At 36.9% G+C, this 474,618-nt stretch overlaps 16 protein-coding genes, 6 long non-coding RNA genes and 1 other non-coding gene across 32 annotated transcripts; 9 read left to right on the plus strand and 14 right to left on the minus strand.

Moving 5' to 3' along the window:
- The first annotated feature begins 44,644 nt into the window (after nucleotides 1-44,644).
- LOC136340282 (uncharacterized) lies at nucleotides 44,645-45,998 on the plus strand. Its single transcript, XM_066284244.1, has one exon. It carries the CDS (start codon nucleotides 44,732-44,734, stop codon nucleotides 45,593-45,595), a length of 864 nt encoding a protein of 287 aa, XP_066140341.1. The 5' UTR covers nucleotides 44,645-44,731; the 3' UTR covers nucleotides 45,596-45,998.
- A 120-nt stretch (nucleotides 45,999-46,118) lies between these two features.
- LOC136340276 (follistatin-related protein 5-like) lies at nucleotides 46,119-93,870 on the minus strand. 2 transcript variants are annotated; one of them, XM_066284234.1, is made up of 18 exons: nucleotides 93,745-93,870; nucleotides 78,796-78,891; nucleotides 52,614-52,692; nucleotides 52,218-52,439; nucleotides 52,060-52,166; nucleotides 51,390-51,506; nucleotides 51,061-51,337; nucleotides 49,277-49,561; nucleotides 49,122-49,219; nucleotides 48,846-48,990; nucleotides 48,738-48,794; nucleotides 48,563-48,684; nucleotides 48,256-48,504; nucleotides 48,095-48,202; nucleotides 47,889-48,042; nucleotides 47,640-47,840; nucleotides 47,436-47,582; nucleotides 46,119-47,377 (listed from the first exon to the last, which is right to left on the minus strand). In XM_066284234.1, exons 2-18 carry the CDS (start codon nucleotides 78,889-78,891, stop codon nucleotides 47,154-47,156), a joined length of 2,688 nt encoding a protein of 895 aa, XP_066140331.1. In that variant the 5' UTR covers nucleotides 93,745-93,870; the 3' UTR covers nucleotides 46,119-47,153. The 2 variants fall into 2 exon arrangements, with proteins under 2 accessions (XP_066140331.1, XP_066140330.1); XM_066284233.1 differs by lacking the exon at nucleotides 93,745-93,870 and adding an exon at nucleotides 92,762-92,944.
- On the minus strand, nucleotides 62,894-63,456 carry LOC136340192 (uncharacterized). Its single transcript, XR_010732272.1, has 3 exons — nucleotides 63,176-63,456; nucleotides 63,024-63,125; nucleotides 62,894-62,967 (listed from the first exon to the last, which is right to left on the minus strand). It is a non-coding gene; the product is annotated as an uncharacterized lncRNA (long non-coding RNA).
- LOC136340283 (isatin hydrolase-like) lies at nucleotides 93,696-95,518 on the minus strand. Of its 2 annotated transcripts, none has more exons than XM_066284246.1 (5): nucleotides 95,345-95,518; nucleotides 94,472-94,593; nucleotides 94,164-94,364; nucleotides 93,936-94,109; nucleotides 93,696-93,876 (listed from the first exon to the last, which is right to left on the minus strand). In XM_066284246.1, exons 1-5 carry the CDS (start codon nucleotides 95,509-95,511, stop codon nucleotides 93,782-93,784), a joined length of 759 nt encoding a protein of 252 aa, XP_066140343.1. In that variant the 5' UTR covers nucleotides 95,512-95,518; the 3' UTR covers nucleotides 93,696-93,781. The 2 variants fall into 2 exon arrangements, with proteins under 2 accessions (XP_066140343.1, XP_066140342.1); XM_066284245.1 differs by lacking the exon at nucleotides 95,345-95,518 and adding an exon at nucleotides 94,651-95,317.
- A 611-nt stretch (nucleotides 95,519-96,129) lies between these two features.
- On the minus strand, nucleotides 96,130-99,074 carry LOC136340280 (PI-PLC X domain-containing protein 3-like). 2 transcript variants are annotated; one of them, XM_066284241.1, is made up of 6 exons: nucleotides 98,301-99,074; nucleotides 98,084-98,252; nucleotides 97,902-98,031; nucleotides 96,688-96,849; nucleotides 96,413-96,626; nucleotides 96,130-96,341 (listed from the first exon to the last, which is right to left on the minus strand). In XM_066284241.1, the coding sequence occupies exons 1-6, from the start codon at nucleotides 98,455-98,457 to the stop codon at nucleotides 96,130-96,132; spliced, it is 1,044 nt and encodes a 347-aa protein (XP_066140338.1). In that variant the 5' UTR covers nucleotides 98,458-99,074. The 2 variants fall into 2 exon arrangements, with proteins under 2 accessions (XP_066140338.1, XP_066140339.1); XM_066284242.1 differs by lacking the exon at nucleotides 96,688-96,849.
- LOC136340288 (uncharacterized) lies at nucleotides 97,022-97,911 on the plus strand. Its single transcript, XR_010732278.1, has 2 exons — nucleotides 97,022-97,419; nucleotides 97,469-97,911. It is a non-coding gene; the product is annotated as an uncharacterized lncRNA (long non-coding RNA).
- Nucleotides 99,075-99,218: 144 nt separating the features above from the next.
- Nucleotides 99,219-102,849, plus strand: Prx2 (Peroxiredoxin 2). Its single transcript, XM_066284248.1, has 5 exons — nucleotides 99,219-99,362; nucleotides 101,437-101,539; nucleotides 101,747-101,864; nucleotides 101,932-102,116; nucleotides 102,459-102,849. Exons 2-5 carry the CDS (start codon nucleotides 101,446-101,448, stop codon nucleotides 102,647-102,649), a joined length of 588 nt encoding a protein of 195 aa, XP_066140345.1. The 5' UTR covers nucleotides 99,219-99,362; nucleotides 101,437-101,445; the 3' UTR covers nucleotides 102,650-102,849.
- A 162-nt stretch (nucleotides 102,850-103,011) lies between these two features.
- On the minus strand, nucleotides 103,012-104,958 carry LOC136340281 (uncharacterized). Its single transcript, XM_066284243.1, has 3 exons — nucleotides 104,624-104,958; nucleotides 103,926-104,208; nucleotides 103,012-103,832 (listed from the first exon to the last, which is right to left on the minus strand). The coding sequence occupies exons 1-3, from the start codon at nucleotides 104,691-104,693 to the stop codon at nucleotides 103,268-103,270; spliced, it is 918 nt and encodes a 305-aa protein (XP_066140340.1). The 5' UTR covers nucleotides 104,694-104,958; the 3' UTR covers nucleotides 103,012-103,267.
- Nucleotides 104,959-107,897: 2,939 nt separating this feature from the next.
- LOC136340284 (uncharacterized) lies at nucleotides 107,898-120,943 on the minus strand. Its single transcript, XM_066284247.1, has 3 exons — nucleotides 120,501-120,943; nucleotides 108,790-109,102; nucleotides 107,898-108,656 (listed from the first exon to the last, which is right to left on the minus strand). The coding sequence occupies exons 2-3, from the start codon at nucleotides 109,100-109,102 to the stop codon at nucleotides 108,337-108,339; spliced, it is 633 nt and encodes a 210-aa protein (XP_066140344.1). The 5' UTR covers nucleotides 120,501-120,943; the 3' UTR covers nucleotides 107,898-108,336.
- LOC136340289 (uncharacterized) lies at nucleotides 113,671-114,766 on the plus strand. The gene is made up of 3 exons (XR_010732279.1): nucleotides 113,671-114,069; nucleotides 114,130-114,246; nucleotides 114,307-114,766. It is a non-coding gene; the product is annotated as an uncharacterized lncRNA (long non-coding RNA).
- Nucleotides 120,944-138,495: 17,552 nt separating the features above from the next.
- l(2)10685 (5-methylcytosine rRNA methyltransferase l(2)10685) lies at nucleotides 138,496-144,665 on the minus strand. Its single transcript, XM_066284238.1, has 4 exons — nucleotides 144,526-144,665; nucleotides 139,037-140,005; nucleotides 138,717-138,973; nucleotides 138,496-138,664 (listed from the first exon to the last, which is right to left on the minus strand). The coding sequence occupies exons 1-4, from the start codon at nucleotides 144,604-144,606 to the stop codon at nucleotides 138,520-138,522; spliced, it is 1,452 nt and encodes a 483-aa protein (XP_066140335.1). The 5' UTR covers nucleotides 144,607-144,665; the 3' UTR covers nucleotides 138,496-138,519.
- Nucleotides 140,507-142,238, minus strand: LOC136340279 (facilitated trehalose transporter Tret1-like). Its single transcript, XM_066284240.1, has 2 exons — nucleotides 142,112-142,238; nucleotides 140,507-142,039 (listed from the first exon to the last, which is right to left on the minus strand). The coding sequence occupies exons 1-2, from the start codon at nucleotides 142,161-142,163 to the stop codon at nucleotides 140,649-140,651; spliced, it is 1,443 nt and encodes a 480-aa protein (XP_066140337.1). The 5' UTR covers nucleotides 142,164-142,238; the 3' UTR covers nucleotides 140,507-140,648.
- Nucleotides 144,666-145,271: 606 nt separating the features above from the next.
- On the plus strand, nucleotides 145,272-149,534 carry LOC136340277 (uncharacterized). 3 transcript variants are annotated; one of them, XM_066284235.1, is made up of 6 exons: nucleotides 145,272-146,371; nucleotides 146,425-146,572; nucleotides 146,676-146,921; nucleotides 146,980-147,296; nucleotides 147,339-147,635; nucleotides 148,025-149,534. In XM_066284235.1, the coding sequence occupies exons 1-6, from the start codon at nucleotides 145,272-145,274 to the stop codon at nucleotides 148,083-148,085; spliced, it is 2,169 nt and encodes a 722-aa protein (XP_066140332.1). In that variant the 3' UTR covers nucleotides 148,086-149,534. The 3 variants fall into 3 exon arrangements, with proteins under 3 accessions (XP_066140332.1, XP_066140333.1, XP_066140334.1); XM_066284236.1 differs by having other exon boundaries at nucleotides 147,354-147,635; XM_066284237.1 differs by having other exon boundaries at nucleotides 147,381-147,635.
- A 221-nt stretch (nucleotides 149,535-149,755) lies between these two features.
- On the minus strand, nucleotides 149,756-150,868 carry RpS26 (ribosomal protein S26). Its single transcript, XM_066284249.1, has 3 exons — nucleotides 150,716-150,868; nucleotides 150,304-150,481; nucleotides 149,756-150,027 (listed from the first exon to the last, which is right to left on the minus strand). The coding sequence occupies exons 1-3, from the start codon at nucleotides 150,818-150,820 to the stop codon at nucleotides 149,855-149,857; spliced, it is 456 nt and encodes a 151-aa protein (XP_066140346.1). The 5' UTR covers nucleotides 150,821-150,868; the 3' UTR covers nucleotides 149,756-149,854.
- Nucleotides 150,869-152,620: 1,752 nt separating this feature from the next.
- On the minus strand, nucleotides 152,621-153,743 carry LOC136340110 (PEST proteolytic signal-containing nuclear protein-like). Of its 2 annotated transcripts, none has more exons than XM_066283880.1 (3): nucleotides 153,569-153,736; nucleotides 153,134-153,417; nucleotides 152,621-153,009 (listed from the first exon to the last, which is right to left on the minus strand). In XM_066283880.1, exons 1-3 carry the CDS (start codon nucleotides 153,569-153,571, stop codon nucleotides 152,886-152,888), a joined length of 411 nt encoding a protein of 136 aa, XP_066139977.1. In that variant the 5' UTR covers nucleotides 153,572-153,736; the 3' UTR covers nucleotides 152,621-152,885. The 2 variants fall into 2 exon arrangements, with proteins under 2 accessions (XP_066139977.1, XP_066139976.1); XM_066283879.1 differs by having other exon boundaries at nucleotides 152,626-153,009; nucleotides 153,134-153,407; nucleotides 153,569-153,743.
- Nucleotides 153,744-153,912: 169 nt separating this feature from the next.
- Nucleotides 153,913-408,348, minus strand: LOC136340392 (uncharacterized). Of its 3 annotated transcripts, none has more exons than XM_066284441.1 (11): nucleotides 408,069-408,348; nucleotides 397,783-398,011; nucleotides 386,157-386,202; nucleotides 157,538-157,814; nucleotides 157,176-157,459; nucleotides 156,858-157,064; nucleotides 156,337-156,805; nucleotides 155,920-156,192; nucleotides 155,552-155,796; nucleotides 155,246-155,460; nucleotides 153,913-155,188 (listed from the first exon to the last, which is right to left on the minus strand). In XM_066284441.1, exons 2-11 carry the CDS (start codon nucleotides 397,993-397,995, stop codon nucleotides 155,000-155,002), a joined length of 2,418 nt encoding a protein of 805 aa, XP_066140538.1. In that variant the 5' UTR covers nucleotides 397,996-398,011; nucleotides 408,069-408,348; the 3' UTR covers nucleotides 153,913-154,999. The 3 variants fall into 3 exon arrangements, with proteins under 3 accessions (XP_066140538.1, XP_066140536.1, XP_066140539.1); XM_066284439.1 differs by having other exon boundaries at nucleotides 155,552-155,853; XM_066284442.1 differs by lacking the exons at nucleotides 386,157-386,202; nucleotides 397,783-398,011; nucleotides 408,069-408,348 and adding exons at nucleotides 276,925-276,970; nucleotides 284,824-285,207 and having other exon boundaries at nucleotides 155,552-155,853.
- Nucleotides 297,638-301,238, plus strand: LOC136340065 (uncharacterized). Its single transcript, XR_010732249.1, has 2 exons — nucleotides 297,638-298,048; nucleotides 301,021-301,238. It is a non-coding gene; the product is annotated as an uncharacterized lncRNA (long non-coding RNA).
- TRNAM-CAU (transfer RNA methionine (anticodon CAU)) lies at nucleotides 320,526-320,598 on the minus strand. Its single transcript has one exon. It is a non-coding gene; the product is annotated as a tRNA-Met (tRNA).
- LOC136340018 (substance-K receptor-like) lies at nucleotides 384,455-419,339 on the plus strand. The gene is made up of 6 exons (XM_066283713.1): nucleotides 384,455-384,517; nucleotides 417,193-417,254; nucleotides 417,306-417,439; nucleotides 418,076-418,193; nucleotides 418,250-418,439; nucleotides 418,600-419,339. The coding sequence occupies exons 2-6, from the start codon at nucleotides 417,234-417,236 to the stop codon at nucleotides 419,337-419,339; spliced, it is 1,203 nt and encodes a 400-aa protein (XP_066139810.1). The 5' UTR covers nucleotides 384,455-384,517; nucleotides 417,193-417,233.
- A 9,054-nt stretch (nucleotides 419,340-428,393) lies between these two features.
- Nucleotides 428,394-432,861, plus strand: LOC136339967 (uncharacterized). The gene is made up of 2 exons (XR_010732230.1): nucleotides 428,394-428,595; nucleotides 428,719-432,861. It is a non-coding gene; the product is annotated as an uncharacterized lncRNA (long non-coding RNA).
- l(2)k05819 (transmembrane protein 94-like protein l(2)k05819) lies at nucleotides 430,183-438,158 on the minus strand. Of its 2 annotated transcripts, XM_066283625.1 has the most exons (24): nucleotides 437,921-438,158; nucleotides 437,445-437,673; nucleotides 437,200-437,389; nucleotides 436,977-437,139; nucleotides 436,756-436,923; nucleotides 436,562-436,702; nucleotides 436,305-436,509; nucleotides 435,907-436,245; nucleotides 435,677-435,850; nucleotides 435,279-435,412; nucleotides 435,081-435,230; nucleotides 434,862-435,028; nucleotides 434,684-434,811; nucleotides 434,482-434,630; nucleotides 433,776-433,886; nucleotides 433,078-433,333; nucleotides 432,572-432,780; nucleotides 432,071-432,270; nucleotides 431,689-431,900; nucleotides 431,487-431,629; nucleotides 431,306-431,439; nucleotides 431,161-431,254; nucleotides 430,945-431,109; nucleotides 430,183-430,811 (listed from the first exon to the last, which is right to left on the minus strand). In XM_066283625.1, exons 1-24 carry the CDS (start codon nucleotides 438,031-438,033, stop codon nucleotides 430,739-430,741), a joined length of 4,047 nt encoding a protein of 1,348 aa, XP_066139722.1. In that variant the 5' UTR covers nucleotides 438,034-438,158; the 3' UTR covers nucleotides 430,183-430,738. The 2 variants fall into 2 exon arrangements, with proteins under 2 accessions (XP_066139722.1, XP_066139723.1); XM_066283626.1 differs by lacking the exon at nucleotides 433,776-433,886.
- Nucleotides 438,159-438,362: 204 nt separating this feature from the next.
- On the minus strand, nucleotides 438,363-465,740 carry f (forked). Its single transcript, XM_066284438.1, has 15 exons — nucleotides 464,560-465,740; nucleotides 459,874-460,107; nucleotides 447,542-447,725; nucleotides 447,302-447,484; nucleotides 447,135-447,248; nucleotides 446,542-446,735; nucleotides 445,570-445,721; nucleotides 444,683-444,868; nucleotides 444,421-444,623; nucleotides 443,698-443,890; nucleotides 440,689-441,039; nucleotides 440,493-440,638; nucleotides 440,222-440,443; nucleotides 439,970-440,166; nucleotides 438,363-439,913 (listed from the first exon to the last, which is right to left on the minus strand). The coding sequence occupies exons 1-15, from the start codon at nucleotides 465,723-465,725 to the stop codon at nucleotides 439,634-439,636; spliced, it is 4,005 nt and encodes a 1,334-aa protein (XP_066140535.1). The 5' UTR covers nucleotides 465,726-465,740; the 3' UTR covers nucleotides 438,363-439,633.
- On the plus strand, nucleotides 458,051-460,660 carry LOC136340396 (uncharacterized). The gene is made up of 3 exons (XR_010732293.1): nucleotides 458,051-458,226; nucleotides 459,879-460,121; nucleotides 460,542-460,660. It is a non-coding gene; the product is annotated as an uncharacterized lncRNA (long non-coding RNA).
- Nucleotides 465,741-474,618: the final 8,878 nt, after the last annotated feature.

Raw genomic sequence — 474,618 nt, forward strand, 5'->3', positions numbered from 1 at the left:
AATGCCATCCACAAGAGCTGGCAATTAAGTGTCGTATAAAAGTCAAATATCGACTCTCTCCGTTTCCAGTGTGAGTTAACACTATCATAAATTAACGAAAGTTTGATAAAGCCTCTACCTAACCAATAAGGTTCGAGGAAGCGTCTAGTTCCTTGGAATATGCCGGCAACTTAATATCGGAATCCGTTAATATAACTTTCGGGGGTGACAAATGTTGCCATTAATGAAAGTAAATTTGGCGGAATATATTAGCAGCGGTGCGACGAAGTTATGGGGCGTAATTTCGGGAGCGGGATGTATTTACTGAGACTTTGATACTTTAGCCTGGATGCCAAAATAAATTCCCTCCTTTACGGGGGGTGTGTTACCTAGAGACGCATAATTAACCGCACTAGGTATTGTATGGGGTAGTTACTCCTAAAAATAATATGCTGAGAGCGGTGAACGCGAAATGTAAAGAGCCAGCCCTGAAAGTTAACTTCTTTGGCATCGAATAAAGAAGCCAATGATATGCCTTTATTTCTCCATTTTTATAGAATTTAACCTCTTGGAAAACTTACCATGAAACTGATTTCTTCAACGTAGATAAATGCTTGGTATGGTCAAATATGGTCGTTCCAGACGCATTTGGATTTGCAATAAAAAAAAAATTACTACTTTCTCCTAAGCCCCAAATAAGACATCTTAGTGTCTAAAAATCAAAATCGACATTAGTTTAGCAGGACAGTTTTCTTTAAAATTCTGGAAATGGTTTCAGTTTATAGAGATTCCGAAAGTGCTTAAAAACCTGCTCTCACATAAGACAGAGACGGTCTTAGGACTTCACATTTCCATAATCTCTCTGCAATGAAATATGCAAAAATTTTTCTAGCGCTTATTCTCCTCTACGATGTTCTTATAATATTTCTGTCTCTCCGTCAGATTTTTAAGTAATTTTCGTTGAGAAATTTTGAATGTGAAAAATAACGAATATTTTCAAAACATTTTTCACACATCGACATATTAATTATGAAATTCTTAAATGAAGTTAAATGAGATCTTTTACCATTTTCCTCGTTTTCAAGAAATTCCATTGAAGCTTTTCGGAATTCTCATGACATTCTCAAAAGATATTGTCGAAATTAATTTAATTAATTTGAAAAAAAAATTATTTCTCGTTTGGGCTTATCACATGAACCTTTCTTGGGGGAAAAACCATTACATTCAAGCTGCCAATTTTAAAGAACCGTTGTTGAAACTGAGCGAACACACTGAGTTATATTAAGGCGTTACCGTTTAGAAAATAATTGTGAAATACGATTCCCAGTCGAGTAATTTAATGGAAATTTACGATTCGGCAGTAGCGTTTTAATGCGCTTTTATCGGTAATTAAGTGTTCTGCATAGTTCTTCTCTCGGCACTGCTAAAAATTAACAAATGCGTCCGGCTTTGTTAATAATCCATTCTGGGCAGAACGTCGTGTTTTTGAATTCAATAGAAATGGAAACGTATTGTAGTGGCATACACAATTCTCCATTAAGAGGGACTTTTACAAAACACAACAATTGTGAAAACAAAGTTACTGTGTTATCATTACAGTGGGCCAGGGACAGTTTTTGTGAATTTTTGAAAGCATAAAGTAATTTTTTTATTTTGTACATTTTATTTAATAATAATATTTATTTCTTAATTCGAAAGCTCGCAATGTGAAAAGTATAAAGTCCATATTGGCTTTTATATTTCTCCTCTTGCACTTAGTCTAGTTCTTGCATTCTACGATCGAAAATATAAAGATGCTGTTTCTTAATTTCAATTAATTTTTCTTCACTTTTACATCACTGAAATTCACTAGACATATTCCTTGTGATTTGGAATATTTATTAAAACTTTTTTATGACTCGAAGCGCGAAGCATTTCATTCTCATTCTCTACTTCCTTACCAGCGATTTTTACTCCTTCAAAAGTAGAGCAAATAAGCGTTGTGCACCAGCCGTGTAAATAAGGTTCTGAAAACTCTTCTAGTTTTTGAGATAGCGAGACGCTTTTACACCACTCCAATGTAATGATGTTGAAAAAAGTCGATGTTAATATACACACTTATCATGGTAAATACAAAAACGAAAACGCTTTGCTTGCTTGAAAAGCAGCAGTGAGGTGAAAAGCCGACAGCAAAAAGAACAATACGCAGAAAGAAGCATCTTGCATCTGCCCTATGAATTTTAAAAAGCGGCACCGACAAAAGGAGACACGGAATTAAAAATGCATTTTGCAAACACAAGGCCAGTATTCGCCGGAGTGTTTTCATCTGGATTTTCCTAGCTGGCAGATTAAAATAAATAATTTAATCCCCGTCTGCGAAAAAAGAGGCCATTTGGCGCTTCCGGTTTAGTTTAATGTTCATATAAGGATTGCGTTTTTAAGTGGCCTAGAAACCGTAAAATTCTCTGCCAAATAACTCCAGATCTTCTGAAAATAAATTTGTAAAAATACCCCCCTTTTTTCTCCATTAAACGCCATTAAGGGAGGAATATAAACGGAAATTGTAATTAACGAAGGTGATGCTTTAGCCGGGGCCATCGTTCATCCGGATGCCACCTGTGTACCAAAAAATACACAAGTTTTAATGAACCCCTGCCTCATTAACTCGCTAATTACCCGCTGTTAATCCCTAACGGTTATTACGAAAGCTACTTGCCCCCCTCAGTTTGGAAACTTTCAGTTTTCTGGTGGTTTTGCTGGAAAGTAATAAAACGCGTGGCCTAAAAATTTAAGTGGATACTCCATAACAAAGGATTTCACTGTCTTATTTAATTTCATGAGTACCAACAGGTGAACAGCTCTCCAAATAGCTCGAGGATAATTGGAAGAATCTAATGCTAATTTAGGTTAGTCTCATTTAGTTCTAACTAGAAACCAGAATAAGAAACGAAGCCACATAAACGGCTCACAAAAGTTAGGGGCATTATCTTTTTTGTAATCCCTGTCACAAAATAAGTAGAAAATTATTGTTGATGATGTTTTTAATTTATTTAAGCAAATGAAGAAAATAATACAAAAACTTGAGCAAAATCGAAAATCTCATAAAAACTGCATCTGGAAAATTCAGTATGTCGCATGACCTCTCCCAACGTATATAACTGCTTCACATTGTCTCGACATACTTTCAATGAGATGGTATATCTTGCCTTTTGGTCAATTTTCCCATAACTGTGGAAGAAGTTCTCGTAGCTACGGCACCGTTCAGGGCGAAGTTGATGTTCTTCAATACTTCTTTACAACATGTTCCACCTACGTCCAATGGGGTTAAGTTCAGGCGATCTTAATGGAAGCAGTAAATGTTCTACATGCATATTTTCAAACACATCTATAACGATCGCTGCACGATATAGTCGGGTATTATCGTCCGAAAACCGGCAATTTACTCTTATAGCAGCTTGACAACTTAACACGTTGTGGATGATTTCCTCATATCTATGAGGAGGGGATCATAGATAAGCATATAAATACACATATCTATAAGCGTTTATGTTTCTTTCACATATGAAACTCCTTTTCCTATCATAGCAAATTCCGCCTTAGACCATTATCGTGTCCCCCTTAAAAGGAAGCCCTTCTTGTACAATTCTTAAGTTTCTGCCAACTCCAGAGTTTTTCCAGGCACGAACACGCCGACTATCAGAGTAACGGCCAAATCTGGACTCGTCCGTGAAAAATACAGAACGCCATTCTTAACCTGAATTGATGTACTCTCTTGTCCACTTTAGTCTTGCAAGTTTATTTTTTTAAGTTATGGGAACTCTTCTTAACAGACGTTTCTAGGCTATGTTTGCTGCTTTCTCTTGAAACGAATTTTTTCAATGGAACATTGGGCCCCCGGCCCTATGCCGGCATGTCGACAGGGGTTCTTTTCATGCAAAAACTATAGTAACTCGGTCTTACGCAACCATAGTTTTCTTCGGTAATCCTGTGCGTCGCCTTTCTGCGATGCTTCCAGTTTTTTAAAGCCTTGTTGAGAGTCTGGATATCATACTTTGAGAAACGTGGAACAATCGAGCAACATCCCGTTGTTTTTAATCGGACCTGCAGCATACCTATAGCTCAGTTTTGTACTAATGTATAAGACTACCGTCTATAATATTTCTTTATTTTTCTATCTTAATGGTGAAATAAAACCTCTTTTTGGTAAACTACCATATGTTTCATATATTTTATCAAAACTAATGCATAATAAAATATAGAATAAGTGAATAAATCTAATTCCACTATATTTGGTCATGTAAGGATGAAATCTTCGTTTATAAATAGCTCCGTTTCTGTTGAGTAATTTGTCAGCAGAATTACTTTGGTAACCTCAAGTCGTTTGAGTAGATGATAGTATATATTGAATCCTTTCTTTCCCAAATACGTCAAATTGTAATATAAATACGCTCATAAATTCGAGAGTGTGGAAGAAGGACGGGAATAGTTTTGGAAGGATAGAAAGAGACGAAGGTTGAAACAGCAATATAAAATATTAGATTCTTTCGCAATATCGAAGTATTAAGCATGGGTAATCAAAAAAATTCTTTCACACGTGCCTTTCCTCAGTTTTCGAACTGAAAATTAACCATAACAGAATTCCAATTGCGAAAAAAGCTATTATTTACTGAATGTTCCTAAAGAATGGAAAAAAGAAGTTCACCAAGAATCTGGTCAGTTCCTGTTGAAGTTAAGTATGGTTCTTGGTCCTTTCTTGTTTTCCCAAGTAAGTTCCCACGTTGGTTATATGTAAAGTATAGACTACAAATACCTTCTATTTCTTAAATTCCACATTTTTCCATATTTGTAATGGAATATCCGCGCACAAGACATAAAATTCGCGACATCGTACACAAGAAATATAAAAGGGCTGTTTACCGGGTTCAAAATCAAAATTGCGAAAGCGACAATGACAAATATTAATTGTCACCTCAGCCAAAGACAACAACCAATCAATGTCATTGCCAAACAAAGATGGCATGATGTTAAAATGAAACTTCCGGGTTACGATCGCAACACTAGTTAGTCGAAAGACCCTAACTGTTCAACGCAGATGCCTATATGGAAACAACGATATGCGAAACAAGGAGAACAATAATTGTCAAAAGCGAACCTATATAGTGATTTAGTTTTCCGTCTCTATTGTGCCTGCTCGCTAGTAGTACGGCTTAATCTGAGGATGGATGCAGTTCTACGTGATTTTGGAAAGACGCAAATTACGTGCATTATGCAAATTGGAATGCATTCTGCAAAAACAAATTCCATGATATATTTTAATGTAGCCTTACCTTTACAAACACCACAATAGAAATGATATTTTTAGAATTTTATAATTGAAAATCAAGCCCTTTTTGCGACATGATACGTCCTCGGATTAAAGCGTACTGCTTACGAGGGTACTACGTCTCGCTCGCACTTGTCAATCACCTAATTGTCTTTTACTTGCACTCCTAAAACTTCAATATATGGCAGCAAAAAAAGTACTGTATAGTAACTACTCTTGAATTAATTTTGATGAATATTTGAGATCATTGTCCTGTTGCACGTAAAAAATCTTTCCTAGTACAAAGTTTGCAACACTATTTTTTAAAATGATTCCCCAAGATATTTTTATACAGGAATCTATCCATGATTTCCTCAATAAAAGTTACCCGACCCACACCATTTGCTACCATACAGTCCCAGACCGTCATGTTTTCTCCACCCTACTTACTCTTGGTTTCAAATTGAGCTTCTTCATTCTTTCGCCCGGTTTTCTCCACACTGTCTTGGCACCATCAGGTCCAAATAAATTATGTTTGTTCTCATCAGAGAAAATAACTTGTGCCCATAACTCTACGGGCTTTTTTGTATGTTCAAGAGTGAACGCAATACTTTTCATCCCTTTCACTTTATTTATCCAGAGCTTGTTGGCTGGTCTTCTCCCACGGAATCCCATTCTCCTAATATGGTATCTAATGGTGTCTAGATGAATTTTTTGCCTAACTGTCTGTCCTAATAGGGCAGCGAGATACGGTATACTTACATTAGGATTCTTTTTAAACTGCCGCAGAATTAAACTTTAATTTCGTTGCGTTATTTTTAAAAGTCCACCAAAACGTCTTAAATCATTAAGGGATCCTGTTGACATGTATTTCTCTATGATGCACTGCATAGTACCGTAACTTATCTCAAAATATTCTGCTATTTTTCTATAAGATTTTCCTTGTTGATGATATTTGATCGACAACTGCAACATCTTCGCTAATTTCTTTTCCTCTTTGCCCCGCAACTATTATTTTTAACTTTAGTTTACACCAACTTGCGTTAAAGTGAACCAGTGAAGGTTCATTGTAATTAAATGGAATTTGTAAATAGCAAATTTGGCAAAAAAATCAATTTATGAATACTTTTTTGAGCACATCTAATGACATTTTTCTTAATTTTCCTTGCACAAAGAGATGGTTTCCTGATTATATTTTCAGACATCTAAGTAACGTTGCCTTACTTGTGTGAATATATCAAATTTTTAAGTTTTTAAGTCACGAAAATTGCAATTAAACGGAATTCGTCTGGGTGTATGGATACTTTTTTGACGTACTACATCTATGAATAAAAGTAATATTACAAATTTGAAAAAATCAACAAGAAAGTTATCTCTTTGAGGGATGAAGCCGCCATAACCGCATCGATGATATTATTCAAAAAATGTCCCCCAATAAATTTTATGCAAAACGAAGCATAATACCGTTCTCGAGAGTTCCTAAAGCCCCTAGATTCCGTCCTTAAAGGCGGAATTTAATTTCTTTATACAAGTATTGGAATATCAGCATCGAAGGCAATGTTTCCAGTAGTTAGGCACGCAATTTCTTTACCGTTCAACGAAGCGTGAGGAGACATTAGTTTCGTACTGCTTAAGACGAAGGAGGAACTTGACCGAAGCTTGAAACTTTTCCTTTTGCCTAGGGAAATATCATCGGAAACAAATTGAATTTATTCTAGGTGGTTCCACGCTAAATTTAGTGATGTATTGAGATTTTTGCGAGTTGCTTCAGTTTTAAGGCAGCAAAGCGATTTAATTTTCTGATAAGCATCGCAGGCTCATTGTGTAAATTTAGCTCAGCCCTTAGCCGGTTTTTGCATTTATCTCCATCTTAATTACTTTTTCGGCTGAGTTAAATAGCTTCAAAAAAAGTGATTAGCAATTCAAATTTCCTTGCTTCCACATAAGCATTGCAGCCTACCCCAGAGAGCGATCCATCTAATCCATAATTTACCGATGTTAACCAAAAATTCACTCGGATTTTCACGCGAGACTGAACAGATAGTTCAATTGCTGTTCTATCAATAACACTCCCAGGGCATTTGTAATGGAGTCCCAATTACATTTTTAACTGCCTTTTGTCTGACTGATGTTATTGGCCGGAGGCCAAAGTGGCTCCCGGATTTAATATAAATTGGCGTTATACAAGAGCCTTTTGGGTATACATGAGTACGTCATTGTAAAGAGTGGTATTCTCTATTTTCTAGATTGAAATCTCTGCGCGTGATTCTAGCTGGATAAAAGGGAAATCCGATTATAAGGACAGGTCACGTGTCAATTATAACAAACTCGCTTCGATTGCACGTGTTTGAGGCGTACGTTGAGCAGGGTAAGGATAATTGGACTGGAATGAGCAACGAGTGTTATCTGTATCTGTTTATTTTGAGCAACAATTAGTTGAAGTTAAAACAACAAAGAAATTCATTCGTTGGGAAGGGTTCCTTGGAAAGTGAACTTCGCTGTCTTTTTCGTGGTCGGGAACGAGTTTTCTTCAAGTTCATCACATGCGGAACCACAAATAGGATATTACCGAATAATTTAATACACAAAACTTAATTCATTTAACATGGTATTCCAAAAGCATTTAACCCTGAAATAAGCATGCTCGTCATCCGCTTAAGGCGTAAACAATATAAACTTTCCAACAGAAACGCTATGCAATACATTCGAGGAGCTTGTTCAACTAAATGAGCTGGACCGTTATATTTGACTCTAGAATTTAACTTTAGCATGCCTGATGGTTTATTATCCGTTCCTGCATTTTCATCGTTTAAATTAAATTCCTCGGGCTATACAGGAATTGAAATATTTATTTTGTGTTATTAGTGAAGCAGTACGTTTGGAGACAATTTTGATCTTTTAATTATTGAATCGCGTTGTGATTACAGGAAAATTTCCAAACATGCATGTGAATTACTCTAAGTTTTTGGATGATTTTTCACGATGTACTGCTTATACAATTCTTAAAATTGAGGATCCGGCCGTCAACGCAAATAAGATAAAAAGCGATACGGGAGAGACCCCACGGGGTGTATCCATTGGGTGGATTTTTGGCATAATCTAGAGCCTAAAAATCGGACCTATCATCATTTTTCACGAAAGCGATTTATTACGGTCTTGAAAAAAACCGCCCTGTAGAATCTAATCTGTCCTTCAGAAACATCGATTTTATTTGCATTTTCCGCTTAAAATTTGAAGAGGAAAACTGGCAAAAACGGTTAGAGATATTCGTACAGGCGCTAAACTATTTCTTTCGAAGAATATTTATCCGACGCCGTTGGCAGTTTCAACGTTGGATACTGAACGCGAAACAATCAAAATGTTATGTTAAACTGAAAATATTAAATTTCAACTTGAAGTTATTTCAATGTTGAAAGTTTTAAAGATTTAGTGAATAGACTTGAATATTTCGGAGAAGGGTGCACCTTTTGGATATTTAATTCATTTAAATAAATTTCCTGTCATTTTCCCGAAGTGCCCTAAATTACAAATTTTATTGAGAGCTCGAGGCTTTCTGATAGCTCTGGAATCATTGTAGAATCCGCAATGGGAAATTCCACAAAATAGCAAACATACAAAGTTCGATTTCTGAATATGGAATTTTAAAATGTCCGCCACAATTCAAAAATTTATCCAAGCTCATTCGTATTTACTAGACTTGATCCGCCAGAAATAAAGTCCCCCTGGAAAATGTCGAAAACATTTCACAGTTAAACTTCTACAGATACATAGCTAAAAGTGAAGAGACTACAAAAAAACAAGCATAAAATTTAAATTTTGTTTAAAATAAAATAGATCGTCCTGTATAATAGATGAATTACACTACAAAATGTGCTATTTGGTTTTTTTGACGAATTCATTTTGTCACATAAAACAAAATCTTTTCGCTAACGCCTTTTTGGAAAAATGTCAAAAAAGTATTGAATGATTTTTGTCTGCTTTTTATGCTGCTACCTACACGCTCCACACATAAACATTCGAAAGGTAGTCCAGAATTTGGCACTTTTAGAGATTTTTTTAAATTCAAAAAATTGTGCATAAATTGTCTCTGCAAGCATTCAAATTTTGACAATTTTTAAAGCCTTTGCACTTCATCATTAGTGACGCTCATAAATGGATTCAATTCTACCCAGATACCCCTTGATTTCCCAAAATTCATGCCGATCAATTAATATTCGCTACTCATATTGATTGATATATTGTTCAGTTATATTCCAACAAATAGTGGACTTCACAATGGCTTGCGTGAAGCTATTCAAGAAACGTTTTTTCAGAAAGAACTGAAATTTTAATTTATACACATGGAAGAAAATCTAAAGATATTTTTATATATAGATCGAAGTTCTCCTGAAATTAATAATAAAATTAAATTATGCATTTGTAGTGTTGGAAAGTGTTTAATATACAACAAAACTAAGTTTTTGTTGATAGATTCTTAAGTTATATTGGTTTATTCATAAGATGTAAATATAAATAACTAAAATCGCCTATCTTTTAAGTTAATAAAATATACTCAAGAACCAGAAAGTAGGAAGTCTAATACAAAGTATGGCGTCCACGGTTATTAATTACAGCCTTAATTCTGTCAAACCGACAAACACCGTACATATTGCACATATGTGGCGAAACTCTTTTTTTAGCACATCCCAGACCTACTCAATTGGATTCAGATCGAGCGATCTTGCTGACCATGATAATGCGACGATACCTTCGTTGGTCAATTAGTCTGTCACAATGCTGGCGATGTGTAGACGAGCGTTATCATGCATCTGGCGAAAGTTTTAGCCAACAACGCCAGCAAATGGTCGAACTGTAGGGTTGAGAATGGTATCGATATACTGTCGAGCTGTTAGAAATGGATTAGGAAAGACGGAATCGTTATTCCGACCCATGCCATCATTATACCACTTCTATATGAATAGACTTTCCAAACATGTCGTAAACGTTCAACATTTCCAGAGCGTCTCCACGTTCCTATTCGATGAACAAAATCCAAATCTGAATTCGTCAGTGAATAAAACCATTCCAATTTTGGTATTTTTGACACCACCCTAATCTTGCAGCGCGATTGCCTCTGGAGAGAGGTGGACATCTCAGTGGTCTTGGACTATGAAGACTGACTTCGTGTAGATGATTTTGAATAGTATCTCGGCGTATAGTCACGCGACGATCCTGCTGTAAATCTGCAACTAGCTCAAGTGTCGTAATTATAGGTTGCCTCCTAGGTGTTAAATTTGGAAATCAATCTTCTGCTGCAGTTGTAATACATTCACGTCCCGGGTGTTATTCGGCCAGAGTTTCAGGTTACCTATAGCGCAGCCATAATAGACAGATTTGACACTTAGGGAAAACCCATGCGTTCATCTACTCCAATTTGTTTCTAACCAGGTTGAAAAAGGCATACCAGTCGATTGGTCTCATCCAGAGTTAAAAGTTGTTGTTCCATGATGAAGCACAGGATTTTCAAAGCACTTCTTAAACGCCAGATATTATCGAAAGAATTAATTTGAATCGACCCAATAATTTACCGGAGTACAAAATTCTAACTTGATCATAGCGGCTAGAAAGTTGCCTATTTACTTTTAGATTTTTTCAATTGAACGAAATATGTATACTGAGTGAGGACTTGCCCTAATATAGTACAGTATAAACTACAATTGAAATTACTTGTCATCGATTTTATGATTTTTAAGAAATATTTTTATACTTTTCAATGTGCCTATTTCACCCTGCATGGCATCAGCAAGCCTCAAGCCTAAACTAATCTCAACAACAGCTATTTTTATGTTTTCCAGTGGGTACTTACTATTCTAATTCTACAGAAAATGATTATTTCGCCCATAATGAGAACTAAATTCCTAGTTTATACCATTTCAAACAGCGATGCAAAGCATTAAAACTTTAGAAACTGTAAGTTATTGCGCTCTCATCGTTCTCTGCCTCTGATCTCTGTCGGAAGTTCTCCTGATGATAAATCGACGAAAAAATCACGATTTTAAGATGTTTATTTAATGAACATTCTTATGCGAGGCAGTCACGCCGACAGAGGTTTTAGTCAAAACGTGAAGGTTCTGTTGCGGTTGGGGAAGTTTCACTTTGAGAAGTTACGAATATTTTTTTAGATTCTATTCCTCCATGTAGGACAAAATATACGTAGTTTTATAAATTCTAGTGTTGCAAAACTTGAATAAAAATTCCCTTTTCACGATGATATTTTCACCTGCGCCTCGATAGCAAAGCGGCTCATTAGCGTCACCATTACATCTCAGGGTAAGCTCTAAAACCTAATCTCGGATGACTAAATTTTATTTACTTCCCTACTCTAAAACAGAACAAAGACTGACGGCAAACAAAGTACGTACTTACCTAATAAGACTAATAGAGCGTCTCTCGGGTTGCACCACCTCTTCTTGTCGCCTAACGAAGTCAATTTGATAAGTTTGTCGCTGCTTCTGGCATCTTCGTAGATTTTGCGACAACAAATAGCAACGAAACTGGCTGGTTATGAGGCTAATATTTCAATAGTTCTTAAAATAACCCGTAGCCAATTTCGAATTCAACCTAAACAAAGACGTTAAACTGAAAGTTTCCATAATATACCTTCGATTGAACGGGGGCTTTTGCCAGTTGGGAAATTATAGAATCTGGCGAGACAAAGAATAACATTCAAACGGTTGCTTTTCTAGATGAGTTAATTAAAATCCTTAATAGATTTCCCAGTTATGTAACTGCAGGCTAAACTGGCGCGGACAGACTTCTTCCGAAACTTGCTACTAATTTAAGTTCGTCGGGGCATATTTCAAGTTTGGTTTTATCATCCAGACACGACCGGAAACCTGGAATTCTGTTGTTTTAGTTTCCTGACGGGAAGTGAGACGTTCTATTTTATTCCTTTCAGATCATTTTTTCGTCTCTTTTGGTCGTCAAAAAAAAAAAAACTTTACGTCAGCTTGGAAATATTGGTTCTAGGTCAACCCGTCTCTGTAAAGAATTTAATATTCAAGAGAGAAATAGAGTATTTACTCAGTTGCCAATGAGTCTGGATATAGGCAAATGTGCCAGGCTGGCGTCAGCCAATTGAAAATATGACCTAATAAATTTGAACTCGCATGCAGATACAACGACATCTAAGAAAAGCCGGATACTGTTATTTGCAGTTCCAAGTTGAGCCCAAGTTTTCGGGTGAAGATGGAATTTGCTTTGAACATGAAGATGGGTAAATCCTGAAAACGTGCAAATGAAACGCTAAGCAACTCCTAAAACGCGCAATAAGTACAACTTGAAGTAATCCGAAGTCGCACTTCTGGTTACTTCAAGTTGTGGGAAATCTGAAAGATCAAGTTTACTTAATGTAGATTGCGAAACTCCCAGATCCAATTCTAAGCCACTTTAAATTATTTAATCTTAAGGGAAATGAGAAAAATTGGGCTTGCTCAGATTACTACTAACTCATGACTGTTCAAAGAGTTCAGGTTTCTATAAGCGTTGTGCGTGTTTTCTTTAGCGGCTGCAAAATTAACAGCACCCGCCATAAAATTGGCGCCAATAAAAATTCAAAAGTGGTCACTTTCTAACACTTGTTGTCATAAATCATGCTAAAAAATATCCTCCGGGGAAAGACACAAAGGTGGCCTCTACGTGGCGAAACATATAAAGAGGGAAGGAAAAAATCATTTTTCAAATGAAGACGTCTCGATCAATTTGCGGTAAAATTTCTGACAACAAAATTGAAACCAAAAAAATTGCAAAGTGAATATTTGACGACGTTTGCCTGTATTTACTCACTGCAACGATAAAAAAATATTCACCTTTTGTGAAATTATACAACATAAATTTCAAAAGATGATTGTTAAGGAAGGGCAGAAAAACGTTAATTTTTTTGAACTCGTTTGTCAGGAATTTTGCGGTGAAGTAGCTTCCTGGGGAAGATACTAGCATGGCATGACGGAGTAAATTATGTGAGGCCAAACGGAAAATAATTTATACTTTTGTGTTTTCTTGACAGTATCTAACAACAAATGGCCCAAAATGATGTCCAAAAAATACAAAGGTGATTATTTCGTGGCACTTGTCATAGCCTTTGCAATTAAGTGATTTCTTAGGGAGGGTACAAAGATTACGTACCGTGACAATTACAAGTTAAAAATGTGTGACAACCAGTAGGAAAATTTCCCTTTTTCTCCTTTTAATGACAACGTCTTTACCCAAAATTTTCGTGCCTCTGGTATTAACATCATAGAACTATGCGTTTCACAGGTGCTTAATATTCAGTACTAGTACGTTTCCAAAAAAAAAGTAGGAGGATCCCTTATTTTTCAAAGGAAAGTCAAAAATTAACGGTGGCCATTTTCTGGAACTTGCTCAACTTGGCAACTTCTGCAATAAAATTACTACTAGAGAAAAGCACAAGAATGGTCATTACATCATAAAATATGTGATGGCAAATAAGAATAAATTTCCCCCTTAGTGCCCTTCTTTTCTGACTGTCGTGCTATAAAACTTACCACAACGGATTCCATAAAATAGCGGTCAAATATTATTTTTGGCACTTGTTAATAAATGCTTTATGGCAAAATGACTACTAAAGAATATACATTGTGAAATGCGTGACAAAAAATAAGAAAATATGTCATTTTTATGTCTTTCTTTCGCGCCTTTTTCTTACAACAACTATGTCAAACAACGTTCCAAATGGCAAAATAAAAATATAAACACTGACCATTTTTGGCGATTGGCATAAATTTAACGGAAATAAAGAGAGGCACAAAGATGGTCATTCCTTTGGCCCCGTTCTCCATCCACAGGAATTAATTCGACGACCCTTCAATGTTATAAATTTATTAAAAAAATGTCTTTATTGCCCATTGGTTTTTTTACAATTAAACCCTGAACATAACAAATTTATAATACATCTCAGTACTTGACCAGAGAAATTGTGCTTTAACTGGATATTTCCTCGAAGGAATCGCCGAAACCGAAATCTCCTCCCAAAGGAAATGTCAAGAATTGGTCAAGATCCGTGCAGAGCGATAGTTAAATTAGTCTGGGGTTGAAATTATAGTTGGCAGTATGGCATGTGAGTTTCAGGTGCATGGGATTCTTAAGGGGATATAACGCAATTATACAAGTGTCTGTTTCAGGCTTGACGTGTTCTAATAACGTGGATCTGCCTGCAGACTCTATAAATGCTATGGTGGACGTGTCCATTAGTCTTTAGTTAACGATTTAATATAAATTGGATAATTATTGGTACGGGCCATGGAAAGTAAGCCATATAATAGCCCAGCTTTTTCCCTAAGTTCTAGCAGTTTTCTAAACGTCCGGCAACATTGCTTAGAAGATGACAGCATTATGTGCTATCGAGCACCAATAAAAATTGTTGCAAGCCCAACGTGAGACTCAAACAAGGGACTGTTCCAATGTTGCCATTTCCGGATTGAGCACGGTTTAGTCCTAGTTTCAGTTGTATTATCGACAATAAAATCATTCTACTGAAACACTAAAGCGTGGGTCATGCAAGGATGTCACTCACCTTTAACCGAGAGATATATGAAATTCGGAAATGGGCTTTAACGTCCTCGGGGCCAACGTCTGTCCATTTGGATAATGCTTGTGGGTGTGTGCGTGAGGCGCCAGTCTAATGGCCACGTGAAAGTGGACATTTAATGGGTCGCGAAGTTGCCATGATTTATCATTTGGAGGCATTTCAAATCATTGAAAAAAATATTAAATAGCTATTATGACAAAAAAAAATAGGATTTTACGTAAATCCAACCTAATGGAAATGTCCGTGTATTTCAAAGCCCTTCATATCGTATGCAACTGAAGCTGTATTAGTATGGATAATGGGGTGAGCTTCGCAATCGTAATTTCCGATTCAATGAGTTATATGAGCGCCCTTTAAAATTCGACTTTAATGTAATATACGTATTAATCTAGGGGCACATAAAATCATATAAACCACGTCATTTCCAGTGATAATTTTAGTGCTGATTGGAGTTCCATTTGTTTATACAACTCACCACAAAGGATATTTATTAATAAATTATCAACTTACGGTGTTCCCACAGCGTTGTCACCAGAAAGCCCAAAGCTCCGACTTTACTTCCGTCAAACATCGGCCGAAAGCCATTCAGCGCAGACTGGGGCTGCCGCAACAAGGAAGCCCTTAATTAAAATATTAATATTATTGCGGAAATCTAACTTAAAGTCTCAATATGACGACGGTACACCTTCGTCTAATTTCCTTTAATCCGTTCTGAGAACGAAACTGTTGGGCTCGAAATTTAATAATGGTTCGGCTGCTTCGATATTAAGACCATCGGACCTAATAATGGAAAATGCCACTTCTAAGACCTGTACTTTGTTATTGTCTGCCTGGATGTGAATGGGGATAGATGAAATTATCTGGAAATTTCTTAATCTTCCTTCAAAACTCTCTTGTTCGCCATTTATGTGCATAATTTTCGATTTTAATCGAGTTTAATCGCCCTACATCTTTTGCAGCCTTTTTATTTCGTTTATAGTTGTCAATAATTCTGCACCAAAATGACCGCCTAAAAACGAGGTAAAAGAGTAGATCCTTTTCCACTTACCATTATGTTGCCAATAATTAGACAGAATTCCACTCAGTTTATTAAAATTTTGAGGCTCGATGGCCATTTGAGCATCTTTTTTTAGCTGAAGTAGAACCAGGGAATGATGTGCAAAGGGGGTCTTATTGTGCTAACAGTTATCAACAAAAGAATAGCCTTTCCATTTCGAAACCAAAAAGAGGCGATTTTCGGAATCTCAGAAATGGCTGGATTTAGAGATAGGCTGAAGTTATCGAAAGCTCTAATTTTTAAATTCTGAACACGATGACGTCGAGAAAATTGAGACATTCCATTTGAAATAAGGAAATTATTGAGATTTGAAGTTGTACAAATTCGGAGGCCCATTTCGGCAATTCTGGAGGACTTTTTAAAACATGAAAGCACGTCAAAACATAGCTTATTACGTCCTCTTTGAGCTTCTGGGGGCTGGTTCCGAAATTCACAGCAATTAGCGGATAATATCGATTTCCATAGAACCTTTCAGTTGCCAAATTTTTCAAATTTTTGACGAATAACTTCGAAACGGTACATTTTAAAGATAGAACACCTTACTTGAACAGACCTTAAAATTTAAGAGAAATGCGAAAATGACAAAAAAAGGGGGGGTTTCATTTCAAACAAACGAAGTTGAAAATCGTCACATTTTTGAGGTCACCTTGTACACCAGAAAATAATTCTGGAAATATGCCTTTATGTGCTGTGTAATCCTACATAAAAAAAAATGTTAACTTTAGGGGTAAACAAGCTAAGGAAGTCTGATTCACCGTTGCAGGACCCTTCGTTTCTGAATTTAGGATAATGACGTTTTCACAAAAATAACAATTTTATTAGTTTAGTTTCCGAACTTTCCAAGCGTCTCAATATAAATTTTCATGATATCTACAACTTTTATCACAATTGTGATCTGTGATATGGATATGACTGATGTACACAGTTCAAATGCGCTCAAATGCACTAGAATAATAAATCACAGAAATCAAGCTAACGGCACAACGGTAACAAGTTTGTAAAATATCAAGGGGCGCTATTAGTGTGTAATTGAGCGCTCCAACCTCTGAGAATTATTGAAACAAAGCGTCCATTAAATACAAAAATGTATATCTCCGGAGAGTAAGGTTTCACGCCCATGTCTTTAGAAGAAGTATTAGACGTGGCTTTAAAGGTAAGCTCAATATTTTATGATTCAATCCTGTTGAAATCAGAGGCGTGCTAAAATATCTACGTGTCAATACTGATACTTAAAACAAAGATATTTTTATATAAAAAAAAACACTTGGCGTCAAATAGCCAGAGGCACGCCTATGCATATTAGGGAAATATTAATCCTGGATAATAAAAAAACCTAACGAATTCTAAATTCATTCGTGTTGAAATCAAAAACGCGCTCTCAAAATATAGCGTTAACACCAAAACTTGGAACAAATATATTTGAAATAAAAAAAAAATTATATCCCAATATCCCAAGAAAGTAAGCTTGCACGCCTGTGAACTTTGAGATAGTAGTAGTGGCTTTTGAAACAGGAAGCTCAATAATTCGTAAGACAAATGTGTTGAAACCAGGACCTACTGATAAAATTTAATGTCAATACTAAAACTTAAGACAAAGACGTCTTGTAAATAAAAAATACATTAATTGAAAGCAAAGTTACACGAGTATCTATTTCGGAAATATACGAGTCCTGGATCTTCAATACTAAGCTCAATAAATTATAATGCAGGCTTGATGAAGTCAGAGGCGTACCCATAAACGCACAGTAGGCAAGTTCATAATTTTAAATGAAAAATATGATTTAAATAAAAGTATTTATATAATATCTCCACGAAACAAAGTTTCCTGTTAAGTTTTTTTTTTTTTAAATACTAGCAATAGTAGATTTTATGAATGTGCTCAAAAATGTATCATAGTGTTGGTACCAAGGACACAAAAATAACAACAGCACCAAAACATGGACTAAAGATGTTATCATTAAAATGCGAAAAGAGGAGATTTTTGCCGCTTATTATCACAGGTTTTTAACTTGAAATTACAATTAGATGTAATCTTCGCCATTTTCTCTGGAAACAATATGACGACAAGTACCGCTAAACAATCCCATTTGTGTCTCTCTTTGGATACAAGGAACTAAGACACAAGAGGGGATATTTTTCCCCACTTGTTTCACAAATTTTGTTACATAATGACCCCTTTTTTCACGTCATTCGCCAGCTAAAGAATGGCTTAAAAAAAGCACGTTTAAAGATGTCGATCTTGTGGTTTTTACGCGATGTTAATAAAGGCATTCTGCATTTTCTGAATTTCTGTTTTCTTTTTCATTAACAATTTCTTGTCACATATCTTCCGACATAATGGTAGTCTTCCTGTCTTTTTCCCTGACTAAAAAGAGGAGCTCAATTATTGTCTCCATGCCATAATGTCGTTTTGCCTGACTTTAGCACCGTTATCCTGAAATCTTCGCCGTTATGCAACAGGAGCATCTAAAGTTTAAATTAGCCACGGAAGAAATTAACTTTGGGATTCACGTTTCGCGTTCGGGGAGTAAATCTAGCTGTCCGAAGATATGCGAGTCGTATACAAATAGATTATAACCAAAAAATATATATCACGTACACACGGTTTCGTTTGCGGTTTGTTGAGGTGGGAGCGTGAGATTTATTTGAGAAGCGTGAGTTTTTAACTTTTGCCCAGAGAGAACAAATGAATCGGTCAAAAGACATGATCATAAATCTACAAATTATTGGACAATGTGAACCTAACTTTAATTGGCAAATGTATAAATAACGAAATCGAACACGCACACATGTTCTAAATTGAGTGAATTTGAAATAAGTTCGTTCCTTTATTAAGTTCCCCATCATCCAAATTCCTTTTCATGAGAAATTCTACAGACAACAATCAATTAGCGCTATATCTTCATGTGTGTAAGTACATTACCCGAAATTGAACATATTTCAAGTCGGACAGTCCAAAAAAAAACGAAACGTCTTGATAAATTACAACAGAAAGCGGCGCCCATTAGCCACGTAAATTTATGACACCGATAGAGGTGCGGCTCTATTTTTACACTACAATAGTGATAATAATAAAGAGGACAACATATTTCAGTGATTAATTGTTGAAAGTTAATTTATGTGTGGTTAGCGTGCAGCCTGAAGTTGGACCACGCTATATAAAATGTAGTTTTAGAGCCGTAAAAAACTGGAATATGTTTAGTGTATTTTTTATTTAAACGTTTAGAGAGATTGTTATGTTCTGTCTTTTTGTTCATTTCGAGCAGAAGTAAATTAATTAGATCGCTTTGCGGGCAAATAAATAAACGCGACCTATCAACCGTAATCTAATAAATACGTCCTCAGGTCTTAAAACCATCCATTCTCTACCAGAAATGACCGTAGTATAAATGCACTAAATCACCGTAAGTGTCCAATTTGCTCGACAAAAATGCCGTACTTTCCGGCAAAATAAATTTCCTTTAAACTGCGAATTTTTCTTTACGTCCAGGCTAACAACAGTTTTGTTTCAGAATGGCGTCGTATAATACGTCAGCCATCGGCTTTTAACTGGAGGATTTATGTCATTCTTCACCTGCGAAATCGACATTTATAATAAACATCTTTGCCCTAGCCGAAACTGAACTCTAACTCGGCATTTCCTGTGAGAAATGTGAACCCACCCAGTTGAGAGTCATTCAGTATAAACGTCTAAAGAATGTTAGGGAAGTTTGGCAACAGGGAAGTGACAGTTTAAGTGTGATCTAACTTTTGTTTGAAAGCGAGGGAAAATTGTTGCTTGACAACAGACTATTTCAGCGTTGCCAATATGGTCGCGAAAGCACGAAGCTTTTAATTGCCGGCTTGTAGTAATTTAGAATGCTGACAAAGTGTCGAATACACATTCACACATTAATCCGATCTCTTCGAAGTATTATGATTTGCGCGAGTTTTCAAGATAGAAGAAGTTTTCAAACCATAGTAAAATTGCTCGTAATCTAATAATCTTACCGTTTTCCTGGGTTCTATCCAAAAATTGCCAGATTGCGTTTGAATGACTTATCAGCTGCAACCGAAAATTGGATTTCTCCCGTAAAATTTCATATTATAATTTTCGTTCGTTCACTTCACAATATTCGTGACAAAAGTTACTAAGCCGACCATAGGTAGCGTATTTGTTATCGTTATCATGCCAAGGGTCGAAACTCGCCCCCATGTCCCAGTCTCCTGCTGGGCTAATCCGGCCCAGAGAGGCAAAAATAGAAACGTAATACGCATACAATGTCAGGCGGAAGATATTTATGGCTAGATTTTACCTTTGTGTATAAGACTTAGGGAAATTAAGGCGGGACATGTCATTGTTTTAGCTTCGCAACGAGCTCTAAATCTTGTCTATGTTAAAAAATGACCTGTAGGTAGTTTCGCCGATCAAGAAAAGATATGAAATAAATCACCTAAGAAATAACAAATATCCTGAAGGATAGCCGAAACAAATGATCCGAGGAAACCTATAATAATTCAAAACAGACTTTGCCACCAAATTAATGTGTTTTGGCCGGAGTTTTTGCGGTCCCAGGCAAGTCCTGCAAAAAACTTTCGGAATGAAATTTATAAGATCTAATTAGTGTGGAGGTCGTTTTTGTTCGGCCTCGTACGCAACCGGTTCCATGGTAATAAAATTAATAGTATTCGGCCGACATGATTCATTTGGGACGTGTTCACAAACTAGAAAATTGCCTCTCATTTTTTTTCATCTGAGACCCAGTTAACAGTTTTGCAAAGTTGCCGCCATGCGGACGAACAAAATAGTGTAATAATAAAATATAATTATTCATGCTTAGGAAAGCAAAGAACTATGGATTATGTTTTGTGGACTCGGTTATTTTCTCGACAATTCATCAAAGTTAAATCTTATTATGCGCGTTAAATTCACTTTTAAAACATATATAAAAAAGTTTCAATTTCGCCACTACGTATTGTCCATTTTCAATTAAAGCTCAAGCCATCGACATAGATTTTGCGGGTCAAGAATTTGGAATTTTATTTCCAGAAGAATTATTCGTTGTGATGGAAACTCGAATACTTTACATTGTTTTTGTCTTATTGACTTAGTTCCAAATTTAGACAGTCTTTTACAGCATAGTCGTAAGGACATGTTTGCGTTAAATTTAAAATCAAAACAGGGGAGCAACGTGTTCTCAGAGCGTTTACTTCACAATATATTATGCATACACGCTATTTACGTTCAGAGCTATCCTAGAATAATATTATTATCTCTCTTGTAATTGCCGTTCTGTTGCCGGAAATAATTTTGAATATTCCGAATTTTTTCCGGTCATTCATCCAAGCATTCTCCCTTATAATTTGATTAACTTTATCCGGTTTAAAAATTAACATATTTCTTTTTTGAACATCTCTCGGAAGCAGGTATAATGAACGAATGTAATTATGAGCCCTGAAGGATGATGATTTAGGAATAAATAAAATTAAGACATTTACTAAGCGGACAAAAATGTATTGCATTTATCTTATTGTTGAGTAGAATTAATTGAAAGTGGTCCAATTATCCAAGTCCCAGATAGATAACCCTCTCTATTGTTCAAGGATATACAAGGCAGACAGGCAATTGATCACTTCCGGTCGATTTTCGCTGCTTTTCGAGTTCTATGATCCGTAAAGAGCACGTGATGCTTGTTATGGGCTGTCTTTTATTTCCTTTTTGTTGTCGTAACTGGGTGACAGCTTTTAAGCCCCTTTAAGCTCCAACCTATAACGCATCCAGTTTATTACATTACCCGCGTATTAAAAGCCTTTTTTTGATCAAATCTGATCAATCTCGCCTACAAACAAAACAGCAACATAATATAAAACAAACAACAATGTACTTTATCAAAAGGTCGTTATACCCGTCATTCATAGATCCTCTCGAGTAGCACCTTCGCAATACATTATTCATGCGGGAATTGGAATAATTGCATGATTTTATGGAATACGAGGCACACTGGAATATATCTCGTCCGAGAGCTGCAATATTGTTTATGGCTTCATGTAACCGAAGCTGTTTTCTTCGTATTGCATTGTTCGGGTTATTTTGGTGAAAAACAAACTTTAAAATTTCGTTCCAGGCCCGTAAAACCGATATCGGATATCGAATGACTTGCTGTTCCTTGCAATTTTAGCCAGCAGTAGATAACGAAGATTATGGATTCAGAGGGGCAAGGCTGAGATTGCTCATTAAAATTTCACTAACAAAGGAGTGCTGTAATGAGATAAAGCGCTCTCTAGCGTTCCAAATTCTGCTTACAAATGTCGCGGCTCGAATGCAAACAGGGATGACATCAAGCCTGTGATTATCTTTCCTCTTCATCTTTAATTGCGCCAAATGGATTGATTACAGATACGGACTTTGAAGCACATTTCAGCCCAACATAAAAGGAAAATACATGTTTAAGTATACGCCAAGCGTCGCGAGAATGTTATTTGAGCTCTTTAGTATCTTGTGAGAATTACATTTGTTAGTAAAAAGACTGATAAAAATAACTTTATTTGAATTATGGCGAAAGTAATTTCACTGATATTTTATAAGAATTAATAGTTCAAATAAATTTAATTCTACGATATTATAGCGCACAACTTTTAATAATTGAGGACCTATCCACTTATGAGATATTCTGCCTACGTGCCTTTTTCAATGCACCTCGTATGTTTGCATTGCAAATTTTTCGTTTAAAGTCCTGTTCTGTCCAATAGTACGTATTTTTGTGCAAGAAAAAAGTTATTTTCTGTCTGTCTTTTACTCCTTGACATCCGGAAGACCCTCCGCATTGATTTGCAATCTAAATATGGCTGACGAGGGGTCGAAAACTGTGGGGTTCGTTATCTGTAAGTTCTCCATTGGATTAGTTAAAGATCAAACGATCGCATTACTGACTGACTAATGAGGAGAAAACTCGCATTGAATTCTGAGTCAGTTCTTGTGATTTTTCCATAATTTTAACTTTCTTCTTCAAAGGATTTTTAACTGGAGTGGTAATTTGATTGAAGTCGGAATGGCGATATCAATTGTGTAGTCGCTATACATCTAAGGACAAAATTCTTATCGTATTTTATGAATGAATCAAAGATTTTAATGAAATGACTTACTGCTGAAACCCACGAAAAAAGGCTGAGAAGTGACTTTACTGTAAAATGCGAAGCAGAAATAAAATTAAATGTCAAAAGAGAGCAAATTTGAAAACACGGAAATAAGCCGCAAAATATATTCAAAATTTAACAATTAAAGATCATTAATTAAAAAGAGATTAGGAGACACTTACGTCTCTTAGAAGCAAAACACAGTAATCGATTACTGGTATATGCAAGAATAATAATACAATAGGTATGCCAGAGACGTTACTACCTACATTTTTCGTTTATGCCCCGAAGCATTTTTCTTTCTATGAACTTGAAATTTAATTACAACGGAACGCATAATATAAGTTTCATCTTCATGTATCCTGTGAAATATAAATATTTAGTAATTAGGCGACTTCATTTTATCTTTTGCTGGTCTAGAATTCCACAAGAATGTGTCCGATATTGATATGGACACATGTTGATATCAATTGAAGAACTAACTTGACTTTAAGGAAAAGGTTTTACAAGAAAAGGGTGTATATGGATATAAGTTATTTATTTTTTCCAATTTGTTTTTTCTTAAACGGAAATTTTTCAGTTTCCCTTGTTTCCATTCTATGTTCTACCAGCTCCAAGTAAGCTTTTTCAAATTGATTTCATCTGCAAATCTTCCAAGAACTCAACTAAGAAAACGTTTTCGTCATCTCATTTCCGATTGTAAAAATAATACAATTTTTTAACGCTGCCTAAAACATCAACTCCGAAGTTCTGGAACATCATAATTTCGTGTTCGATGCGTGTTTTGTATTATATAATTTTTTTTTTTCGATGATTCAAGAATCTTTTCTATGAGCTGCTTCCAATCACTATCGAATGAATCAGCTGATAAATGCGGGCAACATTATCCTGACACATAAAGCCGTCAATTAAGCGAGGCGGAGCCACTTTTTCCCGGCACGAACCGTTTTAATCAACACGAAATCTACCTGAAATCAATTCCGAATCCTATCTGGACGAAAGCCGCGAACGGAAGGATAAATGAATCCAGAAAAACTAAAATCAGCCGGAAAAATAATGTAGCCTTCCCGGTGAATAATGCCATCCATATATCATGCCAGCCGAATTCCTATAACGAAATGGAAAATACCAATTTTTGCTAGACATAATAACTCAGGCATTTGGGTTTTGGATGTCTTTTAAAATGCTGATTTATGTCTAGTTTACCACCTATATTTCCTCTCGATATTATCTCCTATGAAATGTGTTTTATTTATTAGCTCCAGTCGAACACAAAGCTCTAAAGCCATAAGTAGGAGCTTTATGGGTTTGCTTGTGCGGCCAAGGCATCGGAAACGAAATGTGTTGTGGTATTGAAGAGGTTAAGTATTTGATGAAACTTTAAGATATCCGGGATATATTCTCTTGCAATGTCGGACATTATTTGCCTTCTTGCTACCGCAGCTAATCTCGCTTGATCAGTTTCTGCCCATTCGGCAAATTTCCAGTCCATCGTAGTCAGCTTGAGCAAGTTTCAATTCGTCAAAATTGCTTGGGTAAAATATTTCTCAGCCGGGCCACAACTTTATTAAACGACACCCAGATATAAATCTGCTGAATACCTAAAATGAATTCCGTGCAGCACTCCACATCAACAAATTGCGAACTCATTAAATATGGAGTAGACTGAAAACTGGCTGAATGGATTTCCTCTGCGTTACCGAGAAATGTCTTTACATGTCTTAAGTACGGCAGAGCTGCTTTGTTTTTAAATTGCAATCAAATTTAGATGCCGTTTAAACACTGAAGTCTCCCAATATATTCTATTTATTCTTTAAAGCGCTTGAAAGGGAAAAAAGAAAAATACGTCAGCCAGAGAGGGAACATACATCGGGTGTTTCATAACTACGTGTAAAAAATTTAAGGGTGTGATCCTGGATGTACCTGAAGCGGAAAATATCTAATAAACAAATGTTTGCAAATTCTTTTTTTTTCCAAATACAGGGTGGTGAAATATCCCAAAAAAAAAAAAGTTTTTCTTGAATATTTCCATTATGACTCAAATTGGATTTTTTAATTTTATCATGTGAAAATATAGTAAAAAGGGCGATATTTACATGTACTCCGAATTTTTTCCATGCGACAGTGGTGTGCGCTAAAGATATCTTTTTTATTCTATTAACACGCGAAACATACGGCACTGCGTTTGCTGTTAGTTAAGATCGATTTTTATTCCCTTTGTTCCAAACAGAACGGAAAAAATTGCAGGAATGCATTAATGCATTTCTCACTTTTTTAGAAAGTTCTGCTGTGTTGCGTGTCGTATCGCACCCCGCAATTACCCCTTCTCGAAGATTACTAAATTATATTGATTTTATTTATTTGTTTATTATTACATATTGATTGTTTTTGGTACATTTAACACCCTGTATTACGATAACGAAGCATTTCCGCGCATTTGTTTACCAAACATTTTTCTTTTGAAGTATGTCAAAAATTGCGTCCTTAAATTTTCTCTGCGTAGTTGGAAAACACCCTGTATACGTGCGAGTGTGTGTGTTCATTTTTGACGAACAGGGAGGAAGACACTTTGAGCCTTTAGCGGGAAAGTGTTCGTCTCCATCGGGAGCAAAACTACGGTTTTTCTCCCGCAAATCGGGGAGAATAGCCTATTTTCCCTGAAGGTCTTAGATAGAGCAATTTCTAGCATCTACAAGGGAAAGCTGAAATCTGAGTTCCGGGCCCACAAAATGTTTAACATGGTGTGACATACCTTGTTTAGGTCAGTGATGGAATTCAATTACCTAATTCTCCCGTACTAGTAAATGGTTCATCTATAATAATGTCGACAGGTAGTTTGTTTATAGGTGTTTAGTTGCTGAGATGGTTTTATCGCAAGCTTTAGCAAACCACCATTTATTATTGTATTTTTTAAATATTTAGAATAGTTAGTGTATGTCATAGATTTAGTTATATTAAGTTTTTGAACAATAACAAAAAGAGTAGTTATCAATAAACTCTCTCGTCTTCAACATCCTTTAATATAAAAGATTTTCTCGTTCGTACGTATTACGACAATGGTATGTGTTCTGATTGAAAATGACCAAACCGCAGCTAATCATCTGTGAAACATTTTAAACTTCGCCTTTTTGGCATTTCCATATTCAGTTAGTTGCATAATGGTGTTATTTTTCGCAGAGGCCAAAGACCCACTTACACTCACGTGTGGCATATCTGCATTCATTTCAACTAGCTGATTTAAAAATTCACCACAATAACGTAAAGAGCTCCTGCATTGTGAAATAGGAAATTCAGCAACAACGGCATCCTGCGAGAGAGCTACTTTGATAATAAAATTTCCAGAGAATCATCTTTTTTTAAGACCGAGTTGTTTCACTGTTTTATCGCGGTTGCAATTTATGCCTCCTTAATTCGAAAGAAGTGCGGAAGTTTCAGTTTTCGAGTGCAAAGACATTTGAATTATTTAGGACTCCGGGCTCTGATAAAAATTGGAGTAATTAAAAACGCGTCCCTTTCAAAAACCGAGCACAAAACAGCTCACAAACAAACGCCCCTCGACATTTCCTACGTTTATTTCCATCTCGCTCCCAGATTTGCACATCAAAGGCCTGAAGCGTACAACTCTTGTTTTTTAAACCTGACGTTTTACTTTTTATACAGGGTGCCTTTGAGTGCTTATTCGAAAACTCTTTATGTGCGGAATTATGCCTTTGTTTGTGAATGTCAAGCGCTTTAGGGGCGGTCCAAGAGCTCTAAAATCGGGCTCAGGTTGATTGCGTTTAAGCAATTGTTTGAGTTGAAATGAGCCAATTAATTTAGCTGCATTTTTCTCAGGAAGTTGGAAAGAAAAAGTTATGCCAAATGGAATAAATCTTGAAAGTTCCGGACAAGGTAGCTTGCCGCTATATTTTTCCAGGTCGCAAAAGTTGTAATCAAAGAAAGATATTTTGGGAAGTTCGAGCCGTACATCATCTGGACGAAAAAAGCCGATAGAATTAAATTACCCAAATATGCCGTATTTCATGTACAGACATTTCCTGAGGCTCCCCAGTAAAATATTTCTTCATACAAAACGAACAACTTAAGTTATGGTACGAGGCGGTAGATTTATTCGAGGTTTTCTTGTACTTTTTCGCTTTTTTGTCGAAAACTGCTTTGTATAATGCACTCCTCGCGTATTATTAAGACTCGCCTATTTCTCAAAGGCGGGGCCATATCTGGCGAAATGTGGGTCCACTTTTTCGCCCGCTTTCGCTTACGTTATTGCGTTTAAAATTTCGGGAGATGTCTGAAAAATAACGAGCTGATAATCACCCTTTAATGTCTGTTTGGTCAAAAATAAAACATAAAATCAAAACCTTCACGTAACTGTGGGGGTCCTGTAAGTATTGCGGACTAGGTACACATTGCATATGGCAAGATTTGGTTGAAATCGATGGTATTTGGGCACAGACCTGCATTAATGGCTGATTTTTGTAATGTTGGCTGAGATAAAAGCAGGCGAGTAAATAGGTATAATTCAATTTTTCCGGCATTTTTGCTGATTTCCAATGGCTTTCCTACCGTTGTTGTCGGTGCGTGACACGTCCACTAAACCGGATGGCCCCGATTTTGTCCAGTCAGCGCTTAATGGTCCAAGCACCGCTTTTATTTCGTTTTTGATACGTGGAAATCATTAAAGGTTTTATTTTTAGCCGTTAACACTTAGTATCAACCCTCTTTCTCTCTCTCAGATTTACGCCGTTGCCTCAGTATAAGTTCGTCCTACCTACCTTTTAAAGGAACTAAATTATTTGATAGTTTAATGTTGAGAGAGTACTTGAACGTATTCTAAGCTATAGAGAGAAACTGAGAAAATTCCGTGCGGTTCTAAAATGTGCATTCCCCCTTCCTCGCCGTGTTTTAACTATTTAACAATCATTAGATTTTAAAAACTCAAAATCAGCATTAAATAAAAACTACTATCTTCTGATGTTTCTTTGATTATTTAAATGATGATTACGTTCCCGGTAAGACAAAATGACCGATATTTTTCAAATGAAACACGTGTCAAGTGACGCCTATAATTAAAGGTCTTTCGAAACTACAGTCAATACTGTATTGCGATTCACAATCTATCGATAAGTTTGTGAGAAAAACAGGTTTAAATTTAGTAAAAATGCATTACAAACTCAAGTAAAAAGTACGTAAATAACGAAAAAAACATGTTCGTTAATAGGAAATTGGTTGGTGCTCGATTTTGTGCTCATAAACAAGTCTTGAGTGAAAAAAAAACAATATATAAAAATGACCAAAAATTGTTTATATCTGAACTTAACTGAGCTTGTATTACATTTTTTACACAAATATATTTTTGTTTTTCTTCAAAAAATTATCCGCAAATTTTGAATCGTAATAGACTGTTGAATGTAGTTTCAAACAACTTTTAATTTGGAGTCTCACTTGACCCGTGTTAAAATTTAAAAAAATCGGCCACTTAGCGCTATCGGTGACGTAGGATACATTTTAAAATAAACGAACTTCAAAAGACAATATTTTTTCTCTTATCCAATGCCGATTTTAATTTTTTTTTAAGCAATAATTTGTTAAAAAATTTCAAAAGATGGGGGGAACAGTTGACAGCCGCACGCTATACAAAAATTTAATATCCATGATAGACATACATTCAGTAATTGAAATTTCAATTTCATTAATATGTTATTGATTAGAAAATAAATAATTTTTGGAGAATTTTATAGAAATACGGTGCAACGTTGGAGTTAGAACAGTACAAAATGATTGTCGATGTTGCCAAAAACACAATTTAGTTCCTACTAGGACGGTTTACTCAAAATAAAAGCTTGTTTGAGGTTTTCTGACGCCCTACTGTACCAAAAAAGTATATTCCTTCAGTAGGTTCCCATCTAAACTGAATCACAGTTAAAGTAGCGTAATTCAAATATGTGATTTTCAAACAGTTTGTTTACTCGGATAGAAGTGTCAGCACTCACTCATAAATTACACGATTTGTCTTAGTGACAAACTGACTTGGCAAAAATATATATATTTTTGAGAAACGATATAATGTTATACTCCCCAAATTTACCGCGAAATTTAATAACTCCACACCTATATGGCATTAGTATCGAAAGCACTTCTATTTTCCTCACCCTCACATTTCACGATAATTCCTTGAATGCGTTCGCTACTTCTTGTTCGAACTTGAAGCCTTGTATTTACACAAAACCCACCTAAAGCACTTTCCATGAAAATCAGAAACAATACGAAGTCATCAAATTCTCTTGCAGCTACTAGCGAATTTGTCAAGCAGACAAATTCCAAAGAATTCTCTCATTTTGATGGAAATCAAGTTACAACGAGCTTTGTCTGCGAAGAGACCTAAGCATTAATTTAATTGGGAAAACTTTGAACTTTGGAGTTAACAACACTCCTTTCGAAAGTTTAAAAAAAAAACTTATTTTCCCAAAAAAAATTCACCAAATTACGAACACACATCCAACTCCTTCTACTAAAAACTTCATCAAACATCTCAATTACCATCCCGAATATACTGTACGTTAGTAAACACGTCGTTTCGTTCAAGCCCTTATCCAGAAAAGGCAAATTTCCCAAAACGAAGCACCCTCTTGTTGTTTGCTAATTGCTAATTTGAACGAAGGTTCTTCCTCGGTTTAACTTTTTCTATGGGAAACTTCGGCTATTGTCTATAAAGAACTTACGGAACAAAGACTCTAAGGGTCTTAGGCTTCATCGGCATATAATAAGACGTTTTGTTATTATTAAACATGCTCGACTTAGAGCTATTGTTAAGGATCGTTTTGTGTGCATAGAGGCCCTTTTTAAAGCGTCGTGAAATGAAAATTTATGAACAGAAACAAGGACGATCGCTCTATCTATTCTTCTCAAACATATTTCCATGTGCCCTGAAAAGCGTTTCCCCATAAACGTCCGAAATGAAGACATATTCGTTCGGTGTAATGAAGCGTGAGTGAGATAACATGATGGGTATTTTTGAAGCTGGTTTGTGTTTGTTTTTTTTATTAACGCGATAGTAACTAGCTGTAGCAGTGGCGTCCTGAGCCGTAATTAGTTTCCAAAGGTAATAAACGAGAGGCGAGGAGATTCCTTCTTTGAAACTTTGTGCTAAGAATTTGCAAAACAAACATTTCGTTCCGTTTTACGATGGTCTTAATTATCAGCAACAACAAGAAATTACAGAGAAATTTACTCGAGGAAGACTGTCCCTACAGCTTAATGCAATTCCACTTTTTATTTTGTATGCAAATTTACTTTCATTCCTTAATGATCTAATTTTGTTTTGTTTTTCTTTTGCTGGGCGAAACATACATAAATACGTTGCCATTTTACGAGTGCCCGATATTTAGAAACATCTTTCATTGAATTTGGGTAAGTTCTACTCGTTAAAGTTCATTCCAGCTACGCCTAAAAATATTTTAATCAAAAGCAATATCAACGAGATAGACGCAGCTTGCGATAAAAAAAATTCAGTCGACTTAGCCACGTCTATTTTACTAAAATGGATTATAGCAGTGTTTAAACAATAAATCAATCGTTGAGTGAAAATCGACGAGAGAAACGTACTAATTGAATAAAAATTGTGTATCAGCCAAGATAGTATAGAAGCTGCTGATATTTGGCACTAGTTTATGGTGTCGTTCACTAAGTTTATTCTGTAAGAACAAATTCCAGCTATGTTTGAAGAGTAATCAAATCGATAAGAAAAAATTTGAAAATTTACCATGCAAATTTATTCAAGAAAAGCACACATTTGTTTAGGCAGAATAGATCAAAGACATACATAAACAATAAATTAAGCAAATAAATCAAAGATTACGAGAGAAACGTCCTCATTTAATAAATTTGTCCGGCGCGAGACAACAGGAGCTCCAACTCATTATGAGTAGGCTATAGTTAACAGACTGGCTACGTTTATTCCGTTGGAAGAGCCTCCAATTATGTCCAACCAATAATTCACTCGCCAAGGAAAAATTATTCAACAGGAACATGTAAATGTAATAAGAAAAGTTTTTTTTCTCATACAAATTAACTTCCACTTCCTAATAATCCTAATTTGCTCTATTTTTCTCTACCTGAACAAAACGAGTTTTCGAAATCTAAATAGTTGTCTATGTGGAAGCCCCTTTACCTGAGTAGACGTGCAAACAATGCATTATTCATAAGAATTTTGGAATAATTGCATTATTTTACTGGAATAGCGCATTGTATGTATCGAAGACGGCCTAAAAGCAGTCTTTATAACAACGTGTAGCAAAGATCCTTTCCATGTTATAGGATTTTTCCGTTTGTTTATTGAAATTTTATGGAAATCAGTTTATGGAAATGTGCTTCGATTCGTAACTGTCTGAGGACGTGGATCTGGGATGAACTAGTTATTCAAGGATATTTGTTAATATTATAAAAGTAATGGGAATTCTGATTATATTAGAAAACTCCCGCCCCCGAGCAGTCTGAATTATATGGCTATTCTAATTTGCTAACGGTTTAATGCGAGGCAAATGTAAATGGATGTAAGGATCAGGAAATTAATCCAGACTTTCGGGATAACATTATTGGTGGAAAAAATCCGAAACGAGGCATTTAACAGTCTCGCGACAGATTGTACAAAAACCGTTTAATTAATGATTCATCGCCTAGCTGAAGCTGTGCAGCTATTGTAAAAAGCTGGAGTATCTAAATTAGTGGCGCGGCCAGTTAATGAATCATTCACGTCGTATATCATCCCTGAGGTTAGCCGGTTTGGCTCCAGTATTTTTAATTAAAACGCTACGTGTTGTTTGGCCCTCAAAACTAACTTTAACTCGAGTCAGCTCCTTTGCCAGCACGTCTGTTTATTGTCCGAATTACTCTGGATGATAACTGAGATCAAAAGCATTGTTCCTACTTGAAAAATTATACGCGAAATGTGTCTTCATCCTGTTTAAGCTCATTTCGGAGAATTATTATTGCACTCTATCTTTACACTTTTTTCACTTATTACACCATTATATCCTTTCTTATACTTTATACTTCGCGAATATTGCATATTTATGCAAATTTGGAAATAACTCGGCTTTTGGCTAATAAAGATCGTGGGGATTTAAAAATGACTGCCGCTGGGAAGAATTATACGCCCAAAAACTGCTTTAGGGGAGAAAGCCTGGAATATTGCGTTGAGGAATTTTTGGGCCTTCAAATTGATATTAACCGCAATGGTCAAACGCGCGGAAATGGAGACAAACACGCACTATTTTGCAAACAACAATAGTGTTTCAGGAACTATTATTTTAAGCAAATCTGGAAATTGCTTTGTTGTGTTCCCCATTTGTTTGTAATATGAGAATTGAAGCAATGCCAAATAAATCCTCCATACAGGGCAAATGTATCTGCTTCCAAGATATCAACTAGTAGTGCGAAACGGTTCCCGATTCCTCCCTAATCCCCGAGCCTTTTTGCGACTTACCCTGATATAATTATTGTCCTTACCCACACAGTTTTGCTAATCTGGCTGCAGCGGCGGTTCTCAAATATACAGCCGAGGATTATGCAAGAAATATCCTTTGGAGTCCGCATTTCACTGCACGAGTTCTCAGAGTTAGAATCCCAAATGTGACCGAAAAATGCAGAACTTTTACTCTTAAGATGGTTCGCCCCCTCTAGAATAGCGAACCGTATAGATTGAGGAGCTCAAATACGAATGAGGATATCTCAAGGGTATGCCCTTATTCGAATGACAAAAACTTTCCGAAATGTTCTCGGAACTCTTCCAAATCTCGACATCAAACTCTCAATTTTAAAAGACCTCCGGAGGCTGCTTTCACATTTCAATTGTCTTAGAGTCTGGATAATCCAGAGCAAAAGTGAGGCGGGCAACAAGGTTTTCGTTTTTTGCCCATTTCTCTGAAAGAACGTTTAATCCACAAACCTGGAAGTTGCCTTTTGAAGATTTCAATTTTAAGCAACTCAAAGATTATTCCTTCAATGTGATTTCAAAAGTCAAAAATCGATTTGACAGCTCCCAAAAACTTCATGAATCTTCAAAACTATTAGGGAACTTCTAGAAACGATAAGAATCTTTCTGATTCTTCTGGAAGCACGCAGAAAAAATTTCCAATAGGAATCTTAACAGAGACATCTTGGAATTTTTCAAAAGTTTAGAATTTATCTCTCATAGTGATCTTTTTTAGTCTAAGATAAGTGCTTAAAAAGTCTCAAAAAACTAATTCATATTCCATACAAAGAGCATTACGTCCCGTCAAGCCCACTGTCATTAGCTTTGTGCAAAGTGGATTTCCTATGGCCCGCATAGAGATTAATACAGGATGTGTCAAGAAAACACATAACTTAGGTATTTATGAGCGGATTTTGATGAACTAAAAACCAAATGATATTTTTCATACTACTAAGTAACATTAAATTTGATTTATTCCAAACTCAACTCCTTCTGCTTCAGGTGTCAACTTCAGAGTTTCAAGTGGAATTGCATATTAATTTTTTAATAGAAAATATTTGTTTGAATACAATGACGTAGGACAGATTAATTTTAAAATATTTTTTATTGTTAATTAAGTTCAGAAAGATGCTTTCAAACAAAAAATGAAACAAATATATATGGGGTTGTCTTTGAAATTCTGAAGGTGGCGCCTCAAGCAGACGAGGTTTAGTTAAAAAAATGAACTTTGACGTTACTTGGCGATCTGGAAAATATCATTTTATTTGGTTTTCAGTTAATCAAAAACCGTTCACAAATAACTGAGTTATAGCTTCCTTCTTTTTGTATTTTGAGACACCGCACACAAACTGTATGCCCTTAACTTCATTGCTAACACTCCACATGATAGCTGTAGGCCGCGGCAGCTTGAACTCTTCTGGATGAATCCAGATATCTCAATTTCTAACCATACTCTCAATTTTGATTAGCCAAATTTATCGGAATATCCGGTTCCTCCATGATTCCCCCAGGATCCAATATCGTTTTCGTTAACACTTACCGGCATCAAGGGTACGAATCTGTACGCGTCACTTACCGTCTTTTCTTCTGGACAACATTCTGATCTAATAAAAGTCTGAACTCCACGTCTACAATCTCGTCTATCGTCTCCAGACTTCTGCATCAGTTCCAAATAGAGGTCTGCTGAATCAGCCCTGATAAGAACGACGCAAAACATTTAGACTTGTGGTACATACTAAATGCTTCCTCTGCTGCAAGTTAAATGGACAGAGATCCAAGGTAAAGAGGGTTGTTAGACACAATAAGGAGCCCTTGAGCGCACCTGTCATTTGTGCAACACGTGAGGAACATCCTGGCACGCTAAACTGTAGCAACTTTAGTAGCCGTCACGGGGAAAATATATGGACTGGGAGTTTCGAATTTAAGTGATGGCTTTTGGTGTTTCCCAGTAAATAAGAATTATAGCCGTTTAAATCACGTCCATAATATACTCCGAATAAGTCCGATGCATTTTTATGCGACCCACTTTCCGACTTTCCATCAGCAAGGTAGGAATTGTTTGGGCTTTTTGCGTCGAAGGAAATTGAAAAATAAAAATACACGAATAAGAGATTGTGTAGAGTTTCCTGTTTGAAATCAATTAAATTATTCGCAGGATTTAAACTTCTCCTTTAAGAAAAGTTTCTTAGAACGAAAAGAGAATTCGCAAAATTAAAATGTCTGAGGGCATGATTTAGTTACAGAGTCGGTCTTCATGACTGTCAAATATTATCGGTCCGCATAAATCCCGGCCCGAGTTGGAGGTTTATGGGGTTTTAATATTTTATTTGTGCCTCGAAGGTCGTGTTTTTAAGCGATCTGAATTATTGACCGAGGACGAGATCAGAATGTTGAATCCTGACGCGTTTTGTTGCTGAAAAAATGTGCCCGGGAAAACCAAAGCAAAGTGTACATAACTGTCCACTATAAACATGTTTACAGGCTTCATGCTATAAAGCCTATATCATTACTTCTAGTCCCATTTAAATGCATCTAACAAACCTTGCTAAGCTCATAAACTCTGTAACACAAACATTCCAGATAATCTACTGGCACATTTGCTTTCAGCAATCTGGGAACAATGACGGAAGCGATGTTTAATCCTCTATTTGATATGGATTCAGGTTTACTGCTATTTCCGTACTGTTACATTCCATTGGCTAGGAAAGTTTTAGGGAGTGTATTCAGTTGATGAAAATTGTATATTATGGAAAACGATTCATTATTTATTGATATCGATCTTTCAACTCAAGTAGATGGTAATATTAAATCAGGGGGGATTTGGATTCGCTACCCTTATTATCCCATTTGAATCGCTAATTTTTAGCATCCCATTTTGCATTCCCCGCAGAATTTACTGGGACTTTTTTTTCTGCAAATTCAGTTATAAACGCTCTTCCTGCGCAGAAAAAGAGCGTTTATAAAACAAAAAAAAGAAACTCCAAAAGGCCTAGAGATTGATATCCAGACGTATGTGTTCAACGTAATCCCAATGATGCGTGGTTCTAACTATAGAAACATATATAGGTTGGCCCATTGAAGAACACTGACTCTTTGCTCACTAAACGGTGCGGCCACACGTTTTATTTCCTGCAAATACTGCGAGAGGTTCTTTATTTTAGACATGCTGATATTTGGTGAAGCGAAAATTCTAAACGATTAGAGATAGCTGTTAGCAAATGCATATTTGGAACGTTCCCTACGATAAGTAGTTTCGAAATACGCTAAAATATACAAGGTGTTTCATAAACATACCAACAAACCTTTCGGGGCTATAGAGCGTATACAAACAAATATTTAAAACCAGGAAAGTTAGGTTCAAAATGGCTTCGTTTCTAAAATAGAAAGCCTTTAATTTCTTTTTTTTTAATTAAATATTTCAAAAATGGTTTGGAATAAACAGGTGAAATTAGGAGCACGCTATGGCGGGTCAAATGTGCATGTTCTGGAGTAGGCAAAATATTTTAACCTACACCAGTGGCGTGCACGCAGCCATTCAGTGGGATGTTTATAATTAAAAAAAAAACGCCATTGACTTTATTTAATAAGAATATATTTTCTTAATATTCCATCAATTATTAGTAAAAAAAAGATCTCTTAGTGTTTTGGTTGCTAAAGTAGCGGTTTTCGACATAAAAAATTAATTCTGATTCCTGTGCCCTAGCAAAAAACCGATATAGCTTCAGAGTGCGAATTTTTAAAATTCTTCCTAATAAATTCATTTAATTTCCTTGCAGTAGAGGTAGCGGACATGAAGACAGGAAGACAGACACGTGCGGAACACGCCTCGCCGCAAAATAATACTCTTCTTCCAAAGAACGATTCCGTTAAATTCTGAGCCATTTACACATGTAGAAATGTTGGATTGACGCACGGACGTCACTGGCGTGGGTGGAAATATTCTGCCTGCTGCAGAGTATGCACATTTTTCCCATTATAGCGTGGCCATAATTTCTCGTCCTTATTCTAAACCGTTTTTGAAATATAGAAAAAAAATTAACATAATAAATGAAACACTGAATATCTTGGAAACGAAGCGATTTCGAATCTAATTTTATTCGACCTAAATATTTGTTTATATGAGCTCTAAACCTCCTTAAAGTTTGTCGGTATGTTTATTAAACCCACTGTATAGAGTTCCTCGTTTAAAACATCGGTTTTTTGGCTACCGAAAGACAAAACGACAAAAATTACATTTCCAGCAAAATATATTTGAATGGCTCCACTTTAAAGTTCTGAAACTTAACAGAAATCGAACGGAAACAAAATGGGAGTCACATCTGAAATGATCACGATGCTGCATTGAACCAAAAATGCTGGGTTGCAAAGTATTATTTGAAAAGAACAAAAGCAAAATATTGAATATGGTGAATAGTTCTGAGACGATTTGGGCAAAAGAGCGTATGTGTCAGGATAGCACATTTGGATCTTACATCGTTGTCCACCCAGTTCCAGGAGTTTGCCGATTTGGCGTCGAATGGGCGGTTTGATGTAGTTTCGGAGAATTTGGTAACTCCTCATATGCTTTCAATTTTCATTACACTAAATCGATATAATCTCCATCGTTGGGACAGATTTTGAGCTAGAGAATTAATTTCGCTGCATTAAATCGCGGAGGTATTAGACGATTTTAACGCGAAGCTACTAAATTTACATTACCCAATTTCTGAAGCTCTTGATACCTTAACATGTCATGGTAGAACTTTAACCCTCATTACATTTCTACCATGACTTGTGCCAGGCACAGTGGAATCATGCTCGTCGCATGGGTGATAAAGATCATATGGTGAACATTCTGTTTCTCTGCGGCTCCTATCGTGGAACTTATTATAATATAAGAAACGCTGCCAAGACGAATATGCAGATAAATCCCCTGAGTCCGGGGGTCACAAAAGGCTACCTAACTTTACCTTTGCGTCAATGTGTTGGGTAAAGAGTGATGGTTGAATTTTTTACGAGCTCAGGAGAACCGCATTTGCGTTGAGTCGAGAACGTTTCGCTAATCCGAATGTGGAAATTTTGAATTCTCTCTGCTTATCTCAACGGCAGGTGGTATTAAAATATTAATAAAACATTTGTTTCGGGAAAGTCGATTTCCGGACTCGATGGCAACGCAGAAAGTTAAGAGAAAATCGACGCCATTTGGGTAACTAATTTTTCTCTCTGTCCCCCTCGGTGACGCACTTCCCAATAAACTGTTGACAAACATTAATTTCTGGGCTATGGCAAATGCAAAAAAAATGTTTCTGCTATTTTCCGTAGTCCACTTGCTCTGGCGTTAAATTATATTTTTACAGCACATATCGTCCCAGGTACGATTACAAGTTCAACTCCTTCATGACTAATCCTGACAAAGTACGTGATGAAATTAACTGTTTCGTTCATCATCTAACCCCTGAGTAACATAATAAACTGCTGCCCCAAGTAGAACTACTTTCCATCGACCTAGAAGGAGCTCTTTATATGTCCTCATGGAAAAGTTAAACACAGCGTATCTGCTTATCTCGAATATATCCACCGTTCTTAAACAATGACGCGATAAAAAATACATAAAGTGATTAATTAAAAAGTAAAATTTTCCACTGAGGGACAGAGTGACGATAATTTAAAACTTTGCGTTCAGAATGCTCTCTTATAGCGCTGCGAAACTTTAAAACGGTTATAGATGGCTATAGGGAAGTTAACGAGGTTGAACGAATTTACAAAAATTTTAATTATGGCAAAAATTCTGCTACAACTGCTCCAACTCCAACAAACAGTTCTTTCGAAAACTCAATTGACCTTCAGTCTTGTCCGCAAAGGAGCAAACCAGCCATATTTTTCCCCAACCCGGTATTCAGGTCCCATAAAACGAAATTATCAAATAGTAGCGGCCACCATTGTCCAATTAACAAGTTCTATCTCGGACATTAGAGCCATCCAGCTGAGACCGGTGGACCGCAAAAGGCTAAAATGGTGTTATCCCTGGCAAAATTTAAATCTCTCTAGTTCTATTAATTAGTCACGATAAACGCGTGACCGCAACTTCTGCTATATCTATCCAGATTTCCCTCTTGATCCAGGGCCGGCTGGAAATCCATAATTTACGTGTGCGTACCGAGGATTACATGTCCAGTATCGAGTAACTATGTCGTTGACTAATGTTGCCTGAAGGTTTTATTACCTAATTACGTTGCAACGTAATGAAGTGATGGCTTAATGGTGAATTTGGGGTGCTGAGGATCATTAGAAGTAGTGTGAGAGAGTGATGGCACTTTCGGCATCTCGATTTAGTAAAACTAAGCTTTCATTTGCATAAATCTCCAGCAAACTGCAAATTGGCCAGTTAAGCTAAACGATTCCATTAAGAAAGCAGAAAATTAAATTAACTCCCGTCTTTTTCGTTTTTGCACCCCCAGAAAAATAAAGTATGGCTGCCCGCCTTTGGAATGATAAAAGTCGTTAAAACATACACTGCCGTTAATTTCTGGGCGGTTTAAACTAGTTTTTAGAGAGAAAATTGAATTTTAATGTTCGTTCATTGAAATGCTTTTAGGAGAACTTAATTAACATTATTTCTGCAGCTTTTCGATGAGAACAGCCGGCATTTCCACATTTCAGTTGCTTATTACCAAATGAAAGTTCCCTAAAAGTAAATCTATGTTACAGGAACATCATCTGGTTGCCTGCCCCCTACAAACAAAGTACAACAAAACGCTTTTTCTATGTAAGTGTCAATCAACTTCAGGGGATACCCAGCGTGGGGAGGATCCACCCCGGGGAGCTGCGAATAATACATAAATCCCGCTACACTGTATAAATTTCTGGTTTGCGAGAGAGCGATTTGATTACAAATAAATCTAGGACAAAGTGAGTTTAGAAAAAGGAGCAAAGGCGAATTAAATACAGAACGTTCCGGAGGAAGTTAACGAATTGTAAATAAATCCGCCGTTGGGTAAAAGTAACCGACGACAAAAGGATAAGTTTCCTAATGATCCAAACTTGGGAATGAAATTCTCTGCTTTTGGCAGTTCGTTATTACGCCTGCATAAAATAATGTATTGTCTCTTATGAAGAATTCCTCAATAAGAGACAATACACATTGGCCAAGATAACTATAAAACAAAAGGAAGCTGCTTCGTTAAACTTTTACTACTGAAAATGAAAGAGAGACTAACCGCATAGCTCGAGCCAAGTTTACGGCGCAGATCGCGAAATCGCACATTCGACATTTACCGAGGCTATATTCCAGGACGTTTCCTCAATAAAACTTCTTATTATAGGACTTAACTCGAATATAAATTCACGAAACGCGGCAGTCGGGAGACACATTTTCCAAACAATGGGAATAATATCGTTCCCAGGATCTCTGTTTTAAAAACTCACTGAGAATGCTTTATAAATAGCTCCATGACTCCATGACTTTGTGTGGTTTACGACATGTAGTTGATTTGTAGTTTCACGAATTTTCATGAAAATGCTCTTTTTACATTTCCTTTTATGTCAAACAATTAAATTATACGTATCCCTTGCAGCGTAATCTTAGAGTTTTCAAGAAATGTGTATCACATTCTGTAAAATTGTGCCGCCTAAGGTGTACCGCAGCTTGGACCGTTCTGTTCGTTTCACCGCTTTAAGGAGCTCAACTGATTAAAATTCGCGCCTACGCTCACCATGTGTTCCAGAAAAAAATTTATTTTATGATTGAGCAACAAATTCTCAGTAATGGGCAAAAAGCGACAAAAACTTAATCGCGACAAAATTTCTGTCGGCAAATTTAATCTCGTTTAAATTCCTATCAATGTCTGCGAGTTAAAATTTACACAAAATTGGTATAAAAACGGAGAATTTGGTTCATGGAATTCCGCTCCGAATATGACTCATGCAAAAAAATTAATAATTTTATATCAATCCGTGCAGTAGTCCATGGGTGTTTTTTTCATCCGAAAATGCATTTATTACATATGACGATGTTGACATTTTTGAGCATATTTCATTGCATATGAAAAACTTTAGAACTTTAAAATATGATAGATGCAAAAAATCTTTGAGAGTTCTCTGCTACGCACTCAAGTGTTTGTGTTACATTTTGACGAGATATTTCATATAGTAAATGCCCCAACTGCCGCATCGAAGCAATGCGTTCGGATTTAAGTATCTAGTGTTTTGTGTGTAGAAACCGGCAAAGTTGACTCGCAAAAAGCGAAAATATGAAAAATGGGCATTATCTGTGGTTTTTGTTGAAATCGCAGAATTGCTATGTCAGATTTCCCTAAATAAGAAAAAGTAAGTGGCAATCTTTATAGGGAAACTGCGTGTGTTACGCTACTGATATCGCACGATATATAACGTCCAGATATAGAGTAACGTGAACACATTGCATTAGAACAAATTCGTTACATGTGTAGGTTAAATTTGTATTTACAAATATAAACAAGTCATCAGAAAGATACGTAGTAAAAGAAAACAAATTATAAATGATACTTCTAAACACATTGAGTATGGAACTTAAGTGTGTTCGTGCTCATAGAATGTTTCCCATAAACGAGCAAGAATCATTTAAAATTCTTATTACGAACTATAGGTATATCGTATCACAAGAACGTGTACGAGTTCAGTAAATATGTACTAAAAAGCGAAATCTCACATGTATTTTCCCTACTAATCCCAATCCTTAAACATTAACTAATCTGCATCAAAGGCCATAAAAACTGAAATATGGATCCATTGACCATTGTAAAAGAGAAAAAGCAAGCTTTTTAATTATGAACGAGGCTTACGTATTATTACAGTATATGGTTTTTTTGATCATAAAAAAATCATAAAATACCAATATTAAAGAGGACACGCAAAATAAAAGTTTTTTTTTTATCATTACATACTAATACCGTCTTAATATAAATATGTTTTGCCATGAAAACCTTGTTTGGATTTCATTTGATTCTTCGAAATACTAAGACCGACATGAAACACAATAATATTATGTTAAAAAAACCACCAAATAAATTAAAAAAATTAAAACAATCCTATTTCTAAATTGAACATCCTGAATCAGTGGTATTCTACTGTGAGTAACGTCTATTTAGAGGATTTATCTTGAAAATATTATAGGGACTTATAGTCTTCAGAGCCGTACCGAAAGATATTCCGTTGAGAAAAGCGCGTTATGATAGTAATAGAACTACTAAATAATTGGCAAGTTGAAAATTTCCTCTTTTGCTTTATATTTATTACGCCACTGATGTAATGGATTTATGTGCAATTTTTTTTTTAATTCAATGCAACTCCGAGGTATACAGTTTTCAGAAAAAAAATTAAAAAAATAATAGAATTATTAATACCTTGAAAATAACAATAGAAACTACAATAAGCCAAAGTAATAAATGTTTGAACTAACACTGGACAAGTCGCACTTCGAATTTCTCGAGAACGATCCTTATCATTTGAAAAGGTATTTGTTGAGCTTCCCGAGTAATTTTGTTTTTTAACTCCTCCATATTATTCTCTTAACATTACTTCTTTATTATTACGTAAACACACATTATGTTCCATATAACCTCATAAAAAATTCTATAGGGATGAGGTCAAGCGGTCTAGCAGGTTACTCTAATTGCCGCAAATATTTCAATAACTGTTGAATTTAGATATAAGTTTGTTACATGAAATATGTCCAAAATTTGTCAGAAAACTCAAAACCGTCAAAATATGAATGGAATTCCGTAAAAAATAAATTAAAAAGCACATTTATCTACTACATGGGTAACCCTATACACATGTCAAAACAATATATGATGTATTCCAGTATTTTCATGCAAAATATTTCTCTCAATATTTAATGAATTTTTGCGGGACCTTTGGTCCTCTATGTATAACAACTGAACGTAGGCTTTAACTAAAAAGATTCGGTTTGAAATTTCGACACGCAAAAATCCTTAAGTTCACTAATACCTAAACAAATCACGAATTGCTTCGTTAGAGCACAATACACAATTAATTCACCAGAGCAAAATATTCTGTCACTAAAATATGAATTCTATTGCATTAGATTTTGTTCGCACAAACAGACACAAAACACATTAACTAAAACAGAAAATTCTAGTGGTTAACTTGGCCAATCTGTTAGATAATGAAATAATTCTGCATTTCACTAATATGCAAAACTCTTTGGTAACTCCCCTAGAACACAATAAACAATTAATTTGTTTGAATAAAATATTAGGTCATTAAAATTTGGATCGTATCGCGTTAGATTATTCTCAAGTGCAAAATTGCAACAGTGTTAAGACTAAAATGGATCATTTTAAAGTTTAATCCGGTGTCTAATTGAAAATTCTTAACGCCACCAATGCTCTAAAAACCCGGCTCGTTTCTCAGAGCCCTGTAAGCTGTCTGGTGAATAAGCTTTGCAGGAATACGTCGCAAACACCTGCCGCTACACGCGAAGCCTAAACAGCAGCTTCATCTCCATACATTGCAGGAAAAAACTTTAATCTCGCCGTCCTAATTTGGTTCCCTTCGATATGTCGTGTCAGCCCTGTCAACTTTTCGAAAAGGGTCTGAGGTTAAAAAAGCACTAAACGCTAAAGAGAAAACCGTTGTTTAAGCAGGTGAAATGTGGAACAAAGAGGTAGTTTCCAAGAAATAACTCGTTCCTGTGAGGCAATACTTTCCAGGCAAACGAGTAGAACAACCGAACCGCGGACCTTAAGAGCGTCTCAGGCTCGTTTGTAGGATTACATTGTTCCAGGAGAATTTGCATTCCAACGAGGTTCGCCTCGATTACTTCGGCCAGGGATGTACTACAGCAATTACGTTCACGATATAAATAGACGTTATTAATGCCCCAGACTTAAAACAAACGGTTATTGCTCCTACATATTCAATTACGATGCTCTAATTGAATATCCAGAAGGCAAAGTTTTTACTTAACAAGTTAGAAACTTAATTCCGAAATTCCACAGTGACCCCCGAAGACGATCTAGAACCGAAACCGAATAAATCTACTGTAAAGTGGGTGCAATTTGGCCGAGTTTCTCGCCACGAATAAATGATATTTGCAATTAGGGAGGAAGTTGGGTTTTATTGGTCGGGAATTAATCGGCATTATAGTTCATTAAGAATGGAAGTTATGGCCCTAAAGGGCGATTATCTTTCAGTAGAATGAGACGAGCAGCTTGAAATGATAATACGATGCAAATACCTATCAAAAGTGGTGTTAAGAGGGCACTGGATAGGCGATAACTAAGATAAATGGAAAAGTTCTCTGACCTCTTGTTTATCTCTTGGGTTTCATAGATATCGTATTTTTTTCTGTTAAATGGAAGAGAAATATTCCAATTTTGTATAGCACGATCGTCTCATTTCATCGATATATGAATCAACAAGTTCCCAGATAACGACCAATTTCTACCACATTCATTTCTCTCTTTGGCTTACTGTAAATTATGTAACCAACTATATATATTCCTCATTCTCTGATAAAACCAGTGGGTCAAAATTGTTCACGTCTCGCATTCGCATAAATATGCATCGCAAGTATTTCCAAACAATCATTGTTTGTGGAATATTTCAAGTATTCATATCTCAGCTTCCAATCTGTCAACTTTAAAATTTAATATAGATAAATTTTTATGGAATTCCAAAGGAACTTTACCGCCCAGGTACTTTTTATTATAGATGATTGGAGACTTTGCTTTCAGACATGTGGACTTGGTACAAGGCGGTCTTGTGTGCCCACACAGTATCGAATTGGTGTCCCTCAAGATATCGATCGATTAAACTCTATCCCAATCTTAACTCTGAATCTTCCCCGGGACCAACACTATGCATTTCCTCGGAGAGAAGGTGGATCTCTTAGTAATTTCTCCATTAAAAAATAATTCCATTCTTCATCTAGCCCCGAACTTGAAAATCCAAAATCCTTCATCGTCCATACATTCCGATACTCCGATCCCTCATCCATCCACATGTATGATCACATATCCGTCATCCCGCCATTCCGTATCTCTTGACATCTGTCCATTCACCTGGTAATTTCCTTCCTCACTTCCTTATTCTGTTCTGTATGTTCATCCTTTCAAAAGAGGCTCTCCTGTGCAGGATGCCTCCCCTCATTATATCATTCAAATACCTGATCTCACCTGGTCTAACCTGAACCAGCTCATCCATCAGCATCATGCTGACCTCGAGTAAGCTTGTAATGTTGACAGTTTCTAAATTTTTTTTACAATGTCCAAAAGTCTCTCCAATGTAACCGAAACTACTGACGATCTCTCATCACTGCCTGAAGAGCTCTTACCAGATAAACGAAAATTGAGCTGGAGCCAATCGGAAAACACATTAGACAGCCACAAAAACGTAAAACACAAATCTCTCGAGAAAGTCCTGAGTAAGGTAAAATCCTGGAGTTCCAGCAACGACTCAGAGATCAAAGAAAGAAATATCAGTGTTGAGCTGGATTTAGTGAGATCTCTCACCAAATTGGAAGTGTTAGAATCAAATGAGGATCTTGCTGGAATTCATTTGCTGAGAGCTCGTGATAGTCTGGATATTATGGTGAAGGATGAGCAAAACATGCCGAAATCTAATCTGGAACGATCGATTTTACAGCCAAAATCTCGCAGCATGCCTGATTCGCCAAAATCATCACCACAATTGGGAGGAAACTGTAAAGCGGGTTCAACGAAGATGATCTATTGGGATCGGCATGATAGACAAGATAAAAAGAATCGAAAAGACAATAAAAGGAACAATAAGGACAAAAATACTGATTCTCTAAGAAGTGATGGTTCTGGGTCTATTTCAAGCAAGAACCATTCGACATTAAAAAATGAGACCTCAGATGAAACCACAGAAAAAGTTTATTCTTTAGAGGCAGAAGAAGATTCTCCGCAGTATCAATTTTTGGCTAAAAACAGCAAATCTGTGGAATTTACCAATGAAGCTATGGTGATCTATTTTAATAACGACAATGTAGTCGGTGAGAGAAAGGAACCTTTGAAGAAGGAAGTTGATCAGCAGACTCGGAACAAGGAGATGAGGCGAATTCATCTAAATAAGACCCAAGAAAAGTGCAACCTGTGCCTCTTTTGAACCACATATTTATTTTCAGGGAAGATGGTACTGTGATATATTTATCATCCTATTTTGTATATTTATTAATATTGATTGTAAACTCATATTTATAATTATAACATTTTATTTTGTGGGCGTAAATGCAGTTACTTGCATAATTTAATTCTCTAAAAGAGCCTTGAATGGAGAAAAATGGCATTTAAAGCTTCTTTTTTTTATAACTTGCAGGAAATTTACACTAATGCATAAGCTCTGGATAAGGCGAGAAAAGTGTTTCGCGGCTCACACCAGTCTTTACACAGCACGTTTTAAAATTAAGCTTTACTTTAAGTGTTTCTAAAAGAAACTTAGACTCTGAAAAATAATGTAGTGGGTACATTTAAATATTTAACAGGTTGTAAATAAAATTCTATTTCAATTCTATAACAAAACTAACTTTTTCCAATATTGTAGTACTGTGGTAATTCAGTCATAGAACCGCCAAAAATTGGGGTTATTTAGAATAATATAAATTCGGGATTCTGGAAGGAAAAACGCAGAATAATCAATAATGGTTGTTACATTTTATTCCGCAAACAATAAATATAGTTTTGTCCCATTCCTTGTATGCGACATATTTTATTGTATATTATGATGTGTAACTATTGTTTACTTTTTAAATGAGCTAGAACATAAACAATCATGTAGGTACTTACAGGTAAATAAGCGACACTGCTTCTTACAAACTTACAGTTATTTACACGAGGATTAAACTTTGCTGTGAGCTTACTACCCAGTTATAGTAAACTATTCTTCTGTAATAGTACTTATTAAATTATGGGTATAGTCCATACAACAATCACCTAGCTGTAATCTTTATAACAAGAATAAAAAATTATTACCTAATTTGTCACAAAAATATTGTTTTGTGGCAAAGCTTTCTATATTTTATACCGTATATACACGCGATACTTTCTTGCTCAGGGAATTGCAGAACTTTATTGTAAATTTAACATAATACTACTTATATAACAAGAGTGCCTTGTGACCTATCTTCAGTTGCAGTTTCAGCTTGAATTACTTAAAAATTAGTATATGTATTATTATGTGATGTAACTTCGTGGCAATGCTAATCCTAAGTTATTTACATTGTATATACCACTATTTGGGCAATTCTGAGTATAACGCATTACATCAGCAAAGTTGATATGCAAATATACCATATTTAGTAAGTAAAACACCATTCTTTAATTATTTATTATTACACTAGTACAAACAAACATTTAAACAATTGTAGCGCCATCACTTATGCTTCTCTTAAACCAGACTATCTAAATGTACAGGGAACTGCCAAGATTGGAAAATATTGCAAGATGCGGTCGCTAGGTAGATGGTGACAAGTACACTTCATTGCCATACTCAAAATCATGAAACTAGTTTTATTAGTCAAATACTGACGACTTCATCAAGAGCATAAATTAAAGTGAAGCATTTCCAGGTTAACACCAATCATTAATATAAAAAAAATCGGGTTCTCAGTAATCACTGCGAAACACCCCATCAGAACAAAACTGGTTCCAAAACATGAGCAAAAAACCTAATGGTATTTCTGGGTGATCCACACGATATGAGATGGCTTTGCAACCGCGCTGATTTCGCAGTTAACAGTCCTGGACTGTCCATTGATGATAAAAAGAGCATGATTGCTAGGGCTGGCCAGGAACCCTCCAAATCGGCCTGCTGTCGTGATTGGACGAGCTGAATTGTCCCAATTTGACATTGAAGAGGCGATTCCCACTCCGGTGATTATTTCCACTTTGCCTGAGGTCAAGGAATACGTTGCCGAACTTATGCATTTTTGGGAAAAAGACGCAGTTACCTGTACTTAAATTCACAAACAATAGATCCTCTTTATTTTGACCACTCGCATACAAATCGTAACTGTGTGTGGTTTGGCTGGGGTAAAATGTGATATCTGAGATATTCAAACTGGTTTTCACGTCAAATAAAAATTCTAATCCATGTGCTGCAAGGAATATTTCATTAATAAATACCCCTCAGAGCTCTGAAGTTAAGTAACTACCTCTAATCTCCTGTACAATCAAAGTAGCCCCAGAGGGAGTTCTGTTAAAAGTCACCAACTTTCTTGAATCTGGAGAAATATATGGCTTTCCTAGTAGAGTTGGAGCAGTTGACACCACTGCATCGGTCAAATAATCCAGGACAACTTGACCAGTAGCCTTGCCTGTTACTGGTTCTTTACATTCCATGAATACAAACCCATCTGCAAGAAATAGTTTATTTCTGTCACCATAATGCTCAGAAACCTTACAGAGAGCTGAAAATTGAATCTCTTCAGGCACACAATTGTATGGAGCCAAATCTACTGAACGTGTATATCTCAAATTCTCCAAATCCAGTTTGTAAAGACCTCTTTGATTTGTGTGAGTTACGTATCCATATTTGAACGTATAGTGAGATATTTCCTAAAAAATTTTAATGCCCACACTACTCATGTTTTATTGAATATTTCTAAACCTGAAATGATGTGGGCAAGAACAAGTTTTTCACCATATCAAACTGCCCATCAATAGGCTCCGGATGCACAGTATGATGCTTTCTCTTCTGTGCTGCATCTCTTATTACCTAGGGATTATCGATAAATCAATAAACCAACTCAAAACAAACTTAAAACTTACTTGCACAGTTTTAGCTCCAGTGTCATTACCTTCCCTCCAACTCAACAACCATAGCTGGTCCAGATGCAGCACTTTGAACAGTTCTACAGGAACTTTATCAGTTCCCACAACATCAACTACAGCCATCTGGGCTGTAGATACTATAAGAATCCTGTCTAGTGTTGGTTGGGACGCATAAATGTATCTGTTGGAGACTGAAACTGCTCTACCCCAGGAACAGGGAGTTCCATGATCACCACAAACATATTCCTATGAAATTACACTTTTTATATATCTACAGGTATGCAAGAAAAAGTTTAAAAAATACTTGTGTTCCCGGGATTATATCAGTGCCCTGTATCATGTGATGTAGTCTGCAGGTGGTGGGTTCATAAACTGAAATCCCCCAATCGTGGAAAGCAAAGAATCTGTGCTCATCATCCGTAGGACCTTTAAGGTCTCTTATTATCATTTTTATTGGGGAATTAAGGGCTAATACTTACTTTGAGGAGTTGGTTGCTCCTGGATTACTAAAGAACTTATGTCCCTCGTGAGACCTCCTGTAAGTAATAGAACGATCACGGTTGGAAGTATTGTAATTCTTGAATTACCTATATTCGTGGCTTGACACATATAAGCCCCAGTGTCGGCAAAATCTATTTTCTTAATGTTTAGTGAAGTTCCATTGCCTATAATCTGGTATTTTTTAGAGCTGTCTTCTATCTTTAATTCCTCATCATTTTTCAACCATTGAACCTATATAATTAGATTTAAGTCTTAGAACTTTTGATTATCATTACGCTCTCAGCACATCATATGAAAAAGTTAGATATACCTAGTTCCCATAGCATATAGAGGATAAGAGTTTTCCGACCTGATAAACTAACCTGTGGAAAAGGCTCTCCAGATACGTGACAAAACATCTGAGCATCCTCTCCGGGTCTCTTTGACTGAATCTTGGGCATCACATGAACTTCTGGTAAAGCTGCAATAAATCTCCAATTTATTTCAATTCCCAAGAAAACACCTTGAAAAATCATACTATGAACTGTAAGCACATGGGTCTGCACCACATGCGGATTTCTTTGAGCACTACACGTGTAATTCCCAGCGTGCTGCAACTGCACTTTAGTCAAATATAAACTGCCATCTCCATAGACTTTTATATCGTCTTGGTTTAAGATTGCCAAATCTTGCCCATGGCGCCGCCATAATACTGGAGGAATTGGGGAACCCGTAACGGCACAGTGGAGCTCTACATTGTCTCCTAGACAAGCTGACACTTGATTGACTTCAAGAGCTTTGTCCAAAGTTACCACGGAGACGCCTAAGTTAAAAAAAAAACCATCTAAATCAAATTACTTTCAATTTTATCTACAGAATAACTTCGATTGTATCGAAGAAAGAAACCAATTTATTTCATGGTTTAAGTTGCGCTATTGAGAATGTTACCTCGATTTTGAGTCTTCGGAAACCGTGGAAACCCAGAAATTAGCCAATGTCTTGCTTTGTTTGCATTATTTCTTTGAAAAATATTTCGTTGGTAAAGTAATCACCAGCTTGATGTATAATCGCCGAACAAGAAAATATTCCCATTTCGAATAAAATAGTCGCGCTCTTCTCAAATGGTGAAATATTTTAGATTAAAAGGAGTCATAGAATTAATAGGAAAACCTTGAGTTACAAATGAATTAGTAAATGGTTTTCGATGCAATTTCTTAATGCATGTCGGTGTAAACTCACTGACTTTGCGTGACAACTGGCAATTTCCTGCCATTTAGCCACAAAGTTATATTGCAAACTTCGATTCTTTTTTATTTTATTTCCTCTTAAATTCAGGCTCTGTACCAAATCGATTTTCGATGCTACATTTTGGTGTAAATACACTCACTTGCCTCTGCCAAACTTACTTTCCTATGCAAAATTTTTCTTGACAACTGGTGAATACACTTTACTATACACACATACATATAAACATCGTTCAATTTTACATGTTTTTTTTTGTAGTATTTTACCATTGTTTCTGAGATATTTTCGGGACCACTTTAACTGTATTTCCATATAAAAACAACCATAATCTCTGTTAAATAATGACTTCTTTTGTATCCTTTATTACGAAAATTAGTGATCACGCTTTTAGTAAAGTTTGACTATTTTTTCTTGGTTTTCTGTTAAATCTAGTCATTGTTTTTACAAGCTTTCAACAGAATTTAGTACTGTCGTTAATAGAGACATTAATAAGCGGACTTCTATTGACAGGCACTTTCTTGGTATTTAATGAATACTCCGATAATATATTCAATTATTTTTACTTTTTTTTTTTCTTTAAAATCAACCTCTGATTTTCAGAAATTTTCAAACTCACTATGTCAGAGTATTTTCATATATCTAGATATGCACAACTGCATTGTGAAAAAGTTATTTCACAGGCGTTTTCTTGACAATTCGTGAATGAACTTTTGGTAAACGGATATACATGAGGTAGCCAACCCTTGAAGAAAATTCCAATAAGTAAAACCCTAAAAATGTGTCATTCATTGAGGCCTTCTTAAGAAATTATATCTCAAATTGAAGACATTTTTCTATTTTGAATTTAAAATTTTCGGTAAAAATCAAGAAACAAACAATTTACTCTAACATGTATAGAAAAGTTAACTTCTTAATACAAATATCTACATTGCTATTTATCAGCTCTACAAATAATGTAACAAAATTCTGATAACTCAAATGAATTGCTTCTATTGACAATATATTTGTTCGTTAGGTTGCCAGAAATTTGATATATTGATCTTTAAGGGGCTATTTTGTTAAGGAAACTATTCTTACTGTATAATTTGCTCATTGCTACTGAAAATTCGCTCAAACTAAGCTTCCGATCCTTGTCAGAATCATCAAATTCGATCATGCTAGAAAGAGAGCAGCCACTGGTCAAATTGATGACGTTGACCAAATCCTGGTCTTCTGATGAAACTTGATCAAGTTCAGATTTTTGCAAATATTCATCATTGTTTTTGTCATAGTGCGAAAACATCATGGACAGCAACGAGTCCTTGCTCTGATCCTCTGACATCAACTTGGCATGGTTGTAGAGCAACAAATTATCCTGCAAAAGAAGTATGTTCAATAAAATTTTAAGCAGTTTCAGTGGTCCTGACCTTCATAACTTCATATTCCTGCAAGGAACATTCGTCCCTTCCATAATAGTGATCTTCGATCTCGTTGAGTAAATTACTGAGATCTCCAGATTTTAAACTGGGTAGCACCAACACTGACTATAAAAGCAAAAACTGTTAAAATCGATTTGCAATTTATTGCTATTGCCTTTGCTGCAGCAAGAGATTGCTTTCGCAGTTTGCAAGGTAGTTTTGGATGCTGTAATATTCTGAGTTCCTGAGAAGTGAGTTTTTTCAACTAAAAACCACAGAACAAAAAAAAACTGGCAGGATATTATGTAGCCCTGAAAATTACTAGAAAAATCCCCAAAATTTCATGTTATAGCAATAAATTATGACCGCAGTTGTAGGAGCAACAACCACCAACTAAGAAGAACAGGCGAGCATTATAATTGCAAATTGGCTTTTAAGACCTCTTCTCATTGCAATTTATTGCTGCAAATGAATTATTAAAAAACTTGCAAAATTGCAAAAAAATTCGGTTTTTCTGATTTGATTCCAAATTCGGATGCATTTAATAAAAATGCGAAATTTCTTGGAATATTGCAAACTGTAAAACGAACTTTAGAAAACTCCCTCAAGAAAATGAAACTTTGCCATTGAAACCTAATAGAGGTAAAAGATTCGTAAGTAATCCCATTTATATTGTTACCTGAACGTTAGATAATCCTGAGGCACTTAATCCTGAAGAATTGTTCCTGGATTTGCGATCCTCAGGCGTTTTGCTTTCCAGCGTTTTCTCCTGCAGCCAATCACGCTCTGTAAAAGGCGTCTTTTAGGATTTAAGCTCATAAACCTGCTATAACGTACCACTTCTCGAATTTTTCTGACAGAAACTCATGTCCATTTGGGAAAGTCTTCTTCTGCTGCTACACGCAGTGCTGTGCATGTGGCAATGGCTGGGGTAAACCACCCCATCTGAGGCACATATGGGGTGGTGGGGCACACACATCTTTGAACACTCACATATCGGAATGGAATTCCGCATTTTGCATTCCCGCCCCGAGGGACAATAGTGAGAAAGACATGGATCTAAATAATGAATCATTTCAGAAATATTAAATTAAAAAAGTCAATTTTGAAAAAAAAACAAAAATAATAGCTCTTTATATAAAAAAAAATTAGAAGTTTGAATAAACTGTTAAGTTTAACTTAGTTTAGTTCAAAAATTACCAAATTTCTGCTTTTACATTACACTAAAGTTACCATTTTCCAAGAGGACGGTGGTGGTTTCCGGCAGTTCAGTGGAAAACATCTCCCGATGATGCCGTTGCGACCTCAAATTCTGCAAATTAAAATCCATAATTAAATCTCCTCCAGAGATTGGCAACGTAAAAGAGCTATCTAATTATAATTTTTGGGGATAAGAAGACTCGAGGGTGGCCTTTTAGGAGTCGAAATTTTAGGAGTATGCCTGGAACTCGTCTAATTTAGATTGAAATTTTAATTAGTCCGTCAGTTCGGCAAAAACAGACTCGAAACGAAGCTACAAAGGTAAATATTTACTTACAATTTCTTCTAATAAAAGTCGAGTTTTTGTTTCGAGTTTCGTCGGGTTGCTTCTTCGCTTTAAGGTACTTTTCATAAGCCCTTTCGACGGGTTGACTACTCAAGTCAACCTTTTTAATAGGACGCCCGCAGGACCTCCGGAAAGAGACTCAGAATTATCTGAAGATCGCACTTTGTCAATGCGAAGAAAGATGAATTGCAATTTTTCGTATTTCGCCGGTTCCACCGTTGCACCTGAAGACCCACAGACAGGTGGACGGACCAAGAGCCCACCCCCTCCAGCACTCAATAGAATATTGAATATTAGCAACAATTAAACGTGAGAAGAGTACTGCTGAGTTTATGCAGGAAATGAGATAAAGAATGAAATAAAAATAAAATAGCAAAGGATGATTAATTTTATATTTCTACAATCCAAGTAAAATAGGAATAAAACACGATTCTTAATGTCTTAATTTGCGGTTTTTGTGTTATATTCTGATAATGTTGGTGGTATTGTGGATCGAGGTAAGTAAAAATAAATTGTGGATTTAGAAAAGCAATTGTAAAATTAGCGAAATGAAATAGAAATATTTGAAGATAAATTTTATTTTTGTCGATGAATATTTGTCGATTAGCACCTCATATTTACAAGTTTTATAGCGCATAATCCCAGCTTGTACCCTTCCCAGTTTCGCCCGATAAATTTTCCGATATTCAAAAAGTTCCTCCTTTAATCAGTCTATTGAATCGAGGTTACATTGAATTCTCAAGAAATGCCTCGTATCGGACGTGCGGATGCTTAATCAACAATTCCGAAGCTAAAACCTTCCGTCCTAATAAAATTTATATGGCAGCGGGAATATCAAATATAGAAGGGAAAATATTTGAAATATGCGCTTAGGAAATACACATTTATTCTCTTTACAAAGCCCCAGCAGGAAATTTTACAGGAATTCGGATTAATATGCGCGTCTATGCCAAATTTAATTCCAGACTCCAGATAACTCTCTAAACTGGGTCGGGCCATTAAAATAATATCAGGCATCTGCAGTATAATTAAGCATTTTTAAAGACACACCAAAACTGGCCAGGCTGCAACTAAATGGTTTCGCCCTGTTGATTGAAACTTGCAACGTAATTTTATGGGATTTCGACTAGCTCCCACTAGTTCCATATGGCAACAAATTGGTTCACAGTCTCCAGGAGATCTAATTTGCATAATCGATTGAGTTAAACTAGTTTCCGGTCTTTAGATGCTCGACATGCTTTATTGCCTTTGGTAACACGATGCTCCTAGTTCGCCATGTTGTATGACGAATTTGGAACATGTTGCGTGTCCGAGGAGGAAAACTTGGCGCATTACGTGGGCAGAGTTGGAGATTGCTCGTGATATGGTTTAAATGGAGTTTAAGTTATTGGTTCACTGGAAATAAGATGATGTTAAAAGTGGATTAAACTCCAGGTGACCCATCTGAAACATAGTAGAAATGCCTGGCATTAAAGTCTGCTTTAAGCCAGAACCACTGGAACAACCAAAGGGAAGGTGCCATTTCGGATCCTTCGGTTTTCGAATTTTCGCTTGTTTTTTGCAAAATCTGGAATCGAACTTACACGTTCTATGTATGCTTGAAGTGATGACTGCTTAAACCCTTCTCCAACATTTTTAATGAATATCGCATAACTTGTGCCTTCACAAGCCCAAGTTTTTAAAATTTTGAAAATTGTCATTTTCGCGACCTACAGAGTATCCCAGGGAAAAGCGTCCACTCTGAATATGTACCTGTTTGTTTGGTTGGGAGGGGGGCATCATTCGGTGAAATAGTAGTTTTTGAAATGTCGTTCCTCTACCTCTGGAAACCGACCCTTTGATATTTTTAAATTAAAAGAGGGGTTGTATTATATCCCCTCTGAAAGGTAGTTTTTTTCTTTACATAGTCAAGCTTTTATTTTGTTATTTTTGTACATCGGTGTACAGTTGGCCTCAAAAGGTCTCGAATTCCCAAATGCATCAATAACAATGACTTTTCGAACACTCCATTTAAAAAATCGATAAACCCTAATTTTTTTGTGACGAACATTTTAATGATATATTCCTCCGCACCTAGTGATTTAAGCACTTCGTGGCAAGACATCACTTTGCAGTTCGTTCAAATTTTAATTAAATTAAAATGGTTTACACGTTACAAGAGAGAATCGAGATTGTGAGTCTGCATTACAGTAACAATCATCCTTCAAGAGCAGCAGCTCGTGTCTTCAATTTAAATCATCCCGAGAAAATAGTACGCTCCCCTTAAGTATCTAAATTGCTAATGAAATTCAATGAGACCGATTCCGTCCAAAGTAAAAAAAAATGAAATTGACTGCTCCATGAGAGATGATGAATCGCGGTTATAGGACTTTTCAAATGGACAGCAAAACGTCTGTACGAATGATTCCGTCATTTCAAAAACTACTGTTCATAGAATTTAAAAAAGAGAAAAATTCCATCCTTGTGTAATTAAATTACTACCAGCTACTAAATGGGGATGATTTCGACCGTCAGTTGAAATTCTGCGAATCTTTTAGTAACATGTTACATTTAAACATACATTTGTTGTATAATAAAATATTTTCCGATAAATATTCGTTCGATTTAAATGGTAAAGTTAACATATAATTGTCGTTACTGGAGTGACGTCATTCCTTAGTTGTTCCGAGAGACCCGCACTCGACAACCTCAAAAATGGAACGTTAGAATAAAGATTTTGGGTGATCACGTTCTTTGGCCATTTTACATGCCCGGAAACTTAAATGGAAGAAACTATCTACAACTTCTACAAGACGTCGTATCTCTCAGGATAGCTGAAATACTTGAACAAGATTCCCACTCCTTAGAATAGAAATTCACTTTTCCACAAGATGGAGTGCCTCCACACTACGCTACTGCCATCCGACTATTTCTAGATGAAGAATTCCCTGAAAGATGGATTGGCAGAAGAAGTCCAGTAGGATGGCCCGCGAAATCCCGCGACCTTAGTCTCCTGGATTTTTTTTTGTGAGGACATTTGAAGACCAAAATCTATGAACATACAATCTGATTCTCTCGAAAAGTTACGTGTCCAAACCATCGAAGAGAGCAGGTCAGTAATACTAGAAATGTTAGATCATGTGCGATAACGTTTTGAGGATTAGCTGTACATGTACAAGGAACTTAATGATATCACTTTTAATATTTCTTGCCACCATATAAACCAATATACAATTCTTACCACAATAGACCACCAAATAAAATATCTACAAATGTGATTAAAATCAAGTATTTTTTTTAATTTCTGTGAGAGAGACTTTTTCACCGAATAATATCCCCTGCCCTAACAAAATCGGCGTCTTTTATCATTTTTTTTAACAAGAAAAAGTTGAGATATTCAATATGGACGTCAACTATGGACACTTTCCCCTGAGACACCCAGTCTATTCTTACGGTGAACCTCAGCTTTTTCACATATCCCATATAAGTCCAGGGAAACGGGTTGCTATCTTTTTCCCAAAGAAATTTTAATGGCGTTTATTAGAAATTTCCTACTTTCCATGTCTCCGCCCAACGTAATTTCCGTGTCAGATTTAAAAAATTCTCCATGTCACTGAAACCTCGTTAGCACAGTAAAACTTTCTCCATGACATCGTTTGGTAAAGTTGGTAACGAACTCCTTGTCTAGCTCCATATTCCGATGAAAATTCCCCAGACCAGCTTATTACAGGAAGTGTTAATACCTTCCTTACACCTTTTTCAACTTTCTGAAAAACCGCATAAAACCTTAATTAAAGTTTCGGAATTGCAAGTTAATTTTCAGGCTTCGCATCCAGCTGGATATTAATTTTTCTGCTCGGACTTTTCCTGGTCAGAAACTGGCGAAATTCCCGGCATATTGCCATATATTACAGTTTCCGGATGGTGGATAAAAGGGACGCAAAAGTAATGGTGATCTCTTAAATCCACCGCCTAAAAACAAGGGAAAATGAGACTAAAAACCCTTGTGACAACGTTTTATTAGTTGGAAGTCGTCTGGTCATTTATAAATGCCTACTTCTCCAGATACTCTCACGAAGACATATATCGCAATTTTTCCACTTTTGATAGGTCCTGATTTTGAGCGTATAACGGCAATTATCATATTTCATATGAAGCGTTAATTCATGAACCAAATCTGAACGTCACATCTACAATATGAAATATCGAGATAATCGAATCATTTCGTAGTTTAATATTCGTTATGTGCCATTAATAACAATGACCGGTTTATACTGGGGTGGTAATTTTTGAAACGAATGCATTGTTGTTTGCAATTTCAACGCGTGTGCTCCTATGAAACTAAATTCGATTGCTGAGAACGGTTTTATTACAAATCTGCATATACAGCAGGGTAGATTCGATGAAAATTTTTACATTTTTTTATTTGGGTTGGAAAACTTCCAATAAACCGTGTAAATTCCTGTTGTTGTGCTGGATATTACTAGTTATAATTTAATCTTCGTAAAACAATGGTGGGTATTTCTAAATTACAGAAATTAGAGCCAGAAGGATGCTACACGATTTCTAGGTCCATAATAAAATAATTTTAGTGCCGTACGTACTCTCCGTTGAAAGTTCGAGCCATGGGAAGTCCGCTAAATTTGATTTAGAAAATCTCGGATCAGTCATAATTTGAAAGAAAACAATTTTTCAGCAAACCAGCCTCAATTTAAAACCTTTTGTGACTCATAAATTTCATTCATCAAACAATAACAATCATCATTTCATTCAAGTGGTAAATGATTGATTATTATTGGAAAAAGAAGGTTCGAGACCTACATTACCTTCCATTTATTGTTTTCTGCTTGAATGCTAAAAATCGAAATCATTCTCTTTTATTGTGCACTTCTAGTTTTACTGCTTCCACCTGATCCTGCTTACCATTTATATTTATCTAAATCACTAGCTTACTGTCGTCTGCTCCTCAACTTGATAACACGGCAAAAGCCGATGTCCCGAACCTCGAATACGAAAAATCAACCGCTGGCCCTTCAAATAAGGGACATACTTTTACAACCTCCTATATTTTATATGCTGCATAGCGGCAATACATGTGACTACTTATACAGACGCCCCAGTAGGCTTTCATGGAAACATTTCCGGGGAAACACGAGTTGTTGACGTAATCGAAAAGATTCGAGATCGTTCCGGAAAGATCTCACTAGTGTCGCAATTCCTGCTGCATATATCAGGACAGTGCTAAGGATTGTTTAATTAATCCGTCGTTGCCTATGTGTTTAAAACAAGTTCTTTTAGTCTTATAAAGTTCGGAAAATAATCTCACTTATCGCCGAACTCACAAAAAGAGTGAAAATATTAAACAAGTTGAGTTCCTTTTCAATCTAATTGTTTTTCACCTCTTTCTGCAAAGTCTTTCTTTGCCGCATTTTTTAATATAAAAATCTAAATTGAGGATGGAACAGAAACTTTCGGGGTACCAACAAAGCAGTTAACTCAGGCATACCTTGCCTGTTGTACCCACCTAAACTAACCTGACAATTATATTTGTGAAACATGCTATTGGGACTCGGTGCTTATTGATTCCAATCGGGCAATTTAAGTGAACAGCTCAACATAGCTCAGAAATATTTCAAAAAAAGCTCAGAAACAGTTTTGTATCCAATCGATACTTTCTAACCCTTTCCTCAGACCTCTGTATTTATATGGTGTAAAAACGAAAACTTCAAGATTTGAATACAAACTTCCAGGGTGTTAAAAGAAAACTCATTAGATTGGCGCATCATCGTTTTTACAGTACAAAATGGAACTTTGAAAGGATTTTTGCGGGTATGAAATGGGGCTCATTGTCACATTTTAGTGCTTCTAACGCTGACAAATTATCAAAAGAACATGTGGAACCAAAAACCTACTTTCGCATTCGATCGATGAATTCAAACCCCCTCAGCACGCCTCTGTACTTTTATAGTGTTATAATGGAATCTCCAGAATTTGAATAGAAGCTTTCAGGGCATGAAAAGAGGCTCATTGGCACATACTGGTTCGTTAACACTGACAAATTAGGAAATTATTTTGAGATTAAAACCCTGTTTCATGCCCGATCTGGTTACTTTCAACATTATACGTCGTGCGCCTTTGTATTTATATGTAAATATGAAAACAAAATAGAAAATCCAGGATTTGAAGACCTTTCGTGGCATCAAAAAATATACAATTTGGTATATAATGGACAACTTGTTGGTCTATCTTGGTTCTTTTCACCCTGAAAAATTTACATACTTAAAAAACAGTGTTATTGGTATTTCCAAGTACTCCTTTGGGAATTTGATGCGGCATGAGGTAAGGAGTAAATCGAATCCACATGTGCACTGGATTTTGAGTTCTTGAATTTGAACTTCTTCTCAGCAGTTTCTAAAAAGTGCTCAAAGTAATATGCGTAAAAATTGCTCTAAAAACTTCCTCGTTTCAATAGCTATCTAATGAGGCATATTACACGTCCAACAAATCATGTGCGGTTCGAAAAAAAATAGTCGAAATGCTTTAAATAAACAATTTAACTTAGATTTAATTAATAATTAAATCGTCGATTAATGCAAATTTTTACGGACATATTTCTCTCCCTACGGATGATCGCAGTGTGAGACAAATAATCGAGTAACGAAAGTTAAAAAATCCAAAACGGATTTTTTAACGAATAAAAAATATGAAGTACCTCAAAATCTAGTGAGTTTTTGAATGCCCTATAATCTCCTCAAAGGGACATTTCAAATTACCAGTAACCCTGTACAGTGCTCCTTATCCGTGTATATGCTACTCATTCAGGTTCACTTTCCCACAGGAATTCCCATTCCTCTTAGTTTCCACGTAATGAAAGCAGTGATACCAGAAGGTTTTAAATACGCCTTAAAAGACTTTCGTGGCAGAAAGCTCTTTATGTCCCGAAAGCTCACTTCTTTTTCCACGCACCACCCTGTATGTTACGGAACATTATGAACTTAAAGCTGTCACAACGAAAAAATCACTTTGCTAGAGCTCTGTCTGTAGGTTTTCGAGTAATTTAAATCTTCTCGAGGTTGTGTTTCTTTCAGCAATGTGGCTCTCTAAATTCGGTTTTCATTGAAGTTAACACACGCAGTGATTTCAACGCAAATAAGCTCTTTATTCACACAATTAAACTATGTATATGAAATGTCTAAAAGGTGGAAATAAAGGAGCAGTGTCTCGAGCCCAATAATACTGAACACCACACCACTTACAACCCGCATAAAATTAATCACTTAGCTTTAATGTATCGCCCTATGAGGAATTCCATAGTTTCAACCTAAATTACGTGCAGTTTTGCTGTGCTGCTTTAGACATTCGCATAAATAACGCGAATTTATACAAAGTTGCCCAGAAACGTCTAAATTAAGTGCACCAGAGAATTCATTATTCACACTCTCGTGACAGTTCTAGGTTTTTCTCATTTGCCTAATTTGGCAGAAAGCTCAAGTCCTTGGAATTTCCTGTTTTCGCTTAGGGTTGATTTAAATAAAGTGGCGTCTGTTTACGCGATATACGAGCTGCATTTTTCCATAGGTTTCCAGGCAGTTTGTCGCCTAATCAAATCTGTCTTCTCCATTTGCCCTCCAAGTGCTCGTTGTTTGGAGCGAGCCATAAATTCCGCAAGACTCCCTCCTTTAACTGCGTTTCTGTTCGATAACATTTTATGTAATGCAAGTTTTATTACTCCGGAAATCCCATATAGAAAGGGGGTATTCCAAGCATCAAAATCCTCTAAAATCCTTAATGTTTACTTGGGACTTAAGTGCGGTAATAAGCATCAAATGAGATTGCTTCGAAGAGGTCTCCCTTAACTCCCAGCAAACTAAATTTTAAATCACAACTTCCACTTTTATTAATGGGAATAGTTAAGGGCGAATTTATTCCCAACTTAAGTAATTATTCATGCGAATTGGTTTTGCGGCAGTGCAATTCCTCAATTTATGCGAATGTGTGTTTTCCTAGAGTTCACTTAAAGCATGTGCCCGGAATTCCGTATGGATCTAATGAGCATTGAGAGTTGCTTCCAGGAAACTCTCAATGCATGAATTTTTAATACCCGGGGTCAATAAATCTAAAAAAAACTGCGATACGTGTAAGCGAAGCTCGGTTTGACAGGCAGATAATGAAATATTGCCCCATATCTCCCGAATATGTGTCCCACATCATGGCTCGTGAATAAAATACTAGTACAAGAAAAATATGTCGAAACCTGACTTAAAAAATAATAAATATGGTGTCACTGAGAGGGGCTTTGTCTAAAGTTGTAATAAATTGCAATGCCGACGGGTTGTATTAATGATTTAAAGCAGGTATGCTATTGGGCGAAAGAGAAGGGGTAAGATGAGGAAGAGGGGCAAGTCCTTAAGGTTTTTTTGGCATAGGAAAGAGCCGGAAAATTTAAATTATACCGTGCGGCTTTAAATTGTCGCCTCTTGTTAACTTTTTATCAATTTTCTTAACGCACAAGTAGCATTAAATAACACAAAAAATACTATATTTTCACGTTTGTTTATTTCCCTTTATATTGCTTACATCACCGGTAGTGTAGAACGGCCGATATTTTGAAACTGGAACGTGGGTCAAGGGACACCTCAAATTAAAAATCGTTCAAAACTGCACCCAACGGTGTATTGTGAATCAAAATCTATCAATTAGTTTTTGAGAAAAACAGGCATAGGTCAAAAATGGAATACAAACTCAGTTAAATAGAACGTAAATAACGAGAAAATTTTAACGTCTTCGACGTGAGAACAATTGCTTTCCGACATTTTGGAAATTTCCAATTTTCAAGAAAAAAAAAGAACAAAGCCTGAAGAAGACCCAAATGTGTTAAAAAACCGAACGCCGCTGATCTCGAGGTATTAACCGTTGTTCCACGACGACCAAATTCAAACGTTCGTAAATTTGATTTCACTCTGTAAAACGTGTCTTCTTTTCAGTTTTATCCCTCGATATCGACACTCGGACAATTTGACCGAATTCCAAACCCTTCACAACTCTACGGTCTCACTTCCACTTATTGCATCCACTGTTAAAAACTCATTTCCGATTTACCAACTTTGGCTTTCTAAACATGGACCCATCTCTTCGGTCCCTGAAACAACACTACTCGTTAAAAAAAAACCTCCCTGAATGAACCCATTAAACGATGCCATACTGTGACATTCCCAAACTAAAATTCCCCTTTATTCCCGATAAGCCGACACTGGGGTAAAAGAGATCTCATAGCAGCGTGAAAAGGACAGAAAGCGATTTGCGTCTGAATGCGAATGGGGGGTCAAGCCGAAAAGAAAAAGTTTATCATGTGAATGGCTTGTTTTGTTGTTCAATCCAGACAGATGGGTTTTGTTCTTCTATCTATGGATAGGACGAACAATGGCATATCGGAATAGAGGGCTTTTTGATTGTTTTGTTAGCTTTATAACTTCAGACGAACAAAAAATTTCGGATAATGATGAAAGAAGCTTTAACGCTTTGGATATTTTGGGAACGATGACTATGGCAAAGAAAAAGGGAGAGTTAATGGATTCTATGTAAGAAACGATTTATTTCAAAATGAAATCATAAGGCCTATAAACATAACGACTGCAATCAAAAGCTCGAATCCAATAGTGAAAATAACCCCTGAATCAGTGTCTGCAGCTCGCATTCTATCCCCCTCTAGCAGCACGTGATTATTGTATAAGTCACTCCTGCATTGTCTGCAACTCAAACTCCCTCCATAGCGATTGTGGGGCTCTACAGCGCTTCCTATTAACTCGCACGCAGATTGATGCTCCTTGTCAACTGGTATTGAAGTAAATGTGCGCAAAGTATGAGGATTTTCAGCTAAAGATATATCATCCATTAAAATAATATATCAGAAGTATTCGTTCATCTACTCTGGTAGTCACAAGTCTCTCCTCCCAAACAAGATCACTCAAAGAAATATTTAAAAAAATGGGTTTGGAGTTCTCATTAAGGGCATTAGCCATAATTCTTCCAAGGGGGTCTGCATCTTCACCATCAGACATGAAGCTGCAAGAACACTGATATCACCATTGTACTTTTTAAGGATTTTTTGCAACACTCACTTGAAACCATTACAAGTGGCTTTTCTGATATCTTCATGAGAAGCGTCATGATCGGGCTCGTGGCAGTGTACCCGAAGCATCGATGCCAAGTAAGAGAAGATGCTGAAAACTTTTCGTTGTAGTCTTGCTTTAAAACTACGAAAAATTCTTACCCAAAGATGGCAAACTAATTGCTAAGACCAACACTACGAAACACTCATGGTGATGGTCAGGTTGGGTCAGCAATTACTAGCACACTAAAAGGGTCGGCCTGAATTGTGTTCGAGTGTCATAAAAGTAAGTCCGTGTAATAAATGACCAGAGAAGGTTTTAAGATAAAGTTTACATTTCGCTCTTAATCTATTTATAAATTGTAAGCGTACGGTGACTCTAGATAGCGACTTTGTTGCACATTCCAAGAAAAAGAACTGTATTGTCAAAAGGAGGAAAATTATTGTCGGACTCGTATGTACATGAACCATGAAGATTCGGGATACATAGAAGGTATAAATATCAATGGAGAAACGCATCATCTCTCATATGACTCATTTCGATTATAGCTCAAAAATTATACTAATAATGGAGATTGGAGTGCATGTTTCGGTAAAAGTTTTCGTCAGTAGAGATAATAAGTAGATTAGCAATTAATTATCTAAGAAATTTTATCTAAATCCCAGCAAAATTACGAAATTTTCTTAAAAATTATAAAAATTTTGAAATAAAATGAAATAGCAACATGAATCGGGAAGAAACTGAATATTAAACGACAGTATTTTTTTATCAGGAGATCTAAAGAATCCCATTGCGTTCTAGGTAATTCATATTACTTAGCGAGAATCATCTTGATAATGAGCTTTTTGATTGGCTGATTTTTTATTCATAAGGATGACTGTTATTCATAAGTAACGATATCGCAAAAACAAGAAGTGATTCTTAAAATGATCTGTTTTGCTTTCGTCAATGGAATTACTTATCGTACCGTACAATACTGATTCAAATAGAAAAAAAAATTAATTGGAAGGATGACGCTGGTTCCTCTCATTCAACGTTATTGAGAGAGATTTTCTTTTTTAAAAACTGCTAGGTGCTCTTATTGAAACAGTCAAAACCATGAATTAAAACCATGCATTCATAGGTCCACCCCTGTTGAAATATTATTGGCGTAGATTGCCACGGGAGGTTCTAAATTTTCCTAATGGAACGGAGGTTTTCAGCTTTCTTCTATTAATTTTTCGCCCCAGAATTCATACGTCGCAAGACACTCTTAAGCAGTAGATTCAATTATCAAAATGAACAAATAAAAATACAGCATTAAAACAATATGTCATTAGATTCTGAGTCGTTTTTGTCCATATAAAGCTATAGATGACAGACTACAAACTTAACTTTGTAACACATCTTCCTTGACTTAACGATGAACAACTTTTTACATTGGTAAAGGCTAAAAAGGTCCCTGCGCCATGTTCGAACTAAAGTACGTTCACCATTATGTCAGGAATGCCGAGTTTTTTTTTTTTAATTCTCTATAATTATGTTTTCCTTGTATATTATTTCGCATAGAAAATTTTGTCAAAATTATCTTTATTGGTTTTTCTCATAAAATAAATAAAAACTTGCTTTATGCACATTTGACGTTCCAATTCGTAATCGATAGTCAATCACTATTTACATCAAGGAGACTGCGTTTCATCGACAGCCAAGCTGCGAACTATTTCCCCTCGGGATTTCCCAATTTTCACGGCATTCGATATTACATTTCTGCTTAGCAGTTCAATTAAAACGGGCTGTTGTTATTGTCCCTAGAGGTACACTGCCGTTAAAAAAGTTAACTAAAATCACACACATGTATTATTAGAGTTAGCGCTACTTTTCCATTAGAATACATTATCAGTACCAGAGAAATAAATTAACTCAGGAAGTTTTAATCCGTTTGAAGCACAGCTTAACTTTCAAATCGAAGCGCTTTCCGGTGGTTGTTGAATCAAACTAAATTCTAGTAATTTTGAAACTTCCTACAAAAACCCTAGCTCGTCTCTCAATTTTCACATTTGAAGGCATTTTATTTTTTATATTTAAAACAGGTGTGGGATTTATTTGAACTGAACTAAAATTCTTTTTTCAAATCTCGGCAGGCGAATAAGGGGTTTATTTTTATGTAAATCTACTCCGTGCTTTTCAACGGTGAAGTTTGTGCCTTTACCGGATTTATCCTGTATGAGGAGAGATTTAAAATTTGGGCCGGAGATATCGTTTTGAAGAGTTTAGTCGCGATATAGTTGAAAAACCATTTTGTGATTTTTCAGTTGTGGTGAAAATAAATCGCAAAATTTTTTTTAAAACAGAATATATACATATCGGAAACACAAAAAGTTCTCGAAATGCTATTTTACCATCAGAAGAACGAAAAATTTGACTTTAAACGAAACCGTCATGTGGGCAAAATCGATAAGCGGAAAAATGCTTTCCGTAGCTTTAGTTACCTATAAAGATTATACCAATCTTTAAAAATGTCGTCGTAATAAACTGCGATATAGCTCAATTCAAAATAATATTTAACTATAATTTACAACGTTTTACAACTGTCTGTAGCCACTTGAATACCTCGTTCGCATTACATCAGATCGTATTCCCCGACAATACATTAAAATCGAAACTAAAACAAAATGATTTATAGTGATTTCAGTCCCATTTTGGTGTAAGCATTCACGGCTTTTCACCCGCTAATTAGTCATTCTCATACATTCTCTCTTGCTAGTGCAGTCCTGCGTTATGGACGCTTTGGATATGGTTTTTGTCATGATCCTCAGCATGCGGAATTTGAGTCAAAAGTAGCCACCATAAATTGTGCTAGTACAACATCAAGGTAAAGTTTACATTCACGAGAGAATGAGAGAATGAGGGAAAATGAGAGAAACAAATTGCACCCAATTTGAAGAAATTGATGACGCTAGTGACCCATTTAGCTCAGATGTGAAACGAGCTTTAGACTCATACTACAACAGGCATTTTCAGAGGAATCATTCAAGTTCTAGGGGAATTGAGACCCAATACTGCGGCATTACGGCCAGGATCGATGAGCGTAGGTTGTCAGTGACGCAACGTAAAAGTATCTTAATAAAATAAACTTAATTGCAGCCTACAATAATTATATGTACAGAAACAGCGTAACTTTAATCCTGGACACCGATAATGAAAATCCCACTCAGTGCGAATTGATCAATGAGGTGGTAGAGCCTCAAAACAAATATGGTGAACCACTGAATTGCAGCGATTGCAACGATCGTGATTTATGTCATAGCGAGGTGTTAAATTATCATGATGGGCTTATTAACCCTGATCCAGAAGATAACTCTGATGTATCTCCCGCAGGACAAGTTTCGATGATTATTATATTGTTAAGTGTGATGATATACTCTTAGATTTATCCGATTAGAGCAATCTTATTTTTAGTTTCACAAATATTGATTATCGTTGATAAATAAGCTGGTTAGTGCCAAGTAATGTTCGTGGATGCATTTGACGTTAATTAGTATTGAAACTAGCCTGGATCCCATCAATTTTCTGTCGGATAGATAACTGACTTCATTAGTAAACTAATGGGGTTTCGTTATGAGCAATCATGAGGGTCAGTAGCAGGATATATGATATGTCTATATACGACTGAGTAGTAAATGATAGTTTACTCCATTACTGTGCCCAGAAATTATGGAAAGTACAATTATTGTCTATTAAGTGTTTATAACCATTTTCACAAACGTTCCAATAAATAATTATTATAGCTGCGATAAAATGAGATTATCTAAAGATATTGATTAATTTATAATATGCAATTTCATTTAATCATCAATTATTGATCTGAAATGTTCAATAACCTGAGGATTAAAATATCCCTTTTCCTGAAGCTAATCCAAATGCAAATACATCGAACGATATCAGCAAAATTGATACAGGACTTCCGATTCTCCAATTACTGCCATTGAAACGTGCTGCACAGCACCACTGAATTGTTAATACCCGAGAAATATGGGTTATTAGAGCAGAATATTTCAGTAGGAAGAGAGAATAACAGCACGACAAGGTAATGCAATTAACGAAGAAATCATTCGCTCTCTAAAAAACACACCTTACGGAAAAGAGTACATGACGCAATTTTATATGGTTCCAGGCTAACAAGGCGCATATCCGAGAAAAGATATGGAACAAAAATAACAAGGATAACGCATCCAGTTGCAATCTTTTTGTACTGGATAAGCCAGAACTAGAAAAAAGGGCTTGGGGAAGCGTGAAAGGGATGGAAGGCAATTTGCGTTTGAATATGAATGGGGGGTCAAACCAAAAGGAAAAAGTTTAGCACGTGGATTGCTATGTGTTTTTCGTATATCAGAAATTCTATATGAGTTTTATAGTAATGTAGTGTACAGAGAGAATATTGGACGTTATGAAAAAGGTTTCTTGGCACTTTTTATTAAAGCGGCTTGCAATATTGCCTACCACCGACTTCCTGTCCTTGACATAATGGTGAGGGAAATTTCTAGATTCTGTGCCGAAAGTGCCTCTAGGGCCTACTTTAATCTTTTTCTTTAACTACATTAGCTCCGCCATTATTTCAAGAACATCAACCACTCAGAGTGTATTTCAACAGAGGCTGTAACGTAATTGCATTGTTAGAGTCATCCCGGTTTTAATATTTAACAAATAGTTCCTAATAAACTCTCAAAATTCTTAAACATAGAGCATTACCTATAATAAATAATTGTTCGCCCACAATAAATTTCAATTTCACGTGGCGAATTACAGGAAATCGTTTTTTTTCTAGTTCACCGACGCGGATACGAAAAAACTGGAAGAGACCTCTACTTGGTCTCTTACAGTTTATCTGCAGATTTAAAATAAAGTAAAAAAGGCATTTTGCATTTTAAAATCCACCAGCGGTGCGCCGTCAAAAAGTTCAAAGGCATCAATAGAGCTATGACCCCTGGACCAATATCTCCCCGTAGATAGGTAACGAAGCGTTTGCGTACCTACATTTATATGAACTTTTAGTCGGAAAATAAGCTAAAAAGTTGCCACTTTGCGTATGTGCACGATATTTTGGAACGTCCTGTATCCGAAGCGTAGAGCCGATGCTCAGAATGATAATCGATAATCAATCTCTGTGTATATCAGGGAGACAGCATTTCATCAACACACCTGCCAACTATTTCCTCTACAAATTTACCAATTTTCACGCTATACGATATTCCATTTCTGTTTACCAATTTAATTAAAACCGTTGTTATTGCCGCTCCAAATACACTGCTACTAAAATCACACATTATGTATGTACCATTAAAACTGGCGCTATAAACTTTACTATTAGAATACATTATCAATGCCATAGAAATAAATTCGTCGCAAACTTTTAATCCATTTCAAAGTGCAGCTTAACTACTTCAAATCGAAGCAGTTTCAGCTTTTAAATTATCGCACCTACAGGACTTTTCAAAGCAAAGCCCTGGAATTGAGTTAATTCTTAAAAATTTCCTAACAAAACGCGGATGAATTTCGTGGAAAACAGACCCGACATTGACTAACCGGGGAGAATTCCGGGGGTAACAGCCACATTGCCTTTAAAATATCCAAAGGCACAGGAAATATCAGTCGGGCTTAGGGTCGGCATTAGCCCGAGTTGGGCGCCTCGCGATTTTTGTAGCCGAAATAAGTCGCAAATAAATGACGTCATTATGCAAATGGTGCGACTCCTGATGACACATTGTCGTGAGAGATTTGGGAATTTTTCATTGCGGATTTGCCACCCGTAGTCGCTTAGTGAAGGTTTACAGATTTTAGAGTAAGTTTAATGTCGGTATTGGTGTCTTTTTAGTCTCGGGCTCGAGTATAAAGCATAGAGACGAAAGCATTCAGAGCATGCTAAATTGGTACTCCAGAGCACCAGTTTGACATTAGATGGTCCTATCTATCTGTTTTCGTTTCTGGGATACTTGAGATTTAAGAAAAATAGAGTCTACTAATTCACAAGCCCGAGCCTTGATTTTTTCAAGCGAAAAATCCTCTACATTATGAGACCGCTAGACTGCTCTACTCTAGAGGAAAAATTTAATAGTGTATAAGACTTGTACTGTCTCTGTTCGTTTTCGAGATATTTAAGATGTTATAGGGGCGAGTTGGAACGGCACATTTATTTCTAAATTGCTCTTCAATTTTATTATTTTACAGCCTCTCTCTAGAATGCTACTGATTTTAGGGAAATCACCTGGTAAATCGAAAATTTCCTAATCAAGTCTTCTGGATTTTGAACTCTTGATGACATCAGTGGATTGTTCCGGAAATTTCGTGAAATTTCTAATAATAATGTAGTCTCCAGTTGCAGGCGTTCCTTCAATTTTCAAGCCCTTTTGAGAACACTACTGATTTGCTTCAGAGGAATTTCGTAAAGAAAATATTTAGAACTGGTGCAATTTGAGAGGAAACTACAAAGCTTTTCCGGCATACAGCAGGAATAAAATAAGCATCTACAAGTGTTCCCATTCGAATACACAATGCGAAACACCATTCAATTACCGGAAGGGTTCGAGTTTTAATCAATCTTATATTACTATTCGCAAGCGTTGTTTCTTTACAACCACTTCAACATTAGGAATACGACAAACTTGGATACCGACGAAGCTTTGTCGACGCTATTGCTAATTTCCATGCAGAAATCTCAATTATAAAAAAACATGTAAAACAAGTGCACTTTAACATAGAATCTGGGTCGCACACCAACACGTTGAGTCGGAAAATGTACTCGGAAAATGGAAATTCAGATATCCAGGTCGTAGCATTACACAGCAAATTTTCCCTCATAAATTCTCCTTAGGAAATCGGCCTGGATGCTTAGATTGATGGATTTATATCACTCTTTACTTTATAGATATATATAGCGCTAATCGATCCTCAGAGTCTCTTCTACGCCTATTACCCAAAGTGGCTTACGTAGTAAAGTATAAGGGAGAATTGCCACCGAAATTCCGACATCTTAATTAGTATTGAAACGTGAAGCGCCGAATGGGAGAAATGTAATTTTCTTCGTAAACGCCATTACAGAGATCAGTTTAGCAACACAATTTGCCGCCTCTGTAAGCAATTATGCGCCATATTTTGGGCCATGCAGATTCCCATCAGCTGCAAAATTTCTATTTAATTATAACAAACCTAGATAATTTTCCTAATTGACTAATTGCGATCGGAAGTTAGTCTAAACAAATCCGGGTAATAAATCTACGGGAACTGATCCTAAATGCAAATGGAAACATTCATAATGTAAATCTAAATGTTTCACTAATGACCCATTGCGAAGCCACAACATAACGGTTTGTAGATTCAATTGCCACCAGTAAGCCGATTGTATTTGAATGCATAAACAGGTCGAATTGTTTTATGGAAACCTTGATTTAGAGATAATCGACCACCATAAACACGGATTTTGTGTCTAAAGCCATGATTTAGGTCTGGGGTTGGAAGATATCAGAATTCGTTGTTAGAGAGCCAATTTCTCCTTGAGAAGACTTTTTGCTGGCACATTCAGATGGCGGGACCATTGGGATTTCCGAAACTAATAGTTAAACCTAAGTACGGATCTGCATAAAGTTGTTTATCAATAAATTCTATTCACTGAAGATAAAATGAAATAACTGGGAAATCCCTCGAATTCCGCAAGCAGATTATATCGTGTTTGGAATTTTTCAATAACGGGAAAGGAAAACATCCTGAATTTAGCCAATCCCTAATTTTGTCTGATGGAAATATCCGGACAGTATGGGATAAGTATGGTTTCTCTGAATTCCAAACGACCACATTTCTCTCATTTAAAGGATTCTCCTACTATTTATACTGTTCGAGCCACAAAAGCGCTTAAAAAGTTATCCCCAAATAAGCCTTATTTATTATTGTTTCTCTTCCATTTATATTCTCCATAGCCTTCCTGCTATATGATCGTTCGTAATTAACCAAATGAACTGACCGGAATCTTAATGGGAGAATTAATTAATAATTCCTAAAGGGGAGTGAATGTTAACAATTTCCAGCCACGAACCGTTTTTATTTTCCAAGAAGAAGAATTCGTAATTTAGCCGACCCGGATGGTTTTCCTAATTAGCTGTTGATCGGTCCTCTTCTAAGCCATTAAATTCGTTGTTTGAAACTCTGTTTCTGGGTGTGTTTCGCCATCGATTTTGTCATTTGCCATCAGAAAACCCACCGAAATCGTACATTTTGCCAGTGTTTCGGGCTGCTTTTTGCCCGAGGGTGCTCCCCAAAAACGCAACATCGTTATTCGGATTGTTCCTGGACAATTTATTTTCTGCTCCGGTGATGGTTTCAAGCTAATTTATTTCCTGTGTCAGATACGAGAGATCAGTATCTTTAATGCAATAGTTCATTTTGTTTCGTGCCGGAGAAAGCCCACAAAAAGTATTCAGGTTTTTATGATTTTTTCCCAATGCAGAACGAACCACAAAATTTTATGCTTCGCTTGGAATTTTCGCCTTCGAATTGAAATTCTTCAAGTTGGTTGGGAAAGCGGAACGTTCCTATTGATTTGTCCACGTTGCAAGTTTTGGGCACCAAATCGCGCAAGTCTCCCTCCAATTCATGGTAAACCCCATTTCGCGTCCAGATTAGTACGGAACTTTATGAAGTCCCATTTCTTTTCAGAAAATCGTCCATTTAAAAATTTGCAATAGGGAAAGGAGTCGAACCCAAAATCCAAAATTTTATGCGGTTTTGGATAATTTCAAGTGATCTTCAAACAGGTCCCTAGCACGCACCAAATGGCGCAAGTCCGACTCTAATTCCCGTCGAGGTCCAGCCCGCATCCCGAAAGAGGGAATCAACGGTTCGACCGTTTCTTAAATTTTTTACATGAACAAAACTTAAGGACTCGTCCATTTTCCGGGGAAATATCCGAAGGATGTTAAATTGGATGTGGTCTGCTTAAAATGGTTACTGCAAGCTTGTCCTTTTTGTTGCGTCTCGCTACATCAATTAATTTGGGATTCTGGACAAAAAATTAGATACTGATAATTAAAACATCGGGTATCCAGTCATCAGGGTTGTTCCCCATAACGAGGCAATTCATAATCATTAACGGTTCAAATTGCAAAACCGAAAGGTTATACGTCCAGCTATAGTAGCGACGTGCTAAAACTGGGGGGCCAAATTTACTGGCTCTATGAGACCGCTGTCCATGAATAATTTTAATTAAGCACGTCCCGGGGCGTGCCGGTGCATAACGCGTTCAGGACTGATTTACGACATCCGAATCCCTAAAAGGGAAGACTTTTGCTCCTGCTCCGAGGATGAGCGACTCACTTATAACCCTGTAAACTTAGTTCCTGAATTACAAATAAGCGGAGTAGTTTTACCGCACGGCTTGGGTAATAAAATCGACTGCCTTACGGTGTAAGAGTCAATAAAAACTTTTAAAGACGTGGCAGAAGAAAATTTAATCCGCCCCACGCAATTGAGGCTTTTACTCTCGCAGATGTCGGCGCAAAAGAAAACAACGAGAGAGCTCAATTCGCTTTATGTGGGAGCGCTCTAAACTGACCTCTATTTTATGGCGGACGGCCCTTTTTCCTGCTTTTACCCCTCACCGTCAACTCGTATCAGTAAATTTGCAGGAAAGTATGTTTTTATTCGCCTCGTGGCTAAATTACTTCGTGCATCGGGCTTATGGGTACGTTTCTTGCCTGCCACATAACACTTCCCTCTGCACGTATATTTTTATAAGGAACTTTACGACACAATGCCAAGCAAAGTATTCAATTCCATCCGATTTCAGATAATAATAAATACTGCTTTACGAACATGAAATTGTTTAATTAAAGAGCCGATTAAAACGGGGCACGAAATTGGAGAATGCGTTTTAAAAACGCTACTTTACGTCCGCGTTATCTGGAATTCTGCCCTGTTAACTCTGTAAATTATACCGGATTGTCCAGAATAATAAATCAACACGGCCCCGTTATCTGAGGGTATTGCGAAGCACGATAAAATTTCGAAATGGAAATTTTTTTCCATTTATAAATCAAAAGTTAATTCAATTTTCTCCCACATCGATTTGACCAACGTTTGATAAGAACTTCCTACTGAAACAAATGCCTAAGGCACGTTAATAAACTCCAAGTTTATCGACTAGATAGTCATGGAGTGTTTCCCCCAAGGATTCCCCAATTTTCACACTATTCGATATTCCATTTCTGTTTAGCAGTTTAATTAAACTGGGATGCTGTTGCTGTCTCTAAGGGACAAATTCCAACTATAAGCGTTGTAAACTCGCTCAAGTTACGAACTATTATTGATATTTTTTAGGAAGTCGCTTTAGAAATTCGTTTGGCACGATAAAAGAAGCCTTGACACAAATAATTCTATGCGTATTCTCATCATCTATACGGGGTGTTGCAAATTCGAGACCTTTGCATTAATATCTTTGCAATAATACGAAGTACAATGTTCTAGATTAGGGAGTTTATTAACTAGACCATCTGAAAAAGACCAATTAAACTTGTGATTTTGGCTCAAAGGAAAATTTAGTAAGAAAGTAAACCTCGCCACAGAATCAATAAAATAGAGCGAACATTGGCAACGTAGAGCTGTTACAAGCCATAATCCTTCATGCTAAGCTGTCTACTTAACGCTGCAACTAATCATTGAAAATAAAAGCGCTGTTGCCTACTCAGTCAAGTATTTTTCCTGCCTCCTAATGAGAGATACCCAAAATAATTAATTAACCATCTTCCAACCGAATATAAAATTTTAATCACGGTTTCGCAAAGTTTTGAGATGAATTCAACAAAAATTAGTACCTTTATGATTAATATACGAGGTTCAAAATTCCTTCGCAAAGGTTGTGACACTTATAATTTCTTCATAATTAACTGAATTAAATTACTGCATTACAACGTCCTTAGAAGCATCAGATTTCTGTACACACTGACGTGCTTTTCTAATTGAATTATAAAACCAGTTAGGTCGTGGTAATTAGTTTAGATACTCATCCGATTGGCAGTTAATTAAAGTTCTCAGTCTCAAAGGAGGCGCCGAAGTAACGCCAAATTAATAAGGTAACCTCATTTTCGGGACCGGAAAATGGGCGCCTGAGAGGGAATTGAAGGACAGTTTTCAATAAAACGCCCCTTTTAATAGTTTGAGAAAAGTACTCCATTTATGATACCATCAAGGAAATTACAAACGTTGTAAGGAGGAACAGAGCAAAATCCATGAATTAAATGGAGAAGTATGAGAGAAATGTATCAAAGGTGATTTTCCAAAGGGCCTGAAAATTATGGATGCATTTAATTCAAGCACCGAGTGCGCGCATCTGAGTTGTCATAAGCGATTGTCGTAATTCGCCCCACGATTGGTCAGATTAAGTCAAAGAGGTTGTAAATCTTAGTAGAATGGAGCCGTACTCTTGGAATAAAGGGCCTTCATTGTTTTCAGTGATGTATTATCAGCAATATGAGTCTCTCGATTGAAATGAGCGAATGGTTGTTAGTCATCAAACAAATTTCATTGTTTGATAACTTATTGATTGGTTTGTTTAGCGTATTGTCGGCACTCATTGCGCCTTACCCTAATTACCCACATATTGGATTTTCAGATTTAGTTTCAAAATTAATTATTTTTAACGGAAATACCTCGACACACGGCGAATGTTGGATGAAATATTTACTTCAATTTTTCGTCTTCCAGTTTGTCCAGCAATGTTCAAAACCTTACGTTCTGCCGGTTAAAATGACAGATTTGGTACATAAATGAATAGACATAAAGTGGATATTCTAGTAAAAGGGCCCTGATATTCGACATTTAATGCCATCTCGGCTTTTACGAATACCATTAGCGGCGGATGAAAAAAATCGATTAGAAATAACTTTGAGGCGAATCTAAAAACCAAATGTGTTGGAAGAGTGCTAGCAAACCATGTGAATAAAAAGGGTCATATATCTTCAACTCGTGTCCCCATTTGCGGAATTAATGGAGCGTAAAAGAAACAACGAAAATTGAATTGCCGTGTCAGGCACTTAACACGCAAATGCTGCTGCTTCAAGCTATTTGCTTCGTTTGTTCTACTTAGTCAACAATAAAATAGCCGTGTAAAGTGCAAATTGAAGTGGCAAAGGCCGGTTCATCTCGCACTTTAATACCCGGGAAAATCAAACTTTTTCCAAACATGACTTGCCCTTTCTCGCAAAGAAATTTGTCAAACTCAATCCCAAAGCGTGACAATCCGGAAATGATATTTCAAGCTTAAAACGATCCATTAATTACTCATACCCGAGCACTTGTAATATTATAAATGATTTTTCTTCCATTAATTTAACCTCAAAAGGCTTCGGCTTCTCCTGCGTCGCGACTGCAAAACGCGTTAGCCCTAATCCACTCCCTATTTCCTTTATGAAGGATGACGTCATTAATTAAGGATCTTAATCCAGCCGGATCTAGTTTTCTGGATAAATCGTTCGCGGATTTGTTGGAGGAAGTAGGCAGAGGTTAGACCGGGTCTTAATCCGGGATACTGCACTCAATGGAATGGAACTTCTGGTTAATATCACATAAGGGATAGAAAGGGATAAGAAATTGTTTTCTTGTGCCCTTGAACATTCTCTGAAGCGCTCTAAATTGCCAGGAGAAGCATTTTCTCTGTTAGAAGGCTAAAAGAATTTTTGGAGTCCGCAAGAAGAAATAGGAAGACCGCAAATAAACAAATGTGAAAGCAAATACATACGTGCACGTTGATGAAAGTTTATAATCTAAAAAAGCCATTTTCACAGAGTGTATCTTTTAGAATATCGTTTTTAGATAAGCTGAATTCATACACGAATGCTTTTGAATCGTTATGAAAATCTTAAGACTAAATCGGTTTTCTGCACAATGTTGTTGCATCGCAATGAATTTGAATGATCAAAAGTGCTGCATCGATGCACTAATAGTATTTTTCTGGAAATATTTCATATAGATTAATCTCGATTAATTCCGGAGACATCGCGATAAAACGTCTGGGATATTACCGTAATCACCTTTTTATAATAATATATTAATACTATAAATGGTATTGGACTCTATAAACTCCTATAAAATTTGCGAGCCCAGTCATAAACCGTCATTAAACACGCTTCAGAGCAAAGACCGTCAAGTCATCATACATCATATCATATTAAACTTCCTGTAATACCCTGTTTTATATTGAAAATTTGCCTCTTCCTCTCCATTATCGATTTCTGCATAATGCAAAATTTCCATTTAATAATTTTCACTTTATTACACTATTAATCTGTTAAAAATATGACTGAGCCTTCACTATTTTATTGCCTTTCCAAACCAAACATCACCCGCATCGGCCGCCGGATTATTATTAGTTTTATGGCCTCATATGCGCTAAGATGAACCCTCTATTTCCCTCGAAAACATCCAGGATTCTACCCTCAAAGCCCATAAAACAAGACCCATCCCTTTCTCCTTTATACCTCCTTTGAGACGATACGCATTGGACCTTGTAGCTGTCGATACAAAATTAGTTTCGTTATTGACGATGATATGAGGCACTATAAATATGTCTTTCGGTCCAAATAGGAGCTGCTCCTACGTGTAATTTAATATTCACTCTCTCGGAAACCTGCAGTGATATCTGCATAAAACGCGAGAGCTCGGAATTTTGCAATAGTGTCACCTCGATAATGGCGGGGTTGTAATATTTTATGAGGCGATGAAGGTTGGGAATTTTGCAATAAAATGTTCTATACAATATTTGAAAATGCCATAGAATATATGTTACATAACGCAAGTAGAATACACAACATATTTCAGTTTTAATCTGCGTCCTTGTGGTAAACGATGCCAGTATAAAACGAGTTTGGATAACACGGTTATATCAGAAAACCATATTAGCACAACTCCTCCGCACTTCACAGAATGTTAAAGATTCAAATTTTTTCGTTTTCCCCCTAGCAATCGGACAATTTTTAAGATTTGTAGTTGTACGTACTATTAAATCTAGAACATTGAAATTAGCTCGCTTCTTCACTTCATCGATATTTCTTTGTATCTTATATGTTCTGCCATGTACAACTTAAAAGTGACAAACTGTGCACTTAAGAAGTTGCTGTAATCAGCGTTTCAACTGTTCTGAAAACAGCAGTTGCCTCCTCTGAACAAGCTTGATAAAGCTTGACAGAGTAGTTTGTGTAGTACAAATTACTCAATTTCTTGTGAAACAAAAATACTAGATGTCCTCAGCTAAAAGAGACATTATCTCTCTTAGATGTAATCCTACCACCACTGTTCCTATTATGGATGATTTGTCGACACTGAGTATTAATCAGATGAAGATATTTACTCAATCTGGGTGGGTTTTGGAGGTTTATTCACGATTTCCTTAGGAACGTCACGAGGAGCAGTATCACAGATAGCTTACCTTTGTCTGTTTGTATGTTCAGTTACGAAAGCCCTTCACCTGAACCTAGTATCGGACCATTCAAGTGATACCTGTTTTGCGGCTTTAAGGTGCTTTATTAGTCGTCGAGGTTTAATTACCAACTTGTATAATCACTGCGGCATTAATTTTGTGGGAGCTTCTAAGCATTTAATGCAAAACATACGCAGTGAATCCCATGCAGAACGAAACAAGTGATATGTAACCCACCCTGAGCTCCACATTTCAGTGGTAATTGGGGAATCGGCATTAAATTCGTTAAGGTTCAATTGATCTGGTCATTGTCAATAAAAGCTGGCCATAGTATTAACTTCCAAACCACTCTTAACTGTGTTTATATCTATCGAAGCTGTTTTAAATTAGCGACCGCTCTGTCCAGTTAGCATCGATTCAGAATGATCTCCTTACTTAAAGACCTGGTCAATTTTCCATACCAAGACTGTTGGAAAACATAGCATGTTCAATGCTTGCATAAATCTCTTAAAACAAAATATTCTGTTGTTATCGGAGAATAAATTTTCATCCTTATTATATAGTTACAGATACACCTCGAGGTGCTAATGGTACATTGCAGAGGCTTATTTTAATCATTTCTCGGTTCGTTTTCTATTCAGTAAAATATTTCAGTGCGTTTTAGATGTGAAGTAAATCTTTTTCAGAACTATTTAATTGAATAAAACTGAATGCACTTCAAACATACATAATTAAATATATATATATATATAAGACTTCCGCAACCAGTTTTTCAAATAATTTCAATTCATTGTAACACTCTCGCATTAATTTATAAGGCGATGAAGGTTGGGAATTCTTAAATAACCGAAAATTGCAACCCATGAAAGCAAATTCCCTTATACGACATGTGGTTCATTCAATCTTCCGGCCAATAACAGAGCAGACAAATATTGCGTCACGTATTATTTCGGAGTGGCGTGAAGCGAGGGTAAAAATTTATTCCTCGGAGAATCATAACCCTAGCCGTCAGCCTTTATGGCCACTTTTATTTATACTCATAAATACGATATTCGATTCTTTTTTTTTCAGGGTTTCTTTTTAGTATTATCCACGATTCTTCCTCTGAGTTCTATAAAGAAGCTTATCGTAAAACGATTTTCTGTCGAATTTGGGATAATAATCTTATGGAATTTGATTCTTCGTTTTTCGGAGGGTTTGGGTTCAGTTATTCCAATTTGCACAACTACTTCATTAATTTCGGTTAATGTGGGCAATATAACAAAGAGTACACTCATGTAGGATAAATTTGTCAATTGATGTTTCGATGGCAGCAATTGAGGAGATTTTTGGTCCTTAAACACCTACCTTAGAATCTGCGAAGCTTAGTTGGGTAAGAGTAAGGGCACACGTGGATAGCAATTTGAGAATCGCAAGTGTTGACGAAGACTTGTATCTGGTCATCTGAAAAGATTAAAAATTCAATAATTATTTGAAGAAGTTGTTATGCTCATCAAATAGTTGGGTTTTTTTATTCGAAAGTTTGAACTTCAAGGTAGTAATTCATTCCAGCACTATTATTCCGTTTACATTATAGAAACACTGAACACCTTCCCAGTTTTTTAGTGTATCGCTAACGAAGCTCTTTACATTAAAAAACGTCTTTCATAGATTGAAGCTGCCGTAATTTCTTACGCTTTTCGCAAGAAACTCGTTTCGTAAGCCGGATAAACGCTTTTTGCAACAAGTCATAGATTTTGCGGTTCCAAAACACAAGTCATTTTTATTCAAACAACGCCCCAATCTCGCCTGCCTTTTCCTGCTCGCTTTACACGCAAAATTAACCCAATAAAGTCCAGAATTAAACATCAAATTATACATTCCCCGAGAAATAAAAGCTCCATTTGTTTAGATGTAATATCGCTGGTGTAGAGCGCAGGGGACCACTGATAAGGATACATAAGCCATCTTCCCCAGTTTGTCGCTCCCTTGTTATTCCACCAGGCTTGTCTCTAATTTAGATAAAAAGAGCCCCAAACGCGAAGCCCCACATTTTCTTAGCTAGTATTGTTATTAAATACGACCGAGTATGTTTAGGCATTGTGCCAGAAAGAGGGGGTTGAATTTAGAGAAGAAAATGGCTGCTGGTATAATTTAAGTGTGCCAGAAATATATTCTGATTTTCCGGACTTCAAATCCTAAAAGCCAGGTTTATACAGTGAAATTTCGAATAAAAATTTGCATAATAAAAAACTACAGCCGCCATTGGACACTGGCCATGTGATTTCGTAAAATGTATTTCCCACGTCCTAATTTTATAATATTTCAGATATCAAAAGTTAGAATCGTACCATGTTGAATCACGAAGGGATGAAATTTTGTGTGAACATTTTGTTACAAAAAATTTATACCCGTTCTTGGACATTAGTAAGGCAACGTTTTCTAATTTATTTCCCATATCCTGAATTTCCTTACTTTTATATTGTAAATTTGGAACATCAGATAAAAAAAAATTATGGTCGAGCCAGGCGCATTTCCAAAAAAGAACAAAATTTTACGAAAATTCATTTATTGATCAATACTTACAACAGTGATGATTGGGCAGTTTGATTAACGTCAAATATCTGCCTCTTTTTTTTATTTTTTTCATTCTAGACAAAAAACACCAAAGACACATGCTTAAGCATTCATTTTCCCATTCTCCACTTGGAGACCTATCCCTAGGGTACAGATGGACCCTAAACAACTTATTTCCGCTGCAAACTTCCTCCTGCGAATGCGTCTTATTTCGTTCCGCGAGGGCTCTCAAAGAGATCCTTTCGCAAGTACTAACATTGTCTTTTACATTGTTTTTTTTTTAAGCGCTTTGTCTGCTTTGAGACTGCAAATGTAGAAATATGTAAAAGGGACTTCGAGAATGTTTACTTTGAGGTTTCTAATAGAAATTCACAGAGGCGCCCTTTGGCCTAAACGAACAACAAAGGACAGTTTTTAAGCGATTTTTATCTAGAAAAATGTGTATTTCTGTGTTGAAGTATCTCAAAATGGACCAGTTAAGTTGGCGTAAAAGTCGCATTTAAACAAAAGGGGCCGAACCGGAAATAAATGTGTTTAGAGCTAGCTCTGGACGCGAATCGATTGGCAGCCGTCTGGAAAAATTGGAAAAGGACGCTTGACATGGGAAATAGATGCCGACTCTTAAAAAAAATTGCGTCAAGGCGTCTCGCATAATAGACTGGAAATTTCGCCCTTTGAAGCGATGGTCTTTTAATTTAAAACCGAGAGGCGTTTTGAGAGGATTTCTATTGAGCTGATTGCTTAAAAGGTTTCCGTTTTAATCGAATCGTGCCCGAGAAAAAAGGGGAAAAGTTGTTCGAATGCAAAGTGCTCGCAAAGTTGGTTAAACTGTAACTTAGTCAGCTGCAGCAATTGCTATTCTGGAGAAATTAGCTGAGCCGCAAAGAACAAGTTTCAAGTTGCAGCGGGCCCTTAATGAAGTTCTTTGCTTTCGCTTTGGCAATCGCTATGGAATACGGCTTGTTGTGCGTTGTCAAGTGAGGAATAACGTCGAAAATGCGCTTGAATTTAAATAAAAATTACGAAAGATCCAGATAAAGTTATTTGAGATTTCTGAAATGCATTTTTAGAATCTCAAATATCTCGATAAGCTCCACATTTCAAAAACAGAGTCGTAGTAAGTCGATTTTAAAAAATATAAAATTTGATAAAAATTCGCTTATGAACAAAAAAAAATTTGGCCGTCCCTGAACACATATTTTTTTATTCGTCTCATATCTATACTTACTCTAAAGGATGTCAAATTTAGAGAAGTAACTTTCAAGAATCGGGGTGGTGCCAGGTCGACTTATGAGAAGTCAAAATTTTATAAATTTCGCTGTTCTTCCAACTGAACTAGACAATTTTGGAGTACTTAAACGTCCGTATCTTTTCAGTCAAAAGAATTTTATATAATTTGCTGAAAATTTGGAAAGTGGAAGAATGGACACTACTAAGATACATCAAAATCAAAATCGGCATTTCAATACGTGAAACTCGCTTAAAAAAGTATCCATTATTGTTAGTTTAAACCGAAGACGCCTCTTTGAATTTTTAGTGGAAACCTCAAAGTAAACATACTCGAAGTCCTTTTCACATATTTCTCCATTTGCCATTTCAAAGCAGGCAAAGCGTTTCCTAAAAACACATGCAAAAGACAATGTTAGTACTTGCAAAAGGGTTTCTTTGAGGACTCTCATGTAACAAGATTTTGAAGAGAGAAAACTTGTTTTGAGGTCTGTGTGTGCTCTACGAATTGGCCTCCAAGTGGAAAATGGGAAAATGTTTCAAAAACTTTCCTTACTTAACCGGCTTCGTAGGTGTTGTAGTTTTCCAAAGCTCAATATACGGAAGACCATGATGGGGCAGAAGCACACGGAACTGTTGCATAAGGAAAGAATAGCCGCATTTAGCAGCGGTAATAGTTATGCAATGTTGTGCAATTGTTTAAAATGCGCAATAAAAATTACGTCTGTTCCCTTTTAAATGCATACAGGGTTATTCACCCAACCCGTTAATTAAAGGTTTACTAGGATCTAAAAGTAATAGGAATGGGACAATTTGGAGTTAAGTTAACTTCGACGTATACTATTTTTTTAAGTATTTATAACGTCCTATCACTACCGGTTTAACCGAAATTAACCCTCAACTTACTTATTTCAAATAGGACCCCGAGCATATTATTTTATTTTAGATTCTATATAATATTTGAGACACATTTTAATAGAATATAAAGCACGGTATTCCATTTAGCAAAGACTTCAACAGTTATAAAATTGTTGCCCGCCGAATGCGGCCATATACAAGTAATTTGGGTAACAGCCGAATATACCTAATGACCTCTTTCAGCGATTTTCTGGAGATTTCAAGATGAAAATGCGATGCGAATTATCCTAAATTGAGTAGGTACTCACATTTTGTGGAGCTTCGAGGATTTTTAGAAGTGGAAAGGTTTGTTAGGAGTTTTTTTTTATAGAACAGAAGATCTATTTTCCGCGAGATATAGCTTAAGTTTGGAATTTTCAGCACTCACCCAGAAATATATACCACGCATGTTAAGTGAATAACAAAATTATACATTGGTTTTTTTTGCTCTATTTTGATTGAAAATTTCTATTATGTAATTTTATTATTTGCTTCGTATTCGTGGCACCTGCTACTACGTAAACGCAAAAAAATTCGAGATAACTTCTCAATTTCTTAATTTATCGCAATTTTTTCGTATCGAGACTCTCGAAAATAGATAATTGTTCTGATTTCCGTGCAGTTGCGGCAGCTGTGTAGCGGACAGGTGCCGCTCAATTGGACTGACATTCTCTCGTATTGAAATTTTTTGTAGTGCGTGCCGTGTCCTGACCTTGATTTTCTCGAACAAACTAAAAATTTTTCTGAGCCAGACCATATTTTAACTTTCCTCGAGTATATTCAAAGTCTTAACGAATTTCCTGGCTGATTTTGGTCGGGAAACAAAATACCAATCACAATCTTATCCATTCTATACGGGACCCTCGAGATCGTTAATCTGCGCGAAGCGCCTCTTATAAGAAATCTTCTCACGGTTCTCGCTTTTGATGGATTGAATAAGTTTTGACAGCAAATTTTAATGTAAGACAAGATTAAGAGAGAGGCAATTTACGTAACCGAAACACGTTTTCCTTCCCCCCTTTTGGGGTCAAATCTCCAAAGAATAATTCGAAAAGTCGGGAAATATCTCGGGTTATACGTCTGAATTGGCACGGAGGTGATTGCCTTAAGGAGTTCCATGGGCCAGTTTTTCATCTGGGCTGTCAGCGTAAATTTTGCATCGGGAGATTGCTAAACAAGAAAACAACGACCATAAATCTTCCAGTAAAATTTTTAAAAGCTGTCGGCCCACAAGGCCTCTCTTACTTAGTTTCAATGTTAGTCACGTCTCGCGTTTTAAACTTTAACCCGCCTCGAGTTTTATTTCTCGCCCCGACGTTTTCGAATCATAAAACATAAAAAGAGCCCTCTCCCTTGTGGGATGATTGCCAAAAATGAGTGTGCACCCGTATAAAGTTACTTTCATTTATATGGAAAATAAAATTGCTGCTGCAACGTCTCCTAGGGGCCATCAAAGATTTGGCGTATGAAAAGAACACATCCGGAAGGTAACCCAGACTCGAAATTCGGTATCGATCCAGGGAAAGGTGATAAATAATCGACTGGCAAAATTGGAAGCTTAAAGAAAGTAAATGAGGTGCAAAGGGGGTTCGAATGGTCGTAATTATTAACAGAATTAAATCCGGCTAAGTTAAATTGTCCGTAAACAATCCAGAAAGTTTCAGCGATCACTGCAATTTGTTTCGATGCAGTGTAAAACACATTTCAGATTCAATACGCCCCGCTGCTCAATTTTCCAGAAATATTCTCTGGAGTATAGGAGGTTCAATTAATAAATGCCCACACACACAAAGGCCAGTTTTTGCGCCCGAGCGAGGGCAACATTCAAAGACAAAGGGCTTTCTTTAGAGTACGAGAAGTTATCTGAAACAAAGTCAACAAAGGATGTTGATATTCGAGGCTGCAAAATTTCAAATCTACTTCCGGCTTTTGTCTGTCTCGAATGCTTAGTTAAGCCATTGTTCATTTGCTTATAAGCAATTAGCATTTTCGCAATTATTTATTAACCACTTTAAACTCCAAAATGGAATATTAAAGTTAGGCACTCAAATAATTAGTTGTTCAGAATTAATAAAGAATCATTAGAGTAGAACGAAAAAGAAAGCTTTAAAAGATTCCTGAGCAATTTCAAGAACCGAAGTTTTGCCACTCCAACGTCTATTTCAGTTTCTGAGATATAGGATCACTTTGGTTTCGAAGTGCCTCTTTAGTACAGATGTCCCTAACTACATTTAAAAGCTTTGGGGCGGTTTCGTTCGCTAATACTTAATTGAACGGTCAATAATAAAGTTACCGCACACGTGCTCTGAGGAAAAACATTGTGACTAACAGATGCGGGAGGACCTTTACCGCACTGGATTGATTCGCGTTATTCGGTCAGCCGCAATCAGCGCCCAGTAATGTATCACTTCTCGCACTTGTAACGTAACTTATAACTAGTTAACCATTCAGCTATTTTATGAAACACTTTGATGATCAATTATGGATCAAATAATTCCCGATTTTTCTGACAGATGACTTCACAACTCAAAATAAATATTTGCGTTTCCAGCTCTAAATACTCCAACTTTCTCCACCATCCCACTAACTTCTCAGTATTAACCGGAATGAAATCTAAACAGCTTAAAGTAAGTTCCACCATATAACCGGAAATGTCGACTTTAATCAAGCCCAGCTTTAACTCTCTTTCTCGAAAGACTGTCGGCTCGCTGATTGGTCATTATTAAACTGCGGTGTTTCAATCTCGAGGGTATTTACCAGTTTGCCGGTAATTCGAGATTTATTAGCCCGCAATTTTTATCCGATTGGTATGACAGACCCTTTCTATTTTTGAACCAATAGATCAAAGTCCTCAGAAGCTGTCGCAAGAGGATACTATCCTTGAAAACTTTGAAGCAAAGTAGAATATTAATTGGTCAGTTTCGGAGCTTTCTTGGAAGTTACATTTTAAGTTACCAACGTATGTTGTTTGACGTTTGAAGGTCTCTGGGAATCGATAAAGCATTAAAAAATAATGATCAAAGGCACCCTAAAATTTCTTATCTATCGATGCTTTTAGCAGCGGTTTTCAGCCATCCTAATTGGCTTCTTGAATAAGTTAATAAATTGACTATTAAATAACTAATCTCATAAGCTCCCGCTGAGAAACTTTCGAGCATTTCAGGGTGGGGAACCTTCAGGAGGAAGTAGGAATGAAAACAGAGTAACAATAGCATACATCTAACAGAGGACGACAAGACACAAGAAGGATGGCAATAATGGCTGGACTTTTCGCTACTGCCACCCATCTGAAGACTACAATTGTGATCTGTAGCTGAATACCGATGAAGTGGGGCCCGTCACGGATTATATTGGATCAATTGGAGCTGATCAGAATTTCACCATTAAAAACTTCGAGGTTAAATCGGGTGACTAATAGGTCTCCACGATGAGATCTAATAAGGCATTGGAGTCAAAAAGGCTGAATCCAGGGCCCTACGCAAATGATTCGACCAATTATTTCGCCAATTATTTTCCTCCATTATTACCGATTTTGGCAGTTAATTCGATTAATGAACTGAGGAGTGTTAGTAATGGGAGGAAATAAGAAGCAACGGAAACAAGCACTTATCGAAACAAAGCTCTTGACGCAATCCCAAATGCTTTGAAACCAACATTCGCTAATTATTTTATTGAAATTTTGCAGTCGATAAGTTCTTTTAAAATTGGTGTCTTCGAGAGTTAGTTCGATTAATAAACGGGGGTGTATTAACGTAAAAAAAGATAATAGAAATGAACTATGACTGAAAAAGTTTATGACGCATTCCCAAGTTCATTCCAAAACAACTTACTTAACGTTAATGGAGTGTTTCAACTCGATTGTTCACAATCCCTCACTAGGAACAATTATGAAAAGATCTACAAAGACTTACTAGCGAGGTAGGAGAAGAAATAAAAATCAACAAAAACACACTCTTGACAGCATTCGACGCATTTCCAAATACGTAGAAACCCATCTACAAGGGGGAGTTTAATGAAGAGTTCTAATCGAAAAGTTCCTCTTTAATTCCTGACTTGGACAGTGAACTTGATTAAAGAACAGAGGCGAAATAGACCGGAATAAAAGTAAATATAAATCAGCAAAAAGAAACTCTGAATGAAACAGTTGTTCAGATATTGCCAAGAGCATTTGAAAGCAATCTACGGCAATGATTTAAATGAGGTTTTTTAATCTGACTTTAATCTATGGCTACAGATTTTGACGGTTAATTTCATTTGATGAACAGATACGCACTAGCGAGGAATGAGAAGAAATGAAAATCAAGAAAATGAGAGTCTGAGAGAAACTGAGAGATTTGCATCTGGGAGACATTCCGGCACAAGCAAAGTGACGAGAGTGGATATTCTAACAGTCATTTTTGTTTTTAGTTCATTAGGGACTCCCAACAGAGGAGCTTATTACAACAGAGGGAGATTCTTTTAGATTCTCTGAGGTTTTCTTCCAATGACGACCAATACCGTCCTACAGAGTAGCGTGGTTTTGCCATTTGAACTTCGCGTCAAGGAACTCGAAGCATACCTCAAAGCACAACCACGTCAGAAAGGAACTTGTCAAGAATGCGAATGCAAACACGGTTATTATAGCTGATCACTGCATCATCGACCAAGCACACACCTCTAACCAAACTATCATCTACAGAATGTCAAAGGAATAGTGCAATCGTGAACGAATCTAAAAAATCTAGCTTTATAACCTGCACTAATAGAAAGAATCTTCCGACCTTGAAGATGCAACTCAACTACGTCATTGTCGTTTTTTTTTTTAATTTTTTTCATTAATAAATCAATTTTTTGGTGAAACCACATATCGATCAAAATCCAAATCAAAAAAAGATATATGCGATTTTGATTCCTGTCCGTGATAACTAGTTGTCTAGAAAAAAATCAAAACAAAACGAAATTTATGAAGGACGCATCTGCTCAATAATGCCGATTTTAATTCGAAATTCATGTCAGTCGAAACTCGAGAATTAATTGGCTCTACTCAATTGGTCATTCTGAAATGACAGTTGTATGGGTGAAGTAGGAAACTGTGCGAGAACTGAAATTAATTTGCTGATATACTGACGCTGACATTTTAAACAATAGAATCCGATCATTTTTTATTTACAACTACCACAATAGATTATGGAACGATGTCATGCAAGAAATTCGCTATGATTCATGTACCTGCCAGTTTACAATCTATTGTGTTGATGTAATTAATAACGAACCATTAGGGCTTCGATGGTAATTTTAGAATCCAGGAAAGGTCGTTTTTTTTTATGAGGGCTGATGTCTGTTTTCCAGTTTGCGAAGCAAAAACCGGGAGACAGGAATCGTAAATAATTTAGGATGCTTTAAAAAACGCTAAGCTGTCGCTTAAGTTTGACATGAAAAATGTTCGGGGGAGGATAGGGACTACCCCGGGATAAGTTATTAATTCATACGACGCTTTCAAAAAAGGAACCCGGCTAAATAACACACAACTTTTACCAATAACATTTTTGTAATTTCCGAATTTTACAGAGCAAAGCAAACGTCACAAACAAAAACTTCCACCTCGGGCACGCTTCTTTGTCTCTGACCCGTTTTCTCAGAGCTTTTCAACAAATTTGCTTACTTATTCAATATAACTTTACCCGGAAATTAAATAAAACAGATGTTGATATTTCCATAACGCTCAAATAATAATTTTCCGGCTGTTATATATGTGATGCCTGTCGAGCCCGACTGACAATTCAAGATAACGGGTTGCTATCTGGTGCCAAAACTCCACGCTAATGCCAAAAACTTGACAGTCATTAGCTGTGCATCGTCATGCAACATTCCAAAATGTCATGTAATATTTTTTACTGTCTGATCTTCACAGTTGAAGTGAGAATTGGGAATATTAAGGTAAAAATACTACGTGTGATAATGCTGCTGTATGAAAATCAATTAAATAAATTGAAAATCTCCATTCTGGTAGATAACAATTATTTGTAAGGTCTAGATACTGCAAACTCCAAGCTTCAACCAACATTCGGTTAAACTAGTCAGCTGGTAGGTTATGGGTTGAAGAACGCCAGCCGCACATGACACATGACAGAGAACTACCGTTATACCGGGTGATCACTAAAAAACCTGACAGTAGGCAGTGACCTGCAAGGGAAGGGCGTTGATTAAGTAATTTACCATTAAACATCTGAGAAATGGATAGCAGCCATTTCAGCACCCACTTAAGGTTTTTCATTTCCCTCTTTTCACGACAAAATATTTCCACACACTTCACTATAAATTGAAAAAAATTCTGAAGATGTAACTCGAAGAAATACTAAATAAATACGAAAAATTATGTTTTATTTTTGCGGTTGCTGTAGCTACAATTAACTGTGAACATATCGAGAAATAGATATAGGTACGAGTTCAACTTACATCACGAGTTGTCACGAGAGTTTTATGAAGCTAAAAAATTAACTTCGAACCAAAGTAAACTCGACTGTGACGGTCGCAAAAATCAAAGCTCACTGAAACTGAGAGAGAAACATAGGGGTGAGAACACTCCAAGTTACGATGCAACCCCCGTATTTTAATTACTCCTGTCTGGATTTCGTAAATTGAGGTTTCCGTACTGTACACGCTTAATGTAATAAATCAACGACGTGAAGGGTATGCGGACATTGTTTCGCCGAACGTGAAAATAGGATTAAGCGCTGTGGAAAATTTAAATTGCGGGACTATTTTTAAGGGCCTAGAGGAGAATACGACGAAAATTAATTATACCGATTTGTACGATTAATTAAAATGTGTTTCGCGTGCGTGGAAACGCGTATTAATTCGTTCTCACTGCCACGTCTCATAAAAGAGCAATAATATTTTAAGTATCAATCGTTGGTTTTTATACACCCTGGTTAATCATAGAAACGAAACAAATGCTCCTGCAATGTGCATTGATTGAAGAATTTTCCTCCTTAACACGGTATTACTAATAATCAATTTTAGAACAACTTGCGGCGTGATATAAAAAAATATTTAAAAAAATATGATAGTTATGCTCAATATTCATTCTGAAGAAAAAACAAGGGGCCTAATGAACTCCCAAAAATGCACTTAACCACGAAAACTGTTAAAAGAAAAGAACATTCTTAGTGCTTTTTAGACGTACGAGTTTCGTCGAAGGTAAAATTATTCGATTAAACGACCGGCGTTCGATTAAAAATTGGCTTTTCATCGTATTTATCAAGTCGAAAAATCGATTTTTTAAGAAAATATAAATCAACAATCTTCTTTCCTGTAACTTTTAAACTGATTTCTCCAATAAAACCTCGTAAAAAATACTTAAACGCTGTTGGAAAGCAGCGAAACAATCAAAGGTAAAATTAGTGGAAGGAGCATCTGATAGATTGCGCCAGAGGACTGGGGTTTTTCCCCTGCCGTTCAAGCCAAGCCAATGTTATCTTCATTCGCCATTGAATCAAGAAATTGTAACTTTTAAGGAGTTATCAATGATTCTTAGTTTATTCAAGTGAGATGATAATGCATACCCAAAGGATCGTTCTAATGCAACTCAAACTGAATACTCAAGACGTTAGATTATAGTTTCAGTATTTTATCAATTAACAAGAGTATCAAAGTGTAAACATTTTTGCTTAAATATAATATTAGAAAACACGCATTTTATCTTCGCACATAGATTATCTGTTGTACTTTAATTAATTTCCGATTCAAGATTCTTTTGTTTCAAATAGCTTTATTAAGCTCAAAAAAGGTCAATTTAAGAGGTAACAAAACAATGAGTGTGGGTACCTACCATGGTCCCAAAAAAGTAATCTTATATGTATACATAGGCAGGTAATTACTAATACGGTGAAAGGTTAAAAATTTCTAATCGTCGAAACAAATCATTTAGAAAAAAAAACAGAATTCTGAGTAATAATTGTGCTGGCTATTTACAAAAAATCGTAAAAAAAGAAGTTATCAGTTCTAATGAATCAATTTCGATATCGTCGAATTGCCTATCATTACCAACTCAGAATGAGGTTCGAAAAAATATCGTTACATTTATGGAGATTTCTAGAGAATGAGCTTTTGCACTATTATCTTATTTACCCAACGAATGCAGAAAGTGATACTTGCAGTGTGTCTTTTTTATTTAAGGTAAAGTGCTACGTTTAGCACGTACCACATACGTACATGCATGCTCTAAAGACAGCACACGCTCCTTGGAGAAACACTTTTATGGTTGAATTTAAACTGTAATTAATTACGATTTTTCAACTTTAACTAAAATATTTCATTAAAATATATGACATAGCGCTGCAGCACATTGAAAAGTAAATAGATTTCAAAGGCTTTCGGGAGTTGAGCAACTCACGAAAACACTTTAAATGTTTTTAAAGTTAGTTATTCCAACACCATTTGCTAATTATAAATATAAAATAGTGCTCAAGTGTACTAGAGCCACAAATAAAAAATTTAAGGCTACTGCTTATGTAGCAATAAATTTACATAATGATAGGGAAAAATTTTCGATTGATATGCACTATAACCCTTAATCAACATTTCAATCACAGACAAGGCAGATTCGTCTAAAGCGAGAAAAATTACCATTCTTTTACAATACATGACGAGTCAGAAATCCCAGAAAATTATATGAAAAGTTGATCAAAAGTTATCGAGCATTTCGGTAACTATTTCAAGCTCAAAAAAAATGAAACAATAAACACGCATTTGTTCCGGACAAGAAAGCAAAAAGAGGGGGTGTGTGTAGACGTGTTTGTTACAGAATTTCGTAAACTAAGCCAAAATTGTAATTTTGGAGACTTGAAACACGGACTCATTAGAAACCGCATTGTTTGTGAAATAACAGATTCCAAAGTTAGGAATGTGCTCTTGAGGGAAACAAAGTTTACGCCGGACAGGTGCATAAATATTTACAAAATATAGAATTAGTCGGTGTAAGGTCAATGCAGCTAACAATGCCACAGATAACAAAGTGGAAGCAATCCAGAATAGAGAATCCCAATTAAACAACATTAACTATTAACAGTAATCGAAAACCATTGTTTACATTCAGGTGATCGATGAGAAAAGATTAATCATTACTAAACTTTGATTTAAGAATAAGATTGTTGTGGGGTCTGACGATTTAACTTCTTTGTTAACGACGACACTTAGCCACTTCCAAGTACTGGATGACTAGGACGAAACCATCGGCGATCTCTTATAAGTATTAAAGCCACAACTTGTCAAAAAATTACATTATTATGAATATTTTGATAAATATGCAGTGGTGAAGACTCTTTATCGGTCTCCTTTGAAATGCGCGGTAATTTTGCGGTTCAATTTCTAGGATGAAGCTTGCTCTATACAATCCAAAAATGGCACAAAGAGAATCCAGATTTTGTTCATTTAGTTCTTTCTCGATTTTAAAACAAAAATTCCTGTTCTACTCTTTTTTATGTACTATATAAAAAAAAGTTTTCCTTCCGCTTTTCTGTTGATTTCCGCTATATTAATGCTAACCTAGATTTAATTACAGAATGGCAAAACCTTCACCAGCAAATTAAACCCCTACGTGCCCCCGAATACAGAAGTGGTACACTCGTTATGTGTGCTGCATCTAAATAATTGATGGGCCTTCTTCAGTTGTAAAAACTGGGTTATTGGAAGGCAGCCAGTACAATTCATTCACATATCGATTTCGGCCCTCATTTATTCCCCTTAGGGATAATTTAAATAAAAAATTAGCCCTTTTCCCGGTTCTAACAAAGATGAAAAATTTATTTTTAATACAATGGCAAACAGCCATGCCACAATATAGATTCCCTTTGTTGTCCCACTATTTAATTCAACGTGGCTTTGTCAATAGTATTGTGGTATTGTTAAAGCTCACGTGAATTAAGGACATTATTTCAAGAGAAATTCGAACATCAACCATTTCTATTTAATGCAACTTTACACACACATTTGAAGCAAATGAAGCGCGCCCTTCAATTCTATAGGAGAATGTGGGTTATTGGAAAAGGGCCGGTATACAATAGTTCGAATATTGATTTACTGCACTCTGGACTGGTTTTAAATAAAAGCAATGCCACCTCAAGGGCTCCCTTTTTCCCTCGACTAATTTACATAAAAGTGGAGTTTACAGGGATTTATTTGCTGGCAGTACAAAGGCAACAGTGTCGTAATTTGTTTGGGGAAGTAGTTTTGCAGGGAGTCTAATTGCTTTGATTTGTCTGGGTTGGGAAGGAGTTAATTTCGGGGATGAAGGGAGTATAAATTTTATGTGCTGAGAAATCAGATATTTTTCCTGTGTCCGTTAAGTTTTCAAATGTTCAGTTTTATTAGTTGCGCTGTAATATGGGAAAAACTATTCGTAGATCTACAATTCAATCATTAGGTTTTAATTACATTTGTGGTCATCAACTCATTTCTAGTTTGCCACAATTGAAGTTATTCTAAAATAAGGAAATGAATATTCTCGACAACTAAACCCTAAATCACACTAAAATGATTACTAGATCTATGCAAAAAAAATTAATCAATTATAGTACTCAAACATGATCAAATATGATTAATCCTGATCTCAAAATACTTCATTCACATATATCCAAGAGGTCCCTCGACCTACCTTTAACTCCAAGCCGCCTGTCAATGACACCTGACAACGGAAAAACTGCCAAAGTCTGTTGAAAAGGCTTTCACAAAAATCGCGAAATACGAACGAGAACAGAAACTGCTTGTGGAAAATCCATGAAAACCGACTGGAAAGTCAGACGGAGTATGTTTCGACGTCGTTTCGAAGCAACGTGACTCCATCTCCCACCCCCGCACGTCAGCAGGAGGGTGAAATTCCACGTTGCCAAATTCAAGAATGCGTCAACATTTTGCAAAAAAATTTTGTTAAATTTTGGGAGAAAATCCAAATTACAACAGGAAAGGTTTTTTGTTAAATTTAGTTTTTCGAAGAAATTGCGCTTCATTTTTTTAACTCCAAATCAAATCATCGTCTATGTAATACGTAAGTAATATTATGCTAAAGCGACGAATACGATGTATGGTGGTAAACCAAAAATTGATCTATCTACCCCGTCAATGTGAGAGACTTAATTTTAATATCGGAAATTCGAGAAAGGATGTACGGCAACGTAGCAAAATTAGGGGTAAACATAGGGGAAAAGTAAATCGATTATTTGACTACGCCATCAGTCGTCAGAACTACTAAATATGACTTTTGTTTGATAAAAATTACTGGTTACTGTATTCTCGTATTAAAAGTAGTAATTGACACGAACAGATGACACAGTGGTAGTCCTAGTAAATATATTCTCTAATTTGGATCCTAGCCTGGACTTTTATTTAAGAATCGATTTGCAACACTTTTTTACAAAAACATATGAGACAAACATTCCCTTTCTAAAAAGTTCTTTCTTTGAAATATAGTTTTGAATTTTTAAATCAAGGGTAAAATACAGAAGTTTCCCAATTTTAAACAACTGGCGTTATGAAGGATTTTTTTCTGCAAAAGACCTTTCTAAGCAGAATCAATGAATTGAAAGAAATCATCAGAACCATTTTCATGTTTGAAGCTTATAAGAAATCAAAATCACATACATATGTATATTAGAAACCATTATCATTAACACTGCCATCACTTTGTATCAGGTAAAACTGCAAAAAGTCTCAACGGAGCGCCAGTGCCATCTTGAATTTTCATTGGGGCTACTATGAGGGTAAAACCTTTTTCTGGAAATAAAAAGAAATATGTTTTTACTCAATATTATTAGAAGAACCATTTCTAAGACCTGGCAAATCTTCCAAAAGTTTCACATTTTCCAAGATGTACAAGGAATTTCTGGCCAATAATTGATGCACGTAAAAGTCGGTAGTATTGCCGGGATCTACACTGGGAGTATCTAAACCGACACCATAGAATTTCCCACTATCTACTATCCACTTGGCAGCTTCATTTGAAAATCCTTAATATACTCCATGAAAAAAATCGTTTTGATAATTATTATTTATGTTTTTACCAGGAAAATTCAAAGTTTCTTCCTCCAAATCAAGATACAGACTTCGATTAGTCCAATACTTAGACCTTCCAAACTTGACTAGCAACACAGTACCATTTTCAAAGGGTCCATTTGTAGCCTCCCAATTCTCCAAATGTTTAACCCTTAATCGGGAATTCCGCCCTAATTGCTGGGATTCGATAGTAAGATCTATTAACGCACCTAAATAAAAAAAAATTAAAAATATTACCCTTTTGGTGATATATCAAATGATTACCGCTAATCATTTTATAAAGACATTTTCCGGCAACAGTGGATTTAGAACTCACCCTTGGTATAGAGCTTGGACACGTCAACTTCAGACACCTTTAAACCCTGCTGAAAAAAATGGTAGGGAGCATCGAAGTGAGTCCCTCCATGCTCTGCAGCACAGAATTCGTTTGCTGAATACCTTTAATTTTAATATAATTACCTAAGAAATTTTGTAAAACACCAGTAAAGGATTTACCAATAACCTCTTTCAATGATTGAGCCAAATTTTTTAGAAAATTCAAACTTTTTTAAGTCCGAAACATATACTGTGTTTTTATCAAAATCCCACCCCAAATCTACGATTTTAGAGATAACAAAGTCGTGAAGACAAGCTATAATAATAAAAAGAATGTGAAAAAATGTTGGCATTTTGTTGGGTAAAAATAACCACTGTTGTTATGATTGATATAGGCAGAAAAGATAATTGTGTAAAAGTTAGCTAGAGATTTTTGAAATATTCAATAATAATGAATAAATAGTGATAATGAAATGATTAGTGTAGTAATGTAACAGAGCCGTATTCAAACATTCGTGATATATGTATAATGAGATATTTGATTACATTACCTACACACACTATGTATATTGATATTCGATTTTAAAAAAGCATTATTAACACAATGGGAATATTATAACTGGATTTTTTTGAATTGAATGCAAAATAAAATATTTGAAATTGAAAGTTAAATGAACAAATGGGAAAAGGAACAAAAAGAAAAAATATTTTTCTGGTAACTTACTCTTCACCATTAAATCAAGAAAGGAAAAAAATCAATGCATTTGCTATTCTTAATATTTAGGTTTCTTTATTTATTATAGTATATGCACTTATAAGAATTTCAATTGAAGATGATCAACCAAAGTATTACGAACAATTTTCATACACTTACGCGTATTCATCTCCGACCACATAGTTCCGTTTAGTTAATTCGAACGGACGTGATTTTATCCAATAAATTGTATCATTGCTAAAATTCCACGTTAAATCAAATACAACATCAGCAAAAATGTCCGAAAACCACATTAGAGCACTGAGCAAAACTACCTTTAAATGCATATTTTTAAAATAAATTTCCAGCTTGATTTAGTCTTTAAAATGTGTGTGCCGTATGTATAAAGAAATAATGATTGTTGATAAAAAAATACTATTGCTCTTTGGAGTTATACATGTCAAGCTAGGACCGTACTTAATTAAAATTTAACAAGATTTTTATGTCACCTCACATTAAAATAAATTTCATTTTCAGTATGCGAAAATAAATAGCAGTCACTTTCTAAATCATTTCGTGCGATGTAAGAAGACAAATAGACTCCAATATTCCGGGTCGGCACTGACGCAGAGTGAATACGCCAATTTTCCGCTAAAATTAACCATTTAAGGTGTCGAATTTTCCAATTTGTCAGAGGTGCCTGGAAAATTACTGAATTTTTCACTTACAAATAAGGTGCCCTTGTTTTTGATTGATTTCAAATCACCAATTTCAAGAAAGAATTCATGATTATTCAGCCAGAAATAAGCACTTGCAGGGAGTGTTCTGCAGTCCTATGTGTTGAATATTCTTTGATGAAACGTGCATTCTTGTTTTATTATCCAGAAATCAAGAGTGCTCCACAGGGATTCCAAAGGGTTCAACAAATTGCCTTTGAAACATCGTTTAATTTATCTAAGGGAATGTTACGCCATTGTTGTTCTGCTCTGAAGCCTCCTGGGAAGGTCACTTAGTAATTTTAAATTCAAGTTAATCACAGCCTTAGTGAATAAATTGTCTGCTAAATCCACGAAATCTCCGATGATAATATTCACCCCTTTACGTCCTGGAATTTGCTTGGAGATCCATCCAGTCCTTTGGTCTTCAAAATCTATGGCCAGTTTCTGTTTTAGACTTGCTAAAATTACATTGTATATGTTCATATATATGGGGGATATAGTTAAGAATGAGTAAAATCATTTGGCTTACTAAATATATTTCCAATAATGTCACTCAAACTGGGAGTTAAAATGCATTGAGTAATCAAGCTCGCTTGGTCAGTTCTATTGGCAATTGCCTCATCAAGATAATTAAATAGAGTATTTGGATCCATAGTATCGGCCCATGGTGTGGGAAAACTGGCCGATGGCCATAAGAGAGGTTGTCCAAAGCGGGCTGCATCAGAGCGATAGATAACTATAAGCTAAAAAGGGGCAATTTTAGACTTTAATAACAAAATGTCGGCAATTTCAAATTAAAAATACCTGGTATCTAAATTGTGAGGTCATATAGTCTAAAGATAAATGATCCATGTGATTTGAGTAGGGTAGAAGTTTTGTTCCGAATGTGTGTATTATCATGTGCATCAATTTATTGTGCGATGCTTGAGTAAAATCATAAAAATGCTGACAATCTAATATTACGACCTAAAACATGTCAATTATTCACTCTAATCACTCAATAATAACAGTTTTAAATAAATAACTAAACAATTAAACTCTTTACTGCACAATTATGCTATGTGTCTGAATATAAGGCGGAAGTGCCGACTAGTTATATCGGATTTTAATATCCGCCTAAACCTATCGTGCTAAAGCGGAGCTGTAGAATTATGTCTTAGTTCACTTGTATCTGACTCTCGCAACAAGAAACGCATTTATTTCATTACAATTATAATTTTTCATAAAATATAATATACGTAAATATACTCCTTAAATATAGTTTTTCATCTCTGAAACATTCCTAATGCACTTCAAAATAATAATCTCGATGACGTCACTTGTCTGCTAAAATAATCAATAACCTTTCGATTCGCATTCACAGGTTACCTTTGACAAATAACAGCTTGAATGACGCGTAAATAAAACCACACTTTTCGATGTATTTTTGTGATAAACAAAGAAATATTAAATTTTACCAAAAAATAATTTAAAAACGAAAAATTTCGAAGTTACATATTCAAATGTATAAAAACACTAGATAAATCAAACATGGAAGTATGTAATAACTTCTCCAATTTTCTACAATCAACATCCTATTTCTTAGTTTTCAGGTACCTGCCCAGAATGTGGAAAAGTTTTACAACTACAGCAAATAAACTTAAATACGGCGATAGTTATGTGTTTAGACTTGAAGTGTCCCTACCCTGTAAATGGAGAATGCCTTACAATAAATCGAACCATTCAACAAATGAACCAACCGATTGATTTACAAACATTACTTCAAAGACACACAGCTCAGCAAAATTCAGACAACGCTCACAAAACTCAAACTGAAGAACAAATATGTGATATTTTAAATTTGGATGATTTGTTAAACTTACACTTAAAAAATCATATGGAACAGAGGACAGAGAATGGAGATTTAAATTTACTTGCAAATCCTCAAGAAAACCAACCAACAGAGGACATGGCTGAATTTGATTCATTTTTAGATGATTTATTGTATAACATTTAAAACCTGAAATAAACTTGCATACCTCTCCTGAATGTGTCTCTAAAAATGTCCCTATTTCCTTTAAAACAGGTTCAACTTTACAAGAATATAAACCATGACAAAAATGTAAATCACTGGAACCCCTTTTTGTACTAGTTCTCAGATCAAAATATCTGCAAAGCATTACTTAAATAGCATACCAGGCAACTTTACTATCGCATATACCTAATTCCTGCCATAAGCTGATTAGTAACCCTTAAATTTTGTGTTTTGGTCCAGTTGGCCATAACTACTTTCACACATATAATCCAGCGTAGGTCTCTGAGAATTTTTTCTGAATCAGGGGAAATTTCACTTGCACTTGATATGTCGGAGGTAAAGCTATCATGGGAGCCTAAAAGCCTTATTCAATCTATCAGTTCAATAAGTGCTTAAAGCTCACCTGGAATGGCTAAATAGATGATGGGCAAAGATCTCAAACTAAGTGGAAGCTTGGCCATCCAATTCTCCAAATCTCGAGTCAAATCAGTATTCTCCCCAATTAATCTTTCGACTTTAGTGACATATTCACTATCAGGACTTAAAGCCTGGGAAAACATTTTGTTGTATACAAACTCTTGTCAAAATAAGTAAGAAGTTGACTATAAGTGCAGCTCACGTTGGGCTGGCATTGCAGAGAGTGTGTAATTCAATTTAATCCATACTGTAAACAATAGAGTAGGAGTGACAAGATGATTATCTCCTTCATGAAGCATTAAATTGATTTTGGTGTAACATAAGCTGCAAGTGGCCTTGTCCTAGAGCGAGGAGCACTTACACCTGCGCTAAACTAAGAATGGAAATGGGGCATGGACAGGGAAATGGAATTGGTTGAGTCATAGAAGATTTTTTACTATTATAGTTGGATAAAACCAAAAGTTTTTTTGGTTAACTAAGATAGGGAGATGTAAATGAATTTGAAGTTAGAAATCAAAAAGTTCAAACAAAATAGGAAAATTATATTTGAATTTGTTGAAATTTTAGACTCTAAGGTTAAATAATGATTTAAAATGCTGTGCTGGCGTTGATGAATAAAATGGTATCGGCGTCTTTCACAATGACGGTAATTTAGTAAGAGATAGCTATAATCTGGGAAAGGGCCAATTTTTAAATAAGGAGTGTCATAAGGACAACCGACAAAGATTGGTTGCCTACATTTAGGTTATATATCGATACAGAAAGTGAAAATATATCTTTTAAATTACATCACTGTAATATAATTAAGTTAAAGATTGTAGTCGCTGAGATAAAATAGAGATTAGACCATAAACATAAATTGCAAAATATATTTTTGTAGTTAGTTAAAATTTAAAGCCCTGTTATCTGCGCCGACGTCGTAAAACCAAGGTCACCGTCAATTCTCTGTTAGCCGACCGGCTTCTAGAAAGTACTTTACCGCCATCCTCCGTTGATCTCTAGTCGTAGAGAAATAGAACTTCCAGTTTTTAAACCGATTTGCTTCCTGGTAAGTTTTCCACTTTTCCTTTATTAAATGAATGCATCTAACTGCATAATTTTAATTTTCCATTGACCCACATGTTTTTTAAATAAGTCATCTCAATATCTCAGAATTTTGCCCTAAATTTACACGAAAAAGGTTTCGTAAAAAGTGGTGTCATGGACTTTCACCTAGTATTTGTTACTTGCTGAACTTTTTTTTATCTACAATTTGGTTGAAAAGTTTTATACATATTGTACGCGTGTAGAATAGATCTTCTTGATATCTGTAATAGGTGTACATACATTTGTAAAGTCCGAGCAAAATACTGAAAATTTAAAGTTTTTTGGTCCAAGTTCTAGTCGCCCTAGAATGAATGATAAACGCAAGCATTAAATTTCAGTCAAAAGAAATATAACACTGTTGACTGTTAATAGATCCCTTCCTAAACACCAGTAGGATATTAGCTTGGACTAAGGCTTAATTTCTTTAGATGGTTACTCAGATTTCCTAGGTTATAGCAGCAAGTCACTCGGTTCTGACACTCCTTAAAATAAGCATCCTAGAGGTCACAAGGATGGTGAAAAGTTACTAAATAAAATGACTAAAAAACCATTAATTGGAAAATGCCTACCAAGAAACATACATGTATGGCATAGTGATGTTTTGCATGGTTCGGGTCCTTTTTCACTTTTTTGCAATAACCCACTGATCTTTACTAACCAATAATATTTTCGATTCCTCAACCAATTTGAAATTGGCTAAACTAGTTTTGTTATTCTATTTAAGAGATACATATTAAACTTGAATTAATCCAGGTCCCTTTTTGTTGCCTTGTCACTTCATAACTATCATTATAATACTATATTTGGTGTCCCTGTGTTACCAGTTACTCTGTCTCATAATAATAAATGCTAAATGTAACATATACTGCCGAGAGAGGTAGATATATTTATTATGTGTATTACAAGACAGGCAAGGGGCAAGTCTAAAATATATCACTTCTATTGATTTTGAGAAAGACAAATTCAGGAAAAGATGGTTAATGCTTATCTCTACTTAGCTACTTGTAAAAATTCGAACCTTGGAGTTACTCGATAAACAACTAAACTAATAAAAATTTAATCAAGGTAGCAGATTAATTATAGTAACAATGCGATCAATATATGGTGCAGTATATTTCTTTAGTGATTGTTCTATAAATTTGTTACATGGTTATTTAGATAATGAATCCACCTTTTTTTGCTTAGGTCGTGTCGCGTGCTAGTAATTGGTGTATCTATCTCTCAAGAGAAAACCTTGCATTTTTAGATGTACTATTAAAACAAGGTGTAAAAAATTTAACTGTAACGTCCCCGAACTCTCCTTGACCATTGGATTATAGCGTAATTATTGTATGTAAATTGAAACGTAAGGTTGCTTGTACGTGTGGCAAAGATAATCCATAATTTAAACATGCAGACACTATATTTCATTTTCCGTTTTAAGTTATCTAATACACGAAATATAGGAAATTAATAAAAAATATTGTTTTACTGTGTGTATACTCACCATAATTTTTTCTACAAGTATAATTATAAAAACAAGCACTCTTTGAAAGGTATCAAGGTCACCTTTCCATTTGTTCCACAGTAAATAATTTATGAAATAAAATTCCGGATTTAGGAATTGGTGTTTGTTTTCTTAAAAAAACATATATACAAATAATCGTTAGAAAACTAAGTCAATAAATTAATATTGTGCCTTAGCCTGTATTTATCGTATTATTCTTTGGAAAATTCAAAAGATTAATTGCTCTCCAAACAACTTTTATTTGAAAAGCTATAGCTACTATTAATTTAAACTCATTTCTTTCATAAATTCAAACTTTCCAAACATTCGACCCGACTATTCTCACAGGTAAGTACTTACTCATTGACCACCTTTCCAAACAAATTTAAATAATGATGATTACCTACCAACAAGGTTTCGCAACATTTTGTAATGATGCTTCCAGTGATATGAGTCTTGGCAGTCTGAATAGTTTCAGCATTTAATAGTTAGTGTGTCGTCGGTTCAGGAACATTTGTAGAGAGGTTATTTGGAATTTTATCAATTTTAGATTTGAATAATGTCTCCCTCACTACAGAAACCCGCTCCCGACTTCAAAGGTACCGCCGTTGTCGATGGACAATTTAAAGAGATTAGTTTAAAAGACTATAAAGGTAGGTTATTAGTCTCAAGATTTTTGTTTTTTAAGAACAGAAGGGAACCATTAAGTAGTGCGTGAATAGCAGTTTTGTGTATTTTTCACTCCAGCCATACTATATTTAAAGTGGCAATAACTGGCAAGAAAAATAAAGATGCTGAATAATGCTAATATCTAAAGGTCAGGGACAAATAATATCTTTACCCGTATTCTCTTTATTTAGGCCAATATGTAGTGCTTTTCTTCTACCCTCTCGATTTCACCTTTGTGTGTCCTACGGAAATTATCGCCTTCTCAGACCGCAATGAAGAATTCAAGAAAATCAAAACTGCTGTAATTGGGTAAGTATTATGTGCATTCATATTGTCCAAATGTCTTAATAATTTTATCTGAAATTTACGTTTACAGCTGCTCAACTGACAGCCACTTCTCGCACTTGGCCTGGGTTAATACTCCACGTAAACAAGGAGGTTTGGGACCAATGAATATACCCCTTTTGGCCGACAAAAGTCAGTCTATTGCCAAAGCTTATGGAGTTTTGGATGAGGATTCCGGCATTGCTTTTCGTGGATTGTTCATCATTGATCCTAAAGGTAAGAGATGATTGTATGCAGTGAGCATTTGAAAAACCCCCATAATATATCAGAGCCATGTCTATGGTCAATTTATGTGTTTGTTAGTACAAGGTATGTAAATTACAAATTGCTTAGTCAACATCATATGTTTACGCTTTAGTGCTTAGTACAAGATCTTTTTTTTTATTATCACCAAAATTGGTTATATTCGTATGTACTATTACAAGTGCATTAAAAATTATCAAGATAAGGTAATATGTATAAATTTTATTTGAACAAACGTCAGAGTTTTTTTATGATGAATATATGTATATTTGACGGTCTAAGACGAGTTGCATTAATCTCAAACGTTTTCTTCAGGAATTCTTCGTCAAGTGACCATCAACGATCTCCCCGTAGGACGTTCTGTAGACGAAACTCTCCGTCTAGTTCAAGCATTCCAGTTTACCGACGAACACGGAGAAGTCTGTCCAGCGGGCTGGAAACCTGGTAAAAAGACAATAAAACCTGAGGTGGACGCCAGCAAAGAGTTCTTCAGCGCCACCAACTAAATGAGCTGAATATTCGGTTCATGTTGCGCAAGCTTTTGATAAGATGTGTACAGGATGATGCATCTGATCAAGTTTTTTATAAGCACAAAAATTTGTTTCTCTCCAATGTTAAGGTACTAAGTAAACTTTGTTAAAATGTTAGGTTTTTTTCACTGATTTGTTTTTAATAGTTAAGTCTTCCATTAAACTGTTTATTCATACTTGGAGTGTTTCTTTAATAATTTCCTTGAGCGATTCAGGTAATTTCAAATGACTTATCCCATAGAACAAAAATCTTCAACAACTTTCATACATATGAAACATCTATTTAATAAGTGAAATAAGGAAAAAACGCTAGGAATTTTCTGAAAGTTTTGGAAAAATTAAACTCATCAAAACTATCACTTTATTTGTTAAAAACGTGTTATATCCTGGGTACTTTGGATTTTATGTGGCAATAATTTTCTCACAACCTGGTAGATATAATAATGATTCAAATACAAGATTTGGGATTATTTCTGTCACGAATAATCTGGGATATCTAATATAATACAAACCAGCAGTAGTAATTTGTGTGCAATAAAATACTAAATCAAAACCACTATAAATCTACAGGCCCATTGACCCTTAAAGAAATAACTATTTTCCATTGTTCGTGCTCCCCAACTTTTGAATCAATTTTGCCATCAAACTATTCTGAATTTTAATTTGTTGAACCAAATCTCCCTGTACATCCAGCTTTCTTCGTTTCAGCTCCAACTTTTCCTCTTCCCGTCTTTCCATGGATTCTAAAGCAACTATCAACTGTTCTTGACTAGCTGTAGATGACTTTAAAATTTCATTTGTTGCTGCCAGATTCCTCTTCAGCACACTTCTTATTCCACCTAGGCTCATGTCTTGGAAAAGTTTCTCTTGCTTAGAACTGGCATTTAATGCTGCTATATTTTTAAACACATTTTGTTTGTTATCTTCTGCATCTTCTTCCTCGTCGTCTTCACCATTCATAACCTCTTCTAATAATTTAGAGTCGTCTCGAGTATAATCTTGAGAAGTTGCATCAATAATTTCAAAGGCCACTGTAGACTCCTCATCAGAGGTTTCAGCATCTGATTTTTTCAATAAACTTGAGTTGTTCCACTGCCTACTGCGTTCCAATTCTTTTTTGAAACCAGGACGTTCTAAGGCTAAACAGTGAGCCACTTCACTGCAAATAATTATCTTTAGAATTTGAATAAACATAAGGTTTCTTTTAAGGTAAGTAAACTAATAAATTTAAAGAATAATTACAGTAACTCACTCTTCATACACTTCTTGGAATTTCATCCCTTTGATTGGCTCTCCTCTTCGTGCTTTTTCAAATCTATGGAAATATCTCCTTTTAACAGTCTTCCATTTGTTTTCACATTGTGGGCTAGTGTAGCTGTAACCCATTTCTTTCAAATCCTTTGCAACACACTCAAAAACACGCTTCTTTGAAGGTAGTTTGCCCTTGGTGAACCATTCCAAATATTTCTGGAATACTCGTATGAAGTCTTGACTAGCATTGGCTGTCCATTCTGAAACTATGGGTTTTTCTTTTTCTGAAAGAGAATAGTGATTAAACAATACTTAGAGAAAAGAAAATAAATAGTTGATTTTTGTTTTTGGCTTTTTTGTATTATTTTTTTGTGGAATTGTAATGGTATTTTAATCATTCTTATCAGCTTTCATGGTAACTTAAAGTTGGTTAGCTCTAATATATCTGAAGTAAACGATAGACTCAGAGTTTGTATTGTGCTTTAGCTGACTTGGGCAACTTTCCAAATACGCACCATAAATTAGACTCAATTCATTTACTCAACCTCAATTTGAATTTGTAGATTGAGTGGGTTCTTCTACCTATGGCATTGTTCTACACTCACACTTTTTACTCAGTCCTTAGTGAAACACTTTTTCATAACTGTACTAAGGTGATTCTAACCAATCGGGGTTGTGTACCTAAATGGTGATATTTACCTGAAGCTGAGGTGATGTAAATAACGCCATGATCACCAAAATCAACATCTGAAACGCCCAGGGAAGACATTATGGTCAATCCTAATTTTCTAATTTAAAATTTAAGCTTTGAAATTGGTGCGTAATATTGTCCTGCTTACACTTAACAGTGTAACTCTGCCTCTTTAGTGTTGTCTTGAAGAGTGCACGCTGGAATCGGGGCTTCAACGGAAAATTTTCCTCGATCTTTCAGCACTCAGAACCTTTCGAACACGGAGTACACAAAATGGCGACTGATACGAACAGAACGCACGAAACGAAGCGACGTTTCACTCCGAGTTCCGCATTCGTAGAACTACTTGTTTAACGAAAACAATCGAATCCGAACCGATCCTAAATGCTCGATGGTGTCATTCTCGAACAAAAACCTAGAATAGTACGACTAATAGTTATTGTGATTCTCCTTTTCTGGGATGTGTGCATAGAGAAAGAGATGAATAACAAATGCTTTCGTCGCTTGATTTGACGTTAACACTTTCAAACACCGAAGGCTGCCGGGATCGTCGTTTGCTTCAAAAATTTCAGTTTTACACAAGACCGCCCTCTGTTAACGGTCCCTACTAACATAATGTCAGCTACAGATTTACTAATTGTAGTCGAGACAAGTGGTAAATTTCAAATTTAAATTGGTTACCGGATAACAACAAAAATGTAACCATGCCCTTTTGTTAATCAATTCAAAATTTTAAATATTTAAATCTGAGTTTAACCCCTTAGTTTAGTTGATTTGGTAAATGGATTTTCATAGTGATGTAAAATCATTCTGGCATAGTTTTCTGGTAGAAGGTTGTTTACTTTTATTGCAGTGTGATTCAACAGCCGGTAAGTACAAATTTCTGCATCTTAATTAATCTCTTAATTTGTGGAATATAAACACAACAATTTTGGCAAAGCTATTTGGCTATTTTGGTTAAGCTCATTATTAACCATTTAGCATAGCATAAAGTGACGTGCTTACTATAGAAAAAAGTAAGCAGCGTTTTCCCAGAAGTTTTTTTGCCCACTAAGATAAATTACAAAAAGAATCGACTTGGAATTGCGTGTTAACAAAAATTTTCGGTCACATATATTATTTTATACCAAATCGTCTTCCAATGAGATCTGCAGTAGTTCTAGAAGGTGAATTGTTCGTTTTTAATCAGAGATGGCGCATTGCAATACGTTAGCGGATCAGAGGTGGCGCAATGCGTTATGTTAGCGATTGGTGTTAAAATAATTTCCAAATTTATCGAATAAATGATAAAAATATAAGGAGGTTGTTATCGTATAATGTTTTAGAAGTGTTTCATATAGGAAGAGCAACAATAGTTGTAAATAAAGGATAAGAAATGGGCGTTAGTGTTGCTATTTAATTTATATCTAATTGGTTTATAAAGGGCTCTTAAATTATAAACACCTACAAGCTTTTTTGTGCTTCTAGATTTAACTAGATTTTATAAATTTATAATAACTTTTCTAGATTGGCATGGGGCTGATGAAATGGTTAAGCAAATAACGAGCCACATACGTGTCATTATAAACTTGTTAACAACTGTTTTAAATAAGACGCGAAGAAATGTACTGTGCAGTCATTTAATACCTAATAACGTTATTTAAAGCCACTAGTAAAAAAAGGCTATATTTTTTATACATCCAGATTATTAAATTAGAAAAAAATTGCGCTTTGTAAAACTATGAACCATCATGTTTTGAAATAAAAATGCGGTTGATGTAAAAGCTACTCTTTGAAATAATGAATTACTCAATTATTATACGCTTTCAGGAAATTAAGCACTTCTTAGTAAACTAGAAAGGTCCTCTAAATGTTTCGAAAACAAAATCTTTATTGATATCAATCGGTTTTCAATAAACATTTTTATGTTAAAAAATTGAATTTTCTAGTATATAAGTATAATTTATGACCGTGTCAAGTAGCAAACATCAAAAAACAACGATTTTTTTCATAAAGTCAAATTCCTCTTTAGTTTTGTTGTTTTCAAAGGCAAATTATTCGCCACTCTTCGTACGATCGAATAACCCAACGTCCTTGCCATGGGGTTAAGAGTGACTATGCGGAATTCAGAACTTAATTAAACGATCGTTCAACCAGATCAAAATACTTTTACATGCCGCTATAACATGAAGGTTTAGATCAAAATAATACGAAATACCAAACGAAATTATTGAACGAGTCCAAGGGACTTCAAAACTACTTGCGTATTTTGATACTTTTTTGCTTCCTAGTAAAATTCAAAAAAAATAACTATGCATTGTTTTATAGATATTGGTTCTTAGGTTGTGGTTCTTTATGTAATAGAAAACAAACTCCTTACAAACTTTTGCAATAGATTTAAACGTTTCAACACTGATTGCCGTCTTCAAAAATACTGATGAAATAAAAAATACTCAAAGGAAGAAAAATTATGTGGCAAAGGGAACACCTTGTAAAAACTGCAACAGAGTTTACATTGGTCATACCGGCGAGTACGAAAAATACTCCCATTACTTTATCAAACCGGGCAGACTAGCATCAACATAATTGCGATTGTTAGAACATCCAAATTTTAAAACCTGAAAATAACATTCAAATCAAGACAGGGACTTCCCTATGAGCTATCGCATTTTAATCATTTTGAATGATTTCCTCTATTTCACAACATTCGTTCTGACCTAAATCCGATTTAACGACGATCTGCACCGCTAACTTTAATACATATTTCAAGCTTAAAGCGTGTTCTACAAAGATTCAAATTGTCAATTTAATTCAAAGGGAGACAGAGACGTCTCTAGAGAACTTGTAGAAGCATTTTTAATTATTCTCAATAAGACTCATTTTTTCACAACATTTGTTCTGATCTAAATATGATTCGTAGAAGTTGGTTTAGACTCCTAACATTGTAGTATACAGATGAAGATGCTAATCACCGTCTAAATTGAAACGTCGAAATTTATTAGAGAAATTTTGCGAAATTTGATTTCTCTTATTATATTGAGCATTTCAATCCAAATTGTATTCCTGTAATATTAGAGAGGTCCAAGAAAGCCGTAACGTTTAAACGTAGCAAGTACTTGCATCGTTTATGGGTACATAAACAATTAAAGATAATAAATAAACGTATTATTTTTATTTTTTCTGTTACATTCATTATCTAAATTAAAATAAATAAAAATAAGTTAGATTAAAAATAGAGAACTTACCATATATTTTATGTACAAATAAGTTACCCTCACCCTCAAAACATAACTATCTACTTACAGAATAACATCAGTTATAAATTAACACGAAAATCGAATGTGGCCTTACAGTAATGTTCCCATAATTTCAAAAGAATTCATGTCAAAATGTCTGGCCAATTACTATTTTATTCGACACACACACTCGGAACGTTAAAAAAATCCTCCTCACGTTCGAACATTCGAGTTTAAATTAACACTAACAGTACTTATAATCCAGTATAAACCACACGCGTGCATAAATCTAAAATTACGTCATCAAATAATTGGGCAGAACAAAGAAGGAATTACAAGGGCACTTACCTATCTATTTATAAAAATAATAAAGCATATAGAATCAGCAGCAAGACTTAAGTATAGAGAGAAAATCACACATTTTGGCAGTTAAGAACCATTTTATAAATAGAATTATTGTCACTAGATAGAGCAAAAAAAGATTTTCAAAACTCAAAATTCTGAACTTAAGGATACAGATTCTGCAGCACATCTCCATACAACGAATTGTAACTGTCTCTGAGCACGAAAATATCTTCTGGTTTCCCATTGAACACAAACTGTCCTGGAAGCCTGTGAATGGTCGAATCTGGTAACAAGGGCTTCTTCACAGGTTTGGGTTTTGGTTTAGTGGTGGTGGGAGGCAACGGTGGAGCTGCCGTAGGGATATCAATCCCTCCACTCCATTGGTAGATGCTGCTAGGTTTCCCATTGGCCACAAAGCTCACTGGTATGTTGAGGAATTGGGACATTGGGTTGGGTGGCGGTTGGGACATGTAACCCAAACCTAAAATTAAAGTTAAAATTAAGTTAATAATGATATGGACAGAATGACGTGAAGTTGTATTCAGAAATGCTCATGAAGCTACATTATTTGATAATTGAAAGCGAATGGGTTCGACGTTTTTTCAAGAACTTACCGGGTACAAACATGTAGGGTTGAGGCGGCAGTCTGATGTAATAAATAGGCGAGTTGTACTGCGTAGGCTGAGGAGGTCTAGCCCGTTTTCTGCTTGGTATCGTCCGGCTTAAATCATTCTCTTCAATCTCCATGGACACGTAGTCATCATTATGCATCCCATAGCTGTCATAGTCGACTTCCGGTTGCATATAGTCATAAAACTGCAGATTTTTACCCTGACGATCAGGGGTATTTGTCCGAAACGTCGGAGCAGCTACCGTTTCGGCCACCACCAGAGTGAGAACCACTATCGCCTCTACGATGTATGGCATCTGAAATTAGGAATTGAGAGAGTTAGAGAGGCTACTTAACAAATCTTCGTAAATATATCCAGTGAGTCCTTATAAGGAAGAATTATAGGTGTTAGCTTGTCAGCTAGAGGGTCATTTTTCCGTGTTGGCCTTTTATCGGCTAAATGCCGGTCATCATTTACGCTGGTCGGTTATGCACCAGTTTGCATCTGAGCCGTTTAAATGGATGAAAACACGATTGTAAAATAAAATCTAAATGACAGAAAACACGCCACACTTTAGTGGTCGCATCGTGTTCCGCAATCGAAACTATTTTAATGAAATGATAAACACTTTTGGTCTGGTAGGTCTGTCATGCAGAAAAACCGCCGAAGGAATGTCAGTGAAGTGGAGGTACCAACACTCGGGAATAAGAAATCCATCACGATCTTGGTACGTTTATATATGCGGCTTTTATTGCATTTGCAGAGAAATGAAACTAAAGAATAACTCAGATCAGATTTCTTTTTATCACGACATTTCGGAGATTTCTCAACATTTGAGGGCCCACTCTTTGAATTTATACGCCAGAGGAGACTTTTTTTGTTATTCCGAAATGAATGCAAAATATCCTTTTCAATTGCATATAACAATGCCACGTTCGAATTGAAAATCGAAAACCAACAAAAAAAAGTGTTAAAAATACATAATGTGGAATAGGAAAATTATTTATATACATTTTTTTATTCATGACAAATATCAGAGGCAAATTACAGTCAGTTTAAAATTTGAAACATAGAGGTACAGGGCTGTCATTGACAAATTTTTCTTCAGACCTAGAGAAAGATCTACCGTGTGTGTCAGGGCTCACTTTTAAAAAAGTGATAAACGAAATGTTGCGACATTCTGAGCTTATTCCAAATCTTACAATTAACTGTGAGCATTTGGTTGCTACACCAAATCAAGTCAAGTCAAGCAATCAAGACATATAATTTATAACTTCGACCCACGTTTTGAAAAATGTTAAAAAAAACTTTAAAGAAATGAACCTCTCTTCAAATTAATCTTTGCTGAACATATACAGAGGTTCCACCTGATTACATATGTTTCTTGCACTATTATTGACACTTAGCGCCATTGGACTTTCACCATCATCACCCATGCTCCTCATCATCAGCCAATAACTCTAACGTCTTTCGACAAGCTTCATTAGCTAATTATCACGCCCAACCATGCGTGTCATCGAAAACAATCTGTGGCCGATCTTTTTGCAGAGGCCGATCGCCTAATTTATTCAATTAGAGCGAATTAATTGGTAACGTCCGTGTGGAGGCGGTACCACTCGGGTACCGTAAATCTATTTTATTAATAATTTGTGGTCCGTAATATCGGGTACGCTTTTTCCGGTATCTTCAATCTTTGCGAGACCCGGTTGCGGTTTCGTCTTCGTCTTGGAAAACCGCCATTTCGCGGATGAAGGTTTGTAACTTTTGTAGGTGGTCAAGACATGTCCAGATGGAAAATTTTTGACCTAGAAAGTTAGTAACTCAATGCGCAGCATTTTGGAACACATCTGTTTACGTGGAATTGACGTCACTGTGACGTGTACTCTTTAATATCGCACCTCGTGTGGTTCTGCATCTACGACACTTCGACGTCGACGTTTGACAGAACGACTACGTTCGAAATTTTCTAATGACATAGGTTATTATTTCATATAATTTAACTCCAATTTCGAGATCATTATATATAGATTTTTAAATTGTTCTTCATTATTGATTTAGAATTGATTCCAAAATGTCTGTTATAATTTTTTTAAATTGCCGGATTGGTGTTGGACCTATCGTTTAGAGAGTCATTGACGTAGAACGCTACTTTTTTGCATTGCCATTCGTAAGCCTATTAACCACACACATTTTGTTCTTAGAACTAAGTAATTAGCCTATGTACCCAAGCTTTAAGTTATATAACCATATACACCAATTAGCTGTATGCGTTGAAAATGAGCCATTATGCGGTAAAAAATTGCTGTGACGCACCTGACCACGCATAATTACAATAGTAACATCCCATCTGTTAAAAAATACCGATATGATAGCGGCATTAGCGGGATTGACCGCTGCCCAGTCAAGCATTTTGAGATGTTTGGTGACTTTTAGAGCGTCAACAAAATATCAGTACATATACATACATACGTTACGCTTTGTTAAAGTCCGTGAACACGTTAATTATTGAAGTTCCTTAATTTCATGTAATACTGAGATTGTCTGCGAAATTTCTCTTAAAAAAATTTGTTAGTAATGGCATTGTGGCGTTTTAATTCAAATTTAAAATCCAATTTAATTGGTTAGAAGGGTAAAATTACTTCCTGCCAGTAATGATACTCTATGGTTAGGGTGTTACAATCTAATCTTCGAACAGTATTGTTCTGATTCTAACCACGCTTGAAATATGTTCAATTTTTTATTTATAATTCATTCTAACGTTTTATGTATAGTCTGTAGCCCTTTGCATGAGAGTCTGAAAATGTTTCTCCTTGAATCGTGGACGTCCCCACATCTACCCATGCAAACTATCCCATAAAGCGCTCTCAGGCTCAGTATCATTTCAGACGATAAATGACCCTAGCACCTGTCCGAACCACCATTAATCGATTTTCTAATGAGTTTATAATAGGCACGTATCAGATATTAAAGTGAGTGTTAACAAGTTGGGCAATAACAACACACCTCAGGACTATCAAATTCCCGTTTACCCGAAAGAAAGCACGCAATTACGACTTAATGTAATTATAGTTCAAAGGTGTTAATTACCGCATAACTTTTTTGTAAAGAATTTAAATTAAATTAGCTTTTTTTTGTTTTGATTGGATTCGGTGAAAGCTTTTAGAGCTTAATGCATATAAATTAGGCAGAAGGTTGATTACGGATAATTATTTCGATAATCATTATTTGCTATAATATAATTATGTTTTTTTTGTTTATCAGAATCTTAAAGCGACCTTTCTATGATGTGAAATCGTATAATAAATTAAATGAGCTTTCCGTGATTTTACAGGAAAGGTAAATATTTAACCTATAAACCGAAGAGTAATGCGACAAGTGCTAAAATGCCAAAGCAATAACTTTCTGCATAATTAAAATAATTAATTAACAGGCTAACATTGAATGAATGCTGAATAAAGTATCTGAACAAATGACGTAAGTTTTTAAACATATTTTATTGCTAGATTCCAAAACATATAAACGACAAAATCATCAATCGAGATCCTTCAAAATCTATCTTATTGCTTCTTCAATAAATTCATTGTCAGTTTAATCTCAGACCTGTGTAAACATTTCTAGTTCTATAACAGTTGAGTCTGATCGAATATCTCAAAAACTGCTCGATTTATCTTAGTTAGAACAATCAGTTCTAGAGCTATCAGATTCAAAGGGTCAGTCAGCCCCGGTATGTGAATAATCCTCTTACATCCATGTTTACGTCTCTCAGATCCCTCTAAGCCACTGTTTCAGTCCTAAAACAATTGAGCTACAAAAAAATGTTAGAGGCTTAAAATCAATCCGAATTTAGGAGAAATTACTCAGCCATTTAAGTGAAAGTAAATCCGGACTCATTTTGCTTAGCGTGAAAGAGATTTTATTGAGAAATTTGAATAATTCAGATCACTCTCTGTGAATGTCTATGACCAATTGGAACATATTTATAAAAGCAATAGGGAGAGAAAAGGGATGTCATTTAAAGGACATTAATTTAGGTCAAGGCCAAATCCTGACTATTTCGGATTGATCTGGGCGGATGGTCAAAAGGTAAATCAATTTAAAGGTTCAAGATCAAAAGTTCAATTTAGGTTAAGATCAAATCCAAACTATTTAGAAGTTATCTTTTTGATATTAATGTATCTATCATATTTTCACTGAATTTCGTTTCGTTTCGAATTTTCGTTTAGCCCGGTTGAAATCCCATCATGATGTTAGAGTTAATCTAAGTTATCTCTAAATAGTTTCATAGATATTTTGAAGATTGTTATATTTCACAATCACATTTTCAGGGAAATTTCGTCGCTAGTTGTAAAAGAACTTGAATCTTTGGATGATGACCTCTTACGTCCCCTCCATGGAAACCACAATAATTCTAAATAAACAAAAGCAATCAAGCTTCTGATTGAAACTAAACTGTTGATGCATCTTGTATATAAGATTGCCGCCTGATTATTCGCAAAAAGAAATGGCAAGATTAATTGATCAATTATGCACCGTCATGTTAAACGAGAGCTGTACAATAATAGAATAACATTGTTTTATTCTCTAAACCTCATGATTAATGAACAGGGAGTCACGCGATTTTTCCAGATCAGCAAAAGATTGTATTCATTGAAGAGACTTCTGCAATTACCTCGAATTACATACATGAGATACATTCGCGAACTTGTGAATGTTGACCTAAATGAACATAGAAGCAAGTGCACATCTAAGTATAAAATTTGTCTCCTATTTAAGAACAAATAATAATTACCGTCAACACAAATTTGGAATTTTTAGGGTCAATATTACCATTCAATTTTTACCGGCATCTTTACTAGCAAAATAACCATCATTTCACGATATTGTTCGAAGGCCGCTTCCTAATATCCATATTGACAGATATTAACATAAATAATAGGACTTTTTGAAATTGAACAAATACTAAAATGTCCAGTGTCCAGCGTTTAATTGCGAATTTTCTCATGCCGGATGGAATTAAGCAGTTTACCGAATACGGTATCACATCTGAGAGTAATTAGACATTAAATATCGCGGAAACCGACAAACGGACTGTCTCCTTCAATTGGTTGTTTGAGTAGTGGTTTATGTAGTGGTCTATACCCGCTTCTTTGGGTATAGACCACTAAATGAAGACGTCTTGCTTGCTGCACTTGTTGACTGAGTTCTAATAGTTTGGTGTTTAAGGCGGAGGAGGTTGGTGTTTTTGGTAAGATACTCATGCAGGAAATGATTTATTATGTGAAGGTATATAAGTAGGTTACAATGGGACCATATTCTTGCTTTGATTTATTCAAATGTTTCAAGATTTGGTATAATGGAATATCTCCGAAATTGATGGTTCCACAATACCCATCAGGTCAGTTCGGGTTAGTTCACATCAAAGGAGGTGATAAAAACTTATACCAATTAACTGATAAGAGGGTAAGCGCAAAAATTTCTAGAAACTTTAAAAATTCTAAATAATGATTTTTTCCCATTTAGCCAGTGTACTGCTGCCAATGCAATTAAGTACAAGAAAATCTAAATGTATAATTAAAGAACTTGAACTCGCATCACTTTATGATGGAAATGCCGAAAACGTATGTGGTTGCAGCAAACGAAAATCTACGTATTTCTATAGATTTGCCAACAGGAAGGAAAACTGACCTATGGCAGTTGCTCTATAGATCGAACGTGACAATGAAAAAGAAGTTTGCAAAATAACATAAGCTGGAAGGGAAAAGCTCCCTCCTATCGACATTCTTTCCACGAGATCTCATTCACACCCCCTGCAATAGCGGATGCATATAACGCTAATGATAACTTATAGAGCCATTTTATTCAGTGCCTGACTAACAAAAAAAAAAAAAAACGTGAAAATGAATGGTTTTTACATGGCGTTAAATAACAGAAGGAATTTATATCAAGGGAATGCGCGCCCAGGTGCCGTGATTGATTAGGAAATTACAGGCCTGGGTGTTGAGAAATATTATGGTGCGTCTGCACGCATTATTTCAAAGAAATAAAAAACGAAGAACAGATTAATCAACACATTTAATTGGACTGATTTTAGTAAACAAATAACTGGGTTTAAAAGACAAAACTAGGGCTGATGAAAATGTCCTTCCCGTTAGACGAAAAACAGTTGTGCTCGGGCAATTTTAGCGAAATATATGCGACTGACATGGGAACAAGAACTATACCGTTCAAATGGCCATTTACAACTTTGTATTCGTTTGTCTTCTTATCATATACCGTATGTTCGCCGATATTTTAATGTGACGAGCTTGAGAATTTCTTTATTGATCTGAACACAACATGCGGATACGTGAGCTGGTTCTTGTAACCTTCCTTTTTCGGTACCAATACCGATTAGTGTCGTCAGTGTTTTGATGCATTTTATTATAGTTTTGACGGGTGCTTTATGCATTCAAGTATCAAATCAAATATGATACTTTAAAGAACTATTAATAGCAGGACGGTTCTTTTGTAGCGTCTTGACAAATTTCCGAAATCCTCAAAAAGATATTGCAACGTCGCGCTCAGCACACTGTTTCTGAAAATAGACGGTGCGTTTTGACATATTTGTGTTAACCCTGGGACAGCAACGTTGCCAGATGATTTACAAAGTTTGACAATTGACTTAAAATGAAGCAACTCTTTAGGAAATCGTGAAAACAAATTTTTGGCTGCTTTGCGGAATGCGATGTGTTGTGAAAGGCTTTTAGAAACTTGCACGTAGCTACTTGATGTTAAGTATTATTGAAAAACTATTTGCGAAATGAAAAGAAACGAAATTTCAAAAAATATAACTGTCAATTTAGCCACCTTTAGAATTAAATAAGTAAGTTTTAGGAACATCCGTGTTGGAGTTTTTTGTCTTACAATTTTACCGAATAGTGCGGCAAGTTGAACCGCTTCGTTCCCTTTTTGCTTGTTAGAATTCAAGGCGTATAAACCTAATTAAAGAAAGCATGAAATTGCGTTATTTTCACACGCATAGACTAAGTAGAGAATTTATTTTTCTCGTTTAGGAACCGTATATGCGCACTACGGGCCAGTCCCCGTAACTTTATAAGTTTACTTTTGAACCTCAGGTGTCGATCACGTGACTGTTAAAACATGAAATCGCCATTACGTTTCTTCGTGCTTGAAAAAAAATATTCTGCTATTTGCCAAAAGTCCGTAGAAGGCAAACCAAACTTGTCTAGTTTAACAAGCAATAGCGCAATCTCCAACGTAAGTGTTTAGTTAATCTTCAACTCAAGGACAAACGTTACCTTTATTTGAGAACAAATTACAGAAATCGGCAATAAACTATTCAAGGCTAAATGTGTATTTTATGATATCTCAAAATCTTATCGTATAAATGGAATCACTATCACCATACTCTACATATTTGCAACCCAATATGGAAGTTGCACAATGTTTCATTATTCAGAGATGTCTTGCAGTGCAACCGGCTACGGCATAAATGAAATTTCTGCACGCCTGCGTAATCTGTGGCCCTTATTTAATTAGTTAAGCAGATTACATTTCACTGTATTCTTATTCAAGGAATTCCAAATAGAAAATCTTTGAAGTCCATTTCAGTTGTTGCGGATATCCAGTGTTCCTGATTGTTAGTAGTATTCCAATTCGTTTTGATTACTTTTATGCCAGTAAAGTGCTCTTATCGAATTATCTATAAACGCACCCTTAATTTTTAGCTTCGCTCTCTATATATATATATACAAGGTGACTACTAAATGATAGCATCAATTTCAAGAGGTGGTTTCTTGTCAAATTTTATGGAAAAAGGTCTCAATAAACGTATATCCTATCTTTCTTCGTTTTCGTAATACAGGGGGTCAAAGTTTTTTTTTTTCGATTTTTCACAAATATTTTCGGACCTAAGGGTAATACCTCAATGAAATTCAGTATTCAGGGTTTTTCTCAGATGAGCAATTCGAAAATGATATCGGTTTTATCGCAATATGTAGGGGGCGCCACTTGCAACGTTCTTGTGTTAAATTTTCCCTAACCTTTTTTGGACCCTATATTTTGTCTTATAAAATATTACGTCTCGTTCCCTCATCAATTCTAGATAAAAACGGTATACTTAGTCGAAAACTTTCACAGTAATAGTTATCGAAATACTGGCCATTAAACATTTCTTTTCATATTATTTCATCAAACATTCATTTATTAATAAACATGTAATAACTTCCCCCACATATTGCGATAAAACCGATGTCGTATTCGAATTTTTCGTTTCGGAAAACTCCTGAATATTGAATTTCGTCGAGATATTGCACGTACGTACGAAGATATTTATGAGAAACTAAATTTTAAAAAAATTGATACCCTGTATCACGAAAATGAAGTAAGATAAAACACATTTATTTGAACTTGTTTCCATAAAATGTGACAAGAAATCACCCCTTGGAATGAATGCCATCATTTAGTGAACATCCTGTATATATTATATACGTATACGAAATCATAACAATCCTTGATTTATAATTATTTAAAAATTATTGCACTACGTGTAATTTTATATTGTTCCTTCTCGGATTTGCGAAGGCACGTATAAGGCCACAAAGCAGCTCTGTAGTACCTTTCAACCTGCAACCAACGTACAAATTGCATATAAACATGTGAGAAAATTTTTAATTGCATTTTATACGTCGCGGAAGCGTTGATAGTTAATTATGATCGAATTCAAACGTTCATTAGTGCAGAATCACTTTAAAGATCTAGACATCAACATTTTTTTAAATGCAAAACTAATTTATTGGTGAGAAAATTGTATTTTTTCTAGGAACCAAATAACTGAAAAAGAAATTTAATTTTGAACTACAAAGGAACAATGCATTGAGAAAACTAATGGGTTCTACAAGATACAACGAAAAATCTCATTAAAGTCCTGACAAGCCTTAATCAAGAATATATTTTGAAGCGCAGCTATTGTGGTAGTTATTATATAGTACTTTATGGGATTGCACAATATAAGGTATTACGTATCTATTAAAACGTCGTTGATTTTGTTATAATCACATACGTAGTAAAAAATTAGGTAATACATGCCCTATTTTATCATATTAAAATTTGTTGCGTATAACATCTGGACAAAATAGTAAATGCCCATGAAACAGTTTTAACGCTGTAAATTCAAGTTAGGTATTAATGAATTTCGAGTTGCTGCTAATAAATTATCAAGAAAACTGTTTTTTCACTACATGCTATCTTTAAAATCGTTTAAAAATTGGTTCTAGGGCAAGGTACCTTCTAAAAGAGTAATTTTAATTGAGATTTTTGAAACCTTTCAAACCCAAAATAACTGTTGTGAATAATTCCCGGTTTATACTTTTTCATATAGAGCAACCTATTATACGATTTTTTCGATTGGCTATTAAGTAAGGATAATTTATAGAACAGTATACATTGGGTTTCGGACGTAAATTGTCACTTCTTAGATTAATTTAAACCTTCATGACGTCACGATGTACAAATTTTGGTAAACTACTTTCGTCATATTTGGAGACGCTTAACGCCAAATTGAAAAATGTTTCCCCAAATACTTGAAAATTTCCAAATTCTGATGTAATTTATTTTATTAAAAAAATTGCCCTAAAAAGAACTGCAATAGGCCTATAATTGAGCTTTTTATCAGGTATTGGTAGAGTCCAGACCACTGTAACTGACTTCTGAAGTAGTTGTGTAATTTCCAAGCAAAGAATCCACACTAAAGGCAATCTCAGCGAGTGGTACCCATGCACTAAACATCTGTATGTAGGTACCTGTAAATACAACCAAAGCCGATAGAGTAAAGAAATGAGAGCCTGCAAGATGTCGTAACGACCTAAACGCAAACATTGCGCAAGACCAATCGGAATTCAATAGAGCCTTTTTAGACACCTGTCACCTATTGAAGAACACGTTATTTGCTCTTCAAGTTATTTGATTATTATAATCGATCTCATATGTTATTTGCACAGTAATTAATCCATGCACCTAACTCGTACAGTATTATGGAAAACTCAATATTTGTATATCTTCAGACGTTGATCAAAGTAACTTTCAAATTCATGGTACAAGGTGGAAGATTTGTGGGCTATAGAGTTTGATGGAGCTGAGAAAGTAAATTTCAAGAAAAAACCCTTTTTATCTCTTAAAAATTTCACTGCCGAAAAACTCCCAGGTCCGAAAACTCTTTTTTTATCAACCCTCTTTGAATCGTATAATACTCGATTTTAAGTGTTTTCACAGGCCAAATGGTTACGTCAATGAGGCTTTAGCTTTAACGAGTCAGAATAAGTTCCTTTTGAAAAAAACAGCAACTCAAACATTTCGTTAAGTCTACTCGTAAACTCTTCAGGTCCAATATTTGCCTTGGACCACTGTGCAAGGCTTCTTCATGTTGGCCAATGTTAATCACGTTTTTATTGCTTTTTGTTGCGATAATTAAGACATTTGATTGAACAAATACAGTGGGTTTTTTACTGCGAGTTCAAACATGCGAGAAGATGAAGGATTGACTGGTTTGTGTGATTTAGTTTTTAGGAGGTGGCATGCTAATTGAACCAATCAATATATATATATGGGAGAGTTTGTAGGATTTTTTTCGTGTTTTAACAACCTCAGAATATTTTGTTATATATTTAGCGTTATATAACAGTGATCTAACGTTTTGAGGGGGCAACGAACTTTTTTAACATTGTTGAATGATTGTAATTTTGGCATGTGTTAGATGAAAGTTAAATTAGGAAACGTTTCATTTTTTAGAAATTGTTAGAAAATATCACATTTTCCTACTATGCTTTACAACAAGACACGGATAGATGTCGCAAAGCTGTCGATATAAGGCTCTGGTGTCTCGAAATCCAATTGTGCGTGAAATGTTATTCAAGATTAATTCTCTAATTTTCTAAACATCTCAACAAAAATCGAAGGATTTGCCAGTTTCATGTATCAACGTCTCATTCAACTAGTAAATACAGGTTACTTCAGATTTTTTTAAGTGTTAATTTCATGTTCGTCGGCGTCGCACCTTAAATACATCGGACACAACTTGAGACGAAGGCTAGTGCGCACGTGCATTTTAAATTATATCAAAAATCTCCGGACATAAATAGAAATAATATTATATTAATTTAGTTTCTTATTTGGTTCTAGTAAGTGTATTGATAAAGTTCGAACTTGGTGCGCCTCTGATTTCAAGCGAATTGATCCAACATTGTTTGAGAGACTTCAAAGGAATAATTCTCGAAAGATATTTATTGAAAAATGAACTATTGGCAAAAGTATCTCGGTACGCGCAGAATTTTCTCATAAGAAGAATGTATAGAATATATTTATAAGAAGTCCCTATAGCATTCTCATTTTGCAAATAGCTGGAAAACGGCGATATATGTATGTGTAAAAAAATATTGCCGAAGGCAAAAAGGTTTTTAAATTCATAGAGAAAGTCAAATTTTAGGACGGGAACGGTGAGCGCCGCGTCCCAAATAAATTATGAATGAGAAGCTGCTCTTGCTCTCAAAAAAACTAACAGCGTCAATTGAAAGGAAAAAATTTCGCACATAATTTTATTGAATTTTAATGTTTTTTAGCATCTCTCCTGCCGGTTTGTACCTCTGGAAAAATCAGTTTTTTGCCAATTTTTTTAAGTAAAAATCGCGCGTCGCCTGCTTATTATTTTCTTTTTTACTTACCTTTTAACTCAATCACTACTCAATTATGTTCTCAAAAAGTTCTACACCACACCGGTAAAAATCTGAGCGAGTATCAAAGCCCAGAGGCCGCCCGCATCATCAAAACCCAATCAATCCGCCTGATGAAGAAGATCGAGGTGACCTGTGAAGAATTAGCCGCGGAAAACAACGAAGAACGTCCTTGCACGGCCTTGCGACTGTAAAGGCCACCGCTTGCTACGAATTCGCCGTTTGTTTCAACACGCGGAGGCAGGACCCACTGCGATGTGCTCTGCTCTTCTTCTTCTTCTTCTTCTTCTTCTTCCGCTGCCGTTCGTTCACTTGTTTCGAGCGTTACTCATCTGTTTCGGGGAGGAAGAAAGCGAGGCCCACTCCACGTAACCGTCAGACGACGATGTAGATGCGATTGTTTCGAGTACCCGGACAGGTGACTATGATATATTTTCCTCTGGACTCGGGTGAAGAGTAGTGGGTGGCAGTACTGAATAATAATGGTGATTAGGGGGGTTCTTTCTAAAGAGAGGGGGGTATGTGCAAACTATTTTCTCATGCCGGTGAGAGCAGAATGATAAATGAGCCAAGTTAGATCTATGGTTGAGACGATTTATCTTCCTTGCCCAGTGGTTCGAGAAGACTATTAGCTACCGCTGTGGTGCTGGGCATGTTTATGCCCCCTGGGGGGCAGATATCTTAACTACCGCATTAGTAGGGGCTTTTTTACGAAGCCGATTAGACGGGATGAAGACTTCACACCTTTGAGGTATAGTTGTAGACGATTTAAAAAAGTTGCTCTCGAGCTAATTTATCGAATAAATTTTCTTTAGCTTCCTTGGCACATGTTAATGCTCATTAGTTCCGGTTAGTTGAATTTGGGATCTTAAGCGGCTTGATGCAAATTGTCAATGACGTGAGAAACTGCATTTGGCTCCTACTAACGAGTGCCAACAAGTTTTATATTTCTCCTATTTTCTAGCGCCCTAAGAAGTGATTGAAGGAAATCTACGACAAACTTCTCAATTGAGCGGAAGAAAACTATGAAAATTGCGAAATTAAAAGGCGATTAAAAAAGAGGAATAAATAGTGGAAATGAATTTGACAAATTTTTGAATTCAGAAAAATTGTGATGCGCCAGGAACGTACTAGGTATCGAGGGCTGTAAACACCAAATTAATAAAATTTGACAAATGCAAGAACACATGAACGGGTTGGATACATGTTGGAACCAAAACGATTTAACTAAATTTGTTGAATGCGTATTTCTGGAAAAAGTAGGTACTGTGGACAAATGAAGAAAGGACACTTTCGAGGTACTGTGAGAGTTTTAGTTATTTCAGCGGTCCAAAACGAATTTTGCCATCTAAATCTCGCTCCTGTTGATGAAAAACTGAGGCTCGACCCCGTCGTTCTTTAGTTTACTTAACAGGTATTACTTTCTTTTGATAATTTGGACCCAACCACCTTTCAAATTAATTATTGTAATATTCCGTTACTTAAAAAAAAGAGGAACTGAACAGAAACTCTTGTGTTCCACTTATTTCATTTCAATAAATTGTTTTCAACGATGATGACCTTGCATCTTACCACTTTTCGAAAGTTGATATAAATGGGTGATGAGGCAAAGAGAAGAAACTTAATCATAAGGGTTTTGATTGATAACTCAGTCTTCTTCACGCAAGAATATTAATCAATCCCAGCGGAAAAATGTCGATCGAAAAAAGCCACAAACGGTTTAATTTGGCAAAACCACGTTACAGATGCGCCAAGGCGGCTTTCGAATCTTCCGTTATAGCCCGACAAATGATAAGTGAGCAAGAAATTACAAAATTGCATTTTATCGTACTTGAAGTATTATTTCGATTTTGGCACGGTTTTCGAATCGAGGCTTCGCATGCTTATTCGGGATATTTCTGCCAAATTAAGCTTGAACCTTGAAGAAACCGTCCAATGCTGAATAAGACATCTCGGTAGATAACACAGCAGATCCGATAGTCAGTGCAATAAATGGAGGGTTTGCCGATCAGATCAAAATAGTTGGTGAAAGAATGGAGGAAGAAAGAACGAATAGTTGCAACAATATACGGGCAGCTTTCAATAAGAAGCAAGAAAAATTTTGTATTATATTTGTTTTGCTAAATTGTAAATGTTAAATTAGTTAGTCATCGCGTTTAAGCGTTTAGATTTAATAAAGTACCAACAATAAAAAAACATAATCGTAATTGCGAAACTATGTCAATATCGAACCAATTGTTTACTCGAGCAAATTCAAAATTACCAGATGGTACCATTTCCTCTTCAGTAACCAATGTAAAAAACTGATAATGACTGGTGTGCTTGTTCTTCTTCAAACAAGCCTATATAGACAACACCGTGATAAGTTTAATAGCTACCTAATGGTCTCAAACATCCTTTAGTAAATCGTCCTCATAAATCAGCCGACGTATAGAACAGATCTTATGAACATTATTTATAGGTTTTTTTACGATACTTTTAATTGTTGCTTGAAAGTCGTTGTTGTGAGGAAAAATTGGGTTGATGCAGTCCGCATATCGGCCATTAAACGGCTTTCATTGGAAATGGTGGACAATGTAATTGGCTTCAATGTACAGGAATTTAGAAATCCAATCTGTTTCGTCATTATGTCGGAGTTGAAGAAATGCGTGACAGGTGCTTCATTTGCAGTAAATTAATGGCGGGATTTGCAAGGGGTTTTTGCCCTCCGGGTCATTTGAAAGAGACATAAATTTGGTGCTAGAGAGAGGCTACAAGCAACGGACCCGGAGTTACAGTTTAGTCTAAAGATGAGAGGAACCACTGCGTACACCTGCCCCAAAACCTTCCAAACTCAGTATTTGAAGTTGAGATGATATTGTTTCTGGCAATACACCAATGGTCACATTTACCGAGATTTTTCCTTATATTTATCTGCATATGCCGTTATTCAAATGAAAGTACACAAATACTCTCTGTAACTTCTTCGCTTCCTTTGAGCTCCCCAATTAATTGCGATCAAGAATCTCGCCGGCACTTTGAGATATTGTCATTCATCTTCATTCATCAGTAGGAACGTTGGTGGGAGAGGGAGGGGCGGCAGAGAGGAGGGGAGGGAGAAGCCTGAGTTGCTTCAAGCTGATTATAGAAAATGGATGGCGCTCTCTCGTTCTTCAAACCCAATGGATAGTTGTTTCATGTTAATGAAAGATCCGGCAAATTTAATGGTGGAATATCCTCCGACTTTTCAAGCTTTTACCATGTTAAAGCGATGAAATGGAGTATTTTTAAAATGGTGGCAGTTCAGGCCAAATGCTTCACGTCGAGGCAGTATTGTTATGTTATAATGCAAAACTTTCTCATTTTAAATTAATATTATTGGTCGCAATTTAAGATAATTCGATTCCATTTTAAACAAGTTGGTGACCGCTCAAGTTAAAGGAGATGCCGTAGATTCAATTTCATCCATCCTAACAAGTACAAGATTGCTTTAATTTATATGTAATTGATGTCAGGGCAGGCGAGTTCTGGTTAGTTAGTAATAAATGAGGATTCTCTTTTCCAACGATTCCAACCTAATTAACCATAATTTCTTATTGGTGAAAGTTGATATTGTTTTTTTAAGTTTGAAGAACTCTTCTCCAAATTCTCAATTTTTTACCATTCTTGTTAGATCATCAAGTGGTCACGTGTATTCTCAAAATCTTAAATCATTTACCGTGATGGAGTGGCATCAAGTCTCACTATCACTAACTCGTTTTAGATAAATATATATTTTTTATTTTTATGCTCGAAAGTACGGGATTCTCAAGATTCAAATGACTATATCCCAATACAAGAATCTTTTAATTTACAATGTAATTGGCTTGAATGTGCATGAATTTAGAAATCCAATTTATTTCGTGTTTATGTCGGAGTCGGAGAAATGCGTGATAAGTGCTTCATTTGCAATAAATTAGTTGTAGGATTTAAAAGGGGTTTTTGCCCTCAGGGTAATTTGAAAAAGACATAAAGGTGCTCGGGGAGAGGCTATCAAGCACAAACCCTTCCGTTTTGAGGGTTTCATTAAAGGATAGAGCTGACAAACTTCATTCAATTTCAGCGTTTCAAGCTCTCGTCTTTCATAGAGAAGTGGAAAATAATATTGAAAATTTGACTGAGCTCCATTTTTAAGGTAAAAAATTATTTTACCACTTTTCGAAATGGCGAACGTGACGTTATAAGTGAGGTTTCCCGCTTCGGTAAGATTTTAAAGTCTCGCACTTACCATACATAAATAATACATATCTATAATAAGGCTATAATTAATGTACTTTTCAGAGCAAAAATTGTTCCTACATTAAATCAGCTATTGCACTTATTGGTTCAGAATTTACATATACCTACTTACCGGAGGAACGATAAGTTTTTTTAATAGTAAAAGTAAACTTCTCCCACCTGACTTGCGAATTGAGTGAAATCCGGATTTCTTAGAATGCGCTAGTATTTACCTAAAGTGAGCTTATTTTATTCCCTAGAGATTAATCCTCCTGAGATTAAATGCAATCCCTATACGGCTTAAAATTAATCCGTATATACACTTCAATGTTTACGTGTTTCAACCATCTAAAGCAGATATCGATTAAGATTACCACCGAGTATAATTAAAGTACCACATAATTTAAAGACTAATCCCTAATTAATAGCTTACACTCGCAATTAATCACAACTTTCCATGTTGCTACCGTTGGATTTCTACGCGAAATTAACAAGGCTCAATTTACACTTTTTTTTTATGAATTTTCGGCCAATTTAACAAATGGGACGCAGCATCCATCTGGGCGTGCGAAGCGTTTCGCACTCTCTAACGCTTAAGCAAATAATCCCGTGGAAAACAGTTTTTGCATGTTTGTTTATTAAATGATGCGCTTTGTTTAGTACTCACTGGATTATGGATGGTACTGATTAAATTTGATATAATTAACCAAAAATGTTGGACACGAACGACGGTATCGTGACTAATGCGGGTACCCTCTGGATGTCCAGAAAATTGCAAAACCAATCAAGATTTTTTTCTAGTAGTTTTTTAACCGAAATATAAATTATGCAAAATAACTTTCTTGCGGCGGTGGCGCCCCCCTCTAAGTTCCGTTCAAGCGACGGGAGAGTCCTTGTGTAATCGAAAAATTTTCCTGATCGAATGCAAAAGCAAAAGCACTGAACTTTTATCTGATTTCCGATTTAGTGAGATACGCGCATCTAGTTTATAAAGCACGTTTTCGTTTAATTTTTCATTTCAGGCTAATGATGTTTAATTGTGATTTTACAGCACTCGCTCGCTCTTAAACGCAGCTCCCGCAAGTTTGTCCGTCTATAGACAAAGATATAAATGAAAACATGACACTAAAATCACTACTTCAGATCAAAATGCGTAGGAAACTACTCTAATTTCCCACTTACTAATAAATTTACCCAACCCACGGGCTATTCCAAGTCGCAAATCAGGCGTAATAAAATAACGACCACTTTGCCAGATGCCAGAAACTATAACTCATGGGTAGCAATAGGCTTTAACGCTTTTCATTGAATTTATTAATCAATAAAAACCCCCAATAATTACTATGTTACATGTGAAGTGATTAAATAATGAATCCTCAGATAACGCCTTGAATTGCAGCACCACCACAGCACAATCATAATAAATTTCTGCCTCAGCTCGGACGACTTATTACAGACAAATGGAAGCATGAATTATTGTTTCCAATTGGACGTAATAATCAACTACTGTGAAATAATACTTATTTATTACTGATGGTGTGGTTAATGTCAGGCTTTTTCTTGGTATACTGGCTCTTAAGTTCATTATGGTATATTAATATTTTACTTTTCAGAAAGCTAAAGGAAAAACATGCGTTAAATCTACTAAGAGAATCTGCTGGAGAAAACCAATTCCTTTGTGTAACTTTTCGAAGTAATTATTGACCAGGTGTACATAGAATCAAAATTTCAATTGTACGAGATTTCATGGCCCTTTTGCCAATACAGAGATGTATTCTGCTCATTCAGTACATTTCATAGTCTTGCGCTCATTCGTCTTATTTAATTATCTACATGCTATCTTTAATTTCATTCAAATTTTCATGACTTATCCATTCGGAATTTCACAAAGGACCACACTCCGAAAATCATCCCCTGGTATGCGCCCTATACCGATATCACTCATAATAGTTTCCTGTTCGAGCCGTTCTTTCCACCTCTTTTCCATGCAATTTTTTCCTTTGCTGATTCCACGAGTACATATTGTTTTCACTGTTAGTTTGGAACGGTTTCTTCTGTTATTGGTCAAATTTCCTAAATTTTTGTGATGGTTGTTACACGTTAATTTGCACTCCAGAGGAGTTTCGTAAGCGATCAAAATTCTCCAACTACCTAGTTCTCAATAGCTCCCACCAAGCTACAATTTTCCTTGCAATCTTATATAGTTTTCTTGTAGTAATCGCCAGTTATTTTCTGCATACTTCTTAAAAATGCTGTCACAAAACCGAGCATATTTTGCATAATTAACCGTGGCACTTACACGTTATTAGATCAGCTTATTACCATCAAATAAAATTTAACTGCAAAACATGATCATTAATCTAATATAGTTTTCTCATGTCCAAATTACACGCATATACATCTGCTTAGAGATAATTAAGTCAGTTTCACCTGATAAATAAAACCAAAAACCAAGTGATATATTTACTTAAATGTAATACGTGTCCATCAATTCTATCTATAGTATATGAAACAGCTACTTTCCCGCATTTATGCAAAACTTTACGTGTCTCATATTGCAAATGCCACTTTTTCCCCTGTCTATCACGATAATTCTAGAGGGAACTAATTGGGCAAATCGGCCTATGTGAATCCAGCCATAGGCGTAAATGCCAGAACCATCCTTTAATCGTCGTTATAATACAGTTCTGCTCGAGCCGTGAATATCTCGAAAACTGCTCCATGTGAATTATGCGCTCAGCGCCCGTTTAGCTTCTGGGCCAAAAACCATACGTGAAGGCAAGTGGTCCTTTATAAATGGTCGTTGTTCCGCCACTGGTGCGCGTTTAATATTGATAAGGAAGACATTCCTATACAGTAGTCTCGTTAACATCGCTTAAAGTCGCTGCGTGATTTCGAATTTAAATTAAAATGCTGTATTAATTGAAAAGCGATTATTCCCCCGTCAGGGAGCGTTTTTAACTTGGAGACTTACAACACGAGTTGAGCAGGAGAAATAATTACCCAGGACAGATCAATCAACCCGGTGTGCCCGTTTGAGGCCTTCTTAAGGTAATGAGCCTCGTTTAATTTCCATAATTATTGCTGGCACGCAATATGGAAAGGAACGATCTAAGATCCGTGTTGGAAGAGGAAGAAAATGATAAATAAGGGTTGCAGCAAGTAAAAGGGGGCACTATTCTCTTCAGTATTAAAATCAAATTGATGGGATTTGTGTCTGATTAATGAGTCCATTTAATGTGAAAGAGTGCGATCTTATCGAGTCCAAATTTTCCTTCGCTTTTCACGTTTCGATTGGGTGGCGAGTTTCAGCCCGAAATTTTGCGCACGACTAGATTGAAATTGTTTAGCCCAACGAGAATGTTCCAGCACTATTCTAGAAAGTATATCTAATTGATTTTAATGGGCTCGTGAACAAAAAATGCTTTTATATACTAGATATATCGAAATTCAATTTCTTTTTTTGGGCCAAATAGACCTTTACCCACGTCCGTTTGATGGCGATAAAGCGGACGCACGCGAAGGTTCACAATGGACGTCTTAAATCAAAAGTAAAAGTAGGTTCCTGTGTAATTAAACTACGCGTACACTGAAAAAGAAAAAAGGGTATTTGCTCAGTTCATTCAATATTCATAAATCTTGGCCATTTCTGAGGCCGCTTAGTGGTAGGTAGGCCCTAACCCAAAGAACATAATTATGCACGTCGGAAGGTCCAACATGACCAAGACCATAATTCCAAGATTTAATGGTAAAATATGTTAGCAGGCCCATTATAACTAATTAGAATATTGCTAAGTGTTTCTACGACCCGAGAGTGGCAATTGTGGCATATTTATAACAATTTCGTTGCGTGCCTCAGACGTGCATTAATAAACTTTAAAAGGCGAAGAACTAATGGGAGTAATACAGAACCTTAATGGGAACCTCTTTATTTTACGAGGTACTACTCGACGGAGAGATTTATTGAGTACGGTGCATTGAGGCTGATGCTAAAAGAAAGCGATAATGGACAGGAAGACCTTTTGAATATCGGCATCGATGTAGAATTTTCTATATTTACCGTGAGCTGCAACCACTTACCAGATGTCCCCAGTAAGTATTAAAATGCGGTAATCATTTGTAATTTATATGGTATTTGTATCTGTAAATAATTGGAATAACTATAAGAGGAAGAAGTATTTCTTGTCCTTCTGCCGATCGAATTTGATTTAAAAAACGTTTACAAAACAGTTCTCTAACGATGATAGGGGTTCATACACGTTCTTTTCCTCTCACCTACGAACACTTGATATCCGAAAAATAATCCTTAAAATCCATATTTCTATAACCGGGGATCTCAAGAACCAGTAGAGATTTCAAAAAACCATTTCAAATTCTCGACTATACAGAGTGTTATCTAAGTGGGTGGCCAACCTCTAAGGGGCGATTATCTAAGTGATTCTAAGATAAAAACATATATCCGGTGATACCTGGTTTTAAAGATACAGGGTGTCGAATTAAAAAAAATCATTACATGCATTTTTTTTATTCTAAATAACATGACGACGCAAAATAATATGAAAACGCAATTTGGTAATAAATTTCAAAAAAAAGGAAAAAAGAATCTTTTAAGCTAGAAATTGTACGTTTTATTTTCCTAGTGGTGGACACAGGGGTAACACCGAAAACTTGAGAAAAATCAAACAAAAAAACGCCGTATTAAAATTACATTTAATTAAATGGTACGCATTTTTTTAGCAAAAAAAAAACATTTAACATTAAGTAACACAAATCGTACAATAGTTGCTGGAAATGTTTATTAAGATTTTCACGAAAAATCTATTTAAAAAAATGAAACCTTATCTTGAAAACGAACTACGTTGACATACATTTTCCCCTTTCAATCACCCAGAGAATCACTCCTTGAGGTTTGGCCACCCACTTAAATAACACCCCGTATATCGCTCCCTCATTTGCAGTACCCCAGCCCGGTTGCATACAAGATATGCATGAGACATATTACATGCAATATGAGATATGTAGTAAATACCTGTTTGAGGCATTAATAACGTAAATCAGTTGAATTTAAACGGATGCCGCACGAAGTATCGCACACCAGGAACATTTGCGTGCGCTGCTCTGGTTTGCGATGCTTTCTGCGACGTCCATTTAAATTTGATTGATTTACATAATTAATTTAACACACCTCAAAACAGACATGATAAACGGCTGTTAACGGGCGGAAGTCTTTAAGGTTAAAAATACACAAACAAATGTTCATATCTACGAGATGATTTCCTGCTTATATTTATTTTCTATTATAGCATGCGTGTAAGTTGGTTCCGCAATGTTAAAATTTTCTGTAAAAAATTAGTACAACTTCTCTGAGAGTTAAATAATTCTTAAATTTTATTTAGCGAAATATGCCCTGTTACTGATTTACTTCTCTTTCGACTTGAGACGGCTCCAAATCGAACGTGCAGCGCTGCGCTGCGCTTTAAAATACCGCGCTGAACTACGCAGCTCGACGCAGAGTGGTGCTGATTAGCGCAAAATATTTTAAAGAAAAAAATGATCATGTGCCTCGTTACAATTTGCGCACGCGCCCCCTACTTTATTTGAAGTCGATGGCCCTTCAACTCAAAACGGTGCAAACACTATATCTACTTACAACCCCGTCTAAAACAAACGTTTTCCTTTGATGTACCGACCGAGTCTTTTCGGATCGCGTCTGCTCTCGACGCAGAATCGGGCATTTTTTGCGCGTTTCAGCGCAGGTTAGTGTTCACATCTCACGCATCGCGAGGTTTCACAACGGGGCGCAGTGCAGCGCGATCGATCGGAAGCCGCTTTGCCGCTCCGCGCTGCGTAGTGCATATTTTAAAAGGGCGACGCGACCTGTCTGGAGCCGCCTTTAGGCAGTTATATGGAAGGCGTGTTTGTATGATTTAATAGAACTTCTTTTAAACGATAGAGGTGACACAGGTTACGGCATATTATGGGTTATATAGGCAATTTGTAATTCTGCGGAAACTCCCACAGATTACTTATAATGCCGATACGAAGAATCACAAATGTTGAAGGATACACCGTCGAGACGCAAATAACGCACTCGGATTTACCGAATTTCCACGACTTTTCCTTTTGTGAAGAAATTTCCATGACTTTTCATCTATATGAATGCATTGAAGCGTGTCGATAAATTGTAGGGTAAAATGTATTAATGCAGTCGGGCAATTGGCGAGTGATCCAGATTGCGACAATGTATATTATTTTTAAATTATCTAAATTTCCTGTGCACAAATTATACAGGGTGTCTCTAAAAGATGCGGAAAAAATACTGCCACAAATTCCTGAGGCTAAAATATGATTATCTAACCCAACTTACCTCAGCCCAAAAATGGATGATTTCGGAGATACAGAATGTCAAAAGTTCAATTTAATTTTTTACGAGGTATTAGTCTTTGTACACACGAAAATGGAGGTTATTTTGAATATTTGTTAAAAGCGTTTATTATTAATTAACTTTTCGTTGATAAATCTTTTATCGACTGTTTTTACCAGAGAATAAAATTAACAACATATTTACTTGTTTTTGTAATTTTTGGTGTTACTCTTAAGGCAATTGAATGCAATGGTGAGTTTGTGTAAGAAATCAACTTAATTTTCGCTTCAAATTGTGTTCAATTATTACAATTAATTTAGACCTGGTCGTGCACGAAATGAACTTTTTAAATCTAGGTATCCCACAAACGGTTGCTCAAATAGACTCTTACCAAGCATACCTTTTTTAGGCAAAAGACGTTGGAGAATAAGAAATTTTATTTAGAAGTAAAATACAGTGCGGCTCAAAAGAGTTATTTCGTTATAAATGTGTGGAAAGTACCGCGTGTGGCGCCCTTTACATTATACAATGAAAACGATAGTAGATTTCAATTTGTCACCCCAAAAAACTCCCCCTAGCCAAATATTGTGATCATACACCAGTAATTAAAAACAAAATTTATGAAAAACTGAGACCAAATTAAACTCTTGACACTTTGTATCTCCGAAATCGTCCACTTTTGAACTGAGGTAAGTTGAGTTAGAACATCATATTTTAGCCTCAGGAATTTTTGGTAGCATTTTTTTGCACCTTTTAGAGACACCCTGTATATATTCGGAGGAGAATTTCAAATCTTAAATGCTGCATATGAGCGACCCAGTTTCAGTCATACACTTATAGAGAGAAATTTCATCACGAAAAAGATATCAAACTCATCTAATGAACTATACAACGCAAGTTTCTAATGACTCATACAATTTCATAGAAAAACTTTTGGATTTTTTAGAATTATTTCGCCCAATTTTTTAAATTTCAACGTGGACACCTCAAGACGCTCCAGAGGCAAAAAAAGAGAAAACATTTCTTAGGCTAATTTTTTTACTGGTAAATTACTCACATCCACATATTTTAATTACCTCCATCTGCCATCCTCTGTTTTATTGCTCCGATTAGACCTAAATAAATGGAAGTACCAACGCACAGGCGGCCTAATAGGAAAAATGGCTCCACAAAAAAAAATGGAAAAAAAAACTGAGTACAAATGTACAAATTTATCAACGGAATGGCTCTCGATTACAACTCCCTTCTTGACAAAGTGTTATTATCTTCAAAGGGTACTTAAAAATCAATTTGCCAGCATCTAAATATGGCAGAGTAATTAAACGTAGTGTGGCTCGTTTTTTATACTAGATGCATATAGGAGAATACAGGAGAAGAGTAATTTATCTAAATTAAAAATTCTTTCATGAGTACCAGGGCTGGTCGAATGGTAACGTTCTCTCATTTAACATGGGAATCAAGCTTAACACATTTTAGTGGTGTTTTATGGTTTTGCAGATCTAGAAGATAAAACAACGCGTGTAAAACACACACATATATCTGAAATTGTCACTTCCTTAAAATCTCACCTTATAATCGCAATATTAGTACCGAAAAGTCATAATGGCACTTGGCGGTACCCTCAGTTCTCTGCGAAGGAAACAATGCAGGATACTGTACGTTTAATAACACCTACAGTAAGAAGTTTAACGGTGCCCAAGAACAATAAGTATTATAATAATGAGCGCAAAAGTTGTGGTACTTTTGCAGTTTCCTGAAGTCTCGGAATCGCATTGTATATGGCGACTGATCGGGTGATGGTTTAAGGCGCCGACACTCAATACCCACGGTACCGCCAATTATTTTCCGAAAAAACGCTGAATGTGGCTTAGTAGGTAAACATACTGTCTATGGTAAGTAGCCTCGTAAAAATGATTCCAATGGAAACAGGCTGAATTGCAATCTGTACGATAGGAATGAAGCTAAGTGATGAATATAATTTTTTTTGAGTTCCTTTTGGCTCCAGGTTTTCACAGATCAAACTTTCAGAAATTTTCCACGCACACTACATAGAGCTTGAGCAAGTATCTCGACTGCGCAATTTTGAGAAAAACCTGAACTTAATTGATATTTGGAGAGTTTTCTTGAATAAGATTTTGGATATGGAGAGTCGTTGCACCATGAAAAATGTAACAACTATACAGCGTGTTTTTTAATGGATAGTAAAAAATGAAATGGGCGAATTACGAGCTTATTTTAAGGTAAAAACTTTATATAAAGGCATGACCTCAATTGCTTCCATTTTGATTTACAGGGTGTTGAAATTTCATTTTTTTCCAATTTTGATTAGCTTTTCTGTTATTTACAAATCTAATTAACTCAAAATTGGTAGTAATAATTGGTTTAGCATTACAAACCAACTGAAATAACAATTAGTTAAAATAGTTTACAGAGCGTTACTTTTTTCGCCATCGCTCTCAACATATTACATAAGAAATTTTTTGGGAATTTTTTTTTAGATTTTCTTCATTAACTTAATTTAGTCTCTTGTGTCTTTTATTAATCTTTTTGCTTCTTCATTTTTTTTTAATAAAAAACAACAGTTTAAGTGATATTTACAAAAATATTCAACCATGTTAGTCCCGATTGCCTAAGGACATGATAAAACGGTAAATCAAAATGGCAGCAATTTAGGACATGCCTTTGAAGAAGTTTTTATCTTAAAATAAGCGCATGATTCGCCCATTTCATTTTTGCCGTCCATTAAGAAACACCCGGTAAACGATGCAAACGTTGAAGCGGGCACACAGAAAAAAATAAAGAAACACGAAGGTCTGAAGGTTTAATGCTGCCCAACAAAAGATATTTCTACATTTAGACTCTTCCACAACTGTCCATGGCTCATGAAAAGGTCTCAAAATTTGTTACAGGCAAAAAAAAGTTAATTAACAGCGACCATCTAATTCATTGGAAGAAGTGTGAAGAACATCGCAGAACGTGCGACCAAATGAGCCTGCAAACCTTAAGAAGAGAAAATTTTACAACCTTATTGTAGTAATTTTTAAAAGAAATGCTCTCACTCAATGCTTCTGGTTCTTTGATGTTCGAAATTATCTTTAAAACACATCTCGGCAATTACTCACCTCTCTAATATCAACTCACAAGTTCCTCGTTAGAATGCCTGAAGTGAAAAAGCTCCATTGTTTCAACATGTTTTCTCACATACTTACAAAGCTATAAAGTGCACAGTCATAATTTATCTACACCTAGCAATTATTTTTGCTATGATTTATTGAAGCGAGTTTCTAAAATTTATGATAATCAATCTATTAGCGTTTTATTTGTAAAGGTAACTTATTTCCACGCTACTGCCGCAATATACTCGGAATAAGTGGTGTAACTGTACATTTACATTAGCAGTTATCAAAATTATGGTCCCACAGTTTTAGTGGGAATTTCGGTTGTGGTTAAAGTCTTTACAGCATTGTTACTTTAGAATTTAAACCATATCTGGGTCGGCTTAAACATGTCGTGCGTGGTGAATTATTGCCACTAGTTTCCGCGAATAGCGCTATTTATATAGATCAAATAACCAGTCATGGTGATGGTCACCAAAAAGGTGTAGGTATAAAAGATAAGGTGGTTTGTGTTACTCTAATTAATCATTGGGATTTCCCTTTTGAGTTAAAAACGGCTATATTGAGCGTCGTAAAACCAATTCAGTCCGAACTTATGGAGACAGTAAAGAACACTTTCTACAGTTTTTGCGCTCGCGTCTGCATTCTAGGTGTTAATTAAACTTTTATTAGATTAAAGTCTAAATATTTTGCTTTTCAATTTTATACAGAGTGCGATCTGCTTAACTAACCATAAAAACCAAGCACCTCGTTAAGGTTTCTCCAATTTTATTTATAGACTTTGAGTGCAGCGATATAAAGTTAAATTTTTGTGGTGTGGGACTATCGCGCGGTTGGTGGTCGGTACCACGCAGTACTCAAATAACGGGATCCGGCTAAATATTTCCCCATTTTGCACACAGATCTGTCTATCCAATTTACTTTAATCAGCGGATTTTATTGCCTGTGAAGGAATTGCTTTTATGGCCGCTTTTATCGCCGTTTGGGCCTTTTGGGTGTATTTGGGGCAGAAAGACAAGAAATCTTAACGATTACCTTTGAAATGGATGCACGTAATAAAACATTGATGATGGAAGGCGAGCTGTATAATAATTGCGAATGTTAAACCTGTTATTAAAGGAGGATGCTGATGCCACATAATTTCAGTGAAGGCACTTTCTTTCAGTATTAGTACTTAATTCGATTATAGGCGCTAGTTTTTGCACAAAACTGAAAAAGGGACATTTTCTACTTAACTCATGTTAAGCTTAATCGACGCTAAACGCATTCTAGTTAAGCCTGGCTTGGCACTTAAACACCTCAAGTTTCCGCCTTAACGCGGTTTATTGTTTTTACCCAAGGGCCCGTTACGGATATTATCGTCTTAAAATGGTTACACCGTTCCCTCAATTTCCTTTTGCCCTTGTTTAACGTCGACTTAGTGTAGTTTTTCTTTCTTTTCTGCTAATCTTATACATTGCATAAAAGAAAGCGGCGGTACAGCACTTTTCTAAGATAATCGCACTTTGTACAAGTGATACGAGTGAAGATTTTTAAGTCGTAAGACTTATAACATTTTTTTTTCAATTTCGAACCTTTCGTGATCAAAAAATAGTTCATTTTTTATAACATTTCCTATGGTTCTGGAAAATGTAACGAATTTTTTCTATCAGTTACATCAGTAGATAAAATCATTTTAAATCGACAGTCAATAAAACTTCACTCGCGACGTTATTACGCGTTGGATTATTACTTATAAAATGTTTCAAACAATTAATAAAAATACAACAATAAACACAAAATATAGCAATGCCTAACGCACGATGTGTTAGAAAAATCTTCATTCGACTAACATAAGTAAAATCCAGAATCACGTGATACTTGGGTCCGCCAACCACGTCAAGGTTGGTAATAAAACAGTTAAGAACGGAAACATTTTGATAATTACTCCAAAACAGCCAATTAATTGCCAATTAAATTGCCGAGCAAAGTAAACCACCAACTGGGCGATAAATTCTCAAATTACGATTTTACAGGCGAACGTAACGTTACCCCATTAGTGCGGTAATGTTGTTCGGCCTTTGGAAGATTTTAAAAAGTAGTTAGGTTTAATATATCATCAAGCTGTCTGATGGAATTCATACGGGAAGCATTGTTAGCTTGCATCGTTTAATGACGCACTTCTAGTTTTAATGATAAGTAATATTATTTTTAAACCCGTGACAAAATGGTGGAGCAAATATATAAACGAGAATTCCTATTGTTCACAACGAAACGTGACGCGATGAGAACACCCGGCGTAAACGGTAATGAAATTGTCGAGAGGACCTAAAAAGTAGTTAAGATTTAGTGGGTGCAAAAAATCCAGAAAACTTCTGACGGAGTAATGAAGGAAAGAAAAAAAATTCTTCTGTTTTCAAAATTTTCGAGTAAGTATCCAGTTAAGTTTGAGTAGAATTTTCCAGGAACACTTTATTACAAAGTGTAAGAAATATAATCTCATTTCTCGAAATTAAAACGCCTTTAAATGTGTAGTTAATAAGAATTTGCCATGAACTAAGAAGGGGGCCTTTATATATTAATAAGCACAATTATGAAATCGTTCCCAACTGATAAGGGGACCATCAAACTTGCAACAAAAGAATTTTTTTATAATTAATACACATTGTATATTTTACAGTTAATTCCCTCCTATTAACAGGTGCAAGAAGTTTACCAGATGACATTTAGATAACTAAAAAAACGTATAAAGTATTTTAGACATCTTACATACTTGACAAGTTTACGGCTTCCACAAAAATTGCTATGTCTTGGTGGGTTAAGCGATAATTTAATCATTTTGGGCATTGTGCATCCGCGGTTCAAATAAGCTTCAATGTAATGTTTTACGGTTTTTAATACTATTACACCTAAACAATAATTAAAATATATATTATAAAACAAATTTTATTATATTATATAATATACTATCAAAATATCAAAAATAGTGCTGCATTCGCATACGATATTTAACCTTTGGTATCAGGATCGCATAAGTGTGAGGAAGTATATTTAGTTCGTGAGAATTCTTCGACAAATCAATTTGCTGCATTCACATACGAAACTTAACATTTGGTATCAAGACCACAGAAGTGCGAGGAGGTATATTTAGTTTCTGAGAATTCTTCAACTAAACAATTTGCTGCATTCACATAGGAAATTTAACTTTTATTAATATATATTATGAAAGAAAAAATATCTACTTATCAACGTCGAAGTGTCAAAGATGATTTATATTGTACGTTGTTCAAAAATTCACGTGGCGCTATCTACTTGCTACTACACTAAGTATGCCTGTGTAGTTTTCTGTGGTGCTATCTAAGGGTAGATGATCAAACCTAGCATTGTCCGTTAAATGAAATTTTTATGTTTATTAGCTAGTGTATTGTGCCACCACGTATGGATAGATAGCCAAATTTAGCGTTGTGCGATAAAAGGAATCTTTACGTTTATGAGCTAGTCCACTGGGGCGCTATCTAGAGATAGATAGTTAAACCATATATCGAGCTATAGAAGTAATCTTCACCTTTAACACCTAGCGCTATGCGTGATGTTTAGATGGCGCAATTAAGCAGGAGTGCAAAGCGCCAAAGATAAAAAGTGTCAAAAGGAAAGTCCAATTATCTTCGCATACAGAATATCCGGTTAGCGGATTGGCCTACTAATACGAGACACCATGTATATTAATTACACAGAAATTCCTTTGTCATAAATCTGATGGTCCCTTTGTGAAATGAAAAGGTATTAGCTATCTTTGCCGAGATCCTCTATATCGTAAACTTGTTTACACGGTTATATTCTAAACGAGTTTCATTAAACACTGTCTCATACTATTTGTTCTTGATTACTGAACTTTTTGTGCTTATCAAAATGCAACAAGAATATATCTTTATCACCAGTTTCTGCTTTACTGCAATGTGCTTTACTTTACAACGTGCTGCCCTAGCAACGTTATTAATAATGCTTAGAAGGGTTGAATCATTGTTTATTTTGGTATATCGACGTTTAATATCAAACGAGTTCAAAGAATAAAAACTCTCAGGGAGTTGAAAATTAAAATATGTCAGATCAAGGCAAAACAAAACCCGGAATGTGAGAGCTTGCCACGACCATCTTGCGCTAATCTAAAATTTGCCAGTTTTAATTCAACCGTGAACTATCGTAAGAAAAATAAGAATTTGATTCTGTGAGGTCCAAAAATTATGATTTCAAGGGATTATGTTGTCTTTGTTTTGTAAACAACATGACAAAATACTATAAAAACATGCCTTTATGTCTATTTAATCCGTTTCAGCTTACAGAAATATGTGGGACCATAATTCTGCCTTTTCTGGGGCAGCACCAAATGTCCATACTTCAGCAGTTTCTGGTCCGCCAAGTGAAACACACGCCTTGTTTGCAACAGAGCTGGAGTCAAGTCCCTGCAGCCATATAAGTAATTCATGAAACCGATTCAAAGCAAAACAAACTCACTTGACAACATATTGCATCTTCGTTTGCTCCCAAAGTTTCTTTAAAGCCATACTAACAACCCCATCGTTTTGTATAGGGCTTAAGGAGCATGTAGAATACACTACAATGCCCCCTTTTTTTGCTAAAGTTAAAGCGTTGAACAACAGTTCTGATTGCAGCTCAGGCAATTTTAGTCTCTCTTTTATTCGAGAAGGTTTGAATATGTTGTTGTCGTTTTCTTTTAGCGAATGTCGGTCGGTTGTGCAAGGAACATCAACCTGAAAACTCACAATTTAATTTAATAACTTAAATTAACCCTTAAAACCGAGCTTAAAACTTACTAAAATTCGATCAAAATCGTCCATCTCTATGAATCTTCCATCTAAATTTGTTAACTTGACTCTACCAGGAGTGAGCCATCTTTCATCTAAATCATACAGAAATTGCTGATAAACATTCTCAATTCTAGTAACTCTTGAATTGGACACATCATTAGAAACTAAACGCTCAGGATATAGAGTTTGTAGTGCTAATAAGCTTTTGCCTCCAGGGGCTGCACACATGTCCAGCATACTGCAACCGGGCTTTAAATCTAAAGCCAAAATTGGGAGAATTGAGCCTCCATCCATTAGGTAATAGTTCAAAACCCCCGTGATCGCTTTCTTCGCTGGATTAAAGTCACTAAAATTGCCCTGCTCGAAACAGTAGATGTTGAGATTTTCTGGAAAGTGGATGTCATGTTCTCTTTCGACTGGGAATGAGGTAGTAGGATCGAACATCTGATAATGGGAAGATTCTAATATAAAATCATCTTTGCCTTTTAGTTTAGTAGCTGGGATGTATTCGTTCAATATTTCTAGTGCTAATCCCTTCTCCTTTGTGTCAATCAGTCTTCTCGAGTCCAACTCCGCTGTATCTAGACTAGCCTGAAGGGAATATTTATACGCATCAGTTTTATTTTCTTCAGATTTTTTCTCGACTTGTTGGTCAACATTGTTCAGGTCCTCAATTTCGTTATCCAAACTCCATATCTTCTCTAAAGCGGCATTTCTCTGATTCTTTTCAATTTGTTCTCTAATGTGTTCTTTTTCCAAAGTGAACAAAGTTCTAATGTTTAAAGCTCCTTCCATCTCAAGTTTGGCCATGGTCTCTTCATTTTCACCATAGTTGTTGACTATTGCCACATATTTTTGTTTTCCTAAAAGTCCTTCTCTGATTGAGGGCCATTTCTTCTTGAACACCTGCTTGTAGAAGTCGTCAAAGTGTGCTAAAGCTTTATCTATTGGGTGGATTTTCTTTCGGAGGACTGACTGAAAACGAGAAATTCAGGGTGTTTCGTCAAATATACTTTGTCATTATTTATGAAAATTAATTATTTTTGATGGGAATGATCAAAATTTTATGGTCCAACCTACAATTATTCAACCAATATTTATCATAGAAAGGGCAGTAAGCCTCAGAGCTTTGGTACAGTCAGATCACCGCACAATGACAGTAGAATCTCCAACTATCTGTAATCACAATTCCCTCGATTCTAAAGAAATACAGTTACTATTTTGGCTGTCACCTGTGGGTGCAGGAGGCAAGAGATAGATGCAGTCGAGTTATCAAGGATGTAATCAGATATTTAGCCACGCAACTTTGCTGTGAAATCCTAAATGTTCAAAAACTATATGATTCTATTTTACAAATTATTACGAAAATTTATAGGGTTAGAAGCTCTGCTTTCCCATTTTTTGGTTCTTTATTTGTGAATCTGCAAGCAACAATGTTTGCACCTCACTTACCCCCTTAAATGATGGTCTCATGTGTAAAAATATATATTTTTTTAATGCTTCACTACTACACTATTGAGAAAACCATAGGTATCAGGCACCTACATTTTATTACATTACATAAACTAATTTTGTATAATTCCTAATTCAGCAATTCTTTCAAAGGGAATTTAAGCCACTAAAACTTCTCCACACCCTCCTCGCTCTCCGTAGTAGTCTCAAAAGCATTTTTAGACCTAGTGGATCTTCCCAATCTCTTTTGGATATCTTGCAGATTCATTCCTCTGGTCTCAAACAGCACAATAAAAACATATATGCAAAAAATCCCCATACAGCCACTGAAGATGAAAAACATACCACTCGCCTCAATGTCCTCTGCGATTCGATTAGAAGAATAGGTCACCACGAAGCCGATTAAACAGTAAATTGCCATGACGATTGAGGTGCCGATAGACTTAATGTTGGTAGGGAAGATTTCGCTCATGTATAAGAACGGTACTCCACCTAGACCTGAGTTGAAAAATATGAAGAAAAAAATTAAGCAAACCAAAGGGAGCCAGTCGATTTCTGAAGTGATGTTTTTATCAAAGCTTTGAAAGTTAAAGAAAGTGCCCAAGAGGGCTAGAGTGAATGCTAAACCTGCGGAGGAAATGCAAAGCATTCTTTTGCGACCTAAATAGTCTACCCCAAAGGAAGTGAGACAAATTGTGACAAATTGTGAGCCTTCCACTATAATGAAAGATATTTCCGGGGCTAAACTACTACCAGATTTTTGGAAAATCGGCTGAGTGTAAGAATAGATTATTATAATCCCTGAAAACTGCTGCATTATGGTTACAACGAGAGACATCAGAAAAGCCTTCCTGGCAACTTTGCTTTTTACAATACTCGCCACTCTTTCACTGGGTACTTTATTTGACACATATTTTTGAATCACATTAAGTTCCTTCTGAATTTCAATGTCTCCACAGGTATTGGGGTCTCTCAATTCGATCAACGCACTTTTGGCCTCCTCAAAACGCAACTTTTGTATTAAAAAATAAGGAGATTCTACCACAAAAACCCAGGTCCCAGTCATCCCCACTAAAGCAATTGCCAGTAAAATTAAATTAAACACTTTAATAGAAGTGTAAGAACTTATGCAATATGATGATAAAGTTCCTAGATTAATAAAAATCGAGGTGATGGAATAGAGTAAGCCCCTGCGAGACACTTCAGCTACTTCTCCGAAATACACAGCTGCTATCGAGATTCCAGAGTAAATACTCATTCCTGCAAGAAATCTTGCTGCGTAGAAGTACCAAATATTGTTTCCAAAAGCTGCTAATATAGAGGAAGCTATGTTCGGCAAATGGACGCACGCGATAGCTGGTTTTCTTCCAAATTTATCCATAATAAATCCCGATAAAGGTGGTCCTAAGACGCCCCCAAGATAAGCTAATGAGACTATCCAGGATTGTTCAGTGGAAGTGATTTGTCGGCCTAAGGGGTTGTTGCTGGTAGACAGTTTTGGGAGTATTGGAGGTGCCCATGCTAGCATTAAGCCAGAAAGGAGACTAACCAGATTCACTATTGATAGAAAATAATGTATTCAATGTTTTTATTAAGCTAAAATCGAGGCTGAAACTGATGGAACCTTACCGATTATCACAATAAGATAACTCTTCAGTTTTCCTAGCTTAAGAATAAACATCTTTCATGTTAATTAATGCTAGCCAAATGCAGCTTTTAGCAATTTCACACATAGATCGGATGTTACTAAATAGACTAGTTATCTCAGTTTCAGAGATTGATTATTCATATGTGATAAGTTATCTTTTGCAGATAGAAAGTAATAGTCATAGGTAATGATTTAAATTTCAGAGAATTTGTAATTAGGCACAAAAAAATAAATACATAAAAAATATATAGTTTTTCAGTAAAGTATTTGAAATACTGGTTTTCTAACGTAAATAGAAAACTAATTTAAAAATGATAAATAAGCAGTAAATAACATCGCAGTATTATTTCCATTATACAAGTCCTAAGTGCCTACTAATGAAAAACTGTAAATTCAGTTGGACAGAAAAATAAATACATGCTTTTGCTTTTTATATTGTTGTTTACTAATATATTAGTTATTGTCGTTGTTGCTTAAAAATAATATAAATAAGTTAGTTCTATACAATTTGGGTCGAAAACAGTACTGTTCTCACGAAAAAAGGGCTATTATAATAAAACTTCATAGAGATGATAATTCCTATTGTAAAATATAAAAAATTATAAGATATTCTCTTGGTATGGTACAAAATGCTTTAAAATATAAAACCTCTGAAGAAAAACATGGAAAACCGAGAAAAACATCGAAGACCACTGATAGACGCATTCTTTTAGAAGCTAAAAAGGACCCCTTTACATCATTCTCTAAAATTCTTAGTACTATAGATACAGGAATCTCATCGCAAACGATTCGCAGAAGACTGGTAGAACAAAATCTAAAAGCAAGATCTCTATGAAAAATTCTCCTGCAGAAGGAAAAGCATTTAATGGAGCGGATTGCACTTACAAAAAATTACACTGATTGGAGTAGAACTGAAGGAATAAAAAAGTGGCGAAACATATTATTTAGTAATTAAAGCGAGTTAATGTTATTTGGAAATGATGCAAACCCTTTCGCTAGACAACCTTCTAATCAAGCATTTAATCCACGCTACACTCAGCTTACGGTTAAACATGGTGGTGATAAAATTTTAGTTTGGGCTCGTTTTTATTGGAATGGTGCAGGACCTATACATTTAGTAGAAGAAATTATAATCAAAGAAATTTATATACGTATATTAGCAAATATAATGCTACGGTATGCGGAATGGAACATGCGATTAATTTAGACTTATTAGCACGACAACAGTCTCAAACATAAAGCTTGAACAATAAAAGAAGAGATTTGTCAAAAGAAAATCAATGTTTTAAAATGGCTAGCCCGGCCGCCAAACATCAACCCATTTGAAAATCTCTGGAAAAAAATCAAAGACAAAATAGTAACTTTAAGACTGAAAAATAAAAATGAACTATGGGCCCCAGTGCAAAATGTTTTGTATAGCATTCTTGTTGAAAACTATCAGCAATTAATAGAGTCAATGCCAACAAGGTGTCAAAAGATTCTCATTAATAAAGGGCATACTATTGATTATTAAAGTGAGTGTGTTAATATATTAGTATATTTTGTTAAACTGTTTTGATAGGGTTGTTTATATTTCTATTTAAAAATATTATATTTATTTTTTCATCTATCATGAAATACTTTGAAATAATTTGTCATACAACTTATAAATTAGATGGTCTATTTTTGAGATTGTTCAATAATTTTTCCCTTTTTGATGTGACTTACCATTAATGAATAAGTTACACTATACCATTGAAAAAAAAATTACAAATTATTATTAGGTAAATAGAAAAGAAAAGCAAATGTATTTATTTTTTTGGCCATAACTGTATATCATGTTTGTGCTTAATATAAGGGGTCATTGAACGGTGGATAATCCAATAATAAAAATAATAAATTGTGATTAAGCAGTTTCCAAAAAAGAATTGACTCTTTTAGGCATTATGCGATTATTAGGCAAATTCTGATTCTCCAGAGTGAATTCATTAAAGTGTTGCATGGTAAAATACTTTGAAAAAATATATGGTGCATTAATAAAATTTGATAACATACTATGATATCAAAACAGAAGGTACCTCAAAATTTGCCTTAAAGCACAACGACTTGTTCGTAAGAAAATCGTTATCTACTGTTAGAATGCCTTGTACTTGTTTTAATTTGCCCTTTAAAGGGATATTTCACCTGCTTTTTGACAAACTCTCAGATATAGTGGTGCCAAAATAGATGTTAAATTAGTTTAGATCGCTAAGTTGCCTTAAAGCGCAATGAGTTGCTTATGAGAGAAATTGTTTATCAACCATTATATTGCATTTCGACCTGCTCTAATATGACTTGGAAAGGGGACCTATACTTATATCTTGGGAAACCCCTTAACAAACCTTCTTAAAACTATAATGGCAAATGACACACCTACCCAATGATCTGGCGGATTTTTATACCTTACAAAGACCCGAGACACTTGATTAACTTTCCTTAAAATTCTGTATGAATACATTTTTTACCACAATAATAAAAACTACTAATTATCAATAACTTTGAGTATAACCTCAATTCATTCACGAACCGACAGTCAGCTGTTCGGAGGCGCAAAATTTAAAAAATGGCTGCGCGTGCGAGTTCCTCCCATCCGCAACTACGAATAATTTATTAAACCCAATTTTGGCCTTTTATCTACATGACATGAAAATTATAATACGTCATTACTCAAAGCGGACATAATAGGATTAATGACGGTCAAATAGTCCGGTCCTAATTAGAGAATAAGGGACCCCACGCATTTTGTTTCCCTCTGTGATGGAAGTATGGACATACGTGAGCTGTGGTCTCTTTATATCAAAACAAGACAAGCGATGCGCAGTAGGTCTATCTCGTGCACCGATATTCCCGGGGTTGATAAAAATCCAACCCTTGCTATTGCCCGTGCCAGTATTGATTTCGGAATGTTTGAATTTCTCGTAACTTATGTACAAAAAACGTTAATTGCTTTGTTTATCGCGTAACTAGGCCCCTTTCCGGTGTTAAGTGTTATTCTCGCGAGAGATTCAGTGCTTCGATAAGGTTGCCATTATCCACTGCCCGTAATAATCAGACCGAGTCACCACCATGTAAAGAAAAGTCAGGGATTCAACAGCGCAGCATGGATGGGAGAAAAAATTTAAAATGGATTTTGGGGGTGCAGTTCCACGAAGCGTAGGATTAGATACGGTAAGAGCCCTGCATCAGACTATAGTAGCTTTGAGGGAAGCTTTAGAGCAAAGTAAAAGTCAGATATCAGAACTGAAGGCGAAAACGTGGCCCGTTGAGTCGGTTCAGGAGGTGGTACAAGCACTTTCCATTGAGAATCACGTTCTTAGACAGCAGCTTATTGAGTCTGAACCTCCAGTTATTGCCACAGTTCAGGGCAATGTTGCTGAAGTACCAATAATTTCGGTAGATGACCAAAAACCTGCAGATCCAGTAGGATTCAGTAGTAAAAAAGTCACTATAGTCTCGCCCAAAACGAAACATAAGTCCTATCAGCTAGAAACTCGCATTTCTATCAAGGCCAAAAGGAAATCCAAAACTGCTTCCAGATCTCTAGAGAGTTTAACAGTGCTAAAATCGCCTATAGATAAATTCTCCTTTACCAAAACTCTAAGTTTTTCCAATTTGCCCTCAGTGAAGAGGGAATTTACTGCCGCCATGTCCAGTGTTTCAAGGGAGAATTCTGAAGATGCAGCGGAGGACAGCGACAGATACGACGATCAGCTTTTGAGTCCCCAAAACGACTTAGACCAGGAGGTCGATGATATCGAGCTGATTTTTACCACTGATGACACCAAGGACCAAGACTTCAAGGAGGGTCTGGTTCCAATCGACGCTAGAGGTTCCAACTCAAACCTTCTGAACTTCCCTCTCAGTGACCTGGACCAAGTTTCTGACCGCGAGTTAGACGATGAAGTATTCAATGATGATACAGGACAGGAACCCCATTGTCAACAGCAACAATCGTTTGATATGAAAAGAGACAACTCCATTCTGAATTCGCGATCGGACAATTCAATAAACCATGAGAAAAGTCTGAAAAGCTACTGCTCTTATCAAGATTCCAGTTTCGAGAATAAATCGTTGGAAAAGGATGAGAGTTTCGATCGGTTTGAGGAACGGGTCCGCATTGTGGAGACCGACATTTCAAAGTGCGGAATCCATGAGGTTGAGTATATTGGAGCGAGAAGGAATACTTGTCCTAATCCCATTCAGTATAGGCCATTGCCCCACAGGTAGGTGTTTAAGAGCATATAAAAGTGAGGAGAATGATAAATCTCTGTTTCAGGGAAGCAATATCAAGAGGTTTGAATTCGAGAAAATCCAGACCAATTTTGACTCATTCAAATGCAATAAGAAGGGAGTCAAGCGCCCAGACTGATATATCGGCACTGCCGGGGTCCTCCTGGAGGTCGGAAAGTAGCTTGGCTAACAAGGTAAGGAATAAGATTTATCATTGACTTTAAGCCCTTGCTGTGGCTCAATAAAATATCTCAATAATAAATGGATCTTCTAGTCATTTTCCCGTATTTCTCCTAGGCTAAACTCGCAGAAAACTTCACCACTTTACCTTCAAAATACCCCTTACCTGGCTCTAGATTGAAACTATCGGAAAAAACTCTAGAAGCCCGCAGAGTCCTATTATCGGACCTCGGTTTTACCAGCATGGTACCCGAGCTGTCCAGGTCTGCAGACCACCTGTGTCCTGGTGCTCTTAAGCCACCCAACGTAACCAGTTATGGACAGTTCTTGAAAGCCACTGACTTGTATTCGCCGGGCTGCATGGTATTGATATAAAAACCATACAAAACTTTGGCAATAACACCGCTAGCTAAATTTTTAGTCTCAAAAGTTCACTTGGACTGCCACTACCGCCACTCCTAGTGAGAGCAGCCGCACCCCTTCACGTTATAGCAGCATCTACCCCTTGTCTCCTCCAGTACCTTCCAGAAGGTGCTCAGCTCCAGTGTCCCCTTCAAGAAGGGCAATGCTGAAATCCACTCCTTCGAAGGTGCGATTCGCTAATGGTTCCTTGCCAGAATTAAGATCAGACTGGACAACAGTAGACAGCGGAGATAGTACCGATTCTCTAGTAGACGAGGCTGAAAATTATCTGCGAAGGTCGATAGATTGTATAGTGACAGAACCACCGACTTATGGGTAATTTATCATGGATTACTGGATTGGTTTTATATTTAGAAGTCGGTGGTTGTGTAGAGAAACTCGAAGGTCTGTCCCTCGTAGAGCTTCAGCACCTGAACCGACGAGGGACAACGTTCCCCCTCAAGGTTGGCAGCCCTTCTTACCGCGATTGCCACGGGACCTCAAACCGGAAAACTGGGTGAAAGTTATAACTCCTGAGGGGAAAGTACGTGGGGGTCGGGTCAGGTATGTCGGGCCCACAGTTAAGCAGAGTCAGGAGCATTTCGTGGGGGTTCAGTTGAGTTTTCCCGATGGAACCAGTGATGGTACTCATGGGGAGCGGAGGTATTTCCAGTGGTAAGTATAATCTGGGGTATTAATAGTGCTGAACTTTGGAACACATAAAGAAACATTTTACTTTAATACAAGGCGACTTCTAATGTACAAAATTCTTGCCACAGATTCCTGTCGTTGAAAAAATACGTAACGACAGGACGTCTTTAACCTGTTCTGTATCTTAAAAACCGAAAGCATTATACTAAGATAAATCGCTTTGGTTGAGCTTTATACAGACCATTCAAACAGACACAAAGAACTTACAGGGTGGCTCAATACTGAATGTAGTATCATAATTCTTCCTTATTTTACACTTATACTTAAAAAAACTTTTGAAGTCTGCAATTTTTTATGCGTTTTAAGGTTTCAGCAATTTTCTTACTTTGTTTTGATCCATTCTTATATTTTAGTGAACCCTATCATGGTATATTTGTGCCATTCAAAAAGGTGATTATGGGTTGGCGGCCTTAAGGAGTGACTCAATCTTTTTCAGATTGGAAATAAGTAAATTAATTCTCTCCGTTGTAACATGCATAGAAAATAATCCAGTATTACACAAATCATTTTACATACCTACCTTTAAAGATGGAGATTTTGGCAAAGGTTAAGGAGAGTAATATATGTATACTAATTGTTAAATATTTTTAGATTCAAATTGTTAATTTTAATGGACACTAAAAGACCAAAAATTATATTTTTATGGAGTAGAACACCTGAAGAAAACTAACCAGTATATGTAAAAAGGAATTGCCACTTTCAAGACTTGTTCCTTCATATTTTACAGCAATGACTTCGTGTCTAGGGAGTAATTTGGATTTGATGGTATTTTTAACTCTCTTGATATTTTCCTAATGTACAATATTCTCACTGCTCAATCAGCTATCTTAAAAGTCCTCTAAAAGATTTCTAGCTCTTATTGTTTACAAGGTCATTAAATAAGAATATACTAAGTAATATTAAGAGAAGTAAAGGAATATTAGTTGAACGTTGAAAATTTAATTAATACGGCGATTTACAAATTAAAGTTGAATCATGAACTTTTATGAATATTGCAGTTGGAATTGCGGAGGTCAATAAATAATAATGGATTGTTAAACCCCAAGGCTGTTAAGTATATTTTTATGACCCTAACGTCAAGTTTAAAGCCCGAAGAGCTGAGATATTTAAGATGCATGGGTCATGAGAATTTCACAACCGCGGTGCAACATTTTTTTTTCTACTACTAGATTTAACTAAACTTCTTTATATTAAATAAACTTACCCAAATTAAGTATAACTTAAAGCGGAAACTCTACAAGACAACGATTCTTGATTGACATCAAAGGTGACGTTTCACTTGATATTAAATTCTATGTCAACTAAAATTAAAACAAGAATAAGGTGAGCATTTTAGTCCTTTACATCACTAGGTAAATAATGAGTGATATAAGTATCATTATAAGCCTATGATTGAATTCTTTTAACGAAAAGGGCGAAAACTTCGCAGTCATTGAAGACACCCAAGGATGGTGTTTTTTATAACTAGTAGTGGAAAAAAGGGTATACTCCCTACATTTTAACCAGGAAACAATTTCTAAATAATGAATCCCAAGACTATGTCTCAATTAAACTGAGCATATGCAGCTATAAAAATACTATTATCTGTAGCTTGTCCAGTTAATATTCATTAAATGAATATTATTCCTATTTGTGGCAACTAAATACAATTTAAAGTGCTCCTTCATCATATCATATGAAATTTATTTTGGGCTTATTAGTCAATAGACTAAAAGAATTTCATACTTTACACAAATGCTTCTAACAAGCATTTGTTATCATCAGTATTACCAGAAAGACTACTCATTACTGTTAAGTTATGGATGTAATAATTTTAAAATACAGGATTATACAATAGTAATAAAATGGACATATCATTTCAAATTCTATTGCATTTTCATTGCTCTTCAATCCATGCTCTGTTATGTAACATTCTTTAAAAACTTATGTAAAGGGCATTTCCAAGAATTAAGATTCAATTTTATTATGAAATAAAACTTAATACTGGCATTTATTTATTAGAGAAGAAATATGTCAGGTGATAAAAAAAAAATTCAAACATGATGATTACACTTTTGGAGAAGAGTGCAGTTGAATAAAAATCATTTTTACACTGTCAATGCCTTTTAGCTTTATTAACACATTTTAACCCCAAACTACTAATTTAAGGTGAAAATGTATTACAAATGTAAAAAACTGGAAAATTACTTTCTCTGGGCTGCCTGAGGCCTATTTTGGTCACGTCCACTAGGGAAGTTCCTCTGTGGTGGAGTTCTAATTCTCCTGTCCTTCTTGCTTCTATTACGCACCACTTTGCTGTGAATAGCACAGGACACACAGTAGTGGAGCTTAGCATACAATTTTGGCAACACATATTCTGTAAAAATTAGTTTCTAAAAGTTATAGTATTATTTTTTATATTACTCAAAGTGTTTGTACCTTAAATATGTTCTTATGCATAGTTAAGGTGAATGAAAATTAAAAGATCCAAACAAATCACTCACTTTTAGCTTACTTTACATTACAGTTTTTAAGAAAGCTGATATAAGGCATTGAAATGTCTTATATTTGGCAAGCTTACACCACGAGAAATTATCACATAAATATAAATTTTAAGGCGTCCTCTGTACCAAAAACGGGCAAAAACACTTACGTGTGTATACTGAAGCCTCAGTAATATCTCTAACAGCCGCAGCTTCCACGATATTTCTAATAACAAACTTCTTGATAGCTTTGTCCTTTGGGACGCATCGAGCACAGTTCGTGCAACGGACAGGTTTCACATGACCCCTTCCATGCTTGGCACGTCCTCCATTTCTACGTTTGCAAGTCTAAAAGCACAGATTTTATATCAAAATGTGATTTTGTGTATGAAATTAACGTGAAATGCATGGAGCATGTATGGTGTGAGGTTAGGTTTTTGTAGAAATTAAGTTTGACGAGAAATAAGATACACGAGTCGCAAATTTATGTAGGAATTGGTGGGATTAAGGGGGAATGTTGTTTTTTTTGTGTTTTTAAAGATAATTATTGGGTTCTTTAATCGAAAAATGCTAGAAACTTACCATGTTGATCTCAAAAACTTTTAGACGTTTGCGAAAGAGAGAACGAGAGAGGCGGAAGAAGCTTTCAGATATCACTACTGAATTCTGGGTATTTTTCCAGCACATAAATCGATTATGTAATTTGTCCTTTTCTAGTTCTATCTATCAAACAAGAACAACAGTAACCTGAGGTGAAAGTGACTCGAAAATTTTCGGACGATGGCGTTATTTCCGGTTTCTTTACTACAGGTATTTAAAATTAAAAGTGAATATAATGCACTTAAAACAAACTAGATACAAAATGCTTAAGCCGAGTCTGAGTTAGATTCACATCGTACGACCAGCATAATGTGAATCTTGAAACATCGCAATTATAGAGCCCTATAAGTAACAGTTTGTGTATGCAAAGAGTTTTGTATTTTTTGCTTTCCCATCCAAACGTAAACAGTTACAGCAGAAATCTGTCTCCGTTAAGGAGCTAATGCCTTGTACGGGTTACAGCTGGCGCCACGTAAAATAAAATCAATAATATATATCACACGAGCGCCCTCTGCTTAACATCCATATTATAAACGACGGTATCCTGATGCATTTTTTAAGTTTAATGTATATTTCTTCATAAAAGTGTAATTTTAGTATTCAAGTTTCATTTCAACCTGATTTAAAATATTTCAAGTAGAACGTTTAATTGAATTAGTCAATTTTCAGATGTTTTGACCCAGGTTTATAAAGGGTCCTTTTTATGTAACGAAAATAGAGCTTTTTCAAATAAAAGATATATAATTATTTGTAATGCTTATATCCTACTCATTGTACCGTAACACTATTAAATTTAAAATTTAATAATATTTTATTCGAAAGTCGTGGCGAGCATTCAAAAACTAAGAATTTGATTCTTCGGAGAAAAACGTTTACCAAATTAATTTAATTTTTGGCCACAGTGACCGCCCACCCGTAAACTTCTTTAGGGCGCCGCAACAACTAACAACGGAAAACCACGAAAATTTCTCCATTGGTTTTCGCTTTCCAAAACGCAGGCAGCTAAATCGATTTTTTGTCCAAAATTGGTTTAGTTATTAGAGTGGTGTGAAAGTGATTTTGTGCACAGTATAAATACCATGAATGGCAATATGCTAATTTAGTCATAAGAAAAGGTGGACCTAGATGAGATCAAAAGTTGAAAATGAGATTTGTAAGTATGACTTTAATACTTTTTAAACCAACAATTTCTTTATGAGTAATACTAAATATAGTTTATGGCCCTTTTCTACATAATGGCCTGTACAATTGGAACAATGAGCCATCCTGCAGAGTCTGAGGAAACGCAACAAGTACCGGAAACTCGACGGCAGAGACATCATCAAGACAATGACGATGTGGTGGATTTTGGGGCACATACTGGAGAGAACGGTGCCTTTGGATGGTATGCTGATTATCCTGTTAATTCTCATGATGACTGAACATGTTTACTCTCATTATGAAAAAAACAATAGGCATTAATGCCAAAAAAAGAGGGTACCATAGGGTTAAGTAAAATTGAGTACAATTATTATTGTTCCTATTATCACAATATAATTGACTTTTGAGAACTTTAGACAAAGACTAACATAACTTTGTACTGTTCACAATAACTAATGTTTTTGGCTCTTTAGTCAAATACTCACTACTTGTACTTACTTGACCTTCTTTTGACCATGTAATCAAGTTATACTTGAATGAATTTACCAAAGACTATTTCTTATATGCTTTTATTGTCCTAAAATGATCAAGTTTCTACACTAACCGACGACCTAATTTTATCAAACTATAATATTTTTTCTAGTAAATGTATTTGTTTGCATTTGAAGTCATTTGTACTCTATGTATGTTCTAAGATTTTTTTAAAATACAATACTAAGGGTTTCTAATTGAAATCAAGTTGTTTTCTTTCAACACTCTTTGCATATATTACATAAGATGTACTAAAAATATCTAATAAAAATGAGAAAATTTTATCTATGAAATGTTCTTTTTACAACATTATTGTGGAAATGTTCATAATTAAAATCATGAAATACAACAAACAGCAAATTATATTTTAACCTATACTCCTCATTTATGTGAACTTTCTTAACTTAGCACAAGAAGTAATTGTACCTACAATGTGTAAACCTAGAAATAATTTAAAACGCAACTATGAAGAAATCATATCTCAATCATCAGCTCTCGCAGACTCCATGGCTTCTTTTAGATTTTTCTCAAACACTTTCTTGGCATCTGAGAAGCCTTGTTTAGTTTTTCCAAAGGAATTGGGACCTGAAGATGTAGGGGTGCCCCTAAAGATAATTTTTTGCAATATCTGCATCATAAAATCCAACTTTCTTCTACCTTAGAAACACCCTGTGTATTATACAGCACAATTTTCAGACCTTTATGTATTTAAATAAAAACTAGTCCTACCTTCCAATATTCCTCATCCTCATCTTGGCCTCGGGAGGCATCTCATCAGGCTCATCGTCACTGTCCTGGTTAAAAGCAGCTGCTACACTCATTTTTGGCTTTTTTTCACTTGCAGGTTTCACTGCATTCAATTTCATTTGGATGCTCATATTCTTGAGGCGGTGCTTCGCCCCCAAACCTATGTTCGTTTTGATCTCATCTTTTTTTGGGGAACTTTTCTCGATCTTTACAGATGTCTTTATGGGTGAACGAGACCTGGACCTTTTTCTGTCCCCTAATAAACACTGACAAAAGTTAAATAACAATTAGAAGTGAATCGTTAAGAAAACATGCACTTCTGTGTTGAGTACATGTGTGATGGGTCTGTTTAATAATTTTTAATAGGGAAAGGGGTCGTTTGGTCCTTGAAAACGGGAGTTTCAAAAATTGTATTACCATGCGAGCTCTTGATGTGTTCGGTGGGTTTGCTGGTGCTGCTCATCTTGCAGTACTGGATTAATTTTATTTCGGAAAAGGTCACAACGGTTTAACTTTTACACCGTTAACTATTTCTATTTTATTTTAATTAAAACATTTATTTTTGTAACTCCGTGGCTATCAGTTGTGTCATTTGTCACTGTCATTAATGAATCACCAGTGCACTGAATCAGAGAAAAGAAGCCATGCATATATGACGTCATTGGAGTGGTCATGAGGTTAGGATTATTTTAAACTCGTTTAACACCATATCGCAATGGTGCGCATTATTTTAATCTCACTGGCAAATGAAATTCAACTCATACTCCGAATAATAATTTATTTAATAATTATTATCGTTAAGTAAATACATTATATTTATGCAGGAAAACCTGATTAATCGATTATACACTGTAATGTGATATACTAAATAAGTAGTAGTTCGTGTATACACCTGTATCGCTTAGGACCTTCATTCAAAAAATAATATTATTTTTGTTAACACATACCTACCAACCTATGTTCTTTTATTTAACCCAGCAAAATCATTAATATACAAACAAAAAAAAAAACATTTAAAATACATTTTTTACAGTTTAAAACGGGACTAGGTATAAACTTCGCTATTCTACAATATAAAACCTGTTTAAAACTCGTTTTTGCTAAAATTGCCAATACTTAAAATCGGCAAAATTCAGTGATAAAAGGGAAACAAACAACAGACTTAATATTTATAATATAAATCTAGTAAAACTGTGTTTGTATGGGTTTTTGAGTGACAAGGTATATTTTTTGGGTGCGTTTTTAACCAATTTCTGGATTTATGAGGCTAAAAAGTACCGTTACATACAATCATTAAAGTTGTTTTGATATTGCTCGTATTCATCCTCTTATTCAAAACCTTTGAAAACTATAAAATTGGTATGAGAGAGGTTTCAAAAATTAGTTTTCTGGGACCTGACTGGTTTCGATGTTTGATGAGGGTTTTAGATTAGGAAAATTGTAAATTTTAAAATAACATTACTCGGAAAAAAACACGAAAAATAATATAGTTGAAATTAAAGTCAAGATATTGGTAATTAGATTTAGTCCATTGAAAATGATCCTCCGAATTTCTGATCTCAACTGTGGCTGAGAATTCTTGACAAAGCAAATCGCTTGCCGACTCTGACCATATGTGTTCTTGTACATAATTAGCTGTCGAGCTGAACTAATTTTTGGTTACTTCGTTGAATACTAATGCCCATACTTTCACAGCAAAAACCACCTAAAAAAACATAAAATATTTGATTGATCAGTGCGTCTTGCTCTCTGAATTCCGACTCAGGACGCACTGTTACTTCAAGTTATAAGACCACACCCATTATTGCTTTCCATATAATTTTAGAGCGACTGACTAGTTTCGTCTTCTTAGTGGTGCTCCTCGGGCACCGGGGCAATGAGGCGCTGCATGCTCAAATATTCGTTTCCGGAGCGAGGCCTGAGCGTACAAGATGGAGGCGGTGGTTCCACGCTAGAACTGTGTGAGGACAGCGAGAGGGTCTCGAAATAGTCCGACATGTCTGAGGTGCCGCTGCTGGTACTGCCGTTCGGACAAACCTTTTCACATCGAAAATGGGTAAATATCTTCAGTATAATATTTCTTATATTGCTTACCGGTACTTCAGCCTCAGCGCTTGCAGACTTTCCTTCAGAAGCAGCTTTATTGAACTGAAAACTCAGATCTCTCAAAGGGTCCGAGCTTTTTGATCGGCGAGGCAGGGTCATATTGGCCGACATTTGAGGGCGTCGAGGTAATTCAAATACACCGGAGTCGTTGGAACTGGACGAATCGCGGTTTGATTTACAAGGAACGCTTGATGAACGGCGAACTGTAAAAGAAATTTTATTTGGGACGTTCGTTTGGTTGTTCAAGATATTAATTTATTTCTCGACTTATAAATATAACAATGGAACACTTACCTAACTGACTACCTTGAGTCATCTGACCGGTACATTTACAGGGTGACGCCACATCCGGTTCTCCTTCCGGTTCGACTCGACTCGTGCTAGAATCGGCGCTATTCGATCGTTTCCGTCTGACGTTGTCAATGTCATCGGCACTGTCAAGGATCTGCTTGCGTTGGTATACATCGCCTGCATGTAACATGGCCGAGCCGGAAGCCGGTTTGCTGGATCGATCTAAGGCAGGCGCCAAATTTGGGTTGCTGTTGGAGAGAGCTTTGCTTAGGCGTTGCTTTACTGCTGGTGACATTGGGATGTAACTGTGCAAAATATGTGAAATGCCAATCAGAAGGTGATGGGGGATCAGATTGTGATAGGGGACGTACCCCGGGTGTCCCTGACTGCCGTTTTTGTTGTGGGGCTCCATCAGCAAATAATCGTTTTGAGCGTGTCCACATTTGGCACACAAAGCTCGAGCTTTCTCCGCGATCTCCTTGCCGTTCTCGTATAATTGAAGGGTTTGAGCAAATTCCATGTTTTCGTAGTTGCTACAGGGTTGAGCAGTCGTTGTTTGATTCGCGTTGTTTGGCGTCGTGGGCGCTGGGTTTACCACTGGGGTCAAGTTCGCGTAGTTCGTTGTGCCCGGATTCGGATGGCATCTAAAAATTCCTTACTGAGTACTAGATAGTTCAAATTCGATGAATACTTTCTCTCAAGAAGTGTGATGTGAGAATTATCAATTCCATAAATCGAAATTGAAAACCCCTGTACTCACAAGTACAAGAGACTAAAAGCAAACTTACCGATAAGTCTTTTTACTATAATCTACAGTGGCATAAACAGCGTGAACTGAGTCCTCTGGAGCTGACCAGCAGCTCATCAGACGTTGACACACGCAAGGTCTTTCAGGCTCAGGCTGGCGAATCCTCAAGATACACCCGCATGGCTTTTGAACGGTCTCAAATCCGATGCACTCTTTTAGCTTCCTCGGTGTGTCGTAATGTTCGTTTTGATTGGGTTCCACGGGGAACGGTATCTTAGGAACGTCATAGTTATCGTAAGAAAGAGGAGGAGGGGCTGCGGGTTTCTTAGGGGAGGGTGAACTGGAACCTGGTTTAGGGGGTCGTTGAGGCGGTCTAGTCACAGCCTGACTCCAGCCGGAACTGTCGCTGGAACTGCTTATGGAGTGTCGATCGCAGGTGTGCTCCCAACAGGGTGTTCCCAGGGTGGGACCAACGGTCACCGTTGCGGTTGAAGACCGCGACATTGCTCCTATATTGTAAATCTTGCAATATTGGTTTTAATTTGAGTGGTAGCTACTCACCGAGTTTGCTAATACAACTCATACAGCGTTCTATCGAGGGCTGGTTCCACCCTCCGTTTGAAATACTGTCACCACAGCCATAGTTGCTTTCTAAATCGGTGTAAGGCGAGTCGGCTCTAGAAGTGAGCGAGGCCTCACTTTCTCTCAATTCGAGGGCAACGCCCCCGGCGGGACGCATTTGGTTTCTTCTGGCAGGACTATCCATCACTACCCCAAAAGTTAATCGATAAACTCAATTCTGGTCAATTTAAGTAAATATGGCGACGCACTTGTCGGTTAAATTCTGTCCAATCGTTCCTTTTCCTCTGTCGTACTTACCAGACATATTTCTGGAAACAGGTCTCTTCCGGGAAGCGTGCAGGTTGCCGGTCGACGCGGCCTGAAGTGAGGTCATAATCTCGTCTCCCTGATCGGCTATGAGTATATACAGCCCTTCTCCTTTGAGGCACCGGGAACCACCTTCAAAGCAGAACCGCCCGTCTACTACCCCGTAACGGCGCAAATCTGCTATCTGCCATTGGCCGGCTACTCGCGGTGGTACCCCCGTAGTGAGGCAGAAACTTCGTTCTTGGACGTGTAGCCTGGCTGGTCCAGGTGGAAGCCTAAAGAGAGACTCGGCCATGTTTATTATATATCGCAAAGAGAGGGAAAAAAGAAGTTAGCTGAATGCTCATTCTTACTTAGTTTTTACAGGAGAACTGGACACAAGCACCAAGAAATGAGGTCCGTCGTTTAGATGTGAGCTCAACTTGATTTGCCACTGCATCAGTCTTTCGCGATTGTCGAATGCGAGCACCACCACTACATCTTGACACACTATGGCTACCGTATGCGATTCTTTATCCAAGGTGAATCCAGTTTCCAGCCCCAGGAAGTGCTCCAATGACAGGGAGGCTTTCGTTTGGCCTTGTTTGTAGCGATCTTTGGAGTCCCTGTACAGCTGCAAGTGGAGGCAGTCTGAAAGGAAAAATGTTGTTCGTTATACTTGGTGAACGTTAAGTTTGATTTGAACGTTAAGTCAGATTTGAACGTTAAGTCAAGCGTAAGCAGAGGAGGTAGAAATACTCTAAATGCAGCTGAATCGTTGAACCCTAAGATCTAGAAGAACTAATTATAGAAACGATTATTGGCATCAATAATCTAGGAGATTTGGACGTGGCATTGTTTTTACAGCCTTGTCCACTCTTTTTGACACCATATATTAGTGTCTTTTTGATGTCACTTTGTCGTCAGAGGTGGGTGATGCAATCATTTTGCATTGTGTTTCATCAAAACAATGGCTCCCTTTACGTTAGGGGAATTACCCGTCTTTTAGCGCTGTTAACCTGCAGTCTGGACCGTTTTATTTAAATTTAACAAAGATTTTATTGTCTTCGGCTTCACAAAACAGTCTAGAATAATCTCTCGGTTCTGTTCAGATTCCGCAGTAGAATCACGTAAGAAACCACTTTAAATCGAGATTCCCGACATCATCAGGTTTTCTATTCGAGCGTCATCGGGCCGACAGAGAGCGACACGTACCGATCTTTGGGGCTGTTTTATGAAAGCCTCGCATGAACCTTTATTGGCTACGGGGCAAAAATTCGTGTCTGAACCACTTTCACGAGTGCCCTGCGACGGATTTTTGATGGTAAATGAGCTCCGCGATATGGGGAACAAGTGCACATGACGATGAAATATGTACTTGAGGTCGGAGTATAAACTACTCGGCCTTACAAGTCGACCACAAGGCCACTTGCACGTCTGAAAAATACATTATCCGAGTTCTTAATGACGCCGAAAGAGGGCGAAACTCCGTGCAAGATTGATGATGTTGCGCCCCCCTCTCGCCTGCTAATGACAGCGCCATCTGTGCCGCTAATGTTTATTGCTTTGGGTCTCGGTTTCGATTTCGCGAATTTACATTTAATTGGTTTTTGAGGGTTTTTCGAGACGGGGGGCAGTGAACGGGTTTAATTTGCCAAAGTGTCATTTAAATTTCCAATGCCGAGGTCAAGATTTTTAATCTAAATTCCTCGACAACCCCCTCAAATCTTTGAAGGAAATTCGATCTTCCTACGTACGACAATACCTGCGACACCTGCAGGGTTTCCCGCCTGGATTATTTAACGGGGTATTAAGTAACTCTATCCGACATACAGGTGTCGAATAGCTTTGTGTGTCATTTAAATATTCAACAGACAAATACCTAACTGATAGAGGATCACGAGCGAGGGAGGCGCTCATGATTATTTAACGACTTAACAACGGGGTTTTGGAGCATAATTCGATTTAGTATATGGCTAATGAAATCGGGTGCCTCTGTCGACTTCAAAGGGCATTTTTGAGGGCAGTTGTTACTTACTGCGCCGTGTGTGGGTAAATTAATTATTGTTGGATAAATTTAGAGCCAGAATTGCGATTTGCAAAGGATACTCTCTTTATAAACATGAGATTGTACAGTGCGTTCCAAACTAAGAATTGAAACTTTTCCTTTTCTGAGAACTAAAAGCATCAGAAGTTTCTGCAAGATTTATGGGATTCATGATGAATTACTTAATATTTTACCCCTCCAGTTCCTACAGGGTGTACTAGTTGATGTGTTCACTATTGCTATTGTCGAAATAGTGTGGGGTACAAAATCGGTTAAACAGGGAAAAGTTGTAAACTTTGAATTTTCCGTTAATCACATTTTCAAATTATTCAAAATCTTCAATCAAAATGTTTCAAAAACATTAATATAACCAAACAAAATACTTGGAGCTAGATTCCTGACTCTGAGGAACACAAAGTCCCCTGAAAATTATACCAAATGGTTCAATTTAACGTTTTACTTCGGGGTCTAATGATCTAGTGATTAGCAAGGAAACCATATTTGGTCTTTTAATGTATTAATGACTCCATTTTAAAGATAAAAATACTGGTCAATGTCAGCAGTCATGTTTCACAAACAGTGATTTACGGTCCCCCCCGCATGCTCAATTTAGACCACATCCAATTGTCCCCTTTTGCAACGCAAGTACATAGTCGAAAAACTAAGCAGAGCAATTGTCCCAGAAATAAACTTCATAACTCAGACGGGGCTCAATGAGTCCAAACCAAGAATGTCTTAGTCTTATAGAGTGCACAGCAGCCAGTAGCTAATTTAAATCTGAGAGATCCAATGTGGCCATCAAACCTTAGTCCACTATGTATATGGATTTTTAAGAATTTATTTTTCATAAGGGCATTAATTTTGTCACTGTCGCACAAGGTTTTTCCATATTCAGGGGCAACTCCTTGGCGCCACAACAGTTCATAATCCTTCTCATGTCTTTATCAACATTCTCTCCTAAAATATCACAATTTGGACTCCACTACAAGGCGGTGGCATGGTAAGCAAATAGGGTAAAATTCTTAATTATGTCAAAGTCTGTCAGGTTACTCAACAGCAGAAGAAACTGCAAGGACCATAGAACTGAGCCTTAAGGCCGTCTGCAATAAGCCGGATGAATAATTTTGGAATTTCACTTTTTCCTAACAATCTATTCCTCAAATATGATTCAAAAGAGCCAAAAGAATTATTTCTGAAAGTGCATCGCTGCAATTTGTCGGTTAATATCTATGTTCTGATCAACACAGTCATATTCTTTAGAAAAATCGCAGATTATAGCTGTATTACAGTCTCTATGATTCAGGAAATGGGATTTGGCAGCGTCCGTGCTGTTGGAAGGGTGAAAACCGAAATGTACCCGATTTAACAATGGTTTGTTAAAAAATCTATTATTCGCCTCTTTTATTCCCTCTCAATTTTTAATACTTTCGCAACTTTTTTTTGATCATTCTAATCAAGGTCCGTAGCAGAGCAGTAGATCTGAGATTAAAGCGCCTATCGGCCTCCTTATGAAGAGATTCTATAAGAGCATCGTTCACAAAAGCCGGAAACTGAACTATTTTATTTCAAATTTTGAGAGTTTGTAGTAAATAAACGAAGTATTCACGAACGAAAATTGCGTCGGTCTATTTGCATTAATTATCGTGGGTCCCACGAAAATGTTTAAATTAGCGGCGGTATGCTCTATACATATCTAATCTATTAGTTATGCAAAATATCGGTTTGATGAGGGTCGGGAGTTTTCGAATTTTCACTAACTTTTAGGCCGCACAATAAAGGGAAAACAATGCTCTAACGGAAGCGCTATTCTCTCGGATTTCCCAATATCGCAGCGAGAAGAAATTCCATAATCCTAAAATTTCCCATAAAGAGAATTTTGGCCCACATCAAAGCCTGAAAGGGTCGAATTGTTGCTTTAGCGGTTTTTGGCTTCTAATTATGCTCACTTAATTAATTACAACACCTAATTCGGTTTCACACGGCAAAGGTAGCAAGTCGACTTCCGTGGGTCCACGAACTTTAGCTGTAACCCAATTACGAATTAATTACATGGTCCACTACAAAGTTTCTTCTTTGATTGAATAACGAACGGCCGGATTACACAAAATCCCTCGAAACAAAGCGTCGGTGGTCGGTCAAAGTTACCGCTTTTAATGCGCGGCACAAGCCCCGGATGATGATCAGACAAGAATTTCTAAATTTAGAAAGTTGCGGTTACGAAGGGGAATTTCGCCTCTACAAAATTGCCACAAGATCAAATTAGGTACTTATTGCTTTTGTTAATTTCGGCAGTGGTTTAATTATTAGCATGCGTCTCCTGTTATAGAGCGGTTCTCCATTCCAAGCTCATGAGACAAAGTCTTAATGCACCGTCGTAAAATTGCTCCAGGCTACACGAACGAAACGCACACACAGTGTGTTAATAATTGAAGCAGACTCCAGTACCGAAACCACGATTTATTATTCATTGCCTCATACGAAAAGAAGGGGTAAGAACATTTTTCACGGTGGCGGCTCCGGGTCGCCCGGGGCGACTTGTGACTCATATGCTTACGTCCCCTTATCCTAAACTAACAAAGGATTTAGTGTATGGGTAGTTTGTGTTTAGTTGGCGCGCTTTATAACGCAAATGTTGACTAATTTGTTTTGTTTAACGATCAGGAGAGTCAGAAGAGATTTGAATGTCAAATCTCGAATCTGCACACCCCTGCGACGAGGAGATTTGTCTCTTTGTTAACAATCTTCTGTTAAAATCAGAATAATAATATTTGAAGTCAAGAATCCCCGGGAACAATCTGAATTCTTGTTCAGCTTTCAAGGGACACATCCGTTCATAAAACGGTACAGCTCCCCTCAGATCCGTTTCCCGTCCTTGAAAACACAGCGCACGTAAAAATCCACTTAAGCCGAGATTCTCGACATCATCAACTTTTCTATTCCGAGCATCGTCAGCCCCGAAAAAGGGTAAATTCCTACGCGTAGGGCGTTTTTCTCTCAACGCGAACATCCATCGTTCCCTTTAATGACCTCACGCAAAATTCCCATCCAGAGTATCGCACCCGATTCAAGGGCAGCGTGTCGTCGAGGGTCTCCTCGAAGCTTTCCAAAGCCAAATGAGCCGAGATTAAGTCTGTATAGGATTTTTTTCTGGTACGAGTTAAGCCGATGCCAGGAAAAAGGTTAATAAGGGTTAAACGGATCAAGCTCGCTTAGAATATTGAACCCATGAATGTCTGAGTTAGTTAGAGATGGCCAGAAAGAGCAACTCTGATCAGGAGCGACAACACTTTCCATTCCGTCAGTTTAAGCTAGACCAGAATGAATACGGATGGGAGGGCGGATGGAAGAAGCCTCTTTTTGCTACGTAGAATCCGAAGACAGGCAGCTTTTCTTCATTTAGGTATAAACTGCTTAATGGAAACCACACAGACGTCTCAGGCTGTGCATTTAGCACTCGAAGATCCTTCAACTCCTTCTTTCATGTTATGACAGTTACCTCAGCGGCAAACAACCAGGAGAGCTCCGGGCAAGCACCTTGCGGCAGTCCATGAATATTCCTGATGGCTGAAGAGGTATCATTCATCTTAATGTGCTACTGCCTATGTTTCTAATTTACATTTCGGACCTGAGCTTTGAAACTAGGTTGGAATGAGTCACGCGAGAACTATAGATTGTGCCAACAATATTGTTAATGCCGGTTATGAGAATAGTTCCAGAAGTACTCGACCTGACATATAGATGAAGAACAACTTGAAAAATAGGTAGAAGAAGAAAGCGGAGTGAGATTCTGCTCTATGGAAATCTGGTTCTTTATTAACCACTGTAAAATATTGGATAGCAGAGTTTGACCGCGGTGGTACAAGTTGGCGAGACAAATTCCGCAATAATCGACCCAATGATACTGCAGATCTGACCACTCCAGATATTTTGGTGAAAATGCACAAAACTGTTCCAAAAGACCGTAGGTTAAAATTGCGCGAGTTAACGGACATTATAGGCATTTTTAGAAGCGGCTTGACTGAACAATTGGATATGAGAAACCTGAGCGCTAAATGGGTGCCGCGATTACTCTCAATTTAACAAAAACAGCGCCGGAAGGATATTTCAAGGGAGTGTTTGGCAAAGTTTTGCAGCAATAAAGCCAAGTTTTTGTGTCGGCTCATAACCATGGATGAAACATGGGTCCCTCATTTCACATCTAGAACAAAAGAACAGTCAAAACGATGGACTCAAAGGGGAGATTCGGCTCCAAAGAAGGCGAAAACCGTTCCATCTGCAGGAAAGGTGATGGCGTTAGTTTTTTTTTGGATTCACGTGGGATAATTTTTATCGACCATCTCCCTAAATAACGTGCAATAAATGGAGAATATTATACAAATTTATTGTAGCCTCTGAGCGCAGAAATTAGGAAAAAGCTACCGCATTCGACGAAAAAGAAAGTCTTGGTTCATCAAGACAACGCAGCAGTCCATACTTCCGTCATCGGAATGACCCAAATCAATCGAATTGGTTTCGAACTTTTTCTTCGTCCGTTCGATTAGCCAGATTTAGCCCCGTCAGATAATTTTCCAAACTTGAAAATATGGTTTGGTGTTGAATTTTCAAACATTCGACCCTTCTTACAATCAACAAGGTGTAAAAGTGTGTCAGTCCCAAAGGGAGCCACGTCAAGAACTAGTGTAATATTGAACTTAAAAAAATGTTTCTTTAAGTGATAGATCGGGGACTTCTGGGCGTATCCTGGCAGTTCAAATGCTGCCGTTTCACAGGTAGAATCCCTGGACAAATAATTTATTTGATCATTTATCCACCCTCTTTATGTGACCCTAAAGTTAGGATGGATCAAATTTTGTAATTTAATTGACGTATCTCGAAATGTTTTTATTGCTCGTTACAGATCCTCAAACGTAGTGCCCATAAAATAGATCTGTCAGCGTCCAAATGTATATTGTGCTATAATAAAATAGCTCCTCACCATAAGCTCTCAGTTTGCATTGTCGGGGTGTATTTGTACGTATTATATCCTCTAGAGGAATTGTGCAAATTTGCTTAGCCAGACAGCCTATCAGAGTGTAAAACACTATTTGGTGGTAACTGGTAACATCGCGGAATAATAGTTTACACGTCGATTATTCCCCCGCGAATTGGGGTCTTTACCTATTTATCTGGTACTAATTCAATTCCGTCTGTGTTTGCCTACAAACATAGCCCGACATTGGACCGATTTCAAGTTTGAGACACATGCAGGAAGTAATCTGTAACGGGAATCGCTAGATTTAAAACCCAAAAACCACCCTCCTCCCCGTAAATTATGTCTGGAGCGCAAAAAGGGAGCAGAAAAAGCACTTTGCGCCCAGAAGGAATCTGTGCACTGAACGCCAGACCAGAACAGAGAATCATCCATTCTCGACGACTGCACTAAATTCCGGCGTCATAAATAAACTGGCTGTTTTCCGTAGCGGGACGTTTTCGGGAGATTCATTTGGCGACGGGGTTTCCCTGTAACAACTCCCGTTTTAAAGACCAACTTTTGTTATTAATAAAATCACAAGCGCACAGATAAGTTTTCTTCTTATTAATATGCGAATTCAACTCCACTGCGTTAAATGCTAAAAGTTGATAATCGGGACTGGAGACGCCCTTTCTGGACTTCCTCTCTTTCACTCTAAATAACAGTAGAATTACATTGCAAGCGATGAAATCACTGCGGATGTAGTAGATTATTAACATGGTACCTGTGTGGCCTATGCAGGGTCGGTATGTGGAGCGCAGCCGTGGGGATCTCGGCTACCACGAAAGATACGGGGTTGGTCAAATGGGGACGAACGTTACGCATTTGGCAGTTGAGAAACATAGCGTTTCAAAATTGGAGAAATTCTGATAACTTTTGGAGAAAACCGAAAAAAAAATTATGATTCAAGTTGCAGTGGAGAAAAAGTTGCAAAGAGCCGAGGAAAAAGTGCCGGCTTTTTTTCAAAACTTCAGCTATTTCCGAGGACCTCGTAAAGTCTAAATTCAAATTTAGAAGGTCGCTCTTAAACTTGAGTGAAATTTGCCTCAATTAAACCTTGTATCTTTTACGGTTACCGAGATCCCCACGTTTGAGTTTCAAAACGGACGTCCTGTACGTCAGTTTCAGAGGACTAATAAGTGCCTGCGCCGGTTACGTCTATTCTCACACACGCATTTAGAACAAAGAACGTTTAATAAAACCCGGCAGAGGTACGTAGACCTGAGCCTTAATGGACGCCCCTGGTTCATTTAGTCGCTTTTGTGTAATTAGGGCTCGAGACGCGTCGTGAATAAAGTTTTAGGAGGGGCATGGGCTGGCCTTAGAGCGGTTTAGTCATTTTCTTGTTTTCCTTTAAATGCTAAATTGACTTTGCAAAATCCGTGACGTCCTCGTCTTTGTCCTGCGTTAATGGAACGAAAAATCCCGCTCTAACGATCATACGGTGCAATTTGTCAGTTTTCGCTCGCAAATCTGCGGGAACAATCTGACTGTGAGAGTCCCGGGGCGGAGCACCGTTACCCCAAAACTATTTCAAGCCATAACCACAAATTTATTCCCAAGTGCGGGGATTATCGGAGCCCCGTCACATGCAGGTCTTACGTTCCGTTATCGGCACCTACAGAATTTCTTCAAGGATTTAGCGCGGTCGATAAGAGAGGATAATGCATCTATGCATCTAGTCTGTCGCCCTTACATTGCCCAAGTTTCCCAGATTCGGAGATTTCATGTTCAAGCCTCAAATGCATACTAAACGATTCGCCATTGCGGGTGGATCTTCGGAAGGTAGAATTGCCCTTGGGGGAATGTGGACTTTACGGAAACTTTATTACAATATCTGAATCTACCCCGATCAGTGTGAAGCCGGTGTTGGATTGCTTTTAGTTTTCCATCTATTTTTTATTTACACTGTGAACTTCATTGCTTTTACTCCCCTCCCTCACCATCCAGCGTTATCTTCAACCGAAATTTTTAGAATTTGTTACTAACTTCGAAATTCATGAGTTATTTTCATACTAACCCAAACTAACTTGCGATAGTGATTTTCAGGATGCCTTTCTCACTTGATCAGGTCCTTTTTTCAATTTATTACTAACGGTAGCGCTACTTAACGGAATGCTCTTAGGCCCTTTTCCTAACACCATGCTATTTTTACGACGTAATTTCCATGAATTATTACTTACCCTGTGCAGTTTCGCGCACATACATAGTTGCTTTCATTTTTTTGTTTTTTGCGAACCCGACTGATCGTACATAGGATTTTTGAGATTTTTCTACGAATCCGAGTTGACCTCACATATTTTCCATGCTTGCTTACGAGCCTTATCTTAACTCCCAGCTTTTTTGCAATACTTTTTGTGATTTGCTTGTGACCCGAACTGATCTTCTTGAGTCTCAAATGCGCCCCACCCGATTCGTCGTGTCTTGCACGAGATCTTCGAAAGGAAGACTTCCCGTTCGGGGATTATCCAGCTGGGGATCCGATAGCAATCATATACACGCCCTGATTGTGCCCTGACGAAACTGCTGCCAGAGTTGTATTATTTTTTTGTTTGCCCTCCCTCGTTTCGCTCCCAATTCTCTTGACAGGACTTTATTAAAATCCTCGTCTCGAGCCATATTCAGACATAATTTAACGCGAACCCAGTAAAACGCGCACATTTGCGTCTCTCCTTATCCCTTAATTGGTTTCATTTTGGAAAATCACTCGTGTTTATTTTCAAGAGCAATTTTCCAAAGTCGCGTTCGTCTCCTGCACGAAATATATGTGTTTCTTTGTTCCGGATTATTGGAGCAAATAAAACAAGAAACCCCGGCACTAGAGGAAGCCAGGTAAACGCGAGAAGGGATTAGGAAACTACAAATATTCCTTAACAAAGGCCTTTTTGCGGTGTTGTTCGTTTTGGCGCAGTCGACAGGATGGGCACAGTATATTAAATCGCTGTAAAAGCGTCGTCTTCCTTTAATTGAATCAAAAATGGCCCATTTCGTTTATTCGTCTCGACAAAACGCGGAATATGTACGGATCGCTTAGTATTCAGTAGAAATGGGAATAATTTTGGTTTGAATGGGGGTGCTTTATTTGAAAAACGAATATCTGTAGGTGACAGCACGTTCCGATGAATCGATCAATAGGACACACAAAACGCGGAAAGGGGTTGTCGTCATGTTGACGTAAACAAGATTATTATTACGTCCCAGATTTGCGCCAAAACGATATCTCCAATCCCAGGCACGTTTTCTTTTTCACAGATAACGGCATTAGCGACGCATTTAGTTCCTTAAATAATAAACTTATCAGGGGTACGCAGTAGCGCTGGTTACCCCCCCATTGTTTCCGCTATCTCCCCCTTTAAAAGAAAAAAATTATTACGCCTAAATTGACTCGCATCAGTGCAATTGTTAACGACACGTGCGCAACCGAATGCGGAACCAATGGCCACGTGCCGCGCCTTTGCTTGACTTGGCTCACGTGACTGGGTTTTAAACCTGACAAATGACGGCGGCGACGTAATGAATAATGACGTTTAATAGCGGTGACGTCACGGGGTGTAATTGCCTGACTTTAGTTTATTATGAGTGTTCGCCTTCGACATAAGAGAACGGGTAGGGCTGTGGGAGTGAATGTCGCGGTCGAGAAAAGAACTCCACTAAGCCCCAGTCGCAACAATAACCTTTTATTTCTACAGAAGATGTGCAAAGAAGCAAACTGAACTTTAACGATGCGAATTAATTTTAATGATACGAGGGGCGATCGAAAAATTCCAGGACTTTTTGAATTACGGGGCAACGAAGCGCAATGGGGCTGCCAGCACTGTTTAGCGTTGCTCGGCTCAAGCTCCGCTGTGTTTTCCGATGCTCAATTATTCTCGTTTTCACGAAGTTGCAGCCGATTTCGTAGAAGCAGTTCTGTGTGTCTGGCGATCATTCAATAATTCGCAATGTGAAGTTAAACGAAGTGGAGAATGGGTATTTTTTTAAATTCGATTAATATAGTAATTTAAGAATTTTCTTAATGAAGCTGTGGCGAAGTGGAAATTGGGTGTTGCACCTATGGCAACGCACCAGTTCATTCCATCAAGCCGCGATTCGCGCATAATAAACGGCACGACTGTCATTCCTCAGTCTCCCTGCTCACCAGACTTGGCCCCTGCGGACTTTTCTTGTTTCTCAAACTCAAGAGACATTCGAAAGGGCAGTGGTTTCATTCAATTGAAAGCGTTAAAGAAAAATCGCTGGAAAAGCTAAAGAGCATTCCACAAGAACACTCCTCAGCATCCTTCCAGCAGGGAAACGACGCCGGAAAAAGTGTGTACGTTGCCAAGGGGAGTACTTTGAGAGGGACAACGCTCAATGACTTTTAATATTTTCAAATCAGGTTTTTAAGCGTTACTCTCGAGACCTTTTGGACCCCGACCTCACGTGGACTAATCTCTACCCCATCTTAACAAACCCACCTCAAGATTTCTTCAATCCATTTTTATTGGCGTTAAACGGAGATTTTCATGATTTTTTATCAATCCACATCTGAGGTAGCACACTCATTTTCCTTATTTGCTTCTAACTCCTACAGAGATCTGCCGTAAGCCCCTTTACTAATTTTTTTTTTTTTTATATTTTCCTAAAAAGAACTAACCTTTATAAGCTTGGTTCAGGCGATAAAGAGGAAGAAATATCATTCTGCCGCTTGAATTAATTATTTTCTTGGAAAGGAGGTAAAAAGAAATTTTGGAAAGATATCCGAAGGTAGAGTTTTTAGGACGAATTAGCACGAAGTTTCTTTCAAACCGAGAGAAAAGTTTAAAGCGCGCTTGGGCGGTTTTTAATTCGATTTCCACTGGTTCTCGTTGCCGTGAAATTGATTACGGCCAACTTTAACACCACCTTAGATTCGGCTAAACTTATCCAGGAAACTTTCGGCATTAGTCTTCTGTTGATTTTGCGACAAAACTTCCGTTGCCTACTACAGCTTATTTATTGTTGCCATTTATTCTACTCCTATCGCGACTGAAACTTGCGGAATTCGGCCAATCGCACGCGATCTTTTTACCCAAAAATGTCTATCAACCACTAATTTTGCCGCAACAATTTAAGCAAAATACGATTTCGTTCTGTGAGACAGAAGGAGCCGCTTCGAAAAGGCATCTCCGAGGATTTATATCCGAATGCGGATTAGGGGATTAAATAAGGAAGTTCCGGATCAAACGAACGCAGCCGGATCGCATTTATCCAAGAGCGGTAAATTGCAGCGTAATCGGAGTGCAATCGCAGAAATATCTGAGCCAAAAGATTATCAAAATGGTATTAGCACTTTGTATTTATGAGACCGTTGCCGATTTGTTCCAAGAGTTAGAACGCCACGATATCGGGGCTCCATTGATAAATCTTCCATCAAGGTCTTAAAGAGACTTGATACGACAAAAGAGACGAGGCTGAAGCGAAAAGTTACTTTTTGATTGTACCTGACACGAAAACTGGATCAAATATCCAGAAAGGGGACCCTCAAAGGAAAATCCGGCTCCGAGATATCGGGGTGCAATCGAGCAAAATGCCTTGTTAAAGAAAAATTCCCTTTATATCACTGGAGCTTGCCGAAACCCGTGGTCAGCAATAAAAACGGTTTTGATGTCGGATTTCGGAACGACACAAAGGACCGATACTTTAATTATGTTTTAAGTTAGCTAGTTGAGGCGGGGAATGCAATATGGGTTTCATTTCCTCATTGTCGTCTCGTCAGAGACGAGATTTGTTTTCTCTGATTTCGGTCAAGAATGGGCGATTGTGGCATAAATGCGAGCATCAGCTTCAGAGAAGGGGCAGAGGCTCTTAGGTCCTCATCAACAAGATGGACAGAATTATCGATTGAAAAATTGTAGAGAAGAAGGTGGAACCGAATGAAATTCATGGATGAAAAGTCGTCAACAATTAAAGTATGTTCAAATGGACCAATGGAAGTCCAAGAATTATCATTTATTAACGCGCTGCTTTAACCTCACCTTCAAACAAATTCCTACGTAAGTTTGTTTTATTAAAAAGAAAGACTAAATCTGTGTAGAATTACGGTAAAATTTAGACACAAAGTGGACGAAACAGTTTCGCCTTGAGCTAACAATATTGAAACAGGAAGCCGGTTGGGTTCCAAAGAGAGCGAAATGCAGTATTACTGGCGTCTCGTTTAGCTTCATCTGATTTTAACGGTTTTACCTCAATAGTTGAGTTTTAAGAAGCTTTGCTTGACAGAGACAGCGCAGATTTGGACCCCATCGATTAATAATTGGATTTTTTTCTATTCTTACATTTGCGGTAAGGCAAATTACATACTCCCTCGAAATCAAAAATTATAGTCCCGGACGCAAATTGCACCGAATATAATAAAATCTCGTACAATTTATAAATGCTTCGTTTATTATTAAAAAAAAAGTACATAAACGCATGATTAATGCATTTCATTTCCTACATGTTCTTTATATTTATTTGAAAACACACATCCGAAACAGATGGGAGCATTCTATTTTATTAATGCGATCGAATTGAATAAATTGGTTAGTTAAAATGGATGGCGATAAACCATTTTTCTAGCTTCGCATTCAAATTTTGATTTGATATTATTTTAGCTCGGCCGTGACGAACACAAAGCGTGCATATTGTTTCGTTTCTCGTTATATATGAAACACACACAAGTCTGCTTGTTTATGTTTTTGAATCATTTAAATTGACAATAATTTTCGTGAAACAATTATTGATGTGGAAATTCGAGATTGTGAAATGGAGCCGTGAAACAGTTGGAAGAAAGCCAAAAAAAAATAACAAAAAAAAAATTAAAAAAAAAAACGGAAAAGGAAACTTCTATGTGCCTTTACATTTTTACTCCAATTTTCTGGGGGTTTCAAGACTGATGAGGAGAAATGTCTAGAGGGAGCCTTGATAGTTGAGGATTGAAGGCTGGTTTTCACGATGCTCGAGTTTGTGATAACAGATGAATATACGTAGACAACACGATAGTCGCTACATTCGCAACTTTCGAGGAGACTTTATCGCGAAAATGTGTGCCTAACACAAGGATTATTCGCGTGGAAATTCGAGTGAAGCCACAACAAAATTGAAACGAATAAAAAAGAAACAAAAAAAAAATATATATATATGAAAAAGTAAATTTGTACGCGCGCGTGCATTTCCCTTTCGCAGAGGCGAAGAGTCAGGTCTAATCCAGGTTTTAAGCGGCATACACATTTCTATGGTATTATTCACGGCTGTAATCATTATCTAACAGCTCGTTGTGGGCGCGAACAAAGGAACAACTCTCCGAAAATAAATTATTAATAACGCGGTAAAATATCTAGTCCTGATCGGTGACGATGAAAAATTTACACCAGAGTTATTAGCTTAAAAATTAAAAATTCAAACCGCCGTAAAGAATCTAAAATAAATACGAAGAGAAGAAACCAGAAGCTTTTACTTGTGCGTAAGTTTTTCCAAGCGAGTGACTAAAAGTTCCTGATTTTGGCACGGTTCAAGATCTAAGATGTTAGTATGAGGGCAATCTCAAAAATAAGGTTTTCAAGGCGTTAGGGCCGCAAGGACACATTTCTTAATCATCGTACCGTGTTCGTTGGTTCTCTCACTTTTAAGCAGGTCATCGATTACTTCGTCCTTTTATTTAGTACTGCCAGTTGTGTGTGATGAAGTTTCCATTTGTCGCTATCGCCAGGTGCGAAATGGGAGAGGTTATTCCGTTTTAAAACGCAAAGGGCCTTAAACCCATCGAAATTCAGCGCCGCTTCGCGAAGGTGAATTGAGAATCGTTCAGAGATGTGAAAAATGTTCTCAAGTGGTGAAACGGTGTGCCGGCAAAATTATGGAAACTGTGCTTTGGGAGTATTTTTGGTCGATTTCGCCGATCATCTAACCACAATACACGCAAACAGATATTGTAATACTACATAGAAAATATTAAACGGGCGCTACGTAACAGAAGAACAAGAGCGCTGGGCACGGGAGCATGCCTTCTACAACCAACCCCCCCTTTGTCCAGATTTGGCCCTCGGTGACTACCACTTGTGTCCTAACTTGAAAGAACATTTGCGAGGAACGCGTTTCGGCCATCACGAACCGGCGGAAGAAGCGGTCCGAAGCTTCCTGAACAGCAACGCGGCACAGCTGGCAGACAAAAACTGGCGCAACGCCGACAAAAATGCATTTTCAAGCATTTTTGTCAAGGAAAAATTTGCAAGATTCAATTGTCGCATTCGATATTAAATATCAACTTTTCTACAATTTCCAAAAAAAAACAGGCTTTATTTTCAGGATGACCCTCGTAAGGGTCTCAAGTATTATTCAGCGCAAAAGGTGATCGTGAACAAGCGCGAGTAAAGTCCGGAAGTATCTATAGAGGGCATAAATCCAGTGCCGTGTTTTAAGTTATACAGGGTGGGTCAAGAGTAACGCCACGGAATTTCATGACAAAGCCAAGAGATTTTTTAACTGTTTCTTTTTTGAGGTGTATACAGACTAACTAGAGCTACATTTTAAAATTATTTTCGAAGTATACAGAGCGTCCCAAACAAATGTAATTCATCAAAGTTGCATTTTTTTAAATGGGATCCCCTGTATGTTGTATAATTTTTGAACTCGACCATTAAAATAAAATTAAGTTGTATTAAGGTTTATGGTATCTAACTCTAGCAGTTTTTGAAATAATTCAGTTTTTGTCAAGATGCAAGATAATTTTCAACACCCAATCTCTCATCTCATATTTAAGTTTTTAAAACAAAATTTTAATAGGAAGCCATCAAGGGACCAAATTTTGTACTGTAAGTTTCAAAAAGTCGGCGAATTGTACAGGGTGTTCTAAAAATCTAAAAAGCTGGATCACCTGACCTTACCCCCACGGATTATTTTTTATGGAGGTATGTAAAAAATGAAGTTTATAAGATTCCTCCTACCACGACTGATGATATTAAAATAAGAATTAGAAATGTTTTTACCTCTATAACGCCACAAATGCTAGAAAATGTTAGAAAATCTTTTGAAGAAACAATAAAATTATGCATAGAAGAAAATGGTCATCATGTAGAACACCTGATATAAATTTTTTTTATTATACTTAATTTTCTGCTTTTTTTTAATATTGTTAAATTTGTAATATACAAATATACGCAAGTAAATAATTAAATTGCATGGACATCTTAGCAATTTCATATGGCATAAAGTTACAATTGGGGATTTAGATATTTTTATAAAAATGTATGTTGTTAGCAAAAATGAATAGAGCTATGTATAGGGAATCCTAATGATATTCGATAGATAAGTAAATTCGGCATCTAACAGTAACACAACATACCGGGTGTTCCATTTAAATTAAAAAAGTTATTAACAGTTAAAAATTGAACGAATTTGGCGCTATTTTTAGAACACCCTATACAATTTGCCAACTTTTTGAAACTTACAGTACAAAATTTGGTCCCTTGATGGCTTCCTATTAAAATTTTGTTTTAAAAACTTAAATATGGGATGAGAGATTGGATGTTGAAAATTATCTTGCATCTTGACAAAAACTGAATTATTTCAAAAACTGCTAGAGTTAGATACCATAAACCTTAATCCAACTTAATTTTATTTTAATGGTCGGGTTCAAAAATTATACAACATACAGGGGATCCCATTTAAAAAAATGCAACTTTGATTAATTACATGTGTTTGGGACGCTCTGTATGATTTGAAAATAATTTTAAAATGTAGCTCTAGATTGTCTGTATACACCTCAAAAAAGAAACAGTTAAAAAATCTCTTGGCTTTGTCGTGAAATTCCGAGGCGTTACTCGTGGCCCACCCTGTATAAATTCACGATAATTTCTGTATAATAATCAATAGTGGAATTCGATACGGTGTGTCGAACGGCTGGAGCAAACGAATTTATTTTGAGTTCGTACACGGGCCATGGAACTCCTGACACAATTACCCCAATATGCAGGGGAGGCTCCGAAGTTCCATAATTTCCCCCATCTTTCTAATTAGGCAAGTTTCTGTTAACTACAACCTAACTCGCTCTCGTTATCCCTTTTACCTGTGTTTGACAAATATAAGAGGGGATCTTTGTGACGCATAGTCCATATACACTTTAACTTTCAAAAACAATTATTTCAATAAGACCCTTGTCACGACGCAGGTAATTATCGCATGGATACTTCAATCTTCCTCGCATTCTAACCGTACTTTATGAACTGTGCAAGTAGATAAATCATTTCTAAAACATTGAACTTTTCCCCTTGTCGCTGAACGAGATACGCTTTCGCCCTTGCATTTCAACAAAACCTCTTTTGATACGTTTTTAGGCGCCCCGGCAACTTCCATAAATAAAAACCCTCTATTTATGACGTATTGAAGACACATGTGGCCAAAAAGTCGTTTCAGATTTGCGCCCACCCTTGGGAGTTCTTTGAGGGAGAAATCGGTCTCTCGATGTCAATTTTTCCTTCAATTCTTCGTATTCTACGGTAGGGATGAAATATTCGGAACGTAAAAGTAAATTAGCTTTCCCATTAAAAGACTCCATATTTTCCCATAGTATTCTTTGGCCTTAAACGGGTTCATTACCATTTTGAATTCCTATTAACGGCATTTAACGGCCTGAATAATAAGCGGACCATTAATTAATTGAGCTATTTGCAGTCGGAGCCTGCATACAAAGAGGAATCGGGTCGAAAATCCCGAATTGAAGACCGGGAATTGTGGAGGAGGATTTTTATGGGGATGGGTTTGTGCAATCTCACCCTACTTCTCCCTGTTCGAGGCATGGAGAACCCACCTGAAAAGAAAAAAAATATATTAGAAGGAAACTTAAATGAAAACGATCAATTAGGTACTAGCTCTAAGCGAGTTTTAGACTCGCTCAGAATCACATTGTTCCCTTAGAATAGTCTACTGCTAGCGATATTTCAATGATCAATGATGTCTTTTATGCAGCTTTAGGAATTATGCAGTCGTCCGCATGCATGACAAGTTCCATTCTGATGCTATAATGTGGGATGAGTTTTAATAGATATGATTCGAGGTCGTGGGCATGTAGATTGAATAGGGAAGGAAGTAGAGCACTACTCCGAGGGACGTCACAGCTGTGAGGACAGCTCACATCAAATCGAAAAGTAGGACAGTTATACAGTTTGATGCATCTCAATACATATAAATTAAATTGAAAAGTTGCCGTGGTAGTGGTTGCTCCTGAAATCGTCTTGCCTAGGACTCATCAGGGGTTAAAGTTATTTCAAGGGTTGTGGATGGACCTGCTTTGCCATTGTAGTCCTCCATTAAGTCCACATCGTCTGTTCTCAAAATCGCAATGATTTCAGCTGCATGTCAGCAGAAAAACGAATTGTAGCAAAAAAATCGAAAAGGAAGTTTCTACGTGCCCGTACATTTTTGGTTCGTGTAGTTTTTCTCCCAGCGTGTTTCAGGATTTGCGAGCTTTACGAATTTCTTTGATTTTATTCGAGACTGGCAATCGGGTTCTCGGAACTTTACGAACATATGTATAAGAACTTACTCTGGATAAAATTGCGGAAATTTGTAATGTAAGTTGAGGAAACTCATTCAGGTTCTTAGTACCGACCGAACGATATGCAAACCGTTCTACGCATAAAAATATTAAATTGCTATATGAACTACATTCGAGAAAGGATTTGTTAAGGAAATACAGGGTATTGAAGTTTTATATTCTTTTCAATTTATCTTTTATAGCTGCCAAAGTTTTTGAGATATTCAGTTCAGATTTTGAGCATGGTGGTGGAGAGGAACTGGCTAAACGTCAACTATCCACGGAAGTTAGTAGGTTGTGGAGGCCTCCTCGATCGCCCGATCTAACACCTCTAGATTTTTATGTTTGGGGGTTTATGAAGAAAAATGCGTACTCCTGTAAACTTTCAACAAGAACTTATAGGGCAAATCAGAAGTTCTGTTCGTAGAATAACTGATCAGTATTTGAGAGACGTTCGGCGATCTTCATGGCGACGTTTTAATTTATGTGTAGAACGTGACGTAAATATCTCAAAAACAGTGGGAGCTATAAAAGATAAATTGTAAATAAAATGTTAAACTTCAACACCCTGTATATCTTTAACAAAGCAATCCTCGAACGCAGTTCATATAGCAAAGTAATTTCATTTTTATGCGCAGAATACGCAGTTAAGATTGTGATACAAAAAACCAGGACATCCGTATATATAATCTTAATTTCCAGAGGAAAGGACTATCGATAATTTGGCCTTTCTGCTTTCGTGACAAAAAGACTTATATCTTCACATAAATAATCATTCATGAACCCCAAAGAACAAAAAAAAACATTTGGAAATGCTCCAACAGCGTTGTTCAACGGAAAAGGAAGCGGAATTGTCTTGTTTGTCTCGTAAGGCAAAGAGGGTTCCGAATAGTCCAGTTGTGACGATTTTCTTTCCATTTTGTCTGAATTTATAGCAGTATTTCAGTTATTCTTGACGTGTGAGTGTGCTCGTATAGTAATTAGTTGGATGGATTGTGTAGCGAGTTGTCGGGGAGCCTCATCCTTGCAATCAGTCTTAGTGCAATGTGTCCTATTGTTTGTACGCATTGTTTAGTTTTTTGCGTTGTATTTGCTCCCAGTATGGGTCCTTAGTATAACAATGGTTTGCAAATGGACCTGCATTTATTTGCTACGGTTTTTATGCTGATCCCTTTAAATTTATATATCAGGCATCGACAATGTTTTCTCTCTTTAGTAATATCGATTTTTATATTTCGAGGGGTTAGTCAGTTCCGGTTTCGTTATCGTACGTTACTCTCGAGGATTTTAAGTCCTTTTTTGGTTTGGTCGTGCGACCGTCTGCCATTAATTTGGCGATTTGTGAGTAGAAATTGGTTTTCAGTGAAATTTTACTGTTAGGTTCAATGTACAGGGTGTTCGTGAAATTAGTGTGCGATGGTTGACCAAAAATAAGCCATTCTAGGCAGTCTTATGTATATTCAATGTTGCTTCGTGTTCCATTACAGGAGGCCAAAATTCTCTAATTAATATCGCTTTTTCGAAATAATTGCTAAACGCTTTAATTGATTTTCATAAATTCGAGAACTAATAGTTACTACATAATTAAATAAAATTTGTGTTTATTCTATTCGTTTATAGGAATGATTTTAATTTTTTCATTGCCACTGGCTTACTTTATTTTCAAATTTTTTACCTCTTGCAAGATTTCCGCCGGACCTACAGTTTCTATGCAAAAAAAAATTCTTGCTGTACCCTGCAAATTTTCAACATTGTTTAGTCGGAACGAAATTATAAAAAGATTTAATTCTAAATAGCTATAAACTCGGTTTAATTCTTATAACAAATGCTCAAAATGTTGACCGTTTACCTAAGTACAAAAAAATAATCGTTTCAAAAAATGATTTTGTGGTTTGGGCATCGCGCCGGGCCTTTTTAACATTGTTTTTGTGTCAACTGCAAGGCACCGTAAATAATTTATTAGCAAAGAAACTGCATGCCTAGCGAAAATTTCATAAAAATAGATAAAATTCAAAATAATGTCAGCTGGTGGTGAAGAAAAAATTTAAGTCATTCATACATGAGGCAACAAAAATGCAAACTTTTGTTTACAAACAGGCACCATTTTTAGTATTTTCACGCATTAAAAAAATTAAAAAAGGATCGCGATTACGTCAAAAGACGCCAATTTATGCAATAACTCTTAGTCTCAAAATTAACGAAAACCGACAAAAGCGTTTAGCAACTGTTTCAAAAAAACGACATTAATTTGGCGCCCTGTAACCTTATTTTTGGTTAACACATTTCTGACCCCGCGTTGTACAGTTATTTCAGGGCCGTTCTGTATAGAAACAAGCCACTGTGTTTCCATTGGCTTCTGAAGTCTTTCTGCCGCTTTCTTCGTAGTATCCTTAATATATTGTACTATAGTAAGCACGTGGTCGTGTCCACATGTTTTTTGTTTCGTAAGTCATGATTATATACAGGGTGGCCTGGAAAGAATTGTACAAAAAGTACATCCTGTGATAACTCTGGATGTCGCGCCATCATACGGCGATCCCTGCGGGAGTCTTGTTCAGAGGAAAAAGGGACAGAAAGAGGGTCGCCAAATTGGTACTTCTAGTGGGCTGATCGCCAGTAAATAATTTGTTAAGGCGAAGTAGGTATTTTTGGTGTTGAAATCTTGTATAATTCAGAGAACATACTACTTGGACCAGATTCAGTCAAATGTGTTGTTCATTTGCATAAATAAACTTGCTGATCTCCTACTGTTTTGATGTGCTGTTTGTATGTTATTTGTCCAAACAAAGAGTGACTAAATGGTCGAGTGTTTCGGTTTAAAGCCAAATTGATATATTGTTACATGTTGTCCGATCAGTTCCAGCAGTCCGGTTTTTTTTTATTATGTGTTCAACAGCTTAACTTAACACCAGGAGAGCTGTAACAGGTCTGTAGTTTCGTGTTTGTACCTTGTCCAGGTAATTTTTTGGGGTCCTTTTCTTTTTTTTTCTTAATATCAATGGAATTGTTAATAATTCATGTTCGTCTAGTTTAGTATGAGCTCCATTTTGTTCCATTTTGTTCATGAAATTCGTTCGAACTCCAGTGCGGGCGAAATTCCTACGAGGACATATGGCAAATAAACTCAACAACAAAAAAACCGGCGCACTAGTTAATGTGGAAACGACTGCTTTCGAGTTATATTCACAGATGAATCCAGATTTTCTTTATTTGCATATGATTGTCGAGTTCGGACATGAAAAAATCGAGGAGACCAATTTGCTCAATGCATTATTGCGGAACGTGTTCCTCACAGAGGTGGATCAGTCACGGTTTCGGGAAGGATCACTTTGACAGCAAAAGCCGATCTGAAATCTGACAGCACACAGATGCAGCCAGGATATCCCGAACGGTTACGTAGTGCCCTTTTCGTCTTTTATCGGCGTAAACTTCATTTTAATACACGATGATGCGCGTTCACACGTTGCAATTATGGCGAACAGTTACCTGGGGGACGCACGCTACAACGGCCAGTTCGCAGTCCCGATCTCAGTCCTATGGAGCACCTGTGGAATGAACTCAGGAGACGTCTACGAAGGATGTGGCAGTGTACCTTCAATGTGTTAACAGGGCTTTAGTCGAAGAATGGGACAGCATTTCACAGGAAAACGTCTTCAATTTGATTGGCAGTATGCCTAGAAGGGTGGAAGCTGTGATACAAGCGAAAGGAGGGACAACACAACGCTGAGAAAAAATTGCTGGTTTGTTTCTGCTTCTACACATTGAAATGAGAGGAGAAATGTATTTTGCTGTTTTGTTGAAATGTTCACGTTTTTTTTTCGAATAAATGTTAATTTTTTTATAGCCAGTTTAAACTTTTAATTTCGCATCATTTTTTATATTAAATGCCAGAAAAAGTTTCAGTTTCACTCAAAAAATTAAATTGTTCGCAACACACGGGCGGGAAAAATATTTTTTTGTTTATTTTCCATGTGCCCGTACATTAATAATACAAATTACACGCACATTGAGAATTAGAATACATTGTCAGCGTCCAATAACGTTTCACGTGTCAATCAATCGTCCATTTAGGGGCCCCTATAATGTCCCCACGTGTGGCTCCATCAAATGTTGACCTCGTAACAAAACGAGACGTCAAATAATGGACTGCCACCGAAATTCAACCGAGCTAATATTTGATAGTTTCAGATAGAAAACTTTTAGCCACGGGGATGATCTTGGGAATGGAAATCGAAAGGGACGAACCGAGGGTAAGCCTAACCCGGGAACGCGGGTAGTTTAACCCCTGGCTTTTGTGCGGGGGCATCATTTTGCAAAGTTAAGTTCAGTTTAAACGTAGCGGTGGACGCTGTTTGCGCTTTACGCAAATTAGGTAATTTGCCTACACGACCCGGGGGAGTTGTAGTGTTAAATATCGTTTTAACTTGCTCCATTCAAAAGGCTCAAATGTGCTAAATTGGGCCTTTAATCAATTTAAAACTTCCCAGTGTGACAAGTCAAAGATAAAACTGTCAATCTTGGAAGGACCGAGTTGTTTGACTAATTAAGTTCTTATCTACGATGGGGTATCTCGGCTGACGCCATACCTAACTGATTAGTCTCTAACGAGGGTTTTCCCGGGCGCTTTTCTTTCTGTAGCGCGTTTGCAGGATAAGCCGTATCCTTCCGAAGATAATGACGGCATTTTCAGTGCCTTTCTCGAGAAAATTGCTGTTTTACTAAGTTAGACGGGAAATGGGTTTCGGATAGGTTCGGATTTTTTGAAACATGTTGAGTCGCCCCCCAGGGATAACACAATAACAGGTCCAGTTTTCGGGTTGTTGAATTGCGACTAGGGAGGCAGGTACGCCGTAGTGGGGGCGCAATTATTTTAATGAAATCTGAACCGTCAATTGTGGAGTTGATTCCAAACAAAGCGCTGTTCAAGAGCCGGAGAACGGCTTTCGTAGTCTGAGTAATTAAGGGAGCAAGACGTGGCGCTGGCAGACAACGGCTTACACACCTCCATCCCCCTTTCATTAGGGCTGAAAGAGGTCTCTAACATTGCAAACTTACACAGAGGCGTCTGAGGCCTAAAAAGTCATATAAATTGATACATCTATGTATTTGCAAGAAGTCTCAATGATGGGTGGTTTCCAAAGAATAGGATGAAAAAGTGGGATGGCGGCAAGTCCTATGCGTGATTTGCCACCATTTTCCTCCTAATGACCACAGCGGTACAAAAAGCACCTTTTTCCCCTGCGATGGTCATTTGTCAGGGCTTAAACGCCCATCTGGACAGCGTCGAGTGGGCCACTCAATGCGGCTTCGGCCCTGATTTTTGCTCGGGCGATTCATTGCATTCGACCTCATTTCGAATTGGCCGTGTCGGCCCATTTATCTTAAAAGTACCTGCAATTGAAAAGTCGGAAAATGCTTAATGGACAGCGGAACAAAAAATGCGCTGGGTTGACAAAGCAGGGGATGATGGCTCGAATGTGCGGTATAAATGACCAATTTGTAACTCATTTTCTTGATGGAGCAAAAATGCCTATAATCGAGTGTCTGCATATTTTTGAATTTTTGCTTTAATTTCGAGATCTTCAAACCCTTTTTATTTAATGATAGAAAAGTTTTTATTTTATCTTTGAATAGGAAGCAGCGCAATGCTAGTCGGGAGTCAGTTATCTAGGAAAACGTGTAGTTCTTTTCAGGATCGAGAGCCAATCATCTTTCGAAAAGATCGATCACTTGACTGTATGAAAAATAGGAGCATAATAGACCAAATTCATAAAACACCTGCTATCATATTATAATGAACGGGACGATTTTAGTTAGCTTCCCAGTAGCAAAAACCCCTCTTGATGATATTGAACAAAATTTGAAAGAACAAAATATATATACAGGGCGAAGATAAGCAACAGAGATTTTAGCGGTTTAAAGAGAAATGGATCATGAGAAAGATAATGTTGGGCGACTCACGTGTTTCCACTTATTGGCTTCATCAGGCAGGTCCGAAAACCTACGTACGTGCGGCTGAACCACAGCAGGTATTCATGGCAAACTTTATTTAGAGAAGCTTTGGGTGTTTCCACAATAGGGTTGAGCTGTTGCCTGCTTGCGGTCCTTTCCAGGCTACTCTCGCGTATTCGAACACGCTCAGCGTGTATGTTTACCCACCCGCTACGTACAATCTATTCCTTTTGTAGTACTTCCACAAACTTTTCCTACACGAGTTTAGTCTTTTTATTCTATTTTCTCAGTCTTTTCTTTGAGCAAATGCCAGCTTCTTAAGTGGTTCAAAACCGAAACGATTTTGATTAAATCTGTCCAAACAACGCGATACTGTGCGGTGACTCAAAGAATCTCGACTAAATCCTTTGAATCGCTGCACATACAGTAAAGTATGGAATATATTCGTTAATGTCGGAACTAACAAGTTTAAAGAGAAATTTTCGGGCACGTCGATTTCGTTTTTCAAAAAACATTTTTTCATGACGTCACCGACCATTTTTTTTAAATCCGAACCCCCGTTTTTCTATTTGAAATATTAAAGAGCATATGTTTGAAGTATAAAGCGCACCGCGTGTGCGAGCATACTTAAATGAATGTTTCCCAAATCGTTGTATGGGATGAAGAGGGAGGAGCTAGAGAGGGGCCAGCTCGTTCACCTGACCTGACGCCTCTCAACTATTTTTTGTGGGGGCACTTAAAAAGACAGGGTTTGTGAAGAAATACGACATATAATTCCACATGTAATCGACAATGTTCCAAAGGAATTTATTTGCCATCTTGCTTGCTGCCAGGCAACGAGTGGAACTCGGTTTGCCCATCGCATTTGATATATTGTAAATTTTTTTTGCAAATTTCGGAAATTAACTCAATGCTTTTTTTCTCAACAACTGTCTTATGTAACTCACTAATTTTGTTTACGTTTTATATTTAGAAAAATATGCTCCTTGATGGTTTGAATAAAAAAACGGGGTTCGCCATTTAAAAACCAGCCGATGACGTCATATCTCGGACAGTGATGACGTCATCAATATGACTAATATTAAAAAAAAAAATGTTTTTTAAAAGTTAAATCGACGTGTCCGAGGGTTTTTTCCTAAACATGTTAGATCTAATACTAATGACTTTATTCCGTACGTTACGAAAGCACCGTATATAAAACTGGTGCCCATCAAAAACAACACAACGGAGAGAGTAAATTTACGTAATGTAAATAATGTAAAAGTTGCATTTTCTTTACACAACTCGCGCATTTAATAAAGCGAAATATAATTTCGGGTCCTGAGTGCAGGCACAAAACACGTCGCTCTCGAAACTGTGGAATACATTATGCACACATGCTAAATTGCTCTATGAACAAATATGTATGTAAATTATTCAAAGCCGAGTTGAGCCGCAGAGCGAAAATAAAAAGCTCACCTCTATATGTCAACAAAAGTGCATTTTATTTTTGCTACGTGCTGAATAAAATATCGGACCCGAAGACTTTGGGGGAAAGTCTGTGACGCGTCAGCATTATGGGTTTATTGGTTATCGATTGAAATCTTGGAGAATTCATAGCCACAAATATTAGGACAGCTTTGTTGCTGCCATGGAGAAAATAGCGCACCTATACCTCAATCTGTGACGGATGTTAGGAAAAAATAGCGAAGGCCTAAATCAATTATCTCTTCCTCTTTGTAAGGTCGGACCGTCGATTTTTCATCGTCGGAAACGAACCGGCCGTATCTCTGATTGGCTGAAACGTGAACTCCATGAGGAAAAAACATATAGAAAGGACACAGATTTATAAGGAATCCTCAACTCGATAAAGAGGGCTACGCGTCCTGAATACCAAACTGTAAGCCTTTTATCGAGTTATCTTCCATCAGCGTGAAACGTTTCATCTTTCCATCGATGTTCCTGAATATTACATCAACCTTTTTTACTCTTCATACACTCCCATCAAACACAACACAACCGGCAGGAGAGCATATTATACCATCATAAAAGAGCATCTTCATATTACGATTTCCACGTTTCCCGGTGGTTCAATGCCGCCTGCCTTGCGTGCAGAGTTCAAGAAGTTTTGTTTCAGGCTTTGCTCATTATTAAATTCATTCATAGCTCCTGACTTTTAATGAGCATTTCAGTTGTGGAAACGAGCTCTCAGCTCGCTAATGAAGATTCCAGATGAAGAGTTCGCTAAGTACCACTCAGTCCGAATTATTTAAATTCGAAACTAGTCAAAACAAATAATTAAGAGAAAATTTTCCAAACAGTCGGTAAGGTGTTGGGTGTATCTAAATGTATGATATGCAAATGTCTGGCGAACTCCTCTTAATGTAGAAATTAATATAACGAGGGAGATTAAATCCGTATTGTTCCTTGGAACGGCAGAGAAACCCTTCGAAGTTGCCAACTAATGGGTTCGTGGAGTTATTTGTCTGAATACGTGTCCTCATTAAAGGGTTGTAATAATTTCGATGGTTTAACCCTGGGAACAATCATTTCTATTTGGTCGAGCGTAAATAGGCGAGATTGGGAGGTCTAGGTCGGAGGGTTTGGTTGGGGAAATAATACTATCTCGAAATGCATATTGCTTAATGCAGTGGTTTCTTGGTTTTCAGGTAATCAGAGGACTAATTTTTAGGTAGCGACGGGATCGTAACAGGAATTAATTCAATGCCGGACACGTGTCATTTTCGATTGTGAGTAAGTTGGTAAATATCGGGCAAATCTGGTTTGGCACGCCCGTGGCTTTCCGAAGCAGCTGTAAAAATCCTATTTGCAAATTCGTTTTGTTCTTCGATGGATATCTCAGATGGCGTTATTTTAAATTCAATTTTATCGTAAATACGTGACAATCATAAAACTTTTAGCTTTGGAACGTAAAACTGCATTTTCCCGTTTTAACAGATTATCGTATGAGCAGAGCATAATTTAAGAATTATTATTCAAATCCTGAGCCTTTATTTCGTCTCCAAGAGCAATTTTCGTTCCGATATATAAAAGTGCAAATATGCGACTCCAAATTTCGGAACACTTTAGATGATAAATAGGATCCAGAGTGCACGCCCATAAAGTGGCTTTGAAACTGCAATACGCCCTTAAACTAAACAATTTTTCAAATCGCTAAGCCCCAGAAGCTTTTCGCTCGTCTCGTACTTTTACGACTTCCCATTGAAAATCCTTGTTATTTTACAAGTTGTCCTGCGGATTATTTTATGGCTGAAACTGCCCTTTTTCGGGAGAATTGTCATTTTAGGAATTCCTATCCGATGAAAACATTCGTGATATTCGCTCCGAAATGCACTGCAGAATTGTATTGAATAATACAGGGTTGCTCAAGAGAAAGTCATGCTCTAAATTTACCATTTTCAAGCAAAAATATCCCTTAGGAAATAACAAAAGCCGTCTGTTAAAAAAAAATAAGTTGGAATTTATGGCTCTCCCACACCTTACTGTCTGGCTTTCCGAAAATTGAAATGGAAATTACTTTAAAACTATGGAAAACCAAAGAACCTCGAGTATTGAATATCCTGTAAAAAAAAATTTTTCGATTTGTCATTGTTATTTCTGAGTTCAATACGGAGGCAAACTATGCTGGAAGTCTTTTTATGTCTCTTGGAAATCAGGTTTCTAGTTCTCTTTGGAAGTCTCTATAAATAAATGATGTAAATTTTTACTCCACAAAACAATCTGAACAGTAAAAATTTCTTGGAAATTTCTTTATCTATTGAATACCTAAAAATGCCCCAGCGTATAACTATGAACTGGTTGAAAAAATCCCTTGGAGCTAATTCCCTCTTGAATTCAATTCTCAAGGGTATTAAAGTTTTCTGGAAAGCCTTTTAAATGAGCTTACAATACAGATACCCCTAGGCAAATTAAATAAAACTCTCCTAAAAAAAAAACTATTTGAATGTGTTCCTATTCAACTTCACGTCTCAAGAGGTCTCAAGAGAGTCAAATTTTCTGGAAATTCTCCATTGCCCTTAGGATACGAATATCTGGCACGGACATTACCCAGCATGCATCTCCAAGTGGACCAGCAAACAAATTCGAACACTTTCTGTATGGTGGAAAATGCAACAAAATTTTGTCGACATTTCTTAAAGTCTTCAAGCTCCAAAACACAAATGTCTCTTAGCAAATAAAAAAAATAGAGAAAGTTCAGTTTCTCCAGAGATTTGCTTTTCTGGAAATCGGAAACTCTCGACAATTCCTGAAATCTCTGGGAAATTCAGAAATCCCCAGTTGAGGATCCTAAAGGAACTGAAGAAATCCTCTGAATGTTGAGATCTATTTCTTCCCGACGGTCAATAAAATTATTTATTTATTTATTTTTTAATCATTTATCAGTTTAAAACCGTTGAAAAACAAACGATTCTAGAACGAGATCGAGATGGTCTTTGCGAACTGAAGAAAGTTTCAAAAAGACTGTGAAGTCTTGTAAAAATCTATTTAAAATCTGAGTGTGTCGAAACCAGAGAATCTTCAGAATATGAGAAAAACACTTAAAATTTGCGATTCATTCGATCATGTTCAGGTGCAATGCATTCAATGAAAATCTCTGAGAAATCAACTTATAATTCTTTTCTGAAAATCGGGATGTCTTGAGAATTTAAAATTGTTCTTAACGTCCACAAGTTGGGGATTGCCCAGAAACTAAAGCACTCTTTCCCTTTGAGTTTAGCTCTTCTGGAATTGAAAATGGAGGTTCAAAGTAGAGTAAAAAATCTATTAAGACTTTTAAAGATTCAAGAGCACCTTCTGGGCTCGGGAACTGAATAAGATTTTTGAAATTGATAGAAAAGATAACTTTTTAATCTCATAAGAACTCCCTAATTCTATCGGCCCTTAAAGATTTTCTTCGACAACTTTGTATCAAAAACTTGTGGCACTTTGTAGCAATCTCCTCAAAGCAGTAAACTGAAAGCCGCGAGGGATATCCAGTTTATTAGATCTTTTAAACCGGTTAAGCATCCACAATCGTCTGTTCGGGCCAGATATAAAACAATGCTTTTCTCCAACATAGTAGAGGGAGTTATTAAACACTCTCTATGTTAAGAATCGCTGCTGTTGTTGTGCTTTTTGTATACATTTTTTCGAACTGAATGCTCATAGAACCCGATCACGTTTCACCACTGACCAAGATGGCTCGATTACATTAATTTCGGCGTCAGCCTAAGGGCCCGACTTTCCAGGAATCCAAAAGATGTGCACCAATAAAGGCAATTCCAGAGTTAAGGCGATTCCAGCGATTTCAATTTTCAATAATTAAATTCCAGATTGGAGTCTGTTTTATTTTGCTCGTCATAGAAAAAAAGTTGTTGAAGAATTGTTTATTTCTGTTCTCGGGAAGTTTGGGCTGATAATAGCAGACTTTAAAACCAAATTTGCTGTCAGTCAAGAACAAAGCCAAACAGCTTAAACGATAGAGCAGTAAAATAACCCCTCGAGATTACATTATTATGTTCTTACTAATTATAATTCGAAAAGTTTGCTCAGCTCCGGCAACTATGCAAATAAATCCGCGCTCTCGTCGGGCGCAAAGTTGGCTATTTATGTTCGAGAAATGAGGGAGTGAACGATTCAAAACTGCATCTCCTCCCCTTTTCGTTACATCCTCAGGTTTAGGCAGATCTTAGATTTTGCGAATTCCCTTTGATATGAGACGGGCGTATTAACGCAGCTCCAGGTACCTACACCGAGCAAGCCTTTCAATTTTGGGAGTGAAAGCATCCATAAAGTTAATGGATTTCCTCTGTATTCGTAGCTTTAGGATCGATTTAATCAAAATAGGCAAAAGGCTACACACATGTGCATGTACAGAGTGATCCACCATGCAAGGGAAGCATTTTAGGAGACGATTTTACAGCTCGTTTTCGAGGTGAAATTTCATATATAACATTGTCACGGAAATGGTTCGCTGCCCAAATACAGGGTGTTAAAATTTGAAACTGGTGTACAATCTTGGCTGTAAGGCTCTTTACCCAGAATGGGGAAAATGGGGGTCATAGACATGTCCCCGCAACATATTTTTGCGCACGCCAATGGCGAATATGTTTAATTTTTTAAACTAAATATTAATTTATCTTAATTTTTTTAAAACTTAAATTTACCGCTCACTTTAGAAGATATTCTAGCAAATTGCTTCTCGCTACATGGCACCCATTTTTCGTTTATATCGGGGACGTATCTATCATTTATTTCTATATAAAAATAATTCTGATCTGATATTTTTTTACCCAAATTAAAGGAAAAGTGCGCCTAATCGAACTATCGCTCAATGCAAAATTTTATTAAAATATCTACGTCAAGATATACTAAAGTTATTTTTTTTTCTTTTAACAATTCCAATAGTTTATATAGTGAGTATAAAGCGCCAAAGAAAAAAGTCGTATGAGGAAAGTCTAATAATTTTCGCTCAAGGAATTTGCAATTACCGGATTGGCCTACTAATTTGCAACACCCTTTATATATACTGGGTGTTTATGAGGCGATTAACCACTTCAAGATAAGTCAGTTAAACCAAAAACAACATAATAAAAATTGCATAATAAGAGAGATATGATTTTCTAATATATATATTTTTAGTTTTTGGTGTTTGTGTATTCATTAATTACTAATCAGCTACCAGTAATTTTTCATATTTGTCATGCTACGTGATCGGTTCTCAGTCACTACAATAGACGGTGTAAAGGCTATGGTGGTCTTATTCCATGGCTTCCTCGGTTACCCTATCTCACCCCTCGATCTCGAGTTATGGGGCTTTGTGAAGATCATGGTGTACACCCATAAAATACGTGGTGTGGAAGATTTTTTTAACCGTGCTGAAACACCTGCTGCCATTTTAACACGGAGCTTTATTTCTTGTAAGTTATGCCGATTCTGACCTAAAAATAATCATCATCTGGTTGAAATATGATTATTGTAAATAGGTTAAAAAGAAAAACATATCTTTATTATGTGAGTTTTACTATGGTGTTTTTAGATTTATCTGCTTCTTTAAATACAATCAATCATGTAAAAGAAATATTTGCGAACCTTTTTCAAATTCGAACATCCTGTATCGCAGTAACAAACTTTTTGCAGACTTATATTGATACATGTTTCATCGGAAATGCTATGGATAATTACCTTCTAAAGTAACTTCTTCTCATAGCAGAACGCCCTATGTGTTAATAATAATTCACGAAGGCTGGTATTTTGAAAATTACCGAATTCCGAATTGAAACTGCATTAAAAATTAATTTCTCCCAGGAGAGTGAGTGTTTCAAATGCAGGTATTAAATATGTACTAGGACTAGTCTGGGAATAATGCACGGGAGTTTCTCAAAGTGACTAGGTACATTTTTCAGGCAAATTTGTAATGAGAATTGTAAGTTTCTTCCATGTATTTCCATTGGGTGCTTAAAAGTAGTGAATAGCTAATAAAACTACTTAAAGAAAAAGAGCATCCAATCCATCCTTCATTCCAAAGTGATGAAAGAGTAAGAAGAGATTGCAAACTAAAGTTGCACAATAGTACTTTCTAAGTACTTAGAGACTGAAAACTACATGCACAAATTCGTGAAAAGAAACCTTCTCTAAAGTCTAATTGTGTCGAAAATGGCAGAAAGCGGTTGAGATATGCTGTACCTTTGATAACGTAGGCTTCCGAAATTTAAAAATTCATATGAAATGGAACCCTTAGGGCCTCCGACACAATGTATAGTTTGTAGTTTGGATCTTTGCATGTGCGGGATATATGCGAATCGTATGCATCAAATCAATTCAAGGTTAGCATAAAATATGAGAAACAGCGTCATCAAAATTTTATGTTTTTGGATTGAAATAAATAAAGTTGATGTAACAAAAGCAGGTAAAGAATAAGGAGATGACGAACTTTTCATATATCGGAACATTGAAGCCAATTTTAACAAATATGGATGTGTGAATTCTTCTCGATTAGTGACAATGAATCCATAATCAGGAAAACTTTTATGAAGAACAGAAATTGGACATTTATTTTGCTGTTCAAGGAGAACCTTACGGTTCTATTGAGACCATAACAAGTAAAGTTGGTGTATCTAATTCAAACGTATATAATATTCTTAAAAACAGTAAGTGTAAGTCAGTATGGGACCAAACTGAGATTTTGGATCCAGATCACGAGTCTCGAATGGTGATGCGTGAAATCTCGATAGAAAAGGTAAATTTCGATGAAAATTTTGTTTCCATCATCATTTTCATCGACGAATCAGGTTCTTCTTTGTATGGAAAACATAATCCAACTGTTGCTCGAGCCTGGGCCCAAGAAAATCTTCACGAGACATATAATAGAGGCACTCAGACGCCTCAAAAACTTAATGCTGGGGCTGGGATTTTGGACAATTACATTATTCGCTCTTACTTGACTGATGGAAATTTGAATGCTTAAAAATATCTCGAACTTCTTGAGCATTAAGTTGTTCCAGCTATTACTGAGCTTCGTAATATTGAAATTGATAACGTTTAGTTACAACAAGACGCTTCTTGTGCCCACAACATGAGCAGTGCGGCAGTTTTTAAATTAAAATTTCTCTAATCGTCTAATCACCAGATTTGAGAATATTAAGTGAGTCGTTAGTTCATCTGATTTAAATCCAAATCTTTTCTTTCTCGGGGGTCACCTTAGATTAAAAATTTTGTAATATGAAGATCCGGCATTCGATTTAGCAGGATCGAGATAAAAAATTCTTGATACCCGTCAATCAATTACGCTGGACATGCTAAATAATGTTCGTAGGGAATTCTATGACCGTCTCGGGTATTGTTTAACACAAAGGGGTGGTCGGTTTATCAGCCTTCCCAAACCTCTTCTTTAAAAAAGATAAGTTTTTTCTAGCTGCGGTTTTGCCCTTAAAAATTTTAATTTACTATAAAACGGGATATATGCATGTAATTTGTGTCCCCTGAAATCACGTAGAACTACATCCCTCCTCGGATTAGGGCGTACTGCTTGCGAGTCAACGACGCTTGCCGATTGCTGACGATAGAAGGGAAAACGGTAGTCTGTCTCCCTCGCACTTATCAATCGCTCTATTGCCTTCTGCTTGCACTCACGGAAACTTCATCTGCGTAGCAGCGATAAAGGTACTGTAGTATATCTCTGTCTTTGTTATTTGAATATTACGTTCCTCCTTCACGCCCTGAACACGTACGTGCTACCTAATTTAAAATACATGCAAATATCCCAATTGCAAACTGTACCTTTAGACTTCTCTCTAGTAATAATTTTTGGTGGTAATCGAGCAGTGAATAAATAAGAGAATACGAAATGAATAAATTATATCTTTCGAAAAAAAGGCAATTAAATTGGAGTTATATTAAGAAATAAATAAAAATTGAGAGGTTTATCTGCCAATGGATCAGTCCTTTTGTTGTAATTACTTCCTGCACATAATTATAACTAATGTTGATCGTATTGAAATTGCGATGTCTATTCTCGAAGTCGACTAATTCACGGTTGTTTCTCGATCGGGATCTTTGTAGAGTAGTGCATTAAGAATATTGGAACGTGTTATCATCTCTCACAAGTTGTTCATCCTCTCAAGGAATCTCGTTTTCTTCTCAGACCCTGCGTCAAAGCCAACCCCAAGTCTCAAGTGGAGCTCTTCACACATTTCGCCCCAAAATTGACAAGCCAGGAGAGTAGGGGGTTGCTTATTCATTCTAATCGCGATGTAAATGTTCCTTTCAATCTTTTGAGAGATTAAGGGCTGGTCCTTCAGTGCCCATACAGGGATCGACAGCTGCCAGTTAAGAATTAACAAGTAGATGAAGATTCGAGTTCGAAAAACGCGTGAAGTAACGATAGCTATAGATATCAAACATATCTGCAGTTAATAGACATTTTGTTGTTACTTTTGACCGTAAATTACTGCACAGTCAGTTTTAACAGAACATTGAGCAACCGGCCCCAACTCCTTGGGGGGTGTCTCTTTTTCCTCACCCCTTGTCCCTGCCGTAGACATAAATTTGGGAAATCTAGAGTTTTATTACGAATTCCTGAAATAAATATCTCCTCATAGAATAAAAACGTAGAAGCATATTTAAGCCCTTCCATCAACATGTTCGGAATCGGGGGCCCTATAATTAAATTTAGCGAATTTTCATGCCAAAAGCTGCACACTATTTGCGCAGCTCTCGAGCAATTGTGTCAAACTGAATTATTTCAGCGCAGTTTTCCGTAGGTGCCGTTATTAATCGAATTAGTTTTATTGTTAATCGAATACAAATTGTTTAAAAAACTATTATCCGAGCGAAAATGTTGCCGTTTATCGCTTTTCGCCAATTAGGTCCCTTGTGAAATCGATGAGCGAATCAAAACATGCTGCATCAAAGGACTGAGCCCTATATGCATGTTTGGAGAAATCAGTCAATGCAACCCCATGTCATGGGCCCTTTTCAAACCCTCCTCAAAAGTGAATATCAGTGGTAACCGGGAAACGTCTTAATCAACCCTCACTCTGTGAGTAGGACCTAAGAAAATTCCTTATCCAAATGCCATTAACTCTCAAGTTATCATATCGTTATAGTCAAGTTAGGCAGATTAAGGGCTGCAAGGGTAGCAGATTATCCTTAATATTGCATTTCCCTCGGGAACTATCGTATAAGGTGATATTAATTGTCGCCGAAGGGGTAGTTTACCTACATAGCGAGTGAGGTTAAAAATACATACAAAGGATTTGATTAAAGTACGTAGTGATTTATAGTAAGAAAAGGGTGAGGTTCTCAAGGGTAAGTGGTAATATCTGTTTAATTAGTGTCGCAGAAGATTTAGGAAGCCTTAAATCTTGATTAAAGCGTCTTCAAGCCGGGTGCGTTTAATATTTTATCACTCGGGGTTGACAAATAGTTGCACAGCTTTAAAATGCGGAATTTATTTTCATATCAAATGTGTCACTCACTGATGTGATGGTATTAAATTTTCAAGGCAAACACAGTATATTAATTCTACATTAACTCGTTTTAATCGCGGCGTTTTCAAATATTTGTCCAAGTTGATCCGCCCGACTGGACGTGTTCATTGGTTTTAATTTACTTCGAGGGTAATGAGTACTCCCATCAACGATTATCGGGAGGGCGAATAAGTCCGTAGAGTTTTTTTTCATTAAGGATTTTATTGAACAAGAGACAATAATTATAACAATTTTCGTTGTCAGTGATAATGCCCTCCATTTGGTGCGGTACGAAGCGGAGAAGATGGTGGTCAATCGGCGCAAGATCTTGAGAATACGGAGGTTCTTGACGAATCTCCCATTCGATTTTTTGGAGAGCAGCTTTTACGACTTGTGCAATGTGGGGCCTGTGTTGTTGCTACTTGGTCTCTTCGATGGGATCTTTTCAATTGCGCAATGTAGAGGTCTTTGTTGCTTGACTGTTCTTCTTGAACACCTCTCAGGGTACGAGCCCTTCCCAGTCCCACCAAATACTGATCATGGTCTTCTTTGGGTGGAGGTCTTCCTTGGCTCCAGGTTTCGACGTATCTCCTGGAACCATCCACTTCTTTCTTCGCTTCACATTCAAGTATAAACACCATTTTTCATCTCCCGTGATGATGCGATACAGCATGTATTGGTTAGGTGCACGTGTTGCTCGGTGCCGGGCGAGATGTTGAGAAGCAATTTAATTTTCTTTGTTGCTTTCGGCAAACTCGCGAGTCATTCAGGCTCCTAATTTTTCAGCAAATCCCACGTAAGGATGACCGAGGATGGTCTAATGACTGCAGTTAATTTTTTCGGCCAGTGCATGATTCGTTCCTCCTTCAGACGAGCCTTGAACTGCTTCTCGTCAGAGTTTGAAGGTCTGTCAGTACGAGGCGTGTCTTCGAGGTCAAAGTCGCCGTTTTTGAATTTTGAAAATGATTTATGAGGAATAGACACTCCCGGGACACCTTGCCCATACGCATCGTAAATGTCCCTCCCTAGCGGCTGTAGCAGTTTTTTGCCCTCGAATGAAACGCGAAGAAAAGCAGGTGTCGAAAATGCTAATTTTTGCTTTTTGGATATTCCATTGCAAACTTAAAAATTAATCGAAAAATTAAATGTTTCAAAATAACGATCGTCAGTGGTATTGAGCATAGAGAGTTCTTTCGAGTGGATATGTACACTCTGCCAAACAGTAAACAAATCGTTATAAAAAAAAAATTAACCTTGGGAACTTATTCGCCGATCCAATATATGATTTTTATAATAATATGCTTCCTGCATTGTGACCAGAACGGAAAAATGTACTTTTTTCCAGGCAATTGCCAATTTGAAGTCCTGTCGAGTATACGACTTCATTTCTTCGACATTCATATGCCTTAACTTACCATTAGTAATTTTCGTTAATACTTTATATCCTATAAGCTCACAGCAGTGACAGCGACATTGTAATCTTCTGAGGATACCAAACACCTGTGTCTGGACCAACAGCCCCGCACATCGTATTTTACGCTTTCTTTGACCCCACATTTAATTTTAAGCAAAACCGTGTGGCCGGGACTTACACCGAAGGGAGAAGGGTCCGGCCAAAAGGGAATGCGAAAACGTTATTTGTTTTTACGAATTATTGCCCTTTTCCCCTCACTCACATCTACCGTCTAAGTTGTGGTTTAAGATTGAATGCCGCAGGGCATATTTTCTGAATTTTTAATGAAACGAGTAGAGGGTTTCTTACCCGGTGGACTTGTGATTGGGGCTTTGACTATTGCTTATCTAAAACAAAAATAAGTACTGTGCATTATTTTCACCGGCCATTTTAAATAAGGGTGGGAGGTTAACAAATAATCTTCGGGTTAGCTACAAAATAACTATAACGGTTTTCATTCAATATGCGGCCCCGCCCGGAACGGGCGCATTCAGCGAGTAGCAGCGCTGCAACGGTTTTACTTATTACGTAGGCGGTGTGATGAAATTTCGATATATCCTTGACAGTTGAGCTTGGACAATCTATGGGCGACTATTGTCAGCTGGTTAAACATCATTTACACCATTATTTTTTTATCACTTCTACGTATCTGACTACCACAAATCGTATTTTTAAAGGTTTTAATTTAATAGTTTTCCATGACCAATGCAGTGTATCTTTAATTATAACCAGACCAGTGCTTCCATAGAAATGATACACAAAAAAATAGGTTGTAGCATGGCAGTAATTGACAAACAGTTCTGAAATCTATGTTCCGTTTGATATCAAATTAGCTTTAAACGACCCAATTAAACGTCGCTGTACTAATGAACGAAGCTATTTTAAATTTCCACTCATTAGTCGCTCCCTAGTTGAGCATTACCATTTCGCGAATCCTTAACCGCACAATATCAAAGTCTCCCTTCCGGGAAATGTGATGTTTTTGAGGTACATGAAAAAGAATAACTAGTATTAAAGATAGTTAACTTTAAAGAAAATCTCTCGATGGCTCATTTTTCAGATCGTAAAATGAATATTAATGACCCGCAAAGTTTATTTTCTGCCAAGACTCCTCAAACTACTATAATGTTGCCTGAAATGCTGAATGTTTAATAAAGTTCTTCTCGTGTTAAAATATTTGCTAAAGCTCAGTGCTATAAGCCAAATCACTGTTTAAACATCTTTTCTTTCGAAGTTCAACAAGTTGTTGACACATATTTGAGCACCTTCCCGAACCTCATTTATAAAGTTTATCCCAACCGTATTGTTCTGAGAAACTGTACTGACCAACTGCCATATAAATCCAGACATGACAAATACCTCCTGGAAGCGGAGTGAGGCATTAAAATCGCGGACAATGGAACAAAAGGGCATTAACATGTAAAGTCCCGAAGACCTATCAAGCTAAACGCCATAATACGAATAGGGCAAGATTAATGTCCCCAATTGCAGGGAGACCATAATGGGAAAGAGCTCGTGTTTCCATATTTTGCCCAGAAACAATCTGTTAAGAGTGTGCATTCATAATGGTTTCGGTGCATAACGTGCACCACGTTACAAAATTTACATCGCGAGAGTGGGTGCGACAAATGAGAATTTCGTTGTAAAAATTGAAATATTTTTGAGTTTCCTCAAGAAAAGCGCATTCCCATAATTTTTCTCCGTATGACTCTCAATTCTTGTAATACTAAGAGGCAAAAATCATAAAGGAGTGATCTCTTATATAATTTTTCAGCGATTTTTTCTTGTTATGCACATGTCTCCTGTGGGTCAACTTACTCTTTTTTTACCATCCCCCTATTTGCATTTTCCCCTCTTTTTTGGCCCACAGTGTAGACTACTTGTATAATTTCCAAAGTTTTTGCTTGTTGGACGAGGGTATAGAGTGCTGCTACTCCATAAATCAAGGCACTAAAAAACTCGGCACATTTTGTCTCAGATTTGGATGTTGCCCCACTGGTTCTGCAGCACATTCATTGGAAATTCAAAGTACGGACTCTCAGGGTTTTTGCCGCATCTCCAAAACGACAATATTTATAATTATTAGAAGTTATACGGCACAACGAGCTTCGCATTATTCCGGAAACCAGAGGAGGCGTCAGACAAAGGGGGGCGAAATTGGAGTTTCGCCCCAGAAAAGGCGCTCCCCCGGTTATTATTTCGGGTAATAATTCATCATAGACAATGGAAACGTTATGCTTTTGGGAATCGGAGATTCTGAAGGCTCCTTGTTGTCGGTTTCCAGATTTTCGTCGCTAATTTGTCGATTCAGACAATGAGGTGTCACCAACATGTACTCTAAAGTTTGTTACTGTTAAGAATGATCGATCTATTTTAGTCGTCAACAATGGCTACAAGAAATTTTGAGCAAAAAATTAGTTTCATTTCATATATGTAGAGTCTAAAGCATGTAGAATGGATAAGCTTGCAATCGCTAGAATCATGAAGTCTCGATGGTCGCAGAAGTCACACTGAACGATCTTATCGAATTGATATTATAGAAACTGTTCCTCCATGCAGTTTAGATGTCTATGAAAAAAGAGGATTTTTTTTTAAAAAACTGAATAATTTAAGTAAATTTTTGCAATGTGTAGTTCGAACACATTTTTTCCATGTAACTTGGAACCTGAAGGGATTTGTGTATAATATGAAATAGAGACAGAACTTTCTTACTTGTAATTTGGACCATTTGGAGACCTGCATTATTTGAAATTCATAGAGCATGCAATTTGGATTTTTCTAATTTGTCCTCAGAGAGTGATTTTCTTTATCGAATTAGAAAGATCTAAGGACTATTTCTTTCATGTATGTTGAAATGCAAAAGGGGACCTGAGGTTCTTGTTAACCCAAGGTGATTTTCCTATAAAGTAATTTGGAACGCAAATATAACTACATTTCACGTAACTTCGTGTCCGAATACAGACAACTTCAATGTATTTTGGAGTTGAAGAAAAGAGCTTTTGGCGTGTACACAAAGAGACACTTCGTTATTGATAATTTGGAGAGGAAGTAAAATTTTCATCCATATTACTGGAACTAGAAGGGAAAATGGTAATTTGAAATGAGTAAGCAACCGTTGTTTATTAAATTTGAACCGGGGGAGTTTTGGAGATTAAAACAAGAATCTTCCTCGGTGCAATTGCAAGCCATAGAAAACAGGGCTTTTTGAGTTTATGTGGAGCATATGCTATGTCAAATGTGCCTAGATTTCGGCTAGGAACTTAAATGTGCAAAAATATACAGGATATACTATTTAAAAAATTGTGAGTGTCTTTCATCATAGCTTTAAGCGTCATCCTGTATATTTTAGTATCACTTCAATTTGTAGCTCCAACACAACCTTCTACATGTTCCAATTAAAACATGTTTTAAAAAATATCTACAAGATCGTGGGGTATTTGCTGTAAACAGTATCGCGGGACACCCTGTATTAAGACATATAAGAGATACTTGATATTTTTTATCTGTAGATAACTTCATTCAGTGAAGTTTGGCCTAAAAGTGTCTGCTGCATTTCCTATGATTTATTGGGTGAAGCAGAGCTTTTACTCTGCAGTTTGACACTGACAGAAAAGACAAAAATACTTCATTTCTATATATAGGGCGCTTGGAAACAACGTTGAAATATTTTGGGAAATGATCCTAGAGACTAAAATAATAAAAGAATGTACTTATAAACATACCCTAAAAATTGCTTCTTAAAGGGGCTAAAACTCCTTGAAGGGACAACTCTGAAGATGCTTTTTTCCAATAATTTTAAAACGCTTTACGCTAAAACTAGGAAGTTTGTTATACTTTAAAAGTTGGAATAAGAAAACTTTTTGTGTTAATAATTACAGGTTTTAGTCAGGGGCCTCACATGCAGGGGTTCTTCTGTGCAAATGTTGCGCTAAGTTTTTTGTTTGTTTCGTTAAAACAAAAAAATGCAAAAAAACCATCTTCAAAGTTCTCCTATTAGGAGACTCCAGCCCCTTTAAGAAGCAATTTTTGGGCCATATTTATAAGAAGTTTTTTTATTATTTTAATCTCTAGAATTATCTCCCAAAATATTTCAACATTATTTCCTGACACCATGTATACCCCTTTTTACTTCTTGCAAGCTGTAGCATGGAAAATTATAAAGAATAATTTCACTGAGAGGGAAATAAAATGTTTCTCGTATTCCCAAGACTCTGCCAAATTCAGAAAAACTCTCTCCGTTCACAATAGCAAATGAATACAAACAAGGAGGGCCAAATAAGAAAGGGCGGGAAACGGAGGAGGGAAAAAACTAAACAAGGTCTCCAAGGAGTTGCCGTCCTAAGCAAACAGTATAGCTGATTGCCCCGTGTAAATCTACAGACGAAAGGGATTGTTTGGATTTGCGTGTTGTGAGTAATTTAGGTCCTTAATTGATGACTTAGCTCCCTGGTAGAACAACATGTTTATGAAGAACCAGAGCGCGTTTATATCGAGCCGCTAATGATCGATGCAACAATTTAACGGCAAAATAATCATTCCTCACCTCTAGTATCAAAAGGTCGCATTTGTTATGTAGTGATTAATCTCCAACAATGCCAGTTAAATTCACTACAAACCTGATTATAAACATTATGGAGCGACATTTGGCCGCCATGGCCAATGACCGTTCCAAGTCGATTATTATCACACAATGCCGATGTTAGTTTGTTTTTGAACAAATTACCTCGAAATTGTGAATATTCAAATTGCGAAAATTGATGTTTCGTTTCGGTAATAGGACGAGATTAATTCATTGGCCACGATCGGATTGAAATTCGCATGTATATGTCGAATTAATTCCACGGAATTTCCATTTGTAAGGGCTGATTTAATACTGTGAGGCATAATACGCATGTGGATGGAATTCGCCCAAAAACTGGGTATGGTAGAAAGGGAAAGTGGTGAAACTTGAAAACGAAAATTGGTTTGTTTAATTAAGGTACGTTCTGGTTTTAAGGGGGTAGTCTAATGCGACGGAAAGGGATAAAAATTTCCCGTGGGATTTTCCATAGTTTATGATCAAATAATTAATAATCCAATCTGGGTTTAGGTCAATTCCTTACTTTTTAATAGTAATAACGCTTCAAAGCAGGGAAACTAGCAGCGCGCTAGGGATTTGGAGTAGATAGATGGGATATAGGTTGAGGTTTTCCCTACATATGTCTATTGTAATGTAAGCTGGAATTTTGAACAAACTGAGTCGTATAATTAGGATATGAACTGAAAATTGCAACTTTAACTAACGAAGTAGTGCAAGATTTGTCATTGCACAAGGTTCTCAAAATTAAATTATGCATATTAAAACGCCAATAAAACTTTCTAAACAAAGTTAATTTTTTTTTAATGGACTAACGTATACCCATTTCGCCAATTCTACGGGATTTATTATTAATTTCGATAACTACAAAAATGTTTTTAATCACGTTTTGTAAATGTTCTTCATCAATTTTCATGAGACTTTGAACTCTAAGTCCAAAATTTTGCATTACTCGGCGAGGCAAATCTCCATCTATTCTTGCAATTTCATTTCCGATTCGTTGGTTTCCAAAGTGCCGTCGAGCTTCCTTTACTGAACAAGTTCTAATGTAGACGTTCATGGAAAACACATGCTTTTGAATAATCCATAGCATTGAAAGATTTTAAAGAAAAATTGTCAAACTGTACTGTAAAAATTACTCACTTGTTCCACGAAAGAGACAATTAATCAATTTTGTTAAGATTTAAGTTGATTATCAAAATTAATAGTTCTGTGACAATTATTCTTTAAATTTTTATTCCTGCTTGTTGGTCATTGGCGCGAAAATTTTCGCTAATTGTTTACCGAAAACCTTCGTAGTCCAAGAGTCGTTGTTTGACGTTGTGTAGCAACAATTCTAAAACTTTCGAAATGAAACTGCACGAATACATTCATCGAGTGCTACAAAGTTTTGAATTTAAATTTCAAAATTGCGCTGAAGTTGACGGAGGAGATTTAGAAGACATGAGTTTTAAAAGTTGATTAAGGCAGGCTACCGTCATTGACCCTCGAGGGGTACGCCTTAATCCTTGGACGGATCATGCCACCAAAAGGGATTGTTTTCAAATTTATGCATTCTAAAAACACCATTTCTACCGTGGTGTTTGTAGAGGTAAGGCTACGTTAAAATTTATCCCGGAATTCGTTCTCGCAGAACGCATTAAAATTTGCATATATGCGCGTAATTTGCGCCCTCAAAAATCACGCAGAACTGCACCCCTCCTCGGATTAAAGTGTACTGCTTGCGAGTCAACAATGCTAGCCAATCGCTAATAATGGAAGGGGTAACGTTAGTCTGTCTCTCTCGCACTTATCAATCGCCTAACTGCCTTTTGCTTGCACTCACTGAACTCCGTCTGCATAGCAGCGAGAAAAGTACTGTATGTAAAAGATTTTCGCACCTTGATTAGAAAGTTTTTATTTGACTTTTGAAGTGCATGGTCTAATATGGGAAACCCTGTATTATGAATCAGCGATTTAACATCTTGATTTAGTGGAAGACAAGCGTAGAGCAATATGGGCTCCTTATTTTCACAAAATTTTAACGGACGAAAGGCCTCAGCATCACCTTTGTCCTCAAAGTAAAGAGTCGTGTTGTAAGTGACAACAGCATAAAGCCAAGGGAACTACGTATTCCCATCCACCTGCTTCCGATTGAGAAAAATCCCAACTGATTTTGTTGCCAATATATGAAGATTTGATCCAACATAATTTCCTCGTGACGTCTTTAGATTCCAATACGCAAAGTAATAACGAAGGTTTTTTTGCGTTAGGTATTTGACTCCTAAATACGTACTTTGCAGCAAGGAAACTTGGAAACTGCTACTTATACTGTTGCATGTATATTTAACGATGGTCACGCATCCATGTTGAAGGTTTTTTGAGAAAATAGGATACCTACTTGGTGCGGAAACTTTATGTTTTATTCGTGAGTACGACCACTCATTCATCGAGCAGACCAGCGCAGCGCCGATGCCTCTAAAGAGAGTCGCATCAACAGAAAAGAGGCCAGAAAAGCTGAAGATAGTTTTTATGATGTAGAAGACGAATTTATGTATATTTGTGGCATTGCTGATTAGTCGCAAAATTAAGTTCCTTATAAGTTTTTCATTTGAAAAACTTTGAATGAGTTTTTCCTCAAAACAACGTTTTTGTGCCTGGAGCAGGGGATTACTTAAAAATTGATGAGCATAAGACTTCGAAATGTAACACAATATTCAGTATATCTATGGCTATGGTTTGAACCTCAATCACGTTAAGTTTTGATTCTAGCGCATAATTTTATCTCATATATAGCGTAAGAACACGTATCTTTTTTTACTTTTTCAAAAACGCCGCTGTTTTGTTAATTTGCAGTGAAATTCATATATTCTTGCACTGGTCACAGCAACAGTGGAAGAGAGTAAAAAACTCTTTTGATTTCATGTATTAGATATCTAGGAGGGCCGGATTTACCTTTGCCAGCAGAATAATTTTTTTTTATCGATGCAAAAGCAGCTTTATAACTAACAATATATGCATTTTTAAATTATAAAAGATAATAATTCTACTGTCCTAAATCACACTTTTCTAAGAAAAAAATTCGCCCGATTCTATAGAATATTAAAAAACAATGTTGAAAACGTGGTTATTTTTGGACGTTCCCACTAGACTACCCCCTTAATAGCTCGGTCTTCTATGTGAATGTTCGGCTGGCACAATACCTCGTTATTAATTATGCCAAAATAACATTTTGATAAAAGATCGTTTCGCGTTTTCCCTTCAAAAGCGTTTTGCGAGGGCTATTAAGAGACCGGCGAGGAGACATCTTTTAATATTCATGCGTTTGTATACAACTTTGAGGAAGGGTGACGAGATGAACAATGGGACAATGGTGTCAAGTTCGCCGGCAAAATTTCACATTTAAGAAATCAGCAAATGTGAAAGAAATGCGCTGCAAAAATCGCATTTTCAGAAAGAGAACTTGCACTTGCAACGAACGTTAACGTACGTATTGCATCAATTCAGTGCACAACTGTGTTGTTTGGCCAACTTTTGTTTTCCATGGTTGACCAGTTGGACCATTGGAAGTAATAAATGACCCCCTCAACCCTGGAATAATAAAGACAATCTACCCCACAAAAACCCGGCAAAATGTTAAATTAACACTTCTTATCTCTCACCGTTCTCGGTTTAACGCGGTATTAGATGGTTTCGCCCCGATATGGCTTAATTCGCCAGCGTTCTCCACGCTTCGCCGCACCGGCTTGGAGGTAGCCTTCACAATAAGTGAAAATCCGAAGCCACAAGCAGCTTTTATTTATTTTATTTTTTCTTTATCACTATTACTTCGGACGCTCCTGCTAACACTCGTGCCAGAAACCGGAAAAATCATTTCGAGCGTAAAGAGCTTCGGCCGAGATTATATTTATCGCTTTATGATCCGGCACGGCTTAAGAAAGTGGTCGATTTTAGTAGAGGTTCGTTTCAATTTCAAGTCCGGATCGCATCAAATATTAAAACAGATGTCGTTGTAGTTAAGACTTAAGGTTCGAAACAAGGGTTTAGGAGGTTTCCTATATACTTTACTTTCGGTAACGTTATTACTGTCCCTTGGAAGGTCTGCGACGCTCTCAGGTCTCTCAAGGAGTGACAATCAATTTTAGGTTTGCCTGAAGGTGGAACCTTCTATTTTCATTTAATTTTGTTGGGAAATTGTTTAAATTAATAATGAGAGACTGCGAAATGCTATGCTAATTGAAATGCAGTTTACTTCGGAAATTCACAAAACAAGACAAAGATAAAATCCACCGGAAATCCATGAGAGAAATGCATTATACATGAGCAATACTGCTGCAAAAATGTTCCAGAACAATATTTACGTGCGTTATTCAGGTTTCTTAAGTTCAATTGATTTGCGCCATGTGCTTTCAAGCAGTATACGAGGATAGTGCCAGAAGTACCCGGCCTGACATAAACGTGGTGATTTTTTTGTTCAAAATTTGCCTACGTTACAAAGAAATGACGTTAAAAAGCTTATGTCTTACGTTTGAGGGTGCTACATTGATTGGTGTTCAAGGAATATCATATTCAGCTGGTACCTCAGGAAAGTAATGAACTGTTGTAATCCACGTTCGCGCCCCTTTATTGCGAGAAATTTAACTGTACCCTTAAAGCAATTTCTCCAGCGACATAACGGCGCTTAAATTGTACAAGTTGTAAAAAGCAAGTAACTCGATGTTGGTTTTCAGTTTATTAGCAGAACTGACAATATTCCGATATTTAGATTCTTGCCACAATGGTGTTCGCAAATTCGAAATAGCACTCTCGCGGTAATTCTCATCTCCACTGTTAAAACATACATAATATCAAACTTCTTGCCACGGAAAAAGCTAAAGTTGCAGTGACACTTATATGTCTCATGTTATCTTTATACTTCAAACAACTACTTTATTTAAATTAAGTAAACCAAGAAAGCTGACACTAAATTGTGACAAGTTACAATTTATCTCGCTCATATTCGTTTCCAACAAAATGAGCGTTTCATCTTGCCGCAGCAGCTTTTAGAAAATTCATAACTTTCGGATTTAACTCTTTAAACGAGCTTAAAACCATCGTGCCTACACTTGCGTCCTCCTGGATGTATGCAAAGTTTAAAACTTGAATTTCGCTTTGATGTCAGTTACCAGACCCAGTTTTACGAAATATTTTATAGCATCCTAAATGGGAAAGTACTGGTATTTGTCGTGTTAAATATTTAGTGCAACACCAATTCAATGTAAAAAGTACTTTATAAGTGAAAACCATTTTCGTAATAACCGGTTCGGTTAATGGCTTTAACAGGTCGCTCGCAATTAAAGCATCATAATTAGCTTCATTAAATCGCACGCGAAATTTAATTAAAACATGCCAGGAAGGGGATGTTTCAAAAAGTCTTGGAGCTAGATGTAATATTCTGTTTTAAGGTCTTCCACACATAAATTGTAAAATTTCCAAAAGGCCCTTTTTCGGTCATGTCACAAACTGTTAATTTTGTGTCCTCTTTACCTGCCTCCACCGACCTGACAGCTTCATTTACCCCTCGGTGTCAAAAAAACGGTTTCGTTAAAATAACCATTAACTCGTAACATTTCGATGAAATTAAATCGAAATTGAGCGATGGACGGCGAAAAATTGTTATCGATCAATCAGATAATTTGGTCGGTATTGCCGTGTAGCTCGAATTTTAGGGCTGATTGTTTGGGGTGTCGCGGATTAACGAGGGAAAGTTTATAATCCACAGACGGTTGCTGATAACTATTTGTCACCGGACAGCTACGTCCACGTGATGTAGGACCCCATTTAGGTGCGTTTTGGGGGTACAAGCAATGCTGTCTGGGGGATCGTTTAGACAAAATTGATTTGGAGGGAAATTTGGGTCAACGGAGTAGTTAAAGTTTTTGTCGTGGGAAATGGTCTTGTGTTTTATCCACGTAGAGTAGAAAAATTGCGTAAATATCCGTTAGTCTGTTTTAAATTAATCCTTAAGGATGTTGAAAAATTGGCGGGAAGATAGACGTAGAAGGCAAGTAGAAATAGGGGTATGCCACACAACAGCGAACACCACTGTTGCGGAATACGCGTAGTTTTTACGTTACGTTTAGACATTCTTAACTTAGAATACGTAACGAATCTTTGTGTGCTTGCACGTGGAAAGTCGCGATGACGTATTCATTCTATGTGTCATTAGCCGTACCTGCTTTTCTTTTAGTTTTCGTCCTAATTAAACAACGCAAACTAGTAATGTTGAAAATGTCATTAAGCAATATCCGTAAAGAGGTTTTTTTATATGACGGTCACGTATTTTGTACGCGTAAAATTACCCTTATATATCCATCTATCTTATCCTATCATGACGAACAACATTATCTTGAAAGCGATGAGAAGGGCCAAGTGGGAGCCCAATCTCGAAAGTTCGTTTTGCAGAAAAATGATAAAATACCGTTTTGAAATTTTAAAAATGTTAGCTCTATTTTGATATATTGAGAAAAATCCGAAAGGTTATACACGGTGTTTGAAAGAATTGATACGAAACTTGAGGAGGTGAAACGAGAGCGAAAGATAGTACAAGGAGTTCCTGTAAACGTTGATCCGGCGGAGCTCTGTTTCTGAGATATGACCCTCCAAAGAAGTCCTATAATTTGGACATTTTTTAACGTAACTTTCTTCCCGATTTAGATAATAAATAAAAATTGTAGTTAATAATCATACCATCAGGAGCTGTTACTGGCATAAATTTCATTAATATCGATCATGAATAAGGGTAGTTTTTTAACTAGCAGCAACAGAAAGTTTTCAAATATTTTTTATTGATTTGAATTATCACGCAAATGCTATTATTTTTTTAATGAACTAGATTTTTTTGAAATGGCTTGAGGGCCATAGGGGACACAGAAAATGGGAGAATTGTACTATGTCGAAGACTACCGTACTAGTCCATATATTGTATATGTACATATACAGGGTGTTTCCTAACTACGTGTAAAAAATTTGAAGGCGTAATCCTCGACTGATTTTGAGTCAAAAATGTCCGCAAATGCCTTGTTTCCAACATACAGGGTGTTGACTGAAAGACGTTGAAAAAGGTTTTAAAGGTTTCTAAAGGTGTGGTGGTATTTAGTAACTTGTTTATTGTTAGTTTTTTTTGCTACTTCCACTACTATAAACAAGATAGTCAGTGTTATTTTGGTGTTTTACTCTCTAAAGTGAAAGAATTTAGTTCTGTGTCCCAAAAATCAGATTAAACCTAAGTTTTGAAAATTTTTCAAATGCCTAATTACACTAATCAAGAAATGGCCAATATGGTTTTTGTTTACGGCCTTGCTGATGGTAAGTGTTTGGCAGCGAGGCGCATTTACATGGAAAGTTTTCCAAACCACCAAACTCCCAACCACCAAACCTTTAAAAACCTCTTTCAACGTCTTTCAGTCAACACCCTGTATCTTGGAAACAAGGCATTTGCGGACATATGTTTATTAGACATTTTTGACTGAAAATCGGTCGAGGATTACGCCTTTAAATTTTTTACACGTAGTTAAGAAACACCCTGTATATCAGAAACAAATCTATTAATGCAAAATATAGAAAGAGAAAAAGAAAAAGCATCCGTATTTCACTATCTGCGTTATATATAACGTATCCTGAAAAGTTCCAGCACCCTTTAAGGGCTAGTTTCGGTGATAATAACTATTTCATTTTTTCGTCGAAGTGCGGTTAAAATTCTAAAATTTGAAAACTCCCGTCCTAAATGACTGGCTATTTAAACATTATCATTAAGATGCCTAACTGAAAATGCTAATATTTACGTAACGACCTTTTAAACTTGTCTCCGCCTTCATCAACCCAGAGGTAATTCCTGTAAATTTTCGACTGATTATGCCGAGAGACTTTTGTCATTTAGAACTTTTCCGTTTAGCGCCCTCAAAGAGAGACAGTAGAAAAAAAGAAATTACGCCTCTAATTGCTCGGCAACTTCAACAGGAACTTCAAAGTGAAATTTAAGTTTGTCCAAAGTTTTTAACTTTGCGCCACATATTTCAGAGGGAAGAGGAGATAAAAAAGTCTGCCGTAAATTGCAGGAATGCTGAATTGATGTAAGTGTAATTTGCAGAGAAAAGGAGATAAAATTGCTTTGATGTTACATATTGTCATATATAGAGCCCTTAGTACACCCTTCGACTTGAAATTACTGCAGATTCTGGAATTAGAAATTATTCAAACTTTTCAATTTGCATACCTAATTTTTTTTTCATGCATTATTGGTGCCGAGAAAGTTAATTTGCGGAATTTCCGAATAGAATTTTTTTCGTAGAAAAATGAACTAACTATTCCTTTAATCCTCAACTCGCTTTTCTCAACTTTTAATCGAATGAAGCGGGGACATAATTTATAAAATTGGTGAAATTGAAGGCGCACGTCCCCGACTTCTACGTGACGAAAAGTTGCTTGGAAATTCCTCCCGGTTTGAGGAAAATTGTGGAAAATTTAGCCGAGGCAGCGTGGGAAATCGCGCACCCTCGTTATGGCTTTGTTCTGTCGCAGTCCGCGAACATTTTCAGTTCATTTGATTGCGCCAATTAAACTAAAACGTTGTAATTAGTTAATTAATAAAATGGCGAGAGCGAGCAATTTTTGCTGCCGTTCGTGTAATATTTTTTTAATTTCACACATAAGAGACAAATCTAGTAGGATAACAGAAGTTAATTAAATGGTCTCAGGTACTAAACGGTTTATGTTTGTTTCTAATTGGCCAATTTATTCTAAAGTTTCGTAATAAGTTGCTGGTTTATCCCGGAGCGTGTAAGAAGGACTCCTAGCCTTAGTCAAATTATATTTGGATTTAGTGGCTGCTCTGCGCTGGAAGTTTTACTAGAATGTAAACACTTTAACCAACTAACGTACATGATCTGAGAAGTTTAAGGGCTTTAAAGCAATGCTTCGTTGTAAACATATTGTCACTGAAGTTCAGAAAAGGAAAATAGGATTGGGGTTCAATACATATCCACATTTTTCATATTAAGTGATTTTTACCTGGACCTTTTAATTACCTTTCATTAGAGCTTTTTTCTCTCAGTGTGCTCTTCCCTTATAATCTCTCCGTAGAACCGTTAATTCAATCATCCATTTTTTCAGATCTTAAATAACTTCAACAGTCTATATCTACTTTTTCCGCCTTAACATCCCCTCCTTCACCGATTATTTACTGTAAATTTAAATTTTACATTGAATCATGTATGTGCTAAATCAGGCCTAATTGTAGCATTCTTTCCATCTTTAATTCTTGCAGTTTACTCAAAATTAGCACAATATTTTTGTATTTTTTTAAATTTTATCTAAACACAGAACGATGCACTGCTTATTCATTCCATTATTCAAAAGACTGGACTGCATATTACCTCATATTACCGTTCAGAGTTCAAGCTTTCCATTCGACGCCTGGTAGTCTGATATAATTATTTTAAACCAGATCGGCCTGATTGCATATTTTAGCATCACTATAAAGAGGACCTTTGGCCCCGGCGGCTAATAATTTATTACTAAATACCTGGAGGTTCATATGATGGTTAGTATCCTCTCTGAACGTTTTTCAAACGATTCCACGGACTACCGGCGCTGTGGCACTTGCCGTGTGAATTCAAATATTCTGATCATTTGGAAATACATACGGGGATGGGAGGTCCATGGGTCTTGGATTGAAACGTTATTTTCTGTAGGGTTTTCTCATCATGATTTTTGCCTCGTGTGAGGTTTCTATATTATAATTGGTGACCTCAGTGGAACCCTTACTTCAAAATTTTACTGAAAAATAAGTCTTTTGAATATGTATATAGTAGCGACAAAATTGTAATTACGGTAAAAATTAGCTCTAAACAACAAAAAAATTAATTTGCTAAATTAAAAGTTAGTACATTCATCCAGAGACACTGGATAAAAAAAACGATTCCATGAAATTATTTATTTGGCTATTTTTTTTTATCAATTTGTTTGTCACTACCCCCAAAAATTACACAAACACGGAAAATTTTCATTGTGAGCAATGTGATCCATTCGCTAATGGGTGCTTCAGATATTTTATTTATGTTTGTTCGAGTTAATAAAATCATATCCAGACGCACCAGGGTTAGGAGTTTTAAAATCAAAACAGCCACCATTGTCTCAAACACTCCTGATATTTTACGAGGTTTATGGTTAAGCCAATAAATTTTTCTACTCTATTTTCAAGTCTCTCAATTTGGCCACTTTAAAAATGGCTTGACCTTAGCCTTTTAGACATATGCCCGAAATTTACGAGCGTCCTATATAAAAGTTTTCTCCGAATGTAGGACGTATTAAATTTGAACAAAATAGGCCTTTAAACGGAGAACTTTTCAAATAAATCTCTGCCCAAGCCATTTCTATATTCTAGCAGTTAGCCATATGTTCTGATAACCTCAGCTGGGACCATATTTTCCAATATAAGCTAGCTCCAAAGGCGTCATGGGTCTTTATGAAGGCTATAAATTAGTCTGTTACCTTTTTAATTTAACAGCAACCAAAGACGTGGCCTTCCTCGAGGTCTGTGGCGTAAATTTCGATTTTCCCTAGTTTGCCGCTTAATGGGCTAATTTGAATGTGGCCCAGCATGCGGAAAATTGCAATATAGTGGCCCACATCTACTTTTTTCTCGTGGGGGAAAAAAAGGAACTTTCCCAGTCATAAGTCTGGCATCGTTTAACGGGCAAAATCTCGTAATAACAAACGAGCACTCTTTCTGTTAGAAAACCGGCAGCTGCCCTAAATAACTAACAAACTACAAGCGGGCAGAACAAACAAAAATCCTTTCCAACTATAAATTTACCGGTAAGGTCGTTTTGTTATTACCGAAAAAACTCGAAGGTATAAATCACGAGCGCCGTCCAATAAGGGCGTCCCGACGCCCATTCCGGATAACATAGCCGTTCCTTTGTTTTTGTCCGAAATAATTTCGGGCAAATTCGAGCTTTTGTGTCGCGCTCGGTATTTAATCTTTCGACTTGACAAAAGCTTTATAATCATGATGTTCTTTTGATTATCTATGGACGCAAACCAGCTAGGATTACATACGTTGCTAGCTAGGTAATAAGGGTATACGAATGGAATTGCTAAAAAGATTTGCACGCAAAAACGTTCAGATTTTTATTTGGATTATATGTCTGTCATTGTTTATTTTTTGAACATTTACTTTATTCTCTATATTTGTAGAATTGTTAATAGTCCCATATACGCTATTCGAATTTATTATAAATCGGGAGGTGCCATGCAAATCAATTGGTTTGTTCCTCTATGGTATGGTGATAGCATCTGAATTTGATATATAAGTGAGGTTCGAGGTATTAGTAGGCATATGCGGGATTTCTAAGATTTCAAGAACCCAGGACGTGTCCGCTAAAATTTGGCATATGTTAGATTTCTAATCTCTCTTATATGTCACATTTGGATGTCGTGAATGTCAGTTATTTGAAGACGAGCGAAACAAGACCTTTTCATGGCACCGCCCGATTTTTAATAAGTTGCAACAGCGTATGTCACAATCTCAATTGCAGCTCAGTTTCAGTGTCAAATCAACATATTATTTTTAGGTTAATTAATTGTTTAATTAAATCAGGTTGGTTTGGCACATTAACTCCTGCAAGAGTATTTTGTGTCAATTTTGAACAAGATCACTTAAGATTGGTAAATAAAGGGAATTAGTAACTTTCAATTTTATCTTCAGTTGATTATATTTTTAAACGAAATCTCTTGACACTTCATTATTTATCAAGCAGATTCCGGACATTTGGTAAATCCACCTTTCCGCTATCAATAATTGCGATTTTACGGAAAAATAATGCAAATTATATGTAAAGCGTTCCGTATTTCCAAGGAAAATCCATCAATCGAAGGGCGTTATTCCAAGTCTGATTTCCATGCCTAAATCCGAGTCCATTTGTAACGGTACATAGATTGCCTAAAACACTCTCCAAGTTATTCCCCAGATTGATTGCGAATTCAATGAAACAACAACGTCTGGGAGAAATGGGAATTCTTTAACAACCATGATAATTAAAAAATCAGTTTGCAGTATAGGCAATTGCACTATTAAACATTGATATCCTTAAAACTGCAAATAATAAATGAGAATGTTAAAAATGCATCTGGTAATTTTGCAAGTCACTCAAAGTTAAAATAATCCGTTAAAAAGAACTGGTTAAAACTCGCTATCTGGACGTTTACATGACGCTAAATAATCCCGAAAACTTTGTTCCTACCGCTAAAATGTTTAAAATTCTAGCTGAGTTCAAGCAGAAGCTACTACATACATCAACAAAACCCATGAGAAATAAAGATGTTGGGTACCGTCTTTGTTGCATATCTAATTCCCAGAACCATATGGCTGCAAAAGAATGTATTACTGAAGCCGATAATATCTTAGAGAACCCATAAACAATGCAGCTCCAATGTGTCTCTTAATACTGGCTTTTGATTGTAACGTATGACGCCAATTGTCCTCTAGTATTAATATCTCGAAAGTTAGTTTCCATCCAGAAGTGCCTTTAGTGGCTCATAAATTCGACAATAAAATGCAGATTCTCAAAGAAATCGCCCTTATAATGGCTGGGCCCTTTTAGGGCTTCTTTTTCCTCCAAGAAAAATTGCCTGGAAGTTTTTACATAAATTTGAGATGACGAAAGTGGGAAGCTTTGTGTTAGGTCGGAACCGTACAAAGGCGACGTAAAATAAGTCCAGAGCTTTGAATAACACAGAAGTGAAAAAATAAACTTATTTCTAGGTGTTTTTTCTGTTGCATTCGTTCAAGTTTACTTAAATGAAACCTAAACAGAGACATACAATTTTTGGAGACAAAAGTCTTTCGTTCGCATAGAAAACGAAAAAGAAAATCCCTGGTTGTCACTTTTGATTTAAATTTAAATCGAATTTTTTTCTCGGGCGAGAAAAACCGTAATCCGAGGCACGATGCCAAAAATCGTTTTGATATATCGCGTTTTCTGGCATTCCTTTATACAAATAATTTTCCATCTCATTTTACATACTTTCCACTTCTACGCAGGAAAAAATGGACGAGATATATCAAAATCCCGACTAGAAAGCGAGGAAAAACGACGCATAACCGAGGATATCTAAACAGGGCTTAGCCCGAGAAGCATATGCTTGTTGTTTTATTAAACATTCCATTTTCAAGAAAATGCTTTTACCATTGAAATGTTCTCGCATTAAAGACAATGACGGCATCCAGAATACCTGATTGATATGGCCTCTCTCCAGAGATTAGAATATGATACGGGGGTAGGTCCACCGTAACCGAATCTCCCTCCCTTGATAATAAGCTCTGTGGAAGTTGGGTATATTATCTGAGAGCAGATTATGAAACTTTAATTGGTGAAACGGATTTTGTGGTATGCTGAAATCTTATGCGATAGACTGCATTAGACAAGTTTAGAGGAAAACAAATCCAGTTAATTAATAATTAAATAATTCAATTATGGTAATTATCTCGATAATTACGTTAAAGGCGGCTGTAGGCACATAATATGGGTCCAGGGTAGGTGCAGCACTGGGAGATCTATGCGTGGTCTTCATCAACAGTCTAATTTATTGAAATTTGTGTGAAATAAAGTTTCTGGGCGAGAAAACGTGTGTTAAATGTCAACTAAAGTTTGAAAGGGATTGCTTAATATTAGACTGACCAAAGTGGCAAAACAAAGGGTTTTCAACTAATTCAATTGAAAATCTATGCGAAATCGGTTAAATTCAGATAAAATCTCTATGAAATTTGTTTGCTTACCTCGGCATTATGTAGTTAATTTTAAATGGAAAATTTATGATGGATTAGTTCAATATTTATGAAATTTTGTATAGTATTATGTAAGCAAAATATGAAAAAGATCTAAAATTGGAAACCAATTTGAAACAGCGTGGGTGTGAAAGTTTACAGACTATGAGTCAGTCCAAAATGGTTGAATTTTGGCCGGTATCAGGTAGACTGGTAACAGAAAAGGGTTTATAAGCAAAATTTGTAAAAAGACAAATTTGCTATATTGACGCTATGTTCATTGCAAAATTTTTGAAATATAATATCCAAACAAGCTTAGGTATCGACTGAACTGTAGAAAAATTCCTCGTTAATGTTAAGTATTTGAAATGCAAGTCATTATTTTCTAAACAGTAACAAAGCTTATTTTCAAACTCTACTCTAACATTAACAAAAACCTCTACTTGAATTTCCCTACACACAACTGTAATTGTTCTCTTCAATCATTCCACTTCTCGAGGCTGGGTTTTACAAACGACAATTATGAGATGCCCTCAAAGAAACAAAACTCAAAGGTGTTAAATCGGGCGATTGCGGTGGCCACTCGATGGGTCCTTTTTGACTAATCCATTTGCCGGGAAACCTATCGTTTAACCAAGATCTAAAGGAAAAAACACAGTGCGTGGAGCATCACCTTGTTGGAAGTGAAGATCTTCTTGTAACACGCTATCATCAGCCTTTAACTCGTGAAATAAAATTTATAATAATAAATAATAATCACTCATTTTGATGCAACAGTCTTATTCTTATAGTTGTGTCTACAAGCAGAATATTTACATAAATGCATTTATAAATATATATATAAACAAATTAAAACTAAAATAATTATCTGTTTTTTATAAAACCTAGTCAAGATTTGGAAGGATCGAAGGGAAGAATTACAGCTGCGTGTAGGGAATTTCAAGTAGAAGTTTTTGCGAATGTCAGAATGGGGTGCGAAAACAAACTTTATTACTGTTTAGAAAATAGGCAGCATTTTGAACACTTAAAACATGAATAAGCAAGTTTTCTATAATACAGTCGATACTTAACCCTGTTTACGGCATGGACATGACTTTTAAAAAACTTCTGAAAGGAAAAAAAGAAATACATTTGGAAAGCCAATTGAGAGACCTTTTAAATAGGCTATAACTCAACTCCCCTTCCCATTTTAGATTTTAGTGGTTGTTTCCACCCCGCTAGACGGTGCATGCAATTTAATAGAAAATCTACTTAAAGAATGTCCCTCTTGAAAATAAAATCAACTTGTATTTGCATAATTACATATTTTTAATAAGAACCGCAATATTGAGGGTGGTTCGCGTTCAAATTGACGCGCTGTATAGGACAAATGCTCAGTGGAAGTAGCGAATTAGGATCAGCGGGTGGTCTATTAATAAATAAGTTTCCTAGAACCTTAAACGCAATCATTTCACACTTTAAAAGAATTTTATACAAATGGCAGTCGGTTTGTTTTTGTCTCCTCCGTAATGACAACACAGAAACTCAAACCGACAACAAACTGAAGTGAAGTCGTTCGCTATCTCTTGTTAGTTGAGTAATAAATGTTGTCTTAGAGCAACAAGGCACAAACAAATAAATAACGACTGATTGCAGGCCTGGAATTTCCTTTAAACGGCTTGTTGTAGTCACCAGTGATAAACCATCAAGTGCTAAAAGCCCTATTTATTTAAGTGCGCACCAGTGTACCGGAAGAATACGGTATGTGGGTTCAGGGTGATAATTGCTATTTTTGGGTCACACTATTAAACTAAAACACGATTATAACCTATTACCGATGTATGAGCTCAATGGAATATCCGAAAGCCCTTCCATCCATCATATCGTTTGCCTTCAGTATTTGTTCCTTTTTGCCGCGGCTATTGTTACTTCAAGATACATTGTTTCCCCAGGAAAAGAAAAAACGAGTCGGAAAAGATGAAATTTTAAATTTGTGATGTTTTGATCTTTGCATACCTTTTTAAGGATAAAGTGCTTGAGACATAAAGATAAAAGAGGAGTAATTTACATAGGAAAATAAGAACTGCCTTAATGGGGTCTTGGCGCGCTCCCATGCCTTCTTTGGTGCATTAGGAGCACGATTCTTTGGGTTTATTGCGGCATATTATTATAACTACAGTGTGGTTTACTTGAATTTGGAAAGTAACTAACTGGCGATTTTATAGATACGCGAAATTCTCCAGTGGGATAAAATGTGGGTGAAATCGGGGCTCGAAAATTTCTGTGGCATAACTGTGTGAAGTTGGGTTAGTTCAGTTTGGTGTGTGAAACCCGGATACCTGCGGAAGATATTTGCGGCCAATTATAAAAGCGAAAAGGCCTTTAGTTGGTTTAGTTAACTTAGATAAAATTGCGTGTGAGACCTATCGGACTCGGGCAACATTTGTGTGAACCTAATCGTTAAGTTTAACGGTTACAACTGAGATTTTACGCTATTTGGATAAAATTTGTATTACATGCATATATTCCTTCCCATTGGATTTAATTAAATTCCATACTAAAGCTCAAAATTTAATTATTATTTAATATTTAGGTGGTAATTAAATTCCGTTTTAAACACCAAAACTCAGATGGTCTTGCACCGCTGGCAAGATGGGATCTCTTAAAGCTGGTTAGATCCTAAATTGATTTGTTATCATGATTCGACACTCGATATCGATCGACGGTCCCTATCACTGACCCACGCGCAATTAATTAATAACAACATTAATAAACACATAATAAAATTCCGACCTTTCAACTTCCATCGAGATCCGTGGTCGGGCCAGGATTTTTCCCCATAAATTAGTTTTTAATGCCCTTTCAGAGGCCATGTCCTCGTTCAGGGCAAAGGGCCTTTTAGTAGACGTAAATGAGTTTTTCACCCTTTTCAACGTCCGTCCCTTCGTGTAATAAGATGTCATAAATTTGTTGCGAATTTGCGGCCGTTTGCTTCGGGAAACCGACATGTTTATGAGCCTTTCGATGCATATGAATAATCGAATTTTACGCGACGGGGAGCGCAGTTTCGACCCTTTAAAACGCAACCCGGGGAAGTTTTTTTTTTTATTTTGGGGGTGTTATTAGTCCTGCCCCGGAAAGTTTTTGCTCCATTGCGTCCATAAACAATGGCACCAGGTGGTGTTTTTTTTGCGACGACCCGCACGCGAACGCACGAGGGTTTTCATATTAATTGACTTTCGGGTAAATGTAGCACGTAGGAGGGCTTTTAACACATGAATTCACACATATAATGACTGGAAATAATATAAAACCATCCGTTCCTCTGTTATCACCAGGGATTTAGGCAGCATAATCTAGTTTTGCAGCCGTGAATTTAGGTATATTCAATCACCTGTTTCAACAAACGATCATCATTTTCAGCTCTATCAATCACGATGTAATGATGATTTATTAGTTGACAGCACTGTTATGGGGGTAAAATCAGTTAATATGTTCACCCCGGCAGATGATGCATGTTTGTGTCTGATACGTGATACGTTTGAATGCACTTTTTCTATTTGCACCCTCCCGAAGAAAATTATAAATTTTATATTGAGGTTTCATCCTTCAGTGCCCGTTCTGCCTCGTGCGACCGATTTACATAATCAAATTCCCTCGACCATCGCATTTGACGTATAAAGTGCCATGCCTTACGGCCAATTTGTACCTTTAAGTCCGCTCAAACGTTCAACAAAATGGTCTGGAAATATAACTTTTATAAAGGCAAAATCACAATATTCCCCTCGAGCCAGTAAATCGTCGAGAATAAAAAATTCTGATACTACTCACTTACATGGAACTTAGAGGCTGATACAATAAACAATTTAACCGCATGCGTTCAGTACATTAACAAATCAACGTAAAATCAGCTTGGTTCAAGATGGTGCCCCTGAACTTCGATGCGCTCATTTGTGCGCGTTTTAAACGACTCTTCACATATACGAAGTGTCTTTTGGAACCTTGGCTCGAGCGTTTACAATTCCCAGGGTCATGTCCTGATCTTGACCTAACCTGATCTTTGATATAACCCCACAAACAAAATCTAGAGAAGTAAGATCTGGAGATCTAGGAGGCCAATTCGCCGGACCAGATCTGTCGATCCATCGACCGTTGAAATCACGATTAAGAACTTCCCATGCCATCGCAGAACAATGAGCTGGACAATCGTTATGTTAAAATCCAATGTTCTGGTGCGCTCCTAAGATGGAGTTCTGGAGTAATTTGGACAGTTCATTTTTCAAAATATTCCGGTACATTTCACCATTCCAGTTGCCATCAATTATGTGGGGGCCGATAAGTTTACTGCTAATGATTCGCGAAAAACGCTGAGCGTAGAGATTGACGCCATTATCTGAATGCCTAGCAGCTTTTCCACGCATCAAAACCATTTCAATTACATCTTGCAAGTTCAAACACTCCATCCTGAAGCAATATTAAAATCGTAATGTTTAAAATTGGATATTATATTTTTTGCTTTATTGTCTATTTGTCACATTACATTACAATAAAAAAATTTTACGGCCCATAGAAATATTTTAAAAGTGGAGGTTGTCATTTAAAATATGAATAAAAATTTGTTAATCGCAGCATTTTTCTAGCACGAAACGAAAAAAAAAAGGTTTTGGACATTTTTTTTTGCAGCCGCATTATCCGAATCCGTAAAAAAAACCGGGGGTAGCCATTGGAAATTAAAAAGTTAACCCCCACCCCGTCCTCACGGGGAGGGAAGGGAGAATCGATTTTAGCACTAATGCATTTCCCTCTGTGATTAAACCTTGATCCTAAACATTTCTTTATCGGATTACTGATATTCGAATTATTTCGACAGCCCAGGGTAAATTTCATACACAGTATAATAACGCAACTGTCATCAGCAGGTTCGATCCTGAACTCAAGTTGGTATGCCTCACTACTGGTGAAATTATGTGAAATCTTTTGGACTTGGGGGAGTATTTGTGTGAAATAATAATTGCTCGTTTGAATAAAACGCACGTGAAATCGGGGAAACAACACAAATACGTCGTTCCAGAGGAGATTAGTTTTATTCATTGGACACCTCTGCAATTCGAATCAGCTGAGCTCGCTCAAAAATGTTTGGAATCGCGATAATCAAACGTGAGTGAAGTCAGTTTCATTAAAGATCAGAATAGAATTAGTCCTGATTCAGTTCTACCTGAAAGAAGTCCAAATGAAATCTGCTTGGGAAAGAAAAAATTGATGTGAATTATACGTTGCCGCTTTTTAAAACGTTTGAGTTCGCTCTGAAAGTCAGATTTTTTTTCTCGAGTGAATAAATCAGTGATAATAAAAGAATTGTGTAATCATTTACATCGTTACGGACTAATGCAATAAACAACTCACACGCATAATAATGTACCGGTTTATTCATTAACACCCGCCGCTATAACCTCACACTTAGGTGGTCGTAGTTCATTTTATTACCATCGTCTTTATTACTGACATTATTGAACAAGCACGCACGTCTTTATTCATAATGGTACCTACTAAGTCGTTTGGCCCACGCATTAAACCGGCAGGTACCTCCGATTATTAAATCTGATAATAAAATACGGAAAATGGATTACCGTCAGAGGAATAGCACCTGTCGTTCAATGGTAAAGTGGAAGCTATTATGAGGTTTAGGTTTAATGGAGCGAATTGTGCAGATTTTTTAATTTATTACCTAAGTTTTCGAGCGATTTATAATACCAGGGTTAAAAGGGGTTCGGTTGGCAAATTTAGTTGATTTTGCTGGTCTTTCAGTGGTCACTTTAGCGAGTTAATCAGCTTAGTTCAGGTTAGTTAATCAGGTTCGTGTATTTTCATTTAGTGCCTTTTCATAAGCCGCAAGCAAAAAAATGTTTTGCAGAAATGCATTGCATTTTGCCCAGTGTGCAGTATCTATAATTCTAACGTGTGTGTTTCTCGAAATTAATCTAAGAGATGAGCAGTAGAAGTTGTGAGAATTCAATGATAGATTACTACAATTCCTTGAACGTGTTTGACATCCTGTATAAATCTGTTTGTTATAGGGGTTGACACCATTAAGCAACGAAGAGTTTATGAACATTAAACACGCATCTCATGATATCAGATGTTCCAGTCCTTTTCTGAATAGTAGGCATTGTCGCCTCAAAGCTCAATAAAACGACTTAGTTGCATGTTTAGTTTAGCTGCTATTGCTTCCTCTTCCTTACAATTCTACCTAGTAGATGTTTCGGGCGTGCCATAGGCGTGGGTATTGTCTTTTAATAGGGGAAGACACATGCAATTTAGTATCTTAAATTTTTTCAGGAAATGGAAAAGCATATTTCTCCAATTTTCAAAAAAAGAGACCACTGATGAATGCCTTTGAGCAAAAGTTAAAAGTAATGTCTTTTTTAATTGTTTTTCATGACTAAAAACTCGTCACTGCAAGAACAATATCATATTGTCATTACATCAGAAACCAATGTTTATGAGGCAAATTAGGAAAACAGAGTTTACATTGCATGGATAAAATATAGGGTATCCAATTACGGTAGAAGGTTGCTGCAAAACGTCAGTTTTTCTGAAGACTTTTTTGTTCCTAAATTAATTCATTTCGGTCTTATTTCGATGTTGGATGCCCCAGTTAGAGTCAATCAATTTGAAAACACGATTTGGGCAATCATCGCTTCAAAATCAATTTTACAATTTTCCCTCAACAATTATTATTAAAACGTGCGTAGTCATTGAAGCCAACGATATTTGTTACGATGGCTAAAAAGGTATTGATATGGAATTATACAAGAAAATTTGGGATAAGGTGGGTTTTGCAATACGACCCCTGGACTGCGCTTTATTGGATGCCAAAATGTCGCACTCAGTGCAATTTTATTACTTCGTATCAACAAAATAGAGGTTCACCACAAAGCCACCTCTGGTTTGAAAGCTCTGTACGAATTTACGAAGATGTGTTTTCATAATACAAGATATCTAAAAAAAACGTAGGAAGCTGTAACTTTAAATTATTTATGAACAAATTTTAATAAAGTAAAAATCAAATAAAATTATATTTTGTAGACTACTAAATAACTTAAAAATTAATATTTTTTAGCTCTTCTTCTTCAACTTCAGAATTTTAAATAGGACTCCCATACTTTTTTATATTTTTTGATAGGAAATATTTTTCTGAATTTAGCGATGTATGACGAGTTAAAATTGCAACAATTTGAAATTGAGAAAATTGAAATAATTTATTTTTTTGAGCACTAATATGTACGTTGGCTCGAATAATAAAAATATGATTTTTCTTCTGCATTTAACAACGTATTTATACAAACTAACACTTGATAATTGTCGTCAATGATAATCCTCATCACTATTTTTGTTGCACTCAAGAACTGATTTACAATAACCACACCCACAGCATAACTGCTCACAGAAAATTATAAGGAAGAACGACCTGGTTCCAATAGTTAAGGGCGGCTTTATCTTGTTTCTTCTTGCTGAAGTATCATATGGGCGCCACTTGTCCATGGCGCCTCGCCTTTTTGCACAAAATGATTAAGATAATATAGAATTAAATACAGATGACCACAGAACGGCACAGATGGCCTCACGACGATACATATGATTACATAACTCATAATATCGAAATTTAGGATACGGATGGTTACGTCACTTGTATTGCTCAAATTTTTCAATTTACTTCAGTCAAACGTTGGTTAGAAATTAACTTGTCATACATCATTAAATTCAGACAAAGAATTTTCTATAAAAAAAGTTAAAGAAATGTGAAGTTCTAGATGAAATTCCGAAGTTGACACCTGAAAGAGAAAAAGTTGAGTGATAAAAAAAATCAATTTTCACGTTACTTGGCAGTCGGAAAAATATCTATTTAAGTTGATTTTCAGTTCATCAAAATCCGTTTATAAATAACTAAATTATACCTTTGCTCGGTTTTTTTTAGATATCCTGCATATTTCCTAGACAGAGGAATTGCTACTGTAGTTACTTATTTTTAACTCGAATTTAATACACTTAATGCTTACGCACACCACCTTGACTTTCGGCACCTCGCGAGTTTCGACCATGTTGTTTTACCTGAAATGAAAAAAAAATCATTAGAAAGCTTTCTGGGCCAATGCAACAAAGTCATATATTTTTTTCTACAAATCTAAACTATTTTCCTTTTCATCTACGCCATTGCTTCTCTAAATCCCATGCACCAAAACCGACACTTGTCGACTTTAAATGCATTTTTGTTGTCCTCCAGTTTATTTATCTCGTCTTGTTCGACAACTAACGCAGGCTCCGCAACATAATTTAATGGTCACTCGAAATCACGAACTCTTTGTAAGGCATCTGAATATTTAATCTTGGTCTGATTGTATCTCCACGGGGATAATTTTATATACCTTCAGTCTAGGACAAATTTATTGGGTTTCAGACCATCAGGCGTGAGAGCATGTTTTCCTGGTGTATCAATTATTTCCTGTAACGGGGCAGTGGGATCACTTGATTGTAAAGAACTCTATTAATTGGTACACGCATTGGTCTTATGAAACGTTTCCTTCTTCTTGTTATCCGGTTGCGAGAGGATTAATTATCTTATCTTTGTCTTTTCTGGGACGTATGAGATAGTTGCCGTAGAATTTTGTGTAGTTCTGTGCTTTGGGGGTGGTGGAGAGAAAGAGCGTTGTCGTGCAACTTATGGGGCTGAAGGTCGCTTAAAAAAGAAAGTTTCGACTCATCAACGCGCACTTCTAAAAGTGCTACGCCAAGGAGAGCTGGAGTAAGGGAGTGCATCCCCAAGTTAAAATTTTTCGTTTTTCACACATGTGCTTTTTTCATAAAAATCGGACCCCCAAATGTGCCCAAAATTGGTCTAACGGTCGACTAGGCAGTGTGGGTCCCCGATGCCTTTGGCTGGTGTGTGGTTTAGTAGAAATATATGGAAACGAACTTCAAAATTCTAAGTTTTACGGGCAACAGATTCCTTATCGCACCAGGGGGGGGGGACATTGTTTGTGCTACCTTTGTCGCCTTTAACATTTGCTCAAGGGTGCCTGTCCCAAGAATGTAAATCAACGTTGAAAATCTCGAGGAGGAACGCGACCTAATTTTAAACACCTTTTGGTACGTTGTAGGTCGCGGGGGTTTAAAAAAAAAATTAGTCTATGAATATAAAACTGAAAAAGCTTCATAGGTCTCTTTATGGACAACATAATGTCCCCGAAACAAAATAAAATTTAAATAGAAAAGTTGGGGAAAGTCCATTTTCTATGCAAAAAATCACTTTTAAAAAGGATAATTTCGACCAGTATTTCCACTATAAAGGTTTCAAACCAATGAATTTCAATAAAAAAATCTTTGGATGTGAAAAAGTCCTCGAAACAAAAACGAATCTGGGGCGTTTAATAGGAAAGTTGGAAAGTTAATTTTTCCAGACATAAAATCAGTTCAGAAAGGGGCATTATTTAAGAGTTTTCCGTAAAATAAAGTTCAGAGTCGATGTTGGTGAAGACAAAATATTTCCTAATTTAACACTTTCTATAAATATAAAAACGTATGAAGCATTTTCGTGTGAATCTTTTACATTTTATCTGCATAGGAGGAAGAACCAAAAGTATGTCCTGCTCACTTAACACAATTTGCGTCCATTTTCATGTTGCATGGAGATGCTCATTTCGAGCATCTCCACAAGACACGCAAAAGAAACGTCAATAATGATAAACAGCTCCCAAAACTACCGAAAGATTTTTTTAGATAAAAACCTCTTAAATAACTAAACTTTTTCTATACACTGGCCATTCTTGGCCGGCCAACAAATCTTCTTTGGGCCGGGGACCCGGAGCCCGGAATCCGGATTAGGGCGCTCCGGAATCTAGCAACAAAGCCCGACAAAAGAAGGAAAAGGGCCCGAAGGGCGGGCCGATCGAGCCAAAGTAGATTTACGCGAATTATCGTCGATTGGGAAAAGTCTATTGCCGTCCGGATAGATTATATTAAGAAAATCCGGAGAGAGAATGGAGAGTTTCCGATATCTTGTTGGTTAGCGATATAGGCCCAAGCTAGAAAAATATTCAGCCACTTTATTAATTTTTTCTTTTTTTTTTTTTGAGGAGGGGGGAGTGGGACGAATTACAATTCTGTGGTATAGCGACGAAATATGAGTGCATTAAAGTTATTATTAATTAGGTGCGTATTTCACAATAGTGTTTAACATTACATGTTTGATGGATGCTCGGTCTCTTTTTGTGCGCCCTAGGCCCTTCTCATTCCGTCCATTGTTTCATCAAGCCGCCAAATGTGCAAATTCACAATTAAACCGTTATACTCTGGTGCGTTTTAATGGCCGTCACTTGCACTTTAAATATTAATTTGATGTATGTGTTGCAGTTTGAACGAGAGTTAATTATTTTGGTTCATTATCTGAACATCAGAGTGTATTGCATTTGCATTTTAGTTTAAAGAGCCATCAATTCCCTATAAAGACCGACATGGAGGTTCTGCCCAAATGTGAAATTCTATTTGATAAGCTGTAAAAATTTCTCCTAGCAATAAATATTTCTTTATAAATTATCTTTCAAACACGTAATCGGTGCAACACCCATAATTCTCAAGCTGAAGCTATTTTTTCCCATGCAGAAAACTGTGCACATTCCCTTGAATTATTGCGATATCTCTCGGCTTTTTGATTGACTACAAAGGTCTTCTACGACACAATGGTTTATTATTTGCATCTGGGAAGCTGACAATGGCGGCTTGCAAAATGCCATAACCCGGTGCATATTTCACTATAATAATTCAATTTGTTTCGGGTTATGTTGCAGAAACTGCAATGCACTTTGAACGCGATGGCCTTGTATGGATTGAACGGTGCGGCACGTTTGGCCCTATTTTGCTGCTTATAAGTATAGAAACTTGCTAAAATGTACTTTGGCAATTTAGCTATTAATGGTGTTAAAGTGCACACAAATTTGACACTCCAGTTGTTGCCAGATTGCGCCGGACCCAATATAAAAAGGGACAGGGAAATAGGAAACGTTCCAGTTTTAAAGATATCGCTGAGTTCTTCGATGGTTAGGAATTTGAGAATGCAAATCGGAAATACGGAAAAATGGAACATGAGCGAGAATGAAATAACAAAGCCTTCGGTATCGTGTACTTGTAGGGAGGGGCACAAAGATGCTGGGCCTGTATACACTTCTACAGGTAACGTTCATTTTCTGAACAATCGGAACCGCCATTTTCACAACAATATTTTTAATCAGTAAATCTCCTCAGCTTTAGTACGGTACCCAAACTTCAATATTTTCCCAGTCATAGTTTTCAAGTCACGGAGGCCCATATTCGTGGGACACCCTATACAGCTGAGGCAACGACAAGACAAAGTAACTTAATGAATTCAATTTAAAATGTACTGTTTAACTGAATATGTTAGGTGATGTGGCCATGAAATATGGATAATTTAAAAATATTTGGAGAACTTCAGGGTCCCGCAAAAAAGTGTCACTTTCAAAAATTCAATTTTTTAAAAGGCACGCCCTGTACTTGAATAGCCTCTTTCATTCTCAGCATAATTATCATCCTTTTTGGTATATAGCTGAATATGACTAACTTTTATAGTTTAGAAGACTTCGAAACTATTTCCGAAGAATAGTTATTTTCAAGCACTTATTTATTGACAAATAACATCTTTAATTTTTATGGGATAGCATTCATATTTGAAACCGTGAAAACACACAAGGTGTTTACTGTTTAGGTGCCAGCATAAAAAATGTTCAAATAAAAAGAGTCACGTTTTTTAATAGAACACCCTATATATTTTAAGTTAGCCCAATTGTACTTTGAAAAAGCGTCAAACTTTTAGCACCATTCAAAAAAATGTACCTTTTGAAAACCACACTTTTTTGAGCGACCCTGTAGGTCGCTAAATATTTTTAAAATATGCACATTTCATGGCCATATTACGTAACATATTGAGTTGGAAAGTAAATCTTAAATGGAGTTCGTTACGTTACTTTGTAATTTGGCTGACTCACCTTGTACAGGGTGTCCGTTTTGGAGCTCAACTCTGGGGTTGTGTTTTCATGATGGTGCCCCGAGACTTGTTTTTAGTACACATTAGTACAATTACACATAGTACATATTAAAAAATTTGATCTTTGTCCTAGGTTAATTAGCTGCTGTCCAGTGAGCCATCGCGGGAATTGGTCAGTCAGTGCATCTGACTTGACGGGCAGCACGCGGCTGCTGATAAACTGGTCTTACTTTAAGGAAAACAAAACAGCTCACCTGCTTATATCAGACATTTTCGAGCAACTTGCCAAGTTATGTGAGTTCCCGGCCTTGATAATTAGGTGTGAACAGCACGTCTAAACGTCATGGAGGAGAGATAATGATAAACCACGCGAAACAATAATTTTCAAATGTAATCACCTATGATTTATTGAATAAAGCTGAGCTTCAATTAAATCCCTCGACACGATGGCAGTTAATTAATAGAAACGTTTTATTTATATTCAGATGATAAATTATCGAATATGTAAAATAATAATTTCCGTACAATTTAGGACGTAAATATACAGCCATTTTAGTTATTATCCATAAATTAATATTGCATTTGGAATTGTGCAAAGCGGATTTGAGTTTTCGGTGAACCAATACATGTGGCTTTATTGAATTATGCATGACGTCTTTCGAGACATAAAACAACACCATTGTTTGATGGATTTTAATCCCCTGTCGGACGGGAATAAACTAACTTTAGCGGGGTGTAAACTGCTACTATTGGAGTGATAAATGACCAAGAATGGTAGTAAAGAAAACCCACAGACATCAAGCCTCCTATACTTTAGAATTTCCTGACGAAAGATCATTATGTTTTCCATGTCAACAGTCCGAGCAGATATTTTTTACTGGGGTCATTTATTTGGGCTAACATGTAAACTTTTTCTATAGGTTAGCAGTAAGAAATTTGGTAGTAGATATATCACTGTGCATGTACTCGGCAAGTTGTTAAATAAACACCACTCTACCTGCCTGCATAAAGAGGCGAATGTCGGTCTTATCTGCCCGGGTACAAATGGAGTAGACAAGCTGTACATACAACAACGTTCATACATTTTAATCGCTTAAGTTGCTATCTCTATTACAGGGAAGAATTAGCATTAAGCATTAGCGATGGCGGTTTAACAATTGCGGAATTTACCATATTCGTTGGTGCTTTGCCGACAATGAGGCGGAGGAATAACTTTGGTTAAGCCGTGTGTGGAAGTACGACGGTTGCCGTCAGCAAAAGAGTTTGGACCATTGTTTGCCCATCTCAGGCGAAATCCGGATTAGGTTATACTTGCAAATACGTGCTTTGTTTCTTTTACTAATAACATCTTCGTAAACCAGTGTAAACCTTCGCGATATTTTTTAACAAAACCAGGCACTTTCATATTATCATCTCATCAGCTATTTCCCCTGCATCTAACTTCCTCAGTCAATAGACGGTTTAGCGCAGTGAGTTTGCCGAACGAAAATTGGAATACTTCAACAAATTTGCATAAAGCTCTGGATGTATGTCTGACGTACGACGACGGCTCGATGAAGTAGCTCTATCTATTTTAAAATAGAGCCCCGGAGATTTTGTGTTTGTTGAAATTGAACCCGAGTTTTTGCCGATCGTTATACATTGTTGTTTATAGTCTAGGATGATAGGTTTTGTAATAGAAAAGAAAAACAGCCATAAAGTTAATAGGATTTTTGTTACATTCCCTACGCGTCCTGTGGACTATATTAATTCGCACGGCTAGATGGAGTTAGATAAATAATCAATGCAGCCACTGTTGTATTCGATAATAATATTGATTGGGCATTTCACTGTAATAGAATAATGAGAAGGTCAACTTCCCATGGGTAAACAGTTTTGGTTAATAAATGGATAGTAAATACCGTGCGACTCGAGTCTTCCCCTCCCACCTTGATCTTGGACACACTGTATATTAGATTAAAAATCATGGTAATCTCGATGTAAAAATGGCGCATATTTGTGTTAATAATGGTGAAAAGTTATATATGAGTATATTCAAATTCGTTTTTCCGTTATGTATGTTTAGGCAAATCTTATAGAGAATAGTAGCTGCAGCCCGTAACCTGGAGTGAAGATTTTGAATCGAAAAGTTCGTTAAGCTTTTAACTTCCCCCTTAACTTTTTAACAAATTATATTTTTTTTAATTCAAAAAAGTACAATCTTTTGACATTTTTTAATTTTTTTTTATGTTGCTTACGCCACCGGTAGTACGAATTTTTTTTATTGATGAAGATGAGTCAAGTGACACATCGAACTGAAGGTCTTTCAAAAGTACTTTCAATTGTGTACTGCCATTCAAAATCTTTCGATGAGTTTTTGAGAAAAACTTGTAAAAATTTGGTAAAAAAATGCAATATAAACTTATTTAAATAGCGCGTAAACAGCAAAAAACTTTATGTTGATAGGAACTGTTTTTTTTTCGATTTCTTGCTTATAAACACTCTTTTGTTATTGTTATTGTTATTCATCGTTTTATTCTTTTTTTTATCCCATGAACAAGCAAGTTTTTTCATTGTTTACGTATTAAGTTTATATTGCATTTTTTACCAAATTCATACCTATTTTTCAGAAAACTAATCGATAGATTTTGAACCGCAATACACCGTTGAATGTATAGTTCGTAGTTTGGATCTTTGCGCGTGTATCGAATTAGCCTGAGCGTACGTGCCTAGGGTGTGTGAGAGGAATGTAATATTTAAACAACAAAGACAGAGATCAATATGCATGTGTTCGACAGACTAGACAAACGAGTCTAAATTGATAATGGGAGTACATACGGGTTGAATAAAGATGATAGTTTGAACGTATTTCTTTGAGGTGGTTATTTGGTACAATTCTAGTATGATTAGAGACATGTCACTACACGCTAATGGTTTCACTGTGTTCCGTATAACTATTATATAAACAGTTCCGATTATTTTTATTTTATTTTTCTAGTTTTCATTTTTTCAATTAACGGTCCTTTATGTCCTACTTCCTTAGCTACTTTTGTTACATCAGCCTTTTTTAATTCCAATACAAAAATACAAAAATTTTTAAGACGTCACAGGTCATATTTTATGTTGACCTTGAATCGATTCGATTCATACCATTACCATGTATGCTGCACATGCAAAGATCCAAATTACAAACTATAGATTTAAAATAAATTTAATTTGAAGTTTCACTTGTCTATGTTTCAGTTTAAAAAAATCGATCATTTTGTGCAACCATTGACGAAAGAAATATTAAAAAAAAATAAACAAACGTCAAAAGATAGTGTTTTTTGTGCTATTTAATTCGGTTTTTAAATTTAAAAAAAAAAGGTTAACAGGCGGAACAGTTTAGGACTACACGGTATATGAATACATAGAGCGTTCTGCATCCTTCAACAAGGGTGATCGGACATAGTCAAATTGGAATACTTGGACGAATGCAATTTAAGAAAGATATAGGGTGTTGTGTTTTCCGGTTACGGCGATATATTCGAAAAGTCGTCTTTGAATTGATCTGTAGTTCACGTAGACATGAATTTATTGGCGAGAAATCTTCGATTCTCCTATATATTCCTGTAGATGCAAAGTGTTAAAAAACTTTTTTCGAAGAAAGCTTTACAGAACTCCTGGCGTCAGGTTGCAACACCACTGCTCTTTTATGAAGAATGAACGAAGACCAGTGTGCGACTTAATCAACGTTCGATGAGCAGGCCTTATGCGTGTTTTCCGCATTTCCCAATTTTGCTCACGAGAAGTACTTTTTAATTCGGTTTTATGTGACTTGTAAGCAGACAAAAATCTGTCTTTGTGTCGATAAAATTTCAATCACCACCCGGAATTCGGTCCCGAAATGCCGAGTGAGTCACAAAACCATGTTTTCCCTCCTCTTTTTCGCACTTTATTCCAAATTCCGCACATGTTTCATTAATTTTAGCCCTCCAGAACTACACTACGACGCAACATTAAATTGCTTTTCAACCCTCACAGCCTCTGCATGCGGGGATTAAGTATTTATTGCCGGATTTGTTTGGTACACGAATTTGTCATATTTTGCGTGTCCCCAAGAATTAAATTCGTGTATACTCTTTCATGTACTCGTGTAATAAAATGGACCTTAAACCCACCGAATCATTGTTTTCGATGTTTCGTCAGAACAAAAACGCCGTCCACGGAAAATTATTATGCTGTTCGTACCGTGTAGCTCCGATGTATGGATGAATTGACGATGGACGGTCTTCGAGGTTCATCGGTGCAAGTCCACTGTGTATAATAGCCAAAAAATCCCAATTTATTGTCTATTCGCAACGCCTCTCTTTTTGTACGGTGACCAATCTATTTTATAATAACACGTCGTTCTGCACAAGTAAATAAAAAACCTCAACGGCAACTTATCATTTCAGCTTTCTAGGTATTTCGACGTTTATAAATTGACTAACTTTTATTATTTCTCGTCGTTGATAAATTGCGTTTTCGGTGAGGGAAGCCCCAACTTCGAGCGCAGTCCTGTTTTTCCCCTCAATTGAAACCACAACACCAGTACCTATGCTCTGGAAAAAAAATGAGTTTTTATAGTGAGTTAAAGCTGAATTTGAGCGCTTTAAGGATCACTTTCATTGGAAATTCAAGCATTACAAAGACGAATGATGCAAGTTTTCTGATAGTCTCAAGAAAGCTCTTGTGAATGCATTTTCTTGTTGTGTAAAAAAATCAATACCTCCCTTCGAGTTTGCACCATAAAACTCTATATCTCCCCAGGAGGATCAAAAAAGGGCCATTAGTCATACTTGCCACCCCATAGAGTTACCCTACCTGAAACATGTGTTTGTCAGTGACAAACACTAACACTAATGATCGCGAAGTAGGGAAAAGAAGTACGACAAAATACTCTGGCCCATTATAGTCTATAGTCAGGCTGTCAGGTTTGTCTTCTAGTGATGTTTAGAACACTCCTCTCGTTTATTTTCAGACGGTGTTACTTAGGGATTTCAACGCTCCTAAATGCCTTGCTAGACAGACTTAAGGGTTTCAGACGCAGAAATGGGATTGTAATGCGTGGATATAGTCCATTGTGAAACTAGTGCCGAAAATAGCACTTTTCGAGTGGAGAGTGGCACAGTGTCTTTCCAGTGTGATGAGTGATTTTCGCACGTGTTTCCGGTCGAATTGAAATTGTTGAAAATACAATAATGTTTAAATATTTATGTCTTCGTTTGCGAACCCATGTCAACCCGAATGATACCCTGAAAGAGGTATGAGTGTAAGGTTCTGGAACCCCCTTGCATGACGAGAAGACGTCTAAACACCCTGAATACCTGAGCCGAGCCTGCAAGAAAATCTTACTTCGCTTCACATTTTAATCTTGAAAGAGGCAATTTATCACTCCATGGATTCGCTTGTAAAAAGTTCACTTCACGCACTGATATGAGTGCGTAAAGCGCGCGAGCTCGTGCATGATCTCTTGTTAATAATAGTTTGCAATTTGTGATGTTCAGGGTATCTTAATAGTGCTTGTATTTGGAGGATTGGTTCTTGGGGTGTGCCCTTTTTGAAACGAGAAACGCAATATTCAACCTTTGAATTTTATTCTCGAGACGCTGTAGTGCTCATTGACGTCATTCATCAGTTTAATGGTAACAAGAATATTTTATAGTTCCTGAGATCCGCAACAATCCTTTTGCTCCAATTCACTGACGGATTCATCACTTTTGCAGTGTCTTTTCTGTATGCTGCGGTGCTGTTGTTATGTGGCAATATTTTCCACTACTTGGATATTAAACTAATGGAAGATTACACTCAGCACCCAAGTCTTAAGAATCAAATTTGAAAAGAGTCAGACTCCAAGGACCAACATTCAGAATTAAACGAGGGTCTGAGAAAGCTGCACTTTTTTAAAAAGTTTTCCAGGCAGTTTTGGTTTAGTTTCGAGGCAGACGTAGGAAATAATATTTCTTATACTGAGCGAGATTAAAAAGTGATGTGGGAGTACTGAATATTTAATGAATTTCTAGAAATATCTTGGGGGGGTAATAGTGAGATTTTCTGCTTTTCGTCATACCTTAGGATATAAGGTGTCCGGAAATAACGTGCGTATATTTCGGACCGCGAGGCAGGCGCCTGAGAAATATTTTATTCTTAAGACCTCGGAATCCACTACAGCTGCGTTTTGGGCGATGAAGTTCTGCAACTGGTGGTTGGAATTTATTACAAATCCATTGGCGGTATCACGTTTGCATTGTGTGTATGTGGGTTGCACTAAAAATTTTATAATTTAAATATTGTAAGTTCGAGAGCAACAATGTGGATATGTTTACGTAAAAAATGTCGTATTGGTAAAAAGGCATAGAACACACATTTTTCGTGAAAAACTGCATTTTGCGAGTCAATTTGCGTAGGATTATCATTTTTTCCTTTAAAAAACGAGTTTTCTAGGACCGTATATATATATATATATATATATATATATATATATATATATATATATAAAGGATTCTAAGATGTATTTTCGAAGACATATTCAGGGGAACTTTTCCCTGATAATAATCTAATTAATAATTTTCATTGATAAAAAAATGATACATTTCATGCTCATTTTCTACACAACATCGAAGTGTGTTCTATCTTGTGAGTAACTGGCTAATTTAGTGACAATTATTTCTCAAGTCCAATGGGTACCTGATAAACTTTTAACCTTGCCTTGCACAAGCAACACACACAAACACCCGTTATTATTAAAATGTCCGGTCTTAAAGCAAAAACAACAGTTTTCCTGCTGATCTATCTCAAAAAGATATGTTTTGTGCAACAACTTTCCTGCTAAAAGCGACTTTTGAACCATCCGAGACCACAACCTCAAGAAATTAATTCAGACCCGATTTGTATGCTTAAACCTTGTATCCTGTTACGCAGGAACGAGAATGTATATTAATTATAGAAAACTTTGGGTAAAACTTTATTAATTTGAGATTGTTGCCCTTAAAATATTAATAACGCTATAGAAGTTCGGCATTTCGCCTGAGGAATGTTAACTTTCCTTCGACAATATTTGTTTGACGCAATCTTTGCAATGTTTAATTGGATTCTCGCAATTATTGTTGTTGGTTTAATATAATCCGCAATCTTGAAAGGTTCCACTTTAATTCTGCCAACTGAGGTAGAAACTAAGACAATTCTCCATGGCCTCAAACTCCATTCTTCATCTCGGAAAAAACTCATTTACACTAACGAATCTCGTGCCTATCGAAGCGAGTTTGATCCAATTTAAGGACGACTACACCGGCGCTGATTCGGGACCCTTTTCAGCCCTCAACAACCGCAAGGAATCGTTATCCACCCGTGGACAATGTGATTAATACATTTGCTTATTGGATCTTGTTTGTGGGCCCATGTGGTTTGTTTTGGGTATTAGACTTCGACAAATAGATCCTCATTTATGTTTAGATAATATTGTGTCACTCGGGGTCGGAGCGGATTAGGACTTAAGCTGATGGTCAAATCTTAGACGCTAGTTGGAAACAAAAGGCCGAAGAAGTGGAAGCCTGAGCCTTATCGACGGGATTAGTGATTGTTGTTTTCTCTAAAAACCCATGGAACTTCATTATGTCAGATTACCGGGGATTTTCAGTAAACTCCATTATAAGTTCGGGATGAAGAAGTTTTAGGACGTAGCTGAGAAAGTCAGATTTACTTTTCCATCACAACAAGATTGTTCTTCGGAAGTGTAATTGGCTTGATTCGGAAAGTTACTTATCGAAATATGACACGTTCGTGGAACGAACTTGTAATGACTAGGGATATTAAAAAGTTTCTATATCCCCTTAGCAACTGAGTTCATTCCAAGCGGCAATAAGTGATTGATGATTAATTATACAAAACTGGGCAAAATTCACATCGAACCCTTCGGTGAGGAATAATTTCAAGAGGACCAGGCAAATTCTCAAAACCAACTTTAAATTTTAAAATTCGACCATGCAATTCTTATACGAAATCTAATTTTTTGCTCTGGCAGATATTGAGTTCACAGAAAGGCGTAAAGCAAAAGAATTTGATTGATATGAATCTCGATGCATTAAGATTACCTACTCGTGCACAGGTACTTATTATTTGCTGAGCTGTTACCGAGAATTATGTAAAATCGTCGGAATAGCTCGGCGTGAAACACATTTATAATTTTGATGGCAGGAAAGCGGATTTAGTTTATTTACATGAAATCTGCATGAGAAACACGTCAGTTTAGCAAGATGGGTTTGACACCTGCAAGAAAGTCTCAAAAACATTTTCTTTTAATCCGTGGAATTTTGTTTAATCTCAAATGAACTAGGTTCTCGCAAAACGAAAGGAAATTTCTTGGAACTGTTACACGGGATAAAGAAATATTGGCAAAATTCCTTAAACGCGCTGTATCTCAGCAGCTAGGCAAAAGGCCCTTTTCACGAATCCGGATTTCTTAAAATTGGTGCACATACTGCATCAGTTCCTCCCTATCTATTGAGGAAACGTCCGTCGAAACAGTCCACATCTGAACACCCTCTATGCTACAAATTGCACTAGTCAAGCAACTTTTGGAGTTCATTTCTCCTTTTTTTTCTTAAGAATTCTTGCACTTTTTTCACAAAACATAGCTCTCACTTTAAATTGGACTTTTCGTCTTCTGCAAACTGCAGTTGAACGATGTTCTCAAGTTTCCGGGAAATATCTAATGAACCCGCATTGAGGCTTAATATTCGCTCAATTAGGGAAACAAGCAACATTCCCTCAAATTAGGCGAAAGCCTGGATTCCAGATGCGATTGAGAAATAATAAGAAAATGACATACTTTTGAATAGCTTCTCGTGCAAGGCTGAAGCTGCAGCAACCAACTGACCGATAAAATGAAGGCGCGTGCTTCCATTATGTAACTAGTTGGGGAATGAAATCTTTTAGTCAGCTGATTTTTGTTAAAGAAAACGGTCTTATTGTTTGTCAAAATTAGGAAAAACAATTCTCACTAGTAAAATCTACGTTTCAATGTTAAAATTTCCATGCTCAGTCTCCATGCATTTCCTATCGATGCCGTCCAACTCTAACTCCTTGCATGAAGTAAGGTCTCGTACCTCAATTCTCGCTCATCGGGAATGTCCGAGGTGTCCCTTGCGTCCGCGATAATTGAAAATCTTCTTAGCTGCGTCGTTTTCCTTTCGTGGCGTTTGAGCCCTTCAATAACGGCAGTATGTCTTTTCCATGTTGGACGGGTGTGATAATTTTGAGAAGCATCCCGTCAGTTCTTGTAAAGCCCTTAAATGAGCAGTGTCAAAGTTGAGGACGTCGTCGAATCATGAATCGGCATTTTTACTCCCAAAGGGTGACGATTTATATGCGACACACGCAGGGCTCTGCCTTGGCACTCCAGTAAATAGTGGGCCATATAAGAATCCCTTTCTTGATCACTCGGGGGCGTTGAAATATAAACCCTCCTTCGGGGCAAAATGGGTGACATGCATTTAATATAACGAAGTATTTTCCAATTGCGTATTCTTGGAACGAGCACTGGCAAATCAAAGGAGGACAAACAAAGATCGGTGAATAATTGAGGGGCTGCTCTCAAGTCGAAATTAGCATTGGCAAATAGGTGGATAATGTAACGAAATGCCAAATCAAATAGCGTGCGCAATTATTCCGCAACTCTATCGTCTCTGTTGCCAACAACAGAGTATGTTAATTGAGCCAGCTTTTCTATTATCCTTCTGCTATTCCAGGTCCCGTTCGTTTGGTTTTCGTTAGTTAAACTTTTGTTCTCGAATTGCTGCTGTTTGCGTTGATTTATAGGTCCTCTTTTATTTATGTGCGAGTTAATGGAAGCGGCCAAAATTCGCGTCTGGTTGCGAAATGCAAAGAAAGACATTAACGATCTCGACAATCTGCGGAAATTTGTAACTTAAGACCACCAAAGCTGGACGTCGTCTTCGCAGCCGAATGCGAGAAATCGCGATACGCCATGGCACTATGTCAATCGTGACAGACATTAAGGCCGCCTTTTGATGTCATCCAACATTCTGCAAGAGCTGCGTCCTTAATAAAGTACGCTAACATGGCGCAATTAGTTTCGGAATGTAAATAGATGGCTGAGCATAGGTGATTCAAATTTAATTTTACATGAAACCTCAGCAGTGCCGTGCCTACGAACACTTACCATTGTCTTAGGCGATGGTACGTAAACGATAGGTAGAGCCGTCATTCTCTCAGGTGGTGGCAAGTAGAGCGTAAGAGTAACCGTCATCTTTTTAGGTGATGCTGAGTACATGGTAAGTAGAGCCATAACCTTCTCAGATGGTGGTAAGTAGAACGTAAGTGCAACCGTCATCTTCACGCACAGATAGTTCTAAACACATGGCAAGTAGAGCTGTCACTTTCTAAGATGATGGTAAGTGCAACCGTCATCTTCTTGGGTGATGGTAAGTTATGGGAAGTAAGTAGGAAGGTATTTTGAACCAAAAATTCTAAACGTTCCCCCAGATCTACACTTTGTCCGTATACCGTCAGGCGCTTCAGTTGTGAAAAGCGGTTAAACCTGACTACCTCCCGACCTTTTGAAAATTTAGAGAAATTTTCAGAATTTTGAGGTGATGCCTATTGCTCAAGTCAACGGACATTGCTGCGGATACCTCTCTGAGGCTCCGGCAACTGAAGATTTAATTTTAGGAACCAGCATTTCGGAACACGTTCAGAAACCGGAAAACCCGCTACTCCATATCTCGGGAACTGAAAGAAAGGGCGTAACTCGCCTAGTTCTGGCTGATGCAGCTCAGCGAGGCCATTAATTTGATCTGAATTTTTAATGGAATTCCCCTTCGGGTTTCTGAAAGATCGGCGCTTAAACTTTGAAAAGTGATTAAAATTTGGTACTTACCTCCCGCCCCTTTAGAAAATTTCAGGAAAATTCCGAATCATTTGGGGTGAGGTTCATTGCTCTAATCAAGAGACATGGGGTTTAGGTTGGCTCGGGATGCCTCCGTCGAGGCTCGGGAGTCTTAAAAATGCAATTTGAACAAATTTCCAGAGTCTTTAAATACCACGTTTCTCTTAGATACCATGTGTGACACCAACTCACAGCCTTTCACATCGACATCCTTTCGATTTTCGTCGCGTACTCTTTTTAGGACAATTTTTTATGTACGTTTCAACGGGGAGGCACGATATCCCGGTATTTCTCAGATGAACATTATCGAATTTTCCGAAACCGTGCACATTTCAGGGACTTTAACGTATCCAGGCTGGAACCGCGCGCGGCACTGACTTTGTCTATTTATAACGGGGGGGCAAAATAAGCCCAAGAAACAAAAACAGAACTACATGAGGTAGACAAACTTTATCTTTCGTCAACTGTAGGAATGCGCTGAAAGAATTTTGATTGGAAGAGCATATTTACATTTCGTCGAAGACGACTAATTAAAATTACTACGCAATGCACCAATTACTTTTCAGAAATATCTCCTGCACAAAATAATTTCCAGGATTATTTGTTTACAGTTCTCCAATGACAATAGTAATAAATGGTTGACTGAAAGCTGAAAAAGCCAATTAATCCTGACTGAAGAAAAACTGAATCTATCAAAGGGATTTAGTGCAAGATAAGACCGAAACTGTGACAAGACTAAGAGAAGCCGGGGGCCTTATCAAACGCACGGGCCAAAGAAAAATAATTAATGATCATCCAAAGAAACGATAAATTCGGCGACACAAAGACGCAAAAATTGGAAACGAGAGCTCTCCCTTGGCATGGAAAGAATGGAGGAGGAAAAAACGCCCGGATCTGCGGTTCCGTATTTAATATTTCACCTGGATGTGACACATTTTTTTTTGACCTGGTAGTGCTGGCGCTGGATTCGGGTTTAATATTATGTGCATGTTGCGAGTATGAATATGAATTATTCATTCGACGTTCACGCGAAGGCACCAGATGTGTAAATTATTATTTTTAATAAAAATGGTAAGCAATAAGTCGTTGACGGCGAAATAGGTGTGATCTTCCACGAAAGCAGAGATAATAATGCGGGTTTTGATATTTGAGATCTTGGTATTGTGGCCTAATCTCAGGCATTTAACAACGTGTGATTTGGGTCTAAATCTACACAGAGGGTGTCCCAGATTCAATGTTACAACCGTTATTTTGGCCACTTCTGTAGATACAGAGAAAATATCTATACAAACGGTGTAGGGCGCAATTGGAGTTGTATGGAGCATGATTTTTGTATACGAGGTGCGTCAAAAATACGCTACGAGCATATCTTTTGTTTTTACAAATGGAACCACATGAATATTTGAGAATTTTCCGATTTACGTTTCAATTCCAAATACGTTTCATAGAGAGTACATATGGTCTACAATCAACGATTCACTATTGACAATAATGTTTCAGCAAATTTCTGAATTTATTTATAGAACTTTATTATTAAAAATATTAACCAAAATTAACTAAGTCTCAATTTACAAATATGGTTTGGAATTTTCTCGTTCCGAATGAGAGATTCCTCCATTCTCCTATCAATTCCTTTGAGCAAGCGACCTTCAATACAGCAGCGGCAATGTGTGCCCAAGCCGTTCTTATCCTCGCTTTTAAACTTTCTAAATTTTGAGGTTGGGACAAGTAGAAAGTATCCTTTATATAACCCCAGAAGAAAAGTCAAGTGGCGTCAAATCTGGGCTGCGCGCTGGCCACTTAATGGATCCTCTGGCTGCTATTATCGTACTTCCATACGCTGCTTCCGAAAATTCTGCGAACCTCTCAGAATTGTGGGCATGTGCACCATCTTGCTGGTACCACGACGTTAACTGGTCCGCCAAGGGTACGTTTTTAAGAAGTAATGAGAACTCATTTTGTGTAATAGAAAGAGTAAATATTGTTCTTCGATTAAAGACCCTCATAAAAATAAAAACATTGTTATAATTGGTGAATCGTTGATTGTGGACCATATGTACCGGCTATGAAAAATGTCTAGTATTGAAGCGAAAATCACAAAATTGACAATTATTCGGGAGGTTCCTGTTGAAAGAATAAAAGATACATCAGTAACTTATTTTTGAGGCACTCTGTATAAAAAAATTATTGCCCTTCGTACAGCTCCAAATGCACTTTTTTTGTGTCAATTTTCTTTATATCTGCAGATGGTGTCAAAGTAATGGCGGTAACGTGGAATCTAGAACGCCATGTACATTTTTCATTTTTTCCAAAAAATGATTTTTTTTAAATATTCTGGGGGCGGTGTCAGGTTTTTCACCGACGCGTTAACAAAGGTGTTTGTCCGAGCGCTTAGTAAAGGGTGAGTGTTATTTTTAGTTACTTTTAGCTGACCATTCAATTCCATCACAACAACTGACGTGTGAGTGGTGTCGTTTGTGACTGCAGGATTTAACTGGACAAAGTGATGGCCATAGAAGTACGCTACACATTGGAACGAAACACTGAAAATATACTATTTTTAACAGGTATCAAATGCGAACAACGCGTTTCAAGGGTGGAGTGAAATGTATTGCGGATAAGCCATGTCATCATAAAGTCATACATTGCAGCAAATAATTGTCACTGGCTACCGACATAAACTAGCTTAACGGATGTGTCGCTTTAGTACAGTTTGCTAAGCCCGAAATATCGAAAATGATATCTGGTGTGTGGTCCGTGTTGGACTAGGTTATTTATTTTGCCAGGCTTCCGACGGGCTGTTCATTGCAGATCAGGATAAGCGTCGGCCAAAGAGATTTTGTTCATAAGTGATGATTTCCAGTGTTAAAATTGCCCATTAGCGCACATGTCCCGTTGCCTAATCCGATTTCAAAACAACCTTTGAGACTGAGCTGAGAGTTTTTTCACGACCACCCGAGACTGTGGGTCACGAGCCAGTGGTCAAATGTTCATGGACCGGCTATCGTCAGGCTCAGTTGGAGACTAAACGAATTATTCGTAGCGACATGTCTCGTTTCTGAACCATAAAATTAACTCTCTCGACATGAGCATTGATTACTTCTCTCATTATGGCAAACAATAAGAGCGATTATTAAAAAATTAAGTGCACTAAATGATCCGTCTTAATTACTATGCTTTGAACGAGCGGCGCCTGAACTGTTTGCGTTAATTATGCACATGGAAATTCAAGTGCATTAGCAGCAATCAGACTTCGTGCCACTGGAAGCCGCTAAGGCCGTTTAGTTAAGTGTTTTTACGATTTGTTTTCAGGTGTTAAATTGATTGAGCGATGGGCTTTGAGACCATTACTGGGTCTTCTAGCTATTTGTCATCATTAGGTTCCTAGTTTTCTCGACAATTTAAATACCGCTTTTTGACTTATTTGTGGTTAAATTAAGAAGTGTAATGCGATCTTCTTCATGACAAGTTTCCGATCCGTTAACCGCAAAGCGCCTCCGTCGACACCTGAAATTGAAGGACCGAAAACCTCTGAAATGCGGCAAGATTGACGAGTCCGGTTAGAGAGGAAATCCCCGAAAGCCGAGGAAATTGCGATTAGGTGCGAATTTTTATATCGACTTAGCAGGGATCGGCGTTGGAAAGCAGTTATTGAGGTCAACTTGTTGCTTGCAATTAAGTCCTCCTTTTTCGACGAAGGTTTCCGACAAAGGAATAGGAAAAAATTTACAAATCACTGCCCTTTTGTTCCGCTACAGCTTGGGATACAAAGGGCGACTTTTCAAGCGGAAATGTTCGAGTCAGGGTAGCAGCCTCCCTAATCGCGAAAATGATCTTAAAGCAAATTAATAATTCCTCATTAAAACTCGGTAATGACAAAAAGCATTCTCGCACCCTTCGCTTGCTTCCAGCCTAATCTGCTTGCCTTTCGTAGATGCTCCCGCTGCAATAAGTGAATTTAAACTAAGAACTTCCCCCAATCAGTGGCGTGCCGAAAAACTCCAGTCGACGGATTGTTTGCAGCACGGAAGCGAACATAGTGCTGCCTTAGATCCTCAATTCTGACAATTCGCACGGGCAAAAGAAAAACGCAACTACTGTCCACCTTCAGACCTAATAATCCACGCCACTGGACTCCCTACTTAAATTTTAACAGAGTCGCGTAAACTTAACTAATTGAATTACATCAAGTGTTTGCAGACATTTAGAAGGATATCAATACCGTTAAGGGTAGGCAGAGGCGGGCGGCAGGGCGGGGAAAGGCTGCTAATAAATATAAAAGCCGAGCCCGAACTTTGCCCCCTTTCTCCCTTCTATAATTCGATTCCGTTTTGGATCAAGAGCTTTTCAGAAGGAACTGAATAAATAATTGAAAAGTTGGGTTATTTTCCCTGTGTGTATTTTGGTTTTAGAGTTTTGCTTTTTGACTTGGAGACATGATTTTGCTCATGTGTGTTGTGAACAGCAAATACACACAACCAAACTTATGTGGAATCACTCAGTATTTACGGGAAAAAAATTTATCTTGCAAAAACATAACAATCGAATAAAAATCGAATGTGTTTATTATTTAATATTTAATACGAATTCATAAAAACATGATCGGATTTGTTCCTGTACTGTTGAGTTGTTCCGATGTAGTGTTAGTGAAGTTATCAGTTTTTTCTTTCGGAAAATTTTATTAAAAATGACTTATATGGGGCTATCAGGCGTTCAGAGGAAGAGAATTATTGCTCTTTCGAAACAGGGCATGGCCCAATGGGAGGTTGCACGAACGACGGGGGTAGACATGGGGTTGCCTCCAAAAGTTATTGAAGGTTTCTGGCGTTGGGGCCCCTAAAATATATATCTTGGCAGAGTCGTAAAAAAGCCGCCACAGAAGATCATCATGAAGAAATCCTGCCACGTCCCACCCTCGAGCTTTAAAGACAACTTTTGCAAGCTACAGGTGTTAGCATTTCGATCGAAACTATCAGAAAAAGACTTCGAGCTCGAAGTCTTTTCAGCAGAAGACAGCCAAGGGTTCCGCCCTATCAGTGCGAAATAAAGTTGACGATTTAAATTGGTGTTTGGAGCACCAAAACTGAACAATTGAAAACTGACGAATTCGTGTTTTAAGAAGACGTGAGGAGACAGGACAGGCTTCGATGTACTTCCAAATACAAAAGAGAAACTATAATGTTTTAGTGTGGCATTTTAATTGGTGAAAAAAAAATTATATTCCCATTAAACAAACACCAACAGGTCCAAGGTATGTAGTTCTAGTGCTGCGACCCGTAGCAAGGCTCAAGAGAGGTGCTTTTGATGATTCTCTTTTATTCACGCACGCTAGTGCATCTGCATATACCAGCGGAGCCCGTAGACATTTTTTAGAAGTGGAAGATGTGACAGTTTTCAATTGGGATTCTTGTTCACCGGATCTTGATCCAATTGAGCAGTTTTGGGATAAGATTAAGAGAAGGATTAGAGCACATGAAAATATCTTTGGCGACCAAAAATTAATATACTGGCGAGCATAAAATTCGGGTCACTTCGAAATTTTCAAATATAAATGTATTGAAAGAGAAGTGATATTTTTCGCTGGCATACCGGCATTGCTTCATAAAATTTATATATGCATATAAATATGCGATATTAATGTCATTATGAGTTTTTTTTCGGTAGCACAAAATTGTGTTCAAAAATGTTACAGTGCTTGGGTAATGGACACCTGTACAATACATCGGTTATTTGGGTACAGGATCGTGTTTTTTTTACCATTTACCCTTAAAAAGGTTAAAGAACCTCAGAATCGATAAAGGCTATCCTTTTTTATATTTTTGGAAGTTAGGAAGGTAAAAATTTCGAAAATACTAAAGTGACCCGAATTTTATGCCCGCCAGTGTACAAGCAGTTTTAGAAGAATGGAGAAATGTTCCCCAAGAAACCATTAATAACTTGGTAGAGAGTATGCCTCATCGAATTGGCTTTTGTATTGTCGTAAAAAAAGGCAATATGAATTCTTGACGTTAAAAAAACGTAGTGTTTTTCCTTAAATTTTCATTTACCTTACACTTAATTTTCAAAGAAATTTGCATTTTTCATAATTTTTTTAATTTTAAAATTTGTTTCGATAGTTTTTTTTCCGCAATAAAACGTTTTTCGATCAACTGCTTTTTACCTTGAAATTCTTTTCAAGTGTAATAATGTTTTCTCGTAATTACCGAGTGATTCTGTATAAATGCGGTTTTGTGTATGTATAAGGAGCAACGTTTAAAGGTCAAAGTTGTAAATAGAGGAAATTTTAATAACAAATGGAGTGTATAACGTTTATTGGCAAATAGAATACGTAAGATTAGACACATATCCTGTCTGCTTATTAAACGGAGCTCGTTACCTTTGGAAATTTCCATTCGGCATTTTAGTGAATATTCCCAACATGTGCAAAAACGGGAGATAGCAGAGATCAAAGCCAATGGTGTAGCTCGATTTCAAAAAGGACAATTTTAACGTTCCTAAATAATTTTTCTAATCAAATTTCCCTGTGCATACACCACCTTTTTGAAGAACGGCCAAGAACGTTGTATGGTGCGATCCAGTCCACTTAGAGAGAAAATTCATAGTTCCTAGTAGGACGGAATTCTTGGGGCTTCGAAAATCCGTCGAAAAAATCGTGAACTTTTATATTTCATGCATATGTAGTTCGAATGCAAACTCTAATACATCCACAACTACTACCACGCCCAATTCGAAATCATCGCTCAGCTCAATTTAACTGATGACCATACAAGCAAACACAAGTGCACTAAACTCTAATTCGTGCTAATCATTCGGCTGTCGTTTTTAACCGGGAAACGGGTTTAAACAGGTCGCATGAGACCGTTTTGTATCCATTGCGTTTCGCCTCGGATTACATAGGCTTTAAATTGTGGTAATTTGGCAAATGCGGCTGAAAAATTGAAATAGAGAGCCAAATTTTCACCGTAAACGTATGTAATGGAGGGAAAAATTGAATCGTTCACAAAATACCCGAACGGCTTTGAATATTCGATTTTTTTCCGGTGCACAAATGACGAATATTATTATGTTTACCTTTGAACTACGCGAATCGCTGAAATTTTGTATGCAGCAGAAAAATCATTTTGACGTATCAGATTCCATGTGTGTTTTGGGCTGACGCTGAAATCACCCTCTAGACATTATAAAAACCGAACCTCATTAAAAAGGCCTTACCCCTTCTAGACCCTCGAGCTGCGCTTTTTTGGGCAAGACAAATATGTTCAGAATTTATCACAGCCAGAGAAAAATGTAAATTTTAAACGTGAGCCATTTTTCAGGCGTGATATCAAGATGTGTAAAGTCTACCCCTCATGCGCCCATTTAGGCTAATGCGAGACTTGTGGGAGAGAATTATATGCGAGATTTGATAAAAATATTTGCGCTGGAACTTTTGGGGTGGTTTTTGCTGGTTTCGCGGTTTAATGGAGAGAGATAAACTTAAGTAGAGCCTTTGAATTACCAACAGTATCATCGCGTTTCAATGCTTAAAAAGAGTAAAATTTATATAGAGAAAAACCTCTTCGCTTAGTTAAAACGCTAATGTAAATAACTCGAGAACTTCAATTCAAATGGAAGTGATACTTTCGTCGTAGACTTGTAATTTGAACATTACCAATTCAAATTCGACAGAAGCAGAAGCAGCGCCACTCAAAATTCCTCTTCCTAATAAATAATTAATCCGGCTCATTCTCCAGAGCAGTCGCGATAAGGTAGTCAAAAAAAGGGCGCTTTACGTGGGGCAAAGGGCATAAAGCAATTAAAAAGGGCAGAAGACAATAAAACAATTTTTGGAGGAAAAGAGGAAGTCGTTATTTTCTGTATGCCTCGGCGGAGATTGGGATTTGTATTCACAAGCGATCGGCGATTTTAATGGCACTTCAAATTAGCAATTATAAAACTTGGATGGTTGTTACCAGAGACTTTTTCCTTCGTTTGGAAATTATACTTAATGAGGGAATAGTACGTGAAGTTGAATTTATGTTCAGGCTGCTGGGGGAAATGGAGATTGGCAATTCGAGAACTTTTTTGCATACACACGACGGTGGTACAACGATCTGTCTAAGGAGCTCCATTCCAGCATGTACGGCAGAACACCACTTTCCTGGTTGCCGATAGGCAATACCGTAATTAATTTTTTACTCCAGACAACTGTGACTGTAATCGACTCCGAGAGGAAAAAATGCGTTTTTCTATGCGTTTCGTGCGCTTAATAATTTTGTCCATCTGCCTTTAAGCCGACTGAACATTTGGGAAGCTTCGGGACCACAAGACCACTGAACGTTTCAATTTTCGACAAAAAGCGGCAACGTCCATCTCGAAGATAAAATTCGAAATATTGACTATCAAAAATTCACTTTTCACCTCTCTATATGGAAACTAAACCGAAAGCGATCGTCAAAAGGGCATGCATACTACCGATAATGCCAATATATCTGGACAGAATGGCAGCCGATATTCGAATTCCGAGGTAAAAATGATGATTCGCACACGCGGTAGATTGAAATATCCCTCTCAAATAAAATATCGGTCTCGAAATGACGGGTATTGGAATATCGGCTGTCGGGGATTCAGTAGCGTTCACATTAAAATCCAACATAAAAGTCGGAATCATCGGCTTAGTGGATTGGAAGTCGTTTGTCTTCCTTTGTTTTCGTTTTTCCATTTGGAGAGAGCCCCCATTGTACGGATAATAACGAATGGATGATGAGTTAATTCAATGGCGCTTATTTTCGTGGGGTACGATTCAGATCTCCAAGGCAGGTAAAAAAGACTAACCTTCTTACCATCATAACGGGACGAGCAAACAACTTAATTATTGCCCATTTAACCAAATCAACCTGCTATTGGCAAGGTCAGCTTTTGAGCAGTCTTCCCCGTATATAATTTAATATTATCTGCGTTAATTATAACAATGTTTGACCAAGGTCGATTTTTTCCCAGCATGGCGAATACGAAAGCAGCTTATTAAATTCGTTCGATATTGTCTGATGTAATTTGATAGCTGAGAAACAGTTACGATGATTAACGAAAGAACCATATCCAGCACTTGTGAAAAGTATTGCAACACGTTTGGAACTTTCGTAAATCTGATATTTTTAAAAAGGCTTAAAAACGTATAATTTCATTTACAAAAAAGTATTTCATGCATTACATGTATTAGCGTAATCCTGCGAACTTTTTCTTTTCGACTGGAAAGGTACCCATTGTAGTGGATCAAACGAAGGGTAATTCAATAAGCGACACAACGATATACTCAGAACTAAAATTGGAACTACAGTTTCTTTAAAAAATAAAATTATTAGGTACAAAAGAAAGTAACTCACTATTACATCAAACAAAATCGAAATTCCTAGAATAAATATTCATTGGGGTCCTGTGACAGTTTGGCAATGACTCGATAGTTCCTGAAACTCTCTTATGCAATTGTCCAGTGTTGCTTCTGTTATTAATTCTAATTCTGATTGAATTCTAAGACAAAAATCGTCCCTTTTCGGAAACGGAACCTTTTAAGTGACCGTACAAAAAAAAATTGAGGGGCGTAAGATCTGGACATCGCGGCGGCAATTCTATTGTGCCTCTTCTACCGATCTACTTTCTAAGGAAAATCTCATCAAGATTCTCTCTCACGGGCATAGCATAATGTAATGGTGCACCATCTTGGTGGGAACAAATATTACTGGCTATTTGTTTTCCATTTTTTTCAAGAAAAAAATAGCGACGATTGATGGAACTATTTCGTTTTGCAATATGAGCAAGTATAATGCGTTGTTTAAGTTCTCCTCTACGAAAAATGGGCCGATGAACTAATGGTCGATTATTCACATGCATACATTGCATATATAGCATCCGTAAAAACCCAGAGTCTGCATCCAATGAAGATTGTCCGTGGACCGCTAGCGACAATTATGTCCATGAATGGATTCATTTAAGCAAAACGTAGCTTCATCTGAAAATAAAATTCCAGGAAGCAATCTATTATCCTGAATGGATTTTTCTTGCACCAATTCGCAATATTCCATTCTGCGATCAAAATCTTCAGGCGTCAACTCTTGGGTAAAGGAAATTTTGTAGGAATGAAATTTTTCTCGATTTGAATGATTGCTTACTGATTCTGCAGATACATTAAATTCATCGGCAAGTTTGGTGATAAACTGTACGGGGTTCTCATCAATAGATAAAACAATGTCTAGTGCTTTATCGTCACCAGTTGCTGTTCGAAATCTTCAACTTTTTGGAAGAGCTTTCGCATTTCCAGTTTGATGAAATTTTTTATTAATTCGGCAAAGTCCACTTCTATCAATAGGTGAGTCTGGATATTTCTCATTAAATATGAGACACACCACTCCGTAAGTAATTTTGTGATCTCCATACCCCAAAATATTAAAATATCAATTCTTCACTACTCAGATTAACAATGATTTTTTTTAATACTAACTGTGGTAGATGCCAAACAGCTGCATTCAACTACTAACGAATTATAAAAACCAAAATATTTTGTATCTAAAAAGTTGCTTCCATTGAAGACGATTTGGAAATTATACGTTTTATTGTCATTTCTTCACTCTCTTTCAAAAGGAAACAAGGATGGATTGTGTATTTAGCAAAACTTTTAATCTATTTAGGATATGGACTTTGTTCCTTTTTTTTAAGGAAACTGTAGATTCAATTTTAGTTCTGAGGGTACCGTTATATCCCTCATTGAATCACCTTTCATTTGATATGCGCCAATGGGCACCTTTCCATTTGAAAATAAAAAGTTACTAGGGGTAGATGGATAGGGGTGAAATATTTCGAACATCGAAAATGAAGTATTAAATGACGTTTTTTTAAATAAAATTATACGTGTTAATGCATCTAAAAAAAAGCTGAGTTTATGAAAGTTATAAACGCGTTGCATTACTTTTTACAAGCGCTGTATTTGATAAAACCTGAACATTGACCTCTTTTATACTTCTTAACAGCGTTCCCTAAGGACCTGTAAACGTAGGATGGATATTACATTTCCGGGCGAAAATGATACAAATGATTAAGCTTGGAAAAGGAGAAAAACAGATGTATTTCTTTCGAATAACAGGACAAATAAATAGACACGGAAATTTCTTTGATTACATTCATTTACGTTGTCCTGCAAAGCGTGAGTGTATCCACTGCTCAAAAAAAAAAAAAAAATTTTTTTCGTCAAAGACTGATTCATTTAGCTTTTCACCGTGTCATTAGACACCAATTTCTGTTTGATGTGGTGAATCTTCTTTGCCTTTGGAATTAGAGCGGTCTTTGATACTTTTCATTCTCGAGAAGTTTACATATTGTCCGCTTCCTGCTGTTAAGTATACATCAGCTATGTCAAAAATTTTAACGGTATCAGTTGCTGTGGCTTGGCTTGTTTGAGCTTCACATACGCTTGTCATCTAAAGCTGAGGCTTTGTTTGTTTTACCGAGATTTTGGCCTAATGGGAAGATTATACTTGCAGCCTTTTGATTTTTACAAAATATAAACGAGCGAGGTGAAAAGTCGACTGAAGAAACCAAGCACTCGTTAGGAGTATTTCCATAGGGATGCAAATATTCGTCTTGGATACTAACGAGTGCGTATTGCTAGAGGAAGGTTATGTGGGTGTATTGGTGTTTGTTTCCGTTAGATATTCAATTCAAATTGCGGTAACAGAAGACATAGTTAGAACCTGAAAATTCAAAAAGGGAGTATAACGAATTAAAGGGAGCTTTGGATGGCAGAAAATGAGATGCAGGGATTCACTCAGAAAGGCCGGAAGACAGAGGAAAACAATGAGGAATATGATTCTCTTCTTAAAAGCGTTTTTCGTAATTTAATATTTTACTGTCTGGTTTTTACGTTAAACTTAATAGTTTATCACTTTAAAGTTCCATATACAATGCATATATTTTCCACCCTGTATAGGGCAACCTAAGAGGAATGTGTGGGTTTTTAAATGTGCAGTGAAAATGTCTGTGAAAATTGGTAATGTTAGTAGATACATTTCGCTAGATTGCCCTAAAAGTAGATATAGCGGACAAAGAAAATTAACTACATTTAAAAAATATTCAACGAGAATCTTGGCGCTTGGACACCATGGATAGTGATCTGTTAAGATGAGTCGGTCTTAAGCATGGACAGGGGGGTAAATTGCACACTCAAAAAATATTTGCTGGCAAATACGAACTGTGAGAGTACCGAAGTTAATAGATTTTTAAAGAACCGTATCAGGAACCACCCATCAGTGTGTCGGACAAAAACTGTCACCGTTTAACCGTCTTAAAAAATTCTAACCCGAAAACCGCTTAAAAATAAAGGTGGTTCGCAGTATTGTGCCATCGTGGCTAGATAATCCTTGAGTTAAGTGCTCAAATGTAAGAGCGTGGACTTTGGACTCCTGGACTTTCATTCGGGGTAAGTCACAAGAAATAAATGAAAATTACTTTTAATAAAATCATCATCCCCCGTAGGGGGTTCAAATGTTTGTCACCCTGTATTGTTACATATCCTAAAAAGTGGACTTTGTGCTTCAGTTACAGTACCTATTTGGTCTTAGACAACCGGTTAAAAAATTATCATTCGACTTCGACTAGTAATAATTAATTTTGAATTGAATTAAGCCATAAATAATTCTGTTGACGGGCGAACTGCAGCTGTACTTATTCAATAACATGAAAACGTATCCCAGAATCGGTAACCTTAGACTGTAGACGTAACTGTCGGTGGTAATAGACGACAACCTGTATTTATCGCCGTAATTACATGATTACATCGCCTGATGTTGTGGTTTGGTATTGGCATCTAACACACACCGAGGCAGCCAATATAGTAATACTATACTTGGTAATGTAATAACCGTTCTTGCGATTGATATAGAGGGTGACCCAGTCGTTTGTTTCATTAAACCGAGTATCCAAAAAATTCTTCAGGAGCTAACCACTTCAGTTTAAAAGCTCGTAGATGGAAGTTGAAAAGACGAAGCAATAATTCAAATTAAAAAAGCTCAATTATCGATGATTAGTTATTTAAATGGGCGCATTTTCTGTCCGGCATGTGAACCAGGTTATAAGCTGCAATCATTTCAATCACGTGTATCACGGGAGCTTTTTGTGCCTCGCATTTTATAGTGTGAAAACTGTTAATTAATGTGTGAATAGCTCAGTTAATTGTTATATTGTATGTGGGTAATTCAATTAGTTAGTCAAATCGCCACGTTAATATATTGTTTTTTAAAGGGCTATAAATCGTTAGATTTAATAAATTGTCAGTGATTTAGTGGATCTGAAATCAAAGCAAATGTGTGTAAGAGCTTTGAGGATGCACAGGGTTAGTTAGATGGAGGCAAATTTGCTCGTTTCTTGTGTCCAACTGGGAAAACTAAGATAACCCCTCATATATCCTACGAAAATTATCTTATGCGCCATTTTTTAATTTTCTGTGCTCTAAATTATAATCTTAACTGTTTTTAAAGGGCTCCAAACTATACGCTGACAAGTCTCCTCGGTCTTTAACTCTTCGAGCATCAAATTTCTTTTTGATCTGCGTCAAAATTTGTAAATCGCACAGAATATTCCAAATTAAAAAGTGCTGGTAATTACAACTTTCCGCACTCAAATGTCTGCGAGTACATACGCTTTCCCGAACGCGAATGCAATAAAGATATACTGAGAATTTCGTGGATGAGTTTGCATGCTGCTTCTGTGCATCATAGAGAACACAGAAAATTATTCGAGTTTCAAATTATGTGAAAAATGATCTTCAGGACCCATATTACAGCGAAAACCTTCTTCCTCCGTGTTGCAAATATGAGTATGGCAAGGCTCCCCGGTCACTAAATTCCAGCACCCACATCTCTAAAGTGGTAATAAATTTTTTTAAGAGCTCCACAATTCCACACACTCTTCTTTTAACATAATTTCTACCTGCATGGAAAGTGATGCTTAGAGGGTTCCAAATTACAATAAGGCCTATGCTTCTCGTATCCAAATTGTAAGAGTGAAAGTCCCTTCATTGGCTTAATTGCTTAAAATACAGTCGATTTTACGGGCGATAACCCCTTTTAAAATTTTCATGGGGCTCCAAATTACATTTCCGATGAGAAACACTTTCTGACACCTCCATATTACACTGAGCATTCCGATAAACTAAAAAATTGATTCCAAGTAACACCACTCTTCGCGTGGGCTCCAAATTATGGGATAGTTACGCTTCAGGCTCCAAATTACAGGGACGCCAGCTTTTTCGTCGTGTTTTAAATAATTCAGTTTTAACCTAAATCCTTAATACCGTGGGATCATAAGTATTATATCAGTTTCTAAGTATCGACGCTTATCTAATGTATCTAATAAATGGTGTGGCATGATTTAAGTAAGTGGTAAATCATAGACGCATTTCGGAGAGTGGGCCATACAAATAAAAAGTGATAATTATTGATAAAATAGTGCAAATTTGGTTGTGAACTTCTGGGAAAATCTCCTACGGGAACTCAACACCAAACACGATAAACAAATAATTTGTTTATACGGGGGGATTAAAAATAAGAGGTGGTCGATTGTCGCAACCCTTTTATCAGACTTTTATATGGTGCGAGAATTACGACATCTGCGGCAGTTAGACCGCTTTCTTATCATAATTTTGAACAGTGATATTCGCTGCACATCTTCCACTTTCGTTGAACGGGAATTCGAATATACTTCCTCACGTTCAAAACTATCCATATTATAACTTCCAGAATCCGACACCCTCCCAAGAGTAGCGCAATTCCGACTGTTCTCCAGTTCCCCTCCCTTTAGCCGAAATGGCATTATTGCCTTGTTGCCATCTCCTTTGAAGTCCACTTTTGCCTCAAATAATACGCTTTTGCGGTTTGACGACGACCAGGCCGCCATTGTTATTACTTGAGATGTATAATTTAAGACGCCGTAACGATAATGGCTCTAGTTTAGCTCCCGTTTTGTATAGTTCAGCCACTCCATTAACAACTTGGCGCTATTCAAATTTGATTTTCTTCCAGACGTTAAGGCTGACTTTACAGCGAAGTAAAAGCTTGTTTTCGCAATAGGTACAGTGTTCCTGGAACAGATGGTGTGGAGCTTGCCAGAAGTTTGGGAGAATGTAATTTGGGCTGCGGAAGGGGGTTCTTAAACGGTTTATGTATAGCATATTTCAAACAGCTCAAAAAACATGAAAGTAAAAGCAGGGTAAGGCAGAAAGTTATTTTTCGCTCTTTTACGGGTACCAGGCAGAACCAAGACCCATAGAGTTTTTTTCTCTCGTTCCAACCCCTACCGAATAACCATTCCTAGGACAAACAAAAACCTTTTAGATTTACTCCTTTAACTAACTTTTTCTCTCTTCTTTTCACTGACAAGAGAGTCTATTTTCGCTTACATTTCTTCTTTCACTCTCCCCAAAATTTTTACCCCTTTAGCGATCAGCCTCGCAACCACATTAGCAGCTTGAAATTGATCAGTGATATGTTTCGAGATTTATTTCACCTGAACTAATTAAACTTACCAGTCATGAAAGGTGTTCAGGAGCTTTTAATGTGTTTTGTTGTTTTTAAGATGAGTTTTGAAAGTTTTTAAAGTTATATCAATGACATCTACGAAGATGTTCAGAACTTTGTTGCTGAGAGTTCAATTTAAAAAAAAAATGTGCTCTATTCTCTAAGCCTGATCGTCCGCATTGTTATGTATAATTCAAATACAATAGACTCTTTTTTCGATTTTCCCTCATTTAATAGTTGTGCGATTTCAGCCACAATACCGGCCCAGCAATCAGGGAAAGCAAATACGTACTGAAATGAACTGTTTGGATTGTTGTAATTTAAAAAAACGAGCAAGCTTATAATTGTTTATAATTATGTAATGCTGGATGAATACGAATAGGCAATGCGATAAACTTTCTATGCAATTATATGGGTTTATTTACCACCACGCTGATATTGAAGTACTTTGCGGTGCATTTTGAAAGCTTAAATGCAAATAAGAAATAATTAATTTTGATGTATTATACTATTGCATTAAGCAAGTATGGAAAAAACGACTGGCCTGGATCAGATTAATCGAAATCTTAGCAAATTCCTTGCTTTTGTCATTTTTTAAAGGTGGCTATAAATCACATCTAAAAGCTAGGGTCAAGCTGTTTTTCAAAATATTTATATCAAAGATCTCTCCAGATTAAACTCTCTCGGCTCTCAGCTTGAAATGACACAGAAAAACACAGATTGCAATTCCATTCACGTCCTGAATTACGCCAGAGGACAGTTCTCTCTTTTGTTCTAAATATATTGAAAACACATGCCCTTAGGCATTCAAATGTACCAAACCATTATTCTGATTTCAAGTTGCAATGTCGAAAATTTTCTAAGACCGCCAAGTTAAATGGAATTCTACAAACTACATGGAAGGAAATTGTCCTTTTTCCACATGTGCCTCTGTGATTTCAAATTACAAAAAAAAACACGTTTTCGCGGGAAAATTTGTGAATCGTCAGCTGCCTTCTGGCTCTAAATTGCGTCGAAGACCATATCTCCTCATAGCTCTTTTTCACAATTGTCTACTAAAATTCTATTCTCCAAATTCCAGAAAATGACACATCAGGTTCCAAATTACGGAGGTCTTTTTCAAGGGATTTTCTGGTCATTTTAAACGAAATACGTCGTTTGCGGAAGAAAATTGCTTGGGGCTCAAGATTATGTGGAAGACAGTTCACCCTTCGGCCTCCAAAGGATACGAGCGACATTTCTTTTCGCTCTGAAATGTGTATATCGCCAGTCCTCTTCGGGACTGAAATTACATAATACTGAGTTCCTTCCAGATTGAAACTGCATGAGAGAAAATGTTCATAAGAACTCTAAATTATCCGGATGATAGTTCCCTTCCAAATTAAGCCGCTCGTTAGTTTTCCTCGAGTTCCGAATGCATAAATGCGTCTCCTCGGTCTTTAAATCGTGTAAAAGACAAATTACTCGGATCGTCCCAAACTACACGGAAAGAAATATTTTGCCGCTTCCAAATATCTAGTGACATAAAATACAGTTAAATTGGATTTTGTCAATGGCAAAGACATTTGGCACATAAGAAAAGCCGTTACAACAAGCTTCACAAACAAGTTTTTCCGAATTCCAATTATGACGAAAATTTAATTTGGGCTCCAAATTACTTGGAAAACAGTGTTTCCTGCGGGCTCCAAATTTCTAAATTCAAAGGTCCTAGTTTGGTCTCCGAATTATGTTAATACAAGGATAGTTTCCGAATACTCAACCTAACATATACATAGAGATTTGTTTGTTAAAAATTTGCCTAAATTACAAAGGCCTAACCTTAAAAAGCTTATGTCTAAGGCTACGGAGTGCTACATTAATTTGTGTTTGTTTTGCAGCCATTTTCAGTGAATGCTTTCAGAGATTTTGTGAATATGGAAAAACTTGCTTATCGATACGTCACTAAATATTTTCATTTGAAAGGTCTTAGTTCACCGAACATCAAAGCAGAGTTAGATTCCATTCTGGGGGAATGTGGTTCTTCGTTAACAACTGTAACATTGGGTGGTAGAATTTAAAGGTGGCGATCGGCGAATATGAACTCCGCAGTGGTCGACCCAACGACATTCCAGACCTGATCACTCCAGATATGGTTATGAAAGTCCACAAAACTGAACTGGAAGGCCGTCAGTTCAAATTGCGTGAGTTAACAGACATGATAGGCATTGCAAAAAGTACTGGACATCGCATTTTGACGGAATAATTGGATATAAGAAAGCTGTGGGCAAGAGAAATAAAAACAGCGTCGTGAGGCTGTTTCAAGGAAGTGTTTGGCAAAGTTTCGCAGCAGTGAAGCCGGATTTTTGCGTCGATTCATAACCACGGATGAAACATGAGTTCACCATTTCACATCTGAGACGAAAGAACAATCAAAACAATGGATTCAAACGGGAGAATCAACTTCAAAGAAGGCGAAAACCGTTAAATCTGAAAGAGAGTCGTAGCATCAATATCTCGAGATACGCGTGGAATGATTTTTACTGACTATCTCCCTAAAGGAAAAACAATAAACGGAGCATATTACAAAAATTTATTGCAACTTTTGAGCGAAGAAATTAGGAAAAAGCGACCGCATTTGGTGAAAAAGAATGTTTTGTTCCATCAAAACAACGCACCACTACACACTACCCTTATCGCGAAGGCCAAAATCAATCGACTTGATGTCGAACTGTCTCCTCACCCACCCTATTCGCCAGATTTAGCCCCCTCAGATTATTTTCTATTTCCAAACTTCAAACAAATTCTCGATGGCAAGAGATTTGCCAATAACGAAGAGGTGGTATGCGAGGATGTTGCATATTTTGAAACGTTCGAAATTTGTTGCTGTAAACAAAGTATAGAAATCATAATCTGAAAAGATCCTGAATCTCGAATGAGACTATGGTGAAAAATAATGCAATATTTTCCAATTTTTTTTCTTAAAGTGTTAGATCGGGTACTTCTGGGGTTATCCTAGTGCGTTTCCTCAAGTTTGAAATTACGAAAAGGAGTTACCTCCACGTAACCTACGACGTGAAAAATACTATTGAGTTTCCTGCGAAAAAAGGGCACGTTGTGGAAAATCAGCTGGAATGGATTTTCTCGAACTTCAACCGACTAGAATGCAGTACTCGTTCTTGCGCCCATACTCCACTCGAATTCCTAAACCTGCCCTTGTGTTCGGTAGCGAATTCGAACGAGAGACAAATACAGGAATACAACCCAAAAGCGAGAGCAAACCGAAGAACAAAAACTTAACTAATCCTTAACATAACTCACTTAACTAAAACGTACTAAAAAGAGACCGAATCAAGAGGAAATTCAAATGTCGTACCAGTGTTTTATTTGTAGGAGAAACGTGGAAGAGTGACGGTCGTTTAAGTTCGGGTCGTTTTATTTTCGGGAACGAGGTTGGAAAAGGGATTAACGTCTGAAAGTAATTACGTAAAAATAAAAAGTCAGTTTTATACGACGAATCTGAGTTTAGGAACGAGCAGCTGAAAAGTCGGAATTAATGGGCCGAACCCGCTTGGACTATTTAAACACATTTGAGGGCTAGTTAAGCCCATCTAGAGAAAAATATTGGCCCGATTCGAGGAACAATTGAAAGTGCCAATGGCACAAAGGCTAATTTTTTATTTTAAACAATCGGACATGCAAAGTGATGTTGCAGGCACCCTGTAAAACCAATAAAACCATAATAGAAGATGCGCCCTGGAGTGTGTTTGATTGACGCAGTTTCTTGCCCCAAGAACCAGTTCGCAACTTCCTTGTATTGAGGCCATATTGTACTAAAACTTAACTAAGATCAGATAAGGCGGTTAGCCGCAATGCTTAACAAATAAAAGATAATCTTCGAGAGAGAGTGCATCAATATCACGATCATATCTGCTATTAAGGGTCATGAGAGGTATTTGATCTGCAATTCATGTCGTGTCGCAATGCATGGAGATTATTGGGTAAACGGATTAATAGTTTCAATAAAGTGACCCGCCACTGAAACCTCATTTATTATTGTGTGGAAACAAGGACGTAGCGAATATTATAAATTACCCAATATACATGCATAATAGTCTTGGCTGGGTTACCTTTGTTGTTTGCATGAAGTTCCTGCAACTCCACGCGATTCCCAGTAAATTCTTCTTTCTCTGTGGGAGTGTTTTTTCGCAGTTTTAGCGGCTGCTTTGGTGGTGGGACTCCTTCAATTACTTCCCATTCTATATTCTAATATGAGGGGAGAGACTGAAAATGGGGCGCAAAACATCCGTTCTTAATTTGTAATCCGTCTTAGATTAAAATTCATTTCCAACGAAAATGTCTTATGAAATATTTAGTCCAAATTCCTCGAAAGACTGGGGATTTTAATTTTACGGGACTGAAAGAACTGATTAAACTGGGGGGGCTTTATAATGAATCAAGACCGATTTAGTGTTGCCATGTTCTGTGAATTTAGCCCCCAGCATGAGAAAACTGGGTGGGGGGAGGTGGTACAATTGCTGGCTTAGCCTTGGTTGTTTTGCTCACAGATCATGAGCCCAAAATTCATTAATCCGAAAAGAAAAATAAACCGCAATTTGGATCGGCAACGTTTCATCAACGGCGCAACGACGTTTCTGCGCCCAGTGGCGTCTGGGCTACTTATTCAGCTTATTATGTTTCATAAACATTAGCCTAATGACTGTGTCGTGTGCGTGTGTGTGGCAATTCAAGACAACTCATCGATCATAAATCAAAATAAAAACCTCATCAAGGCAATACTATCCGGCATAATTTTTAATGACATTAATAAAGAGGAGCAATGTTAGTCTCGAGTTGTGTAAGTTAAAAACGCGAGGATCTCGAAGATCACAAGATAAAAAGGCCAAAGCGCTTCCGCGTCACTCTGTAACTAATATTTATGAGCGGCGAAATTAAATTTTCATAATACCATGTATAGCTATGATTTATATTTTCGAGTGTTTTATGGCACCGGTTTCGAACTGAAAATAAAATTTTTGGACAAATATATTCGGGCTGTATTTCTGCCGCAATTGTTTGTTTACATGAAACGTGGCGAATTTATTGGCGGGAATATTTAATTTGCAATCCGCCCCATCGTCGTTTGTATTCGAAGAGCAAAGCTACAGGGTGGGTTGGCCTCTGTTTACATAAATTATGAATCGCAAACAGCGACTCGGATGACACAAAAATCGCCAACAAGTACTCCATCACCCGAAATTACGACGGACCCGACTGCAAACACCAAAACACACCCAATTAAACAAAAGTTGTAGAATATCTCGAAAAGTTGTCGTGAACTTAATAAATAATGAGCTTTCGTCGTTATTATTTGCCAACACACTGCAGAATACATGACCGACCCCAGCGTGACTGTGCGTGGGACCTCAAACACCTGATCTTAATCTAAATTGTACAAAGCTCGGCCCCATTATCATCTACCAATCGATTCGTATATAGAGAACAACAAAAATTATCGCTTTCCATCATCTTGGCATGGATTTCCCCATTTCGGAGGTCTCTGTTGCAATTACATGGATTTGAATTCTTTTTCAAATCTCAGACAATCTGTGTAAATCAACTTCCCGTTCCTCTTGTAAGTATCAGCAGATAAGACTTTTGTAAAACACACCTTCGATTAGACCGGCTGTTTAACCAGACCTGAACTCGTGTGACCGGACATCAATTAGCTAGAGATGCGCAACCTTTTGACCCTATACGTATTTAAAGGAAAATCGTTGTTATCTGCTAAACTGACAATTATTAGAGAGAAGTGGCTTCATGCCCATCTGCTAATTGTTAATAAATAACTAGGAAGTACTTTTGACTTTCTTGGTTACAGGCAGTATGGTAATGGTTTCTCTTTGTTGATTTTTCTGGCGAGTAAAAAAAAGATTACCTTGTTTGCACTGGGTAAACATTTTGTATGTGTAACGCACAAAAACTTGTTGTCGCATGTATCATGTCCTCTCATGAAAATATTGTAAAGTGGTCAAAATGTCCCGGACGATAATGATGAGAAATGTATTGGTGGGAATTTTAAAATGTGCTTGAAATGCGTTAGAATTTTATAAGCCAGCTAAGTTCGTTACCTGAACGATCGAGACATCGCTCAATCACAATCGGAAGGAATGCCTCTTTTTCCGTTAGTCTCTCTGCTTTTCCACCTAATGATCCATAGAGACATTTCTGCCCTTCTCCCATTGATTTTGCCATTACAGACTTTTTTATTAATCATTAGGTACCTAGCCCTTTCCATTTCTTGGGTCATTACTCGAACTCTATTCGTCGCCACTGGTGAAGCCAGCGTTATAAGGGATGGCTAAGCGTTTTACTGCCCTTAAAAACTTCATTCTCCACACACGACTGCAAAATCCGACATATTGCGCGACATACTCATTCAGTTTTCAGGCAAGTTTTCATTATAACTTCGAAAGCCGAGGCCACAACACGCAGCAACTTGTCGAACGAGCTTTAAGTTGGACAAAACTTTTCTCTCCCTTTTTTTTAGTTTTTGGTGAACAACCGGAAAAGTTCTCCTTGTTTATAGATTATAATGCGACGAGGATATGCTCGAACTGGCGCGAACTTTCCACTGGAGCCTGAAATTTTATTGCTTGCAAACAGCACGATAAACTATGGCACGATTCTAAAATTCCTACGAAATGGGACAAAACACTGAAGAGGAGAAGCTTTTATGGCATTTTTTTGGTAAGGACTGCTCGTAAATTCGTTCATTTAATTGAGAGCCACTCGGAATGGCTCTAATGTGCCCGAGAAACTATAAAATTCGTATCCTAATTATTGGACTCTTTGTTCGGGTTGAAGTCAGTGGCTTATTCCGGGTACTCTTAAAAATAAATACACATGTCACATAAAGTCTGTCTTGACAGAGTCACTGGTTTGCATATTTCTTGGGTGCATTAAAACGCCCGAAGTGAACTATTTATTTACAGAAGAATAATAGATGAAGAGGCATAAGGAGACGTGCAGTAGCAGTAGAGTGATGTAAGTGGATTTGAGAATGCGCACTAAAACGTCGCTTCAGCGATGTTATGCCGGTATTAATATGGGATTATCCAGAACTCATTTACATAACTCATGTTGGTTCCTTTTGAATTGCCAAATATGATTCATTACAGCGTAGAAGTAAAGATCCTCACAGCAGCTGTTCGCAGACAAGACGATATTGTAGCTACGTGAAAAAAAACTTCTATCCGGAAGCTATTTATTAGGAAATTTCTATTGGCTCCGGAGACATAGAATCTGAGGGGAAAGGACACAATTCAACATGAAGGCTTTACTTTTGGTTTATTTTAGCTAAGAGTGCTCATTGCTAGTCCCACGTACGTACAGTGTGTCACTGTGAAAGTTTTGGGTTTTATAGAACCCTAAAATTTTTAAAAATATTCAAAAACCGTTAGGGCGCAATGGAGGGGGAACCAGTTTAAAAGTTTAATAATCGTTGCAAGGTACTACCTGTACCCCTAAGGAAAGTAGCCACTCTTCCTCTGAAATTTTACCTTGCAACACCTATCATGTGATAACTAAATTAAAAGGTCCCTGGAAATTGTGTATAAAAAGCTAGTTTCAATAAAGGAAAAATCAATTATTGAGGGGTTTTTCATTTTTAATGTAGAAATAAATTTTCAATTTCATCAGTTCATTAATGCAGAAAAAAAATCATATTTAAAACATATTCATAAAAATTTAATATTTTTATTCGAACTGTTTTTTGCGAAATTTGCAAAGACTTTTAAAATGTAGTATCACATGATAAGTATTGGAATTTAAAATTTTATAATTGAAATGCTTACCTATCTTAGAAATACATATTGAAACATGCAATGCACTATTAAACTGGTTCTACCTCCATTCTGCCAAAACGAGTGTTGAACTTTTAAAAAAAATTTTAATCTTCAGAATTATAAACAACTGAAAGTTTTGAAATTAACACACTTTACGTATGTCTGTATATATGTAAAAAGAAACTAAATGTTAACTCTCTTTCTCTTTGAACTCTGCAGTGGTCTCTTTAAATCAAATTTTTCATTTGCTGCACCACAACCAAGTCATCATCTCAAAAATCAAAAGGACATTTAATTAATCACAACTGGACACACACCCAACAGAGTTTTATTAAAAATGCCCGGACAGTGGTGCCAAAACTGCTATAATTCATGGCAATTAGTATGACGTTGCCGGGACAGCAAAATTTATATCGCCTCCACAAATTTGCAATTTTCAAGGGTCAATCGGCGGCACTGACACCTCTGTATACGGGGTGTACCAAATTAAGTGCGAACCATTGTTATTAGCAGAGATAGAATGTTAGTTTACATTACAAAAAGTTGCATTTTCTTGGGCTGGTTGCCATGGGGATACTAGAAAAACAAATGAACATCGCGCTGTAAAAATAATTTTCAGCGACACTTTTTTTTATGGTACTCTATATAAAGTTATAAGCGAAATTAAAACTAGTTTATTTTTCACAAAAAACTTCAGTAACTTTTTATTCTAAAATAAATATTTAAGATAGTAAGATATTTTTATTTCTAATTGTACAAGTAAATTCGTTTAATAATTTATTAATATAATGCATTAGTTTGATAAAATATCAAATTTAAGACATTTCTAAATTTATAGGAAATGTGTTAAAATATTTTAAAATGTCTTTTTTACATTTAGAAAAATGTGATATGTTAAAATTGTGCATAATATCTAACAAAAAATATTTATTTTGAAAAAAAAGTACTTTGTATGAAATTAAGCTAGTTTTAATTTCGTTTCACCCTTTGCAATTTAATCTAGGATTCTATCTCTACTAATAACAAAGTTAACAATGGTGTGATGGTACACCCTGTATGTGAATTTTACCGTTTTCCTTCTTGATTTGACTTACTGTTTGTTCTGTGGACTTCGCAAGAAATATTCCATAAAGCCCCATAAATATGTACGCAAGTTATCGGAATGTGTCGACACATTTTCATCCATCCAGGTGAAAAAGAATAAAATAGCGCGAGTAAATCCGCCTCTATTGTTTAATGTGAACCATTTTTCAGCGTGTAAAAGCGCTTTTCAATTGACGTGCCCCTTTTTGGAGCGTTCCCATTTATTCGACATAATAAAACTATGATTATCGAGAAAACGCGCGTCGAAATGGGAAATTGCAGCCTGAATAGGATTTCATAAAAAGTCGTCGAGAATATTATTGATAACGATAAAAATCCAGATGATTCACGATGAAGTATTACGGCATCCAGCTGTTCCAGACGACCAATACTAAAAAAATAACAAAAGGAAAACGCTTCTCCGTTTCCTTTTAAAGCATGTAGTCGTCCTAATTAGGGCAAAAAATGCACCACCCTAATTCAAGAAATTTGGGGAGTGAGGTGTCAAATGACACAGCCGCTAAATTATACCTCTAAACTTGTTTGAAAGGAAGTGCCAGAGGGTCAATAATTTTTTCAAATTTACGATGCTATTTCCTTATGATAAATGGGGGCTCGAATTTATATTAATGGGGTGTTTAATTTGACTGAATGAGGAAGTGGGCAAATCCAGGGACAAAAATACGTTATACACACGTATGATGTATATAAATTTTTAAATTGCAAATGGTAATGCACTAGAATATTCAGGCAAAATAACACACCAACGCTCGTGATGTAGATTTGCATATGTAACGAGGATCAAGCCACTAATTTGACTTTTAAAAATGCCTTTTGTGCTCTAAAATTTACAGATATAGTTGCGAGTTTCATAGAACTAGCAGGGGTTTGCATATTGTCCCAAATTCCCAATTACATGAGTGCCTTTGTGGCCACGAACGCCCGCAACTTTTAGAAATAGAACATTATGAATTAGAATGACTGCTTCGTCCTACCTATTTTGAGCGTTTCTTGGACTCCTTCAGAGTGTTCTTGCATACAGTGAGTCACAGAAAGTATTCGAACGAAATATCATTTAATTAATATTTACTACACGTATGGTAAATTAAATTATCGTAATAAAAATAGAATTTATATAGATAAATAAATTTAAAAAAATTGTTACAAATACCATCTTGCTTAAAGGGTATTTGACATAATGTTTATTTTGACCCACAAAATCATTCGAAAACTGTAAAAATACAAAAATTATACTCGCTATGAATAATATTTTGATAAAAAATGTACAAACATTTGTCAGTTCACGTTGTAAAGTTATAAGCTGAATATATTTTACCACCATAGATTATTGTTCATAAAACTTGCAAAGAGAAGAAATGAAACAACAGCTCGTGAGCGAGAATTAATACTAAAGTAGCGAACGAAGTAAGAAACGAAAAAAAAATATATATAGAAATTGCTCGTTTGTTAAATAGAAGTAAATCAACTACCTGATACATCTTAAAAAAGAATAGAACACAGGGAAATATCATCAATCTTGGATCAAGAAGACAAAAAAAATAAATAAAACTTGAAAAGACGCCAGTTCCACGTTACGATGCAAAAACTCCTTTTATTTCGGCAACAAACTTAGCAAGATACGTCTTAACTCAATTTGGAAAAGAAGTACATCCTGAATTATGTATATAGACGTTTGTTAAAAAGTAACGACATATATGGACGAGTTATATCAGTCAAAAAAACAAAAAAAAACGTCTAAACTTTGCAAAACAATACATATTTAAGGATAATACATTTTGGGATAAAGTATTTTTCTGTGATAAAAGTCAGTACAATGCTTTTGGCAATGATGGACAACAAAAAGTGTGGAGGAAAAAGAATAGCGTACTGGATTCGAGAAACATACGATCAATCGTTAAACATAGGAGTGGCTTGGTAATGATATAGGGGTGCATGTCGGCAATTGAGATTGTAAATATTGTTTTCATGTAGAGAATAATAGATAAAATGAAATATTTGGAAATAAAAAATAAATTTAAAGAAAATGTAAGAAAATTGGGATTGTTAAGAAATTATTGGTTCTATAAGGACAATGATGCAACACACATAGCCCATATAAAGAAAACTTTATTGTTTTACAATAATAAGTCCGCCACAAAGACCAGATATACTCTCTATTGAACATTGGTGAGATGACGCGGAAACAAGACTAAGAACTTATCCCATCGCTTCTAAGGACAATTTAACCAAATATATTTTGGAGTCCTGGAATTCCAGTAACGCTCAAATGATGCAGAATTTAGTTGATTCGATGCCACATTTAATATAAGTCGTACTTGATACAAAAGGGGACCCCATCAAATAATAAAATATTAGAAGTTTATTTACTTTCATTTTGTTAGAATACTTGTGTGGAAATGAGTATACAGAAAACTTATAATTTAAATTGGCTGCATCTAATTACTTGAAATATTATTTTAGTCTTATTTAATGAAAATTAATGTACTTTCATATCATATATGTAGCTCATCTGATCTTTTATGATGTATAGGAACAATAAAGTATTTTATTTCAAAATCGAATACTTTTGTGACTCAGTGTAGGTATTTACTGAGCCGTGTCTAATAGAATTTTGCTGCAATTGAAAGCACAGTCGAATTCAGTTATAACAAACATGAGGAGACCAGATTTTTTTCGCTATACCGAGCGTTCGTTATATCGGATCCTAATTATTATGTATATACATATACTAGGTTCACTTGGCTGAAACTAACAACTTGGTTGATTAGGGATGTGATCTCAACCTAGACATATGCAGATTAATTTTATACAAAGTCAAATGGACGTCGATGGATTTGTAAGTTACTCAAATCTTAACATTCGATACTAATAAAATGTAGCTAATGCAGTCTAAAATCGTGCAAAAGAGTCTACGGTTCAATACATCGGGATTACTCACTGTCGAGATCAGCCCGACAAAAAATACCTTAAAACAAGCTAAATGGACACTTCGTACATTCCTGATATTTAGTTCGTTAAAGAAGCTCGTTCGTTATAACCCAGGTTCACTATAACCGAGTTTGAATATATAGGATTCTGAGCAGAACTTTCTTGCATAAGCTGAAAACATTGTCTTAAAACAAAAAAACGGTCCTCCAAAACCTCGTTTTGCAAAAGGCTATACCCGTTTTTTTACAGTTCCCCAATCAATTTTGCTAGAACTTCAACTTGTACCAGACATTTAACTGAAGATTCATGTTCAAAGTAATCTCCTCTCATTAAAAATTGTGTGGTTCAAAAATAGCATTTTTCACACCTCCTTCGCAACAATAAACGAAAATACAACAATAAGCTCATTTACCACTATTTCTTGGGTTTTGTAACCTCTTTCACAGCATGCAATGGGGCGATCATGCACTTACTAATTTAGTTTGTTTCTTAAGGTTAACCCGCATTATTTATTATGATATTAAGGAACATTGATTACAAAATAATACATAGTAAAAGGTAAATACTTGAATTAGTCATCACGCATTTATTTGTAAATAACGTAATATTAACGATCTTCTAACTAAACTCAAAATAAAATATATATTTTGAGGTTATAATGGGCCGAACGAAAGAGACATCTGGGAGAAGAACCCCAATATTGTCGTCTTGTCTCTCTCTGTATGCCACGCATGTTCCATCCTTATCTGGCGTTCATCTGGACGTTTTGAAACTCTGTCTTACCTACGGTGACATATTGACACACTTTCTTCACAGCTATCCCTTTATTAAGTGGAGTATCCCCTTTAGCGGGCGCTAAACACTTCGCAAGGAAATGTCTGGAATGTTGACGTAATATTTATTTGAAGGCGCCATATGCGTTTTCCGTTTATCTGTATTCACCTTAAACTGACCTTCGCGGTAGATTGCGGAAGGAAAGTAGATATTTCGATATCAAAAAACCTTTTCAGCCTAATTTGGTATTTAGCCTAATTTGATTTAACTGCTTAACATAAACTAAAAATAAATCTAAACAAAAAATAATATAAAAACTGTTGAAAATGTCCTACTAAGATGCAGGACTGTACCGTTTGCCTTGTAGACCAACAAACTCTCGTCTATTCTAGGAGTATTGTCAATGATGATTTTAAGAAATATGATGAAATGTTACTAGTTGCTTCAGATGGTTCATAAATGAGCCGGATGATTGTTTTTCTCTTATTTTCTTTAAATTCTTAATTTGCATCCATAGATCTTTTTTCCAAATTAGACAAAACGAAAGATTCAAAAATACAGTCGAACTCGGTTATAAAGAACACGAGCGAACCGCAGATTTTGTTCGCTATAGCCGGACATTCGTTATATACGATTCTAGTTAATATGTACATACATAATGTATATATACTGTTATGTTCGCCTTAAAAATTCTTGTGTGGATTTTTTATTATGTGTGTGTACATAGTTAAGATTTATATACTAGTGAAAGGAAAAAAAGGCAAAAAAAGAACACTTCTGTTTTATTTGTACTTGCGTAATACTCACCTATGTAGTACATCGTATTAGTACTACATACAGACATACTATTTGCTTTGTACTGTAAAAAAGTCAGTTCTTTAATTGTACATTTGGTTTTTAATAAGAGAATATGTTTCAATGTAGCCTTATAATTTTTCGAAAATTGTTTGTTAGCAAAACGTTATTCATTTTGGTATACTCTTCTAATGAACACTATTATGCTTCTTACTCCACTTTGACAATGGAACGTCTTCTTCGTCATCTTGATCTGCGACTTTCTCTTGCTGTTCAAAATCCAAAATCGTGCTAAATCGTCTACGATTCCTATACATGAGGATTCCTCGGTGTCGAGATCATCCCAATAAATAAAATACCCTACAACTAGTCTAATAAACTTTTCAGGGTGGTCTTTTCAATAAACTATAGAATTAGTTCATTATAATCAATCGGACCTGCAAATTCTTCCTTGAAAAGGGTTCGCTAAAACCGATCGTTCGTTATAAATGTGTTCGTTATATCCGAACATGAATAGCACGTAATTAAATAGACAGACTCATTGGACATTCCTAACATTCAGCTCTTTAAGGCGACCGTTCATTATAACCTAGGTCCGCTATAACCGAGTATAAGTGCTTTTAATTCTATTTGGAGCGCTTGGTGTATTTGCAACTGGAAGCCCTCTTAAAATACTTTAATTATATTCTTGCCGAAAAAAGACTCATTTCATGAGTGGCTTTCGATGCATGCAACATACGAGTGCTTCAATCAACAATAATTTTAATACGTCCTTCGATGCTTATTCTGCAGATATGTCGAAGATTTCTGTTTACTCAGCCTGAGAAGTAGTTTCAAGGAATTCGGTATATGTATGTATACAAACGATCGATAAGATAATTTTTTTCTCTCGAAGACTTTTTAGTATTCTGCAAACTTCGTCTTCGAAAACCAAACAGCCACGGTAAATAATAATTCATCGAACTTTAGAACAAACCGCCAAATGACTAATACATATTTCTGGGTAGAAAGCAGGAGGAACACAATTTTTTAGCTCCCACTGAGAATAAACATCCGAAAAAGGAACAGTTGTTCTCGAGGACGTCGCATCGGATGAAAAATAAAGGCCTAATGATGTCTCAGACTGTTAGGATTAGAATCGTTATATTTTTGCCCGTCATAAACTAGGAGAAACGTGTTTTTCTATAATTGACACGTGATGGACTTTTAGAAGTTTCGCTGGAGGGCAGATTATTTTAGATTGTTTTAACGAATTTTAACTTTGATAAGCCAAAGAAGCTTACACTAATGTTGCAATACCATCCAACCACTTAAAATAATCTCTCTCTCTAGCGAAAACAACATCCGATAATGCTGGTTTTATTTCAATCATTTTTAGTGTGTACATGTTGCATGACAAGATAAGTATTTCGTAAAGAAATTGAAAAAAATCAATTGATAAATCCACAAAAAAAAAAAAATATATATATATGTATATATATATATAGTGTGCCTCAACCATCCGGGATTTCATATACACTCTTCAACTAGTTTAGTCATCGACTCAACGAGATGATTGATGTCCTCTTGCGGCGTTTCATCCACGGTTACTTATGTGACATTACAAAAGCCGCTAAGGTGGGGTAAACTTTGCAGTCTTCTTTACCTACAATATCCCAGGCATGGTCGATGGATGGAAGATCCAGATGCCCAAACTAACAAATTTATCTCATAAATTTATTCCAAACAGTCCTACTTTACTCTGGCCAAAGGCAATCTATCCAAACGATCTTATTAAAGAATGTTTGGATTTGTTAGTGAAGAATACTGCGGCTCCTTCCAGATTCAATAGCAATCATTTGTTGCACCGGTGTAGTCGATTTTGCCAATGTGCACTGATTAGACTTAGACAGAGAGAGAGAAGGCAGAAGATAGGGATCGGATGAAATTAATCCAAGAATTCTAATCCGTTGGAAAAAGATTGGTATTCCAATAGGTGAATTTCGGCACGATTGTGTAGATACCCTCTACCCCCTTTCCACATACTGACGACTCTTGATTTGTCGAACATAATTAAAAGATGTTATGTTAATTGAAAGCAGCAAAATAAAGAAAGCCTTCAGTATAATTAATATAAAAGGTGCAAAGTCGTTAACTTTCTTATTAAAAAGAGAGAAAACTTTGCAGTTGCCCCGAGCAAATTAATTATAGGACAGTGAGCAGACTTGATAGAGTAATAAGGAGAAACTCTTTAGAAACTGGTGGCGTATTTTCCCATTCCGATTAATTTTCAACTCTTATTTACCCTTATTTCGAACAGAGTTTAATTTCAACTCTCAACTTTTCTTCGACGATTTGAACAAAGAATCGTCGCTCAAACGGCGAGCGGATAACATTCACGATCCCGCTCCGGTCTCGGTGGTCAAAAGGTCTCCGGTATGATCGTCATTTAAAACAGATTACAGCAACACTAACGACGTCAAAATTTATATCAACGGACACGTTGCAACATGACGTCAGAAAAATAATATCCATGTACCATCGTGACTGGTCCATCGGGGTTTAGATCTGCACACAGGATGATTTGCACGGACGTGGACGATGCCGTGTTCGATTATGCACGACACAGATTCCCATCCGTATTTCCGATGATTTATATCATACATGTGACGTCATTGTGTGTCCTGTCATAATAGGCCAAAGGGAAGCTGGGCGTTCATGCCAGGTTCCGAGCCTTTTAATCAAATTTGCACTGACGATAATAACTGTTGCAACAACAATACCCACCAAAGTCTTTGGCCAGGAAAAAATGCTACACCACTGACTTTAACTATGTGGTTTTACAAGACAAAAACCTTATTGTCACATAGTTCTCAACAATGAAGTCGTTTCGCAATTCCGCGAATAATTATTATTTAATTGCCGAGGGTTCGGTGTAGATTAGGTAACGTCTAAAACGTATTAAATGTTGCTAAGACGGAGTGTAAAATTACATCGTTCGTTGATAATACGTTTTTTTTTTTTTAATTTATGCAACACATTGACCTTACAGGCGGCATTAAAATTCATTGGCATATCATGGGAGTCATTGGGGAAATAATGGCGGCATGGCTGAAAAAGATAGAAGTTGGAAATAAACATTGCAACATCGATGAAACATCGAGAGAGTTGCCATGAACGAGGGAATGTCCTTTAAAAATTTTTCAATGACCACTTAATTTTTGGTACTTTTCAAAAGAGTGCATAACATGCCGGCAGCAACCGACTCTACTTCGAAATAGTCTATTATTTTTTTGCCCAACAACAATCATCGACTCATGGAGCTCTAGTGAAACTTCCTTCTTCTCTCTTTTTCTCATTGACACCATTTGAACTCCGTAACTCATGATCATCACTCTTTATGCATCCCTTCATTCATGAACATGGTCTATCTCAAATCTAAGTTTGCTACTAAGCGCTTCTTCGTCTATGTTTTTGGATTTACTGGCAGAAGAATAGTACATGACGTGAAGAATACTATAGCAGCTTTCCTCAATTTGGGGTTTTACAGAATTCCTTTATCCCGGTTCTGTAATCTGAAATAAAATTTTCCTCGGAGAATCACGTGGAAATGACCTATAAATGCTCCTCTATATAGAAGGCTTTAAACCAACATTATTTTGATGTTATTCTCCAGAGGACGTTCTACTTCTCAAGTTAGAGAATGGAGTTTTTGACCTCGAACTTTTCTTCAGTAAATCGTGATGATGAATTCTGCACAAGTTCTGGTCTCCTTTCATTGGGGATGGCACTTTAATATTCTTTAACCTTGGAACGAAGTTTTCCTAATTGTTTTAAACTTATTCAAAGTTTAATAGAAGAAAAATTTAATTCGTGGAAACTCCAGGAGTAAAGAAGAGTTTTTATAATCAATAAGTCAATATAAAATGAAAATTCTAGATTTATAGTTATATGAACAACCTCAAAGTAACACACGAATTATTTTCAAGATTTGCTTCCACTATGTCACAACTATTTTTAAAATGATCAAGTTTTTTGCATGTAAGAAAAACTATATAGTGTTGGCTGCGCTCTTAATGCTACAGAGTTCGAATATACTCTATAGATGGCACTACTCTACTAATGTACTTTATCTTTGGCGAAAATATATTTTAAATTTCATCATTTTTCATTAATTTAATTAAATTAATACACTTGTTCCCTAATATCGCTTCGAAACTAGTTGTGCGTTAGATTTCCGCACTCAGATAAAGCCATGTGGTAAGCTACCTAAATCGTCAGTTTGTTAATTTAAACATGTCTCAGGATTCGTTTCTTGTTCAAGTTAATGACACACACGGCCCGCAATGGGTTTCCAGGCTCTTCATATCCGAAATTTTAATTAATTTAAGGTTATGAAGTAATGATCTCCCTACGGTGTTGTTTCCAGGTCGATTAGTATTCTTGAGACTGCCTTCAGCGGTGAATATCTTCCTGTGGGCGTGCTTTCATTTGGCTGATAAATCTCCGTGCTAGAGAATCCAGAGATTAAAATCAGGCTCGTTAAGTAGTAGATTCAATTAATACGTAATTTATTTCCAATATCATCGGAAACTACCGACCTAGAAACAAGAAATAACTGCCTGAATCATATCCGTTATCTGTCCGCACCGCCCCCGACTTATCAGATATTGATATCGTTCTTTTCTATGAAAATAAACTCAGATTCCTAATCGTTACCCGTTATAGACCGAGGAGTTAATTTCCGCAACACACTCTTTCCTTTATTCAGTTGCCACTTAATACACAAGATAAGGCCCAAAATTTGTAAGAATAATCGGAGTGAACCGGATTCATTAGGTCACCCAAATCTTTCCCTACATCCCTATATTGGACATTCTGTAGAACGATGCCACTATTCAATACGCAAATCTCAAAATATTTTTACAAATTAACGTTTTTCTGAGTAAAGCATGATGAAAATTCTTCCCCTAACTCTATCCCATTATCTCCCCCAACAATCCCCCTTTATAACCGGGCAGACTCTAACAAGTTTAAACAAGTAACTATTCCCCCCCATTTTATTACTCGACTTAGATCCTGGAAATAGGTGTTTGTCCGAATACCATATCCAGCTGGTTTATGACCAACTGACAAAAGAATTTATTATGGATCACTTAATGATGTCATTCGAGGATTTAACGGCTGCCGTAAACCTGAAAAATGGTGATAATCTCAAAACAATAAAATCAACGATTTTCCCCCATATTTTATCATCCATGTTTTTTTTTGTAACAGAAAAATAATATTTACCTTCATTTGAAATTTCGTATAAATCGTCACCAGTCAAAACCGATTTAAATAAATAATAAAACGGTTTGACAAAGAGAGGAAAAATGGTAAATATTTTGTGGCCGGAGCTCATAAAAAGTTTAATTTGACATTTAATAGGGTCCCCTCGATTGTGGAGAAGGGGCAGACGACAATGCCCGAAATTAGATGGAAGAAATGAGGCTTTGTGTCTTGGGCCCCCTTTTCTTGTACTCTTTTATTCAATGCTAAGGAGCCTTTATGTGTGAATGGGATTATGGTTATTTATTTCTTGTTTATTGTGGCTCATGAATTACGATCGTATATCTCAAAAAAGGGGCAATATACCAATGTTGGTTCACTTTTCCATCCGCAAACAAAGAACGTATATTTTTGGCCTAATTACGTTCTTTGCAGACGCTGATTCGAGGAATCATTTCCACTGGATACGGATAGAACGGACCTCTGGATTTTGCTCATAAATTTCAACTACATCCGCGTTTCTGAAACGAATTCCTATTTGATCTCATTTATTAATGTTCAAAGTTCTCAGAATCAATGTTCCAGTTAAGCTCTCAAATTGATGCCGAGTTTTCCGCTTTTAAGGTCACTTCTCACTGAAATTACCACACTAGCAGCCCTTTCAATCCATTCAAACCAATCCGCTTAGATACTTGGAATATTGTCCGACAAATTTCCTTTAATAATAATCTCTATTCAACGATCACTTAGCATTGATTTTACAGTTAAAGAACTTGTTTGGATCGTCGGACAAATAAAGTGAACGGTTTGTAATGTAATGGTTCAATTAGGCGTGTGTGTTCGGCAGCCTTTGTGTATTAACCGATGGCAGCTTTTGATTGATGCCACGCTGTATGCGAACAAAAAATGCCACTGAAGTACCTACTGATGGAATTAAAATCGATTTATTTGTCTTGGGTTTAATCAAAGCCTCGGAATCTTGTTTTGGAACACAATTGCTTTGGTATGTTTAGTTAAAAAAAAAAAAAAAGGTGTTTTCTTCCAGTTTAAAGGCGTTCCGTTATCTTTGTTTCTACCAAAACGGCCGAGGCACGAACGCGAATGCCTTGGGAAGGCCCGAGGGCTCAGTCGTTTTGGTCGCTTTTCCGGGATTTTTGCGTTTACAAAGTAAATAATCCGGAAAAGTAGTGCTCTGGGAAATAAATAAAATGGTCCCGAAAGGGGAGCTCCGTCATTAATGAACACCCAGATGTACTTTAAACAAACCCAGAAAAATAAGTATCGATTTCAGTTTTATCATCGTTAGCTGTCCGAAGCCGCACTCGATACATCTCAATTTTTCATAAAGATCCTTAATACACATTCTCCTCCTGTTTCCTTTCTGGTTTCATTAAGACGTATTTCACGGAACGAGTCCATATTTCTTTAATTGTCGGAACGCAACCCCGATAGCGAAATCTAATAAATCAAAGCTTCGACGATAATTAAGAAAATGGCAGATCGAGGGGCGACCACGCCCTATAATTTGGGTATTGCGTGACCCTTCGGGCATTTCTCTTTTTCCGGAGTTTTTCTTAATTAATCATCCTATACGTGAATGGTCATTAGATGCTATAGCCAATGTTGCTACATGTTGAATTAAAGAGATTCGAAATATTTCAGGAACAGAGATGCGAAAATGTATTACGTCCAACCGAAAAAGTTCTCTCTGCAAAACAAAATCGTCCTTAAATGCCTACCGAAGGTGGAATATTTATTAGGATTGAGGCGTTGAAAACAGAATTAGAAAACCTAAATAAAGGGGTCAGGAAGAAGCGAGATGAAGGAAATATCAGAACTACTCGCGTTGAATTTAAAAATTTAAGGCGGTGCAATTGGGGAAAAATTCCAAAGAAATTTATATTCTCTTCAGTTTTAGTCCGATTATTGTTTAATCATTACTATTCAGAATCCTCAAAACTGAGTTTTGAATACACTGATTTGCTTTGAAAGCTTCCCAGTTCAGCTAAAGTCAAAAACCCCTGTTCAAACGCGACATTTCAATGTGCACTTCATAGAAATTAATGTGAGAAATGCACTTCCCTTCCTTGAGGAAACAATACCTACGAGTTACGGTTACACGTTTCTTACCCGGCTTAAATAATAAATTCTTTGAATGACAAAATGAAGGTCACTGAACACGAAGGTTTATTAATTTAAACAATTTTACTCTCTCACCACTTTTGCGATATCGACGCGTATAATGCCTACAACGACACTTTTGCCCTTTTTATTTATCGTTGGACTTGTTGACATAACAAAAGACTATAGGCGTTCCGGTGCAAATAAACTAGTTAAAATGAATTAAGAACCACTTGTTACTAAGCTTGCAATTTAGTAACTTTTTAGACATGGACCAATGGGGACACGTTCTCTTTACAGATGAATCAAGATATCGACTTAGCCATAACGATGCACGTATTCGAGCATGGAGAAGTAAAGGTGAGCGTTATTTATCGTCAAATGTGAGGAAAACTGTCCATTTCGGAAAGGGATCCATAATTAAGAGGGTCCAAATATTGTTCTTCAGTAAGATAACGCGAGCCCCTCTCGTCCGATTAGTAACGCAACACCTTCAGGAGCAAAGTTTTGAAATTTCGGAATGGCCAGCCGATTCCTCACACCTGAACCCCATAGAACATCTTTGGGGTGTTCTCGAGAGAAGGTTGAGACAGCGTCCAACTGCCGAAAATCTAGTTAAACTGCCAGAAATGCTCCAGGCGAATGGAACGACATTCTAAGGGAAATGATAGAAAACCTAATCAATTCTATGCCCAGACGGTGTCAAGAAGTCCGATTAGCCCAAAGCAGACACACCCACTATTAATTTTCGTTGTTTAGTACATTTATTAAGTTTATTTCAACAATGCGATTTGGTAAAACGGGAAATACGTGCAGTAATTCTTCAAGATTTTTATTATTTCACCTTCAGTTCTAAAAAACTAAATGCTACGTTTAAGTCTAATGATTCCCTAAGTAGCTTAACATATGCTAAATTAAAAAAAAATGTAAAATTAATTTTACAAGCATTCATAGAAGTGGTCCTAAGTTTGTTTTGACTAGTTTACGTGTAATTGCTCAAGTCACTAGGTTTGATGTCAACTAAAATGTTTTTAAGTATTGTATGTTTCTCAGATATTCGTTTTTTTTTCTTTGAGCTCTAAGCTCCTATTAGCTTCATCAGTAATATTAATCTAGGACTTGAAGAGGAGTCTTATCTCACGACCGTAACGCGTTATGGGGTAAACACCCCAAAGACATTATCTCAAATCACAATCCCTGGAGGACTGTCCTATTATTTCGCGCTGTAAGATAACCACTACATACAACATCGATTGTTTTGTCTGTTTGGCAATAAAATAATTAATTGTAGTGTCATTCTCCTCTCTTTTCCAATTAGTCTCAAATCTTTTTCTCTCCAACAGAAAAATTTCCTCGAAGATCGCTCGATTTCTCCGGATAATAAAGCCCTTGTCGAAGATTAAGTCCCCATTAAAGTTATAGGTTATTGTTTACGTCTCGAATGAGCCTTATCTAAGGTTTCTACGTATCCCGCGTTTCCCCGCAACATCTGTATAGTCTTGTTACATCCCAAATGGGGCCCCAGATTTAAGGTTATAGTTATTGCATTGGGTAAGGTATTCGAGATTAATCGCATATTCAGAAGGATCGTCTATTTGACGCTGATTTACGAGATTCCGAGAGATGAGTGGTTAGATCTAGGTGGAATTTGGGAAAAGAGATATCATGAGCGAGTCTGGTATCATGTGTACCTCGCACTTGTAGCTTCGAAGAATTTTTATCGAGTCCAATATTTCTCTAATTATGCGACTGTTACTATCCATGGAAGTTCTATTTGAAATTCAAATTCGCAGTTCATTACAATAAGCTCGTTGCATTAATATGAACGAAATAATTATATGAACTCCATCCTAATTGATTTACCCAAATAATGCACAAACAGCACGTAATACCCACTCTTTAATAATTATTGCGGAAGTCATTGCAAAACATTTTCCATTAATTAATTGCAAATGGATTAAAGCCTTGACACATAATATTTAGCCTGTAAGTACGCATTTTGCATTATTACGAAATATTTGCTAATACTAACAAATTGGTTTGGACATTAACCACTTCAAAATCTCGCCCTGAAGTGCATTAGACCTAACGCTAAGGCGGAATTTTCAAAATCCTGTTAAATCTCCCCATAGTCATAAGGAAGCGAAAAAGTTTTAGTTTTAAGGGAGTTTAGAGAGATGATGAGATTAAATTTTAAAGTTTTTGGCCAGCATCTGAACCGGTGTCAATCAAATGCCTTCCTGCCCTTGAAGTATTAATTCTAATTAAAAGAACACAAATAAGGAGGTCATTAAAATTTATACAAATTAAAATAGACTGCAAAAAGGTTTATTAAAATAAAGGAAGCTTCTCCCCCGAAATCTCGTTAAGCCTTGGGAAGACCCCGTAAAAAATTGATTAATAATCTCGAAGTACATTACGTGCAGACTTAAGGACTTTAACTTAACGAAGTTTCACCCCTGTCGTCATTTATATCCGCTTTACGGATATATTTAGAGTTAATCGGGTCTAAATTAAAATAAGGGCCCCTTAAGATATATCATGCGACACTGAGCTAGGAAAGTTTTATTTACTAATTTCTACCTTTCAAGCTTAAGCCTCTTTGGGCAAAGAAACAGGGATTTGAGCAAATTTGCGGTTAAAATTAACCACAGACTGAAAGCGGAGACCTACCTCGAGCAAAATAGAGAAATCATCTCCTTGTCGTGTCAACTTACGAGTATTCCTGAAATCTGTTTAATTTAAGCTGTAATGTGACTAAAAGAGGATTTGTTTTTTTGTAAGAACATCACTTTTAAAATGTTTATTTACACATGTAAAAGAATAATATTCTGTATGCACCGCCACTCATTAAACGCGACACAAGAGTGCTTATAACTTATAATAATGCATGATATGGGAATAAATAAATAAGCCTTCTTCATTGAGATGCCAAACCTTTATACCTTACCTGACTTCAGGTTGGCTTTGTAATTAGGGCTTTAGTGGTCGTTAAAAGAGTTTAAATCTTTTCTTGATAGGTTTGTTGGTTGAGAAATGGGCCTGCTACCACACATGTAAAATATTGAATTACGTGTGCATGGGTTCCAGTTTAGAGATTCGCAGAAGTGCCACTAAAGGTCACTATTGTCACTAAAATAATAATAATTGTTTCGTCAGTGCAGTTGCATTTGAGCGAATCATCGATTTCGCAATTTAAACGGTACATTAACCATGAAGGTCACAGTAGTTTATGACGATCGTTAGTACCTAAGTAAAGTTTTTTTGGTCGTAATTGCAAGGAAACAAGATTTTCAATAGAAAAAACGAATCAAGTAATAATGTTTAAATAAGTGGAGATATTTTCTCAATAATGGTTAATCTATTTGAGGACGAAGAGCTTTTAAAATCCTGATATCGAATAGCAATTTCCATCTTTAATTAACGTCGTAGAATGTCGAAGTTCAGGGTCAAACAATTTCAGGACTTTAAATGGGAAGTACAGGGAGTTTCTAGGAAATAAGGGAAACTTGTAGTTTCACAGAATAACTGTAATATTGCGAATCAGGTCTTCCCTTAATTTGAAATTATTCAACACATCATCACGACTGGAAAACTTTAAAATTGTATTGCAAATGTGCATTAACGACTTCAAAATTGCAATTTATTAAAGTTCGAGCTTCCAATGGTCATCAGAATTTAAATGCATGAAAATATTCACCTGACTAATAATTGCAAATAGCCCTATGTCCTTCAAATGTAATAAGAAATATAAAAGTTTTCTAGATGAATTTGGATTTTCATCGCTATCATTGTCGATTCTATAGAAATCCTCCTGAGGATGCTTCAGGAAAAAACAAAAAAGGCTATTCTGTGTCCCTGAATCCCTAAAATTACTATTAAGTTTAGTGAAATTCTCTTTCAAGGAAAAACAGAAAAAAAACGAGGCAACTACCAAGCGATTCTTGAAATTTTCTAATTTCTTTTAAATAGAAAATATCCGGTTTGACCTAAAATTTTCACGGAAAAATTGTCAAAATGTAAATTTTCACGAGGAAACTTCCGAGTAAGGAAATTTAACTAGTCTGAAGCCAAACATTTTGAAATAAGCTAGGTGAAAAGTCACGAAAAGGAAAACTAATAACTGGCTAATCCTTAAATAAATTATAATAGTCACTGCTTAAGAACTCTTTAAGAAGAAACTTTGAACTGTAAAAGTTACTCGAATAAATTTTAAGTTTCTAAGACAAGATAGTATACATTATCAATTTTGGAAATTTCAAAAGAAAGTAATTGCAGGAAAGAAACAAGATAACCTAACCTAATCTATTTTTTGAGAGAAAAAATGGTCACGGTTTTAAAGATTATGTCTGAACATTGAAAATTGACCGAACACACCTGAAATTTCGTAAATAAACCCACACTGTTATGTCGAAATTTTGTATAGAAAACATTCCTAAAAAAAATTAAGAATGGGGAAATCTCATCTTGAATAAACATGCGAGTCAATTTTTTTTTAAGTCAATTTCAATTGAATTTCCTGGTTAAGTCTACTATTTGCGAATTTCATGTATGCATAAAAAGAAGTATATTGCTAATGCTGCAAACATCTACGAAAAAAAAAGACAAAAAAAACAAAATCACCGTAAGTAGTACCATGTAATATTTGTTCACCTACAGAAATAATTCACATAATAATTTAAGTCAATTTGATAGAAGCAAAGTGAAGACGCTGACCAGCTAACGTCGCATTGGACAGCTAATTGCAGTGTTTTTTTATGTGGGACACCCAATACTGGTTTGGGCAGTTGTCGTAGCGAACTTTTTAATTGAAATATTTGGAAAAAATATGAAATTTGAATAAGATTTTCATAATTGAAAACTTAAGGTAAGTCGACGGGTTATTTTTAGTTATTATTCCTTATTTGAAAAGCGAAGCCTTCACCACCTTGATACAAATCCTGATTACTTACTCTTAGTTTTTCAAAATTAAACGTCGATGGCAAAGCTCCACGCGTCGTCGCTTCACTTTATTTTTTATTTTATTTTATAAATTTTGTGTAAGTATGGCCTGGTTTCTGGTCGAATTCTTACGCGTGGGACAAGCAGCTGTGATTAATCATAATTAAAGATATAAACGACGGACGCGTATAAAGATATATCAAAGAACAGACCCATATTACGTAGTATACAGTGTGTAACATTACCTGCAACCGGTGACAATTTGCGCATGACACACCATCTTGATTTCCACTAAAAAAAAAAACAGAAAAATATTACTTATGATCTAAAATTGTATGCGGGCACTCTGCCTTTGGGTAACGTTGCTGATAATATGATAAATCTATTAGGAGCAATAGAAAAATTATGACTTCATGCTTCATGGGCGGTTTAATGCATCTAAGCCCTAAGGGCCTCGTTACATCACGGTTTCACTACTATAACTGGGATTTTGAGTGCTTGTTAAAAACGCATTCCATAATTATTGTTCTGGTGTAATTTATATTTGTGTAGATATGACAAAACGGTTCTGATGGCAATAATACTTGACATACATTCACTAACAAGGTGCTTACTTTCGACTTGTAACAATTACTGTTCCTCTTGATTTTGTGCGACTTTCTTCCTGCGTTTAGACATTTTTGAGAAATTTGTTCACTTATCACGAAGAGTTACTCTTCAGAGGGCAACAACCTCAAATTCTGAACCGTTTTGGCAATAATTTCTCTCCAATCTACTTCATTTAGCATAAATCGGTACGTGGTTAGAAGACACAAAAATCCACTTTATGCATACGAAATGGTAATATCCGAGTCTTTATTGTCGCTACCAACGACCATCGAGCATTTATTATCATGTTTTGCATAAGGAATCTCCCTATTCTTGTTACCATAAATCATGGCTCTGGAGCAAAACAAGAAGCTCGACGCTTATTATCGTTACTTCTTCGCGGATACTTCTTTTATCTGTCCCTAGGCGGATATTGGGAGATAATTTCCACTATTTATAGCAGGTTTTTATACAACTGGACAAGAACCCCGACCTTGGTCGGAATTGATTTATCGCAGGTTCCTACATAAAAAGGTTGCGTTCTAAGAACAAGGAAGAACCCGCGGTAATCAGCCTTGAACTTGAACCGATGCATTAGCTTTTTGTCGTAGAAAACCATCATCGAATTCTATTATAAAATGATATCAAAGTCCGCTCGTATGAAACAGTTTCGATATCCGTTTTAACTGAAGCTGAACGGTTGCACCAAATTTCACTACACAAAACGCTGTTTATGATTGCATTGCGGTTCAACTTTTTCGCTTGCTTTGTATCAAACAAAGTGAGTTTAACGAGCTTTTGTAAAAGGTATTTCGCAACTGAAACATTACACTACAAAGTCCGACACATGTTGCGTTTTAGTTAATAAAAAGTTTATGTGCAGTAGTTTTGGGCTTTCGAGATTGCAATTCATAAAATGATAAGAAGATGGAAGTAAAAACGTGTATATATTCCGAATAACTGCACATATCATACTCCATACACCTCCTTTCATGAATTTAATTTATTTCTCTATGCTTTGGCGTAGTTTTGAGCCGTTTTAATCCATCTAACCGACTGGATTGACAGTTATACGGTCAGTCATTGAAAAGATAACACATAATTAATGCGTTAAAACAAAAAAAATTTCCAATTGACGGAAAGTTCCTCTATATAGGGTGTTCCAGAAACAGTGGTACAAATGAGTATTGGGTGCTGGAGCTATTGTGTATACGTCAAAGTCATTTTTTTATTCTGTGAAAGTCGCACGTCTAACCGTTTTCGAGATATTTTCAATTAATTTTTTTACAGTGACAAGTGTGACAATGAGAAAAAATTGGCTGAATCTTTCCATTATTTTGTTTGGTAGTGCGCTATATTCATTTGTACCAATGTTTTTGGAACACACCGTAGATGGTTTCCATGATTTTTGCTCTTTCTGTACACATACATTTTTAACTTCTTCGTAATCAATTCGGTTCGATTTTTAGAGCTTTCATTTAATAATGATCCTGCAGCCCGAAGCCGCTTGTAACGCCACTGTTTTCTCGAGAAACGGCCCCTTTATTATTTATTAACGTATAGGCCACTTTTACCTCTCTGCGGGCGATGTTCTTTATCGGTTGTGTGACGGTAACCTGACACTGTAAACCAACTGAAGATACCAATGGTCTTTTCATTGGGGTTTCCTTGTTAATCTTAAGGGTACGGTTACCGAATGGATGTGCTAAATGCTTTCTGGGGTAGGTAAACATGCCCAGACTGCAACGTTGTCATTTTCGGACTTCACGGGTTTCGCAAATCGAGGTCGTTTTTTCAAATAACTGTGTTAGGTGCTTCGGATAATGAATCCCTCCATGGTGCTATTTTAAGGTCTCAGCTTCAAATTCTTTTTTTCTCAATAATAGTTTATTCCACTTGAACTCTTTGATGTGCGGATATGTATAGAACAACGCAGGAGAAGGTTAAGACGAAAAAGAAATATTTAGATTCTTATCCAGCTAATATCACATCAAATTTATGATCCTTTAAAGGTTAAATTTTGGTCGGAATTTTGATCCAATCTATCTTGCTTAAGTTTTAAAACTGTTGCGATCCTAAAATCCGCAACTTCCTCGAGAAGTTTTTGAAATTTACCTGGATCATAGTCTGCGGAAGTTTTCGTTAAAAAAATCACTCTAGGAATTAGAATTTTCGTGAATATTTTTAGAATTGTCCATAGACTTAATAAAGTTTATTATGCTTTTGCAAGAACTTGAGGTCATTTGAATTTCTCATAAACTACTTGAATTTTTTAACGATTTCGCAAAAAGCGGAATTTTTCCAAAATTGTTCCAAATTTGTATAGGAATTCCCAGAGATTTTCCTGGTAACTTGAATTGCCTTGAATAATTTCAAAGACTTCCAGAATTTCTAAATGCTCAACCTGAATTTCCCAAAACCTTTGCCGTATCTTTTAAACTCGATTTTACAAGAAGCTGAACTGGTCAAAATTTTTTTAATAGTAATTGATAGCAATTGTTAGGTATTTTTTGAAATTTTCTAGTAATCTGCATTACGCTGAGGGTTGTCACGGAATCTTCCAGAAACTATCGCGATTTTCCTGAGTCCCAGTACGAGTTTCGCAGGTATCGGAACTAATTCAGTTTTTTTTCGCATTTTTCCAGGAATTTGAACTAAAATTGGCTCGAAACCGAAGACTAGAACTAAGCTGTACGAAATTGTTTCAGAAAATAACTATATTGGTCGCCATTTTGCAGGAAACTGAACAGTGCCCGAACCGCCCCGAAATATTTTCAGAATGAAATCTTCATTCTATTATAAAAGTCTTTCAACAGAATCCAATTTAGGAACTTCGTAAAAACTTTAAAATTTGAAAGAAACACTTGGATGCATAAATATGCAGAAAGACACACACTTTCTAATTCATTATTCCATTACTTTAAGATTATGGCTAATCGATCAAATTTTTATACGCCTTTCGAACCGCACACCTGACCGACAACATGGCAAATAGGATCTTGTCTCCAAACATTATCTTCTATTATCTCTATTTACAGCTCAAGCTGAAGACAAACCGTGGCGAACAAGGCCCTTGCAACACGTACATCTGGTGGTAAGTTCAAGGCATTTTAGCACCCCACAGTCTACACGCCCTTTTTCTATCAGTAGCGTGCATGAGCAGATGCTATTCTTTAATGTCGAAAGTAATTTGAAAATTCGTGAAAAAGTGGGTCAAGAATATTTCCCTTCAAATCTTTATAGCTAAATCCCAGGTAAGTCCTAATCCGGATAACTTTTTGCTTTGAAGAGGTCTTACGCTAAATTTTCATCCGAGAGAGGCCTGAAAGGGCTTTCGACGGCCCCGTTTGCATAAACACCAAAAGCCCGAGGAGCTTAATTTGTGTATGTAGTGCATTAGTGCGCTCCCAAGTGGGTTTCTAAGACTGATACTCACTTATAATAATATTGCGGTTTATCTAAACCACTTAATCAAAACCCATTCAATGGCCTACTGAATGGAAGGCACGATTAAATCATTCAATTAGGAAGTTGATTGAACAAATTCGAAACTGCGTTCGCTTCATATAGTCAAATGTGTCGCCTTCTGATGGCCAATTCCATCGGAATTGAGTTATCTTATTAGATGTTAAGCCAATTAAAACATCCAGTAAGCGCCTCTGAATTTGTTTGCCTTTACCTCTGCTATTTGCTTAACCCAATTAGATTGATTGAGATTAGCTTGAGGTGATGTCAGGGGTGGATTAACGTTGAAATGCAACTAAACTGGCAAGTTATCCGTAGAATTGATTCATTTTACTCGAAAATTGCGTGAAAATTGTAGCTACGAGAACATCCCCAGAGGTACCCGACATAAAACTAAAAAAAAAAAAAAAAAATTTGGCAAATATTACATTATTTCCCAACATAATCTTTGTTGCAATTGACACAGCTCTATACTCTGTTTATAGTGAGAAGCTTCGAATGTTTCAAGATGGTCATCAACCTCGGACTTCCACTCCTTCATTATTGGTAAAACTCTTCCCATCAAGCCATTTTTTCAAGTTTAGAAATAGAAAATAATCTGCGGGGGCTAAATGTGAATAGGGTGGGTGAGGAGACAGTTCGAAATCAAGTTGATTGATTTTGACCATCGTGGATGACGGAAGTAGGGACTGGAGCATTGACTTGATGAAACAAGACTTTCATCTTCACCAAATGTGGTCGCTTTTTTTTAAGTTCCCCACTCAAATGCTACAATAAATTTGCATAATACTCTTCGTTTATTGTTTTTTCTTTGGGGATATAATCAATAAAAATCATCCCAAGTCTACCCAAAAAATATATGCTATCACCTTTCCTACAGATGGAACGCTTTTCTCCTTCTTTAGAGCCATTTTTCCCCTTTTGAGTACATTGTTTTGACTGCTCTTTCGTCTCAGGTGTGAAATGATGAATCCATGTTTCATCCATTGCTATAAATCGACGTAAAAACTCGGCTTTATTGCTGCGAAACTTTTCCAAACACTCCCTTGAAGCATCTTCACGGCACAGTTTTTGTTCATCTTGCGCACATCTTTCTCACATCCAATTGTTCGGTTAAAATTTAATGACCAGCACTTTTTGAAATGTCTATTAGGTCTACTAACTTGCTCAATTTTCACCGACCTTTTTCCAATACAGTTTTGTGGATTTTCACCAAAATTTTTAGAGTGGTCAAGTCTGGAGTGTCACGTGGCCGCCCACAGCGGAATCCGTCTTGGAATCTGGTACGACAACGTTTGAGCTCTGTCACCTAATACTTCATAGTTGTTAGCAAAGGACCAGAATCCTCCAGAGCAGAATCTAACTCCGCTTTAATGTTGGATAAACTAAGACCTTTCAAATGAAAATATTGAATGACCTATCGATGACCAATTTTTTCCATATTCACATAAATCTAAAAGCGTTCACTAAAAATGGTTCCAAATCAAACTCAAGTCAGCGTAGAATCCTCAATCTTTCGACATAAGCTTTTTAAGTTTAGATCTTTGTAATGTAGGCACATTTTTAATTTAAAAAATTGATTTAAAAAATGCCAGGTTGGGTACTTTTGGGACGATTCTCGTATTTTGGCTTTTATAAAGCAAATTCGTTGTAGCTTTAGGTCCAATGTCAACAGCTGAATAATCAATGGGATTGATACAGGATCATCCGCTAAAAACCCTGCTTACGTATGCACCGCATGGATGGCCAATAAAAAAGGACCCCGGACAACTGTCGAAAAATGTTCGGTTGCATCAGTGCCCCAAGGGACAAAGGGCCACTTTGTGTCGCCATTAGAAATTAATCGATATGGACCAATTTTGCAAATCTCCTCGATCCGGGGCCTCACTGAATAAATTATTAGACCGTTTCGGACCAGGAGACTTTTGGCCCTTTTTTCTTTCCCCGGGAATGGGAGCAATGGCGAATTTTTGATGGAATATAATAATATTTTCTTTTGGACTGAGAAATATGATGGGGGAAGAGCGGATCGAGGGTCCCGTCGATTCGAGTTTAAATGAAATTACCTTCGTAGATAATGGAAACGAGGTATTTTTGAATAAATTTGTTTTGAAAAGAATCCGCAGTGGCGTGGGAATTTCTGCGATTGAAATGGAAAAAAACTTCCAACGAGATACGGAAAAGGGCAAATGGAATTGAAATAACTATTAGTTCTAATTGTGCAATGATGGCACTTTGGCACTTCTCGAATAGCCGGTAATTTGAAAGGTTACTGAACAGATATATGGATGGTTGAATGACAGAAGAATGGAATAGCAAACTCGCAGTGCTTATTTAATTTTATACTTAGGTAACAAATTAGATATTTAGAATGCATTTAATTTCCCAACAGAGTTCTTAACAAGATTTCGAGCTATTCTGACCTCACTCAAGAATTCGACAAAACACATTTTAGCAGTCTTGTATTACGGAGCATTCCGAGAAGCGTCAGCTATTAGGGAAGATCTGATTGTGTCTAAATCTAGATTCAGAAGATCGTAATTTCCCAGACATTATTCTAGATATTATTCATATATGAAGTATTTTCTAGTTAGTGCATGGTCCGGGTATTCTCCGGGACTTCCGAAGATCATGTCTAGTGGTGCAAAACGGGAGGCAAAAAAGACCATTACCAATTCATTCACAATTTAGGTCTTCATTTTGGTTTTCGGCAATTTCTAGTATTTTTCAGTACTTACCTAAGCGATATTATTAATTTAGCATCGACCGAGTGTAATGCCAATGGCGAACCAAATGGTATTATAACCTTTATAGCAACGACTTTAACGTACCGTTATTATTTTTAGAATCGATTAAAGTGCCAGCATATTTAAACAATAATTATCACCAACGTTACCCCTTTTAATTATATATTTTTGTAAAGGTATGGAAAGTTATAAAAACGTTTGTTACCAAGGCGAAGGACGATATTTTTGCCGGTATTTTTATTCATAAATACACAGGGTCGGGCAACTTATACGAAAATTTGAACTGTGTTTGCTCAAAGTAAACAGACAATAGGAAGACTTCCAAGTTTTACCAAAACATTAAATAATAAGTATGTAATAATAAACATGCAATTGCGCCTTATAGGTATCAGAGTTGCCTGTAATGTGTACTTCATTACTTCGTCATTTTTTATTTTTTTACATACATTAATAGACTTGTTAATAGGTAGCCATAATTTGTTTTGCAGGTTTACTGGTAGGTTTATATTGCTGTTTATTTTTACTATATTTTGGGAAAACAAATATTTACGAACATAATTCGAAATTCATTAACGGTTCAATACCCAATCGAATGTCATTAATAACATACTGATATCTAAATATGTAGATACTTCGATACTAGCAAATAATTTTAATATTCCCTTTATTTTTTAATTAAAATTTAATGCAAATGGAAAAATCTAATTTAGTACAAATCATTAATTGAAAAAATGTAGATTGGCGATGACATTTAGAATTTTTTTCCAGGCAAATCTGCTTTGAGGTTATTCCATTTGTTGCCATTGATTATTACAGATAGAGGGAGAATGAAATTAAGCATAATTAGTCACGAAGTAAAGCAGTTGATTAATACCATTAAGCCAAACATTAGATTTGGTTCTGAAATGTGAGTCGGTCAACATATGGAACATCCCTTCCATTAGACCACTATCGGGTCGATTTTTATATGGGTTTCTTATGGTGGCTGTTGGTCTTATTTTAAAATCAATTCTTATTTTTTCCTTATCTTCTTGAAATATTTTATTTATTTTCTAGACGCTCAATTTCATCCTCTATCTGTTGCAACAATCAATTGGAGCCGATGTATGGCACAAACCAGGTTTGTTTGCAAATTTCTATTTTGTAGTGCATCCACGTTCGTGGTACCACTCTCTGGGTAAATGCTGAAAACTGCGAAGTTGAACTATTAAAACATCGAATGGTGTCCCTTGCGTTGCCCTGTATATATGTTTCCTACAGTTTGTGCTATTCTTGCGTACAGGCAAAAATATCACCCTCACCTCCTAGTTGTAGAAAAGCGTATAATTACTAAAGATTACTCACCTTCTTTCCATCTCTAAACTTGACGGTTCCCTCGATAATGCAATTGTCATCGCACATTTTCGTATCGGGCAAATAAATCCAACACTGGCAACAATCACATACTAAGTGTACACCCCCAACCGAATTTTCATTTATCAACAACAAACACTTTTTCACAATCCGCACAAAAAGTTAAAAACAGTCTATTTCCATAGCAACAAACGAACTTTAAAGTATGCTAAGGCGCAACTCAAAAATGTCAAAATAATTGACAGCTCGCGCCAAAATAATTAAACAATTGCCGGTGAAAAGTGTAATTGAGCGGCGATTGTCGTAATTTCGTGACGTAGTCCAGCGCAGCCCACTCGTATCTATGGATGGCGCACGACTGAAGTGCGTCTATAGCATTATCGAAGTAAGCGGCGAAATTCTGAATGCGCCTGCTTTGTGTGTGTACTTTAGTCGGGACGGATGATGGGAATTCAAGATTTCTGGGGGTCCTGGGACTCCTGAGCAGGTTTTCCGAGGTTCGAGCAACGGGAGAAGGTGCAGACTTCGACATGTTACCGGGTTATGTAGGTCGGGATTAGGGAGTTGTTAAATTCTGATTTTTGACGATCTATGAAATTTCAACTATCATCTGAAAAATGCGAAGTACGCGATCAGTATTATTATTGAACAGTTTGATTATTTTCAGCGGCAGTAATCAATTTTCATTATCACTATCGGCGCTCGAACTGATCTTGTGCAATATAATTTTTTTCCGCGTCACCATCGTTTGAGACGTGAATAATTGCAAACTTCGGAGGTAATGAAGGAACCGGGGATGATAGATCTGAATAGGAAGATTGAGTGTGTGGCTCCCGTTATTCTCATCGGGAATAGAAACCGATAAATCAGGCACAGCTAGAAAATAAAGATGTGTGTTAAGATATTTTACTAGTTTAATGTTTCTGTCCTTAAACATCTCTAAGCCGTTTGTCACTGATTTGTCTTGGTGCAGATATTCGATCGAAATCAGCTCAAGAGATCTGCAATACAGTGCATTGTAGCAATGCGATTTTGAGGCCGTATTTGCAGCATTTCAAGCTTATATAAAGTCTATCATTGAAACTAGTAAACTTACGTACTACTTATATTACTTATTCCAGCAGCTAATTTAACCATGTCAGCTCGCCCTAGTTAACTTTGCGGGGGAGGCAATAAAAAAATGGAAGCGCAGTAAAAATACGGGCGATTTTAAGGATGCCATGCGCTCCGAAGAAAAGAAAATATGGCGCATTGGTCCATTAGCTCACCCGCAAAGTTAACTTAGACGAGCTGTGTCTAGTTCTTCGACCTATTCTGCCTAAAAAGAACCTGTTCAAACACCCTTAGGCATCTACAAACGACGAACGACTGCTTTATTATGCAATTATTCGTAAGTCAGTAAAGTGTTAAGGTCTCGAGTTGATTTAAGTCAGTTTTTTAATCTCGAATTAGCGTTGAATATCCTACAGTTAAATAATTCACAGAATACTTCAATCAGTTCTAGTAATTTTGGATCATCGTATCCACAGGTGCCGGAACAGAGATTAAATAATTTTTAGCTTTTATCTAATGTGGTCTGTTTTTAATTTAATGTGATTAAAAGAACGTATTATATTTTATATATGTATCATTATATATATTATTTATGTATTTTATGTTAATGTTCTACAGTTAATTTACAATTTATTTCAAATAATTTTAATAATTTTTGGTCAAAATATACTCGATGGAATTAATATACTTTTTAATATCGTTCAATTAAATTTTATTTCTCGCTATTATAGTAATTTCTGGTCTTCCTATCTTCGAATAACGAATGTATCAAACAAGATTATTTCAGATTTTATTATATTTGCAATGAAATTTGAAAGTTTTTGAATACTACGATTCTTAATTTTTTTCTGCAGGATGTTGAATTTTTACATTATAAATTAATTTCGTTTTTTATATTTGTGAAAGTTGTAAACACCATCAACTGAAAGCAGTGAAAAATATGAAGTAAAATACCGCTATATTTTAAATCAACTTCTCGCACCTCGATTTGTCCAGCTTTCCGCGAGGTGATTCACTCAATGGATTTTTCCGTCTTTTTCCTTAATTTTAGAAGACGAGACTAAGTTCCCCTTTTGACGTCTGTAACCATTCCAGCATTACTCAACCGTTATTATCTCGAAAACTGTTGCAACTTGATTATGGTGTTACTTGAAATAAATTCATACTACAAAAATTTCCAGATTTGTGGGGTGATTCATATGAAACCTCCGTTATTTCGCTGATTTCCGCCAGAATTAGCAACTTTGAAACACTCGTAAAACTATGTAGGTACTTTCAAAAAAAGGCAAAGTATAGCCAAATTTGAAAAGTGTGTTTTGTCCAATTGTTCAGACACTTTTAATAATAGAATCACATTGTACACTCGCTATTAACGGTATTTATTACTAGTGAAAGGTTTTTAAAAATACAAAGAGAATAAAGAAAATAAAAACCTAGAATAAATAAAATCATGCTCAATTTGCTTTCGTAACTGGTGCCTCCCAAAAAAGCCCCAACATCAAAAACAATAACAGTAAATTCCCCTTAATCGTTCGTTGGCAGAGTCGAATTCGTCATTTAATTTAGGAGGCTTCTATTTAGTAAAAAATAATGGTTTCCAATTACTCAAATAAATTAGGAGATTTTTTAGCCACGGCTCATGGCCGTTGAAACGGACCCGATTCTCTTATCCAGCATGTTATTATGGTCGTTCGTTACATCTTGATTAATTTAATGTGCCTTTCTATTAGATTTAATGTGTTTTATGGCACCGAACTCTGGTGGGGCTATTTTTAACTTACACCCGAGGAAAAACAGTGGCTTTCATCGTTTAACCTTACAAAATTATATCTATATAAGGCAAATTAATCAAGACTGGATATAAAACATGTTCATTGCTAAAATTGAAACAAATAGTTTTTCCAGATCCTTCTTTGATTTCATAGTTATTACTTTCAATTTGGGGGGGTTGTTGACACATAACGAAATTAAATTCTGTATGTATATATTTTTGATAAAGCAAAATCCAACTTGCTGATTTGATTATGACGAATATACGTTTCATGCAAACCCCATCCGGCAAAATTAACCACTCCACTCACCTAATCTCCCCCAAGTTAAATCGACCTTGATACGGCCCCTATTCACCATTACAACGTCAAGTAATAAAGGTATATAAGTATAAGTGCATTGTTTTAACCCACGGGACGTCTAGTTTCATTAGGGACATTAAAAGGTGTTTTCGCTGCTAAAATTGGGTTTTGAATTGAATTTCTCTATGGTTTGATTACTCTGAATACGAAGGAAGTGTGAATGTTTCTCTGAGAATCTAGCACATAAGATTTCCTGGATTTTGTGCCAAAATATTTTGGGATATATATGAGCTTGTGATGGGAAGAATATGGAAGAAATAAACCTTTTGATGTTTGTCGTAAATTTGATATGGGTAGAAAATGTATTGATGTTGAAGAGGAGGGTTTCTCTCAGTGTGTTTCCGCCTGTTAGCAAACTCGGAAATAAATGAAACCCGATAAGGCATCACTAGGTACGTATATAAGGAAGTTTTTCCAGGGAAAGTTTTCATAAAAAGTCATCCAAGCAGGAGTTTTTGATAAAAATCGAAGTTTCCGAAATAAAATTGAACGCGCCAGGCAGTCGGGTGGAATTAAATTTATTTTTTGTCGAATTTGTTCCAGCTGTCCGAAGGAATTAATTTCCTTCCAGACACAAAAATAGATTTTCCTCGGATAACGTTTGTATTTCAAGTACAGAGGTTGTTTTTGGAAATGAAGGAGGTGCAACAAAAATAAAGGGTGCCGGAAAGGAAAGTTTATCATAAGTACTCCTTAATTAACAATAACTGATGTGAGAGAGTTCAGTTCCATTAGACATTATCTATTACTGGATATAACATAATTGTTAATACATTTTGGTCCTCACTTTACAAAAGAAAATTTTCACTCCTGTAATTTCAGTTATTTTTTAATACAGTTATTCTACTCTTTTCCAAGATGTCGTCGTTTAAAGTTTAATTAAGGAAAATTAGGTACTTGACTCATTTTGCACATACGCAAAAATATCCAAGTGCATCCTGGATATCAAAACTGAGTCACTTGAATTATGAAAAATGCAATTTAAAAAATTTGAGATACCTTCAAAATCACAGAAAAGAGTGTCGAAGTAACCCTATGTCTTAGAAACCGAAAGAGTTTCTGCAAAAAACTCTAAAAATTAGAAAATTTAAAGATCGTCTATCTAATTCGTCTATTCCTGCCCCTAACCGACCCCAAATAACTGATGACTCCGACCCCTATCATTGCCCAATTTATAGTCATGTCGACGCCATCTGCTTATATCGCGTGCATCATAACAATAAAAGCACTCAGTCTACGCATATACGAGACATATTCATCGAAGTATTTTTATATGATTTTCGGAAATCGAAAGTGCCCCTGTAGTAGTTCCGGGGGCGCGCGATTTTTTCACCCCCATTTAGGATTCCGTTTTAACGGAAGTGAAAATGCGAAATGTCTAGCAGTGTGTTTGTCGGAAAGGTCTTTGGGGCCGCGATCCCCCAGGGGGCTGAACTTCGAATAATACAGGAAATCAAAGGATATATAAGGTGCATAGGAAATGCCGACGCTTATCCGTTATTCAAAACCTATTGAATTTATTCGGGGGTTCAAATCGAGAAGTTTGGCAGCTATTTTGAGGTTTCTGAGGGCAGGTAGTGGGAAATAAGAAACCCTCTCGACACATAAACTTTGCCGTAATCTTTGTCTTTTAAATAAATTTTGTATGGGCATTTTATCTAAATATATTATTTGCATGTTGAAGTCGTCTTCAATCGAACACCGTTTTAAATTTCATAAACGTTTTCTCTTTCTCTAACAACTTTTGAAACGGTTTCGTATTGAAAATTGCCCTTTTTGCCCTAATTTAATTAATCCTAATTTGACCATGGAAACTAAATAAGGATAGAACAGAAAAAAATATAGAAACAAAATTACCAAGCATTGTTCTTTGTGTGCATAGAAGCAGAAGAGTTCGCATTTGCAGTGATGGTAGGCAGAATAGATTTTCGCAATAGGGAAAAGATCTACAAGATTTATTATTTGAGACCGGATTTTGAGGAACAGTGGAATAAGGCGGGTTCATTAAATATTTCCACACGGAGAAATTCTTTTACTTTGCGATCTGTGTAGAGAAAAAGCACAAAGGACGGATTTCCGCTTTCATTCGATTCTGTGTTAATGGAAGAGCGAAAAAGGGATATTTACTAGAAATTTTTGTTTTTCGTATGAAATAAAATTGGTGGCAAGAAATTGCTATTGCGAAATTAAATGGGAATTGGTCCAAGATCGATTCGAATAAATTCGATCTCAAGAATTTGGGTACAAAATTAGAGGTAGGTGCTCTCAGTCTAGTGCTATCGTATTTTTCTCGCATTTCTTTTACTTTTCTTGCGGTTATTTGCATTCGTTCTATCTTCTTTAGTTTTAATTGCAGTGACAAAGGGAAATAACAAAAAAAAACACTTAGAGATTTGATTAGCGTTTTTAGCTATGTAAGAAAAAAAATAGCAGGCTTTTACCGCAACGTTACGTTACGGAAAAGACTTCGGTTCCAGACTTGTTTCATTCTGAAAAAAAATTCTATATGTTTTACATCACACAACATAAAATGTTTCGTGTGAATGAATGTAATAAATTCAACGAAAAGTTCGTGGCATGTCCGCAAAAAGAATCGAGTGGTTACATAAAAATGGAAAGAGGATGTAGAGCAACTCGACAATACGTGTTACTACCTATTGGCTTCATTAAGCATATGTGTGCAAAATCGGTACACGCATACCATGCTGCGCATACCCGAAGAGATACTCATATGTAAACGTACCCAGTGTTTATGTTTACTACTATTTCAGCATTATTTCAGTTTACATAACTCAAAATCCCAATACGAAAAATAATATCAAATAAATTAATGCGTTTGATTTTTAATCCCGATATCCAAAGAATCACGTTTTAAAATGCCGGTGTCTCGGGATTGTGTTCTCTACTTCGTCTATACATGTTTTCCAACATCTTGCACTTACTGAAAACATTCCAAAGGGATCAATTTGTTAGCCTAATGAGCGCACAGAAATTCATTAAGATTAAAATTAATCGATCAGAGTTTCTGCTTTTCTTTCTCCAAACTCAAACACATTCTGGAATGCACATACACAGTGATTTATCATCCACAAACAAAGCTCTAAATCAAATTACAAGTTCAAAGGAAGCCACCTTATCTGCCTGCAAGCCACCGTGACAAATGCACACACACTCCTATTTAATTCTTATCTAAATTGCATTCAATCCGAAATTTTTCTATAATTGAAACTTCAAAGACTCACTAATTCCAGGCCGTGCACGGGGTCCATACAGATTAGGGCCGGTTGTAATTTGTGCATATTTCGGTCCCCGAGGGCCATATTTTGCATTTCGACGTGTTTAGATATAGAGGGGGTCATCCCGTGGTCATGACTAATAGGGCGAAATAGATTCCGGAATTATGTTGGGTATTTTGGGATATTAAGGGTCGTCTATAACGTTCTTGGCGTGTTATGGATTTTAAAAAAATTGAGTACAACGACCTTTTAAAAGTGGATGGAGACACTAACATGCTCCTGATGGGGCTTTTGTTTGAACTAAAAAGGGAGGCAGTCGACTGTGAAACTGTTTGCAAAGTCCTGTATATTATAATTTCCGTTAAACGGAAACCCAAGGTGGGGTACAAAGGAAGTTTCTAATGCAAAATCAAGTTCAATCCGCAGTTTTCGTGTTGGTAATCGCAATCAAATATGGCATAAAGACCAAATGGGCCTTCGAACTTATTGCGCCAATGAAATAAAAGTTCATTTAACTCCAGGTTTTAAAATTAAAATGAGTCGGACACGGTAGTAGACATAACAGATTGTTAACACCCAAACAAAACGAAAATGAGCGGCTCTGTGATGAATAAGCCTATTATTATCTTTTGTATGCATCTTTGACATTGGAATAAGGCCTCCTTATTTGGCGGTAATTTTCCGGAAGTAATTGAGGTGTAAGTTTCGTGGCGTATGGACAATATGTCGCCCCATTGTGTTCTCTCTGTATTTTAATTAGGTCATGTCATAGGTCAGAAAACGTTTAATTTATTTTCAGCATGTATGTAGATACGACGTGACATGCGTAAGCATGATACACCTACCAGTATTGGAAACAAAGAAACATTAGTATTATATTATCGAGGCCAGTTATGTGGCAAGAAGGAAAAATTCTGGTTCAGGAGAGGATTAGTTTTGGAACTGCCACTTAGACAAATAAAAGTTAGTTAAGCTGTAAAATTGATGGTGATGATTGTGGTTGGTGATATGAGCCGAAGCAAATCCGGTACATCATCCTTGTCGTTTTCATGAACTACGACAAAAAAAAAGACAAACAGATCTCAACCAATCGATACTAACAGACGCGAAGAGCAGGAAATCAAACCGTCGAACAATCATTAAATGCGGTAAAGAAAATTGATGGATAAACTTCAATGGAGCGATACTGAGAAAAGAAAAATAATGGATTATCAAATTTCAAATGATCTACAAGAGCTGATGCTGACAGCTAAGTTTTAACATTGCGATAAATCACGACCCAAATTACGGTAATAAGAACTATAATAATCAAAGAGGACCTTTCTCTAAAGGAGAAATAATTCTTTCAAAAAACTGATGTATGGCAGGCACAGTCGAACGTCCATGCCTGTATTCAATTTGACAGGACGAATTTATCAATTTCGAAGAATCGTTTCATTTTACTAAAATATAGTTACTTCAAACATTGCAGAAAGTGATAAGAGTCAAGAGTATGTAATTCTACGACTAAGATTTAACCTTCGTTTTAAATACGGGAAAACCCCTATTAACTTTGAGAATTTCAGGACATTGACCCTTCTCAAAAGACAAGATCATTACATACTTCTTCTTTAAAACACAGTTCGAAAAGTCATCTATAATTCTATATATTTAATGTTATTGGACCTGTAAGTACCTTGGTTGGCGGGCTCTGCTACCTCCCCCGAAGCTCCCTTCGCTGGGTTATCATAGCTGTTAGCACTATTCTGATAAAATCTTACACAATTCGTAAAGGTTTGGATACGGCAGTTATAACTTAAGTAGATCTTTGCGTGGTAATCTTGAATTTTTGATCACCCCTGCAACCTAGGATTTTCTATTTCTTCTAATAGATATTTTTTTAAGGGGGAAATTCACGTTGAAATATTATAAGAATATATTACGAAAATTGCTAAAAGCCTCGTTTATGTAATTTTACTTGAAAACTAAGAGCCAATCCTCCTCTTTAAACTTCTGGCAAGACGACTTGGCACCAAAGAAAAAATCCTCAAAATCCATTGCGACCGTTGCTCCTTCAAGTCAGGAGTCCCATCGATTCTAATTACAAGAGATCCATGGTCGGAGCAACTACTTTCAAATACTTTATATTTTATTTTATGGTTCACTGGACGTGATATATGATACACAATTTTTACTTCCACCAATGATTCCACTGAGGTTTATTTTAATGTTATAGTGCTTTTGTTGAGCAATGAGGCGGGTGAATTTACCTCAATTTAACAAGAACAGTATTACACTGGGTTAAAATTTGAATGTTCTGTAACAGTCTTCCAGAAGCAAACACCTTGTGTAGATGCTTGTGACGCTTCAAAAGTAATCCGTTGAAAACACCGTGCAAAAATCCGCTTATAACCGCATTGCGAAAATTCCCTCGGGAGCGCCAGTTAAAAGGCAAAAAAAGATCATATTTTTTAAAAACCGGTAATATCCGGATCGCCAGACCTGACCTACATTCCACACATTCCAATGTCAGGTGGTTTAGCGCCTTTTAAAAGGAATATTATTTGATAAACAGAATGCTCGGTAAGTATATGGGTCAGTCGGTCACAACAAGTAAGACAGAGACAAAAACATCAAGACGACAACCGGGTGCCAATGTGCCTACTGCAGAATTGGTCCGTCATTATCTCTCTTTGTCTCAGCTTTCCAGGTCGTACGACTCAGAGAGAGAAACAAAATAATGGTATTGCAAACTTCCCGCCATTTCTTTCTTCAGATTCATCATAAGTGCAGTAGGGTAAGTATGTAAACGGTATAAGTGTGTTATTGCGATCCTTGTGTTGTAATAAAAGTAAAAATGTATTACTTAATAGTTAGAAATCTTCTTAATGATGATTTAAATCCAACAACGTAGGTGCTGCGCATTATTTGTGGGTTTCCTCCGTGTAAATAAATTAGTTAGGTTAGGTGTCAGCAAAGGTTTGTGTACAAATTTGGAGTTCCAATTAGAGAGCCTTGTTTAGTGAAATATTCAGTTCCGGATGGTGATTTTTGGTAATTATAAACATTTTCATTAAAGTTTACGTTTAAAAAACGAATGATAGATTGTTTTTCAATATTTTTTGAGAAAAGCACTAATCTACCCATATCCCGTAAATACTATTTATACACGGGGCAACTGCAGACTAGCCGCTGGGGCCAGTGCATATGAGTCCGCAGTCATGTTAAATATTTGCTAAAATGCAGGAATGAAACAAAAAGGTAGTAATGAGACCGGAAGTACTAACTGTGGAAGAGGTTAAAGAAAGGTTAGTTACAGACCAGCAATCAAAGCAGAAAACAGAATAAGGAAACCTCTCGTGCATAATTCTGATAATGTTGATCACGACAATAACTTATGTACCATCTGTAAATGCCACTTTCGATTGCATATTGACCATAGACAATAAATTTAATGTGGTAGTTCCATGTAATAGATGTGCGGCATTTTCAACGGATATTAAAAAAATATATATGAATATAAGAGATGTGTTGATGAAGATTAACAACGCTTATTAAGTTACAAAACTGAAATTAACAATTTATTTTTTACATTACACCTTTATGTCATAAAATAAAATTATTAAACATATATTACGCCATTTTTTAACTTAATTAGCTAACTTTTAAATTTTTTACTTTTTAATTTAAAAAAAGTTCTTGTTTTGTTTAAAAGCGTGTAACTTGTAAAATAAACCAGATTTTTTAATGTGGTAAAAAGCAATTCGTAGTTGAATTATTGCTAAATTCGCCCTTTGCCCTTAACCTATGATGTACGGGGTCACAGCATTTTCGGGGCAAGTGCAGAGCAGTTGACTTTTTTGCAATTACCTATAACACTAAATTTTGTGGTTAAACTTGGACTTTTTCGCTTATTTTAATCAAACAGCAACAACCCAAAAGGTCGTTGATACAAAAAACAGATACTTATATAAATAACAAAATTTACATAAGTGTAAATCCGATTTAACAATATGCACTCCCCACTGCACCCTAACACAAATCAAAAATATTTAGTTTTATTTTAGCTTAGACATTGTTATTATTCCGTTATGTATAACTGATATGTTATTAAAATAGTTAGAAATTACATTTAGGAGTAATTATAATGTGTCTAGGGTATTAAGGAGTCCTCACATTTCTTCGCACAAGGCTACACATGATCAGAATCAGGATACCATGATAGATTCAAGCGTTGTAACACTTTATGTTGTGCCATATGGAGGATAGATTGATCTCCTCTCAAAGTTATTGCTAATATTCTCCTCATGGGATATCTAAGAAAGTGTCCTTAACCATAAGGTGGACTAAGATTGTGTGCCTGAAAGGTACATTTTGGATTCTACCGCTTTGCTCGCATGATGATTACGCCAAAACTGAAAATTTTCTTCAATTCTTGACTTCTTGAGTTTTTTTAAATGATTTTGCCGTATCTTAACTTCACAAAAACACAATTTAAATACCCTACATTTATACCGGTTGTTGCTTACCGAAAATCTGAATCGGAATCCAGAAGCAAGTAAGTTTCTACCGCTGCTAATTAGAAAAGTTTACAGAGTAATCAGTCACCCTTTGTTAAATAATCGTGAGCCCGTCGAAAGTTTAGGTATTTTTCACGGGACAGGGAATAATAGACGTCTGCTAGAAGTAACAACTCGGTTTTAATCAAGAGTTGTCAAGAAAACTTAATGGGAAACAATCAAGAAGTCTAAGGTGTTTGAGAAGCGTTTAAGCATTCCTCTCTTGCGAAAATTTCGCTTCTATCATGTCTTCATAACATGTGATGTAAAATTAAACGATGTGCGATATAAATAAACGGCCAGAAATAACCTTTTCCTATTTTTAAATCCAAGTAAAAATTAATATTAATAACGTGCTGCCCCTTTCATTAACATCCTGAAAGGGGTGGGTCTGAGTCATTGCACCCATGCCAATTATTCTTCACATTACTTATAATTAACATTTGCCAACCCTCCTCGCAGTTAATGCTTCCACTATTTCACTGCCTTGCTTAAATGTCACGACCCACTTATTTTATTTTTACTCATCTTCTTTGACTTTTTCCTCAGTGGCGTAGCCGAGCAAATATTTGCCAGGTTGTTCCAATTTCCGATAATACATGTCGTACAATACAAATCAATTTACGTCAAAAATAATGAAGCTTCCGCAGTGGTGGAACACTTTTCTTGAGGGGGGTAGGTCCACGTGACAAGTGACATGGGGTGGTACAATTAGTGCTCGGCCACCTGCGACCCTTAGATTTGCGACACGCTTTTGTTTCAGCCCTGCCTACTCCCTTTTGTTTTTCGGCCTGGCGAGACCGCTCGGATTGAGTGCGAAACGTCACGCTGCAAGGGCTTTTGTTTTGTCGATCGTTTTTTGTTTCGGGCTTTTGAGGTGGAACAAATGGGTTTCCCTGATTTTTTCTCAATTTGTTTGTGTGAATCTGTGAAGGGTGCGTCTCTATTTCCCTTGTAGGTTATGGGATAGCTGAAATGGGGTGGCAATACCTTACTATTCCCGTCTCGTTAAAGTTTGTTTGCAGCACATTTTTACCCTCTTAATTAGTGTTTTGATTCTTGCTTCTTATGCTTAACCGCTGTCGGCACTAATTTGGGCACCCTCGAGGAGTAGTGTGTTTGATCAGCTGTCCCCCTAGACGTCAGGACCATTTTCTTTTTATTTTACCGCTTTTCGAAGCATTCAATTAGCCCAAGTTAAGGCATTTTTGCAGTTTTGAAAGCAGTAGAAACTTAAAAATATTTAATTAAAGCCCAGCTCTGGAAATAATTCACAACCTCCCCCTTTGGAGAATATTGCGGCTCTAAATTGTAAATTTTTGCAAATTCGCCCGAGGCTCTAAATTCAGTATCTGGTTAATTGAAGAACAGTGTTGCCGCATTTCTGGTAGTCTAACGTAACTTTGAGAGTATTTGAGCTGAAATTAAAATTTAGACTTCGGATTCTTCTCCGAATAAACTTTATTCGGTTTAATGATTATGTAGAATCAAACAATTGGCCCGGAAATTGAGGATTTAAAATTCGCCTGAGAGAGATTTTCTAGAGCATTTTGGTACCTTTTTATTCACGCTTTTTAGGGCGCATTTTTCTACAGGGTGGGCTAACGAAAACGAAAAGGTTCAAGTTCAGGGTTCTTAATTTCATTAAACGAAAAAACGCTTGAGTACGTCAATATGTATGTGGAAAGGCAAACCTTTTATACTTACATCCGAGCCCCTACCGTCAACCCTTTGAGTAAGGTGCTATTTACCCCTAATACTTCAAATTGGAAGTAGGGTTGAATGACACCTTGTTTGACAGGTCGTTCAATTCTCTGCTTAAAGACAGTTAGTTTTTGGCATAAGATATCATTCTAACATTGTAAAATTAAAAATGTATTCTTTTCATTATAATCACGGCTGCAATTTAAAAAAAAATAGTTCAATAAACATTCACATTGCTGTACATTAACTTCAATGTAATGATACAAGTTCTCCCCAAATCGATTTCTCACATTATTGGACATTCTGGTGTTACAAGATGACACTCGTTAATAATCCGCTGCCGTAAATCTTGTAAGCAAGTTGGTGGAGTAGCATAGCTGTTAAATTTTATGTGTACTCACAAAAAGTAATCTAACGGTGACAAATCTGGAGATCTTCGTGGCCATCAATAGCGTCCTTCTACCACTTCCTGGAAATGCTTGGTCTAAGTACACTCGCACCTGCTGTGCATAATGCGAAAGAGCGTCGTCCTGTTGGAACAGGATTTGGTTTGGTAAATAGCTCTCATCCTTAATCACATTTTGGATTATGGCGGGTTTGATTGCACTCTCCAACGCGTCCAAATACATTTCTCCATTTAGGGTGCCGGGTAGAAAAAAGGGTCCAACTAGATGGTCACCGAAGATACCAGCCCACACGTTCAACTTTTCAGGATGTCGCGTGTGTGTCTCGTGAAGAATTTGTAGTCTTACATCACTCCTACCTATACATGGGGGTATTGATTTGCTCCGTAATTAATAACTTCGTAGAATTACAGTCACCTGTCCAAGCCATCCTTGTTCAGCTCTTGCACTAATCTTATTTTATAAGGAAGAAATATATATATATATATATATATATTTTAATATTCTTCGAGCGCTAGTTCGCATAACACCTGACACTTCACTCAACTTCCTCGTACTTAATGGTAAATCTTAAGTTGCGTGATTCATAACAGCTACTTCCACTGCTTCATTGACTACTGGATTTATAATATAATTGATGAACTTGAGGACATACTTCCGACTGACATGTTTTTCAGGTTGCCGCTGGTCGAAAATCTCAGCTGTTCTGTATACAGATTCATTATTTGAACGGGACATTGAAATAATTTCAGCTTTTTCAGTTGTAGAGAGAACAATATTCATGCACGCCAGAAAATTAGTAAACTACTGAACATCAGCAATCACTGCTTTACTATCCTCTAGGGTTCTACTGACTAGTGCAATTCAACATTCAACAAGACCGTTATTCTCCTTTTTATAAACATTGTTTTGTAAACAACTCACCATTTTTCTATTTAAATTGGCTTGAACGTTTATTTAACTAATTTCTTTTAACTCTAGCTGTCATTGTAAATGAAATGGACAAATTTCTAATTTGCATGGCGAAAATGAGATCCTATGTCAACAACTACACATTTTTGAAAGGAGAATTGAATAACCTTTCACACAAGGTATCACTTAACCCTGCTCAAACGGTTGAAGGTAGAAGTTCGGATATAGGTCTAAAAGGTTTCCCCCTCGACGACAAATTGATACGTTCGAACGGTTCTTCTTTTAATGAAATTGAGGACCTGAAACTTGAACCGTTTCGTTTTCAATGGTCCACCCTGTATGCGAACTGAAATCGTTTAGAGGATTTTCTGTAACATTAAAAACCAAAATAAGGCTATCGAACCGCAATATTTTAACTTCAAGCGGTTCTGAGACCAAGAACGGAAATACAACTATTATTTACTACATTTAACACTCCTTTATCTCGGCCATTTATTAGCATTTAAACAGAGGCGTCAATGAGGATGGCACATAATGAATGAAGACCAAACGCAACATAAAAACTGCTATCATAAACTGAATGTAAACGTTCAAATTTATTGCCGTATCTTGACATAGAACATAAGAAATTTCAGTAATAAGAGGACTGTTTATTGTAGAATAAACCTCGTCTAAGACGGCTAAAATTTATTGCTCTCAATTTTTATCTCTAGTAAAACAATGCGGATGAATTATGTTAATGCTAGCGGAGACTATACAATATTGTTTTATTTTTCAACAAGTTGATTAATATTTTTGTCCCATTGTGCGTCCCGAAATATCGCGCTTAAGGAGAAAATCAATATCCGGAAGCTTTCAGCTTCGCAGTATAAGGGCAGTTTTTAATTTGAAATGCATCGTTACCATTTTAAGACCTGTTTGCTTACATTAAAGACACTATTAAGTTTCTTCTGAACTTCCTCTGAAGTTTTTATCGAGAAAACTACTAAGGGCAGGGTAATCAAGCCGTCATCGCAACCGTGAAACAATAAAGTCGAAGTGTAATTAAAACTTTCTAATCGGGAGTAAATCGATACTGTTTGCTTACATTCGGGTGTGTTATGACAAACCAATACCGTTATGCAATAATGACTGTTTTTGTGAGTTCTGCTTTAATTTTAACAGGTTCAGTCACGATTTTAAGGCGGAAAGTTTCCAGTGTTCAACGCGTCTAGCCCTCATTGAAGTGGTTTTAGAGGAGTTCATGTGCTGCCATGGAGCTCTTCTTGTTGAAATGGGCAACATTGTTTATTTGTGATTTTCATTTGAGGCTTGAAAGGAGGCTTAATCCTTTTAGATATCTCTTCAATGATGTTAATAGGAATTCTAGCACGATTCTCGGAGTGGATTTCTTTAGATGAGTGTGTCAGAATTATCAACGCTCTTGAAAGAACTAAAATCATTTCCATATTCACAGGTGCTTTACTACCGCCTCCGTGCTGCCATACGAGACCTGCTACTTCGATAGCAAACAGTTCAAAACTGGGAATTTCAGTGGTGAAAAATTCACATCGAGGGTTTGGGAATATCATATGTCCATTCCACCTTACGTATTTTGCATTTGTCCACACGTCTCAGAGATCATCGAGTATTTTCATTGCACTTATTACCAATCAATACTTTTCTGTTGCTTGTCCAAACAGCCTAAACTTTATGTTCGGAATAATTTTCACTCTCCCTGATAACAAACATGTCTCGTTACTGAACTTCTTTATTGACATGCAATGAGACTGCACGTTCGCTCATTTCAATCCTATGGAATTTCGAAAATTTTTTTCACGTTAAAAAACGTATTTTTCAAAACTATTAAATCGTATCTTTACTCTGTCCGTCAGAAAATTGGACTTCCAAGGGACTGACACCCGAATGTCGCAGTCCCAGAAAGGCCAGCTCTCACAGGGATCCCTAATTATGCTAATTAACGAAAATGGAATTCTAGCTTTGCAAACGAACAGGCGTCACTGAATTGTCTTTGCCGGCTTTTTTTCTCAAAGCTGGTAAAACTCTTTAATTAACGTAATTCCTCCTCGTTTCCTCAAAGTAAAACTTGCCATATTATACCTCCAGGATAAGCCTTCAAGGGAAATTAATTACGCACCAAAATCTCTTATTGTATGATGTGAGAAGTTTTAATTTAATCACCTCTATTATTGTGTTTTTGGTTTTTTAGGGACACTGGATATATTGTCTTGGATGTCGCAATTATCTTGGCATCACAACAAGCTGTAATGAAGGGATTATCCAGCGCAAGAACTACTAATGGCCAAACTGTCAGTAGTCAAGATTTACAAGCACTCTAAGCTGCGTTCCTTGGGGCCTGGAGTATTTATTTCTGAGCAAGTAAAATGTTAATTTGTATGGAAGGAACGTAAAGAAAATTGCGATTTATTTTTCCTTTGAGTCATATAAACAACGCAGGCGTAATCAATATTTTGGGCATATTTTCAATAACTCGATAATCCCTTCCTTGGACTTGAAAGCATTTCCAATTATTTTTTCAATTTAGACTTATCCAGTTTCGGAAGAGGCTTAAGTCGACAGGAGGGATTTTATTGACAATTTTTCAAATCTGCAAATCCGCCGGTTTCGCTTTGAATAATTATAATACAAATAATGCAAGCGGTGATTGAAACAGACGATAAAGCGGGGGATATAGCAGAAATTATCATAATTTTATATCGTGGAAAATGGATGATAAATTTTATACATTAACATTTCAGCCGTAACAGAAGAGAAATAATTATCAACTCTGAAATTGGCGCGTGTGTTGATACAATTTGCCCGACCACGGCTGAGCGAGTTTCGATTTTGAAATTTATACATGAAATGGTACGATTACAAAATGATTTCAGTTATATTTCTGGGTATTTTACAAACAATGGAACTGCACATTTCCAGAAACTTTCGCTGCTCCATATTCAAAGGACTGGAAAGTTATTTTACCCCAATTTAAGCGGTCTGTACACACATGATCCAATATTAAAACAATAACAAGTGGAGGACCAATCTCCATGCGTAATTTCCGTCGTCCTTAGTGCTGATCCGTAAGTGAAAAGGGTGCCCCATCCCCAGGGGTAAGACTAAGGGGTATTATGAAATAGTTCAGTGGCGGCTACTATCGATTACCCCTTAAAATGCGTTTAATTTTGTTTTGCGCGTTCACTCAAAATTGCTCCGAACTTTCTTCAAAGTAGAAATATGAAAATAACTGACCCGAATTATTCTATAGAGAAAATTCTCTCTGTCAGACAGGCCTGCGACAGGATCACTCTTTCGTAACTTAAAAATTGCTTTAATAATTCGAAATAGTTTCCGCTCACATGAGCCGTGGTCCAATGGAGTCTCTCCCTGACGGTTCGTCCGCAACTGCGGTAGATTCGACCAAGGGCGATGAGGTAACGAAGGGAACCATTTTGTGTGTCTCGTGTGTTAGCGTTCGAGAAGTCACACGAAAAATGGTGCTTCAAGCTTCCTGGCTACCAAGGTTTGATCCAGCAACGATAGCGAAGTGCTCCGCCACTGTCCGCCTTCTAAACGAAACACTGACACACAAGATCACTTGGGAAAACGTCCTGATGGGTCTATAGTTCTCCCTTCGCAGAAAAATTAATATCACGTATGTATATTCTCCGCACCCGCTGCGAACAACTAAATTACGTAGATTAAAGGGGATTTAGCGAAGCAAAATTTTTGTGATGAGTTTTTAGTTTACTTGTCCCCCCCCTCACTATTTTATGAGGGCTAAAAATATAAACGTAGTTGACAAATTCCATTGTATATCGTATGCCCTAACTTATGTATATTCATAAGTTTAAGAAGTGTTCGGAGAGGAAGAGGTGCATATATCTCCGCGTCCTGTCACAGTGGGTTGTTAGGGAAATATATTACGGCATCTGTGCGTCTTCGTCATGCATTATCTGGCGCTTTTTATTTCTAGATAAAGCGCTAAAAACGGATAATTAATTTGGTGTCGTTTGCCAGATATTCTGGAAAAACCATCGTGCACGCACTCTGGAAACGAAGAGAGACTAATTAGGAGCATTAAATCGTGCAATAATGACAGCAGATCCGGAAGAAATATGTGACAGAACAAATTGAACAAAAGGACCGAATAAATAACGCAATAATCCGAGATAACGTCTAACAACTCTCGAGACCATTAAACTAAGATCCCAAAACACAAATTGCTGGGGTACTCGAAACTATCGTCATCTAGCAAAGAACCTCTAAATCCAGACAAACCGTTGTCGGTAGAAAATTTTAATAGAAATAAATAATGGAGGTCGTTATTCCTGCGGATGCCTTTCAAGCAAAGCATTTGGCAATAACGTTTACAAATCGCCCTGGGAACAAACTGGCTACACTACAATGCGGTTGAGCAATAGACAAAGACAAATAAAGGACGATCCGAGAAAAGGGCGCTATATAAATATGGAAGACTGGATGAAAGAAGGAAGGCGCAACAAAGTTGATAAAAATTACGCTCCAGTTTGTAAGCGGTTGTCGTTCCTAGGGAGGGGGAGGAGGAGTCTGTCTGAGGACACGTGGTAAATGTGATTCTCATGCACAAGGGGGTGCCTCAATCGATTTAGGTACTAAGGACTAATTTATCAGATCAGGTACTGAAATCTTCTAACAAGGAAATCAAAAAATACACTCACGTTCGCATAACATGCACCACGCCGCGATAACAATAATTAAGTCGTGCGATTTTGGCAAAATAATGCTTCATAACAGAATATCAAATGCTCCGAGCTTCAGTAAAAAAAAATACCGTTAATTAATTAAAAAGTAAATAATGAGTAACGTCACTCCTACAACAATGCAAACATGTGCTCTTCGCGGCGTGCTTTGCAACAAACAGGCAACATTCTCCTGGGGTAATTCAATTCATGCCACCTCAAGGTGGTATCGTAGGATATCCAAATTATTTGAGGATCCCAGTAAATTTCGAAGACTCATCACGTCCGAAAAATTTTCGATAGGTGATAGGTCCGGTAACCGTGCAGGCCAGGACAGCACTTCCAATAGTGCTTGTTCAAAGTATCTTCGAGTAATGTTCGCAATATGCGGCCTTTCGTGATCCTGTTGGAAAACGCCATTTGGCAAAGTCTGCATGAAGGGTAGTAATACTGGCTTCAGGACATTCTTAAGGTAGCGATGTACGTTTAGGGCGCCTGGAATGAACACAAAAGGAGGTCCTGGATCAAGACATATCGCACCCCAAACCACAATAGCAGATGTTAAGGTTTTGTTAGCTATATCCGCGCAATACTGGTGTGGTTCCGATTTATTCTTCGGACAATTTCGCGATAAGAAAATTCGCTCTCTTTCGTGGGGATAATTCGCCCTCTATCAAAATCCGAGTTACGGGAGAAATTTCGACGCTGTATCACTAGGGGCATTTTAAGCAGATATCTCGTTGAGAGTTCGGCAACGAAACAAACTGACATTTCCATGTAATTATTATTTTATTTATCAACAATTGTTGAAGAAATCTAGAAAGACAATGACAAAAAAACCATTGGCGTTCTTTCTTTTTTACTGAAGCTCTGATCATTTAATACTTCATTATGGAGTATTATTTTGCCAAATTACAAGATTTAATTATTATTATCACTGGGTGGAGCACTTCATATAAAGCTAAGTATATATATGTAATACGTATCTGAAGGTTCTACTTGATGGAGAAGATACTTGAGTAACACAGATCTGCCTCCAAGTGTTTGTTTAAGGAAAATGATAAGGGTTTTCTAAAAGGAGTAATATGCGTGTTAGAATTTCCGTTTTGAAAGGGGGCATAGAAATTGTTTCATGCCCGGGATACAGTCGAAGATTTCTGAGAATCGAGAGACACTTTCAACGCATTCATTAACGGTATTTCCCCAGAGAAGAAGTACAGAAATACTTGATAGTTTTTTTCTGGGTACACTCACTTTAAAAGAATAAGCCTTCACGAATTCCCGCGTTGAAACTCATTTTTATTTTTTTTTAAAGATGATATCTGCCAACATCAACCGCCGCTATAATAAAAATAATTATGGGGTTCCATCTTCCCTATAGCAATCCATAAGTTGAACATGGATAAATACCATATCTATGTGTATCGTGTACGTCGTATGTTATAGACGTTATTAATTATTAGTAGTGTGCTCATAGGCAATAACAACAATTATTTCACGATTTAATAAAACGCTTAATCGGACAATAGCCTCCGTAAAAAGCTCGAAGCCTGAATGAAAAAAGCGTATAAAACGCATAATGAACTTCCAAAACCAATTAAACTGAAATCAACTGAAGAGGATGTTTATAGAAGAACGTCATTTCGATTTTTACAGCCGGATTTTCATCAACTAAAAGCCACTTTACAGCCGGGAACATAAAGGATTTCTGTTTTTGTTCGCTCTTTTCAAAAAGGTCCAAAGACGAAGGCTTTGAATTCCCATAGAAACCAAGTTTTGCCTATATGTAAGGATTTGTCCTTTGCAGTTTTTGATTGGTAATAGGCTATCCGCAATAATGATCGGAAAAAGGAGCATGTAAACAAGGTTGTTAACCAACCGTAAAGCTCTCGTATAGAGGAAAAATTGGCGCACACTCAAAAAGTTTCCTCAAGGCGAGGAAGTTTCGAGTATTTTGTTCTTTACTCCAGTAAAGTTGTTTGGACAGTTAAATTAAGTATAGCGGCCCTTTCATTTCGAGTCGATTTATCCCTGTTTGCAGCACCGGTCGGACCTAAACCACTCCACGAAAGGGGTGAAACCAGAAACAATCTCCTAATGTAACAGTCTATCACATAGTTTTCTCGTTAGATTTATTGGAGCGTGAGCTCGAGTTTGGGAAAGTTCTTGTACAAGCAACGAATTCTATAACCGAACAGGGAACCTGCATTCTTGTGTGTGGCAAACGAGATTATAAAATTTCTATAGACGAATAGGTGAAAGAGGGGAAAGTTTTTCGATTTACCTTGATCGAGTTAACACCCAGTTTTACTCGATTTTCGAGACAATTATTTACGTCTTATCGACAATATTTTCTGTGCAAACCAGCCGGGCCAATGTGGATATTTATTTACAACGATGGTTCCTATTTAACTTTGTCTGGATCGCGCTCCCGCGTGCACAGGATCAGATAGAGGGTATTTATTTATTTGCTTTGGACCTGGAGTGGATATCGATATACCCTTGTTTTTCTATCATTTGGGATTTAATTGGTTCAAGGCAAAAATAAACATTAAGAGTCCAACATCTGCGCTAATCGCAGGATACTGCGAAATTGTAGGGTCCAGTTCGGTCTACATCAGGAATATGACAAATAACGAGGCTAATTCATATTCTGGCCGTGTATAGGCAAATTGGAATAATTTCGAAGACAATATTTAGTTAACTAGTTAATATGTGCAATTTTGTTGGTCGTTTGGGATAAATAAATTTACGGTAACTGGTAGATTGCTGTTGCAGCACTGACCATTCAGTTTTGATGTCTGCATCGCACTATTGATCGAAGAGCTATGTGGTCAAGAATTGAATTTGAATGTGAACGTGTCGTGTTCTTTTACCAATCAACAATTCACTTCCAGTCTTCTTTGTGGATCTCCTAATTAGTTGCTCACAAGACTCAGTGTCGGGAAACTCAGTCATGCTACTCGATTTCCTTAGAAATTGGAATTCTTGCACATTTCTATTTTAGAAAATTTTCCACGCGTACAGGGTGTCTCAGGTTTCAAGGCCAGTTTAAGACGTCGTTTCCAAAAAATTTCACTCGTTAATCGACAAGTGAAATCTCACTTAGAAAAGCGGTACAGACCCTGTATAATTCTAAATAGGTTTAATATGTGCAGAAAATCCAAACTGAATCGAAGCGTCCAAGTGATTTTTGAAGTCGCTTCACTCCGAAGATTTTTTTATATGTTCCGTGCTAAATCACAACCCCGTGAGAAGAAATTAGAATAGAGTAGATAGCCCTGTATAGAGGGTGGTGTTTGAATTGTTCTCAAACGAACATTTTATGTAAGGATATGTCTTAAAATGAATCGTTTTCGAGGTACAGGGTGTTAAACATTAAGAAAAATAAAATATTTTTGTTCATATTTTCAAATTGGCGCATGATATTATATTGAAACACGGCACGTCTACACAGTAATCTTAACAGTGCATTTTCATTCTATTTAAAGAGAAATATTGAAACCGTAGGCCTGCCTGGGGGTTGCCAAGTTAATTCTTATAAGGGAATGTGAGATACGCCACTGTTATTTTCCATGTTCGATACTTTTTTTTTAATAACAGATTCAAAATGCATAAAACATGTTTGTTGCATTTTTTTTGATGAGATAAGTCGTGTGTGAGAAAAAAAATATCCCACGTTAAAAATGAGTGCTGAAAATAATGGCAAATTTGTTAATGAGGCTAAATTGGTCGTGCCAAACAAATTCGTATTGCTTTTAATTGTGATCCGCGATTTTAGCCGTTTTTTTATTGACACCCTGTATCACGAAAGCGACTCATGTTAGGACATACGTTCATAAAGAGTAAAGCGTAGGAATAAAGTATTTTTAGAACGACCAATTGGTGGGAAAACACTCGATTCCCTTGCCGCATCCTCTATAACCTTTTCGTATTGGGACAATCCAGAGAATCAGCTTCGTAAATATCGAAACACCCTTAGGGATCGCCCTGTATGAAATTTTTAACAACTAAAGCTATGGAAGTTAAGAAGACTCGACAACACAAATCTCTGAATATTTTAGAAAAATTTTCGCAATCCTCGGTCTCCCCTCGCGAATGCAACTCATCAACAATTCTTGTAATTTCCAATTCAGAATCTCCAGCAAATAATATTACTTCCATTCCTCCATTTAAATTTATCAGCAGACTAATTTTTTTTTCATTTTAAAGCGCACTTCCTGCACAAACTTCCGTTTGTCCAGCAGGAGTTTCAATCACAATGTTCTCACAACAATGACGCCTTTATGACGGATCCACAATAGCGGGTGGACCTCCGTTTCAGGTGAGTTATTATCTAAACATGGTGCTTTGTCCCGCTGGACCCTTTTTCATGCCGCATTTTCAGATTAATGCGTGAATAAAGACCGGTTTTCTAAGACCTCTTTTATGTTGTTTCGGTTAAAGTTTCCCCCGCAGGAATATGAGGCATGGAAACTCGTAAAAATTGGGGGTTATAGACAACCCTTTTCTAATTCCCCGTAACTACTCCCCTGGGAGCGATTAAAGGTCTAAATGCGGACTTTAAGAGGGCACCAAACATTAGACGGGTGGATTTCTTCGGTGCTAAATCATGACGCTAAACTGGCGAGCTATTTACTTTGAAACCGAATGATGTATTCCGAATTCAGACCCTCGGGGTGAGCTGGCATCTAAATCTTCCCCAAAGTAACGAGAAATTTAGATTTTTTTCCTACGCAGGGTGGACTACCTACATCATGATTTTGCGAGGTCGAAAGAGCATTAGTTGCTAAATCCTGTTAACAATCTAAATAAAATGGGAAAGTGCGGGTATCACTTAAAACTTATAGGGTCTCGGCATTAAGGGCGATAAAGGGAGGGTGGCAAGTTGTGTTTTTCTTGCTTTATCGGACCTTAAAAGTTTCTATAGGCCGCATATGAATGCTTTAGGGCTCTATATTCGAAAATACGTTTTCAGAAAGTTTATCCTCAAGAAACGTTGCTTGATTCGTATTCCTCCTAGACGCATATCCCAGGATATTGTCCACTGCATAATATGCATTTATTGCCCAAGGAGGAACTGCAATGACAATATTATTTACTTTCCATTAAGCTTCCACGTCGGAATCAGTCAGCCCGATTCTCCCTCGGAGAATCCCTCAATAATTTAAAAATAACAAACAGGGATACTCGGAGAAATTTTAACAAATGGAAAATCGAGCAAGTTTTCCCTGAGCAGTAATAAAATGACTCCCACGAGAAGGCAGAATAGGAACACACCTTTAGGTCTATTCTATACAGTTAGTAATTTTACATTGCTATTAAACAATAGCAATGTAGTGGCGCACGTTGCCTAAATGAGTTTTTAGGGCCATTTAACCCGCGATGGTGCCCTTGTAATTGCCGATCATATCCGCCACCTGCCCTTTTCAGGGTTATTTAGATGCAGGATTAAGTTGTTTTAGGTTGCCAGGTTGTGTTCGCATTGCAAATAAATCAAGGAAATTTTCCTTAAACGTGATGGAGAAAGAATCCATTCAGCCTTGGCTCACATCCCATTTTATTCAATCCCGAATGTCAGTCCTGACATTGTGATAACGTAGAGCCACATTCAAATCCACCTAAGGGTGCACTTTTCACAGGCTTGTCAGTTCCCTTCCGAATTGTGCAATCTCTCTCTTTGTTATTCCGACCGTGCACTTCGGCAAATTGATGATGGCTTCTCGCTGGACAAGTTTGACGATTTTAAATTTTATATAAACGGAACACGGGAACGGTCCAATTTGGCCCTACCAGCAACCAATAAAAGTTTCGTGTAATATCAGAAGTAAAGTGAAAGCTAATGCCGACTAACGGCACCTAACAGAAGTAATTCCTTAAAATCCCATGAATACATTTGAATTCTAATACATTTCCCTTGCTCGGCGTCCGATTTGGAGGCATCTCCCCAATTTTGAACGCTATTTGGAGAATGGAGGCAGTAGCGGAGGGCATTTGAGTAAAGCACGAGTCAATATTTGAAATGGATTTTACGAGCAGTAGCGATTTACATTAGATTCTGACCTTTTGTAATGAATTATTAGGAGATACGTTCACGGTTGACGAAATTTAGGAATACTCTGTGGAAAGGTGCCGATCTAAACTCCGTGGAATCACTGCAATGCGTATGCATAGGGAACGAAAATTCCCGCAGAAATTCATTAAAAGTTGAAAGAAACTGCTTTTTTTATATTGTGGGCCTATTTGAGTGCGCCCTGTATTTCAGATAATCTCATAAAAAAGTCCATAGGGGTGAGATCAGGCGATCTAGCAGGCCACTCCAATCACAAGCATTTCTGCAACTCTTAAATTTAGACATTGGTATGTTATATGAAACGTATTCAGAATTTTTCAGAGAATACAAATACATCATAATATACATGGGGTTCTGTAAGAAAACAATGACAAAGTACATTTATATGCTGCATGTGTAATCTTGTATATATGATATTGCGTTAAACAATGTACAAATAGAAACAATATTTGATGTGTTCTAGCATTTTCATGAAAAATAATTCTTAAAATTTTTAACGATTTTATACAGGATTTTTGATCTTCCATGTGTATATTAGAATTCGGATCAGGCACTATATGATTGTAACACAAATATCCTGGTTAGAGAGAAGGATTAATCAATCAAATCCTTCTTCTCAAGTAATTGGTATCAACCACAATACAGGCCTTCCCTAGAAATTTGATCGCTATTAATGGCTTCACAGTATTCACGAAGCTTCATTTCTTCTTATTTCCAAAAGACCCAAATTCCATTTTCAGGAATCAAACTTGAGATTCCGTATAACAGCTTTTTTATTATTTTCATTGAAACACCCTGTATATGCAATTTTGAAGTTTTACGAACCCCAAATTATTCTAGAACAATGTTAAACTGAGAACTTCTGGCTTTATGACCGCTTGGGTTGTTTTGATCTACAGAATGTACTAGCGGAAGGCTGCATGTTTAAGGCACTGGTTTTATAGGAAATATATTCTACCACGATTCTAGAACAGTTTAATGCTCGCATCTTATCACTTCATCACTACTGCCGTTTGAAAGCTAACGCTTCATCGCTAAAAGACTTGATTAACTCTATTTTTAGAAAAGAAACGTTAGAACGCTATTTTTTTTCATTTGAATGAAACACCTTATATATCTCGTTTTGAAACATTGGAATCCCCAAGCAATTCTAAGACATTCTTATACTTAGGTTTTCTGGATTCGTGACTGCTCATTGGAAGTTATGGTTCCTTTCCAAATCTTGACAAACTCCACTTTTAGACAAAACAGCTTGAAATTCAAGTATCTTTTTTATTTTATATGAAACATCCGGTATATGTAGTTTTCAAATTTTACAGTCTCCAAATGATTCAAGAATATTTTTGTGTCCACTCACCTGGATTTCTGATCTCTACAGTTGCATTGGAAATTCCCGAAACTTTTCAGTCATTTTCAAAGAATTTTCCTGTAAAATACTGACTATTGCACATTTCTCAGTTTATTTCATCCAACGTTCGAAGGGCAAAATATTCCAAATTCATGATTACTGGCAGCTGAAAGTCAACGCTTTATGTCCAAAAAGCTCAATAGAATCATCAAACTGCTATGAACTATGTCTTCCTGTCAGTGAAACACCTTGTATAACCCCTCTCCGTCTTTCAACCCTCATTCGTTCTAGAGAATCCTCGCGTGTAAAACTTAATAACTGCACATCCAAAAAGTTCTTATAAACACTATTTGCCAAAGAACCTTGAGATCTAAACAACTTTAAGTTTATTTTCATCAAACCCCTGCAACGGAAACATAATTTCGATCATTGCTTCTCCTTTCAAAAATAAATAAATTCTACTTCTATTTAAAAGCAATAAAGTCTAAACTTTCGCGAAGTCGTAAAGATTTAGGGCCTCTAAATAGGGTCGAAATAAAAGAATTATTGGCTATAAAAGGGGAAGATGTTCGGATATTAAATAGGGACAGTAAAGGCCCCATTTGCTGACTTGAAGCCGAGTTAACCTTAATCAGCCCTATTGGAACGGACAGTAAATTTTTTGGCAATAATATTTTAACTGTCTAATGAAGCCTACCACATGGTGTCATGAAGGTCTGGAAAAAGGTCAGAAACTGTTGAATTATTGGGGGAGGTTTTAAGCCGTAAAGACCGTCTGAAAAGAGCAGATAGAAATATTTTTAGTGAATTTATACCCCACAGACACAAAACAATTTATTCTTCTCCGATTCGAACCTCGCTCTCTTGTCCAGAAGTCGTTATACTTTGAATAGGGGTAGCAAACGTGGTGCTACCTCTTGTCTATTAACAATTTGTGTGTTTCCCTAAGAATTAAAACACTCGACAAGCAGCCGTAATCTTGTTATAATCAAGCCTAAATTGCACAAAGGCCTCTTTAAAAAGCAAAAAAAAAATTCAAATTAAGTTTTAAATAACGAATTTAATTATGGATAAATTAATTACAGCCATATTTCTCTCTTTTTATCTTCCTTTTTCCTCGGTCCTCTCTTAAATCTTTTTAGGGGTGAATTTAAATGACTTCTTAAGTTCCGCGAATGCGATCCGAATAAGATTAAGTACACAAATTTGTGGTGGATATACCAACTTGCCTTTGAAATCCAGATGGGATGTAGGTCACAATCGGCTGCTGCACACGTATCCATAGTTCAAAAGGCTCAAGCAGCGTTCACACTTAGTTTAAGAGCCTCATTTTTCTTTTCAAATCGCTGAAACTCGATACGTTATTTATCTTTGGTGGTTTCTTTTCAAGATGGCCCAATTTCACAAGTCCAGCTCGAATTACGTGGCTCTGAAGGAGGTCTTTTACGATTTTCTACAAATGTTCTTTGAGGGTTCGATAACGTTAAACAGGATGATGCAAATATAGTACAATTTTTGTATCACTTTCCAAGAGGTTTATTTCAAAGAACTTTAGCTCGTTAATTGCCGAACATTTCCGGAAATCGCTCCAGAAAAGACGAATTCTTCACGGTTCTTGGGTGCCGTTACGGCACGTGCTCAGCACGCTGCCATCCTCTCGGTGCTGCATGTAAAAGAGGTTTTTAAGTGGCGTAAAGGATATTGATGAATTAGATATGGCTAAGAAATTAGCGGTTTTCCTTCATAAAGAACGCTCGCAGATAGGAAACCAGATGTTTTTTGTTAACTATTTTGACGGGAGAAAATAAGAAATAAATTATTTTTATAGCAATGGATTCGAAACCTCGTAAACTCGGAGAGTAATGTGATGATGATTTGTTAAAAATTTTCACGTTTCTATTTTGGGCTCACTCTCTCGCAAAAATGTCCCCTGGTGGCATAATAAATGGCAATTCCTTGCTACAAATTAAACTTGCTTCTGCAAATATTTTCACTAACTTCTTTTCCCATCAACAGAATCTAAAATGGAATAAAAATTCATATATGCAAAGATGGGTCCGTATAGGCATGGTTCTTGAGATATCGAGCTTAAAAAAAAAGTGATAAGAAACTCAAATATTTACTTAGTATTTTGTTGAATGTTAGAGGGCGCCACACACACTATTATGCCTGACTTTAAATAACTATATCCCTTAATATTTATCGTTCAAAGCAGCCGCTTTGAAAAAAAAACGGGTTTAAACCTAAACCCCCGTTTGAAGTTTATAAATTAAATCACTGAGATTTTTAAAAAAATAAACAGAAAAATGTGTCTTTTATTGATTATATTACGATGTTATAAACTTACAGCAGATCACTCGTAAAACGAGATTAAACTACTGTTGCAAATAAATTAATAACATTTACAATAATTGCTGAAAATGACTACAACCTGTTGCGATGCATATATCAATTCGCCTTAACATTGATTAGCGAACTCTTGCCTGGTGTCTGATCAGCAATGGCGCGTGATTCAAATATTCTATTTCTTAGATTGTGTTAATTTTGTACTGTAGTTTTGTAAAGTAGTGACTTCAATTGATTCCACAGAATTTAATCCGAAGGATTCAAATCTGGTGATCTGGCAGGCCAGGCTTGCGGTCCCGATCTTCTTAAGAAACGGTTAGGTAGATTCTGGTCCAGAATCAACAATTTGCAAATTTTTATGTTTATCTAATTTTCACTAATTTGGTGATAGTAATTTGTAAAGGGACAGTCTAACATAGCACGTGACGCTAAATAATGTGTTTTTCTACTTATTTTTCAGAATGTGATTTAACTGACAAACTTCCAACGCAGGTTTAAAATGACAAAACCCGTAGCTTTCGGCGACAAATGCTAAGTGTTATGCTTATTTAAGCTCAAGTACAGCAATGTATGTGGTCTTCTCTAACATTAAGCAAAAAGTAAGTAAAAAATTTGAGTTTCTCATCACCGATACCATCAACATCTGGAATTTCGTCAAATCGACGTGTTATTGAATAAAAATATAATTAATATACTTAAAAAAAAAATGTTTTTGAAGCCCTGTATCTCAAGAACCAAGCGAATACGAACCCGTGTCCATAGGAAATTTTTATCTTAAGATTAGTCGAATATGCAGTGTGTGCAAGTGGTTAATAAACACCCTGTATGAGACGTACGAAGAATCAAGAAAATTCAAGAAAATGGCATAAGATGCAAAGCAGTGATAACATAGGAGTCATATGGGAAGAAAAATTTGTTTATATGAAATGGGAAATTCCGAAGGAAAACCTTATTCTAAAAAGGACTAAGACACTGAGGCAAAAGAACGACAACCACGAAAATTTTAGTAAAAAAATGCGGAATCAATATGATAAAAAAGAAATTTATGAAAAGGGTCAAAATTAATGTAAATTGTCAGATATGTAGTGATGTAATGTATACAACCATAGTTTAGGATGACACCAACCCTGAAGACGAAGCTTCTACGATGGGGGGAGAGAGGCACTATTACCATTGCTTGGATACAAGAAGCGATGAATTGCAAAAAGAAGAGTTTCATAAACTTAGCAAATCTTATGCAGCTTTGTTCAAATTTACAAGGTTTTTGTTAATACTCCCCTTTTTTCATCGTTACGTTGGTGATTTTCCATTTTAATTTTACCTGCAGCAATCGAGCACAATAACAGAAAAATACTCGTCCCAAACGAAAACTCGCCAAACAAGGAAACTCGCAAACATAATTCCGTTTATAAATCGAGAATAACGCCAAAAAGGCTCCTTTGTGTCAAAATAAATTTCGTGCCTTTGCTCCGGAGCCAGCTTTTTCTTTATGCTTTAGTCGTTAGGATGATTAAAATCATCTCTGGCAGATTTTAAAGCAAGATTTCATTAAGCATTGCCGAGTTTTAACATATTTTTGTTAAATGAAATTTCCGGTTGCCAGGCCTCGAAAAAACCTATTAACGGCCACATTTTCTCCTACCCATCTGTCATATGTGTCGTTCTCAATTAATGGAAATTAAATATAGTTATAGCACGCAATATAGAACCACAAAAACCCTTTAGTCGAGCTTATTACGCTCACCCTCATCCGTCATTATCGCTATGACACGAGCATTAAGCATGTGAATGGGTTGTTAAGTAAATGCTAATAATTTCATTAAATTGGTTTAATAGAGATGTTATTTTAATAGAGATATATCGAATGTTTTTCGGTGGGATCTTCAAACATGTAAACGAAGCCTGACCAAACAAATTATATCGGTTTGTTCAACGGTTTAACCTCCGGATTAAGCGCTGGTTGATATAGGGGTCGTCAAAAGCTGTAATAATACAAAAACCCAGTTCCAAATGGTAGAGGAGAGAATATGAGCTGATCAAAGGTTTTTGTCTCTATCTTGACGCATTAAGTCCTAATCTGAGAAAATACACCCTCGCACATCGGGGAGTTCGGGACAATAGTTTCTATTATTTCCCCTTGGCGATTGCAGGGGGTGCGTGTGCAATCAATGTGCGAACTTTTAATGTCTTTTCTATCGTTAGGGGCGCCGGGCCCATACAGGGTGTTATTGAATAAGTGTCCGATATTTCACTGGGTGATAAGATGGAAAGTCATTATAAACATGTGTCCTAGCTCGTTTAGTTTTCGACATGCGGAGTATCTAGGTTAAAAAAATAAATTACATATTCTTTGATATCTTTGTTAACTTTATGAAATTTCGTATTCGGGTTTTTTCGGAGATGAGAAATTTAAATTTATCAACGATTTAGTTGTATCTTCTAGAGGGGGCCACAAACGACCATTAGCACACTTTTAGACAGCTGCAACTTTTTTGTGCCACACTGCATGTAACATTCGAGTAGGGAAAGCTAAAAGCAGCAGTTTCCGAGAAAAACGCATTTAAAGCTGATCATGCGTGCTAATCATCCAAAGGTTTTAAAATAACTTACTGTTACTTTTTATCAACGAAAGCAAGGAAATAATATTAAAAAAATTAAATATTATTAATTTTTAATTAAAATAGTATTACGTTTTTTTAATGGTAATAATGTTTAGAGCATTACGAAATAAGACTAGATAAATAATAACAATTACAATAGGTGTTGGAAATGTGCTCTTCTTTGCGCTATGCATTGATTTTTCAACCCTTTAAAAAAATTCCAGGAACATTTTGCATTGTTTGATATAATTCTGTTGTCCTATTTCTGAGATGAAAAGCGTCCGAATTGTCGCTTGTTGCGCCCTCTAGAAAATGCAACTAAATCGTTGGCAAATGAATTTTTCATTCCAAAAAACTTCCGGATGCAAAATTTCGTAAAATCAGCTGAAAGAAATCGCCACATATCGAAGAATGCGTGATTTGTTTTTCAACTTTGATGACCGATATCTCGAAAATGAAACGAGCTAGGTTACATGTTTATCAGAACTTTCCATCTTAAAACTACTTGAAAAATCACTCTGTGAAATATCGGACGCTTATTCAGTAACAGCCTGTATAGTACTCCGAAGGAAACTCGGTCAATACGGTTCGAGACCGTCTAAAGTACAATTCTGTGACTTAATATGTAGCAAATTCCGTATCGAATTTTCTTTATAAATAAACAATGGCAAAACCGCTGAATTTGCACAATTTCTTAAATAAACTTATTTCGTCGACTTAATCTGTGAATATTTCAGATTTAATTTCGTTTGAATGCTCAAAGTTCGTTATGTAACTTTCAGATATTCGAATCTAAAACCTCAAGCTCTTTGCAAACTTTTGCATTTCTAAATATGAGTTACTCTCGTGCCTAAATTACTGAGAAAGTCGAAAAATTGAAAATTTGGTAGGCAAAATCAATAAACGAGCATAAATGATAACTTTGACAAGGGTAATGGAGAAATTTGCGTATATAGCAGCAAAATTTTCCGGACAATTCCCAAAAATGACAAATTTTCTACGTTACACCTCTAAGTAACAACCATAATTCGTTTGCGTCAAATAACCACTACGATAACGAAGTTCTGATATCCAGCCGGAAATTACGGATCCCGTTATATTTAGTAATCACAAGCTCGCTTAAGGGGAGATGTGTGCATGACCAGAATCAGGATACGCCTCACGGCGTATCATTACCTACCCCCTCCTCCCCAAAAATAGTGATCCAAAAAGTCTCTATTAAATTACATTTGGCTCCGTTCGTGATCTCCACGCCAAACATCCAAAATGTTTTTAAAATATCTGAAGCAGACTGTGACAAAAATCACAAACTGGCATCGTTGCTTTTCAAATTTTATTCGAATATGACGTCAGTTGATGAACCATAAACATCCAAAAGCACTGTTTTCCCCCTAACAGCTTTCAACAATTAATTCATCAACCGTGTTGAATTTTATCAGGATATATTGATTTATTTGTTGTGCATTCTGAGTGCTGGTAACACCGATAGAATCGGGTTCAACATCGGTCGCCGTCGACCGATACGCAATTTTTCATTATATGCCATTTAAGACATCTCCTTGGAAATATGAATTACAGATGTCTATCTACATTAGTGGGAAGCTAAAGTTTGGTTTCCGCTTAGGGTGATCGATATCGCACACAACGGTGATCAATTTAAAGATAACTGAAACATAGGTAAGTCAGTTACGGCAAACCTATTATGAGTGAATAAAATCGTCTTTTTTTGATGTTGAACCACCCGTTCTGGTTTAAAAGGGAATAAGGTGTAGGTGTGGTAGAAAAAAAAAGGAACAAGTCGGTGGACTAGGTGCAGATTAGTCTAGGTAACGGATAAGGTATAGGACCCCAGAGATCGATGCCCCATAAAAGTAATAAATTGATCAGAACTATCGGTCGCTGAAGACCAATTCCACTTTATAGGGCCATTTTAACAGTTTGTATAAACACCCTGTATAAGCTCGCTTATGGTCTCCCCAGTATTTTTGTGTGAATTATCAAATTTATGAAACGCGTACTATTTGGTTTGGTCTAGCTTCGTAATAACCTGAGCTATCCTCACCATCATTTCCTTAACCCCTTTCCCAGAACTTTTACAGAAATTACCATTATTGTTAAGTTGCTCTCCAAGTATCTTTTATACGGCTTTATTGGCTTCTTTATTAGCAGCATTGAATGAATTCAGTTTTTAGTGCAGGATTTTAAGTTTAAAAAGATCTCAAAACTGGGCGCGAGAGGGATTATTTATGCCTCCACTATGGAAGTTGCTAGTTTTAAATCTTCCTTTTACTCCGCTTTAACTGGGCTTTATTTGCTGCCGCTCGAAGAATTATACAAACTCCCATCCTTCTGGGTCAAATACGTTTCATATTAGTTTTTAACTCCCTAGGGGTTTTTGATGCAAACCAAACTTCCCAGAAAAATGTCTTTGTCTGCGAAGAAGTAAAAATACGGCTCACGTCGAATTACTTACGGCCACCTAACTCGAGGAGCAACTCCGAAACACAACTCCATTACTCCCATACATACACAGACAACTCTTTGTGCCCCCTCGAATACAAAGAAGTCGAAAACATTATAACGTTGAAGTGGTTTGTTCTCGACTCCCAGCTGAAACAGGGTGAAATAAACATTTTTTACCGGCACTTGAACGAAAAACTTCCACAAAAGAAGTTGCATTTGGAAGTTGCCCGTATTCGGGGCAGGTCTTTCCTATTGACACAGTCTCAGTTTTAGTAATTAGTTGGGCTTGTTGGATTAGCTGCTTCGAGTTCTATTGGATTTCAGCCAGTGGCGGAGTTTTAAGAACGATTATTTCCACAGGGTAACTTAAAATGAGAGAATGAGCTTCCAACCTCAGAACCCCCGTGCTAGAGCGGATCTAGCTCCGTGGTAAATATACGACGTAACTAAATTTCGTCACAGTATGATAACTATAGGGGTGGAATTGCACATAGAGGAGATAACGCCTCCGAGATAACGTCTTTTGCTAATTAATATAGGGAGATTATGGTAATGGAAAACTCGGGCTCCGGGGAGGTGCTGCCTGCAAATGTATGGATATTTATGCGGGTTAAGTAAATTGAAATAATAATTAGTCTCTAATGAGATAATCGGCTGATTTTGAAATCTTGGATTAATGATGATGGATTTATGGGAAATCTACTTAGAAGTAAGCTAAAAAGGCTTAAATTATGAAATTTTCACCTCCTGGTATGCTTTGAGCCTTCAGAATTTTAACACTCGATACTATTCATCGAGGACAACTCCAACGTAATCGACCATCTGCCCCTTTATCGGTAATTTAATTACCAATCAACGATTTAATTCGGAAATGGGGGACTCAACTCGATTTGTATTTGGTTTTGGCCACTACGATCAGTTCAGGAAGGATCCCTTGTAACATGATACATCGGTCGCCCGCGAAACACATATCAAACTCTTAAATCCAGAAGAAAAATTAATTACAAAAACGGTTCTTGGTAATTTACATTTCAACCGAAACACTTTCCAGTATCCCGAAAACATCCTAAATAGTGGCAGGAAGGGTGATTCATCATATTTTTTAAAGTGTACCGAAGATGAATGTGGCGCGAACGTATTTACGAGTCGAGAATAGATTCGAAGATAGCGAGCTTTTAGCGCGTCATAACTTTCGAGGGGGTGAGAAATAGTGGTGGATTTGTTCGATTTTTTATTTCCATGAATTATTACTATTGACGGCAGGAAACGATGCGCTCCTGATTGACAACACGAAACAATCATAGCGACAACTGTCCCGGGTGAAAATCCAGGGCCGGGTCGTAAATAATCCGGCCGATGTAAATGAGGACAATAACATTATTGTAAAATGCAAATTCGCCAACGGGAATCCATTACGAGCCAAATAATATGCCGTTTCGCCCTCCCCGAGGGAATATTAGAAGGGAAATGCACAGTGTTCAGTGGAACTGGCGCGGGGATTTGGGAGAAAAATCTCATGTAAACGATTCGGTTCTGCTTAATTTGGCAGGGGAAGAATGAATTATTTTCTAAATGAGTCTCGATTTGAGGGAGGATATTTACTCTTTATAAAAAGTGCATTGTCAAAAAATTGTTTTAAAACACGGAACAATCATTGCCGGGAAAAATTGAAAAGGAAAATTCTATCAAGATTAATTGAAAGTTTGGTTTCCATAAGGAAGCACAAAGGCGGCAATCGAGTTGAGTTGATTTAATCGAAAAGCCAATGTCTCCATTCTTCAGTTTAATTGACGTTGCCTATTATTAAAACGAACCAAAGAGACATTCTTTCTAATTCTTTCAGGCTAAGGCTTTTTTGTTCCCTCTTCAACTCTTTTGTCGTTTTTAAAATACCTTTGAGTTGTAATTTCTGGAAGTACGTCATAGAAAAATTTTAGTAATGAGTTTTTAGATTTGAGGAAGTAATGTAATTTGCATATATTCGACATAATAATAAGATTACCTTCAAATTATAGATAGATTTAGAATAAAAAAAAGAGTGACCTTCGAGAAATTCTTTTGCACCGAGAAACAATAATACAAAGAACAGTTTTTTTACTTTATAAAGTAAAAAAGAAATCCAACGTACTGAATTAGCACATTAAAAACGCAACAAAAAAGTTATGCCCCGGGTGAGGATCGAACTCACGACCTTAAGATTATGAGACTTACGCGCTGCCTACTGCGCTACCGAGGCGTGATAGATTTAGCTGGGACACGGCTTCAAATACTGACAAGCAAAGACAACACTAAATTATGCCTTATATTAATTTGTCATATAAAAATTATATATTTTAAAGTAGTCTAAAACAAATATAATACATCTACGTTGAACGACACAAAAAGGCACTAAGAGATAATACTAAAATAATATAAAACATAACGCATATTGGTGGCGCCACCTTTCAACAACTATCGACACTTAGCGAGAAACCTTCACAGTGCTCATGCCGTGATGCCTATTGATTATGCAGTTGCCGCGATTGGGGAACAGATGGCGCTACAGTAAAAAAAGATATTGATTTTACGTTTCGGGGAAATTTGGAAGGTAGGGCTAGTTTTCTGGCAATTTTTAGCACTCAAATCTCTTTAAAGTATTTATTACAGGTTTTGCGAATACTTGGAATCTGAATCAAACTCGAAATTAATCAAGAGTTACGTATAAAAAACAAACTTTATCTAATTTTCGACGAAACTTTGTTCGCAAGCAATTAATTTGGCTCATTTTTCCATAGATGGCGAAGCGATGCAAATATGGAACTTTTGGGATTTATTCGAAACTTTGAAACCAAAGATAGGAAACTTATTTTTACTAGTTTTCATGTCATATTTGTCGGTTTTATTACATTTTGCCAACAATGATTGATTGCTGTTTTCAGTTGTTATCATTTTATTTTGCGAGTTTCCATGTAGATTTTTACTTCGTCTATTTAGTTTACACTCTTCTAAATTTACCAATGAAAAATAGATCATCAGTTCAAAATCATTTATCTTCAGTGATAGGATTCACTTTCCAGCATCATAAAGATTACTTTAATTAAATTTAAGAAAAGCAGTGCGCAAAGCTAAGAAAAATTCCCAACTTACCTCAAGTCGCAATTAGTAAATTGCCACGAAACCTAAATTTGGACTAAAAAACCATTTGCCTAATCCCCTCTAGAAATTAATCCATTTAAGTGCCTCTACTCAAGCCGAAAGCTTGGATCTCTTAATTAAAACACTAGTTCCTTCCTCTTTTTGTAATCCAAAAGGAAAAAAAAGGCAAAAAAATTATCGAGAATTCTTTGCAGGACTTTGAATAGGAAAGCGGAACCTTATTTATGTCTTTTTAATAATTAACTGAGTTTAAACGTAAATGTATTATTTTTAGAATTTTTTAAGCTTTAGGTGCACAAATATGATTTCAATTACCAACCTAATCCCGCTTAATCTTTTCCAAACGACGGCTTTTGCCTCTCTAATCCCTCTTCTCTCCTTTTCCCTCTTTCTTGCCTTCAGTGTGCGAATTTCTAATATTAAGAAAACACACTGCTGGGTGTGAGTCCAGACGATATCAGCCAGCCATAACAGCATGCATAGTGATTATTATTTCTCCCTCCCTGCACGTTCCCTCTAGTGGGGAAAGAATATTCAAATCGAGGGTCTGATGGATATTAAAGTGGTGATTGTTTCTCTTTTATGGCGGATCCTTCAGGAGTCCATAAAAAAATGAGTTTCTCCTGCCACCTATTGTGCGAGTTATATTAATTTTCGGGCCTCGTTGTCGCATTTACGAGTCAACGAGGCCGCAAGAACGAAAAGTGAGATTTACATGACAAAAGCTCCATGGACGGGAGGCGGCAATAACGAAAACCCCGAAAAAGAATGGTTACTGAGGAAATATGAGTTTATTGCCAGTGCCGGCCTTCGCTTCGAACCCTGCTTAAAATCCATAATATCCATAAATCTATACGCAAGAATGTGCTTATATTAGAAATTTATCGGTTTTCCACGTTGACCGTTCGGGGGCAAGGTCAATCATGAATAATTTAAAAACTGAATTTCGCTCGATTCGCTAAAGCAGGTCCTGGTCTAAGAGGTGGAATACGTGAGGAAGCCTAGCAGGAATTTCCCGGTGAAATTTATTTCCTTCGTAAGTTTCATGGGCCACGAATTTGTCTGGCTCGGTTTTTCTTTATTTTACACTTTCCTGGCAGACTTCCATATTCTTTTGTTCCTAAGCAGCTAATAAGGAGCCGAATGCAAGCGTCGATTCCGTTTTCAACAGGGTTTTTACACCGGTGATGGATAATGTGCGGATTATTGTCTGAATTTTGACTATGCAGGACATAGATAATTGGACTTAGGAACCCAATAATGAATTTTGTTAAGCTATGATAGGAAGATAGGCGAAATTAATATATCTACTCTTATGGTAATTTTCAGGAAAGTTTCGGAATTTTTGTGCATTAATCTTTCTCATTCAGAAGACAATTAAAATTGAAGAAAGAAAAGAAGTAATAAACAAACCGCAGACGAATTTGAGTGGTTGTGAGGCCAAAAAGTTATTGGGGCTTTCACATTTTTTATTCTATCGATCAACAAGTTTTTCAGATTCGATATTCGATATCTCCAGATATATTTTCGATTGTTCCGCAGTTCTTCGTATGCTATTGCTGGAGATTTACACTTATGGTCTTATACAGATTAGGCTATGTTTCTTTCCCTGGACCCCCACTCACTTCTAAAACGTATAAACATTAAGGGATTTTACAGGAGCTTTGGCCCTTCGCCCCATGTTATTTTAAAGCGTCTGGAACTCCTGCCCCTGGCTTGCACTTGTCAAAACAATAACAAGAATAAATGAGGGCTGATCAAGGGATTTTAGCGGCGTTCATTGGAGTAATGACGGTCAAGGGAAAGCAGAGACTGGACGAAATATACTAATAGCCAGTGAAGGCATTGTTGCAGTTTCGATTTCAAATTTAGGCGCCACTATATGAAAGCTTATCCTGTCCTGAAACGTTTCCCTGCGGGATTATTACCAGACAGGAAATTAATCCCTATGAGCGGATTATTTATCTTCATTGCCTTCTGCTTATTTGAACTGCACATGCAGTGATTGCTTCAGAATAACTTTATTATACAACAGCATCGAGATCCAGGCAGTAATAGCCCCTTTACAGGAGGCATTTTACTTTTACCTGAAACGTATAGTGAACCAAGTTAGGAACAACCTTTGGCAACTTAACCCCATTTTCAATTAATTGCCTTAATAATTCTAGAAAGCGAGGAGGAAGGGACCGAAAGTTAAGTTAAACTTAAGTTAAATTGCCCCTCGTTTTAAAATGTCCCCGGCAAGATACTTTAACATTCGTTCATGTAACGGCAATAAGCGCGTACTACGCCCTAAATGGGGGGTATTGAAGTCGACTTTCGCTTCCATTAATAAATCAGAACGATGTGATGTTAGGGCTTTTGTGAAATTAAGTTAAAACTGGCTGCTATTCGGAAATTTTAACAAAGGGCGCGCCATTGTCGTTACGGTTTCATTATGCCTCTGTGGGAATTTTAATTCACTACTGAACAACAAAAAATGGCCTGAAATAATGCTCGCCGAGGCCAAATCTGGACCAAAAAGGCGAGCGCTTGAGTTTGGATCGGTCGAAATTAATCTATTAAGAAGTGCGAGTCATATTTACCTCAGTTATGAGCACAAAATCCAACAATAGTTTGAATGAATTTTCCGAAGCGACAAATATCAAAACAAAGTAAAAAAGCGCTCTATTTCGAACTTCGTCAATTTCTGGGCTAAGGCGAGTTGGGTTAAATCGTCATAGATCAACTTCGACAAAGTTTTATATAGACCATCCAGAAACATCCTGTATGTCTGCTTTTGTCCTGTTCGAAATAAACTGCATAGTTGTCGTAGAATTTTCTCTAGTTTTGGAATTTTGAGGGTCGTGGAGAGCGGACGGTTGCTTCTAGACGGTTTGGTGCTAAAGGTCGTTTAAAAAGGAATGTTTAGGCTTTCCAACGCGCCCCCTTCGAGGTCGGTCGTGTGAGGAAATCAGAGCAGTGGCGTGTCAAAGTTGAAAATTATCGTTTTTAAAAATGTGATTTCTTAGGGAAACCTCTTGGGTGGTGTGAAGTTTAGCAAAGGCAAATGAAAAAGAAACTCCAAAATTTTGATGTTTCGAGTGTATAGATGGGAAAGAGGAACGGGTGGAAGGGAAGAGTTCCCGTTTTGTTAGACGCAGGGTGGCATCGAAAAGGGCATCGTCCGGGCTACCTTTCTCGTATTTACCAGTAGCTCGAGGATTGCTGTCTAAGGGGTGTTAATCCGGGTTGGAAATTTTGACGTGAAAATTGAAATGATATTAAGTGGGTTTTCACTCGCTGTGGGTTACGAAAAATTCTAAAACCTATTGGGAGATTTTGCGCAGTTCTTATACTGAGCCATTTATTTAATATTTTCATTTTCGATGCCCGTTTGTGGAGGTTTCACTACGTATAAACATGTACCTTCCGCACGTCAGGACATAGAAATATCAAAAACCGCTTGAAGATTTTTCACATAAGCCTACGTGAGCGTGCCATAAGTGGAAGTGATTGAATGAAATTTCATATTGTAACGAATTATTGAATTTCACTTTGCCTATACTAATTCAGAATTCTCCCAAAAAACTTTAAACACAGATCTTCTACCGTCTTAAATCACTTTCAAGTGTCTATATTACTTTCGGTAAACTCATCGACCTAAAAAAATTAACACCCCCCAGAGAGCATATTTCTTGGTGTCCTAAAAAAATGCCTTTAACACCTAATAATTTCGACTAATGACTTTTAAAACAGGCGTGTGGCCCTTCCTGCTGAAACCTGGAAGTTTTCTGCGGGTTGCAGCCGCTTCGCTCTATCTAAACGGGCATCTTAATATCCACTTAGCGTGTCAGGGGTCAATTAACAATTTTAACTGAAAATCCGTATTATGTGCCCTTCGTTTTCCCTTTTTGGGCTAAAAGTCATCGAGCATAACTAAGATCTGATACGGTGGCATAATGGAAGTAAATCGAAATATAGAATTGAGAACAAGTTAAATTGATCTATAATTATAACAAAACTCCATGCATGGATCTCTACCCATTTCATTGCTCCGCGGTAGCTGTTGTACGGATTAGGTTTTTGTGCTGTCCCTAAACACAAGGGAATCTCCCGAATAATTCAAGAAAAGGGTATTAACGTTCCGACCGTCCGTGAGATTAAAAGGACAGCTTCCTTATTTTCTTTGTTTTGGAAATTTAAGGAGACCACAGTTCGCCGATTTTAGCACAGGTGCCCTTTGCCAGGAAATAGACGATTGTCTATTGGCAATAATGTTCTTGTGATCAGTTAAAGCGTATTTGTTTTGGCTCGATGATCGCAAGTCGTTAGGAACAATTTTCGATCTTAGAAAAATTAGATCGCTTTTTGATACCTCGAAGGTACCACGAAACGAATATTATTAAAGAACTCATCCTCCCTCCCCTGCCCCCAAGCCTTATTTCCCCTGGAAGCAATTTAAAATCTGTAAATTGAATTTACCCCAGATTCACAGAATTAGAAAAAAATGCTTTGACAACCTGTAGAAAGCAAAACAAGCAATTTTAAGGCAATTTAAATGTATCGCTTCACTTTTATCCGCTAATACTCCGTACTCGTTTGCATCAATGTTCCTGGGACGCCCTATAAATTCACGATATTAATTTTAATCTCGTATAAAATAACGACACATTGCTCCCATAAGCACAAATTTAAGGCTGACAACTTCCCCACCGTCCTCTGCTTTCTTCATGGGGCTGAGTTATGCGAATAATGCAAAATGCACGCTGGAAATAGCTATATTTTCAGCTTCCTCATAAACAGGCCTAATTTATAGCTCAGCTATTCCTAAGTAGTCGTTCGATTATTTTTAGCGTTGCGTTGGAGGAACGTTGAGAAGAGAATGGAGTTGACAACAGTGGACGCAATTCATTCTCAATTGGAAGCTAATCAGCCTTCAGCCTTAAAATTTCGATTGCAGTGTAATTACGCGGCTAAATCGGCTTCCATTACTGCACAGGCAGTTTAATCCATGCGCTATTAGCCCGTACAGATAATCTGGCTACAAAGTGTTTGCACACGACACTCATAACCAAATAAACACCGACTGGGTGAACAATCAATCCAGAAACGACCATCCATCACTAGATGAAAGCCGGGTCTTGCTAAGTGCATTTCGATGTTCACCTTGGCAATTGTGCCCACCACCGAGTGCCCTGTTCTGCATACGGCATCCGAGGCCATTATAATTCATCTTTATTACGTCACTGCACCATCTATTTGAATTTTAAGGGCGCACATAGTAACCGAGTCTAGTGTGACTTGGTATAATTAAAATATACTCAGTTTCATATGAAATACGTCACCTAATAATAATAATTATTAAGTAATTTCGGGAAGACAATGCTTCATAATAGAGTATCAAATGGTCAGAGTTCTAGTGAAAGAGAAAGAACGCCAAAGGTTGTTTTTGTGATCGACAATTTCCTGAGGCCGGCATTAGTACTCTTCGTGCATACTTTACCAAACGACATATCCCAAGAGGACAATGTAGGGCCGCGTACTGCGAACATTACTCCAAGATACCCGGAACAAGCAAAATTAGAAATGCTGACTCGGCCTGCACGTTCACCAGACCTATCACCTATCGGACATCTTGGAGAAATGGTGAGTCGGCATCTTCAAAATTTTCCGAGGGCTCCAAACAACTTGGATGACCTACGACATCACCTTGGGGTAGCATGAAATGAAATACCCTAGGAGGAAATTGACCATTTGCAAAGCGTCCCGCGAAGAGTACATGCTTGCATTGCTCTACGAGACGATGTCACTCATTATTAACTTTTTAATTAATTAATGTTGTTTTTTTATTGAAACTTTGATCATTTGATACTCTGTTGCAAAAGCATTGTTTTCCCAAAATTACAAGACTTAATTATTATTATTACTGGACGGTGCATTTCATATGAAAGTGAGTGTATATAATATGGGAATAAAAGATGGCGTGATAAAAGGGATAATAGTGTGATACACAGCGTGATTTCCGGTGCTTAAACTAACACAGACCTTTAAAGCTTAAATTAGTAAAGCAAAGAGAGCGACGGTTGCTGCCGTACAAAGCAGGTGTGATTTCCCACAGTAAAGAAGTTACTTTTGCCAGATTTTCGGATTATAACCCCAGCCGGAGTGGCAAAATGTTTTCCTTTATGGGAAATTGTCAACTGAGGTAATTGATATGCATCCAACAGCTGCTTTGTTTGGTGAAAATGTTTTTCTTGGTCCTATTATAGCTGAGTTTAGAGATATAACAAATTCATCGCAGTATAGATTGTTTCGGTGCGATGCATTCTTTACTCTCTTTAGGCCACAAAATTTGTAAGACCAATGTAACCCTAAACCGGAAGAACCAAAACAAATATTACAAACCAGTTCATTCAGCCTTACAGGGCGAAATCTCCACGAATTTCCGAGATATCGATGCTCAATTTGTGAAAAGTGACGAAAATTCGTATTTGCGTCTTTTGAAAGTCATAGAAGCTTGAAAATTGGTTCATCATGTCTGTAGGAATTAATGGCCAAGCGTGAAAAGTGACAAGAAATACGAGGGTAGTCTCAGAAGTACCCGACCTGACACAAATAGATGGTGATTTTTTTGTTAAAAGTTTGCCTATATTACAAACCTTAAAAACATGGACGCATCATTTCATCCCTGAGACAAAAAAGGAGTCAAAATGATAGACTTAAGGGGAGAATCGGCTCCACAGAAGGCGCAAATCGTTCAATTTAGTAGGAACGGTGATGGCGTCAGTTTTTTTTTTGGATGCACGTGGGGCAGGAAGTATGAAAATGCGACCGCACTTGGCGAAAAAGAAAGTTTTGTTTCATCAAGACAACGTACTTGTCCATACTTCCGTCATCGCGATGACCAAAATCAATCAATTTGGTTTTGAACTTTTCCCTCATCCACCGTATTCGCCAGACTTAGCCCCCTCAGATTATTTTCTATTTCTAAAAGTTGCAAAAAGGGCGCGGTAAACCGAGATTTGCCAAGAGTGAAGAGGTGGAACCCGAGGTTGATGTCTATTTTAAAACATTCGAAGCTTCTTACTAGAAACATTGGATAGAAACCATAGAATATCGCTGGGAAAAGAGTGTCAATCTCCAAGGACAGTATATTGAGAAATAATGTAATATTTTCTTTTATTTTCATCTTCAAGTGCTAGGTGGGATGGTTGGGGACAATCCTCGTATTTATGTTAACCTGAATCTGAACCAGCTTCAATTTTGGAAATTTTTCAAAAAAAGTAAAAGTTTTGCAATTTTTTTTTCCGGCAACATTCACAGATTTTGACCTCACCGCGAGTCTGAGAGCCTCATTTGGAAATCCTATGTCGCGAAAATATAGATTCCGAACCTCCTATATGTTCCTGATCTTCTAAACAGTTTCGCCCAATTCGTTTGAGCAAAATTTCCTCATTGATTTGAATTATTTCAAAACACTAAAGTACCCACCACTGGACTTGATCCGATTCTTTGAAAAGCCCAGAATCATCCACTACACGGCACGCTTTCAGGAAACCGCCCCCTATATTTCTCCTCTTTTCCTGTTTTTTAATAAGCTTTGACACTCCCCTTTTGGTTGTTATTTACCTAATCAACTACAGCTAATATTTGACAGGAGTGGGTCACCACATGACTGAATTCGAATTCGTTGCATTATTGATGACTCCTCAGGGATAAGCGGGACGGGGTGAATCGTGAATTTGTTAATAATTCAGCGGCTCTTAATCAGATGCAGTAGGGATAGGGCTTAAAGGGGCGGTTCCGAGTCGCTCTACAGATATATTTAGGTATTGGTTTACGAGACGGTTTTTCTCTATGATTATGTGCCTTTCGGGGTAATAAAAGCGAAGGTTAAATCCCATCATTAAATTGCTAAACTCTTTCAAAGAATAGAACCGCTGCAGCGCCGAATTGCTTGAACTCACGTTATGATCATATCGAAGATTTTACGATCATGCTTGAGACAGCATGAATTGAACATGAACAAGTATTATTTCCAAGGAGATCACTCTGGTTCAGACTGCCTTTAAAATGTTTTCTGCGTCAAAAAAGCTGCAGAAATAGAAGAAAAACAGGCAATATTTTGCCACAGCATCATAACAAAAAGTCTAATAAAACAAGTAATAAACGTGGAAAGTCTAGTGGAATAGTCGGGGGTAAAACATCGTCGGACCTCTGCCCCTGCCCGGTCTAACCTCAATGTTACGGAAAAATTGCCCATTACGGGAAAAATAAATAAGGAGTGGCTCGAGTGCGCCGTAAATTTGATTTTCATTCCGCAATGAAAGGCAGCTCATTTTTCCGATCTATTGAAGACCGGCCACTGACTTAGGGCCAAGTGAGTTGTTAATGGATAGAATTTATCGACCGCAAACTCTCCTCGCACACAAACACATACAATTCCTTGATGTTCTCGACTAAACAAAATAATCGAGGAAACAAAATCAACGTCAATATCCCATAATTTATTGCCGAATTATTTGCTTTTATCCGGATCGAGCCTCCTTAATAAAACAAAGTGAAGGGCGCTTGGGGATGAAAAAAACCTTTGAAAAATCGAAACCATTTGCTGCAAAGCGGTTGAAAAATAGGAGAAATCGCGAACAGAGGTCCCGTATTAGCCCAGTTTCGGTTGAATCAGGTATTTATTGAATTTTTTCAGGGCGTCTGCCTGTTAAACCGGCTTAAGGAAACACTTTATAAAAGGCGGAGCGATGAAAGGAAGGGCAGGCAGAAACAAAGAATTATTGCGGATACATTTACACCGTTTCAGTAACTTCGGGGATTGTGAGCGGTTACTCATTTTGGTACGAGTTTTTTCAATCGTTCATAGCTCATCGATCTACCAGGTCTGTAAATATGAAACCGGAATCTTTTAATTAAAAGTATAACTTAGCTGCGCAATAATTATAAAAAATATTTTATTCGAAATATTTCCCATCGTTATACAGGGTGTCCCACAAGTGTTTCATTATATTTCAGTGGGTAATAGTGCATTGAAAAATAATATGACTCCCTATATAAACCATATTCCAATAATGCTTCATTAAGAAGATACAGGGTGTTAAACTTTACTTAAAAAATCTAACTTTTATTGATATATTCAAAACCGTTTGAGATATGTAAGTGAAATTTGGCATGTTTTGAGAGTTAATGTAGACGCATTTATTTATGCAAAAGGGCTATTTTTCGTTTCACCAGTGACGTGCGTACGGACACCTCTCAGCACATTTTTAAAGAAAAACATGGTGCGCCACTGCTTTTTATCAAAATAAAAATTATTTTTAGAAGTTTAATTTCATTTAGAAGAAAAACGCTCACTTGACTCTTTTTCGTCCGACGTATCGTTTGCCAGTAAAAAATTGAATACCGTCTATATGCACGATATTCTCTAAATGGTTTTAATAATATTAAGTTAGTTTTAAATATTATTTATTTGCTATAACATTATAGAAATTGTTCAAATTGGTGGCCATTTTGTTTAATACATAATTGAGCTCGCCTGTTCATTGATACTCTGATACGTTGAAATATTCCAGGTGTGTTTTAAGTTTAACACCCTGTATCTTCTTAATGAAGCATTATTGGAATATGGTTTATATAGGGAGTCATATTATTTTTCAATGTACTATTACCCACTGAAATATAATGAAACACTTGTGGGACACCCTGTATATACATTTTTCCCATCTCTCTGGCGATTTGTGGACGCCACGCCAAGAGAACTGTTGTTCTTTTGAGGCAAACCATTCATCCAGCCATTTTTGAACTGTTTCGTAAGAGGTGAAGTGCTGTTCTACAAGAGCGTGTCCCATCGATGCAAATAAGTGATAATCGGATGGTGCTAAGTCGGGTGAATAAGCCGCATGCGATAGTACTTCCCAATGAGACGTTCCAATCGTTTCCTTCACCAGTTTTGCAGTGTGTGATGGTGCATTATCATGAAGCAATATCACCTTGTGTTGCCGTTCTTGATATTCTGGTCGTCTTTCACGCAAAGCTCGATGCAAGTCCATCATTTGTTGTCGGTAAAGTTCAGTATTAACTGTTTCTCCAGGTTTTAGCAGCTCATAATAAATTACGCCTTTTTGATCCCACCAAACACAGAGCATTGTTTTCCGTCCATATCGATTTGGTCTTGCTGACGATGCCGATGGTTCGCCTGGAGTTACCCATGATTTTTTTACGTTTGGGATTCTCAAAATAGTACCATTTTTCGTCACCAGTCACAATTCGATGAAGAAATGACTTTCTGTTATACCTGGTATTGGCAAGTAATTTTTCGATTTTCTTGCTGTCTTTCATTGAGTTCATGTGGAACCCATTTTCCTATCTTCTAAATTTTTCCCATAGCTTTCAAACGAATGGAAATGGCTTCTCGTGTCACATTTAATTGGTTCGCTAATTGTTGTTGAGTTTGAGTATCGTTCTCATCTAACAAAGCTTGCAACTCGCCGTCTTCAAACTTTTTCGGTGGTTTTCCACGCTCTTCGTTATTGACGTCAAAATTCCCACTTTTGAATTTTTTAAACCACTCATAGCACTGTGATTTTCCAAGGGCATGTTCACCGTAAGCTTCAACAAGCATGCGATGTGAATCTGCAGCCATTTTTTTCAAGTGGTAACAGAAAATCAATGCTGTCGGCAAATCGTAATTTGTAGGCACAAAATTCGACATACTCAAAGCTATTGCAAACTGTACTGCAGTATTGAACCTGTATTGTTATGATTTGAAAATCGTTCTCAGATGTAAATAAGAGATATAGTACCTTAATAACACGATAATATTATGTATATTGACCACTATGGATATTTGGAGGCAAATTCTGGTTTCATATTTACAGACCTGGTATATCGTGTTCATGTTGCGTGAAAAGTGGATGCTCACCAGTTGTACAAAAAAAAAATGTGACAAATTTACTTTAGAACATCCATAAAATATCAATAACACTATCTAGTTCTTGGAAAACTCCTTTCCACTGCAAATTAACCGGAAGTGTGAAGTAACGGCAACAAACGCAAATGAAACACAAATTTTACAAAATTTTGTTCCATCAGAATTTTTTGATAAAATCGATCCCCCACCACCACAAGGAGAGCTGTTTTTTAATCATACCGACGGGAACACAGATCCGAAGATTTGGCCAATCAAAATTCGGTAGCGGTCGACAGAGACGAATCAGATTTATCGGCCCCACATAAACCCTCATCGAGTGCATACGAGGAGCGATCAATAGATATTTCGCTATTTTATTGCAATGCACCGTCCAGAAGATTTGTCATATCACAATTCTAGCGCTGTTGCAAATAACTTCGTACAGACTCTATTTATTTTTCGGTGCGAAACTCAATGTCAAATCTGAGTTTAACGTAGAGTTCATAAATCCGGTTTAAGGAAAGCGGACAAGTTCGCTGCACTGAGAATTGTTTATATCGAAAATTGCTTCAATTTCGCTCAAATCTATAGGAGAATAGCTCCATCGAGGTCTGATCACTGGTGATTTAAAGACATGCCAAACTCAGCTGAAATGGCCGTATATCATCAAGTTCACAGACGTTGAAAGTTGGCGAAAATTCTAAAGGAATTCAGAGACACACCAAGAAGTCTCGGCAGGTCCCAAAATGTGCCGGATCTATTGAATATCAAACGTATCGCTCATCAAGTTATCAACAGACCCACTGAGACGTGCGCCGGTGTGATAGAATTCACATATTGATCTGGTTTATACGGGATGGCATGAAATCAAAGTGCAATAAAAATGCAACAGCCTACGTTTTATGTTAAAAATTGCGATAAAAATGTTTTTCAAATTTGTGTGTTGAATCGTATCCCAAAGAAAAAAGTAGAATTTTATAGGAGAAGCAAAAAAATGTTTAAAAACGTTTTCCATAAAACTTGCAAGCCTTTCATTTCGTATTGATGCATTATCAACAGTTCTGCTCTAAATGCCTCAAACCGCTTTTCGTGGAAACAGAACACCTAAAAGCACAGCCGCAGGAGGGTTGAACTCTGTCGCTGTTAATATAATCCTGAACGCCTTCGAGTACTCGCAATTTTAATTAACAACTGCATCAGAAGTCACTCACATGTCAAATTTTATTCAACTGTCTAATTACCGAGGGGTGCGTCTCGTTGGGGTGATGCCGAATTTTAATAAAACCGGGTGCATTTTAGTGTGAGACATTTCAGCTTATTACGAATAATTGAAACAATAAGAGTTGTTGCAGATGAGGGTAGTGTTCAGTTGTTTGGTAAAGCTATATTCTATAGGTCCAGATAAAAGTGGAAACATTAGGGAAAGTATTACGCTAGAGGAAGAAAATTGATCCTGGGACGTCTGAATCGGTCGGAAATATGCACAGCACACCAGTCGGGACTTCTTGCGTCCGTTTCTGACACTCTCTGACGATCCGGAATTAGCTTTCTTTCCTGTTGGAAGACAGTTTATATACTTCTGGATTGGGTCTTAAAATTAAATTTGTTTCGGTTTTTGTCTCGAGAAGCTTTACCAGCTAACCAGAAAAGACTAATCATAAGTTTAATCCAAGACGCCAAATGCCTTCAGACGATATACTTGTTGTGGGTCAGAGTCTCCAAGAGCACGATCACGGCTTTCGGCTTCACTTAAACTAAAGTTGCTGAAGCTCGATTAAACAACCGGAAATCAGCAAGTATCTGCGGAAAACTGCAGGATTAACTTTGACTTTGATAAATGCCAATTTCTCATTACCACGTGAAATATCTCGATGTCGCATATTGACATCAGTTAGTGAAATTTGCTGAGAGTCCGCTCACGTTCAACATATGGAAATTTGAAAGTGTCCACTGTTCAAAAAATAAATGAAATCGTTACTTATGTAAATTACTGTCTGAACCTAGTGGTAATCATATTAATCATTTTCAAGTACCGTCGAAGAAGTTGATAACCAAAAATTTAACCTTCCAATGTAATCCATTTTACTGCACCATCTACCTCAACAACCGTCTGGGGGAATCACTAGAAACTCCTTTTGTATTTATGAAAAGTATCCATTTAACAGCCGTTCAGACTCCCATGAATTTATATGCGTTTTCATTTAAAAAACATTTTATGGGGATATATATGGGGTTAATAAAGGTACATTTGAAAATTAGTGGAAACCCTAAAGAGTTTCTCAAAAAAGCGGGGCGTCATAAAGTGTCATTTTCCACGTGATAAAATCGTCTTTGGATCCTGTGTTAGTTCCTAGATTGTTTTTTTAACCTTGAGATGCAGTGACTTGAAGCTATTAAGTTTTAAAAAAAATTTTAGACATTTGCAGTGCCTCATAAAAAAATTAATACAGCAGTTAGCTTAAGTTAGATTTTTATAATTTTAGTATGGATTCTCTCATAAGATCGCTGGAACAGGCACAAATACTCATTTGATCAAAAATACACAGAGGGTTTTTGACAATAACAGTTTTAATTATCACCTCTTCAAGTTCAATATTCTTGATTTTTTCAAATAGTCCGAGGTCCGAGATAAATAAACACCCTATAGTACTTTTAAATCATATCAATAACAAATCAATACTGAATCACTTATGATTGATAGAAAAGTAGTGCAGGGGGATATAGATTTGGGAGAGTTCAAACGGGGTGGTCCACGGAAAGAAGAAACGGAATTACCTCGTATGTCTTGTTAAGCAAGGTGGTTTTAGTATAGTTGAGTTATGGCGACTATCCTGCCATTGTTTCTGCAGTTGTAGTAGGTTTTTGGTTATTTTGGTCATGTGTGTGAGTTTGCGAAGTAATTGGTTGGGTGGGTTGTGTAACGGGTGTCCAGGGTATTTTATTTTTGCAATTAATCTTAGTGCAGTCTGTTCCGTTGTTTGGATATATTGTTTAGTTTTTTCTGTTGCATTTGTCCTTGGTAGGTGTCCATAATCTAACAGTGGTCAACAAAAAGATTTCTATGTTTTTGTTGCAGCTTTAGTACTGACCTCTTTGCCCTCGCATGTGAACGTTCGGAATGTTTTGTCCTTTTGGTGATCGCCAGTCTGACGTTTCGTACATGTTCTGTAAATTTAACGTTTTTGGCGATGGGGTGACATGTCACTTTAACCAACTACAAATTAATGGTTTCCTCTTTGAGAAAATTACTCTCCTGATATTGTAATATTTATTATAATACCAAATAAACAAAAAATTTCGGATTTTTTTAACTTATTTCCCATTAAGTATCCGCATGTTTTCGGGATCGTGGAATGAACAGGGTACTAGGTGAGGTGAAATAAAACAACAAAACACTTGAAAAATATAACAAATAGCATAATGGAACCTAGCCTAAGCTTACCATAGTCAAATCCACCATATGTGTTTTAACTCTTTTTTAATTATGTTATATGTTTGTTTTTATTTAGGTTAGAATTTTTAATACCTTTTATTATATTTTTCAAACTGTTTTTTTTGTTTTGTTTGACTCCATCTAGTGCGCCTATTCACTTCATGGTTCCAAATGCTTGCAGATACTTATATAGAAAATAAGTTAAAAAAAATCAGTAATTTTTGTCAAAAATCACATATTACAATATCAAAAAAGAAATCATTAATTTTTGGTGGGTGTAAAAAGTGACATGGACCCCTCGCAAATGTAAATTTATTATAAAACGGAATATATGCGCGTAATTGGCGTCTTCCAAAATCACGTAGAACTACACCCCTCCCTAGCTTAAGGCGTACTGCTTGCGAGTCAGCGACGCAAGCCGATCGTTGACAGTGGCCTGTCTCCCTCGCACTTACCAATCGTCTAATTGCCTTTCGCTCGCACTCACGAAAACTGCACGTTTCGGTGGGTAAAGTTCTCTAGACCCGTCAATAGCTATTCCTAAGTACTTCAAATAATTCCTTGCTTCCCTTGTGTCTCGGTCTGGTATTATTGCTGGCGAATCTGTTTTGATTTGATCAATGAAATAAAATTTTCATAAATGCGGAAGGTAAATCGCAACTGTGAGGGAGATCGTTCTGACTTGTAAATAACACCAGCGCATATCGTTTCTTTGATGTCACGACGAAATACCGACACAATGGATGGTCGTAACATCGGGTCATAATGTTACAGTCGTGCGATACGGCGTTACAGGATGCCGCTACGCGGTCCATACTGGTTGCGAGACAGTTTCGCGATATGATGTTTTGTTGCATAGATGTACGCGCTTTTACAATCCCGCTGGAGTGATGTCCAGTTTTTGAAACGTGAGAGTAGGACATTAGAGCAGAGCCTCACGAAATTACGTGTATGTATTGAAGTGAACACGGTTGGAACATATTGCCTCGTCCGTTTCCAGGGAATGTTTACCTCCCAGATTTAGAATCTGGCCCCCGATGTCTGTCGCACGTAGCTGTCTATTCAATACCGATAGCTACGATCCCGGTCGTTATTACCATTAAATAAAAATCTCGCTAACGATACTTCTTCGGGGTTCATTATTTATAGTGCGGCAAATTAATGACGGCCTACATTTTTTCCAGGAGTATGGCGTCATTTATAACCCACAAGTAAAGAATATCTGGCAATAACGGCTGCGTCCGAGTGGTCCGATAAAACCAGATGGGCAGCATTATTAAATATAATATTTCAGGCAAATATTCCATAAATAACGAACTGTCGTGGACGTGAGGTCCGGCTTTTCATTATATTTATGACAGCCATTCGCTGCATGCCTTCAGGTGGTTTATTATTATTTTTTTCGAGCCACCACATTCCAGTCATGGTATCAAAGCCGCACTGGAAATCAATTCAGGGGTTAGTCCTCAAGTGCAGTGATATGTTTGGCCAATAAATGTTGAGAAACACTATAGGAATTCGCAATTATTAACCATAAAAGTCGCGATAAATCGTAACTAGAGGTGACCTTAATGCCCTTTTATTACTCGACTGCCAGTTGCGGGTTCAAATTATCCTCAAAACTGACCCGAGAAGACGTTTATTAGCGGGGAGCAGAGCCTGGTCATAATGTTGGATGAAAAATGCGGGCCGGGCCGTCATAAGTCAGGCTAAAGGCGCTCTAAATTAGGAAATAGAGGCGCAACTCCACACTTGACAATCCAAGTGGATCGAGGATGCTGTCCAGATGTCCTTTTAGGTTACGCCTTATTAGATGGTCGGAAAATACTCGAGCAATTCAAGTAAACAACATGTTTCTCATGTGAAATCAAAAAATCTGATAGTGCGAAACAGCACCTACTGAACTATCCATCTCTCCTTTTTTTGCTGCTTTGTAGTTTCCGTTTCCGTTCGCCAAGCTGACGGCCCTAAAATAAGACAAAAAGGGACCAAACAGTTAGAGAAAGAAAGTAATCTTTTCGCCATTTCGGATTTGCGGAAAATTGGAATCGCAGAGGTATTTTAAACGGATAAGGGATGGCTTTTTATCGAGGTGGCTATTTGTACTTTTGTGTGGATCAGGCGATCATCGATTACCACGCACACAGGGCGGAAATCAAAAGTCGCTCCCCAGTTATATTGTGTATCGTTATTTGAATTATTCGCGACATTTGTCAAACGGAGTCGCAAGGGTGAGCGAGGGGTGCCACAGCCCTTATGGGAGTTTTGGGCCTTTAGCATAAGCTCTGTCGTTTATTGGAAATTAAATCGCGTTGCTTTCAGTGTGGCATAAATTCGAATACATGTCTGGAGGTATTAAAATGGTAAGGTGTCTCATAATCCCGCAATTTCAACACAGGGAATAACAAATTGTCGAAGGGTGCTGCTGATTAGGTTTTATAGCATAAATCCGACTTGAGGAGGACTATCGCATTCCGTTTCTCCTAACATTCCAATCTATCTTCCGAAATGTAGCCATTATCCCGTTAAACCGTTAGCGTCTCCCGCATGTCTGATTGAGCAATAACTCCTGATTTATGCTCCCTATTAATTATTCGGTTATTCTGCGACCATTTGCACTGATTTCTGACTCAGCTCCTGCATAAAGCTCAAACCTCAGAATTTTTATTCAACTCAAGGCAATTAAACGCAAAAGTTTTTTTTTTATTTTGCCGACGGCCGATAAATTATTAGCTTATCCGCGGACGTGGGACCAGCCATTAGCGGACAGAGACCATTACGGTAACAAATGATGGAAGGAAGAAGGAGAGGTAGAGAGCGGCGACACAGAGACAAAATCGGGAATCAGTGACATTCCGAGCACCCGTACATGATCAAGTAATTAATGACCCTTATAAATCAAGACTTATTGTTCGATCGAAACGCGGCTGGAAACTTTACATTGCAGTAAGCTGGATTTTGCTCTAAAGCCAGAGCTTGCATTATCAATTTTTTTCAAATGTACATAGACAAAGTCAGGGTGGCAGCGAATATAAATGAGGTCAGCGACTATTCACACACAAGAAGTGGAAAACCATATCGATTTATTGAGGCGTCCTGAAGTATCTCGAGTTGCTTATATACATATAACTAAGAATCTGCGTTTAAAAAATCCATGAAATACGGACAGTTTCCGCTCACACAGTCCAGTATTAATAACATTAACCCTTGTAATTTTGGAAAAATAATGCTTCAAACCAGAGTATCAAACAATTAGGGTTTCAGTAAAAAAGGAAGAACGCCAATTGTTTTTTTTTTGGTCATGAACCTTTTAGATTTTTTGTTGGTTTGTTAATAAATAACATAATAATTGCATGGAAATATCAGTTTACTTTACTGCTGGAGTCTCAACAAGAAATCTTAAAACGACCTCAGTGAGACAGCCTCGAATTTTCTCCCACGTCTCGGAATTTGATATAGGGCGAATTATCAGCACGAAGGAGGGCGGACTTTCTTATCGCGAAATTGTCCGAAGAATAAATCGTAACCACACCACTATTGCGCGGATATAGCTAAAAAAACCTTAACACCTGCTGTTATGGTTTGGGGTGCGATATGTTTTGGTCCAAGACTTCTTGTATCCATTCCAGGCACTCTAAACGCACATCGCTAGATTAACAATGTCCTAAAACCAGTGTTAGTACCCTTCATGCAGATTTTATCAAATGACATTTTCCAACAAAATGGTGCAAGGTCGCATACTGCGAACATTACTCGAAGGTAAGCACAATTGGAAATGCTGCCTTGGCCTGCACGGTCACCAGACCTATCACCTATCGAACGTCTTGGGGACATGATGAGTTGCTGTCAACAAAATTTACCGAGATCTCAAAATAATTTGATTAGAGGGAGCCCTTTGTGACACGTCTCGCAGTCAAGAAATTACTGATTGTAGTTCTAAAAGAAATTTTGAAATCATATTCAAATTTTTGAGAGCGCTATTTTGGATTTTCAACGTTTTGAATTGAGCCTTTTTTCTCGATTACAACGATCCTAAGACAACCGGAAAAAATGTGCGACATGTTAAAATTCAGTTTTCCAGTTGAGAAGAAATATTAAAAAAATCGTGTTTTTGCACACCAAAAATTCGCTGGACAGTTCGTCCAACCAATTGCTACACAAACGCAGTCACATAATAAGAGTAACTGAAACACTCCAAAAATATAGGCAACATGCAAAAACAATCCTTCCAACCGAACCCTTGTGAATCCTCTTTGCCTTATAAGACAAAAAAGACAATCCTGCTTCCTTTTGCCTTCAACCACTCAATTGGAACATTTCCAAATGTTCTTCGTCTTTTCTTTGCATTTTATAATTTATTGTTTATGCATAGTTTTTGCACATGGGTCAAAGGACAAAATGGCTGATAAACTTTTTTTCTTAAGATAAAGATTTTTCATATATACCCAACACAAAACTTTGTGTGTAATGCGCACGTAATGTGGTTGTATGCCACTCATACATGTATGGACTCGCTTGCAAGTTCTCTCGACCATGAGTGGATTTGCCTTAACACCTACATAAGTAATCATTATGTCCGATTTCACTATTAAAAGTGCCTTATGACACTGCTTTACGGCCATAAACCGACTCATTACGGTCAATTATTCAAGTCATTTCTGAATAAATTCATACCGTCAAATTTGTCTTTTACAGTCGGACCAGTATCGACATTTCTCTACAAAAATTCGTATATTTGAAATCGGTAAAAGAAATTCTATTGGAAAACGGCGAATGCTGACACAAACAGCGATTTTTCTCTGCGAATTGAGTTGTGTCCCACATTTCGAATATTTACTCAAATAAGATTTTGCATCTTCTCTTAATTTCCCCTGCGTCTTCTTCGCCAAATCAGGATTTAAGAACAATTTCCATTACTTTTATGTAGAAAAACTCTAATCCATTAGCCATGCGACTTCATGCCTTTTGTGGAAGTATCATGAAATGCTCAAATCATTCCCGGGACATAAATCATGTCCTCAACGGGGGGCTAAAGCCTAAAGTGCGTTTAAAAATTGTGATTGAGCATTATTAAAATCGTATTAGAGTTCGTTGGAGAAACGTGTAACTGCCACGTATCGCACCAAAAAATCTGGGTGTAATTGAACTAATAACTCATTCGAATTTGCACAGTTCACCATATTGCAGACATGCAGCCCGGATTATCGCTCGTAATTGTTCGAGACAGAGCGTTGGATTGTGCATGACCGCTAGTTAAGGCAAATCCAAATTAAATATTCATTTCCTTCTGTGCACAACGATTTAATGGACATTGCCCATGCTCAGGGCCGGCCTTAGTAAGTCTGGCGCTCTGGACGAAATTTTCAATCGCTGTTCCCGTCCCCCAAGATAAATCACCGACCAGGAATGTGCGCCGCCCTTCCTGGACAGCCGTCCTGAGCCAACCTCGCCCCCCATGAGGCAGGTACTGGGCGAGAGGAGACTGGTACCCACTTTTTAGTCCGTGCGTGATAGAATGTGCATTCTATCATGCTCGATTAGTAATAAACATGAGATCTTGCGAGCGGCCCCAAATATGTGCATCTGTTCGGAGTACTCCTAATAAAATTTCCATATGCATAACGGCCACCAGAGTATTTAGTAGGTCTTAATTATCGAGTTTCTGTAAAGCTTGAATTTGAAGTTTCAGTGCAAAGTCAAACTATTATTGAGTTAATTATTTAGTGACTCAAAGGGAAATCGGTTAGAAATCTGTTCAAAATAAATTACGTGTAAATGAGTTAAGCCTTAGAACTCACCGAGGAGATCAGAGACTCTTTAGGAAATCAAGAAAAGTTGATTTACTTGCGGCTTGTGTATCCATGGCGATTTAGCATTAAAAGTAAACTGACTTCTTTTAACAGAATTATTTAAATAGAATTTTTAGCTGATAGAGGGGAAGTACGGATGTTTAATCGTGAATAAAGTGCGGTATTATACTCAAAGATGATGAACATCATAGCATTAAGAAAATTGCTGTATAATAAACTTTTCCATCAGGTGCGATATCCTGCATTATAAGCTCCTCCATTAACGTATTATTTTTTGATAGTAAAAAGTAAGCGCAGAAAATAAATGCATGAATGAAGTATTCATGTATGATATTGAGCATTCGTATGTTGAAATCGGAAGAGATTAAAATGGACGCAGACATTTAAGGCACGCTAAAATAATTTAAGGGATAATCGAAATGCTGTGCAAAAATCACAATGTCCCTTAAAATTTAAGCCGCTCTTACAACGTTCGCGTAAATGACCATAAATGTACTATCGAAGGGACGAACTTCGGGTCTCTCAATTATCGTTTTTTGGACGCGACTTTTCATGCTTAATTAAGGGTGGCTCTCCATAACACTTCAGACTCGTTATTTTTGAAGAGTTCGTTTTTTTTGCTTTATTCGGAATTTGTATTTGTAAGCGAACAGCTTAATGAAAAAGAGCGGGATATCATTTTAAGAACACTTCCAGGATACGGACCTTAAAGGCCACTTACCAATAATGAAATAAATGGTACTGAACATTGATGAAACAAATTCCTTTTCGTGAGAAATTCAAACAAATATAAAATTCCCAACTCTTCTCTATTGTGTTTCTAATACTTTCCAGCACTTTAATTTCATTCAAACATACTGTTGCATTACCTGCACCACAATTCGCCGTGCCCTCGCACATAAATCTCACAACACAGCAAATTAAAGCGGTATAGCGCAGCAACCGGGTAGAAGAAGAAACCTCTGCACAAGAAATGTCTGCACTTGCAGAATAGATAAATGAGGATGTTTAAAGGGAAAATTAATAGGGCAATTATCCGGCAATAAGTCCGGTTTCTTTCGGCACGGGAATTGTTACGAACGAGTTCGCGAACTTTTCGCTAAAGCTCGTCTTGCATGCGGCTTACCGCAGCACTTTTTCGGCTCTCTCCCTTGATTAAAATTATCGATTCGGATTTCGCGAGGTTTGTTTACGGTTTAATTAAAAATAACGCGAGTTTATGATTTTGTTAATTTCATTCCATTCGGCAAGGATATGGGATAATGATCAGGAATTGTAAAGTTGAGAGTTTGATGTAACCTGAGATGGACGTAATATGGATTTCCAACATTGAAAATATCACGAAATGGTTTTTTTCCGTCCGAAATTTATTAATGAAGAACGAACTACTTTTTATCATCACTGACGGTAACCGAAGCCAAAGAATGTGAATTGCCTTGATCTGGGTTTGAAGCGGCGGTCAATAGGTTAATGGGCATCGGACCACCAACTGAACTACAAAGGGACACTAATTCGTTTAATCCACCAGAATACCATTTTTCGATAACTTTAAGGCTAGCAGCAGCGAGTGGGAGATATCGTAAAGTTTTGTTGGGTTTGCCGTCACGACCAACTGGGCCCCTTTACCCAACTTAAAGAGTCTTCGAATATGTTGGCATTAGCAATTTTGGAAGATTTGAACTAGTCGAACGGATCCAGCTTCAATTAATCCAGTTAAATTAAAATCAACTAATCTTAAAGATATCGAAAAAAGGGACCTGGGCCGAATGAATCAATGTCCCTTTCTGACCCAGTTAGTAAAGCACGACCCCTGAAGGCTCCAGTGATCGCTGGTTCGAATTTATCTGCAGGTGGCAAACTTTTCCCTTAAGCTTAATTCATGCCCGCGATGCGAAAAAATATACCTTCGAAAAACGACTGGCACATAGCACTAAACAAAGGTCAGCCCTAGCCCAGCCCCCGGAAAAATATCACTAACCTTCTCTAAAAAACCTTCAATAACAAAATTTATACTATCCTGGCCTATTCCACAAAAGGGGCTTCATCTTCATTAGCAGAAGTAAAAAAAATCTAATTAAGCAATTCCCGGAGGACCAAAATGGCACAAGAAGTTCACAAAGAAGGAAAATATCGTTCCCGATCAATTTCCCTTTCGCTTTTCCTTGAGTTATCGGGGCCCAACTTGCGGGATAAGAGCCATCGATCCTTCTCTTTAATGGATTTTTTGCAGTTTTAAGGTGCCTCTTCTAGAACTTTTTTAATTTGCAATTTGTTTCGACCCGAAAAATTTGCTATTAAAATAATTCCCGAAGTTTATTTAACCAGCTATGATAATGGCTTTGAGAAGCTTCGACTTCCAGTCCATCTGAATATGAACCGTTAGCACTCGTATTAGTAAAGTAAACTTTGTAAATCGCTCGTCCGCGAACCACGTAGTTTGGAACCGAATGAAAAGCGCATTGATTTTAATTTTCAGCTGTCGAATTTCCCGTCCGGCCGCAAGAATCCTCAATCTGAAACTTTTAATTTTCCCAGCTGACCACCTACCCCAGAGAATGAAATAATCCGGGGGATTCGACTGCCTGATAAGGGTTGACAGAGAATGGTAAACTGCAAAACAGATTATGCCAGCACAAAACGGTCCGGCTTTCGATTGTAATACGTAAACAGATTCAAACATTGCTGAATAATAAAAAGTGAAATCCCGGCTTTTAGTATCATATCTCTATATTTATAGTTGTAATGCAAGTAACAATCTGGAACATTATCGCTGTTTCCAGTAAAATTTTCAGCAGCAGGAGTCTCTCCCTCTAACTACCTGGTTCCGGATAAAATTTATGGTGCGCTCCGACCATAAATAAGCCCCTGTACACCTTTTCGTGATATAGCGATCATGCAACGAAAATCGCAGCCCGGAATAACTATTGGCTCCGAATAAATTGCCCTTGATGTAATAGTGCGACTATCCAGGAATTGTTTCCAGGATAAGCGGTAAACAGATGTTTTTTTGTATTTAACGCCATTATTTGAAGGAACACGTTAATGAAATGAAAAAGCGGCAATGGGGCTGCGTTTTTTTTCCATTAATGGGGCAAACAATGGGGTTCCTCTTCGATATGCAGAAGACATTCGTCGTTATAGTGCGAAGCATCTGTATTAGGTATAATCGATGGAACATTCCCTTCATTGCTGCATTATGAATGCAATTTTAATCAAATTTTTAAATTCCAGTTTACGGCAGTCATAAATCACAATATACTGCATTTTTGTGCAAAAAGCAGACATTCCAATCTGTATCACAATTATTTGCATTTTAAGGCCAATAGCCAAAGGCTAATTCATCCTCTAAAACACCGGTTTCGTGTGATATACCTACAATGTGTTTCTCAAATAGCCCCCCCCCCCTCAATTTAACAACATACGGAAATTTAATTTTTTCATGACATACAAAATATGTCCGAAAATTGATATTTAGGAACTGACTTTTGGTTTTACCCGGGTGATACCCATTTCACTAATTTTAAACTGGGCTCCAAAGACTTTTACACGAGCTTGAAACCATCGTGTCAGGGCGACTTCATACTCAAAATAGCCCGATTGAAACAACAAGTTGACACCATATTTTCCAAAATAATTCGCATTACTTAATCTGCAATAACGGCGAATTTGGCATCAAAATGTTATTTTGGAGGCCCTATGGTAGACATTTTGAGTATCGCTATGCTTGTTGCAAGCAAATAAGAATTAGCCCACTTGAACCTTCCATTTAACAATATTTGAATTTGTTTCTCTGTTTTGTAGCCAAACTAGTGGAGGAAGGGCATAGACCGCGAGAACTTTAGAAGTTTTCGAACTTGGAAGTCGGTCAATAACCATAGAGCAAATTTTCCTGCTTCCAACTCCAGTGTTTTCATCAGCAATGAATCGTTTTATTAATTTTTCATTGACCCCAACCAGATCCCGACGTAGTTTCTCAACAGCAAAAACCAAACTTTGCAGTTTTCATAAAGTTATGAATATAAATTTCATATTAACAGACTACTTCATGCAATACACCGAGCTGGTCGGCAAATTATGCTAATGAAGAAGTTTACGGCGACTTAACTTCCTAAAAACTCCACCAAACTTCTTTATTTAATAATCGAGTCGCCTTTAGGAGGCAATTTAACTCAATAGAGGCGGATTTGCGGGAAAAATGCTAAATAAAAGCAATTGTGGGACGTTTTTAATGCGGAAATTGTGTTTTTTTGTCGGACAAATTAAGAAATGTCTATTTACCGGAGCTGTTGATTAGTAATTTTCTGTGGAAGTGGGCTTTTAGTGTACAGGGGTGTAATTTAATACGAATGCCATTAAATAGTCTGGTTTGAATTTTCTGCATCGACGCATCTACATGTTTTGACTATTAGCGGTGTTGTTCTTTTACAATGGACATCAATACAAAACTGAGTCCAGAGAGTTTGCTTTTTTGTAATAAAACGAAAAGGTTTTTGCGTCCATTATCCAAAACTCAAAGGTTTTCGAAAACGATCATTACATACATATATTAACGTTCCATAAAGGGCGATGGAGGTTAGTTCGGGTCAAGCAATATAACTCTGAAAAATGAAGAAAGTTCGCATGAATTCTTTCGTTTCAAAACTTCGCTATCGAAATACAGGGTGCGAAACTTTAACAAATGGCAATGGTTCGTTTTGATGCATTCTCGGATCAATCCCCTAAAGTGTCTCTCAACGCTCCACATCATAGCTACCGGTATGTTGGAAACGGTGCCACGAAGATTGTTCTTCAAAACTTTCACGGTTACGGGAGGGTTTACAAAAACGACCGATTTCAGGTAGCCCAGGAAATAATCGCAAGATGCCAAATCTGGAGGGCGCGCGGACTCTCACCTCTGTTGGAGATCAGTCGCCCGAAAATAGTTTTTGTAAACTTTTCCCTACTAAAATCTTGATCACCCTGTATTTCACCGCGATTTCAACAAATCCAACTTTAGAGGACTTTCAATAGAAAATATCCCGTAATAGAAATGTACCAATCCCATGATAGAAGCATTCCTTAGGGGTAACCCAAACAGGTGAGACAACAATTGAAACATTCATTATGTATGTTTTTATGATTTAGCTTCGCTGTGTATCAAAGACTTAGCCACCTTGTGGAATTACCGCATTTTCCGTTCGGATCTTGCAAATACCAAATCTAATTGGGAATAAAGGAGACGAAAAAGCAAAGTTTTAAGTTTGAAAATCGATCTGTTCAACATCTGCTTCCACCGAACTTTTGGCTTGGATTGCACTTTTGCATCCTGCCTTCAAAAGCATTTTAACCCTTATAAGACTTTGTTGCATTTTTGGCGCCTCAACTACCAAACAACTGTCTCGCTTAATAAATTTATCACTATTTCTCCGAGGATCTCTCAGAGCGTTTTCTTTGAAACTTCTTAACTTGGACTCGCAACGCCGTGCAGTGTCGAAATAAAAATCCCAGACATAATTTATTTCCAGACAACAGGTATCTGGTCCAAGATTTATGTTTCCTGTATTCTACAAAGTATATTATTTGTGACAATAAAGACTCTATAAAGCAGATTGTTTCCTTCACTTTTCTAAATTACGCGACGTCTTTTTGCAGCATCAATCTTTTTTGCGCGAAATCCGTCCTCGACCTTATTACGTCTACATGCACAGCCGTTATGAATAACACTCTACAGGGTTTTAAATATTTACTGGAAGTGGTGTGTCCCGAACCATTAAACACATTAGCATAAAACAGTATAAACTGGATGAAAGATAGGCGTGCTTGGTTCAGTTTTGGGGCATCTTTAATCGTAGGCTCAGCGGGTTTTAGCATATATTAATAAAGCATCTGAGCTGTATATTGGCGCAGGGTGTAGTTGCATTAACAAAAAATACCCTTTCCATTTTTACAGGGACACTAGTTAGAACTGCACAGAATTGAACACAAAATGTTAAAATTGGTTAAAAGCACATAGAAAAACTTCCCTCAAAATAAACAAATGTCGGCCAGAACTGACATGGTGGGGTGAAATCTCAATGTTACACAAACAACCGATTTATATTTAGTTCAGCTACTCATAAAATGATGCATTGCGGACTGTTTTGATCTGAAATAATTTGAATTTTCGAAATAAGCTCAGAAATTAGCCATTACATAAATTTTGTGGTCCTGGAACTAATTTCTTCATAAAGTTGGATTGAAGATTTTTTAGCCCCTCAATCACACAATGGATTTAAGGACACATCTTAGTGCAAAATTGGGAGTATCTCCCACATTGTGCAGTTTCTTCTCAAAACCTGCTCGATTTTCTCATGATTAAAAACCCTAATTCAAATTCCTAACTTGTTCCTTGTAGGCTGTCAATAATATTTATTCATTAGCTCTAAGCTCAAAGCCAATATCGAGCAGGAAAACGTATAATAAAAACAAATCGTCCAGTGTCATTTTTAATTCAAACCGCTTTGTTTCCCTTCTGTTCGCCGCTTTATCGAATTAGAGTCGATTTGCCTCACAACAGACGTTTCACGTGACTTGACGCCTCAAATTGAAACAAATAAACCGCCGACACCACAAATAAATAATCCTTCTAAACGCCGTTTTGCATTATAATGGTTTATCCTTGGTATTGAAGTCAAGAGAAAAAACACAATGGCGAGGGATTTTTAGGGAATTTTCGGGGAAGAGGAAGCAGTGTATAAGGTTGTTTAACTTGGAATTCCTTACGGATTTCGACGGGAATATTAAAAGCTATTGTATGAGAAAAAATTACAAGATGTATTTAGAGGCTACAAGTATTTATATATGACCTTTTTGGCCAAATTTGGCAGACATCTTCAGCTATTTGCATAGAATTTGCTGTTTGTCGAACTTTTAACTTACGCGAGAGAAGTTTTTTCCTGTGGAATATTCGAAATCGTGTTAACCAGACACAAACCACTACCATACGTTGTTCCCAGTAATGCATTGTAGGTCAGCGAACTTGCAAAAGTGAAACGCACCAATAAGGGGTATGACCGTCATCGTCATTCGTCTAATTGCAGTTAGAGACCCATTCTTCAGCCCTAGATCAATTAGAGATCAATGGTTATGTACAAAGTCCGCTGCTCGGAATATCGTAATCAAATTTGAGATAGAACACGACAGCTGATGAAATAGTTTCAGATCTTTTGATTGCGAAATATCGAAAATCGGCTTCTGGCACTAAGTATGCAGAACAGCAAGTTCTTGAAGTACTTACTTTGCGTTAAGGGCGAACTGGCAAAATTCTATCGGAACATTCGGAAAGCGGCCAATAGAATTAGATCTCTGCAGTTTTACTATTATTATTTTTACTGTACTCAAACAGGACCCTTGTCTCCGTCGTCGATGGCACCTCGTAAAGCACGAAAGGTGGAGAAGGAAGAACAGTTCTACTCGTATAGCAATCCACAAAGAAAAATTAAAACTCCCTCGACGTCGCCCTTTTTAATCATTCAGTCTCAATTATCTAACTATTCAAATGAGAGTCAATTTTTCGGTTCGCGTTTTTTGCTGCGATTACTCCAACATGCCAGATTGATGAGTGTTCATAAAAGTCTATTATGTTCATTCTCATTTCGCGGTGGCTGCAAAAATGTCTGGTTAAAAGTCCAATATGTCAGTAATTTTTCCTCAACCTTTGCCCCGGTCCACGCAACTATGACTACAAAAGTTTTTGCCTGCATCCATCTGTGATTCGCTGTTTTACACCAAATTTTGGTGGGCAATGGCGCAGAAATAATGGACGTTTAAAACGCCGATGGAAGAGTTTATGGTCCCATGAAAATTGAAACTCCTTTTTTTTATCGCAGTTTTTCCATTATGCATGACTGAAAATAATCTCTGGTGCGGCATTGTGCCTCTCCCCCGTGAGGTATTGTGGGAATGTAATTTTTCAAAAAACAATAGTCAATGATGTTAACAAACCAATACTTATACGATTGAATATTGCCGTTATATTTGCCTGTGGAAATTCGCCTAGACAAAGAAAAACACAATTTTCGCTTTCATCTACCGTATTAGCGCCATACAAAAGCGAATTCGCTTTGTTTTCCCGCTAGCTCTTACAAAAGGAGAGCCCAAGAGTTTCATCACTGAGAGTGTCACGCTAAGTATGTTGTTTTTGAGGGCTCATTTTACCCGGTGGCTCGGAAGAAAAGTAGCGGTTATTGTTCGGTTTTAAGTACATGATTCCATTTAGATAATTACTCGGAAATATCGCTTTTGTGGGTCAGCTTGGGGAATTATGGGGGTTATTATTACGATCTGATTATGAGTCCAAGCACGCGAAGCCTGAGTTTAATAATACTTACATATGTAAGGCAATGGGTGCGGGATTTCGCAAATCTTTTTCGGCAAATGTGCTTGCAAATATCTCCTAGAGGTCCGACAAGGATTTTTCCCCGTCGGTTTAATTTTTTTAGGAATAGCGCCTTACACACCATTTTTGGAGCGATTCACACTATTTTGAGTTAAAACTAGCCGAGAATAATATCTACTGTTTCTCCTACAGCTGCAACGAAGTCAAGCTTAGAAATACATTTGGGAGTGGCAGAGTTATTTAATTCTATTTCCAAAAATTAAAAAAAAATTACCCCATATAATCCACATTTGAGCGATGGGCCGGCTTCGCAGCATCGAATGCTATTAAACTCTTTTCTTTACAGAGACACTTTAACGAACAGGCTCGATTTGCGACAAATCATAAACTGAATACATACAAACAACAATATTTGAGCGAGGAGTGTCCCAGTAAGACAGACTATAGTGTGACCTTAAGATGCTCATATGGTTTATCACTACACGCTACGCTTTAAGAGTATCGAACCAAATATATCACCTACCTGCATCATATGCATGCACCCAAACGAAGCAAAAAAAGGAAATTCGAAGTATTAAAAAAAAATCTTAATTATCTCTCAGGAAAAATGACCAAATCCGACGTGATTAATGCCCAAAATTCGTCCAGCTCTGGCGCCGTGCGAGAGCGAGATAATTATTAAGCATATTTTAACACCATGCAGCGGTGAGATATTGAAGCCATGCATGAGTGCGCCCTCTGCAGACGAACAGCGCAACCTCTAGTAGGTTTCGAGTTTCACATCGTACGCTGTTTATTGGAAACCAGTTGTTTCAGCCTTATTTTTACCGTTTTGTGTAATGATCCTTTAACTATAACACACAAATCCTCGATTGGGAATCGCTTTTTTCGGTGTCTCCCCACAAACTGTGGAACATTCATCGATATTCGATCGGCTATTAAATCGGTGAGAGATGAACAACATAAGTCAACGAGGAGCGCACTGGTCCTGACATTCCTATTCCAGACAGGGGCCATTGTAAAATGAAAAATTAACGGCGTGCCTACAAAACGGGCTGCAATAAACGTTGGAACAATTAAAATGGCCTTTCAATTGATAGCTCATATCCAATTGTGATCGCAAACGATGGTATTTATCGCTTGTATGGGTTCGGTAATGTTTAGAATTAGAGCTGCCTGCGCTAGCTGCTATAATAGAGCTTAAAAAATAGACAGTTAGAGGGAGAATTAAGAGTGATAATTTATGCCAAATGTGGAAAAATAAATGAAACATAATAATTAATTAACACTGGAGTGATTTGTATCGCGTTGCGCTATCATTAAGTTGAAATTAGGTCCGTATTAATTGAAAAGGGCATGTTTCGGATAATTGTTGTGCGAGTTTTGCGATAGCTGATATTTCAGCCGAAAATGGTTTTAATAGAATTGCCATAATGGATAATTTCAATTTGCCGGTTGACTTTCGTGATGATGAAACTGTCTAGTTTGGCCGAGGAATTATGTTTCTGAGCTGATGAGGCAAATATTATATACATAAAGCACCAAAAGTCCCGCATTAGTTCGTTAAACATTTAATGATAAGAACTCTTCCACATTGATGGGCTTATTTAAGTGCACCCTATGTTTCCGATAATTCCATTTAAAAAAGTCCATAGGGGTGAGCTCGGGCGAACTAGGAGGCCGCTCTGATTGTCCCTTTCGACCGATCCACGGAAAACAACATTTCGGCATGAAACACGTTCAGAATTCCTCAAGGAACGCAAAAACGTCATAATAGATGTGAGGTTTCACGGGAAAAAAAATGAAAAAATCCATTTATCGACGACATGGCTAACCCTGCACACGGGTATATTAGGCCAAAAAATGCACGAGTAAAAGCGATACTTGACAGGTTCCGACATTTTCAACACAAATTATTTGCTTGAATTTTCATCGATTTTATGCGAGACTTTTGGTCCTCTATGTGGAATTGGAAACCTCACGAAATCGCGCATCACAAGACATCTTATTCGGAAACCGGAGAAACAAACGATAAAGGCTCCGATGGAACGTTGTCTAGACCTCTGAATCAAATCCATCAAACATCGCAGCAAAAATTAGAAAGTCAAGCAAAATTACGTATATTTCCAGTTGGAGCAACGCAATTAGTGAGCCTCCAGCGACAGATACCCTTAACGGACCTCGATGAGGGTCGAAATGACGAATTCACCCTTGAAATAATTCTGTGCCAGGACAATTTATAACAAATGACCTCTACTGGGAAAACCTCCAAATTGTCGTCGAAGATTTAATTAAAGCGTCACCAGTCAAATTACTGTGACAAACTAATAGAAAATTTGTTTGGGTCAGTCTTTATAAGTAAATCCGGGGAATCTGAAGAGAACCTAAAGCGTACGTCAATGGAAATATAAATGAATTTCTAGAATATTTTAGATCGATGCGGTCAACGGTTGAAACGCCTTCAGAAGTCGGTAAATACCCCGATTTATAGGAAAACTTTGAGAAGATCCGGTAAAAGACAGAGAACTTGAGGAGAACCCACATAATATCGGACAGTGAGAGACGTCACCTGAATTGTCCTTTTAAAATCCTTAAATTGAAATCCTCAAAATGAAGACCCCCTGAATTTGTCTCCTTCCCTTGACAGGCCAATATACGGAGGCCCAATCCGCTCAATTTACCTGGGTAATTGAGTCATCTGTTTTAAGCCGTTAACTAGGTCGAATTCATTCGGATCCGTGTAGAAAAATAATTTGGGGCCACGGGGTAATCCGGATATAATTCTTCCTCACTCTTTCGGTCAGGTTTCTCTCTTCTACTCGCACATGTGCTTCAAAATTGGATCCGCTCGGATAATAACTCTCGCTAAATTACCTTTTTGTTAAGCCTTTATGATATTTAATAAGGTTACGTTATAAATAGTCGGGGATCGGTGCACAATGGAATAACGTGGAACGGGTTGTTTAAAACCGTAATTCGTTTGTTGCCGGTTGCATATTTTGCGGTTGAGGAGCTTTATTATGTTGTATATTACCCAGGCGCTTCTTCTCATTTCGAATTATTACCCCCAAGGCCTTTTTCGCTTCCCCGAAACGGATTAGGGGTTGCGCCATTCAGCCAGTGCATGCCCAGACAAGTTGAACTTATCCAAGATCATCGGAAGTCAAGTGGTGTTATGAATAACCTGTTTAATCCATGTTTTATCTATAATTCTCGAGGGGTAAATGATGCATTTACCCCCCATACAAAAAAGTACGCGTTTACTAGTCCATCTTCAAAATATGTAACGTACTTTAGCGGATGATTAGTGAGGTAATTATCACGAGGCCGGTCCATAAACCCCACTTTTACGCACGACCACTTCAGACTACAAAATAAGCAGAATCTCATTAGGTCTGGTAATGCCATAAGGGTTTGTGCGAAAATGGATAAATTCGACGATCAAAGACATTTCTTACGTTATACGAAATGTGAATGCAATAGCTCTATCAGCAGCAGAGTGAGGAAACAATTTCATAGAAAATATACAGTCGTCAGATTTGCATGAGACTTTACTTGTTTGGCAGTGGAGAAGCGTTGTAAATCAGCTTTCTAATTTTACGATGACTCGCAAAATGAGGAAGTTCAATCTTACAAATTCTTGAGGCTGCGACTTGGAAAGTTAGGTCTCTTAGAAAAGTATCTTCTATCAACCCCTTTCAGCTGCATTGCATGCGACCCCGTAGGAGACATGCCGATTGATGAGTTTCGAATGAGGTTAGGCTGCATCAGCGATTCGAAAGTGGGGTAGCTGAGGTGAGCAATTTCGCGATTTCATAAGTGGAAAAGTGAAGGAGTTCAGCCTTCAAGAAGTTTGAGGGGGGAAACTTGAAAGGTGAGGCGTTCGGTCAAAAACGTGTTGAAACAACTTCGAGGACAGTTCGAGAAATGTCCGATGTGACATGTATGTGGCGATTTTTTTGCTAAAAATTTGCCCACGTTACAAGGGTCTAACGTTAAAAATCTTATGTATAGAGTTTGAGGATGTTACGGTTGATTTTTGTTTGTTTTGCAGGCGTTGTTAGTGAACGCTTTAAGAGATTCTGTGAGCATGGAAAAATGAATCATCGACGCGTGATTCAATACCTTCATCTGAAAGATCGTAGGCTATGCAACATCAAAGCAGAATTAGATTCTATTCTGAGGGAATTTGGTCAGAATCAACAACACCTGTAGAATTTGGCATTCGGTAAAAAAGAAAATCTTGCTCAACAGACCAATCCGCACTTTCGTCATCACGACGGCCAGTCCACTCACCAGATTTGGTACTCTCAGATTATTTTCTGAAAAAAAAAACGGCTCTATGGAAAAAGATTTGCCAATAATGAAGAGGTGAAGTCCGAGATTGTCTATTTTGGAACATTCGATGCTTCTCACTATAAACAGGGTGTAAAACTGTGTCAGTCGCAAAAAAGATTATGTTGAGAAATAATGTAATATTTTCCAAATTTTTTTTTCTTTAAGTGTTAAATCGGGCACTTCTGGGACTATTCTAGTAACATCTACGACGAAATAAAATAGAAAAAACTTCAACTCGTCGTTTTCTGAGGCTGGATTAGACTTGCTACACACAATGCAGGCGAATGACAAATAAACTACAAACAAAATGTTAAATGATATTATGTATGTGTAAAGTTTTTTTTTTTAATTTCTGTTTATTTGTTTAAATTTCCGCTTTGCCGTGATAAATCGCCTAAAATTTGAGGGAAGTTTTTTCAATCTGACTTTTACGACTTATTTGCGTCCTGGAACCGCCATTAAAAAATTGGCCTAACGACGGCTAGACACGCTAACGATTAAATTTGCGTTCCCATAGTGTTCTGTTGACGTAATTAATGTGAAAAGTTACGATGTGATTGTGGCCGTTTTTGTGCGACTAATCTGCTTTATTAACTCTTTTAATCGTTACTTTTTTACTTGATAAATGGCGATTGTTATGATTACACAAACCGCATGGCGACGGGCGGTGACTTTGCTGTCGAGTCAGGTATGTGCGACCTCAGACAAACGACCACCCATTCGATTAAATTCCAGCCATTTTTCTAAAATTGGGTTCAACCAGCTGCGATGGTGTATTAAAACTTTTTTCAGAAAGTAATAATCGCGACCTCAAGAGCAAATTGAAGCGAGAGGGGCAAGAACAAAAGGGGGATGGTTTTGATTAATCAACCAGTTCTGGCGGCAATAAAAGAAGTTATTAAAGGAGTTAAGGAAGTATTTTAATAAAAGCAAACTGCCTCTTCGAGGTCTAAGGGCGTTTGCTATTGTCTGGATATGCAGATTAGTTTTAGGGAAGGATTTATTAATTACGATCTGATTTTTTCAGCAGCTTCCCGCCTTCGGTTGTCAAAATTTTACGACCTTTCCAAGGTAATTAGTAATATTCGTTGGAGGATTAATTTATCGCTTGGGAGATGCTGAGGGTAGGTTTTAGTTAGATTTAAAAAAAGTTTTTCTCATTATCGCGAGCAATACACGGGAAGCTTCCTAAAGATGTGGGGCAAGTTTTAGGGGATGGGCCTCGGTGTTCGAATCAAGAAAAGTTCTGCAGTTTGCTCTGGGTTCGAAACTTCGCGGATAAATATCCAGATTCGGAATTATAATTCTCGACCGGAATTGCGCACCTTCGCAAAACCGTAACTGAAACTGCCATAGTTTCTGGGGCCTTTATGGGCGCCTCGAGCTTCGATCACCGAAATGCAGTAACATCAACCGCCCAATTCCAGGCTAAACAAATTATGTAGTATCAATAAAGCCATTTCCCCTGACTTCATAGCTCTTTTTGTGCGAAAACCTGAATGCACAGCATTGTTTGACCGCCATCAGCATTTCCAGCATTTCGCTGGTCTTTTGACTACAACTTTACTCCCCTAGATGGAGGCTTTCAGGCTAAAACTTATTTTGCCTGCCAATTCCCATTACTTCCGGTCCGGGGTCATTCTGAAAGAGAATTTGAGAACTTTTATGTTTATTTTTTATGTCTTCTGCATTTGGATGATTAAAAAAAATACGATGCGGTCGGTACGAGTGAGAGGAGCGAGTTGAAGAGAGTTTTTTTTCGAAGATACTAATTAATTACATATACGGGTGGCGCATTTATTTGCGGGTTAGACCGAAAAGAATTAAGCGAGATCATTAAACTCTATGGGATTGGGCGTAAATTCGAATGGAGTGTGGTCACATGTTCCCGTGGGAATCCCAGTGGCGGATTGTAGCCAGTGACAAATAACGATCCTCCCGAGGGAACTGCACAGACGACCGAATGTACAGTGGAAACAATTAAAAGTGAATTTGTCAAGTAGAGAGTCATGATAGTACGGTGATGTGATTAAAGGTTCAGGATGCAGAAAAAGCATTGTCCGAAAAACAATGCAGCAACGAAAAACAATAATAAAATTGATATTCGTCCGAGCATTATGAATAATAAAAAGCAACCCGCACGTTAGGACTCTTGTAGTGGACTAAATAGCCGAGACCCGGGCCAATCAAGTAGTTCTAATTAACGGTGTTCTACATACGTTTAGAATTCAATCTGGGCTCAGCATATTAGGAACCCGTGTGCTACGCCTATGAACATTACCAATTCTTTAAACGTTTAGCCCGTATGACCAGACGTTGATACGCATTTTTCCAAGTCAAGAAATCTCTGTCTTAATAGACCATTCCACTGCCTTTTTGTACAGAAATGAAACACTTCTCAGATTTCGGGGTCTTCCGCCCTCTAATAAAATCCCAACTAGGTTATTAAAGTTAGTTCAGGTTAATTGTGAAGTTAAACCTAGCAGATGTGTCGATGATGGCTTCGAAGCATGGCACACCTGTGTGCGTTTACTATTAACTTTAGCATTTTAGCTTTGTAAAATGTGAAACCGGGGTCTTTTACTGGTGGCTTTTGGTCTCTCAACTCAGTACCTTGCACGTTACTCGAATGCTTCACTCACGATTCCTACACACGTTTAATCAATCAGCTAGTTCAACATTGAAAGTTGTTATTCGCAAGGTTACCTATTGTTAACCTGCGCGAAGTGGTGGATGATCATTATCATTAAACCTTTGTTGCGGTTAAAAAGTGTTGTTGGCTTCTTCACTTGCACGAGCACGGTGACTCCGAGGCCGCGAACTCAGGGTGGTCCTTCGCAATCATTTTGTTTATTATTACAACAAATACCGCGTCCAGAAAATTCTTTAAAAATGTATAGTTAATATTTCACCACGTTGCATTTGTCCAGATATATTGTTTGTGTAAACACGTTTCAGTAACATTAGGCGTTTGTTTTTTAATTATTTAATGTCGTTATAAAATGCATGGAATATGTAAAAACGCGGCAGGACTGGTTGAAAATTACAGAGCTGAATAGAGCGTTCTCTAGGCACCGAATACGAACGCCTCGCTATGCAAACGTCAATCCAATTCGAAATAGATTTGTATTCGAAATCTTAAGCAAGAACAAAGTCAACATGAGTAAATGGCAGAATTATATGCCTACTCCCCCTCGAGAAGCGGCAATTTAAACAAGAATACAACTGACACTTATTTCCCGGGGCAAAACAATGGATGAAACTGAAAACAATTCCGTTACTCCGGAAGTGGAGACAATTCAAAATACTCCTTTTCTCCATCTAATGAATAAAACACTCCTCGGTTATGCATACAGTATGGAAGCAAGGAAAATTTAATTCAAATTTCATTTGTTCTGGCGGCTTAAGTTATGGCATAATCCCGAGTGTTTAACTCATCTTTGGCATGCCGAAGGCTGCGAACTTTCGCATACTACATTACGTCAATTTTCTAGTTTAAAACAATATCATTTTCTTGGATTTCTAAGTCGGGGGTTAAGCTCAAAAGATTAAGGAATTAATTTCCAGATAAATTGTTTTGATAATGGCTTCCCCGAAAGTTGGAAGGTGTAGGACTTGCTGCTCTGAGTCGATCACAATCGAATCTAGTTTACGTTTTTAGCCAGGCTTGCTGAGTAATAATCCTTCAGACAGATTTTGAACCAACAGGAGTGGCGGTTCTCAAGATAAAATGTTTGAACAGTTTAGAACAGAGACAAATAAATCGGATTCATACAACGGAATAGGCAGCCGAGTCGTTTATCTGATTGTACTATTAGAATACGGTTCATTGACCACGCTTTGCATCAATGTTTCAGACACAAATAAGCCAAAAAATCAGTTTTGCTGATAAGAAAAGTCATTTAAAAGTTAATAGAAAGCCAGAATTTAGAGTTGGAAATGTTTGTCTAAGGCGCTGAAAATATCGCGGAACATCTTGTGGTATGAGGACAGTCCCCGAAGTACCCGGAGCGACAGGTAGGTGGCGACTTTTTGTTGAAAATTTCCCTGTATTACCAAGACTTAACCTTAAAAAGCTTATGTCTCAGGTTTCGGGAAGTTGTGTTGATTTGAGTTCATTTTGGTGCCGTTTTAAGTGAACGTTTTTAGAGATGTCGTGAATATGGAAAAAAATGGTTTTCGAGGAAATTGGAAAAGTCTTAGTCCGTTCAACGTCAAGGCGAAGTGAGACTGCTCTGGGGGGATTTGGTATTGTCTCGCGGCCGTACGAGCTGCGAAGACGAACTCCGCAGTGGACGACCCAATGACGCTCCAGATTTAACCTCTCCAGAAATTTAGATGAAAATCCATAAAATTGTACTAGAAGACAGATGTTCCCAAAATGCTGTAAGTCGCATTTTGGCCGTAAAATTGGATATGGGAAAGCTATTCGCAGGATGGGTGCGGCGATCATTCACAATCGAACAAAAACAGCGTCGTGAGGATGTTTCCAGGGAGTGTTTGGTTAAGTTTCTCAGCGATAAAACCGAGTTTTTGCTTCGATTCATGACCGTGGATGAATAATGGGCCCATCATTTTACACCTGACTATCTCCCTAAAGGGAAAACCACACAGAAGAATATTATACAAATTTATTTCAGCGTTTGAGTTAAGAAATTAGGAAAAGGCGACCGCATTTGGTGAGACAGCAAGTCTTTTTTCATCAAGACAATGCACCAGTCCACACTTCCGTCATCGCAATGGCCAAAATCAATTAACTTGAATTCGAACTTTTTCCTCGCCCCCCCTCCTTTTCGCTAGATTTAGCCCCCTCAGATTATTTTCTATTTCTAAACTTGAAAAAATTACTCGGTGGAAAGATATTCGCCAATAATGAAAATCTGAAGTCCGAGATTGATGGGTATTTTGAAACACTCTTACCGTGAACTTGGTGTAAAGTCCATGAAACATCGCTGGGAAATGTATGTCAATCTCAAAGGAAACTATGTTGCGAAATAATGTAATATTTTTCAAAATACATTTCTCTTTAAGTGTTATGTCGGGTACTTCTGGGACTATCCCCGTATGCTTTTGGGCTAAAAGGTCTCAGTGGTATGGCAATGAGGGTTCGGTGTCAGATTTTATCGCTTAAAAGGGTTGTATTACAATATAAGCTACCGCTTTGTTTTTACCTCTCTTTCTGTCCCCTTTCCTAGCCCTGTTTAAAACTTTATGCAGGATGGCTTAGAAGCAATGATACAGCGTTGTGTGCTAGAGGGAAGAAACAGATCGATGCAGCGAAATTTGTCGCCTGCAAAAGTTGCTTGTTTTCATCCTGCAAGATGTCAAACTATTTTTTCAAATTCTTGTTTTTTCGCCTTTTTTCTGTTCATTTAATTTAGAATTTGTTATTTTCCACACTTATCCTATTTTTCTCAATCAGTCTTAATTATCACCGACCTCCTTTTTAATTTACACCTCTCCAATTACAATAAATACTACGTCCATACCTAAACTAGATTTAACTTTTTAATTATAATGAACCCAGCGCTTATTCACCAAACTATTCAGTACAAAACTCCACTTGAAACACCACTTTAGACTCAATGTTATCGCACATAAATCTCGCTTAAAGCTATTATTTCAGGGAGATTAATCCTTTGAAAGTTTCCGAGGAACATCTTAATAAAACTTCGAAGTTGTATAACATGTATGGAATACCAAACCGTAAACTCCCAAAACAAATATATCCAATTTCTCCTGTTAAATATAAGCCGTTTGGGAATCTAGGACTGGAAAGCTGTCCTACAAACTGGCGCGAAGTTACTGCTCAAATACGTTGAGGGATTTCTTCCAGACGTTTTACAGCCCGTTTTGAGCTGTGTTTTACGTGTTCATAAGAACGAAAAGGAAGTTTTATTTCAGCTTAAATTATAACGATACTTTAGAGAGGAAAATGCCTAAAAGAGTCGACTGCTGTTTTCATTGCATTAAAGCGCCTTAAATGAGCTAATGGTCATGCCTTTTTCCCTTCTGATTCAGAATATCAAAGCTTAATTCCAAAAAGCCTAATTTCTACCCTCGATGGCAAAAAGCCCCCACTGAAAACCTAATCTAATCATATTTCCACCACAAAGACACGAAGGGCCTAGAGTAAATTTGTTTAGCCAACCGGACTGGCTTGTCAAACTTAACCTCGTTAAATTCTAAGGGATTCCATTTAAGCACTGCTTCGTGACGAGAGAACTTCTAACACCCAAATAAAGTGAAATAGTCATTTTCATAACAAACGAAGAAAGTCGTTCATAACGCACCAGCGAGAAATGCTGCGTCGACCATGCGGGCGCGTTAAGAAAGTTTCTAGCAAGTCATGTGCACCACTTCTCCAATGACCATGGACTGTTAAAAACTAAAAAAAAGTGTATCCGACCTCGTGTGAATCGAATCCGGGTAATCACAGAGAAAAATGCCGACGTTACTTCGTCATTGCGCATGATCGCTTTGATAACGGTCTCCTAGGCGATGGTTCTAACGCTTCGTGGTGGTGAATTTCATAGTCGAAGATGAGATCTATCTGTTATTTTGAAGGCCCGATGGATGCACCTCAGTTATTAGTAGAGACATATTTTGTCCAATTAACTAATACACCAAAACGTAACTGAATTAATCATTTTTTTTTAGCCAGACTGATTGATTGCGCCGTGTCCATCATACATACGTTTTTCGTAACAAGCATGTGTGTGTTGGAAGTGAATAACATACGCGTCTGTTAGCATTTATCTCTGCGACCACTATTTCCTTTGGTTATGTTTACCCTCGTAGGAGCTCGTGGCAAATTGTATACAGCGTTTGCAAAAAGTATTGCAACACGTTTATAACTTTCATAAACCTGATATTTTTTAAATGTTTTAAACAAGTATGATTATTCATCTGAGTATATCGTTGTGTCCCTTAGTGAATTATCTTTCATTTTGTACACACTACAACGGGTACCTTTCCATATGAAAATAAAGAGTTAGTAGGGGTGGCCGGATAGGGATGAAAATTTTAAACGTCGAAAATGATGCATGAAATGCCTTTTTTTTTTAAATAAAATTACACGTGCTTAAGAATTTTTTTTCAATATTCGGTTTATGAAATTTATAAACGTGTTGCAATCTTTTTTACAAGCGGTGTATATGCGAAGGCTTGTGCAAACGCGATTGCAACTAAACATGTTCGAACCAGATAAAAAGAGTTTTTCATTAAGCCGTGGGAGCATGTAAAAGGAAAACAACAGGCGGTGGCGTTCTCGAATTTGTGTTTGTCGTTTAAAATCGAGATTTGTTAGGGACTTCTGCAGAATAATCACCGGGTAAATTTCCCAGCGGAGTTCGGGAGAGGCAAAAGTGAAACTAAAGCAATTTGTAATTTGTAGACTAGTGGAGATGGGAAATTTATACGAGGGCGATATGATATACACATATTTTACTCGACCGCAGGGTAAATGACTTTGGTTTTGGAGGTCTTCCAGATGCGCCCCGATATTATTTAATTAATCGTCCGATGCGTGCTTTAATTAGAAAATAAATGTATGTGTACATTCAACGTCTCAAAAGATCTCATAAATAACTGCAGCCATTTTAAGAACAGCGTCAATCAATCCTCCCCTAACCTTCCATTCACACGCCTAACTTTATTGGTGCAGATTTTCTATAAACGTAATTAGTTGGAATTTCCCCGAATTTCATTTTTTTTTCCTAAATTTTAATTTCGATAAAGATCTTTTATGAGTCATTTCCTTTCATCATTAAATACAAGGAATTCCTAATGGATCACGTGGATAGCAATTCATTGGTGCAGCAGAAGTTTCTGCATCATCGAATTGTGGCTTGTTCGGGCGATTGTAATTTTAAGAGCTATTAACCTAACAAGTGCCCTTTAGCATCAAGTTGTTTTCAACCCGGTCGCATCACAAGTGGATTTTTTCCATATAAATAGGCCGGATAGGTACACACCGGAAATTTATGATGCATTAACAGTTCCTATAAATACACAAGTGCCACATCGACCGTCTTGCGGATATAACACTGCCCCTCAAAACCTCATTCTCAATGCGTTCGTGGCAACATTTCGAATTCATGGATTCGTAAAATAGCGTCCAGTCATACTCCAGGCCTCAATAATATGAGGCAATATAAACTGCCGTCACTCACGAAAGCAATATTAGGGCCGCGGATAGCGTAATGCCATTGTATAAGTCGAGTCTCTTTAATTTTACTTTCCCAATCTTAATTTCCTAAAGCCATTTGTCATCGTTTCAGTGACAGATCAACAGACCCCGACGCGGTTTTACAAGAATTTCATTACCACTAACAGGCGGACCCAAATGTTACTTCGTCAAGGCAAAACTTGATGTGGATTTTGAGTTAAATGAGTCAGTTCTCTTGTATTGTTGATGCTAATGATGAGGAAAAGACGTTGAGTTTGAATTAACGTTGTATTTTGATTTGTTTTTGTTTCATTTAATCTATTGCGCAAGGAGACCCATTTCAACATTATTAAAAAATTAGAAAAGGTCATATAATTCACTACATGCGCAAATTTTCAGGAAAATCCAATAAACAGTTCTACGGGGATGCCGCCCCCTATTCAAAAAATCAAGATAATCACGAACATGTGAAACGCTCCCGCAGCAGTGTGACGACACAAAGCGTACGCTCAATTTTAATCCGACTGCGCGACATGCCATACATTTGGGATTAAATAATTAATTTAAATTAAGATTAAATTAAATGCACTTACTTTTTCCTTTTTTACCTTTAACATACGATAATTAATGTTCGTTAATGTTCGATTTATTTGGAAGCTGAAAGCGTTTTTAATGCTCTAACACTTTGAACGTAATAGTGAATTTCGAACTACAATCTTCTGCAATCAGTAAAGCAGTGTAGTCCGGCCTATTAATAACACGTTCTGCTGTGATTTGCTCCGTTCGACTGAAGTGTTATGTTTCTCCTAAAGAATCTTCATTAAATCAATATGCTCACCACTTGAGCCGAACCCAACGAAAACATCATATTCATCTCAATATATTTCTTATGACGAAATATCAGACTAATAAAGTGATCTTGAAACGATATGGCAACAATTTTTGTTGAAACTTCGGTGAGAGTTAGGAAATTAAATGAAATGTTCTCTGGATATACTTCTTCCTACGATCATCTTCTTACTTATATTTTTCTGATTGTTTTATTGGCCTTCGGTTCATTAGCCATAATGATTTAGACTCAAATGAGGTAAAAGTTAGAAAACCGTTATATAAATGTGCTTTTTGTGCCAACAACTTTTTCCGTACTTTTCCGGTTTTGTAGCAATTTTAGCTCTTTGAATTTAGTTCATTTTTTCTTTTTTCTTCAGCAATCTTTTTTTAGTAAGAGATTAAACAACAAATGAGATTTCGTTTTAAAATGCGCGTCAAAGTCAAATGGATAATATTTGTTGTTATCCATATGCGTATGATTTGGTTCATGAATTTCTCTCTTGACGTGTCTGAATCCAATTTTCAGCAGAAAAGGGGACTCGTGCTTTTGTGATCTCAAATGCCGTCGAGGCATATTGCCTTAAAATTAGTTCCTAATTCTCGATGCCATTGGTATATTATTTGCGATTATTTTTTTACAATCTCTCAAAATTATTGCTGTAATATTTTCTCCCGAAAATGCCTGCAAAGGATGAATTTAAACTAAATATGCCTGATAATTAATCTTAAAATAAAAATCGCAAGAATTTCGCTAGCAAAATGAGAAACGGGAAATGAAAAGAGTTCGCCAAGTTTAGTCTGCCTAATTTTTTCGCTGATTTATGAGAAAACTTTCGGTTTTACACTAAGTTTGGCGAGACTATAATGAAACTTTAAAGAGCTATTTAATGAAAATGGATGAGTCCAATTTAAAGAAAAATATAACTAACTCAAACTTTTACCATGCAAGTTCGCTAACAATTATTTTAAACATGAGCGGATGAGCTTGGAAGGACGAACATAATATGACAATTTATGCAATGAGAAAGGCGCTTACCATAGCAAATGTTCCATAACCTGTAGATATTGGTCACTCACCTGAAACAAAAGAAACCAAAGTGAAAATACAGAAGGAATTATTTTCCAGATGTATTAAACCCTTTATCTCCAATAACGTCGAAAACTATAAAATATTCGTGTCGAAGACTTTAATGTGAGCTCTCCTGGGTCGATCCCAATTTTCGAACTGTTTCGGCTTTTATAAGTCGATTTTCTAAGTAAAAGTTAAAAAAGCTTTCACTAAGTCAAAGACACATCTCGATATTTGCTGTTATACTTTAATTGGAAGTCGAGTAGTTTTTTTTAGAAGAGTCCGAACTTGTCCGAGTTGTTTCTTCTATTTTGTTAGGAAATAGCGCCTCACACGTAAGGAAGGGTTGTCGGATCGGTTACAACGAACTGAGAATAACACTCACCCATTACCAGAGTTCGGTAGAAATCTCATCTCACTTAACAAGCCATCCTTAAAACCAGGATATTTCACTATTGACTCTTTTCCTCACCTGTAAAAATGCATTAGTAGAACTTCTTTCCGACGTTTCGTCTTCACCCCATCATCCTCAACTTTACCTGTTTAAGTACGAACGTAGATTTTTTAAATCATTTTTCATATATTTTGGACCCAATAAAGATCACGGTGATGATTAACAATTTGTAAGAAATTATTCGTTTGCACGCAAAAAAAAACTGACATTCGTCAGCGATTGAGCCGAAGAATTTTCAGAGTGTTTAACATATTCTACATACTGAGATTCTACACGCTTTAGTCCTCTTGACTTTCTGTTTTATGCCGGGTCCCGAAGACGGTGGCAGATTTGTCATCGACACGTTAACAAGGGTTTGCCGCCGATCCCTCTGTCAAGGGTGAATTTTACTCTCAGTTATAAATTTTGCTCTATATGTTTGAGGCGGATTCTTCATATTTTTTGGGGACGAAGAGGGGGGGAGGGGGGGGGCTCGTCACACATCAAGAGAAGCAGTCTCAGTTAAAGCAAACTGTGAATGGCATGCGCCCTTCACTAAGGGCGTGGACAAACGCCTTTGTTAACGTTTCGGTAATAGATTTGTCACCATCTTCAGAACCTAGGAGAAGAAAATGGAAAAATTACAATAACCGTTAAACTAATACTAACTAAACTGAGTTGCATGAACCAATCCGAAATTCGTCTCCTTTGCCACTAAGAGATGGCAGTTTCCGTTTTGCCCCGCTGCTGCAACAACCCCTAGTTGCCTACGAGGCGCTATTCAGAATCAAAATAAAAGGAAAAATACACAATTCGCCTCAAACGTATAAAACATTGTTAAAACATGACTAAGTTGACTCTAAACTCCTTGGGGGAAATCTGCCTCGGCGCCATCATTGTGCAAAGATTCACAATTCTCTTTATCCAAAGCGTTGCACTATGTGGTAAATTAGCTGTTTACTGTACCCTGACGCCTCTAGTTACATTATGGCAATTCCTCGGAGATAATGGATCGTACGATGGCCATTGCGTGGACAATATTGATTTAGACCAATACGTGAGAGGTTTGAGAATTATCAGGTCAATGAGGCCCTTCAATAAGGGGCGAGGGAATGAGGTTGATGGGACGAGGGCTGAGGAGGGGGGGCGGGGGGGTATTTCGTGGCCGAGTATAATATCGAAATGACGTTGGATCTAATAGATCAATTTTTCCTTCTGCCGCCAAGTGAAGCGATGTTGTTTTATCGGATATAGAGAAAGTAAATAGGTTCCCTTTAGTTGAACGACTCTCCTGTGTCAATATTTGAAAAACAGTCTTGGCATCTGCTCGAGCGATGCATTAGGAGGACAATTGATTCTCTTGAAGTTTGCGCTTTGTAAGACAAAAGGGGCAATGTTAGGGTCACTTTCGGTTCTTTGAAATAGGAAGATATCGCCAGATGTGCGACAAATATCCTGCTAATGGCAAATCAATAATATGTAAAATAAATTCGGCATTTGGCTGTTTGATAAATGATTTAAATAACAAATATACCTCCGATTGCCGGCGGCGTGGCAGCAACGCCAATTCTCGAATCGCTTAAGCTGATCTTCCGTCCAATCTAACGCCCATTATTAAAACTGATCCGTTTAATATAAATGCAAATTCCCAAAGGCCTGTAAAACAATATGAACCGGCATCGGCAAGGACTAACGATTAAACAAAGCACTTTGGTATGTTTCCACACCTCGTGGCCCGGATTCGGCCCTATCACGAGCTGCGGCGGTGTCAGATGAGCTAACAAATACATTTGGGGCTCTAATTTAATTTCCAGGGTTAATAAGTCTGATAAAATAGGTACCCGGTAAATAAATTTATTGGGTGGCTACATTAAGGTTTATTATTCCATTTATCTCCCACAGGTTCGCAGTAATGGCCCGAGGGGAGTTAGGGGGGACTCGAATATTTATTGATTGAATCTAATAATGCCGCGGTAAGTTGCGAACAGTAAGCGGGATATTACCGAAGTTCGCCTCCATGGGGAAATGCGTTGTCCGGTAAAATTAGACATTTGAAATGGGGTTTAACTTTAAAAGTATAATATTCCCCCTTCTCTTGACCAGGAATTTGCGGCGTATTTTTCGTCTTCTGCAACACCCACGAAAAGACACAGCCGATTATGTCTGTGGGAGCGAGACATGCAAGTGACTGTAGAGAAATGGAGCATTGAAGGTCCAGAAGGTGAGTTTTCTCGTGGGGGATCGTTTTGATTGGGAACGTGACCCCCTCGACTTTAAAAAAGGCAAGGACCGCAACAATTCGGCAAAATAATAAGCTTTACAAAGGGTTATTAAATAGTTCGTTCGGCACATTCGAATACTTTTAATGGTAGTTCAGGTTAATTTATCAAAAAAAAAAGTTAATTCAGCCCCCACCTCACTATCCCAGCGTCTAAAGTAACGATGGAGGACATTTCAGGACTTCTACCCACCGACTTGCAGATTAAAGAAAGAGAAGAATTATTTGGAAAAACGACGGCAGAAAAACCGAAAATCCGGACCAGAATTACTAAAAAATGGCAGCAAAGAAAGGAGCGATGCCACGGATGGATAAAAACTTTCGTTAAGGTTTTAAGAATATGGACGAATAGGAAGTAGGGGCAGACGAGATACTTCTTACGTAAGCATCGACCGATCATGTGGTGTTTCGTTCCCACCTGCATAAGGTAGGAGAGAAGGAGGGTCGAGACTGCTGGGTCCTCCTACAACAAGGAGGACGACGTCGACCATATCATCTTTCAGCGTGTCGAATTTCGAAGTGAGAGGGCAACAGCGGAGGAATCCTGTGGCAGAGAGGTGACGGAGAGAAGAGTTTCAGATATTGTGATTGGACCAGAAGAGGAATGGACTGTTGTCAGTGGAATGATGAGGAAAACATGTTACGAAGGCATAATTATGTGAGAGAATAACGAAGTTGGGAAAGGAATTGGATTAGATGTGGCTATATGAATGAACGAAAGCCTAGAGGTTCGGAATGGAGAGATCAGGGATATAAAGTCAAAAACATGTGGATGGATGAGGGACAGGAGTACGCGAATAGATAGACAAGGGATGGGGCATTTCGGGTTTTCAGGTTCATGCACACCACTACGTAAATTGCTAGTTAACATGTTCATAAAGCGGGTAAAAGAAGATTTCATATGTTCGTGCACCTTGTATAAATTTTCAGTAATTGTTACTGTAAGTTTCACTAAAGTTATGCAAATTGTTATAAATCTGTATTTTCAGCGATCGTACAATGCCATTTTGAATTATTATTGCTAAGTTTTCCATCTGAAAAGGGTAAAGTAAACGAAAGCCTGCATGTCTCTTTTACATGCAGTTTACGTAAATGGTAAATGCTCCACTGTAACCGCAAATATTTATTGAATCACTAAGACGCGTACAGTTTGAGTTAATGAAAAAATTCATACATTACATCCAGAGTGCATTAAACTTGCAACATCTCTGACACCCAATCTTCAGGGTTTTTCGATCAACCACAAGAAATTAAATCCAAAATACACCCATACAAAGCTTCATATACGTTTTATACACACGCGAACCAGTTATTAACGGAAAATCGTGTTTCGTTCAATATGCATGAGGAATCTATTTCTCGGATAATGGAGGTCTGAATTTCCACTCATAAAAGCCGAAATAATAGAATTATTATTACGGGTTCCGACCCTTTGCTCCCGTTTATGATAATGACAATGGTCCCAATCCATCAGTGCACCACGTTATCTTGTGGCTCAATCCAGGCCCATATCGACTGCAAATTGACACATGCTGTTCAACCACAAATTGCCAGTGCTGTATCACCACTCTAATGAAGAGGTTATTACATCGAAAGCGCCCCTCGATTTTAACTGCCGCCATTTGTAAACTGGCTTAATTTGCCCCGAGTGAAAACCATTTTGCAAATTGCATTTGCATGTGACGTAGCACAGTGGGGCAGATGTGGGAAAAAAAACCATAAGTCCAAAAGCCGTAAACGGTTTTCATTTGTATTAATAAAAAATTGGTTGGCGTGTTCCAGAACTTCAGTGGAGGTATCCAGGGCCTTTTCTTTGGGTTTTTTGGTGGGGATTTTGCTTTTTTTTCCAAGCCGAACTCAGCAGGTATCTATGCGAGGTGATTCACAAGACGCTAAAAAATTTTGAATGTGTCCGCCTCCCAGCTTCGAAGAAATTCACTTTGACATGCACTGGGCCATGCTGTGAGAATGATTCTCAAATCCAAAAAATTGGAGCTAAGGACACTGAACTGGAAAACTTACATTGACATCGTAATGGAGATTTGACGCAGCTTTTGATCTGAATGAACTTGATGGCGATAATCATAAGAATAGAAGAAAGAAAAAAATCGATTTCGATTTGGTTATCATCTCTACGGTGCCTACGAGATTAACTCCAGGCTACCAAAATCATGGAAATATACGAAGATAGTTCTAGAAAAATCCGACGTAACACAAAAAGAAAATTGAAATTATTACATTATTTTTTAATCTTCAAATGTTGCTTCCTAGATACAGAGTGCTCCTTTGAGATTGACACACTTTCATACCCACTTTATAATAAGAATGCTTTAAAATACGTTTAAACCTCGGACTCCACCTTTTCACTATGGGCGAATCTTCTTCCACTGAGTCATTTTTTTAAGTTTCAAAATAAAAAACAATCTGAGGAGGCTAAATCTGGCAAATAAGGCGAATGAGGAAAAGGTTCGAAGCCATGCTCAATAATTTTAACTATCGCCATGAGGGAAGGGTGAACTGGTGCGTTAATAAGGTCAATTTCCTGATTTCTTCGCTCAAGCGCTGCAAAAAAATTTGTATAGTATTGTGTGTTTATCGTTTTTCCTTTAGCGAGATAGTAAAAGAATTTATCCCACGTGCATCTAAAAAAACTGACGTCATCATCTCTTCTGCACACGGAGCGGATTTCGCCTTCTTTAGAATTTCTTCTCCTTGAAAGCCAATTCTCCCCTCTAAGGCCATTGTTTTGACTGCTCTTTCGTCTCAAGTGTGAAATAATGGACTCTTGTTTCATTCATGATTGTGAATCGACGCAAAAAACTCGGCTTAATTGCTGCGAAACTTTGCCAAAAACTCCCTTGAAATATCGTCACGGCATTGTTTTTGCTCATCTTGCGTACAGTTTTCTCAAATCAAATAGTTCGGTCCAAATGCGATTTCCAGTACTTTTTGAAATACCTGTCATGCATACTAACCACACAATTCTAGCCGATGATCTTCTGATACAATTATGTCGATTTTCGCCACAATTTCTGTAGTGGTTAATTCTGGAATGTCATCGGGTCGACCGCTGCAGAATTCGTACAACCACGTTCAAACTCTCCCACCCGATATTTTACAGTTGTTAAGGAGGAACCAGATTTCCAAGAGTAGAATTTAACTCAGCTTTGATGTTGGATGGACTAAGACCTTTCAAATGAAAGTATTGAATCACCTACCGATGACCAATTTTTCTCATGTTTACAAAATCTCTAAAAGCGTTCACTAAAAACGGTTTCAAGCAAACCCAAATCAATGCGGCACCCTCAATCTTCCCATATAAGCTTTTTAAGTTTAGGCCTTTGTAACATAGCCAAATTTTTAACAAAAAGAAACGCCATCTATATGTCAAGTCGGGTATTTCTGGGACTACCCTCATAATTTGGGAAAATGCTCGCCATACTGCGGAACTGCCGAACCGAGAAGGAAAGTTGGGAAAGAAAGTATGAAAAATTCAGGTTGACAAATCTAAACTTTGGCGTGATAACAACATAGCTGCACGTCCTCATTTTCAGTATTTTAGACATGAAGGTGGCCTCTGGGGTAATGGGAATTACAGCGGCAAGCAACTGCTTCATTTGTAAAGCACGTCCATCAGCAATGAATTATTTATTCAACATTGACAGCAGGGGATCAAATGAAAAAGCTCTTCAATTAGGTCTATAGCCACTGTATGCACATATAAAATACATGGAATACATTCTCCATCTCACCCAGAATTTGAGTTCCAAAAATTGGAGAACCTGAAAATTTAGCTTTCCACCGAGTATCCTGGTTAATTGGGCACATCGAGCACAGGAAATATGATATATGTACATATCTAAGTGACTTCCCCTAACTTTAGGAATTTAACGAGGATTGAATTCATCTGTTTGCCATCATTCTTAGAATCGTAAGGTCTCGCTAGGAAAGTTACTCAATAAATGGCTCTTCAGCTATACCTGTACTGCCTTCAAGGCCAGACAAACACACACAGGAAAAAGAGAATAACGCCTCACATGAATCGCCATCAAGTAAATGCATTTAAATTTGAAATGTGCGTAGGGCCAATCGAAGGTAATAGAATATTTATTTCCAATAAAAGATCAAGTGAAATAGTCCTTGTTTACTCAAAGAATTTTCTTACTTTAAATGTGCCACACGAGCACCTACTAAACACGAAAATTTGGCCCTCCCAAGTCAATAAAGAAATTACCTGATATAAGATTTATTTTAACTCTCTTTTAATACAGATATATATACCCAAACCTGCTGCGTAAAAATTCTCCTTCGTATTTCAAGAACATGCTATGTATATCATCTTGTGGATACAGCAGCCTCAGAATACCCAATACGATAGATTAATATTAAATTGAAGCATTTATTTTTTGCTCAGCAAGGTCTCTACTTGGACGTCGAATCTCATCCGAATTGACAGTTTGCTGAAGGACAGAAAAAAGACCACAACATCTTTAGGTTAATTCAGGTTAGTCATGGCTGTGATGGAACAGACCTTCTAGAATTCCTAGAAACCGGGTGGAAATAATGTCAGACATTTTTTTATTTTAACCGTTTCTCTTGTGCAATTTTTGATAATAAATAGGTACCACACAGAAAATTTTGAAGTTGAAGTAAATCCTTCAATAAATGAAATCGGACATATACATGTCCATATAAAGCTTTTTTCTTAAAATGACCCCACCTTTCGCTTGTCTCACTTTGTCCGGTAAATGTTGTAACTCTAAAGGTTATTTTCTAAGATCGCTAATAACGGTATATACACATGGAGGCAAAATTCAAATTTTCGTTTTAGTGCAACTCTTAACGCACCATCTAATTCTGATTCAAATGAAACTAGCCGCCAGTCCATGCCATGGCTAGCCAAAAGCATATTTGGTTTCTTCGGATTTTTGGCCACACATTTTTTGCCTTTGGCCAACTGTGCGTCGCGGCGAATTTTTGCTGAATCCCTCTAAAAGATCTACGGCCCTGATTCAGACGGCATGAGGAGGGTCGTTTTAATATTCCGGTCAACAGATTCCGGCCAGTTAAGTTAACCATCTGGAAAGGTATAAGGAGTCGTCCGCAAGTTCTCAGCGGGATAATTAAGACCCATCTCTGGAGTTAACGATGTCTAGTTGCGTCACTTTACAAGCCCTGCCAGAGAAATATGGGATTCTCGAGTTGCGTGTTTTTTGTTAAAGGCGGAACCTCAAAACTTTCTTGGGCAAATAAGTAATCTTATTTCTTCTAGTTTTATTCACGATAGAAATTTTAAGCATCCGATCAAATCTCGGAAAATAGTTAAATCTGTCTGAGTGCTCTTATCGTAGGATCGAACGAAACAAGAAAAATTACTTTGCTTGATACAAGCAAGTCTCAGTTCTTTTTGTGTTCTCGGTACAGGCATTAAGAATTAATCAAATTGAGTGATGGCATAATCGATACTCGGGCTGCGAACACCATTAAGAGCTTCTTTTAATTTCAGTTTTTATACCGTTGACAGGCGATTAACTACTACTAAGGGCCCTTTTGTCCTCTGATTAGACTCCGTAACGCATATTATTATGGTATACCGTTTGCGGTCTTATTTTGCCGGTACATAAAATTAGGTTAATAAAGAATGTTTGTTAGGGGTGAACTGGTTACAGCGCTGTTTTTGATTTGATTTTTCATTTGGGGGTTGAAAGCTTTGCAATCGCAGATTTCAACTTAATGGAATATTTGAAAATTACGCGGCTGCGTAATTTTCGAATTCAAATGGTTTTGCGCAGATCGTCGGGACGTCCCACGCGTGTTTGAGGATAATCGGCTTTTGCACTCTCCAAGAACTATGGAAAAAATTCGTAGAGCATTTCTTTCCGAAACCTCGTCGATTGACATGATCTTACATCACTCCCTTGAATACCTCAGTGGAGTGCAAAAGTCTTTTTTTATAAACACCGTTTCATGCAAATTCCGTTTTAGGCAGTTGCATGTACAGAAACACACGCAGCATCTCGTAATTTGAAAGAAATATCACAACCCGGCTTCCGAAGGGATATAGGGCACTTTAAGGCCCTTTATTTGGTACATTCTTTCAAGTGGATTTAGTGGAGAAATTTCTGAGATATCGACGATCAATATGAAACATCGGAAAAATTACTACCCATAAAGTTTAGAGATGTTCTCTGATGTGATATTTTCTAGCTGGCCGATTTAGGTTCTACATCGCCCTCTTTTACGTGGTCATTTTGAAAATATTGTGATCAGCAATCCTCCCACGCGCAATTTCAAGGTCCGCGCTTTGGAGGGTGTCATTCATAAACAATCTACCCCCTCGTTCAACGTCTCGATTTTTAAACTTGCTCACATTATAACTTTATTGAAGCCACTAATTTTAACTAAATTTCAAACAGCTAAACTTTGCCTCAAGTTAAATGGAGAAATATTAATTACATGCCAGAAAACTTCTCACATAATTCCCTAAATATCTAGAAACAAATTTCGCACAATCTGTCAACTTTCTGTTTCACTTTTCAGCCGCCAGCTGCAAATATAATATATAAAACCCTCTGGAAACTTTAAAAGTAAGCAGATTGTCGGTTTCATCCCAAGTTTAAGGCGACAGATTATACGCATTTTCGCTCATTGAATATTAAACCGAGCTGAAGGCGTCCTCAAATCTGCGAATATTGATTGATTGTCGTGGTCCTCGTACAACGCAAATTAGAACGCAATTATTTGTTAATAAACTTGACAAAAACGTCGAAAGAAAACACAGAGAAATCTCCCTACAAAAAAGCTTTTTTTTTCTCTATCTAGCGTCACCTGGAAACTAATGGATTGTGTCTCGAACTAAGCCCATTTATCATTCGACTTTTTGTGATTATCTCTATATTTGGAATTACATTACTTCGACGAGGTCGCTTTCATCGTCGGTCAGACAGACAGCCTGAGGGTGATGGGATAAATTAGCTGGAAAATCTGTTATAAATAAATATAATCACACGGAACTCTTCTGGAGAAATGACATTTTCTCAATGGGGCTCAAAACTGTGATATGATTGGAACAAAGCGAATAAATATTTATAAAGGCGAGGGTGACATGCAGTGCTGGTTCATTTCCCAGGGGATTTAAGAGATCTATTTAAAAACATGTAAAAAGTGTCAGGTCAGGTGCATGATTTTTGCTCCCCCAATCCAAGGGAGTGTCAGTTGTTTTTCTCGCAGAAAAATTGCTACGACTTCAATTTTCGACCAGCAATTCCAAGAGGAATGCCATCAAATCTCGCTGGTAAGTGACTTCTTCTTTACGACTCCATTAAAACTTATAAGTTATATTGAATAGTAACAGGATTTGCCTTTGTCACCGTAGTAATCAAAGTTTACAGCTACGTTATAAACGTTTTATAAAGCTCGTAAAATCAAGCTGCCGAACGTTAACGTGTACTCTATGGCATACAGGGTCCTGCAATAGGGTTTCAAATTTCCTTCGCTTCTGTACAGACAAAGTTAAAAATTTTTTTCTTCTGCGAGATTCTACAGGACACAAAGGCGTATCTCCAAAAAACAATATTTCAAAATGACAACAGTACACAACGTTTGGTATTAATAAAAAATATGGAAATATTTATTTTTACACAGAGAAACAATATTTTTCCCACCTGATTCTATAACCTTTTTAAATAAAATAAAAAAAAAACAATAAATTAATTTTACATTCACATTACACTAAACTAATTAAAATTTGGCAACTCAGAAACTATTTATTGTGTTATGTATTTTCCATGACGACAATTGGTCTCAAAAACGCACCTCACAGTCTACAATGCAGAAAAAGAGTGATGGTGCAAGTGAAGAACTTGTGAACCGGTGCGCTAACGGTAGCAGATCATCAGGTCCTTCGGTGAAGCAGTAGGAGTAGTGTCAGTAATAGTAACCGTAGTAGCAATGATGGAAGAGAAAGAAGCTATAACGCGGCGATTAGAGCTAAACGATCCTTTTCGCAGCATCTGATCTGACCTGAACTAACTTGAACCCAAAGTTGTCGAGCTTAATGGCAATTTTCTATGATTTGATTGCTTGATGTGGGAGAAAAGTAACTTCAAAATCTACATTTGTGATTTTTTTAGTACGTTAAGGGGTTCAGCCTGGGAGACGTAAAATGTTGTATTTATCTGACTAGTTTCGCCAATTACCAAAACTATAGTGCTACACACGTCATTTAACAAAGCGCTCAATCCAATTAATTGTCCCACAGGTGTGCTAATTGAGCAGACAAAGACGGACATAATCAATTTAGTTTTTTGTTTACTCGAGCGGACACACCGCTATCTGATAACAAGGTGGGTTTATCCTAAACTGGATTAGCACAATCCAATTACTCCAAACGGGAGCGTGCGGCACGAAAATGGGTTGAGACCGAGCTTACTACAAAGAGAGATTGTCTGGATAGATTTTTATTAAATCACATCCTCTTCGTTCTTTGTTAAAACAATGATCCATTGCAGTGCACGATAAATAATACAGAAGGAAAAGTTCTACGCAATTTATAGGCCCTATTTTCCCGCGTATACGCACCCTTATCTAATATTTACCGTACTAGATAAGGAAAAGTTCCGAAAAAGTTTCGAGAACTCCCATTCTTTCGAACACTTTGCCACTTTATGGGGATGTCGTGCGTCCGAGAATAATTTATCAAACAGATCGTCCTTTCCAGGGCTTACGGAGGGATGAAATATCGCCAGTCGCACCCTCTTAAAGGGTGGCCTATTCGGAAAACACCTGTTCTCGATTTTTCGGTGAAAGACACACGCACGGCTAGATTGTGTTCTGCCTGAGCAATATTTATTGACTCGTCGGAAAAGTACGCCCAATTGAAATTCTAGACGCGTTTTTCCTTATCGTACGTCAGCTTGTTGCTCGGCTGCTTTGCCTTGTTTCAACCCCTAATAAAATCTTCTCTAAACCGTCACAAATGATTTCGAGTTCGCCGCGATATTGGTAAACAGGGGATTCGAACCCGCAAGGGAGAGAAATTTAATTTGTTTGCCGTCAGAGAAAAACCCGTAAACAAGCATTAGCACGAAAATCACACGTTTGACATCCATATCCAATCGACTTTTACAACTTTCTCGTCGCCGTTTTACTGAAATTTTCGCATCTATTTAAATTGCCCGAGCCTGAAACTGACTCGGCCTTTCTCGTTTTCCTGGGATTATATTGATCCCAGTTGAATTCTGTCGAAAACGGCTTCTGAAAATCTAAATTGCCACGCTTCAAAATCAATATCTATGCACCGTTTTGTATTTCTTGAAACTGCGAAGAAAAGGAGGATGGATCGTCAAAAAAAATTTATGTCAAGATTTTTTTTTCGTCTCTCACTCAGCGCGTGGAAAACTCGAGCCCAAACAACCCCTCATCATAACGTTCCAATTTAAATACGAACAACGGCAGCCCCTTTTAAAAAGGTCCCAAATTGCGTGTCTTGTGTTAATATTTGTCTACGCAGGCTGAACGGTAGAACTTATGTAATTTTCCGGTAAGTTCCCTGTTTTTCCGACTCCACTTTTGTTCCTTAACGTTGTTTCCAACGCCCCAGGGCGATGATTCGAACGCGATCTTGCGTAAAAGGAAGAATAATTGGCTTTTTCGATTTGACACGACATTGTAACACCCTTTGGTTTGTTAGGGTGAAGGGGTTGAGATGTGATTTGCATTGTCGTTAATTGGGGTGGATCAAATTAGAAGGTATAAGATATTAGGCTCAAACAGACAGGAAGTGCTGTCGCTGTATCAACTATTACGTTCAAAAATTTACTCATCCACCATTGATTAGGGCAAATAATATGGATTTGCCAATCACTCATCTAGATTGTACGCTTTAAAATTACTTCTAAATCGAATGGTCAAACGGCGTCAGTCGTGACAGGCACTTACTCATAAAAGCTTCTGTTGGTTCACAAAGTTGATGATAGTCATCAAAGATCGAAACGTCAGGTTTGAAATACGGCATCGCTACGTTTTGAAGGAGAAATAGTTGCAGTGATGAAGTAGAGTTCATTTCGAGTTACCCCGCCAAATAAGTTGAGGAAAAAAATATTTTCTAAAATTTCCATCTCTTTGCAAATCTCCGAAAGAGAAAAAAATAAATAAAAGAAGAGATTTGAAACTTGCATACTCTTCAACTCCAAATTGCGCAACTTTACTTGAATTGATCCGATCTCACGCATTTTATTATTACTGAAATCTCTATAGTTGAGGACCAAAAACGGATATCCCGTATACAGCATCTTTTTCGCTGCTATGTACATTAAGATTTAGTTAGTGCAAGCGAGAGGCAATCGGGCAATTTCTAGGTGCGAGGGAGAGAAGCTATCGCCCTCGACTCGCAAGCAGTAATAGGCCTTAGAGGACGGATCATGTTACAGAATAGGGTTTGTTTTTCAATTGATGCGTTCCAAAAACACTATTTCTACCGTGGTGTTTGTAGATGTAAGATTACATTAAAATTTATCATGTAATTTTGTTTTCGCAGAAAGCATTCAAATTTGAACGTGTGCGCGTGATTTGCGGCCTCCAAATTCATGTAGATCCACGTCCCTCCTCGGATTAAGGTGTACTGTTGACGCGTCAACGACTATAGCCGATGGTTGACGATGGAAGAAGAAGCGGTAGCCTGTCTCACTCGCACTTATCAATCGCCTAACTGCCTTTTGCTTGCACTCACTGAAACTACATATGCATAGCAACGGAAAAAAATACTGTATGAGAATTAATCCAGATAACGGTTGCGTCATAAACTAAACTGACATAAAAATCCACTCTTTCGAAATATCTCTTTATCCTCCCCAATATGCGAAAATTATGCACACGATTGACGGCTCTGAAGGGCAATCTTCCTGCCATCATCTGAATGGTATATATCAAACCCTACGTCTTGATTGCCGCCAAAAGCCCTCGGCAGATGGCGCCCATATCGACCCTTCATCTTTTCTTTCAATATACAGTGATACGATATACTTCTACTTCCGATACCCTCCCTATATGCAATAAATAAATTGTGGGGGATAAAGGAGAGAAAGGTGTAGAATTTTTGGCAATTTCCTGTCCCAGATTGGGGATGAATGTTATTTCTTATTCCTGCGGTTTTATTGCGTTGGGAACTTTGATTGCCGCATTTTAAATGCGGCTAAACTTCAACTGGCAACTCTGAGATTTTCCCATTGCTCTGTATAATCCTCAAAAGGGAAATAAAACCTAATCAGCCCATCCCGAATTGATGGTCATTTTACGGCCATACGTAAAAATACATAAAACATGCATAAAAGAGACACATCGGAGACATGACTTTTTATTTTAAAACCTTTCATTAGGCTAAATGGTTTTGGACGGACGTCAAGAGATTTACGATGGACGTTACATGGGATAACTATGATTAGGTCATTTATGACCGTTATTTCCCAACACAAAAAGCTCCGTGATTTTCCTTAGAACTTTGCATGATGATACTCCCGCATGCTGAATAATTCATAATCCCAATGGCCATAGAAAAAGGGCCGTAATTTGGTGGCGGAAAATAAAATATTCACAGCTTTACGCCCTGAATGAATCGATATTTTCGTAGCAAAAGGAAAAAAAAATGTAAAATGTATCGCACTGTATAATTTAATGTCATTTCTTTAACCACGCCGGTGGATAAGTGAAGGCGGTTCATGGTGACCGAAATGCCATAAAAACGTCTTAGGTATTGAAGGCGGTTATTTAGTGAAGTTCCCTTCCGCTTTAGAGGATTAAGGGATAAAATATTCATTCTGAAGAAGTCAAAGTGGACTTTGACCCTTTAATGAAATTGCAAGAGAAACGATTTTCAGACGATTAAAGGGAACTTGTCGTTAAACTAGAGTGGCTTAACTGTCGCAAATATGATGGTTCAATTCCAAATGTACGTGAACCCAATTTGTGAATAGAGCCGCGAGTCATAAGAAGATAACTCTAATTTTTTAAACGGACATTTATTAACACAGTGCCGGCTTAGATTCAAGAGCCACCAAGATATAATAGGGAAAATGTAAGAAGATTAAGGTCTGTTACGATTTTATGCCTCATTCCAGCTCTTACTTAATCTCCTTTTTCCTCTTACCTTAATATTTTCAACTTTTTCCTACGAATATTATTTCACTCACCTTCACCACTCTTCACTTTAGTTCAGCTCTGTGCAGTATGTGCTACCGGTTGCATTCGAAGAACTAGTCAAGATGCAGCAAAAAGGATGCGGCAGATGGCGCTGGTTAGAGTTCTTCCTGCACGCCCAACACACCTTTTACATCGACGACTCCTGCCTGCTTTCGATTGACTCGAGATGAACCGGACTGACAAGCTCTTATAGATTCGAAACCGATCTTTGCAGTGGTCGAGTTAATTAAACACAGAGCTAGAATGAGGCATAAACTCGTAATAGACCTTAATCTTCTGAAATTTTCGCTGCGATCCAAATTTAAACTACTTATAAATCTTGAGGAGGCGTCAGTTGTTCGGAAGACAGATGTGTTAAATGAATCTTGGAATTCGGGTTTGACATTCTTTTCCTAAAATAAACGACCTTGTCGGAGAAAAAGAATGGATGACATCAAAAAACGATACACCTGCTGGTGGGAACAATATAGGGTGATTGAGCATTCATGTCCCTAGCATTCACTGCAAATGCGAGTGGCAGGAACCTTCCTTTATTCCAGTCTCAATATACTGGGTGTTCTGAAGAGAAATAATAGGGGACATACTTCTGGGCCGAATAATAAGTTACACACACCCCATCATGGCGTTATTGTTGTCAGGAGCAAGAAGCGAAAAAGTCGAAAAGTGTTTTTCCTTTCACGTAAAAGTGGTTGCACCAGCCTGAGCCCATTCAGCCATTCAAGGTTGGGAAATTGACCTGTCAGGCGTGATAGTCGGTTCCTCGTCACTTCAAATCAGGGCGAGGCTCTTCTTCTCACACAATCCTGCATTTCTATGCCGCAGGATCTTGTAATCGCTCACTTGTGCAGGAAATTTAAAAGCGGTTGCCATTGATAGCGATGCTGTTTTTTGTCGCCGATAAGCTAAATTAAAGGGAGAAAACCCTTTAACCGCTCTATTATTAGGGAAAATAGAAAATCTTTAGCTTTAGAATCTATTAGGCATACCTGCCTTCGATTTTCAAACTAGTTGGAATTTACTTTTCAATCGGTTGCGGCTTGAGAGCAATTTCAAGCACAATGATTGTAAGTTTACCTAACGTCAGAGTTTATTCTAACTCGGTGGAAACCTTCGATGGGAGAAAATTCGATAAATCGTTGAAAAATACATGACAATCTATCCGTACAGACTGCGCCAGATACAATGAATCGAGAATATATTAAATTTGCCCACTATAGGATTTTCCCTCGGATCGGGACACTCCTATATCTCGACTGGGTATTTATTGTTCCTCTCATGCTGTAATAAAACTCTAATGCATGTCTTCGACGTTTCTCCGATGTCCAAGGGTAATTTTTCATAATTTCAATGAGACAGTTTAAAAATCGCAGAACAACATGTTAAAAGTTGCAGACGACGCGGAAATGCAATTTATCATCGTTGCGAAAGTAAATGTGCAAAGTAAGAATCACAAACGCCCAGTTAGTTGCGGAACTTGCAATTTACATTTTTGTTTTGGCAGTTGCATGAATAAATGCATATTTGTATAGGTTTTGAGGGTCTCAGTAGTTGGGAATATAAATTATATTGTTCCGTTTGCGGATTTGCATAATTCACCCAAGCCTGATTTATACGGTTTTTGGCAAAGTTTTTATTTACATCAGCGAGTAAAAGCAGTAATGTGTACTGGCAGGAGAATAATTGAGAATCAGTGCGGTTTGGTGGAAACTCGAACACTCATGTATAAGAGTTCTCAATTTTTTTCTTAATTTTAGATATTAGAATACCCAGAACATAGCTGACGAGGATAGCTCCTCGACCTTTCAAATTAGGTTAAAGTGGACTTAGGCCAATTTAGACTGGGACTTTTCAGGATTGTTGAACTATTATCATTTCTGAGTAAAGCAAAGAAGAGCTCGTCGCCACTTTTGCCTTCAGGGACCGTTTTTGACCCGGGGTCAATTTTCCTGGAAGGGTAATTCTGATGGTTTTTAGCCGATTTTTGGCTAGAAGGTGCTTAGAAACAATCGAACAATTTTATCCACAACAGACATTTGTTGTCCGGCCTACAGATTCCAGGGAGTTTTCGTAACAATTGACCAAGCTCATGTATAAAAGTTACTGTATGTGAATGCTGTTTGGAGGAATTAAGTGGGACCGAATCTAAGTGCATAGCCGCAGGTAAATAGTATGAATTACGATCCATACGAACTTCAAGGTATCAACCAATCCATGATGCGGGGTTTTTAAAGTCCAGGGTGCACATAGAATATTATACAGGGTGTTACGGAAATAATTTTCATAAATTTAATTAATGATTAAGAATATTATTTTGAACAAAAAAGTTCCCTACGACCTGGGTCGTAATTTTATTTCCCCGGAAAACAAAAAAAAAAACATTATTTGAGGATTGGCAACGTCACATCGTGTTTATCTCAACTCGCTACCTTCCTAAATAGCCGCATCACTCAGATATGCATTTTTACACACCTTTTTTTGGTTCCGATAGATTTTACAGTTAAAATTTAAACATTACACATGACAATCTTATTTCACGACTTTGAAAAACCTCTTACCTTTAAATTATTGTTGTCATTTCCAGTTAGCATAACGCGTCAAGTTCCACATTTTACACCAATTATATCTCGTTCAAAAACACAAATTTGTTATTTTTTGACTACATTAAATGTTCGAAATTTAAGTCAGCAATTTGAGTCCATACATCTGAGACAGCGTTTTAACTAATTTTTCCAAATACGATGAAGATTTCCGTTTGTCGAGCTGGAGGGTTCTTTCTCGATAACGATTCGCGTAAACGCGTTTAGTTGCTTCGGAATTCGGTAATGCCTCTCCATAAATCAGAAGCTGATCATGATATTCATATAAAACACACATTTCCACGTAAGTACCGTTAATTAGCCAAAATAAATTCAAGTACTAATAAACATGTCGTGTCAGATATCGGGTGTTAAGGAATTGCAAAAAACAATCATAACAGAAATAATTTTTTTTCTTCGGTTACGTTCAGCGCGGCGTTGCAGCTTAAGTTGTACTATCACCACCGAACTTGGTTATAGCGAACACGAAGGAATCAGAGATTTTGGTCGCTATAGCCGGACATTTATAGTAATAAGGGACCAATTTGGTCCTAACTAGATTAAAATTATTAAGTCCATTTGCAGCAGAGGGGACACGTCAATCGAATTTCTTGACAAATAAGTGTATGCCACTGACTTTAATTGAATTTCGATATTTTTTTAGATAAAAAAACTAAAAATACAACTTTCTTGTCTCTTGAATTTTCGTCGTAACTCGCTTCGTTTACGAGATAAGAAATAAACACCATTTTATTCTATATCCATTTATCATGCAAAAACATTTTCAAAAAATTCATAGGTTTATTCCCTTATTCCTTAAGAATATTTTATGCTTTGATGATTTTTAAAAAGTTGTAAAAACCGCGTATAGTTAATTTCAGTATCTGCAATATTAATTTGAAAAACAATTTGAAAACCATCCACAATTTCGACTTCATAAAAAGTGGTCAAAACGAGACACATTAATATTTAACATTCAGGCAAAATAGGACCATTTATATTTGAAATAAATTTTTATTGAATTTTCTTTTTTGGCAAGCCAAACTAATGCTTTAACTGTGTCGTAAATCTGATAACAAAATGTCCTTTTTATGAATAATTTATCCATAAAGTGCAATTCAAACAATTTTCCCCGGCACCCATTTGTAACTGTTTGTTTAAATTTACTACAAATATTTTCATTCGCAATTATATGCGATAATGTTCTATTGTACTCAAAATAATATTTAGCAACATTTGCCAAGTTGGGCAATTTATGCACGTTTTGACCGGAAATGCGATTAGTTAACAGAATAATGGACGCGCAACGAGTAAAATCTGACGACATAGTTTAGTAATATGTGATGCATAATGTTTCTTTCCATAATCACAAATATTAATTAATTCCTATTGATCTAAAATGCGCACAGAAAGCATCTTCTGCATACGATAACACATGTGACTAAGCTGAAAATGAAAGTTATCCCCCTTAAATCTATAACCACTTCAACTCTTATCTTTGCTGCTACTTAAAGTAAACGAGTTCGTAACTGCCTAAATTTTATATTTTGTATTTTTCTATTTTTATATTTTTTAATTATTATATTTTTCAAATTTATTTCTTATGTATTGTTTATGTATGTATAAAGCAAAGGCTGAACACAATTTTGAACATACACAGTGGCGTAAAAAAGTGCCGTACGACTCAATTTTTTTATTTTAACGGGCAACCCTTTTATATTATTGACGTTAAAATGGAAAATGAGCCTAAAATTGGAAGGAAATCCCATAAGGTCGAACTTTATGTCCTTCCATAAATCTTCAATGAAGGACAACAGTGTGCAATGGCTTCTGAAATATTTAAGTTCAGACTTTTCTAGGCCTTTTGGCCTAAGCTAAGAATGCTGAGCGATAGGTGGAGAAATTAATACATAAAATTTTTGGATAATTCTTGAAAGTCGTCTCCATATTTACACTCCTTCCAGTTCCTAATTCGGAAACTCAAATTTGAGGCTTTATTAAAAAAATATCTGTCTTCAGGGTCAGTTTGCATCTTCTTTCAGAACATTCCCGAATTTATTTCTCATTTGTCCTTTTGTTTTTCCTTCATTTTACTCATCAGAATTTTTTCCTCAACCAGCTCTAATAATGATTCCGATATTATTTATTCAAGACCATCACCCAAATTATAGCCAACAAAGGAACCCATTGAAAAATTGATGTTCCAAAGCCTTTTTCCAGCCCAAAAGTTCGACTAGAATTTACTACCCTAATTTTAGGCACACTTCAAGTTATTTTACTTGTGGAATAATAATGGGTTTCCACCGAACCGAAAAACAGAGAGGCGGATAGTCTATGAATATTTCAAGGTATGGAAGAATAAGGTTGGTACACGGAGGTGTTTAACTTGAAAGTCTTTCTTCCTCCCTTAATGCGGAAACTTTTTATCTTTAAATTTTATTCAATTCCTTGTTGTTCCAAGTTAAAATCCATTATTCTAATAATAGTGAGAAATCCCGACAATTTCAACAAACAACTCGGCGTTTCACATAATGGCCTTAGTGTCTTCCCAGTCGTCGCGACTAGTTTGTTCTGTTTAGTATTAGCAAATGAATTTGAATCTTGTGTCGAGAATCATAATGGTTTCAAATAGTGAGTTAACAGGGTGTTGAGTATTTGACGTCGGGATAAGTTAGTAAGTGTGCTCCATCATACAAAATAAACTCTAGTCTAAAGAGTAAATTCCGCCTAACGCCAAGCTAGACAATATTTTCTAATTTGCTCTTGGAAGCCTTAATAAAACCCGGGGCTGTTTGGTTTAACAGTTTTTTTCTATTGGCGTTTTAGACACGTTTTAAACGAGGTCTAAGGATTTAAACTGTGTTTAACCAATTTTTTATTCAATATTTGTGCATAATTTTTTCACTTATCCGCTTAATTTTGTGGCAGTTTATGCCCCATTTCATGTTATATCTATATATAATAATCAATTACAATCAATTGAATAACCGTAAAGCAGATTTCCTTGCCAATTTCCATTTTGTTATTCCATTTCGGTACAAATTTGACTATAGCCTTCGAACACGTAATTTCCTTTATTCATTACTGCACATTTCGTATAAAAACTGGTTCAAATCGCTAGTAGGATTAATACAGATTGTGTTTTGCATTTAATGAAGTACTAACTTGGAAACCATTAATGGAATAAAAGATTTATCCCAAAATAATCGCTGATGATTTGCCAATTATTCAATTTCGCGAGCTCAGGGAACTCCTGATTCGTGGAATGCTTCGATAGATGGTCCACGGTAGAGATACTACTTTTTAAAGCATTTTTAAGCTAATATCTAAGCGTCTTCTGTAATGTCTAAAACCTGTTTCTTCAAAGATATGTTTGAAAACAAAATAAGTGTTTTAACCATTAAAAAGGATAATTTTTTTTAAATAAAAAAAAAACATGGTTTTTCCAGTCCTGATAAAACCTGAGAAGAGCTTTCAGGAGTCCTAATGCTCGGGCTGCAAATTTTGAGCCAAACCACCCCTTTTATCGAGTCGGGCCGTTCCAATAATTCATTTAGACTTCCACGAATTCCACAAATTCATTCCACAGGACCCCGCTTAATCTGCGATCTGACTTTATCTGATCGACCGTAACGGCACTGGAACACTTAATTAAAATACCGTTAGCTTGTTATGATATCAGGGGCGTCACACTCAAAGGGTCTTTGAGGAAAATTTATTTCAGGATATTCGTTCAGAATTTTCTTTCGAAATTCCCGGCCTGTATCACTTTGCGTGTAAGGTCGTGAATGTTTCACGAATCGTTTTTAACTTCATTTAACCCATAGAGAGGGTTAATTGCTCGCTCTAACGCTGCGGAGTAGCTTTCGGATGCTTTGTTTTTCAGATTTTTTGACTCACCTCGTTCCATGCAAAACGGTGTAGAAAGTAAAATAATAATATGTAAAACATGCTGATGTTGTCGCACTTTCAGAAACATATTTATGAGACGTGGTATTGTACCAAGCGTACAATATTTCACCTTAACATGTTACGTAACATCTGGCCGGTGTTAAAAATTTTCATTTATATTTCGTAATATGTTGCAACCCTTCCGGACGATATTTCTGTAGAAAAACGTTTATTGCCACACGCCGCGCTATAATATGAAAGACGAGCTGGGAATTTCGATGCAGATAAAACGATGGTCGTATTTAATTAAATAATCTCGGAGAAGTGTGAATTAACCAGTCGGTAAAGGGATTTTTTAGAGAGGAGTTTATTAGCTTACCTGCAGCTGGTGACAATTTCGTGATGACTCCCCATCGCTGCTTCCACTGAAAAAAGAGAAAAAACACGTGCAATTAGAGGCTTTAATCGCTCGGCACACTTTTTTGGAATGACAGACGGCTAAAAAAAAAACAAAAACGTAATTCTTATTTATTTAAATTCCTAAACCATGGATGACCCATTAGATAATCATCAGTCTAATTCACACTCATTTGCTCTCCTCTCATTTAAGATTCGTTCAAGTGACATGAAGGAGCCAAACACTTTTTTGTGAAGAAAAGAAGAATGATCTGACAGTAAAAGATGTAATGCACTTTCCTCAACACTATTGAAATATTAAGTGAACTTGAACGTGTTTCCGAGCATCAAAAATCTCCGCGTTTCCAGAAGATTTTTGAAAGAAGAAGACGTATGTTTCAGGATATTTTTGAGATTTTACTAGAGCTTGGATGGGTTTATGGAGAGGACAAAATCTCTGTATTTGTGTTGGTTAATGTGGCAAACTCAACTTTCATTCTCAATTAACTCTATTTTAGTAGGGTTTTGCCAGAGGGTCCGCATTTGATAAATCTTTCCTGCAGCGAATACTCTCAAAGGGTTCTAAACCTCCGGCAAAATGACACAGGCAAATCCTACATTAAAGTCAATTATTAAGAGAAACAGCCAAAGCATTTCTGTGCAATTAATCTGGAAGTTATACAGAAATCCATCTCAGACTCTCATAGAATTTTGTAAATGTTTCTCTATGAAGAAATAATTTGAATGCTGACCGCGCTACATTCCGCCGGTATATCCGCAATCCAAACCTTAACAAGCCAATTACACTGGACAGTACAGAGAATGGACAATAAGGGAGGAAGAAGAATCAGCGGAAGCGGTGGAAGAAGTTGGACGGAATCAACATTCGAACTAGTTATATTGTAAAATTTCAAATATCTACATGGAAAGAAATTTTCCATGACGACCTTGCTCTGCGAATTTTCATTTAATCGACAGTTTTTTGCTGTCAGCAATGGCAAAATGCGCCTTTTGAATAATAAATCTCTAATAGAAAACGCGCACCGTCGTGATATTTTGAATCATAATATGAGCAGAAGACTAAATCCTCTTGAAATCGTGAAATATAATATTAGTGTAACTCTCGTTTTTAAAATGCACCGACATCAGATGACTGTAACGAGCAATATTACGGTTCTTCGATGATGTAACCGATAAGTTTTATGCCCGCTTCAACACTGTCTTCCATTTTGAGTGGAAATTTGCATATAAATAGATAGCGAAATCTACATTTGTATCGAACACATAACTTCTTTAAAATTTTACGTTCTTGCCGGTGTCATTTATTTTCAGATGAACGCAGCAGACACTCAATATGTATATTTTTCCTAATGCCTCGATTTAAGTAAGGAAGATTCTGGAAGCCTTAATTTAAAGCAAATACATCTTAACGAGGCTGCTTAGAACCGAATTATTAAAAGATAAAGAAAGCCCCAGGGATTAAATTGAATTTTATAATAAGGTTGATTTATAATTTAGTCAGTCAGTTCTTTTAAGGTCCTTCAGCTGCGTTTAAACATTAGCAAATACCTTTGTTATCTTCGCTTATTGTAATCAACTGAAAGCACAAGAACAATAGCAGCGCACAACATATTCCTATTTAAAAAATGTACGAATATTTCAAAAGCACTATGCCTACAGTAGAGTAAATTTCAATGGAAATGCCCAGAAAGGGAAACTTTCCATTAACAAGCCTTTAAAATGAAGTTTCAGAGATTAAATGTGCATACGGCATAAAACAGCAATGTAGAAAAACACATACCGGAAAAGTCGAAACGGAAAATTGAATCAGCGAAACTTCCCAAAATCTTCTTCGGTCGCTGAACGCATTTAAAGGATAAATTTGTCCGGGACACCGTCCCGAGAGTATTTATCACTGAAACGCCGGACTTTATGTATTACAAACCCTTTAAAGGATCGAAACTTTCCTAAGTTGCACACGGTTTAGGCAAAAAGGAATTTATAGCACTTCGAGGCCTGACACTACTCCTGAAAGGACTACATGTACCACACAAGCCCGGAATTTATGTACAGGGAGTTCGGCTGCTTTGCATTGAGTTGCATTAGAAGTTTCGGTGTGTCGGAAAGAGTTGTTGTCGGTCGCTTTAAGATAGAGTCGATGATAAAAGTGGCGGCAAAGTTTTCTGATTGAAACTCGCACTGCGGCACTAAAAGCCAAGTTTATTACTAAGGGAAGCTTGAGCAATGCAATCCGTTTGAGTAGGTATCTTAGAAACTGCAGATGCGTACCTATAGCCTTAAGGTATCCTTTTCGTTTTTGAGAATAACGCCTCACACATCAGTAACGCTATTCCCAATCAAAGCTAACTGCGAATAGGCCACCCGTTACCGAGGGCTCGGACGAACATCCTTGTTAACGATTTGCTGACAAATTGGTGACCGCCCTAGAAAGCTAGGGCAGAAGGGGAGAAAAACGAAAATAAACGGTAAACTAAAATGTATGATAAATTGTGTGAAACTAGTAGACATCAAAAGAATAATGAGCAAACGTATAGAACATATTTATAGCAATAAGGTTCGAAGATATTCTCACGTTCTGTACATGACAGAGTTGATGATAAAGGTGCAAAATTCCCCCCTTGGGCATATCTTTCTCAAAAATGGTCGCTGATCTCTGCAGGAAAGCAATTGAAAAGAAGCTACTTCAAACGATATAAAGTAACTTGACTTAATATCTTCTCAAAATTTAAAAGGAGGTAATTGAGAACGTCACTAAGTGCTTATGTTCATAACTCGCCAGGTACACTTCCATGATCGTAGCGATAATGCCTTCCACTACTGGGATTCGCCATTACTTAGTTTGAACCCAGCACACCAAAAGGGAAACATTTCACACACTAATGGCCCCAAACATCCACAAAATTTCCCAAATAAAACCAGCAATTCTTTCCTAATATATTACCAGAAGCGAATTTACATCCCGAGACTAAAGTTATGGCTACCACTTTTTGCGGAAACCCGACACAAAACCCCCAGATAAGCCACTAATATACTGAATTTGAGTATGTGTTACACTGGTCGTAACGAATTATAGCAACTGGTAGTTAAGATAATGCTTTGAGCACCGGAGCGAAGATAATGAAACTAGGGCTGTAACAATAACTTTCCGCGAATGGAGTGGTTTTCACCGAGATTCCAAATCAAGAACTGTTACGACTAGAAAATTACTCGACATTCGCTGTTACGGTTTAAGTCGGCTATAAGGGTAGATAATCTTAATCTTGTTTAGAATAAAGTTTTAACAAGGTTTTCAGAGACGTTTTGCATTAATTCTGTATTTCGATATCTCGCTCTTCCGGGGGGTCAAAGACAAACCCATGAGAAAACGTCAACCTGCACGTTCAACTCAATGTCGTTAAAATTCATCAGCATCTTTGTTTTTTCCATTTCCTTGCCCGCCAAACCATAAAATCGACTTAAGTTCCCCTAAAGGATTGCAATAAGAGGGTGCAATAACGCACACAATAGGGGTACAAGTATAATACTATTCGCCATTTTTAGTGCTCTTCCTAAAAGGGCAATATTTTTAAACCCCCTCCCTCCAGGGTTATAGACGTAAACGATTGTGTTGGGCTGCAAAACTAACAAACTTTAAGGGATTTGGGGGATTATGACACCCCCAAGTCTCTTAGAGAAGGGGATGTTTTGATATCAAGCCAGTATAAATCGCGGAAATCGGATTATAAGTTTGTTTCGGACGCATATAAATACGTTTCAGCGGAAAGGGATTTACACCATCCTGGCTCCGAGACAAATGCCACGTCATAGCGTCTCAATTTAAAAAAATCTCGTTCTCGAGCAAGCACTACCTTGGAGAATACAAATTCGTCCAATAAAAAGGCAAACGGAATGTTTTTGAAATCTCTCCCAGAAGTACCATAAGGGTAAATTATTGAACAAAATACTTTTCCTAAGTAGGAATGTTGCAACTTCCGAGAAATGCAGGGAGTCGTCTGTAATTCAGGTGCTGCTGCGAAAGCACTTTTGTCGTATTGTTTCGTGTTTGAATAGGAGAATTTCAGAATGTTCTGCACATGGACGACCAAATATGGTAATTAAATACTGAAATTTGGGAAACGAGAAATGTGATCAGGCATTGAAAAAGCGGCCGCACGCTCCGGAGCTTCGACGTCTGCTTACCTCTATCAGGAATTATCTGGATGGGAATGCTCCTGCGGACTTCAAAGCCTGGCAATAGACAAAGACAAGCAGGATATGCTTTGTGTTTTAAATGTGGATGTGGAGAGAGCGGACAGGTTCAGACAATGATCAACGTTTTCCTTAAATAATAAATTTTGAGGCGTGAAACGTGATGCTGCTCAGGACATGATGCATTTTATTTAGAGGCAGTTTCACGGATTGTTTCACACGTTAATGATGCTCTAAAGTCATGTTAAATATATTAGACTTGCAAGGTATGCCTAGAATGGTTGGAACGTCTTTTCACTTTCCATTCACCCTCGAGTCAAATCAAAGAATCTACTTTTTATCCCATGTTGAATAGAGATCCGTGAGTCCTCATTCCTTTGAGCTGCCTTCTTTGACCCTATCACAAGACTCAATCTCCAATAGCGTTTTATCTTAAGTGCCATTTATTTAATCCTTGTGGCTAACTGCGGATAAACTTTTTGCCGAACTCTCAAAGTTTTGGTTACTGGAGAATCTCATACTTCTAACGACTTAAAACTTATTATTAGATTTTATTTTTCGAATATAAGTGGATTTTAGCCCTTTTCTTTTCCAAGATATTTCAATAATTTCTTCCCTAAAATTTCTTCTGGAATTTTTATACGCTTTTGATGCTGCAGCAATGCTGCTCCTGCACATCGCCCTCCAATACTCCGGCACTATGATGTAATTTTCAAAAAACTTTTTACGAGAATCTATGGAGAAAATTTCGAGAATTGGCACCTAATCTTGATCAATAACTAGTAATTTAAGCGAAAAAAAAACAAACAACGTTTAAATAACTCAAACGACGGATTTTTCGGAGAATTTTAATGTAGCCCAGACCACTCTCGAAACGAACATTTTACAGCTTTTACGTAACTTGGTGCAGATCGGATTATTAGGACGTTTTCCAAATTTGGCAATAACCGAGTTGAATACTACGGTCAAATCTGGACATTTCGAGAATTTGAAGGGATTCAGTACGTAGGAACTAAAATGTCGAGAATGTATCGGAAGTAGGTTGCACTAGGATCAATTTTCCTAATTATGATACCAATACTCATGATATCAGCGCTCATGATATCAACGCTCGTTATATTAACGCTCATGATATCAACGATCACGATATTAATTCTGATGAGCATTAGTTCTCATGATATTGATGCTCGTGATATAATATATGAAAATTGCCGTACATTTGAACGTAGTCACAGGATAATACGTTTACTTTGGATTGGTTCCACCTGATTTTTCGACCATTGGAACCTGGCGGCCTTCCTTTGAGAGCTTTTCAAATGCGAGTACAGCAATATTTGACCAATAATTACACCATACAGCATGACAGCCGAATGTGATAAAATTTCATTACAACATTTGCGCAGCGGTCAGCGGTGCTGGAATGGAAACATTAAAGTCCACCGCTTTTATTAAATTTAGTACACGTCCTGCAGTTTGACCATAACTCAAAATACGTTTAATATGTACCGTGACGGCAGGATTTTGCATTCGCCGTATAATTTTTTTATGTCGCCACGCAATCCAAAAATTCGGATTTTAATGAAAATTTAGACTCTATCCCTCGGAACCTTTTGGGAGGAATATTCGGAATTTTACAAATCCCAGAGAGTTTGGGTTAAATGAAAACCTGTGTTAGTTATCGTGCTATAGGCCAATAAAGGCCGCAATCAATTTCGGATACAGCACGCTTTAGACAGGGCCTTTGGGCTTCGTTAACAGCCAAAGTTCTGAAGTGAAATACCTGAAGGAAACCACCCGGGCTTAAGGGAGACTTTAGTGAATTTTCGTAGATTTTTTAGTTTTTGCTTGGGATGACCGTTTCACCCATAAAGGGGGAATAAGTCTTGCGTCTGCGAGAGGCTGACTAAGTATAACCGAAAACGTCTGAGAAAAATAATAAGAAAAACCGTTTAATAATGCCTTAGAAATCCCTTTTGGGCAGCGGTCAGTAAAGAAGGCTTTGATTTGCGCTACTACAGTAGTAAACTTAGAGGGGCAGGGATTTCTGCGGATTTTGGATAAAAGGAGGGATTAGGAAGGGCGCTGCCCTTCAACATTGGATTTACTTTGAATCCGGCCTCCCAGTGCCTCACACAAAACCATCCAAATTTAATTACTACTTTAAAGTTTAAGAAGATGTTTGCAGACACGTATTGGCCATAAAGTTTAACCAAACACATTGTAAGCGCGTAATTCGCAATACCGTAATGGTGGTATATCAGACGGCATTTGTGTGCATAGTTCGTCTAGTCCGTGGCTCATCTTTAACCGTAAAACCAATATCTTGGGGCAGTTTATACAACATGTTCGATCTACATGGCTACTTTACGCAGATTAATTTTCCTTTATCGTTTACCCATATCGGACAGCACCATTATTTGAAGCGGGTTTGAGAATGCATTATGCATGAGTCAAGTTTGACCCAAGTTAAAGTCATGGAGTGTTAGAGGCGCTAGCTTTGCTCTATAGTATGACTTCTCCTAATATAGGATTATTGCCTTAAACTTCCCTCCTCCGCTGTCTATGTTTCGGTCGGTCGGGGAATCTTCATTTATTTTTTCCTTTTCAACCTTTCACTTTCTTGCTATTTTTTAAGATTTTTTACCAGTCTTCTTTTGCTATTTCATGCTGGTCCTACCTCAGGGCAGAGAACAGTTCCACATCAGCGTTACGGGATTTAGGGAAATTTCCACTTTTTCCAACCACGTTACCTGCATCCTTCTTCTACAATCTGATTAATGAATTAAAGGTTTGCGGATGAGATAAATCCCTTCACGTGTTTTCAGTTCATATTTTTTTCGGTAATTTTCTCTGTGGCATCATAAAATTTTATCGGCCCCGATTTCCCTCGTGTGTTCTTGCTGGCTTGTATATTTTTTACGTACTTTTATTTTATGCTTCCCTCAACACCTTTAGGGTGATTGGCGGATGCAATAAATTTTAAGACCAAATTAAGTCAAGGAGTCGACGATGAAAAAGAAGGCCAACGGCGGCAAATCAATATGTCGCAATGGATCGAAACAGGCATCAAAGACTCGTGTGCAGTTTGGATCGCCACTTGGAGAATATAATGGAATATCTCTAACGCGTGTTTTTTGTCTTTCATCCAGCTTTTAAGCGCTTCCACGGCTTGCACGGAAGGACTTTCTTCCATCTTGGCCTTGAAAATAATTATTTGCAATACAGCTAAAACGTTTTTCGGCGGTGTCGATTATACGTCTCCCCCGTCCCTCTCATGAATATACATCAATCCTCATTTTCCTGAGCGAGAAGTCGTAAAAACGCCGATAATGCTTTAAAAATGCGAGTTTTGAAGACGATCCCCCCATTTAATTGTGTATATATTAAGCAGGGAAAAAGTTTGACGGTAATGGCTTTCTGGTTTTTACGAGGTTGACTTTAAAATGTGGAAGATATTAGGTTTCACAAGTGGATTCCTTTTCGAAAAAACTATTAAAACTTCGACTCTGATTGCAGAGACTGTTTGTTTTATTGCGGGATTCATATCGTACGAATTAGAATTTTATCTTATCTAAATGTTGACACTGGAAAATATGCTTCGACGCGGTTGTGACCATCGCAAATAAAACTTTCGCAAATCCCTTTAAATGTATTCTTCAAACTGTAAATGTAAACGGCCGCTTGCGCCGGCAAATAACGCGGCCAAACCGATTTTATCATCAATATTGACTCTAACTTTAGAATTACTTTCATTTGAAGTTTTTCCGTTTATTTCCCGAAAAAAACCCGCCCGCATGTTCTGGAATTACCTTGTTCACCGGGAATAAGGGAATCGATTTTAAATTAAAACTTTCTGTCGAGCCGAGTATAAATGGTGGTGGAATTGAAATAAACCAGGATTTTTCCTAGCTTTCGGTTTGTATTGTGCTTATTATGCAGTTGCTCATAATGCACTAAGAGGATTTCCAGCGTTATAAAAACTCTGCGAGGGACAAGAAGTAGTGAACCTAACTCCATAATCACCCTCTTGAGTGGGGTCCCCTCTAAACCGGCATTAGAGCATATTTACATTTGAACAAAGGGAAATATTCAGACGCTCTGGAATTACCTGGAAGCGTCTTTTAGATTTGCAGAGCGGCAGCGGTTTCTTTTAATTAAAGCCCTCAACTGGTTTGCATAAATCATTAGAAACGTTAGTTTGGTGTTGTATTACGAAGAGGCCTCATGAATTTTTATGAATTTTTCCTATTGACGCCGTCACGCGCACTTAATGAAATATTCTTAATTGCCTTAAGCTCTTGATTAAAAGGTTTTAATATCGAGGGTTTATTTAAAATTCTTCAGCTCTCGCCGGTAATTGTATTCACGGGCTACTTGTGCCTCTCTGGGGGTTTTCGTAAATTTGAAACACCGAGAACCAGGAATGGCATTAATATTTCAGCTAACAAGCGGGCATAAATCACCAGAGACGTCAGAATTCTTATTCGAAGGAAATGTTTCACGTAATGCACCCGTGGAGAGTTAGTGCAGTTCTTCATCAAGAAACTTGCGTCTCAACTGCCTTGAGACGGTTCAAAAAGCTTAGAATTAGCCTTTCTTTTCTTAAAAACTTCATGAGACTTAAAAAAAAAACAAAAAAGCTCGATAAAAGTTTCACTCTCAGATACCTCCGTGGACGGAACTCTTTCAAAATTCTCGAAAAGTTCAGCCGTCAGTCTTTGAAATCCTTCGTGCTCAGATCCGAACAAATTACTTCAAAAATGCAGATTGTCAGATTGATCTCAAGCATCGGATTCGGAATTAGCGAAAAATGACTACGTTTATTTCGTGGAACATCAACCCGATTAATGAAGCGGATTAAATTGTCAACTATTGAATCACTTTAAACTCGTATTTGTTTTGTTGAGATTTGCGAAGCGGCTTTGACGATCCGAAGGGATGAAGAGAAGACAGAGATGGAAATGAAAATGGAAAAGAAATTTGAGTTTCGTAGCGACAGATTATTGATTGTAATAGTGTTGCGTAGCTATCTCCGTAAAGCCGGAGGTGACTTTTTGTCATTGACGACTTTCGTTTCATAAAAATCTAACACGGCGGAAACGATATTGCTGACTTTAAAATAAAAACTGAAATACCCCAATAGAACCGTCGAATCTGAAACACCCTGTTCGTGACGAGAAAACGACAAAAAGAGCTACCAATATATTTACCAAAACACCGATTAGATTCCTCGAGTTCCCACCTGAGGACTTCGGTGTGTCCACCAACCGAGCCACAAAAAATCTCTCGTTTCTTGAGATCTTTAGGAATCCCTCCTGATTACCAAATGAAATTTTGTACCTCTAACGTATCTTGCAGAACCGAACCCACCTTCCTGGGGCTGCTTTAAAGGTCGTTGTTGCACAACTCAACGTAATTGTTCCAACAACACTGGAAGTGATAAGGTCGGCTGATAACTCCCACATTCGGCCAGTATAATATATTAATGTGCAAATCACTTCCAACTTACCATAATAGCGTGGATATTGCGTGTTAAATTCATATAAAAAACTGCCTTCCCTTATCATGCCTTTTATACCATTCTCCGCAATTAGAGCTTGTAGATGCGTATCGTGCCAAGTTTAATCTTTGTAGTTTGTTTCGAGTAAGATTTACATCCTGTTAAAACGTTTGTTTGGGCTTTTAATGAAAAATGCAGTCCCATCACGAAGTTCTTGAACAATCAGCATTAAATCTCAATTCGCCACTCGCAAAACGCGCTAAATCAACACTTAAACACGTCCGGAACATCTTTATCTGCGCAGCTGACGCCAACTTCACTTTTTGCTCTCCCAACTTTCAGCGGTAACTTTAAAGCACCTGAACATTAACACAAACACTGTGTTCACACATAATTACCGAGGGAGAGAGAGATGAAATGAGGGCAAAGTTACAACTTTCCCTGGATGACTTTCCATTCAAGGCCAGGACTAGCTCAGATGCACAATTTGGAACTGTGTGACTCACACTCGTGTTTCACTACTATAGTTGATAATAGCGACCTGTCAGTGAACTGTAACTGCCGAATTTCAATAAGTATTTTTCACCAGAGAGCTTCGCTTGATTATTTCAAGTGATGATAATAAGTGGTGTGTCATATAGACTAGAGTTATGAGCTTAGGTGCGAATTTGTTCGACACCGGTTCTGTTGGGAAGATTCCACCTTCGCAAAGCTAAACTAACGTGCTTAATCCTCTAGTTTGAAAAGTGGGCGGTAAGATATAAGTGGCTGGAGTTTTGCCCCTAATGGTGGTAGTTCGAGAGTTTGCTCGTAATGAGGTGGAAATTAGTATTGACTTTGTTTAAATTAGGTTTAGTTTGAGAGTTCGAGGCATCTTAACGTGTCTATTTAGACAATTAGAGTAATTTAGATAACTCCATCGGAAAGTTCGACGAATGGCAAACAGATGCATGTCAATCCCGTCTAGGAGTATTGGAAATTAATTTGCCAACTAATGAGTTTGAACATGTTGGCAATTCACACACTTAGAAATAATTCTAAGTTTCCATCCGAAACATTAACTAGAATGAATAGAAGTGAGCTAACAAGAGTATGGTTCCGGTCTTTGACGGAATAATGGGGACAATAAAGGAGGCAGAAAATTTCTCTTTCAGGATTATTCTGCGACATACTTAAAGACCCTCTTTCTAACGAACTTACTCAAAAGGGCATTGCTCTGCCGAGCATAAATCCTCTTGATTTTGTGTCTATAAGAACACAGCAAAAGATCCTTGAAAGAGACGAATTCTTAGTTAGTTGTGTAACTAGGTTTAGACGAATAGAAATCTCGACGTAATTATCAATATTGCTGTATTGGGAAGTATTCGACTCTTCAATTGACCCAAGTTTTAACACTTAATCACAGTCGGAGCAAGAGCTGCTTATATAGTTACTATGCTCCTCTTCAGTTTTGGTGGAGCCTGATCGCAAGAACAAGTAAAGATTGCAACTTGATGAAGTTACGAATCTTCAGTAATTTCCGAGTAAAGAAAAAAAAATTTGCCATCAATCGAATATCCATTTGGTTTTCGGACACTGGTTTCTTCTCAGAAATGACTGGATCTATAGCTATTCTTGGTAAACTAAGCTTTCTAAAGCCCATATTACATACAATTACACCAAAGAAGTTCCCAACAATTCCGACCTAAACGGTGGGGACGTAAATGTTTTATGGTGAGGAGTTATTCAAAACTCGCGTGTTTTACTTGGTCTGGACGAAGACTTATTTGTAAATAAGTGAGCACAATTCCACTCACAAGCATTGTTGAACGACAAACTGCAGGGAAATCATCAAAAATTTATCACGGCGGTCGTCACGGAAGTATAACTATGAAATTTAAATAATCAGACAATGTTTTACCTTCTTGTTGTCTCTGAATTTTAACCATCCAGAAATGACGGTTTGATCTGGCAGTCCTGGAACTTCTGTGGCCAACTCCTTGTCATCAAATTCGCCATCAGAATCCGAAAGAAATTCGATATTGTGACTTCTAATACTCCTAGCGGGACTACTACAGCAGGATTCAGTCAGTCTTCTTGTTGGAAGTGGCGAGTTGTAAGCGCTCTCGCACATTTTGATATTGTTCTATCTGGAAAAAGAAATTTCCAGTTACTGTCAGAAACGAAACTGTAAATCGATTCGTGGCTTTAACACCAATAAGGTGGTTTCCACGTCAAGTATCTAGAACAAGGGATAGAGGAGCGCCACTAATATTATTACACAATACCCTCAGGTTATAAAGTGTGAGATAAGGTCGAGATAGAGCAAATTTTCGGCGTTTTAAGTTAACAAGTGTTTCAGCTTGATTGGCGTATGGGGAAGAAAAGATAATTTTATTGCTTTATTGTAACCTAGGGAGACGTGTATATGATAACCGCCCTTGAGAGCGCAATACTCGCGACCTAAATAAAGCAAAGGTCTCTAAATGTGATTTACGAGGGACGGGCCCCCTTCAACGTTAAAAACAGCATTTTTCAGCCTAATCTCCAGGTCTGCTCTATTAACATAATCATCTTTACACTTAATTAAATAAAAAAAAAAGCAGCCTGCAGGGTCCCTTCAGGTAGGTCTTTAAAACTTTTTAAATGGCCATTGGAGCCTCCCCAGTCTTTGAAGCGAAAATTAAATTCTCCTTAATCGTTGGAGTGATGTCTCGAGTCCATGCTGCTGTCTTGAGGCTGCAGAAAAAATTGGATAATTTCGTAAAGGAGTTTTGTCTAATTAGAATAATTGATATTCGATTACATCCCATTAGAAAGGTCTAAGGGGAGAACCTGATGACTTTCATTAATGTATTTTATGAAGAGTTGGCGAATCGAAATAAGTGATTTGGAATAATAGAAGTCCCCTAGTCAATTTCCCATTCAGTGAGCAATATTTTCAGTGTAGAAAATGTAAATCGTAAATTCGCATAAAGAATAGCACGTCGAAGCAAAAATAAACGGTAAATGTTGGGGGGAGACGCGTGTTGGTGATTATTGACTTCATCAGGCATAGATGCGTACAAAGTAGCAAACACACACATCATGCCGCGCATGTCTAAAGATGTACGCTCGTGCTGGTGCAGCTTGGAAAGATGGAAGGAAAAAAGAAACCAGAACCGCAAGAGGGCATACCTCGACCTATCGTGAAAATACCAAAAATTTCTCCAGATTTGGGGATCAGTTCAGGATATCCACGGCAGTTTCATCATAGATATCTGCGGTGAAGCAGGCAGCCGGGAACGTTCAACAGTAAAAAAGTTTTTATGCGAATGAACTTACATATAGGAAAAGTCTATGGTAAGCCCGCAAAAGAAATAGAGCGTCCAATAAAAATGGACGGAACGTTTTGGCATCGTGGACCGTATATGCAGTGTCGAATAGCCAAATGGAATAAATTCGATATCTGCATATTTCGACATATGCGAAAAATACCGAAACACGTCAATTTTAGATTCTGAAATTACATTCTGCAACGTAAAAATTTCACCCCCAAATTCGACCCCTTTTGGGTGACAGTGCGACCCCCCAAGTTTTTAAATTGGAAGCATAGGATGGTGGTAGATGAATTGAAAGGTATTTTCATTCTGTAAACAAAATTACTACGGTTTTAAACTTTCCGGCAAAGAATAATGTGTAAAAATGAATTCATTCGATTGACGAAATTCTCCACAAACAAATAAAAACCATAATAGCAGCGACTAATGGCATTTAGTTTTGGATATATGGAATAAAATAACAAAACAAATCAATCTTAATGCATTATCAGATGGTTAAAACGCAAGCCTCGAATTCCTTGGCAGTATCTTAATCGTAAATAAAAGTGTCTTGTAACGTTAATCAACATCTGAGGAGTAACCGATCTAATCGCAAAGATTATTCTTCTTCTTAAGTCAGCTAGAGAGCATTGTCTAGTTTTGTACACCATATTTTTCTCGTATCCTCGTGAAAAGAAGTCTAATGGAGTAAGATCGGGTGATCGCGCTGGCCACTCTAACGGTCCTCGCGTCTCTATCCATCGATTTGGAAAATTTAATCCGAGGTACATAGAGGCTTATTTGTCTTATTATTTTCTTGCGTCGTGAGTAATAAAATGGTAGTAGTTATTAGTTTTTTTTTCTATAGGGAATTGCGTCATCTACATGAGTTTATTTTTTCCTGTTCTTTGTAATGAAGTTTAAAAGTGTAACAATTTTAGATAGAAAATGAAAAACTCTTTTAAATGAGGTATCACAAACCCATAGTTCCAATTTTAAAATTTGGGGGTTGCAACTGTCACCGAAAGGGGATAGAATTTAGGGATGAAATATTTACTTTGCAGGATATAACGTCAGAATCCAAAATTGATATGTTTTGGTATTTTGTTTGCATATGCCAGAATATGCAAATTTGGCTGCATAATGCTGTCCGCAATACCAGAAAATGTCTTGCGCTTCGGTAATGAATTTTAGACATTAAAATACCAACTCCTTAAAGGGCCGAGTTAATTGAGAATATTTTATAAGTCGCTCTTACACCCATAGACGATGTGAGTTTTTCAATTTTCCTTATCATTAAGGAGTAAATTATGAGCGGAAACTCTACTAAGGAAGCAGTTTTCAAGTGAGACTCGAGGCAAATTTTACATTTAACGATGGTGTCATCGACAAATGAAGCCAACAATCTGCAGAAGTGATGTAATTTGAAAAGTAGTTGACATAAATCAGGATGAAGGGTGGGTCCAGGGCAGATCCCTGAGGGACATCGTATTTCAAAGGCAGGATAGAGGACGTAACACAGTCGACACTCACATATTGGGGGCAGTTTCGGAAGTATGATACAAAACATAACACTCATTCCAGGAAATAGCAATACTTGCAAATTCCCCAGCCATCATCAGATTTCGGTTTTTGTAAAATTGAGCTGAAATCTCTGTTCAAATTTGAAATCAGGTACAATAGAAAGAATATGCGTTAATACTTCATAATTACTGACAATGATAAAACTACTAAGACTTTTTGAAAATTAAACTGTTATTGCATGGCTTCCTCGCAAAGCTGTGACGCACTGCTCAGCTTCGCCTAAGGGCTATGAGTTGCACTATCCATTGACTCACAACCCACTCGAGAACCGTAAAGAATATTATTGACATTTTATGGTTTATTCAAGTAGCAATTTTACTAGTTGTAATGTATCGAAATCTAAAGATAGCACTCCCTGAGGGTTGGTGGACACCCCCCAAGCACGACGCAGTACATTACAGGTGTTCCGGTAAACTTCAGACCTAACTATAAATCACATGCATACGTAAGAGGAAATACCTGAAGATGGTTCGAACAAAGATTCCGTAATGCAATATACGGCTGAAGCAATACTGGAAGGGGTGTCCAAAATAATTAATGTGCCAAAGCTCGAGGAATCCACATCTGTTTAAGATAAACGAAGTTCGCAATGTTATCCCGAAAGAAAACCACCTCGCAGGCCATCGTAACAGGAATGACGAGGTTGATTTCCAATCTTAAGTCAATCGCTCACTTGTTAACTTGAAGGAAATGCCACTGTTCAACTTAACGATCTGGAACATTATCCTCATTGAATTCATGAGCTGCGACCAAGACGAATAAACGATCGATATTAGCAGGAGCTAAAATAATCGGTCGAGAGGGGAGGGGGAGTAAAAAATAAATGAATTGAATCTCTTCTCAATTCTGATCAATTAGTATAACGATAATTTTTTATGAAAGTAGAATGCCTGCTTATGAATGAGATCTGAATGTCCTCAGCGCAACAGGAAAAGCGAACATTCGGTCTGCACCAATAGAGGTAAAAAAATGAACATAAATTCAAATAACGAAAAACTACTTATCGGGTAAAATTATGTTAAACCGGTAAATCGAAAACCCGTCACCAATTCCTCATCTAATAAACATGGCCAAAAGCCTTCTTTAGAACGTCGAGGACCGCCCTTATTACGTCGTTTTTTCTCGCTAAAAACCGGAGTTATAAATTTTCGCGACCCTATGACAGGGGGAAGAACATAAAAAATAAATTTTGTATCATAAAAATGGCAATTTCAGTGATAGAGTGTTCACATGCGTGTTTATAAATTGATGCTTTGTGGCTGCTTGTGTGTTTCCTTATACATATAAAATTTGTGCAGCCGGCTGGCTTTAAAAGCCTCGGCAGACGTGGAAAATTGGATCGGAATTTGATCAAGGTGTTAATGTCGTGTTGTGCCACTGAATGGAATATTGAATATGGGTGGAAATATTTATAAGAAAGTCCTTACCTGACTTTTAAGTCGTGCATAATTTAGGAAAACATGACACACGTCCAGTTTTATTTTCCTCAGTGTCGCTCCTGGCCGAAGTCTCTTAGTGGGTCACGGTATATAACGTAAATGTATTTTACCTTACTGCAACCCGTCTCAGATTCTTCCGCGGCCTCACTATCTCAGCCATCACATTCAAAAATTTGCATTTTTATTAAGAGCAGCAGTAGTTCCCGGATTCGTATTAAGCACGTGGAAATGATATAGAGAACCCGGTTATTTGGCCGATATTGCAGCTGGCCTCATTCCAAAAACTAATGTTTCCTTATAAATTGTTGCTCCTGTAGCCTATTCTGAATATATGGTGCTGCAACGAAAGGCCACTTTGAACCAATATAGTACATTATGGTAACATTACCGACAACCGCAGTAGGAAATCCAGTTGAAATAATTGGAAACGAGCAGGGAAATATAATGTATAACATTCATAAACAATTTGGTCGTTGGATCGTTACAAATGGAATTAAATTACAGTATTCATACAGGTGTCAAAATAAATGGCCCGTAATTGATTTATTGGGAATTTGATATTTCAATCGGTTTCACTGCAATTGCAGGCAATAAATCATTCACTGGCCAAGGAATTAGGAAAAACCGTCCGTATTATTACATAAATATACAGGGTGTTCAGTAAGGAAATGTACGGACTTTCAACGGTGAATCTTTGATTTATATTAAGATAAAAAGTTCATACGAACATGAGCCCGTATCAACTTGGTTGTTGAGAAACGGTGCTACCAAAAACACTTTTTTTGGTAGTTTAATTATTATTTTCGTTCAATGCCATGTCGGTTTAATGAAATTCCGGCTACTGGGAGTATCGATGATGAGAAACTCAAATATCTACTGAGATTTTTATTTAATATTAGAGGGCCAGTGTTGTACCAGGATCTAAATAACCATAGCTCCTGATATTTGTCGTTGAAAGCGGTCGTTTTAGAAAAAAACGGAACTAAAAATATTTTTAAATATTTTCTCTTAATATTTAAAACAATTTAAATACTCAATTTAAAGAGTTATGGTTATCTAAATGCAGATGCGACACTGTATGTGGCGCCCTCTAGCATTAATCAAAAAACTAAATCAATATTTAAGTTTATTATCACCGATACTTCCAGCGACCAGAATTTCGTCTCATTGACGTGTTATTGAACAGCAATACAATCAGAATGCCCAACAAGAACTTTTTTTAAGCCTCGTATCTCAAGGACCGCGCCTATGCGGACCCATGCCCATGTGAAATTATTATCTTAAAATTGGTCAAAGATCCACTCTTTAAAGTTTGCACCAGTACTTAATGAACACCCTGTGTAAACGTTTTTTTAAGAAAATATATCGTAATCTCGGCCTTCGCCAACATTTAACACACAAAATGGAGGGGGTTGAAAAACGTCGAAAAGACGTGAACGATCTGGCATAAGCACAGTAAGTAAATTAGAAATAAATACATCTCTAAGAGTAAAACGCGAGTGTGCCAATGACGGTAAGAATAAATCCTTCCTAAAGCCATTAACTCGATATAAGAATTATGGACGACGTCTGTGGATAAAGGACTGCGATGTACCGTTGGTGGTACATGCCGTCTCCGGCATATTAAACTATCGAATCAAGGCACTATAAAGCCACGCAATCAAAACGTCGCCTCATAAATTATTCAATACTATTAGGTAATAACCCATTTTCCAAAAGAACTTGTAGAAAAAACGCCAAAGTTTTAAAGACGCTTTCAGTTCATTTTCTGCATCATCGTGCAAGGGCTTGGTAAAAAAATTAAACATTTAAATTTAGGTACTTAACCAACCAAAATACCATTAAGTGGGACGTCGGACATATATATCTTCATACCACAGGCAGGAATGAAAACATCCATCCAAGGGAGAAAAATACGTCTCTCTTCTTCCCTCCACAAAGCATTTTTCCAATTTTCTCATTTCATCTCTTGTTTATTATTCAAACCGGTTCTCACCCTGGCAACAAAAATAAATGAAAGAAAGAAGCCTGGAAACGAAGGCTGGTGGTTGTATAAATATTCGCAGCGCAATAAAGATTTGAGACGAACTTCCCTATACTTTAGTCGCAACTTTTCGGAAACTTTGCAAATAATAAGTCGAGGAAGTTGGGCGCTGTCTAGCACTAAGGTCAGTTATGTCAAAGCTGTCGGTTCCGGTCTAGCCACCATTGATCCACCGTTTTCGTAAAACTGTACCAGAACAATCTATTCAGTCAGCATCCAATTCCATTAGGGCTGTTGTACTTGTCCTTGTTTAAAATGTAACAACTCTTCCTTCACTGAGTCCTTTTTGCCACTATAAAAGTCTGTTTTCTTTCATGCCTGCGTTTCTAGTTCCTTTTTATAGTTTTTACGGTTATCGTGCTCGCTTTATGTTCACATATAAACGGTGGATAAACTGAACAAAACGTTACGCTCTTTTTCCGGTAGTTTCACTGAAATTCTTGCTTTTATATTGAATTGACTATACAAATGTACCAAGGAGAGAATTACATTCAATATTTTCACGTTCAATTCTGAAGGAAATAGTTTCTCAGAGAAATTCACAACACTCCCACCGATAGCACTTAACCGACACATTAACGAGCCCATCCGAAATAAAGGAGATACAGACAAAGCACATAAAACCCCCATTATAAGACACATTCCCAATAACTCCTTTGTCTATCCGAGAATCCTCAAGGGACTTAAATTATTCACCCTGAGGATTCCACAGCTCAAGAACGCTCTAAACCGCAACTGCCTGTATTATTCAGATGTTGCGACACTATTATCGGAGGAAAATATGTAATGGGTACTCAGATTGTGATTCTACATCCAGAAGATACATTTTTGGCTTATTTTCGAGCCGCCGTTTGGGTTTTCTGGAATGAATGAAGAATTTCGCCGAGGCCAAACAGAGATAAAGCCAGCCAGAGACAAGCAATGCAATGCGAAAACGAATCATTTTGGTTTGTATGAGAATTCAAATTTGAAAATTTTTGAAAAAAATTCGCCGAATTTCGGAATTTCTATCTCAGAACCTCGGAGAGTTACCTGAAAAATAGCATATAGAAAAGTGGCACAATAATAAATGAAAAAATTTTTAAGCAGAGAAATTTGACGAATTTGTGCAGTCTTCCAATTTAGAAACTCCTCGAGAATTCATTTAAATTCAACGATATCTGAAATCTGAAAAACCATCGCATAAGCCGAAACACTAAACCATCTATTTTCTCCCCCTTGATGGTAATTATTTCCCTAACTTTTGAGAGAATAATAACCACTCTTAATCCACTGAAATAAATCAAACATTTTTTTAAAGCCGAACTCGTTGGTTTTTATTTTCATTGGGGCTTTCGGGCCATAAAATGCCACCACATACAGCCGTTGCCAAATCCCTTGTTTGAACGTGCGCCTTTTTAATCTCCGAGTATACATATTCGGATATGGAACTGAATTTAAAGCCCCTTAAGTCTAAATCCCTAAATTCTCTCAGCCCTTTCCTTATCTTCCAGGCTCTTTGCGGCCGACTGTATTCTGTGATAATAGAGATTTTTATCTCTGGAATATATATGTAGATGGGTTAAATGGGGGCAGTTAGAGCTGAGGATTTTTTTGAGAAGAGAAATGATGTTATGGGAATTATTGAAATGGGAGATATGTAGGGGCACAAATTGTTCTGTTGAGATAGCTCCTGAAAATTATCATCAGTGAGTGTGCTCCATCACATAATTCATTCAGCCCCAAAACAATTCATATTTTAGGACAAATTGTTTGGACAAGTTTTAGGGATGAAGCCCATCTTTGTTGTTTAATACCTGTCGAGCAGACACTTAATCAAGCACTTTTGGGGGTAATTAGTCAAGCAACATTAATTAAAGCCCTTTTACAAGTTGAATACGAGAGAAATCGACTTCAGCCATTACTGGAACTGCTCAAATTTTTGAGGATCAAAGTTATTACTTTTTAAGATGAGTGTGAATTATTTAAGTTAATGAGAGCTGTAATTAGAAATTCATGCGTTCATGTGATTTTCCAGCTACCCCAACTAGAGTCAAGTAAGTTCACACACTTAAAATTTGATGCAATGTCAACAAATTGGTTTCAGATTAGAGATTTGCAAATAATGCTTTTTGATTTCAATACTTTAGATGCCACAATTAGATTAACTCTCAAGTCTTCAAATATATTAAGAATTATGTGAACTTTCACTATAATGAAACCCACTGTCTATCCATTTACTTGTAACTCTATTGGCTTTTCGCATAATTTCGAGAATTCTCAAAATACAAATTCATATTCAGTGGTTTTTTTCTCAAATTTTTTTCATCTTTTCGTCCCCTTACAAGCAAACTCTGAATTTACCAAATGCTCCTTCAAAATTTTCAGTTTGTTCAGAAGTATCTGACGTTCAGCCTCAGAGAACCAAAGTGGTGTATATCGATTCTTAAAGCTGTCAAGAATGTATAAAATATGCAGTTGGAAAAGGGGATTTTCCTCTATTCTTCTGGTTCTTTTCTAGCCCTTTATGATATAATATTTAAATGCTCAATTTTAGTTTAGTCAGCGAAATCCATTGGTTGAACTCTTTTCTCAGATCTTGCGAAAACTTTGAAAGCGTTTACCAAAAATAACGTTTTCTTTTTCTGAGTATTTTTTGAGAATTAATAAGACGCGGTGATGTGCCTCATCAAAACATGAATTAGAAAGTTTGATTATTTCCTAACTTTTACTGGTATTTTTCATCCCCTATAACGACACTGCATATTTCAAATTCGCTTAAAAATTTGCTTAAATAACTAACTGAAATATCCAGGAACTGAAAATCATGACTTATTAAACTGATGAGGGACGGGAGGATTCTAATTTCATAACTTAATTGACGCTACCTGCAAAGCCTATAGAAATAGATTTCTTCATATTTCGCAATAAAGAAACGTACATAATTAAAGCATGCGAACAAGAAAGGAATTAAACTTTCATGAACAATTAGGTAATTGAAATAAAACTCGACCAACGGATTTTTAAATTTCATAATTCTTGACATAACGACGCTTTAATGAGATACAACAAAAAATAAGGAATGAGCAGACTAGAAGTAACAAATACAAACTTTAGACTTAATTATTATTTTTGGGGATTAATTTTGCATAATTCGGCGAAAAAGCCTGTAAGGTTGATTAATGTTAGTGCTCAGAGCCAATAATTTGAGCCTACAAGACTTCTGAAATTTCTTGAGCATGAAGTTAGAGAAATAAATTAAGAAAATAACTTCCTTTAGAATGAGGAAAACCTCGCATTCATAATAAATCGACTCGAAGTGAATTGAATGAACCAATTCAAAATGAAGAAGTAGGGAGCCGAGTTAAATTTCAACCAAAAACTCCCCTTGAGGTAAACATTAGATCAGATAATATGAAGCCATTTTTTGAAGTGGATTGTTAGAATGTTCTTTCCATTGAAAAGGGAGCCTAATTTGTTCGTTAGAAGGGTGAAGAAAATGAGTTTAAAAATTATTTGGATTAAATTTAGTTACACTAAATCGTGCGAACCCACCTCAGTGAAATTTATAAAAACAAAAAAGCCTTTTGCGCCTGAATTTTGAAATGGGTGGCAGTAACATACTCTTGTCCCTAATGGACTAACAGCAGAAAAGGTAATATTAATTAAGAGAAATGAATAACGTGTCAAAGAAATACGACGAAAGAAAATAATAAAAAGTCAGACAAAGCGAAAATATACAGAATACAAGCAAAAATAACTAACGCGAAGAAATTTTTTTAAATTTCTTGTGATCTCGAATTGATGCACATCGCATTAAACAATCCGCTTTTAAGTATGGAAAAAAAGCATAAGAACTCACTTGATTACCCAGAAAATACTCTAAAATCCTACTAAATATCAAACACTTATAGATATGAAAACTTGTCTTAACTTGTCCACAAATGTCCACAATTCACTAGCACATAAAACACGAAAATCGATTACATAAAAAGCTAAAAAGTTGAATATGCAATTGTCCGATATGTATCTTGAATCATAAAAAAAAATCAAAATCTTGAACTTCCGTCTGTTTCCCACGCGCGATCGCAAACTTCGTCTTCTGGCGCTGCGACGTCCGTCGTCGTAGGAAGTTCCGCGGGCGTCGGTATGAAACCGAATGAGCGCGGTTTTGGAGCGTGAGCCTCAATGTGCGTTGAGTATTTTGAGCGCGCATGGAAAATACATTTAAAACCGCTCTCTAAAAGTGAAAGTTTCGCTGTTTGTTCTCATACAAATATCGCAACGTTCGACTGATATTTTCTATATGCATATCACAAAAGTTAAATGGGCGTATTAAGGACGATTTAAGCTTCGTTTCGACTCTTAAAGCCAGACGTTTCGAGTTCTATTCAAAACTTAACTGAAACAATTCCCAAGTTTTGCATAAAAGCTCGCAGAAGTAATTGGTGAATAATTTAAAAGTTGGTGTTTTAATTCCTTTCATTCTCCGCCATCAGACAATTTAATTATGATTGTTAAGAATTTAATCTTTATTATTATGGTTATTATATGCCTTGTCGCCTTCCGCCCATTTACTCATGCTAAGGGGCCCTTTCGCCCTTGTCCGTACCGACTCATACTTCACGCTCAGAAGCATTTTCCGAGATTTAGGGCCAAAAATGCCCTTCCGTTTTAAACTGTGCGCTAAATGTGGCACTTCAGGAAGTATTTACAGGCCGATATACGTGGATTTTTGTGGCCAGCGCTGTAGGGTTTAGAATTCAGTGGAATTTACTACATATTGCGGAATGGGGCGCAAGTGCGGCTATACCGTTTCGGGCTACAATGGCCGAATATTTGACAGTGAAAAGTGGGTGCTTAGGTATAAAGTGAAAAGGTAAAACTAAAGCAAATAGGGCTGCACTAACCGCGTTTGTCGGGGAAAATGGATGTTATTCGTTTGCTTGAATACACAATTCAAAAGAAAAAAAAGAAATAATTTAGACGTTTCGCAATCGTTTTGGCCACAAATTATAATCCGACTAATTCATATAGGGTGCCTGCCCCTACATCATTTGGGGCCCCAAAATGGCGACAACACGTGTTCGAAATAAGAGGCTCAATTGAGTTTCTTTTATATCTATTAGCGCCCTATTGTATTGGGGGTGCGCAGCGTCGCTCAATTAGTAACTTTTTGAGCCTTTTTGGATTGCTCTAAGTAAATCAAAAGGATCTGCACAGATCCCCAAATGCATTGCAACTTTCCACATATAACCACAATTGCTCTAATCCCCTCCTATTTTTCATCCCTTAACTCTTTTATCCCCTTTCCCGCATGCTTTTACATTAGTCTAAGTAATTTACATTGGATGAAAATGGGGTAAAAAGGACGAATGGCACACACTTGTTCGGCAGAAACAACAATGCCGCTGAAAGAGACTCATTGAAACGGGGACAATGGGTACAATCAAGAACTCCACTACCTTGGATGCTTTTGGATCTGGATGTGCCCGTTTTGACGATTTATGCAGGGCCGTACTTGAATCTTTTCCAGAAAGATTATCGGAACTTGCACTTGTCCGCTGTATCAAAACCAAATGTTTCCTTTGTAAACTTTGGCCAGTTCGATCTCGTTAAATTCCATTATCTGGACGGTTGAAGGTCTCCGATGACCCTTACACTTCGATTACCTTATACGCAGCCCTTTGTTTGACAACGCGAAAGGGCAAACTTTGTCATTATTCCTTCTCGGTTATTGTTAAAGGCCTTCAACGGGTATTACAAATGGCGTCATTCATTTTAGATGGGCAGGAAAAAAGATCGTTGGTTTGCGGTGTGTTTTAGAGATAAGATTTTCCTCAAGAAGAAACTATCGTAGTGGAATGAGTTATGCAACAAAGAGGTCGTTAAAGCTTTAATTGCTTTAGAGCTATTTCAGAAGGGCAAATACCACGACGAAAGCCGATTGATAGCACCGTAGACACATGACAACGTCTTGAGGAAACGCATTATTCATCCACGCATCCTTAAAATGAGTTTGGGGGGCCCTAATTCGTATACATGTACTTCAAAACTTCGGCCTACTATGGCCAGCTAGGCCATAATTCATTCATGAAAATTTTTAGCAAATGACCTCACGCAAAACGCTAAAGCCGAAAACATTTTTTACCTGGCACAATCGTAAGTCAAGTTTAAAGTGGAGTTTAAGCTAAAAGTACGCAACCAGGCCTATGTCATTCCAATATAGAAAGCTCTGTTGGCTTACGAGCGCGCGACAAAGCATCTTTCCCGCATCCGATTGTTCACGGATTGTTGACAACTCCAAAATGCATGCGATAAAATATCACATTCCGTACACGTTAGGTAATTGACTCTTTCGTTTGTTTATGTTGCAAAACTCTGGGCTCTAGTTCATGGTTAAATTATAAAAAAATAAAAATAACGTTGGAACAGTTTTAACGTCGATTATGGTGTTTGTATTAGAGATGTTATCGAAACACTAGAGGGGCCTAAAGCTCCGGAAAAACTAATCGTTTTATGTTAATTTTAATAGACTATTACCATTTTCTTTACATGAAGCTCGCCATGAATAAAACAGGGAAATCGCCTGTCAAAGCGTAGTCGATTTGTCTACAGCTTGTGCTTCGATCCATTTATATTAATTAGACAGCGACAGTATCTCCACTTCTAAAGCCATTAATAAAAAAAAGGCCACTGCATACATTTGTTTTCTGTACAGAAAAAATGCTTTAGTTTAGGGGAAAAAGGGGATATTGATCTACCTTTCAGGATAGAAGCAGAGAAATGGATATTAAGTTCTGATTTAGCTCTACATCAATCCTTAAGAAAATGACTTGTGCACGACAACATCGATAACACCCTAAAAAATTTTCAATCTAAGACCCTAATAACCCAGTATACGTAAGATTCTTTCTTCATTACTGTATCTGCTGAAATGGGCTTAATATCGATATTCTAAACCAAATGGGGAATTATGGGCATTATGAAGTCTGAGACATTTCTTAGTTGCCTTGAAATTTCACCAATTTTGCCATATAAATTCCTGCATTACTGACCTTTTCAATTCACAGTCCCATTTCCTGGTGGTAGGAGAGGATTCCCAGAAGTAGCCGAGCTAACACTTAAAGAAAAAAACATTGGAAAACACCATATTATTTCTCAACATAGATTCCTTGGAGATTGACACACTTTTCCCAGCGAGGTCCCATGGCTTCCATACCCTGTTTATAGTAAGAAACTTCGAAGATTCCAAATAAGCATCAGCCTCCGACTCCACCTATCCATTATTGGCAAATCGCTTTCCATCGATCTATTTTTTCAAGCTTGGAAACAGAAAATAGTCTGAGGGGGCCAAATCTGGCGAATAGGGTGGACGAACACAATACTTGTTGAAATGCCTATCATGTCTGCTAACCCGCGCAATTTTGACGACAACCTTCCAGCACAGTGTTGTGGATTTTCACCACTATTTCTTTAGTGATCAGATCTGGAGGGGCATTAGGCCGACCCTTAGATCTAAGCTTTTTAAAGCTAAGTCTTTCTAATATAGGTAAATTTTAAGAAAAAAGTTGCCGTCTATAAGTTAAGTCGAGTACTTCTGGAATTACCCTCGCAACTCCGTCAGGAAAATTTCCTTTGACCGGTGGTTTTCCTGCAAACTGCTATCTAAATTCTCGCAGTGTCAAAACGGACATAGATCCCAAATATCCGGCGATAATCGCACACTTGCAGCCTCCCCTACGTGCATGCCCGCCCTTACTTATCCTTTTTGTCGTTGCTGATTTCAGCATTGTTCCTCAGCAATTACGAAGCCGGAAAAGATTTTTATCTGGCAGAGGACCTCGGCTATTAGACGGAACAATTGACAATCGATGGCCGTAGGGCTGTAGCCATCAATCAGGGCGGTCTTGGAACGCGCCAAATTAAAAGAGTCGGAGCAGAGGCAATCGGAGCGAGCAATGTAGTTGGGGCTTTATTGTTTTTTATGTGATCCTCCCGTTGTAAATTGGGCTTTAAATTGGCCCCAGGCGGTGACAGGACGAGATACATTCTTACCAAGATCGTCAGCCAAAGTTCTAATTTCAGCTCCTGAAGTTCTTTTAAAGAACGAACGAGTTATACCTAAAATGTTAAATAGCCCCATATCAATGCCAAAATATCTCCGAGGCCCACAAGGCTCAAAGCCCTCTCACCGGCACTATTTCATTAATCAATATGGCGGCCGTTCCGGAAAGATATTTATGCGCTCGCAGGAGGCATTCCTGCAGGAGAAGGGACTGACGTACAGGTAAAAAGCTTCTGGCGAAGATGTGTTTACGCAAAAACCGGAAAAGACGTGCGGAAAAAGACAAGAAATATATTGCAGACGCGTGGCTCGTTTATGCTGAATTTATCGTCTTGTCACGAAAAAATTTATACCAAAGAAGGAAATATCCCAAAAAGACTTTCAAAAGAATTATGATGGGCCGTTCTTAACTAATTTTTTCCACAAACCCCCGAAAACCCACTGGGAAAAGGCTTTTCTGGACTGATGGCACGAGGAGGAGGTCTCTCTCTCTCCCTCTCTCTCCCCCTCTGCCTCTCTGTCTCTCACTCTCTCTCCCCTCCACAGTTTCTCGTAAACAGTTCAATTCGCAAATGAAGTTAAATGGACTACCGCGTTAACCTTCATTTCAGAAAACCTTCTAGACGTTTTATTTTCAGAATTTATTTCATACCAAGCAAAAGTCGTTCAAAACAATCCCGGTCGTAGATGCCCAGGACTGAATCCATGAAAACGTGTTTGCCTCAGATCCTGAAAGTTCCTTAGAGGTGTCCTCACCAGCTCAGATTTAAAATCCCCCACCTTTATTTTCTAGAGGTCCTCTGTGCATATCCTGCAGTATGGCGGTCATTTCACAGACTGGAGGATCATAAGCTCCTTAGAACACTTGCCATTGTACCAAACTGAACTCACAATACTCTCCGAGGGCCTCGAAAGGAAAAGATCTAAAATTAAAAAAAACTTGCATCAAAAAGACAAAATTTCCTAATTATTGTTGTATATCGCTCATATGAGATGACCATAACTAAATATGCAGAAATTGCTGTAGAAATTGCGTTACTTGTCCATTAATTTTATCAGAGTTACACAACAATGGACAACAATTTAATGGTGATTGCCAAACAGTTACTCCCAAGTGTACCGAAGAGGATTCAGAATATGCTCTTTCTAGACATACGTCGGTCGTTCGATGGTCTACGGCTTAAACTAACGGAGCTATTTTTACCCTAAAACTTTTTATCACACATGTGCCGTAAAGTGCCACTTTCCGTTCGCAAGTGCCTGCGGAAGGGCCACTTTACCGCACGGTCTTAGGAAAAATATTTTTTGCTACCACATTTCCAGTGAAATTACCAGTTTTCAAAGACGCAATTAGTGTTTCTGAAAACACTTACCTGAGTAAGAGTTTCTTTGCTTTGTGCTCGTCAAAAGCCTGACCTAACCAGAATTAACCTAATGAATTCTGAAAAGCATTAAATCCAAATCTACAAACTCGTAGTTCTCCAGGTGGAATGCCTTAAGGAGGTATCATACATAACGAAATCGGGGACTTGGGTAATAACTCTGGCATGTAAACTAGAATTCAAGTTGAGATGGGTCTATTTGGAAATGTCAACAGATCAAGCTATTTATATACCACTCTGATTATTGCCAGAAGATTGATTTACATGACTTGGGGCATTTGAGAATTTCGGTATTGTTTGTCGTCAATGATTGTACATAGAGCGTAAAAACTTTATGGGGGATATACTTGATTGGAAGATATTCAATTAGATGGCCCCTCGTGAGCGCTTCCATAAAAAGCTGTTCAGGTTTCGAAAATTCGTTGTTTAATGCATTTTTCTACAATTTCTGTGCCTTAAGTAGCAGAAAAAGTTAGAAAATAAATGGGAACTTGTATGGAATTTTTATGGAGACACATATTTTCAATTTAAGGGAGCTATACAGGACATTTCCTGAACACATTTCCAGTTTATTTAATGACTTTCTGTATGGAATTTTATGTCGAGAAAACGAACATAAGCCAATCTAATCTAGAATTCAGGGCCATCCCATTGACTCCTAATTGGAGACTAAATTTTCTGAAGCACCCTTAACGATATTCCAAAACCCCGCAATGACAATTTCTGACCAAAAGTCATTAACCCCACCCTAATCCTGCTTTTAATCTCTGGAAAGGCGCTCTCGTTTGCCATTTTCCAAATATGACTTTCAATTTAAATTCAAGCCGGATTCAATGTGAGCGAAACGCACTCGAAATATTTATGCAAATCCATATCTGAAACCCATTGTTGCCAAACCGAGTGTAAGATATGAGCGCGTCCGAGGACCACCACCGAGGGTGGCTTAAGGGGGCGCGGGGTTGAAAACAAAAGGACTATCTCACTCCCTCTCTGCGGTGGTGGCACGAAAGCGAATCCGGGATGTGAATTATAATTAATATATCTTGGCTAAGGGACCGTTTTTACGTTATCGTCCTTTGTATATGGTGTGATTTACGCGAACAATGGCGGTTTTTTTTTATTGTTTTGGTGGAAACTTTAAAACATTTTCTCATATTTAGATAGCGAAACGCACAACGATGTCTTGCAAGTCACCGCCGCCACCTGCAATTCAGAAGATCGGGCGGCCTGGGCCGCGACACGTGCAGGGGGGCCCACGGCTCTAATTGATAGTATCCTCAAGGCCACGATGAAATGCCTTATCACAAGAAACATAAAAAAATCAATGACTTCACGGACGAACTATTAAAAAATATGGGGAAAAAATTTATTGAAAATTTCAAGACTGAGTCTATCAGTAGTTTACCGCTGTACCCATAAATGTACATTGCGTCTGGGTTTTTTGTAACGGGATTTTAACCATGTATTCTATGCATAAAAATAACGTTAGTTTGCTGCATATGTAAACTATATTCAAGAATTACTTTGTGAAGTAAACTCATGGTGTTGACATTTTCCCGCATAAACCCCCAAACATAAAAATCTAAAGGGATTAAATCCGGCCATCGGGGAGGCCGAGCAGCTCGTCCTCCGCAACCTACTCATCTGTGGATAATCTGCATTTAGCCAGTTCCTCACCCCCAAGGAATAATGTGAAGGACACCCGTCCAATTATGCTATTAACTTAAGGTCAAAATTTGAGCTGAATATCTCAAAAACATTCGGAGCTAATATATAAAAGATAAATTGATAAAAATATAAAACTTCAACATCCAGTGTTTCCTCAACAAAACGTTTCTGGAATATAATTTATATAGCCGACTAATATTATTTCCATGCGCGGAATACGTGGTTAAAATGCTACTACAGAAACCCGGGACACCCCGTATGCATTTCTTAATGGTCGTTATGCGCAGGCCTTAGAGGGGCCCTCAGATGGAACCCCATCACCAACAAAAACAATCACAAATGTGGACCATTCGCTTTGAAATTATTTCATTCTGACATCAGCGGACTAAATCATAAAAAAAAAACATTGAGTTAGCAATCACACCATCCAAATCAAAAAGGAAGTGACATGTTCGGGAGCAACAATTGACGAAAAACTGAAATTCACAAAAACATGTTTGAAATATCAGAATAGAGATTATTAAACGGTCAGTACATTTTCGATCGCTGACGTTTAAAAAAAAATGCAAAAAAACATACAAATTCGTCTGCAGACCATCGTTACGCATGTGTAATGAGTGATGTAACGCACACACATGGTAAGAATAAATAAAAGATTGCAATAAATTCTGGCCAGATGGAAAAACAGCCGTCACAACTGAATCATTCCGAATCCTCATTGCTTTACAAGACAAGCTTTGAACACACACAACAATCCTGCTTCCTTTTCCTTTCAACCACTTTATTGGAACTTTTCCAAATCAATTTTTTTCTTTTCTTTGTATTTTATAAACGATTATTTACGTTTCGTTGTAATTATTTTGTCAGCACTATAATAACTACAAATATACATATGTATATGTATATATATATATACAGGGTGAGTCGGGAGGATCGTGTCAAACTTTAGGAGCGTGTTGTACATGAAAAATAAATGTAAAAAAACTCAAATGTTGTTATCCCATTTTCGTTTGTTTACAAATTATAGCGTAAATAAAATTTTTTAACTAGATTACGCAAAATTTAGACGAAACGTTTCCTGGACGTTGGATTGGTCGTGGTGGCCCTATTATTTGGCCTCCAAGGTCTCCAGACCTCACACCACTAGACTATTGTTTGTGGGGTTGGTTTAAAACTGATGTGTACAGAGTAAAAGTGGACACTCAAGATGCACTAATTCAACGCATTAGAAATGCTGCAGCTGCTATTAAAGAAAGACATGAAACGATCAGGAGCGCAACGAATGCTCTTCATAGACGAAGCCGAAAATGTTTAGAAGTTAATGACAATATTTTTGAACATTTACTATGATATCCAAACGTTAATTTATGGAATTTCTTATGAAATTTATAAATTTTTTAAATTTTATGTTTTAATTTTATTTACGCTATAACTTGTAAACAAACGAAAATCGGATAACAACATTTGAGTTTTTTACATTTATTTTTCATGTACAACACGCTCCTGAAGTTTGACACGATCCTCCCGATTCACCCTGTATATATATATATATTTTTTTTTATATATATAAATGGTACATCGGCTAGCAAGATCAGCCGTCGCACGTCGACAAAATTCGATCATCGATGGCACCAATAATTCGATATACAGTATAATCAAATTGGGGACAAACTAATTTATTTATTTGCATAATACTTTAGTTTGTAGGCACAGGAATTCATTTCGGTAAATATCGTTATTTCATTCGATATTACTATTAAATCCATGTCATCTTTTTGTTTAAACAAGAGAAAACTAATTAGAGAGTACGCGTATTATTAATAAGATTAATTGAAATACGTAATTACCGTCAATAAACAATTTTGCAGACATTATCATACCAGCATTTCAGTGACGTGAAGCACGAGCCATGGGACTGAAAAGTTCTAAGGTAAATTGCTTTATGAGAATTTTCCAGGAATAGCGAAAGATCTTTCTTCAGGAAAGGGTGAAGGTGTCTGAATCATTTTTGATCGGTTTTGAGGTGAACCGAGCCCTCTACTTTTGGATTATCCTGGTGATCTCTGTTCTGGCAGTCATTGGAAATTTGCTGGCAGTAAGGACGGTCATATTAAGGTAAGAAAGTGAATGTAAGGCTGGGATGCACCACTAAACGACACTAGAAGAAAAGAAGATATTAAATTCTTCCCATATTTTATGATCTGAATCACGATTTTATCACTCCTTTCCATTTTTTGGTGGACTTCGTCATATTCCCATTTTGCACATCTGTCTCACGTATAGAGCTCACGTCGTCGCAAGTAATGTTAACTTATAGTGCATTCAATTTTTCGACTTCTCTCAATTGGAGGAAATGGAGGTAGATAAAATAAAAAGGATTTTGAAGGTCAGTTATACGGAGATTTCAGACAAGTAAGAGTCTTGGTCGACCAACAGTAGCCCGACTTGTGTGGTGGTAAGGGTCTGATGATGCCTGAAACTCAGTAGCCCCCTATAAGATATTGCAAAACCGCAAATTTTACAGATTTTTATATATTAGATTTTTTTCTAGTATTCAAATATATTGCACTTTGAACCACAGTATTTTTACTTCTGCGTTCCAAGGTCCTTTTAGACACATATTTCAACCATCACTTCATAACAAATCCCATTTTTCCAATTCCCTTTTTGCAGGCGCATTTCCAGCTTAATTCCAAAGCTTGTACCATTAGGCGAACGCACCTATTCATATATTTTTCCTTTTTCACACAGTAAATACAAATATCTGCAGAAAACATGCATAATCTCCCTCGCAATCTCGGACCTCTTGACGGTGATCATCTTCTCCATGAACAATCTTTATCTACTCTACTATAAACCCATGGAATGGGTAAGTTGTGAAGCACCAGAAAGAAACTCATTATCAAAAGTTCTTTCCTCTCAAAGATATATGGGGAGTTTCTCTGTCACTTTATGCCAATAGGACAAGTACTGGGCAACCTCACCAATTCCATTGCCCTTCTAGCCATAGCTCTGGATAGATACCATAACGTAATCCATGCATTAAGCCCTAAATGGAATCCCAGCTTGGGGAAGTGTATTGGGGGCACTTTATTTCTGTGGTTGGTATGTTTAGGTAAGAATTGCCCACAAGATCAAACTATTGTTAACTAAAGCTGGAAGTTAAATCTAAATCTCATGGAAATTAGAGGTTTGAGCCATGAAACTAACTTCTTGTTAAAGTTAACTTGGAGTTTGGTTTTTCAGCAGCAATTTTTGTAGCTAAATGTTTCAAGGCCTTTCATACCCAGTGGTGACTTTCTACATCTTCATTCCTCTCCTCGTCAACGATCGCAAGACTGCAATGTGCACTGGAGCTCCCGTCACCAAGCGCAGCATCTTTCTCTATTACATCACTATGAACTGCCTTTTTTTCCTCCCCATATTAGTGCTATTCTTCTGGTTTTACTACAAAATAGCTTTCCTGATTTGGCGCCACCGCAAACCATTAAACGACGACTATCACCAGCAAGAAGTAACCGACACTTGTTCCTCTTCCAAACCCGTCCAAGACGCCTACCCTACATCCGCTTTAAAAAGCAAAAAGAAGAATGTACAGATGAAGAGCAAAATCCGAAGCTTTAAGGTCGTGGTCGCTTTGGTTTTAGCCTTTATCACATGTAGATTGCCCTACTGGCTACAAATGATCTATCAGCAGCTTGAAACTGTGAACAAAAACGTACTGTGGAATGTGAGGTTTGCAACTATTTCCTTGCACCTCTTCAATTGCGTGTTGAATCCCCTGCTTTACACTTATCTAAACATAACGATAACAGTGTGTAGGAAGGTGAGCAGGTTTGTGACTCACTATTGCTGCTGTTGGTTTTCCAACTTGGAGTTCGAGGATTTCGAGAGAGGGAAGCACACTGCTGAAGGGGTTGTGGAGGTGGAAAATAACGATGAAGTCAAAGATAAAGGGAGGGTTCAATTTATTAACGTTGCTATGCCGACAGTTAATAGGAAGGAAATATATTGAAATTTTGACTCTTGATCATTTTCTTTCGTTCTCCCTAGACCCGCTATTTCATTGCCCTGGTAACTTTTCATGATTTCTATAGAAATTCTCTCGTCGCAGAAGCTACCAGGCTTTGATATATTGGCCTTCAATCTATAAATGCTGTGAGCACAACAAGAACTGGCAGCGACTGCTTGAAGTGGATAATCCTAAACTGACAGGAATGTATTCAGCAAATAGTTAATATCATTGTAATTCCGAGGGTGTCTTACCGTTTAGCCCATATGACGTCCAAAGTGAAATATTTGCTACCCTCGAGGGGCAGCATTTACCCTGATTAGTTGAAATCAAGCCCGTGTCGGGATCGTTTTAGTTATTGAGTTCCCGAGTTAGAAGCCATTTTATGGGCTCTAACACAAACAGTGAGTCACATTCAATTGATGCATTGATTTCGTATTTACTTGGTCGTGTATTGAGAGAAGTAGATGGCCGTTGTGTCTCCGAGTCTATTACGTCTACCGGTTCCCGAGATGACGGAACACTATATTTTAAAAAATGTAAAAAATCGGTTTCTTTAGAGAGTTTCGGAAAAATTTCAAAATTTTCGATGTGGCATTTTTCGGTTTAAAAGGCTGATCCTGGAAACCTCAGTTGAGGTCCTGGAACTTTGGAAATTGTCCAACCGTGGAAAAACCATTTGTGGTCCCGGATCGTTATGGAGATTTTAGATACCTTCATTTTCAAAGCTCCACAACTCCCAACAAAGTGTTTTTAGTTATATTTTTAACGCAGCTTCTCTGCGGACTCCGAAAGTCACACCCAAAATGAGTTGCTCCACTGTGGATCCTTTCCACGTGAAAAAACACGAATGTTCTTGTCTAGAGCGTATGCTTTAAATAACAGGAAAAAAGACAACACCCAAAAAACCGCCACCATTTCCCCCCCGAAACATAAAGCCACCCAAAATATAAATCCCCATTCGACGTCACGATAACCACCCATCTCGGCTTCTTTCGGAGAACACATTATCTTTTTTTTAAATATGCCTTACGGTCGATTAAACTCCGGCAAATCGCTGCAAATAATGCGTTTCCAGAATCTGGAAGCGCATTTCTCTCTGCCAGGTTATCATTTAACCGTGCTTTGTGTGAATTATGTTATGGGACTTTACCGAAAAATTTCCCGCCTCGTTCCAGGAAGACCAGATCCGACGAGATTTAGTGCTGGAAAGATCACATTTGCTCAAGCTCAAACGGGATGAAGTAGCCGAGCAGGTAATGAAATGTTGACAAGAATGAAAAATGGCAAATCAAGTGCAGTTAGGACCGACTAACGACTGCAGTCGTCCTAAAGTGAATAATACAAGACAAAAGGGTCCGTCTGGACCTGATATTAGTAGCAACGAAAGGGCAGGAAGCACCACGTGATGGATGGGGTCTCGCAACGCCCATTTGTCCCCCTGTTCCAGGGATTGCGCTGACCGCATGAATCGCTGCCGAAAATGCTACATTTTATTATTAGAATATTACTTCACAGAAGTTTATTTTTATAACTAAATAGGTACTCTAAATTCTATACGCACTTGAAAGCTATGAAGGCATAAAACCTGGAAAAGGGGCACATGGAATAAAATATTTATGACTACAATATATTTTATTCTCCCTTTAAAGTGGAGCTAGCTGCGTATTCAATTGTCGTCTAGAGGCCGCTTCATGGCGATCTAAAATAATCGCCCTTCCGCCCTTTATCTCCCCTTATGGACCATTCCCACTGGTGGTCTTTTAATGTCGTGCATGCTCCTGCTTAATACATTAAACAATTATTAGCCCCAAAACTAATTACGAAGAGCCCCAGATAAAACAAACTTGAAGTATCATTAATACACGTAGAACTTAAATGGGGCATGCTAAATCATCATCCAGATGTTTTCTTCTTGGATGCAACATTCCTTATCTGAGGAAAAATTATGCAAATGCATATAACCATCAATTTGACTCTAGGGTTTTTTCCAGGAAACGTAGCTGGTTGGAGCATTCACATGCAAAACGGCCGCTAATGTGCCGGTGAAGTAATAAAACCTTTATTTCGCCAAATCCAGACAGTTTCGAATGTCTGGAGAGATTTATGGGCTTATGCCGACGACGCAAAAGCAATGGATCATAATATAAAGTTGGTATTGTCATATTTATAAAGCCTCACTAGACCTGAACGTTTCTCCTGCAATTTACGAACGAAAAGTCTCGTAGTCATCCAAAATATTTGCGTAAAATGGAAAAAAATACAAAGCAGGATTGAAATTATATTTGCCAATTAGTAAGTTGAACAAATTTAATTTCCGACAGGGTAAAAACGCATCCAAACGCATATAAAATTTAAAATAAATTCAGTTGCAGGCACGCAATAATTTTCGGGTGCCGTTACTAATGTCGTCTGTCACAAATAAACCCGTTATATCGCATTAAATTTATTATTTTTAATCGTTTGTCGGTTTTTGTCCGATCTGGATCATGAATCAAAATTAATATGGCACGATTTCATGTATACAGGGTCGGAGACGACATATTGCGTCCAGAGCATCAAATAGAGGAAAGTACCTCTGATGTCACTTATTGACAAAGTCCGTTTCTTCACAACTTAGACAAACATTCATATTTAACATAACAAATGCATTCGAGATCTTCCAGTCATTTTTGTGCCATGATGCATTAAGGGAGGAGGTACATATGGGACGCTTGTCCTTTGAGATTTTTTTCTCGGAAATTACTGCGTTCTCGGATTTGCAAGTTTACATAGTTATTGTTGGCTACAATAACTACGAAGTTCTCTCTTCTTTTTAAGTAATTATTAATCGTGAAACAACAGCGACTTAAAATGTACATATCAAAAGTCCGCGGTACACTTTGGAATCGGTAAAACCGTTTGCAGCCGAAGTGCCAAAGGAATTTCGTAAATTTCTGGAAACACGCTTTGCATGGTCCTAGAAAGTTCGGATAATTGCTGAAGTTCGAAAAAAAGTCATGTTTTCGTTAGAAATTATTGTTGATCATTTTTTATAGCGTTAGAGAAGAAGCATTCGAGATTCGCGCATAGGCCACCGAGTTAAGGAACGTTCTCGCACTATTTGAGCGAAATCAGTCGAGTAGTTTTCGAGTTATAGCGTACCGCGTGCGAAACCTGCACTATCGAGGAAAACGAGTTTTAAATTTTAGAGGGAGGAACGCCAAATGGAAGCGTTCAAATTTTTATCGGCGATATCGAGTCCTCATGTAGCGGCAAAATGTTAATTTGCACATCTTGGTGACGAGGACGTAGTTGGTCGTAGTCTTCCGGTCCGAGTGTCTCCACTACTGGCAAGCTCCGGCCGACCTGACGCAATCGCAGTTTTGGCAAGGAATAATACACAAGGAAACGTGAAATTCGTTTCACAGTTTTCCTAGAATATCCTAGGGAGGCTTTCCCATCATCCTAATGAAGAAAAATGCTCAAAATTTTTCCCTGATATGTATTTTCCCCCGTTAATGCGTCTCCGTTCCAGACTGATTTGATGAACGCATTAATGCGTTTACACAAGTTATATTTCGACTATAATGCTACTTCGCCTTTGCTGAAATTTTGGGCTCGTAGATGTAAATCGCAATAAAATTAACGGACAGAAAAAAATGTTTAATAAATTAGTAGGTGCAATTGTTACCAACCAATGAAATACCTGAATATAAATTCTGTCAGACGACTACAATAGATGGCAGCATCATATTTTTTAAGTATACACCTCTGTACATTCCTGGGTCTTTAAGTGATTTCAACTGTCCAAAATTTCAAAGATTACTTTATCGAAATTGGATGTTCAAGTCAATGGGTATATGTTAGGGTGGGGTGTAGGTATATCATAAATCATAAACAGGGTTATCAGCATCAATCTGTAAATTTCGAAACGACACTGCAAGAATTTTATGACATTTCTGAATCTTCAATTTTTCCATCGTGCCGGGGTCCTGGACCTCGCACCTCGAAAATGGGCTAATAGATAATCTCCGATTTTTATTTAAAATCTTTTTAAAAATTCCTTAAAACTCAAGATATTTAATGAATAATATTTTTTGTGAAATATCGAGAATATAAAAAAAAATACTCAACTCAACGCTAACCATTAATTAACACTTACCTTGTATTATACCTCTTTCGGTATTCTTGAGGGATATTTGTATCTAATTGAAGCGGGAAGCCTATTTTCCTGGCAATTTCACATTTTTTACAGTTTTGTAGATTTATAATGCTTCTTCTATCCGTTTTGTTTCTTTTTCTTGCTTCTTCCTTCTATAATCTATGGCTGGATGCTAGGAACGAGCAGCTCTATTGCCATTCTGCCTGCACTCTTCTGTAGGTACTCACTACTAACTCAATACAAAAGATGGCTAATAAACAGATTCACAGCAATTAAAATCGATTTTAATTTGCTATGGTCTTTAGGTAACTACATATAATATTCAACAATACTATCAAGAGCGGTTATAGATTCAAAGCAGAAGAGAATTTTCGACGTGGACCGTTCGAAAGCCCCAACAAAAATTTAAATATATTGGTGCAGAAATTTGAACAAAACGACCCCTATAACTTCTAAATCAATTGACAATATGGTGAATGCCAGATAAAAAAATGTCGCGACAATTTTTCAGTTCTTATGTAGACAAGCTTATTCCACTCGACGGCTTTTGACTATTTTGTAACACCTTTATCAAATTTTGCCCTTGACATTTATCTGGTCATTACAGTGGCTTATTACTTTTTACACCCTCTCCTTTGTTTTAGGTCCCCGAAGTATTAATGGCCCATAAATTTCGCAGGATTTTAATTTCAGAACGGGTTCGAGAGGGTTCATTTGCATAAATTCATTTTTCCTCCCCTATCGTGTTGCGTTAGTAGCCTTGTTAAGGTTTAGGGAAATGCGTGTAGGGGCGAGATTTTTGCACCCCCCTTACAGGAAAAACGGTGTAGGGGTATTTATGCTGAATGATTGTTATTTGTTTCGTAAGTTTGTACTGGCAGCTTTCGCAGAGAACGATATAATTCCCAGATAATTTCAGTAGCTTTCTGGGCAACTTCACAACTTCCCGAGACGTCTAGGGATGTTAAGGAAATTGCTCCAACTCCAGAACACGGGATATCTTGCCTGTAATACGATTTCTATATTATGAACTTTGTAACTATCGAAACTATTGTTATATGTTTCGATGGGCCATGTTGGAACGTCGGTGCAGTCGCTGGAACAAATGTTATTAAATCCCACGATTGAGATTTTTATTAGTTATGGTTGTTTAGTTCAGGTTAGTTCAGGTTAATGTTATAATGTTGCAAGGGCAGTAACGATTTTACTGCCAAATCTGGTTTTTGACATTAAATTATCTGGCAATATGTACGAAAATGGAACTGATCTGCTGAAGCCGAAATATATATTTGCTGTTTTGGTCGAGATTCATGATTTTAATCAGGCAATAAATTTCCTGTTGTAATTGGCCGAAAGGGTGGCATGAGATAGAGGCATAGTCGGATTTTGATGCTAATTTTCGTTTTAATCATGTTACAAGAGAGATGTTTCATCAAATAAGAATTTATTATACTTGTGTGATATAAGGGTGATTTTGCTCAAATTCTAGGAAGTATGTTCCATACCTACCTCCAACAGCATTTCCTGCAAGCGTACAATAAAATGGCATTACCGCACGCTTTTGTGAACTTCAAGTAACTTTCATAATGTCAGGGTTGGGTAGGACTGCGAGTTGATCCTATCTAGTATACTGGCTGGTGCTAGTTCGCGTTCTCCTCCTCTGATAAGAGTTCAGAACATTTCAGAACATTGCTAACTACTGTCCCTTGGGGTGATTTCCGTCTTGTGATATATACAGTTGTTAGATACAGGGTATCAAATTGAAAACTTCCCACATCTATTGTGTCGAAAGGACATTGAATTTTTGAAAAATCGCCGGAAGACGTCAACTTTATTATCGAGGGTGAACGAATTTTTATATAGAATCCATTGCGACCCTTTGAACCCTTCACCTCGCAGAGCCACTCTCTCCAATATCTTAAATGGCAAAGGGAGTTAAGTGATATATCATTTTAAAGGGCTTTTTAGTCTCTATATTTTGATATCTCGTTAGTTAAATTCGACTGTTGGGTTATTAAGTTCGACGTCTTTAATCATCCTAAAATCATTTTTCCTATTAGCGTTTTAATAGCGCTGAAACTAAAAGTTTTTATTCAAATGTGTCTTATGATAAGGAAATGATCGTGGAAGTCAATTTATTAAACTATTGACTTATTGTTCATTAAAACGACCGTCAAAAAGAAAAATTCATTAATTACTGAAGCAAACATTTGTCAATCTAATAAATTTTCTTGATCCTGCAAACGAAATATCTATACGTAAAATATGATTTTTTTATTATCTGTTTTTGTTTGCACTAGATTGCCTTTTTTAATAAATTTTTATATTATTTTGCTGTAATCGTGCAAGTATATTGCGTAGCAGACCTAAAATAAGTTCAAATTGAATTAAAGTAAATATTTTAGCGGCTGAAAAGCAAAAAGCCATAGGCGTAGGTGAGACCGGGCAGTGCAGTGCGTGATGTATCGAAAATAGGTAGTAACTGAAACTTCTGTTTCGATGGCTGCAGAATGAGAGTTTTTATTGATAGGATTTTACACAGATCATAATTCCTGAAAAGTTATGATTCGCGATAAATGGTCAGTGTTTGATCATTTTCCCTAATTTAAACGTGCTTGATTTTATTTTCCAAGTTGGTGACCGCTCTAAGTGGTTTTTGTCACCGTTTATGTCTCCGTCCTCCAACATACACACACTAAATATGATTTCTTTTTACGTATCGTTTCCATGGACAGATCCATGAACTCTAAGCTCACAAAAAAGGGTGTTTGACTGTTTGGAGACCATCGCATTGTTCTTGCCATTCATCCTCTGACTGGTACCTTTGCAAAAACCAGAGTGGAAAGTTTTGGCACGATTCTTAGATGATTCATCCAAGAAATAGAATGACTAGCAATATATTCGAAATGATGATAAATTAGTCACTTAGTTAGCTTGAAACGAAAATTGTTTGGCAACATCTTTTTTTTTTTTTTTTTGTAAACTTTTATTTTTATTTACAATCTGTCGAGGCGGACATTCAGTAAATTTGGTAAAAAGACGGTGCACAGGTGTCAAATATTTTCACATTAGAAAATATCTGATATTCGCTGCATTAAGCTATTATATGTACAATGTTAAAACTATCACTATCTTACTGAAATCACTCGCTCAGGTCCAGAGGGTGGGCCAGTTTGATTCGCCTAGGGATGTCCTCGTTGTTTAATAGGTCTCTGGCTAACTGGTTTGGATGAGTACTCAGACGATGCTGATACCTTTGCGAAAATCTGGTTATTTCTTCACGAATGGTTGGAACTTTCAAGTCAGTGTGAATGACGTCGTTTCTTATGTACCACGGAGCTTGACAGATAAGTCTGAGGGTCTTTGATTGGAATCTCTGTAGAATTTCCAGGTTGGAGTTACTCGCAGAGCCCCAGAGCTGTAGGTCATAGGTCCATACGGGTTTCAGGATAATCTTGTATATCAGGAGTTTGTTTTCCCGGGATAAGGCCGATCTTGTTCCCATCAGCCAGGACATATTTTTCAGCTTGAGGTTTAGCTCAGTTCTTTTTGTTTTAATGTGTTTATTCCATGTGAGTCTGCGGTCCAGATGTATCCCTAGATACTTAGAGTGCTCCCTTTGGGGAATGAGTTTACCATTTAGAGTAATTTGGGGACTCGCTGTTCTTTTTAGGGTAAACGTTGTGTGAGACGACTTGGCTTCGTTAATTTTTATTCTCCAGGCGTTGAGCCAACATTCAAGCTTTTTGAGTCCGTTTTGCAGAGTGTGGCTTGCTCTATCCGCATCGCTGTCAGATACTAGCAGAGCTGTATCATCCGCATATGTGGTGACCATGATGTTGTTGCTCACAGGGATGTCAGCTGTGTACAAAGTGTACATGATTGGCCCTAATACCGATCCCTGTGGCACACCTGCTTTGATTACGGAGAAGTTAGATAGAGTTTCGCCTACTTTTACGCGGAAGAACCGGTTGTCCAAGTATGATTTTAATAGGACATAGAATTCGGGAAGGTTTTTCTTTAGTTTGTAAAGGAGCCCAACGTGCCACACCTTGTCAAAGGCCTGGCTCACGTCCAGGAAGACAGCGGAGCACACATTTTTCTTTTCTAAGCTTTCCCTTATTTTGTGTACTACCCTATGAACTTGTTCAATTGTTGAGTGGCGTTGGCAACATCTCTTTTAGTTTTCAAGGTACATTGTCATCTTCGTCCCTAATTTTTGCGATTTTTTTTGGTTCCCAAAATGGAAGACCGAAAAATGCCCTTCCAAGGTTCCACGACTACAATGGAGGTATGAATGGTCATGGGCTCAAGATTTTTAACTGCAATTTAGGAAACTAATTTCAATACTATGTTACAAACAGCTTGATCAGATATTATTTGTAAATTTTGGCTCTTCCGAAACCCTTCAGTTGTCCCTGCATTACCGCGATACGCTGCTTATAGTTATTATTCGTAAAAGAGTTAAATTTATTAGATCACACTATCATTCAGTCCTTCAAGTTGTTAAATTTTAACAGGCTGAGCCAAAATGTTAAGATTGGTGGTGGCTTTGTCTCTATTATTTATATCGTATATGTACATATACCCATTATGAGCCCGATGTATGAAATTCTAAATTAGTATTGTTCTCGAAAAACCTCTGACTTCTTTACCCACCAAGTTCTCTTTGTAATAGGAAATGTACTTTTTAATCCCTAGGGGTATGTTTGCATAGCGAAACTGCTGCCTTGAATTAGCAACTTTTTCCCTATTTTAGTAAATCTGGAAACATCGCATGTTACTTCCTAAGGCATATCGATTCGAAGACCGATGAGCTGTACCAACACAAAAGGCAAATTGTACATTTTTTGTACCTTTTCGTACTGATATCACTTCGCAGTTGATTCATTCGAATGTTAGCGCGGCGATGAACAACACCTTGGTGCTGCACACTGCACTTTTAATGCATAATAATCTGATTTCCTTTTGTTTTAAAGACTCGTGAGGTACGCCATTAGTGCATCCATTACTTAGTGAGTGAAAGTGACAGTTTTCAACGGGTTTAAATCTCATTTTGTAACACAAAGTGGAATTTGCTGACATAATTGTGACTCACGCCTTTGATGTTCAGGGGTAAGTTCTGATTGTTCTATCCTGTATTTCTAGTTAAGTTTTCTTAGCTTGAGTCGAAACCCATTCGACAATTACTGCTTTTAAGAAGTTCTTTTCGAAATTAATATGGTTTTTTTGTTTCAGGTTCCACCCATGCACGCCTTTGGTCCTCGTCGAAGTTGATTCAACAACAATTATTTTCATGAAGTTCTTTTGGAAATTAATATGGTTTTTTTGTTTCAGGTTCCACCCACGCACGCCTTTGGTCTGCATCAAAATTCATTTTTTTTTTAATATTTCTTTACAGCAATTAATATTTAATTCTTCTCAGAAACACTAATATTAATTTGTTTGTGCTTAACGCCTCCAATGTGTACGCCGCGCTACTTGAAATCCAACTTAATTCAACACGAACTGTTTTGAAGACTTATCCCCGCAATTAATATTTAATTCTTCGCAGGAACTAATATAGATTTTTTTGTATGGCATGTCTCAATAATGTACGCCTCTGCTTTGAGGCGAAATTAATTCGAAACTCGAACTGTTTTGTAGAATTTCACAACTTTTTTCAGGAAATATAATTGATCTTTTTTCTTCGGGTCTCAACTGTGTGGTAAGTCCATAATATATCTGTGAATCACATTTGATATACGATTTCTAGCATTAAAAATGTACACTGTTTTTCTTGCACATCTTCCTTAGACCTATAAATACAAATAATTTGAGTTACTTCCTGAATTGCGTATAGCATTTTTTAAATTGATCACAATCGCGCATTATTTATCGTAATAAATTTTAACTGATTGAAACACGTATATTAATACGATATTAATCGACCAGTATCACAGGTAAACCAAAAATGTTTGGCATACAAGATAATATCACAATTTATCTATGCGGCATTCCAATGAAAATATAAACAAAAAATTTTATATTTTGTATGTTCCTTTTCGAGGATCGAAGAAATTTAATAGATTGATCAACATTTACTTTAATGATTAATGCATGTTTCGTTTTGCTGGTCGTGTCGACAAACAATAAGTCAATTGGTTGGAAAATTGGTTTCTTACATCAATTTACTAATCTTAACACACGTTTCAATTAAAAAAATTCTTAATTTTAACACTATAAAAACACTAATAGAAAAAATTAATTGAGAATAATCAAATTCGTCTAAGTTGATAACGCAACAGTTAAATATAACAAATGGTGAAGCAAAATTTAGAGAATGTAATGCCCTTGAAAAAAATATATTAACTACCATTTAAAATATTTGAGAGGAGTTCTGCGGAGTAAAGGGTTGAAAGAGGGAGGCTCCATAATAAAGCCGATATGTTCCGGTGACTTTTTTAATCAATCCCTTTTCGAAAGTAGAGGGATGGCAAGTTTATAAATTGACACCCAACAAACATATACATGTTATACATACCCATATACTTTTTCTTGCGTATCTCTCAATTAACAATACTGACAAAAAATTCTTCAATTGCTGTCATAGATATTTTACACCAAATTGACAGGTTAGTTAATGGAAAAACAAGGACGTAGTAAATTTGTCAAGCTCAGGTCTCCATTTCGTCATAACTTCAAATAACTTTAACAAGCGTGTTATGCATTAAACTAGAACAATTTATTTTCCATGTAAAACGAATGAGGTAACTGTCAAATTCCTAGATAGTACTTTAATAGATACAATGCAGTGGGCAAAGTTGTTGATGGGTATTTGCAAATAAAGCACGCCGACATTTCAGAAAATATGTTATTTTGCGTAAAAATGAAAATACAATAATTAATTCTGATCACTATAACAAACGTTTTTTGCAACGTTCAGATAAAATAAAACGCAAAAAGTTTTATTATTAAAAATAATATTTACATCAATGTGGCAAAAGATAAAAGTGTTTAAATTACAATTTCAAAATAATAAATGATCGATAAGTAGATAAAACAGTCCGTTTTAACACCAAAAACAAAGACAAAATCCTGGTTAAGTCTACCTGCATTCTCAAACTACTTTATAGTAATACAATCTATTATTACGTAATGTGAGTTTGTAGCACCTTATAAGTTTTATTCAACGAGCTTCCACTTTCAAATAGGCATCGTCATAGAAGTTCTTCAATTGGCTCTAAAAAATACCATAGAAACAAAAGTAAATTTACATTTAAAATGGAGAATTCATTCCCAGTTTTGTTCCAAAATCCAATCTTGCCCGCTTCAAGAACCTCTTATTCGCCCTGCAAAATGAAAAATGCAAACGTCAGTATGTTTTTGAAAGCAAAATCAGGATAATAGCTCTATGTCAGTTTTATGTAAAATCTAAAACTTCTCTGAGGATATAAATTTCTGAATATCGTAACACACACTCACATAATTTCCTGTTTTTTCACCACTTCATTTATGAAAAAAATCGCAAACGGAGACATAGCCCCAAAAAGTATCACCCATAAAGGAATATCGTACTGAATTTCGTTTAGTTCGTTATAAATTAAGCTCCTGTATGTCACTAATGTGTAAAAACTCTGCAGAAATACTCTGAAAAATACGACGGAATTTTAAGGCTCCACTTAATGAATTAAAACTTACAGTATAAAAATAGTCGCCAACCAAATTAAGTTGCTATGTGGCGATTTTCGATATATCAATCTATCTCTATGTACAAATCCGACGGAAATAACAACTGAAAATAATTGCAAATATGCTATGGTCGATTCACTTATTTGCTGCTTACCAAAATGTAACAAAAGAATGAAAATAACAATCAGTCTTGCAGTTAAAAGAGTCCAGCTACCTTCCTCGAAACCTCCCACATCATATCCACCAGTTATATTCCTATAACCAGTGGGATTGTAAAAAAAAACGCACCTATAAAAAAAATGTTAACAAAAACCATGTGAATCTTTTGAACTCACCTGCAGGGCCCTAAATTAGTAGTGTACGGTTCTGAACACATTTGTTTACAATGACTGGCCAAAATGCCGGCGTAGCACACCAAAACGGTGGCCACAGTTGGCAGGAACTTGATCCCATAGCACCACATAATATACATAGTGGCCTAAATCAATTTATTATTTTTCAGTAAAATAAACAATTTTATGCCGTGATGACACTTACATCCCATCGAAATCCGGCCTGAATTTTACCCTGTGGTTGTTTCATAACTTCAGGGTCAATGGGAGTGATAGAGAGCGCAATGCTTATGGCAGGAGCGACTACTGCTGCCAACCACAAATTGTGGCCAGTCGTCATCAGTTCTGGAAGCATTAAGCACACTGCGGCCACTTGTATAAAGCTTAAGATAACGCAGCAACAGAGCCAGTATTGCACTGAAAACCGAAGAAAACTCGATGGGAAAAAATGAAAATTAAGTAGCTATAAAATATTAGTATACCCTAAACAATTTTTAAAAAATCATTTTTTTACATAATTTAAAAATTGAATTATTTTATTAGATGAAAGTTAGTAAACCTTGAAGATGCTTAAAATCCCCACTAACCTGAACTCCACAAAGTTGAGGCAAAATTCCGAGCTTCCATTATCAAATGATATATTGATATGGGATCAGAACGATTAATAGTTAATGAACAGGCAATTGAGTTCAACATTGAGGACAGTTCTGTTGGATTGAGACCACTAGATTTCTTTAAAACTTCCATTTTCTGGCACACCTGCGGGTACAACGGCTCCACTGAAATCCTAGAAACAATATTTTCTAAACCTCAATTTTATCAAACTCTAAATCTCAATGAAGTACAAGAAATTTAGTTAAGAAATACAGTTCATCACTTAAATGTGTATTTGTGTGTCTAGCTTAGATCCGTGAACTCGAAATATAATGTAACTTACCCGTTAATGCAAAAGAGAGTTTCCAAAATTCAGAATGTATTTTTTCCACTATTTTAATTAGGTAAAACTGTCCTATATTTCAACTTCAAGAATGTGTAGTAGAGTTTTGTAAATACAGACGTCGTAGGGAGACCCTTTATATGTAACTTACGCTGCATCTGCTTGCATAAATATACCCGCATTATCACAGTTTTGGGACGATCCGAAGATGCATACAACCTCATGATAATCTTGCATAATCCTTAGCATTTCTCTTGTAGCTGTGGGTGTACAATCCGTGAACAAAGAGACGAGAAGCGGCACATTGTCTATCAACTCGATGTGTGGTCGGATTTTGTCGATTCCACGAGGTAATTTCGCCTAAAATAGACCAATTGCAGGCACTATACAAAGAGGAAGCTGCTCCATTTTAATAAATGTTTTAGGAAAGAGAAAATTTATTATACAAAATGGATTTTTATATTTCACATTAATAGCCGTTCAATCCGTCTTACATCAAACGATTATTCAAATTTAAGTAAATTTTAAATTATTAACTTTGAAGTTGCAACAATATTATAAAAATTCATTTAATTAATAATAATAGTTTTTGTGTCCTGATAAATTTACTAAAACAGATATGCCTCCATTTTAAATCAGTTTGACACAAACACATACTCGATTACTCATGTCGAAGTTAATAGGGGCACTTTGCTCAGTACTGTCAGTCAAACAGCTAAGAGACTGCCAGTCGTGGGTGGTACTCTCAGCGTGCACTGGAACACTTTCTTGACTGGTGACGTCGTCTTGATTCTCGCTTTGACGACGCCCTACATGGAACTTCTCCACTTCAGTGTCAAACTTAACTACAGAATGATCCAAGTTTATGGCACTTGGAGCTGAAAAGCTCATGGTACGGGAAGATTCGAGATTACTACAAAGGAAAGATACCATTGGAATGTACAGTGTGTCCCAAAGTTAATGTTCACAGACATTTCATCTACCTTTTCAAAAATGAACTAGCGCCCTTTATTTTTGGGAATATTTTGAATACCCGGTAACAGAAAATGGCTACATCCTATAACATTTTTGCTATTTCATATATAAAAATTGAAATTTGTATCACTTATGCAACATAATGTTAAGAATTGTTCTGAATAATTTTTGAACGCTACATTATTTACAGATAATAAGTGACCATGACTATTGCTTTTTAAATATTTTCTTTTTCATTTTTGCCATATTAATCTATCTACCATAGGGCCATTTTGGAAATGTAATAACACAAACCAAACAGGTAAATTAAATAACCAAAAACCACACAATATTGACACAAGTACACCAATTCACAAACTATACAACACAGTCAATTATACCTATTGTCGATTAAGCGCGCTTTTTCATCAAAACCGTAACCAGCTGCATCCGTTTTGACTGTATTGGCAGGGGATGAATCCAGACTCATCACCTGCGTGCCGCTTTCCGTCCTATACCCCCGATTTACATTCCATTCACACAGCAAGAGAGCACAGCGAGTCAACAGACAGAGCGGAAAGGGAAGAAAATTGCACAGGTTAGTTTTAATAGGTTACAAGGGTAGCTATTGTAATTGGAAAGTCTAATTTTTCAAACGCGATGTACCGGGTGTCGCAAATTCATTTAAAATTTAAAAAATCCATTATAAAAAATTTTAAATATGGCTAGAAGTTGCGTAATTTAAAACTTGATGAATTGTCAATACTTTCAGAAAAGTCCACGAAAATTGAATTTTTAAAATTTTATTTCTAGACTTTCAGATTACACTCGAAAATGATAGAAAGGATAACAGTGGGGAAACATGCATCGAGCAGTGGCATATTTATTATACATATCTACATCATGCAAGGAATCACATCAAAAATGTGAGAATATATATAAATTCTGATTGAGTCTCCCTGGATATATAAAGATGTATACATATTCATATATAAATATATAGGTTCTAAGACTTCTTGTACCTTTACGAATCTATTTTTCATGCTGTTACATACATATCCAAAATCCCTCGTCCGACCATGCATAAAATTTAAAAAATATACGCACCTATTCCTATCGCTCAACAACGAAATATGGCAATTCCATCCACTTTCCAGGCCCATTTTCTCATTGAAAACTCTGGATCTCAATTCGTTCTCCTTACTAAAATGGACGAACCGAATACAAGCCCTCTCTAACTGCTCAATTAATTGAACCTGAAAATTTTTGTAACTGACAGAAAAACAGAAATTTTAATATACACACATACCATATCAGCTAGTGCTTGATATTGCATTGTAACCATACCAATAAAAATCTGATTGCACTGCATTTGAAAGCAACTCTCTGCATCTGATACATTAGCACCCACTAGGTAATCATTGTATAGGAGAGAATCTATAAGGAAGGTAAATGAGAAAAAACAGGGGTATGTAAGGTACCCTAACCAGTACTAAAAAACTGAGTGTTTTTATTAATTTTAGGTTCCAGCACACTTTTACAATCCCAGTGAGCTGGTGTAGGACTTCGATGGTTCACATAAAGGTGTCTGCTGTCACTGGGTAACTCCAGATAAACCTCACTAAGTTTGTCACTTACTGATCTTGACAGAGGCCTAAAAATTTGAATTAGTTAAAGATCTTAAATTTGTGAATTAATTTTCAGACCTATAGGCAAACGCTGTGCAATAAGCTGTGAGACTGCTTCTCTGGTAAAAATCCTGAATTTTCTTCCTATCAGAGTGGCTGAGAGGGCACAAATCCATGCCGTCCCAATAATCAACGCAACAATCCAAAACAATATCAGCAGTGCCTTCACTAAAAAAACCATTAAATATCCGAAATGGACTGCCGGAAAGTTCCTACCTTAAAAGTTGCATGTTGCCACTGCACAACTCTCTCACCACAACGGCAAATGCATGGGGGAATGGGAACTTCAGACGGGTAGATAATTGCAAACTTCGAGCGTATTTATTGTCCCTTCTCACCATTTCAGGTTGCTGAAATCCCATAGGTCCATAGTATACTCCTTATAATTAATAGTTCATATTTTTGACATCGGATTGCACAAAGCAAAAGTTTGAGAAGTTGAATCTTAATTGATTTTGATACTATCTCAACTGCAAAATTTTTCATATATCTATCATATTAATTCGTTGTTGCATATGTAAGTGTTAAGGTTGTGTTAAATAAAATGCAAAACTTCCATAACTTTTCTTTTCATTCGAATAAAATATACTAGTAAACCCCAAAATTTACCTTACCAAGTGCCTAAACACTGACAACTGCTGTTCCAACTGAAATATTTTCTGCGCCTGATCCACAAACCCAATTTCCTTGGCCAATTCACACAAACATCTTCGATTACTTACGGGTACCAAGTTCTCATTATACATGGCTTCACATGATATATGAGCGCAAAAATTTGAATAATTCTCCTATAACACACACTGCGATTAGCTATCAAAAAATTTTTAATTGCTTTCTTAATTACTTGAGTATCAATATGGCAAGTGTTGAGTAAAATTGCCAATCCCAATGGTTTCAAGGAGGGCAAGTATTTCTGCCAATTTTTGTCATCAAAATGTAATCTAAATGGATCATTATGGTTGTGGGTGAGATCTAGCACTTCAGCTGCAGCAGATACAGGGCTGCTATGCGAGAAGTTAAGATTACCCACAGGTTCAGAATGGTCTGTGTTGATGTCGTTTACATTGTCTAAACTTGTTTCGGAGTCACTTGAATTATTATCCTTATTGTTCAAGAAAAACACTTTCTCTGCTGTAGGATTTGGCCATGAGAGAATCCCTTTTTTATCTACACAACCTAAAGCCTTGAGGAAAATCCTCATATCGCCCAAAAATGTTTAATTTTAATTATCTATTAACTTACAGTTACGCAACCTAAGACATGCAATATATTGGCAGACCTGCACAGAATATGGGGCCTTCCTCTGCAAATATCTAAAAAATTCCTGTACATTTCTTTATAGCCAACTTTAAAATCCTCATGGTACTCAGTGTGCGTATCAGCGTCCTCCTCTAAAGTATTGTATTTGTTTTCAAATGATCTTGTAGCATCAAAAATTGTTTTAAATCTGTAATCATAATAACTTCATCAACTGAAAAAATTTGAAATTGAGGGATTACCTGGCCATGCCGACATAATTGGAAAAATTCCATACTAAAGGAAAAACTATGGGCAGTAGAGGTAAAATAGCATTACTGGGACTTATAAAAAACATATTTGCAAGGGAATAGTGTCCCAAATATTGACGGAAATAGAAATATCTGTAATAATACTAATTTAAAGAACTCTGCCGATAAATAAAATCCAAACCAACCTAAAAGCATTGGCAATAAAAACTATAACAAACATGGCAGGCAAAACTATACACTCAATGACTCCAACCATAACAAAATGCCTTTGCTGGTTGTGTTGCGTTATGGGTCTATCTAAAGCTTCTTCCAAAGACAATTTAAGGTTGTATAAATAAGGGGTTTCCAAAAGCCTAAAATTGCAATAATATTTAACTATTCTCACTCACTTTGCTAATTTTAATACCTATATTTCTTGGCCTCTAAAGGCTTTCTAGCCTTAGGTGCACTGAAGATTTCATTAGCATTTTGCAAAGAAGGAGCGAATATTTCTTTGGCATGTAAGAGAGGATATTCTGTCTGTTTATCTAAAGCTTCACAATAACCAGGGCTAACTTGGCCTGGCCTTACTAAAACAAAATATAATTATAAAACTAACGCACCATTTAATTCAGGTCAATAATAAGTACCTAAAATAATGTCATCCTTAACTAGTAGGGACCAAGGCAAATTAACAAGCTTTCCATCGCGGTAAGTCCATTGCAAAGTAATACAGGGAGAGAAAGGGGTGTATAAATTAGGATAGTTTTCAGACTTCCAGTTGATGTAGTTGACTTCTTTTTTGATCTTGTCTAACACTAACTGAACCCTACTAGGAATCTATAATCAAGGATAAATATTTTGTTTAAATCAATGATGAAATGAAACCTTTCACCTCATTGTGTCTTAACTTATTGTCATAAAACTCAATGGTTAAATTAATAATCAGGAGAATAAAAATAATAAAAGCTTCATAAAGTTCTACATTGTCCCCATCTAACAGGTACCCTAAAACAAGAGCTATTGAAGCCCATAATTGAAAAAATGCTGATATCCAATTGATGGTTGAGTGCTTGCTTTTGGCACGCAAAGTGTCTCGAATCCATGCCCAGCTCTTTACTTTCCTGTAAATAAAACATGACATTAAAATAAGGAAGTATATAACAATTGCTATGGTGAATTTATGTTAAAATTAGATCCAACCCTCATACTGCTCCTAATTTAGGAACTTTAGTAACCTATTTTAATACCCCAATGCTACACACATATGCTTTACATAACTTAAATGAAAACTAAAGCTCTATAGAAGTGCACTTATATTAATGGTAAAAAAATAATACAGAACAATAATCATACACAAGAGTTAATTACCTGGATTTCTGAGAATATTTGAATTGCTGCAATACCGCGTCTACTTCCACATATAACTTGTTTAAGGCGTCCCTAGTGCTGAGGCCAAGCTCCTCTTGGATATTTTGATCCATTTTAAGCCATTATCAGTGTACTTGAACCCTAAAATATTATTTGAATATACAAATAAAGCGGTAATTAATTAGTAATTATATAAAAAAAATAATCCGGGAATGGATATTTATTGAAATTTTGACGTTTACCGACCTACTGTAACGCCACCGTGGTGCTAATATAAGCTTATACAACCGCCGATTGTTATTAAATTGAAAACAAAGTCACTTATGTAGACAAACGTAGATATGACGCGATATAGTGAAAAAAATGTGTTGCAGCGGGGAATGTATATTTATTTTATGGTTTGTATAGATCAATCTTAGAAATAAGAATTATGAAATTAAAAGTAAATGTACAATACTTATTAACATCTTTATTATTGGTAAAATATTGCAAACGGGTTCCACTTAAAATATATACACATAACAACAATGCTTAAATATGGTAGAAAGTAGATAAGAATAGGTGTGCTCTTTAATGGGATTTGCCTCTTTGCTAACGCTTGGTAAATTTGGAAAGTTGAAATTGTTTGAAAATTAAATTAAAAACGGTAATTTTTTTTTGAAATTTAGTAACAGAATTAAAAAACTGCGTGCCGACTATATAAAATACAGAGGTATCACCAGTTCAAGAGGAAACATAGGGATTGCGCAAATGAGACAAGGATTACATAAGGTTTAGTTTGCTTCCGATAAAGGTCAACGAAGTGAGTTGCAAGGGTAGCGGCTGACATGGACCGAGTCAGTCCAGTATGACCAGATCCCTCATAATTTACGAATTTTTACTAATATAACTTCTATTAATGGATAAATCCTTTTTTTATATTTAAATTTCTGTTTTTTACTCTGATATTTTAAAAATCTCCATTCTTCAAAAGCAGTAAAATTGATGCTAATCTGAACAACGCAATGAATATGTCAACCAAACTGACTCCGCCCACGTCAACCGGTATCCTCACAACTCACTTCGTTGATCTTTGTCAGAGATATACTGGACCTTACGCGATCTTTCTCTTACTTGCACAACCCCTATGTTTCAATTTGAACTGGTGATAACTGCATAATTAGTAATAGGGTCCATCAAATTCTCGCGGAAGTATAGAATCCTTAAAGAAAATCAATCATTAAAGAGGCACAAATACAAAAAGTGCAAGTGAAAACCAATAAAAATATATAAAGTTTATAACGAACTTTTTCCTAAAAATAACTTACTATTATGTAAATTTAAGCCTAAATATTCTAGCTATAGGCATAGATAACAACAATAATAAAAAATCACACAAAATGACTAATAAGTTTTAGAAATATTGAAGAATTGTAGATAAGAAAATTCAACACAGCAAAACTTACACTACAAACAATAAATCAAGACTTAATTTGGAACATATAGGTGCAACACACAACACTGTTTAATTCAACAATAATTGACCAAATATGTATTTACTTTGAACAAACAGCAAAATAATTTTAACAAAATCAAACACGAAAAACATTTACTTAAATTTGTTTATATAATGGGTGGTATGTAGAGGGAATTGTGGATGTCACGAGGTAACTTTTTTAGCCAAAAATCTCTCTAGTCACCCTGTATATATCTTGATATTAAATTCAATATCATTTAACACAAAAGATTCAACGAACTATTAGTTTTCCTAAGTTGCGACCTCCAAGGTATTATATTGGGTTCTTCATCCGATGGGTCCGAGTCATCCAACGAGTTATTACTCAGACTCAGACTGTTGTTGATTTTGTGATATTCGTTTGAATTATTGTTGTTAATATCCTCTGGTATTTTATCGTCGTCATTTGCGTGAGAGTCATAGGGCTGCTGCTGCCTAAATTCGTGATGTAGTTTGAGTTTTGGTTCTTCAACCACTTTCGGTGTGTAAATTGTCTGTCTAGGGGAAGATTTCAGAGAATATTATGATGCGATTATTAATTGGTATTTACTCACCTAATTTTGTTCTCAGTTTCCTCCTTCTTCGCCAAGAGCTGCCGTTTCCATTGTGGGATCGATTGCAGGCGCCTTTCTTCGGCATCCCTCAACATTTGCTGTTCCATCTCTCTTTTTGCCTTTTCAGCAGCTTTTTTGGCCAGCATTTGCCTCTTCCATGCAGGAATCGCGTTGCCCGTGTTATCTCTATCAGGGATCTAGAACCAACAGTATTTAAATCAGGGAAAAATAAAAAATCAATTAAACCCTCACCTTGTCCACAAAATTGTTAGCAGTAAACTGTTTCCTAATTTCGAAAATCACCTCCTTCTCCATACTTTCCTCAGTTTTCGCTTTTTCAATTTTCATTTTCTTCAGTCCGGTTAAGTCTTTAGACATCTTCAATTCTGCAATTAGATCGGTTTTCTGGGCAGTGAATGAATCTGCAGTATTGAGGCATTGCAAAGAGACGCTTCTTGTTGGTGCTGAAAATGTCTGCGAAAGAAATATTAAATTTAGTTAGGGACTGGTTAAGGTAACTCACTTTCGAGGCAACAACTTTTTCGGTTCTCCTGAGTTGCACCGAATTTAAATCTTGTATGCTGATGGCCGACAGCGGCTGCATCTTCTTAGCCTTTTCCTGGTGCGTTAAAGTGCTTTGTTTTGACATGGCGGTTTGAGTTAAATCGCCTGTAAATTCTAAAAATATCGACACCGCAATACCATCCAATAACGCCTACCATTAAACTCTGGCAGCGGTGGTGGCGGAGGCCCAACCACTTTACAACTAGATTCAACGCTAATTTCTCTAGACTCTTCCACCACTTCTTCTGGCTCTTCTTCCCTACTTATTTTCCTTTCCCTAGGGACCAGCTCAGGTCTTTTTTCACCCCCACTTATGCTTCTGAGGTATTCAGAAGGCTTTATCAGTTTGTTGGGATCCGCAATGGGAAAACTCGGGGGCACGAAAGGGAGCACTCGCTGACGGTTGCTGGGGGTCGGTGTTATGGTGGTGGTGGTGGAATAACGTTCTTCTTCGTTAAGGCTTACGATGGTGAGATCTGAACATGATGAATTGAGGCGGCGGGCAGCTGAAATTGAGGATTTCATAAGATGTGATTCATTTAATAGAGCTTTGGAAGAGTTTCTCCCAAAATACTGTAATGAAACACTTGAGACATAAATTAAAAGAGTGGCAAAGTAGGACCTCTCCAAAACACGAGATTTTTATATCTTTAATGGTCCAACTTTCTTTAGGTACCTCCAATTTAGATCAGTTACTTTCCTTTATCACTTGAAGAAATAACAAAATAGCTTTCGCCATGTGTCAGGAATTTTTTTCCAGTTTTGTGTTTAAACAATAACTGAATTATTCGCTAAAATTTATACACGTATACGGACGAGAATTAAGCTAACGATCACGCCTTGACCGTAAACTCTCTTTGAAGACGCCTAATTAGTGCCGTTTCCATTCTATTCACACAAGACAATTCCACTGACACTGGTAATTAAAATAAAGCGAAAACGGCAAGTGGCACATGCGAAAAGCAGCTGGTGCATGTACCCTACAACATCACCAACGGTAACTAAAAGTCGGTATTTAAAAAGAATGATATTAAATACGAAAATTTTGTTATGTACGAAGAAGTTTTAACTATGTTATGAATGAAGAATTAATGAAGAATTAATGAAGAATTAATGAAGAATGAAAACAGAAACTGATGCATCTTTAAAAACAGATGTGCGCTCTTCCATCAAAAGAAAAACAATTTGGAACAAAATGTTAACATACTTTTGCATAGTTTATTTTTCCTACCATGAAACCGCATCCACAGTGTGGTGGCCATAAGAAAACAACAAAACTATTTCACATCCCCCAGTTAAACAATCGCACGTTTAACCCCCAAAACTGTGGCAATTATCAGTTTTCAGAACGGAGTACGCGAAAGTACTGTTTCTCCGCTGGTGCCACAATCTTCACGAGACCCAAAGAAAGGAGGGAGAATGTGTATGAATAGAGATGAAGAGAAAGATGAAACGAAGATGTATAATGAATATTCTTGTAATTGCACTCATGAGCGGCCACAGCACTCGTTTGGGATTCTGATCGGATGTAATTATTGACGTTAAAACGGTGCTTTTTTATAATGTTTTTATGTGTTGATACCTCGGATGAATCTAAGTAATGAGTAGTCACATCTTGTTATAAAAACGGTGGATTGAACTCTAAATGCAAATCTCATTGTTAACAGCAATAACTGGATTTCTGCGTTAAACGTATGTGAAAAAAATCCAGAACGTCTGAAGTGGGCAAATAAAACGACTGATTGCTTGAATTATTTTATAAGTATGTTAATGAGTGATTTTTCTAAGAAATTGTAATTGTGGGTCTTCTGAATACGATGTAAGACTTCAAGAATAAAAATCTTGGTATTCTAAATTCTAAATTAATTGGCCTGGAGATCTATCAGTTGGCCTAAAAATTAAATATCCACCTAATTAAACTGATTTAATTGTTTAGGCTTAGATGGTATTAATTTGGGTCACCCAGTTTGTTGCTAGTGAACTTTAAAGAAAATAGAAGCATGTCGTTTTTTCTTACTCATTCGTTGATGCTACTCAAGTGCTTTATGAAGTAGCATTACGCGATCTAATGTTCGTTCCATTGAAATTGATTGTTATTTTAAGGCATTAAAGATATTCTCAGGTAGTCCATCATGATCGCATTACCAAAAAAATTTAAATAAATTTTTGTCAAAATAAGTCTCTAAAAGGGCTCTCAGGGCTTAACGTGGCAAAGACGATTTATGTGCCTGCTGGTTATTTGAATCAACGTGATAAGCAAAATAAGAAAATATTTCACAATATGAGGTACGGAAAGCTTATCACGATGTCAAGACAATGTGAGAAGATTCTTGGCATAATGGTGGAGGCAAAAAACTGTAATTGTTATAATTTCTGAAACAACTACATATAGTTATAGTTTAATAAAAAAATGTCGCTATATATGTATCATACTTTGTACGTCTAGATATAAATGTATCAGTGTATATTATAATTATGTTTAAAGCTTTATAGCGAATCAATTGAAATAAATAAAACTTTTGCGTATTTTATTCATTTCATCTATTTTATTCCTGAAGTAACCATGTTTAATAGAGAGCTTCAGATGTCAGCTTCAAGTTTTAGCTTTGTAATTTAAGTTTAACATATTCATGTTTAATTATCCCGGATGATGAATATAACAGTTTTTGAAGTGTTGCGAGTATTGACGGATAATTATTATTAACAACTAATTATGGTATCATTATCATTAAATTGGTTACTGAAAAGTAAAATCTGTCCAAAAGAAACACATGGTTTAACAAGTGTTAAATAATGATGACATAATATGAGCAGCAGATGGAACAATAATTTTATTCCGCATATAAAAAAAACTGACAATATTCTAGTCAAAATGTACTATTAGAACGTCAATTATTGCAATTTCCAAGGCAATTTTGTACTTACCACTAAAAGAAATGTAAAATACAATTAAGAAGGAGCTCATGTGAAAAGAGACCAGAGATACCCACGTATACGGTACGCGATTTGACCTAGACAAATCTGCACACTAATAGTCAAATATTAGTCCATCAGCCATAAACAACTTAAATTATCTTATTAAAGCCATCACCTACTACTCCCTCAATTTTATTTGTAATCTAATTATCACAATTACAGGTTCTAACTTAAAAAAATAAACTTACATAAAGCCGACATACTCCTGCACATCCCCTTCACAATGTCTGAAGGTTTAAGAGTGGGTTCTTCCACTATTTCCACTATCTCAGCCCCTCTTGATTCGACGAGATGCAGATCTCCATTCTCCGATGCGTGGGGGTTATTTGGAGGAGGTGGCGGAGGAGGGGGTGGCAAGGTCTCGATTGGGGGAGGAGAAATCTGAAAAAAAGTTAAAGAAAAGCACTTTTAAGTGTATGTGACAAATTTTCTTTTCCTACCATAATAGTTTCTATTTTTAATAGCAGAAACTATATCGAGAAATTGAAACTTGCCGTTTGAAAAACGGTAGGTACTTCATGTTATTGATTTTACTGTGTAATGAAGGTCTTCGAATTCAATAAAACCACTCGATCATGTTCATGCATCGTTTAAAAAATTAGTCACAGATATGGTTTACTGATATCCACATGTAGCCAATGTTAGTATTTTGCGGCAGGGAGTAGGAAGTGAATGAGAGCGATGGGATAATTTAGGCAGATACAAAAATACATGGGTTGTTGGTTTTCCTTATTAATGACAAACATTGGGAGGTGTTGGTCTATTTTAACCTGAAGAGATGGGTAATTGAAATCTTCTCATAAATATAAGAAGGCCAAGGTAATGAGCGTACTTTTATTGATCTTTCAAGAATCCCCTCTTGTTATAAACTTCCATGTACTTAATTGTTTAGCTTGCCTGGACACACTTACATGGTTTACCAATTTGCCCTTCTCATGGTTTCCATTCACCTTCTTATCCGAGAACACCCTCTCCATCTTCTGAGGCTTAGGCAGGAACTCATTGGATTTGTATATCCCATTTTTCTCTTTCTGAATCCCATTAGGAGTGACTTTAACTATGACATTGCATCCGGAATTTGAGGAACTAATTGAGCCTGATCTACTGTGTGAGCCTACAAGTAAATCATTTTTTTTCCAGTTATTTCAGAAAAATTGATTTGGAGTAACTGACCAGAGTCTCTGGACCTTGAGCGGCCATTTACGTTAGTTTTGTCTTGTTTTCTCGCTTCTTCTCTCACCAAGTAAATGTCTTCGTAGTCGTTTTCTTGGTCGTTTGACCTGACTGAAGATAAATCCGACGAGGAGAGGTTTTCGTCTGAGCCCGCTCCTGAGGAGGAGGAGTGCACTTCCACTTTGACTGAAAAGAAAAAAGAGCCACCATTTATCATTTGAAAAGAAACTAACTTACAATCACCATGCGACACTTCCCTCATCACCAACCAGAAGTAAGTGTCCATAATCACTTTACTAGCCATGATATTTAATGAAAGTTAAAACAGAACTTTGATGATATTTTTTGGGTGCGTTTTGACTCGAAAGATAACCACTGCAACGCGTCCAACAACTGAACGATGAGCAATCATCAGAGTTACGAAAACACACTTTTCACCCCTCTGTTGTTCAACATTATTGGCTTAAACAAAAACTTAAGCAGAATTCTTTCAAAATTATAGCGTGCTTGAAATAATGGTTCTAGTCCGGTCATTTCCTGAAGTAACACTATTCTTCCTCTTTGCCTCGAAGTTACGTATTTTTAAATTCTTTCTGGTGCAGATTGGAATGAATTAATACATATGTCTACTTCCACAAAAGCTAATGAATGGATTGCATAAGGAACTGATTAAAATTTGAGGGAAAGTATTGCTTGATGCCACTACAATTGCCGCTCCTTCTGGTTACTCGTGTGTTTCATATCTTAGAAAATATAGAGGCTGTATCGTAAGATAGTTTGTGCGATAAAGCTCATTAAGACAATTTATTCGAAGCACTTATCTCGCTATTGGTGACCTTATTACCAGTAATTGAAGTAACTTATCACCAAAAATAGTCAGAACTCACCTTTTAGCGCTGACAAAGACCTCTGATCACCATTCGACTCAAACAGCCCCTTGACGCGATTATATACCACCTCTTTACTGACTTCATTAGGGTTATGGAGGTAAAACGATTCACTCCCGATTGAACTGGTGTCTTCTGAGCAAGTGGAGGCGCTAAAAAAAGAAGCTTTTGAGGAAAACGATGAAATGGTGTAGGCACCCCTTGATAACATAAACTCAAATAATAACTGTAGTAGCACCTAATTATGATCAATTTTGTAGATTTTTTCGAAGAAATCGTATAATTAGATGTAACGCATTTGTCGATTAATTCAGAATAAAAGTCAGTCGACTAAAACTTACTTATAGAGGGCAAACTTTGGATCTTTTGGAGAAGGCAACAGGATCTGATCTTAAATTGATCCCTTAAGGCCCGTACAGAAAGATCATTTGGTTTGAGAAAATCAAATTTCCAGGCTTTAAATGTTAACGAATCTATTTTCCAGCTCATTTTTGTCTAATTGTTATTTACTTATTTTAAATTCATTAAGTCGATGAATTATTGGTTCGCTAGAATGGTAAACCAAAGTAGGAAATTCAGGGTCTTTCACTTGAAAAAATCGTCTTTTCGATTTTCGAGTGGAAGACCATTTTCACGCGTATTCTAGTCTTTATAACCGTTCAAAGATCTCGAAAACTGAAATAAATTGGTAATAAAGTGTACTTCGCAAATTGTTCCTTTAGAATCAAGAAATCTAGAAACATTTAGTAATTAGAGGATTTTATTCGAAAAAATCGTATTTCCGTATAACCGTGTTTCGTTCAATGTAACGCTAAATTTATTCTTATCTCCATAGGGAATTCTCAGGGACTTTAATTAAAGCTTATCATACACCATACTTTAGACATTTCTGGCTCAATTTGAGACTTCAATTCTCATACTGACGCTGTTGGATGATTCATAGTTATCCCTAAGTTTTAGGTTGATACCGACCTGTGTCGGTGATTCGCCATCGGATTGATATAAAGTCCGTTTTCAGGAGCATGAGCAGGTTCCAAACTTCTCCCATTTAAGGGTGGATGCAAGTAAAACGGTTCCAACGGATTCTGCGAATTTTTGGAATTCCTAGCAGCAGTTACAGTTTGCTTGGGCATGCAAGTTGAGCAATCCGAGCCGGAACTATTGCCCTATTAAATAAAACAGTTTAAACAAGTCATAACCATTAAATGAACATAGCAAATTGTTGCTATAGCACGGAAAAACTAGTTTTTCCATAGGAGAACATGGTTGAACGCACTAAATGGTTGCAACGAGCGATTTTTAGTATCTTTCCTTAGGGAAAATAATAACTTTTATCGGTCTACTATTATGATCTTAATGTTTGATTTAAGCATTACTTTCAGTGGGTTATTTGATAGGTATTTGCTAATTAGCCAAGAAATTGGGAAACATATGATTAATCTGACGCAAGTTAATTTGGCAGTGAAAGAAAATGAAGTTTGCCGCTATTAACATCGAGAAGTTATCTCTATTGATTAATAATTAGAGATTTCTCTTTGGAGAAATTTGATGAAATACAATCTCACCCGCTTCAAATGGTCAGTTTTTCTTGTAGTACAAGCGCAGACTTTTCCATTGCTGGACCGCTCAGAGTCGTTGTAGTCGGGGGTGGTGCCGTGTTGTACCAGGACGTTCAGACACTAAAATTATTTCAATTTATTACCAAATACATTGTGAAAATCATGAACTCTACCTCAACTTGCTGATTCTCCGCAGCATCATTAATGGGACTCTTCCCATACTTGTCCAAACTCAGTTTTGCTCCGTGTTTCAGCAACCAACGAACGGTGTCCAGGTGCCCCCTGGAGGCTGCAAAATGAAGGGGTGTAGCCCCATCTCCATCTCTTAAGTTAGGATCAACTCCCTGCTCTTGGATCTACAAAAAATTTCCATCAAATTTCACAGGTGTTGCCGAAAAGAAGATATTACTTACCATCCACTTAACGCAGTTGAGACATCCCATTTGACTGGCGGCATGTATGGGGGCCATTCCGTCTTTCGCACGGACGTAGAGGGAGCCCCCTGCTTCGAGAACGAGGAATTTGAGGACATCCAGGTGGCCTTCTTGAGCAGCCAAGTAAACCGGGGTGACGTCATTGTCCATCTGTGTGTTAGCACTGCAAATAAAAACAATACTGGTGTAAATTCACAGAATTGATAGTTACTTAAGTTGAGTAATTTTCAGGAGTTCATGATAGGGACGTCGGTTTAAATAGTAAATGTAAGAAGGAAAGGGAATTGACGAATATCTTGATTTTCATCAGGTCATACAGTATAGATAGGCAGGAGAAGGCTATGAAGTGTCGATGAAGTTCAAAAACATATTAACGATGGTTTTCTTAGTTTTAGCTGAGCAAAATTTAAAAGTTTTCATTGGGTTTTTTGTTTTCAAAGTCTCTTTGAAACAGCCCGAGATAACTTCATGAGCGAATGATTATAGACCGATAAAGGCAAGGAATTTGAAATTTTGTGATGTTCTTTTTCGTTAATTGTTCTAACCTTGGATCATTTCAACGTAAAAACTGAAAAAATGCGGTGTCTTCTTGAATTTATATTAAAAAAATTGGGATTTCTTCACGAACGAATTTATAAGAAATTATTTTTCTTCATCTTTCTCATTTTAAATATCATTGGATTTCTTTATGGCTTGAAAGTAAATAACTGTTGAAATTTTTGAATTTTTGACTAAATCCAATAGCTTTGCACAAAATTTTCCAGTAAGTACTTCAGTAAAGCGGGCCAAAGATAATCGTAACTTGCGTAATGAGAGATGCTGGGTGTTTAAAATATGTAAATTAGATTTCACAGTGTTTTCAAATTAAATTTTTCTTTAAATTTTCGTCCAGTTCAAGGAAAACTGATACTGAGAGCAGAGTGTTGTAAATAGCATACAAAAAATTGATTCTCCTCTCCTCAGTAACGCAACGCAAGAATGCAATTGTGGGAAAGTAACGCATTATGCACTAGTTAGGTACTTTAAGTAGGCACTTCTGTGAAATTTTCAAATTCATAATTTTCTACGTTTACCTAATTTGCGGTTCAGGTATTATATGTATGGGTGTGAAATTTTCTCGGTAGTAGCCATTCGAATTTTTCCGAACCATTTATAGACATTGTTACAGAAGTGGCATCAGTTTTTAGTTAAACTCATTAAAACCGTAAACTTTTAGTACAGGAAGCGATAAAATCCATCTCCAATCTCCGCCTATAATAAATTTTTAGAGAAAGTGAACGTATTATTTAATTCAATTCGCCTAGTCACTAAATAAGGAAATGAGTCCCGTAATTAGCACATACCTTAAAACCGCAAAACTCACAGAGCACTTAAGCGAATGTTGAAACGTTAAAAAAGTCGTTTTTCGGCAGTAATCGCTCTGATGCACTTCAAGCTTAATTGTTATTGTTAGAAAAAAATTAATAAATTTATCGTTATCGTTGGCATCTGGGAGTTTTCGGACGTGGCAAATAAGGTAGTGCGCTCGGTTTTTTTTTTTATAACTAATAGGGAGCGCCAATTGAAACCGTCTCAGCTAGTTAAAAAAGCAATAATTTTTTTCTACGCATCTCCATTAATAAGAAATATTATTCTATTTAATATCATAGATAAAAAAAAAGTTATACCTGTTGGTAGCCTCAAAACTTTACCGGTTTTGAAATATTTGCTAGTTTAATGCCTCATGCCTCCACGTTCCTATGTATGTAATCTCGAATACCGCCGAAAGCTGGCGAAATTAAACGAATTGAGTAGGCGTTTGTTTTGTTTACGTGGGCGCCATATTTAAACTCAATGTCGATATTTCAGTGACAGAGTATTAACTTGAAATGGGTTTAAATTGAAGTTTTTCTGTGTTATGCATACGTACATTATGCCGTTTTCAAATGCAGAGGTGCTATTTATGGTATGTTACTACACTCAGACAAACTTCAGTGGGCGAAAAGCTAATTGCAGATATTTTGAAACTGATCCAAATAGAAGGCAACCGAACCGCAAATTATTTAAAAGTATTTATTACTCGCAGACTGAAAAATTGTTATCTAGAATATACAGTCAAACGGGGTAATAAGTGGCAAAAAAAAATCGACATGTGGTTCACATCAAGAAACTTTTTATTTGCGTCACAAAATGTATCGATTGAGAGTCGCGTTACGTAAAATGGCAAATCACATATATTTAATATGCTAAAAAAGAATAAAGATATATTTGAACGTTCAAATGTAAATCAATTATTTGTACGGTTGCCGCTAAATTTGTCGTCGTTTTGGTTTAATTTGATAATTTAAACCGTCGTACTCTTTGAATATAAACTTAAGCGATAAAAATGTATTCTTTTGAGAACTAAAATGGTGCTCCCGATTATTTACTATCAGTGTCGTTGTTATTATTGTTGGTGCAATGCCCAAGTTTTGAAATGAAGTTGTTATCCAAGAAGTGACTTTTTTCGTAATACAGTAAAGTGGGATAATAAGCAATACATTTGATTTTAATTGGAAAAATTGTGTTTTCATTGTTGGGAGTGCATCGAAAAAGAATGAAACTTTTTGATATGATAATAACTATAATGATACTTTTTCACAGCTTCGCTTAGCGTCAGGTGTTTTTGTGTGATCGTTTTGACCGCTCTTTGAAGACTTGCTAAATTGATTGTGGCTCTACCCCATTCGTCAGTGATTTTTTTGTATGTTCGCACTGTCTGAACAAAACGAGTAATTATTTGTCGCTTTGAAATTGCGCCCAAACCAAAGAATTGATAACTGCATATCCTCGCCCGTGTACTTGTTGTTTGTTGCCTCATTTTTTGCGTAAAAATGACTTTTGCCACTCTTCAGATTCCTACCGTTGCAATTGTTACGCGATCTTCTTCGCATGAGTTTTGTCAAATTCGTGGATAAATGGGCAACAACGTACTGGAACTCATCGATTTTTCACAGCCCTATAACTTACCTCCACGATTAAAGTTTTCTAAACGATGATTTTGCCAACAAAATGCGTTCCTACATTTTCACATTTAAACAGGAAATTACCCGCCATAAAATGCTAATTAACAGCGCATAAATTAGCCAGTGTCGCCATTTTTCCAAAACTCTCTCGGTTTTAAAATTCGAACAACCTTTAAGCCCATAAAAAATGTCCAAACAAAACTTAAAAATTTGTTGCTTATTGCCCCTCGGTGCCTTATTACCCCGTTTGACTGTACTACTTTGACCATTAATATATATTTTCTAAATAATCGATTGTGGTAATTACCAATAATACAAAACCGATCTTTAAATTACCCAGGTGCTATTTGCTGTTCATCTCTAAACAGTTATGTAGGTCTACTGACTTATTTATATTGTACGAGCTACTAAAGCTGATTTTGGGCAATTTATATAAAAAAATATTCTAATTTGCAGAAAGTCGTAGCGCATGTATCGTTATTACATTTACTAACACAACAAACGCCTCGAAAGCGGTCAAGTTTTGAGGATACTAACAGGTATACGTTTTCTTTTATCTAAAACGTTAAACAAAATAATATTTTTTATTAATAATAGTACTAAAGATGTGTGAAAAAAATTTAGAACCCCTTTATATAGTCATGGCGGTTTCAAGTAGCGCCACCTATTAGCTATAATAAAACCGACAGCACCAGCTTGTTTTCCAGGTTCGAAGCCCCCGTGCACCAAATTTCAATACCATCGGTCACAAGACTGTGAAGATACGAAATAAAATCAAAAATAAAATTAAGATATTAACACCCTGTATCTTTGTTAATATTAACTTTCGGAATAAAACAATTGAGATGGATCTTGATATTTTGATGGCAGGAACCTGCCGCTGATCTTCGTCTCGTCATGTTTGGGACGTCCTGTGCTAAATTATCGAGCTTGGGTGTAGAAGTTATCACCTTTATTATTTGCGCAGTTTCTCAACACTTCAATGCATTAATGATTTTAATTAAAGAGCTAAAACCACTTTAGGCAAGTTCGCCGATTGATTTTCTTGAGTTACGCAATTTCCTATACATGAGTCAGAGCGCATTTTGAAATTTATCACAGCGCGTTAGCAATTTTATCTCACACATGCATTTGCATGTGATGTAGTAATTTTTTTTTTAAGTTCACACCGTTTTCACCAACAATAATATTATTTCATTAGTCGATATGCGCATATGTAGAAAACTATTGAATAATGTATTGTTCGTCAGGTCCTCATGAGCACAATTTTTTAAGAGAAAGCGCAAGTGGTCGCACACGACATGTGAATACAGCATAAGGTTCTTGGAGATTTGGTTTTGGTGAAATTCCGAAATCAGAAAGTAGAACTAGATTAGGACGTAATGGCTAATTTGTACATATGTGTGTTCTATAGGTATCTAATTATTTACGAGCCGTGTGTTATTGCGCATTACTCCGCCTTGCACCAATAATCCTCCCCGGAGATCTATGGAGATTGTTTCAGAGAAATTCTCTAACGCAATTTTTTAACAACATATCGAGCAAAATGGTATGTAATTAATCATGCAATTAAAGATGGTATTTCCCTTTTTGTTTCAAAACTTTACACAATTATTAATAAAATCATAAAAACTTTTCTGACCTTAATTGCGCAACTATTCCAATTAACACAATCTCCTGTTAAAATTCTCATTAGAACGTTTATGTAATAAGTTACCAGAAATGCAAATTTCAGAGATAAGTAAGTAACTGCGGCTGTCGCTACATGCATACGCACTATGCACACAATTATTAAAAATTTTTCGATGATTATCGCTGCCCATCTAGCTGATCTGCTACAGCGGTTTCAATAAGAACACAACAAACGTTTTATCTGGGGCGCTGTACAGCACGAGATCTGCATCTAATCTTCTATTATTAATTATGTTTTAATTAGCACCGAGTGGAACGCATAAAAATTCCGTATAAACTCTTATTAGATCGAAAAGTCGATTTGAGCGATTCCAATCTGTTCCAATAAGGCGGTGGTGAGGAAAATATTTGCTCGTGCATATCGAAGACTCCAAGAAGCACTGATAATTAGGGTATGATAACTGTACTATTTCTTATTCCAGTCGAAACCACCAAAAACTCTTTTTCGTTGGGTATATTCCGACCTCATGACATTACAAATCGTAAATTATTGCCAAACCAGATTTTCCGACCGTTTACTGCAATAATACAAATCATCCAATTTTTGCTAAGTTTCCAATAAAGACATTGAGAATGGCAGAACCACTTTCAGTGCGCAATCAGCGCAACATTTATCTCTCATTTCTCAAGTTAAAAATTGCAATTATTCCAAAAGCGACCAATATGCAGCCAACAAGAACATAAATTTAAGTGAAGGGTCCAATTGGACATAATGCGCACTTTCAGTGAGTGGAATATTCGCATTATATGAATAAATTTTTCAAAATTGTTTTAAATTATGTATTAACAGCGATTATATAATTTCACTTTCCGTGGGTGGAGTGACTGGGAATAAGGAGTTAAATGGGGCTTAGAAGTGGGTTACTAAGTGTGGGAATTTTGGCTGTCCACTTCCGGCAAATCGCCCTGTTTAGTGAAGAATTGGAATGTCTTTGAATGTACGTAAAATTTTGAATTCCTACATTCGAACATATCCGAGGCGACCGAATGTTTAAATTTTTTTTAAATATATGACTCAATTTACACGAAAACTAAATATTTTATAAAATTCCTGTCTGGATGCCAAATGGAAAAATCACAGAAACATTTTTTCCTCATTGTTGCCATGAAGAATTCTACATGTTTTTAATGTATCATAGATCAAAAAGCATTATAGAAGTGATTTTATTAATATTGGTATTTCTCGGAAACTTAGAAAACTAGCTGATGGACATGACGATTTTTATAAGTAAATTGATCTTAATGAGTAGTAAAATCAGAAAACAAAATGAAGAAAACATACATTCAACACCAATAAAAAAAGGGTAATAATTTATGAAAAAATCTCACAATCTACAGAGTGTTCTATGGGAAAAAGTAAACCTTTGTTTTTTTTAACTTGTAAAAAAATCGTTTTCCAAGACTGAAAACGTAACTTGACAGCTTAAGTTATTTCAGGTCTAATAAAAACGGCAATAGGAAAGTTTAACCAGGAAAACGTATTAAGGACGTTTTTCTTATGATCCGTAATCGCTGTATTGAATAATGATATTTAGAGGGTGACCCGTAAAAAAGCCCGAGTTTCCAGGATTTAAAGAGAATCGCGTCGGAAATACAATCCCGGGATCCCAATCCAGATAAACCCGGTCCCCCGACCCTCATTTTACTACCGCGAATCCCGATATTTTAAACGTGGTAGTAACGTTGCGCCTAAATTTATATTCATCAAGTTAAGAATAATTTTGTAACGTAAAGATCTGCCTTAATAATTATTGCCGATAATTATTGAATTTATAGCAAAATCTAAAAAAAAATCCGTTCTTTCTGTATCACTTACAAACCGAATCATGTCTAGACCACAGAACCAACATTTCCCAGCGAACCTTGCATAAGCCCAGAACCACAAAAAAGTTACATAGACCTCGAATAATATCTAATCTAAACAAGACAACAATATAACAGTATCGAGTTGTATTAGAGCCGATTCGTATAAGTTTTTTGCATTCTTGAGCGTGAATAGTCGCATGTCTGGAGGTGATGAGGTAGCTTATTAAAGCAAAGAACCGGGACATTCTTCTGGTGTACAACATTCCTGTAGTCTCCAGGGAACCATCTTTATTCGAGACATAAATAGATACCGCCGAAGAAAGATATGTGTCCAGTATGTGAGGAATCTAACTAATCACTTGAGTGATTAGTTCTAGTTTACGCGCTTTTATTGCTTGAACATAAAGTTCAATGTTTTTCCTTCCAGAGTGTTAAAAATAATAACAGATTTTCTTTTTTTTGCGCGGCACATGCGGCCGTAATAAATTGTTTCGCATTTTCGGTCCATAACACCTGTTTTCACAAAAAAAAAAGTCTAAATTCCTAGATTTACTAATGTTTCTGCCCATTACTAGCGTGGAGATTAAAAAGCGTTTACCACCATAGGAAAGCATAATTTCATTTACAAATATTTTTACCTGACTTTCGCTATCTTGCCCCTTTCCCCACCTTTCTTCCTCCTTTTAATCAAATTCTTCATCCTCTTCAATTTCCTGCACCAACCGACTCAAAATCCGGAACCGCACTGACACCCTTTCCTTTCAAGTTATTGTTTTTCAATGACTTTACTCGCATTAATTAGTATATGATACAGGACTTTAGGATAAAAATGGGTAGACAACCTTGGTTATGGTTCATTTATCTGGTCGCGTAAGAAAGCACCGTGTGTGAGCCTATCGATAGATGGAAAGTATTCTAATACTGAATCAGTCAGAGAATAATAATCACAGCTATTATTGTTATGAAACTATTTTAAAATAAATATTTAAAAATAATTTCATGTTTTTCATTTGTATATATGCGTATCTATTAAATTATCAGCGTTTTTGAGTCGATTTAGTGATGTTCACTTACTAAATCGTGAGATCGCTATTAGAGTCTAATAATTGTTTTTTTTTATTTGAGTACCTCAAAAAGTTTAAAATATCAAAATATTGAATAAATCTCATTTTTCGACCATTCAAAACTTTTCGCAAATAAAAATCTCTAGTTCGAACGTAATTTTTGTGCCATCGGCAACCATGTTACGGGCCGGTTGTGTCACGTTAAGCATCTGTCAGCCAATCGTATTCCGCGAAAGGTGACAGAAGTCATGTTCAAAGTTACCATTTATTTAGAGTAGTTAATGGGACACGGGTATGACGGTTTATAAGTTAGAATATTACTCATCGCTCCGTAGTGGTGGCGATCTTGTGGTCAAAAACTGAAAGATGTTGTTAACCAGATAACTATCCAAAAATCATATGAAGAACGCCCTGCATGGTGCCAACTCGAACAGAGCAAGCAAAAGAAGAAAGTAAACTAAACATCGGAGACAGAAAAAATTGATTTTTTTGTGTTTATGTGTTAATACGAAACAGTAACAAAATAATGCACTGCAAGAACGAAACAACCGAAAACCCGGCTAAAAAATTATAGACATACGAGAACATTAAAATTAAAACGATAAAGTCAAAGAAGGATTAGAATTAAGTTGAAAGAGCTATAATCAGTTAAAGTCTGAGAGAAAGATATTTGCTCAAATAAAAATAAATAAATATGAAGGGGGATGTTTGAGGATCGAAGACAACACAGAAACCATTTAGTAGGGGAAAACACACATTCATCCAAAACTTTAAAGTTCTTAGAATCTCAAAAACATCCTCCATTTGTAGAGGTAGAATCATATATTATTTTTCCTTGTTGCTTATATTAATGTAGGTGCAGAAGTACCTCAGACGACAAGAATTGGTCCGAAACCTCCTTTTCCTGGGCAAACTCGCCATCACTTCCATCTGCAAAACGGAAGACGGACCTCGATGTCCCTTTTCGGTCACTAATCACTCCGCGAAAACTTTTCCCATCGCCGAAAATTACAAGTCGCGAAGTGCCTCCGTTAATTGGCAAAGAGGAACAAATGGAACACGATAATTCAATTGTTTATCACGCGAATCGAGAATTGTTTTTGCATCAGGTACCACTCGCAACAACTTGAGTAGCCAGGTTACCGTACGGTACCACGGTTGGTGAGGTTCTTGTCTTACCATAGACGCAACAGTCTACCTTCTTCTTTTTTTGGTTGCCGCTCAGGTGGAGGAGGTGTGATTAACTGGTGAGATGGGAGTGATCAGTGAGGTGTGAAGAGGTCGCCTTTTTTTGGTAATTTATTTGGTCCTCATACGGACGTTTATGGCAGATCTGATAATTATTAATATGCACCAACAAGGTATATCTTACATGCTATTTTGCCACTCTATTCCACATAATTCATCTAAACAGACTAGCAAGTGGATTTATGAAATTAAACGCCACCGTATACTTTTTTAATTGGCTGGTAACCCAGTTTCGAGGCAGGTACTGTTATAAATTATCGCCTAATTCCTTGGTACTACTGGTTATTGTGAATTTAGTCAAAAGTGTTGGTACTTAAAGCGAGAATTTAAATGAGAGCGTAATTATGGGCTGGAAGGTCCGTGGCTGGTATCGCCGGCTGCAGAGCTGTAACTCTGTGTATCATTAGTTGAGTAAACTTTACGATGAAATAGCTCAGATTTGAAATATGAATAAATAAATTTATCTCCGTTTTCACGATTTTATATATTTTTAAAATTTCAACCATACTCCTTTAACATACGTCATAAGTTTTCCCTTAAAGTGCGTTTATCCCTTCAATTTGCTTTTCTCAAATTCTTCAATTTTGAAACCAACTTCTTCAATTTAACAGTGACTTTCTAGTCATATTTACGACTTCGAACCGAACGTCTTCCTTCGGAGCGGGCTTACCTCTGCTTAAATTTTCCATTCTGACCACGCTTTCTTCACACATTTTGTGAAGAACTGGATGGTCTCGTTAATAAAAATCATGTCAGCCCAATGTTTAATATATGTTTATTACAGATGTTAGTATGCTTGTTAGGCAGCCTCCTATTGTTCTATGCTCACTTCGCTTACAAAAAGGAACAGGCTTCAGTTTTATTGCGTTGACGTCCATTAAAAAGCAGGTGCAATTAGTAAGTTTATCTACATTTATAATCGGTAAAAGTTCGTCTGATGTCTGTGTGTGTATGTAATAAAACAAGAAATCCTTTTATGTTTAGATTTGTTACGCGCGCGTTCGAAGGTTTGACTAACAGAAACCAGAATTGCTAGACACATCGGGTAACATAAATAATTAATCATAATTCTCACAAACTCGAATGAAAGTGACGAAACTAAAATCATTGAGTAGCAATACAATAAATTCGAAATTAGTTACTCAGGGAAAAACAAAAGACAAAGCATTCGGAAGTATCATAAGTCACAGTGGTTGGAATGCTAGTAAGGAAAGGAACCGCATCTGCTATAGAATTGGCATAAAAACTAAAAACCTTCTCAAGTGATAGCAAGAAACGCTGACAAAACCGAACGAAATTAAGTGAACAAAAGTTGAGGAAGTTTAATTTAAATTAAGAGTTAATATACAGAGTGTTTCCTAAATGTTAGGAAAAAATTTAAGGGGCTATTCTCTGAGTAATTAAAAAAAAGTTTTGCCCTTTGGCGATTTTCGGAAAATGCTTTGTTCCCTAGACACAAAGTGATAAATGTTTATTAACTAAAATTTTTCTTTTTTATTAAAATTGTTAAAATGAGCGTAGCAAGATAGTGTGAATCTTCAAAACAACACTATTAAACACGTTGAGCGTTATTTAACTTGAATACGTTTCCGGATTTGTCATTTTTAATCTTTTTTACATCCTGTATACCTATACGACTGACATGCATTTCATGTATGAATTTGCCGATGGAAATTCTTTACAAACCAGGCAATTTTACATTGAACGATTTCCGAATCGTAATGTTCACAGTCGAAAAACGTTCGAAAGAATTTATCTACGTCTTCGTGAAACAGATACATTAAAAGGACGTGTAAGTGCAGGACGACCTGTGACAGTGAGAATGGCAGAAATGGAAAAAATGTGCTAAACATAATAGAGGAAAATCCAGGTACTTCTACTTAAAAAATTGAAAAGGCTTTGAATGTTAGTAATAAGATTGTGTGAAAGTTTTGAGAGAAAATTTGTTGTACCCGTACTACTTGCAACGTGTTCAGGACCTTTTTCCTACTGATTTTTCCTTGAGGCTTGCATTTTGTCAATGGCTTTTGTACACATTTGTGAAAATTTCGCAACTACTGTCGTTCGTGTCGATTCTTTTTACCGATAAAGCAAATTTCGCGAAAAATTCAATAAGAAAATTCCACAGCAATCATGCATGTGCCAAAGAAAATCCGTACGAAGTACTAGAAGCTAATTTTCAATACCAATTGTCCTTAAACTTTTAAGTTGAAATTGTCGGTAATTGGCTAATTGGACCAATATTTCTACCAGAAAGAATTGCAGGCGCAGTTTATCATTGCTTTTTGGAACAATCGCTTCCTGGTATCCTTGAAGATGTGCCATTGGCAACCAGAAATGCAATGTGGCTATAGCACGGTGAAGCACCAGCGCATTTTAGTAGAATTGCTCGCGAATTTTTGATGGAAACATGGAGATCCCTGGATTAGTCTTGGTGGCCCTCACTTATGGCAAGCTAGATGTCCAGACTTGAACTCTCTGGAATATTTCTTATTGGGTCATTTAAAATCATCAGTTTACACTAATCAAATGGGAAACCTGGAGGATTTGAAAAATCGCGTAATGGAGTCTTGGTATTTTTGAAAGAGTTCGGTTGTCATTGAGGAGAAGATTGGAAGCTGGTGGCAGTCGTTTTGAACAATTATTGTAGCTTTTACTAAATTTCATGGCATTTTTCCTAAATTCGTCAAAGGATAAAAAATTCTGAAAATTACTCAGAGAATGGCCCCCTAAATTTTTGCCTAACATTTAGGAAACACACTGTATTTTTTCCGAAGGAATCTGTGGCTACCGCATTGGCCTCCTTAGCTCCCTGAAATGTTTAAAATGGGCAATAAAATCGATACCAAGTAGAAAGCCCTTAATAACTCAACCGACAAGCAACAAACAATCAACAACTAGAGAATAAGTATTAGATACGAAAATTACCACAAAAAACATCCAAAAAAATTTAGTATTCGACAATTCCGGGAAAAAATCATTTCAAATCTTAAAAAGGGTTGTTGTGCGACTTCGTAATGCCCCTCTGATCTCGTCAATAATATATTTCAAGTAAGGTGAGCTCATATTTTCAAAAGATTTGTGAATTAAACGTTATTTTAGACTTCGTTGAAGTTTTCAAAATAACTTGTTCAGTCTAAGTGGTGTTCATCTGCTACAACACATAACTTCTAGGCAGAGCAACAAAATAAGTTCAAATTTTCAGTACTTTAAGAGCGCATATGGCTGTTTTCTCCCGTGTAAAACCGTGGTTTACTTTAGAACTTATAAATCACCAAACATATTATTTACTAAACAAGCAAAGAAAGCAATATCAGTTCACCAAATAATGTTAGAACGAAATAAAAGAATCAAACTAATGCTAAATACACCAACCAACTGCTAATCCACAATCGTTTCTATTATCTCACTCTGGTTTATTTATTTTTGGTCCTTGTTATCGTTATGTTGTCTGGTGAATTTATTTATTCTTATAGTTACCCTGTTATCATTTTAATTTAAACTTAACTTTACCCACCTGAGCTCCGCCGAAGAATCTACCAAAAGCCGAACACAATCCAAGCATCCTCTAGCGGCGGCGTAATGCAACGCTAAAGTTGCATTCCCATTCGGCGCCCCATGGTGGGAGTCCCCCACCGGAGAAGCGCCACCTTTCTCCAGCGCGGGCATGGCTCCACAGCTGGCGACCGTGCTGCCCTCTTTTGACTCTGCTTCCCACAACAGCCAGCGCAGAACGTTCAGTCTGCCGTACCTGCAACAAATCAGGTAGGTTCAGCTATCAATCGTACGATGGTGCCACTGAAGATCTTTCTTGGGACTTCACTAGTATATCGCTCGGTCGCGCGACGGTCAGAGTCGGGGTAGTTTTATTTTATACTACCCAACAAAAATTTTGTAACAATTCGTGCAGTTATTTTACACAAAAGGTGTTTAGAACTTTTACGATCTTCAATGAGTAATCTGAGGTAACCTAAATTCTCTAATTCCTATGAGAAAAATTGCCGAAAGTAGACGGAGAGTACTAATAGACACGCAAGAACGTAATGTATCCTTATTCAGACTGCATTTTTTGCCTTTTACGATGAAACCTCATAATAATTAAGAATTACCATCACACATAGATACCTTCATCTACGACCTTAAAACTTTGATATCTTTTAGATGATAATCGCTTTTCTATTGCAGAAACCGGCAATGATGAAACAAACATTATGAGCAATGACCTACATGTTAACGGCGACATGGCTAACACTACATATTTTATGCTATTACTGTGTATTATCATGGTATTATTGTTAGTTTAAAAATGATATACCTTGATAGTTGGTTAATGCTTGACTATTCAAGCATTAATCAGACCCTCCTCATCAAGAATCTGAATAAAATTAATTCGTAGCGATTTAGGCAAACTAATGAGGCGAGACTTTGGAGTTTTTTCATCGGGATGTGAAGAAAAATTTTAATGCCAGGGAAAATGGGAGAAACATCATACTAATATCATCAAACTCATAGAGTTCAAAAAAAAATTAACAAAACGTATCTGTTTTGCTGTATTCTCTATTTTTTTAAGCGCATTCCTTCTCTGAAGTGTTTCGACTTTGGACTTGCTTTTTACTCGTATCTGTACCTACCTCATTTTGTGTTATCTTAGTTGTCCCTTCCTACGTCTTTCAGTAATCCGTCTAATCCCGATTTTATTCATTTTCCCTTTATTTTCTATCCAGTGTTGATAACTTACTAAACAATCCTTCCAGAAGCTCTCGCAGCAAAAGCAGTACATAAGAAATCTTTTAGTTGGTAAAATTCTATGGACAAACAACATTGATCAACGAGAAAGTAATGATTTAAAATTTTCATAAGAGTTTGAGTCCACAGTTTCCTATTTTTCCCTCGAATTGTCAAGACTATTAACGGACTTGAAAAAACAAACAGTGAAAAACTAAAACGCTGAAAATGCTTTTAAAGCGTTTTGAATGAAATCGAAGCTTTCGAAGCTTCTTCAATTTGGTGCTTGTTTCGGTGAAATCAAAGCTTTTGCTAAATCGACACTGTGAAGAGGTGAGGAAATAGAACAACTGCACGAGTCGAAAGAGGTCCTGATAAGCATAGATTTCGATGTTTACGAGATACTCGTTTACTTTTCCTTTACTTTAATTAACAACAATTTATGTCTTAGCGAATGCATTGAATTGATCCTTTGAGTAAAGCAATTAGATTATAGAAATTACATTTTTAATGTCTATTTGGCTCAATGAGTAGAAAGTAAAACTTTAACGACACGGACGAAATTGTCGGCGTTGATTTCTGACCGTCAGCTGGTGTTTATGACCATAATTTTAACTTGTTGGTACTTTAGCAATAATCACTTTCTCTCTTGATTTCGTCTGTAGGTAACATAAATCAAACGTTTTTTTGAATCAGACGGGAAAGCTAACAAAACCACGAAATTCAAAATTTCTTCGACGTCGACAGATTTTATTTGAGGGCCGACTCGAATCGCTCTTTTTATCTTCTCAAAAAATTGCTTTTTTACGAATTTTCCTTTGTCGGCGTAAATCGGCACCTTAAAGGAAGACGTAATAGACGGATAATGAAGTTGAAACTACCGTTTCGGACAGCTATAAATCTAGTAGTTAATATGGCGGAACTTGAATTAAACGAAAAAAACGTGAAGTCTGGTAGTACCATCTTAAACGGTATAGTTAATCACTGAACTGGCCAAATGGGTAATAATGAAGCACATGAGCCGACATGTGGTACCCGCATTGGGAAACTTTTAAGGAAGTTAAAGAAGAAATTCGTTTTGCTCTTAGCGTGGTGGCTTGGGCGATTTTATCGTCAGAACCTCGTTATTTAACACGAAACGAATTTTTTTATTTGCGGAATTAATGCCTCGTCCAAATTCCCTTACATCAAATATGAACTATTTTCAACATAGATGTGTACGCTTTTTTTAATGAAATCATTGCAATTTCTCTCGGTTAGTTGGCTACGGTACATTTACACTGTTAAATATCCGTTACGTCTAATTAAAATGCGCAATATCAATTAGGAGATAGCAATATCGAAATGTAAATTGTCCTGACAGGAACACCCGTTACTTATGAGTTGGAACATCGATTAGTACTAATGCTGTTTATTCATGGAAACCCGTGTATTTGGAGAGCCATTTAAAAATTCCCTGCTTCGTGTGCGGCAGCACTACTATTAGAGGTGGCACTCGTTGTCTGGGGTCAGTTTGCACTAGACTGGTCAGTCTTCATTGACCACTAAATCGGGCGATGGTTCAAGTTCACTGAACGACCTTACGCCGAGCATAGTCGCCAGCAGAAGGCTGCTGGTGCCGCTCAAATGCCTCAGTCGTTTCAGGAATCATGTCGAGGTACTGAAGGAGGTGGTTCCAAACACCAAAAATGCGGCGAGTTTTTAACGCATGACTTTTTCCTCGTTTTCTCTTCCCTTTTCTTCCAGAAATTTTCATTTCTCACGAAACACTCTCACGGTTTGCCTTCCTCGGATCGGTTTGCTACCTTCATTACATTCTTCAGACGTTTGATCTTCTTGATATCGTTTAATTATTCTTTATTTCTCGCCCGTCTCGTGAATATTTCTTATCTTCCAGTTGTCCTCGTGGTGTCAGTTAAAATGCGACCAAAACACACAATTCTTCTCCTAACTAACGTCCTGTAAGTTAAGTCCGTCAAGGGGCTTAAAATAATGAATTAATACCAAAAATTCGATTTTTTTATGTAGTTTTACTTTGTCCTGTAACAATTGGAGTAATAAAGTAATTCGTTCTATTCTACGAATATTGATGTTGGTGACTAACTCCCCACGTAGTACTATAGGTGGATTGTGTACCTTCTTTGTTCTTTTCATTTGCATTTTTTTTTCCGAAATATTTCTTCGAATGCTCTCTACGGAGTGCCCCCCCCACAGTAGGAGAGGAGGCAGGACGTGGACCGATTAGAGCAATATTGCAGCTGAGAGAAATATAAAGGGGAGAATCGGCGCCAAAGAAGGCGAAAACCGATCCATCTGTAGGAAAGGTGATGGCGTCAGTTTTTTAGGGTGCAATTTTTGTTGTCTCTCTCTCCCTAAAAGACCAACAATAAACAAGGAATATTACACGCATTTATTGCAGCGTTTGAGCGAAGACATGAAGAAAAAGCCACCGCATTTGGCGAAAAAGAAAGTCTTGTTTCATCAAGACGACTCGCCACTCCGCACTTCCGTCATCGCAATGGTCAAAATCAATCAACTTGGTTTCGAACATTTTTCCTCATATCTCCTATTCACCAGATTTGGCCACCTCAGATTATTTTCTATTTTCAAACTTGAAAAAATGGTTTGGCAGAAATAGATTTGCTAATAATGAACACGTAGAGTTCGAGGTTAGTGCCTATTTTGAACCATTCAATGCTTCTTACCACAGAAAACAATGACGTAATATTTTACAGTTTTTTTCCTTAAAGCGTTAGGTCGGGTACTTCTGGGACTATGCTCGTATGAAAAATTGACGAGATGAAATGTTTTCAAGATGGCGGCCGTGTTTCCGGTCTAACCGGAAATGCCATCTCCCATTGCCTTATCGTCCACCGCAGGTGTGAGCGAACCGTCGGAAAAAAATCAGTTGATCCGCGACTTTAAAACTCAGAAAACCTTTTAGAACACCCATCCATTTTGCTTCGCCATTTTCGGATCTTTCCGAACCCCGCAAGCATCCGTATCATATTTATACAGGTGTTTGTTCTGGGATATCTCCATTTTTTTTCTAGCACGAACCTTAAACAACCTCAATCAACCTAGACTAGCTCAATATTAATGATCTGATTGAATGAACACATAGCGGGGAAATTCCGACTCCTAGTCTGGAATACAATTCCAATGAGGATGGAGTCCTCGTCGCCTTGAGGCTTGAGGTCGTTCATCTAAATTTAAGGTTTTGCTAAACGCAAAATATGTGTTAAACCATTTCCATCAGATAACGAGATTCTAACATGAACAGAAGCAGTCTCACTTCCGCTAGTCACCGACCGGAACAGTGGGTTACATACACATCATAATTTTAGGCCATCATGAGCACAACTCTACTAAATCGGAACCACGTTCTTTTTAATTAAAAATTTTACCTCTGAAACGCATTTCGAAATAGATAAATTGCTGTTGATAGAATAACTTCCTTTCAAATTTTAGCAGTTACCTCATGTTCTGAATCTTGATGGACGTTCTCCCGTTCCCAATTCTCCTTTGCTCCTCGTGAGTCCTGTTGATGTTTCTGCGCATCACCTCAGCTTGCGAGCTCATCTCACTGAACTTCTCACTGATTCCATGTTTCTTTTTTTCAATGTTTTTCATTTTTTTGCCGATGCGCAAAGAGAGCATTATCCTGATGCGTACGTGACGAATAACATACTTGTCGGACTTTGATTTGTACTTCAAGGGATCATCTCTTGGGTAGGGCAATACCTGGTACCTGTTCGTTTTGAAGTTTCTGCTGGAAAGCTCGGTTTGATTTGGAGAGCTGGAAAATGAGCGATTTACAGCTACAATTTCTTTGTTTGAGTTCAAGTCCGGTTTAGATGGGTCGGAGGCGTAGACTGGGTTGTAATAAATGTAATTAAGGGAGTTGAAATTGCTTTCGTCTGAGCACTCCAAGATGGCGTCTTCGTGAATATTTGATTTCGAGTTTAGGGTGTTGAAGAGGGCAATATTCCTACCCAGAGAATTTTTCCCCGAGGTATTTCTTTGCACAGTTTGTACCGGTAAAGCTCTAGGATTTTGCGTGTTCTGAACGATCTCCTTTTTGTCTTCTGTTACCCCATAGAGTTGATTGACGGTGAATTTGCAGTTATATTTGGGAGAAGACTTCGATCCAGATATATGAAGCTGCTTCAGTCCTTTCCACATCTGCTTAATGACCCCACCCTGTTGAGCCAGCAGCCTCTCCTTGTAGATCGTGGGTAGATCCAGATCGCTATATTTCTGATGATTTTCAGTTTTGAAATTTTCTCTGTAGTTCTCAGAAATCTGATCAAAAATCTCCTTCATGTCCTCCCCGTTATTAACTAAAAGATTTTTTGTAGATTTTCCGGCCATTCTTGGCAAGTTCATTGTTTCCGCGTCTTCCTTGGAGCTGCTCTCCTGATCTGATCCTTGACTGTTCAAGTTGCTAATAATGGAGATTAGTTCCTCCACATTTGAGACTGAAGAGCTGTCGCTTATGTCTTCTTCAAGCCTCTTTTGACCTCCATCATCAGCCATCCTCCTCAAACTGAGCATGTGACTCCTATTGTGAACCCACCCTTTGGAGATAGTCCATTCCTTAAGCCAGGCAGGTTTGATGGGTCTCTTTTTCTGCTTCACCATCCGAGATACTCTAATATTATCTCTCGCAGAGCTTTGCCGTGCACTCTCTACCACACAAACGCACAAGAATTGCCACAACTCTGACAAAAATGACATTTCTTGCTTGATTTTTTCAGCATTTTTGCCCGAACGCGACCCCGCTTAGTACTATTGGATTATTGACCATCAGAAGAATTGAGAGTGACAAACGGAAGTACCATAATACGGGTGACTGATGGAAGTAACCCCTTTGTTCATGGGACAGCAGTCGTTCAACCGTGATTGTGTCTGGCTGACCATATACAGGGCTCAACTACTGAAGTGTGCGTTATTGCGTGGTGCCTCGCAACATCATGCCGGTTGTCCACGGGTTATTAAACCCACTAAGCAATTAAACTTTGATTGTAACATTCTTCAAGCAGGCATTTCGTGTTGATCAACAATCGATATGCGTGAATGAATTTTTTATTACTTAGTACAACTATTCATTTTCACTAAATTTACATTGTAGCATGATCACTTAATGGGTAAAGCGTTTAATAAGTTTGTTAGCAGTGTATAATTAGTAATGACATTGATCCCATGCGGGTTCGTTTTAGAAATAATCTGGTGAAAATTTTAATTGTGAGCCGCAAGGTTGTCGGAAGACTGTACCTACATTATTATTATATTTATAAATAGCAATTGATCCTTCAGGAAATCGTATCAAAAATATCTAAGACCTTTTTGATTAAAAAATTCAAAACCGAAACGAATCGAAAAAAAAACGCAACTATCCCTAGTAGTGGGCCAGTTAAAGTAATGAGTTGGACAAAAGTTCGCTGTTTACAGACAATGATGAATACACCTTGGAAAACCACTGGGAAACCATTGATAAGCTGCCCCTCCTTTAGTTTCACCATTCGCTTTTTCTAGTGATTTGAACGTCATGCCATAGGGCAACTATATGTAAATTCCACAGACAGTGGGACAATAAATGGCAATAAGTTCCAATCTACTTCACAAGTACATCAAGCTAAGAGACATTTTCAAAATTTCTATTACACGTGATTCTTCAATATTCTCTAGTGCTAATTTATGCTAAGTAGTACGACAATTGATGTAAGTAATTTTGGCCAAACTATTCATAGATTTAAAACTGTTTTGATACGGGAACCCACATAGGATTTTACGAATTCCACTTACTAAACCAAAGAGTAATTTCCCAGACAGTGGGACATCACACCGCATTTAATTGGACAAAATCCCGGGCTAATAAAGCTTGTTTAGTATGAGAAAATTACGATACACTTAATTTACTAATTCATACGTTTCATAAGGCTGTGATTGCGTCAATATGCAATTTCTCATGATTTAAGCTGCAAACTGGGACATATTGAGGTATAAATTCACTCGACAATGGTCCAATTAATAACTGTGAATACCACTGATTTTTTTTTGCAAAATTTGAAACACTCTTTTTACTAAACCCGAAGGTTTTTCTTTGCTCTGTTTCTTTGGATTTAATCAACACAGTGGAAATCACTCTAAATTCGCCAAGCAGTGGGGCAATTACCAACAACAAAAAAATATAAAGTTAATTTAAAATAAAATTGAGTTGCCATTTGCTAAATTGTATATTTGAGAATGGTTCATTTCCGTTGGTTCAAAGTTCAATTGAGGATTGAACATAACAAAATTGATTATACGGTAAATTCTAGAGAGAAGAGAACTCGATAAAGGTGAATGTCAGACAAAATTTAGGGAATATTGGCATTTTTAATAAATTCATTTTCTGATTTTTGCTTCTGTTGATTTAGATTTTTCACTTCAATTTCGTGGGAATAATATTTAGCCCATGTTCTGGGATTCCAGTACTAAACGATTACTTAATATTTAAATAGAAATAAAACGGATTTGAAAGGAAAATTTTTAACCGACTTATATGAAACGCTTATGGAATTCTCGTAAAGGGGATTTAAGCTTTCAGCAATGAATTTTTCGATTTCAACGCTTACAGCTAACTTAGTTTCTTAAACAAGAAAAAATTCGTGCGAAGGTTTCCATGGAAAATTTGCCATGGCAAACATAAAAAAATGCAAATAAGCCTCGATACCCTTATCTTGAATCGACCAGAAGAAGATTCATCATCCGCAAGAAATCATTTGGAATTTTACAGAAATAAGTGCAATGGAAATTTGCAAGAAAATCTGCTTGAGTAAAACAAAAAAAAATAAAAACGAAAATAATTAAATTTCTGATAATATTGGCAACAGTGTAAGCAAGTCATCTCATCACGTGAACCACCACCCAATCAATCATATGAGATAGTTATTGACAAAAAGACTAACGCCACGTTGCCATACTATGTACGAAAGGCAGTCAATAGGTCCTGTAAACTTAATATAGAATTGTATGACTAAATAGGATTTTTTAATTTCCCTGTAGTAGAAAGTCAAATCTATGGAAATTGGCTATTAAAAAAAATACATACGCATTGGAACCCATTTATCTTTACATAATTTATTGTAGATTGCCTTAAATGCCCCACACGAGTCCTAAACCAACACCATACAATCTGCTTCAAGTTTAACGACTTTGTAGAATGCCCATTCATGCCACCAATAAACAACCCATTAAACATCATAATTAATAATTATTAACAGAAATTGATGGTAAAATCGTATAATGCGATGTTCTCATAAATCACGTTTTGAAAAGAAGCCCCATAGGCATAGATGGTAATGACACTGAGACTGTAACCTCAGTGGGAATCGTGAGACGAAACAATGAAGAAAACTTATCACGCAATAACAAGTGAAAGGTTTTTCTCACGAACCATCTCATTAAAAGAAATTTTGGAAGGCTCTGATTATGAATCATCGGGTGTCTGATGGCATTAAGCTGCACCCATTGATTGCAATTAAGTGACGTTATATTTGCTTAAAGTAGATAATTATTTCTCAACGTGCTTGCACAGAATGTCAATCTCAGATGAGCGGTACACATCTGCGTCTCAGTCTTGACTCAGCAAAGAAGGAAGTCGGCACTTGAGCTGAAAATGTCTTGGTCGCCTCAGTTGGTGTCTCAATCGTGGTGCGCTTAATTGAGCAACTATCCAAGTTCAATATGAAGAAATAAATAAGTAGATAAACAATCTCAATGATAGGGAGAGTCTGAAGCACCAACAGAGCTCTTCAAACAACTTTCTTCCGATCACGATTTCACAAATAATGTAGGCCTCGAGACAGCCGGAGGTCGCTTCGCCGTGGACACCTGTCTAGTCAGATTTGCACCTATTTGGTCGGTTTAGAAATCTCGTCTATGTTTGTACTCGCCTTGTTTTTGTTTTCCGATTTAATCAATTAGTAATCGCCGCTACGTGCCCAAGAGGAGCAATTTCTTTTTCGATTTCGTTTTGAACAGAATATCAAACATATGATTCCTGTTTGTTGAGGTTTGACGGAAATGAAGTCTGGTTTTCAATTTATTTCTTTCAACTTGGAACCCGACTGAAAAACAAAAAATCACTTCCGCTCTCTTCTTCTGAGGACCACGCGCAGATACCGATTTAATTCTCGTTTAAGCGTCCCATCAGCAATTCTACTTGATGCACAAAGCAACGAGCTCTTTTAAAAGTGCCGCATGCAGAAAATCCTAGCTTTCTGGAAACCTTACGCGCAGACTCATCCATGCGTTTTGCTTGCCGCCACGCACAGAATAATTACATGGATGCGACACTGATTGTTGCCAATGTCAAGCCGAACTAAATTACGACTTCTACCTTCCACTGAGGGCTCCTAGGGAGAGGAGGGCTCCTACTTACCAGAGCTACTTCCTAGTCAGGTCCGAAAAGGTCCACAAAGGAAGGGGGTTTTTATTCTCCAAGTTTTAATTAAAATTGATTCAATTAGGCCTCAGCGTCAATTTAGACGCTGCTTCTTCCGTGGGCTTGTTAGCTGTAGAATATGCCGTTCCATTACCCGTTTTGATAGTTGCCCGTTCTTCCACTTTTTTTTTTTAGCTTCTGGATTCTGGAAATTCTGTAAAATCAACGAGAAGAAAAGGGTCCAGAATGATGAAATATCATCGGTTTTGAAACGTACAACTTTTTGGAATTTCCTTTAATATTCAACCATTCGCGTTTAATTGTTAACTAAATAATTGATATTGTACTTAAATGGCGGAACCGCATTCAAAGAATAGCAAGGCGATGTAAAAACCCCCTGATTACCATATTACAGTCGCTTTCTATAAAAATATGTATTTAGCCATATTTATTCTAATTTTTCTTTTTCCGCATAATTGGTAACGCCATTTATAAATTCAATTGCAATTACCGCGGTTCATGCCGCATTGGGAATTGTTATAATAATGACATTCATTATCGCTTTCTTTGCTTTTTTACCCCAATCGATTAATTATTTCACTGTGACAACGGAAGGTGACACACGAAGGGACATCAAACTTTATAGAGAGGACCCCAATTGACTTTCTATTCATTTATATTTTGTTGCGTCTAAATCAATTAACGGTAATAAATCAATGAGTTAAAAAAATATACGAATTTATTGCTTTCCCGTAGTGAAACCGAATTGTCAATGAAAGTTTACAAACATAACTATCTATTATTCTACTTAGGTCTATCTAAATCGGGTTAGCAAAAATCTAACTTGATTATTGTTTAGTAGCGGCTTTGTAGGTCATGTTTTATTATCTCGTTGCAAGCCATGTTTACTAAGCTTTTTCTTTTTGAAAGCACCACTTACATGCTTGTATTTCTTCTATTTTTTGCTATATAGAGAATTTGCTAATTTGAAGAATCGACTCCAATTAGGAACCACGCGACACGAACGCGTTCGCTCAAGTCCATTTTATTTATTTAAAGTTCATGTTATAAAGCAACACCAGCTCACGGAAAAACTGTACACAAACGGTATTTAATCACTTCAGTAATACAAGAAGATTTCATATGTCTTTACTGTTATTCTCTTAATGATCCAGTTGATATTACTGTCGTCTAATTGTAGTGCTAATCGCACCGCTTATTTTCGCTGAGTTTACGTCTCTCATAATCATATCCTATCCAACAAAAGATTTCAAGGATAATTACCAGTATTAAAGTGCTGAAAAATACCTGTAAAGAAAGTATATGCAACCGAAGGCCATTCATAGCAAGATAATGCATGGCTGAGGTCGGTGTCGACTGTTAATATCAGGCGTAAATCGAATTCTGGGTAAAGCGGCGCTAGATGGGGCCACATTCTCCCGCTCACCCCCTACGGAGTTGCAACTAATCATATTAGAATACCAATTGTGCACAAGTGGTTTGTGCGCGTTATGCAAGGATTCACTTTCGAGTCGTGATATTTCTGACCCAAAAACACCTTTTTCCTCACATTTTAAATGTATTATGTTAAAACAACAGGTAATATTGGCGATGGTCAGTTTTTTACAGTTAAAAATTGCCAGTCTTTATGGAACGAAGCATCTGACTGACCCGATTCGGTTGAGCGTGTCCGAGGAATAAAAGCTTCGCAAGAATCACGTACTACCACATAATAATCAATGGTTTTTCTTTTGTTATAAATCAAACGATTTCGTAAATATTTTTTATCGAATCGAAGATTGCTTAATTTAATTACGGAGCGTAATGGAGAGGAGCAGGAAACACACGAGTAGCGAATGAAAAAAAAAGTTTCGGAGTAATAATAGTTACATCCCCAAAGACCCTCGTGTGTGAGTTTGGGGCGATATTTTCCTGGGAGCGCAGGCGCCTTAGGTTTAACGACCCATGTAAGTTCAATTAAATAGTATAATGCAGTGATGTCTTTCCCCACATACGTGTAATAAAGGTTTTATATACGCATGTCAATGTCAAATATCTATGAAAGTTTTGACACCGACGCACGCCGCTTTTTACTGCACATCTACAGTAAAGTACTACTTTCGACTCGTAATTCAATCTGTTAAACAATTTTTATCAGCAAGATATGAATAGTATCATTGTCGATAGGCAATCATTAGCAGAACTCGCATTTACAACAGACAACTTGAATTCTCCTGCTCATCATTGTTGATCCTTTGTATCGTTCATATTAATAATGGATAATTAAAATTGCCTCGATCTTCAGTTAGAAGTTCAGAAGTCTGACTCTTTCTTAGACACGACCTTTTGCGGCCAAATGGGCCTGCAGTCTTTGCAAAATCAGACCTCTGAAGCCGCAGACCCATAATTTTTCCAACGAAACTGAGCATGGATTTCTCAAAGTTTGAATCGTAAATAATCAAAATATTCTGAAATTTTCAGGGGAAATGTCAGGAAACTGGAGGTTGATCTGTTGAATTCCGAAATAAGCTATGTTTCGTATGACAATGCAATCAACATTTTCTTAGTCTTTCCAGAGGAAACCCAAGAAATTGTATCAAATACTGAAATAACCTGATGTTTTTAAGTCAAAAAAAGGTCTAGAAAGCGGTGGGATGAGATTCTGGAGAAGAAGAAACCAAACTAAACAAACTGGCACCAGCCTGATTTTCCTAAGCCAAAACAAATAAGGTTCCAGAACCTTTCGGAGCGCAACTCCGAACGTTGGAACTAACAGCACGCCTGAGTTAGCTTGAATTAACTAAGGGCCGATTGCGCATGCAAGGCTCGAGCTGTGCTCAACTTGAACTTCAGCTCAATTGACAGCAATAAATTGTTAGTGGGAGGGTTCAAACGAGATAAAGCTTAAGTGGGGCGTAGCTCAGGCCTTATTTGTACTATAGGGCCTAATTGCACGGTCCGTTTCCTATAGAAAATTTCAAATACCAAAAAAACAAACAAAAAACATGAACTACTGCTAAATTTCCTGAAAAAATGCGTTACCGTTAAATCAAATCAGCGTAAAGCCTTTTTTGCCAACTTAGATAATAAATGTCATAAACAGGAATATCATCGAACCCCAACAAATAAAACAATGCAAATTACGCAAGAACCAAAGAACCAATATGTATAATTTAATCATACTAATCAAGTAATATAATGTAAGAAAGACTAACCTTCTTTTTCCAGCTGATGGAACAATCCAAAGAACTAGATCGCACTTTTGTCACAGTTCACAGTCAATTAATCATTCTGCTGTTGGTGTCTCCGACCGACAAATTTAATTGATGATAATTTTTAAAAAAATCTATCAAAAACTGTGTAGAAACATGCAAAATAATAAACCAAATTGAAATGAAAAAATTGGGTTTTACTGGAGGTTCTGATGGGTTGAGTGAGCGCGAGATGAGAATTTCACGAGGAGGATTCTTCACGTGTGTGTGCGAATATACGGTTTCTTCGTACTGAAGAAATGAAGAACTGCATGGTTTTCTCGATAAGAAGAGAAGGCCGCTGCGGATTTACTCTCTCCCGGCGGACGACGACCAGTGGGATGGTTTGATGAACGGTTTGGCCAAACACGACGATAACACTGTCTGAGGACGCAGCAACTTCATTGAAGAGATATTGAGAGAAAAATCTGAATTTTTTCGCCTTGAAGCTGTGCAGAGAGACTGCGCAGAACAACGCGTGCGGAATTAATTTCCAAAGGAAAAAAATCGTTTTTTCGGGTTACGTGAAGGTGCAAAAAGTGCCAGAAGGTAAGAAATTGAAAAAAAAATCCACTATCATAGGTAACTAATTTCTTATCATTTTGTGCTTAAATAAACATTTTTTGAGTAATAGATTACCGCTCGGTTCCAATCACGACACTTTTTGGCCGCTCGACCCAGCAGACCATACCATTGGGTACCGCACATCTTCGAAGAAATTGAAGAGAGTTCCACGCAATAAACCCGAGGGGCTTTTGCTAACTTGGACGTAATGTTTTAAGAAATTGGTTCGTCTTAGTACCTAAACATATGCTTAATGATTCGGTGGTACTTTCTTTAGTCATTTGCCCGACTTGATGGTACTTTAATCTGAGTATAATATCGGTTTGATTGGGTTTTGATTCGATATGAAGATCCTAAGTTTGACGGGCCATTAGGGGGCAAGGTAAGGGTTTCAGCTGAAATTACTGTAAAAACCAGAGGAAAGGGGACATGGAAATTTTCAGAAATGTTGGTGCAGTTAAAAAACAATCAGGCATAATTTCGGCTTGATTATCTGCAAAGTCGTGTTTTTGTCTTAGATATGAGCTCTTTCGAGCTAGCGCTTCCATATGTATTTCTCAGCCACTGATACCCTACCCTAAATACTGTATGGGTACCAACGGACTGCCCATGGAATAACGTACATCGCAAGCCCTTTTTTCCGCCAAATTACGAACTACTGATGAAATTATTACGAATAAAATTTCGTCTAAGTTAACGGTAACTGTAAGTATGGAGACTGCTCATTTTAAAAGGTAAGCCCCTTACTTTTCCTAATTGTAAAACATTTGAGAAAAATCCTGAAATTTGGCATTGAACCGAACTCTCGGGGATGAAGTCTCGTTAATGAAGGCATAATTTCCCGAGGCGGCATTTCAAAGGGAACCCATCAGCGGCAGAATTATACGGGATGTGTCATGAGGAACTGTACATACTTCTACCATGCTGAGAGTAATGTCTAATGAGTATTGAAAAGTTACAGGCATTTTTTATTGTTATTATACAACTAGTTTTGCACATTTTGTCGAAAAATAGTTTTGCCTATGATTTTGCAATTCTAGTTTGCTTTTTTTTAATTTTCTGGCGAAAGAACATACTGTTGCACTTGAGCAAGACCATGTATTCAAAGTTAAAAATATCCAGGACCGTCTTCAAAAAATTTTGTAATTTTTTCCAGACCAAAAAAGTCACCCTTTATAAAAATTTTAGAAAAAAACTTTATGCACATTTGCTGAAGGTTGGAGAAATTCACAGTTATACCGAGTCAACTCTTCATTGCTTTATAAAAAAAAAACTACGAAAATGCTACAGT

The sequence above is a fragment of the Euwallacea fornicatus genome, chromosome 7 (genome assembly GCF_040115645.1).
Source record: "Euwallacea fornicatus isolate EFF26 chromosome 7, ASM4011564v1, whole genome shotgun sequence".
Classification (NCBI taxonomy): domain Eukaryota; kingdom Metazoa; phylum Arthropoda; class Insecta; order Coleoptera; family Curculionidae; genus Euwallacea; species Euwallacea fornicatus.

What these genes read in the sequence shown, in the direction of transcription:
- LOC136340018 (XM_066283713.1), top strand. Translation starts at nt 417,234, where the DNA reads ATGGGACTGAAAAGTTCTAAG. An exon ending in GTAAGGACGGTCATATTAAG is followed by an intron (nt 417,440 to 418,075) that starts GTAAGAAAGTGA and finishes TTTTTCACACAG; the next exon opens with TAAATACAAATATCTGCAGA. An exon ending in TCTGTGGTTGGTATGTTTAG is followed by an intron (nt 418,440 to 418,599) that starts GTAAGAATTGCC and finishes AAATGTTTCAAG; the next exon opens with GCCTTTCATACCCAGTGGTG.
- Prx2 (XM_066284248.1), top strand. Translation starts at nt 101,446, where the DNA reads ATGTCTCCCTCACTACAGAAACCCGCTCCCGACTTCAAAGGTACCGCC. An exon ending in ATCAAAACTGCTGTAATTGG is followed by an intron (nt 101,865 to 101,931) that starts GTAAGTATTATG and finishes TTACGTTTACAG; the next exon opens with CTGCTCAACTGACAGCCACT. An exon ending in GTTCATCATTGATCCTAAAG is followed by an intron (nt 102,117 to 102,458) that starts GTAAGAGATGAT and finishes CGTTTTCTTCAG; the next exon opens with GAATTCTTCGTCAAGTGACC.
- LOC136340277 (XM_066284235.1), top strand. Translation starts at nt 145,272, where the DNA reads ATGGATTTTGGGGGTGCAGTTCCACGAAGCGTAGGATTAGATACGGTA. An exon ending in AAAGTAGCTTGGCTAACAAG is followed by an intron (nt 146,573 to 146,675) that starts GTAAGGAATAAG and finishes TATTTCTCCTAG; the next exon opens with GCTAAACTCGCAGAAAACTT. An exon ending in ACAGAACCACCGACTTATGG is followed by an intron (nt 147,297 to 147,338) that starts GTAATTTATCAT and finishes TATATTTAGAAG; the next exon opens with TCGGTGGTTGTGTAGAGAAA.
- LOC136340284 (XM_066284247.1), bottom strand. Translation starts at nt 109,102, where the DNA reads ATGCCATACATCGTAGAGGCGATAGTGGTTCTCACTCTGGTGGTGGCC. An exon ending in ACCCTACATGTTTGTACCCG is followed by an intron (nt 108,657 to 108,789) that starts GTAAGTTCTTGA and finishes CTTTAATTTTAG; the next exon opens with GTTTGGGTTACATGTCCCAA.
- LOC136340281 (XM_066284243.1), bottom strand. Translation starts at nt 104,693, where the DNA reads ATGTCTTCCCTGGGCGTTTCAGATGTTGATTTTGGTGATCATGGCGTT. An exon ending in TTACATCACCTCAGCTTCAG is followed by an intron (nt 104,209 to 104,623) that starts GTAAATATCACC and finishes ATTCTCTTTCAG; the next exon opens with AAAAAGAAAAACCCATAGTT. An exon ending in TTCCAAGAAGTGTATGAAGA is followed by an intron (nt 103,833 to 103,925) that starts GTGAGTTACTGT and finishes AATTATTTGCAG; the next exon opens with TGAAGTGGCTCACTGTTTAG.
- LOC136340110 (XM_066283879.1), bottom strand. Translation starts at nt 153,614, where the DNA reads ATGAGCAGCACCAGCAAACCCACCGAACACATCAAGAGCTCGCATG. An exon ending in ACACATCAAGAGCTCGCATG is followed by an intron (nt 153,408 to 153,568) that starts GTAATACAATTT and finishes AGTGTTTATTAG; the next exon opens with GGGACAGAAAAAGGTCCAGG. An exon ending in AGGATGAGGAATATTGGAAG is followed by an intron (nt 153,010 to 153,133) that starts GTAGGACTAGTT and finishes AATTATCTTTAG; the next exon opens with GGGCACCCCTACATCTTCAG.
- LOC136340276 (XM_066284234.1), bottom strand. Translation starts at nt 78,891, where the DNA reads ATGACCAGATACAAGTCTTCGTCAACACTTGCGATTCTCAAATTGCTA. An exon ending in CTGGAGAGCCTTTTCCACAG is followed by an intron (nt 48,991 to 49,121) that starts GTTAGTTTATCA and finishes CTAATTATATAG; the next exon opens with GTTCAATGGTTGAAAAATGA. An exon ending in GTTTGTGAATTTAAGTACAG is followed by an intron (nt 47,378 to 47,435) that starts GTAACTGCGTCT and finishes CCTTGACCTCAG; the next exon opens with GCAAAGTGGAAATAATCACC.
- f (XM_066284438.1), bottom strand. Translation starts at nt 465,725, where the DNA reads ATGGTGAAGCAGAAAAAGAGACCCATCAAACCTGCCTGGCTTAAGGAA. An exon ending in AAACTGACCATTTGAAGCGG is followed by an intron (nt 446,736 to 447,134) that starts GTGAGATTGTAT and finishes TTTATTTAATAG; the next exon opens with GGCAATAGTTCCGGCTCGGA. An exon ending in GAAACTGAGAACAAAATTAG is followed by an intron (nt 439,914 to 439,969) that starts GTGAGTAAATAC and finishes ATCTTCCCCTAG; the next exon opens with ACAGACAATTTACACACCGA.
- LOC136340392 (XM_066284439.1), bottom strand. Translation starts at nt 397,995, where the DNA reads ATGTGCGAGAGCGCTTACAACTCGCCACTTCCAACAAGAAGACTGACT. An exon ending in AGTTCTCCTGTAAAAACTAA is followed by an intron (nt 157,460 to 157,537) that starts GTAAGAATGAGC and finishes GTCTCTCTTTAG; the next exon opens with GCTTCCACCTGGACCAGCCA. An exon ending in GAGTTGTATTAGCAAACTCG is followed by an intron (nt 156,806 to 156,857) that starts GTGAGTAGCTAC and finishes TTTACAATATAG; the next exon opens with GAGCAATGTCGCGGTCTTCA.
- LOC136340279 (XM_066284240.1), bottom strand. Translation starts at nt 142,163, where the DNA reads ATGTTTATTCTTAAGCTAGGAAAACTGAAGAGTTATCTTATTGTGATA. An exon ending in TTATCTTATTGTGATAATCG is followed by an intron (nt 142,040 to 142,111) that starts GTAAGGTTCCAT and finishes TTCTATCAATAG; the next exon opens with TGAATCTGGTTAGTCTCCTT.
- LOC136340280 (XM_066284241.1), bottom strand. Translation starts at nt 98,457, where the DNA reads ATGTTTTCCCAGGCTTTAAGTCCTGATAGTGAATATGTCACTAAAGTC. An exon ending in CAGCTTATGGCAGGAATTAG is followed by an intron (nt 98,032 to 98,083) that starts GTATATGCGATA and finishes AATGCTTTGCAG; the next exon opens with ATATTTTGATCTGAGAACTA. An exon ending in CATTATTGGAAATATATTTA is followed by an intron (nt 96,342 to 96,412) that starts GTAAGCCAAATG and finishes ATGTAATTTTAG; the next exon opens with CAAGTCTAAAACAGAAACTG.
- LOC136340283 (XM_066284245.1), bottom strand. Translation starts at nt 94,823, where the DNA reads ATGCCAACATTTTTTCACATTCTTTTTATTATTATAGCTTGTCTTCAC. An exon ending in GTCCAAGCTCTATACCAAGG is followed by an intron (nt 94,365 to 94,471) that starts GTGAGTTCTAAA and finishes TTTTTTATTTAG; the next exon opens with GTGCGTTAATAGATCTTACT. An exon ending in ACTTTTGGAAGATTTGCCAG is followed by an intron (nt 93,877 to 93,935) that starts GTCTTAGAAATG and finishes TTTTATTTCCAG; the next exon opens with AAAAAGGTTTTACCCTCATA.
- LOC136340282 (XM_066284244.1), top strand. Translation starts at nt 44,732, where the DNA reads ATGTCCAAAAGTCTCTCCAATGTAACCGAAACTACTGACGATCTCTCA.
- RpS26 (XM_066284249.1), bottom strand. Translation starts at nt 150,820, where the DNA reads ATGTGCTGGAAAAATACCCAGAATTCAGTAGTGATATCTGAAAGCTTC. An exon ending in AAGTTTTTGAGATCAACATG is followed by an intron (nt 150,482 to 150,715) that starts GTAAGTTTCTAG and finishes CTGTGCTTTTAG; the next exon opens with ACTTGCAAACGTAGAAATGG. An exon ending in TGAGGCTTCAGTATACACAC is followed by an intron (nt 150,028 to 150,303) that starts GTAAGTGTTTTT and finishes TAATTTTTACAG; the next exon opens with AATATGTGTTGCCAAAATTG.